The sequence below is a fragment of the Aquarana catesbeiana genome, linkage group LG05 (assembly GCF_042186555.1).
Source record: "Aquarana catesbeiana isolate 2022-GZ linkage group LG05, ASM4218655v1, whole genome shotgun sequence".
Taxonomy (NCBI): Eukaryota; Metazoa; Chordata; class Amphibia; order Anura; family Ranidae; genus Aquarana; species Aquarana catesbeiana.
The window spans coordinates 122,952,973-123,529,688 of NC_133328.1; the positions used below are offsets into that span (position 1 = coordinate 122,952,973).

Consider the following 576,716-nt stretch of genomic DNA (forward strand, 5'->3'; position numbering starts at 1 on the left):
AAAGTCTGAGATGAGCACAGCAAGCAGCAGTACTTTGTGCAGCATGGCTGCCAAAAGGAGTTTGGGAAAAGACATGGCATGCTGCAATCCCTGCACAGGTAATCACAGGGAAATTCCATTCTGCATGCTGCTGAGTAGGGAGAGCCAAGAAGTCTGAAGGTCATCTGAGAGTTGGGAAGGACTGTAGCAGTCCAAGAAGAACATCCTGCAGGAAAGGCCATGGCAGGAGAACTACCACCTGTGTTACCTGGCCCTATGCTCACAGTGTCCCTTCACTTTACTGAGGTGCCTCAGAGTGGGCTGTCTTCCCTAGTGAAAGTGTGGTCGAGATATCCCAGGGAGACCCATCAACTACAGAGGACCAGCTAGGAGCTGTCCATTTCAGGTTGGGCTGCTGGGCTCAAAGTTGATACTCACCCTTTTACAGTGATTGTTGAGACTGAGAAACCTTCTATGTTGACATTTAAATCTGAGCAGGCTGAAACAAGAAACTGAGCGATTTCCATGGATGTGCCCGCTGCTATGGAACTGCCTACTAGGTTCCTGGTTGAGGACAGGGGATTGAGTTTGGACTCCGCTGTTGGTCTGCAAGAAGTAGCTAATGTTTTATCTGTATTTACAATGCTGAGGGAGGAGAACTCTTTTTGTAAACCTCAGAAATTTGGACTTGCCGGAAGATTTTGGTCTTCTTTATCTTCTTCTTCACCTGGAACATCTTCAACAGATTTTGTCATACCAGGTACATCTGGAATTTGGTTGGTGATTTCCCTATGTACCCTAGGAACTTTTTGCTCCAATTGATCGAGAACAGCAAGAGATTTATAAACATGTGGTCTGGAAATAACTTGAGGTTCCCAGACATCTGCGAGAAAATGGAATGTATGCTCCGGCTTACAAGAAGTTTGAAGGTGCTTTCTTGCGTTTAGTTGTAGGATGGAGTATTGTTGGTTCTTCCACAGCTGGATGCAGAGGATGCTGTGTCACTGGTGAACAGGAAGCATGCAAAGACTGGAAAATTAGTACATTTCCCTGACCCTTTATTTTAAATTTAATGATGTTTATTGTTTAACGTGATCTTTACTTTGTTTGGGCTATAGGTCTGGAAATTGTTAACTCTTCAAAAGGTGATGTTGCTTACTATGTGATGTTGTCTTACTATGTTCTTGTTTTTGATAGACAGTGAATTTTTGCCACTTTGTTGCTGAATATTTCTTTTTGAGATTGTGCTTTATATCAGGGGTATTGAATTAAAATTCACGGAGGTCCAATCCGTAAAATTTTCTTCCAGCTGAGGTCTGAATGAATCGCCTGTTTGTGCAATGACTCAGATTATTCATCTCACAGCCCCCTCCTCTGAAATCACAATCTTGTTTTTACATCAGTTTCCTCAGTCCCCCTTTACATCACAATTTTCCCTTGACAGTGGTGTCCTTTGCCCCCTGTCACACCTGTTCTGCCTTCACACCGACCCCCCCAGTAGTGTCCTCTGCCCCCACCTTAACATCCCCCCACAGCAATGTCCTCTGCCCCCATTTTACCCCCCTCAGCTCTGCCCTCCATTCACATTGCAGCCCCCAAACTCTGCCCCCATTCACATTACAGACCCCTCAGCTCTGCTCCCCCCATTCACATTGCAGTCCCCCTCAGCTCTGCACCCCCCATTCACGTGGAGCCTTGCTCAGATTCCCCCCCATTCACATTACAGACCCCCGCAACTCTGTCCCCCCATTCACAGTACAGCCCCACTCAGCCCCTATAGCTCTGCCTTCAATTCACATTGCAGACCGCCACTAAATCTGTCCCCCTTTTAAATTGTAGCCCCCTCAGCTCTGCCTCTTCACTCTTCTACCTCTCTCCAGTACACAGAGTGGAGAGCAGGAGGGAGGGCAGGTCTAGACAACTTGAGACACAGCAGTTTCAAATGGAGGGTGGGAGCAGGAGCTGCTGAGTTAACTTTTCAAGTGTCCAGCAGGTGATTGGTTGCTAGGATCGCCCTTCATCCTAACAACCAATCACATGCTGGGACACTATGTAGGGCTCCTTTAGTGTAGGACCCACCCCACGGTTGCTAGGAGTTGACAATGCCAATCAAGCCCCCCTAGATGGAAGGGTATAAAGTGTGGTAGTGGGAGGAATAGGAGGGAGATAAACTGATACAGGGAACCCAGAGGGCGAACTTTAGTTTTCTAAGACGTTGAACAACCACTTAAAGCTGTGGTATGCATGCACCTTTTGAAGAGGTCATTTGTGAAGTAAAGGCTTTGCAGCCTGAAACAGAAGGGTTCAGAAACATTGGGGGAGTGAGCAGGAATTAACTTAGCTACTCATTCACTTCTCTGGGTAAAATTTAGGTTAAGCTACAAGCTCTTTTATCAACTGGGTTTTTTTTTTTTAAAGGGGCAAAAGAGTCAAGGGAAATAAGGTAAAAAGGACTCTAAAGCTCCATCTGCTAGCCTACAAGGGGAATACACAATATTAATAGCAATATTTCTTATTTACCTGACAAAAAAAATAAAAAGGAGGTTTTTATTTTATTAGTTTTGATCATAAATAATATAACAAGAAAATATGTACAAAACCACTGTACATAAATTTAAAGGGAATATAGCATGTTACAGAGTACCCTGATGGGTTATTTGAGGCTGTTTCCTTACCAAAGTATATGTTTGGCTTAGTAAGTAAGGTAAAGCTGTGTTCATTTTAAATAGCCAATCACAGCTAGGAAAATAAAAAAGTAAACATGCACTATTCCTTTTGTTAATCCATCTTATTGTGAGTTAATTTTGATAATTTTATTGTGATCACTACACTTTTACCAGTTTGCCATTCTATGTTTTTACAGCTGCATTTCTTATACACATTTGTAGACTTGTTCCTGGCAATTACCTATATATTCAGGAGTGTGGACAGAGATTTTGCTAAACAGCTGCTGAACTAAAAAAAAGTTGCCTGTAGCAAAGGGATAGATAGATTTGTGCAAGAATTCTCACTTGAATCCAAACGTTTTGTCACTTACCAATATGATGTGTTTTTCTGTTTCTAGTAATATAACTAATGAGCAAACTTTTTACCATGCAAACTGGACTGTGGGCACACACATTCACATGGGAGAGTTGGTCCTGGAGGGTAAATGCTGCTTTTCGATGTAAAAAGACAACAGCTTAGTAAACCTGGTAAGCAGGGGCATCCTGTGTGACCTTCCAGAATAAAAAACTGAGCTCAATTTGACACATAATTTTTACACTTTAAACACTTCAGCCCCGAAAGGATTAGCCTCCTTAATGACTAGGCCATTTTTTGCGATACGACACTGCGTCGCTTTAACTGACAATTGCACAGTTGTGCGACATTGTACCCAAACCAAATTGATGTTCTTTTTCCCCACAAATAGAGCTTTCTTTTGGTGGTATTTGCTCATCTCTGTGGTTTTTATTTGTCAAAAAAGATTGACAATTTTGAAAAAAAAAACAATATTTTTAACTTTTTGCTATAATAAATTTTCAAAAAAAAAAAAAAGTAAAAAAAACATTTTCTTTATCAGTTTAGGCCAATATGTATTATTCTACATATTTTTGGTAAAAAAAATCGCAATAAGCGTATATTAATTGGTTTGCACAAAAGTTATAGTGTCTACAAAATAGGGGATAGATTTATGGCACTTTTATTATTTATTTATTTTTGACTAGTAATGGCGGCGATCTGCGATTTTTAGCGGGACTGTGACATTGCAGGGGACAGATCAGACACTTTTGACATTTTTTTGGGACCATTGACATTCATACAGCGATTGGTGCTATAAAAATCCACTGGTTACTGTGTAAATGTCACTGGCAGGGAAGAGGTTAACACTAGGGGGGCGATCAAGGGGTTAAGTGTGTTCCCTAGGTGTGTTTCCAACTGTGAGGGGATGGGACTGACTAGAGGAGGAGCCAGATCGCTGTTCCTACTTAGTAGGAACACACAATCTGTATCTCCTCCCCTGTCAGAATAGGGATTCAGCTACACACACAAATCCCAGTTTTGGCTCTCATGCCCACGATCGCGGGTGGCTGGTGGTGATCGCACCCTCCTACCGCGCGCATTGGGACCCTCCGGCATGCAGCGGGCACGCACGCACCTGCTATGGCTCTTAAAGAATCCGCCGTACATATGCAGCGATCCACACAGAAGAGCCAACCTGCCGCCGTATATGTATGGGAGCCAGTCGGGAAGTGGTTAAGTTACTGCCTCATAGAAGAAGTCCCATTGGACGAAACGTACGTCAGGCTAGGCACGGAGCAGCTGTGACTTCTGAACACTCGTGGAGGGTGCTGGACAAACGAATATTTCCATTTTGAGCCTAATTTTATCGTTTTTATTGTAAGTACAACTTTTAATAAACTCCTGTGTGCTTTTAAAAGAATGTTGCGCAATGAGTTTATCTTCCTCTTTCATATGCTGAATGTGTGACCGGACTCTGGAGTTTCCTTAACTGATGATAGCTGTGGAATATAGACCTGTGGAATCCAATTAAGCAGGCTGGGTAGTGGATGCGGTTGAGCCCATAGTGAGGGGTGAAAGCTCACTAATGCACAGATAGACCCTGGAGGGTCTAAAAATCTGATATAAAAGCAGATATACTTACCCTGTCTATCCTGTGGGGAGCACTGGGTGTCTTCACCAATTGAACATTGAACAATTGAACATTGGAGCAGCACACATTTTGAGTTTACTTTATGGATGTGGAATTGGGACATTTGGACTATTATTAATAATTTTTCTTTCCCTTTTTCACATTTTTCATCTTTATTGCATTATATTAGATGTTTTTTTGCACTTTGATCATTAAGGTCATAGTTTGACAGCGCTACACGTTTTTGAGTTTAAGTTAAATGATTAATTAGCTGCAAAATATGCAAGCTACCTATGCTATTTGGCAAGAGAACTTCGTTGCATGCACACACATAGAAAAAAAATGCTCAAAATGTTATTAGAGTGCCAAAAGCTTAATGTGATACTAACCCAGATAGCAAGGATAACTTGCCACACATTTGTGGCAGTGTTGAATTGTAAGTCTGTGAACTTGCTACATATTTTCATTGGCAAGCTGTACACTTGCAAAGCACCTGAAGCACAAGTTCAAGTTGATACCTTTCCAATTGGTAGTAAATCTCTAGCAAGAGCAAAGTTGCAGTGGTGAGTCTACATCAAGAGCTCTGCAAGTCTACAGTATGGAAATTCAGCCACAGTGACCCCAGTGGTGGGATGAATATTGCTAAACATAACTGACCCAGAACTTGCATCAGACCTGCAGAATGTTTGCAAAGAAAGTTGATCTGGAGTAATGCAATGTGGACTTGCTGCAATTGTGCAACAAATTTGTGAAGCCTGGTAAGTCTAGCATTAGCTTAGCAAGTCATTTTCAAACTTGCAGCACAATTGCTTGCTATCCAGGAAACAGAGAAGTGCTCATTTCCATAATTCATTCACATAAATTATATATATCATGCCACTCTATTTTTTTTAATCCTTTAAGCACCTTTTTCGTGTAGCGCTGATGTGTGGTCACATGATCTTTCTGATCATTGGCATCTGCAGGGAAGGATCCTTGGGAGGGGCTTCTTTTACTTCTGTGTCTGTGTCTGGCTAATTGGTGCTGTGCCAGTCACATGACTAAAAAACAGTTTCAAAGAAAATTCAAATTGAATTAAAAATATCTAATAATTGTTCTAAAGCTCCCTATAAATCTTTATTTCTAGTTAAATGTGTATCTTTTTGTGCATTAACATGGTGTAAACGGAGTTAAAGGCAATTGAAACTAGATTTAATTTTGAACTGCAATCAAAGCTCATTTTGTACTTTACAGCTATTAGAAATTACATTAGATATATTTCAAACTAATTTTTGTGAGTTTATTAGTGAATGTATGCAGCCAGAATAATATATCCTGTCCCATAGGGTTCAGCAATAGGAGGACATGGAGGAATAGGGAGGGGGCTGTCATTTACCACTGTGTGTACGCCCACATGTGTAACTCTATAGTGATGTGGACTGCACAAATTAGAAAAAGGAGGAAATGAGGAGCTTAGAAGGTAACTGAAATTGAGCATGCTCCGTAGAGGACACTAGCGGGTTTATACTTTTTCAAACTGCAATGGGGACACAGAGAAGATAGGAGGGACAGCTGAAGGCAGGATCATCTAGGTATATTTTCCTCTACGCAAAACAAATGATTTAGTGACTTTGTGAGCATGCACACTTTGTCATATAACATGTAATGAGAGTTTTTCATAGTCTGGGTTTAATGACACTTTAAGCAGTATTAAACCCAAGAGCAAATGTTTATTTTATTGCAGCTTACCATTTCTTAGCTGTGGCGGCTGCATTTGTTTTCTTTTATAGACTTTCTTTCCCTTATTTTCACCTTGTGATCCTGCCAGTAAGTCTGTTGTTTTTCAACAAAACACGCTGCCCTGCAGATGTAGCAGTTAGAGTGTTTTGAGACAAACTATTTACCACTGGCAGGGGTGCCTACAATCATCAGCTTTCTTTCCTTTATGTCAAACCCTTATCCCAAAAGACAAAAAATCTGTTGCTGTAACTGCTTGTGTAACTGCAATGTAAGCTGTAGTTTGGCGTCAGTTTGTTGGTGTATCTAAATCTGCTAGTACATCTAACACTCCCCTCCCCCAGAATGACAATTCTGCTGTCCAAATATGCTCCTTGTGCTCCTTCATCCAGAGTGGGGACACTCTAATACAGGAGGTGTGTTACTGGCCAGATCACCAGGTAAAAACAGAAGGAAAAAAGCTTAAAAAAGAAAATGAATGCAGCCACAACAATAAGTATTGGTAAGCTGCAATATATTACATTTAGTAACATAGAAAAAAAAGCATAAAGCATAACATAGAAAAACAGCATTTTGAAAACAAGCTATAATAAAATGTGCAAACGAATTTCCCTGTGTTTCCAGCTAAAAGCTGTGACAAGCAGAGATAGAGGAACAATGAAATGCAATCACTGTGTACTGCCCATAAGCAAGTGAAGTAACACCTAGACATGTAGTTACCTTAATTAGTAAATTAAAGTGATATTAAAGTCTTATTTTTTTTTTTTTTGTTTAAAAATAACAAACATGTCATACTTTCCTGCTCTGTTGCAATTGGTTTTGCACAGAGCAGCCCAGATCCTCCTCTTCTCGAGTCCCTTGCTGGTGGTCCTGGCAGCTCCCTCCCTCCTGTCCACACAGCAAGCAGCTTGCTGTCCCTTAAGACCCATCACTTGAAATATGTTGCCCCCCCCCCCCGCACACACACACACACAAATCCTTCCCCCTGCCTCCTCCCACTCATTCCCAAATTTAAAAAAAGAAAAATATACACCTTTTTTCACTCACTCGATTCCGTCATCACATAACCCTCTGTAAAGCAGTGGTGGAGATGGTGGTACAGCCCTGGATGTTGCAGTGTTATGCATTTCACTGTGAAGTCATCATGGGGCTGCAGTCTTTTGGAGCCTGAGAGGACCCCCTCTCTGGACAGTTAACAGGAACTGCCCATGTTACCCAGGCAGCAACATGGGCATCCAAAAATGGACCTCCCACTGTGCAGTCCAGGGATAGAAGACTTGGGACCCAACATGTCACGTGACCCCAGGTTTATGTAAGTAAGAGAAGGAGAAAAAGTGAGAAATGGGACTTTGCATGAAGCACACAGTAGCAAATGAATGAATTGTTAAATATCAAAATCATATTTATTGGTTCATAATATATAGTCTCTTATGTAAAATGTAACACTATTTAATTTAATAATAATAATAATCTTTATATCAAATTCACAATTAAGCACTACATAATAATTCACAAAAACGAAATTTCCTATACAGTTGTGCTCATACGTTTACATACCCTGGCAGAATTTATGATTTCTTAGCCATTTTTCAGAGAATATGAATGATAACACGAAAACATTTTTTTCAATCATGGTTAGAGTTTGGCTGAAGCCATTCATTATCAAACAACTGTGTTTACTCTTTTTAAATCATATTGACAACAGAAACTACCCAAATGACCCTGATCAAAAGTTTACATACACCAGTTCTTAAACCGTGTATTGCCCCCTTTAACATCAATGACAGCTTGAAGTCTTTTGAGGTATTTGTGGATGAGGCTCTTTATCTTCTCAGATGGTAAAGCTACCCATTCCTCTTGGCAAAAAGCCTCCAGTTCCTGTAAATTCTTGGTCTGTCTTGCATGAACTGCACGTTTGAGATCTCCCCAGAATGGCTCAATGATATTGAGGTCAGGAGACTGAGATGGCCACTCAAGAACTTTTCACTTTATTCTGCTGTAGCCAATGACAGGTCGACTTGGCCTTGTGTTTTGGATCATTGTCATGTTGGAATGTCCAAGTCTGTCCCATGCGCAGCTTCCTGGCTGATGAATGCAAATGTTCCTTCAGTATTTTTTGATAACATACTGCATCTTGCCATCAATTTTGACCAAATTTCCTGTGGCTTTGTAGCTCACACATCTCGAAAACATCAGTAATCCACCTCCGTGTTTCACAGTAGGAATGGTGTATCTTTCATCATAGGCCTTGTTGACTCCTCTCTAAATGTAGCATTTGTGGTTGTGGCCAAAAAGCTAAATTTTGGTCTCATCACTCCAAATGACTTTGTGCCAGAAGGTTTAAAGGGGTTGTAAACCTTTGCCGTTTTTCACCTTAATGCATTCTATGCATTAAGGTGAAAAACATTTTTAAATGCAGCAGCACCCCCGAGCCCCCCTTGTACATACCTGAGCCCCGAAATTTGCGCGACGGGAATGAGCACACCAGCTCTGGCCGGTGTCTTGTGTCCTCATTGAATAGATTGATAGCAGCGCAGCCATTGGCTCCCACTGCTGTCAATCAAATCCAATGACATGGGAGCCGGGGGGCAGGGCCGAGTCCGGCATTCGTGTCTATGGACGTAAATGCTAGACTCAGGAGCGCGCCTGCAAGGTAACCCCCTTGGGAGACCGCTTCTCCTAGGGTGTTATCTGATGTGGAGAGGAGACGCGAGAGCTGCCGGGGGACCCCAGAAGACCAGGTTCAGGGCCACTCTGTGCAAAACGAGCTGCACAGTGAAAATAAGTATGATATGTTTGTTATTTTTTTTTAAAAAACGAACTCTTACAATCACTTTAAGGCTTGTCTCTGTGCTGTTTGGCGTATTGTAAGCGGGATACTTTGTGGCATTTGCATTCTAATGGCTTTCTTCTGACGACTTGACCATGCAGCCCATCTTTCTTCAAGTGCCTCCTTATTGTGCATCTTGAAACAGCCACACCACATGTTTTCAGAGAGTCCTGTATTTCACCTGAAGTTATTTGTGGGTTTTTCTTTGCATCCTGAACAATTTTCCTGACAGTTGTGGCTGAAATTTTAGTTGGTCTTCCTGACCGTGGTTTGGTTTCAACAGAACCCCTCATTTTCCACTTCTTGATTAGAGTTTTAACACTGCTGATTGGCATGCTCAATTTCCTGGATATCTTTTTATATCACTTTCCTGTTTTATACAGTTCAACAACCTTTTCCTGCAGATCCAGTGACAATTCTTTTACTTTCCCCATGACTCAAAATCCAGAAACGTCAATGCAGCACTAGATGAAAGATGCAAGGGTCTGTCAGAAGTCCAGAAACTCATTGACCTTTTATACACACACACTAATTACAAGCAAACAGATCACAAGTGAGGATGGTTACCTTTAATAGCCATTCAAACCTCTTTGTGTCAACTTGTGTGCATGTTATCAGGCCAAAATCACCAGGGTATGTTAACTTTTGATCAGGGTCATTTGGGTAGTTTCTGTTGTCAATATGATTTAAAAAGAGTAAACACAGTTGTTTGATAATGAATGGCTTCCGCCAGACACTAACCATGAGTGAAAGAAAAGTTTTTGTGTTATCATTCATATTCTCTGAAAAACGGCCAAGAAATTATAAATTCTGCCAGGGTATGTAAACTTATGAGCACAACTGTATATGAAATTTCGTCATTGTGAATTATTATGTAGTGTGTAATTGTGAATTTGATATAAATAATATTATTATTATTACATTAAAAAGTGTTACAAATTTACATAAGAGACTATATATTATGAACCAATAAATGTGATTTTTATATTTACCAATTCATTCATTTGCTACCGTCGTGTTCCTCATGCAAAGTCCCATTTCTCGCTTTTTTCCCAATATTGATAGGGATGGAGACATTGGACGGCCGGGCCACTGCTTCATTTAAAGTCCTAAAAAAAACGTTCCTTGTAAGTAAAAGAAGCTTTCAGGTAGTTTTGGTTTTAATTAACCCAGCAATTAGTTAGATGGTAGGGATAAAGGGTGATGGGACGATTATCCGACATGAACTTCAAACTCTATATGCAGAAAAAGTTTATATTAATGAACATTTAAAATGGTTTACACTGAGCTTGTCACAATCAACTGTAGAGCTAAAAAATGTTTAAAAGACCCATTAGGAGAGACGCTAGCTGGGAAGAACTATGTTTTCTTCCACGTACAGGAATCAGGCTGTATAGATTACATTAATATTAAAAAAGATGAAACAGACATTAACATGTTCCATCAGTCACGGTGGAATAACATGCCAAATATCTCACAACATTAGAGAAGTGGCCTCCCTGCTGCTTTCTAACTTGTTGTTATCACCTAGATTGTTTGCCTGCGAGCACCATCTAAGTGATTTCTTCCTCAATACGAAGACATTTCCACAACCTTCACATAACGCAGCCCACTGATCCCCTGCAGGAAGGCTACAGTATCATTAACAACCAGAGAGACTTGAGGCGCAAGCTGTAGCGGCTTCGCTGTCTTCCACCCTTCCTGTCTGCCATCAAAATTCATATCCTGTCACCGATCAAGAGCAGAGAGGCTTCTCATTACAGCATCATTCTCTTCTTGCAAGAAACACTGATTGCTGCACTGGTGGCTTCGGAAGGCAAAGATGTAATTTAGCAAAATAATGTACCATGCTGATTAATTTAATGTAGCCCATGACTAATTATGGTAATTCATTACATCTACAATTAGGCTAAGTAATTTATTGCACTGCAGTCTCATAAAGCAGAGGATTTATATCGAGTTTTGAATGTCACCCAAAGGACATTTCTGTACCTTGTCTTTACTGAAGCGGAATAGGCCTGCCAGCTGAGACAAGCTTGTCCACCCCTTCACTCCCCCCTGCGATTCCACTCTGCCACATCTGATGTTTGTACTGCATGCAGAATGCATTCATGGGGCGAATGTGCGGTTTTTTGTTTTTTTTTCCTTCCCTTACTTTAAAACCACCCTGTATCGGCGAGACCTTATTTCGATGATGTGGCCTTGTCTTTCATTCTATAACATGCTCTTTAGAGCTGACATACATGAAGACAAGGCGCACAAAATCTTCTTTGCTTACTGCTGCGTACATCCGTACATGACATAGTACCAAGATGATGTACAGCGCACATCCACTCTCTAGCAGTGCTGTAGCCTATCTCAGTCTCTGAAAAGCCTTCTCTCTCTAGCTGTGACATTTCATTCAGGGTGCGAGTGTTATACCATGCTAGTCGTCTGCAGAAGCAGGGAAAAAAATAAACTAGATGACATACTTTTTATTGGATGACAGAGTAAAGTAAAATTTCCATGCTTTCGAGACAGCTAGCTCTATGTCAAGTATGATATAGTTAGTCTATATAGAGGTTAATTTACTTAAAGAGTAATTCCACTTTCATAAGGGAAAAAAATAGCAAATAAAAAAAAATAGCATGTACAATAGTGACGTAAGTCATATTGTAATTCAATATTATTAAAAATTACCTTTCCTTTTCAATTTGCAGCCGCTGTAATTTTCTGTAAAACGCAATGCAATATGGCTACCTGGAGTTGTTCTGTACACAGAATGTGTACAGAATGCCCCCAGAAACATAATTTCTTGCTTGTGTGATTGGCTCTCTGATTTTTCCAGAAGTCTACACTAAGATACAAGTCAGATTTTTGGCTTCCCCTGCAACAAAAATGTCATTTTTAGTGAGATGCTCCCAATAGGAAATCATGTCTAAAGGGATGTAGACCCTGCAGTTTTCCTCATTAGAGCTCTACAGTTTCAACAGCTGATTGATAATTATGAAACCACTCCTATTAGACTCACTGAGCACAGGGGCACAAAAGAACAAACAGAGTTTTCTTCAGAATAACAAAAGGTAAGAATATGCAACAATGTTTGTTAAAATCCCTGCTACATAGATCACCCAGAGAAGAATGTTTTTTTTCTTATCAAAAGTGGAGTTACACTTTAAGGAGTTGATAATGTTAATGCAAAAAATTGTGTGAATATTCACTTCAATTATGCAATCATGGGCAGAAGTAAACAGGAATTTGTTTTTCATATGATTGGCTAATTGAAGTGAATATTTAAATAATTTATTGTGTGAAAATGATCAACCTTTTAGTAAATCAACCTAATAGTGTCCATTGAAGAGGCTTGAGCTGCAAGGCTGCACATGGTCCAGAAATGATGGACAAGCCATAAAAAATGGAAACTTACTAAGGTTGCCTGTAAAGACTGTGAGACAAAATCTAAAAAAAGAAACATATACTTATATCTGAGTATCAGCCAATCAGTGTTTTTATCACATTAGTTTGATGCTAGATTGAAAATGTATTTAGTGGTCGTTTCCCAGATAGTGGGCTGTTCTCAGTGTCATACCGCTTTCTGACAACCTGACAGAACAATGCTCCTGTCATCCACAGCAGACACATCAGAACATGCAATATTATTGTTAAAATATTGATAGTACATTACGCTGCCAAAATGTTGGTATCCTACTGTACATAGGCAGCCTGTATTCTGGAGATCTGTCTTCAAAAATGTTAAGCTGTTTGTAGATTTTTGGTAAGTTTTTCCTTGCTCAAATATTTTATAAAAGAATAAAAAACAAAGGTTACATAGTAAGGAAACAAAGGAGAGTCAACCCTGTGTACAGGAGGGGATGTAGGTTGCATAGCGTTCTAATAAAATGGTAGGGAAGCAGCCCACTTTAAAATAACTCAAATAGCAACAATACGCATAAATGCATTGAGAAGCAACTTACGAGTGCAAGTCCAGGATCACAAGAGCAGTCAGCGGCAGCTTACAAAAAGGGATCAGTGCGGATTTGACTCCTGTGAATAAGGGCTAGTAACATGGAGCGCTGAATGGAACTGCCCCAGTAAGGAATAAAAAACTTTGTTTTAGTGGTCCTAAGGGTAAAAAAAAGGTGGAAAAATCAGGTAATCACCAAGAGTGGTTAAGTTACAGGGTCTGGTGCTGTTTTCGGTAAGTTTTTCATAAATCGAAAATATTTTGTGTTTGTTACCTTCATAAATAATCTCAAAAGGTGACAAGATAATAAAATATATTCCTTGAACACTTTGCAGCTTCAGCTATGTGCCTGAGCTCTTGTAGGGTTAGGTTGCTCCAATGATGGTGGATTCTCAGAATATGTATTATTAATTATGTCGATACATTTGTAACTCAATTATACAATAGGAGCTAAAAAAGGCCAAGAGTGAAGTTAAGTGAAGGTAGCAATGGAATGCAATATTCCTAAACCAGGATTTCAGAACTGGTCTTTCAACCTGCCATTAGGGCATGTTGAACAAAATAATTTTCTACATCTGCCGTATGCAAACATTAGTAAAGCCTCTGGGCACATAAAAACTGCTTACACCCACATCAAGATAAAGAATTTATTGCTTGTTTTATTTTTTTTATTTTTCTTTTTTTTCTTTAGGGGATGATTTCTACAATGCTGAAATGCTAGCATTCCTACCAGCAGTTATATCCATCCTGATGATGGGGCCACTGGTCCTGAACTGATTACAGTGAAAGTGGGATGATGTCAGTAAAAGGGGTGGTGACCAGACTGGTACTGATGAGAGACCAGCATGTAGAGTGTTTTTTGTGTACGGCTTGTTACAACCCGAATATTCAGGAAGTTAATCTTTGGACCATGAACTAAGGTGAGTATTACTGTTTGCTAGGCTATCCCCTAACAAAAAAACTTATATGTTTAATGTGCCTGGGTTACAATAGATATAAAGCGGAATGGCATTTTGTTTGCAAAGCAGGGCGTATGATAAAGAACTGGCATGTTTTTTTTTCATACAATTCTTTGATTTTTTTTCATGCTTTTTACATCTCAGTTCTGCTAATGGACCATGAACTAAGGTGAGTATTACTGTTTGCTAGGCCATCCCCTAACAAAAAAAACATATATGTTTAATGAACTAAGGTGAGTATTACTGTTTGCTAGGCCATCCCTTAACAAAAAAAAGTATATGTTTAATGTGCCTGGGTTACAATAGATATAAAGCGGAATGGCATTTTGTTTGCAAAGCAGGGCATATCATAAAGAACTGGCATGTTTTTTTTATACAATTCTTTTATTTTTTTTTCATGCTTTTTACATCTCAGTTCTGCTAATCTCCTCTAGCCTCCACTTCCTGTCTACATGCACTCCAGGGTCAGCCGCACAGCATTGCTCTGGACTGGCTTCCTGACAGTGATTATGTCTTATCAGTGGATTATGGAGTTGATTTACTAAAGGAAAATAGACTGTGCACTCTGCAAGGTGCAGTTTCCCTCTGCAAGGGCAGTTGCTCCGGAGCTTAGTAAATGAAGTAAAGCTTCACTTTGCAAAGAATACCCAATCACGTGCAAGGAAAAAAACAAACAAACATATTTTTTTGCTTGCACGATGATGGTAGTCAGCAGAGCTTCTGCTCATTTACTAAGCTCTGGAGCAACTACTCTTGCAGAGTGCAAATGCAATTTGCAAAAAGCATAGGGGTGGATTTAATAAAGGCAAATAAATCCACTCTGCAATAAAAGTTCACTGCAAGTGCACTTGAAAGTGTACTTGGAAGTGCAGTCACTGTAAATCTGAGGGGAAGTTCTGAAATGAGGGGAAGCTCTGCTGATTTTATCATCCAATCATGTACAAGCAAAAATGCTGTTTTTTATTTTCCTTGCATGTCCCCTTTGGATCTACAGCAATTGCACTTCCAAGTGCACTTGTAGTGCAAAGTGGATTTGCCTTTAGTAAATGGACCCCTATGTCTTATCAAGTTCTATCGGCATGAAAGCTTGTATTCTTCAATAGGGACCCATGTGATAGGGGACAATGTAGGGCCTTTACTGGAGACAGTTATCACCTCAAAATAGGAAGTGTCTGAACAAGGACCTTCATGGCAGGATCACCAGGTTTAATTTTAATGAAAGCAGTAGACTGAAAACTATTTTTTTAAATTAAATTAACCTGTTAAAATTTATATGAGATTTTAGTAATTTAGTTTACATCTACTATAAGTCTGTTCAGGCCTACAAAATATAGCAACATGCATTAAAGTTATTTTGGGCCCCACGGCTGATTCTTTTAATCCCAGTTCAGCATGGTGGTGATGATTGATGTTCAAAATCGGGACTATTCCATGGATAAAAATTCTAGGGAACAACTTCCAAATCCTGACAGCATCTCTAGAAAACAGGGACTATTGGCAAGCGTACATCTACCTTAATTTTTAGCAAGGGTTAGACTGACAGCATCACCCTGCCACCCACTTCTATATACTTGTTTGACCATGTGAATTAGTAAGAGCATCTCACATCATAAACCAGACACAGGTTTAGTCTGTTTCCTTCCTGTCTGGTAAAAGAAAGGTTTTGCTTGCAGCGGCAAACGTAGCATTAGTGTGAATTACGGCCTCTATGTCACAGCCTAAAGCAAGGCTTGTTCCAGCAACCCAGCACTTCAGAGACCAATTTGTTTAGCTGATCACTGTCTCTTTGACATGGCTGCAAATGTTACCTTTCTTTTTCAATCAAAAACACAGCAGGGCGTGCCATCTGTTTGGCACAAGTTGAGCTCCCTTTCCCCAATGCCTTTTTTGCACAGATAATTCAGACGTGGCAGTTTGCTAAAAATCTTTTAGCCCTCATTTTTAAAGAGAAATATAGCTCTACCCTATGTAGGAAAATGAGGCCAGGATTTGAGAAAATGTGGTCACAAATTTTCAAAGGATTTTTTTTTCTTCATGGCTGACAAAGGGCACAAGGAGATATAATTTTTTAAATATGAGATAACCTGTAATGTATGTTGATATTTTACAGCAAACAGAAGATGGCTCTCTACCAGCCGGTGCTTTGACATCAGTGTATATTGTTGTTACCGTGCTAAGCAATTAAATATGCATGTTTCATTATGCATGCTGCTCCTCTTTGTCTCTCATAATCTATAGCTCCATAGAATATGCTGGTGCCATATAAATAAATGATGATAATAATGTTTGCAAAGGGCGACTCGCAGTGAAATAATGTCTTTATTGGTAAAAAGTGTTACGTTATAACCAAATTTTTTAACTTTCAAACAAAAAAGTGCAATGCAAAATTTTATTTTTATTTATTTTTAATTGCAATATTAGATTTTTTTTTATTGCCCTATTTGGGTATTTAAAGCAACCAGGTGTTCTTTGGAGCAGCAAAAAATCAAATTCTAAGTGTGATTTTCAATAGGATAAAAGATTGTGCAAAACTGAACCAATGTTTACTTGTACAACAAAATTTAAAAAATCAGGAATTTAAATTAAAAAAAAAGAATTCTCTGCACTATTGAAGTGTTTGACAAACCTTTATGATTTAGTAAATTACTAAATATTTTGAATAAAATTAGTGTATGATTTATTGGATAAAGTGAAAAAAACAAAAGCTGTAAAACAATAACAAAGTCTATAGAAAAAATTCTGCTTCATCTGGGCATTAAATTATTATACAGCCTTTTTTTTTCTCTTTTATGTACAACCTCAGAAGAATATGCCAGTTATCTGTATATGATAGATATCAATATTTTATGTTTTCTGCCTCGTGTTGTAATATTTTATTTTATTTTAATTTTGATGTAACTTTTTGAGTTATTAGACATTGTGAGAGCTATAACCTCCAGCAGACAAGAAAAAAATAAAGTTAGCACAAAAAGGACAAGAGCTAGAAGGAAAGTGCTTATCTAAATTTCTTCCAGCTCAGATGCTGTTCGAAACAGTGAAGACCCCCTGATGTAGGAACAGATGATCAGCACCACAAGCTAACACCATAGGGAGGCTCTTGGATGTCTGGATGCTTTGCAGAATACAAATGAATCATCCACATTCTTTCTCTTGCAGCACAGCTCACAGACTGGGCCTCATTAGAATTTATTATCCCTCAGCTTTCTGATGTTAATGCACCAGTTACAGAAAAAGGAAAACAGAAGCAAAAATATAAACAGAAAATAGGAAAATTACAACCATTATATTATAGCAAAAATAATTTGAATACAGAATATCATAATCCACTATTTTTCTGTGTTCTAGTGATTTAATCTGTGTTGCCATATCATTTCATGCCACATGTGTTTCAGAAAAGCTTACTGGAGACTATAATGCCACATTTAACTGCAACTGACCTAAGTAAATTGGATCTGTCTAAGTATGTCCCCTGTAGATGCACAGTACTTGATCTAGGTGTCTTAGTGCCTATAAAGGCTTTGGATAAGAGAGTTCTCTCCTGATGGTTCCCTAATCGGCATTATCAGAGATTCACTAATGACAGCCAAAATGCTTTTTAGGTCTCCAGGTCTCCCCACAATGCAGACGAAATGTCTACATTGTGAACAGGCATTTTATTGCACTTATTACTGTGGATAAGAGCCATGGAGTGACAAGTGAGCAGCAGAGCCAAGATTCTAGGCTGAACTATAGTCTACCATTTCCCCATTACAATGGCTTTTAAATTTTTTATAACAAACAGCAATGGTAATGTTACTCCGCTGCATTACAAAGCCATCCAATATTTTTATTTCCTATAGCAAACAGGACAGAGATTACACTAATATCATATTGCAGAACACATGTACAACATGCAAGAAGCATTTGGGCTTGGCGACAGTGACCTGAAACTTCTCACCGTGAAAAATAAGAATGTTAGCAGTCTCAATTATGATCTTTCAGTTCAAGTAAGCAGATGTCATTGTCTTCAGAATGGTCATTCAGCTCACCTACTGTTTTGTGAACTAGTAGAAAAGCGGCATTCACTTGGTTATTTTCTTGTAAACACTGATTTGGAAAATTACCAGGGTAACAATGAACAGTACACCACTTGTGGGATATTGGAAACTTATAAAACTACATTATTGGCACTCATCTTTAAAACGCAAATGCACAAATAAAGATAGGCAAGTTAGGGAAAGGGTTATGTTAAATATTTAGAAAATTTGCTTTGAAAGACCTTTACAATTTAAAGAAAGCCATTAAATTTCCAATTCACTTCCCTTTTGTTGAGCACCTTTATATCAACTCAATAGCTGATAATTAGATGATTTAAACCAATTAGGTAATGTAACATATATGTAATAGGGTAATATACTGACATTTGTCACATGGCCCAGTGAAGGCGTATTCTATTCCCTTTACTCAACCTATTAGGGATTTACTATTTTTTTAAACTTCCCATCCACATTTTTGGGCGTTCAAGGTGAATAGAGGTTCACTTGGTTATGGTGAAAATATGCTCTTTTATTTAATCACCCCTAATTTGTTATGAATATATTAATTCACTATGTAGACATGTAGTATATGACCATGTCAATGACCCCCCCCCCCCCATTTCCTAAATCCTGTGCTTCAATATGAATAAATGAAGCAAATGACATATACAATATGTTGATGGAGATTAACTCACTTGTATTTGGGAAGTAACAATGTTACTTTTGTAAATACATTCTGAAAAAACATTATGGTGCTATTGATTAGTAATATATGATTAGGTACATATTATTTTTGATAGAATTCATAACAATCAGTGAAGGTGAAACAAAAATCACATAGTTAAAATTGTTTTTATTAACTTGAGACCTCTGGTGCTGTAGTTGAAGAAAAGGGACATGAGTGATCACTCTGGAGTATGTGCTGTATGAAAGAGAGAGTTCCAGCTCTGGATTCTTTGCAACAGAGAGTATGTTTTTTTCAATTAATTGTTGCTACACTAAAAAAGTTACCATGCTGGTTACCAAAGCAAATCTACATCTTCTGAAACGATGATTAGGGATCAGAGCAAGCATTTGACAGGCTTTCCCTAGGCCAGCGCAAAATAAATAAACCATGGTACACATATATTTTTTTTTTTTTTCAGAAATAAAACAAAAACTATGAAATACTTGCAGCTTTTGAGAAAGAATATTATAACACCCCAACCAAAATCACAGAAAAAGTAAAGGTACCCTATTTCCAGAATACTGTGCTAATTATACAGTTAATACAAAAAAGACCATTTATTTAGGGAACTCAAATTTCTTCAGCGTGTTTACTAGTAAAATCACGTATATAGTGTAACAGGCTTGCAGACGCACATGGAAGATAAAGTGTTAAAACAAACAATGACATATGCTGCCATATGTCAACCAAATTGCTGCCATTATGGCAAAGAGAACAGATCGACATTTTAGACAAGTAGTACATTTATTCTGACAAATAGAATTTTCTGTTGCAATGATGGAAGCGTTCTGTAATATAGAAAATAGTATGATTTCTATTTCTTGTAGTCCTGCACAGTGGAGACCTACACCTAAAGCACTATCAATGTAAATCGTGTGGCAGACTAGAGTATGACACTGTAACTTCAAAAGCTTTTATGCTAGAGTCACATAATTGGATCAATCCCCATAGATAACTATCATATTATTTTTCTTTCTTTCTATATTTCCCTCCTTCTCTCTTTCTTTCTTTCTTTCTTTCTTTCTTTCTTTCTTTCTTTCTTTCTTTCTTTCTTTCTTTCTTTCTTACTGTATACTTGCAAAATGTTTTGTTGCATAATTTGTAGCACACATAATTTGTTTCTTTCTTTCTTTCTTTCTTTCTTTCTTTCTTTCTTTCTTTCTTTCTTTCTTTCTTTCTTTCTTTCTTTCTTTCTTTCTTTCTTTCTTTCTTTCTTTCTTTCTTTCTTTCTTTCTTTCTCACTGTATACTTGCAAAATGTTTTGTTGCATAATTTGTAGCACACGAACCAGGGTAGAGGAAGACCTTGCACTTACCTTCTTTAAAGCAATATCATATTTTTATTTACTATATATAATATCTCTGTACTTTATGTAAACTGTTTTAAAGACCATCTTGCATTAATTGTAATTTTCAAAAAGAGTTACTTTTATTCAAATTTTGCAGATATATGTTTGTTTTTAAAGTAGGATACCGGGAAAATGTGAAAAAGCTCAGTGGTTTTTGAAAGCATTGTTACTTTTAAATAATGCTGCGTGTGATTACTGTGTACGGGATATAATTTCTCTTGATATTGAATGGCCATTAATATCTTTTCACATTGATTTTTGAAGTAAAACAGAGGTTCCCTGGGTTGGAATAAATGTTATCTCTTAACAAATGCAGCACCATATTATCTCTTGCAAGCAATGAAATTAACCCAACTCTGCCAAACACGAAAATATTTTTGCGTTCTGCTAATTTACCTGAAGATCTCATTTAGAAGTTCCACTACTTCTGATGCTATTATTTGGACCATTATCAAGTGTTTATATAGGTTAATGGTTAGAGGTTAACATTTTCTAATTTAGCCCACACAATGAAGCTAAGCGGTAGAGACGGATCTGTGATTGGACATTAACCTCCCACTAAGATAGCCTACTGCACATCAAATAACTCACTTTACTTTTAGACACCCCCAAAGACACATATTCAAATGTTTACTGAAATTCAGATTTGCTCAGCCATGTTCAGTTATATTACATTGTTTCTGGGCTGTTAGTGAACTGTGATATGAGATCCCATAACTAGAGATGTGCGAACCAAGGTCACAGTGATTTGCCCTAGACTGTGCTAGTTCACAATTTGTAGATATAGCGACTTTTTGTTAGTTTGTGCAATTTGTAGCTTCAGGTGCCAATTAGACATGCCCCATTATTGTACTTTTCCAGCTTCTTCATCCTTCATTATGACATGCAAACTCTTTCCCACAGCCAATCAGGAGTAGTGTCAAACAGCACTACAACATAAAAACATTGTAATAGTACATTTGTCAGTATTATTATACAGGAAATTTCCTGAATTCTGAACAATTCTTCTAAGCAGCACTTTATGTTACAGACACAATGAACAGTTGCCCCTATTATGTCACTATTATCACTTATCACAGCTACATTCAGTACAGTTGTTCAATGCCAGTGCACAATAGTTCATTTCTGATTTCAAAGTGACTCAGAGTTGTAGATTTTGCCAAAAGCAGGCAAAACCTAAAAAAGGTCGTTTTACGTTTTGTTTCTAGTGGGAAAAACAGGACATTTTAGAGTTAGGGGGCTCCAATGCAAGTATATTGCCTGCATTTTGTTTTGTTACAAACAAATGACTAAAGACTCAGGTCATATTGAAAAAAATATTTTGCAGTGGATATATCAATTGATGCATTCAGAGAGTTTTTCACATGAGCTTATATATATATATATATATATATATATATATATATATATATATATATATATATATATATATATATATATAAATAAAAAGTTCTATACTTGTCCAATAAAAAGAAATGTACAGGCATACCCCACTTTTAAGTACACAATGGGGTTTATTTACTATATTTACTAAAGCTGGAAAGTGCAAAATCAGGCTCCCTTCTGCATAGAAACCAATGAGCTTCTAACCCCAGCTTGTTCAATTAAGCTTTGATAATAAAACTTGGAAGCTCATTGGTTTCTATGCAGAAAAGAGCCTGATTTTGCATTTTCCAGCTTTAGTAAATAAACCCCATTGTGTACTTAAAAGTGGGGTATGCCTGTATCCTTGTTTTACTGGGGGTTATTTACTAAGACTGGAGCGTGCAAAATCTGGTGCAACTCTTCATAGAAACCATTCAGTTCCCATGTTTTATTGCCAAAGCTTAATTGAACAAGCTGAAGTTAGAAGCTGGTTGGCTACCATGCCCTGCTGCAACAGATTCTGAGTGTTCCAGTTTTAGTAGATCTACCTCTATGTGTCTGTCTCACACTGGCAGTGCCCAAAGAAATTTACGAATCAAATTTGACTTAAAGTTCTGTAAAATGTTTAGTTGCAATCCCAGATGAGCTGCAAGTTTGAAAATGACTTGCTAAGCTATTGCTAGTCTTGCCAGGCTTCACAAGTTTGTTACACAATTGCAGCAACTCCACATTGCACGACTCCAGATCAACTTTCTTTGCTAACATTCTGCAAGTCTTCTGCAAGTCCTGGGTCAGTTACCTTGTGCAATAGTCATCCCACCCCAGTGGTCACTGTGGCTGAATTTGGAAAAGTGTCAACTAAAACTTATGCTTCAAGTGCTCTGCAAGTGTACAACTTGGCAGTGAAAATGTGTTAACAAGACTTACAATTCAACATTGCCACAAATTTGTTGCAAGGTACCCTTGCTATCTGGAATGGTGCACCTAGTGCATGAATGTCAAATAACACGCTAGAGACTATATTAAAAGAGAATTAAAATTAAGACAGCTGATAATTTACTGTTGTTGGCTGACAAATACATACCATTTTGCCGGTGTGTTTTTTTGTTCTGAACAGTTAACACACAAGTTAATGACTTGTTATACATATTTTCCATCTGCTTGCAAGTAAAAGTTAAGGGCTCCTTAGATGTACAGCTCCATGGTTTTAGAGGTATCTTTGCTGAGTTCTCTGCAATGTGTTGGAAAACCTGGGCATGCTGGGTCTAGAAGATTGTCAGTATGTATAAATAAGTAAATATTCACTCTGATTATATGTTGTGAAAAAGTTATTTATTTTTTAAATTGTTAAGATAGATATTTATTTGTATTGTACATTTTTAAGATATATCTTCCACATTTCCTGAAGAAGCAGTACATTTTTACTGCTATGCCCATTAAATGTCACCCTTATCCTATCAGATGATCCAGCTATTAAAGACTGCCAAAGAATTGTGCCTTTATGATATATGATTTAAAGTGGGTGACAGGTGGAGTATGATAGTTCAACAACTTATGTAGAATAAACTAATTTAGAAGTGAACACCTAAATAAGTACACAAACGTGGTTTTAATATGTATCTTGTAAGAATTGTGTTTAATTAAAGAATTTGTTTTATTTTTTTAAAACATATGTGTGATGTGTGAATCATTTTGAAGCAGCCCCAGCAAAGTACTAACACCCATGTATTCAACTGTTGTGTAATCTCAAAGAGGGATGTGGTGCAATTAATGTATGTGGTCTGGTACAGCTGCACTGAATTACTGCAAAAGAATATCATTGGGCTCTAAAATCAAAATTATTTGTTGATTACAGAATCTCACTTGCTTTCTTTAAAATGTAGTTTCCACTGATTGAACGTAACAGTCTTTATAAAAAGACATGTTAAGCTGGGTTTCTTTGGGCCATATGCAGCCGTCTTGTCTCCTTCTTTGCAGCTCTTAGCTAGTTTAAGGACTTATATTGAATAAGGGACCAGCTGTTCTCCAGTTGATAAAAGCTGTATTTCCTTATATCATTTTTCCATTTTCATACTTCTGGAAATATTTTATAGGCTCTTTTTCAGACATAAAATGTCATCAGTTGCAATTATTACTATAATGTTAATTACCAAAGTGCAATAAACTTTTTCTGGAATTAAGTAGGAGTGGTCCTTAGTAAATATAATGGGGCCACCTGAAGATTTATTCCACTCATTCAAGCTTTATATGCCTTCTGTTCAGATTCAAACAGTCCATGTATGTGCGCAAGCTGCCTATTTAAAAAATAAAATAAAATTCTAGTGACCAAGCTTAGTACCATATTCACACTGGCACTCCTCTTCCCAGCTTTTTTAAAGGTAGGAGAAGTGATCTGGGAAGAATAAGCAACTTCTTTGCTTTCCAGATCACTTTACCTGCCTTCAGATATTCCTGCTTTAGTGCTAAGTGCCCAGTGTGAAAAGAGTCATTGCAATATCATAACACACCTTCATAAGTGGCCTCCAATCGCACATAAAATGCAGGTTTGACAGTGCCAGTGAGAATGAAGTGTTACCAAACCCAGGAGCCTGCATTCATTATATCTGGTCTCCCACAGTACACAGAACATGGAAATGCAATTATTTTAGTAAATATAAACTGCTGAATACCTTTTCTCATCAGCAGTACATAGCAGTCTTGTGACTTCTAACAGTTCCTAGTAAAGCTTGTAGGAGGAGTTTTCATACTGCACTGAGCTATCCTATCAGGATCCAGGACCTCTTACCCTCTGTCTGGACAGTGCTGATTGGCCCTGTCCTGATCACGTTCACTCTCCCAGGAAAAAAAAGCCTCTAGCAATACACACCAAACTGAGCATGTGCAGCCGGACTCCAAAGGCTCTGTCCTATCTGGACATGTTTTGAAGTCAGTGGAAGAAGGGAAGGATCTGTGCATACAGGATCTAGCAGCCTTTTTACAGGATTAACCTCTTAGGTTCCACAGTATGTATAACAAGCATGCTTTACTGCATATACAGACTGATTTTACTGTTGTAACACTTTACTGTTCTATATAGAAACAGACAGTCATTCATCCACGTGTCATGACAAGTGTTTAAATAAAGAAAACTATACTGTATATTAGGGATGAGCTTCGAGTTCGAGTCGAACTCATGTTCGACTCGAACATTGGCTGTTCGCAAGTTCACCGAACAGCGAACAATTTGGGGTGTTCGCGGCAAATTCGAATGCCGCGGAACACCCTTTAAAAGTCTATGGGAGAAATCAAAAGTGCTAATTTTAAAGGCTAATATGCAAGTTATTGTCATAAAAAGTGTTTGGGGACCTGGGTCCTGCCCCAGGGGACATGGATCAATGCAAAAAAAAGTTTTAAAAACGGCCGTTTTTTCAGGAGCAGTGATTTTAATAATGCTTAAAGTCAATCAATAAAAGTGTAATATCCCTTTAAATTTCGTACCTGGGGGGTGTCTATAGTGTGTCTGTAAAGGGGCGCATGTTTCCTGTGTTTAGAACAGTCTGACAGCAAAATGACATTTTGAAGGAAAAAACTCATTTAAAACTACCCGCGGCTATTGCATTGCCGACAATACACATAGAAGTTCATTGATAAAAACGGCATGGGAATTCCCCAAAGGGGAACCCCAAACCAAAATTAAAAAAAAAAATGACGTGGGAGTCCCCCTAAATTCCATACCAGGCCCTTCAGGTCTGGTATGGATATTAAGGGGAACCCTGGCCAAAATTTAAAAAAAAAAATGACGTGGGGTTCCCCCTAAATTCCATACCAGACCCTTCAGGTCTGGTATGGATTTTAAGGGGAACCCCGCGCCAAAAAAAAAAAAAAAACGGCGTGGGGTCCCCCCAAAAATCCATACCAGACCCTTATCCGAGCACGCAACCTGGCAGGCCGCAGGAAAAGAGGGGGGGACGAGAGTGCGGCCCCCCCTCCCTCCTGAACCGTACCAGGCCACATGCCCTCAACATTGGGAGGGTGCTTTGGGGTAGCCCCCCAAAACACCTTGTCCCCATGTTGATGAGGACAAGGGCCTCATCCCCACAACCCTGGCCGGTGGTTGTGGGGGTCTGCGGGCGGGGGGGCTTATCGGAATCTGGAAGCCCCCTTTAATAAGGTGACCCCCAGATCCCGGCCCCCCCCCAGTGTGAAATGGTAAGGGGGTACATAAGTACCCCTACCATTTCACGAAAAAAGTGTCAAAAATGTTAAAAATGACAAGAGACAGTTTTTGACAATTCCTTTATTTAAATGCTTCTTCTTTCTTCTATCTTCCTTCATCTTCTGGTTCTTCTGGTTCTTCTGGCTCTTCTGGTTCTTCCTCCGGCGTTCTCGTCCAGCATCTCCTCCGCGGTGTCTTCTATCTTCTTCTCCTCGGGCCGCTCCGCACCCATGGCATAGGGGGGAGGCTCCCGCTCTTCTCTTCTTCTTTTCTTCTCTTCTGTTCTTCTTCATTTTCTTCTCCGGGCCGCTCCGCAATCCATGCTGGCATGGAGGGAGGCTCCCGCTGTGTGACGGCGCTCCTCGTCTGACAGTTCTTAAATAACGGGGGGCGGGGCCACCCGGTGACCCCGCCCCCCTCTGACGCACGGTGACTTGACGGGACTTCCCTGTGGCATTCCCCGTGACGTCACAGGGAAGTCCCGTCAAGTCACCGTGCGTCAGAGGGGGGCGGGGTTCACCGGGTGGCCCCGCCCACCCGGTTATTTAAGAACTGTCAGACGAGGAGCGCCGTCACACAGCGGGAGCCTCCCTCCATGCCAGCATGGATTGCGGAGCGGCCCGGAGAAGAAAATGAAGAAGAACAGAAGAGAAGAAAAGAAGAAGAGAAGAGCGGGAGCCTCCCCCCTATGCCATGGGTGCGGAGCGGCCCGAGGAGAAGAAGATAGAAGACGCCGCGGAGGAGATGCTGGACGAGAACGCCGGAGGAAGAACCAGAAGAGCCAGAAGAACCAGAAGAACCAGAAGATGAAGGAAGATAGAAGAAAGAAGAAGCATTTAAATAAAGGAATTGTCAAAAACTGTCTCTTGTCATTTTTAACATTTTTGACACTTTTTTCGTGAAATGGTAGGGGTACTTATGTACCCCCTTACCATTTCACACAGGGGGGGGCCGGGATCTGGGGGTCACCTTGTTAAAGGGGGCTTCCAGATTCCGATAAGCCCCCCGCCCGCAGACCCCCACAACCACCAGCCAGGGTTGTGGGGATGAGGCCCTTGTCCTCATCAACATGGGGACAAGGTGTTTTGGGGGGCTACCCCAAAGCACCCTCCCAATGTTGAGGGCATGTGGCCTGGTACGGTTCAGGAGGGAGGGGGGCCGCACTCTCGTCCCCCCCTCTTTTCCTGCGGCCTGCCAGGTTGCGTGCTCGGATGAGGGTCTGGTATGGATTTTTGGGGGGACCCCACGCCGTTTTTTTTTTTTTTTGGCGCGGGGTTCCCCTTAAAATCCATACCAGACCTGAAGGGTCTGGTATGGAATTTAGGGGGAACCCCACGTCATTTTTTTTTTTTAATTTTGGCCGGGGTTCCCCTTAATATCCATACCAGACCTGAAGGGCCTGGTATGGAATTTAGGAGGACTCCCACGTCATATTTTTTTTTTAATTTTGGTTCGGGGTTCCCCTTTGGGGAATTCCCATGCCGTTTTTATCAATGAACTTCTATGTGTATTGTCGGCAATGCAATAGCCGCGGGTAGTTTTAAATGAGTTTTTTCCTTCAAAATGTCATTTTGCTGTCAGACTGTTCTAAACACAGGAAACATGCGCCCCTTTACAGGCATACTATAGACACCCCCCAGGTACGAAATTTAAAGGGATATTACACTTTTATTGTTTGACTTTAAGCATTATTAAAATCACTGCTCCTGAAAAAACGGCCGTTTTTAAAACTTTTTTTTGCATTGATCCATGTCCCCTGGGGCAGGACCCAGGTCCCCAAACACTTTTTATGACAATAACTTGCATATAAGCCTTTAAAATTAGCACTTTTGATTATTCATGTTCGTGTCCCATAGACTTTAACGGTGTTCGCATGTTCGAACGAACTTTTTTCCTGTTCGCATGTTCTGGTGCGAACCGAACAGGGGGGTGTTCGGCTCATCCCTACTGTATATATATATATATATATATATATATATATATATATATATATATATATATATATATATTATATCTCTTTCTTGTATTGTTCCACTACAGGTTGTAGTGATCCGTGCTAGCAGTCTCTTTGGCTTTCAAATCATCAGCTCTTCTGCTTGGCCCAGGTTTGACATTCTGTAAATCTTTGCTGTGACAACCTGTAAAAACTATTTTAAAACAATTCTTTTTCACTGGAAACATTTATTTTGTGTTCATGGGCCTCTCTGCACAGTTCATGAATGGAAGTCTACAATTTTTACAAGGCTGCCATGCTCTCTAAAACATCTTTGAAAATGTTCCTCTTTTTCATAATAGCAGTATTTTTGTCCAGGTCTCATGGTAGTTTTCAGTAGAGGTGCAGCACCTTAATTAATAAAACATTTACGAAATGATTAGTATTTTTTTTAGCTACTCTGCCTGGCCCAAGGTTGGCATTTATGTACATTCTTCCACCACAACCTGTTCCAGCCTGTAACATCATCATTGGTCTTTAGGCCCATCCAAGATTTATGGTCCATGTTGAAGCTTTTGCTGTGTTGTTGCTATATGCCATAAAAATCTATTAAAACTATTAAAACAAAATATCTAATCAACACTTAATATTTCAAAGGTCCTTAGAGGTCTCCTGCCTCATGGCTATTTGTCTCTCCATGCTACTTCATTGTCACTTTGTGATTTCACAAGAAGAAAAGTCACCTTATACTGACTGATCCACCTTGCCGTAGCCATGCCGGCCTACCACACTAGTGAAAGGAAATATTAGGTATTATGGACAACCGCCCTTCTTGTAGGTACACCAACAGTGCCCTCAGATATTTAGAGACACCGAATGAACAAGAGGCTGGTTGTGCATTCGTAAGATGTCTGTATTTATTGAGCACGAAATTAGCTCATATTCAGTATAGAACAAAGGAGGGGGAGTAGTTAGTTTAATGCATACGTGTCTAGGGTTATACCAGTTTGTAACTTGATGTATATCTATCAACAGTTAGATAGGACATCTGGTCATTAGTCACATATTTTAGCTGATTATCTAAGGCTAAACAGGATATACATTCCGAGAACAGGCTTGACCACAGTGAACACATAAGGGAGGGGGGATGCTGTGCAAGCATTCTTACACAAGTTTTGAACTTACAGAATAAGGGACTTCATACAAAATGGTGGAGGTATAAAATGGAGTCATGATAGTTCATTCGTGTTATTACATATGCAAAATGGAGTCATATTATTACAAAAAGGTGCAGTTCGTATATTAGATTACAAAACACAAGGGGCTTTTTACATGATCCTTTCAACTAGCAATGCCAAAATACATTATTATACATAAAAATTAATAATAAAAAATGGAATAACAAATTTCTATTTGTATCACCATTGTTAGCCTCTCTGCCTGTTCCAAAATGCTGATAGCACTGATTCTGTAGTGCTGTGGCTCTGCCACACTATTATGAGTGATTAGGAGTGATGAAATGCAACTAAGATCATATTTTCTTTTGCATAAAAAATTAACCCTAAAGAGCCTGTAGTGGAAAAAGTCACAAATGATAGTGGATACTCAGACCACAAACTAGATCACAATTGAGAACTCAATGCAGACCAGTTTGCCAATATCTCAATGTAACAGTCTGCTTTCATTTATCTAACTTACTAACCATTCCCATTTATTTTGTAGCCCATGCTAACAGTATCAGTTATAACGTTGCTGTACTAAATAGTGTTAACAAAAGATGTGTAATTGTGTTGTGTCCAATAGTATTAAAGTCACATTTTTAACTTTACCCTACATGCTTATAAGTCTTACCAGTAGGTGCCTTAGAAATGGCCTGAACTTGCGCCGTTTAGTAGATATTAACATCGGCTCCAGCCAGTGACATTACTGTCACTGTCACGCGCCCTGCTGTGATAGTGACTCCCATGTACATGGGCAGGAGTGATGTTGTCACAGCTTTGCCATTCAAATGGCCTGAAAGTGCAAACTCTGAAGAAAGACTGGGTGAAGATGGAAGCACCAGGAGCGGTGACAGCTCAGCGCTAGAGGGCTCCTTATCAAAGGTAATGCCATAATGTTTATGTAGGTTTATTCTATAATGTGCAAGATGTAGTGCATACTAGAACATTATGACATAAGCCTGCAGGGGGAACATTTACCTTTTTTTGTACAGTTTTATACCACTTTAAGAGCAATGAAACATATTGCACGGCTTACAAATACAGAACGTAGGTTGGCTGTAAATGGGCAGTCTTTTAGTTGACTGAGAGGCATGTCCTAAAAAAGTAGCCTTAATACTCAATGCTATTGTGGCTTTTCCCCTTTACCCAAGAAAAGAAAAACGTTAATGAGGGAAATATATAGGGTATATAAACCTAACATTTAAAACATTATGCGCTAAATAATTATATAAATTATATAAACAATTTAAAATATATATTTATATACCGTATTTATCGGCGTATAACACGCACTTTTTTCCCCTTAAAATCAGGGGAAAATCGCGGGTGCGTGTTATACGCCGATCCCCTGCGATCCTGACCTGTCAGAATTAAAAAATCGCTGACCGCGATTTGAAAATGGCGCCGCCGGCGCCGAAATACACAGTGCGCCCGAACCTAGCCGAGTATACTCGGCTAGTTTCGGATAGCTCCGCTCACCGTCCGAGTGGAACCGAAAGTAAACGAGAGCCGCCGAGAAGAGCCGAGGACCGGCTCTGTGTATTTCGGCGCCGGCGGCGCCATTTTCAAATCGCGGTCGGCGATTTTGAAGCTCACAGGCTTCAGCAAGGCTGGACTGGGGCAAGGCTGGACTGGACACTGGGGAAGGCTGCACTGACATGGCTGCACTGACATGGCTGCACTGACATGGCTGCACTAGCAAGGCTGCACTGACATGGCTGCACTGACATGGCTGCACTAGCAAGGCTGCACTGACATGGCTGCACTGACATGGCTGCACTAGCAAGGCTGCACTGACATGGCTGCACTGGCAAGGCTGCACTGGCAAGGCTGCACTGACATGGCTGCACTGGCAAGGCTGCACTGACATGGCTGCACTGACAAGGCTGCACTGACAAGGCTGGACTGGGGCAAGGCTGCACTGAGAAGGCTGCAATGATGGGCATTTAAATGTAAGTTTTTTTCCCTTCAACTTCCCTCCTAAAAGTTTTTTTTACTTAAAATTCCCTCCTAAATTGAGGTGCGTGTTATACGCCGGTGCGTGTTATACGCCGATAAATACGGTACTTATTTAGTGTAGCATTTTTTTTATTTTAAATATAGGGTGCCATTGTTGACTGAAAAAAAAAATAAAAGTCAGCAGCTACAAATACTGCAGCTGCTGACTTTTAATAATCGGACACTTACCTGTCCCAGGGTCCAGCGATGCGGGGGATCGAAGCCCCGCTCGTCTCCCCCTCCGCTCGGTGGCGCCGGCATTGTAACTGTGGGCGCCCGGCTGTGGCTTCACAGCCGGGCACCCACTGCAATGCGCGAGCCGTGCCACATGCCGTGACTGGCCGCGCAATCATCTGGGACATGTGACGTGTCCCAGATGATTGCCTAGAGGGAGAGGGCAGAGCTGATCTCCCTTCCTGCACCGAGGAAAGTGACGTCAGGAGCCCAGGCGCTGATTCAATAATGTAATCAAATCAAAAACACTGAAATTTGCTCAGTTGCAGAATTGTCGCTGTCATTACTTTTCAGTGTTTGATGACGGATCTCCCCACAAATCACTATCGCTCAATTCTGCAAGTGATTCTAATTTATATCGCTGTTTTCTAGCTGCTCTAAAACCACTTTTGATGTAAAGGGACGGTTTTGGTTGCTATGGATAATCTCCAGTTTCCAGGCAGAAAGAACAGTTTTTATAATATAAAACTGCATGCAGGGCACTGGAGAAACCACTAGGGACAAAAGGGAGGTGAAATAATTTCATACAGCAATGTAATCTGTAAGATTACAGTGTACTGTATGTATAGTGTGTGTTTCACTTTTTGAATTTGGCACCGTTCTCTGTCCCCGTGCGTCGCACCGCTCGCAGGGAACGGAGTCCAGCTCAGTGATGAATCGAGTGGAGGATGAGCCGCTCACACTGCGGGGAGACATCACAGGATCCAGGGGACAAGGTAAGTAAGCTCTTCCTGGATCCTGCGATGAGATCCCGAGTCTGGCTCGGGCTTAGCGCTTTTGGTTCCGAAGTTCCACCCCGATTCAGACTCGGGAATACCACCAGGGAGGGGAGTAAAAAAGAAATTTTCTCAAAATTTTTTTTTTTTTTTTTATGGACATTAATTATTTTTTTTTTGGGGTGGAACTCCACTTTAAATACTAATTAAAGAGGAGGTCCACCTTAAAAAAATATTAAAAGCCAGCAGCTACAAATACTGCAGCTGCTGACTTTTATATAATGAACATTTACCTGTCCAGGGTGCCCGCGATGTCAGCAGCCGAAGCCGATCAATCGCTCGGCTCTCAGCTGCTGCCGCCGCCATCCTCGGTGGGGGAATCAGGAAGTGAAGCGTTGCAGCTTCACTTCCCGGTACCCTACTGAGCATGTGCGATTCACGCTGTGCATTTTAACTGGTTCCGGCTATCTCCTGGGACCTGTGTGTTTCCCAGGGGACAGCGGGGGGGGGGACGGGAAGGGGCGTGACTCCTGCAGGAGTCTATTCCCAGAAGTGGGTGCAAAAATGTGTTTTATACAGGTATCTGCACCCCCTCCCCCCTGAAAGATGCCAAATGTGACACCGGAGGGGGGGAGGGTTCCGAAAAGCAGAGGTTCCATTTTTGTGTGAACCTCTGCTTTAAATTGTTTTCTCTGGCGTAATAGGCATTTGTATGAGAAGGTACTAACTTCAGTAGACACACTTAGACAACTAATACTGTATTTGAATGAAAAGTTTAGTCAGCATGGATTTTATGGCCCATATATTAATGTTTCCCAAAGAAAAGAGCTGCTTTGGGGTGGGCAGACATATGTACAGATGTTGAATAAAATTCTGCATTTCTATTTGTCTCAGGGGAAAATTGGCAAGGAGCAGGTGAAAACAAATGGCCTCTGGGCCATTCCTTAATTTGTTTATAAATGGTGGCACAGGTAGGACGTGCTGTTTCAGTGCTGGTGTAACGCCCTGCCATAGTCAGGCTAAACTTAGTTTTTTGGCTTCACTGTATTCAGTGGAGTGGTGACCTGTTTTTTTGGTCTGATCAGGCTTTCCTAAGGTCAGTGGTTAATTGATCCTGCCTAATTCTGAAAGAAGCTTCTAGAATACAGAGTAGGAGGATCAATTACTGGTCTGACCAAGCTTTTCCAAGGTCAGCGGTTTATTGCTCCTGCCACCTTCTGGGTGGCAGACAGCTGTCCTAGGACATTGTGAGTAGGACCTGGTTTTCGACTCTCGGGTGCGCATGTGCTATAAGGAATTGGATGCCATAGGGTACTAGATGGACTGGGTCTGCTCTTACAGAGACCCTGAATTTGTGGCCAATCTCTATTACCTCCAGACAAGGCTGTTTCAAGAGGATTTGTAAGTTCATCCTCCTGTTGATTTCTGCTATTGTTTTGGAGTATCCTGAACCCTTAAATCCCCTCCTGTTCAAGTTTCTGAAAATAAAATCCACAAAAAGACATCCCCAAGACTGAGCCTGTGGTGTCAGTGTGCTTGGAATTGTGTCTGTGGCAGGCAGCCTCTGTACAAGCAAGGGGGACCTGGGCATATTTTCAGATGCCCCTTTGGGGTGAGTGCTACACTGGCATAAGACACTGACCAAAGCAGTGCCATTATGATCTTAATGGGTGAGAGCACCCTTACCAATTAATAAAAAGATGTATTATATGGAGGTTGTGTGTGTGTGTGGGGGGGGGGGGGATTATTAATTTTCAAGAAACCCTGCCTCCTAATTTTGGTAATTTGCAGAGGGCTGCCAAGAAGAGGAAAGGGGCAAATGGCCACAGGGGCACTCTTGAATTTACAAATTTATTTATTTTTATTTATTTATTTCAGGTACTTATATAGCGCCGTCAATTTACGCAGCGCTTTACATATACATTGTACATTCACATCAGTCCCTACCCTCAAGGAGCTTACAATCTAAGGTCCCTAACTCACATTCATACATACTAGGGACAATTTAGACAGGATCAAATGAAGGTAGATTGAGCCTCTTTCCTTCTTACAAATATGTATCCAACAAAATAATGCATTTCCACTATGGTTAGCATCTATATTACTGGTAAATTGATGTCCCTGGCTTACATAAATAACCATTTCAGAGATTTTTTTGGAGAAGAAGTGGTTCTCTATGGGTATGATACTGAAAAACAAAGCCAAATAATGCTTCTGCATTCTTTCCCATAAGCCTCTGTTATAGTAAATATGTAGCAATTATACACAATTTTTGGCTACTCAACTCTGATTATTGGCAAGTTTCAAGCACTCAAGTGGTGTCCCTGTAACATAGTGTGAGAGTCAAATATTCAGTATCCAATACCATCTAATGGTTATACTAAATGTCAGTCATGGCCACCCATGAAAGAAGAGAGAGTTTAAACAAATAGATAAGTAAATATAGACTTTATATTTTGCAAAACAGACAAATCAAGGAATTGGTAAACTGGATTTTTATATTGTCTAAATATAAGCATGCATATTTGTAAAATTGTTCCAGGACTCTAATCTCCATTGCCTGTTTTCTTCAATTGACTCCCTCCTCAATCTGAGGTTCCCCCCAAACTACAGTTTTTCTCTGTCGCATGACAAAGGAATTTAAAAAAATATATATTTCAGTATAGTAGACTACTACCATATAGCTCAAACCCATCTACCTGTCATAATAATCATCAGTTATGCAATTTGACTGAAGGCAAAGTCATCTCACTTGCTTCAACCTCTCCATTTGCCACAATCCCCCTAGGACTACTTTGGGCCTATTCCTTTTTTGGCCTTTAGCTGATTGTTTAGTCTCTCACGGTCTGCCACTACTTTCCACCCATCCTTCTAACATACACTCATACTTTCTATACGTAGTTACATAGTAGTTAAGGTTGAATAAAGACAATAGTCCATCTAGTTCAACCTGTGTTGGTGTACGTGTGCCAGTGTCGATAATTGTTTCCCATATCCCTGTATGTTGTGTTCTTTAAGATGTACGTCCAAGAGTCTTTTAAAATACCAGTACTCCCCGCTGACACCACCAATTGTGGAAGAGAGTTCCACATCCTTATCGCCCTGACAGTGAAAAGCCCCCTGAGCAGCTTAAGGTTAAACTGCTTCTCCTCCAATCTCATTGTGTGGCCCCGTGTCCTCTTACACTCCCTGAGACTGAATAGTTTTTTTTCCTATGCTGGGATCACCATTGAGATATTTGTAAATCGCTATCATATCCCCTCTCAAGTGTCTCTTCTCCAGCAAGAATACATTTAGTGCTTGTAGTCGTTCCTCATAATTGTGGTCCTCCAGTCCCCTTATTAATTTTGTTACCCTTCTTTGGACTTTGGACAGCATATTCCTTCTGAGGACTGGTAACCAGAACTGGATGGAATACTCCAGATGTGGCCTAATCAGAGTTTTATAAAGTGGCAGGATTATAGTTTTATCTCTGGCGTATAGCCCCTTTTTATGCATGCAAAAAATTCTGCCGGCTTTGGTAGCTACAGCTTGACTTTGCATGCTATTGCTCAGTCTGTCTTCTACTAGGAACCCCAGATCTTGCTCCATCCTTGATTCCCCCAGAGGTTGTCCCCTAGTGGGTAGCTTGTGTTTATGTTTTTAGCCCCCAAGTGCATTACTTTACATTTCTCCACATTAAAACTCATCTGTCATGTAGTTGCCCACTCCATTATTTTGTTCAGGTATTTCTGTAGAATGTATTTACCCTGAGGTGAAGTTATTGCCCTGCTTATTTTTGTGTCATCAGCAAAAACTGAGATTGAGCTATGTATCCCATCCTCTATATCATTTATGAATAAATTAAACAGAATTGGTCCTAAGACAGAGCCTTGGAGTACCCCACTTGCCACTCCAGACCAGTCTCAGTACACGTTTTTTATTGCCACCCTTTGGACGTGCCCCTGTAAACAGTTTTCTATGCAAGAACCAACCTTATGGTCCAAACCTGCAGGCCTAAGCTTGCAGATTTAGTGTTTATGGGGAACTGAGTGGAATGCTCCCCCTATCTAGATGGCAGCTCACTTCCTCATAGAATGTTAACAGATTGGTCTGGCAGGAAAGACACTTCGTAAACCCATGCTGACTACTACTAATGGTATAGTTTTCTTCAGCAAATTCTTGGATATAGTCCCTTATCATCCCCTCCAATAATTTACCTGACTTCTACCAAGAAACCAAGACTGGGATGGGAAGCAGAGGAGCATTACCACCCAGTACTAAGAAGATAAACTGGGATGTGGTCCTGACTGGAGATGCTTCACCATTCCAACATCGATCACCGTGGAACTGCAGTCAGTGACACATGCTGAGTATTATATAGCTACCTGCTCTCCATTCAGACTTGGCACCACATTGCCTGGCAGAGCAAAGTCTTCTAGCATCAACTTCATTTATGGCTCTGAGATGCCATATAACTGAATGCCGAGAGCTTCAAAGAAAGCTGATGCTGGAAAAAGAATCGCTCCCCAACATGAGTGGTGGAATTTGCTCACCAGGCCAAACGTTCCTTGTTCTTTCCTGTAAGAAAACCTATATTGACCTTCCCTGTAAGAAGTGCTAGCTTGACCAAGCTCTGTTCTCTAGTTATTGGTCCATTTCTTTTCTCTTGCATGCATATGGGAAATAGGATTAGTCTATAACAGGCTAATCCAATTCCCAATCTCTAAACCACTTTTTGAGCCTCTTAATCTGGTTTAACTGAATCTATACTCACTTAAGTGATTAATGACCTCTTCAGAGCAAAAATCACATAATAACCTTTCCCTGTATGTCTGCTCCAAGTTTGGTACTTTCACTAACCCTCTGTTATTAAAGCAGAGTCCCACACACTGTTTAGTTTATTAAAAGTCAGCAGCTACAAAAAGTGTAGCTGCTGACTTTTAATAAACAGACACTCACCTGTCCCACGGTCCAGCGATGCGGCTGCCTGGAGCCTTGCTCCTCTCCCCCCTCCTCTCCGCCAGGGCCATCATAGCCACTGTGGGCACAGCTTTTGGCTTCACGGCCGGGCACGCACTGTGCATGCGTGAGTTGCGCTGCGCTCTACTAGTGGCCAGGGGATCTTCTGGGACCTGTCACGTGTCCCAGAAGATTGCTGGCAGGGAGGGGCCGCCTAGGGGGAGAGGAGGTTTCGCCTAGGCGGCCAAGAGCAGGAAGAAGAAAGTGGGACAGGAAGTCCCACTCTAAACTAAGTACCCACTCCTCCCTCCAAAAAAATGACATGCCAAATGTGGCATGTCAGGGGGTGAGGAGTGCTTAAAGCGGAAGTTCCACTTTTGGGTGGAACCATTTTAAAATTGTTGCTATTTTTGGAACTCAGGACACTTGTCTTTTCCTGGTTTTCCTCATATCAAACCCATCCTTTAAGGTCCTCTTCTCCTGTCCTGTCCTCCTCTGTTGGAGTATGGGATGGTTCAGTCCTTGGCCTTGGCAGATGACACTCCAATTAACCTACCCACTGCTGACCTGTCATCCACTTTTCTTACAATAATTAAACATTTCTTGTCATCCATTTATGGGTATGTGAGAGGTACCAAAATGCTTACAGGAACAAAACTAAACAAATTATCTACACCCCTTTGATACCCCTCCATGAAATGTATTTAGTGTAAATTATTCTGTCTAGCCTATCCACCCCTTCAAATCTGCCTACCCATGGTTCTCTCTCTTCTGCTCATTAATTGCTGAGTAACCAATTCCCACACTTGGCATTTCCTTACCTACTATACTGTGGCAGGGTCCCTTGTGTCATGTTTACATGTATTTTCTTATTTTTCATTTGCACCCCTTTATTTTATAATGTACATTACTGCATAGTATTTATTGGAATAACAGTACTTTATCATTTAAAATATTAAAGAATCATCATTAGGATTAACATTACTGCACCAATTCTAGTCAATAGTTTCTCTAAGCAACCCAATTACAATCTCCCCACCTAGGGGAGAGCAATGACAGCTTTCCAGGTGTAGAAAATTTGAAGCACAAGCTCTAGGTGCATTGAGTATGTATGAGCCCATTTATTTACTAGGATCTAACCATTAGCTCTAAATAGGTATGTGAATATTATTCTTTTATATCATCTTGTATAATGAGAAATCTTGTATAAATTAGATATCTTGTGTAAAAAAAACTGACATAAATGAAAACGGAAAAATAATGATACCTCAGCAAATTTTTGTTCAAGACTTTTGTATATTTAACCTTTAAAATGAGCAAAGAAGCAAATCTCATCCTCAGCCTCTGTCTTTTTCCTACTAGAAGGATGTTTATGAGGAGTATCACAGTAAGCCTTTTTTGTACAGCAGAGGTCTACAGCTGCTGCAAAGCCTCTTGGGAAGCACCAATCATAGTGCTGCTGCAAGATAATAGGGCGGCAGCAGAGGTTTCCTATATCCATGTCATTCAGCGAGGACTACTGCTGCTTTGATTTACTGATAGCTCAATATTTGGGTCAGTAGGAAGCAGACGTATTTTGTCAGATGGCTCCTGGGCACACTATGCCTGTGCAGTGAGTTCTCTGGTCACATCCAGTCTAGTAGGAATCAGCACAGGGAAATGAACACACTTTATATGTTAGCTTCCACTGCACTGGCTGATCAGATTAGAAAATTATTGTGATTATTCCTTATGATGATAATGGTCAATTCATTGCTTTAGCATGTCATTTATTTGCAGACATTGCTTCAGAAAAGCCAATAGACCCCCAACCAGGCAGGTTAATATGACAGATAAATATTTATCGTAAAATGAGGAATCCGTGTTGTGACCACGCTGAAATGCTCAAATTTAGAGGATGGTTGGTTGCAAAATATCTAACAATACATCATTATTAACTCGCTAACACTTAAATTAAGCAGAAAAGACATGTGCCAATACATATGACCATTTTCTAAGTAGCATTTTGTACCCTATCGTGTTAGTTCTGCTTGGTAACTATTTGTAAATATATATATATATATATATATATATATATATATATATATATATATATATATATATATTTTTTTTTTTTTTTTTTTTTAATTCAGATACTTTTATAGCGCTGTCAATTTACGCAGCACTTTACATATGCGTTGAACATTCACATCAATATATATATATATATATATATATATATATATATATATACTGATGTGAATGTACAACGCATATGTAAATATATATAACAAAATTATATGTATATATAAAATATATACTAGATAGATAGATAGATAGATAGATAGATAGATAGATAGATAGATAGATAGATAGATAGATAGCTAGATAGATAGATAGATAGATAGATAGATAGATAGATAGATAGATAGATAGATAGATAGATAGATAGATAGATAGAATATATTTATTGTTATAAAATATTTTATCTTATACTATTATATGCTATCATTTAAATTCTGTTTACATATGTATTTATACTTTTTATTATTTTTTATATAATAATTTAAAATGTTATATATACATTTTGTTTTAATTGGGAAAATAAATATTAAACATTTTTCAGCAAACCAAAATGCATTTTTCAGCAAACATTTACACTTGCATTCATGTATTTTCTGTACGATATACACTAGATCTCCAAAAGCCAGTTGAAAGCAAATATGTTACATTCAGTCTTGTAAAGCATTTTCAAGCTACATATTTTGGTAAATACATGCCACCGCTGCTGAGTAATCATCAGTTCAAAATTAGCTTGTTGCTTTCTGTGTTAATCTCCATCTCTAAATGAAAGGGTTGTATAGAGTTGGATGCTCTTGACACAGCTCTTTGTTGAAAATGCACCTATGATGAAGTTAGAATTACAAGATTAAATGAATCTGGACACTGACAGGTTAGGGAAAAAAATATATTACTTGATCTAATCATAGATCAACTGCATGTTCAAGTGTTCTTAACTTTGTTTTAATTTTCTTTTTAAAACCTGGAGTTAAAATTTGGTGCTATTAAAAAATAGCTTCCAATTTTTATACATAAACACTTACTAAAAAAAAAAGAAAAAAAAGAAAAAGAAATAAAAAAGAAAAACAGATTGGCAGCTTAGTGTTAGCACAAACCTTTTTCTTTTCCAATTCACACAGTATAGTAATGTTTTGTATTGCTGCAGAATATTTGCAAGCCCGAATATGAAACCAGAAACTTGATGTTGCAACTTCTTTGAATCCATTCTGAATGACAGCAGCACTGTACTTCTTCATTGTGCTTGGAGGCCAGATGGCAATGGAATCATTTACTTCACCTTGTTGTGCTTAATTACTACAATCAACACACTATTTTCCAAATTAATCATAACAAAGTAATTTCATTAGTAACACAGCAGGCTGTTGAATTATTAGCATCATAACAGGTTCGCAAACAATTAAACTTTATTTGAACCTTAGAAATTTGCAGGGTGGAACACTTAGGCAGCCAAGCACAGCGCACTGTATACAACATCACCAAAGTCTGACAGTTAAATATACCGCATAACTGCATTTGTTGTATATAACAAAGAGGTCTTTATTTTTTTATTTTTTTGGTTGGATTGTATATAAACATAATCACAACAAATTATAACTAATTTCAAAAGAGAAAATCAATAGATATTTTTATTTAGTTGTTTAAGGGTATTTTCATGGTAATAGAAGTGGCTGTATTCTGAAACTGGTCCTGCTTGGTCGGGTGTAGGGTTAAATGAAAAAAAAAATAGAAGTCATAAAAAGGTGGTGGGGAGGGGGGTGGTTGGAAATTAAAAAGTGAACCAAAGGTCAAGACGGTGGGATTATTATGAGTTGGGGAAGGACTCCCTCTCCTGGGCATCAGAAGTAAATGAGAAACAGATTTTTTTTTCGGTAGGGAAGTAAATTTGCTTATGGGCACCTATAAAACTAATTTTTGGAGGGGGATGGGATGTAAAAAAAAAAATAGCTCACATTTCTATCAAGCATCTGCCATCTGCTGGTTACTGCGTGCATAAGCCTAAAGTCACAACCTATATATCTAAATGTAGCAATTTAACCTTACTGTTCTAACATATACAGTAGCAGTGTAACAAAACTCTAATTTGCAGAAATATTTAAAGAAATAACATAATAGAAATTACACATTTTAGTAAAATAAACAAACCCAAACGCCACCTAAAGAGGGACTTCATTATATTTTAGGATGTATTTATCAAACAGTTCAAAAGCAAAAAGAGTGAATTAATTTTCTCTCTCATATTCTTGAACTGATTAAATAAACCATATAAGTAATCATTTTAGCAAAAATAAATATAATAATATAAAAATAAAAGCTGCTATAATGGCATTAGTAACGATGTAATAAAAATGCACACTGTTCAGTAGGTTTAGGTTATTGTAACCATTAACCAGCTAAAACTAAGAAAAGTTTATGTACTTAAAGTTCTGAGAATTTCCACTTTGCAAAGTAAATGTTCACTTAGTGAACAAGATGAAGCTGCTTTCATCCCAATAATCCAATCGTGTGCAGATAAAAATCTCTTTTTTTTTTTCAATAATTTTCCTTCCGCAGAAAGTAAATAAAGCTTCACTGTATTTGCTAATCTAAGTGAACTTTCACTACACCTTTAGTAAATCAGCCCCAACCAGTTGGATTTCCATGTAAATGCGTATTTTATTTAAAAGTGTCAGACATATGGAATTTTCAAAACTTTTAGTCAAACATCTGTAGTTTGTGCTTTGTGCATCTTTGATACATTTGCACTATCTAGGAATGTTAAAATTGACATTAATGAAAGGTAATTGACATGTGCTTAAAAAATATCAGGATTTAGCATCTTTACAAAGTTTGAACTTTTGTTAATCACAATTCTCATTATTCATTTTTAAGAATGTTTACCAGCTTGGTCAATGAAGGGAATACTATTCAATAGAATTTTTGCTTTGCTTTATTTTCACAAAATAATATGTAGTAGTAATAAAAGAGATGTACATTGTGAACCACAATAAACCTAACCAACTTAAAGACACATACTATTACAGAACAACGTGTTGTAAAAAAAACATTTTCAAAATTTCACGTAACAAATAAAAACACCTCTATTCCACATAAAGTAAATGAAATATTTCAAGCTCCAGATATCCTTTCAATGGTCCTAATAAAAAAACGGTTCCTGGCAAGGAAAAAAAAAAAGTGATAAAACAGACATGAGCGGAGAAAAGCTGATGCAATTGGTTTATCATAAAGATTGCGGTATCCAAGACAGAAATTAATTGTAATGTTTGATTGAAGGCAATATACAGTAGCAAGCTGAAGAAGAGATAAGCTCACTGCTCTGACATTGCAATGTGGGATTCTATTGCATGCAGACAACTAATGGAGCAGTATTAATTAAGGCTTAAAAGCTATTTTTTGCAACAGTCCTTAAGTTAATATAACAGCAGCAGAGGTTTTAGGAAGGAAATGCTTATAAAACAGAGAGCAGGAGAACACATGAGCCATTATGGTAGATTGGATTAAAATGTACTTACCCAGGCCTCTCAAATATCATACATCTCCATTATGTACGCTTTAGGCACCAGGCCAATGGTTCCCTTCATTTCTCCTACCCACCAGCCATATCTATTGTACTCCTAATTCAAAACAATAAGCTGGATTAACCTTTTGCCTAGCACAAATGTAATATCATTTAATGCAAAGCTACTTTTAAATGTTTGTGCTCCATGTTTGGCCTGCTAATCATAGCCATACCAAACATGTTCAGAATCACCTTTCTTCTCTGCTATTGTTAGATACATTCCAGAAGTGACTACCCATGAGCAAACAGATGATGGCACAGAAAGCAGAACATCTGCATATTTATTATTTGATGGTGAACATTGCATATTGCTATTTATTCACACACCTTTCTTGAACATTCTCTTCCCTTTATTTTTTCATGTATGCTATATTGCTATTAGTTCCAAAAATTATGGCAGAAATTATAATGATTAAAGAAAAACTCTGGGTAGGCAAAATGAAATGGTACAAAACCTAATAAATCAAACTAAGTTTACCAAAGAACTTACAATCTAAAAAGCAAAGAAAAGAGGAATAAATTTGAAGATAAATAGCACTATCACAATAATGTCAAATGGCTTTAAAAATAAAGAACAGTGACCAAGATCAAATATATACCCATGTATAGTAGCATTTCAGAGTTTTTAAAACAATGTTAACACATAAGATGTCTATCTATTTGTCTATTAGTCTGATTGTCTATCTAGCAAACTATGTATCTTCATAAAGTCACCATCTCGGTCTATCTGATCTGTGGACAATCATGCAATCCCAGAAACCAGATAAACGTGATTCAGGAATTGTGCGATTCTCTGCATAGTGGACACATTTAGGTGCATTTATTAATTAAAATAGGGACATTTTGCAATTTACTGACCCACCTTATTTGTAAATGATTGTGCTCATATCCAAGTACCTACCTATCTATCTATACATAAATTATTGTTCTAAAATATAGTACTGTGTAAACTTCCAATGTGACTCAGAACAGGAAAAAAACATCTTTTTTGGGTACATAAATACATTTATTTTGCTCAACATTCTCTTGCAAACAGTCACTCTATGTTCCATAAAAATAAAAGTACACAATTGTAACAGTGGGTGCATTACTTGTAAGTTGCATATAGTACATGGACGCCTTTTATTTTCAGACAAGGACCCATAATATATCACAGTGTTTACTGATTACCAGCAAAACAGAAATGCAATCTAATTAGAAGACAGACAGCAGTTTACTTGTGTTAGTGGCTCATCTCTCACATAAACAGAATCTTGGCAAGTTGTCTGGTTTTTAAAATTCTCCTGGGCCTGATTGGGTATTTTTGATGAGAATATAGGTGAGAGGGGAAATTAATCATTTAGTAAATCGGCCCAAATTTATGTAAAAATTTCCCACACCTGAAACTGAGATCTAAAACTTGTATTCCTAATGTTGTCTATTTTAACAAGAATTATAGAAAAGCAAACACCAAAGTGAACGTTTACATATTGTTAGTTGCATAGATATTCAACTTTGCGCTAAAAAAGAATAACTATTCACTATACTGCCTGTTTATATCCTCAAAATATACAAAAATGTATTAAACAGTGTTATTAAAAAAAAATGTATTTAGCATATTCACAAAAATATTAAAGCTGAGTTCCGCCTGTCCTGTTAAAAATATACATATAAGATACTGTAGCTGCTGATTTTTACCATTAGGACACTTACCTGTCCTGGAGTCCAGTGATGTCAGCACCGTAGCCAATATTTACATTGGCTGGTCGGGTGCTGCCGCCGGCATTGCTGGTAAGGGAACCCGGTAGTGTAGCCTTTCGGCTTCACGGCCGGGTCCCTACTTTTAGGTGGAACTACGCTTTAACTATGTTTAACATTGGAGGTCATACCTAGATGCCCAGGCTAAGTTCAGCAGTTTCAGCTAAAAACAATATCTTAATGATTACAGTAATCGGCATACCTAAGTCATATGTATAAAGATTTTTAAAGACATATAGGTTTTTTATTTATTACACTGTTTTAAATAAACCCTGCTCTGTTTTTATAATAGGATGACACCTGCGCTTATTTATTGCTCATTTTTATTTTTAATAGTGCAACTGTATTTGGCAGTTAAACTATTAAATGCATGGCCTTGCAGGTGAACACTGCTGCCTGAAGGTGGCTGTGTTCATCTACAGGCTGCAGGTTGATCCTCCCTCCGGTGAATGAACTCAGATGTGACGTGTATTACAACACTTCCTGGTTCAGAGCTCTCATTCCCCAGCTGCTGTAGCTAGGGATGAAGCTGATCAAGCATTGAACCTTCTTGACTAGCTTCATTGGGGTCTATTAGTGACATGGAACCCTGATGTCTCCTTAAAGAGCACCTTCACCAGGAATATGATATCACATACGGGTCTATAGCCCCCCTAAGTGATAATAATAAACTTAAGTTTAAAAAAAAAACTTAAACTAACAAATAAAAAAATGTGAAATTCTCCCCAAAAATATTTTAAAGCCCCTCCGCCCCCACATACATACATATATATAAACACATGTGTCAGGTACAGCTATGTATGAAACCAATGATTGTGATACACAACACAAGCATTGTTTCCAGGGCCATCATTCACAGTGAACTCTAAAATGATTCCCTGTAAAGGATTTTAAAGCATTATCTATGGATAATTTTGGGGACTGAAGCTTGTCACCGTTTCACTGGAGCATGCAGTTTTAACCACTTCAGCCCCGGAAGAGTTTACCCCCTTTCTGACCAGAGCACTTTTTGCGATGCGGTGCTGCAACGCTTTAATTGACAATTGCACGGTTGTGCAACTTTGTACCCAAACAAAATTGACGTCCTTTTTTTCCCACAAATAGAACTTTCTTTTGGTGGTATTTGACCGCCTCTGCGGTTCTTATTTTTTGTGCTATAAACAAAAAAAGAGAGACAATTTTGAAAAAAATGCAGTATTTTTTACTTTTTGCTATAATAAATATCCCCCAAAAATATATAAAAAAACTATTTTTTTCCTCAGTTTAGGCCGATATGTATTCTTTTACATATTTTTTGGTGAAAAAAAAAATCGCAATAAGCGTATATTGATTGGTTTGTGCAAAATTTATAGCGTCTACAAAATAGGGGATAGTTTTATGGCATTTTTATTTTTAATTTTTTTTATTAGTAATGGTGGCAATCTGCAATTTTTATTGGGACTGCGACATTATGGCGGACACATTTTTGGGACCATTGTCATTTATACAGCGATCAGTGCGATTAAAAATGCATTGATTACTGTGTAAATGACACTGGCAGTGAAGGGGTTAACCACTAGGGGGCAGTGCAGGGGTTAAGTGTTCCAAGGGAGTGATTCTAACTGTGAGGGGGCTGAGCTTGAACACACAGGACAGTGATCACTGCTCTCGATCACAGGGAGCAGTAGATCACTGTCCTGTCACTAGGCAGAATAGGAAATGCTTTGTTTACATAAGCATCTCCCCGTTCTTCCTCTCTGTGACACGATTGCGGGCACCCGGCAGACATCAAGTCCGCGGGATCCGCGGTCACGGAAATCGCGGCAGGCGCTCGCAACACCACTTCTTAAAGGGGACGTACCTATAAGCCCTTTTGCCTGCCAGTGCCATTCTGCCGGCGTACATCGGCGTGCGTTGGTCGGCAAGCGGTTAAAGTTTGACATGTTGGGTATCTATTTACTTGATGCAATCTCATCTTTTATAACTAAACAGACAATTGGGAAATATATTGTGTTTATGTGCACTAAAGGTAACTTTAGTGTATTCTGCACTGAAATACTATACGTTTGATAAGCAGTTGCACTAATATCATGTGATTGCCATCATTTTTTTCTCCAGTTTCTCTGCTTTCAGAAAATATATTTATTAAGGAATTTTACCAAATCTTTAGGCCTAAAATTTATATTTTAACACATGTGCAGAAAGTGCAAAAAAAAATGCAAAGATGGCTCTAGCAGCAAAGGGTTTAAAGCTTAATAGCAGTTATGTTTTTTTGTTGCATAGTTAATTTGGTCCAGCTTTGACCAATGTAAGTATACATTTCACAGTATAGTATTCTAAACTTTCTCTGTCCCGGTTCAAACAGAGAGTCAATGTAATTGCCTCCGCTACTAAAGTGATCCTCTCTGTCTTTGAATCCCATGCCGAGCAGTTGGCCTGCTGCATAATAACCACAGGGGGTCAATCTCTCTGTACAGGTGCCATTCACAGAGCACCATTGCATTTTTCCAATAGCAAGTGGTATGGGAGGACACTTAAACAGGACATGCTGCTAAGATCTTATTGACAGTAGCAATGTCTTCCATTTTGACTTGATTCATACCACGAAACTGATCAGTGATTTGATTCCCATGGCACATAAGCTTTTCACGTCTATGCCTCTGCATTCCTGATGAAGCTTTACAGAGAAGTGTGAAAAGTGTTCAGTTCTGAACGCTCCATATGTGGATACAGTATGAAAAAGTTGAACTGTGAATCACCTATGATATATGACAAATTGAGAATTTAGAGAGACAAGTCATCAGAGACGTCTATAGCATGCTATGGAATATACCTTTTGAATTACGTAACTGCATTGGTGTACATTATTTCATTATTATTCATTAAAATTTTAGTGATACTTGTCATCATTTTTTTTTTTATTGAGTACGATGTGTTGCTGTTTTTAGGTGGCAAGAAGAAATTCCCCTGTGCTTTTTGTATCTTGTTGTAAAGCGGTAAAGACTGTTCACTTAGTAAAGTAAATGATCATTGAACTTAGTAAATAAGGTGAAGCTATGTTCATTTTAATTACCCAATCCTGTGTAATGGACATTTAAAGAAAGAGTTTTTTGTGATAGCCCTGTGCGGACCGCAGTCACCACTCATCTCCTGCTGTGCGGCCCGGTCAGCAGCAGGGCACAGACCGGCACTGGTCCATGGCCCAGGGGTTGGGAACACCTGCACTAAAGTACATATATATATATATATATATATAAAAATATTACAGGGAGTACAACAACAAAACAACTTCAATAAGCAGCTTAAGGTAGAATTAAGATCTAAAACTATTTTTACTTTAATTTAAAGTAATTAAATCACAATGATACAAATAGCAGGGCAGGGGACCTGATAATTCCCTGCTGCAGCTTACCCTTCACTTACAAGTCACCTCCCCACCCCTACCCTGTAACAGGACAATGGGGGTTATTTACTAATGGCAAATCCACTTTGCACTACAAGTGCAAACTACAGGTGCAAAGTGCACTTGGAAGTGCAGTCGCTGTAGATCCGAGGGGGACATGCAAGGAAAATAAAAAACAGCATTTTAGCTTGCACATGATTGGATAATAAAATCAGCAGAGCTTCCCCTTATTTAAGATCTTCCCCTCAGATTTACAGCGACTGCACTTCCAAGTGCACTTTCAGTGCAATTTCAAGTGCACTTTGCACTTGTAGTTTGCACTTGTAATGCAAAGTGGATTTCCCTTTGTAAATAAATAATCTCTCTGCCACTCTGCTCTCTTTATCTACCAGCATGCTTCTTGCATTGCCACATACCTATTTAACTTATTTTGCTGCCTCTCCCTCCCTCACTCTGAGCCCTGCTGTACAGACTGTACAGTAGACAGCAGGAGGCTAATACCAAGTCAAATTTCAGTAATTATACTGCTGCATTCAAAGAATATATACATTGATGTATAAATAAAGAAAAAAAAAGAAAAGATAAGAAAAAAAAAAAAGAAAATAATAGTAGAAAGAAAGGCAGATACAAATTTATTGTGCATACAAGCATGCAGGAACATGTGCATTGTGTGTACAATGTGATATGTGCAATTGCTCACAATGTATACCTTTATTTACCATTGCAGAATACACAGAACCATTCACGTCCATCCCTGCCCCTTACAATCTAAGGTTCCTGCACACATTTTATGGTCAGTTTGATCAGGAGCTGGTTAAGTTTGGTTATAGGAAGAAAGAAAATATAGGAAAGATATTCATGCTGGAAACTGAGCTGTGAACTCCGGTACTGCATGACTACGTTGTGAACAAAAAAGCCACTGTAGCAAACATGCTTATATATCATTAAATAACATTCTTAATTGTTCTGCATAAAGAAAAGGAGAGTAAAGATACCAAGTGCAGGTGTGCTAGAATCTGAAAAATGTAATAACTCCTCTTAGACTTGAGGCTGATGATTTACAATGCAGAGGCACAGCGCCTGAAGCTGACTAGCACACATTTGCTTGATCTTAGAAAGAGAAGCAGTGAGTGCTTAAGAATGCCTGCCTATAAATTGTAAGCAGCAGACATGTGATCCTACATTTATGGCATGTACTAGAACATCTGGCCAGTGTGTGCTGCTCAAATTACTATATCCTATAAAAAAAACTCCATATTGTGCTACTAAAAAACAAGGCAAAATCTGTACATGTGACAACATTCTTCAGAATGTAAGTGAAAATGACATCATACGATTTCTACAATTCATGCTAACATTTAATAAACACTGTGCTGTCAATGTAAATGTAAAAAAATGAAAATAGGTAGTAACTGTGACCTTTCTGCCATGCAGTGTTATCACCACTAGGGGGCAGGAGACATCCTATTAAGTATTTACTGAAGAACCATTTTCTGGCATTTCAACCATGTGTACAACTTAAATAACTAGTTTTAATTTACAGCTCAAATTTTTACCAAGATATTTCAGACTTATCACTGCCTCAGTGCCGCTTTTATTTTTTATACCCCATGTAACTTATATGTAAAACTACTTTTGGTAGCAAGAAAAAAGAACATTGGAACTGGAATTTTTGATACCCAATACAACATAAATTACAGAGAAAAATAAGATGATTTTGCATAAAAATAAACTTGTGTTAGTTTAGTTTGTGCCACCACAGGAAAACTGTGCAATACTGGAACAGTACGTTTAAAGGAGAGCCCTGCTAAGTACTTCTTCCAATAATATGTATCTTGTAAATGACAAATGAACCCATCATTTACAAAAACTACAATTTTTTTTTCTCTGCAAATGTTCATAGAGGAAGAAGAAGTTTGGTTACTGCTGAACATTTCTGAATCAGGTAAAAGAAGTCTTAGCTCCAACAATACTGTGCAGCCACATTGCTTCAATGTGTAACCTATGCAGCCAACCTGCTAATTGTGAAGTAGCGGTCCAGAGGACTATGGGTGGGGGGACATGACTGCCGGTACACTGTCTTCCGGGCTGTGAGTGCTGGGTGTTATTAAACCCCACAGTTGGATGGCTGCTATTAGATCCAGCTGACTCTCTGTGTTGACAGCACTAGGGATAAGGTGAATTTTGCAGAGAAAACTAGGTTCCCGGTTGGGACACTTTCTTGCATCATGTTCTCCCTGTACATGCATGGATAGTCTCCAGATACTCTATTTTCATCCCACACTCCGAAGACAGGTTGGTTAATTGGCTCCTGTACAAATTGGCCCTAGTGTACAGCATGTGGGCATGTGCTGTAGGCCTTAGATTGTAAGCTCCTCGAGGGTAGGGACTGATGTGAATGTACAGGATAGTTCTGCATAAATTATCAGCACTATATACATACCTGTAAAAAATAAAACTGTGTATTGTTAAGCCTCTTGCACACTGCTGTTTCTAAACTGATGTTTTTGGGCCTTTTGGCATTTTTTGCCTAAGCCCCTGAATGCACCTCAATGAAAGCCTATGGGGGTTGATTTACTAAAGGCAAATAAACAGTTGCTCCAGAGCTTAGTAAATGAGGTAAGGCTTCACTTTGTAAAGAATACCCAATCACGTGCAAGGAAAATAAAAGAAACTGCATTTTTGCATGCACCTGATTGGATGATGGTTGTCAGCAAAGCTTCTGCTCATTTACTTATCTCTGGAGCAAATGCACTTGCAAAGTGCACAGTCTATTTGCCTCCAGCAGAGTCCGTCCTTGCATCAGGTGCCCCCAGCAGAGTCCTTTCTTGCATCAGATGCCCCCAGCAGAGTCCGTCCTTGCATCAGGTGCCCCCAGCGGTCCCCCCCCTTGCATCAGGTTTCCCCAGCGGTGCCCCCCCTTACATCAGGTTTCCCCAGCGGAGCCCTCCCTTACATCAGGTTTCCCCAGCGGAGCCCCCCCCTTACATCAGGTTTCCCCAGCGGAGCCCCCCCCTTACATCAGGTTTCCCCAGCAGAGCCCTCCCTTACAACAGGTTTCCTAGTAGGTCTCCACCGGCCGCGTGGTTACAATAGAATGGGACGGAGTGGGGCGGGGGGTGGTGGGAGCGAAGCGCGGTGGGGGGGCTAGGCGGGGCGGAGGGTGGGCGGCAACACAGGAGCTCCGTCTAGACAGAGAGGAGGGGGGCGGCTGGAGGGGGGGGCGGCACACAGAGAGGAGAGGGGGGCGGCTGACAGAGAGGAGAGAGGGGGCGGCTGGAGGGGGGGCGGCTGACAGAGAGGAGAGGGGGGGTGGCTGACAGAGAGGAGAGGGGGCGACTGACCGAGAGGAGGGGGGGGCGGCTGACAGAGAGGAGAGGGGGGGCGGCTGACAGAAAGGAGAGGGGGGGCGGCTGACAGAGAGGAGAGGGGGGCGGCTGACAGAGAGGAGAGGGGGGGTGGCTGACAGAGAGGAGAGGGGGGGCGGCTGACAGAAAGGAGAGGGGGGCGGCTGGAGGGGGGGCGGCTGACAGAGAGGAGAGGGGGGCGGCTGACAGAGAGGAGAGGGGGGGTGGCTGACAGAGAGGAGAGGGGGGCGGCTGGAGGGGGGGAGGCTGACAGAGAAGAGGGGGGCGGCTGACAGAGAGGAGAGGGGGGCGGCTGACAGAGAGGAGAGGGGGGGTGGCTGACAGAGAGGAGAGGGGGGCGGCTGGAGGGGGGGAGGCTGACAGAGAAGAGGGGGGCGGCTGACAGAGAGGAGAGGGGGGGCGGCTGACAGAGAGGAGAGGGGGGCGGCTGACAGAGAGGAGAGGGGGGGCAGCTGGAGAGGGGGGGCGGCTGACAGAGAGGAGGGGGGCGGCTGGAAAATGGCGGCTGGCGGAGACATTATCTCCGCCGGCCGCGGACCTCTACCAAAAAAAAAAAAAATCGTGAAAAAAGGGATTTCCCAGGACATTTGCAGGGAAACCCTAAAATCGGGAAAAGGGTCTAAATCCCGTGAATGTCCCGGGAAATTTGGACTATTGGCAACTATACATGTATCTTTTACCTGTCAAATGTCTCCCCTCTGTCTGTTATGAGAATTCTGTGGGTGGGTCTGTTGTCTGGAGCTCGTGGGTGGAGTCGTGATGTCAGTAGACTCCCCGCCCACCTCTACACTCCCCTTGTCAATATGCATTTTCTCCTGTGTATTTCTTGCACTGAACTTCTGCTATGATCTCTAACATCCAGTGAAAAGACAGGAAAGTAACCACATGACTTCAGCATGCCAAATCATGCTGAGGTGTGGAACAGCCAAACCTGGCAGAGCAGCAGAAGAAAGGAGTGGGGGAGGGAAGGGAATTAAAAAATAATGCCTGTGTCTTAGTCTAGTGCACCAGATATGTAAATCACCTGTCACTCACAGCAAAGGGGAGGATTTGACAAAGTTTTTCTCTGTCAAGTTTTATCTCACTGAACAATAAAAGACGATTGTTCAGAGATGGACTAACTCTTTGTGGCAAGACTGGGCTCAAATGATAGGAAATCCTATACTCTACATTATGACATAAAAAAAAAAAAAAAATTCGGGTTTACATCCACTTTAAGGATTTATTGAAGGTGCGCAGGGAAATTACTCTATAACCTCAGCAAAAATGTTTGAATTGTCCAGCGGTCCTGTTTGGTGAATAGACAATTTAATTTCAAAATGTGTAAAATATTACAAGCTTGTGCACTGTCTATTATAAAGATCCACTTTTCCTTTTTTATGAATAGGACGACTCTGATGCACTGTAAAATATTTATGGTGCTGTCATTACGTTTGTCATGTGATTTTCATTCACAACTTTTACTACAAAACAAACAGGTCTTTTGATGCCTGGACATCAGGCAGACTAATTTATGATGGTGTCTATTTAGTGCTTTTCCAGACTTGTTAAGACAAAGCCTTGTACATGTGAAAGAAATCTATCTTCTGTAGACTGACAACACATAATTGTGCAGATTTACTCCTGTGGATAGTTATGTCCATAATATATTTTGTTACTGCTTTATGAGCGGTTCTGATTTAAGAGTAACTTTACTGCCAAATGCACATTTACTTCTATTTACTTAGCAGTGCATGTGTCTCTGGAAGTGTTAACAGAAACAAGTTAACCACAGTATCAAGTAGACCTATGCATCATCTGAATCGTGATCTATTTTGCATGCATGCTATGGATTCCAAAAATACTCAGATGCTTTACGATCCTGAAAAGCAAGAGGTAGAATCTGCAACGGCAAGAGCTACACGCAACCAGATCAAACATTATGCAGTAGAGTTTGGAGGGATTTTTGGGCTACTGTGAGCCCAAAAGATTCAAATTCCTGATATATATATAAATAACACACACACATATACATAGTATATTTATATCACTGAAGACAATCAAGACATAAGTGGTGTGTGTTATACAGTATGTGTATTCTATATTTATTAGAAACAAATGCACATATAAAAATCTAGGGAGTAAAAATACATATAGTAGGTGGCATAAGGCTGCTTTCACACCTGAGTGAATTGTTTTTAGGCATTTTTCTGGCGTTTTTTTAAGCTTTTTTTTGCAGCTTTTTTTACAAGCTTTTTCAAAGCGTTTTTGAAGTGTATTACAAGCGTTTTCACAGCTTCTCCTATATGTAATCTGTTGGCACTCGTCCCGCCCCCCTCCCTGTCCCCTCCGAGGCTGCAGATGGGCATGGATTAGGCTGCACTGATGGCAATGTTGAGGCTGCATTCATGTCAATGGTGAGGCTCCATTCAGAGGCTGCATTCATGGCACTTGTGAGGCTGCATTCATGTGAATGGTGAGTCAGCATTAATGTCAATGGTGAGGCTACATTCAGAGGCTGCATTCATGGCAATGGTGAGGCTGCATTCATGGCAATGGTGAGGCTGCATTCATGGCACTTGTGACACTGCATTAATAGCAATGATGAGGCTGTATTCATGGCACTTGTGAGGCTGCATTCATGGCAATGGTGAGGCTGCAGATGGGCACTGATTAGGCTGCATTGATGGGCACTGACCCTTATTTTTCAAAGTTTATTTTTTTTCCTGAAACTTCCCTCTTAAAGTGAAGGTGCATGTTATATGCCTGTGTGTGTTATACGCAGATAAATACGGTATATCCAAATAACACGCCAAGCTCATCCTTAGACTCTTCACCACACACAGCCACAAAGGCAAGAGAATTCTTGTTGGGCAGTGTAATAGTTAATTTGCATTTAATTTTAATGGTTCAAAGAATGTCAGACAAAATGGTCAGCCCTCACGCATGGTCACTTCATCAAATCGGGCCCTCTTTGAAAAAAGTTTGGACACCCCCGCAGAAGGGGGAGGAGAGGGAGAGGAAATTAGGGGTAGAGAGATGCTATTTGAGCATTTTTACGGGTGTTTTACAAGCATTTTCGAGTGTTTTACGAGCGTTTTTCTGCTCAAGTTGGGCGTTTCTATTGAAGTCTATGGGGCCAAAAACGCTTGTAATCTGCCAAAAAAGAAGCTCATGTACTTTTTTGAGCTTTAGGCATTTTGCTTCAGGCAACAAAACACTCATGTGAACAGGTGCAAGTGAAATGAATGGGATTTTGCTTATTGGGCGTTTTGGAACTTTTGAGCGTTTTACAAGCGTTTCACGAGCTGAAAATGCTCAGGTGTGAATGCAGCCTAATTTGCAAATATTCCTCCTTATCTATGTAGAAGTACTTTTGCCTCTGCAGAGTATGAGGTTTGTGAATTTTAGAAGGGTTTTGCTGTCCAGTCTGTTACAGTATGTTAGCTGACATTTTAGGATGCTTAAGGTAGAACTGTAGGCAAAACATTTATTTTTCATTTTGGAGAGAGCAATAGAGGGTTATAACCCCCATCAGATTTTTTTTTTTTGCCAACTGTGTCCTATTGCAGAGATTTCCTTTTACTTCCTGTCCCATAGCCAAACAGGAAGTGAGAGGAAATCCCTGCAAAATAAGGGAATTTCTTGGGGACCCCCATATCACCAGAACTAGTGTCCCCATTGGAAGATTTCCCCTCTATCACTTTTCTGGGGACAACCCAAAATTTAGGATTTTCTTCTACTTTCCGACCACCTGCTGCTGTTTTATTGTAGCAGGGCGGCTCTATTGCGCGAATCGCCATACCAGTACAGTGCTTTGTGTAATAGATACAGCGGGCATGCATCCACGAGGCGCAGCGTCGGAGCCGATGCGCATGGCCAGTGGTCGCGATGTCTGCCAGCCAGCTGCGATCGCTCCACAGAGAATCAGAACCGGGATCTGCCAATGTAAACAAAGCAGATCCCCATTCTGTCAGGGGTAATGTTAACGTTCTGTCAGGGGAGTACAGTGTTCTGTTCCTAGTGATTAGGAACAGCGATCTCTCTGTACTCCCAGTCAGTCCACTCCCCACACAGTTAGAAAGCACCTCCCTAGGACACATTTAACACTTTGATTGCCCCTGGTGTTAACCCCTTCCCTGCCAGTGTCATTTATACAGTAATCAGTGCATTTTTATAGCACTGATCGCTGAATAAATGTCAGTGGTCCCAAAAGAGTGTCAAAAGTGTTCGATCTGTCCGCCGCAATGTCGCAGTCCCACTAAAAATTGCTGATCACCACCATTACTAGTGAAATTTTTTTTTTTTTTTAAACGCCATAAATCTATCCCCCATTTTGTAGACACTATAACTTTTGTGCAAAACAATCACTATACGCTTATTGCGATTTTTTTTTTACCAAAAATATGTAGAAGAATACATATTGGCCTAAACTGATAAATACACTTTTTTTAGGGGGTATTTATTATAGTAAAAAGTAAAAAATATTGTTTTTTTTTTTTCAAAATTGTCGATCTTTTTTTGTTTTCAGCGCAAAAAATAAAAACTGCAGAGGTGATCAAATACCACCAAAAGAAAGCTCTATTTGTGGGAAAAAAAGACGTCAATTTTGTTTGGGCATAACTTTACACGACTGCGCAATTGTCAGTTAAAGCAACGCAGTGCCGTATCGAAAAAAAATTACTTGGTCATTAAGGTAAATCCTTCCAGTGCTGAAGTGCTTAAATGATAATGGTAAACAGTACAGATATTGAGGGTGACTCTCCTTAAGGGGGGGGGGCACAGACAGCAACATAAACTGACCTAAGTGACCTAATCTCTCTTTACTCTATCCAAAACTAAAAAAAAAGTTTTGCCTTTAGTTATACTTTAGTGGACCATTCACACTGCAATGTGTGCATTGAGCGTACATAAGTGCGTTGACATGCATTTGAATGCTGCGCTGCATTTTAAATTGAACTGCAATACTTTCTAATTTTTTTTGTTGTTTTTTGAGAGCTGAAAAAAGGTAGGGCATGTTCAACTTTTTTTTTCAGCACAGCACAGGGAAGACATATCAGCTCAATGTACTGGTGAGGACCGCTCCTATTGCTTTCACAATGTATGTGTGCTGTTGTGTGTTGATCAACACATGCCAGTTCATCTGGTGTGAATGGACTCTGAAAGTACAAGTTGGTGGGGTACTTCTACAAGACAACAGGTAGGATACTGCTCCCCGTTCATTATTGTAAATATATCTTTTATCAGGTTCTTTAAAGTAGAACTACACTCTCTCAATTACCATAAAGTCCTCATGGACACTGGGCATAAAAATGTTGCTTATAAGGCTTTTGGAGATTTTTTTCTTTAGCTTGAATAAGCAACCCTATGTTAGCCTATGGGGTTGATTTACTAAAGGCAAATCCACTTTGCACTACATGCATACCTCCCAACATTTTGAGATGGGAATGAGGGACACCTACTAGCAAATGTATGTAGGCATAGGACACGCCCCCTGCCACACCCCCTTAAAGGAGAATTAACCCCCAAAAAAGGTTAATTAAATCCACAAGGGCCTTTTTTTACCACTACTATTTCTTTATATTGGCTTATAAAATTTACAAATGCAGCAATGTATAATTTGGATGAAAGGTTTAGCACTGAGAAACACGTTTTGAAAGATAAAAAGTGCATTTTATATACAACTATATAGATCAGACCAAAATGAGGGACAAATGGGGGGGAAAGAGGGACAGAGGGACATTGCTCCAAATCAGGGACAGTCCCCCAAAATCAGGGTCAGTTGGGAGCTCTGATACAAGTGCTGGAAGTGCCCTTGGAAGTGCAGTCACTGTAGATCTGAGGGGAAGATCTGAAATGAGGGGAAGCTCTGCTGAATTTATCATCCAATCATGTACAAGCAAAAATGGTGTTTTTTATTTTCCTCGCATGTGCCCCTCAGATCCAGAGCGACTGCACTTCCAAAGGCATGTGTAGTGCAAAGTGGATTTGCCTTTAGTAAATAAACCCCCCGTGTGTCCATGCACATTTGGGTGTTTACAGCCATTTTATAAGCATTTGTAGAGGAGCGCTTTGAGGCAGAAAAAAAACACCACAAGTGCATTTCCGAGAGGAGCTTATGGCAGGAAAAATGCTTGATGCGCATAAACGCACCTAAACGCTGCCTTTAGGAGTGTTCAGTGTTTTCAAGTGTACCTTGATTACAGTAAAAAATGAGCAGAGGAGAATGTTTTGCAAAAAATGCTTATAAAAGCAAATACCCATAAACTCACAAACTCTTGTGCAATATGAGCCACTATGAGTCCATGGACTATTTTTAATCCTTATGCTACTAGCCTTAGTAAATTGATAGGAAGGAATAATACATTTAATTAGTTTAACTTCCTTGTTTCTGGCCTAGGCCAAAATGATGTTATACACCCCAAGAGTCTTCATGGAATTCTTTTTTTCATCTGGAGGAGGGGAGGAGGGTCTTTCCCAGCTAAGCACACCCTCCTGCCTGCATGCCTCACCTGAGGGCAGATGAATTGCAGGAAGTAACTACATGAATCATCTGCCCTTACTCAAGATGGCCATGGCTAGAAATACTAGGGGGTGTTTTTCAAACTTATTTATCAACAAAATAAAACATGAAGACATGGATGGATGGGTGAGTTTGCTTTGAATACTAATAATAAATGAAATTACGTTTTTAGTTTGTGGTGCTCAAATATTTAATTCGTCTTTAGGCTGGCTTCACACCGAGGTGGTTTTCAGGCTCTTTAGCACTAGAAATAGCCTCTAAATAACGCCTAAAAACCGTCTCCCATTCATTTCAGTGTGACTTTTCACACTGGGGCGGTGCACTTGTGGGACGTTAGGAAAATTCCTGCAAGCAACATCTTTGGGGCGTTTTGGGAGCGCTGTATACAATTGAAATGAATGGACAGCGCTTACAAAGCACCTGAAAAGCGATTGGGAAGCGACGCAACACAGGCGCTTTTAACCCCTTCTGCGGCTGCTAGCGGAGTTAAAAGAGTGCCGCTGAAACGAGCGGGGGTTTTGGTGCCAGTGCTCAGCTGCCCCAGTGTGAAAGTAGCCTTAAAGTATATTTCCACTGTTAAAGCTAAATTGAGATAACGCCTACTTTATAGGTTCCCATATACATAAAAAAATATTAAAAAATTGCAGTTAACTTTTTCTTGGATGCTCTATTCGTGACCCTCCAGCAAGGAAAAATTGTAAGTAGTTCTCTGTTTTTTAGGGGCCTGGGCAGCTGTGTTTGCGATATTTAACCCAGTCTGTACTATGCAGGCAGATCTTCATTATCAGTTGTAAGTAGATTTTAAAACTGTGATGTTGACTTACTAAAACTGGAGAGTGCAACATCTGGTGTAGCTGTGCATAGTAATCAATCAGCTTCCATTTTTTTTTTTTGTCAAAGCTTCGCTGAACAAGCTGAAGTTAGAAGCTGATTGGCTACCATGCACAGCTGCACCAGGTTTTGCACACTCCGGTTTAAGTAAATCAACCCCTGTCTGTCCTCACAGAGGGTTAAAGTGTGGAGGTTGTATTTCTTGCATTGTATGGTAATAAGGACAGACTTGGGACAGGCTCACTCTGACATTGTTCAAAAAACCTTCCAATCATCCATGACTCCTCCTGAGAATCCTGAAATTCTAAAAGGTAAGAAATATACAAAAACTGTTGTGTGAATGGGAACACATAACAAATATATAGTGGGGTTTTCTCAAATTTGACTGCAAAAGTGGAAATACACTTTATTCTCTTGGCGACCAGCCGTCATTATACTGTGGCAGGTCAGCACGATCCTGAGAACCGTCGTAGCCGTACATCAGCCCTTTAAATGCCTATAGCAGGCGCACACGCCTGCTGCACGGCGGGGGGGAACCAATGCGCGTGGCCGGCAGTCACGATGACCGCCGGCCATGCGAGGTCACAGGCACGAGAGCCATAACAGGGACATGTGTGTGTAAACACACAAATCCCTGTTCTGTGAGGAGAGGAGAGACAGATCGTCTGTTCCTACTAGCTAGGAACAACGATATGTCTCCTCCTCTAGACAGTTCCATCCCCCCACAGTTAGAAACACAAATGAGGGAACACATTTAACCCCTTGATCACCCCCTAGTGTTAGCCCCTTCCCTGCCAGTGACATTTTTATAGCACTGATCGCTGTATAAATGTCATTGGTCCCAAAAATGTGTCAAAAGTGTCCAATCTGTCAAGCCGCAATGTCGCAATACTGCTAAAAATCACTGATCGCCGCCATTACTAGTAAAAAAATAAAAAATAATAAAAATGCCATAAATCTACCCCATAGTTTGTAGACGCTATAACTTTTGCACAAACCAATCAATATGCGCTTATTGCGATTTTTTCTTACCAAAAATACGTAGAATAATATATATATATATTTGCCAAAACTGATGAAGAAATTTGATTTTTAAAAACATTTTTGGGTATATTTTTACTACAAAATGTAAAAAATAGTTTTTTTCAAAATTTTTGTTTATAGCGCAAAAAATAAAAGCCGCAGAGGGGGTCAAATACTAGCAATTGATACATCACTTATTAATCATTATTTTTACATTATCCATTACCTCATTTACACTAATCAAACACACCTCCCCCTCCCCCTTCCTTTTTTCTTCATTTTTCTCTTTTTCTCTTCCCCCTCTACTTCTTCATCCTCTCTTCCCCCTCCCCCATTCTCCCAATCCCATACCTTCTCCTCCCTTCCCTCTTCTCTCCCCTTCCTCCCCCCCTCTATCCTTGTCCTCTTGTACACTTTTATTCACTAATTCTTTCCTTTTTACCCAATTCTATTTCCTTTTCCTCCTAGAACTGGGTGTTTTTTCAAGTATGCACAATCAGTCTATCGGGTCATGCGTTTTGAGTGGTCTGGTCTGTCCCCTGGCTGCCGCCATCCCCGAGTCCCCTCTTTGGCATTCTGGGGGGTGTTCTCTGCCTCTACCCGGGTGAGACTACTTAACCTGGGCCGCCTTTACTACCCCATTTAGGATCTGTGATTGGCCATGGGCTGATCTGTAAGTATCTTTTAAACTGATTTTTTTATTCCGTCCTCCCTATTTAGAAGGTTTACATTTACTAATAGATATCTCATTATCTCAAAGCTTTCTAGTTTAAACAAGCATCTGACTCCTGACGATTGGTTACAAGCCAAGAAACGCGTCGAGTTAACAACCTATGGATGCCAAAATATATATTTTTATCCAAAATTCTTTGCATTTACCTCTGTATTAATTGCATTAATCATGTTTACTGTTTGATTTATTTGTATTGATTGTACCATCATGTCCAGTGATTAATTATATTAAATATGTTTTATATGAATATTATTATGTAAATCCTGTGTGATTACGGTATTCAGTTTATATTATTAATTATTATATATTTAATACCTTGGACCATTGATTTGGTGCCATGACATTACATTAAATGAAATTTAATTTACAATCTCCAAATTACTCTCGTTAAACAATTAGACCTATATTCTTTGACATGCCTCACTCAAAGTCCCGTCCAAATAGCTCTCGCTCTCTTTGATTCCATACAAATCAGGGATGGAGGCATGTCATTGTTCATACCTAGGCTGGCACAGGTCACAACTCCATTTTCAACCAGCAAAAGACAGCTCTATTTGTGGAAAAAAAAAGGACATTGATTTTGTTTGGGTACAGTGTCACACGACTGCGCAATTGTCAGTTAACCACTTACCGACCGGCCACTGTATATATACGTCATTACTTTAAAGATGGATATCTCGGTAACGGCAGCAGCTGCTGCCACAACCGAGGTATCCATCTTTAGGGCCGGCGGTTCTGTACACGATAATGGTGGTCTCTGCGGCGGGTTCGCCGCGAGATCACCATTAACGGAGGCGGGAGAGGTGCCACCCCCCTCCCGCAGCTCACCTGCTCCCTCCGCCGCTTACCGGAGCCGTCGGTAGCAGCGGAGGCGATCGGGTCCTTTCACTTACTCAGTATGGAGACGAGTGAGGCTAAGATGGCCCCCACCCGTCTCCATACCATAGGACGGCTCCGCCCACTTGTCTTAAAGGCACAATTTTTTTGAGTCATTTTTTTAAACAACTTTTTTTTTTTTTTTTTGCATTAAAGTCTAAATATGAGATCTGAGGACTTTTTGACCCCAGATCTCATATTTAAGAGGACCTGTCATGCTTTTTTCTATTACAAGGGATGTTTACATTCCTTGTAATAAGAATAAAAAAGTGATCCAATTATTTTTTTTTAAAAACAGTGAAAAAATAAATAAAATAAAGTAAAATAAATAATAATAACATTTTTTTTTTTTAAAGCGCCCTTTCCCGACGAGGTTGCGCGCAGAAGCGAACGCATACGTGAGTAGCACCTGCATATGAAAACGGTGGTCAAACCACACATGTGAGGTGTCGCCGTGACTGGTAGAACGAGAGCAATAATTCTAGCCCTAGACCTCCTCTGTAACGCAAAACATGCAACTTGTAGAATTTTTTAAACGTCGCCTATGGAGATTTTTAAGGGTAAAAGTTTGACGCCATTCCACGAGCGGGCGCAATTTTGAAGCGTGACACGTTGGGTATCAATTTACTTGGCGTAACATTATATTTCACAATATAAAAAAAAATTGGGCTAACTTTACTGTTGTCTTATTTTTTTATTCAAAAAAGTGCATTTTTTCCCAAAAAAGTGCGCTTATAAGACCGCTGCACAAATACGGTGCAAAAAAAAGTATGCAAGCAATGACCGCCATTTTATTCTCTAGGGTGTTAGAAAAAAAACAATATATGATGTTTGGGGGTTCTAAGTAATTTTCTAGAAAAAAAAACTGTTTTAAACATGTAAACACCTAAAATCCAAAACAAGGCTGGTCTTTAAGTGGATAAATTGACACAGTGCCGTATTGCAAAAATCGGCCTGGTCATTAAGCAGGCAAATCTTCCGGTCTGTAAGTGGTTAAACATCATTTATTTATTTATTTCAGGTACTTATATAGCGCCATCAATTTACGCAGCGCTTTACAGCATGGTTACTTCTTAGTCTTTATGTCCAGGAGCATTGCTACACAGACAGGCTCTGTTCCCGCATTATGGGCCAAATAAGGACCATTCTAACCAGAAGATCCAATTCAAACAGTTGGAAGTTGGAATACTGGGGAAAAAATGCCACCCCTGTCACCTCAGATGGCCCTGCTAAGAGTGCAGCCCTGTAATTAATATTGCTTACCAAAAGTGAGCTGAAAATGTAATACAAACTAAAAATATATATATTTAACTTGCCTGCAAAGTGATTTCATTCTCATTCTATTCTGCACAGCATATAAAAAAAGGAAAAAACAACAGAGATGCAAATGTCTACAAAAATGAGGCATTGTACTCCTTTTAAGGGAAACAGCTTGGAGATTTATAACGATAAAGGTGAGGAGGTTAAAAATCTGCCCAAATGCCCCAAGTTTGAAGAATAGCAGTGAACACTGTGCCAGAGGCTTAAATACACTCACATAACAGCTAGTAACTGTATAACTTGAAGGCAGAAGGACATACATACTTGAACATTTTTCAAGAAAAACACACATCTTTCATGAGCTAAGACAACATCCAAAAAATAAAAAAATAAAAAAATGAATCTACCCATATAGAGCTAATATTACAAATAGGCTGCTTCGGATTTGTTAAATAAATACCATATGAATCGCAGGCTTTCGCTTTAATAAAAACTTCATTAATGTTTACAAAAGCCACAGCCGCTGACAAAATGTTTTTATTAAGCTAAAAATAATTTCGTCAACTCAATGTACAGATTATATATGTTACAACCATCCATAAACAATGTCTGGATGAATTATGCACGGGTAATATACACTAAATAGATTCCTTATCAGTGCCGGCGTTTTCGCAAGGGTGCAGTGAAAACTACCGTGGTTGAGTCCAAATAATGTATTTGCAAAAATTTAAGGGTTTCAAGTGGCCATTGCCTTGCATATTCTTCATGTGACTTAGAGGCTCATTTATCAATTGCACAGTCTGTTCCCTGGTTATTCCCTCCTGCATTGTATATTGTACTGAATAGGAAAGTGTCATGTGCTCTGTCAGAAATGTTACTGATGCATTCAACCTTAAGCGCACAATAATTGCTTGTAACAACTTATCAACAACAGGGTTTTGTCATGATTCATTTCTGCACAAGGCTGACACTTGATGAGAGGGAACTTTAGCCTACTTCAAATAAAGAAGAGCACTTCTGCCTTTCTGCCACTAGATGGTGTAGAACATAATATAATGTGCGAGAATTTGGAGTGTCTTTTCTTACCTCCTCAGTAAAGCTTATCAAAGTTTTTCAGAAAGTGCCGTATGTAATACAGAAAGTAGGAATAACTGGCCTCATTCAATGAAACAGCGTGAGGAGTAATGCCCTATATCTGAAAAGCGGTACCCACAACAACCAATTAGTATGCTCTAATTAGGGATGAGCGGAGGTGTCAAATTTAATTTTATCATGAAATTTTAGATTTCATTGAAGCAAAAGCAGAAACTGCTAATTTTGCTCAGTGAGCTGCTTAAGTGAAATTTGCTTTTATCTTCCCTGTCTTTTTCTTTATTTAATAGGAGTTTGTAATTTTAGTGTGTTAGGGAGAGGGGGTGGATATAGGGTTGTTATGTTTATTAAGCTCTAATAAGGGCCCTTGGATTCCTCCTGTATTGAATTACATTGTAATTGTACTGTCTGCCCCAACATTGTAAAGTGCTGTGCAAACTGCTGGTGCTATATAAATCATATATTATAAAATGAATAATAATAATTAAATTGACTGTTCTTTGTATTTGTGTGTTTGTCCTTTGTGTGTTATTATTATTATAATACAGGATTTATATAACGCCAACAGTTTACGCATCGCTTTACAATATAAAAGGGAGACAATACAGTTATAATACAATAAGATACAGGAGGATTAAGAGGGCCCTGCTCAGAAGAGCTTACAATCTAATAGGGTGGGGCAGGTGGTACAAAAGGTTGTAACTGTGGGGAATGAGCCGATGGAAGTGGTAAGAGATTAGTTAGAGACATTATAGGCTTTCCTGAAGAGGTGAGTTTTCAGGGATCACCTGAAGGTAGCAAGAGTAGGGGATAGCCGGACAGGTGGAGGTAGCGAGTACCAGAGGATTGGAGAGGCTCTGGAGAAATCCTGGAGACGAGCATGAGAGGAGGAGACGAGAGAGCTTGAAAGTAGGAGGTCTTGAGAAGAGCGGAGAGGACGGTTTGGGTGATATTTGGAGACAAGATTGGTGATGTAGCTGGGGGCAGAGTTGTGAATGGCTTTGTATGTTGTGGTTAGTATTTTGAATTTAATTCGCTGGGTGATTGGGAGCCAGTGTAGGGATTGGAGGAGAGGGTTGGCAGACACTGAGCGGTTGGGTAAGGTGGATAAGTCTGGCAGCAGCATTCACAATAGACTGAAGAGGGGATAGCCTATGGAGAGGCAGGCCAATAAGAAGGGAGTTGCAAAAGTCAAGGCGAGAGATAACAAGGGAGTGAATGAAGAGCTTGGTGGTTTCATTTGTTAAAAAGGGGCGAATTTTAGAGATGTTACGGAGGTGAATTCTACAAACTTTTGACAACAATTGGATTTGAGGCTAAAATGACAAGTCAGAGTCTAGGATTACACCTAGTACCCTGGCGTGAGGGGAGGGACTGATGGTTGCATTGTTGATTTTGATGGAAAAGTCGTGGAGGGGGGCACGCTTGGGGGGGAATATTAATAGCTCAGTTTTAGAGAGATTTAGTTTAAGGTGTGTATTGTTATTTGTGTACTGTTGCTTTTTTTTTTTTGCAATAACATACAGTAATATTGGGCCATATGACCATATGATAATTGTATAATTGTTTTTAAAATGTAATAACGTGGTGCAAAGTGGGAGAAGTTTCTTCAACTATAATGCGCAATATCTCTGAAACCAAACCAGCACATACGTTTGTTTTTTGCAGCACAAATCGGCACAGATGCAGTGCAAACCAATGCTATCTTTGTTTTTAAATTTTAATAACATTGGGTGCAAAGTGGGCGGGACTTGATGTTACATAATCTGAATTTCAATTCCAATATCTCAAAAACTGAACCGGCTGAAATATTTATTTTTGTGGCACAAAATAGTTTGTAAGCTTAACAGCTGGTGGTCCTTCACCCTGCATCTTGGTTGCATTCTGCAGAATGCAGGAAGCGCAAACTTTGCATGCGCACAAGTGAGTTGTCAAAATAGGTGCATACAACGGACGTATGTCCATTAATTATAAATATATGAATCGGCAAATAAAATAAACTTTTTAGATGGTATGTTAAGCAACATTTAAAGCATATGAACGATAATTTGTTCAATGTTCATTTTATACGTTTCATTCAATACCTTTGACTTGGAAAAATTCTTGTCACTGGTGACGCTCTTTCATCCTGATGGGCTTCAAACGTATGGTAACTGCCTTGTGCAGGCTTTCAAAGTTCCAAAAGACGTCAAACTCTTTAACCACTTTCCGACCAACTCACGCCGATATATGTCGGCAAAGTGGCATGGGTGCGCAAAGCAACATACCCGTACGTCACTGTGTCATCAGCGGTGCCCGCGGGCACGCTCCCAACGCGTGAGCGTGCCCGCGTCTCTCGCAGACTTGATGTCCGCCGGTGGCCCGTGATCGTGGCATGGAGAGGCAGAACGGGGAGATGCCTATGTAAACAAGGCATTTCCCTGTTCTGCCTAGCAACATGACAGAGAGCTACTGCTCCCTGTCATCTGGAGCAGTGATCTCTGTCACGTTCTAGTGAGCTCACCTCCCTACAGTTAGAACATGCTGAGGGAACAGAGTTTTTATACCACTGATCGCTGTATTAATGCCAATGGTCCTAAAATGGTTTCAAAAGTGTTCGATCTGTCCGCTGCAATGTCGCAATCACGATAAAAATTGCAGATCACCGCCATTACTAATAAAAAAAAATATTAATAAAAATGCCATAAATCTATCCCCTATTTTGGAGACGCAATAACTTTTGCGCATACCAATCAATATACGCTTATTGCAATTTTTGTTACCAAAAATATGTAGAATAATACATATTGGCGTAAACTGTGGAAGAATTTGTTTTTTTATATATTTTTGGGGATATTTATCATAGCAAAAAAAGTAAAAAATATTGCTTTTTTTTTCAAAATTGATGCTCTTTTTTTGTTTATAGCGCAAAAAATAAAAACCGCAGAGGCGATCAAATACCACCAAAAGAAAGCTCTATTTGTGGAAAAAAAGGACGTAGATTTTGTTTGGGTACGTCGCACGACCGCGCAATTGTTAGTTAAAGCGACACAGCGCCGTATCATAAAAAAGGGCTAAGTCAGAAAGGGGGTAAATCCTTCCTGGGCTGAAGTAGTTAAAATGTACAGCATCAAACTTGTGCGGTTGCACGTTTGGCAAACATGCGTCCCGCAATTTCAGTCAAATGAAAAGATTTTTTTTTTAAGTAAATGTAACTCAATTAGAATATTGAAATGCACATACCTTAAAAGTCTAGATTACTCAATATTATACATTATTTTTGTAAATGTAAAAGGTGTGTTTTAACCTCCCTGGCGGTATGATTATGTTGGATTTTAGGTGCTGAAAGCAGTACAATTATTTTGCATGGAAATTTGGCGTTTTTTATTGTAGGCCTGTAATTCTTAGCAATAACACACTTATATCTGTCCAAACCAGAGTCTAGTAGACATCTCGGGTGTGATAAAGTTTGAAACACAAAATCATAAATTATAATATAATAAATAACTATAAATAATTATACCAAATAATAATATAATAATAATAAAAAATATTCAATAATGTAATCAAATCAAAAACACTGAAATTTGCTCAGTTGCAGAATTGTCGCTGTCATTACTTTTCAGTGTTTGATGATGAATTTCCCCACAAATCACTATCGCTCAATTCTGCAAGTAATTCTAATTTATTATCGCTGTTTTCTAGCTGCTCTAAAACCACTTTTGATGTAAAGGGACAGTTTTGGTTGCTATGGACAACCTCCAGTTTCCAGGCAGAAAGAACAGTTTTTATAATATAAAACTGCATTCAGGACACTGGACAGACCACTAGGGACAGAGGGGAGGTGAAATAATTACAGTAATGTAATCTGTAAGATTGCAGTGTACTGTATGTATTGTGTGTGTTTCACTTTCTGAATTTGGCGCCGTTCTCCGTCCCCGTGTGTCGCAACGCTCGCAGGGAACGTAGCCCGGCTCCATGATAGATCGAGCGGAGGACGAGCCGCTCACAGTGCAGGGAGACATCGCAGGATAAGCAAAAGTTTTAGCTGTCATGAATGGCTTTCATTCATGACAGCTTGTATCTGTGATTGGCTACAGCTAATCACATGGCACAGAGTGCTGTGATTCGCCCAGGTACTATGTGATAGCTGTGGGCCAATCACAGTATCACAGTACTAAGCAAAACAGTCATCAGTTGAAGCCAATGATGACTGTTCTGTTGACATTCTCATCATGTGATCGCTATGACCAATCATAGTGATCATATGATACCCCGGCCGCTCACAGCGGACACATCGGTCACGGGATCTGCAGCTGCCATCCTGCTGCAATAAATGTACTGTGGCGGGGCTGAAAGTGGTTAAGATACTTGTCAGGCTTTAAACAAATGTATAAAGTCTGAAGAAGGCATCTCTGTTGCCCTGAAAGCTTGTATCTTTAATAACTTAAGTTAACTAGCAAAGCGTATCACACCAAACTTTCTACATACATATTGTAAAGGAAATCAAATTGTTTAAGTCGTTTTTTAAGTAAGCAGCTTTTTTATCTTTTAACCTTTGCCTATTTAAGCTGGTGCCATGATCACTGCCACAGGTTTCTGTTTCAGAATGAGCCCTTTCTCTTGCAGTATTGCATGCAGGAACTAGAGTTGTGTATCCCTATCCTGTGTGCATCACTAGAAATACACAGCCCCAAAAACCTAGGGTGGCAAGGGACTCCCTTGTTCCTCCCACCTCCTTCTCCCCCCCTCCCTTCAAACTCCAAGACTGATTCCAGACTGCACTTGAAGACTGGAGATTCAGGGAAGCAGCACAGAGAGCAGAAGCCAGCAGCATTGAAATGTAAACTGCTGGAGAAAGAATTGAAATAAATAATTAACTGGGGAATGTTTATTTTGGTGTGCTCAATGTGTTACATTAAAAAATGCTGAGGACATAGGTGGACGCCACTCGGTGAGTGGATAGTGGTGCTCACCTGCACTTTAATCAGCTTAGACGGTATAGCTACGCAGGCAAAATATCAAACCAAATCAATAAAAGCTCACAAGTTGCTTAAGACATAAGATGATATGTTACCAATATCGTAATGATATCTATTTTTACTTTTATGTGTTTCTGTATTACATAACTGTATACTGTACACTTTTCCTCTCTCAATAAAATAAGATTGAATTAAAAAATGCTGAGGACTTAATACTACATTAATGCTTTAATAACCCTACCTCTATGTATTATTTGTAATTATGTATGTACCGTGTTTCCCCAAAAATAAGACCTACCCCGAAAATAAGCCCTACTGTGATTTTCGGGGAGAGCTGCAATATAAGCCCTACCCCGAAAATAAGCCCTAGTTTAAAATGAACTGTATTATATAATGTAGACTGTGTATGTTTGTTAGTTGCAGCTGATCCTCTCCTTCTCTTCTGCCAGCTGTCAGCGGGGGATCTCGCCCCCCCCCCCCCCCCCCCCAATGCAGTGCTCAGAGCAGGGAAGACCAATCAGGTGGGCAATGGAAACAATGGGCGGCGCTCAGCTGATCCTCTCCTCCTCTTCTACCAGCTGTCAGCGGGGGATGTTGGCCCCCCCTCTGCTGTGCTCGGAGCAGGGAAGACTGATCAGGTGGGCAATGGAAACAATGAGCAGCGCTCAGGTGACCCCCCCCCCCCCCCGCTGCTCTCCTCTTCTGCCAGCTGTCAGCAGGGGATCTCGGGCCCCACTCCCTCTGCAGTGCTCGGAGAGGGGAAGACCAAACAGGTGGGTCACTGAAGCACAATAACAAGGTATTTATCACAAATAGAATACAGAAACATGTAATACAGTGCATTTTAGGATTTACAAGCAGTTTTAACTCAGTTCCACTGGCCACTGGGGATTCCTGACAGGCAGGGAGGGAGATGGGGAGAGAAGACAGCACATGACAAGCCCTACCCCAATTTTTGCCAAAGTTAATATAAGACCCAGGCTTATTTTCAGGGAAACACAGTACCTGGTGGCAGCCATATTAGCTCATTACATATGCATGCTCTGCTTATTGTTTTGGAGTTCAACACAATGGTTGTGCACCGTTGTGTGTGATTAGACTGACTCAATAAAAACAATACATTTTTCTATGTGGCTGATATTTTATCACACTGTGCGGGAGATTAAAACTGGAGCACTCATCTGGTACAGCTGTGCATGATAGCCAATCAGCTTCTAACTTGAGCTAGTTCAGTTGGGCTTGGCAATAAAACATGGAAGCTGATTGGTTTCTATGCAGAGCTGTATCAGATTTTTAGTAAATAATCCCCTGTATCTATCTATTTACTACAATAACACAAACAGGTAAGGGGAAAGTTTGTAAAAAGTGTGAACATCATATCAAATGTTACTATAAAGTAATAGTAACTCAAATTTTGCATTAAAAAACATCTTACTGTCTCTTAGATATTTCCCGTTCATTCTATAAACTAGGACTTTTGGAAACTAACGTATATCTGGCTATGTTTGCATGCAGGGCGCCGGACGCAGGGATTCCAATAGTTTTTTTTTCTTAGAAGCACGTGATTAGAGCTAGAGGCTCTAATAGGTGTCAAAAAAGGGTGGGCTCGGTTGTGGAAGCGAGTCACCTGATTGGCCAAGAGGAGAAGCGATCCTATTGGATCGCTTTTGGATCCTATTGGTCAACAAGGGAGGAGACGCATGGGAAGTCACCGTGAAGCACTAGGAGGAGGAGACGCAGAGTGAAGCTGCCACCCGCTGCCTGTGCTGCCCAAGACCTAGATGGGGTAAGTGCGGGGACTGTCCGACCAACCGGGGTGGTGGTGTGTGGGTGTCTGTGACCTGACCAACAGACTAGGGGGTGTGTTGGCGGGTGGATTGTTTGCCGCCCCCCCCAAAAAATATACTACCACCAGCCGCCACTGCTGGTGACACTAATAACAATCAGAAATTCCCTTTCACCATTTTTGCTATGGGACAGGAAGTCTCCCCAATGGGGTAAAGAGGGCAAAAAAAAATTCTCAGGGTTCATAACTGACCTTTAAAGTGGCTGTAAACCTTTAACAACCACTTTTTACTACAGATAAGCCTATAATAAGCTTACCGGTAGCTACCCCGGATAACTCCTAACCCTGCACAGTTTAGGAGATACCCCCTATATCAGCATGTGCCAGCGTCATTGGCAAATGCGCACTGAAGCAATGGCCTTTGCTTCAGCTAGTGTGCCGTTACCAGGGGCTCCCGCGTGCATGTGTGGGAGTGGCGTCATCGCGGCTCTGGCCAATCACAGCGCCGGAGCCCGAGATACCTGGAAGTAACTCTGCGAGCGATGTCGCCGGCCGGACCAGTGTACGAGGACCGCTGCGGGGGCTTCGATCTAAAGTAAGTACTTCATAATGAGCTATGCATACTAGCTCATTATGCCTTTGTCTTGCAGGTTTTTTTTTTTGTTTTTTGTGGGTCCCATACAAATGCAAGTAAACAGTTTAGCTCCAGAGCCATATTTTTCTTTTTACATTTCTTTATTTTAGTTGTCATACATACAGAGAAATAAACTATTTCATTAATCCATCAATTATATTAGCTCCAACAAATCCATTCAAAATCCAAATAACAGCATTACTCCTATCTTAAATACATCCACAGAAAAGACAATAACTAGTTATTTGAGATAGTCCCCATTCTCTCTTCCGTTAGACCTGCTTCTCTTGTATGCCCTGACAACATAGTTTACTAAGAAGATAAACCTCTACATATCTGAAAAGGAGAAAGTAAGAAGCCCCGTGAGGGAAAGAATTCCTAAAAAAAAGAGAAAAAAGATAGAAAGAGAGAAAAAGAAAAAAAAAGAAAAAAAAAACGAAAAAAACAACTGATAGGGGAGGGGAAGTCGGAGTTGGAGGGGAAATGTACCGAGGAAAAGGCGAGTTTACTATACCATCACCCAGGGAAGTGAGGGAACCCCCAATGCCCCCACTCCTCTCTTGTTCAAATAGGAGCAAAGAGGGAACTCTCTTCCCCCAAGAATTTAAATGTATTCCATTGGCCCTAAGTTTCTAAATATGTCTCCTTTCGATCTTGAGCCGATAATAACAAATCTTCCATCCTATTAACTTCTTCAATTTTGTGTGACCCATGTAAGAATTGTGGGAGGGCTCGTATCTCTCCACTGCCATATGATACATGATCTAGCAGCGTTAATAAGAGCCATATTTTTAACCTTTTCACACACATAGTAAAATGTACTTTTTATTTCAAAACATTATAGATTTCCTGAAAGCAGAAACTCTGTAAAATGACATGGTGGTAGCTGCAATTTTTTATATCACATGAAGTTTGTACTGTTTATCAAATCATATTTTCAGTAAAAATTCACTCAAATTATTTTAATAAACACAAATACAATTTAATACCTAATTACCTGGTAAAATATAAACTATGAGGTTGTGTCAATTAAATAGATACCATATATGTCAACCCCTTAAAATTGTGTGTGCCTGCACAGTACCAAAGACTTTCCATAGCATTGCTTTAAAAGCCTTTCCCTCTCATCAGTTTGAAAGTGATTGTGAATGATGGCCCTAGAATTATTATTCTTAGGTGGGCTATACACGGTTTGAGTCTCAGCCGGTTCACCAGGAAGGTTAATAGGCAGGCTGAATGTACCAAGTTGATCCATTGATCAACTTGGGTACAACCAGCCTGCCAGATTCTCTTGCAATTATCACTAGCAGCTGCTATAGTCACTAGCGATAATCACTGTTTTCTCCCGGCTGGGATGGGATGTCCACAAACTCACTACCCGCATCACCACTGCTACATTTTACTTCATTTCTGAAGCTGTGGCTTCATTCCTGAACACTGTACACCCATATGTTGGATTATATGGTAATGTTCAAGAGGCCTACAAATGAAGGTTGTACAAAGTCTACCTGACTACATTTTTACTTCCATGACTTCAATTGAGCTTTAGGATAAACATTTCAAAAATGACTCCAAATATTTACTCAGTAAAAATGCTCTATACATTTCTTGCCTACCCCAACACGTATATATATATATATATATATATATATATATATATATATATATATATATATATATATATATATATATATATTGCATCTTGCAAGTGGTTTACTGCGGTTATCAGCCTTAACCCCAGTATTTTTTTTTTCAGCCAACAATTGGCTTCCATAATGAAAGTGGTCCGAGCAGCTAATTAGCCGTTGGATTGCTTTCAGAAGCAGTGGGAGAGGTGGTCTCTCCCCTCCCACTGCTCAACGGTGTTTCTCAGGCTTACCTTTTTTACTGGCATGCCCGGGAAATTTGACGGCTCATGTGGCTGACCAGATCGTCTCTGATAACCTCTATGATCTTGGAGGACCGGAGCGATGTCATGACGTAATTTCCGGTCCTGGGCGGAGGTAAACCTTTTTTTTTTTTTTAAAGCAAAAGATCACTTTTTTTTTAATCTCTTGCTTTTAAAGGTAGAGGAGAGATTTAGGGTCTTTTAGACCCCAGATCTCTCCATAAAGAGGACCTGTCATCCCTTATTTCTATTACAAGGAATGTTTACATTCCTTGTAATAGGAATAAAAGTGCTAAAAAAAAAATTAAAAGGACAGTGTAAAAATAAATAAACAAATAAATAATAATAAAAAAAATTTTAAGCGCCCCCATGCCTCCGTGCTTGCATGCAGAACAGAACGCATACATAAGTCGTGCACGCATATGTAAATGGTGTTCGCACCACGCATGTGAGGTATCACCACAAACTTTAGAGCAAGAGTAATAATTCTAGTGCTAACTCTAAACAGGTAACCTGTAAAAAATGTTAAAACGTCGTCTATGGAGATTTTTAAGTATTGTAGTTTGTCTCCATTCCACGAGCATACGCAATTTTAAAGGTAAAAGTTTAAAGTTAGGTATCTATTACTTGGCATAACTACATATTTTATATGTTACCAAACAATTGAGTTATATATTGTGTTTTTTTGCATTAAGATTCATTAAAGTGTATCTTTTGCAAAAAAAGTGTTTGAAAAACCCCTGCGCAAATACCGTGCGACATAAAAAATTGCAACAATCCCCATTTTATTCTCTAGGGTCTCTGCTAAAAAATATATATATATATAATGTTTGGGGGTTCTAAGTAATCTAGCAAAAATTTCTGATTTACTTGTAGACAAAAAGTGCCAGAAAAGGCTTGGTCTTCAAGTGGTTAACTGCAAATGTGTAAGTAAAGTCCTGGACCCCAGTTTTACATGTTAGCTCATAGATAAAAATAATAATAAAAAAAAATAATATAAGTAATCATAGACAGATATACAGTGGATATAAAAAGTCTACACACCCCTGTTAAAATGTCAGGTTTCTGTGATGTAAAACAATGAGACAAAGATAAATCATTTCAGAACTTTTTCCACCTTTAATGTGACCTATAAACTGTAAAACTCAGTTCAACAACAAACTGAAATCTTTTAGGTGGAGGGAAGTAAAAATAAAAAAATATAATAATATGGTTGCATAAGTGTGCACACCCTTCAACTAATACGTTGTTGAAGCACCTTTTGATTTTATTACAGCACTCAATCTTTTTGGGTATGAGTTTATCAGCATGGCACATCTTGACTTAGCAATATTTGCCCACTCTTCTTTGCAAAAACACTCCAAATCTGTCAGTTTTTGAGGGCATCTCCTGTGCACAGAACTCTTCAGATCACCCCACAGATTTTCAATCGGATTCAGGTCTGGGCCATTCCAAAACTTTAATCATTTTCTGGTGAAGTCATTCTTTTATTGATTTGGATGTATGCTTTGGGTCATTGTCATGCTGAAAGATGAAGTTCCTCTTCATGTTCAGCTTTCTAACAGAAACCTGGAGGTTTTATGCCGATATTGACTGGTGTTTGGAACTGTTCATAATTTCCTCTACCTTAATTAAGGCCCCTGTTCCAGCTGAAGAAAAACATCCCCAAAGCATGATGCTGCCGCCACCATGCTTCACTGTGGGTATGGTGTTCTTTTGGTAATGTGCAGTGTTGTTTTTGTGCCAAACATATGTTTTGGAATTATGGCCAAAAAGTTCAACCTTGGTTTCATCAGACCATAACACATTTTCCCACATGCTTTTGGGAGACTTCAGATGTGTTTTTGAAAAATTTAACCAGGCTTGGATGTTTTTCTTTGTAAGAAAAGGCTTCCGTCTTGCCACTCTACCCCATAGCCCAGACATATGAAGAATACAGGAGATTGTTGTCACATGTACCACACAGCCAATACTTGCCAGATATTCCTGCAGCTCTTTTAATGTTGCTGTAGGCCTCTTGGCAGCCTCCCTGACCAGTTTTCTTCTCGTCTTTTCATCAATTTTGGAGGGACGTCCAGTTCTTGCTAATGTCACTGTTTTGCCATATTTTCTCCACTTGATGATGACTGTCTTCACTGTGTTCCGTGGTATATCAAATGCATTGGAAATTCTTTTGTACCCTTCTCCTGACTGTTACCCTTTACCAATGAGATCCCTCTGATGCTTTGGAAGCTCTCTGCAGACCATGGCTTCTGCTGTAGGATGCGACTAAGAAAATGTCAGGAAAGACCTACTAGAACAGATGAACTTTATTTGGGGTTAGAAAAAATATAGAAAATAGAAATGGGACTTTAGATGAAACATGTCATGTCAGACCACCATTCAATCTCATTTTTGGAATTGAGCATAACTTGCAGGTCTCACTCTGTAAGTATTTTTTAGTAAGTGGCTGTCTCTGATCATTTCCTTTCATTAGAAGGTTCTATTAATAATAGTTACCTTATTATTTTTTAGTAAACATGTGCATCTTACCCCTGATGATTGTCAAGAAGCCAAGAAACCCGTCGGGTCTTCAACTAAGGGTGCCTAGCTAAAGCTTGTTTCCATTATGAATTCCATTAATATTACTCTTTCATGTCTGTATCTGTATCATGTTATGTATTTTTGATTTGTCAATTTATTGATTTATGTACTTCTTTGTAAGAATTGTATTAATCATGTCTATCAATTTGTTTGCATTAAATTCATTATTATTATTACAAATTATATATTAATCTTTTATGATTATATCTGTATTATATTTTATTTTATATGCTCTAAAAATCATGGACTACCCTCAGGGGTTAATGACATTAAATCAAATTAAAATTTACTTTATTCATTCATACATATTATTACTACCCACAATGACATGTTTCATCTAAAGTCCCATTTCTATGTCCTATATTTTTTTTCAAATTAATTAGGAATGGAAACATGCCATTGTTATATCATGGTTGTTATAGGTCACTCTTTCTAAATGTATTTGGGGTTAATCGGAAGCACTTTAAATGATGGCAGGTATGTACTGACTCCTATTTCACATGAGTTTGAATGTGATTGCTTAATTTTGAACACAGCTACATCCCCAGTTATAAGAGGGTGTGCATACTTATGCTGGCCATACACTATACGAAAAATCGTCTGAACCCATTTTCAAAAAACGAACATTCTGCCGTGAGCGCAAACGATAGTGCCATCATGTAATGACTGATAAATCGTTCAGTGGACATAAATGAATGCATTTTTTGTTCTTTTTTTACATATACCTAGTGCAGACAGTTCGGACGGGAAACACATTACCCTTTCAATTTATCGTTCGTTTGGCAGAAGATTTCCAAACTTGTCCTTCATTTTTTCGGCTCAAAAACATCCCAACGATTATCGATTTTGTGCCCATTAACTGGCCGAAAAACAAACAAACTGTCTAAATGACTGAATTTCAGCCGATTTTTCATATAGTGTATGGCCAGCATTATGCAACCACATTATTTTAGTTTTTTTATTTTTACTTCCCCTTCCTAAAAGATTTCAGTTTGTTTTTCAATTGAGTTGTACAGTTTATAGGTCACAAAGTTCTGAAATGATTTACGTTTGTTTCATTTTTTTTACAGCACAGAAACCTGATATTTTAACAGGGGTGTGTGGACTTTTTATATCCACTGTAAATATAGGGATTTAATAGCAGGGTTGAATGCTAATATTACCTGGCTTTAACACCTCCAAATCATAAATGTATTTACAGCATGGGGTACTGTTACTGTAAGTTTTATGATCCTTTTATTTGTTGTCTTGAACATAAAAGCATTGTATTACTTAAAAATGTTACTAGACCTTGGGGACTAGATGAATTATGTTCTCATAAATTCTGCTCAATATATAAAGGCTAATGAACCTCCTACGGTAGTTTATAAGAATATTAGGAATCAGCGAGGAGTTTCATAACCATAAAAAACACAGCACCACACTCAAAACTGGCTTAAATTTTTTATAAATTGCTCTACCAGGTGTATTCTTCTGTATAAAATATATAGAGGAATAGACAAATAGAAGCTTCTAGCTATAAATGAAATGATAATATATAATATGTTGCAGATTACCAGTCCATAGATAGAGCGGCTGCATTAGTTTTCTTTCTATTTCAAGCTATTTTCATTTATATTTCATCTGGTATTTTCTCCTGCCAATAATGCCCTGTACACACGGTCGGATTTTCCGACGGAAAATGTGTGATAGGACCTTGTTGTCGAAATTCCGACCGTGTGTAGGCTCCATCACACATTTTCCATCGGAATTTCCGACACACAAAATTTGAGGGCTTGCTATAAAATTTTCTGACAACAAAATCCGTTGTCAGAAATTCCGATCGTGTGTACACAAATCCGACGCACAAAGTGCCACGCATGCTCAGAATAAATTAAGAGACAAAAGCTATTGGCTACTGACCCATTTATAGTCCCGACGTACGTGTTTTACGTCTCCGCGTTCAGAACGATCGGATTTTCCGACAACTTTGTGTGACCGCGTGTATGCAAGACAAGTTTGAACCAACATCCGTCGGAAAAAATCCATGGATTTTGTTGTCGGAATGTCCGATCAATGTCCGACCGTGTGTACAGGGCATAACACATTTCTGTCCTAGAATGACTACACCCACTTACTGTATTGTATTGACGGAGGAATGGCATTGTCACCCTAGGACAGAAAGTTTGTTAAAATAAAGAAAAAAATAAAAATAAATGTTAACCCTCGTTCACACCAATGCGATTTGTCATGCGATTTGACAGTTCAAAATTGCGTGAGGAGTCCCACCTTATTTGTGGCAACGGAACCGTTCAAATCGTTGAGACTCAAGTGGCAGTGACTTTGAAAAGGTTCCTGAATGACTTTTCTGCAATTTCATTGCGACTTACATTGATTTCTGTTAAATGAAGTTGCAAGCCGCAATTAAATCGCACATCCAAATGGCACTGATCTGTGGCTTTAAAATAGTGCTGAAGTAGCGCAATTTCAAAGGAGCACTGGAGTGATCCAGGACTTAGAACTAAAGAAGCTCTCCTCCTCTCTTCTCTATAACATGGAGGGTGTTCTGTAGTTCACCGGGAGAAGTTGGCAGAGATAATAACCCTTCTTTATTTTTCAGGTCAGCACAGGCAGTATGGGAAGTTAGGGTTCACTGAATTTTTGTCAGAATCAACAGGTATTTTTTGTACTTGTCTAACAGATAAAACAAAACAAGTTCAATGATATATACAGTGCATCCGGAAAGTATTCACAGCGCTTCACTTTTTCCACATTTTGTTATGTTTACTGCCTTATTCCTGATTAAATTATTTATTTTCCTCAAAATTCTACAAACAATACCCCATAATGACAATGTGAAAGAAGTTTGTTTGAAATCTTTTCATGGATAGAAGCTATAGTACAGCTTCTTTGTATGGAGGAGGGGGACAGTAAGGGCGAACATAGTCAGCACTCTTGGTGAGTGCCTATGACAGGTCCAGCAGCTGTTTTAAGCTCCACAACACTGGAGGGAAGGGTTGGGGTTGAGATTAAAGATTTCAACTATACAGCAAGCACCTGGCGGTTTTCCCGAGTGTGGCTCGGGGTTAAAATTCAGCACCATTAGCGGTAACCCCCGAGCCACACTCGGGATTACATTGCAGGATCCTGGTGCCTCCTTACTTACCTTGTCACCGGGATCCTGCGATGTCCCTCGCAGTGTCCGCGGGCTGTGTCCTCCTCCGAAGCCTCTCTGTGCCAGGCTCCGTTCCCTGCGAGCGTCGCGACGCACGGGGGCGGAGCCTGGCGGCAAATTAAAAAAAAAAGTAAAAATCATAACACATACAGTACTGTAATCTTACAGATTATAGTACTGTATGAAATGATTTCACATCCCTTTTGTCCCCAGTGCTTTGGCCCATGCCCTGCATGCAGTTTTACATGATATACACTGTTCTTTCTGCCTGGAAACTGGAGATTGTCCATAGCAACCAAAAAGTGTCCCTTTACGTCAAAAGTGGCTTTAGACCAGCTAGAAAACAGCGATAGTAAATTAGAACACTTGCAGAATTGAGCGATAGTGAATCGTGGGGAAATTTATTTTATTACTATTTATTTTTATTTTTTTTAATTATTTATTTTTATTTATTATATTATAATTTATGTTTTTGTGTTTCAAACTTTATCATACCCGGGATATCTACTAGACTCTGGTTTGGACAGATTTAAGTGTGTTATTGTTAAGATTTACAGACCTACAATATAAAACGCCAAATTTCCATGCAAAATAATTGTACCGCTTTCAGCACCTAAAATCCGAAATAATCATACCGCCAGGGAGGTTAAATAAAAAACTAGCTAACTAAACTTAGGTTTAATAACTCACAGAAGATGGCTGCCCATGCCAGATGCCCCAGCATTTTTAACAGCTAACTACAGATATTAAGAGCTGAGGGCATCTTTCGGCTTTCTACAAATGAAGTACAAAAGGGTGAAAAGTGAACTGTCACCAGACAATAGAGGCAAGATAGCAATCCAGGTGGGTAAAACATTTTGTACAATCAGGGCTTAAGCATGTAAAGAGGCCCTGATAAAAGCAGGGGTGTATAATCTACTGTATGGCAGTAAACAACAAAATTGCATTGGAGAAAGAGATTTTTTGATCACAGACAAGTCAACTTACTAATAGCACCACATCCCTTGATAGATTGTATGTAAACAGAAGGAATGGGATTTTTAGGATGTAAATTAATTTGAAGAAATGTAACATGCTATTTTACATGCATCAAGCTCCCATTCAAAATCTCTGATTAACAGTATCCCCTACAGTCAATATCTCAGACTGAGGCATAACTGTAGCAGAGATGAGGACTTTCAAGTTGAGGCAAACGCCCTATATTCACGTTTACGTGAAAGGGGTTACACCCACAAAATTCTTAAAAACGCCTTTAATAGAGCTAAACCCCATGTTAGGGACACTTTAATCTATAAGAAGAAAAGTAAGCCCACACCACAACCAGTGAGAATAATAGAAGGCTTGTACCTCTAGCTGGACAGCATGCCCTGAAGAAGCCTGATATATGGGTGAAAGATGTTGGGAATTCTATCCTTTTATGCTGTATCCACAAAATCTTGTTGATCTGTACTTGACAATTGTTGTGTTTTTAACACATTTTTATTTTTCTAAAATAAAAAAACCTTCTTATACAATATAGTTGTTATTATTCTTCAAATTCATTTGCACCCTAAAAATCCCATTTGTTCCGTTTACAAACAAAATTGCATTACACAAAATAGGAGAGTGCTAATAGAACCCCAAAGCATTGGTAAGTAAGGCCTCAAAGGTTCTGGAGGCACAATACAGGGTCTAATGAGATTGTTTTGGGCTATATGGACTTGAGTAAAGAGAAACATCATCTGTTGTCTGGCTAGAAGGAAGTCAGGTGTAGAGTAAATTTAAAAGAGGATTCAACAAATTTCATATTAAAGCCCTGAAGAATTTCTTTTGATTGCCATGCTAATCTTGTATATTCTATGTTTGATCTCAGGATGCACATGCACATTACAATTAGTATTATCCCCCCCCCCCCCCCAAATAAAAACAAACACATTCACACTTATAGCATCCTGTTCTTTTAAAAATTGCATGCTTTTAAGACTAATCAATGAGTAGTTAAGTCCATAGTTAAAACCAAAGTCCAACGTTTTTAATATCTCTAGGAAACTGTTGAAATTATGGAAGAAAGGTAAAAATAGAAATTTAAGTTTAGTTTGTAAATTGACATAAATAAAAATGTCCAGAGGAGATAAGAATGTATGTTCAAGGTGAAAGGAACTTAGACATTACTTAATTTTGATGCCAATTTAATTAACAATCAGAATGTCAAAACTGGATGCAAAATGACAGCAATTACAACATTATCTATCATAATATTTATGCAGCTATAGTGTTCTTTTTTCCCTAAAACAAATGATGGGCTCTTGGAGCTGCCAGACAGGCAGTTACTGAATCTTCTCTTCTTCATTTCTTTGTTAATTAAGTTCCATGCATAACTAGACTGTGCCAAATTCTTACACAATGGTCTGAGCCTTGGACAATTGTCTTGTCATGTTAGAAGGATTTACTAAGGGCATGATAAAAACTATGTGAAGAATAACAAGGGAATTTTGTGCCTTTGATGAAGAGTTAATGACTCCCATCCATCAAGAAACCCCCCAAAATACAGGCCACACACTATTTACAATGATGCATCAATTTTCAAGTTTATGCTTTCTGTGCATGAACAGAAAATACCATAAAATGTAACTGTAGCCATTAGCAATAAGGTTTAGGCTCCGTGCACACTGGGCTTAAAAAAACATCTGTTCCCTAGGCATAAAAAACGCTCATATAGAGCGTTTTTTGTACATAGTTTAGGCAAGTTTAGGAGAGTTTTGCATTTTTTTTCTGCCAGAAAGCTCCAATCAGGAACGCAAACCAGAAGGGTTTTTTCCTGCCTCTAAATGTTGAGCTTAAAATATGCCAGTAATTGTGCTAATGTGCATGGACACATAGGATAACACTGAGCTGCTTCTATAGGCAAAACACAAAACTCCTGTAGAAGCAGTGAATTTAAGCCAGTGTGAATGGACCCTTACTTGTCAGGTTAATGGTCAGGTATCAAAGTAATCTGATTTTCATGCCTAGACAGGGGAACTTTCATTTCAATTGGCTGCCCTACTCATGAGAAACATTGGAAAAGAAGTCCCTGACTCTTGTAAAATCGCATTGCACCGGACTTCGTGTCTGCTAAAATGCAAGGTTTTGGTGTTGGCAAAGCATGCGATTTTGTGTGCATTCCTGATGTGCAGAGATGTGAAGCTAACCTTAATGCTGGTCCCAGCAGCAGTTTATACTCACCTTCCCTTTGTTCCTCTGCCGCTCTGTCTGTATGCCATACCTAGAGACATACCTAATACTAGCAAAGTTATATGTTCATACTGGTGGCCATTTATGAAAAATAATGCTCAGAAAAGTCTGGTTATTTTACAAATTCTGGACAAGGTTGGTTATATGACACACTGAACAACATTTGAGTATGATCCCCCTAGTGAAAAAAAAGTGAATGTTACTTTCCTTGTAATTAGCTCTTCCTTGACCTATCATTTCCTTATAACATATGGGCGGCACAGTGGTGTAGTGGATACCACTTTCGCCTAGCAGTAAGAAGGGTTGCTGGTTCGAATCCCAACCACGACACTACCTGCCTGGAGTTTGCATGTTCTCCCTATGTCTGCGTGGGTTTCCTCTGGGTGCTCTGGTTTCCTCCCACATTCCAAAGACATGCTAGTAGGCTAATTGGATCCTGTCTAAATTGTCCCTAGTATGTATGAATGTGAGATAGGGACCTTAGATTGTAAGCTCCTTGAGGGTAGGGACTGATGTAAATGTACAATGTATATGTAAAGCGCTGCGTAAATTGACAGCGCTATATAAATACCTGAAATAAATAAATAATAAATAACATTTTATATACTTCCATTAAACATAGACAAGTCTCCTCAGGGCAACAAGTTGGGTTTCACAAAGCAAAGAGGTTACAGGGAGCGTAAGTGGGAAAGACAGTTAGTGCCTGTATGTTAAATGCATATCGGAGACAACACATAGCTATACGGCCAGCTATAAGCACTGATATCTATAGAAAAAAGTGGTATAGCCTGCCAGCTAATCATATTCCCAGTTTTAAAAACCTTAATTGTTGTCTTCAATGTGCCACTTATATCTGCAGTTTTTGCTCATGTCTTGCCAAATTTGCTTGTCATGTCTTGCCAAATTTTCAGAGCCAGAAAACTAACCTCATAACTAACCTTGTGACGTATGCTCTTGTAACTGATTAATATGTTGTGGCTGAGCCATTTATATTGATGATACCCTACCTATTAGGAAGGACACAGCCTCCTTCATACATAGTTCTATTATCTAGACAGTGCACAACACTATTGACTAAGGTGAATAGATCTCCATACACTGTGTTCACTTGCAGCACATCAGTTGAAAAGTATGTGACATTGGGGACTTGCTAATGCTAGGGTGAGAACAAAATGTAGGTTGAAAACCTGACTGTAACTAAAGCTGGCCATACATGGATCAAAATTCGGATGGACTAGCCGGATTTCAATTCATGTATGGGATAGCTGGTTATACATAAGTTGATCTATTGATCAACTTGTGTACAACCAGCCTGTTAGATTTCTCCCCAATGACCAGTGCCGCAGGCTATAGCCAGCAACACATTGGTGTGTTCACATGGTCACTGTCTTCTTCCTGCAGGGACAGTAGCTCAGCAGGAGTGATTCCCCCATCCACATCAAAAGTGTGGATGAAGGAATTGGTTCATTTTTTTAACCCACTGGTTGAACAAAAAACAAATGAATCATGTATGGCCTTCCAAACAGCCATGGTCACAGTAGGTGCTGAAGGAACGACACATTGACATTCACTTGGTGATCAATGTCATATGACAGTGGGATCACCCAACACACCACTACACAGCAACAACTTATCATGAAAATCTGTCCTGTCCTCCTATCAAGGGGAAAAATACACAAAAGGTTACATGTGAAAGATAGACAAAAAAATTGTACCAAAATTTTCTCGTTCATAGGAACTATATGCTGCTTTTTGAAAAGAGAATGTATGATATACCCAGGTACACTTATGCCGCGTACACACGATCGCACATTCCGACAACAAAAACCATGTTTTTTTCCGACGGATGTTGGCTCAAACTTGTCTTGCATACACACGGTCACACAAATGTTGTCGGAAATTCCGAACATTAAGAACGCGGTGACGTACAACACGTACGACGAGCCAAGAAAAATTAAATTCAATAGCCAGTGCGACTCTTCTGCTTGATTCCGAGCATGCGTGGAATTTTGTGCGTCGGAAATTGTGTACATACGATCGGAATTTACGACGGATTTTGTTGACGGAAAATTTGAGATCCAGATCTCAAATTTTGTTTGTCGGAAATTCCGATGGAGTCCGATGGAGCCTATACACGATCAGAATTTCCGACAACAAGCTCCTATCAAACATTTGTTGTTGGAAATTCCGACCGTGTGTACGGGGCATAAGAATTCTGGCAAATACCAGAGTTACCAAATCACATACCAGTCTATGATCAATAATAATAATTTTAGACTGGTTCACAATCATTTACACACAATAATATTCTTTAAACAGATATGGGCAAATAGCTTTTTCTCACTATCAGTTTTTTGTGACTTTAATTATAATACTTTAGAAGTTATTACTAATTCTTTGGGGCTTTATGCTTGGGACAAACATACTCTTTTTACTATAAAAAAAAAAAAGAGAACTATGAATTTAAAAAAAATGGGGCACACTCAATGGACCACTAGGTATTTTTTCCGCTGTCACTCTTCTATTTTTTTGTAAGTCTACTAAATTATTTACGTGACAAATAAAATAAAATGAAATGACCAGTGATATAAATAGACATATATTACAAACACGCAATCGATCATCTGTTTTATATGCATTACTGAATGCCCTATACTTTGTTTATTTGATTTGTAACACAAATAGTTTTGTAGATCCTCAGCAGATAGCAGAGGATGGTAAACAAAATGAGCTTGGGGATAACTGAGTGGATGCCGCTGATGGATCGGGGATTATTGGAGAAGCACACTGTGGCGACACAAAATGTCATTGTTAATACACCGTAATTAATGGAAGTTTTATTGTGGGATCTAACCGCATGACAGTGTACATGGGAAAAGTATGTGAGGTTGCTGTTACTTTATTGTAGGAAGCAAGTTACTTTGAAGATTGTGCAGTCATATTTCATAAATCTTAGTCATAGCGGCATTGAAGGGAACACCACGAACAGAAGCTGACATGTTGTTCATAATGAACATTTGCTGGTTTCTAAAGTGTTTATCGAGTACATTCCTTTTATCAAAGTACATTCCTTTGGCTTACCTTAGCCAAAGCAAAACAAGAGTACTGAAAACTATACTAAACTATACTAGTAAACTATGACTTGTCCACATTCAGCTACTGATCCATGTGACCATAAGTACAGTATGTACAAATCGCTTCCAGGGATTTTGTAAAATAAATACTTTGGCAAAACTTGTATGATTTTAAAGCCAACCTGTGTTTTGCCCGTTCACTTTTAGACTACATTCCCACCCAAGCGTCACAATTTCAAGTGTTTTTTTAAGCTTTTTTTTAAAGCATTTTTGAGAATTTTTTGGAGCAGATTTATACGTTTTTGCAGCTTTTGTCCGGCTTTTTTTCAGGTGTTTTTCAACTAAAACTTGTGGAGTGCTGCTGAAAAAGAGGCAAGAGCTGCTGTTGGAGTAGAAAATGTGCAACAAAATGCTTGAAAAAAGGTCATGTCACGCTTTTCAGGCGTTTCCATTGAAGTCTACGGGGACAAAAACACGCAATTCTGCCTAAAAATTAGCTTGTGTACTTTTTTTGAATGACAGGCATTTTGCTACAAGTGACAGGGTGCTTAGAACAAGGGCTATTGAAAAAAATAGGTGTTTGCTTGTTGAGAGCTTTTGAGCTTCGAGCTACAAGCTACAAAAAGCTCAAGGGGGACTAAGAAAGTTTTTAAAAAGTTTTACCATCCAAATCACTTGGTGGAGGGGGTTATGGTGTGGGGTTATTTTTCAGGGGTTGGGCTTGGTACCTTGGTTCCATTAAAGGGAACTCTTAAGGCGTCAGCATACCAAGTCATTTTGGACAATTTCACGCTCCCAACTTTGTGGGAACAGTTTGTTCCAACATGACTGCGCACCAGTGCACAAAGCAAGGTCCATAAAGACATGGATGATTGGATTTGGGGCAGGGGAACTTGACTGGCCTGCACAGAGTTCTGACCTCAACCCGAAAGAACACCTTTGGGATGAATTAGAGCTGAGACTGCGAGCCAGGACTTCCCGTCCAACATCAGTGCCTGACCTCACAAATGTGCTTCTGGAAGAATGGTGAAACATTCCCATAGACACACTCCTAAACCTTGTGGTCAGCCTTCCCAGAAGAGTTAAAGCTGTTATAGCTGCAAAGGGTGGACCAACTCAATATTGAACCCTACAGACTAAGACTGGGATGCCATTAAAGTTCATGTGCGAGTCAAGGCAAGCGCCCCAATACTTTTGGTAATATAGTGTATATTTGGAAATGTAGTGCAACTAAAACCTCTGTTTTTATCTCAAATTCTTAAACAGTGTAATTAGATTTTTTTGCTAGCTGGTAAGTGGTAGTGTGTCAGGAAAAGATTTTTTTGCTTGCTTTATGCAAAGCCATTCAGTGTACCACCTACATTTAACCCTTGTTCACACTGGTGCGACTTGTTATGTGATTTGACAGTTCCAAATCGCTTGACAAGTCGCACCCTATAGTGGCAATAGAACTGTTCAAATCGGTGCAACTGCGACTTCGTGGTACTGTACCGATTTGAAAAAAAGGTTTCTGAACTACTTTTTGTGATTTCAGGTGTGACTTGCATAGTCATCTGTGCATGAAGTCACACAGATGTCAGGCAAGTCGCACTTGAAATCGCACTGACCTGCGGCTTTGAAACTGTGCTACTTCAAGTGAAGTAGAACGTTTATAAAATCGCATTCAGTGTGAACAGGAGCTAAAAGCTAGTTGTAAGCTGGGAGGTTTCCATTTTTATTTAACCTGTGTTGTGTCCATGCATAATCTAGTGCAGCTCAGCTTCCAGGTTTTTTTGTCAGAGCATAAATTAAATCGCTGAAATTAGAAGCTGATTGGCTAGCATGCACAGCTAAACCAGATTTTGCACTCTCCCTTTTTAATAAATCAACCCCATAGCATAGCCAAAATATAATTAATGTCAGATTTCCAAAATTATTGAAAATTCTAATTAAGTCCAAAAAATAGATACGTAATTGGTGAATATGGCAATAAAAAAAGTGTCTACATACACTGGATAATATTCACTCCAGCCTGTTATTTATGGCTGGGTCAGGAAATGTTTTGTACTTGTAACCACTCTCTGGTTCTTTCAGTCCAGTTTCACGCTGATGCAAATCTGATGCGATTTCACTGTGCCATTTCTGTTGTGACAGCTGTGAATTTAATGCAATTTTTGTGGAGACTGGGCATAGCTGGAGATTAAATTCGCAATGCACCCGTACTAAACTCGAACAGGACCCTTTTTTTAACACAGCATCAATGTGAACGGCCTATCATAGAAAACAATGTATTTTCAGATGGCATGCAAATCTATGAAATTCGTATCGCATCAGATTCGCATCAGTGTGAACTGGGCTTCTAGGTAGATTCCCACCACATCATGCACGCTAGAGCATATGTCATGTGTTGTGTTTTTGTGTGCGCTGTCTATGCATACATTTCTTTCTTTTTATTACTTGTACCACGCCACATTGCGCAACTCCCTGCAGTGCGCGAAAATGCAGCATGCAGATGTGATATATGTCTATGCAATTAGCCCACGTTCACATTGAGGGCCGGTTTGAAATCGTGCGAGTTCAGCATTTCAGTCCAACTTCGGGGGGCGATTTGACAGACATCTATGTGGGTTCATGCCCCTGAAGTCGCCAAAAGTAGTGCAGGAACACAAAGTTGGCGTTGCACCGATTGGGACGGTGCTGTTGCCGGCAATAGCGCGCGATTTGACATACGATTTGACATGTCAAATCGCATGTCAAAATGGCCCAATGTGAACGTGGGCTCAGACTCTATTGATAAATGTGTAAATCCTCCCTTTCTGATGCTTCTGGACTAGCCTGTTTAGGGCCAGGATAGACTTTCCTGGTGAACTTCTTCTGTTTACACTGAACCAGGTCAGTGCCCTATAGGCAAAAACATGCATGTTTGTTAAAAGATGTTTCATTAGAAAGATTGCTTGGCTGCTGGGAAAATGTCTCAAGTATAGTATCCTTACATTTCTGGCTTTGTTAGTGTAATGGCCCGTACACACGGTCGGATTTTCCGATGGAAAATGTCCGATCGGAGCGTGTTGTCGGAAATTCCGACCGTGTGTGGACTCCATCGGACATTTTCCATCGGATTTTCCAACACACAAAGTTGGAGAGCAGGAGATAAAATTTTCCGACAACAAAATCCGTTGTCGGAAATTCCGATCGTGTGTACACAAATCCGACGGACAAAGTGCCACGCATGCTCAGAATAAATAAAGAGATGAAAGCTATTGGCCACTGCCCCGTTTATAGTCCCGACGTACGTGTTTTACGTCACCGCGTTCAGAACGATCGGATTTTCCGACAACTTTGTGTGACCGTGTGTATGCAAGACAAGTTTGAGCCAACATCCGTCGGAAAAAATCCTAGGATTTTGTGGTCGGAATGTCCGAACAAAGTCCGACCGTGTGTACGCCCTATAACAATGTTCATAGTAATACATGATTCCACCCATCCAGTCTCAGATCAATGTGCAAAAAAATAACATGATTAAAATTATTATTAGAAATAATTAAATAGAAAAAAATATTATCCTGATATCCCTTTTCAGTTTTTGAAACAATAGGAAAGAATTAGGACCCCTGTCAAGCTAATCTCTCCCTCTCTATAAGTCCTGCTGACCATTGTTACTGACACAGAAAGCGATGGCAAATGCAAATTTTGGACAGAAAAAGAGATGGAGTAAATCTTCCAAATGGGGAATCTATTTCAGTGACCACTGTCCAAAAGGGGAATTCCCCTTGTAGAGATTTACTCTCACTTCCTGTTGTATTTCTGGTACAGGAAATAAAGAGAGTTCTCTCCAATAGGAAATAAACAACAAAATAATTAACTGACGGGGTACCAGAACATTCCGAACAGGCAAAAAATTCAGCAGAACACACGAACACCGTTAAAGTCTATGGGACATGAACATGAATAATCAAAAGTGCTCATTTTAAAGGCTTATATACAAGTTATTGTCATAAAAAGTGTTTGGGGACCCGGGTGCAAAAAAAAGTTTTAAAAACTGACGTTTTTTCGGGAGCAGTGATTTTAATGATGCTTAAAGTGAAAAAAATAAAAGTGAAATATTCCTTTAAATATTGTGCCTGGGGGTGTCTATAGTATGCCTGTAAAGTGGCGCAGTTTTCCCGTGTTTAGAACAGGACCGCAGCAAAATGACATTTCTAAAGGAAAAATTGTCATTTAAAATTGCTCGCAGCTGTAATGAATTGTCGGGTCTTTCGGAATATAGATAAAACTCATTGAATAAAAGAGCATGGGATCCCCCCCCCCCCCAGTCCATTACCAGGCCCTTTGGGTCTGGTATGAATATTAAGAGGAACCCCAAACCAAAATTTAAAAAAAAAATTGCGTGGGGATCCCCCTAAAATCCATACCAGGTCCTTCGGGTATGATATGGAAATTAAGGGGAACCCTGCACCAATTTTTTTAAAAAAATGGCGTAGGGGTCCCCCCCAAAATCCATACCAGACCCTTATCTGAGCACGCAACCTGGCAGGCCGCAGGAAAAGAGGGGGGGACGAGAAAGCAGCCCCCCACCTCCTGAACCGTACCAGGCCAAATGCCCTCAACATAGGGAGAGTGCTTTGGGGTAGCCCCCCAAAGCACCTTGTCCCCATGTTGAAGGGGACAAGGGCCTCATCCCCACAACCCTTGCCCGGTGGTTGTGAGGGTCTGCGGGCGGGGGGCTTATCGGAATATGGAAGCCCCCTTTAACAAGGGGACCCCCAGATCCTGACTTACCCCCCTGTGTGAAATGGTAACGGGTACATTGTACCCATACCATTTCACAAAAAAGTGTCAAAATGTTAAAAAAAACAAGACACAGCTTGGGACAAGCCCTTTATTAAAAAATAAAAAAATAAAAATGTCCCACAAAGTCCATTCATCTTCTTCTATCACTCTGACGATGGACCCAAAAAAAAAAAAGCCACCGATCCGCCTCCATGGGAGGCTCCCGCCGTATGACGCGTCAGCGCTTTTGACAGTTCTTATATAACTGAGGGTGGGGCCACATGGTGACGTAACTGGGTGACCCCGCCCCCTCTGATGCACGGGGACTTCCCCATGGCTTCCCCTAGCATCAGAGGGGCCACAGATCTCACATTTAAGAGGTCCTGTCATTTTTTTTTCTATTACAAGGCATGTTTAAATTCCTTGTAATAGGAATAAAAGTGACCCAACATTTTTTTTTTTAAAGGACAGTGTAAAAATAAAAAAATAAAAAGTTAAACAATAAAAAAAAAAAATAACACAAATTTTTTTTAAAGCTTCCCGTCTTGCCGAGCTCGCACGCAGAAGCGAACACATATGTAAGTCATGCCTGCATATGAAAACCACACATGTGAGGTATCGCTGCAATCGTTAGAGTGAGAGCAATAAGTCTCCTCTGTAACTCAAAACTGGTAACCTGTAGACATTTTTTAAATTCGCTTATGGAGATTTTTAAGGGTTTGTCGCCATTCCATAAGCGGGCGCAATTTTGAAGCATGACAAGTTGGGTATCAATTTACTCGGCATAATATTAAATAATATTATTATCTTTCACAATATAAAAAAAAAATTGGGCTAACTTTACTGTTTTTTATTTTTAGTGTATTTTTTTTCAAATAAATTCTGCTTGTAAGACCGATGCGCAAATACTGTGTGACATAAAGTATTGCAACGACCACCATTTTATTCTCTAGGGTGTCTGAAAAAAATATATAATGTTTGGGGTTCTAATTAATTTTTTATCAAAAAAAAAATTATTTTAACTTGTAAACAACAAGTGTCAAAAAGAGGCTCGGTGCTTAAGTGGTTAAGCTTGTAAATTAGGTTAAATTGGGTGCAGTGAAGCTTCTGTACAGATACCTACAGTGCCTTGCAAAAGAATTCACCTCCCTTGGCTTTTTACCTATTTTGTTACATTACAGCCTTTAGTTCAATGTTTTTTTAATCTGAGTTATATGCGATGGATCAGAACACAATAGTCTAAGTTGTTGAAGTAAAATTAGACAAATATATACATAAAACTATTTTTCAGAAATAAAAAACTGATAATTGGCATGTGCGTATGTATTCACCCCCTTTGTTATGAAGCCCATAAAAAGCTCTGGTGCAACCAATTACTTTCAGAAGTCGCATAATTAGTGAAATGATGTCCACCTGTGTGCAATCTAAGTGTCACCTGATCTGTCATCACATATACACACCTTTTTGAAAGGCTCCAGAGGCTGCAACACCTAAGCAAGAGGCACCACTAACCAAACACTGCCATGAAGACCAAGGAACTCTCCAAACAAGTAAGGGACAATGTTGTTGAGAATTGCAAGTCAGGGTTTGGTTATAAAAAAATATCCAAATATTTGATGATCCCTAGGAGCACCATCAAATCCAACATAACCAAATGGAAAGAACATGGCACAACAGCAAACCTGCCAAGAGACGGCCGCACACCAAAACTCACGGACGGGGCAAGGAGGTCATTAATCAGAGAGTCAGCACAGAGACCTAAGGTAACCTTGGAGGAGCTGCAGAGTTCCACAGAGTTCCACAGCAGAGACTAGAGTATCTGTACATAGGACGACAATAAGCCGTGCACTCCATAGAGTTGGGCTTTATGGCAGGGTGGCCAGAAGAAAGCCATTACTTTCAGCAAAAAACAAAATGGCATGTTTTGAGTTTGCGAAAAGATCACGTCACCCAAAGAACACCATGTTTTTCAGCAGTCGGGACTGGGAAACTGGTCAGAGTTGAGGGAAAGATGGATGGTGCTAAATAACGGGATATTCTTGAGCAAAACCTATACCACTCTGGGTGTGATTTGAGGCTAGGACAGAGGTTCACCTTCAGCAGGACAACACACTGCTAAAGCAACACTTGAGTGGTTTAAGGGGAAACATGTAAATGTGTTGGAATGGCCTAGTCAAAGCCCAGACCTTAATCCAAAAGAAAATCTGTGGTCAGATTTAAAGATTGCTGTTCACAAGTGCAAACCATCCAACTTGATCTAGCTGGAGCAGTTTTTCAAGGAGGAATGGGCAAAAATCCCAGTGGTAAGATGAGGCAAGCTCATAGAGACTTATCCAAAGTGACTTGGAGCTGTGATAGCCACTAAAGGTGGCTCTACAAAGTACTGACTTTGGGGGGGGGGGGGGGGGGGGGTGAATAGTTATGCACATTGACTTTTTCTGTTATTTTGTCCTACTTGTTGTTTACGTCACAATAAAAAAATAAAAATAAAAAACATCTTCAAAGTTGTGGACATGTTCTGTAAATTAAATGATGCAAATCCTCCAACAATTCATGTTAATTCCAGGTTGTGAGGCAACAAAACACGAAAGATGCCAAGGGGGTGAATACTTTTCCAAGGCACTGTATGTCCTAATGTAGCCAATGTATTATCTTATATTTGACCAAATATGTCATAGAATACGACTTTTGCGATGTGGTCTTAGGTGACCTCTCTAGTATCCACCATTTGTGAAAATAATTTCTAATGATTACCATCTTCTTTGAAAGGGAAACTAAAACATAACATAGAATACATCATTAGGTACTAGTGGGCATCTTATAATAATTGTTCATTATCCAGGCTTTACATTGGACCTAAGCCAAATCCTAAGGCATGCATAAACAGACTTTTAAGTTGATTCCTGTTATTAGGTTCAGTTTGCAAATGCGATTGTGTTTCACTGACAAAGTCATTTATTACTGACTGTGAAGACAATTTCTGTAAGAGATAGACGTTTGGGTAGCACAAGTAGTACTGATGAGAATGCCAAAAGTTCCTTCATAACATTTATCAAACAAAAGCAGCACTCAGACCATTGTTCCACCAAACAGTGTTGTGGTGTAACTTACCTTGCTGAGAATATATATGACATCACCGTGTTTAAAGGACAGTTCATCTGATTGATCTCCCATGCAATCCCATAATCCTCTGTAATAGTTAGCATAATCTGTCTCTTTACCTGGACAAAACAGAGACAAAAATAAGGTTCAGATACAGAAACCTACAAACTGAAGATATCAGAGTAAACATAACGGCAGGCCTATAAAGTGCATATAGACAGAAATATGTACAGTTCCCCACAATGTAGTCTTTGATGCTTGAACAAGCAGAGGTGTGCTTTGTTTTTCTATTTTCACTACAGGGTCACTTTAGGGAAAATTTATTGTGGTTTCATCTGTTAAATAATAATTTTATAAAAATTTTTAGGATAAATTGGAACTCATTTTGCCAAGTATTTTAAGCTTTCTAATATTAACCTGCCTGCATATTGGGATGAATCCTGTGTATAACTAAGCCAGACGGTCCTGTGTGTTCCTGTTGTCTGACTCATTATACAGTATGCATAACGTGATCTCCATGCTATTTGGGTTTGTTTCACAGTACAGTTGTTATTTTAACTTCACTACCTGGCTAAACATTTTAGTACTGAACATCAGAAGAAACGATGATATATATATCTATATAGATATATATATCTATATCTATATAGATATATATATCTATATAGATATAGATATATATATCTATATCTATATATATATAGATATATATATCTATTATTATTACTATACAGGATTTATATAGCGCCAACAGTTTACACATCGCTTTACAATATAAAAGGGAGACAATACAGTTATAATACAATAAGATACAGGAGCATTAAGAGGGCCCTGCTCAGAAGAGCTTACAATCTAATAGGGTGGGGCAGGTGGTACAAAAGGTTGTAACTGTGGGGAATGAGCTGATATCATATATAGATCGATAGATAGATAGATAGATAGATAGATAGATAGATAGATAGATAGATAGATAGATAGATAGATAGATAGATAGATAGATAGATAGATAGATAGATAGATAGATAGATATTTCTTTGTTCTCTATGAATATGTTGTATTGTTTATGCGGAACAGCGTAAAGTAAAATAAGCAATAGTAGTAGAGAAATAGAAGTCTACTGGATACTTTTTAGACAACTACATGATGAAGAAATATTTAATATAAGATTTAAAGTGAATCTATCACTTTGCTTTGAATTGGAAATTATGTGTTCTTTTGTTAGCCCCTCATCCCACTGATTCTTCCATTGTCTGTGTTCCCCCACCACCCTATTCATCTGACAGATTGGTGAATCTAATGCCATGTCTGCATCAGTCAGGGTCAGAACTTACACAAGGTTAAAGTGTTACTAAACCCAGAACCCTGCATTCACTATATCTTGTCTCCATACCTCTCATCCGTCCCGGATTTGTCGGGACTGTCCCAGGACTTGATGCAAGTCTAGGCATCCCGACGAATGAAGGCTTTTTCTCGAAGTGGAGCCAAGTGCTGGGACAAGTTCCAGCACTTGGCTCCAGTGGCTTGCCCACAAGCATGCACTAGCGTGGGCACCAATGACACCCGCCCTGCGGGTTGTGCGGTGTGACTGGTGTCCCACACGCTGCTAGCATAGCTGTGTAAATGTGACAGGTAGCCGGCAGTGAAAGATGCCCACCGCCTCACACATACATAGCTCACAGCGTCTTGCGGCTGAACTGGCCTCCTCCTCCTCCTTCGCTGTGATGCTTCCCTGCACATAGACAGGAGGGGGAGGTTGAGAGTAGTCATGGCAGGGGCAGACTGGGCCAGGGGACAGGGTGGCAATAGGCCCCTGACTGCTTTGATGCCCAAATGAGGCCATGCCCCCCAAACACCTGTGCAGTTCTGGACAGGACCCGTCGGGCTCAAGTGACCAGACAGCTCCCTCGCTCTCTTTCCTCTTACCTCCTTAGCCCCGCCTACTGATTGCTGGAGCTACCTGCTGTCAGCCTAAAGGTACCTAGATGGGGGTCCCATGTGACCAGAGGGGGGGAGCAGTAATTGGGGCATGTACAGAGCAAAGAGGGGAAGATTGGGGGGGTTAAGGGTAAGGACGGGATAGACTAGGGGGAGGAATAGGGGGAGGGGGATTTGACCCCCTGTACCCTGCCCTACTGATTCCTGTCCTCTGTATTGCTGACCCCTGTGCCCTGCCCTACTGACCCTCTGTCTTCCATCCTGCTGATCCCTGTACCCTGCCCTACTGACCCCATCTTTCCTCCTGCTGACCTCTGTACCCTGCCCTGACTCCTGTTGTCCATCCTGCTGACCCCTGTACCCTGCCCTACTAACCCCATCTTCCATCCTGCTGACCCCTGAACCCTGCCTTACTGACCCCCTGTCCTCCACCCTGCCGACCCCTGTACCTTGCCCCACTGACCCCCTGTCTTCTGTCTTGCTGACCCCTGTACCCTGTCCTACTGACTCCCTGTCCTCCAGCCTGTTGACTTCTGTACCCTGTCCTACTGACCCCCTCTCCTCTGTCTCGTTGACTCCTGTACCCTGCCCTACTGACCCCAGTCTTCCATCCTGCTGACTCCTTTACACTGCCCTACTGACCCCCTATCCTCTGTCCTGTGAATCCCTGTCCTCTGCCCTTGTGAACCCTGTCTTTTGCCATGTTAACCCTTGTTTTCCACCCAGCTGACCCCTGTCTTCTTCCCTGATAACCCCTGCTCTCCACCCAGCTGACCCCTGTCCACGTTTTGTTTAACCAAACTCCGTGGCCACACCCACATTTTGCACTGTGTACACCGAAAATCAATTCCTCCCTGAACTGTCAAAATTTGGGAGGTATGGGTCTCCCACAGTTACTACCAGTGTTTAGCCGAGTACTGGTTTGGCATGCTTTACTGCATATACAGACTGATTTTACTGTTGTAAGTTTAGTAACCCTTTAATGACCTTCTCCCCTCCATCATGTGACAGTGTTCAGGTTTGGCGATTGGCCATTGAGACAAGAAAACTACAACCTTGAAGGAAGCATATGCATAAATACCAGGGTCTCCACAAGTAAACGGAGCAGTAGGGGAGCAACCTGAACGTGAGTATCAGGAAAAGGGGGGAGAAGGCATAGCAAGACAACCTATCACTTTACCCTGAATAGACCTGTCACTTCACCCAGAGTACACTATATTACCGAAAGTATTAAGGCGCTTGCCTTGATTCGCACATGAACTTTATTGGCATCCCAGTCTTAGTCTGTAGGGTTTAGTATTGAGTTGGCACCCCTTTTGCAGCTGTAACAGCTTCAACTCTTCTGGGAAGGTTGTCCACAAGGTTTAGGAGTACGTTTATGGGAATGTTTGACCAGTCTACCAGAAGCCTATTTGTGAGGTCAGGCACTGATGTGAACAAGAAGGCCTGGCTCGCAGTCTCCACTTTAATTCATTCCAAAGGTGTTCTATGGGGTTGGGTTTTGGACTCTGTTCAGGCCAGTCAAGTTCTTCCACCCCAAACTCGCTCATCAATGTCTTTAAGGACCTTGCTTTGTGCACTGGTGCGCAGTCATGTTGGAACAAGAAAGGGTCACCCCCAAACTGTTCCCACAAATTTGGGAGCATGAAAATGTCTTGGTATGCTGACGCCTTAGGAGTTCCCTTCACTGGAACTAAGGGGCCAGGCCCAACCCTTGAAAAACAACCCCACGCTATAATCCCCCCTCCACCAAATGATTTGGACCAGTGCACAAAGCAAGGTCCATAAAGACATGGCTGAGCGAGTTTGGGGTGGAGGAACTTGACTGGCCTGAATAGAGTCCTGACCTCAACCCGATAGAATACCTTTGGGATGAATTAGAGCGGAGACTGCAAACCAGGCCTTCTTGTCCAACATCAGTGCCTGACCTCACAAATGCGCTTCTGGAAGAATGGTCAAACATTCCCATAGACACACTCCTAAACCTTGTGGACAGCCTTCCCAGAAGAGTTGAAGCAGTTATAGCTACAAAGGGTGGGCCAACTCAATATTGAAGACTACGGACTAAGACTGGGATGCCATTAAAGTTCATGTGCGTGTAAAGGCAGGCGTTCCAATACTTTTGGTAATATAGCGTATTTTGAAAGGCAGGAAAAGTAGGTTTGTCCTTGTTTTCTTTTGGACAATAGTTGATAGGTAAGGCTTATTGCCTAAGGACAGGGTCATGCCCACATTTTTGAAATGGAGCCCTTGGTAACAAACTAACACCAGAATCAGAGAGAAACACAAAATGTTCCTAACTTTAGTTTAGGCTAAGTGATGGCAAACTGGCTCACTTTAGGATCTATATAAGGGGTAGGCAGTGTCGGCACATCAACTTTTGAGGCATTGCGACACTGACAGCACAGGCATGCCTCCCAAAGACAGATGTATGGTGGGATTTGTAGTTTCAACACAGCTAGAGTTCCAAGGTTACCTTCCCCTGGACTATATCCTTGTTTTATGCACAGTTATGTCATCAATGTGTCTCTGTGCTTCTCTATGCAATGTAGGTAGATTATGGATGGTTCCTGCCCCTATACTCCTCTCAGTTCTGAGGAAAGCAGTGGGCTGGCTCTTAGGAGGAGTTATGTAAATATCAAAATGCCTTGATGGGTGGCTGTCAGACTAGAAAAGTGGGTGTTCCTAGACTGCTCCAGGTAAAACCCACATGTAATACTGACCCTTCATGATTGAAAGAACTGGAATCAAATGAATGAAAAGCGCGGGCCAGGGACAGTAAGGCTGGAGAGAAAAAGGCTAGAAGATGCTCGATGTCTTACAGCCAGGAAATAAAATAGACTTTATCTGACTTGTTGACACTTCTGATGCACACTGAGAGCTTCGCACAGTGTGCAGTGAAATCACAGTAAACAAGGGAGGATTCTGTTCAACTGTACAAGACAGAAAGTTAGGCTGGAGCTCAGCTGTAAACGCTCCTCTTTAGTAAATGGCAGTCAGACATGGGATGGGCTGTAGAGGAGTCTGGTGAAAGTAATGTCAATGAAACACACATAGCAAATAAGATAGTGACACCTACATTCCTAAAAGTAAAATATGTTAAATTCAGACTGATTGTATGTGTTTAGGTGTATACATTTATGAAAGTACAGAAGAAACTATTTACTAGAATGCCATTAAAGCAATCGTAGTTTTAAATTCATAAACTGTAATAGGCAATTCATTTTTGGGCCACATCCCATGTAAAGACAACAGACAATCAACGTTTGCTTGCAAGCATAACGTTGCAATAGCGGAGTGACAATGGATGTAGTGCTAAAACTGCCATACACACCATTAACTGATTGATGGCTTAGCATGCATTCTCTCACAGGCAGAATAATGTATGGATCTCCTCATGCTTGCTATCCCACTGGCGCAATCAGAAATCAGCATGAAAAATACCATTATGCTATTTTTGTGACAAGAATAGAAAATGTACGGTTTGGATTAACATGGAATGCAATGTGTTAATTTTAAAGTGGGAGGAATGGCATTAATTTGAAAAATTATCCACATGCCAAATATTTTGACAAGATACCATGTGTTTGACAATGGCAATCTGCATGTAAATGGCATCGTTTGATGTTGATGGAAGCATAAATACAGACAAGATTCTATCGCCAATCTAAGGTTGTTATATGATCTTTGAACAGCAGGCCCCGTGGATTCCGCGCCACTTTACAACCAAAATTTACATATCATTAGCAAATTTTCAACAAAACGCACTGCTCGAGAATTTAATTAAAAATGTTTTATTATGCCAAAAAATACTGCGTCCAGGCTGAATACCAGTAAGTGAAAATAGAAGATAGAACTCTTATTCTTAGATTAAAAAAGGTATTTATGTTCTGAAAAAATCTAAGCAGTATTAGGACACAGCACAGTGCTGTATTAGTAACAAGAGGTTGTGATTTAAACTGGTCCCTGCTATTGGGGTACAAGTACACAGTACATATGGCGCCCCCAAGAGGAAGTGAAAAGTCACTTATTTCATTAAAACCTTCATCTGAATCTGTAACTATACATTTAACCACTTGTCCTCCAAAAGATCTACCCCCCCCCTTCATGACCAGGCCATTTTTTACAATATGGCACTGCGTTACTTAACTGATAATTGCACGGTCATGCAAGGCTGTACCCAAATAAAATGTATGTAATTTTTTCCCATAAGTAGAGCTTTCTTTTGGTGATGTTTGAAGACCACTGTGCTTTTTATTTTTTGCACTAAAAGAGACTTTTTTTTTTTTAAAACACAATATTTTTTCTATTCTATTCTACTATAAAATATATCCAATAAATAAAAAAAAATCTTACTGCATATTTTTGCTAAAATCCCAATAAGCGTATATTGATTGTTCTGTGTAAAAGTTATAGCGTCTGCAATCTATGCGATATATACTGAATTCTTATTTATTTATTTTATACTAGTAATGGTGGTGATCAGCGACTTATAGCAGGGCTGCGATATTGTGGCGGACAATCTGACACTTTTGGCAGTTTGTGGGAACCAGTGACACTAATACGGTGATCAGTGCTAAAAATATGCACTGTCACTGTACTAATGACATATGGCTGGGAAGTGATTAAACATCTAGGGCGATCAAAGGGTTAAAAGTGTCGGTGTTTTTTTGTACTATATGTGGTGCTATTACTAAGGGATGTGATGGATTTTGCAGGGAAAGAAAATCCATCACATCCCTGCTGACAGGACAGAGCTCTGCCTTGTTTACATAGGCAGAGCCATGTCCAGTCCCTCTCCCTCAACAATTGGTGGGTGCCGGTGGACATCCATTGGCCAGCACCCGCTGATCGGCTTCTGCTGTGACTAATCACAACAGAAGTGGCACGCCCCCTGTCCGGAAGTGCAGAATCACACATATATATATATATATATATATATATATATACGTGATTCTGCACAGCGTGGTCATCCTGTAGCAGTAAATGGGGCGGTCGGCAAGTGGTTCATTTTCTGTACATATTTATTTTTACACATCATCATTTTTATAATATATTACTTTTATATACATAATTATTCCTAATATATATCCATTTTTATTATATATGAATATATTTTAATAGTAATATTGTTTGCACTGCATTTATCTAATTTACCATGTCTTTTATTTGGTGTAATATGTTATCCATGTATAGTCAAGTCTTTTACCTGGTGTAATATGATGGTATTTATCGATTCCTGTATTTATAGTGCAACAATTTTGTTTTAACTGATTTGTATTCCCTTGTCTCACTCCCTGTCCCCAGTAGTAACATTGAATTTCCTGATACTGTCAGTCTGCAAGCCACGGGTTAATGGATCAGCTTTGTCTTCTGTGCTTTTCTCCCCCCTCTGCAAGGGGGTAAAGAATTTCAAGGTCCACTTGTTTGCTGTGGCCCGTCTTTTCTCATCTTAAAATGCTGTTCAAAAAATACTGTTGAGAAAAAAATAGTTAATCTATTTACCATACCCAATTTCTGCCCACAGGGCCAGGCAAGGTAATGTCAACATTCTTAAAGTGAGATCCCATGGTATGCAGAGTACCCCAAATCTCACAAAAATATGCTACTGTGCTGTTTTGTGGCATCAACTTGTGGGATTTGGACTATTCAAATTTCCATGGGAAATGGAAGGAAGGTGAGTTTGCCCCTTTCAATATGGAAGGCAGGGAAAGATAAATATTCATACCCCTTGAAATTTTCCATATTTTGTCCTGTTACAACTAAAAACGTACATGTATTTTATTGGGATTTTATGTGATAGACAAATAAATATGTGAAAAGTGTGGCATGCATTTGAATTCAGCCCCCCGAGTCAATACTTTGTAGAACCACTTTTTGCTGCAATTACAGCTGCAGTTCTTTTTTGGTAAGTCTCTACCAGCTTAGCACATCTAGAGAGTAAAATGTTAGCCCATTCTTTGCAAAATAGCTCAATGTCTGTCAGACTGGATGGAAAGCGTCTGTGAACAGCAATTTTCAAGCCTTGCCACAGATTCTTAATTGGATTTAGGTCTGGACTTTGACTGGTGGGCCATTCTAACACATGAATATGCTTTGATCTAAACCATTCCATTGTAGCTCTGGCTGTATGTTTAGGGATGTTGTCCTGGTAAAAGGTGAACCTCCGCCCCAGTCTCAAGTTTTTTGCAGACTCTAACAGGTTTTCTTCCAAGATTGCCCTGTATTTGGCTCCATCCATCTTCCCATCAACTCTGACCAGCTTTCCAGTCCCTGCAGAAGAAAAGCATCCCCACAACATGATGCTGCCACCACCATGTTTCAAGGTGGGGATGGTGTGTTTAGGGAGATGTGTAGTATTAGTTTTGTGCCACACATAGCGTTTTGCTTTTAGACCAGAAAGTGAAATTTTGTTCTCATCTGACCAGAGCACTTTCTTCCACATGTTTGCTGTGTCCCCCACATGGCTTCTCACAAACTGCAAAACGGGACTTCTTATGGCTTTCTTTCAACAATGGCTTTCTTCTTGCCACTCTTCAATAAAGGCCAGATTTATGGAGTGCATTGCTGTCCTGTGGACAGATTCTCCCATCTGAGCTGTGGATCTCTGCAGCTCCTCCAGAGTTACCATGGGCCTCTTAGCTGCTTCTCTGATTAATGCTCTCCTTGCCTGGCCTGTCAGTTTAGGTGGACGGTCATGTCTTGGTAGGTTTGCAGTTGTGCTATACTCTTTCCATTTTCAGATGATGGATTGAACAGTGCTCCGTGAGAAGTTTGGAAAAGTTTGGGATTTTAAACTTTAGCCCTGCTTTAAACTTCTCCACAACTTTATCCCTAACCTGTCTGGTGTGTTCCTTGGCTTTCGTGATGCTGTTTGTTCACTAAGGTTCTCTAATAAACCTCTGAGGGCTTCACAGAACAGCTGTATTTATACTGAGATAAAATTACACACAGGTAGACTCTATTTACTAATTAGGTGACTTCTGAAGGCAATTGGTTCCATTAGATTTTAGTTAGGGGTATCACAGTAAAGGAGACTGAATACAAATGCATGCCACATTTTTCACATATTTATTTGTAGGGATTAGCCGAACACCCCCCGGTTCCGGCCAGAACATGTGAACAGGCAAAAAGTTTGAGCGAACATGCAAACCCTATTAAAGTCTATGGGACACGAACATGAAAAATCAAAAGTGCTAATTTTAAAGGCTTATATGCAAGTTATTGCCATAAAAAGTGTATGGGGACCCAAGTACTGCCCCAGGGGACATGTATTCATGCAAAAAGAAGTTTTTAAAGCAACCGTTTTTCAGCAGCAGTGATTTTAATAATGCTTAAAGGTAAACAATAAAAATGAAATATTCCTTTAAATATCATGCCTGGGGGGTCCCCTTTGTCTGCCTGTAAAGTGGCACATCTGTGCAATGTGTAGAACAGTGTCACAGCACAATGATATTTCTAGAGGAAAAAACTTAATATGAACTTGCTCGTGGCTGTAATGAATTGCCAGCTCAAGGAAAAAATCGGAGTAGGCTCGCCCCCAAGTCCATACCAGGGCATTCAGGTCTGGTATGGATTTAAAGGGGAACTCCATGCCAAAATTTTAAAAAAAACACAGTGGGGTCCCCCCCAAAATCCATACCTGACCCTTTGGGTCTGGCATAGATTTTAAGGGGAACTCCATGCCAAAATTTAAAAAAAAGACCCTTATCTGAGCAAGCAGCCTGGCAGGCCAGGAAAGGGGGGATGAGCGAGCGCCCCCCTCCCCTCTGAACCATACCAAGCCGCTTGCTCTCAACATGAGGTGGGTGCTTTGAAATCTTATCGGAATCTGGAAGCCCCCTTTAACAAGGGAGCCCCCAGATCCCAGCCCCCCCCCCCCCCTATGTGAATGGGTACATTGTGCCCCTACCAATTTACCAAAAAAATGTCAAAAAGTAAAAACCAAAATAGACAGTTTTTGACAATTTCTTTATTAACCACTTGAGCCCCGGACCATTATGCTGCCTAAGGACCAGAGGTCTTTTTCCAATTTGGCACTGCGTCGCTTTAACTGCTAATTGCGCGGTCATGCAATGCTGTACCCAAACGAAATTTGCGTCGTTTTCTTCCCACAAATAGAGCTTTCTTTTGATGGTATTTGATCACCTCTGCGGTTTTTATTTTTTGCGCTATAAACGGCAAAAGACCGAAAATTTTGAAAAAAAATGATATTTTCTACTTTTTGTTATAAAAAAAATCCAATAAACTAAATTTTAGTCATACATTTAGGCCAAAATGTATTCGGCCACATGTCTTTGGTAAAAAAAATGTCAATAAGCGTATATTTATTGGTTTACGCAAAAGTTATAGCGTCTACAAACTAGGGTACATTTTCTGTAATTTACACAGCTTTTAGTTTATGACTGCCTATGTCATTTCTTGAGGTGATAAAATGGCAGGGCAGTACAAAACCCCCCCAAGTGACCCCATTTTGGAAAGTAGACACCCCAAGGAAATTGCTGAGAGGCATGTTGAACCCATTGAATATTTATTTTTTTTGTCCCAAGTGATTGAATAATGACAAAAAAAAAAAATATTTACAAAAAGTTGTCACTAAATGATATATTGCTCACACAGGCCATGGGCCTATGTGGAATTGCACCCCAAAATACATTCAGCTGCTTCTCCTGAGTATGGGGATACCACATGTGTGGGACTTTTTGGGAGCCTAGCCGCGTACGGGGCCCCGAAAACCAATCACCACCTTCAGGATTTCTAAGGGTGTAAATTTTTGATTTTACTCCTCACTACCTATCACAGTTTCGGAGGCCATGGAATGCCCAGGTGGCACAAAACCCCCCAAAATGACCCCATTTTGGAAAGTAGACACCCCAAGCTATTTGCTGAGAGGCATATTGAGTCCATGGAATATTTTATATTTTGACACAAGTTGTGGGAAAGTGACACTTTTTTTTTTTTTTTTTGCATAAAGTCACTAAATGATATATTGCTCACACAGGCCATGGGCATATGTGGAATTGCACCCCAAAATACATTTAGCTGCTTCTCCTGAGTATGGGGATACCACATGTGTGGGACTTTTTGGGAGCCTAGCCGCGTACGGGACCCCGAAAACCAATCACCGCCTTCAGGATTTCTAAGGGTGAAAATTTTTGATTTCACTCTTCACTGCCTATCACAGTTTCGGAGGCCATGGAATGCCCAGGTGGCACAAAACCCCCCCAAATGACCCCATTTTGGAAAGTAGACACCCCAAGCTATTTGCTGAGAGGCATGGTGAGTATTTTGCAGCTCTCATTTGTTTTTGAAAATGAAGAAAGACAAGAAAAAACATTTTTTGTTTTCTTTTTTCAATTTTCAAAACTTTGTGACAAAAAGTGAGGTCTGCAAAATACTCACTATACCTCTCAGCAAATAGCTTGGGGTGTCTACTTTCCAAAATGGGGTCATTTGGGGGGGGTTTGTGCCACCTGGGCTTTCCATGGCCTCCGAAACTGTGATAGGCAGTTTAGAGTGAAATCAAAAATTCACGCCCTTAGAAAGCCTGAAGGCGGTGCTTGGTTTTCGGGGTCCCGTACGTGGCTAGGCTCCCAAAAAGTCTCACACATGTGGTATCCCCTTACTCAGGAGAAGCAGCAGAATGTATTTTGGGGTGTAATTTCACATATTCCCATGGCATGTTTGAGCAATATAACATTTAGTGACAACTTTGTGCAAAAAAAAAAAAAAAAAAAAAATGTGTCTCTTTCCCGCAACTTGTGTCGCAATATAAAATATTCCATGGACTCGACATGCCTCTCAGCAAATAGCTTGGGGTGTCTACTTTCCAAAATGGGGTCATTTGGGGGGGTTTTGAACTGTCCTGGCATTTTATGCACAACATTTAGAAGCTTATGTCACACATCACCCACTCTTCTAACCACTTGAAGACAAAGCCCTTTCTGACACTTATTGTTTACATGAAAAAGTTATTTTTTTTTTGCAAAAAAATTACTTTGAACCCCCAAACATTATATATTTTTTTAAAGCAAATGCCCTACAGATTAAAATGGTGGGTGTTTCATTTTTTTTTTTCACACAGTATTTGCGCAGCGATTTTTCAAACGCATTTTTTGGGGAAAAAACACACTTTTTTAAATTTTAATGCACTAAAACACACTATATTGCCCAAATGTTTGATGAAATAAAAAATATGATCTTAGGCCGAGTACATGGATACCAAACATGACATGCTTTAAAATTGCGCACAAACGTGCAGTGGCAACAAAATAAATACATTTTTAAAAGCCTTTAAAAGCCTTTACAGGTTACCACTTTAGATCTACAGAGGAGGTCTACTGCAAAAATTACTGCCCTCGATCTGACCTTCGCGGTGATACCTCACATGCATGGTGCAATTGCTGTTTACGTTTGACGACAGACCGCCGATTGCGTTCGCCTTAGCGCGAGAGCAGGGGGCGACAGGGGTGCTTTTTTTTTTTTTTTTTCTTTATTATTTTTCTGCTTTTTTTAATCTTATTTTTAAACTGTTCCTTTCATATTTTTTTTTTTAATCATTTTTATTGTTATCTCGGGGAATGTAAATATCCCCTATGATAGCAATAGGTAGTGACAGGTACTCTTTTTTGAAAAAATTGGGGTCTATTAGACCCTAGATCTCTCCTCTGCCCTCAAAGCATCTGACCACACCAAGATCGGTGTGATAAAATGCTTCGCCAATTTCCCAATGGCGCTATTTACATCCGGCGAAATCTAAGTCATAAAATGCTCGTAGCTTCCGGTTTCTTAGGCCATAGAGATGTTTGGAGCCACTCTGGTCTCTGATCAGCTCTATGGTCAGCTGGCTGAATCACCGGCTGCATTCTCAGGTTCCCTGTTGAGACAGGAGAGCCAGAGAAAAAGACGGTGGGGGGGGGCATTCCCTCCCACGGCTTGTAAAAGCAGTCTAGAGGCTAATTAGCCGCTAGGATTGCTTTTACATGAAAGCCGACCGCTGGCTGAAAAGAATGATACCAAGATGATACCTAAACCTGCAGGCATCATTCTGGTATAACCACTCAAAGTCGTGAATGGCGTACCTGAAGACAAAAAAATGGTTAACAATAAAGCACAGTAAACGGTAAAGTATAAAAAATTGCATACCTGAAAAAGCAAACATGATAAAACATAATAACAATAAAACATTGCAGAATAGAATACAGTAAAAAAGAGCAGAACAATAGAGAGAGAATAGAGAGAGAGAGAACAATAAAACGACAACTATTTTTTTTTATTTTATATATATATATATTTTTTTTTTGACACTTTTTTTGTAACTAACTTTTGTAACTGTAACCGGTTCCAGGTTCGGGTCTCTCAAAATGCGATGGCATCTTGGGAGACCCTGTGAAAGTGTGTCCTAGTCTGTGCAATGCTGTACCCTACGCTAATACTCAACTAGTGAATGGTAGCGTTCAAAACATTCACCAATGCAAAGACCAGGATTGTCAGGACAGGAGGGACAATAATAGCGGGTGTCACGCCTATATCCGCGCTTCCTGCAGACACAACATCTTTTTTGGGGGGGTTCGTTGGGTAGGGGTACTCGGGAGGACATAAAGAAAATGCCTCTCATGCAGCCGACTGCATTTGGTTGGGGATGTGAATGGGGGAAGTACGGGCGCTGCAGAAGTGGTGGGTTCCCAATTAGGATTGGCGAATGCAGCAGGAAGGGCACTATGGGCACGACGGGCCTGTGTTTGTCTTCTTGGTGGCAGCGGGACACTACTTGTGCTTGCCACCTCACCAGCTTGAACTGCACTTATGGGACTCGCCACGTCACCAAGTGTTGCTGTAGTGCTGGTTTGACTACGACCGGGGTGTACTAGGCCGCTGGTGCTTGCCAGTTCACCAAAACGCTACCAAAAAAACTGTTAGCGATCGCAGGGATCAGGCCTGACTCTGCGAACGCTGCAGTTATGTGTTTAGTGTTTTGTAAGTGTCAGTGATCGATCGATACTGCACTTGGGTGGGCTGGGCTGGGCCGGGCGGAGGGGCAAAACGCAGGTGCTAGCAGGTATCTGGGCTGATCCCGCTAACACTGCGTTTTTGGGAACCCTAAACTGCTGGGGACGCTAGTATAGATCTGATCGGATCAGATATTGATCCGTTCAGATACTATACCACTAAGGGAGGTGTATGCTGCGTGCGTGGGTGTTAGCGGTACTGGCGCTAACCTGACGCTGCCTGGGGCTGGTGCTTGCCAGTTCACCAAAACGCTACCAAAAAAACTGTTAGCGATCGCAGGGATCAGGCCTGACTCTGCGAACGCTGCAGTTATGCGTTTAGTGTTTTGTAAGGGACAGTGATCGATCGATACTGCACTTGGGTGGGCCGGGCCGGGCGGAGGGGCAAAACGCAGGTGCTAGCAGGTATCTGGGCTGATCCCGCTAACACTGCTTTTTTGGGAACCCTAAACTGCTGGGGACGCTAGTATAGATCTGATCGGATCAGATATTGATCCGATCAGATACTATACCACTAAGGGAGGTGTACGGTGCGTGTGTGGGTGTTAGCGCTACTGGCGCTAACCTGACGCTGCCTGGTGCTTGCTTGCCAGTTCACCAAAATGCTACCAAAAAAACTGTCAGCGATCGCAGGGATCAGGCCTGACTCTGCGAACGCTGCAGTTATGTGTTTAGTGTTTTGTAAGTGACAGCGATCGATCGATACTGCACTTGGGTGGGCCGGGCGGAGGGGCAAAACGCAGGTGCTAGCGGGTATCTGGGCTGATCCCGCTAACACTGCGTTTTTGGGAACCCTAAACTGCTGGGGACACTAGTATAGATCTGATCGGATCAGATATTGATCCGATCAGATACTATACCACTAAGGGAGGCGTATGCTGCGTGCGTGGGTGTTAGCGGTACTGGCGCTAATCTGACGCTGCCTGGGGCGACGCATATCACCGCCGGGCGATCAGGGGGCTAAACCTTTATTCGGTAATAAACGGCGGGTGCCCTGACACTATAAAAAATGAACGAACTAACCAGCGTCAACCGTAACGTTTATACGGTGATCAGTGGTGAAAGGGTTAACTAGGGGGCCATCAAGGGGTTAAAACATTTATTAGATAGTATATGGGGGTCCCTGACACTATAAAACGCTAACGGCGAACCTAAATATTTACGTCCCTAACTAGCGTCACCAGTGACACTAATACAGCGATCAGAAAAATGATCGCTTAGCAACACTGGTGACAGGGGGTGATCAAGGGGTTAAAACTTTATTAGGGGGGTTAGGGGGGTACCCTAGACCTAAAGGGGGGTAATACTAACTGTCCCAACACTGTAACTGTCACAAACTGACACTATGCAGTAATCAGAAAAAAACAAAAAAAAAAAAAAAAACCTGCTGGTGTCAGTTTGTGACAGGGAGGGGGGGGGGGGGATCGGGGGGCGATCGGGGGGGGGATCGGGGTGTTTTGTATGCCTGGCATGTTCTACTGTGTGTGTAGTGTGTTGTGCACTTACATTGATGTCTTCTCCCCTCGGCGCTGGAACGGAATACCGAGCTGAGGGGAGATGACATCATTTCCTTTGCTGCTGTTTAGCATACAGCAGCAAAGGAATGTTCCCATTGGCCGGCGGCGATCGCGAGGGGGGGGCCACGAACGGATGGCCTCCCCCTCATCTCGGATCGCCGGGGAACAGAACGGGACCGCCTCGGGCGGCGGGGGGGGGTCCGATCGAACCCCCCACCCGCGGAAGGCAAATCACGTACATGTACGTGATTTTGCCTGCCCGTGCCGCTTTGCCGACGTAAATCGGCGTTAGGCGGTCCTTAAGTGGTTAAAAAAAAAAAAAAAGTGTCCCGTGATGTACATCCATCATCAATCATGCCACCCGACGGACACGAAAAATAGAGAAAAAAAAAGACGAAAAACCCCCACCTCCATGGGAGGCCTCCTGGCGACTGCTGTCTTTTTGGAGCCCGTGGGGTATGTCGAGGGTATTTAACATTCTCACTCTGTGCTAGCCAGTCCTCATGGCAGCACCTTTCTGTGCACACTGCACACTACTTGGAATTCACTTTTCTATATCAGTAACAGGTATTTACATTGTTATTCTTTTCCTGTTTATGCTCACAGAGGCTCGCTCTTATTTTTGTCATCCATACCTGTTTTATGTTTTTTTTTTTTCTTTTTTTTTCTGATCTGCTCTTTCCTCCTCACACACTATCTCCCTTTACACTCACTTGTTCACCTGCACCTTCCCACAATATACCCAATCTACCCAATATATGTGGTTATGCACCCGGTCCCTCTTCTGTGGGTCCCTTCCACAGCTCCCGGTACAGACAATTCGGACAGCCTCTGACTCCTCGTCCCCCATTTTCCAGACTTAATATGATGTACATATCCTCCCCATTGACGGGTACAACATTGGATTATACTGGTCTACTCATGTTTTGCTTTTTATAGATTTGTGTGCACCTGCCCCTGAAGAGTGGTATTATCCACGAAACGTGTCGGACTAATTTGGATGCAGACGCCCCTACTTAATACATTATCTTGAGTTCTCCATCTACCATGTAATTTTAAGAATATTTACTACATCCAGGATTCGTTCCACACCACACAGTGGTTGGCTGGTTGCTACTAATGTTTATTTCTATATATGGTCTGTAATATGTGATTGACAATTTTATTCATTGCTGCATGTATCATGTCATTTTGCCATGTTCCTTGTTTCACCAATAAAACATGTTTTTGATATCTACTCATCTTCTAGCCTTGTGCACTCACCTCATTTAAAGTCCCAAAAACCCCCTTTAATTTTCGCAGATTTAGGGATGGAGACATGTGACCCATATGTCTCATTTAAAGTCCCAAACTCCCCCCTTTTAGTTCATGATATGGATTTGGGGGGGGGGGGGCACACGCCAATTATGGCATGGAGTTCCCCTTAACCACTTGAGGACCAAACGCTGCAGTTATACTGGGGCAGGTTGGCTCCCCTGGGTGAGCCGTCGTAGCTGTATGTTGAAAAAAGGAGGGGTGTGGAGGCGCCAACTGTGGTAGCTTGTTTATGCAAAAATAAAAGTTAGTGTAACAATTACACTTACTGGTTCGCAGGGTGGAGGTGTTTCTTAGAGATGGAAAGTGTCCTGGGATGTGCTGTTATCTTGTTTCCGGCTTGGATTTCATTCCTCTAAAGGCCAGTAGAAGGAGCTGTGAGCCCCGAGCGCGTAGCCTGTACTATCCCTGCATTATCCCCAACACCAGCCTGGACGTTTGCCGTGCAGCAGTGACGTCATTTCCTCTTCCGCGCTCCAGAGTGGTCAGCGTGGAGCTTTCCATGCACTGGATGCAGCGGTTCAGCCTGTGTACAGACTCCACACCCAGACGCCTGAAGGAATGAAATCCAAGCCAGAAACAAGATAACAGCACATCCCAGGACACTTTCCATCTCTAAGAAACACCTCCACCCTGCGAACCAGTAAGTGTAATTGTTACACTAACTTTTCTTTTTGCATAAACAAGCTACCACAGTTGGCGCCTCCACACCCCTCCTTTTTTCAACTTTGATTATCAACAGAGGTAATGGACACCCTCTGAGGATGGCTGCCTCCTTATTCTAGAATTTACCTGCCTTATTTTAATGTGCTATTATAGCTACCATTGTACTATTTACCTTAGACATCACATGTTGCGGAGCGCCGGAAACCCCCCCCTTTTGTTTCGTAGCTGTATGTTGGCTGCTTTAAGAGAATTAGGGGGCGCGCGCTCCTGCCAGAGGTGCATCCGCGGCACGATGACGGAGCCGATTTGCATGCCCAGCGGTCGCGATGTCTGCCGGACACCAGCGATGTCTCCGGAGAGAGACAGAACGGAGGTCTGTCAATGTAAACAGATGGATCTCCTTTCTGTCAGGGGTGAGGAGACTGATCTGTTGTTCCTACTGCTTAGGAACAGTGATCGGTCTCTTCCCCCAGGCAGTCCCATCCCCCCACAGTTAGAAACACTCCCTAGGACACACATTTCACCCCTTAATTGTACCCTAGTGTTAACCCCTTCCCTGCCAGTGACATTTATATAGTAATCAGTGGCTATTATTAGCACTGATTGCTTTCTAAATGTCAGTGGTCCCAAAAACGATTTTAAAAGTGTCTGATCTGTCCGCTGCAATGTCGTAGTCCTGATAAAAATCACTAATCACCGCCAATACTAGTAAAAAAAAAAAATTATAATAAAAATACCATAAATCTATCCCCCTGTAGACGCTATAACTTTTGCGCAAACCGATCAATATATACTTATTGTGATTTTTTTACCAAAAATATGTAGAATACACATCGGCCTAAACTGAGGAAGGAACTTGTTTTAAAAAAAATAAATTTGGGGGGGGACCCTACGCTGTTTTTTTTTAAGTTTGGCGTGGAGTTCCCCTTAAAATCTATATAAATATTGATTATATGAATATTTTTTCAAGGCATTGTATGTAGTAACCTTTTTTCTCCACTAGCTGTTTTTCTTCTTTCTTCTTTTTTTTTTTAATGTATTTTTTTTTTTTAACAGCTGTGTAAAATAGGGGAGCCTGCCATTGCTGTACAGATATAATAGACAAGGGCATCCCCAACCCTGAAGTGCTGGAGAATCAGCATTAACATATTCATACACATAAAATACACTTCATACAAATGCTGGTTTGCTGGTTGGGATATAGGCTGGATCAACTGTATAGCAAATTATTATTTTTTTATTGTTAGTATGTGTTGTACATCATGCTAACCTATTAAGCAACACTTTGGTCTATATAAGCAGCACTATGGGTTTTATTTACTAAAGGCAAATCCACTTTGCACTGCAGTCACTGTAGATCCGAGAGGGACATGCAAGGAAAAAAAAAAAAAGCATTTTTGCTTGCACATGATTGGATGATAAAATCAGCAGAGCTTCCCCTCATTTCAGATCTACCCCTCAGATTTACAGTGACTGCACTTCCAAGTGCACTTGCAATGCACTTGCAGTGCAAAGTGGATTTGCCTTTAGTAAATCAACCCCAATGTGATTAATTTACTAAAGGCAAATAGACTGTGCACTTTGCAAGTGCAATTGCACTCATTTTCCCCAGAGCATAGTGAATGTGGTAAAGCTCTGATGATTTCCAGCATCCAATCATGTGCAAGCAAAAATGCTGGTTTTTGAGGGTTTTTTTTGGTAAATTCACCCCTTTGTCTACAAATTTACTCCAGTCCCTGTGCCCAGCAGGTGCTTGAAATCCCAGTCTGCCTACTATATATAAGGGTATTTGGGAGGAAACCAATTACCAATTAGCAAGTTTTTGGTTTAGGGGAGGAAACTGGAAATTGGAGAATCTAACTGCCCACTGGAAGAAAAGATTGTAGCATTGTAGAAGTGTGGTTTTGAGTATTATTTGTTAACTGGTGCCTATAATTAAACAAAAAGTTCATATTGTCCTATACGCTGAAGGATTCACCTTTAGAAAATATGAAATATCTGAAATATTGTATCTGTAACAATGTTTCAAATGCTAATCTACAGTTGTGAGAATTAGGACTGAAAAATAAATAATGAAGAAAAAGTAAATGGCTATAAACCTAGCGGCTTGCCTTTCTTCTGGTGTACACCAACACCAGACTTGAGAAGAAAATTAAATGCAGTATGTTTCCAGTTGCTTTTATACATAATTATTTTTTCTTGGCTGCTTTGACTTGCTTGTGATTCTTCAGAGTGCCTTTGAGTCACTTCTGAGTTACTTTCATATTCAATTCTATTGGGAAGAAGAGCAGCTGATATGCAAACCAATACCTGTGTATATGAACGCTTAACAGCTTGTGTGCATAATGTTGCTATATATATATATATATATATATATATATATATATATATATATACACACACACACACACACAGTATACACTGTATATCCTCATTAATATATAAAAAAAATGTATGTGATCATATCTCCTCTGTTCTCATCTGCATAATGTGCTTAGAGAGCTGGGGGTGGAGACTGCAGGGGGGGCATGTCAGCAGGAGGCAGCGAAACAGCAGTACACTGATCTTCCTAGTGAAAAGCTGTGACAAAGGGGCCCTGCGCGGCTCCGAAACGTTGCACTTGTCTCTGTGATGTGATCTCTCTGCAATAAACAAACCTTTGGACGGTGATTGTTGATCCATGGTGTGCTGGCGAATATGTACATTTGCTTGATGTTTCCAGGACCCAGCTGGTAATCGTTGCAGCACCCACCATTTTACGAGCCTTGCTTGCCAGGAACGTGTGCGATAGGAATATAGATAAGACTCAACATACATGTGGACATTACCTGGAGCGATCTGCATTAGAATGGCTGCCAAGGAAAGCCCACTCCTAAATCCACTTATGAAGGCATTTTACTATTTGTATAATTCCTCCCAAGAGCCAGTCCTTTGTTTGCATTAGAGCACCAGGCTTATGGGGAATACTGAAGCAGGATGCTGTGATGTTTTCGGGAAGCTAGGTACAACACACTGCAGGTGTTTCATCAGATTAGGCGACCTGTCAGATTTTGTAACGGAAGTGATGTCTTGTTGCCGCCATCTTGCTACACCCCACACTCCTCCACAGTAAGGATTCAGTGAGAAGGCAGGAAGCGGACATCTTGTTACACCCACCAGGGTTTTGCATTTCACACTTATTTTTAACACTAAACAGAGCTTATAAGGTGAAATACAGGATTTAGAAATCCGACTGACTGTTTAGATGTTGAATGTTAAAAGCAGCGGCAAGCCTACTGATCTCACAGGTTTGCTAATCTGACAGAACACCTCTGATTTTATAATTTAACATGTAAACAGTCAGACGGATTTGTAAATACTGTATTTCACTATATAAGCTCTGTTTATTGTTAAAAATAAGTGTGAAATGCAAAATTCCGCTGGGTGTAACAAGATGGCCGCTTGCCCCCTTCTCAGTGTATCCTTACTGTGGAGGGGTGTAGCAAGATGGCGGTGACGGAACGTCACTTCAGTTACAAATTCTGACGGTCGCCAAACCTGATGAAACACCGGCTCCTCCTGTCAGCCATGATCTGCTTACATTTCATAGAGAAGCACCGAATCCCTGTGGTCACACATCAATGGGTCTAAAATAAGGTATATACTGAAAGCAAAAAGGGTTATTTCAAATTTAAAAATGTCATTAGGATGTTGAGGAGAGGGGTGGATCCAGGGAAGGCAAAATGTAAATGGACTGAACTGAAACATTGCAAAAGAAAGCATTTAAGTAAAATCATTCAGCACTAAGAATATGCATTGTCTGGTGTTTACAACTATAGAAATATAGAAGAAAATAGCACTGAAATAAGGTACAAGAACTGGTACTTCTCACAGAGAGAGTTAGATGGTTATCTTATTTCTGACTAGCACAAAAAAAAGAAAGTAAAACAGTTTTCAAGTGTTGTAGTTTTTCACACAATATTTGTACAATTATTTAGGTATCCTGCAGCGGTGAAATACTGTACAGTATGATGTGCTTACTTCCTTTGTAAAAAGCACACTGCGAACCTAAACACTTACAGCAACCTGTTTCTGCTTTCCTGTGTGGACCATGAAATCAGCCCTTTGTTTCCTGTCCACATGTCATACTAGGAAGAGAACGGAAAGGGACTTCCTGATCATGGTCTCCATGTCCACCCTGCTCCTGACAGGAGGAGAGGGGTGATGTATATGGCACGTACAGCTGACAGGGCGACCCAGACTACATTTCCTTTCAGGACACAGTTAAGATAGAACCACTATGCTTATGCTGTACAGAGGTGCTAAGTCCTGATAAGAAGCACATCGTCTTCAGTGCCGGTGTCATGTATTATCTGGTTTATTTAAACTAAAATATGCTTCCCTCCAGCAGAACCTAATTTTGCATTAACTTAGGTTACTATGATTCCACAAACCCCAAGAAAACCACTGGACACAGCTGAAATACCCATGAAAGAATGGGTTTACTTGCAAAAGTGTTGGTTGTTCTTTGTTCACCTTTGCCACAAAGCAGAACAAAACAAATGACACTACTTTTTCTTGATTCACACACAACCTATGCTTTAAGGGTGTCTCCTATGTAACTCTGCATTAGGGGAAAAAAGTGTAAATCACAAGATTGGGGAACAGAATAAAATCCTCTTATGCAGGTAAAACACATCACATATAGCATAAACCTGATCGTACAGATTTTGGAAATAACATTCATACCAACCTTTGTACAAAAAAATTTCAGTACATTCAATGACATGATAAATGCTTTTTGAAAGTACATTTTCATTTGATTCTAATTTTCTATTTTGGAGCAAATAGACTTCTCTAAATAACAACCACATACGCTGTTAGAAAGTCATTTGTTTGAGAGAATTTTGCCATCCTGCGCCTTCGAATTTTCTAATCATTGCAGTCAAAAATGAACGTCATTTTGACCCCACTAACAATTAGAAAATTAAATGAATGTTCTTAAAACAAACATTTTATAACAAAATTCTACTAGTGTATGGCAAGCTTGAGTAACTCAACTTAATCTGAAAGAGAGAGTAAGTTTGCCCATACATTCAATTGTTCAACCAGTGGGCTGAAAAAAAAAATGGTCTGATTCTTCCATATACACATTCGATGTGGATGGAGGAATCACTCCCATTGTGCTATTGTATTCTGACAGCGGGGAACCTGACAGCAGAATACAGTGATCAGTGTTGCTGGCTATAACCGGCAGGAAAAACCTGACAGGCTGGCTTGATATATCGACTTGTATACAACCAGCTAGCCCATACATTGATTGAAATGTATTCGGTTCCTCCTGAACTGGTTGGATTTCAATCCTTAAATTTTGAAAACGTATTAAAAAAATGAAATTTTCCCAAATTGTTTTGCTTTCCCTTTAAATACCTCTCACAAATACCTCATCACAATATCATCATTTACAGTGGGTATAGAAAAGAATCACCCCCTTTAAAATAATCACATTTTGTTGCTTTGCAGCCTGAAATGAAGACAGAAGACAGACACAGTTTTTGTTTTATCCAGCTGTAACTTATAACATCCAAGTGAAAGATATAACACTAACATGTCAGAAAAAAAAATTAAAAAAACAGAGCCGCTGAGTTGGAAAAAGGATCACCCTCCTCCTAAAAATTACTTTTAAACTCAATCAGGTGTAGCTAATCACCTTCTCAGTGGCATACAAAGCCATTTGACTTTCAACTATGATCAGCTGGGGTCATTTTGATTATCTCAGCATGAAAAGAGCTTTCCTGGAGCATGCCAGTCCCTGGCAATGCAACTGAAGCAAACAATCAACTATGGATGACAAGGCACTGTCAAAAGATTTCTGGAAAAAAGTTGTGGACAGGCACAAGTCAGGAGGTGGATACAAAAAAATTTCAAAGGCTTTATCAATGCCTAGAAGCACAGTGAAGTCTATTATTAAGTGGAAGGTATTTGGTACAACACAGACCCTCCCTGGATCAGGGATTCTCCAAACTGGATGAAGGAGCGAGGAGGAAACTGGTCAAAGAAGCTACCAAGAGGCCTACAGCAATTCTGAAGCAGTTGTAGGAATTTATGACAGAGTGCCCATTCAAAACATAATAAAACTACTAAAAGTAGAGTCCCAGAGAAATGTTCCAAGATAAGTCAGGATGAGGAGTCCCACATAGCATGAAAGCGATGAGAGACAGGATAGAGCAGGTTTCACCAGCCAAGTCGCAAAACTGTGGTTACCAGAGATTGTGTGATCCCCTAGTTAAGAGTGGTCATGGTCAATCCTTGCTTCCTTTACAATAGCCAAGCCAGGGCTCCAGACCATTTGGATATCCTCCCCTGTCGGCAGATAGGATGGCACTAAGGAAATAGGCAGGTGAATACCAGCAGTATAGCAATCAATCTTGCTTCCCAGGGGGAACGACCTTTCTGTGTTTACATGCCTGTTTTACCGCTACCTATGTGAGTGTTACTCTGTTTTTAATAAATTGGTTTTAAACATTATCACACTATGTGGATTACCTTTTTCATTGCATGCCTGGTGACTTGGAGTTATCCCAGTGGGGGAGTTGCATACTGAGGGCTATACCTCTGTATTCACCTGCCTATTTCTTTGGTGCTATCTCCTGACAGGGGAGGATATACAAACGGTCTGGAGCTCTAGCTTGGCTATTGTAAAGGAAGCGCAGATTGACCACTCTTAACTAGGGGATTACAAGATCTCTGGTAAGCGCAGTTTTGCGATTTGGCTGGTGACACCTGCTCTATCCTGCCTCTCATCACTTTCACGGCATGTGGGACTACTCATCTTGACTTATTTTGGAACATTTCTCTGGGACTATACTTTTAGTAGTTTCATTATGTTTTGAACACCACATACATGTTCACTATATGTTTTTACATTTTTTTCAACTTAGCATTGCACTATTTGTTTTGTATTTTATAGTCGAGTAACTGGATATTGTGCGCAGCTGCTGTTTTTTCTCGGTTTTTCACTATTTATTCTGTTTTTTGTATTAAAGAGCAGCCATTGTGTGCATAGGACAACGATTATCACAATAACACAAATTATCCACAAATGTGACTTGTATGGGAGGATTGCAAGAAAAAAGCCACTCCTCAAGTAGGGCCACATGCAGTCACGACTGAGCTTTGCCAAAACACACTTTGAAGATTCTAAGGCCACATAGAAAAAGGTGTTATGGTCAGATGATACTAAAATTTAATTATTTTCCTCAACACCAAACGATATGTCTGGCAGAAATCCAATGCAGCTCACCATCCAATTAACATCACTCCTACAGTAAAGCATGGATGAGGTAATATCCAGTTATGTTGGTGTATCTCTGCAGCAGGGACTGGAGCACTTGTCAGGATAGAAGTAAAAATGGATGGGGCAAAATACGGTCAAATTCTTGAGGAAAATCTGCCCTCTGCCAGAAAGTTGTCAATGAGAAGAAGGTTTACCATCCAACATGACCATGACCCAAAGCACACAGCAAAAATGACCATACAATGGTTGAAGGAAATAAAGGTGAATGTGATTGCATGGCCTAGTCAGAGCCCAGACTTAAACCCCATTGAAAATCTGTGGAATGGCTTGAAGACTGCAGTCCACAAACGGTCACCATCAATTTTTTATTTTTTTTTTCTCAAAGAAGTTTATTGGGAAAAAAGAAAATTGAGTACTGTCCGTGATACTTTTTTTATTTGCACTAACATACAATTTTTCAGGACAAGCTTTCGGGGTATGTCCCCTTCTTCAAGGTCCAAGCAGTACTCAGAGTAGAGTACGTAGAGTCCAAGAGTACTGCTTGGACCTTGAAGAAGGGGACATACCCCGAAAGCTTGTCCTGAAAAATTGTATGTTAGTGCAAATAAAAAAAGTATCACGGACAGTACTCAATTTTCTCTGTCACAATTGCACTAATATGGCTACAACAAATCAAGTATGAGGGAAAAAAGAACAAAGAGATAAACAAGACATATAATTAAGATTCCAGATAATACATTGTTACAACCATTATAACAAGCAATCACGTTCCACCATTGGATTATATGGATTATTCTCAGAGCACGCCCACCGTACAACTCAGCAGGGCCAGCTAAGTTTCACATTAACAAGTGATTCTACAATCAAAATCTCTATGACAAATATATTAAAACAATAGTCTGTCCAATACCAAATCCACTGGAGAGAGCCCGGGGTATCTAACCATGGTGACCACAGTTTAGTAAATTTACCAGGGCGTCATCTGTGTTGGAAAATATACTTCTCCAAACACAGGGTGTCCCCCGTTTGGGTAGTACATTCTTTTACCGTAGGAGGGTCAGTTGCCTTCCAATGTCTGAGAATAAGCTTACGAGTATGAAAAAGAGCTCCAGCAATGGCCTGTTTAGGATTACTCTCAATTGGGAGGTCATCCAGAATACCTAATATACATGGTTTAGGGTCTGTCTGGATGTTGACCTGAAATACCCTATTAATAGCATTAAGAACCCCTGTCCAGTATAAATGTAACTTAGAGCAGCGCCATAAAAGATGAATTAGGTCTCCATGATCCCTAGAGCATCTAGGGCATTCAGAGTTGTCCCTTACTCCCATTTTAAATAATCTTGCAGGCGTGAGATGCACCCGCAAGATAATATACAATTGGGACAGGCGTTTTGCCACATTAAGAGAGCATAGGTGAACAGCTTGTAAGGCTTCCTCTCACTGTTCCTCCTCAAATGTGCCCACATCTCTTTCCCACTTGCTTGCCACCCCCAATGGAAAACCTTCTAGAAAAAACAGATAATAGCATTGAGTAACATCTGGAATTAAATCCCTTGTAATAGGTCACCTCCTCCATATAATGGAATATGGGGGTTGGGGATAGCAACCATAGAGCCCTGCTTGATTGTGCCCCGACAGCATGTTGGAGCTGTAAGTAGTAAAAAAACATTGATTGCGCAAGTCTAAACTGTTCCCATTAATTTAAGAAAGGAGCACAATTTACCATCAGAAAAAATGTGCCTCAGGTGCATAACTCCATGTTGCCTCCACCAAGCCCCACATGTCAGTGACTGCATCTCCTTGAAGTACCCATTGTCCCAAATTGGGCTATAACTAGTGAAGCCATTAACATCCTGTAACACCTTTTGCATCAGGACATATGTAGGGAAGAGTTTATTGGATTCAGCATAGACCAAGGCCTCTAGACCCATATCTACATATTTTAACCCTGTTACATGACACATAAGGGCCTTAATTGGATCAATATTACCACCTGCCTCTACAAGCTCCAATGACATAGCTCAGGCAATATGCTGCAGTTGTAGTAAAGCTGTGGGTTAGGTAAGGCCAGGCCTCCCGCATCTTTGGATTTCTGCAGTTGTTTCAACTTTACTCTTGGGGGTCTGTTGAGCCATAAGAAGGACCGAAAAATGGAATTGATGATGCAAAATATTTTAAGAGGAACAACCATGGGGTGTTATGTAAAATATAAAGGAGCTGTGGCATAAAACTCATTTTTATAAGATTCACTTTTCCTACCAGACCGGTCAAATTTAACTGAAGTTGAACAGTTCTGCAAAGAATAGTGGGCAAACATTGCAAAGTCTAGATGTGCAAAGTTAGTAGAGACATATCCCAACAGACTAAAGGCTGTAATTAAAGCAAAAGGTGATTCAACAAAAATACTGACAGCACGGGGGCGATCCTTTTTCCAACTCATTGATTCTGTTTTTACATTTTTTTTTTCACATGTTGGTGTTATATCTTTCACTTGGATGTTATACGGTGCACTGCGTAAATACAGCTGGATAAAACACAAACTGTGTCTGTCTTCATTTCAGGATGCAAAACAACAAAATGTGATTATTTTAAAGGGGGTGAATATTTTCTATACCCACTGTATATGATCTAACTGTTTTCCAATGCACAGTACCATGATATTGCTAGGCATCACTGACACATTTTACTGAGTTCATCATTATGCTGAATGGCCCTTAGCCAACACTTTAAATGTCACCTCTGTGACCAATAATACACTTTACTTGTAAGAAAAGCCCCACCTCTCCAGTATGGACATTAGGGAAACAGAACAAGGGTAGAGATCCTTATGCTGTTTCTTCCATCAATGTCAACACTGGAGAACTATAGGCCATAAGGTAGGATACATTTCCATTCCCATAACAGCCACCGGGGGTGTCATTGGAGACAAAATTATTATATTATAGGAATCACCCCGCTAGGACAGACCTCAAAGTTTGTCAAAACCATTAACTCTACAACACTGTTCCCATGGCTCTGGGGGAGTTTTTCAAGTTTTTAGGCAAACTCTCCTATTATAGTTTAAGTGTGACAAGCTGTTTTTGTTTAGGTAGTTCACTTGAAGACTTTTGCCGCCTGGATAATACGGTAGACTTCTGTTGCGGACCTCTCTACGTCTAGGTGTTTATTCTTCTCATTTCCATGCTATGGTTGTACCAGGAGTCGGGCTTCTCTTCTCTAATTCGATTGTTCTCCGCTATAATCATATTCAATGAAGATATGCATGGCCAACATTTAAACAGGCTGCAGATCAATTAGTGGTCTTAGGTTTATCTGATTTTTATCAAAGAAGACAGACCTGCAGGTCGATTGTCAGAGCCTGTGTCAAGTTGACCTTTTCACAGATGTCTACATTGCCAGTCCCTTGGGTTACTTGTTGTCCCCTGTCAGCCTTTGAATGGCAGAAGTCTGTTCTGTTCAAGCACAAAGTATACACAGATGTCTATATTACATTCTCATAGGTGTGACAGCAACTGCATGTTGTATCTATAAACTGTCCTTTAGCTGTGACACTTCCTCAATGATGATAAGCTAATTTATGCAACTAAATCTCCTTTGTGCAGAAATGAAAGCTAATTGAGTCATTACAAAGTAATTCAGGAAGGAATGCCTAGTATAAACTGGCTTACTTTAGAAATCCTTCTCAAGTGTGTTTCCTGCATCCTAAATGGTTCTAAGTAGCTTAGCTGCCACTGAACATCTAGCCCAAAACAGACAACTTTTCGAGATGTGAATAAATAACACCGACAAATTAACACAACATAGTAATTACCTGAGGCACTGCTTGGAGGAGTCTGGCTTATGGGTGCCTTGAGAGGTTTTTGGATCTCAGTTACGATCGGTTGACTTTCGTCCTCTGAAATAAAGATTGTTTGATTTTACAAGTTACAACTTTTGTTCATAATTGGAAATGTGTGATACTATCATGTCAGACATAAATAACACAAGCCGAGAAAATGCAAATGTTAAAATAACTAAACTGGAATAACAGGCTAACACTCACAAAATAATTTATGGTTGTTTACCGTTGTTTGAGGAGTTCAATACTTGGCTTCCTCTGCACCAATCTATACAATAGAGGGGAAGTAGGCAACACAACAGGTACATGGACAAACATCTGCTACGCAAACATTTTCACAACAACCTGCCAACATGACTTAATCTGTTACTCTCACAGTGACAGATTCACTGATTTCCTCTATCCCATCAATCTTTGGCCTTTCTTGGGAAATTGTCAGTAAGATTGACAACTTTCACAAATGGAACCCACATAACTTTTTTCATGTTGCTTCAAGGAGGCACGTCTCTGGTCACTTAGAATCAATGGGATGTAGATAATGATGATAGCAAGCCACAAGCCTTAAGAAACACAAGACACAAGCAGAAGCAGGCACATGACAATGGATTGAAGCTGTCTAATCCTTCCTTCTGTAACATTACACTTCTCTAGGTATATACGTTCAAAAGTGCACACTGTCAAAGCATTTTATAGTTATGTGTTATGAGCTATGTACAGTGCCTTGAAAAAGTATTCGAACCCCTTGAAATTTTACCAAAAATGTAAATGTGTTTTATTGGGATTTAATGTGATAGACCAACACAAAGTGGCACATGATTGTGAAGTTGAAGGAAAATGATAAATGGTTTTCAAAATTTTTTACAAATAAATATCTGAAAAGTGTGGCGTGCATTTGTATTCAGCCCCCCTCAAGCAATACTTTGTAGAACCACCTTTCGCTGCAATTACAGCTGCAAGTCCTTTTGAGTATGTCTCAACCATTTTTGCACATCTAGAGAGTGACATTTTTGCCCATTCTTCTTTGCAAAATAGCTCAAGCTCTGTCAGATTGGATGGAATTGTCTGTGAACAGCAATTTTCAAGTCGCCACAGATTCTCAATTGGATTTAGGTCTGAACTTCGACTGGGCCATTCTAAAACATGAATATGCTTTGATCTAAACCATTCCATTGTAGCTCTGTACTTCTGGAAGGTGAACCCCTGCCCCAAGTCTTTTGCAGACTCTAATGCCCCGTACACACAATAGGATTTTTCAACAGAAAATGTTCTATGGGAGCTTGTTGTCGGAAATTCCTTTGTGTGACCGTGTGTATGCAAGACAAGTTTGAGCCAACATCCATCGGAAAAAAAACATGGATTTTGTTGTCGGAAAATCCTATCCTGTGTACAGGGCATAATTGTTTTTCTTCTAAGATTGCCCTTTATTTGGCTTCATCCATCTTCCTATCAACTCTGACCAGCTTCCCTGTCTCTGCTGAAGAAAAGCATTCCCACAACATGATGCTGCCACCACCATGTTTCACGGTGAGGATGGTGTGTTCAGGGTGATGTGCAGTGTTATGCCGTGTACACACGGTCGGACTTTTCGTCTACAAAAGTCCGACAGCCTGTCCGACAGACTTCCGGCGGACTTTCGGCGGACTTGCAGCAGACTTTCTAACGAACGGACTTGCCTACACACGACCACACAAAAGTCCGACGGATTCGTACGTGATGACGTACACCGGACTAAAATAAGGAAGTTCATAGCCAGTAGCCAATAGCTGCCCTAGCATGGGTTTTTGTCCGTCGGACTAGCACACAGACGAGCGGATTTCGGGTCCGTCGTAGTTACGACGTAAAGATTTGAAGCATGTTTCAAATCTAAAGTCCGTCGGATTTGAGGCTGAAAAAGTCTGCTGAAAGTCCGGAGAAGCCCACACACGATCGGATTACCAGCCAGCTTTAGTCCGTCGGCGTCCGTTGGACTTTTGTAGACGAAAAGTCCGACCGTGTGTACGCGGCATTAGTTTTCCGCCACACATAGCGTTTTGTTTTTAGGCCAAAAAGTTACATTTTGGTCTCATCTGACCACAGCACTTTCTTCCACATGTTTGCTGTGTCTCCCACATGGCTTCTCGAAAACTGCAAACGGGACTTCTTATGGCTTTCTTTCAACTATGGTTTTTTTCTTGCCACTCTTCCATAAAGGCCAGATTTGTGGCGTGCACAACTAATATTTGTCCTGTGGACAGATTCTTCCACCTGAGCTGTGGATCTCTGCAGCTCCTCCAGAGTTACCATGGGCCTCTTGGCTGCTTCTCTGATTAATGCTCTCCTTGCCCGACCTGTCAGGTAAGGTGGACAGCCATGTCTTGGTAGATTTGCAGTTGGGCCATACTCTTTCCATTTTCGGATGATGGATTGAACAGTGCTCCATGAGATATTCAAAGCTTGGGATATTTTTTTATAACCTAACCCAGCTTTAAACTTCTCCACAACCTTATTCCTGACCTGTCTGGTGTGTTCCTTTGCCTTCATGGTGCTGTTTGTTCATTAAGGTTCTCTAACAAACCTCCGAGGGCTTCACAGAATAGCTGTATTTATACTGAGATTAAATTACACACAGGTGGACTCTATTTACTAATTAGGTGACTTCTGAAGGCAATTGGTTCAACTAGATTTTAGTTATGCCGCGTACATATGATCGGTTTTGCCGTCAGAATAAATTCCGAAGCTTTCTCCGAAAGAACTCCAACGGAATTCCATTCAAGCGGTCTTGCCTACACACGGTCAATCCATAGTTCGACCAAAGTCCACCCGTCCAGAACGCAGTGACGTACAGCATGTACGACTGGACCAGAAAAATGAAGTTCAATAGCCAGCAGCCAACAGCTTCCGTCTCGTACTTGCTTCAGAGCATGCGCGTTTTTGGTCTGTCGGAACAGCATACAGACGAGTGGTTTTCCTGATAGGAATTGGTTCCGTCTGAAAAATTTAGAACATGTTCTATTTCTAGGTCCGTCAGAATTTTTCGAAAAAATAAAAAAATGAGGCACACACACGAATAGACGATGAAAAGTTTCCGTCTAACTTTTTCTGTCGGACATTCCGCTCATGTGTACGTGGCTTTAGGGGTATCAGAGTAAAGGGGGCTGAATACAAATGCACGCCACACTTTTCAGATATTTATTTGTAAAAAATTTGGAAAACCATTTATTATTTTCCTTCCACTTCAAAATTATGTGCCACTTTGTGTTGGTCTATCACATAAAATCCCAATAAAATACATTTACCTTTTTTGGTCGTAAGATGACGAAAAGTGGAAAATTTCAAGGGGTGTGAATACTTTTGCAAGGAGCTGTAAATGCACTTTATAGGTAAACAAGACAGTGCCTCTGTTGTACTGAAGTTTCAAAGAGTCATATTAGCCCTGCTAAGGTTACCTTTGTGAACTACAGAACACCTCCCCCTGTGTTATGGAGATGAAGAGGATAGGGGTGTTCTGTAGTCCTAAGGAGTGACATCCCTGCTTCTCCATAGAGCACATTAGGTGAGTGTTGTCACCCTGGTACAGGAGGTGTGTTACTGGCCAAATCACCAGGTAAAAATAAAGGAAAAAAGACCCAAAAAAACAAATGCAGCCACTGACTCTAAGGACTTGCATGCTGTAATTTGTTCAATTTTCATGCTTTGGATTAGATACACTTTGACAATAACAACATTACCACTGCAATAACAACTCTGACTTATTTCAATAGCTAGATTATAACAGGAGCATCATGGGTCCAATACGTAGCATCTGAAAACTGGCTGAATTGTTTTTAGTGAGGGACTAAGACCAATTGTTGGATGCGATGCTTTCTTGCTTGTTTTGCTGGATCATTGGAACTACAAAGAAAAGGGTCTTCAGTGCCTATCAGTGCCCATCAGTTCTGCACATTAGACCCCTTTCACACTGGGGCACTTTGCAGGCGCTACATCGCTAAAAATAGCGCCTGCAAAGCACCCTGAAAGAGCCGCTGCTGTGTCTCCAATGTGAAAGCCCCGAGGGCTTTCACACTGGAGCGGTGCGCGTTTGCATGACGGTAAAAAAAGTCCTGCTAGCAGCATCTTTGGAGCGGTGAAGGAGCAGAATATACACCACTCCTTCACTGCTCCTGCCCATTGCAATCAATGGGGCAGCGCGGCTATACCACTGGCAGCAGCGCTTTGCGGTGGTTTTAACCCTTTCTCGGCCGCTAGCAGGGGGGTAAAACTGTCCCGCTAGTGGCCAAATACCACCGCTAAAGCGGCGCTAAAAATAGCGCCATTTTACCGTTGACGCCGCCCCCGCCCCAGTGTAAAAGGGGCCTAAGTGCCTCCTCATCAGTACCCATCAGTGCCGCCTCATCAGTACTGCCTTATCAGTGCCCATCAGTGCAGCCTATCATTGCCCATTAGTGCAGCCTTATCAGTGCACATCAGTGAAGGAGAAAAATGACTTATTTACAAAATTTTATAACAGAAACTAAGAAAAACTTTTTTTAATTTAAAAATTTTCGGTCATTTTTGGTATGTTTAACAAAAAAACAAAACAAAAAAAAAACAGTGGTGGTTAAATGTCACCAAAAGAAAGCTCTATCTGTCTCAAAAAAAATTATAAGATTTTTTTTTTTTTTAGTACAGCGTTGCATGACTGAGCAATTGTCATTCAAAGTGCAACAGCTCTAAAAGCTGAAAATTGGACTGGGCAGGAAGGGGGTGAAAGTGCCCTGTATTACCACTGGGTTGTTTTTTTTTCTTTATTTTTTGCTAAGTAAATGAAAAAAGACTGAAAATTTTGAGTGTGGACGGTGTGTTCTCCCATGCAAGGGTCACTCGCGGCCAGGCAGTCGATTCACAGAGCCCCATTCACCAGGGAACCAGTGAACCAATGACTTATCAACTCTGGTGATATATATTTTGACCCGCTCTCTACAATATAATTTTGAGGATTCATATCTACAAGCTTGTCCCTGGGTGGGCCCCTGTCATTTGCCTGCATCACACCACGCCCTTTTTTTGGCTGGCTGCACTTCCCTTCCTCCCCTCCTGTGTTATGGATTAAGCACTCCATGCCTCTTGTTCTGACCGTGAGCCAATAGGATTCCTCTGAAGAAACTGTTGACGAAAAACACGTAGTGATCCATTGGTGTTGATACAGTGACTCTGCATTTGGCACCCCTACATATGGAAGATCATTATATATTTATGTTTCACCCGACTAGTGATTGATTTGTGGGACAATTTGCACAGGTTCCTCTGTATAATTTGTCTGTGTTTTCCTTGTATATATGGGAGAGATACATATCTTGATAGCATGCACATATTTTAAAAATGTTTTTATGATGATTTTTGATATTTGTCCAAATAAAATGTAAGTTTTATACATGTGAGCACTTTTTTCCAACTTGGGATCATAGTGGTTACCTCTAAAGTCCATTAACCCCTCCTCTTCCTTTAGTATTTACTATTGTGATTAGCTGAAATTGGCCACAGCTAATCACATGGTACAGATAGGCTGTGATTGGCCCTGTCTGTACCTTGTGATCACTGTGACCAATCACAGGGATAAACACAATAGTACACAATGAATGGCATGAATGGAAGCCATTCATTGTGCAAAATTGTCATGTAATTTGCTGTGATTGGTCACAGCGATAACATCATTATTAATACTATACAGGATTTAAATAGCGCCAACAGTTTGCACAGTGCTTTACAATGTAGAGGGGGTACAGTACAATTACAATACAGTTCAATTCAGAAGAAATAGGAGGGCAATGCTCATGAAGCTTACAAGCTAAAGAGGGGGGAGGGGGTACAAAAGGCAATAGCTGCGGGGAATGATCTGATGGAGGTGACTCGGGTACAGTTCCTAGGGGAAGGTGGGGTAGGTTTCCCTAAATAAGAGAGTTTTTAGGGATCACCTAAAGGCAGACAGGGTAAGGGCTGACCGGACATACTGGGGCAGGGAGTTCCAGAGGATGGGAGAGACTCTGGAGAAGGCCTGAGGTGAGCATGGGAGGAGGTAACAAGGGAGCTAGAGAGCAGGAGGTCTCGGGAGGAGCGGAGAGTACGATTTGGGCAATATCTGCAGATGAGGTTGGTGATGTAGCTGGGGGCGATATTGTGGATGGCCTTGTATGTGGTATGTTGTGGTTAGCAGCCCTTAAACTTTCCATTCACCTGCTCGCATTTTGCGAGTGGAAAATAACGGCTGGCGAGCGCGGGTTGCCTCGGAGCGGGGGGGCGAGTACCAATGGCATGCGGGGTTGAAAGGGAGCCGTTCTCCCAGTGATCGCCGAGGGGAAGAGATAGGAGAGCAGGCGGCCGGATCATCAGAGCGGGGAACATCAAGTAGCCAGGCGGGGAGGTGGTGCTGTATGTGAGGCGAGCGCGGGGAACACTGACACTCAGCAATTCAAATGTAAGCTGTTACATTGACGTTCCATGCTCTGATTATCCAGCTGGCGGTCCTCTTTCTCTCTTCTCTTCCCCTGTACGGATGAAGCAACATTGATGGACACAGGTAGGCTGCATTGATGGACACAGGTAGGCTGCATTGATGGACACAGGTAGGCTGCATTGATGGACACAGGTAGGCTGCATTGTGGGACACAGGTAGGCTGCATTGTTGAGCACAGGTGAAGCAGCATTGATGGACACAGGTAGGTTGCATTATTGGGCACAGGTGAGGCTGCATTGATGAGCACAGGTGAGGCTGCATTGATGAGCAAAGGTGAGGCTGCATTGATAGCACAGGTAAGGCTGCATTGATGAGCACAGGTGAGGCTGCACTGATGGGCACTGATAAAGTTGTTGTTAATATTTATTTTTATAACTTAATTCTGCATAAAACTTTTAGGTGTCATTTCATGAGATAATTTATGAGGGCGTGTTTAGGGACGGAATTAGGGGTGGGGCAGGGTAGGGGTTGGGTGGAACAACTGGTGACGAGTAACCCTTAAGGCCTGGCTAGTAGCTCAGGACTTGAAATTTTGAGCCCTGTGGTTAGTATTTTGAATTTTACACGGCGGGGTAGGGGAAGCCAATGAATAGATTGGCAAAGAAGAGCAGGAGTCACAGTTCAGTTAATAAGGGAAAATCAAATGGTATCGTTTGTCCGCAGGGCCAGTCCCCTGATGATGCTGTCTACTGTGAAATGCGTTGGGCGGGGCCTACAGACATGACATCAACCATGCACATTCTGGTCACGGATCTGATGGTGTTTGCCATACAGGACTATTTGCGGAGGCTGTTACATTACATGACTTTGTAAGAGTGCACTTCCTTTTTATAATACATTTTTTCTTAAATGTTATTGCCCTATGGAGATTGCTTTCTTTTCCATTATAATTATGTGGTGGATTTATGAGATCTGCTGTGGGGCTGTGTGATGCTGAGAGATATCCGGTTTGGATGCAAATAATCTTTGGAGCCATTAACCCTTTGATTGCCATTTCATAAAGTTCAGTAATTATTTGAAGCTGGTAAGCACAGAGGGAAGCACTGTTTTCTTTTGAGTTTTTGGACACTTTTTCGTTGATCGAAGGTTGGAGCATAACTTCACCTTTATGAACTTTTATTTCCGTGAAGTACATATATGGACACTTTTTGGTGAATTGACATTTACATAATTTTGCACAGTTTTATTGATCATGCATGTCTTTGTACTATAGGAATTCATTTTGTTTTCAATCGCTGCACAATATATACTGTAATCACGCTGTATTATATTTACAAAATAAGATGCAGAGTGCAATGTGAAATGCCATGTGCATGGCTGTATGTGTGTGTGCATTTGTATATGTATAAACACATAAATATGAACAAGTGAGCATAATAGTACAGCTCTACCATAGAAAAGAAAATATCTGTCAAAATGCACAGATGGTTGTGGTGTTTTTCATTAAATGGTTTCCATGGAAATCTTACTGAAAGTCTGGAAGATTCTTTAAATAAGCAGCTTGTATTTACATGCCTCTCAGCTGCAATGTGGAACTCCTTAACAAATTAACTTATTATTCCATGCACACCGTCCACACAGCCAAATGGACACACAAGCTGCTGACAGACAGATAGATAGATAGATAGATAGATAGATAGATAGATAGATAGATAGATAGATAGATAGATAGATAGATAGATAGATAGTTGAATAGATCGAGAAATGCATATAGAAAATCCATCTGTTGCAAACATTAAATATTTGATAATATTTCAAATAAAAATTGTTATACAACGTGACATATGGAAACTGCAGCATGGACCGTAACAACAAGTTGTATAGTATGCAATACGCAGAACAACAAATTACTGATCATTTATATCTATTCACTCTAAATATCTAAACCTGATGGGATTGGTTGCTCTAGATTACTGTTCTTCATGACTTTGTTCATGTAAATATTCACGTTTGTATGTAATGTAGTATTCTATGTAGTATTACTCATTGTTGTATACAGATAAATGACTGAACCTGAACTTCCAGAGAGTTTATCTAACAGAAGAATCTGAAGAGCAGAGTACTCCCAACCTGCTTTATCTCACCCTGTGATGGCTACCGTTGTGCATCATTTATTAAACTTACTTGAGCATGAAATGGGACTTGAAAAGGCTTCCACACTCTTATAGTTTATTATGTACGGTAAATGGTCAAGCAAAAAAACACAAAAAAAAAAGAAAAAAAAAAAAAGAAGCTTGATGAGAAAGTAGGCTAGCATAAATAAAGTGGGGATAGACAAGTTTAAAAGGTAAATACACTTTTTGTAAACTTTCTGTGCCCCCTGATGACCTACCCTGGCATTTCTGAAGTTCTCAGTATGCCAAAATGTTTGCTATGTGGCCGGCTCAGCTCTGCTCAGCCTGTTCTTAAAAACGTTCTGTACTCCCAGCGGACTATGAAATTTCCATTGGTATAAATAAAGATCATGGCGAGGGTGCATGGGAGCAAGACCCAACAATGAGAATCTTCAGGAACATGACATGTGGCAATGATCAGGACACATGGAGAAGATCTTGGCAGTATGGGGAAAAGTGAGCATGTGACCTGTCAGGGATGCTGGGGAAGGACATCCGGAGCCCACTATGGGCAAATGTGCTAAAAGTACATATAGTACACCTACCCTTTAAAAATACTAGATAGACTGCTCATTTACATAATGCAATGAAACATTCTGAGCTCATATGGTACTTCTCATAATGTGCATACTGTTCTGATTTGTGCTCTTAAGCCTGGTACACACTGTTAGTTTTTTTTGTTCATCTCAAGGGGCTGAATGAAAAAAACCTGAAGAGCTTGGGAGGAGCTGCTGTACTAACTATGCAATGTTAGTACAGCCCCCCCCCCTCACCAGAACATACCGGTCAGCGCTCTCAGCCATTGGCAGAGAGGGCTGATCGGATGCCGAGTGGCAGACCTTTTTCGGTCATGCCTCATACACGGGTTGAATGTCGGCCACTTTCTATTGAACTGGTCAATGCCGTCTGATATTCGGCCTGTGTGTATAGCCCTTTAAAGTTACTAAGACCACATTTGATGTTACCCACAACAAGATAATAGATCAGAGAAATTAAAATATAAAAGGCATTAGACAGAACATAAAAATAAGCTAGGCCATTTTAGGCCATTTTATTAGCATAAATACTGTAGAACTAGGCAGTAGTTCTCATAGTGCTCATATGGTACTATAGAGTGTAATTTATCAATCTTGCTCAGTATAACGGTACTTAGCAAGAGAAAAGTAAGGTGTTCCCAGACATTGCCTATATCACATAACACAGTACCATTGTCCAGGAATATTTTTAATGGACAAATACTGACCATTTCCTGAGTAAGCACCTAGATAAGGAAAACACTCTCAGCTGCTGGGTCTTGAGGGTGGCGCATTAAGTGCCAAAGGGCCACAAGTTGTGCACCGGGGCTCTAGTCCATCATTGCCAGTATAAAAAATGATTTACAGTATTATTATTATTATTATACAGGAATCAAAGACGCACAGGACCCTTCTTCAGTGCACTCCGCAGCCGCCCCAGAGATATGTGAATCGGCACACTCTCCTGTCATGTCAATTTGATTGCAGGGAAACTTGTATCCAATTCACATAAGTGTGAACCCAGCTTTAAGGGCCCACTTTTAGTAAAAAGAAAGCAGATAGCGCTGTTAAAACATTTTTATGCACTGCTGTAAACAGTCAGGCCAGTATCTAATATTAAAAGAAGTTGGTTTTTAGCCATTGCCTTGTATTTTTTAAGATGAATAATGCTGGGGATTAAAAAAAAGAATGGACTATCTTATAACTAAATGTCTGTATAATATATAGTACAGTAATGCTAATAAACACTTGAAATTCTCCGGTGTAAGTCTTAGATAAAGTAAGTGGAAGGAAGAATTTATAATTCAGTAGGTGAGATTTACACATTCATTACCAAACATCAAAACCATTCATTATTTTGAATAATGTTCCACTATTCACTCCACAGAATAAACACTAGATTTACAGCCATACTTTACACCTAACAGCCGAGATTAAGATTTCCTGATAGATAACCAGGTTAAAGTGTTACTTTTGCATACCACTTTTAAATAAGATTTATATTATGGACTATTATACATATTATTGACCAGTGTCAAACCCAATGCCTCAATATTTATTTCAGATTAGGTATGATGCCACGAAGTCCCTGCTTTTTTTGTGTGTACTTAAAGCAGTATTAAACCCAAAAGTAAACGTATTATATTGCAGTTTACCAATTCTTAGGTGCGATCACTGCATTTGTTTTATTCTTACTTTCTTCTAATGAATTGGCCAGTAAGTCTGTTGTTATTAAAAAGAACAGGCTCTCCAGCTGAATGTATCAGTTACAGAGATGAGAGAAATCATTTATCAATGACAGGGGTGCTTACAATGGTTAGCTTTTATTATTTATGTCAAACCTTTATCCCAAAAAGTATTAGCTGGAGTTTGGCTTCAATTTGTTAGTGTATTTAAATCTGCTAGTACTTCTAACACTCCCCAGGGGGCCAGGACGGTACGTCAGGCAGTCTATCTGCCTAGTAGGAAGCATACACCATTGCAAAACCAGCTGCTGTAATATTTCATGCCATATACAGAGTGGTGCACTGAGGCACCTGGTACATGTGAGTACCCCCTTGGGGGACTGTTCTTGCCAACAAAGGATATATAACAAAGTATTGAGATGAACTTTTGATATTGACTAAATACTTATTTCCCACCATAATTTGCAAATAAATTCTTTCAAAAATCAGACAATGTGATTGTCTGGATTTGTTTCCACATTTTGTCTCTCATAGTTGAGGTATACCTATGATGACAATTACAGGTTCTCTCATCTTTATAAGTGGGAGAACTTGCACAATTGGTGGCTGACTAAATACTTTTTTGCCCCACTGTATATCTGTGTTACAAAGCACTTGGATGCACATGAGCACTTTAATATTAATGTTTTAACTGACATATTTATTGTTTTTATTTTATTTTTGTCATATCACAACTATGTCACATATGTCACTTACGTCACATTAACACTACACGTGTTTGTTTTAATCTTCCACACGCATTTATTGTGTAATATTCTAAAGTGCAGCGTATTATTTGCTATTTTAGGATAAATGCTGTTCACAGGAGTGCAGAACGAACTGTACTCCTTTGATCCATAGAAGTATAGCCAAAATAGCTTTGGCTATACTTCTCCTTTAACCACTTGCTGATTGCCCTATAGTAGTTTTACTGCTACAGGGCGGCAGCTGTGCGCTGGATCACGAATATATATGTGATCCTGCACTTTCGCCTGAAGGGGGCGATCTGTGGGTGCCGGGCACTCGATGTCTACGGGCACCTGCCGATCGCTGGGCAGAGATTTAGAACAGAGCTCTGCCTATGTAAACAAGGCAGAGTTCTGCTCTGACAGGGGGAAGGGATGGATTTTGTTCTGCAAAGCATGAACTAAAATCCATCTCTCCCCCTAGTAAAAGCAGCACACATAGTAAACATAAACACTGGCTAGGCACACATTTAACCCTTTGATTGCCCTAGATGTTTAACCCCCTTCCCAGTCAGTGTCATTAGTACAGTGACAGTCCATATTTTTTTTTTTTTAGCACTGATAACTGTATTCGTGTCACTGGTTCCCACAGACAAAAGTGTCAGTTAGTATCCGATTGTCGGCCGAAATATTGCAGTCCCGCTATTAGTCGCTGATCGCCTCCATTACTAGTATTAAAAAAAAAAAAAAAAAAGAATCCAGTATATATCCCATTGTTTGTAGATGCTATACCGTTCGCATAAACCAATCAATATAAGCTTATTGGGATTTTTTTTACCAAAAACATCTAGCAGAATACATCAGAAGATCAGAATCAGAAGATTTAATCCAATAACAAAAAATTGTTTGACAGGACATAATTAACATATAAGTTAATTTTGTGTTTCATAGGATGGTTATGAAGTATTACCAAATACATGTTTTATAGTACAAAAAAATAGGCCATGATTCTTGTTCTGTCCCACTTTCATGTAATTTTTCTTGTGTATTGAACTACATTGGGGTGTTATTGTTTTGTAGTAAGCAGATATCTAGTGGCAGTTTTTTACTAATGTGATTTTGGTAGCTTCCTCTGTCTTCCACTTGTGTTTATTGCTAGTTAGTATCGTCCTAGCTAGACCTTCCCCACTTCTCCCAAGTTCCTTCAGTATGCGTTAGTTATTTACAGAGACAGGGCTCAGGAAAGTCATTCTCCTTTTTTGCCGCGTACACACAATCGGACTTTACGGCATACTTGGTCCGGCGTACCGGATTTCGTCGGACAATTCGATCGTGTGTGGGCTCCAGCGGACTTTGTTTTCTCAAAAGTTTGACGGACTTAGATTTGAAACATGTTTCAAATCTATCCGATGGACTCGGGCCTGGTCGAAAATTCCGCTCGTCTGTATGCTAGTCCGACGGACAAAAAACGACGCTAGGGCAGCTATTGGCTACTGGCTATGAACTCTCTTGTTTTAGTCCGGTCGTACGTCATCACGTACGAATCCGTTGGACTTTGGTTGATCGTGTGTAGGCAAGTCCGTTCATTCGGAAAGTCCATCGTAAAGTCCGTCGAAAAGTCCGCCGGGCAAAGTATGCCGTAAAGTCCGTGGCATTACACTTCAAAAGACTGCAATAACAACCTCCATACTGTAATTAGCTGAAGTAAAATTTTGTTGGATTCAACTTCTGTGTCTTATTGAAGAGTTATGCCCCCTACACACGATCAGACTTTCTGACAACAAAACCGTAGGTTTTTGTTAGAAGGGTGTTGGCTCCAACTTGTCTTGCATACACACGGTCACACAAATGTTGGCCAACAATTACGAACGTAGTGACGTACAAAATGTACGTGATATCTCCATTACGAATGCTAGTTTTACAAGACCGAGCGCTTCCAGTTCGTACTTGATTCTGAGCATGCGTGGACTTTTGTGCAACGGACTTGCGTGCACACAATCAGAAAGTCTGACAACAAACATTTATTGGCGGAAAATTTGTGAACCTGCTAGCCAACATTTGTTGGCAGAAAGTCAGACAGCAAATGTCCGATGGAGCATACACACGGTCAGACTTACCACCAACAAGCTCACATCCAACATTTCCCGTTGGAAAATCCGATCGTGTGTATGCGGTATTAGGCTGCCCAGCAGGTGACCATATTGTCCAGACCAGTGTTTCTCAAACTTTTTTGTCTTGCGGTGCACCAAAAAGATGTAAAAATTTTCATGGCACGCCTGAAAAGATTTAAAAAATTTTGTGGTGAAGAACTTATTTATTTTTACATATATTTAAAGTGTTTGTAAACTCTGTTACACCACTTGTACCTACAGGTAAGCCTATAATAAGGCTTACCTGTAGATACTGTAAATATCTTCTAAACATGCATGGTTTAGGAGATTTTTACCATATATACGCTTGCACTGACATTATCGGCACATGCACACTGAAGAAACGTTTTGCTCGTGCCGTTTCTTCAGCAGTGTACCGTGCCTGGGGGCTCCCGTGCGCATGCATGGTAGTGACGTCATCGCGACTCTGGCCAATCACATCGCCGGAGCCTGCGAACCCGAAAATAACTCCGGGAGATACGTCTCCAGTCACAGCGGTGTGTGGGGCCGCTGTAACAACTTCGATCTAAGGTAAGTATTTCATAATGAGCGATGCATACTAGCTGATTATGCCTTTGTCTTAAAGGGTTTGTTTTTTTTTTTGTTTTGTTTTCGAGTTAACTACTTTAATGTTAAATTTAATGTGAAGGATAAGCCTGCTTTTGAGAGCAAATCAGATTGAAGCGATTGTAATCTTCTTTGTACTTTCGTTGCTACCTTGCTTTTCATTTAACAGTTTCTCTTTCAGAGTTCCAGACATGAATAAGTATTTCTTCATCGCTAAACTATGAACAAACTTTATTTATAAGCATCAAAGTTGAAATGGAATGGTCTCTATTATTATAATATAATTAGAGCGATCAAGTTCTCCCGAGATCTTGCACAAGTCTTGCCTTACGAAAGGAACCAACGAATCACAGACTGAGATTGCGTTTTTATATACTTTGCTTTTTTAACTTTTGAACTTTTGCGACATTGATTTACCATTTAATTTTTCGATATATTCAATGTTTCAAAATGCTAGAAATGTTAAATATTTTTCAAATCTCCCAGGGCACATCTGCAAATTTCACACGGCACACAGTTTAGAATCACTGGTCCAGACACACTGGGTCTAAGGAGTTATGTCAATGCATAAAGCGGCATTTGATACAAAACACTTCTTGTGTAGAAACATGCATATGTGTATGAGTTGGTTCACCAACTCGACATGTAAAAGAAGAGTAACATATTGGCACTTCTGTTTGCTACAAAAACATGCCATGAGGCATTGAAGGCTATTTACTAAAACTGGAGAGTGCAAAATCTGGTGCAGCTTTGCATAGAAACCAATTAGCTTCCAGGTTTTATTGGCAAAGCTTAATTGAACAAGCTGAAGTTAGAAACTGATTGCCTGCCATGCACAGCTGCACCCGATTCTGAGTGCTCCAGTTTTAATAAATCTCACCTATTGAATATTTATGCAAAAAATACATAGACACCAAAAACGGAAGTTTTATCTGCTAATATTTTGCCTGCCCCAGTTCCTTCTTTTTCCCTCAACAACATGTTAGTCATTTTTTTAAATTAAGCCTATTTTCATTGCATTATAATTTTATACACAGTGATATCATTATGTTATTTCTGCGTTTCTCTATGCAATACAAGCAGAACATGGCTTGTGCGAGGGACTGGTAGGTTGCTATACATAACTTCCTGAACACATCACAGCACCCTGCCTCAGTATTCCTATCTACAGCTATCATCCCTGATGAAAGCAGCAGACTGGCTGTTGTGCAAATATTAAAACACTTACCCTACACTCACTTACCTATGCAATATCAGGCCCTTTGGTTCTAGTATGGATTCGGGGGGGACCCCCTCACGCTAAAATGAAAACAAAAAGGCGTAGGGTCCCCCCCCAAAATCAGTACCAGACCCTTATCTGAGCATGCCGCCCGGCAGGTCAGGAAAGGGAGGGGACGAGTGAGTGCCCCTCCTCATAAACCATACCAGGTCGCATGCCCTCAACATAGGGGGTACAGGTGCTTTGGGGCACCCACCCCAAAGCACCTTGCCCCCATGTTTATAAGTACAAGGGCCTCTTCCCAACAACCCTTGCCCAGTGGTTGTCGGGGTCTGTGGGCGGGGGTTTATCAGAATCTGGAAGCCCCCTTTGACAAGGGGACCCCCAGATCCCAGCTTGGGAAGAGGCCCCTGTCCTCATCAACATGGGGGCAAGGTGCTTTGGGGTGCCCCCCCGCCCCAAAGCACCCTCATGTTGAGGGCATGCGACCTGTTATGGTTCAGGAGGGGGGGGGGGGCGCTCGGATAAGGGTCTGGTATGGATTTTGGGGGGAACTCTATGCCGTTTTTAAAAAAATGTTGGCATAGGGGGTCCCCTCCGAATCCTGGTATGAAGCTGGGGGGAAACCCTACGCCGGAAATGTTTTTCTTTATTTTCAATTCAGCTTTCAGCGGGAACCTCGCTGACAGCTAATGACTCATCGGTTGTTAGGGATGCGGCGGTCAGCTTCCCGGCCCCCTCCTTAGCAACCAGCTTTATATAGCTTTAACACAGCTGCATAGGTGTGAACCTAGACTTAGATGTAGATGATGCTGCATGTCATTCAGCCAGGAAATAAGGCGGGCTTGTCTTACTTGCTGCAGCCACACTGACATGGTTAACCTCCCTGGCGGTATGATTATATCGGATTTTAGGTGCTGAAAGCGGTACAATTATTTTGCATGGAAATTTGGCGTTTTATATTGTAGGCCTGTAATTCTTAGCAATAACACACTTAAATCTGTCCAAACAAGAGTCTAGTAGATATCCCGGGTATGATGAAGTTTGAAACACAAAAACATAAATTATAATATAATAAATAAATATAAATAATTAAAAAAAATAATAATATAATATTAATAAAATTAATTTCTCCATAAATCACTATCGCTCAATTCTGCAAGTGTTCTAATTTACTATCGCTGTTTTCTAGCTGGTCTAAAGCCACTTTTGACGTAAAGGGACACTTTTTGGTTGCTATGGACAATCTCCAGTTTCCAGGCATAAGGAACAGTATATATAACATAAAACTGCATGCAGGGCATGGGCCAAAGCACTGGGTACAAAAGGGAAGTGAAATGATTTCATACAGTCCTGATCTGAACAATTCAGGAAAACAAGGTTATATTGGACCCAATTCAATCTATCCTGAGACTACACAGGAGTAGGGATGAGCTCGAACATCAGCTGTTCGCCAGTTCGCCGAACAGCGAACAATTTGGGGTGTTCGCGGCAAATTCGAAAGCCGCGGAACACCCTTTAAAAGTCTATGGGAGAAATCAAAAGTGCTAATTTTAAAGGCTTATATGCATGGTATTGTCATAAAAAGTGTTTGGGGACCCAGGTCCTGCCCCAGGGGACATGTATCAATGCAAAAAAAAAGTTTTAAAAATGGCCGTTTTTTCGGGAGCAGTGATTTTAATAATGCTTAAAGTCAAACAATAAAAGTGTAATATTCCTTTAAATTTCGTACCTGGGGGGTGTCTATAGTATGCCTGTAAAGGGGCGCATGTTTCCCGTGTTTAGAACAGTCTGACAGCAAAATGACATTTCAAAGGAAAAAAAGTAATTTAAAACTACTCGTGGATTAACCACTAGACATCCGCGCTATGGCCGAATGACGGCCACAGCACGGACCTGCATTCCTGGGAGGCCGTCATATGACGGCCTCCCCTGTGCACGCTCCCTGTAGGGCGCGCGCCGGGCGTGCTGTGATCACCGAGCCCCGGCCCCTTACCATGTGATCAGCTGTCAGCCAATGACAGCTGATCACATGATGTAAACAAAAGATCGGTAATCGTTTTTTTTTTTTTACTCACACTGACAGCGCAAGTAGAAAAAAAAGCCGATCACCGGCTCAGATGTCCGGGACATCGGTCCCGAAGTGGAAGAGGCACATCTGCCTCATCAGTGCCACCTAAAAGTGCCACCTAACACTGCCCACAGTGCCACCTAACACTGCCTACAGTGCCACCTAACAGTGCCCACAAGTGCCACCTATCAATGCAAACAAGTGCCACCTATCAATGCCCACAAGTGCCTCCTATCAATGCCCACCTGTAGTGCCAATCAGTGCCACCTGCCAGTGCTGCCCATCACTGCCACCCATCAGTGCCCATCACTGCCACCCATCAGTACCCATCACTGCCGCCTATCAGTGCCCATCACTGCCGCCTCATCAGCGTACATCAATGAAGGAGAAAAATTACCCGTTTTAAATTTTTTATAACAAAATATAAAAAAATTAAATTTTTTTTTTTTTTAAATTAAGTTTTTTACATTGTTGTAACTAAAAGTAAAAACCGCAGAGGTGATCAAATACCACCAAAAGAAAGCTCTATTTGTGGTGAAAAAATTATAAAAATTTCATTTGGGTACAGTGTTGTATGACCGCGCAATTGTCATTCAAAGTGCGTAAGCGCTGAAAGCTGAAAATTGGTCTGGATAGGAGGGGGGTTTAAGTGCCCTGTAAGCAAGTGATTAATGAATTGCCGGTCCGACAATACACATAAAAGTTCATTGATAAAAACTGCATGGGATTTCCCCACAGGTGAACCCCGAACCAAAATGTAAAAAAAAACTGGCGTGGGTGTCCCCCTAAATTCTATACCAGGCCCTTCAGGTCTGGTATGGATATTAAGGGGAACCCCGCGCCAAAATTAAAAAAAAAATGACGTAGGGGTCCCCCTTAAAATTCATACCAGACCCTTCAGGTCTGGTATGGATTTTAAGGGGAACCTCACGCCAAATTTTTTTAAAAATTGGCATGGAGTCCCCCCAAAAATCCATACCAGACCCTTATCCGAGCATGCAACCTGGCAGGCCACAGGAAAAAAGGGGGGACAATAGAGCGGCCCCCCTCATGAACCGTACCAGACCACATGCCCTCAACATTGGGAGGGTGCTTTGGGGTGGCCTCATCCTCACAACCCTTGGCTGGTATTTGTGGGGATCTGTGGGTGGGGACTTATCGGAATCTGGAAGCCCCCTTTAACAAGGGGACCCCCAGATCCCGGCCCCCCGTGTGAAATGGTAAGGGGGTACAAATGTACCCCTACCATTTCACAAAAAAACTGTCAAAAATGTTAAAAATGACAAGAGACAGTTTTTGACAATTCCTTTATTTAAAGTCATCTTTTTTCCATCTTCTATCTTCTTTCTTCTATCTTCCTTCGGTTTCTTCCTCCATCTTCTTCTTCCTCCGATCCTCTGCTTCTTTCTCCGGTGTTCTCGTCCGGCATCTCCCTCCGCGGCATCTTCTTCTCTTCATCTTCTTCTCTTCATCTTCTTCTCTTCATCTTCTTGTCTTCATTTCTTTTCGGGCTGCTCCACATCCATGATGGCATGGAGGGAGGCTCCCGCTATGTGGCGCTTTTCGTCTTATGACTGTTCTTAAATAGCGGAGGGCGGGGCCACCCGGTGACCCCACCCCCTCTGACACACGTGGACTTGACGGGGACTTCCCTGTGGCATTCCCCGTGATGTCAGAGGGGCGGGTGACCCTGCCCCCCTCTGACGTCACAGGGAATGTCACAGGGAAGTCCCCGTGCATCAGAGGGGGGCGGGGTCACCAGTGGCTCCGCCCCCCATTATTTAAGAACCGTCAGAAGAGGAGAAGCGTAACACAGCGGGAGCCTCCCATCCAATCATGGATGCGGAGCGGCCCGAAAAGAAGATGAAGAGAAGATGAAGATAAGAAGATGCTGCAGAGGGAGATGCTGGACGAGAACACTGGAGAAAGAAGCAGAGGATCGGAGGAAGAAGAAGATGGAGGAAGAAACCGAAGGAAGTTAGAAGAAAGAAGATAGAAGATGGAAAAAAGAAGACTTTAAATAAAGGAATTGTCAAAAACTGTCTCTTGTCATTTTTAAAATTTTTGACAGTTTTTTTGTGAAACGGTAGGGGTACTTTTGTACCCCCTTACCATTTCACACAAGGGGGTGCCGGGATCTGGGGGTCCCCTTGTTAAAGGGGGCTTCCAGATTCTGATAAGCCCCCAGCCCGCAGACCCCCACAACCACCGGCCAAGGGTTGTGGGGATGAGGCCCTTGTCCTCAATAAAAATTGGGGACAAGGTGTTTTGGGGGGCTACCCCCAAAGCACCCTCCCAATGTTGACGGCATGTGGCCTGGTACGGTTCAGGAGGGGGGCGCTCTCTTGTCCCCCCTCTTTTCCTGCGGCCTGCCAGGTTGCGCGCTTGGATAAGGGTCTGGTATGGATTTTTGGGGGGACCCCACGCCAATTTTTTTAAAATTTTGGTGCGGGGTTCCCCTTAAAATCCATACCAGGCCTGCAGGGTCTGGTATGAATTTTGAGGGGGACCCCTACGTCATTTTTTTTTAAATTTTGGCGCGGGGTTCCCCTTAATATCCATACCAGACCTGAAGGGCCTGGTATGGAATTTAGGGGGACCCCCACGCCATTTTTTTTTTAAGTTTTGGTTCGGGGTTTCCCTGTGGAGAAATCCCATGCAGTTTTTATCAATGAACTTTTATGTGTATTGTCGGACCGGCAATTCATTAATAGCCGCTAGTAGTTTTAAATAACTTTTTTCTTTTGAAATGTCATTTTGCTGTCAGACTGTTCTAAACATGGGAAACATGCGCCCCTTTATAGGCATACTATAGACACCCCCCAGGTACGAAATTTAAAGGAATATTACACTTTTATTGTTTGACTTTAAGCATTATTAAAATCACTGCTCCCGAAAAAACGGCCGTTTTCAAAAACTTTTTTTTTGCATTGATACATGTGCCCTGGGGCAGGACCTGGGTCCCCAAACACTTTTTAGGACAATACCATGCAAATTAGCCATTAAAATGAGCACTTTTGATTTAGAACATTCGAGTCCCATAGACTTCAATGGGGTTCTAATGTTCGTGCAAAGTTTTGGTCTGTTCGCAAGTTCTGGTGCGAACCGAACTGGGGGGTGTTCGGCTCATCCCTACACAGGAGAATGAAACCCACGCCTAACCCCCATGAGCTCCCAAACCCCTCCCTTTTCCCTGTTCCCTTTTTCCCTGTAACCCAAATGCAAAAAACTTGGGGTGCCGCTCAAAGCATTACAAAACCTCCTGCAGTCCAACGTGCAAAACGTGTGCCAGTGTTCAAAAAAGCTAATCCAGGCTAGCAGAAGCAAATCAGAAGACACAAGGCGGAAACACCGCACACAGGAGCCCAGCCAGTGCCACTATACAGAAAGCTTCAGCCCAAGCTCCTCCTGACTACACTCCTCTGACATGTTTCCCCAAATGGGGCTTAATCATAGAGATCTCCTTTCCTTTCACTTCCTTATGTTTGGAACGAGCAGTACACATTAAACGCAGTAATGTTTACTGCTCTATGCACACTACTACCAACCTCATAGTCCTTAGCCCCTAGTCAATTTCAGGACTGGAGCAGGCAAAGGAAGGTGACCCTATTCCTGCATACAGTGGGACCATAGAAAACAAATGTAGCCACCCCCTAACAGAAAGTCAAATCACAGCAGCAATCACAGCAGCAAAAAAAGAAAAAAAAATGAATTTGGAGATTTAGAGAGAGCAATACTTTTTTTTAAGTTAAGAATACATACTTGATCTATTTATTTATTTATTTTTAAAACCAGAGTTTAGCATCACTTTATTAGTACTTTCAATGTGTTTATGCATAGTGTTGACTTTATTTCTGTCATTGGGAAGCCACCTTGTAATAGAGTATCAATAGAGAAAGCAGCAACAGGCGCCATTATTATTTTACAAAAGCATATTACAGTCTTCTATAGTGTAGGTCTGGTAAGGACCTTAAATTACTTTTAGGCTCTACGGGATTATAAAAGCTCTGTACTTTATCCTTGATGAATCATTATATTCCTGTAGTAAAATGTATCACCAACTCTCCAACATGCTGGTTTAAAAATGATCAGTATATAAATAAAGCAAGTTTAACTTATTTTTGTATATTTTAGCTGCATGACACGCTGAAATAGAACAGAGCAGAGTGCTTCATCCTCCAAATAGTACAAAAATGTGAAGCATTTACAAGCTGTGCTTAGTTTCAAAATGTAATTCCCTCTATGTACACAGAGACATGGAGATTTACACAGAATAGTTAGGTAAGTGATATAAACTTGGCCCAGTTGAAGGCAATGCATGAGAAGGTAATTTATAGAACATGACTAGCAAGGGACGGTCATCTCACTCTTGTGCACTTTTGAAAAACGGAAATACAGTTCTTGGCATCTAATACAGGAAAAGTCTGGCTCCCAGATGCTTCTTTCTATCCCACAATCGCTCAAACATAGTTTACACAACAGATTTTCTGAACTTAGTGCATGGGTGAGCAACAGGCAAAAAGGACAAAAAGAAGTACATACAGGGGTAGGTCTAAAACTAACAACAACTCACCCCATAACATTTTCATTTTAAGCTCTTAAACTCAGAGGTCAAGAGTTTTAATCAAGGTGTGTTTTAAATCCAAACTATAATTTTTATTGCTGTTTTCTTTGCCTAAAGTGGGATTTCCAATTGAAAATGGGCAGCCCCTATCTGGCGGAGACCTTTTTTTATACAGTAACATGCAACAGGGTCCAACTCCACTGGCCTGTAGCACAACACTGGAATCATTATCCTGCTGCTTTTATATCTTTAATACTAAAATTATACTACAGAAATGAAAGGATTCCCCTAAAATTCAAACTTCTACAATTTACCTGCAAGGCATTTAATAATACTTTATTTACTTTGTATATGGTAGATTCTTTTCTCTTAAAGTGGTTGTACAGGCTGAAGGTTTTTTTTTGCATGAAGGTAAAAAACCTGTGTGCTGCTCCCCCCACAGCCCCCCTAATACTCACCTGAGCCCCTCTTGGTCCAGTGATAATCCGTTTGATACCAGAACAGGCCATTATGAGTACCTCGTAATGCCTTTTGGCCTTTGTAACGCCCTGGCAGTTTTCCTGGAATTTATTAATGATGTCCTCCGAGATTTGTTGCAGTTATGTGTGGTGGTTTATCTCGACGATAGCCTCATATTTTCCAAGTCCCTGGAGAGCCACCACACAGATGTCTGTAGTGTGCTTCAGAAACTAAGAGAGAACAATCTCTATTGTAAATTGGAGAAGTGTGAATTTCATCGTGAACAGGTTCAATTCCTGGGCTATGTCATTTCTACTGCTAGTTTTTCGAAGTACCCAGAGAAACATTCAGCAGCCATACAGTATCCCCGACCCATGGGTTTACGACCTCTGCAGCATTTTCGGCGCTTTGCCAACTATTATCGGAAGTTTATTCATAACTTCTCATCTCTGGTCAAGCCCCTGACTGATATGAACAGAAAGGACGGCAACCCACAGAGTTGGTCTCCGGAGTCCATTAAGGCCTTTGAGAGTCTCAAGACTGCCTTTGTTTCTGCTCCTGTGTTGTCACATCCTGATCCTACATTACCTTTTATCCTTGAGGTTGATGCTTCTGAGACTGGAGTTGGCACCCTTCTGTCTCAACGTCCTACCTCTGAGAGCGCTATGCATCCTTGTGGCTACTTTTCCAAGAAATTGTCACCTGCAGAGTGCAATTACGATATTGGTGACAGAGAGCTGTTAGCGATCATTTTAGCCCTGAAAGAATGGAGACAACTCCTCGAAGGTACCACTGTGTTGGTTCTCATTCTTACTGACCATAAGAATCTCACATTCTTGTCTGAGGCTAAACGCCTCTCTCCCAGAAGGGCGCGATGGGCTCTTTTCTTGTCTAGTTTCAATTAGATTGTCTCTTTCTTACCCGGTACTAAGAATGTAAGGGCTGACGCATTGTCACTAAGATTTTCCTCCACTTCCAAGATGGAGTCGGTTCCAGTTCCTGTGATTCCTCCTGATCATATTCTGGCTATGGTTCTGTCACGGAACGTCCCTCACTCCGCTTGAATGCTTCCGTCATATACCGCTTCCTAAGTTCTGCAACACGAGTCCAATGGATCTGGCTATAGGAACCCCCAAGAACTAGACAACACCAGTCTTGGAGTACATCAGAACTAACTCTTTATTTGAGATCTCACACACATTTATACAGCAGGCTGACTCAAAGCTAACCTAATTAACATGAGCTAATTTACTAAAAAATTTACCCAGACCAGATGACAGACTTGTGGGCACCGAGCTTCACACAGTAGTATAAACACAATAGCTGGAGCTAATTACAATTAATAATACAAACAACAATCTCCCCCCTCCTCAGCCTAGACCATTCATCTCCTAGCCAGTGCTGGTGGCTAATGTGATCAGCTCTCTCAATTAACATAAACGCAGGTAGTTGGAGTTGATGACACCAGCATCTCCTCACAGGATGTGTCCCAACAGAATGAATCAGTCTTATCAGCAGGGGGCTGCTGGAGGAATCCCCCCTCCCTTTTCAGGGACACAGATCAACAGCAAGTCCCCAACAGAATCAAACAACATACAATATATACATATATATATATACGACTGAGTCCGATTAGTACAGTTCAGACTGGATTTCTCATTCACCTCACAAAGAGTATTGTTCCACTGAAAATCCAGGGCCCATAATCAAAAGGCAACAGGCTTGCATTCAGTCCTCTCCAACAGCCTCTGTCCCGGCTATGTCTGTCACATTTCTCCCCTTTCGGCAGGAAACTAACACAGGAGGAGACCCCAGACGGGTTGACTCCGAAGTTAGTCCATAGTTCCAGTCCTCTACTGCCTGTACCCACACAGTACCCCAAACAAATTGTTCCAAACAGAGTATTACTCACCCAGCCATCCTCTGCCTCTCTCAGAGAACATATCCGCCGCTGGGGAGAGGCCCGGACTGGCCCTTCTCCCTGGAGTCCTTTCTGCCGCTGGAGAGAAGACAGGGGGACTGTGCTCACTCCATCCTGCTGTTGGGGATCTGGGCCGACTGCCCAGCATCCCTGGGGTATACAGGTGGGGACTGAAGCCCCATCAACCGACAGATCAAGCTGCAGTTGTGAGGTAATGACTGCATTCTCTCCTTGGATCCTGATCTGCAGCTCGCGATAGACTGCCACCTCCTCACTTTGGGCCTCCACAATTGCTGCAGGTGTGGGGCAGAGGTCTTGGACCCTCTGTCCGGTTGCCAGCACTTCTGCTGGGGGTTTGCCAGGTGGTTCCTCCTCTACAGAAACGTCTGTTAAATCCCCAGTCTCTGGAATTGGTAAAAGTGTGGGACAGAGGTCTTGGACCCTCTGTTCAGTTACCAGATCTTCAGCTGGAGAAGTTTGTTTTAACTCCATAGATGCTGCTGGCAGAAAATCACATGTCCCTGTCAGTGTTGTGGGAGAAAGGCCGACTACCTCTTCTCTCAAGAAGGCTGAAGCCACTGTTGGTGCTGGGCAGAGCACAGTGAACTTTGGCCCTTATAGCAGCTCTTCTGCTGGAGGCTCATCAGGTTGTTCTTCCTCAGCAGAAAAGTCTATCAAATCCCATGTCTCTGCAACTGATGTCTGGGGATAGAGGTTCACCATCTCCTGTCCGTGGAACTCAGAAGATGCTACCATTTCTGGGCAGAGATTAGCAGAGCTCTGCCCTGTTGTCAGCACTTCAAGTTTGGGGACGGCAAGCTCCGGATTTTGCACTGCCGATTCTCTGGCATGCTGCTGAACTTGTTCTAGCAGTTTCCTGTATGCCCTTTCCAGATGCTGTTCCTTCCTTAGCAAATGGTCCAGATCAGGTTTGAGCTCTGAGACCCCTGCAAGACCGAGCATAGCCTCTCTATATTCTCGCAGGTCCTCAAGGTCAGGTTCCCCTTCATCACCAAACATAAAATTATCTGTAAGGCTCTCCCACAGCAATCCAGGGCCTCCAAAGTCATATCCCTCCGGAGAGCATTCTGTTGTCTCCCCTAAATATCCCTCCTCTGCATGCCATTGCAGAGCCCGATAACGATTGTCCAGCTCTATCTCCTGCTGGACCAGCCTGTCCAACTCAGTCACCCATTGCTCCTGGGGCCGCTCTCCCAGGAATGCCATCCGCAATGCCCGTTGGTCACTGGCCCGTTTCTCTTGGGTTGGAAAGCACTTGCCCTGTTTTATACCAGCGAGCTGAAGGGCTCCAATCCAGAGCTTCACCCGAATCAGCTGCCTGAGCTCCAGGTATTCATCCTCAGACACCTTTCTGGTGTATGTTGAAAGGATGATCCGCAGCAGCCCCGGGAACTCTGATGCCAGGTCCATATCTCCGCTGGGGTGACTGACGTCTGCTATGCTGATCTTGGATCCAGTTGGAGGTTTGGATGTCCCAGACTGCAGGAAGCTTTCCCGCTGCTTGCCACCAATGTCACGGAACGTCCCTCACTCCGCTTGAGTGCTTCCGTCATATACCGCTTCCTAAGTTCTGGAACACGAGTCCAATGGATCTGGCTATAGGAACCCCCAAGAACTAGACAACACCAGTCTTGGAGTACATCAGAACTAACTCTTTATTTGAGATCTCACACACATTTATACAGCAGGCTGACTCAAAGCTAACCTAATTAACATGATCTAATTTACTAAAAAATTTACCCAGACCAGATGACAGACTTGTGGGCACTAAGCTTCACACAGTAGTATAAACACAATAGCTGGAGCTAATTACAATAATAATAATTAATAATAGTTAATAATAGTTAATAATACAAACAACAATCTCCCCCCTCCTCAGCCTAGACCATTCGTCTCCTAGCCAGTGCTGGTGGCTAATGTGATCAGCTCTCTCAATTAACATAAACACAGGTAGTTGGAGTTGATGACACCAGCATCTCCTCACAGGATGTGTCCCAACAGAATGAATCAGTCTTATCAGCAGGGGGCTGCTGGAGGAATCCCCCCTCCCTCTTCAGGGACACAGATCCACAGCAAGGAGTCCCCAACAGAATCAAACAACATACAATATATACATATATATACGACTGAGTCCGATTAGTACAGTTCAGACTGGATTTCTCATTCACCTCACAAAGAGTATTGTTCCATTGAAAATCCAGGGCCCATAATCAAAAGGCAACAGGCTTGCATTCAGTCCTCTCCAACAGCCTCTGTCCCGGCTATGTCTGTCACAGGTTCGCACCAGTCTCAATTCTCCTTTGGGTGACAAAATTCTTGCCGTTCAGGTCCTTGCTCCTCCTGAGAAACCTTGTGACCGCTGCTTTGTCCCAGAGAGTCTCCATACTGCCATGCTCCAGACTTACCATTCTCCCAAGGCTGCTGGCCACCCTGGGAACACTCAACTCTTATGGTCCATTTCCCAACAATTCTGGTGGCCTAGTCTACGTGCTGATGTAACCGCCTTCATAGCTGCCTGTTCCTTGTGTGGCTGGCTTCCATTTTTGCTCCGGAGATCTTTTGCTTACATGGGCTACCCAAGGTGATTGTCTCGGACAGGGGTAGTCAGTTTGTGTCCCGGTTCTGGTGAGCCTTTTGTGCACAGTTGGGAATTCAGCTTGCTTTCTCCTCTGCGTATCACCTGCAGTCTAATGGGGCCGTAGAACGAGCCAATCAGTCCTTGGAGCAATTCCTACATTGCTATATTTCTGACCATCATATCAACTAGTCAGACCTCTTACCGTGGGTGGAGATTGCTCACAATAGTGCCTTGAATTCTGCTTCCCGATTGTCCCTGTTTATGGCGAACTATGGTTTCCAACCTTCCATGTTGCCTGACTCGTTTGTTACGCAGAGTATTCCTGCATTAGAGGAGTATCTCCGTGGTGTTCGCTCCACTTGGGCACAAATCCAGGAGGCTTTACGACATGCTAATGATAGGTACAGACTCCATGCTGACCGCAGACGCCTGCCTGCGCCTTCCTACCAGGTTGGGGACAGGGTCTGGCTGTCATCACGCAACCTCTGACCTCGTATTCCCTCTCTGAAGTTCGCACCTCGGTTTATTGAGTCTTTCTGTATTCTTTCAGGATTAACCCAGTGGCTTACGCATTAGACCTTCCTTCTAATATGCGTATCTCTAATGTATTTTATGTCTCCTTATTAAAACCTTTGGTCTGCAACCGCTTTACCACCTCGGAGCCTTGTCCTCACCCTGTACAGGTTGAGAACCATGAGGAGTATGAAATACAGTCCATTGTTGACTCCCGTAGGTTCCGTGGGCGCATATAGTGCCTGGTGAATTGGAGAGGGTACGGTCCGGAGGAACTCTGTTGGGTATCATCCTTGGACGTACATGCCCCTGTCCTCCTCCGTGATTTCCATAGGCGTTTTCCCCTCAAGCCTGGTGGTCCTCCGAGGGGGAGGGGTCATTGAGGAGAGGGTACTGTCAGGGCTGGGCTCAGCCCTTCCTTCTCAAAGCTGGAAGCTCAGCTGTCGGCTAATTGCTAGCTCCTTTCTCTCCACAGTGACTCACCTGTTGATGATATCCTGCTTGTCAGTCCTGCCTACTTAAGCCGTCCAGCCCAGATGATCTCTGCCTTTGCCTTGGTCACATCTCTAGAGACGCTCTCCTGTGTTCCTGTTAAAGACTTGCTTGGCTGACATTCCTTCTGGCTCCAGATCCTGCTTGCTGTTCTACTACGCTCATCTCTGGCTCCCTGACGTTTTGGCTTGTCTGACTATCCATTCCGGTTCCTGAACTCTGGCTATGTTTTGACTACATTTACTCGGTTTACCTTTTTATTATTATTATTAATAAACAAGTGTGATTTAACTGTACTTCTGTCTCAGTCTGATTCATGGTTTCTGACATAGGGGCCTCAAACCTTGTTTTTTTTGTAATGTTCACATTATATGTTTGTTTTGTATACATTCTACAATTAAAGGTAATAAACTCAAAAACAAAAATGTAATAAAATTATTCAGGATTTGTATAGCGCCAATAGTTTGTGCAGCGCTTTACAAAATGAAGGCAGACATTACAGCTAAAAAACAATTCAACAAAAGAGGAATCAGAGGGTCCTGCTCGAGCTTACAATCTAAGAGGGAGGGTCAAATAATGCAAAAGGTAATAACTGTGGGGGATGAGCTGATGGAGAAAGTAAAAAGACAGTATATTAGCCAGAAGCAGGATAGGCTTCTTTAACCACTTCAGCCCTGGAAGATTTGGCTGCTCAATGACCAGGCCATTTTTTGCGATTGGGCACTGCCTCACTTTAACTGACAATTGCGCAGTCGTGCGACCTTGTACCCAAACGAAATTGAATCATCTCTTCGGTTTTTATTTTTTGCGCTATAAACAAAAAAAGAGCGACAATTTTGAAAAAAACTCAATATTTTGTAGTAATATGGGAAGGCTCCCCCAAAAGGGTTTTTTTTTAGCAGCAAAGTACATAAATATCAAAGAATTCCAGGCGTGATGATGTCATGTTTCTCAGCGGAAGTGATGACAGTGGTTGGGGACTTCCGCCTTTCGAAACGTGAAGGGAGCCACACTCTCGTGGCCGGTCAGGTAGGTGGGAGGGGTTGCTCTCGCCTGCAGTGTTTCCTATCAATGAGCATGCAATCAAGGGTCACTATATTAACTGCAGGATGTGGGCTGGTCTGTTAGGTGACCAACCCACATCCTGCTTTTGGACAGTCGGACACATGGTATTTTGTCTTCTGAGGCAGTAAGTATACTCTTACGTCCCAGTTTTACTCTCATTGAACTATCTTTGGAATAACCCTAATTTTATAATTCCCACTATTAGACTCACGTATTATTTTTCATCATCCCTCAAGAGGTCTTCTCACATCATTTTCACCTTTGAGGTACCTGTTGCATCTTTCCAATAATAAGGTACCCTTATTATTCATTTATTATCACTATTTGTCACAAACTTAATCATCCATCCATTGAGATTTTTTTATTGGGTTGGCTTCTACACACTTCACTCTTGTGTTTCTCTCCCACATTTTCTTTTTTCTTTGTTATTTTTCACTCACACCTCCTCACTTTTCCACTCATTTTTATTTATTATTTCTGCCTGCACTGGCAGTTTCCCTTTGTCTCCACATCCTATTTTTCTTTCATTCCCTCTATGTGGGGGAACCTTCCCATATTACATTATCTGGGGTGTGCAGCAACCCTATCTCTCTGTATTTGTATCTTTCCTGTGCTACAATATTTTGTTGTATTTGCTATAATAAATATCCCCAATTTTTTTTAAAAAAAGCAACATTTTTCCTCAGTTTAGGTCGATATGTATTCTTCTACATATTTTTGCTAATAAAATTGCAATAAGTGTATATTGATTGGTTTGCGCAAAAGTTATAGCGCCTACAAAATAGGGGATAGATTTATGGCATTTTTATTATTATTATTTTTTTTTACTAGTAGTGGTGGTGATCTGCGATTTTTAGCGGGACTGCGACATTATGGCAGACACATTGGACACTTTTGACACATTTTTGACACATTTTTGAAACCATTGATACAGCGAACAGTGCTATAAAAATGCACTGATTACTGTGTAAATGTCACTGGCAAGGAAGGGATTAACACTAGGGAGCGATCAAGGGGTTAACTGTGTTCCCTGACTGTGTGTTCTAACTATGGGAGGAGGGGACTGACTATAGGAGATGACAGATCATGGTTCCTAGCTATTAGGAAGTCACGATCTGCCTCTCCTCATAGAACAGGGATTTGTGTGTTTACACACACACACGTCCCTGTTCTGCCTCTCGTGCCCACGATCGCATGCGGCCAGCGTTAATCGCGACCGCCGGCCACAAGCATCAGCACCCCCACAATGCAGCCTGCTTAAAGGAGCTGATGTACAGCTACAACGGTTTGTGGGATCGCGCCGACCTGGCGCAGTATAATGACGACGGCTGGTCGGCAAGTGGTTACAGTGGTTTTTAGGGATCGCTCAAAGATGGCTAGAGTAGGAGATAGTTGAACAGGTTGGGGAAAGTAGTTCCAGAGGATAGGAGAGGAGGGTCTGGAGAAGTCCTGGAAGCAAGCATGGGAGGAGATGACAAGGGAGCTAGAGAGCAGTAGGGATGAGCTTCGTGTTCGAGTCGAACCCATGTTCGACTCGAACATCGGTTGTTCGATCGTTCGCCGAATTGCGAACGATATGGGCCGTTCGCGCCAAATTCGTGTGGCCCGTCACGGCCCATAATTCACTGCGGCATTGCAGTGCATTGCTTGCTGATGATTGGCCAAGCATGCACTATGACCCGCATGCTTGGCCAATCGCAGCTCCGCCTTAACAGAGAGCCATAATTGGCCAAAGCCAAGGAGGCTTTGGCCAATTATGGCTCAGGGGATTTAGTACACGCCCCACACTATATAAGGCCGCCTGCACGGCGGCCCTGTGCAGTGTGTTCCGGTGTGCTTAGAGAGAGAGAGAGACAGTGTCATTTCATTTGAGTTAGCTAGATTAGGCAGGACAGTCAGTCAGTTAGCTGCACTTAAAGTGTATTGTGTATATATATGCATCCCAGGGCACAGTGGTGTAGTGGTAGCACTTTCGCCTAGCAGTAAGAAGGGTCACTGGTTCGAATCCCAACCACGACACTACCTGCCTGGAGTTTGCATGTTCTCCCTGTGCCTGCGTGGGTTTCCTCCGGGTACTCCGGTTTCCTCCCACACTCCAAAGACATGCTGGTAGGTTAATTGGATCCTGTCTAAATTGTCCCTAGTATGTATGAATGTGAGTTAGGGACCTTAGATTGTAAGCTCCTTGAGGGTAGGGACTGATGTGAATGTACAATGTATATGTAAAGCGCTGCGTAAACTGACGGCGCTATATAAGTACCTGAAATAAATAAATAAAAATAAAATATATATATATATATATACACTGTATTCAGTTTAGCTAGATCCGTTCCTGTTATCTTCTAGACTATTTACATTTAGTGCAGTGCGTCCTGCTCACAGTGTTCAGCTAGATCCGTTCCTGTTATATTCCTACTGACAGGCAGGCTTGTCTTGTTACAGTATTTTGAAGAAAATTACTGGTGTTCTTTTGATCCTATTAGTACCACAGTCAGGCAGCTAGACTATTTACATTTAGTGCAGTGCGTCCTGCTCACAGTGTTCAGCTAGATCCGTTCCTGTTATCTTTTTACTGACAGGCAGGCTTGTCTTGTTACAGTATTTTAAAGAAAATTACTGGTGTTCTTTTGATCCTATTAGTACCACAGTCAGGCAGCTAGACTATTTACAGTTAGTGCAGTGCGTCCTGCCCACAGTGTTCTGCTAAACCTACAAGTAAGTGGGGTGCGTCCTGCTCACAGTGTTCAGCTAAACCTACAAGTTAGTGGGGTGCGTCCACCTCACAGTGTTCAGCTAAACCTACAAGCTAGTGGGGTGCGTCCTGCTCACAGTGTTCAGCTAGATCCGTTTCTGTTATCTTTTTACTAACAGGCAGGCTTGTCTTGTTACAGTAAATACAGCTACCTGAAGAAAATTGCTGGTGTTCTTTTGATCCCATTAGTACCACAGTCAGGCAGCTAGACTATTTACAGTTAGTGCAGTGCGTCCTGCTCACAGTGTTCTGCTAAACCTACAAGTTAGTGGGGTGCGTCCTGCTCACAGTGTTCAGCTAAACCTACAAGTTAGTGGGGTGCGTCCACCTCACAGTGTTCAGCTAAACCTACAAGCTAGTGGGGTGCGTCCTGCTCACAGTGTTCAGCTAGATCCGTTTCTTTTATCTTCTTACTGACAGGCAGGCTTGTCTTGTTACAGTAAATACAGCTACCTGAAGAAAATTGCTGGTGTTCTTTTGATCCTATTAGTACCACAGTCAGGCAGCTAGACTATTTACAGTTAGTGCAGTGCGTCCTGCTCACAGTGTTCTGCTAAACCTACAAGTTAGTGGGGTGCGTCCTGCTCACAGTGTTCAGCTAAACCTACAAGTTAGTGGGGTGCGTCCACCTCACAGTGTTCAGCTAAACCTACAAGCTAGTGGGGTGCGTCCTGCTCACAGTGTTCAGCTAGATCCGTTTCTGTTATCTTCTTACTGACAGGCAGGCTTGTCTTGTTACAGTAAATACAGCTACCTGAAGAAAATTGCTGGTGTTCTTTTGATCCTATTAGTACCACAGTCAGGCAGCTAGACTATTTACAGTTAGTGCAGTGCGTCCTGCTCACAGTGTTCTGCTAAACCTACAAGTTAGTGGGGTGCGTCCTGCTCACAGTGTTCAGCTAAACCTACAAGTTAGTGGGTTGCGTCCACCTCACAGTGTTCAGCTAAACCTACAAGCTAGTGGGGTGCGTCCTGCTCACAGTGTTCAGCTAGATCCGTTCCTGTTATCTTCTTACTGACAGGCAGGCTTGTCTTGTTACAGTAAATACAGCTACCTGAAGAAAATTGCTGGTGTTCTTTTGATCCTATTAGTACCACAGTCAGGCAGCTAGACTATTTACAGTTAGTGCAGTGCGTCCTGCTCACAGTGTTCTGCTAAACCTACAAGTTAGTGGGGTGCGTCCTGCTCACAGTGTTCAGCTAAACCTACAAGTTAGTGGGGTGCGTCCACCTCACAGTGTTCAGCTAAACCTACAAGCTAGTGGGGTGCGTCCTGCTCACAGTGTTCAGCTAGATCCGTTCCTGTTATCTTCTTACTGACAGGCAGGCTTGTCTTGTTACAGTAAATACAGCTACCTGAAGAAAATTGCTGGTGTTCTTTTGATCCTATTAGTACCACAGTCAGGCAGCTAGACTATTTACAGTTAGTGCAGTGCGTCCTGCTCACAGTGTTCTGCTAAACCTACAAGTTAGTGGGGTGCGTCCTGCTCACAGTGTTCAGCTAAACCTACAAGTTAGTGGGGTGCGTCCACCTCACAGTGTTCAGCTAAACCTACAAGCTAGTGGGGTGCGTCCTGCTCACAGTGTTCAGCTAGATCCGTTCCTGTTATCTTCTTACTGACAGGCAGGCTTGTCTTGTTACAGTATTTTAAATAAAATTGCTGGTGTTCTTTTGATCCTATTAGTACCACAGTCAGGCAGCTAGACTATTTACAGTTAGTGCAGTGCGTCCTGCTCACAGTGTTCTGCTAAACCTACAAGTTAGTGGGGTGCGCCCTGCTCACAGTGTTCAGCTAAACCTACAAGTTAGTGGGGTGCGTCCACCTCACAGTGTTCAGCTAAAGCTACCTGTAGAAGGTTGGTGGTGTTCTCATACTACAGGCAGGCAGTTGATTTTGCTAGCTGCAGTATCAGTACATATATATATATATATATATATATATCCCAGCTTAGTGCAGCTACAGGCCATTAGTATGTCTGGAAGGCCAAGAAGGAGAGGCAGACAGTCACAAGCCAATAAGAGAGGGCAAGCAGGCTCTGTGTCTAGTGCTGGTCGTGGAGACGGTGCATCCTCATCAGCACGTGGCCATGGGACACGCTTGGCCTTTTTTTCGGCAGCTGGCCGTGTTGAGCCGCAACATGCGGAAGACTTGGTCGAGTGGATGACCAAGCCTTCCTCATCCTCCCCATCCTCTCTCACCCATGCCCAGGGTACTTTGTCTGGCAAAGCAGCGGCCTCTTCCCTTGGCTCAATGTCATCAGTGACTCCTTCCCTAGCCCCACATGTCCTCCTGAGGAGTCCCTCGAACTGTTTGACCACAGTGTTGGGTACATGCTCCAGGAGGATGCCCAGCGTTTGGAAGGCTCTGATGATGATACTGAGCTCGATGAAGGCAGTAACACGAGCACGGACAGAGGGGGTGCCCAAGAAGGACAGCAATCTGGCAGTCATGCTCCCCCTGCTGCAGCATACTGCCAGGTTTGCTCCAGTGATGAGGAGGGAGGGGATGATGAGGTCACTGACTCAACGTGGGTGCCTGATAGGAGGGAGGAGGAGGAGGAGGAGGAGGCGGCACATCACCAACGAGGCAGGATGCCCTCCAGGGGCCAGCCTAAGGGCAGCACATTGACTGCATCACACCCCAAAGCTCCACATGTGCAGGGCGCTGCAGTCTCTGCGCGTTATTCAAAAAGTTCTTTGGTGTGGGCCTTTTTTGAGACGAGTGCATCAGATCACACCGCTGCTATTTGCAACATATGTCTCAAGCGTATCTCGCGTGGCCAAAACATCTCCCGCTTGGGTACCACATGCTTGACCAGACATATGTTGACCTGCCATGCAGTTCGTTGGCAAGCGTATCTAAAAGACCCACACCAAAGAACAAAGAGGACCTCTGCTTGCTCCTCATCAGCTGAGATTTCCAACCCCACTAGACCTTCAGTCCTCTCTGAGACCTGCACTGAGAGGAATGAAGGTGTAGAATTAGGTGTGTCACAGCCACGTACTTGTGGGCAATCTGATTTTGGTACACCGACGTCAGATTGTACCAGGCAAATTTCCCTGCCCCAGCTGCTGCACCGCCGAAAGAAGTTTGCTCCCAGCCATCCACATGCCCAACGGTTGAATGCTAGCTTGGCAAAATTGCTAGCACTTCAACTGCTGCCTTTTCAGTTGGTAGACTCTGCCCCCTTCCGTGAGTTTGTGGAATGTGCGGTTCCTCAGTGGCAGGTACCCAAATGCCACTTTTTCTCACGGAAGGCAATTCCGGCTCTCTACCAGCATGTGGAAGGCAATGTCCATGCCTCGCTGGACAGGGCGGTCAGCGGTAAGGTGCATATTACCGCTGACTCATGGTCCAGCAGGCATGGACAGGGACGTTACCTAAGTTTCACGGCGCATTGGGTGACTCTGCTGGCAGCTGGGAAGGATGCAGGACAAGGTGCAGTAGTGTTGGAGGTTGTTCCGCCACCACGCCTCCAAAATGCTAATGATTGTGACACACCTCTCTCCTCCACCCCCTCCTCTTCTTCTTCCTCCATGGCCTCTTCCTCGGAACCAGCGGTGCTCCGTAGTCGTTCAAGGGGCTACGCAAGTACGCAGGCCAAAAGATGCCATGCGGTGCTTGAGCTGGTGTGCTTGGGGGACAGGAGCCACACTGGGGCAGAGGTTCTGTCAGCTCTGCAGGGGCAGGTTCAGAGGTGGTTGACGCCACGCCAACTTAAGGCAGGAATGGTGGTTTGCGACAATGGCACCAACCTCCTCTCTGCCCTCCGACAGGGACAAATGACCCATGTGCCCTGTTTGGCTCACGTCCTTAACTTGGTGGTGCAGCGGTTCTTGGGCAGGTACCCGGGCTTACAGGATGTCCTGAGGCAGGCCAGGAAAGTCTATGTGCATTTCTGCCGGTCATATAATGCCAGTGCTCGGCTGACGGACCTCCAAAAGGAGTTTAACCTGCCCAAGAACCGCCTAATCTGTGACATGCCCACCAGGTGGAACTCAACGTTGGCCATGCTGCAGCGGCTGCACACGCAGCAGAGGGCCATCAATGAGTACCTGTGCGACTATGGCACCAGGACAGGGTCAGGGGAGCTTGTTTTTTTTTCCCCACGCCAGTGGGCCATGATCAGGGATGCATGCACTGTCCTGTCACCATTTGAGGAGGCCACGAGGATGGTGAGCAGTGACAGTGCATGCATCAGTGACACTGTCCCCCTTGTCCACCTGTTGGAGCACACGCTGCATGGAATAATGGACAGGGCACTTGAGGCAGAACAGAGGCAGGAAGAGGAGGACTTCCTTAGCTCTCAAGGCCCCCTTTATCCAGACAGTGTTCCTGCGTGCCCGCCGATCACACAGGAAGAGGACGAGGAGGAAGAGGAGGAGGAGGAGGAGGAAGATTGTGTCAGTATGGAGGTGGAGCCTGGCACTCAGCATCAGCAGCAGTCTTTAAGGGATCAGTCCCAAGAAACACATGGACTTGTACGTGGCTGGGAGGAGGTGGCTGCGGACCATGTCGTCCTTAGTGACCCAGAGGACTCCGGACCGAATGCCTCAGCAAACCTACGCTGCATGGCCTCCCTGATCCTGCAAAGCCTGCGTAAGGATCCTCGTATTCGTGGTATCAAGGAGAAGGACCAATACTGGCTGGCAACCCTCCTTGATCCACGTTACAAGGGTAAGGTTGCGGACCTTATCTTGCCATCGCAGAGGGAGCAGAGGATGAAACATCTTCGGGAGGCCTTGCAGAAAGGTCTGTGCAACGCGTTCCCAGAGACTGGGAGGTTACAAACTCCTGTTTCTGGACAACGTGTTGCTGAGGCTTCGGTCAGTCAAAGAAGGAGCGGTGGAGAAGGTGGCCGTCTGACCGATGCGTTCAGACAATTTTTTGGTCCGCAGCCCCAAGGTATGATCGGTTCCAGCAACCATCGCCAGCGTCTGTTTTACATGGTGCAGGAATACCTAGGGGCAAGATCAGACTTGGACACCTTTCCCACCGAAAATCCTCTGGGTTACTGGGTCTTGAGGATGGATCACTGGCCAGAGATTGCACAGTATGCAATTGAGCTACTGGCCTGTCCTGCATCCAGCGTTCTTTCGGAACGCACATTCAGTGCTGCTGGAGGCATGGTAACCGATCACAGGGTGCGTCTGTCCACTGACTCGGTCGATCGACTGACCTTCATAAAAATGAATGAGTCTTGGATCACCACCAGCTACCAAGCACCTGATGCTGATGTAACCGAATAATTTTTTTTGAAATCTCAGATCCCTTCAAAGACTGCCTATGCTGATGCTGAGTGACTATCCCTGAGTAATTATCCTCTTCCTCCTCAATCATCACGCTGATAGCTTGTAAGAACATTTTTGGTTCTGGGTGCCACCACCAGTGCCTAACGCACAATTTTTCAGCCCCTGTTTAACAGGGGCGTGTAATTACGATTTTTGATGTAATACTTTGCAGCAGGGCTCGTTCCTGCATTCCAACTAGAGTGTCTGTGAGGGGTTGCAGTGTTGTGGCACCAGCACCAGTGCCTAAGGCCCAATTTTTCAGCCCTTGTTTAACAGAGGCGTGTAATTACAATTTTTGATGCAATACTTTGCAGCAGGGCTCGTTCCTGCATTCCAACTAGAGTGTCTGTGAGGGGTTGCAGTGTTGTGGCACCAGCACCAGTGCCTAAGGCCTAATTTTTCAGCTCCTGTTCAACAGGGGCATGTAATTACAATTCTTGATCTAATATTTCACAGCAGAGCCATGTGAGGGCTTACAGTGTTGTGGCCACAGCAACACCTAAGGCCCAAATTTCTGCTGAGTATATAGGGCAGGACCCTACTTTCAAACAACTAACTTACAAACGACTCCTACTTGCAAATGGAAGGAGACAACAGGAAGTGAAATCTACCCCTAGGAAGGGAAATTTTCTCCTGTAAGAGTTAATATGGGAAAAACATTTCTCCTTTCCACTGATGCTTTCCAATCCATTGGGACAAAAAGTGAGGTGAAATCTTCTGAAGAGGAGGAAAGACAGCAAAACAAATGTCACAGGGGTGATAACCCTTCCCTATGTTTTCCAAAAAGCTTAAAAAAGATTTTTTGGCTGGAGCTAAACACGTTAAAAATGTACCCGTTCAAAATTACAAAGAGATTCTACTTAACAACAAACCTACAGCCTGTATACTGCTGTTCAGAGTATATAGGGCCTGGTGGCCCCACACCTTTCCTTATTTTAATTTGGGTGCGGGGTTCCCCTTAATATCCATACAAGACCCAAAGGGCCTGGTAATGGACTGGGGGGTACCCATGCCGTTTGTCTCACTGATTTTCATCCATATTGCCAGGACCCGACATTACATTAAACCCGCAAGCAGTTTTAAATGAGATTTTTTCCTTTAAAAATGACATTTGGTGCAGGGACTGTTCTAAACACGGGAAACACGCGTCACTTTACAGGCATACTATAGACACCCCTCAGGTACGATATTTAAAGGAATATTTCACTTTTTTTTTTTTACTTTAAGCATCATTAAAATCACTGCTCCCGAAAAAACGGCCGTTTTTAAAAGTTTTTTTTGCATTGATACATGTCCCCTGGGGTAGGACCCGGGTCCCCAAACCCTTTTTAGGACAATACCATGCAAATTAGCCTTTAAAATGAGCACTTTTGATTTCGAACGTTCGAGTCCCATAGACGTCAATGGGGTTCTAACGTTCGTGCGAACTTTCGGTCCGTTCGCAGGTTCTGGTGCGAACCGAACCGGGGGGTGTTCGGCTCATCCCTAGAGAGCAGGAGATCTTGTGAGGACCGAAAAGAGCAGTTTGGTTGGTATTTTGATACCAGGTTAGTGATGTAGCTGGGGGGAAGAGTTATGGGTTGCTTTGTAAGTTGTTGTTCGTGTTTTGGATCTTATTTGTTGGGTTAGAGGAAGCAAATGGATGGGTCGGCAGAGAGGGGTAGCAGACACTGAGTGGTTGGTAAGGTGGATGAATCTGGCAGCAGGATTTATGGTCAACTTCAAAATTCATGATAGACTTCAGGATTCATGATGGGGGATAGCCTATGCAAAGGAAAGCCAATAAAGATGGAGTTGCAGTAGTTGAGGCAAGAGATGCCCAGGGGGTGGATTAGAAGCTTTGTGGTTTTGTGAGTAAAAAGGGGCATAGTTCAGAGATGTTGTGGAGGTTGAGGCAGCATGATTTGGGCAGTGATTGGATGCAGGGCTAAAAGGAAAGTTCAGAGCCCAGGGTTATCCCTAGCACCCTGGCATGCAGGGAGGGACTGATAGTTGTGCCATCAATACTGACAGAGAAGTCAGGGGAAAGGGCACGCAGAGCAGGAAATATTATGAGCTCAGTTTTGGATAGATTGAGTTTGAGGAAGTGGTGTGACATCCAAATTGATATGAATGTTAGTAAATCAGTGAATCGTGAGGAGACTAATGATGTGAGCTGGGGGGTAGAAAGATATATTTAGGTGTCATCAGCATAGAAATGGTATTGGAAGACATCAACTGACCCGGTGGTGGTGTAGATTGAGAATAAGAGAGGTCCAAGGAAAGAACCTTGGAGCACCCTAACGGAAAAAGCAATAGGAGAGGAGGAGGTAACGTTGTAAGTGACATTGAAGGTGCGTGAGATACAAAGGATGAGAACCAATGAAGACTGCAGTCACAGAAACCAAGGAAATAGAGGGGGTGGTCACCTGTATCAAAGGCAACTAAGAGGTACGAGAGCAAGAGTATAGAATAGTGACTAATGGTTTTAGCTGTTAGTAAGTCATTAGTGAGTTTTAGGAGAGCAGCTTCTGTGGAGTGTTGGGGGTGAAATCCAGACTGAAGGGGGTCAAGATATGTATTCTCAGTGAGGTGGCAGCTCAGGCAGATGTAGACTAGGCTTTCAAGGAGTTTGGAAATAAAAGGGAGCAAGGAGATGGGTTGCTAAAATTGGTGGGGTCCAGCAAGGGCTTTTTGGTATGGGGGTGACCAGTGCTTATCTTAGAGGCTTGGAAACGATGCCAGTAGAGAGGAAGAGATTTAAGATGTGAGTTAAAGAGTGTAGTATAGAGCCAGAGGGCGACTGTAGTATTTGTAAGAGCATATGGTATCAGATATATATAAACCTCCTCCCAATTGGTGTGCAGTCACAGGAGTCAGGACACCCTCTAGTGGGCAGTGGCAACAGTAAATACCCCTCCTCCCTAATGGTGTGTGGTGGTACCAATAAACACCACCTTCCACATCAGGGTGCAGTGCCAGCAATAAATATCCCTCTTACTATTGATGTGCAGTGACAGCAATAAATCTCCCCATGCTCATTGGTGTTCAGTGGCTGAAAAAAATAACCCCCTCACTTGTGTGCCATGACAGCAATAAGTACCCTGCCCCTCATATCGGTGTGCAGTGGCAGCAATAAATACCCCCTTCCAATTATTGCACAGTGGCAAAAATAAATAACCCCCTCATCATTATTGTGCAGAGGCATACTACTTGTGTGAAGTGGCAGCAATAAATACTCTCCGCCAATAATTGTGCATTGGCAGCAATAAACGGTCCCCTGCACATCTGTGATTAGGAGCTGCAATTAAAACCACCTTCCCATTGGTATTCATTGGGAGCCGTGTTTAGTGGTTATATGTGTACTTAAACACATGTTTCCTGCTTTCTCCCTCCCCATCAGGTCAGAGTTATATTATAGTTCTCAGGTGGTGAAATCAGTAAGTTACTTCATCTGACAGGCAGTGGAGCAGCCCATAAATCTGCTTGTTTTTAAAGTAACGCTGGTAAATTGGAGAGTAGGACTCGTGAAGGGAGCAGATATAAAAATTCTATCTTGTAATCCCTGAAAATGACAGATTGGACTCAGAGATCTGGGATGTTTCTGATCCATACAGGCACAAATGCCAACACATGTCTCCCCATTCTGGAGAGTGAGGGAGCCCCTTCATTTGGAGAAGGGCTTCTGGGTAGGCTTGGTGGACTTTAGGGTCCAAGGTTTGTGACAAAGGATGGACCTGTCTTTGCCTTAGAGAAGGATACCTGGGTGGATCAAAAGGCCCCCTTTTGCCGAGAAGAGATAGTAGTTGTAGTATAAGCAGCCTTAAAATGGTACTAAACTAATCAATTTAATTGTCTCCCAAAACAGTTACGTTCAAGTCATGCTGTGAATAATAACTGTCACAGCTGCTTCGGGCCTCAGCCAGACTGTCGTGCCAGCAAATGGCTGGTGTCATAACTGATCACATGTACAGCACCGTGGCAACTGTAGATCAAACATAGGCTTAGGTGGCAGTTTCCTTGACTGTAAGGGATAGGAGGGTTTAGTTCCGCTATATGCTGTTTTTTGTGGGGTAAAAGGGCAGAGAGTTTCCCAAAGAAATCAGACATAGAAGCAGTAAAATCTGCCTTTGTCAGATAGGCAGTCTGCTGCTCATCTAATAGGGAGCTAGAATTAGTGGAAGGGAGCAGTGTCAATATAGGACCTTGCTCCAGTGCAAGGGAACATCTATCACCCTGAGCTTTTTGCGGCTTTTCCTCAGTGCCTTCAGTAGCATGAGTGCTATTATGCCCTTTTTCAATGCTCATCTGTGCCTTATCTCTGTTATTCCTAAGTGAGGAGATACCCTGTGGGGTACTCACAAACGGGTTGTGGAATGAGAGGGTATTAGCATGTACATGAAAGAAGACTTGATAGCCCAGGCAATGCCCTGAGACTGTGTCTCTAGAACAGCAGGCAGTCGGAAGACCACCAGAATCAATTCTTGCATTCTTGGAAATGAAAGGCAGAAATGGCGGATGGAAGTGCATCAGCCGGATGGCACAGTGCAACTACGTCACCATTTAACCAGCCACTCTGTGTGGGGGGAAAAAAGTTAAAGGTTATAATAACATTACCTACAACCAGCGTAGTAGGGACATTTACAGAGGGGGATAACACAATAAATTGAATAACACCCCACCTGTAAACAAATAATCCAGGCGCAAATAAGGGGAAACTCTATTATCTTCTCCATGCTGCAGGTACTTGGAGGGGACCAAACTTTAGCCGTCATGGTGGGAATAGCCTTAAAGTGGCATCAGTATCTAAGTGCCAGAGGAATGGACCACAGCCCTGGACCTGAATAGCATATTGTGGCTAACTACACCCATTGAACCACATTCCAAAGTGAGTGCCGAACACAGGATACAGTGCTTGAAGCACACATTACAGGCTAAGCCCCTCTGCTGGGTTGCCTGGGTACAGTTCCCAAGGTATACATTGAGAGTAACTAATCGAGAAACTGCTTGTGAACCCAGAGGCAATATGTAATTGGATCTTGATAGACGTGTCAGTCAAAGTAGTAAAGAAAAATGTTTAAAAAAGTAATGATTTAAAAAACTTCTTTATAAAAGAAGCGGTTATAACCTGAGGACACCATCTTAAGTCCCATGGAGTGAGTGGGGCTATATGTGGGTGCACTTGGGGCATTACCATCAAAGCTTTTGCCAGTGTCCAGGCACCTGAAGGTAGAGGCAAATAACCCCATGGTCCATAAATTCCTTTCCTGTGTTCCCTTATTGTACAATTAAGATGCTGCTTTTCCTGTTTGGTGTGTCCCTTCAAAAAGAGAACTTAACCATGTGAAGAATAAAGCCATGAATTTGCAATGGCAATTAAACTTTAGTGTTCTTCAAATACATAAAACGTTAATCTCTGCCATTATTTCTAGCCAGACATCTAGCTCTTGCGAACAGACACTTTATTTAAACTGTGATTAGATCATTTATATAGGTTTATAACATCATTTTCTTAGAATCCTAGAATCTTTCTGCAATGCTTAATTGCTACATACATATCACTTCATATTATATCTCCTTATTTGCCACAATCCTCCCATCAAATGCACCTATTTCACCATCCTATTGTATCCAGTCCCTTTCTGATCTATAGAATCTGCTCCATTATATCCTAATCACCCTGCCTGCCAACCTAGCTTAAATACTCCACCAAACCTGTTATGCCAAGACTTAAGCTTTGCATTTTGCTTTCCAAGCTTACATTTATTCCAATATTCCAGTGAATCCAACTTTGGAAGCTCTCCTATCATCTTGCACTATAGGTCTTTTAATTGATTCTCTACCTTCCATGTATTCTGTCATTGGTCTCAAAATGGAGATGGATAGCTGAATCATACCTCGTTCCTCTCCGTAAAAACTATCTAGTCCTCCACATTCCAAACCCTGGCATCAGAGTGACAAACCATTTAGTTGAGACTATCCTGACCACAGATTATTCTATAATTCTCATAATAAAAAAAGGCATAACATTACTTGTCTAAACCACCCTTCATTACAGCGCTCATCACTACTAGATGGGCTGCTAGCCTAACTGTTAGAGGGAGCAGCATCTAGTCTGCCACTTCTGGATTTTCCCTCACTTGGAAAATGTGTTTGGGTGCTCACATAGAAAACTGTTCTAACCAAGCTCCCATTCTGAGACATCCCTCCGACCATTATATCTCACCCAGTGGCGGAACTTTCAGGGTCGCAGCAGTTGCACTCGCGACTGGGCCCTGTCCTTCTGCCGCTGTGGGGGGCCCCAAGACCTGGCATCTCCCCCTGCACCTCTGGCTGTCCATTTTAGTATGCAGTGGGGGGAGGTGGGAGGCCGCAATTGGCAGCTGTATGGTGCCCGCGAGCCACGGGATTTCCCTTGGGCTTGTAGTATATGTACGGGGAGGCTCTCTGGGGACCCTGATGTAAGCCGGGGCTCTCTGGGGACACTGATGTAAGGGGGGCTCTCTGGGTACCCAGATGTAAGGAAGGGGCTCTCTGGGGACCCTGATGTAAGGAGGGGCTCTCTAGGGACACTAATGTAAGGGGGGGCTCTCTGGGGACCCTGATGTAAGGAGGGGCTCTCTGGGGACCCTGATGTAAGGGGGGCTCTCTGGGTACCCAGATGTAAGGAAGGGGCTCTCTGGGGACCCTGATGTAAGGAGGGGCTCTCTAGGGACACTAATGTAAGGGGGGGCTCTCTGGGGACCCTGATGTAAGGAGGGGCTCTCTGGGGACCCTGATGTAAGGAGGGGCTCTCTTGGGACCCTGATGTAAGGAGGGGACCCTAATGTAAGGGGGGGCTCTCTGGGGACCCTGATGTAAGGAGGGGCTCTCTGGGGACCCTGATGTAAGGAGGGGCTCTCTTGGGACCCTGATGTAAGGAGGGGACCCTGAAGTAAGGGGGGCCCTCCGGGATCCTGATGTAAGGGGGGTATCACTGGGGATCCTGATGTAAGGGGGGCTCTCTGGGGACCCTGATGTAGGGAGGGTGCTGTCTGGGGACCCTGAAGTAAAGGGTGGCTATCTGGGGACCCTGATGTAAAGGGGGGTTCTCTGGGGACCCTGATGTAAGGAGGGGCCCTCTGGGGACCCTGATGTAAGGGGAGGCTCTCTGGGGACCTTGATGTAAGAAGGGGCTCTCTGGGGACCCTGATGTAAGGAGGGTCTCTCAGGGGACCCTTATGTAAGAAGGGGCTCTCTGGGGAACCTGATGTAAGGAGGGGCCCTCTGGGTACCCTGATGTAAGGGGAGGCTCTCTGGGGACCTTGATGTAAGAAGGGGCTCTCTGGGGACCCTGATGTAAGGAGGGTCTCTCAGGGGACCCTGATGTAAGAAGGGGCTCTCTGGGGAACCTGATGTAAGGAGGGTCTCTCTGGGGACCCTGATGTAAGAAGGGCCTCTCTGGGGACCCAGATGTACGGGGAGGCTCTCTGGGGACCCTGATGTAAGCCGGGGCTCTCTGGGGACACTGATGTAAGGGGAGCTCCCTGGGGACCCAGATGTAAGGAAGGGGCTCTCTGGGGACCCTGATGTAAGGAGAGGCTCTCTGGGGACACTAATGTATGGGGGGCTCTCTGCGGACCCTGATGTAAGGAGGGGCTCACTGGGGGCCCTGATGTAAGGAGCTGCTCTCTGGCTCTCTGGGGACACAGATGTAAGGAAGGGGCTCTCTGGGAACACAGGTGTAAGGAAGGGGCTCTCTGGGGACCCTGATGTAAGGAGGGGCTCTCTGGGGACACTAATGTAAGGGGGCTCTCTGGGGACCCTGATGTAAGGAGGGGCTCTCTGGGGACCATGATGTAAGAAGAGGCTTTCTGGGGACCCTGATGTATGGGAAGGCTCTCTGGGGACCTTGATGTAAGCAGGGGCTCTCTGGGTACCCTGATGTAAGGAAGGGGCTCTCTGGGGACACAGATGTAAGGAAGGGGCTCTCTGGGGACCCTGATGTAAGGAGGGGCTTTCTGGGGACACTAATGTAAGGTGGGGCTCTCTGGGGACCCTGATGTAAGGGGAGGCTCTCTGGGGACCCTGAGGTAACCAGGGGCTCTCTGGGGACACTGATGTTAGTGGGGCTCTCTGGGTACCCTGATGTAAGGAAGGGGCTCTCTGGGGACCCTGATGTAAGGAGGGGCTCTCTGGGGACACTGATGTTAGTGGGGCTCTCTGGGTACCCTGATGTAAGGAAGGGGCTCTCTGGGGACCCTGATGTAAGGAGGGGCTCTCTGGGGACACTGATGTAAGGGGGGCTCTCTGGGGACCCTGATATAAGGAGGGGCTCTCTGGGGACGCTGATGTAAGGAGGGGCTCCCTGGGGACCCTGATGTAGGGAAGGGGCTGTCTGGGGACCCAGAAGTAAGGGGGCTCTCTGGGGACCCTGATGTAAGGGGGGGTTCTCTGGGAACCCTGATGTAAGGAGGAGTCCTCTGGGGACCCTGATGTAAGGGGAGGCTCTCTGGGGACCCTGATGTAAGAAGGGGCTCACTGGGAACCCTGATGTAAGGAGGGTCTCTCTGGGGACCCTGATGTAAGGAGGGTCTCTCTGGGGACCCTGATGTAAGGAGGGTCTCTCTGGGGACCCTGATGTAAGGGGGGTCTCTCTGGGGATGCTGATGTAAGGAGGGGCTTTCTGGGGACCCTGATGTAAGGGTGGCTCTCTGGGGACCCAGATATAAGGGGGCTCTCTGGGGACCCTGATGTAAGGGGGGCTCTCTGGGTACCCTGATGTAAGAAGGGGCTCTTTGGGGACCCTGATATAAGGAGGGGCTCTCTGAGGACCCTGATGTAAGGGGGGCTCTCTGGGGACACTGATGTAAGGAGGGGCTCTCTGGTGGCCATGATGTAAGGGGGGCTCTCTGGGGACCATGATGTAAAGGGGAGGTTTTCTGGGGACACTGATGTAAGGGGGCTTTCTGGGGACACTGATGTAAGGGAGGGCCCTCTGGGGACCCTGATGTAAGGAGGGGCTCTCTGTGGACCCTGATGTAAGGAGGGTCTCTCTGGGGACCCTGATGTAAGGAGGAGTCCTCTGGGGACCCTGATGTAAGGGGAGGCTCTCTGGGGACCCTGATGTAAGTAGGGGCTCACTGGGAACCCTGATGTAAGGAGGGTCTCTCTGGGGACCCTGATGTAAGGAGGGTCTCTCTGGGGACCCTGATGTAAGGGGGGTCTCTCTGGGGATGCTGATGTAAGGAGGGGCTTTCTGGGGACCCTGATGTAAGGGTGCTCTCTGGGGACCCAGATATAAGGGGACTCTCTGGGGACCCTGATGTAAGGGGGGCTCTCTGGGTACCCTGATGTAAGAAGGGGCTCTTTGGGGACCCTGATATAAGGAGGGGCTCTCTGAGGACCCTGATGTAAGGGGGGCTCTCTGGGGACACTGATGTAAGGAGGGGCTCTCTGGTGGCCATGATGTAAGGGGGGCTCTCTGGGGACCATGATGTAAAGGGGAGGTTTTCTGGGGACACTGATGTAAGGGGGCTCTCTGGGGACACTGATGTAAGGGAGGGCTCTCTGGGGACCCTGATGTAAGGAGGGGCTCTCTGTGGACCCTGATGTAAGGAGGGTCTCTCTGGGGACCCTGATGTAAGGGGGACTCTCTGGGGACCCAGAGGTTGTCTTTGGGAAATAGACGTATGAGTGCTGCCAGCATTGCTGCAGAGGTTGAAGTGGTGGGGGGTCAGCCTGTCAATGCTCAGACCATACGCCGCACACTGCATCAAATTGGTCTACATGGCTGTTGTCCCAGAAGGTAGCCTCTTCTAAAGATGATGCACAAGAAAGCCCACAAACAGTTTGCTGCAGACAAGCAGACTAAGGACATGGATTACTGTTACCATGTCCTGTGGTCTGATGAGACCAAGATAAACTTATTTGGTTCATGGTGTCAAGCGTGTGTGGCGGCAACCAGGTGAGGAGTACAAAGACAAGTGTGTCTTGCCTACAGTGAAGCATGGTGGTGGGAGTTTCATGGTCTCAGTCTGGGTCTGGGGCTGCATGAGTGCTGCCACCACTGGGAGCTACATTTCATTGAGGGAACCATGAATGCCAACATGTACTGTGACATACTGAAGCAGAGCATGATCCCCTCCCTTCGAAAACTGGGCCGCAGAGCAGTATTCCAACATGATCACGACCCGAAACACACCTCCAAGACGACCGCTGCCTTGCTAAAGAAGCTGAGAGTAAAGGTGATGGACTGGCTAAGCATGTCTCCAGACCTAAACCCTATTGAGCATCTGTGGGGCATCATCAAAGGGTAGGTGGAGGAGCGCAAGGTCTCTAATATCCACCAGCTTCGTGATGTCGTCATGGAGGAGTGGAAGAGGACTCCAGTGGCAACCTGTGAAGCTCTGATGAACGCCATGCCCAAGAGGGTTAAGGAGGTGCTGGAAAATAATGGTGGCCACACAAAATATTCACACTTTGGGCCCAATTTGGACGTTTTCACTTAGGGGTGTACTCACTTTTGTTGCCAACATACATACACACACATGTCTATTATATACGCCCAAGTGTATGACTTTCTTTACTTTGCTGCTTTGGGCTCTAGCCCGATATCTTTTGTAGAACTAGCAACGGCCCTGGTGGGGGTCCTTCATGGTTTCTTGCACTGGGGCCCTGAAGATTCTAGTTACGCCTCTGATCTCACCAGTCAACTGCCTGCTCTGTAAGCTCCTGCCCTTCCAATTATCTAATGCAACAGTGGCGACCCGTGCATTAAGGGCGCACGGGCTCCGCCCCCTCACTCCTGCCACCCCCCTCTGTGCACTATGGATAGATTTGTGCATTGCATGAATCTATCCATGGCTGCCGCTACCACCCCCCATTCAGGTGTCTGGCCCCTTTTCGGGCGCCGGGCGCCTGAATTACAGCAGCGGTGCCATAGGCTCTAATAGGCGTCAAAAACACTGACCTGCGATCGCCATGCTTGGCGATCACAGTTCACTCAGCTGTGTTAAGCGAATGAATCTTCGATTTCCTAACACTGAACCGCCTCTCCACCAATCAGGTGCTCGGGTCTGTTACCTGTCACCTGATTGGCTGTAACGACAGGTGCCGCTATTGGACGCCTATCAGGAGGAGAGGACGGGAGTAGGGAGATGAGTATGGCAGGAGACGCTGGCTTGAAGGACCCCGCTCGTCACCGTCACCTGATGCCCCACCAAGACAGGGTAAGTGCCGGGCAGACGGCAACCGGGCGGGGGGGTCACACTGGCGGCATTCGATGGCACACTGGCAGCATTTAATGGGCACACTGCCAGCATTTGATGGGCAAACTGGCAGCATTTAATAGGCACACTGGCAGCATTTGATGACACACTGGCAGCATTTAATGGGCACACTGACAGCATTTGATGTGCACACTGGCAGCATTTAATAGGGCACACTGGCAGCATTTGATGGGCACACTGGCAGCATTTGATGGGCACAGTGGCTGTATTTGATGGCACAGTGGCTGCAATTGATGGCACACTGGCAGCATTTGATAGGCACAGTGGCTGCGTTTGATGGCACAGTGGCCTGCAGTTGATAACACAGTGGCTGCGTTTGATGGCACAGTGGCTGTGTTTGATGGCACAGTGGCTGCAATTGATGTTTTTTTTTCAGAATTTTTCAGTTTGTTTGCACCCCCCAAAAAATTTTGAGCACCAGCCACCACTGTAATGCAAACTTCATAACAGCAACATACTCACAGGCATTCACCTTGGAACTGTTGCCCCAGTTGTTCTCATGTGTCGCACAGTACAACAAAAAAATATGTTCAGCCTTGCTGTCCCTCATTATCTAAGTCCCAATACATTTAAATTACTTAGTAGAAGAAAAAATGTACGAAATAAACACAGATTTCCTTCAAAAAATGCTATTTGATGTCTCCAGTGATAAAAGTACAAAAGCCATAGAACTCAAATTAGTAGAAACCTTCCACCAGAGATAATGGAATATACTAGCTATGACTTCACAAATTCATTCTGGCTTAATTCCAGCAATATTTAAAGACCTTATGTAATAATAAATAGGAAAAAGCAGGACATGACGAAATTGTGGAGAAATGTGAGCAAAATTACTAATTCACAAATTGATCAATCATTCCTAAGATCAGCAAATGACAATTTACTGTTCCTGCAGTGAACTTTAGCTCTAGTATTCTAAATGCATTTGGGGATCAACATACTATACCCTTAATTAACCTCCTTCTTCTGGCAGTGTTTGGATTCTGATCAAGGTTCTGTAATGTAGGCACAATGGAGCACAGCATATGTCAATGAGCAGTAGACTAAGGTGGCTAATCTTACTTCTGGAGAATGCAGTGAACATTATAGGACAAGGGTTGCTAGTTAATGTACATTTTTTCCAGGAAGGCTTTAGTGCTAGCAAAAGATGAAAAATCCACTGGTTCATGGAAGTCATTAAATTAGAGTAGGTAAGAGACACAAAATTCCCATAAGGACAAATCCTTTTCATTATAATGGCTTATTTGTGCCATTATCTAGAACCAGTATTGTGATGTTCCGACACATAAATACTTTTCTCAAGTATATTGCAGAGGAAGATTATGGTGTTTTTATTTTCTTCTGATCATTAGAAGCAGTAGCTTACCAGGCTGTCATTTTTATAGCACCAATAAACATATAAAAAATACAAATGTACTGTATATATTTTGTATATATACATGTATCTAGAGGCAGTCAATAGAGTGAAATAGTGGAGAGCATTAAAGTGAGATTAAACTCCCATGTATGATTTTTACCTATAGGTAAGCCTATAATAAAGCTTACCTATAGGTACAGTAAATATCTCCTAAACATGCACTGTTTAGAAGATATTTGAGTAAGATGCAGCCAGTGACGTCACCGGCGCATGCACTCTGAAGGAATGGCATACCCATGCTGTTCCTTTAGAGCCATACCTGTAGCCGTACTGACTCCCTCACACGGAAGTAACGTCATTGCCGGCTCAGCCATAGGCGTCGTTAAGCTGTGGCTATTGGGGCTGGACCCCCGAATGTGGGGCTAATAGCCCCGAGTGTCTAAGCAGGTCCTCCAGCAGTGTGTAGACTCTGTAGAGAAAAGAAACACACAGCAGCGGTGGTGGCAGCCGCATTTTACCTCTGTGTTATCTGGCCGTTGCAGCGCCGCTCACTGCACTGACTGACTGTTACTGGCGGAGCCGCGGAGTGATATGCCACCCGCCCGCCCTGAGGAAAGCAGCAGATCAGGAGAAAGCTGGCGTGGCGACGCCCCCTTCTCCCTCCAGAGTCACACTGTGTTAAGCAGCCAGCCCAGCAGCAGGAGAATAGAATAATGACTGAGAGTGGGACAGAAGAGGAGATTAAAGAAAAAAAAGGTCTCTCTCTCTCTCTCTCTCTCTCTCTCCTCTCTTTCTCTCTCCTTCTCTCTCTCCATCTCTCTCTCTCCTTCTTTCTCCATCTCTCTCTCTCTCTCTCTCTCCTTCTCTCTCTCCTTCTCTCTCTCTCTCTTCATCTCTCTCTCTCTCTCTCTCCATCTCTCTCTCCATCTCTCTCTCTCTCCATCTCTCTCTCCATTTCTCTCTCTCCTTCTTTCTCCATCTCTCTCTCTCTCCTTCTCTCTCTCTCTCTCTCTCTCTCTCCCTCTCTCTCTCTCCTTCTCTCTCTCTCTCCTCTCTCTCTCTCTCTCTCTCTCTCTCCCCTTCTCTCTCTCTCTCTCTATATCTCTCTCTCCTTCTCTCTCTCTCTCATGGCTCCATTTGACGGGGCACAGTGGCTTCATTTGACGGGCACAGTGGCTTCATTTGACGGGGCACAGTGGCTGCAATTGATGACACAGTAGCTGCAATTGACGGGCACAGTGGCTGCAATTGACGGGCACAGTGGCTTCATTTGACGGGGCACAGTGGCTGCAATTGATGGCACAGTGGCATTGCATTGCACCCAGTTGTATTTTGCCTATACACCATGTGCCTTATAAAAGGGGATGGGCATTATAAATGTCATACATTTTTATATAAATAAATGTCATGAATATTTATTATTTATATTCAGTGTAATGGTCACGTAGGTCAGTGTGGGTCAGTGTGTTTCAGGTAGGTCAGTGTAATGGTCAGGTAGCTCAGTGTGTGTCAGGTAGGTCAGTGTAATGGTCAGTGTGGGTCAGGTAGGTCAGTGTAATGGTGAGGTAGGTCAGTGTGGGTCATGTAAGCCAGTGTAATGGTCAGGTAGGTCAGTGTGTGTCAGGTAGGTCAGTGTGGGTCAGGTAGGTCAGTGTAATGGTCAGTGTGCGTCAGGTATTTCAGTGTAATGGTCAGGTAGGTCAGTGTGTGTCAGGTAGGTCAGTGTGGGTCTGGTAGGTCAGTGTAACGGAGAGGTAAGTCAGTGTGGGTCAGGTAGGCCAGTGTAATGGTCAGGTAGGGCAGTGTGGGTCAGGTAGGTCAGTGTAATGGTCAGTGTGTGTCAGGTAGGTCAGTGTGGTTCAGTTAGGTCAGTGTAATGGTCAGTGTGCATCAGGTATGTCCTTGTAATGGTCAGTGTGTGTCAGGTAGGTCAGTGTGGGTCAGGTATGTTAGTTTTCAGTGATCAGCATTGATGGGCACTGGTAAGCCATGCAGCAACCAGCAAGTAAGCTTACCCCCCTCCCGCCGCACAACACCTCCCCCCGGTGCCGGGCTCAGACTTTGGGCTGAAGCCCCTGGTCTTTTTTCCACCTAGGAATGCCCCTGGGCTCAGCCATTCATATTACTGAAGCTCACTGTCACGTACCGGTTGGAGGCCGAGGTGCTGAGAGGGATCCCCTTGCGGCTAAGTGCAACACACTCCCGGATATACAGGGAGTGTAGTGCCCAAAAAAAAGATGTAGCTGTAGTCAGAAGAGTTGATCACCAGGAGATGACTGTAGCAGACTAGAAGCACTTGAAGAGCAGGAATGCTGAGGTTCTTGGTAGAGAGGAAACCGAGAGCCAGGCCAGAGGTCATACACGGTGGATCAGTCAGGCAGCAGAACTGGAACAAGCCGTGGTCATACACAGGAGACAGGAGAAGAGGAGTCGGTGAGCCAAGCCGGGGTCAAATACTTGGAAGCAAGCAGGAGCAAAGTCAGAGGTACAAGCCAGAGGTCAAACCAGGATATCAGGAAGCAGGGTCAAGGCAAGCTGGGTCGGTAACAGGAAGTCCAAGAATCAGGAATACAAAGGCAAAGGGAACACAGGAAAGCTGACGATAATCCAGCAACATCATGCTCACAGCAGCAGGTTCAAATAGGCCAGTGGGCACCAGTACTTGTCACGCCATGCGCACGCTATTGCGCACGCGTGTATGCCTATTTACAATGTGTGCGCCATCACGCATGGAAGTTCTCCATAGGTGCCTATGCTGGATATTGGCAACATTGCCAGTTCTTCTGTAGACATTTCCTTGATAGTTCCCCCCCAAGGGGCAGCCTCCGTATGCCCAAACGAGCACATCTTTGAGGGTATCTGTTGCGGAATCATTGCAAGAGTCTAGGGACGTGTACATTGCCTGCAGGGTCCCAGGAATTTTCCTCTGAGGAATACGCCTTCCATATAACAAAGAATTGAATTTGCCTACCTCTCTTCCGGCAATCTAAGATAGCTTCCACTTCATATTTTGTTTTGTTTCCTACCAAGACTGGAGGAGGAGGCAACACTTCTCTCCCAGAGAATGGGCTGGGTATGGTTGGTTTCGGTAAGGAGACGTGGAACACCGGGTGGATTCTGTAAGAATTCGGTAAGACAAGTTCAAAAGCCACAGGGTTCACTTCCCTCTTAATTTCAAATGGCCCAACAAACTTTGGACCTAGTTTCGGGGAAGGACAAGAAAGTTTAATATTAACAGAAGAGAGCCATACCTTGTCTCCCACTTTAAAAGTAGGATTACCTCTTCTCTTCTTATCATATTGTTTCTTAAAAACTTCTTGGGCCTTCTGCATGGTTTCCTGCAGAGCTTGGTAGTTTGTTTGAATAAAATTGAAGAATTGTTTATTCTGTCTTGGACGGCTGGTACTGAAAATTCAGGAATGGTGTTAGGCAGATTGGGAAAAGGAAGTAAAGAGATCCAGTCATCTTGGTAGAAGGAACAGAAGCACCGTACATATTGTTCTAGGGTTTGATTTGTTCTCTCTGTTTGACCATTACTCTGTGGGTGATAGGAGGAGAGACATCTTGCAGAGATTTTTCCAAAATCCAGAAGAGCACTGTACCCCTCTATCAGAGACAATATTATCTGATAGCCTGTGCAGCCTGACTATTTCTTTGATAAAGATGTTTGCTGTGTCCATAGCGGGGGGTGTGCCCATCATGGGAAAAAGTGTGCCATTTTGCACAGACGGCCCACTACTACCAAGATGGTCGTGAATCTCTCTGATGGTGGCAGGTCTACTATAAAGTCCATAGATATATTTTTCCATGGTTGCTCTGGGAGTGGCAGTGGTCTTAACAGACACCAACATTTGGTGTTGGAGCCCTTGTTGCGTTGGCATGTTTTACAAGAGTTCACATACGTCTTACAGTCTGGTTTTAAGGAAGGCCACCATAGGTATCATTAGATAAGATCAATTGTCTTCCGGACCCTGAAATGCCCGGCAGGTTGATGGTCATGGAACATTTCCAAGGCCTGTAGTCTGGCTTGCTGAGGAACAAAAAATTTGTCCTGGTGCCACAGGAACCCCTCTTGGTTTCTTAGAGATGATACTACTGGTTTCGTGCACTGGAGGGAGGCTTGTTCAATTGATGCCTTCAAATCGAGTTGAATCAGAGGAAAATTCTGAGTTGACAGAATTGTGCAAGGTGTGGCTTCTTCTGGAGTATCCGGAAATATCCGAGACAGGGCATCAGCCTTTCCATTCTTGGATCCTGGGCAGTACGTAATAAGAAAATTGAACCTGGAGAAGAACAGTACCCACCAGGCTTGTTGAGGTTTCAAACGTCTGGCAGTTCTAAGATACTCCAGGTTCTTGTGATCTGTAAAAAACATGATAGGATATGCGGCCCCCTCAAAGAGGTATCTTAATTCGTCCAATGCTGTTTTCATGGCCCATAGCTCTCGGTCCCCGATATCGTAGAGCAAAGGTAATGCTGCACTTCAAGCCCTGCGGATCATGGAAAGAAAGATCTTCCACCCTTGATGAAAGCCAGGTGCAGACTGTGCGCAAGTCTAAGTGAACAAGAAAATCCTGGACTGCTGCACTCTGAAACGATCATCTTTATTCCATCATAATTGATGACTCGTGTTGGTTTTTATGATGAAATAAAGATGATCGTTTCAGAGTGCAGCAGTCCGGGATTTTCTTGTTCACTCCCCGATATCGTAGTTCCTTTCCAGCTGGCTCATCTTTTGTGAGAAAAAGGTTACTGGATGAAGTAACGCTTTGGGTCCCTGGCATTGTGACAGAATTGCTCTTGTGGCCACCTCTGAGGTGTCAACTTCTAGGACATAGGGCAGAGCGGGGTCGGGATGCTGGAGAACTGGTGCTGAAATAAATAAAGTCTTACGTTCGTCAAAGGCTGCCTGAGCCTCAGGGGACCATTGAAATCGGGCATGCTGGTGGATGGGTGCGATGATGGCAGAAAAATTCTTCACAAATCTTCTGTAGAAATTTGCAAAGCCCACAAACCTTTGAACACCCTATTTATCTGATGGAGCCGGCCATTGCAGTATAGCTTTCACCTTTTGTGGATCCATGGCAATGCCATCCATAGAAATAATAAGTCCCAAGAACTGAATTGACACTTTTTCAAAGTCGCATTTTTTGTTTTTCTTACGTAAAATCTGTGCTTCCTCAAGGTGGGCAGTACTTTCTTTATGTGTATTCTGTGAATCTGTGGCTGAAAAAACAAGGATATTGTCAAAGTATACAATGACAAAGTTGTCCAGGTATTCCCGAAAGATGTTGTTCACAAAGTGCTGGAGCGTAGTTGGAGCATTACAGAGCCTAAACGGCATCACCAGGTATTCAAAATGCCCGGATCATGTTCTGTATGCCAACTTCTACTCATCTCCCTCACGAATGCAGACAAGATTGTAAGCACCCCGCAGATCTAATTTAGAAAATATTTGAGCAGAACGAAACCTTTGAAATAGTTCTTAGTGTTTTACCCTTTTCCTCGACAAAAAATGTGCCAGCACCCGCAGGAGAGGAGGATCTGAGGATGAACCTTTTTTCCAAGTTTTCATTAATGTATTGCCGTTAAGTTTCAAGTTCTGTTTCCGAGAGAGGAAATACACGGCCAAAGGGAATCTTAGAGCCTGGAAGCAATTCAATTAGACAGTTGTATGGCCAGTGAGGAGGAAGGGCATCAGCCTTCTTCTTGTCAAAGACATCCAGGAATTCTCAGTAGGCAGATGGTACATGCTGGCTGGTGCTGGGTACCGATCGAACGGTTAAACAACTAGCAAAGTCTCTGGACATAGGAGTAAGGCAATGATGTTGACAGTATGAAGAGGTAAAGAGGACTTCATTCTTGGGCTAATTGATCTGTGGATTGTGCTCTTGCAGCCAAGGAATTCCTAGAATGACCGGAAACATAGGCAAACATAGGATATCAAAGCGTACCAACTCCCAATGGCCAGAGTCAGTCACAGTGAGAAGGGGTGCAGTCTCTTGTTTGACTAGCCCAGAAATGGGCAGAGAGCCATCAGCTAGGTGTACAGTCAGTTGTTGTTTTTTAGAGTCAAGGGGAATGCCAAGTTTATTAGTCAGGGTCAAGTCCAGAAAACAACTGCAGGCCCCGAGTCAATGATTGCCAGGAGCCGAACTTGCAGTAATCGCATTCATCTGTATAACCAAGACCAATAGCCTGACCTGCATGGTGGTGTGTATACCTACACCAAAACCTTAACGGTTTCTAAGGATCAATTCACTTTCTGTACCATTACTTCTCTTTACATTGTTTTACTGGATACACCTAAATGTGTAGGTGGTTTATTATTGTAATCTTATTCTCATTAGTTGGCCAGTGTTTTTGAAAAATTCTAATGTCTTGATGTCCAAGAATTTTTCAATGTATTTGGGTCAATATTTTGTGGCCAACAAGGCCCCAGCTAGGTAATACCCAATGCAGAGTGGCTGCAGAGTGCTGAATGCTGGAGCAATTTATACATTCTTAGGTACTGTGTTTCTAACTACTAGTCTCAGGAGATTTGGAGTGAGATTTGGTGATGTCACTACTTTACTGTTTACTGTTCCAGTTGCTGGAGACTCTAACATTAGGGAAACAAAGCCCTTCATGTCTACCAAGATTGTCACCTCCACATAGAGACACAGAACATGGTATTGCAAGTCATTACCTGGGAAAAATAAAAACATCTGCACAGCTTTAAGAATTTAGTTCCTCTCTGAGATGATAAGACTTGAGAAGAGGAGTAAAATGTTATTACCTGGTAGTACTTCATAAATGTCATCAGGTTCCTCTTCATGGCTGACAGGCTTTGTGACAGGAGGAGAAACTTCTGGCTGGTTTACATCATCATACAAGTCACCATCATTCTCTGCAAGAAGAAGTTTTGTTATGTAAGACAGCTAGGCACCAAAACGCTCCATGGTACTGTATCATTTAGAGTCTTTTTCAAACTCTTGGCAATGGGCTTTCCTGATGAACTCCAAAACCTGCAAGCACTGTGAGGTGGAATACATGCCATCTTACACTCTTAAGCCACAGCTGTAATGTGTGCAACTGCTCTAGTTGTACTTAAAAGGAAAATAATAAATATTTTATGTACAACCTTGCAAAAGTCTGCTTTAGATACAGGAATCGAGGACTGAATTAATTGGGGCAAAGAAAAGCACAGTTATTACCCACTCTAACCATTTTTTTCTTGTAAAGCCAGGTCCTTTGCTCCTTTGTTATTATCAATTACAAGTAATGTGAATGATGAGGATGACTCTTGGACATGTTCTAATCTGACAGACAGGGTATCTATTCCTCACCGAGTGCTCTACTGCAAAGGTGTCTTTTATACTTTTTTTTTTTTAGAGCTGCCAAAACAACAAAAATGTGGGCTTTTTTTTCAAATGGATGTGAAAAATACCTGGTAAATGGTTTGTGGGAATATGGGATAATTACAACAAATGCTGCGTCTGTAACAATTTCACAATAAAAAAATCACATGCTAACAGGAGAATAGAGGCAGTTTCTTACCACTCATTAGCATATACATGACAACTCATAGTAGACCTCTTTTTTTTTTAAATAAAATTATAAACAGTGATACAGTTCTAAATACTGTAAACTATAATACTATAGACCAGCTTTTTTTCAAACAGGGTGCCCAGGCTTCAGGTTTCTTCAGTGGTGCCTTGTCAAAATGCCTAGAAATTGCCTTAAATTCCCCTAAAATTATCAACAAGTCTTTGCCTTTTAGTTACATAAAGCCACAGGTTTTCATTATGCACTCTTACAACCAACCAGTTGGCAGCATCCTAACAACCAATTATATCATAGGTTAATAAGAAGGCCATCAGGGACCTGCACAGCATCCTTGTTTGCACCTCCTCTGCCTTTCTCTGCCGGCACAGGCAGGGCCTAGGGCGGCACTTTGCGGGGGGCGGCAAAAAGGGCCGCCCCCCCGCATGAGATAAAGCCCCCCCACCCGTCTTGCTGATACCCGGCTCCCGCTGCCGCCTCCCGCACACTTGCAGCCCACAGCGGCCGGCTTTCTGTAGCGGCGCCACTGTGTATGGGCGTGCTTGGCAGAGGATGGCGCCGCTACAGAAAGCCGGCCGCCATGGGCTGCAAGTGTGCGGGAGGCGCCGGGAATCAGCAAGACGGGTGGGGGGCTTTATCTCATGCGGGGGGGCGGCGCGTGTCACTCGCGCCCCCATAAGCAATAGGTGACAGGTGGAGCCTTAAGCTCCGCCTACCCTCCCCTGCACTGCATCTTCTCCTCGGCCCTGGGGCTGTGACGTCAGGAGGAGAGAGAGGAGCACGAGGGAAACCCCCAGGACAGCAGGTACAGTGATTTAATAAAGTATATCAATGTTATGGGCACTGGCAGCATTTGATGGACACTGGCAGAATTTGATGGGCACTGGCAGCATTTGATGGGCACTAGCAGAATTTGATGGGCACAGTGGCTGCATTTGATGGGCACAGTGGCTGCGTTTGATGGGCACAGTGGCTGCGTTTGAGGGCACAATGGCTGCGCTTGATGGGCACAGTGGCTGCGTTTGATGGGCACGGTGGCTGCATTTGATGGGCACAGTGGCTGCGTTTGATGGGCACAGTGGCTGCGTTTGATGGGCACAGTGGCAGCATTTGATGGGCACAGTGGCAGCATTTGATGGGCACAGTGGCAGCATTTGATGGGCACAGTGGCTGCATTTGAGGGCACAGTGGCTGCGTTTGATGGCACAGTGGCTGCATTTGAGGGCACAGTGGCTGTGTTTGATGGCACAATGGCTACGTTTGATGGCACAGTGGCTATGTTTGATGGCACAGTGGCTGCGTTTGATGGGGCACAGTGGCTGCGTTTGATGGGGCACAGTGGCTGCGTTTGATGGGCACAGTGGCTGCAATTGATGGGCACAGTGGCTGCAATTGATGGGCACAGTGGCTGCAATTGATAGGCCCAGTGGCTGCATTTGATGGGCACAGTGGCTGCATTTGATGGGCACAGTGGCTGCGTTTGAGGGCACAGTGGCTGCGTTTGATGGGCACAGTGGCTGCGTTTGATGGGCACAGTGGCTGCGTTTGATGGGCACAGTGGCTGCATTTGATGGGCACAGTGGTTGCATTTGATGGGCACAGTGACTGCATTTGATGGGCACAGTGACTGCGTTTGATGGGGCACAGTGAGGCTGCAATTGATGGGCACAGTGAGACCCCCCGTGATAGCATTAAAACTCAGCAGCTAAAAATACTGTAGCTGCTGACTTTTAATATTAGAACACTTACCTGTCCAGGGATCCAGCGATGTCAACACCTCAGCTGATTTTCGGATTGGCTCTCGGGTTTTGCCACTATCATTCATGGTAAGGGAAACCGACCGGTTCCCTACTGCACATGTGCGAAGCGCGTTGCACTTTCTGAATGGCCCAGTGGAGGAAGGAGGAGGGGGGGGCAAACTTCAGAGGGGACAGCACAGTCTCCCGGAAGGGGGTAAGGGTACCTGTTAGAAACAGGTACCCGTTCCCCCCTGAAAGGTGCCAAATGAGCCTAAAGAGGAAGGGGTGTTGTTTACAGATGATAGGGTGGGTCTTAAACAGGAAGGGGTGTGGCCTCGGCAGGATGGGGTGGGTCGTATTTAAATTAGGGGGGTGCATGCGTTTAGTCAGGCCTAGGGCAGCACAAAACCTAAATACACCACTGGGCACAGGGATCACATTAGTTGAGTGAAGGAGAGAAACTGAGGGAGAAGAGAAACACTGGAATACTGGTCAGTATTAGTGCACAAAAGTGTGTTTGCATTGGAAGAATAAATCACCGCTAACGTTGGGTGTCCTACGTGCGTATATATTACTTTCATCTTTTACATTTTAGAGTGGGGTGTCTCAAGATTGTGCAGGATTTTAAAGGGTGCCTTGACTGAAAAAAGGCTGAGAAACACTGCTATAAACTATCATACAAGCATTTCCATCTTGCAGCACAAGGGTCATGGGTTTGAATCCTAACCACGGCACTACCTGCATGTTGTTCTCCCTGTGCCTGCGTGGGTTTTCTCTGGGTACTTTGGTTTCCTCCCACACTCCAAAAACATACTGGTAGGTAATTGGCTCCTGTCTAAATTGCCCCTAGTATGTGTATGTATGAATGTGAGTTAGGGACCTTAGCTTGTAAGCTCCTTGAGGGCAGGGACTGGTGTGAATGTAATATACACTATATTGTCAAAAGTATTGGGACACCTACCTTAACACGTACATAAACTTTATCGGTTTCCCAGTCTTAGTCCGTGGGATTCAATATTAAGTTGGCCCATCCTTTGCAGCTATAACAGCTTCATCTCTTCTGGGAAAGCTGTTCACAAGGTTTAGCAGTGTGTCTATGGGAATGTCTGACCATTCTTACAGAAGTGTATTTGTGAGGTCAGGCACTGATGTTGGACGAGAAGGCCTGGCTCGCAGTCTCTGCTCTAATTCATCACAAAGGTGGTCTATTGGGTTGAGGTCAGGACTCTGTGCAGGCCAGTCAAGTTCCTCCACCCCAAACTCAGTCATCCATGTCTTTATGGACCTTTCTTTGTACACTGGTCCAAATCATTTGGTGGAGGGGGGATTGTGGTGTAGGGTTGTTTTTCAGGGGTTGGGCTTGGCCCCTTAGTTTCAGTAAAGAAAACTCTTAAGGCGTCAGCATACCAAGACATTTTGGATAATTTTATGCTCCCAACTTCGTGGGAACAGTTTGGGGATGTCCCCTTCCTGTTCCAACATGAATTCCCCCCCATCAGGGCTATAAAAACATAAAGACGTCTCCATATCGATCCTATTGGGTATTTGATTTAAAATAGCACCCAGAGGAGATGATACTGTTTTGATATTGGATTAATATGGAGATTTCCTTATGTTTTTCTAGCCCTGATGAAGGGAGCACTCTTAGACACCAAAACCTTACTGGCTACTTTTTGTATTGTCCCCCTTACTTTTATTGGAATAAAGTTGTATCTGGATCTCTTAGTAGTGGTGTGCCTAATTTTGTTACATTACACTACTAGCCAAAGAGACTGTGGAGATCCTCTGGGGTGCAGAAGCTGCCTGCCCAGAAACCAGATTATTTATAGCAACATCAATACTTTAAGATAGCAATACCAGTGAGATAACTCTATGGGGCCAGTGCTATTTTTTCACTTTCCTCAACTAATCAGTACATTTCTGACCTGTCTCAATTTATAGTAACATAATAATTTTTTACCAGATCTCTAAAGTTCATTTTTAAAGCCGCCCTTAAGGTGCACTTAACATATATGCTCCTTTTGGTCTGTTAAATACCATTGGAAGCATTTTGTCATATTGTTTTGATACACTAAGTGCCAAAATACCTGGTAATCCTTACAGAAATTCAGTGAGCGCCAAACATTGTGTGCTCTCTGCCTGTACTGTTATCAGTTAGCATTGTTTCCAGTTCTCTCTGTTGACCACAGAACATCCCTGTAATTTATAGAAATAAGGAGAGGGGATGTTCTCTAGTCACAACACACTTTCTGTCTTAGCGTGACAACTCTACTCTTCCTTAGAAAAAGAGCTAGCCAGGATAGAATATTCACAGCTGCACTTCTTGCTGTAATGGACCAATTTAATCTTGGGTGCTAGGCAATTAAGAAGATAGCACCGCTCTACATATTCAAGTAAAGATATCTGTACACCAAGATATCTTTCAAATACCTGCTTTTATTTAGTCACACTTAGATGTGTGACTGTAGCACCCTGGAGTTTAGGCAGGGATGCTCCTCACAAATTTACTTGCCAGGAGTAGTTATCCTGGTTGATTGTTATAGATCTATTGATTTCTCCCTAAGTTTGGCCTTGTTGCACTTTTCTCTTCTACCACTTGGTGGACGGGTACTTGGTGGTACTAGATATGAGAAGGGCAACCCAAGGTCAGGTTATGGGTAAATGGGGTATCTTAGCCAATGGGCGGGGGTTTTCTTGAATTCCTTGGCCTGCTGGGAGAGCCTATATATTCAGGTGATCTGTGTTCTGTGCCACTGGAATGGCTGTCTGGGTGGACGCGTGTCGTATTGCCCAGGGCTGCTAGGCCGGAGATTGGGCCTATCCCAAAGGCATCTGGCTGCTGGGCTGTCTGAGGGCCTATCCAAAAGCAAGAGAGCAGTACAGGGTTAGGACTACGGCTTGCAGTCCAACCAGAGTTGACAATTCTGTCAGCCGGAGAACCTGTCGTGGTTAGAGGTAGAGGGGAAGTTGTCGCCACTAAGGGACCATCCGCCTTATTACCTGGGACCACAATGAGTAACTGAAGCAAGTACCGGAGCAGTATTCTCACTGAACGGGCACAGTGGAGAATTGGGAACCTTCAGGCGGTGATCAAGTCAGGGACGCAGCCAGCGGAGGTGACACTTGCAGAGCAGCCTTGTGTGTCAAGCCAGGGACCGAGCAGGCCAGTGGTGTGAAGCTTGAGAAGTATCAGGAGTGCCAAGCTAGGGACCCAGCAGAGAGGCTGGGGTGACGCTTGAGGAAGATACCACAGTGAAGATAGGAGGAGCTCCAGGGATTCAGTGGCAGTGAATCAGAGGGTCTAGTGAGAGACCAGGAGCTCAGTGGGCTGAAGAACTACAAGGAGAAGTTGTAGTGAAGGTGAACGAACTGTTACACTTTGCGTTAGGAACTGATAAAGACTGTTGCCATAGGAGACAGCATTCCTGCACATGCAAATGTGGATTCTTGCTGGAGGCCTTTCCCTGCACGGCTGTCCTCCTATTGAAGTCTTGGAGTTTGCTAATTGAACTTGCAACTACTCTAGGGTGTCCTGGCCCTAACCCTCTTTCCCACAAAAAAGTTTGTAAGAGAAAAAATATCTCTTTTGCATTCAAGAAGTGGATGGCGCCCAATAACTTTATCCACCTTGCACCCACTATGACTCACAACACACTACATACAGAAGGATGTCAGCTATCTCTGGCCCTGGAGGTTCTCATTAGACTAAAGGAGGCCGGAGACCTTGCTACATGACATTTTAGGGCCAGGCAGTGTCCCCTTCATCAGACAACTGTTACAGTTGCCTGATGAAGCAGCCCTAAAACGTTGCATAATTATTGTGACTAAATTAAAGCAGATATCGGAGCAAATTTTTGGTGTGTAGATAATATCCTTACTTGGATCTCTGGACCAGGATCTCATACAAATAAGTGAAAATTTACCCTGAACTAGGCTGGCACCAGCCTTATGCGGAAGACATTGTTTGGGGGAGTCATTTGAGCTCTGCAAGAGGTAATAAATACCTGTGTCACACTTACTTTTACTTACAATACATGCACTTAAAGTACAAGTTTATCTTTTTTTTAAAAACCCACCCAGCCCTACTCTCTAGTCACCTTAATATATACAGCCCCCTCTCTAAATTTAGTGCTGTGCTGTACTAGCCATGCCTGTGCACTGACATCCCATAGACATAAATGGGTTGTTGCTCCTGCATTATAAGTAGAGACCATTTAAGGACATTGGTGCACAGGTATGGGCAGCCTGGCAATTGACCGTGTGGAAGGCCACAGCCATTGGAGGAGGTAAGTATGGACTGGAGGAAGGGGGGTTGGGGGGAGATATAGTTGTGTGTATTGAGGAGGCTGGGGAGAAGGGCTAGATGGATATTTTTTTTTTCAAGGTGAACTTGTTCTTGAACAATGACAAAAACATATCTAATGCTAGGTCCAATATGAGAAAAGTTTGTATAGAACAGTAGCTTTGTGAATGTGTTATGCTGTCTGCACAAAATACATTAAACAGCATGTCTACTTCCCCCATAGTAGTCAGTGCTAACAGTGTCTGTTGGGTTACTCTTCATAGTGTTCTCCAAGGGTTGGCCATAAGATTCTTCTAGCTAATCCTGAAGATTACAAAGCAACCAGACTCTCTGGATCCTCCCACTAGCAGCCACTACCCAGTCCTATTTAACAGGTAGGGAGGGGTTAGAAGAAACCCAGCTGTCTTTCTCTGTAATACCATATGTATGACAAGGCAGCTCAAGTTATAAATAAACATCTCCTTCAAATGAATGTCGGGCCACGTTGTAGTCTCATTAGTTTGATAAGTATAAACTGTTCTGTGCTTTGAGTCATATTAAATATAAAAGCCGTTTTTTTCTTTGATGAAAGTGTACCTTCACTGCAAGTAACCATGTGGTCTTATATGTTCACATTCATTTATTATTTTAAATCCATTTATTTCACTTACCTTGTGGATACAGGATTGAATTAACCCATTCTTCTGCCTCTTTTGGGGTTGGTGCTGCAAACTGTAATAGGAAAGCAATGTAAATCACAACTGATTCACCAGTTGAAAAAAAAAAAATCTAGCATTCATGTCACTCCCGTATGGAAACATTAACAATTCTTCACATGTCTACTGATACTTTTTCGTGCAAGGATGCTTCTTATAATGTACGGTTAATTTTGACAAATTTACGTAATTGGAGCAGAGGATGATGGATTTGAAACTGTGATCAGCAGCTGGCAGCTGTGCAGAAAAAAGCTGCTTCTCTTCATCAATGTCAAAGCCAGAACTGATGAACGAAATTTGCCCTTGACAATTAGAAGACACCCGTGAATATCTTTAGACTGCTGGGTATAGTTTTCTTAAAAATGTACTTGTCAGATTCCAACACATTACCTGACAACTTAATTAAATGATTTTCAAATGCAATTTTAGATCTTTAAAATGTATTAAAGTTACATTCTGTATTGATGCCGGCATGATAGGTCTTTGAAATGCTCTGCTGATAGGCGTGCTTGGCCTTCATTCAGTGATACCCCTGGCGCCCATGTTGTGATGTAGCATTAAAGTTGTACTCAAGGTGTTTGCATTGATAAATCTGTACTGTTCTATCTGGGAATTCTACTTTTTTTTAACAAGTCAAATACTTGGCAGAGCTAGAACACTATGCCAACAACACATGCGACTGATATGTATGAACTGATTTTACCTTTAAAAAGGAATCTATGTTCTCTAATGATTCTATTGATTTGAACTGATAATGACTTGACGCTCAATAGTTTAAAAAAGCTCTGGCAGTTGCTTCAAAATATTGAAACAATCCCCTAGCGCTATTAATCATACAGATATACAGTTCAGTGCTTGTCCAACATTAATGATATACTACACTTTACTAAAAAGAAAAACTAGTAAGTAAATAAATATATAAATATTAGCTTTTATACATATTTAATATTAGCCTAAAGTTTAATTAATGCTGAAGCTTCTTTCATATTGGTTAGTGAAGGATTAAAATCACTGTATGTTTTTATTGCCATCTACATCTCCTTGGGGAGATTTCCCTTCACTTCTTGTCCTATAGTCTCAACAGGAAATCAGAAGAGATCTTTCCAATGCGAGGGAAATAGGGATATCCCCTCTTAGATAGTTGTCACAGGAATAAGTGCCCTCAGTTGAAGATTTCCTCTCTATTCCTGTTTGGTGGCAAATCAAAAGGGACAAGGACACATGAAAACCTGACCAAAGATCCTAACCTTTTCCATTGTCATCTACAACTGACACCAAAGTTTTAACTTGAAATCCACTTTCCTTATTGAGGGGCATAAACACAACATAATCTCAAAAATCTCTACTAAATATAAAGGATACAACTGTACTGAGTTAATGAATAACAAAAGTAAACCTAAAATATATTATTTTTGTGAAGCGCTAAAAATCGAAGCACAAAAACCTGTAAATAAGCAACTTACTCTAAAAAATTATGTTATACTAAGCTGATGCTCCTAAAATTATTCCTATTTACTGTGTTCTGTGTGTGTGGCTTTTCAATATTTTGAAATTCTTGTTTTTATAAAATATTCATTTTATATTAATTTGAAATGTTTTATTTAGACTTTACTACTGTCACAATAAGGCTAACAAACTCCTTTTGTGACAGTATACACTTGGGGTAACAGGTACTATTTATGAAGACAGTTTCCTTGTGTGCACAGAGGCACCAATTCTCTTTCACTGCAAACAGTGCCGCTCTGACAATAACCTGCCATTGCTAAGAATTGAGCACTTCTGTGTTCATTCACACAAAAAAGGAGACTGATAAACACTGAAGTAACAAACGATCTAACGATTGACTTCTGTCGAACAGGAATGTTGGAAGATTCCCCTCAATCAGCAGGCTGCAGCACTTCAGTGTATTCTGTCAGAATACAATAGCACAGCAAGTAGGATTCCTCCATCCACCACAGTTGTGTGGATAATGGGGACCTTTTCATTTTTTTTTTTATCAGCCCGCTGGCCGATCATAAAAAGATGGCCCACCTATGTCCAGCCTTAGGTATCGTAAGGTGAGGAGCACCCTTATTTAAGTTTTTGCACAGTGGTGTAGTGGGTAGCACTCTCACCTAGCAGTAAGAAGGGTCGATGGTTCGAATCCCAACCACGACACTACCTGCCTAGAGTTTGCATGTTCTTCCTGTGCCTGCGTGGGTTTCCTCCGGGTACTCTGGTTTCCTCCCACACTCCAAAGACATGCTGGTAGGTTAATTGGCTTCTGTCCAAAAATTGGCCCTAGTATATATGAATGTGAGTTGGGGACCTTGGATTGTGGGCTCCTTGAGGGTAGGCAATTCGATATTCCAGTCGCACACGTTCCCGGACAAATGGCAATAGAACATTAATGGGTGCTGTAACGATTACCAGTTAGGTTCTGGAAGCATCAAACAGAAGTACATCTTCGCCAGCACACCATGGATCAGCAAACAGGATTGTCCGAAAAAGTTTTTTTAATCGAAAACGGTCACATCACAAGGGAGGTGCAACGTTTCGGGGCCGCGCAGGACCCCTTCACTTGCCTGATGAAGGGGTCCTGCGCGGCCCCGAAACATTGCACCTCCCTTGTGATGTGACCGTTTTCGATTAAAAAACCTTTTTTGGACAATCCTGTTTGCTGATCCATGGTGTGCTGGCGAAGATGTACTTCTTGAGGGTAGGGACCAATGTGAGTTGCGATGTATGTGTGGAGCGCTGTGTAAATAGACGGTGCTATACGGGTACCTTAATAAATAATAATATAATAGATGAGCATCTTAATGAGACACAATGTACAGGGATAAGGAGAATTGTGGACATGCACCCACACTCACTCAGGTTGAACTGGATGGACTGGTGTCTTTATTCAACCTTACTAACTATGTAACTAAGTTTAAGGATGAAATCACGAGGCTCTGCAGTCACACAGGTCACTTCTAAAGTGGAGAGCCATACTGTATGTACTGAGCTTGTTTCAGGGTTTTCTTCACACCAGCAGTGCTGGGTTGCCTTAGCTGCATTTCCTACTGCATTCTCAACTCATGGACAACTAAAATAGCATAAAGCTAATTTCAATACATCTATGGCCAATCCTGTTTGAGTGCAGTCAATCTGCTGATGAACTGCTCACAGACAGGCTTGCTGGAAACTTTAGTTCAATCAGCGCTACAGCCAATAGGCAAAGGTAAGGTAGAGGCATAGAAGTCCAAAGAAGAAAAGGAATAAAGAAAAACATTGCTTGATGCAATGCTATGTAAAAATCACATGCCAGCGTGTGCGTTTTATGTGCACACTAACACAAGCACTATGAAGTGAACAAACTCTTAATATTTGAATCCTATATATATTTCATTAGCTACCTTGGAAATGGTACAACCATGATGCTCGCTACAATCTGTATAAAAAAATTCCTTTGTGACATACACTATATTGTGTGTAAAAGACAATTAGCGCCACCTTCCTAAAGTGCTATGTGCTATAAACTAAAAACCTGCAAACTATAAAAACTAATAATTAATATATATATATATACACCACAGCTGCTGTACACTTCCAGTGAATTCACCTCACCATACAACGTATAAATTAATACAATAATAAGTGCAGCACTATTAATCTATCATGTGAAAAAATATACAGTGATATCAATTTATAATTAAATCAATCAATCAATCTATATAATAATGTGTTCTATTAAAGTTCATATATATGAAAAAACACTTCTGCGTCGAATTAATGTGACTTCTCAATTATTGTGACTGCGTGACGTCATGCGATCGGCGATACACGTGTAGAGGGGAGGAGCCAAACCCATGACGTCACGCAGCCACAGTGGAATGTGGAGCCATATCCTATAAGGAATATCAAGCGATAACGCTGGTGTGGATGAAGGAGTAAAACAGTTGGGCAGTATACATGAGAGATCTTTTTTGCGATCCCCCTGGGAGGCTACTGATTTGAAAGTGGATACAGAGTAGCAGGTCAGATGTGGAGGAGATGAGACCAGAGCTGAATGAAAGAAAGGAATTGTTTCTAAGTCTACCTGACTCATGTATGAGGTGAGCAGGTATAACGGCTGGTGATGGTGTGCACATAATATCATTATCTGCAGAAGACACAATGAACACAGCAGTGGATGACATATGAATTGAGAAGTCACAATAATTGAGAAGTCACAATAATTCAATGGAGAAGTGATTTTTCATACATATGAACTTTAATAGAACACATTATTAAGTAGATTGATTAATTTATTTAATCATAAATTGATATCACTGTATATTTTTCACGATAGATTAATAGCGCTGCACTTGTATTTTATTAATACATACACTATATTGTCAAAAGTATTGGGACGCCTGCCTTTACACGCACATGAACTTTAATGGTATCCAAGTCTTAGTCCGTAGGGTTCAGTATTGAGTTGGCCTACCATTTGCAGCTATAACAGCTTCAACTCTTCTGGGAAAGCTGTCCACAAGGTTTAGGAGTGTGTCAATGGGAATGTTTGACCATTCTTCCAGAAGCACATTTGTGAGGTCAGGCACTGATGTTGGACAAGAAGGCCTGGCTCGCAGTCTCTGCTCTAATTCATCCAAAAGGTGTTCTATCGGGTTGAGGTCAGGACTCTGTGCAGGCCAGTCAAGTTCCTCCACCCCAAACTCACTCATCCATGTCTTTATGGACCTTGCTTTGTGCATTGGTGCACAGTAATTTTGGAACAGGAAGGTGCTATCCCCAAACTGTTCCCACAAAGTTGGGACATTAATTTGTCCAAAATGTCTTGGTATGCTGATGCCTTAAGAGCTCCCTTGACTGGAACTAAGGGCCAAACCCAACCCCTGAAAAACAACCCCACACCATAATCCCCCCTCCACCTAAAGATTTGGACCAGTGCACAAAGCAAGGTCCATAAAGACATGCATGGGTGAGTTTGGGGTGGAGGAACTTGACTGGTCTGCACAGAGTTCTGACCTCAACTCGATAGAACACCTTTGGGATGAATTAGAGTGGAGATTGTGAGCCAGGCCTTTTCGACCAACATTAGTGCCTGACCTTACAAATATGTTTCTGGAAGAATGGTCAAACATTCCCATAGACACACTCCAAAACATTGTCTACAACCTTCCTAGAAGAGTTGAAGCTGTTATACAGTGGGGACGGAAAGTATTCAGACCCCCTTAAATTTTTCACTCTTTGTTATATTGCAGCCATTAGCTAAAATCATTTAAGTTCATTTTTTCCTCATTAATGTACACACAGCACCCCATATTGACAGAAAAACACAGAATTGTTGACATTTTTGCAGATTTATTAAAAAAGAAAAACTGAAATATCACATGGTCCTAAGTATTCAGACCCTTTGCTGTGACACTCATATATTTAACTCAGGTGCTGTCCATTTCTTCTGATCATCATTGAGATGGTTCTACACCTTCATTTGAGTCCAGCTGTGTTTGTATATGCTGATTGGACTTGATTAGGAAAGCCACACACCTGTCTATATAAGACCTTACAGCTCACAGTGCATGTCAGAGCAAATGAGAATCATGAGGTCAAAGGAACTGCCTGAGGAGCTCAGAGACAGAATTGTGGCAAGGCACAGATCTGGCCAAGGTTACAAAAAATTTCTGCTGCACTTAAGGTTCCTAAGAGCACAGTGGCCTCCATAATCCTTAAATGGAAGACGTTTGGGACGACCAGAACCCTTCCTAGAGCTGGCCGTCCGGCAAAACTGAGCTATTGGGGGAAAAGAGCCTTGGTGAGAGAGGTAAAGAAGAACCCAAAGATCACTGTGGCTGAGCTCCAGAGATGCAGTCGTAAGATGGGAGAAAGTTTTAGAAAGTCAACTATCACTGCAGCCCTCCACCAGTTGGGGCTTTATGGCAGAGTGGCCCGACGGAAGCCTCTCCTCAGTGCAAGACACATGAAAGCCCGCATGGAGTTTGCTAAAAAAAACACCTGAAGGACTCCAAGATGGTGAGAAATAGGATTCTCTGGTCTGATGAGACCAAGATAGAACTTTTTGGCCTTAATTCTAAGCGGTATGTGTGGAGAAAACCAACCACTGCTCATCACCTGTCCAATACAGTCCCAACAGTGAAGCATGGTGGTGGCAGCATCATGCTGCGGGGGTGTTTTTCAGCTGCAGGAACAGGACGACTGGTTGCAATCGAGGGAAAGATGAATGCCAAGTACAGGGATATCCTGGATGGAAACCTTCTCCAGAGTGCTCTGGACCCCAGACTGGGCTGAAGGTTTACCTTCCAACAAGACAATGACCCTAAGCACACAGCTAAAATAACGAAGGAGTGGCTTCACAACAACTTCGTGACTGTTCTTGAATGGCCCAGCCAGAGCCCTGACTTAAACCCAATTGAGCATCTCTGGAGAGACCTAAAAATGAAGAGGATCTGCAAGGAGGAATGGCAGAGGATCCCCAAATCCAGGTGTGAAAAACTTGTTGCATCTTTCCCAAAATGACTCATGGCTGTATTAGATCAAAAGGGTGCTTCTACTAAATACTGAGCAAAGGGTCTGAATACTTAGGACCATGTGATATTTCAGTTTTTCTTTTTTAATAAATCTGCAAAAATGTCAACAATTCTGTGTTTTTCTGTCAATATGGGGTGCTGTGTGTACATTAATGAGGAAAAAAAATGAACTTAAATGATTTTAGCTAATGGCTGCAATATAACAAAGAGTGAAAAATTTAAGGGGGTCTGAATACTTTCTGTCCCCACTGTAGCTGCAAAGGGTGGGGCAACTCAATATTGAACCCTATGGACTAAGACTGGGATGTCATTAAAATTCATGTGCAAGGCAGGCATCTCAATATTTTTGACAATATAGTGTAGCACGCAATAAATATAAAAACTCACATACAGTATATTCTTATTGACCATATATTGGTTTTATAGTTTCTCAATAAGTTAGAATTAATCAGAATGTTCTTTTTCCTAATATATACTCATATGCACAAATGCACTGTGCAGATGTGGCTGGCAGTTAGTGAGCTGTCTCAACGCAAATGGCCCCCTTTCTCCAGAGTTGGTCTCTGAAATAGTTTTATCAACTTAATTTATATGAAGGCATAAAAAGTCCAACCTGATAGACACGTTTATCAGTAGCGAAGATTTCAAAACAGCAATCTTTCTTTGCATCCTTGCGGAGAGTATTATTCATTCTGGCTCTGTATCCTTCCAGAGAAAATTCACCTTTCTGTTGTTTGTCTGCCAAAGATAAAAGCGGAGTAGCACCAAGTTAATTCTCTAGTGGCTGCCTGTGAAATGGCATTTCTGCCTGCAGCTTTTAAGAAATCTCTGTAGAATTACAGTCAACACATTGATGGTAGTCACATGCAGATTTTGAGGCTAGGGAATCATGAATGCCTTAGTTAGACTAAAGCAGCCCAGCTGTTGCTATGTACAGTGCCTATGTAAATAAGCACATTGTCACATTTATTATCAGGCACATTCTTTAAAAATCTTCACACCACAATGTCCAAAACAGCATAAAATACGGTGATCTCAAAGATACTTGGGGCATGTTTATAAAAAATTATGTTTCACACCTTGATGTAACATCTGCGCAGAAGAGTAAAATTGGTGCCAGAAAAAATAATAATTTTATCAGATTGATATATATTTCAAGTGCATTTGGTCATAACTTTATACAGTAATAGAACAACATGAGTTATGGGTTTGAGGCCAAGCTTTCCTTTAAGAGTGTAGGAAAGAGGATATCTAGATTTTAAAATATTATTTTCAATCAATCCAAAATTGCCCAAACTACCAAAATATAAAATACATGTTGTGAGTTAAACCAAGCTATAAGAAGGCATAAAATAATGCGTAAAGACTAGTTTGTTATTGTCATCTGTAACCTAGGTTCCACCTGGTTAGCTCTGCTGCAGTCACTTTATAACCTCTTCTGCCCATAAACAAAGAGTAATTACTGGTTGGTAAGACATTACATCATCATCATTATTGCAACTATGACTCTTAACAGATAGTTGCACTGACACTGATGTAAAACTTCACTTAAAACTACAGAGGGCGACGAGTCTCTGGACAGCCATAATAGTAGTCTGGGTAAAGATACTCGCTTAATTCCAAAATATAGGTGAGTGATAGTATGATCAGCTGAATCCTTCTTAAGTTTTAACATTTATATGTTCAGGGGGGGATTGGTTACATCCACAGTGTAAATATAGTAGGAATCCTTTTGAGGTATTTGTTTGCCGTAGAGTATACAGTAGCCACTGAAAAATGTTTAACAATAGACATGAATTAACCAACATTCACCCTAGTTTTCCTGAATGGTTCCAGCAGTTCAGTGGATTTGTGTGGTGTGGATTCATCCAATTTGTTAGATTGGGTTAGCAGTTGAAATATTGCTTTGGTTGTAGCTTTTAAAGGGGTTTTTCACTTTCAGCAAGTATAAAATTTGAAAACAAAAATTGTCCTTCTGACAGCCATGAAGTTGTATTTCTACCCTGTAAACCTTGACAAGGGTTCTAATTTGGGAGACCACCACTAGCCAGTGCGTACTTGGATACTTGTATGGAGTGTTTTTCACTTTCTTGAGGAAAGTAGACAACTCCTTTGAATGGTGGTTACTTGATGAAAATGTAGCAGTAGCTTTGGTTGACACTAAAGCATAATGGAACTTCACGAACTGCAAATACTTGCTTTATCACCTGACCAGTTCATCTACAAAAATATTCAATAGGACAACAAGGAAAGAAGAGACAATGTAACTGTGACTGTCTTCCCAGTAGGAGAAAAAATTAACTGCATGCTCAAAAATACAAAATGGAAAGCTCTTGCAAACTCTAATGCCCTGTACACACGATCAGACATTGATCGGACATTCCAACAACAAAATCCATGTTTTTTTTTTGGACGGATTTTGGGCCAAACTTGTCTTGTATACACACGGTCGCACAAAGTTGTCGGAAATTCCGATTGTCCTGAACGCGGTGACGTAAAACACGTACGTCGGGACTATAAACGGGGCAGTAGCCAATAGCTTTCATCTCTCAATTTATTCTGAGCATGCATGGCACTTTGTGAGTCGGATTTGTGTACATTCGATCGGAATTTAAATGATCGGATTTTGTTGTCGGAAAATTTTATATCCTGCTCTCAAACTTTGTGTCAAGTTGTGTAGAGATCTTGCGAGCCACAAGTGGACCAATACCTCTGGAGTGTGTACCGATTATAAATAAGCCGCAAACACTAACCACGTTTCATTTCGTGTGCATACAAAATATATAAATAATTGTGTCTGCGCTAAAATAAATAAAGTATATATATAAAGGCTATGCTGTAATAATATTAATATGGTAAAACCAAAAATTGTGCCAGTAAAAAACAAATACATATAGTAAGTGCAATCCTTCTGTAAATATACTCAAAAGTGCATCATGCAAACGGTAAAAATAACATAAATAAATAACTATGGATGTAAAATCCAGGTGCTACTCATGTGACAATCAAGTGTCCACATCAAAATAAAATAAAAAATATAAAATCAATTGATTAGTATCAAAACGTAAAGTGCAAATATATAGTGTCCATGAAATTAGTGTCCATCATGCTTCTCATTAACGGTGTCCACAATCAAACATGCTCTTGTGCTCTGCTGTGACCACCCAATTGTGCTTGCGCTCACCTCTAGGCGTGTGACACGGTAATTAAACAGTGTCTAAACACGCATTGGAGCCACTCCTGGGCTCATTCAGGGTATGTTGGTGTGAACTCCAATCCTCTCAGGTACCATCAATGATTTATACATAAAAGAAAGAAAGAGCTACATGGTGTAATATAGCTAAGGATTTATTACAAATAAAAGATTTTCCTCCAGGAGGGTACTCACAATATACAGGTGCGTTAGTGCACCAATCTATCCAGAGTATAGTGTCTAATCAACAGCTCGTATGGCGTGCGGTGTGGTGTGCTTCACCTCCTCTTCTGCTGACAGCTCCGTCCTACCCCTCCCTGACGCGTATTCGGCACAGGGATCCCCCAGAGGAAGGCACGTGATCCCTGTGCCGAATACGCGTCGGGGAGGGGTAGGACGGAGCGGTCAGCAGAGGAGGAGGTGAAGCACACCACACCGCACGCCATACGAGCTGTTGATTAGACACTATACTCTGGATAGATTGGTGCACTAACGTACCTGTATATTGTGAGTACCCTCCTGGAGGAAAATCTTTTATTTGTAATAAATCCTTAGCTATATTACACCATGTAGCTCTTTCTTTCTTTTATGTATAAATCATTGATGGTACCTGAGAGAATTGGAGTTCACACCAACATACCCTGAATGAGCCCAGGAGTGGCTCCAATGCGTGTTTAGACACTGTTTAATTACCGTGTCACACGCCTAGAGGTGAGCGCAAGCACAATTGGGTGGTCACAGCAGAGCACAAGAGCATGTTTGATTGTGGACACCATTAATGAGAAGCATGATGGACACTAATTTCATGGACACTATATATTTGCACTTTACGTTTTGATACTAATCAATTGATTTTATATTTTTTATTTTATTTTGATGTGGACACTTGATTGTCACATGAGTAGCACCTGGATTTTACGTCCATAGTTATTTATTTATGTTATTTTTACCGTTTGCATGATGCGCTTTTGAGTATATTTACAGAAGGATTGCACTTACTATATGTATTTGTTTTTTACTGGCACAATTTTTGGTTTTACCATATTAATATTATTACAGCATAGCCTTTATATATATACTTTATTTATTTTAGCGCAGACACAATTATTTATATATCTCAAACTTTATGTGTTGGAAATTCCGACTGAAAAAGTCCGATGGAGCCCACACACGATCGGAATTTCCGACAACACAATCTGATCGCACTTTTTCCATCGGAAAATCCGACCGTGTGTACAGGGCATAACAGTCCAACACAGTATTGTAACATGTACACAGCATGTGACTCGAAGCTGTATGTTTCAATATAGCACTTGGAAATAGAACATATGGGGTAGAGCTCATGATGAGAATGAAAAGAACAAGGAAGGTGCCTCTAAGTGCAGAATGCCAGCAGTTTATTAAAAAACACAGTTTAAAAAGCTCACAAGAAGTGGACGTTTAGTAGGTTCATGATCAAGACATTCCTGGTGGGGCTCCTGTCAATGTCTCCCCAATCCCCTGTGCCGACCAGCAGCTGTAAGGGAGAATAGGATGGTAAAGTCAAGATGGCTGCTGCTCTTCTGGGACCACAATGGAATGTACACCATGCATGTGGAACGCACGCACCGGAAGTGATGCCAGGAAAGGAGCGGTGATGCATTTCAGAACATGTGTACAAGGCTCCTTCTTGTACGCATGCTGCAAATGTGTCATCACCCCTTTTCTGACTTCACTTCTGGCCTGTGCGTTCCACACGCATGGCATGCGTTTCACTGTGGTCCCAGAAGAGTGGTGGCCATCTTGACTTTACGATCCTATTCTCCCTTACAGCTGCTGGTCCTCACAGGGAGATGGGGAGACATTGACAGGAGCCCCACCAGAAATGACCTGATGATGAGCCTACTAAACTGAGCCTACTAAACATGCACTTCTTGTAAGTGTTCTAAACTGTGTTTTTTAATAAACGGCTGGCATTCTGCACTCGGAGGCGCCTTCCTTGTTCTTCTCTTTTCCTGCTAGAGCTGCTTCTACTCTTTTGAAGGGCTGCTATAATGCTATCCCCAGCTATGTGACTATTACATCCATACAGGACAGCTCCACCAGGCAGAAGTGCTAATTCCCTTTCCTTGATCGTGATGAGAATGTCCAATTCCCATATTGCTCATCACAATCAACAAAATACACTCCTTTGCTGACCATAAACAGTAACGTTGAAAATTTGTCAAAAAATGTTTGACTCGTCTTTGTCTTCTTAACAGGTATCAGATTTTCTCCAAAAGACGGCATATTGTTCAGTGCATAACATTTAGACAATTTCTGTGAATTGAGATATTTGTTTGAAAAGAAAAATAGATAGACCATGATTAGAAACATGTCTCAGGCATTAACCTCTATGAGGATAAACTGTGAACTCTGGCATTTTGCATTATTACACAGAGTGTGGAAAGCACTAGCGACTCGACTTTTCAAATATAGTATTCAGCTTAAGATGGAAAACACAGATTTAATGAATAACTATTTATATTAACATTTTCTGGAAAGAAAGAACACCTGGATAGTGGACATGCAATTTCACTGTCATCTTTTCATGGTCAAACAGGAACACTTTGCGGTTTTCTAGACAGAAATCTTACAAGATTAGACCATTTTAAAGATGGGACCATTTTTCTCTTACTGGGAGTAAGCAGTTCGATTTTTTTCTTAATATGTACAATAAAATCTTTTTGAACAACATACCTTTATCACTTCCATAATAGTAGAAGGTGGATTTGCTTATGACACACCAACGTTTTTGCCAGTCAGATGCAAAAAAGTTGTGATCTAAAATGGAAAGAAATAACACAGTTGTAAAGCATGCTCTTTTACAGTATAATTACCAATGTCACCTTTCAGACCATATTTCATGTTGCACCCATATTTAGGGTATAACATTAAACATGGTTAGAGTCCACATCCCCACCCAGAAAAGCCCCCCCTCCTTTAAGAATCCAGAGATTCTTCTCCCCACCAGTCCCTGTCAAATTTGAATTTGGTACAGCTGTGTATGGCTCCATCCACACAACCATATTATTTATTCACAGAGTTGTGAAAGAAAAACTACAAGCACCATCTTCCACTGCAGCAAGAAGACTGTAGCTCCCAATGGAGCCCCTGGACGATGTAAGTTATTACAAAACGCGTAGGGTGGCAGTGTCTGTTGGTTCCAGGGTAGGAAACAAAGTGTTAAGAGTTCAGTATATTGATGTTGGTTTTTAACTTGCTGTCCAGGGGATGAACATTGTCTCAATTGGGTACCATTCACAAGTGTATATATCTCAGAGCAAAAAGGTAGACCTTTTGTACAGACTGCATAGACATCATTGAAGCACTTGGTGTAGACGACATGTTGAAAAAGACACACACTTAAAAAAAAAAACATAGGGAATATTGTATTGACTACATACACAATTACAGTGCCGGGCCACTGCAATAGGGCAGTAGAGGCAGCATCAGCTGGTAATGGTGACAAGTCAGTAGCAATGGCAGGGGATGGTAATGGTAGCAGGCTAGCAATAAAGATAGGAGATGGCAATGGCAGCAGTATAGCAGCAGTGGGGGGGAGCTTGTGATGGAGGCACGCCAGTAGAAAGAGCTGGTGATAGTTACAGGCTGACAATGGTAACGGGAGCTGGCAACTGTGTAAGGTATAATCATTTTTGGTGGCCAGATTCCAAGTAAAAGTAGTAGTCATTCACATCAGCTCCAGGGTTTTTGTAATTATTGCTGATCCAGGACTGGTTCATTTTTATAAAAATGAGCCAGTCAACTGTGACAGGAGGCAGATACGTCTCGCTTCCCCAAATCCACCGCATACTGTGCTAGCTCCTGCCACTGTCTGGAAAGTAGGCCAAGAGATTCATCTGCAGCACCTCTTCCAAATGGTACATTTTTTTGCTTCTTCTGGGATGGCAGCATGAGATCTGCCATTTTCCCCTTGTATTGGGGATTCAAAAGAGTGCAAAAGCAACAACCAGTAATATTTCTTCTCCTTCGTGACCTGAATCCTGGGGTTCTCGCACAGGCATTTTAGCATGAATGAGACCATTTGGCACAAACTGTCTGCAGCCGAGGCCCCCAAGTGCCATGGAGGACAACAGTATCCTCAATGAACTTACCCCACTCAATTACAACTCCTGTGTTTTGGGAGGGGTGCATTATATCCCTGAAAGCCTGCCCCATGTCCTCTTCCTCCTCACCACCAGCACTGCAATCTTCCTCTCTTTTTGCTAGCTCCTATCTCTACCTCACAGGGTACTGTTGTCATTAGCAATTACAGAGAGAGAGAGAGAGAGAGAAGACAAAGGAGTCCACTGTTCCTGAGACAGCAGGAAGTTCTCCCCTTCTTTCTGCTGCTGTTTCTCCAGTGCCCAGTGTATTACGCTATGCAGTTTGAGCTCCAGCAGGTACACCAGAAAGATCATGTTGCAGCATCCATATTCTGGTTGTCTCCTTTAACAGTGACAAGATGGTATGTGTGTCCTGAATCTGGAGCCACTGACATGGTGAAAAGAACACCAGATGCCCAGAGCCTGTCTCTGTCCAGTACCTGCACAAGTACTCACTGACAACACACTGCTGCAGGTGCAGCCACTGCAGCATAGCCAACGTTGTGTTCCAGTGTGCGGTTGTATTGCATATTGAAAGCAAGGGTACCTAACCAGGAACAGCTGCACAACCAGGTTCAGTATGTTTGCCAGGTAAGGTACATGTGTTAACTTTCAATGCTGAAGGGCGGACAGCAGATTGGTGCCATTGTCATACATCATCTTACCTGGCAAGAGATGGTGTGGGGTCAGACACCTGTCATCCTGCCCCTGAAGAGCTGCTAGAATATCTGGCCCAGTGTGGCTCACGTCTCCCAAGCATGTCAGCTGAAAAACAGTATGCAGTATTTTCTCTGGGCTATTTATAGGATCTTGGGTGCTTGTAGAGGAGTGGTGGTTCAGAGGAATCACCACATGAGAACATGGAGGTAACTGCAGTGTCACCATCGAAGTGGTGCAGGGCATGCATCCATCCCAGATGTTAGCAAATTTACCTAATAGGCCATAAAAAAGAGACAATGCTTCTGCCTATGCTTTCTAAACCAAGTATCTGTGCTCATATGGACACTGCCACTGGGGACATTAGATTCCACATGGTGCTGATGTGCAGGGATGACCACCTGGGCAAAAAAATGGTGGTTGGGCACCTAAGATTAGGTCAAAAAGATGCAGAAAAAGGCAAACTCCACCAGCTTAAAGGGAAGCAGAAATAAAGCCACCAAGTTAGCCAAGCTGGCACTGAGATGCTGGGTATGGGAGTTATTTTGGGGATCATTTATTTCTTACACTCTAGCAGTAGCAGCTGAGGAAGAGACACCTGTTAGTCAACAATGCCACTGGAGAGGGTCGGGTTGGGAGACTTAAAGTATATGCAACCCCATGCTGACCCCCCTCCCCACTTGATGTGCAGTAAGGTCAGTGCAGGGGCAATGCCATCCAGCGGCCAGGGTAAAGATGTCAAACTGTGTCCCTCCCCCCCGCAGGTGGGATAGTCAGAGGGGCTACTAACAGTGTGTGCAGCACTGAGCTGCAACCTATGTAATGGTTATGTAATGTGCTAAAACAGTGTCAATAGTTTTGCAGATTCTGTCTCCATAATGAAGGAGTAATCAGGGACCCCCATCCAGGTGGGCAGGCAGAAATCTGAGACCCCTGTGCTTCAGCAACTGGAGTACAGAGAGATACTCCACATACACACACTGCAGTTATAGGGAGTTACCAGAGGGGACCTAAATACAGACCTCCCCATCCCCCTCCAATAAAAGAAGACCTCCAGCCAGGAGGAGTGCAGGCTGACACCACCCCCCCCCCCTTTCCCCGCTGGAGAGGGTGAATCCAGTGAGGAGATTCTGCACTGTTTGGGCTTGGTAGTGATGGAGACCTGATTCCACTGATTGCTTTGCTCTCTCAAATAATTCAGTCGACTGCTCCATGCCAGTCGGTGGGGCAATGGTGGGATTAGCTGTAGAGGAGGCGGAAGGAGAGGGTGCATTTGCAATTGCTGGGCAAAATGCACTTCTCTGCTCCTGTAAAGATGAGAATGGCTTATTGAGCTTTTCTACAACCTCCAATGTGTGCTTTGGCTGTATAGCATGCCCACTGCCAAAAAGAAATGGCAAATGTGCTTCATCCTTAGATAAAGATCCAGTATGGATTTAAGGAGTACCCTACACCATTTTATTTTTTTTTTTAGCTGGCTGACAACATTCACTATATATTGGGCAGCAAAGGGGCCTAGTGATTAACACTACTACCTTGTAGCACTGAAGTCTCTTGTTTGTTTGTTGAATCCCAGGCAAGACACAATCTATATGGAGTTTGCATGTTTTCCCTGTGCTTGCATGGGTTTCTTCCCAAATGCCAAAGACATGCTGTCACGTTACATGGCTTCTGTCTGAATTGGCCCTAGTATGTGTGCATTTGATATAAGGACCTTAGATTGTAAGCTCCTTGAGGGCAGGGACTGATGTGAATGTACAGTTTGTAAACCGATGCATAAATTGTTGCTGTTTTATAAATACCCATAATAATATATATCCATGACCATATGTGGTCAATGGGTTCACTTAGAATCTTCTAGCTGCTTTGCTTTTGCTGCTAGGCCAGGGATAGTAAATGTCATTTAGCAGAATATGTCATGTTTTTTCTTTGTAAATGTCACTTTTGATTTAGTACATCCTACAGATGTAGCACCCTGGAGTTTAAGCAGGGTTGCTTCTCACAAATTTACTTGCCAGGAGTAGTTATCCTGGTTGATTGCTAGAGATTGATTGATTTCTCCCTAAGTTTTTGCACTTTTCTCTTCTACCACTAGGTGGCCGGGTACTTCGTGGTACTAGATACGAGAAGGGCAATGCAAGGTCAGGTTATGGGTATATGGGGTGTCTCAGCCAATGGGCAGGGGTTTTCTTGAATCCCTTGGCCTGCTGGAAGAGCCTATATATTCGGCTGAGGTCATGTGATCTCTGTTCTGTGCCACCTGGATGTCTGTCTGGGGGGACGTGTGTTTTATTGCTCAGGTTATACAACACATAGGCCCCGGAGATGGGGCCTATTCTGGGCACATCTGGCTGCTGGGCTGTCTGAGGGCCTATCCAACCAAAAGTGTTGGTTCTGCTGGCTGGAGAACCTGTCGTGGTTGGAGGTAGAGGGGAAGCTGTCGCCATCAAGGGACTACCTGCCTTATTACCAAGGACCACAGTGAGTAACTGAAGCAAGTACTGGAGCAGTATTCTCACCAACCAGGGACAGTGAAGAATCGGGAAACTTCAGTGGGGATCAAGCCAGGGACCCAGCCAGTGAAGGTGACGCTTGCAGAGCAGCCTTGGGTGTCAAGCCAGGGACCAAGCAGGCCAGTGGGGGTGAAGCTTGAGAAGTAACCCGAGGTATCTAGAGTGCCAAGCTGGGGACCCAGCAGAGAAGCGGGGTAGACGCTTGAGGAAGAAACCTCCTTGAAGATTGGAGGAGCTCAAGGGATTGAGTGGCAGTGAATCAGTGGGTCTAATGAGAGACCGGGAGCTCAGTGTACTGAAGAACTACAAGGAGAGATTGTAGTGGAATAGAAAGGAACTGTTTAGCTTGTGTTTGGAACTGTTAAAGACTGTTGCCATAGGAGACAGCATTCCTACACATGCAGATGTGGCATCTTGCTGGATGCCTTTCCCTGCATGGCTGTCCTCCTATTGAAGACTCAGAGTCTGCTAATTAATCTTGCAACTACCTAAGGGTGTCCTGGCCCTAACCCTCTCTTCCCCCAAAAAAAAAAATTGTTAAGAGAAATAAAACTTTCTTTTACATTCAAGACATGTCTTGCATTCAAGAAGTGTCTGCGCAAACTGTTGGAGGTATATAAATTGTGTATAATAATAATAACACAAGTCCCATCTGCCATCATGGCAGACAGTCTGTAGTTTTCACTGAACTGCAGGGGCATTGATGAACATTCTCGTAGTTCATTGCTCTTCTTGCATTTCAGTAACTGGCTGCCCTGATGGGGAAGTATGAGCAGACAGCTGTACTGAGTGTCTGCAAGAGCCTGATATTGCACCCACGATCTGCTGAATGCAGATGCAATGCTTTGCAGGCTCCTAAAAAAAAATGCACATTTTTCTTACCTGCAAAAAATATGTATTTATATATTTTTTAAAACAAGTAAATCTATCGATAATGCATCAACCAAGCTAGTTCTTTAAAGTAATTGTGCATTTTTAATGTTTCACTTTGAAGTTTATTTTAAAAAAAAACTGCTCCCCCCTGAACAATATTCTTAATTTTTTTTTTTTCTTTTTTAAGCCCCTGGGAGTGCTCAGCTCCCCGTTCCTTTTAGTTTAACAATCCTTTATCTATAAGACTTGCAAAAGGAATGAATTGATTTTCAAGATTCACCTCCTGTTGAGGTCATTATGTTTGCATTAAATATTGTAATTTGGGGAATTTACAATGAATTTGTTAAACAGCCCTTGAATAAGACCCAAGTACATATGCCCATCACTAATTATTGATAATTGGTTGCTATGGTTGTGAATGATTTCATTAGTTTGCCACTGGAATCATTCACACGGCTTGAGTTTAGGTTGAACTTTTGGTCGAGCTGAACAAAAGTTCACCCCTACTCTTTACAACTGATACTCTATGATTATTTTAGGAGAGATTATGGAGATTTCTAACCACATCAGAAAATCTCAGTTTCAATAGGTAATTCACAAACCTTTCCTGCGCTTCTCCAGATATCCTGCTTTTGATACGACGAGATCCTGAGCAGCCACTGGTTGATTTCCTTAAAAAATGAACAGAGATGTTTCAGAATAATATCATCATTGTAAAATGTTGTCAAGTAGGAAAACATTAGTTATGTATTTGCTTTAAGACACACATCTAAATCACATTGTATCCAAACAATTATAAGAGAAAAGTGTTCTTTCATTATTTCACTATTTAAAAAAAAAAAAAAAAAATTTAGAATAGTAACGAAAAATTACAATGGTTTTGAGTCAATTTTATTTAAAGAGATTTAAAGGTTCTTTAAAAAAAAATAAATAACAAACATGTTATACTTATCTGTTCTGTGCAATGGTTTTGCACAGAGCAGTCCTGATCATCCTCTTCTGGAGTCCAACGCCAGCACTCTGGGCTCCTCCTTTTCTCCATGCGCCACCACAGGAAGCCACTTCCCATGGTGGCACACATGTGTGCTCGATCCTGAGCCGGGCTGTGTGTCTATCACACAGGATTTAATTGACCCGTAGCAGGAGCCAATGGCACCCACTGCTCTCACTGTGTGGGTGCTGCTTTCGGACACAATCCTGGATAGAGATCAGGCTCAGGTAAGTATTTAGGGGGGCTGGGGGGGACCTGAACATGAAAGGTTTCTTACCTAAATGCAGAGGATGCATTAGGGTAAGAAACCTATATCCTTTACAACCGCTTTAAAGTTTATATGTAAACCCTAAATAGATGACATTTGTTTTGCTAATGTAATATGTTTTCATATTTTTTTCTTTCTTTATTCTCAGTACCATTGACCTTCTGAAGCCTCTTTACAGCCTCACATCCATGCATGCACGTTAACACACCATGACAACATTGGACAGAGCCTATGCATTGTGTGTTGGAACAGCTGCTTGTACTCTCCATTGGGAGAGTGTGACAGGGTAAAAAAGCAGGAGAACAATTGAGAGACAGGGATAGAGCTTTGTCATCCTAAGAAAGGAAGTGTAAGCACAAGGAGCTTTATGACAGGATCACAAATACATAAAAGGGAGTTGTTTTACCCGCCAGAGTGTAAGCAGGTGCAGTTAGCTTGTCTGCCACTGCGTGGCTCTGTCCCATAGTAGTGTAATCAGGTGCTAGATCCCTTTTAGTTAGAGCCCCACTGTAGTGATGTTATGAGTGAATCAGTGGGCATATAATTCCAGGTTGAGAGGAGGCTAGGGTAGTTGAAAGAAACAAAAAATCCTTGTGGTGGACTTTGAAGCGGAGTTCCACACAAAAATGGAACTTCCGCTTTTCAGAACCCTCCCCCCCTCCGGTGTCACATTTGGCACCTTTCGGGGGGGGTGGGGGTGCAGATACCTGTAAGACAGGTATTTGCATCCACTTCCGGCACAGACTCCCACGGGAGTCTATGCCTCTTCCTGTCCCTCCGCGCTGTCTCCTGGGAAACACACAGGTCCCAGGAGATAGCGGGGACCAGTTACGATGCGCACCGCGACTCGTGCATGCGCAGTAGGGAACCGGTAAGTGAAGCTGCAACGCTTCACTTCCTAATTCCCTCACCTAGGATGGCGGCGGCAGCTGCCGAGAATCGAGCGGGTTATCGGCGTTGGCTGTCGACATCGCTGGACCCTGGGACAGGTAAGTGGCCATTTATTAAAAGTCAGCAGCTGCAGTGTTTGTAGCTGCTGGCTTTTAATATTTTTTTTTAGGTGGATTTAGGTGGACTCCCTCTTTAAAGGCACAAATTATTGAAGATCAGAAGCCACCACTCATGATACAAGAACACTGCCTGGTGTCCAAGAAGCATCGTTGCCAATGGAGATCACAAACATACAGTAACAGAAGATAAGTATTTGTACTATTATATACCAAAGGCTGCTCATTTGATAGGCATTTTGCTTGTTATAGAGATCTGTCAGTCTTGCATTGTATTCCTAATATTGTAATAGTTTTGTATGTACAGCATCTTTGTATAGTAAAAGCACAATTTACACACTGCAGAAATCTCAGCTTCCTTGCTTATACCACAGAGTAACCTTGCTAGATAGACGCAAGCAAAACAAATTACCACCATTTTTGCCATTTGTCTCTGTATATTTATGCACATTATCATAATGCTGTACATCTGTATACTCATGTCATTTTTCTCAAATATTTTAGAACATAAAGTATTCTTGCTTAATTATACCCTTAAAGAAGGAGAGACACATATGTACTCTGAAACATGTCGGGTGCAAGAATTACTAAGTCTACTACTTGTATCATGTTATGATGACAGAACTGTAAATACGATCCAATACATTTTATGTGTTTTATATAAGTTTTGTACTTTTCATATTGAATAAATATTTTTCAAACTAGCTTAATTTTCTTAAATGATTTTTGCCTTTAAAGTCCACCACAAGGGGTTTTTGTTTTTTTCTATAATATTGGATGTGGCACAATTAAATGCACAAATATAGCCGACCATTTGAGCCTAGGGTAGTTGGGACATGAGCCAGATACCCCACCATAATGCAGATGTAGTCAGCTAAGTGGAAGCCCTGGGCAGGGTGAAGTAGTCCTGCATTCAGAAGAGCCAGCAGTACTCATCCTGTCTCTTTTGGTGGTGGGGGCTAGAGCAGATTGAAAAAGCATCTCAGACCAATCATGGTCTTCTCTCAAGTAAGTCTATCCCCCTGGAGGACCTGGGGAAGTGTACTAAAGCCAGAGGTGAAACTCAGGAACTACAGGCATAGCTGGACACAGATAGCCTAAGGCAAGCCAGAGCCCTCTGAGTGAGTACCAATGACCCTGTGAAGGAGAGAGACTGTATAAAGGGAAGATGGCTTAATCGTGAACTGTTGTATGCTGCTTTCACATGTGACTGCTGTGGATCATTCACTCTATGTGATTTACAAAGTACTGTCAATTGACCCTGGATAGTATGTCTAGGAGATGCAATTGTAAATGCCATCTTTTGAAGTAACATGCAGTGCAGCAGCTACATTTCTGTTGTGTGGACATTCTTTTTTTAAGAATATAAAGGCTAATGGCCGGGGATGTCATGGGAAGGCCTCTGGCAAGAAGTTGAGCACAACATGGCGGAGGTTTAAGCCTTCAAGCAGATGGGCTGTTTTAGCAAGAAGTCGGACATGGACTTGTAGCAGTTGGTGCCAAACACCGGCCAATCACAAGCCCTCTTACAAGAGGATTTGTACTTTTATCAATCCAATCATAGGATTTAAAAGCTCCATCCTATAATATAGTCAAGTGGATGACACCACTTGCTGTTAAGGAATATAGTGGTGTTCTCACCTCACCTCCAGCCTGATCACTGGACAGAGATAGAATAACAGCAGATTGATAAGGTTGCCTCCCTATTCATTTTGCTCTTTCATCCTATCAAAATGTTTCTTGTCAACATATGTGCCTGACTGCACAAATGCTTATTTGGTAAACCTGCGTTTATACCTCCACATACCTTAAAACTGAATATTGCCTGACTGCACAAATGCTTATTTGGTAAATCTGTTTGTCACCACTGTTTCAACTCCATCTGTAGCCATGCTCACATTATTTCAATGTTTATTTAGCCATTAAGTCTTACCTAAATTATGGGTTCCCTTACCTTTACAATTTTGGCCTTTTAGTCCCCTTGCAGTTTGATTGTGGTGTGAAAGTTATGCCCTGCTAGCTGTGTTCCTAATATGCCCTCCTAATTGATTAATTGCCAGATTCAACCCACACCCAACACACAGTATAAAAACAAGGCCTTCGGGGGAACACATACAGGGGGCTGCACATACAGGGGGTTCTTCCAAAGAAGTGGGGTTCTTTAAATAAGTGGCACTTCTGTTCTTGCACTTCAGCAATTTGCACAAAGCTAACTATAAAAGACTGCAGGTGACCCCATTTCCAAATTTTATCATCTTCCTCTCTGAAACATGCACTCTTTACCTCTCCTCCTTTTCACAATTGCTGCCTCTCTCCTCAAACTCTCTTTTCTTCATCCCTCTGCTCCACCCCACAATCTGTACATATCCCCTCCCCCTATTACTGCACTCATCACCTCTTTCTAACTCTAAGCCCACTTGCTAACATACCCCCCAGGATACTGAAGCATGTCCCCTCATACAAATCATATTTCATATGCATATTTCCTCCCTCACTCTTCTGCTTCTCCTAATCACTGGAGATATTTCCCCAAACCCTGGGCCCCCCTTATTTAACTGTGCCCAACACACCCATCACCCTACATCCTCTGGCAGTAGTCGCAATCTACACAATTTAGTCTCCATTCCTCTTCTTGCCAACACCAGCCTCCCTCTCTCCTGCACCCTCTGGAATGCCCACTCTGTCTGCAACAAACTCACTGCTGTTCATGATCTCTTTGTCACTAATTCCTTTACTCTACTTGCTCTCACAGAAACCTGGCTCCGCGAATATGACACCCCTTCTCCTGCTTCCCTATCCCAGGGTGGCCTTTACTGGACTCACTCCCCCAGGCCTAATGGACGCAAGGGAGGTGGAGTGGGATTCCTCCTATCCCCCCAGAGCACCTTCCAGGTTATTCACCCTCCTCCCTCTTTTTCACTCTCATCATTCGAAGCTCACTGTATACGTCTATTCTCTCCTACTTCCCTAAGAATTGCTGTGATCTACCGGCCCCCTGGACCATTATCGACTTTCCTTGATGAGTTTTCTGCCTGGCTACTCTACTTTCTCTCTTCGGATATACCCACAATCCTTCTCGGTGATTTCAACATCCCTGTTAATACAAACACTCCTGCTACTTCTAAACTTCTTAGTCTAACCTCTTCATTTGACCTGAAGCAATGGGTACAGGCTTCTATTCACTCTGATGGCAACACCCTTGACCTTGTATTCTCTTACCTATGCACTCCATGCAACTTCTCAAACAATCCTTTTCCTCTCTCCGACCACCACCTTATTAGTTTCTCTCTCCCCCTGTCTTCCACCACCTTTCCCTCCAATCGCCTAACCATCACCCGTAGAAACTTTTGCAACTTCAACTCCTCTCTCCTCTATTCTGCTACTGACCACCTCTATGACAAAATCTCTCCCCTGTCCTGCTCCAACCAAGCCATGTCCATCTACAATAAATCTCTGTCCTCCACCCTGGACAAGCTCGCTCCCCTCACTACACGCAGAATCAGGCCTCGATCCCTACAACCCTGGCAAACACATGACACTAAAATTCTCAAAAAACGTAGTCGCGCTCTTGAGCATCTGTGGCACAAGACTAAGTCTCTCAAAGACTTCAACCAATACAAATCTGCCCTCCAAAAATACTATTCTTTCCTCCACACTGCCAAGCAAACCTATTTTATAACTCTTATTAACACCTTCTCATCCAATCCCCATAAACTCTTCTCTACCTTCAACTCTCTACTTTGTCCTCCACCGCCTCCCCCCACTGACTTACTCACTGTCCAGGAAATCGCTAATCACTTCAAAAACATGATTGATACAATCCGTGATGAAATCTCCACTCTACAGGTATCTCCCCCAGCTAAGACCCCATGTCAACAGGTACAACTGACACTCCCCCTATTCAAATCTGCTACTCCAGACGAAGTTGCTAAACTCCTTTCTATCGCCCACCTAACCACCTGTACTCTGGACCCTATTCCCTCTCAAATGCTACGGTCACCCTCTGACCCCATCCTACACTCTCTAACCCACATCTTCAATCTCTCCCTCACCTCTGGCATCTTCCCCGATGCTGTAAAACATGTACTGGTCACTCCCATACTCAAAAAGCCGTCCTTGGACCCTACCAATCTTAACAACCTACGCCCTATCTCCTTGCTCCCCTTTTCCTCTAAACTCCTTGAACGCCTGGTTTACAACCAACTGAGTGACCACCTCATTAAAAACAACCTTCTTGATCCCCTTCAATCTGGATTTCGCCATCAACACTCCACAGAAACTGCTCTTTTAAAACACACAAATGACCTACTAACTGCAAAAACCAACGGACACTATTCTGTACTCCTACTTCTGGATCTTTCAGCTGCCTTTGACACGGTTGACCACCCCCTCCTCAAAAAAAAACTTTACTCCCTCGGTCTCCGTGACTGTGCTCTTCAGTGGCTCTCATCCTACCTCATCCCAACGCACCTTCAGTGTCACTTACAATTCTACTTCCTCCACTCCTCTCCCCTTCTCTGTAGGGGTCCCCCAAGGTTCTGTTCTTGGACCTCTTTTATTTTCAATCTACACCTCTTCCCTGGGTCAGCTGATAGCCTCTCACGGCTTTCAATATCATTTCTATGCTGATGACACACAAATCTATCTCTCCACCCCCCAACTCACTCCATCAGTCTCCTCACGCATCACTAACTTACTAACCGACATATCTGTATGGATGTCACACCACTTCCTCAAACTCAACTTGTCCAAAACCAAGCTTATAATATTTCCTCCCCCATGTGCCTCTTCCCCTGACTTCTCTGTGAAGAGCAATGGCAAAACCATCCACCCGTCCCCACATATCAGGGTGCTAGGTGTTATCCTGGATTCTGAACTCTCCTTTCAGCCCCACATCCAATCACTTTCCAAAGCTTGCCGCCTCAACCTCCGCAACATCTCTAAACTACGTCCCTTTCTAACCAGTGAAACCACAAAGCTCCTGATTCACTCCCTGGTTATCTCTTGCCTTGACTACTGCAACTCACTCCTCATTGGCTTACCTTTAAATAGACTATCCCCCCTTCAGTCCATCATGAATGCTGCTGCCAGACTCATCCACCTTACAAACCGCTCAGTGTCTGTTACCCCTCTCTGCCAATCCCTCCATTGGCTACCACTCGCCCAACGAATTAAATTCAAAATACTAACAATAAGTTACAAAGCCATCCACAACTCTGCCCCCAGCTACATCACTAACCTAATCTCAAAATACCAACCTAATCGCCATCTCCGTTCCTCCCAAGATCTCCTGCTCTCTAGCTTCCCCATCACCTCCTCCCATATCCGCCTCCAGGACTTCTCCCGAGCCTCGCCCATCCTCTGGAATTCCCTACACCAATCTGTCAGACTATCTCCAAATTTATCCACTTTTAGGCGATCCCTGAAAACTTTCCTCTTCAGAGAAGCCTATCCTGCCTCCATCTAACAACTGCACTATTTTCTCCATTAGCTCATCCCCCACAGCTATTACCCTTTTGTATAACTTGACCCTCCCTCCTAGATTGTAAGCTGTAACGAGCAGGGCCCTCTGATTCCTCCTGTATTGAATTGTATTGTACTTGTACCGTCTGCCCTAATGTTGTAAAACGCTGCGTAAACTGTCGGCGCTATATAAATCCTGTATAATAATAATAATAATATGTGTTTGGAGAAAACCCATCTGGCTTCCACCCTCCAACCCCCAGGCTGAGTGCTGCTATATAGGATATACCCAATCAAATTTAGGTTCCTACACTAGTTGCATTTAAAAATGCACATTTAATGATTTATTAATGAATCCATGGCTGCATTATTTACGTCTTTTCTATCTGCCCAAAGTTCCGATTCAAATATGAAACTATCCCTTGATAGCAATGATAGCAATGTTGTTAATTGGTGGCAGAAGCTAGATTCCATGAAACTCCAGTACACAGAAGAAAATAAATTCACAAAAATTTGACACAAGGCTCCGTATGATTACTCTTGTGAAAAAAACAGAAGCTGAAATACGGACACTTCATCACTACCATTTACAGCTTAACTCACAGCGTAACAAATAGTTCTTCACTTTGTGCAAATGTTTTAAAAAAATGTAATCATGTAATGACAGCTAGAAGGAAAAAAATAGACGGGAGGTTCAGCAAGGTCTACAGGACACATCATCTAAATTAGCCCTATTACGAGAATCTGTAGCAGTAAAATAAGAAATACAATGAAAACATCGTAATTCAGGAGCCATTTTTTAAATCTGCAAGACAGTAGAAGCAAAATGAGCATCTGAGAAATTCATCTTTCTTAATAACCTGTGCCAAGTAGAGAAAAAGCACTCCACTCCAAAGGGTCTATCAGATATTTTGAATATTGCGCTGACTGAATTTCCGTCAAGTGGGAGCGGACAAACTGTGACATTTCCTGCTTTTAACACTGCACAAACGTATCTTTAATACAAACAGATAAGATTACCGTATCATTGTCTCTGTTAACAGCAAAGATGCCCTTTTGGTGACAACTGTCTGATTTTTTTTCCTTTATTTTGCTTCGGCATGTAACCTAGAATACTGTGGAGTAGCACAGCTCCAATTTAGACAACTCAGAGACTCCTAATAGGCAGCCTATTTTTTTCCAGTATTTTACCTTTCTTTCTAGACAGCTTGAAACCATTGACTAACCTAAAATGTAACTCCACTTTTGTTGAGAAAAATAAAAAAAATCCCTTCTGGGCAATCAGTGCACATTGCAAGTATTTTACCTGAAATAGTTGTTTATGGTGTGCAAAGTGCATATGAATGATTTTCTTATTATCAATCAGTGGATGCACTTGCAGTGTTCTAATGAGGAAAGCTGCAGGATCTGCATTCCTTTAGAAGTGATTAACCTTTTGGGAGTATCTCACCAAAAAAAGAAACTTTTGTTACAGAAGACGCCTAAAATCTGACTTGTATCTTAGGGGGTTGATTTACTAAAACTGGAGAGTGCAAAATCTGGTGCAGCTGTACATAGAAACCGATAAGCTTCCAGTTTTTTTTTTCAAAACTTCATTGAACAAGCTGAAGTTAGAAGCTGATTTTCTACCATGCACAGCTGCACTCTTTGCATTCTTTAGTAAGTCAACCCCTATGTGTAGACTTCTGAAAAAAATCAGTGAGCCAATCACACAAGCAGGAAATTACATTTCAGGGTGGGGGTGTTCCATACACCAGATCTGTACAGGAGGCCTCCAGGTTGCCATATTGCTTTGAATTTTACAGAAAATTACAGAGATGGAGATTGAAAAGGAAAGGTAGTTTTTTTTAAAATATGCAATTACAATATGGCTTGTGTAGCAAACGTATATGCTAGATTACTTTTCTTATTTGCTATTTTTTCCCACAAAAGTGGAGTTGCCCTTTAAGTTATTAAAGATCAAATGTCTTAGATCCCTTTTTAAAGTCAAGGTGATTGCACGAGAAAAAAAATTATATATATATTTTATATTGTATATAAATACAGTGCCTTGAAAAAGTATTCATACCCCTTGAAATTTTCCACATTTTGTCATGGTACAGCTAAATGTATTTTATTGAGATTGTATGTGATAGACCAACACAAAATTGCACATAAATGTGAAGTGGAAGGAAAATGATAAATTGTTTTAAAATAAATATGTGAAAAGTATGGCGTGCATTTCAGCCCCCTGAGGCAATAATTTGTAGTACCCCCTTTCACTGCAATTACAGCTGCAAGTCTTTTTGGGGATGTCTCTACCAGCTTTGTACATCTAGAGAGTGACATTTTTGCCCATTCTTCTTTGCACAATAGCTCAAGCTCTGTCAGATTGGATGAAGAGCCTCTGTGAACAGCAATTTTCAAGTCTTGACACAAATTCTCAATTGGATTTAGGTCTGGACTTTGACTGGGCCATTCTAACACATGAATATGCTTTGATCTAAACCATTTCATTGTAGCTCTGGCTGTATGTTTAGAGTATACAAGTAAAGGTGCAGGGAACTAGAGCAATAGGTATCCCACAGTGTTAAAAAGCATAAAGTTAAAAGTATAATGATTTATGCACAAATAAAATAACAAGAGTCCATAGTCTTGTGATATATTAAAAGGTCCAAAGACCATATGGGATGGTGATAGGGGGTCCCACACTCAGGGCTGCCATCAGGGAGGAACAGAAACCATGTTCCGGTAAACTGAAAGAGACATAAGGGGAGAGGCGCCTCTGGGAGCAGATATAGGACAAGTTTAATAACCATTTTAATACAGGTAACACACATTTGTGAAGTCATAAGTAAGCATTGGTTAAATCCTGGCATGGGGTTAGTCATCAGTTCGTCAGTCCATTCCTGCATGATGGATGCACTGTGCTCGATACAACACTGCTGGATGGTAAAAATATGGCTGCAGTGGAGAGTGCTCAGAATGAGTCTGAGGCTCAGTTGGTATACAGGCGAGGAGGGATGATGTCACTGGCAAGCGGCGCGTTTCCTGAGTGTACAGGCTGTGAGTGACGTGGCAGACGCTCCCCTTCTTCAAGCTGAAGAAGGAGCTTGGCTGTCATGAAGGAAGAAGCAGATGAGGCTAGGATGGGGGGGGGGGGGTTGTTCACAGAAATGACTGGGTCACTGTTAAGCTGCTGGATCACTTCTACAATATTGTCCACAAAATAGTCTGAAGTCTGCTCGTAAAAGTAAACTTACAATTGCTATAGAGATCTTGAGTTTGTTTACATTCAGCTAATACTACCACCAACATAGTTCTAACACTGGCTATGTATGGACCGCTAGACAGTTGTGAGATGGAGAGTGATAAAGAGTTAGCAAGAGAAATGGCATGAGTCTGCTTAGTCTAATTGAAAACAATACGCACTGAACCCGAAAAAAAATGTAATGCTGAAATTGTAAATGAAAATAATATAGTTTCGGAAACATTTACAGTAGATACTAGTGGAGGAATTCGTAAATCTCTACATGAAATAGCTACACAGGGATATGTAATAGTACGGCAAGCAGGTAAAATTTTGGAGTCATTAAAAAGAAACATTTTCAGGTAAGGTTTACAATAATTCAAAACGTATCTACCTTATGTACAATTAAAGGTTTGCATTTTTAAAGAGCTCTAGTTTGAACAAAAACATGTCCATAGTTTTTCTGATCAAAAACCAGGGACTACAGGGATTTTCAGGATTGATTATGCCTATTAATTGCTTTCTAAGTAAATAACTTTGGTAGTGCTGGTGTATACAAACAAGTTTTATTAATTCAGCAGAGCATTGTGTGTCAAAAATGTCTGCAACATGCACATTGAATCCAAATGTCATGTGTCTACACACTGCATGGCATTTTCATAAATCGATCATTTCCATCGTGCTAAATATCACATTTATTGCAGTAATTGTAAACCATACTCTAGACAAACATATACATAAACAAAAACCAAGAGTCCTCTCTGCTTCCTAGTCTCACCAGTCAGAACAGCCGAAATGGTGAAATCTGCCAGTGTAGCAAAAAATGTCATGGTTTGACAGAGCATTAAATAGTGCAGATGTTTCTTAATATAACTCCATAAGTTTGTGTAGGGCCCATGTGCACAGAACAGTCTGTAGGGATCACACTGTCATAACATGGATTAACGTCCATAAATTACAAGCTGAGTACACAGAAAGACAAATATATCTTTTAATTGTGTACACAGAATGGTTCTTGAAATATGGGCAACAATGGACAAAACAGAGCTGTGCAAATGGACACAACCTCAGATAGCCCAGAGGACAGTAGAAAAAGAAAGCATCATGAGGCTGGTTTATATATTTATTATTTGTTACAGGCATTTATATAGCACTGAGCTTACAATCTAATAACCCTATCTCACATTCATGCATACACATACAAGAGCCAACTTGGTCAGGGGTCAATTATCCTACCAGCATGTCTTTGAAGTTTTGGAAAAAACCCACCCATGCACATTTACTAAAGGAGTTGAGAATGTTCACACAAAGAATGAAGATGCATGTCAACTATCCAATCATGTGAAAAGCAAAATATTGCTTATCTTATCTCCAAATAATTCCGACTGTACACATGGGAGTTCCTCAAAGCAGTTTTTTTACAGCCAATCGTTGACATCTCGCTTTTCTGTACAAAAGAATGGCCAACCCTCTTATTATTTGTGTGGCACAAGTATTCATTGGCCAAGCCAGGGGTTCCTGGCACCCCATCATTGTTGAAATTTCTGCCTGTCTAAAGGAGCCCTAACTATAAAAAAACATGGAATATCATTAGGGTTTGTAGGTATAAAAAGAAACCCAATGTGTTCCAAAAGCTTACATCTTTAACCACTTCAGCTCTGGAAGATTTACCCCCCTTCATTACCAGGCCTTTTTTTGTGATACAACACTGCGTTACTTTAACTGACAATTAATTACGCGGTTGTGCGACACTGTGCCCAAAAATTTTTTGTCCTTTTTTCCCCACAAATAGAGCTTTCTTTTGGTGGTATTTGATCATCTCTACATTTTATTATTTTTTGCGCTATAAACAACAAAAGCGACCAAAAATTTCGAAAAAAATATATTTTTTACTGTCTGCTATAAAACATATCCAAAAATTATAAAATCGAATTTCTTCATCAATTTAGGCCAATGTGTTTTGTGCTACATATTTTTGGTAAAAAAATCCCAATAAGTGTATATTGATTGGTTTTGATTGGAAACTATGGGATATATTTATGGAATTTTTATTTATTTTCACTAGTGATAGTGGCGATCAGCAACTTATAGTGGGACTGCAATATTGCAGCGGTCAAATCAGACACTAGCTGACATTTGTAAGACTTTTTTGGGAACCAGTGACACTAATACAGTGATCAGTGCTAAAAATATGCACTGTCACTGTACTAATGACACTGGCTTATTAACTGTGTGCCTAGCTAGTGTTTTAGTGTAGAGTGAGAGGTGATTTTAATTCCTTTGTAGGAATGCAGGAACCATGCCTTTCTTACTGACAGCACGGCAATCTGCCTTGTTTACATAGGCAGACTGCAGTTCTGCCTGTGTACTGAATGATCAACAGGTGCTGACGGACCTCAGCAGCACGGCTGCCCTGTAACAGTAAGACTTATTCCAAATGGTATGGGAACATGTTACATGTTCTACCTGTTTTTAGGGTGGAACATGTAACATGTTCCCGATCCTGCAGCAACTCCCCGATCCCAGCACTCCCTGTGACAGCAGGCCGGGGATATTCTCCCCATACCTTCTGTCACTAGTTGAAAGGAGTACGGCCATGTGGGGCTCCACCCACCCGGCCATGCCATTAATTTACAGAGTTCTGTGAAAGAATGAACTACAAGCCCAGCAAACATTTTCAGACAAAGATTTGGGGTAAATGTTGGTAGAAAGCATGGGTGCCAGGCCTCATCATTAAGTCTTTTTGATGAGCACAGCTACTTGAATGTTAGGATATCTGTACCATAGCAACAAGTAATGCAGCCTTTTAAAGCAATACAGCAAAATTAAAAAAAATAATAAACCTACACAGCTATTACAAAATGTTTTTCATAATGTGGCCCAGATTCCTGGAAAATACAGTTAAATTTGCACATATCTCTTTTGAGATTTACTAAGTAAACTAAAAGGACAAAATTTGAAATGAAAGGTCTATATCTTTGATGAATTTACCTTTTTTGTGACTGTTGAATGGCTAAAGTACATATACAAATACCCTTTTATTAAAGCTTGAAGGCAGCTGGGTTGACAACTACAGTCTTTGTCTGAGCAAGCAATACTAGATTCAAAGAAATATTAACAGAATAATGTCAGACTGACAGAAATGATATAAAAGCTGCTTCAAACTGTGTGGTGCCACATTTTGGATGGCAAAGGAAAATACATCTTAGATGGAACACTCCTCATAGAAGTAGATGTTTTTTCAGAAAACATGATGATGTTTGTAGCCTAGGTTTCAACTACAAAGCTTAGCTGGTGAACTAAAGTAGACACCAAAGTATTTGATTTTTCATTCCCCTATTTAAAGAAATTAGCATTAATAACATTTGGCCAATTGAGAGGTACATTGATGTTCAACATTTCAAACTTCGTGAGGTTGACATTATAAATAAAAAGGATGAACAAAACATCTAATTCCTGCAGTAGATTACAGATAGTGAGCTCTGATTTAGAGATAAAGAATAGCATGTGATCAGTGTATGTGGCTACCTGGTAATGTGTATTCCCAACCACTAAACTTGTGATGTTTAGTTTAGCTCTTATGTGCCGTAACAGTTTCAAGTGCTAATATGAAATGAGAGGGGAAAGAGGACAACCTTGACGGGTTCCATTTGCTGGTTTTACGTCAGGAGAGATGGTCTTATGGACAAACCTTAAAGGGGGTCTTATGTCAAGAAGGAAATATAATCCTTCTATAATATTCTAGTTGTCACTGGAGCAAAATTTCTGGTTATACCCAGAACAGCTAAAGAACCAGAATAACCCTTTACCTCATCAAAAGAGTGTAAGCACAATTGTATTTGTTGATGCTGTTCCTTATTTTAAAAAAACAACAAAGTTATTGATTGTGAATTCATCTGAATGCATTTAAAGACATGAGTGAATAATTTTTTTCTCATATACAAAGTAGTAAGCAGTGTGAGAAGGCAGATAGGGACCAGGATGTGAATAATCTGTCATTCCAGACTGAGATTCTTTGCTCGCCTAATGGAAAGAATCCCTTCTTCTCGAATATTGTATTGCTTAGTGAATACGACATTTGATCCCACCATGGTGCAGAGCCCAGAAGTAAACCAATTGTCCAGTTGGAGCTGAATCTGTACTGGAAAATGCAATTTCTGCTGAAGAGAGTGATGTTTGGAGCCAAGGCATGGTCACATCTGGCAGAAGCCTCCCAGGAGCAGGGAACTGTTTATATATGCTTTACATGCATATAGAATTGGGAAGAGGCACTTAGAATTACACCAAACATACAGGAAAATAAGCAGCACTATGCATTGTTGGTGCCTACATAATAGGATGGTATGAGAAATAAACGGAAGAAATATGAGTAGTACTGTGCAGTGTTTAAATCAGGCTCTCTTAACCTTTTTAACAAGAAGAAACCAATAACTTTCTGTTTTCAGGGAACTCATGCTAATAATTACTATATCTACAGTTCATAGTACATTATTGCGATGGTCAGTGGTAAGAATGCTCCTTATTGTGGTCATTGGGAAGAATCTCCCTCTTATCTAAAAATCAGAAATTTCTCATTGGGCAAGAAACCGTAGCATCCTCTGGCGCAGTGGTCTCCAAACTGCATCCCTGGGGCTGGATGCAGCCCCCTGCTTGCCTCTATTCGGCCCTATTTCATCCACAGCTGACACCAATGATGTGGCACCATTCCTTCCACTCACACCAGCAATGGGGCACCATTCCTCCCACAGACACCAATGATGGGGCACTATTCCTCCCACAGACGCCAATGATGGGGGTGCTATTCCTCCCACTGATACCGACAATAGGGCACTATTCCTCCCACTGATAGTAACAATGGGGCAATATTCCTCCCACTGATACTAATGATGGGGCACTATTCCTCCAGGTAAAACCAGTGAAGGGGCATTATTTAGTCCTACTGACATTGGGGCATTTTTTACTCCCACTGGTCACAGTCTGGCCCCCCTAAAGTCTGAAGGACAGTAAACTGGCCCTTTGTTTTGAAAGTTTGGAGACCCTTGCTCTAGAGGAATCTTGACCAAGGCTTAAGGGTTCTATGGAGGACTCTATGGATTCCTGGTTGAGAAAGACTGGTTTAAACATACAGACTAGGAAGAAATGCTGAGAACTAGATTGTAAGCTCTAACGAGCAGGGCCCTCTATACCCTTCTGTATTGATTTGTATTGTAAGTGTACTGTCTGCCCTCATGTTGTAAAGCGCTGTGCAAACTGTTGGAGCAATAAAAATCCTGTATAATAATAATAATAACTATACCCACTATAAAGAACAGGAAAAGTGCCACTGTGTGTCTATACATGGAGAATAAGAACAATAACTGAGAACTACACCTCACATACAGAACAAGAGAAGTGCTGTGCATCATCCAATTATCCAATCATATAGAAAAGAAAACAATACTGAAAAACACATACATCATAATAAAACTACACATACAAAACAAAAGTACAGTATTGCGCAGTGTTCAAAAGTACAGAATAAGAAGAAACACTGAGAACAATACCCAGCATACAGGGCAAAAATGGTACAGCACAGTGTCCACACATAGAGAATAAGGAAAGATACTAAATCCTATACCCAGCATGCATTAGATAAACTGTAATGTGCATTTTCCATACATACAGATATTGCAGAAAAGAGAGAGATACTAAAATGGAGACCAAGCATACAGTACAAGTGAAGTGGTACTGTGCAGTGTACATGCATACAGAATAGGAAAATATACTGCAATGGTGACACACAGCAACCAATCGGATCCCAGCTGTCATTTCAGAATATTAAACATTTTCTTGCATTTAGCTTTTTACAGAAACTCTCAAATTTTTCTTTTTTTCTTACATAAGCCAAACATCTGTACATGAATCTGTGAGGCAGATTTTCCTGTGCTGAAAATTGCTACATTTTCCCCTTTCAAATTTAAGAACTCATGTGTAACATTACAGCTAAAAAATGTAGAAATGTACGCTCTGCCCTAATGCGACCATTTATCATATAATATATCTGTCAATTTCAATAATGCTCATGACAGGAACATTGGTGTGAATGATGAAAACTTCAGCTAGCGCCCAGTCCTGCAAGTGGGAGCTGTTTCATCTTCTTTCAGAGTAGCAAATCAGTAATCAATATTTGTAAAAGCAAGCTAATCCTTTGTAAAATCACTGCTGCAGTGACTTAAATTTGCTCAATCTACACAGTTAATCCCTCTTCATCTGCTTGATCCCTTTATTTATTCTAACCACTTACAATACAAGCTACGCCAGATTAATGTATCTTTGTGTGCTACATGCCATTTGACAGCTCACACAGTTTTTTGATGTCAAGGTAATCTTTGTAAACATTGCCCACTACTTAGGCCTTGCTTCATGTCAGCCCGCTTACATCAAAAGTTTACAAACAAGCATGCTGGAAGCTTTACATTTTAAGAATACCATATTCAATAAGTGGATGCTTTTCCTATTTCTACATAAAGGATAAATAAAGGGTTTATTTATTTGCTTTTACGGTAATAAAAGCTATAAAAATACATGTGAAAGAGGGTCACCTATAGAATCATTATTTTACCAAAGGTGTTTCTACAATTCAAAGAGCCCCATAGCAAGACGTTACTAGGACCTCCATGCTTTCCTCCCTTGATCAACCTTTTTTTTTTTTTTTTTGCACCTGGCAGTTTGTATCTCTAATGATAATGAATGGAAGCCTACATTGCATTCAAACCCCTTCTCCTTGGTGGACTGTTGTGATATATACACTATATGCCCCAAGAACAAGCAGGGACTGAAGACAGTTACAGTAGAGGCCTGGCAGAGCATCACCAGGGATGAAACCCAGCGTTTGGTGATGTCTATGCGTTCCAGACTTCAGGCTGTAATTGACTGCAAAGGATTTGCAACCAAGTATTAAAAAGTGAAAGTTTGATGAAAGATTGTTAATCTGTCCCATTACTTTTGGTCCCTTAAAAAGTGGGTGGCATATATACAAACTGTTGTAATTCCTACACCGTTCACCTGATTTGGATGTAAATATCCTCAAATTAAAGCTGAAAGTCTGCAGTTAAAGCACATCTTGTTTGTCTCATTTAAAATCCATTGTGGTGGTGTATAGAGCCAAAAATAACAGAATTGTGTCGATGTCCCAATATTTATGAACCTGACTATAAGCACAAACAAACTAAATCAGTGACCTGTATACTAAAACATATATAAATCTTAATGAAATTAATTTAAATAATATTAATGAAAAATAACAATAAATATGAAATAAAAAATGATCAGTGTTTCACTACACCAAACAAATAGAAAATTGCATATAAATGGTGCAGCGCTATTCTCATAGAATCCGCTCCACTGTGTATACAATGTATCACACTATATGAATCTGCGACTTGATAAAACAAAAATTGAAAAGTACAATAAAATAAACATATAATCAAAGTCTTTATAATGTGTATTAATCCACTGAAGAAGCTATCCTATTGGCGACACGCTTATAGGAGGGAGGAGCCCAGCCCTGAATCATTACGTGATCACTGAGAGCCTGAGTGGTGTGGTGAGCTCACAACCGAGATATTAAGAAAGGCTGTTTTTATTTAACTTCTAGTAAGTGTAATTTTATGGGGGTATTTTAACCACATCCCGACCAGCGCAGGACCATATTTACGTCGGCACAATGGCACGACTGGGCAAATGGGTGTACAGTTACGTCCCCTTTAAGAAGCACCATTGTGGGCACGCGTGCGCCCACCACGTGCTCCGTGACCGCGGGTCCCGCGGGCTCGATGTCCGCCGGGTGCCTGCGATCGTGTCACGGAGCGGAAGAATGGGGAGATGCCTTTGTAAACAAAGCATTTCCCCGTTCTGCCTAGTTACATGACAGAAATCACTGCTCACTGTCATTGGGAGCAGTGATCGCTGTCATGTGAGTTGTAGCCCATCCCCCTCACAGTTAGAATCACTCTCTAGGTAACACACTTAACCCCTTGACCGCCCCCTAGTGTTAACAGTAATCAGAGCATTTTTATAGCACTGATTGCTGTATAAATGTGAATAGTCCCAAAATGGTGTCAAAAGTGTCCGATCTATCCGCCGCAATGTCACAGTCACAATAAAAACCGCAGATCACCGCCATTACTAGTAAAAAAAAAAAAAAATAATAAAAATGCCATAAAACTATCCCCTATTTTGTATACACTATAAATTTTGCGCAAACCAATCAATATATGCGTATTGTGATTTTTTTCTACCAAAATTATGCAGAAGAATACATATCGGCCTAAACTGAGGAAAAAATTAGTTTTTTTTTTTTTTAAAAACGGCAGAGATGATCAAATACCACCAAGAGAAAGCTCTATTTGTGGGGAAAAAGTGATAAAAATTTCATACAGTGTTGCATAACCGCACAATTGTCATTCAAAGTGTGACAGCGCTGAAAACTGTAAATTGGCCTGGGCAGGAAGGGGGTTAAAATGCCCTGTATTGAAGTGGTTAAGAAATGCTGTTTATTATTTAACTTCTTGTATGTATAATTTTATGGGGGTATTTTAATAAATGATTTATACAGCGAGAACTATGCAGTTGCCTTTCTATTTCATGTGGTCCATGTGAAAAGCTTTTGTGAGTGGAAAACCATATCCAAGGATAAGAGAGGAGATATCCATCCCAGAGGGATTGGCTGAAGTTTAAGAATGAAAAGCCTGTGATTAATAGGCGTGAGGTGAGAGCACAATTCACCTGGTGGTGGAAACACTTGCTTGCTTTATATGAGAAGATTGTTGAGGAGCACAGCGGTGGATTAACAGCTTGCCGACTGGCTCACGCCGATACACGTCAGCAGAATGGCACGGCTGGGCAAAACAACATATGGGTACGTTGTTCCCTTTAAGAGCCGCCAGAGGCGTGTGCCCGCAGCACGGTGGGGGGCCCAATACACGTGGCCAGCGATGCCAGCTACAGGCAATGCGGGCACAATAGCCAGCACAGGGATTTGTGAATGTAAACACACAAATTCCTGTTCTGTCAGGGGAGAGGAGACATATCGTTTGTTCCTACTAAGTAGGAACAATAATATGTCTCCTCCCCAGTCAGTCCTATCCCCATACAGTTAGAACACATTAGCCAACACACATCTAACCCCTTGATCACACCCTGGTGTTATCCCTTCCATACCAGTGACATTTACACAGTAATCAGTGCGTTTTTATAGCTCTGATCGCTGTATAAAAATTAATGGTCCCAAAAACGTGTCAAAAGTGTCTGCTCTTTCCGCCGCAATGTTGCAGTACCCTTAAAAATCGCAGATCACCACCATTACTAGTAAAAAAATTAAAATGCCATAAATCTTTCCCATCTTTCCTGTTTGTAAATGCTATAACTTTTGGGCAAACCAACCAATATATGCCTATTGCAATTTTTTTTAACAAAAATATGTAGAAGAATATATATTGGCCTAAACTAATGAAGAAATTTGTTTTTTAAAAACATTTTTGGGGATATTTATTACAGCAAAAAGTAAAAAATATTGTCTTTTTCAAAATTGTCGTTTTTTTTGTTTATAGTGCAAAAAATAAAAACAGCAGAGGTGATCATATGCCACCAAAAGAAAGCTGTGGGAAAAAAATAATGCAAATTTTGTTTGGGTACAGCATTGCATGACCGCGCAATTGTCAGTTAAAGCGACGCAGTACCAAATTGTTAAAAGTGCTCGTGTCAGGAAGGGGGTAAAATCTTCCGGGGCTGAAGTGGTTAATACACATTACAAAGACTTTGATTACATGTTTATTTTATTGTACTTTTCAATTTTTGTTTTATCAAGTCACAGATTAGTTTAGTGTGATACATTGTATGCACAGTGGAGTGGATTGTATGAGAATAGCGCTGCACTATTTATATATGCTATATATATATATATATATATATATATATATATATATATATATATATATATATATATATATATATATACACACACAGTATCTCACAAAAGTAAGTACACCCCTCACATTTTGTAAATATTTTATTATATCTTTCCATGTGACAACACTGAAGAAATTACACTTTACTACAATGTAAAGTAGTGACAGTGTACAGCTTGCATAACAGTGTAAATTTGCTGTCCCCTCAAAATAACTCAACAGCCATTAATGTCTAAACAGCTGGCAACAAAAGTGAGTAAACCCCTAAATGAAAGTGTCCAACTTGGCCCCAAAGTGTCAATATTTTGTGTGGCTACCATTATTTTCCAGCATTGCCTTAACCCTCCTGGGCATGGAGTTCACCAGAGCTTCACAGGTTGCCACTGGATTCCTCTTCTACTCCTCCATGACGACATCGTGAAGCTGGTGGATGTTAGAGACCTTGAGCTCCTCCACCTTCCATTTGAGGATGCCCCACAGATGCTCAATAGGGTTTAGGTCTGGAGACAACCTTGGACAGTACACCACCTTTACCCTCAGCTTCTTTAGCAAAACATTGGTTGTCTTGGAGGTGTGTTTGGGGTCATTATCATGTTGGAATACTGCCCTGCGGCCAAGTCTCCGAAGGGAGGGGATCATGCTCTGCTTCAGTATGTCACAGCACATACTGGCATTCATGGTTCCCTCAATGAACTGTAGCTCCCCAGTGCCGGCAGCACTCATGCAGCCCCAGACCATGACACTCCCACCACCATGCTTGACTGTAGGCAAGACACACTTGTCTTTGTACTCCTCACCTGGTTGCCACCACACACACTTGACACCATCTGAACCAAAAAAGTTTATCTTGGTCTCATCAGACCACAGGACATGGTTCCAATAATCCATTTCATTAGTCTGCTTGTTTTCAGCAAACTGTTTGTGGGCTTTCTTGTGCATCATCTTTAGAAGAGGATTCCTTCTAGGACGACAACCATGCAGACCATTTTGATGCAGTGTGTGGCGTATGGTCTGAGCACTGACAGGCTGACCCGCCACCCCTTCAACCTCTGCAGCAATGCTGGCAGCACTCATACGTCTATTTCCCAAAGACAACCTCTGGATATGACGCTGAGCACGTGCACTAAACTTCTTTGGTCAAGCATGGCGAGGCCTTTTCTGAGTGGAACCTGTCCTGTTAAGCTGCCGTATGGTCTTGGCCACCGTGCTGCAGCTCAGTTTCAGAGTCTTGGCAATCTTCTTATAGCCTAGGCCATCTTTATGTAGAGCAACAATTCTTTTTTTTCAGATCCTTTAAAGATTTCTTTGCCATGAGGTGCGATGTTGAACTTCCAATGACCAGCAGTAGAGAGTGAGAGCGATAACACCAAATTTAACACACCTGCACCCCATTCACACCTGAGACCTTGTAACACTAACGAGTCACATGACACCGGGGAGGGAAAATGGCTAATTGGGCCCAATTTGGACATTTTCACTTAGGGGTGTACTCACTTTTGTTGCCAGCGGTTTAGACATCAATGGCTGTGTGTTGAGTTATTTTGAGGGGACAGCAAATTTACACTGTTATACAAGATGTACACTCACTACTTTTCATTTTAGCAAAGTGGCATTTCTTCAGTGTTGTCACATGAAAAGATATAATAAAATATTTACAAAAATGTGAGGGGTGTACTCACTTTTGTGAGGTACTGTATATACACCTATTTTTCTATATTGCACATTAGTATTTGGTGAAAATAACCCCCTTATAAAATGCCTCTTAAAGTCAAATGTTACATCGAGGGTTAGTCAGCAGAAAGCTTCTAAAATTGACCCCATTACAAGCAGATCCCTGCAAAGTACAATTAACACTCACTTGTCCCACTACTCTCTAAACCCAACTTCAAAAAATCTTACTTATAGCTCTTCTATATTTTAAATTTCCAGGAGTTTTGGATGCTGGCATATTCCACTGCATTCTGTGGTCCCATCAGGTGACCCCTATGTCACTACAGGGTACAGTAAGGAACCACAAAGTGTATATAAGAATCAGGCATCCTACACTCATCCTACACTCCTGAACCTGATGTGGCGGTTACTAAAAATTTTTCAGCAAGCTTCTCTTTTCAACTCTGTAGAGTATGGTGTTGAATTTTAAAGTCTGTGTACCAGACCCTCTTTCACTTCTTGTACCAAAGGTGCAATAGAAAGTGGGGGAAAATATCTGCAAAATGAGGGAAAACCACCTCTTAGACAGTTGTCTACCTTTACCTTTACTAGTTTCCTCCCCTTCCCTGTTTGACCGCCGCGCGTTGTTCCGCCCCACTCTTCAGCAGCTTCATTAATGGCACTGTGCATGCGCCATTTTTTTGGCGCATGCGCTGTTAGGGATTGGGCCCGGTGACATCATCAGCCAGCCGACAGGCAGAATGGGCATTGCTGAATACATATTCTTCTACATATTTTTGGTAAAAAAGTAAAATAAGCGTATATTTATTGGTTTGCGAAAAAGTTATAGCGTCTACAAAATAAGGAATAGTTTGATGGCATTTTTATTAATTATTTTTTTTTACTAGTAATGGCGGTGATCTGCGATTTTTATTGTGACTGTGATATTGCGGCGTACACTTCGGACACTTTTGACACCATTTGGGGACCATTGGCATTTATACAGCTATCCATGCTATAAAAATGCATTGATTACTGTATAAATGTGACAGGCAGGGTAGGGGTTAACACTAGGGGGTGATCTAAGGGTTAACTGTGTGTCCTAAGGAGTGATTATAACTCTAGGGGGAAGGGACTCACAAGGGGAGGAGACCGATCGGTGTTCCAATGTACTGGGATCACATGATCGGTCTCCTCTCCTCTGACAGGACATGGATCTGTGTGTTTACACACACAGATCCACAGTCCTGCTCAGTTAACGGGCAATCGCGGGTGCCCGGCGGACATATTGAAGTGGTTAAGACACTTTTCTTCGGGTACATATTATTAATCTTACCTTGGCTATTTTTACCAAGTCTTGAGCATGCATCTATAGGTGTTATTATTCTTCTGTTGACTTTTAAGGGTTTGTCTCCCCACCAACCCCCACCTATTGTGGTCATGGAATGGGGTGTTTGGTCCATCTGCTGGGCCTTTTTACTAAACTGTCCTTATTGATTGGGTAAGATTATAATGCCTCAACAATGGCTTTTGTCCTAAAAGATGATGCATATTTTTAGGTAGTGTAATGACCTGTGATTTTGATTCAATGTATTAGTTCTATACATACAGTAATGACCAAAAATAATGGTACCCCTGCATTTCTGTAAGATAATGCACCACTTCACCCAGAAAACTGTTGCAATTACAAATGTTTAGGAATTCTCATGTTTATTTCTTTTTTATGTTGGTATGACACAAAAAAAAATGGAGAAACAAAAAGCCAAATCTGAATCATTGCAGGCAAGACTCCAAAAATGGACTGGACAAAATTATTGGCACCCTCAATGTAATATTTGGTAGCACACCACTTTGAAAAAAATAACTGAAATCAATCGCTTCCTGTAACCATCAATGAGTTGCTTATACCTCTCTACTGGAATTTTGGACCACCCTTCTTTCGCCAACTGCTCCAGGTCTCTCAGATTGGAAGGGTTCCTTTCCCAATTGCTGTTTTGAGATCTCTCCACAGGTGCTCTATGGGATTTAGATCTGGACTCATTGCTGGCCAGTTCAGTACTATTCAACACTTTATCTTTTATCATCCATTTCTGTGTGCTTTGGGACGTGTGTTTTGGGTCATTGTCCTTCTGTAAGACCAATGACGTCTGACAGAGACCCAACTTTCCGTTACTGGGCCCTACATTGCACCCCAGAATTCTTTGGTAGTCTTCAGTGAACCTCCACCATGTTTGACTGTAGGGACAGTATTGTTTTCTTTAAAGGCCTCATTTCTTTTTCTGAAAACAGTAGAATGTTGGGCTTTACCAAAAAACTGTAATTTTGTTTCATCTGTCCACAGCACATTCTCCCAGCACAGCACATTCTCCCAAAAGGATTTTGGCTTTCTCCAATCTGGCTTTTTTGTGTTTCTGTGTCAGCAGTGGGGTCTTCCTGGGTCTCCTACCATAGTGTCCCTTTTCATTCAGATGGCCACGTATAGTGCAAGCTTACACAGTTGTACCCTGTGCCTGAAGGTCAGCTTGAGTATTTGTCTGGAAGTTAATCGAGGATCTTTATTCACCATTTTTTACCTGCATTAATTATGTATACATGAATAAGCGTATTCATTCTCAAAAAATAGTGTTCCCCCTCCAGCCTAATGCCAATGACTGAACACATTTGAAAAGGGACTCAAGGGGACGTGTAATCACTTGGAGCTCTTTCTGAACCTCCAGGCCCCATAACAGCCATTTGGACTTCTATGGTGATAGTTATGCATATGATTTGTAGCTTAGAAATCAAGCCCTTTGCTTACTCCTTGGTTATTTTTACAAACTTAAAAGAAAAAATAGACAGACCTTTAATACCTCATGTTTTCGTGTATTTACAAACTCCTACGATGAAGCAAAAAGGGATATTAAAAAAATATACTTGTTAGAAAAAGATTTCTACCATCAATATCATCACTCTCAAATCATCTTACCTGACATAAGCTGGAATTTAAAAAAGTTTTTTACCGGTTGCGGGGGCCACATTGGGGTTGAATTTCTATAGCTGGAGAGTGCAAAATATGAAGAGTGCACAGTGATTTAGGTCCTAAACCACCTGTGGTTAGTAAAATAACATTAAGTAAAATGTTATTCGAGGACCAAAAAAAAGAGTAACTTAAAAGAGAAAGTAAACTCTGATGGGAAAAGTGAAAAAATAGAGCTGGAACCATTGCTATCTTAAAGAACTGATGTTGATGCAAATAATCTGGTTTTAGGCAGGTTGCCTCTACATCCCAGAGGATCTCTATGGTTCTTGTTACGTAGTGTAATGTAACGAAAATAGTAATTGAAGTGCCATAACACTGCTAAAATGTCCAAATACATCTTTATTCCAATAAAAGTCCAGGGTACAATCCAAAAAGTAGCCAAGGTGTTTTGGGGGTACAAAGATGCCCCCTTTATTAGTGTTATAAAAAATAATCATCTATATAAACATCTATATATCTATGCAATGTAAATACATTATTTCTTCCTTAGGGTCATAGTTAAAGCCAAGTGCCCAATAGCCAATAGTATTGGATGTATAAAAATGAATGCCAGATAACATTCAATGTTACCTGACATTAAAAGAGGAGTTTAACCAAAGCTTTTTTGGCCATGCTTCTCTTGTGGGTCACAGGAGTACGCTTATTGTGCTCTTCTTTGACCCAGAATCAGCAGAAAGTCACATATGTCAGCTGATGTCACATAGCCACTTTAGGCTTTGGAAGGATCACAACCATATTGTCAGGATCAACCCAGCTGCCTGATTGATAGCTGGCTCTGGCTCTCAGTGTGCAGCTAAAAGCCAAAGCCAGTTGCACCCAAACCCTCTCCAGCCTGGTGCTTCAGTGGAGGGGCAGAGCAGAGAGCAGTGACTGACAGTCACTGCTCTCCACTCTGAAAAGACTGAGAACTGAGTGATTAGCGGTCATGTGATCGTTCAGTTCTCAGCTTTAGAGCCAGCAGAGAAAAGCTGCAGCATCACACTAATCCTGCAGCATAGAGGTGAGTATGTGTGTTTGTTTTTTTACTACCCCCAAACATATTTATTGTTATACATTCATTAATATTGGCTATTTTGTTTTAACTATGACCCTGATAAGGGAATATTGTATTGCTATAGAGATGTCCTTATGTTTTATTCTAACCTTGATGAAGAGGGCATCTTTGAACTCCTGAAACATGTTGGCTACTCTTTGGATTGCCTCCCTGACATTTATTGGAATAAAGTTGTAGCTGGACCTTTTAACCATGGTGTGGCACTTCAGTTTCTCTTTTTGTTACAAAATAACACAGACAACTTTCTTGAAAAAGGCAAAGATACCATGCAAAGTGTAACTCATAGAATGATCCAATTTACCTTTCACTAATCTGACTACAGTCAACTGAAATCTGAACAACTGTAATTTAGTGTTAATTTATTTTATTTTTCCAAACCATTAGATGCCCCACCATATGTTTTAATAAAGTGCATATCAATTAAAGAGCAAAAACATAGTAAGTATAGTTTGTATATGCGGGAGTATAACCTTTTTGCCAAGCAATACATATTGATAGCCCTCTTCATCAGATGAATGTATTGTGTTTACAGCAAGAGAACAATACTTGTGATTTTAGGTCAATGCACCTTTCAGGTTTGCTAAACTCATTCAAGTTAAAAATGCTGGAAGAGGAGTAATAAATAACTAGTACTAAATAAATAAGACCTGTCAGTTCGATTTATGTTGAAAAGTAATATTGATGTAAATAGCCACATATAATTAAAGCAATATTTATTTTAATGCTACTTTCATAAAAAGGTTTATTTAATTGGTGGGGACAGCAACAGCACTTTGAGTCATTGATTGCTAACTGGAAACCTAGAGCAATAAATGAAAGCGTTGCTGAAATAAAATATGTTTGTACTTTAGTTGAACTTTTTAAACTCCAGTAAGAAAAAAGTAATGTCAAAGAATAATTTAGCACTGAATGCATCAAGCTACTGTGAAAGTTCCTGAATGATGAGCTCTTATATATCCAGTCAAAGCTATCGACTGTTGGTACAGACCAAGGGCACAACATACAATGAGATGCAGAAGTGCCCAGCATTAGAGAGCATTAGAGAGGGTCTAGTACATGGAGAAAAGCAAGCATTTAAGCCCCTTCTGCCTGACCACATAATTATTTATTCCACAATTAATAGCACTGAGCAAATCATTGAGTTGTGGGTACTATTCCTTTAAATACTGAGTGCAACTGATCAAAAATCAATCACATTTGAACGAATACATTAGCAAGAAAGTTTGCACGCATATATCAGATGCCAGTGTGAAAGTGTCATGGTTAACAGACTGCAGTGTTTATTGCATTTTTAAAGTAGAGCAAGATGTGATTGTTGGATTGCTTTTAAAAAAGAAAACTTTTGTAACTACTGGTATGGTACTGCTGGTTTTTCCATTTAAAACCTACTGGCTGAATTGAAGGCCACTTGGACCATACAAATGCAGAACTACTTAGACACATTGGAGCACCCAGAAAATGATCTCCATATTTAACTTATCACCAAACTCAAAATGATCTCCCCATCCATTTGTATAAATTATCTCCCCATCTGTAAAAAATACTGATAGAATCATTTAGCTTCAAAAGCTCTTAGGAGGTAGATCGGTTCTACACAGTAGGCGAATGTGGATTGTGAACCTGGCGATAATTCACAAATTAAACCCTGCTGATCAATGGGTCAAGGTAAGAAAAAATCAGCATGTTAGAAGATGACATACTGTATACATCAAAGATAAAGTTCAAAATCAATAAATTGATGCATAGCCTGAAGAAAGTGACTCCCCAAAGTGATATTTAGTGCACGAGCACAAATTACCTATGGATATTGGTGGACAGGTGTGAGCTACTATGGGCTGTTCATGTTAAAAAAGCCTTTTCATTAGTGTATCTAAGCCAATGAACAAACATGTAATATATTGCAGCTTACCAGTCCTTAGATATGGCTACATTAGTTTTATTTTTTTGGTGCTAATACAGAAAAATACCCATTAATCCTGATAGAAAATCCAGTGTGCTAGTAACATACTGAAATGATCTCAAACAACAAATAATTTGCATGTTTGAGCCTCTTTACTAAAATAAGGGATACACTCCATTGATTTTTATTTTACTTGGTAAAGATACAGTATACGAGTTTCTTCTATTACAGTAAGACAGTTTAGATCTTCTTAGTAGCATATTTGCACTCTGCACTAGTACCTGTTTATCTGTGCTATTAGTACAAAAGGACTCCCTTCACTGGGGTTACCCATCTTTTATGTGCCCTTTATGCAAATGAGTGTAATGTGTATGCCAGGGAAACATATTCATCCCAGTCCAATGTTACTTGTATGGGCAATGAAGTGAAATGGTGGGGAAGAGAAATTGCTAAAAGAGGAATTTCAGACACCACTACTTTAGTGATTTCCACATACCTCTGTGTCCATTGCTAAGCAGCTGCCCCGCTTTGCATCTTCTGAATGAATGTATAGTGTTTTGTGATTGGACAAGGTGGAGAGCATGACATCACTGCTCCGCCTCTCCACCTTGTATAATCAGAGAACACTTTGCATTCATTTAGAAAATGCAAACCATCCTCTGGTTGGTGCTCGTGCTAAGAAGCTGACCTTGTTTTGTTTTGTTTTGTATTGATGTTGGGTGGGGTTATGGGATGGGAATGTTTTTTTTTCAATTATTTTATTTATTCCATCATAAGACAAGTTCCAATACATATACATATACAGTAGATCAGGCAGATATCACATCCATTATCACATTAAAGTCATATAGTAAATTAATTTGCTACCCAGACACTACTCATCAGCAAAATATTCTTAACCAAGAATCCCCTGTCCAACCATCCTGTAGTCTCGAACTTGTCTTAATCTATTTTATACAAAGGAAAATATTTTATCCCAAAACAACACCAAAACAAAAACAAAAAAAAAAAAAAAAAGGGGGGGGGGGGGGAGGGGAAGGGGAAAAATCAAGCTCCTCCATGGAAATGTACCTCAATTGTGCTCATGTGTCAAAAGGAAAATTAAGTTAAGAACCTAAAAATAAGTGCTCCCTCTAGCTACCCAAATTAATGTCAAGGAGGGTGTTTCCCTCCCCCGAAGCCATAAACACATTCCAAAGTGACCAAGTCTTAAAGTAACGCTCCTGCTGGTGTCGCGCAGAAAGGACTAGGTCTTCTAGTTTGTTAATCTCTTTTACTTTACGCAACCACATTCCTATTGTCGGGGGCGTCGATGTTTTCCAGGTCAGGGGTATGCATGCTTTAGCAGCGTCTAAAAGATGACGAATAATCGATTTCTTGTAGGTCTTCTCTGATATATGAGACACATGGAGAAGAAAGAAAGCAGGGTCTACTGGTGTTTCACTATCCATAAACATTTGAACGATACGTCTAATTTCTGTCCAAAACTCCTCTAGTTTAGGACACTTCCAAAAAATATGTAACATCGTACCCCTGTCTCTCTGACACCTCCAACACAAGTCAGAGGAGTCAGGAAAGATTCTCTTCAATTTCACTGGCGTTCTGTACCACCGAGCAAAAATTTTGAAATTAGTCTCTTGAACTTTCGCACAGATCGATGATTCATGCGTAAATTTAAGAATACGTTGTAGTTGTGTTAAGCTAAAAGGTTTTCCCAGCTCCTGTTCCCATTCCTGGACACACTTTAAAAGATTACTTCCTCTAAGTGTAATTAGTAGTTCATAATTAACCGATAGAGTATGAGATATTGCTCCAGTCTCTGCGCACATTTTTTCAAAAGTGGTAAGGGGCCTGGCAAACCGTCCCGGGGCCGGAAGAGTGCTAAGAAAGTGGGTGATCTGGAGAGCATTCCAGAATCTCAATCTGAACGTACCCGCCTGTTCCATCAACTCCGAGACTGTCTGCCACGCCCCAGCTTTTATATAGCAAGACACCTGTACATGGCCCATATTCCATAAATGCTTAAATGCCACATCTTCCATCCCCGGAGGGAAACGGGGGTTTCCCAGTATCGGATATAGGGGGGATTCCTCGGCTGTTATGCCCATACTAGGTAACAGGGCTGAACAGAGCCTAATAGTAGTACCTATTAAAGGATGTTTGGTGAGCACTCCAGGAAGATGGGCAGAGCACCATAAAGCTCTGTCCAATGGGACAGGCGACTGAGCATATTCCAACTGTACCCAAAGTTTAAGATCTTTGTGCCTGTTCCAGTCAATTATTCTGCTCAGATGTATAGCTTGATAATATTTTCGTATATCTGGGACTGCTAGTCCCCCACATCTTTTTGGAAGTGTTAATTGGTTGCGTTGCAACCGAGGTTGTTTATGTGCCCAAATAAAGTCAAAGATTAACCTCTGGGTTTGTTTAAAATATGTAGATGGTATACATATCGGCAATGCCTGTAGAAGGAAAAGAAATTTGGGGAGGATGCTCATTTTAATAATGTTACAGCGTCCAAGCCACGAGTGAAAGCTTGTTTTCCAATTATCCAGTAAACTTTTAACCTTTTTAAGCAATGGAGGGAAATTTAACTCAAAGATCTTACCTATATTGGGTGGAATCAACGTGCCCAAATATGTTAGCGCTTTATCTGTCCATTTAAACTTAAAATTTTGCTTATATTGCTCGATTGATATTTGAGAACAATTAACCCCCATTGCTTCCGACTTGGAAAAATTAATACGGAGATTGGAGATTAGACTATATTCCTCAAATTCTTTCATTAAATTTGGAATTGTGATCAAAGGGTTCGTGAGAGAGAATAACATATCGTCTGCATACGCTGAAATTTTACATTGGGCCTCCCCTATTTGTATTCCTGTAATATCTTGATTCAGACGTATTGTGCAAAGAAATGGTTCCAATGACAGGGCGAACAGGAGTGGTGACAGGGGGCAACCCTGGCGTGTCCCATTAAAGATTGAAAAAGTTTCTGATAGAACCCCGTTAGCCCGAACTCGAGCCGCCGGGCAAGAATAAATGGAGGTGATCCACTGCAACATTTTATTCCCGAAACCTCCATATCGTAAAACTGCCAGCATATACCTCCAGCTCACCCTATCAAAGGCCTTTTCCGCATCTGTATTTAAAAACACACATTGTGTCTGTGTTTTATTCACTACCTGTAAAAGATTGAGGACCTTCGTAGTATTATCTCTTGCCTCACGTGTGGGAACGAATCCCACTTGATCCAGATGTATCAAGTTTGGAACATACTGTTGGATCCTATTTGCTAAAATTTTGGTAAAGATTTTGAGATCTAAATTAAGCAAAGAAATCGGTCTATAGCTTCCACAAGAAGCTGGGTCTTTCCCCTCCTTCGGTATCACCGAGATATGAGCTAGCAAGGTATCTTGTGTTAATGTAGCTGACGAACCAAGAGCGTTAAATAATTTAGTCATATAGTGGGCTAGAGAGGGGAGCAGAATCTTATAGTATTGTGCCGTCAAGCCGTCAGGGCCTGGTGCTTTACCTGTTTTAGTGGTCTTTACAGCTTCTTGAAGTTCTTCCATGGTTATGGGACTTTCAAGGTTATTTCTATCCTCATCGGACAGTTGGGACATTAATGACCGCGAGAGATACCGATCTATCTGGGCTTGAGTGGGGGGTTGCGTCTGCAAATTATATAAGGAACTATAGAATTTTTGAAATTCTTGCGCTATATCATATGGTTTCGTAACCTTAAGCTTATTAGATGTAACCAAGTGTGGGATATAGTTCCTTAATTTCTGCTCACGTAAAGACCTAGCTAAAAATTTTCCACACTTGTCCCCAGACTCGTATGAGACCTTCCTACAAATTTGTAGTGCTGCCTTCGCTTTATATTGAAGAAGGTCCGAAATTTGTGCCCGTTTAGCTAGAAGGTCTGTCTCTAATGACGCAGATTGAGCTTGTTTGTGCCGCTGCTCTAAAGAAGTCAACTCCTCCAATAGTAATTTAAGCTGTTCTGCCCGTTTCCGTTTAATCCTAGCTCCATGTTTAATCAGCACCCCTCTAATAACCGCCTTATGTGCTGCCCAGACAATTCCAGGATCACAGTCTGGGGTATCATTGGCGCTAAAGTAAAATTCTAACTCTTTGATTACGTCTTCTTGAACATCTTTGTCCTGTAGGAGACTCTCATTCAATCTCCATTGAGTCGATCTATTCGTCCGGGATTTGTCTAGGTCATATGTCAGAAATATAGGTGCATGGTCTGACCAAGTAATAGAGCCGATTGTAGCGGTTCGTACTGAATGAAGTTGGGCATGTGGAACAAAGAAAATATCTATACGGGAGTAGGATTTATGCGGAAGGGAGTAAAAAGTATAATCTTTTTCTGTGGGATGGAGTATACGCCATATATCAATCAATTGGTTCCTGTACAGGATTTGAGCAATACCCTTCCGTGTACTAAAAGAGGTAGATGACAGTCCAGTGGAAGTATCTTCCATTGGGTTTAATGTCATGTTCCAGTCCCCTCCTAAGATCAACTGACCTTCTGAGAATTCAGTTAACCGTTTAAGCGTTCTATCCAAAAAAGTCCCTTGATGTACATTGGGGGCATACACTGTCGCAAATGTAACCCCCACATCGCCCACCTTGCCCTTAACAAACAGGAAGCGCCCTCCAGGATCTCTAACTGCGTCTACGAAAAACCATGGTACTCTACTCGAAAGGATAATAGACACTCCCCTTGACTTCGCCATTTGATTTGTAGAATGATAAACTATTGGATATGGCCGGCTTTTTAAAATAGGTACTTTATCGTCTCTAAAATGTGTCTCCTGTATAAATGCAACCTCTATCTTGAGACGCTGCAAATCATGCAGGAGCATCCTCCTTTTTTCTGGTGTGTTTAGGCCCTTAACATTCCACGAGAGCACATTGAGGGTTTCCATTATGAGGAGAGAAGAAAAAAAAAAAAAAAAAAAAAAAAAAAAAAAGGGGAGGGGGAGAAGGGGGGGAGGGGAAAAAATAATAAGGAGTAAAAACACTTAAATACCTAACCAAAAAAAAAAAAAAAAAAAAAAGGCAGTATACTGCTAAAACGCTCACCGGTCCAACCCGGTATTGAGCGTTAACCTATATGGGGTTGTGGACAAAAATGGTCGGAGGTGGGGCTCCGATTCCCCCCATACCCCCCGACCATCTAAAAAAAACTATGTATAGAAAAAAAAAAGGTAGCCGATCTTCTAGGCTATATCGATTAACAAATAACAATCTTTATATTATTACACGGTATCTACTTACATGAGGGTATTATCTTATACCGTTTATGATCAAAAACCTATAATAATGTCCCATCAAAGTCTGAAGGTTTCCTCCTTCTGAGGTCCCCTCTCTTCTTAATAAACCTTATACATCAAAAATATAAATTATATGTATATTTCCATATGGCCCACTTCTATACTTCCAAGTAAGTGAGATACTAATCTTCTTTACCAAGCCCCCTTCCCCATCTCCTTCTACTGACAGGGATCTCCTACTTACATTAGGTGCGACCTAGGCATATAACCTATCCCCTATTCTAAGAGGCACAAAGCAGGGTACAAGGTATCCATACCCACCTATTTATCTATATATGACTAAATCGCACCTACATACACTTACACATATATATATCCAAAAAAAAAAAAAAAAAAAAAAAAAAAACCCTACCCAATATTCATTTAAGTCATTAAGCCCAGTTTAACCATCTTTATATTTGGGCAGTAAAAAAAAAAAAAAAAAAAAAAGAAGGAGGGGATACCTGTTGCTATTGTGTTGACCCACCAATAAGTGCAAAAAAAAAAAAAAAAAAAAAAAAATAAAAAAAAAAAAAATATAAGGATACCTGTTGCTATTATGTTGACCCACCAATAAGTGCAAAAAAAAAAAAAAAAAAAAAAAAAAATAATATAAGGATACCTGTTGCTATTGTGTTGACCCACCAATAAGTGCAAAAAAACAAAAAAACAAAAAAAAAAAAAAAAAAAAAAAATATAAGGATACCTGTTGCTATTGTGTTGGTCCAACAATAAGTGCAAAAAAAAAAAAAAAAAAAAAATTATATATATAACAAAATAAAAAAAAAAAATAAAATAAAGGAGGGGGGGGGGAGTGCCTATTGCTTCCGTGAGTTAAAACACTAATAAGTGAAAAAAAAAAAAAAAAAAAAAAGGAAATGAGAAGGGGAATATTCTTCCAATTGTGATAGCTAAGTATCAGTTTATCGAGTGCTCTAGGGCAACAGGCATAGCTAAGAAAAAAAAAAAAAAAAAAAAAAATTAAATAAAAGTGGGTGACCCCAATATTACATCAGCATGGATCTATACACCCATGTTTCCGCTGATTCTTCTATTCTGAACCAAAAAAAAAGAAGAGAAAAAAAAAATAAATAAATAAATAAATAAATAAATAAAATAAAAGGGGGGGGGTGGGAAGGAAAATATCCTTCCGATTGTGATAGTTAAGTATCTATTTATCAAGTGCTCCAGGGCAGCAGATAATGCTTAAAAAAAAAAAAAAAAAACAGACCATAGAAGGGGGAGACCCCAGTATCACACCAGAATGAACCTATACATCCATGTTTCTACTGATTCTTCTACTTCCAAACCTAGTTTAACCATCTGTACATTTGGACAAAAAAAAAAAAAAGAGGGGCCTTACAAAACATATCATATATATATTGGGAGGCCACCGCTAGACCCCAAATAATATTGCTATCAATAGACACCTGAACAAAACAAAAAAACCACAGATTCAAAAAGAAAAACCAGTATCATAAATACTTTAGAAGGAGGAAGGATACACCAGCTGCCTTAATTAAAACATAAATAAGTGTTTTTAAAAAAAAAAAAAAAAAAAAAAATTTATTATCAAGTACAAATTCCAAAGTCTACGACTCAAAAAAGAAAAAACCCGTGCTATCCAAGTGTTATGAAAAAAGAAAAGGGGGGGTGGGGGCCCTGTGAAAAAGAAAATAATTAAACCTCAAAAACACAAAAACAAACTATAACCTTCTAAATTGACAACTCTCCACAGCAATCTCATGTTCTAGACAAACCCTTAACCACTAATTGACTTGTGATACAAAGAAAAGAGAGAGGGAAATACCCTTTCAACTGTGAGTAATTAATTGCCTATTAAGTGCTATAAGGCAGCGGGTGCAAAACTTCCTATATAGTTACCTACAAAAATAAAAAAAACCATGCAACCAAAAAAAAAAAAAAAAAAAAAAAAAAAAAAAAAAAAAAAAAGGGGGAAGGGGTCAAAGGCTTATACATCATACTGAATGCAAATAATTATCTTCTTAATGCATCCTAAATAAAGGGCTAGCCATTTCTTGATTCAATAAATCACTACATTAATGTCCTTTCCTAGGATATCTATAGCGACCATTCAGAAGTTCCGGGGAAAAAAAAAAAAAAAAAGGGGGGTCCCTGGTGATCTTTCTGTCGCCTTTTTCCCCTCAATTGGACAAAAGGTCTGAATCCTGGTTCTTTGCTCTATGTTCTGCTAAAATTTGGGGGTCCGCATCAAAGTTGCTGTATCACTTAAGAATTATTTCCACGACCTTGCTTGCTCTGGGGGCTCGATCTACCCCCCATATGTGGAATATAAAAGAGCCAGTTGGGGGTCTGAATAGGTGGCACATCCATAAAAGCAAATAATCCCGGGAGATCTGTCGGTGTCCGAAGTATATACGAAGATGATGCCTTACGAAATGTCACTGTCAGTGGATATCCCCATCTATATGTGTACCCCTGTTTTTTAGCCAGTTCTAAAATAGGTCGCAAACATGCTCTTCTCTGGAGGGTAGCACGAGATAGATCCGCCAGAATTTTAACAGGGTTCCCCTCAAAGTCAATATTCCCTACTTCCCACGCAGCTCTAAGTATTTGCTCCTTCTGTGAATATTTATATAATCGACATATGACATCCCTGGGTCTTTCTGGATCTCTTGGTTTAGGGCCCGGGGCTCTATGGACCCTATCTAACTCAACCTCCAACTGAGGGGATTCTAAAGCCGTCTGACATATAGTGTTCACTATTTTTTGGAGATCTTCTACCTCCATCACTTCAGGGATACCCCGGAACCGTAAATTGTTGCGACGGCTTCTATCTTCCAAAACCTCCATATGGAGCTGTAGTTCCACCGCTGTATCAGCCTGAAAAGTCTGTGTTTTTTCAATAGCTTTTACCCGCTGTTCAAGTGAGGACACATTTCCCTCTCCTATGTTCACCCTCTCCACAAGTGTCTCAAAATCTGCTCTTACCGCCTGTATGTCCCGGTGGTGTGATTCCTCTACCCGGCGGATCAGGTCTTCAATATCCCGGCGTGTGGGGAGCTCTCTCAGTAGCGCTCGGATGTCTCCTTCCATGTTGCCTGTATCCTCAGCTTGTAGAGGATCGCCGGCTTCCGCCTGTGCAGGTTGTGAGTACACCGTAGCTTCCAGCTTAGAGTCCGGCATATGGGGTAGAGCAGATCGGCTTGGTTTGGTGCTGACAGCCTGGCTAGAGCTGTGTAAAGTAGCCACTGTAACGTCTGGAGACACTTGTAAGGACGGGACAAAGTATTGCTGGATGTCTCCCTGTATCGTGCGGGGAGCAGGAGACTGGGCTCTCCTTGTTGTAGATCGTGTTTCTCGGGCTGTCTTCATACCGCAGTAACGCCTATTGGTCGGCTATTGTTTGGTCGGGGAGAGCATGGTGTTCCCGGAGCTCCACTCTAGCGTGTCTTCACACCACCATGTTCAGGCCACGCCCCCCGGGATGGGAATGTTTTTAATGTTACATGTGTTTTTTGATGTACAATGAAAAACATAATAAAAATTATTTGATTGAAAAAAAAGAAGCTGACCTTCTGTGTTCGCAATGCAGAAGGACAGACATTCGGCACCAGACCCAAAAGCAAGTGGTGTCTATTTCAGTGATTTCTAGCTTTCAGGGTCATTGGCCAGGTATGGTATATACAGAGCTCCATTGGTCAAAGCTGGACCAATGTAACTATGTATAATTTATCATTCCTTTTGGCCATCAGTGCATAGAAAATTACCAATGGTCACTCTGCTGCCAGTTTTTGCCTAAAATGGTTTAGTTGCATGACAAAGTTTTACAAATGTAAAATATATCTCAAGATTGCACCAATGTGCACGTCAAAAAAAATTGGTGGTCTTTTAAATTCACTGATAAAAAAAAAGTCAAGCCCAACTCTAGAATTTTATACATCAAAGGAAATTGCATCATGGCTGCTCTTCCTGACCCCAGAGGAGTGATTCCTCTTACACAGTTATCATTATATCCTACTGTTTATGTTATCCCAAGTGAGCTTCAAAAGTGGAGGAAATAAACATTGTTTCAGGATGTAACTTACCACCAGTTCCATGGCCTCATATGATAAAAACTCAACATTCATCATGTAGGTTTATATTTTTCCAGTTAGTGTAAGCTGACAGGTTGAAAGTTACATTCCTCTATCTAGAGCAACGAGCAATACGGATGAGGTTGTGTTAAGACTGGAGTAGATGATGTTTATGGTGAAGCTGTGTCAGATGTACTTTATTGATCTTTCCCAATAAACTCTCAAGAGATTGAGGTCAAGATCACACCTAGCTCGGCAAATCCTGGTTTGTGTAGGGGTGACCATACCTTGCTAGATTGTTGCAAATCATCTGCCAAAATCACTTGCAGCATTTGGGAAATTATCAAGCTGTGTAGGGGTTAACTAGAGAGCAATGATGATTGCTCTGGTCTCAGCAGGGCTTGTTATCGCACAAACAGATTTTACAGCATGCGCACTAAGATGCTATCTTATCTAGCTATGCTAAAAAAAAATGTAAGTTTAACAGGAGAAAAAGCAGGCAGACATGCTGATATTCACAAATAGCTATACTCTATGCTTAGTCTGGGTTATATCCATAGGTGTGCGCAGCCTATTGCATTAGGGTGTGCACCCTTGAGCTCAAACACACATGCGTGTGTGGGTATCTACATATATATGACCCCGGCACATTGAGCTCCCTTCCGGCACAGTGAAAGAGAAGAGCATAAACACTTCTCTTATGGCAGAGACGGTAAGAGGGAGATCTTTCCCCTATTTCTGCTGCTACACAGAGTGATAACACTAATGTGCACGGGGTGATTAGGGTGTGCCTGGGCACACCCGGCACACCCTGTGCGCACGCCTATGGTTATATCTTCATCCATGCGGTTTGATTCACTTATCTCTATGGCTCTCAAGAATATTATGCTGTATGAGGTACTTTATGCCTAGTGCACCCAAGGAGAAAATCGGACAAACAATACCACTTTCAAAGCAATCGCACGATAATCCGATCATTAGTAAACAACTTTCAAGAGCCGATCACAATTCATGCGAAATTATCCGAAGAGTCAAACATGAAATTTTTTTTCGTACGATAACAAGAACGTACGATTTTCAGTTAATCAGATTAATAAGACCAAGACCATGCATGCTCAGAAACGAAAGAATACATTACAATACAATACAACACATTAGATTACTTCCGAAGTTGTATTCTGTCATACGAGAATTTTCACAACCTTAGTAACCTTTTCATTTTTGATATGAAACTAGCATGCAAAAAAAACGGATCATAATTCGTCCGATATTCTCATCATATGTATGAGTCTTTGCCCAGGTTCACATTGAGGGAGGGTTTGAAATCGTGCAAGCTCAGCTGAACTCACACAATTTCAAACCGGCAATGCAGTTTGACTGCAGGGGCGATTTGACAAGGACATCTGTGTGGGTTCCTGCACAGATGTCTCTTCCAATTGCCCCCCCCCCCCCCCCCGAAGTCGCCAAAAGTAGTACAGGAACTACTTTTGGGAATCACTGTGGCGCCGCAAGGTCAGCACCGCACCGATTCGGACGGTGCCATTGCTGGCAATAGCCGCTGATTTGGCATGCAATTTGACATGCCAAATCATACCAAACTTGGGCTTTTTTAGGCTGCATTTTCATGAACGTTTAGTCACACTGAGAATCCCAGTGACAATAATCTAATTCCTGCAGCTGGGACTGAAAGCTGTGTGTGGATAGCAGTGGCCCCCAAGCCTGTAAAGTGCAATGACAGGCTGTCACAGCTATTCATTTTCAAGGCCAGCAATTACTTGTGGTGATTGTGACTGGACACACGTGGCTGGACACACACACTTTGTGTGTGCCCAGCCACGATCACCACAGGATCAGTAGATTATGCCACTAGGATTTGAAGCCTGGCTAAATGCCATGTAAATGCAGCCTGAGGTATTATTAAACATATGTAAACCCAACAACAAACATTTAATATTGCAGCTTACCAGTCCTTAGATGTGGTGGCTGCATTACTTTTCTCTTACAGGCTTATACCCTTTTATTTTCATCTGATGTTTCTACAAATTACAAACTTCTTGTCCCTTCATGTCTACACTCATTTCTACATTGTATCTATGGAGGGGTCATGGTTGTAACACAGGCTGGACTTCAAATATATCTGCCTTTGTTCATCTCCATGTAGCATCCTGATGTTTAGGCAGGGTTGCTATCATATTTAGTAGCCAGGCGATAGTTGCCTTCGCCAATTGTTAGGAGATCAATTGATTTCCCCCTAATTCTGGAATTGCTGCACTTCTCTCTTCTGTCACTAGGTGGCATTGTAGCTGGTGACATTAGATAAGACAATGGCATAGCAAGGACAGATTATGAGTAGATGGGGTGTCTTAGCCAATTGGCAGGGGTTTCTTTAAGCCCCGTAGCCTGCTGGGAGAGCCTATTTATTTGGGTGGAGTCAGGCGATTGGGGTTCTTTGCCACCTGGACCTCTGTCTGGGTGGACATGTGTTTTGCTGCCCCCGGCTGCTAGGCCATAATCCTGATGCCTATCCAGGAACATCTGGCTGCTAGGCTGTCTGAGGGCCTATCCAGAAGCAGGAGAGCAGCGCAGAGTTGGGACTGTGGGCTTGTAGTCCAACCAGAAGTAGTGGTTCCGCCGGACCGGGAACAAACTGTGGTCAGAGGTAGAAAGGGGAAGCTGTCACCACTAAGGGACTATCCACCTTGTTACCGGAGACCACTATGAGTAAGCTGAGGACAGTACCAGAGCAGACTTTTCACCAGCCGGGGACGGTGAAGAAGTGAGAAAACCTCAGCAAGTGCCAAGTCAGGGACCCAGCGAGACAGCAGAGGTGATGCTTGCGGAGCATCAGTGAGTGCCAAGCCAGGGACCTAGCGTGTCAGCATAGGTGACGCTTGAAGAGTATTTGTGGAAGCGGGGCTGATGCTTGAGAAAGATACTGAGTGCTAGAAGTGGAAGAGCTCAGGGGATCCAGTGGCTATTGGATCTGAAGTCCAGTGAAAGACTGGGAGTTCATTGAGTGAAGACACACAGTGAGAGATTGTGGAGTAAGCTGAGAGCTGTTCGTGTTGCAAATAGTTGAATACAATTGCCCTTAGTAACTACTACAAAATTGTTGCCATAGGAGAAAGCGGTCCTACCTATACAGAAGTGGTGTCTGACTGGAGGCCTTCACCTGTATAACTGTCTACCTATAGAAGTCTTGGAGTCTGCTAATTACCATTGCATCTACTTAAGGATGTCCTGGCCCCAACCCTCTCTCCCCCAGTTCTGTTTAAGAGACAATAAATCTCTTTGCATTCAAAAAGTGTCTGGCGCCCACCATTTCATCTTGCATTACACCCACCATGCATTGTAACCCACTCTACACAGAAGGATGTCAGCTGTCCCTAACTCTGGAGGTCACCATTAGGCCCCAGGGGCCCCGGGACTTTGCTACATCCATTTCATGGTGGTTTAATGGGACTAGTAGTTTACAGAAGAATAATAAGAATATTTGTGCTTTCTTTTCAGCTCACAAGAAGTGACCCCGTATTTCTGGCAAATGCAACAGGTATTTTTGTGTATTTGCTGAAAATCTTCTTAGCTAAAAAAAAAGGAAAATGAATGCAGCCACCACATCTAAGTAAGACTGGTAAGCTGTAGCATTGTACATTTTTGTTTTTAGGTTTAATACACTTTATATATCATCTATATATCTATATATATAGATATAGATATTTATCTATATATATATAGATAGATATCTATCTATCTATATATATATATATATATATATATATATATATATATATATATATATATATATATATATAAAAGAATATATGACATTGTTTTGTGCTTTGTTTACATTTAAGGACAGGGCAGATCCTGGCCGGGGTGCAGTGCACCCGGGCGCCACAGAGGTGGGGGCGCTGAAGTGCCAGAGTGCTCCCCTCCCTCCTCCTCTACTTGTCCGTAGGCGGCTCTCTCTGCCGGTCACTGCCACCGCCGCCAATGTGCCCATCCCCCCTCCCTCCTCCTGTCAGAGGAGGAGAGCAAAACAGCCTTAGATTGGAGCAGCGGCTGTCTCTGTGTGCAGAGAGAGACCAGCCGCGACCGCACAGTGATGTCACGGGGGGGGGCGGTCCGAGCCCGAGCCTGACCCTGACGTGTTCCACTTCTCCTCCTGTGTAACTCCTGCCTGCTGCCCAAGTCTGACACGCTCTGTTCTCCACTTGGGTGGCACACGGGTGTTTTTAATTAGCCTAATGGAGGGGGGTGTCTGTACTAATGTGTAGGGGTGGTTTGTCCTGAGGGGGTCTGTACTAATGTGGGGGGGTGGTTTGTCCTGGGGGGTCTATACTAATGTAGGGAGGGTGATTTGTCCTGGGGGTCTGTACTAATGTGGGGGGGTGATTTGTCCTGGGGGGTCTGTACTAATGTGGGGGGGGTGGTTTGTCCTAAGGGAGTCTATATTAATGTAGGGGGGTGATTTGCCCTGGGGGGGTCTAAACTAATGTAGGGGGGTGATTTGTCCTGGGGGGTCTGTACTAATGTGGGGGGGTGGTTTATCCTAAGGGGGTCTATACTAATGTAGGGGGGGGTTTGTCCTGGGGGGTCTGTACTAATGTAGGGGGGTGGTTTGTCCTGGGGGTCTATACTAATGTAGGGGGGGTGATTTGTCCTGGGGGTCTATACTAATGTAGGGGGGGTGATTTGTCCTGGGGGGGTCTAAACTAATGTGGGGGGTGATTTGTCCTGGGGGGTCTGTATTAATGTGGGGGGGTGGTTTGTCCTGGGGGGTCTATACTAATGTAGGGGGGGTGATTTGTCCTGGGGGGTCTAAACTAATGTAGGGGGGTGATTTGTCCTGGGGGTCTGTACTAATGTAGGGGGGTGGTTTGTCCTAGGGGGGTCTATACTAATGTGGGGGGGTGGTTTGTCCTGGGGGTCTGTACTAATGGAGGGGGGGTGGTTTGTCTGGGGGGGTCTGTACTCATGGAAGGGGGCAGGTGGTTTGTCGCGGGGTCTGTACTAATGGAGGGGGGTGGTTTGTCCTGGGGAGGTCTGTACTAATGTAGAGGGGGTGGTTTGTCCTGGGGGAGTCTGTACTAATGTAGGGGGGTGATTTGTCCTGGGGGTCTGTACTAATGTAGGGGGGTGGTTTGTCCTAGGGGGGTCTATACTAATGTGGGGGGGTGGTTTGTCCTGGGGGTCTGTACTAATGGAGGGGGGGTGGTTTGTCTGGGGGGGTCTGTACTCATGGAAGGGGGCAGGTGGTTTGTCGCGGGGGTCTGTACTAATAGAGGGGGGTGGTTTGTTCTGGGGGGTCTGTACTAATGTAGAGAGGGTGGTTTGTCCTGAGGGGGGTCTGTACTAATGGAGGGGGGTGGTTTGTCCTGAGGGGGGTCTGCACTAATGTAGTGGGGGTGGTTTGTCCTGGGGGAGTCTGTACTAATGGAGGAGGGTGGTTTGTGCTGAGGGGGAGTCTGTACTAATGAAGAGGGGTGGTTTGTTCTGGGGGGTCTGTACTAATGGAGGGGGGTGGTTTGTTCTGGGAGGTCTGTACTGATGGAGGGGGGTGGTTTGTTCTGGGGAGTTCTGTACTAATGGAAGGGGGGTGGTTCTGTACTAATGGAGGGGGTTGTTTTTCCTGAGGGGGGTCTGTACTAATGGAGGGAGGGTGGTTTGTCCTGAGGGGGGTCTATTCTGATAAAGGGGGATGTTTTGTCCTGGGGGGTCTATACTGAGGGAGGGGTTTATAAGTGGGGGGTCTGCACTGATGGAGGGGGGTCTATACTTAGTGGAGGGGGGACTGTACTGAGGGGCGACTATAGTTGGTGGAGGAGGTGATACCATGTTTTACCGCACTGGGTGACACTAACCCTAGTGACGCCACTGCAGCCGCGGGCTCTTGTTTCCCCTCTCCCTCTCCTCCTCGTGCACGCTGTTGTACTAGTGAGCGGCGCACTATGTTTCTTCCCCTGCCTTCACATCGGCCAGGGAAGAAAAAAAAGGAGCAAAGAAGAGGATTGTGGGAAATGTAGTCCCGAGGACTGGCAGCCCCACTGTAACACAGAAACTGCAGCCCACACAGCATGCTCAGCTGAATGGGAGAGAGAGAGCCAGGAGCCCGGGAATGCTTTCAGGGAAGTACACCCAGGACTCCAGAGAGAGAGAACTGAGGGAACACCATCAGAGAGAGAACCCCGCTGCCCTGCACCACCAGAGGGAAAGCCACACAGCCTGGTGCCATCCCTGGTGGAGAAAGGAATGGAGTCATTGCCAGAATACAGATCTGGGCTCTACCCAGCGGAGTCGCCACAGGCAATTCAGAGTGAGCTGACTCCTGATCAGAGGAACCGTTGTTGCTGTATCGCTGGGTCAGGTGAGAAGGCCGATCGGCCATTATTTACTAATGTCCATAGGAACTGCAGTCTCTGACCATCTCTTGTAACATGTCTGCAGTCTCTGACTATCTCCTGTAGTATGTCTGCAGTCTCTGACCATCTTCTGTACTATGTCTGCAGTCTCTGAACGTCTCCTGTAGTATGTCTGCAGTCTCTGACCATCTCCTGTATTATATCTCCAGTCTCTGACCATCTCCTGTCATATGTCCGCATTCTCTGACCATCTCTTGTAACATGTCCGCAGTCTCTGACCATCTCTTGTAACATGTCTGCAGTCTCTGACCATCTCTTGTAACATGTCTGCAGTCTCTGACCATCTCTTGTAACATGTTTGCAGTCTCTGATAATCTTTTGTATTATGTCTGTAGTCTCTGACCATCTCCTGTAGTATGTCTGCAGTCTCTGACCATCTCCTGTAGTATGTCTGCAGTCTCTGACCATCTCCTGTATTACAACTCCAGTCTCTGACCATCTCCTGTACTATGTCTGCAGTCTCTGACCATCTCCTGTAGTATGTCTGCAGTCTCTGACCATCTCTTGTAACATGTCTACAGTCTCTGACCATCTCCTGTACTATGATTGCAGTCTCTGACCATCTCCTTTACTATGATTGCAGTCTCTGACCGTCTCTTGTATCATGTCTGCAGTCTCTGACCATCTCCTGTACTATGTCTGGGAGCTCTTTCTAACAGATTCTCTAACAGAAGCCCTCTCTGTGTGCATCAGAGAGACTCCCCACCAGGTCTCATTAGTGTACGCTCTTTCTGTATTTTCTTTATTTTTTAAAGATCATGGGAGGATCCCAGGGTAACAAAGAGTTCTTAGGGGAACATCTCTGTGTTTGAGTTGTTGCCATAGAAACATTTGTAAAGGGGAGGAGTTAGTAAGATGACCACGCCCACATGGGGCGCCAGAAATATTTCTGCACCCAGGCGCCGGTGACCCTAGGATTGGCCCTGTTTAAGGACCTCAGATCAAATTTTCTGATCCTTAATGCAAACTGTGAGCTGGACATCACAGCCTACTAGGTTACACATAAATGCCCTAAATAACATAAAAATCTTGCAAGCATGACATTCTGACTGAAAGGGAAACTTCACCTGGAGTTGTAGTTAGCAACTACAAATACTATAGCTGCTGACTTTTAAGAAACAGATACTTACTAGCCCAAGTAGTCTAGTGCTGTCTTCTGGAAGCCAATTATTCACACCGCTAAGAATTCCTGGCACCGCATGTGCACAGCTGTACAGTGAGAATGGTCCTCCATTCGCCTGGGCATGGGGAAGGGGGGCTCTCCAAGAGGACAACATTCTCACCTAGGCGAGGTTTGAGGAAGTGGGAGTGGGTACTTGTTAAGAAAAGGTACCGGTCCTCCCCTTCAAAAAAGCTGCAAATGAGTTCTAAGCTGGGGGGAGGAAGAGGATGAGCGATACTTTACTTTTTTAAAAATACACTTTAAATACATTCCATGATGATGCATTTTTTTGGTAAAAAGAACACAACAAATTTACTGGTTCAGGGTTAGAGGTGAACCCCCAGTAATTGCTACGCCTACACACCTTGATGCTACGATGGCAGGTGTTTCTATTTTTTTGTTAAATGTTTCTGGAAAAGTGATATTTTTAAATCTGCAATGCAATTTTATTAATGTGGGCCAAAATAACAACAGTGCAATTGTTAGGCCCCTTTCACACTGATGGACCAAGCGGGACTACCTGTAAGTTTTCCAGGTGGACCCGATCGGATCATCCATAGCTTTCTATGGAGCAAAAGATGTCGGCAGACACGTGTCCGCTGAAGCCTGCCGGCATCCGATCCGATCCTATCCGCTAAAAACGTCTGGCGGATCGGATGACAGTCGGATGGAAACGAACAGGCAGTCTGTTTCCATCTGACCACCCATAGAGAAGAGCGGCTGTGTCTGTGTCCACTCTGCATAGTGGAGTGGACACAGACCTGTCATCCACCTGCTCAGCGGACAGATCCTTCACTGAGCAGGCAGATCCGCTTGGCAGAATCCGCCCCGTCTGCAAGTGGCCTTAAAGTGCATCTATAGCCAAAACTTTTTATTTTTTTTAGTCTTAAATAGAGAAGATAATGAATAAAGTTTCCTGCCAGGTTATAGACCTTCAGAGTCTCCACTGGGAGATAATTAATTTCAGTTCCAGTCCTGGTGAGAGGAAATCTCTCCTAAAAAATAGAAGGGAAAATCCTCTCTCAGTCCTGGTTCACATTTGCACGATGCGTGAACCCTGAGAATCCACTGTGACTCGCAAGGGCTCTTTCACACGGGGCGGATCAGTGATGATTCGCTACGCCAATCCCCGCTGAGCAGAAAGATGACAGGTCCATCGCTGCACACTGTGCAGCGAAGGACCTGTCAGAGCGCCGCTCTCCCCTATGGGGGATCGGATGATGATGGACCGTAGTGTCCGTCGTCACCCGATCCGATCCGAAAACAGATGGAAAAGTAGGATTTTCCTCCGTTACACTTTTCGGATCGGAGCGGGTCGGATGTCAGCGGACATGTCACCGCTGACATCCGACGCTCCATAGGGATACATGTATGTCCGTTTTTCATCCGAAAACGGAAGGATGAAAAACGGACATACGGATCCCTCGTGTGAAAGAGGCCCAAGGCAGTTTACACTGCCATATGCGAACTGCTGGGAGTGTCAATACAATGTTAATAACACCCCCATATCAGTTCGCATATCGCACTGGGAACTGACAGTTGGGACAGGAATTAGATCGCATGGGTGTGAACACCCATGCGATCTGATTATGGTGTGGACCGAAAAAAAAGGTCCTGTGCGAGTTTGGTGCAAATGCGATGTGAATTCAGACATACTATCTGTATGAAATCGCATCACACGGACATCACATGTGATTTGCACTGCAGTGGGGTGCGAAACGCATGTGATCTCACACCACGCACAGGCGTAAACCGAGCCTTGGACTGTAGTCACAGAAACAAGTCCCAACTTCATGATTTTTTTCCTATTCTGGTGACGACTGTTTTTTTACTTTCAGCTCTGATGACAATAGTCAATAGGTCACATTGAGTGGGTGAATCTCTCCAGTGGGGACACGGGCAGCAATACAAACTTGACAGGGTTTCCGACCCCTCAGCATTCTATACAAAACAAAAAAGTTTTGGCTTTTGATATTTTTTAAGCAATCTTTAATATGTTACTAGTTGCTGGCAATATCCTGGCTAAAACTCTCAAACTTTATGGGGATTGCAGTAATTCACAAAAATCACTCCTCTTCTATTCATTAACTTGCCAAAATGACATTGCCAGCAGCCATGTTTGTCCTGAAAGCCAGAACAGATTGCTTGCTTAGTGCTATGTCATATAATTAATTTACTTTCACTCTAAATGCTAATTGATTTGTTTATCTACTCAGAATATTTTTCTCTTTAGAACACTACAAAAAAAAATCATGTGTCATCTAATATTTGTCAATTATAATACTTAGGAAAAAAAAGTTGCAAGAGGAAAACGATGAATAAATTAAACTGCAATTAACCTGAGACTAATGCAAGCAGTTCCTTTAAAAAAATATGGAGTCAACTTATAAAGTCTCCAGTGATTTGAATTTAATTGCCACAGGATATCACTTATCTGTTACACTGTAGCAAATGCTGACGCATTTTGCTCTGACCCTCCCTTGCCCCCGTAATTCATGGCTTTACTGCGCTATTATTATATATGTTTACATGTTCGGCTAGAATATTATTTATATTTGTAAATAAACTTATATGGCTTTTATTAAACGTGGCCAAAGCGGACAATTTAACCATCTGTCAGCTGGCCGGGGTTCAGCAAGCATGCGCCCGTAGTTTTAGCTCTAATTGTGTTTAATGGTACACTAATTATTTCAATTGGGAATAATTTTGTACAGTCAAAGTTGACTCATTTTATAAACTGGAAGATCCTCAGCTATAAATTGGCAGGTATCATCCTTCATTTCTCCTAAGCGCTGTGCCAAAGGGGAATAAGTATATGGTTGCTCTGTGACCAAATGTCATGTGCTGGGCAGAAACATTGATCCTGGCTATTAATCACTCCGCAAGCCCTCCCAGTAATCAAAGGGCACAGCTGCAGTGATATATAACCAGTGTCAGAGCAGAAAGCCCTTTACAAGACGGCATGCCTACCAGCTGATTTCCAGTATGTTCTACACCGTGCACACTAGCTAGACCAAAATGCCCAGGCTAATTAATCACCTCATCTAACTGTTCATACTATCATTAAACACCTTTATTGGCTGAATTACCAGAGGAGTCGTAGCCCCCTAATTACTTAGGTCTGAAAGCCTACTCACCTGGATACAAAATGCTGCCTATTACCTGTGGTCTAGCAGCATGCCCTCTCATTCTCTCCTCAATAAAAAGCTTACTGACCCAGCAATGAACTTGCGTCTAGGAGAAAATTGGATACGGTTGTGACTGATCTCAGAGCCGGCTCGTATCAACTGATCAAGACAGAAGCACAATGCAACAATATCAACTTGTCTAAATCTAATAATACTTAAAAGGCCCTGTGCCTAGAGATAGAAAGCACACGGCCATTCCCAACTGTGCTGACATTCTGTTATTTTTGGAACCTCCCATGCAGACACTAACAAATAAAAGTAAACGCATAACGCATAAACTGCAGAATTACTATCTGTGGACCTTGCCCCTTGACACATCACCAAGTCCTTGTACTGTACCTCTATAAGAAGGGACATAGGTTAAATATGTGTATGCTGCCTTTTACTGTTGATTAACGATTTATATACTGTTGTTGTTTTTATATAAAGCCCTGAGCAAACTGTTAGTGCTATATACTGTAAATCCTGTATAATAATAATAATAATAATAAATAATAATATGGCTACACACGTTACAATAAAAAACTATTCTAAGATACTACATGCGTGATAGGTATAAAACTATCCTAGGAAGCTACAAAGTAATTACTTTTGCAATTAAACCCTAAGGCCCCTTTTACGCGGGGTGGACTCCGTTTTGATCAGCAGGGGATCTGTCTGCTGATCCCCTGCTGATCAGAGCAGAGCAGGCAGATAACAGGTCCGTGTCCGCTCAGTTTCTGGGCAGCCGGGTGTAAATGGACTCCGCTGTCCATTTACATCGGACTACTCTTTCAATGCGATTTGCCAAGATGGAGGAGAACGGTTTCCATTTAATTTTTTTCTTTATGGGACTGGATTTGATCGGAGGTAGGCAGGTGTAAATGGACACAAGTGCGTTTACATCTGCTTGTCCATAGGGGTGAATCAGGTCTGTCTGAGAACTGACAGGCAGACGTGATCAGAATGGCTGTGTGAAAGGGGACTAAATCCGCAAAGTTGATCTAAATAAAGTGGTTCTAAAGCCTAAAGATTCATTCCATGCATTAAGGTAAAAAACAGAATCCCCCTGCCCCCCTTATACTTACCTAAACCCATTTAAAGAGGAAGTATACCTTGATGGGTGTTACTTCCTCTTTGTTTCCCTGCAAAGGTAAAGCATAATGGGCTACTATGCATCGCATATAGTAGCCCATTATGTGACACTTACCTGCAGGAGAAGCCCGCGATCTCCCCATCTTCCTCGCTAGTAGCGGGGGTCCATTCTTCACCCCTCTTCCTTCCAGGGCCGGGAACTCCGGCTTTGTGACTGGCCGGAGTCGGGTGATGGCGTGTGACGTCACTCCCGCGCACACGCGCGGGAGCCGCCTTTAACGGCATTACCCGAGCTAGAAAAGGCACAACGTGCCCTTTCTAACTCCGGCGCATGCGCAAAAGAAATCGCCCTATGGCGATTTGCAAATATCTCCTAGACCGTGTAGGTCTGGGAGATATTCCAAGCACCTACAGGTAAGCCTTAATCTAGGCTTACCTGTAGGTTAAAGTGGTTGTAAAGGGTTTACAACCACTTTAAGATCCAGCGCTGTGCATGAGAGCCGAGGCTCTTCCGTCTCTGTCCCTCCTCTCAGGGCAGATAAATAGCAGCAGGAGCCATTGGCTCCCGCTGATGTCAATCAAATGCTGTGATGAGGCAGTGGGGCAGGGCTGTGCCGCCCAGTCTGTGTCAATGAATGCAGATGAGGCGACTCGACAGCAAGCCCGCACGAGTGCCCCCATAGGAAGTGGCTTCCTATGGGGGCATTCATCGAAGAGAAGGAGCCAGGAGCACTGGTGGAGGACCCCAGAAGAAGAGGATCAGGGCTGCTCTGTGTAAGACCATTGCACATGGAGTAGGTAAGTATGACATGTTTATTATTTTATTTTACAAAAAAGGAACCTTTAATATCACTTTAAAGTCCAGTTGAACGTTCAGCTAAATACACTCCAGGTGCAACAAAACAAGTGTTACAATCCTTTTTCTAATAAACAGATTTAGGCTGTCTAGAAAAGTGTTCATATCAGCATTCTGCAGAGCAGGCCCCTTATGCCGCGTACACACGATCAGACTTTCTGGCATACTTGGTCCGGCAGACTTTCCGACGGACTTTGTCCGCCAGGTGCGCCGGACTTTAAAACGGACGGACTTGCCCACACACGACCGGACTCTCCGGTGGGCTAGGTCTGCCCGTCTTTCCGACGGACTTTCGCCGGAGTTACGGCGGACTTTCCGAATGAACGGACTTGCCCACACATGGACAAGTCCGTTCATTTTGAACATGACTCAGGTACGACGGGACTAGAAAAGGAAGTCAATCTTGCCGCTTTTATCATCGAGAATGACACCTTGCGAGCCCCGTTGCGGGTCATACCAGGCCCTTAATTCTGGTATGGATTATAAAGGGAAGCCCCTACACCGAAAAAACGGCGTGGGGTCCCCCCTACAATCCATACCAGACCCCGATCCGAGCACGCAGCCCGGCCGGTCAGGAAAGGGGTGGGGACGAGCGAGCGCCCCCCTCCTGAACCGTACCAGGCCACATGCCCTCAACATGGCGGGTGGGTGCTTTGGGGGAGGGGGGCCCTGCGGGGGCCCCCCCAAAGCACCTTGTCCCCATGTTGATGAGGACAAGGGCCTCTTCCCGACAACCCTGGCCATTGGTTGTCGGGGTCTGCGGGCGGGGGCTTATCGGAATCCGGGAGCCCCCTATAAGAGGGCCCCCAGATCCCGGACCCCTACCCATTCACCTAGGGAAAAAGTGTCAATAATAAAACACACTACACAGGTTTTTAAAATAATTTATTAAACAGCTCCGGGGGTGTCTTCCTCCGGCTTCGGGGGTCTTCCTCTGACTTCGGGGGTCTTCTTCCGGCTTCGGGGGTCCCTCCGGTTCCTCTTCTCCCGTTGTCCGGTTGGTTCTTCTCCGCTCTCTCTGGCCTCTTCTCCCGGTGTTCTAGTTCTTCTGCCGGCTCCTCCACTGTCTTCATGCCGCTCTTTTGCCAGCGGAGGTCTGGACTTCTGGGCTTCTTGTCTTCTTCCCTCTTCTCTTCTCCAGATGTTGACACGACGCTCTCTCCGGCTGGACTGCTCTCTGAGCGCTCCGTTGTGACTTATATAGGCGGAGACCCCGCCCCCTCATGCCGTCACAGTCCCTGGGCATGTTGGGACTGTGACATTTTAGGGGGTGTGGTCAACATCACCCGGTGACCAAGCCCCCTAAAACGTCACAGTCCCAGCATGCCCAGGGACTGTGAGAGAGAGAGAGCGTTGTGTCAACATCTGGAGAAGAGAAGAGGGAAGAAGACAAGAAGCCCAGAAGTCTGGACCTCCGCTGGCAAAAGAGCGGCATGAAGACAGCAGAGGAGCCGGCAGAAGAACTGGGACACGGGAGAAGAGGCCAGAGAGAGCGGAGAAGAACCAACCGGACGCCGGGAGAAGAGGAACCGGAGGGACCCCCGAAGCTGGAAGAAGACCCCCGAAGCCGGAGGAAGACCCCCCGGAGCTGTTTAATAAATTATTTTAAAAACCTGTGTAGTGTGTTTTATTATTGACACTTTTTCCCTAGGTGAATGGGTAGGGGTACCATGTACCCCATACTCATTCACATAGGGTGGGGGGCCGGGATCTGGGGGCCCTCTTATAGGGGGCTCCCAGATTCCGATAAGCCCCCCGCCCGCAGACTCCGACAACCAACGGCCAGGGTTGTCAGGAAGAGGCCCTTGTCCTCATCAACATGGGGACAAGGTGCTTTGGGGGAGGGGGGCCCCCGCAGGGCGCCCCCTCCCCCAAAGCACCCACCCCCCATGTTGAGGGCATGCGGCCTGGTACGGTTCGGGGGGGCACTCACTCGTCCCCACCCCCTTTCCTGACTGGCCAGGCTGCGTGCTCGGATCAGGGTCTAGTATGGATTTTAGGGGGGACCTCATGCCATTTTTTCAGCGTAGGGGGTTCCCTTTAAAATCCATACCAGACCTAAGGACCTGGTAGGCCCCGCGCTCGCCGCAATAGGAAAATTTGTTTTTCCTATTGTAGCGAGCGCGAAATGCAATACCCTGCCCTTGCGTCGTATATGGTCCGTTGGACCAGCATACAGATGAGCGGGCTTTCCGTCGGACCAGCACACAGACGAGCGGACTTTCCGTCAGAAACTGAGTCCGACGGAAAGATTTAAAACATGTTTCAAATCTAGGTCGGATTGTAGGTCGGAGCCTACACACGGTCGGATTGTCCGGCGGACCAAAGTATGCCGGAAAGTCCGCTCGTGTGTACGCGGCATTACTCTCAGTGTGGAAACAGTGTTCTCTCTACAGAGGTCTGCAACATCCACTGCTTAGTCAGGCCTATAGCCCTGCAAACAGCAAAGGTCCCACTTCCTGATGAATGGAGATCCCTATCCTTACCTCAGCAGGTAGCATGTTAGACCTCTGCAGAGAGACAGAGAGCAGGGGTGCTTTCTGCAGCCTTCTGGCAGGGGATTGCTCTTTCTACCCTGGCCTTTGTTGTTTTATAATGAAAATTTACTTAGATTTGGAACACCCTTTGTTTTGATGCATCAAATCATGATATGTTTTACTATACATAAATAACAGTAACCAACCAGCTAGATTGTGTGTTTTAGACAGCTGTAGTGAGCTGAAATTTAAATATTTAATATGATTGCTGCACTTTGCACACAGTCATTGCACATTGCCTTGCTTCAAAAAATAAGCCCATGTGTAAGGCCTTCAACTACAGTATACACTGGGGCACAACTACTATTATGTAATTTTATTCTAGATTCATGCCATTTGGCCATCAATGTTCACCGAACTGTGTTGGAACTGTTGAGTGGTATAGGGTGTAGTCAGGCCTGGGGGCACTCAACTTGTTAAAGAATGTTGGGCAGTTACATGAATTTAAATTGCACTACCTGCCTGTCCCGATATCATCAACCATGGCATCACTGGAAGTTTATTACCCCCCCTTGACATAATAGAAGTACTTTGAAAAATGATGTTCATGTGTACTTCAGTGTATTTGTGTTACTATTTTAAAATGCTAAGCAAAAAATGCTGCATGACTGCTTAGTTGTAGTAAGCTAATGCTTGATAGAAAGGTTGGCAAATATTTCTTCTGAGACTTGACATAGTGACAGCACACTTAACTACACCAATTGGTATGGGAAATTGAGCAGTCTCAAGGGATTGTCTGGGAAGCTGACCACAAACATTAGTCAAGTATTTGCAAACTGATATCAAAAGCAACCAACATATGATAGTCACACGGTAACTTGTTAGTCAAAGCAAAAGGAAATGGAAATTTTGGTACTTACAAACTGAACTGCAAAGAGACACAAATGCTAAGTATAAATATTAGGCATTGCCCCGATTTTATAAGAAGTGGGGCAAATAAGGGGTGGAAAGTGGCATCCAGCAATAAATGAACAAGTTAAATATATGGAAGCGGTTTTAAAGAGTTGTGTCTTAAGGATGCTTGGCCTTCTATAGCTATGGGTTGTAGCCTCCATATTTAGGAAGCATAGAATAGAACAATCAATTCATCCTCAGCTGCTATAATATTCAAAACTCTGCATGCCCCTCCAGCTCCTTGGCCAACAATATACCCTCTTTGACCTGCAATAGTACAATAAATGGCAACCTACTCTTTGTCTCCTGTCTCTGCCCTAAACGTTGGTGTATCTGCTTTTTTGGTTGCTACCTTATCTCAGCAGTGGTTGTTTGTCTTGATAAGGAGACCATACATAAAGCCATTGACCTCAGGCCTATGCATTGCATTCAAAGTCTTTAACTGTCTAAAAATGTTTAATTTTTTTTCTTTTTTAAATTGCTTTCCTTAACTATCAATCTCATATGCTAGGTAACAAGGGAGTGAATGAGTAGCTTGGTGGTTTCATTTGTTAAAAAGGGGTGTATTTTAGCCATGTTACGGAAGTGAATTCTACAAGCTTTTGACAACGATTGGATTTGGGGCTGAAAGGACAGGTCAGAGTCTACGATTACACCTAGTACCCTGGCATGAGGGGAGGGATTGATGGTTGCATTATTGATTTTGATGGAAAAGTCATGGAGGGGGGCACGGGCAGGGGGGGATATTACCAGCTCAGTTTTAGAAAGATTTCGTTTAAGGAAGTGGTGCGACATCCATGCTGATATGTCAGTTAGTAAGTTAGTAAAAAGATAGATTTGGGTGTCATCGGCGTATAGATGGCATTGGAAGTCGTTGGCGGTTATCAAGTGACCAAGGGAGGAGGTGTAAATCGAGAAGAGAAGGGGTCCAAGAACAGAGTCTTGGGGGACCCCCACAGAAAGGGGCAATGGAGAGGAGGAGACAGAGTTGTAGGTAACACTGAAGGAGCACTGTGATAGGTTGGGAGAGAACCAGCATAGAGCAGTGTCATGAAGCTTGGAATACTGAAGTATTTCTCCTTTGATTCTATTACACAGTGGGGGGTCTTCTGCCGTCTTAAGGCTAACCCCCTCTAGACGGCTCCATGGTCTGGAAGGAAGGCATTGTTCTGTGTTTGACCATTTGTTTATGTACTTTAATTACCCCCCGGGGCTTCTCTGTGTCATTACACATATCAGTCCTCCTATTCAAGCTATCGGACCAATCTCTGCTGACCCTGTTTTAAGTCCTCATTTGCATGGACAAGAGGACCTGAGTGAAGACTAAAGTGTACTTTACAATTGACCAATAGGAAAGTGGTTGTTGGGGGTGGGGTGTTCAAACTGCTGTGTATAAAAGTGTGTTGTGTGCATCAATAAAAGTGAGATTCCTGTTTGAACTTACATACAGCCTGCCTGGTGTTTGTTCTGAGCTATCACATATAACTGGATTAGAACGGCACATAGCTGTAGTTCGAATCCCGGAGCATCGGATGACCGAACCATCAGACGTTGCGATCTGCAATCTGATTCAATAGCCACAGAGGAGTGTCGGGGGAGTGGAACCGAGCGAGCAAGGGGCTCGTTACAAGCAGAATCTTGGAGGCCAAGCGAACAGAATTTATTGAGAAGGAGCAGGTGGTCAACAGTATCATAGGCCGCAGAGAGGTCAAGTAGTAGGAGTATGGAGTAGTGGCCATTGGTTTTAGCAGGTAGTAAATCTTTAGTGAGTTTTAGTAAAGCAGTTTCTGTGGAGTACTACGAGCGAAAGACAGACAGTAAGAGGTCAAGAAGGTTATTTCCACTGAGATAGGAGCTAAGATGATTGTAGACTAAGCGTTCTAGAAGTTTAGAAGTGAATGGGAACAATGAGATGGGTCTTAAGTTGTTCAGGTTGGTGGGATCCAGTGAGGACTTTTTAAGTATGGGAGTGATCTGTGTATGTTTTAGAAGGGAGGGGACGATGCCACTAGAGAGGGAGAGATTGAAGATGTAAGTAAGTGAGGGAGCATAGGATAGAAAAGGAGGGTAACCGTAGTAGTTGTGAGGGTACAGGATCCAGGACAATTGGTTAGGTGGGCATCTGAGAAAGGTATTATAACCTCTTCAGTAGTAGCCAGTTCAAAAAAGGAGAGCGTTGACTGTGCCGTTAGGCAAGGTATGTTTAGTGAGGAAGATGTATGTACAGTGAGTGAGTTAGTGGGCAAAGGGGGGTGGGGAACAAAGCAGAGAGTTAAAGGTTGAGAAGAGCCGACAGGGACTAGGTGAAAGGTATTAATAAGAGAGACCAAGTAGGCTTGTTTGACAGCATGGAGGCAAGAATTGTATTTTAGGAGGGCAGATTTATATAGGGTGAAATTCTTCAGGCATTTGGTTTAACGCCAGTCGTTCAAGAGCGCGCAATGTCTCTTGAGATTTCTAGTGTTGTCAGTTTGCCAGGGTTGTAACAGTCGGGGCCTGATTCTGCATATAGTAAGAGGAGCAAGTGTGTCCAGTGATGTTGAAAGTGAACTGTAGTAGACAGAGGTGGCCAGGTCAGGGCTGGACAGGTGAGAGATTATGTCATATATATATGGTCAGTAGCAGAATAGAGAAGAGTTAAAGTGGCGAAGGTTCCTACAAGTAATTGCAGCTTGGAGGGATGGGTGGTTGGAGGCAAGGATACAGTGAAACTGATGAGGTTGTGATCAGAGAGAAGTAAGGGGGTGTTTGTGAGGTTGCCAGGAGTGCAGAGGTGGGAGAATACAAGGTCAAGGGTATTATGTTAGTGAGTATACTCACCTTTCCTCTGCCAATGCTTCCTAGAAAAGGGTGACAATATCTTCCTATTAATGAGATCTGGGAAATATAGAGTACTTCATATCCCTCTGAGGAGAGGATTCTGGCACTGTGTGCGCTGCAGCCTCTTCACATGCCATTTGGAGTACTCATCATACCCATAGATGTCCTTAGAGGATCATGACATCACCCCCCACACCACAGAAGGTGGGGAGGGGGTTATTATAATGTTAACCCCCACGAGTTTTGTTTTTTTTCCCATTTTTTCCCACCAGCATTTCAGCAAAGAAGAGGGGTGAACAGTGGATCCTATGCTACATGCAAGGTCTCAGGATTGAGCCCACATGACTGTCCCGATATCAAGCAGCTAGGGGAAGAGGAGGAGCCAATTTTGCCAGTGGGAGACCCCAGAAAAGGAGGTTCAGGGCCGTTTTGTGCAATGCCATTGCTCAGAGCAGGTAACTATAACATGTTTATTATTTTAATAATAAAAAAAATAAGTTTTACAGTTACTTTAAAGTGGTATTTGGCTTATAATCATTAGATGTGGTGGTTGCTTTGGTTTTATTTTTTTTGATTTTTTCCCCTCCATTTTCACCTGGTAATCTGGCCAATAACATACCTCCTGTATTAGACTGCCTCCACGCTAGATGAATGAGCACAGGGGGGACTTTGCACAGTAGCATTGTTAGTCTGGGGGTAGGGGAGTGTAACATGTACTAGCAAATTAAAATACACTAACAAATTGAAGCCAAACTCCAGCTCACACATTATAGTCAGTAAAAGCACACAGTTTTTCACCTTTTTAGGATAAAAGTTTTACATGAGTAAATAAAAGCTGAATATTGTAAGCCATTGTAAGCACCTCTGTCAATGTTAAATGGTTTGCCTCATCCCTGTAAACTGATACATCTGGAAGACAGCTTGTTCTTTTGAAAAACAACAGACTTACTGGCTGACTCACCAAATGAAAATAGAAGAAAGAAAGCCTAAAAAAGGATACCAATGCAGACATCACATCTAATGCCCCGTACACACGGTCGGATTTTCCGATGGAAAATGTCCGATCGGAGCGTGTTGTCGGAAATTCCGACCGTGTGCGGGCTCCATCGGACATTTTCCATCGGATTTTCCGACACACAAAGTTGGAGAGCAGGAGATAACATTTTCCGACAACAAAATCCGTTGTCGGAAATTCCGATTGTGTGTACACAAATCCGACGGACAAAGTGCCACGCATGCTCAGAATAAATAAAGAGATGAAAGCTATTGGCCACTGCCCCGTTTATAGACCCGACGTACGTGTTTTACGTCACCGCGTTTAGAACGATCGGATTTTCCGACAACTTTGTGTGACCGTGTGTATGCAAGACAAGTTTGAGCCAACATCCGTCGGAAAATATCCTAGGATTTTGTTGTCGGAATGTCCGAACAAAGTCCGACCGTGTGTACGGGGCATAAGAATTGGTAAGCTGCAATATAATTCAAATATTTGCTTTTGGGTTTAATACCACTAAGTCTCAAAATGAAACTAATATTTCGGTTTAAGCTTCTGACCTTTTCTCTGAACAATGATGATGTATTATGACAATAATATAATCAAATTTATAAACAATACACTTTCTTGTATGCCCCCACAGAACAAGTATGTAGTGGCCTCCTGCTTCCAGTAATCAGTGTTCTTCAGTGATTGCATAAGTGCACTGCCACATGAATTACAGCTCGTGGCTCTGAAAGCGGTTGTCTATAATAAGGCTTACCTGTAGGTAAAATTAATATCTCCTAAACCTACACGGTTTAGGAGATATTCACCCTGCATGCAGCCACTGGCATCAGCGGCGCATGCGCAGTGAAGGCCTGGCGAAGGTCCGGCGTATCGTGCCAGACCTTGCCAGGACTGAGGTCCCCCGCACGCATGCACAGGAGTGACGTCATCGCGGCTCCGGCCACTCACATCACCAGAGCCGCTAACCCGGAAGAAACGCAGAGGGGAAAATGTCAGCTCCCTCGACGTTGACCAGGATGCGATACGGGGACATCATTCTAAGGTAAGTATTTCATAATGAGCTAGTATGCATACTAGCTCATTATGCCTTTACCTTACAGGTTTTTTTTTTTTTCTTTTGCAGGTATACAACCGCTTGAATACTTTGTATAGGTATGTGGAGAAAATACCTTCTTTGTATTTTCTCCTTTTTTACAGTTACGGTGCAGACATGGGCAAGCTAAGCAAAAACTGTACATCATTTTTACTGGTCTGGGCCTTTGGTGAGATGCCACAAGAGGAGCCAAATACCTGCCTTCAAAGTACTGTGAGATACAACATTGCCTTGTTATAAAACAAGGTAAATGTACACGTCCTTACTTTCAGCACAATACCCCAAAACCAAGAACTTGTTAATAGGTAGGTGGGCATAGTACAGCAAAATATTTCTTGTCCCTTTTAGCCATGTCTGTTTCCACAACTGCTGGTGTATAGCACAGATATAACAGTATAACCCACTTGCATACAGGTCTTTTGGGTGTCTTAGCTCTCATCGGTGGAAGATATGCTTTTAATGTGCCCCAGGCTTGTGAGTCCAGTGAGGCGGTGCACAAGAAATCAAAAAGCCCACCTCTAGACCAGTGTTTCTCAATTTTTATTCAGTCAAGTCACCCTTTAAAAATGATGAACAATCTCCAGGCACCCTTTAAAAATTCTGGACAGCCTTCAGTTACCCCATTCTAAAATGTTAAAATTATTCTAATAGTTTTACATAATGTAGCAACATCCACATACGTTGGACACCCAACATTAGAGGTGATTTATTCTTCCAAAGCAAACACACTTCTGTACACTGGTATTGACTAGTATTCCAATGGGAGGGCAGGGGAGGGTCAAACAAGGATGTTATGCAATTGACGGACATCCTCCATATCAACTGATGATGTCATTGGTCATTAGGATGCCAGTGTCTTGTCGAGAAAGTTCCCCCGGCGGATAAGGACCCCCCTGTACTGCGCAGGCGCAGCGCTTGCGCAGTACGAACGACTATATTACATAGTTGCATAGTAGGTGAGGTTGAAAAAAGACACAAGTCCATCAAGTCCAACCTATGTGTGATTATGTGTCAGTATTTCATTACATATCCCTGTATGTTGCGGTCATTCAGGTGCTTATCTAATAGTTTCTTGAAGCTATCAATGCTCCCTGCTGAGACCACCACCTGTGGAAGGGAATTCCACATCCTTGCCACTCTTACAGTAAAGAACCCTCTATGTAGTTTAAGGTTAAACCTCTTTTCTTCTAATTTTAATGAGTGGCCACGAGTCTTGTTAAACTCTCTTCTGCAAAAAAGTTTTATCCCTATTGTGGGGTCACCAGTACCGTATTTGTATATTGAAATCATATCCCCTCTCAAGCGTCTCTTCTCCAGAGAGAATAAGTTCAGTGCTCGCAACCTTTCCTCATAACCAATATCCTCCAGACCCTTTATTAGCTTTGTTGACCTTCTTTGTACTCGCTCCATTTCCAGTACATCCTTCCTGAGGACTGGTGCCCAGAACTGGACAGCATACTTCAGGTGCAGCCAGACCAGAGCCTTGTAGAGCGGGAGAATTATCGTTTTATCTCTGGAGTTGATCCCCTTTTTAATGCATGCCAATATTCTGTTTGCTTTGATAGCAGCACCTTGACATTGCATGCCAGTGTATAAGACTATGGAGCCGCCGAAAATAGCCGAAGCTGAAAAACTTCAATCAGCTGTACACGGCGCCTGCGCACTGGGTCCAGGTTCAAGCCCCAGCATCCAAGTGGACCTAGAGGGAGAATAAAAAAGTGTCGAGCGAAGCGAGGCCGTGCCCGAAGTGTGGCGAGCGAAGCAAACCCTCGAGGGGCCCTCTTACAGGCGCCATGTACAGCTGATTTCTATTCTATTCGGCTTCGGCTATTTCCGCCGCCTCCTACTGCGCAAGCGCTGCGCCTGCGCAGTAGAGGGGGGTCCTTATCCGCCGAAGGGAACTTTCTCGGCAGAACACCGGCAGCTAGAAGGTTGTAATGGTGCATGATGAAAACCTGTGGCTTTGTGTAACTAAAAGGCAGGCTTCATCCACACACCGGCTTGTATACAATTTTTGGGCAATTTTTAGGCATTTTGCAAAGGCATCCCTGAAGAAACCTCAAGGCACCCCATGGTGCCTGGGCAGCGTGGTTGAAAAAGGCTGCTCTAAAGTACTGTGAGATGCAACATTGCCTTCTTCTAACAGAAGTTATTCCCATGTCCTCACTTTCAGCACATTTATAGTGTGTCATTGTAACTATAAATACATGATCCATTTCATGATGACATAGACATTATTTATCAATGTGACATAAGGATTCCTTTTTGTCAGCTTTGAGTGACACCTAGACATGTGCACACTGAAATATTTTGTTTCGGAATTTCGTTTTCGTCTGAAAAATAAATTTATTTAGTTACTCCCGAAATTCGTTTTTATTTATTTAGTTTTTCGTTAAAAATTGCATTCGTCCAAAAATCCAAATTAAGGTCGAATCTGTCATTGAAGGCTTATGGTGTCTGTCGAATGTTCAAAGAAGATTCGTCGGAGCAGCTAAACTGTATGACGCCGTATAGTTTACCTGCTCCGTCGAATCTTCTTAGAACTTTCAACAGACACCATAAGCCAAAGTACGTGTGTACTTAGTTCTAGCTATTTTACTGCTCCACCTCTTTGGTTACAATCAGCCAATAACATTCATCATCATCATTATTTTTATTTATCTTTCCTCCCCTACGTCGAATCTTTCCTCCCCTACGTCGAATCTTTTCTCCCCTACGTCGAATCTTTTCTCTCTACGTCGAATCTTTTCTCTCTATGTAGAATAATCTTGGACTAATAGAGCTAAGGTTAGGCACATTCGACCACAGGTTTGATGGACACAGATTGTTATTGCCATCATCATGTCGAATCTCCTATCTATATCGAACTGTTGTAGCAATGAATAGAAAGGTTAAACTGACCCAGGAGTATAAAGTACAGCAGTCCATATGTACTGTATGTGACCAAGCTTTGGTGAACCCAGTTTCTGTACTGACAAATTTCAATTAGTGTAAGTCCAGTTTTATTTACACCACCTTTTTTGGTAATATCAGTTGCAAATAGACTGTCTGGGAAGGCATTGTACAACCATACTGTATCTAAAAAGATTGAAATCCTACAACAATGAGAATGCTTTGTATTGTGTTTGTTATAGACAGTGTATAAGATGTGTCTCTGTATTTTGTCCCCTCTCCTAATTATTTATTTCACTGACATGTATTTCAACTCCTGAGTAATTGTATAATTTATATTTTTACATTTTTTTCTGTGCAGGAGAGTGTTCCTTGAATATCCCCAACACTGCCCCCAATAAGCTGGAATAGACAGTACTAGTGGATCATGTGTCTATCTCTAAGGGCTTGTACACACTAGCCCACACACTATAACTCACTGTGTAGGGGCAATATGTTTATACAATGCATCACACTGTTTACTTCTTTTACCTTTTTTAAACTTTATTGAAATTTTTACAAAATGACATTTTATTCAACACTATGCATCTCAGCATGCTGCAGAGCATAGACATGTAGTGCAGTGTGTTGCGCTACATAAAATGCATACATACAAAGCATACATCACTGTACATGTATAGTGTGAACCGGGCACATACAGTAGAAAACAATTGTTTACCATGTGCCCTTGCATTGATCTATGCAGATCAATGCAGCTCAGTGAATATGATAAAAACAAGCCCTAAAATTATTTACAATGGTCAACTGGAAAATTATAAACATTATAAATGAATAGCTTTAGAAAATGTATCATATTAATTCCTGGCCTTTTGACAACAAAGTCATTAAAAACGTTTTTTAATGATGACTAAAAAAGGCAAGCTTCCCAGCCACTATAATTTGGCTTTTCCCAGTGGTAAATGTAATGCTATGCATACCAACAGATATAAATGTGCTAATATTCCCATATACAGGTGCATTTTTTGTGTAGTAGAGAAGCCTTCACTTCAAGCCCCAGAGACTTGTTAACATGTAAAAGAGGTAAAAGATTACAGTTAGTTGTACAGTATATGTGGTTCTGAAAAGTTGAAACTACTTATAAAACTTTGTTACTTATGCTGGTAAAGCACAGCCAATTAAAAATGAGCACCTGTCATCTCAGTGGAATAAACACAATATAGCTTAGTATAATGAAAGCTGTGGGTCCACACAAACTAGAACAGTAGCTTCTAAACAAAAAAAAAAAAGCAAAAAAAAGAATGTCACTAGGTTAATTCCTGTGCTGTACAAATGTTTTTCATATATTTAAAACAAAAAATACTGCATTTAACCACCAGAAGGCGCTAAGTATCATAAAAAATTTCTATGATACTTAGTGCCATCCAGTGGCCAAATGCAGTATTTTCTGTTTTAAATTAATGAAAAACACTCATCCAGCAGAGGAAATAGCCTAATTACAATTGTTTGTATCAATTAAAATGAGGCGCTATTCCAAAACAAAAATTATATTGGCCCTTAGCCATCACAAATCTTTGTCACAAACCTTGTTACAAAATATTAAGAACACCATATAGTGTCATACATGTGCTTATCCATATCCATATAATACTATCAAACCATCAGCAATCCTGCTAAAACGTCCAAAATATACTCCTTTGTTAAGGTGAAGTATACAAAATATGAGGTAAAAAAATATAAACTCCTAAAAGTGCAAGTTGAAAAAGCTGTTAAAATAAAAATTCCAAATCACAAGCTCATATCAATTACCATGCAATATAGTGCAAATCTGTGATCCATCCGTGACGGGACAACTGCGTGTATGGACACTATATAGTGTTCTTAATATTTTCTCACAAGGTTTCTCACAAAGATTTGTGACGTCTAAGGGCCGATAAAATTTTCGCTTTTGCAATAGCGCACCATTTTAAGTGATACAAACTTTTTGCAGTGGTCAGAGTTTACCATATTAGGGGTTGCAGTTTTTCCTTAAATTATGTACTAGGCATGAGCCGAACACCCCCCCGGTTCGGTTAGCACCAGAACATGCAAACAGACAAACAATTTGTGTGAACACACGAACACCACTAAAGTCTATGGGACACGAACAAGAAAAAACAAAAGTGTTCATTTTAAAGGTTTATATGCAAGTTATTGCCATAAAAAGTGGACCCGTACTGCCCCAGGGGACATGTATTAATGCAAAAAAAAGTTTTTAAAACTGCAGTTTTTTTAGGAGCAGTGATTTTAATATTGGTTAAAGTGAAACAATAAAAATGAAATATTCCTTTAAATATCGTGCCTGGGGGGTCCCCTTAGTCTGCCTGTAAATTAGCGCCTCTTTCCCATGTTTATAACAGTACCGCAGCAAAATTGCATTTCTAAAGGAAAAAATGTCATTTAACCACTTAAGGACCAGCCTCGTTTTGGATTTTAGGCATTTACATGTTTAAAACAGGTTTTTTTGCTAGAAAATTACTTCGAACCCCCAAACATTATATATGTTTTTTTTTTCTAACACCCTAGAGAATAAAATGGCTGTTGTTGCAATACTTTTTTTGCACCGTATTTGCGCAGCGGTCTTACAAGCGCACTTTTGTTGGAATAAAAAAATAAGACAACAGTAAAGTTAGCCCAATTTTTTTTTTATATTGTGAAATATAATGTTACGCCAAGTAAATTTATACCCATGTCACGCTTCAAAATTGCGCCCGCTCGTGGTATGGCGTCAAACTTTTACCCTCAAAAATCTCCACAGGCGACGTTTAAAAAATTCTACAGGTTGCATGTTTTGCGTTACAGAGGAGGTCTAGAGCTAGAATTATTGCTCTCACTCTACTGGTCACGGCGATACCTCACATGTGGCTTCTGCGCACGAGCTCGTCAGGACGGGGTTTTTTTTTATTTTTTTTAATTTTTATTATTCATTTTACATTATTTTATTTATTTTTACACTGTTTAAAAAAAAATTGTGTCACTTTTATTCCTATTACAAGGAATGTAAACATCCCTTGTAATAGAAAAAAGCATGACAGGACCTCTTAAATATGAGATCTAGGGTCAAAAAGACCTCAGATCTCATATTTACACTAAAATGCAATAAAAAAAAAAAAAAAAAGTCATTAAAAAAAATTACATTGAAAAAATATGCCTTTAAGAGGCGTGGGCGGAAGTGATGTTTTGAAGTCGCTTCCGCCCAGCAGTGTCATGGAGACGAGTGGGCGCCATCTTAACCTCACTCGTCTCCAGGCACAGCACGGAGTAGGACGCGATCGCCTCCGCCGCTACCACGGAGGGGTGGCCCTCTCCCGCCACCGATAAAAGTGATCTGGCGGCGAATCCGCCGCAAAGACCACTTTTATCAGAAAGCCAGCCGCCGCACGAAAACGGGGATACCGGGGTTATGGCAGCTAGCTGCTGCCATAACAATGATATCCACTGGCAAAGTTTGGACGTACATCGTCGTGCGGCAGTCCGGAAGTGGTTAAAATTGCTCGAGGCTGTAATGTATTGTAGGATCCCAGCAATATACATAAAAAATCATTGAAAATTTTTTTTTAAATGGCGTGGGGGTCCCCCCAAAATCAAGATACTGTATATATATATATATATATATATATATATATATATATATATATATATATATATATATATACACAGTGTCTCACAAAAGTGAGTACACTCCTCACATTTTTGTTAATATTTTATTATATCCTTTCATGTGACAACACTGAAGAAATGACACTTTGTTACAATGTCCAGCACTGCCTTAACCCTCTTGGGCTTGGAGTTCACCAGAGCTTCACAGGTTGCCACTGGAGTCCTCTTCCACTCCTCCATGACGACATGATGGAGCTGGTGGATGTTATAGACCTTGTGCTCCTCCACCTTCCCTTTGAGGATGCCCCACAGATGCTCAATAGGGTTTAGGTCTGGAGACATGCTTGGCCAGTCCATCATCTTTACCCTCAGCTTCCTTAGCATGGCAATGGTCATCTTGGAGGTGTGTTTGGGGTCGTTATGTTGGAATACTGCCCTGTGGCCCAGTCTCTGAAGGGAGGGGATCATGCTCTGCTTCAGTATGTCACAGTACATGTTGGCGTTCATGGTTCCCTCAATGAACTGTAGGTCCCCAGTGCCAGCAGCACTCATGCAGCCCCAGACCATGACACTCCCACCACCATGCTTGACTGTAGGCAAGACACACTTGTCTTTGTACTCCTTACCTGGTTGCTGCCACACACGCTTGACACCATCTGAACCTAATAAGTTTATCTTGGTCTCATCAGACCACAGGACATGATTCCAGTAATCCATGTCCTTAGCCTGCTTGTTTTCAGCAAACTGTTTGCAGGCTTACTTGTGCATCATCTTTAGAAGAGGCTTCCTTCTGGGATGACAGGCATGCAGACCAATTTGATGCAGTCTGCGGCGTATGGTCTGAGCACTGACAGGCTGACCCCCCACCCCTTCAACCTCTGCAGCAATGCTGGCAGCACTCATACGTCTATTTCCCAAAGACAACCTCTGGATATGACGCTGAGCATGTGCACTCAACGTCTTTGGTCAACCATGGCGAGGCCTGTTCTGAGTGGAACCTGTCCTGTTAAACCACTGTATGGTCTTGGCCACCATGCTGCAGCTCAGTTTCAGGGTCTTGGCGATCTTCTTATAGCCTAGGTCATCTTTATGTAGAGCAACAATTCTTTTTTTCAGATCCTCAAAGAGTTCTTTGCCATGAGGTGCCACGTTGAACTTCCAGTGACCAGTATGAGAGAGTGAGAGCGATAACACCAAATTTAACAAACCTGCTGCCCATTCATACCTGAGACCTTGTAACAAAGTGTCATTTCTTCAGTGTTGTCACATGAAAAGATAGAATAAAATATTTCCAAATGTGAGGGGTGTACTCACTTTTGTAAAATACTGTATATATACACTAGACTATATATATATATATATATATATATATATATATATATATATATATATCAAATACACTGCCTGCACTGACTTGAATATAGAGTCTACATTGAATATCTAGTATATGCTAAATGCAGAGTATATACGGTGGATAGAAAAAGTCTACACACCCCTGTTAAAATGTCAGGTTTCTGTGATTTAAAAAAAGGAGACGAAGATAAATCATAATCATAAATCATAAATCAGAACTTTTTCCACCTTTAATGTGACCTATAAACTGTACGACTCAATTGAAAAACAAACTGAAATCTTTTAGAGAGGGGGAAGTAAAAATAAAAAACTAAAATAATGTGGTTTCATAAGTGTGTACACCCTCTTATAACTGGGGATGTAGCTGTGTTCAGAATTAAACAATTACTTTCAAACTCATGTTAAATAGGAGTCAGTACACACCTGCCATCATTTAAACCCCAATTAACCTGATTAACCCCAAATATATTTCAGCTGTTCCAGTAGGTCTTGCCTGACATTTTCTTAGTCGCGTCTTACAGCAAAAGCCATGTTGCGCAGAGGGCTTCCAAAGCATCAGAGGGATCTCATTGTTAAAAGGTATCAGTCAGGAGAAGGGTACAAAACAATTTCCAAGGCATTAGATATACCATGGAACACAGTGAAGACAGTCATTATCAGGTGGAGAACATATGGCACAACAGTGACATTAGAAAGAACTGGACGTCCCTCCAAAATTGATGAAAAGATGAGAAGAAAACTAGTCAGGGAGGCTGCCAAGAGGCCTAGAGCAACATTAAAGGAGCTGCAGGAATATCTGGCAAGTACTGGCTGTGTGGTACATGTGACAACAATCTCCCATATTCTTCATATGTCTGTGCTATGGTGTAGAGCGGCAAGATGGAAGCCTTTTCTTATGAAGAAAAACATCCAAGCCTGGCTAAATTTTGCAAAAACACATCTGAAGTCTCCCAAAAGCATGTTGGGAAATGTGTTATGGTCTAATTAAACCAAGGTGGAACTTTTTGTCCTTAATTCCAAAAGATATGTTTGGCGCAAAAACAACACTGCACATCACCAAAAGAGCACCATACCCACAGTGAAGCATGGTGGTGGCAGCATCGTGCTTTGGGACTGTTTTTCTTCAGCTGGAACTTCATCTTTCAGCATGACAACGACCCAAAGTATACATCCAAATCAACAAAGGAATGGCCTCACCAGAAGAAAATTCAAGCTTTGGAATGGCCCAGCCAGAGCCCAGACCTGATTCCCATTGAAAATCTGTGGAGTGATCTAAAGAGGGCAGTGCACAGAAGATGCTCTCGCAATTTGACAGATTTGGAGTGTTTTTGGAAAGAAATGTGGGCAAATATTACCAAGTCAAGATGTGCCATACTGATGCCATGCATCATCATACAGCAATGTACTGCAATCTCGCAGTGCATTATGGGGCTTTCTGCGGCGCTCAGATTTCCCGCAAACGCCCCATATTATTCGCTGTCCAGCAAATGGGCGAACATTCAATGTTCATGTTGAACTTACGTTCAATTCAAACATCAAGCTCATCCCTATTGTGTACCTAATAATTGATTTTTTAACACATGACATAGCAGCGCATTAGTATTTTTACACCAACTAATTACAATTAAACAGTGTTTTTTGCCCCCAAACACATAGAACGGATATACATGGATGTTCATTAGCAAATTTCAACTTTTTTTTATAAATACAGTTTAGTGTTGTAGTCAATAAGCAGATTTGGCAGGCATGCTCAATTAAAATTGGAGGGGGTATAGAAATTAAGAAATTGATTCCATTTTATGTATGGGGGGGATAGAGATTTTTTTTTTTTAACCTGTCAGATTGACTACTCTCCTCCCCCCACATTAAAGTGATTTTAAAGAATCGTTTTTTTTTTTTTTTTGAAATAACAAACATGTCATACCTCCCTCCACTGTGCTGCTTGTCTTGCACAGAGTGGCCCCGAACATCCTCTTCTGGGGTTCCCAGGCAGCTCCTCCCCACATCAGATAACCCCCTTGGGGAAGCGTTTTCCCGAAGGGGTTACCTTGCGGGCGAGCTCCCAAGTCCAGCATTTGCATCCACAGACACAAATGCCGGACTCGCCCCCCCCCCCTGGCGTCCGCGTCATTGGATTTGATTGACAGCAGTGGGAGCCAATGGCTGCGCTGCTATCAATCTATCCAATCAAGAGCTGGGACCCTGTGGAGAGAGGGACAGCGCGTCCCCGCCGAAGAGATGAAGGGGCTCAGGTAAGTAAAACGGGGAGTCTGGGGGGCCGGTGACTGCCAGGTGTTTTTTCACCTTAATGCATAGGATGCATTAAGGTGAAAAAACACAAGGGTTTACAACCCCTTTAACATGTTCTCCTCCAGCAAGTGATCTATACACATGACCTGATCAGGTGATCATCTCATGTACAGTATCTCACAAAAGTGAGTACACCTCTCATATTTTTGTAAATGATTTATTATACCTTTTCATGTGACAACACTGAAGAAATTACACTTTGCTACAATGTAAAGTAGTGAGTGTACAGCTTGTATAACGGTGTAAATTTGCTGTCCCCTCAAAATAACTCAACACACAGCCATTAATGTCTAAACCACTGGCAACAAAAGTGAGTACACCCTTAAGTGAAAATGTCCAAATTGGGCCCAATTAGCCATTTTCCCTCCCCGGTGTCATGTGACCCATTAGTGTTACAAGGTCTCGGGTGTAAATGGAGAGCAGGTGCGTTAAAGTTGGTGTTATCGCTCTTAATCTCTCATACTGGTCACTGGAAGTTCAACATGGCACCTCATTGCAAAGAACTCTCTGAGATCTGAAAAAAGAATTGTTGCTCTAAATAAGGATGGCCTAGGCTATAAGAAGATTGCCAAGACCCTGAAACTGAGCTGCAGCACGGTGGCCGAGACCATGCAGCGGTTTAACAGGACATGTTCCACTCAGAACAGGACTCGCTATGGTCGACCAAAGAAGTTGAGTGCATGTGCTCAGTGTCATATCCAGAGGTTGTCTTTGGAAAATAGACATATAAGTGCTGCCAGCATTGCTGCAGAGGTTGAAGGAGTGGGGGGGTCAGCCTGTCAGTGCTCAGACCATACGCCACACACTGCATCAAATTGGTCTGCATGGCTGTCGTTCCAGAAGGAAGCCTCTTATAAAGATGATGCATAAGACAGCCCGCAGTTTTCTGAAGACAAGCAGACTAAGGATATGGATTAATGGAACCATGTCCTGTGGTCTGATGAGACCAAGATAAACTTATTAGGTTCAGATGGTGTCAAGCGTGTGTGGCGGCAACCAGGTGAGGAGTACAAAAACATGTGCGTCATGCCTACATTCAAGCATGGTAGTGGGGGTGTCATGGTCTTCGTCTGCATGAGTGCTGCCGGCACTGGGGAGCTACAGTTCATTGAGGGAACCATGAATGTCAACATGTACTGTGACATACTGAAGCAGAGCATGATCCCCTCCCTTCGGAGACTGAGCCACAGGGCAGTATTCCAACATGATAATGACCCCAAACACACTTCCAAGATGATCACTGCCTTGCTAAAGAAGCTGAGGGTATGGGTGATGGACTGGCCAAGCATGTCTCCAGACCTAAACCCTATTGAGCATCTGTGAGGCATCCTCAAACGGAAGATGGAGGAGCACGTCTCTAACATCCACCAGCTCCGTGATGTCATCATGGAGGAGTGGAAGAGGACTCCAGTGGCAACCTATGAAGCTCTGGTTAACTCCATTGCCAAGAAGGTTAAGGCAATGCTGTAAAATAATGGTGGCCACACAAAATATTGACACATTGGGCCCAATTTGGACATTTTCACTTAGGGATGTACTCACTTTTGTTGCAAGCGGTTTAGAAAAAAAATGCCTGTGTGTTGAGTTATTTTGAGGGCACAGCAAATTTACACTGTTATACAAGCTGTACACTCACTACTTTACATTGTAGCAAAGTGTCATTTCTTCATTTACAAAAATGTGAGATACTGTATATGAGTACGTTTACATGCTAATGCTCCAACCATGATGCATGAGCCTACAAAAATAACGTTCTGAAATGAAAAAAGGCTTCCAGGACACCTCAAGTGAGATGAAATCCCATGTTATATTTTAGTACTGTCTGATTTAACCAAATACATACACAGCAATTGTAAACTTAGCAAAAGAGATCTTTGTACCTGATTTTAATATTTTGCTGATTTTTTTGTTTTTTTCACACATTACCCTAAATTGATCATCAATAAACTTTGACCTGCATAAGCCTGGCTAAAGATGACTGTAGGTGACACACATTACATGCCATCTCAGCTAAATTTATCACCTGTCAAACAAGGTATTTTCCTTAATGCCTAAGGGATTTACAAATGTATCCAGTATACTTGGCTGTTAAAAGTGTCACCATTAAATCAACTTTGATGTTATTGTTTACAAAGCGGCTTTAGAACGTGTGAGTATGACAAATACGATTACATTTCAAGTAGTGCTGGCTCTAATAGGACAGTGACTTTTATTATAGTGCATAGCTAATTTCCATACCTGCCCTCGGGTTATAATATAATGTAACCACAATTTATAGTGCATGTCTAGCCAAAACTTTTTTTCTGAAGTTTTGGATTGAGTTCGGAAGCAGAATTTCTGTTGGGTTTGTATGCTGCTCAGGGTTACATTACAGATATTTCCCTTCACTTAGGCCTCATGCATACTGCAGCTGTTAAACTCATGTTTTTGTGAGTTTGGGCATTTTTTTCAACAGGGGAGTTTATGGGTTGTTGTCTGAATGCCCTAAAATCACATTCAAGAGCAGTTCTTTTGACCACAAAAAATGCTGAATGCTGAAAAAGGCGCATAAACACACTTTTATCAGCTTTCAGCGTTTTTTTTTTTTTTTTTACAATGCAGAGCTGAATATAAGTTGATGTGATTTTTCTAAAACGCCAAAAAACACTGACGCTGAAAAACACAATTAAAAAATGCTGTTAAAACAGTGTTTTTAAAGCAGCCGTTTCCTGCCAGCAATCCGACGTCCAGAAATACTTTTTTGAACGTCCTGTGTGCATGGAGCCTTACTGTCCTAGTGACAATGTTTTAACCACGCAGGAAGTGAGGGGAAATCTGCAACAGCAACTCAAACGGAAATTATTTTTTATTTTTTTTAATAGAGTGAGGGAAAGTTAGAACCCCTTCACCTTTTTATCGTCGTCTTTGTCTTTTTTGCAGATTTTCTCTTTTTTTTTTTCTAGAAAACCATTGTCGCCTTGTAAAATAAGTGTAAAAACTCTTAAGCCACGTACAAACGATCGGATTTTCCGGCGGGAAATGTGTGACGACAGGCTGTTGGCAGAAAATCTGACCGTTTGTACGCTCCATCGGACAATTGTTGTCGGATTTTCCACGGACAAATGTTGGATGGCAGGCAAATGTCTGTTGTCGTGTACAAACACGCATGCTTGGAAGCAAGGACGAGCCAGAAGCGGTCGGTCTTGTAAACTAGCATTCGTAATGCAGAATTAACATTCGTGATGTGGCAAATTATGAAATCTCGAAATGCAGCTCACAATTCTCTTCTTCTTTAATGGGATACTGATGGAGTTATTGCAAACATATTTTCAAAGGCTTTGTTTTTTTTGTTTTTTTTTGTGGTGCAAGTTATCACAAGACCATTATCCCTTAGTTTTTAAGATCAAAGATATGTTGGCATCCCTTGGTAATTTTACATTGTATTTTTTAAAATGTAACTGCCTACTCCCAAACTGTCATTTGAAGTAAAACACATAGCCAAGTATTATTCTCCACATTTTCTTTATTGTGCATTAAAAAAAGAAAACAAATAAAATTAGGCATGCTATCTGCCAATAGAACTTAACCAAAAAGTGCATTCTATGCATCCAAAAATATAGAAAATTTACCAAATCAAATCATTATTCAACCAAAAAATAAAAGCCTTATGCATGTGTCGTGCTTTTTAATATAGGGGGTCAACAATTCCAAGAGTTGGTGAAAGCAGGGGTCCATCATCCGGAGATAATTCTGAAAATCATCTGGATTATTCTCCTGGAGCTCCCGCAGCAAAGGCATATGACATAATTGATCACGATTAATAAAGCAACCAATTTTTGGTCCAAGAAATCCTCCTCCTCCTGTTCCTGGACTGGACTTGGGTCAAAGCAATAACTCCAAGGCCAATTATAAATAACACGTTATCTCCTCCGATTCCGCAACATGGCTGGTTGACGAATGGCCGTTCAGAAACGAACTGAGAAGCGTGAAATGAAAAGCGCAAATCAACACTCACCAAACTTCTACTAACACAAAATTAGCAGAAGGAGCACAAAGGGTGGCGCCTGATAATTGAACTTTCTCTTTTTTGGCTCGTAGTACATCTAGTACATCACTACGGTCATGTTTGTTGGCCGAAAATTGTGTACCGTTTGTATGCAAGACAAAATCTAGGCACACGCAAAATTCCGAGGTTTTGTCTGCGGAAAATCCAATCGTGTGTACAAGGCTTTATAGAGCCCCGGATAGCAGTAAAGCTGGATGAAAAAAAATAGGTTCCTCCATCCACACAAGCCAAGTGGATAGAGGTATTTCTCCTGCCATGACAGGCAGGACTCACCACTATCAGAATACGCAGATCAGCAGCTGCTGTTTAACAAAAGTTTTCCAACATGTCCCTTCAACAGAAGTCGGTCAAACAATTGACTTCTCTTGAGCAGGCACAACCACATACTGATTGTAGCTCGGCCGGTGCCTGCTGAACCAACCAAATTTCAATCCATCTATGGCCATCTTTAGAAAAACTTTCCAATTCTTCCCCAATTTCTTCTTCTCTTGCTCCCTCTTTTGGTCTCTTAAATATAAAGTTTGTAGCATCTTAATATATCTGTTTGACAATTAAAAAAATAATAACAAGACTGATATAAATGTATAATATACATGTAAAGCACTGTGAAATTTGTCTGTGCTATAAATTACCTATAAATACATAAATAATAAACGTTTATCTTGTCGGCAGTTTAGAGCTGTCCCGTGTCCTCTACACACTTCCTGTCTAAATTAAGGGAATCTATTTAGCCCGCCTATTTCTTATCTTGGCAATACAGAACGATGCACAATTATGTTGTGGAGATCTAAGAGTGGGAGTAGCTGAGTAGTTTAGCAAAAGACATTAGACAGGGCTGACACCACTCAGTTCACCAAAATGCTTTGTGTTGTCAACCCACAATAGGGCTTAAGTGTTCGGTGCATTTCTGGCAGATTGACAGGCTTTTAACTCCTTGCCACTGGCATAAGCTAGTCATAATGATTGGAGACTGGTATTCACTTGGCTGCACACTGATGACAAAATTGTTTGCCTATCTTACCAGTTACCGATCATCAGTAGTTTACTATGAGGTGTCAGTAACAGCTTGGTCACAGTTCTGGGGGATTCATCCCAGAACAACACAACAGATGCATTTATGCAATGGCTGGGCATTAAAACCCACTCGCCATTCTGCCACATACACTCACCGGCCACGTTATTAGGTACACCTGTTCAATTGCTTGGTAACAGCCAATCACATTGCAGCAACTCAATGCATTTAAGCATCTAGACATGGTGAAGACGACTTGCTGAAGTTCAAACAAGCATCAGAATGGGGAAGGGGGAGATTTAAGTGACTTGGAACGTGGTATAGTTGTTGGTGCCAGACGGGCTGATCTCCTGGAATTTTCACTCACAACCATCTCTAGGGTTTACAGAGAATGGTCCGAAAAAGAGAAAATATCCAGTGAGCAGCAGTTGTGTAGACGAGTGGTTTGAGATGATAGAAAGGCAACAGTATCTCAAATAGGTACTCGTTACAAACAAGGTATCCAGAATACCATCTCTGAACGTACAACACATTGAACCTTGAAGCAGATGGGCTTCAGCAGCAGAAGAGCACACCAGTGCCACTCCTGTCAACTAAAAACAAGATACTGAGGCTATAATTAGCACAAGCTCACCAAAATTGGACAATAGAAGATTGGGAAAATGTTGCCTGGTCTGATGAGTCTCAATTTCAGCTGTGACATTCAGATGGTAGGGATAGAATTTGGCACAAATAATATGAAAGCATGGATCCATCCTGCCTTGTAATAAAGGTTCAGGCTGGTGGTGTAATGGTGTGGGGGATATTTTCTTGGCACACTTTGGGTTCCTTTGTACCAATTGAGCATCCTTTAAATGCCACGTCCTACCTTAGTATTGTTAATGACCATGTCCATCCCTTTAGGACTACAGTGTACCCATCTTCTGATGGCTACTTCCAGCAGGATAATGTACCATGTCACAAAGCTCAAATCATCTCACCACTGGTTTCTTGAATATGACAATGAGGTCACTCTATTCCAATGCACTCCAATGGCCTCCACAGTCACCAGATCTCAATCCAATAGAGCACCTTTGGGACGTGGTCAGTGGCGGTGTGTCCATAAGGGAGCACGGGCGCCGCCCCCTCTCTCCAGCCACCCGTCTAGCACCAATAGATAGATTCATGCAATGCAGGCCATAGATTAATTGATGCAATGCATCAATCTATCTATGGCCTCCGCTGCCACCCCCTTTTCAGGCGCCCGGCCCCTTTTCGGGCACAGGGCGCCTGAATTACAGCAGCGAGGGGTGGTATTGAAGCACCTGATTAGAGCCATAGGCTCTAATAGGCATCAAAAAACGTGACCTGCGAGCGCCCAGCATGGCTTTAGAACATGGTCACTCAGCTGTGTTAGAAAAGCAATTGAATATTCGCTTTCCTAAAACTAAACCGCCTCTCCACCAATCAGGTGCTCGAATCTGTTACCCGTCACCTGATTGGCTGAAACGACAGTCGCTGTGATTCGACGCTAGGCGTCCAATCATAGCATAGGACAGGAAGAGAGGATGGGAGAAGACATCGAGGAGCTGTCCCACCGAGATAGGTACAGTGGGGACTGAAAGTATTCAGACCCACTTACATTTTTCACTCTTTGTTATATTGCAGCCATTTGCTAAAATCATTTAAATTCATTTTTTTCCTCATTAATGTACACACAGCACCCCGTATTGACAGAAAAACACAGAATTGTTGACATTTTTGCAGATTTATTAAAAAAAAAGAAACTGAAATATCACATGGTCCTAAGTATTCAGACCCTTTGCTGTGACACTCATATATTTAACTCAGGTGCTGTCCATTTCTTCTGATCATCCTTAAGATGGTTCTACACCTTCATTTGAGTCCAGCTGTGTTTGATTATACTGATTGGACTTGAATAGGAAAGCCACACACCTGTCTATATAAGACCTTAAAGCTCATAGTGCATGTCAGAGCAAATGAGAATCATGAGATCAAAAGAACTGCCTGAAGAGCTCAGAGACAGAATTGTGGCAATACAAAGATCTGGCCAAGGTTACAAAAAAATTCTGCTGCACTTAAGGTTCCTAAGAGCACAGTGGCCCCCATAATCCTTTGGGACGACCAGAAACCTTCCTAGAGCTGGCCGTCCGGCCAAACTGAGCTAGTGGGGGAGAAGAGCCTTGGTGAGATAGGTAAAGAAGAACCCAAAGATCACTGTGGCTGAGCTCCAGAGATGCAGTCGGGAGAAAGTTGTAGAAAGTCAACCATCACTGCAGCCCTCCACTAGTCAGGGCTTTATGGCAGAGTGGCCCGACGGAAGCCTCTCCTCAGTGCAAGACACATGAAAGCCCGCATGGAGTTTGCTAAAAAACACCTGAAGGACTCCAAGATGGTGAGAAATAAGATTCTTTGGTCTGATGAGACCAAGATAGAACTTTTTGGCCTTAATTCTAAGCGGTATGTTTGAAGAAAACCAGGCACTGCTCATCACTAGGGATGAACCGAACACCCCCCGGTTCGGTTCGCAGCAGAACTTGCGAACAGGCAAAAAATTAGTTCGAACACGCGAACACCGTTAAAGTCTATGAGGCACAAACATGAATAATGAAAAGTGCTAATTTTTAAGGCTTATATGCAAGTTATTGTCATAAAAAGTGTTTGGGGATCTGGGTCCTGCCCCAGGGGACATGTATCAATGCAAAAAGAATTTTTAAAAATGAATGAATTCCCCGTGCGTCAGAGGAGGGCGGGGTCACCGGGTGGCCCCGCCCTCCGTTATATAAGAAGTGTCAGAAGAAGCCAAACGTCACACGACTGAAGACTCCCACTGAGGCGGATCGAGCGGACGGAGTGGAGAAGAAGCCTGGAGGAAGATGCGGGACGAGAAGAGCGAAGGAAGAAGAAGAACACCGAAAGAACACTAGAAGAAAGAAGATGGAAGAAGAAACCGAAAGAAGAAGATATTAATAAAGGACTTGTCAAAAAACGTCTCTTGTGTTTTTTAAACTTTTTGACTTTTTTTGTGAAATGGTAGGGGTACATTTGTACCCCATTACCAATTCACACGGGAGGCAGGATCTGGGGGTCCCCTTGTTAAAGGGGGCTTCCAGATTCCGATAAGCCCCCCGCCCACAGACCCTTACAACCACTGGCCAAGGGTTGTGGGGATGAGGCCCTTCTCCCCATCAACATGGGGACAAGGTGCTTTGGGGGGCTACCTCAAAGCACCCTCCCAATGTTGAGGGCATGTGGCCTGGTACGGTTCAGGAGGGGGGCCGCTCTCTCATCCCCCCTCTTTTCCTGTGGCCTGCCAGGTTGCATGCTCAGATAAGGGTCTGGTATGGATTTTTGGGGGGACCCCCACACCATTTTTTTTTTTAAATTTTGGTGCGGGGTTCCCCTTAAAATCCATACCAGACCTGAAGGGTCTGGTATGGATTTTGAGGGGGACCCCACGCCATTTTTTTTTTACATTTTGGCGTGGGTTTCCCCTTAATATCCATACCAGACCTGAAGGGCCTGGTATGGAATTTAGGAGGACCCCCATGCCATTTTTAAAAAAAACTTTGGTCCTGGGTTCCCCTGTGGGGAAATTCAATGCCATTTTTATCAATGAACTGTTATGTGTATTGTCGGACCGACAATTCATTATAGCCCCGAATAGTTTTAAATGATTTTTTTTCCTTTGAAATGTCATTTTGCTGTCAGACTGTTCTAAACATGGGAAACATGCTTCCCTTTACAGGCATACCATAGACACCCCCCAAGTACGAAATTCAAAGGAATATTACACTTTTATTGTTTCACTTTAAGCATTATTAAAATCAATGCTCCCGAAAAAATGGGCGTTTTTAAAAATTCTTTTTGTATTGATACATGTCCACTGGGGCAGGACCCAGGTCCCCAAACACTTTTTATGACAATACCATGCATATAAGTCTTTAAAATTAGCACTTTTGATTTCTCCCATAGACTTTTAAAGGGTGTTCCGCGGCTTTCGAATTTGCTGCGAACACCCCAAATTGTTCGCTGTTCGGCGAACTGGCGAACAGCCGATGTTCGAGTCGAACATGAGTTCGACTCGAACTCGAAGCTCATCCCTACTCATCACCTGTCCAATACAGTCCCAACAGTGAAGCATGGTGGTGGCAGCATCAGGCTGTGGGGGTGTTTCTCAGCTCAGGGACAGGACGACTGGTTGCAATCAAGGGAAAGATGAATGCGGCCAAATACAGGGATATCCTGGACGAAAACCTTCTCCAGAGTGCTCAAGACCTCAGACTGGGCCCAAAGTTTATCTTCCAACAAGACAATGACCCTAAGCACACAGCTAAAATAACGAAGGAGTGGCTTCACAACAACCCCATGACTGTTCTTGAATGGCCCTGCCAGAGCCCTGACTTAAACCCAATTGAGCATCTCTGGAGAGACCTAAAAATGGCTGTCCACCAACGTTTACCATCCAACCTGACAGAACTGGAGAGGATCTGCAAGGAGGAATGGCAGAGGATCCCTAAATCCAGGTGGGAAAAACTTGTTGCATCTTTCCCAAAAAGACTCATGGCTGTATTAGATCAAAAGGGTGTTTCTACTATAATACTGAGCAAAGGGTCTGAATACCCTCAGTTTTTCTTTTTTAATAAATCTGCAAAAATGTCAACAATTCTGTGTTTTTCTGTCAATGTGGGATGCTGTGTGTACATTAATGAGGAAAAAAATGAACTTAAATGATTTTAGCAAATGGCTGCAATATAACAAAGAGTGAAAAATTTAAGGGGGTCTGAATACTTTATGTCCCTACTGTAAGTGCAGACGGTGGGCGGGGAGCACACTGGCAGCATTTGATTTGACACAGTGGCTGCGTTTGTTGGGGCACAGTGGGAGCAATTGATGGGCACAGTGGTGGCAATTGATGGGCAAAAGTGGCTGCATATGATGGGCACAAGTGGCTGCATTTCATGAGCACAAGTGGCTGCATTTGATGGGCACAAGTGGCTGCATATGATGGGCACAGTGGCTGCATATGATTGGCACAAATGGCTGCATATGATGGGCACAATGGCAGCATATGATGGGCACAAGTGGCTGCATTTGATGGACACAGTGGCTGCGTTTGATGGGCACAATGGCTGCATATGATGGGCAGAGTGGCTGCATATGATAGACACAAGTGGCTGCATATGATGGGCACTTGTGGCTGCATATTATTGGCACAGTGGCTGCATATGATGGGCTCAGTGGCTGTGGTTGATGGGCACAATGGCTGCATATGATGGGCACAAGTGGCTGCATTTGATGGGCACAAGTGGCTGCATTTGATGGGCACAGTGGCTGCATTTGATGGGCACAAGTGGCTGCATGTGATGGGCACATGGCTGCATATGATGGGCACAATGGCTGCATATCATGGGCACAAGTGGCTGCATTTGATGGGCACAGTGGCTGCGTTTGATGGGCACAATGGCTGCATATGATGGGCACAAGTGGCTGCATTTGACGGGCACAAGTGGCTGCATTTGATGGGCACAAGTGGCTGCATATGATGGGCACAGTGACTGCATATGATGGGCACAGTGGCTGCATTTGATGGGCACAGTGGCTGCATATGATGGACACAGTGGCTGCATTTGATGGGCACAGTGGCTGCAAATGATGGGCACAAGTGACTGCATATGATGGGCACAAGTGACTGCATATGATGGGCACACGTGGCTGCAAATGATGGGCACAGTGGCTGTGTTTGATGGGCACAGTGGCTGCAATTGATGGGCACAATGGCTGCAATTGATGGGCACAGTGAGACTGCAATTGATAGGGGGGGTGTTGCAGTATTTTTTAGTTTGTTAGCGCCCCCCAAAAATTTTGAGCACCAGCTGCCACTGGATGTGGTGGAACAGGAGATCATAGATGTGCAGCCGACAAATCTGCAGCAACTGCATGGTATTGTCATGTCAATATGGACCAAAATCTCTGAAGTGTATTTCCAACACCTTGTTGAATCTATGCCACTAGGAATTGAGGCAGTTCTGAATGCAAAAGGGGGTCCAACCCGGTACTAGCAAGGTGTATCTAATAAATTGGCTGGTGAGTGTATATGCGCAATGCTGTCATAAAGTGATAAAACCCAGGGAAACATTTATGTGTTCCATAGATGGACTAAATATCTTTTTTTTTTTTTTTTTGCCTTGACATGCTAAAAGTTTTATATCAGGATTGTGGAAAATGACAAATCTTACGCCTTGTAGAGGAGGAATGGAGCTGGCAACAATGGTGCATAATTCAAGAAGAATGAAATACACAATACATATGGCTGGTGTCCACAGTCATCAGTTAGCTGGTATAGGAATTCTCTAAGCTACATGGGAAAATAAATAAATCTATCCAATTATCTCTGTTTATTTTTAAATTAATCAGTTTATGGTGTTCATATGCTCCTGAGATATGAAAATTGAACCAATGCAACCCATTGTTATGATGCTCATGAGAACCAACTGATGGGCAGCTGCTTGTTTTATCGATGACATGTTTAAGAGTTTCAATGATACCAGAATCTTGAGAGACACAAAACTGACCAAAAATGTGACAATGGAAGGAAAAAAAAAGGGAATTGCTGTAGAACTTTTTATGAATTCCTGTTTGTTCTGTCATTCTCTACTTTCCTCATTATGTCCGTAGATTTAGACATGCATCAGTCACCTGAGATAGGTGTGAATTAACAAATCTTTAAAGAGCTAATGAAGTATTTCAGGACTCTTTTGTGTCTTACAGACAACAAATCAGCACAAGCATGTGTATTTAAAGGGTGGGAGACCAGAAGAGCATTTGTACAAATTCTTTTCATATTGTGCTCCGGATACTTTGTTTTAACAAACCTCAAAAAGCAAACATGATTCAGAGCACATTTCATCACTGTCTACCTGAAAGAGAAATCCCTCCATGTCACCAAACAGGTTTTTTTTTTCTTTTTTTTTGCGTAGGGGTCTATCTAGATGTATTTATATAAACTCACAATATCCCGTATAAATACCACACCAATTCAAAAGTGGATGCTAGGCAATCCATCAGACAATCTCTAACAAATAGCAAACTATTGCTATTGTTTTACTCTAGGAAGAAAGTGGGGGCCAGCAGGGAAGAAGAAGAAGAAAAATGACCTCAATATGAAATGGAAGTGAATGCACTGTTTGAAGTTCCACTGAAGTGAAGTGCTTTATAACAATTAACTGAGTTTAGAAAAAGGCAATGTCGCTGCAATCTAGGGGAAATTATATCATTAGAGGGAATGCTACATTTAACTGAAAGGGTCCTTTTGGAAGGAAAAAAAGGAGATGATCACAAAACTGGTACGTTAAATCGGTGCATATTACCAAATTAAAAGACTAAAATGGCTATATCAAGTTCCTTAGAATACATCAACAAAATGAAAGCATGTGCTTTCCTCGGAATATGCATTTCAGGAAGAATTATGGCCCGGAGACAATTTGTATACTTAAGAAATACTGTTCCCACTCCATTACATCATTTGTAGTGCTACTTAAACCAACATATTTATTTAGCTATCTTCTGTACTGGTGCATTTTTTAATGTTAGGCCATTAGTCAAAGATCCTTTTTTTAATTTTTTCTTCTTTAAAAAAAAAAAAAAATACACTTCAGCAAGCCAGCAAAAATTAATTATAAAGATAAATGACGGCTATTCTGTGCGGAAGCAGAAATGAGTAGGAATATTAACTGTATATGTATGACACAAATAAGCCAAGCATCTGTGGTGCACTGACTTGCTGCAGGTACAAAGCTGGCTCATATTCAACAGGTGGCATTTATTGAAAACGGAGCACAGGAATCCAATCATGTACTCATAGCAACTATATAGGTTGAGCTATATTTTAGTATGGTTTAGGAAATTATATTGTATAATGGAAACAGTATTAGATGGATACTTCTAATGATATTCCTTATATTGATTTCATTTTATTACTCACATCCTAATTTTTTTTTTCCATCTTTACATGCAGTCCAACAAAAAGTGACAGTTAAGGGGTTGAGACAAACTAAAAAACTATCAGTGAGCTTACAGTGGTGATGAACAGCTGATCGTCAGCTGTACACGGCGCCTGCGCACTACATTCTACCCTATGTCCACGTTAAAGCCCCACCATCCAAGTGGACATAGAGTTAGAATAATAATATGCCGAGTGCATCGAGGCCTTGCCCGAAGCGTGGCGAGCATAGCGAGCCCGTGAGGGGCCTGTTACAAAGTCTTTTTTATTAAAAATAGTCTTGCCATGCAGGCGCCGTGTACAGCTGACTCAGCTGTTCAGCTTCGGCTCTTTTTGGCGGCTCCCTTGTTGTTCCTACTGCGCAAGCGCCGCGCCTGTGCAGTACAGGGGGGTCATTACCTGCCGAGGGGAACTTTCTCTGCAGAACACCCGCTCCCCACTACTTCTGCAATTCTTGTCCCGCAGCCTCCTAGGAGCGGGCCAAGCTGACATAACTCTTACTTAGACAAGAATTGCAGAAGTAGGAGCAGGTACATGTCAGAAAAAAAAAATAACCGAGAGTGTGGGGGGAGAAAAGCAGACCTTTCACTTTTAAGTGAAGATCTGCTTTAAAACATGATAGCTGGAGTTGGGCTTTAATTCGTTTGCTGGTCATTTAAAGTGCATGAAGAGCGCTGTCAGTAAGGAAGAGGTAAGGTCCAGGCTGAACATATTTCAGGATAACCACAGGATACTGTCGCATGCCCGCAATCTCAATCAACTGTAGCCATGGAATTCTCTGCCCTTCAGCCGCACATAACAAAGGGTGCTGGTCACATCTTTGACCTAATATGGCCATGTGATCATATCTGGTCAATGACATTGTCCAAATATGGCTAAATTAGGTCAATATTGTTACCAGCTTCCCTGCCCCTTTGTTACATGCAGTCACAAGGAAGGGAATTCCATGGCTGCAGTTGATTGGTGCAGTGGTATGTTAGCATGTGAAAGTTTCCTGTGGGATCAGCCCTAGTTGTCACCATGCTGAAGCTAGTGGAAAACCAACAGATCTACAGTGGAACACTTAAAAACTATAAATACTGTGTAATTACTGTTGACAAGCTGCATCATATACAGCCTTTTTAAGTTGGACCTTAGTTCTAATTTAAGGCATCTGACTGAATGTTATTGGTTCTGTAATGTATTTATGTCTTTAATATTTGTTTTTACCTGTCTTGAAAATTCAGAAATATATATTTTTGTTAGAGTTTCTTAGGAATTATTATTGGTTCCAATTCCCTTTTTCGGTATGTCACTTTTTCTAAATATCCCTAAATGTATAGCATAATTCATTCTGGAAATGTCGTCCCTGTAATAATTGTTATGCCACTGTACACATTGGGGGTTATTTACAAAAGACAAATCCACTTTGCACTACAAGTGCACTTGGAAGTGCAGTCGCTGTAGATCCGAGGGAGACATGCAAGGAAAATAAAAAAACAGCATTTCAGCTTGCACATGATTGGATGATAAAATCAGCAGAACTTCCCCTCATTTCAGATCTACCCCTCAGATTTACAGCGACTGCACTTCCAAGTGCACTTGTAGTGCAAAGTGGATTTGCCTTCCGTAAATAGCCCCCAATGTCTTTGGAAGATTTGTATGAAAGAAAGTTAATACTGGAATACTATATATTGAGCTTAGTGGGCATTCTAACCATCACCAGGTCCCAGGCCATCATTATCCTTTGGTTGTAAAATCAACATTGTTTTCTCAATGTTACATATAAAGCAGCAACGTCTAGGTTGGATAGATAACAAGTTTACTTTTACACTCATTAAGAGAAACCTATGATATGTAAAATTACAGAATGCAAAATGTTTATTAGAACATAACCCTCACTGCATATGGATTTACAATATGTAAACAGTTTGGGTATTTATGGAAAAAGAAATCTAAATTCAAATATTTACTATGTATTTGGAGGAAGCCATGTGTGACTCAAGTTGCAAACATAGCTCTTAGTATACAGATGCGTATATCCGAAACTGTTAATTAAAAAAACAGTCCGTCTGTGTGTAATACATACATAGAGGGTTATTTTTACGAAAGGCAAATCCACTTTGCAATTTCAAGTGCACTTTGCACTTGTAGTTTGTACTTGTAGTGCAAAGTGGATTTGCCTTTCGTAAATGACCCCCAGGGTGGTGCGTTCGTATTATGTTGCTTATGCAGAATATTAACCCATTCCTAACAGCATAAGTGAAGGCCATAATTATATACTCTTGGATAGGTCAAAAACATATTGGTATTACATTACATTCAGATGGGTTCTCTTTCAGTGATGCATTTATGGAGTACATTAGTTACCTAACGCCAGTCTTAACTGTCACTAATGTAGGTAAATTTTGCAAGGCTTTAGATTAGGCTATTAAACCTTCATCCATAAACAGTAACTTACTTTCATATTCTCTGAGCTTAAAGCTAAACTAGGCTCTGTTTGCTGGAGGTAAACTGGAGATGAGCCAAGTCAGAGATGGGTTTGAAATCTAAACAATGAAGCATGGTGTATGGTTTTCCCCTAGCCCAGCAATTGCCTTCCAGCAACTGAGTTCAGTTTATATGTTTTGTTTCTCTTAAAGTGTGATCTGGTCAAGCATAACACAATTGTATATTTAAAGGAGTTAATTTACTAAAACTGGAGAGTGCAAAATCTGGTGCAGCTGTGCATGATAGCCAAGCAGCTTGTTCAATTAAGCTTTGACAAAAAACCTGGAAGCTGATTGGTTTCTATGCAGGGCTGCACCAGATTTTGCACTCTCCAGTTTTAGTAAATCAACCCCAAAGTGTATGTAAATCATAGCATTAACTGTTCTGCTCTAGTAAATATAAGAGTGAAAGTGTTTTGCTATATATGTTCAATAAGTGCAAAAAACCTGATGATTCTGCCAGAAATCCAGTGCTGTCTTCTTTAGTCCTAGGGTGACAACGTTTCTCCTCCAAAGACAAAGTACAGTGAGTGAGCATTGTCACCCTGGGGCAAGCAATTGTTACTAGCAAGATCACTGGCTGGAAAAAAAGCAATAAAGCTTGAAAAAAGAAAACGAATGTACCACCACATCTTAGGACTCACAGGCTGCAATATATTACGTTTTTCTTCTTGGGTTTTAAATACTTTTTACAGGTCCATGTCACTGGGCTTTTGTTTGTCAACTGCAACTGTCAACTGCAGGTCTAATGTACCTGTCAATGATCTCATAAGCATCTCAAACCAATGCCATTGATATAAGACACAATTTTATATAGTTACGTATTCATTAAAAATCAGCTGCTGTAAGTACCTGTATTTGACATCTTGTTTTCCCATGTACAGCAGCACCCAAGCTGGAGAGAAGAGGCAATGCTAGTATCCATTCGGATATGCTGAATGAATATGTGCTGACAATAAAACCTTGCTGACAGGAGTAGGGAGCAGAATGAGCAGTGGTAAGTTGCGGCTGATGCTAGCTCAAGTGCAGCAGAGAAAAGTAAGGTCCCCAACCTAGCTGTATGGTCTGACAGGAATGTGTAACTCTCAGGAATCTATGGAAAGTAGTACATTCATTGGCAAGTGCAACAGCTCATGTATATGTATTCTGCTCATTTTTAGGGTGGAGCAAAAGCTAATAAAGCTGCACAATGCCATGTACCAATGCAAACATTTAAAAAAAAAACCATATAGCAGAGTAAGGGTCATTTCATGTGAATTCGAGAACTGTATTGAAGATACACAAATCCTTTCAATAACATGTTTGGGGGTGCCCTAAAGCAATATGTGGTGTTACGGAACAGTGCAATGTTCACAGACAGCCTCTGCAACAGTGTACATTTGCAGCACATATTTAAATTGTGAACATTTTTGCTTCTACAATGGGTATGGCTTACATACAGCAGAAGCATGCCAGTCTGATTCATTTAAGTTTAAAAATGCTTTTTTTTCAAATTTTAGAAGCATCACATGTTTTTCCATCAAACGGTAATAGACTCACTTTGACGGCCAGATAGAAACTGGGCAGTTGTTCACTGTGGCTGTCCCTGTTCTCTCCAATACTGTCCAATACCAATACTGTTCTGCTGCTGGCCCCCAGCAAAGGGGTTGATTGCCCAAAGAACTTTTCTATTTTTTAAAATTTTCTAACAGTTTCCTTATTGACCTTAACGTGTTCCTTTGCACTTTGATTTCCCTATGCTTTCCCTGTAACAACTTCCAATTCCCCCTTCTTTATACTAAGGGTGCTGGCTTAACTAAAAGACCTCCTCTTGGCCCTTCTAAGCTCGATATCCATAGTTCAAAGACCATGCAGCGCATTATGGTTTAAAAACAAGTTTTCTGGGTGAATCTGCTCATAAATTTGGCAGAAACAAAAATCTTGTACCCGCAGGAATTGCCTTGAACCCATGGTAGTGGCAAATCCGATCCTTGTCCCTAATTACTTTTGTTTTTATGTGACAACAAACAATTAAGTGCAACCTGTGTGAAGCCAAATGTTATTGTGGGAGTGGATAAACGTATATACTTTTTTTCAATTAAACTCACAGCCAGTATGGCAACAAATAATATAGAGTGTAAAAATCAAATAAACGTTTGTGAACCAAACACGTTTCTTTCAATATCTTATAACTATAGTACATACAGTACATTTGTCTTCTATTGTTCAAAACAGCATAATGTGAAGATCACTCCAGAAACAAAATAGTTTCCCACACTAGTGCTCTCGTGGGTGACTCAGGAGAAGTAAATTACCTTTGTGTTTGTGTAATATAAAAAACAAGGTTGCATAACAGTGGCGTAGTGGTTAGCACCTCTATCCAGCAGTACTAGGGTTGCTGGTTTAAATCCCAACTAAGACACTACCTGCGTGGATTTTGCATGTTCCTCCTGTGCTTGTGTGGGTATCCTCCCACACTCCAAAGACATGCTAATAGCTAACTTAGCTCCTGTCTAAATTGGCCCTAGTATATGTATGAATGTGAGTTAGGGACCTTAGATTGCAAGCTTCTTGAAGGCAGAGACTGATGTGAATGTACAATATATGTAAAATTAGTTACTTGTTGGCACTATAGAAGTACCTCAAACAAAAAAACAGAGAAAACTGACATCTTTGCTGCCATAGTGCAATGTGCTGGGTGTTCAGTGTGCCTCTGTACCTTTAAGGAGGGGTGGGTTCCTTCCAGGCCACCTGTCCACACTTATCTATAAAAATGCATGTGCTCCTATTGTGAAGACCCAGAAATCAGGGTTAGGGACTACAGAAAACAGGATACCTTGGCGGGGCCTGTAGCTTATGCATGTATTTGCAAATGTGTGCAGACTAAACCCCTGTTCTTATATATATATATATATATATATATATATATATATATATATATATATATATATATATTGTTAGACAGGTCAATTTGGTTGGATACTGGCTGGTTGGTAAGTTTGAGCTTGGAAATCTCCTTGTATTTTTTTGACATATGTCACCCTTCCAGTGCTCCTTGCTGCAATATACCAGTTATAGGTGGGGGCAGTGGCCACATGTTTGTATTCTATACTAGTTTTACTGCTCAATGACAAAAATATTCACCTTCTAGGGACCAGTCAACTTCTCTCCCTGCCTGTTAGCTGATAATGCCTCAACCAGTGCTTCCTGGATGGAACAGCCAGTGCATGCCTTAAAGCGGAGTTCCACCCAAAAGTGGAACTTCCGCTTATCTGATTCTCCCCCCCTCCGGTGCCACATTTGGCACCTTTCAGGGGGGAGGGGAGGTGGGTACCTGTTTTTGACAGGTACCCTGTCCCCACTTCCGTCGGACCACTCCACGGCGAGGTACATCAGCACTCCGGCCCCCTCCTCCTACCCCTGCTGCCGGGCCAGTAAGAGAGCGCAGTGCGCATGCACAGTAGGGTTCCCCTACTGGCAATTGTGGCGGCAGCACCCGACAGCAGATGGAATCATCGGCTGCGGTGCCGACATTGCTGAACTTCAGGACAGTTAAGTGTCCTATTATTAAAAGTCAGCAGCTACAGTATGTGTAGCTGCTGGCTTTTATTTTTGGAGAGGGGGGGTGGAACTCCGCTTTAACTCCATCCAATGTGTTTCATTCTGTGAACCTTGATCCCTTGAAAAATCCAATATATGAAATGCATTGGGAAGTGTTTACACAGTATATATGTTGCCATATTGGCTGGGAATTTTGAAATATATGAACATTTCAATTTGAAAAGTATATACTTTTATTCATTCCCACTATTGTATTTGGTTTCACAGAGGTTGTGCTTAATTGTTTGTTGTCACTGTTTTAGGGGGGGTTATGCACTTTATTTGAGCATCATCTCTTGGTACACAAGTTGTGTTTGTTTTTTAGCACAAATGAGCCACCGTATTATGCAGCACTGTACATCAAATATTAAAATGGTATAGATTTTAAATGTCCAAACAAAACCAGTACAAAACATGATACAGGAGTTACAGATGGCCCTGTTTGGAGAATGATTAAATCTTAAATCTCACTTTACTACAATCTTAGTTAAAAGGTTTAAGCAAACTGTACCTGGGGTTTTAAAGCATATCCAAACCCATGTACAGAAATTCAAAGGATAACTCCATTGTCGTGGGAAAAAAATAATATAGCATATACATTAGTGACACAAGTCATATTGTAGTTGAATGTTATTAAAATGTACCTTTCCTTTTCAGTCTGCAGCTTTGTAATTTTCTGTAAAATGCAATGCAATATGGCTACCTGGAGGCGTTCTGTACAGAACGCCCCCCAGAAACATAATTTCCTGCTTGTGTGATTGACTCACTGATTTTCCCAGAAGTCTACATTAAGATACAAGTCAGATATCAGGCATCCCCGGCAACAAAAATTTAATTTTTGGTGAGATACTCCTTATAGGAAATCACATCTGAAGGTATGCAGTCCCAGCAATTTTTCCTCATTAGAGCCCTGCAGGTGCAGCATCTGGGTAATAATTAAGAAACCACTCCCATTAGACCCACTCAGCACAGAGAAACAAATTGTGATTTCTTTAGAATAACAAAAGGTAGGAATCTGCAACAAAGTTTGGTAAAATCCTTGCAATGTACATAGATCACCCACAGGGAATGTTTTTTTTCTCAAAAGTGGAGTTACTCTTTAATATATTGCAGATTATCAGTCCTGTGGTATGGTGACTCCATTACTTTTTCATTTTTTTGTCATTAATTTTCACCTGGTAATCATAGTAGTAGCATACTTCCTAGGGTGACAATGCTCAAAAGCTATACTGTATCTATGGAGGAGCAGACTTTACACAATAAAATGGAATTCCAATTAAAATTAAAAATCCTGCATTATTTTTTTGAAAAAATATTATAAGCTTTTATATTAAGAATTATTTGAATTGGTAAATGTCTGATTAGAAACAACCTTCTAATCCAGACTTTCAGCAACCCTCTTATCTTTCACTGACAACGGTTGCCCTGTGCAGCCGAATGTAGTTGCTCATAGGCTCTTCCTAGTAATATTGAAAGTGCCCATTCAAAAAGCCCAGCCCCATCAATGACATCACATTCTTTTCATAAATGAGGATGCACAAGTGTCCTCATTTATGAAGAAGCTCCGACGGGGAACTTGTGATGCAGCTTCCAAAAGAAATGTCACTAACCAACACTAGACACGCCCACTGTCTGCCCTAAGAATGGAAAGGAGGGTGTATTGTAGTCATGTTACAGGAAATGAATACTGCTTAAAAATGTTACAAAAATGAGGCATAACAATTAATTTTGTATACTTTAATCATGATTGATCCTGGAGTAGTGTTTCGGTTTAAAAGCGATTCTAAAAGCTGTAGGTTTTTTACCTTCTCTGTATTAAGGTAAAAAAAAAGTCTTTGCCAGCTCACCCACCCAACCCCCCTTATACATACCTATGTATGAAAAAAAATCTACAACATCCATAGTTGGCCTTGCATATGCTACCTAAGAAGCAAAAAGATGGGAAGCAAAGATACTCTGACATGTTGGAAAACCCTTCACCACCAATCCTCCCCTTCTGTATGGATTAAAGGAACGTTTCCCCTCACTTTATGTCTACTGTCCTAAGGTGAGGAGTTTGTTGCAGATAACATGCAGTCATGTCAATAAGACAATAAATTAACATCCATCAATGTTTGGTAGAGATCAGCAACTTAAACGTCATCATGCATATGGGAAATCTCTCAGCCAGAATGAAGGGTGGTGAGGAATCTGCCTACAATTGATGAGCTCTTTCACCATTTCTCCCAATCTGATATTTACTTGTTATTCAGGTGATGTTTACATGCGAGAGGGAAGGGTCGCTCTTCTAACATGGAGAAAAGTGGATAACTGTTGATTAATTGCAGTGATTTACATCATTGCAAAATACCTCCGTGCAAGACTTTCTATGCTAACATGTATTTGATGTTCTCTCATAAACTTACATACATTTTATTGGCAAGAAATGTTCAAAATGGTTATTTGCAGAAATTATCAAGTATAAAGCCTGTAAAAAAGTTGCCTTTGTATTAATTAATATATTAATTGCCAAGCACTTCAGTTTTGGATAGTTAGTGTTTTATTAGCACTACATTTATTATAATTCACAATCCTATCATTGTCTGCTTTTGAAGTTATTTGTACCTGCAACTTAAAGTAGAACTATGGGCAAAATTGTTTCCTGGTGCCTCCATGGCAGCATATGTATGATAGTAGCCCCGCCTACTTCCGCCCACAGGACCAGTGCATAGCTATAAAAAGTTAACACCCACAACACCCAGTCCCTTTTTTGTCCTCATGGAACTCACAGCTAGTGTGTACCTGCCACCTTTGGTGGTTTTCCGCACGGGTTCAGACTCTCCTGTAAGCGCAGTCCCTGACCTTGGGACGCTAAATGCTCTGATAAGGCAGGAAGCCCCTTCTGTGGATCTTTTGGAGTGAAAAATCTGGTGCTAACTAGCCCCGCATATAGCAGTGCAGCCATGGCTTTGTTCCTCAGAAGAGCTGTCTGTGTCTGGAGCCTGCCACCTAGAAGTGAGTGGATCCATTGATCTGTGACACAGTATTTTCAAGATAAGTATACTTTCTCATTTTTTGGACTTTATCTGTTAATGGTCTCCTAAGTTGTGTGTTACATCTCCTCTCGGATGGGCTGCAGCTGCACCGTGTTCCAGTATGCATTCTAGTAGCAATTGTGGAAGAGAAAGCTAAGTGTCCACATTCAAGAGAATAATTAATTATATAGAACAGGTGAAGGGGATAGACCTCACATGGGGGCCATCTTTGGTTTGGGCAAAACCTCCCCCAGTGGCCATCTTGGAATGCTGTGAGACTACCTGGAAGCCATCTTGGAAGTGGGTAAGGTGAGAAGTTTGCCCATAGCCGCAAACCCTGCATCAAGGGCCATTTCCTGCTGCTAAAAGAGTGCATTCAGGTGCTAACTGACCTCTCCCTTGGCTAAGGAGCCCAGCCTGTCCCACTGACAGGAATATGCATGAGAGGAACACCAGAAATCCAGTAGAGATAATTCTCTTCCATACTGCAAATGTCAACACTACAGCCTGAAGTGTGTGTCAGGACCGCCTTAGAAAGGCAGACAGAAGCTCTCCAGCCCATTTTGCTTAGCCACAAGGAATTCCTGTGAATCCTGGGTGAAGCTGCATTTACAGCATACATAATGTGTCAAGCTTGCTTTAAAGAGGATGACAGAAGCTCTTCCATCCCAATATTCATACCTGCAAAGGATTGCTGTGAGCTTGGATGAAGTTGCCTTTACAAGATAGTGTGTCAAGATTGCCTTAAAGAGGTAGACAGAAGCTCTCATGCCCACTGTTTAGAGCTGCAAAGGATATCTGTGGGTCTGGGTGAAGTTACCATATCCAAGTTATTGAGAATACCTCAAGCTGCATTCCAATACTGTTACTACCAACTGCATAAAGCCTCCCTCAGCAGAGAGAAGGCCAACTTCTGGCAAGGAAGAATATAGGATAAGCTGGTACTTTATGTTCAGCCTAAGGCTTTGCCTCTGTTGGCCTTTTTCTTTAAGGTAGGCAAGTTTTTACTATGAGTGGAGAAGAACCAGAGCAGGCTCAAGGTAAGAAACCAGAGCAGGCTCAGGGTAAGAAACTTGCTACAGCATTTCCTCAGAAAAAGCTCGTCGGAAGAAGTAGCCTGCATGGCCTTCCAGGGACAGGCTCTCTTTGAGACAGTCCAGGTCAACAGCATTAGAGATGTGGCTGACGTTGAACACTTGTCATTACTAGCGGAAGAAGCCTAGAGTACAGATTGCAAGGTCTTTTTCTCCTTCCAATTATTAATAAGCGTCTTTTCTCCACTTGTGGTCTCTGCATATCCTCTGAAGGTTTTCTGGGTCAAGGTGTTTCTACCCCAATTGTGGGTGGCAAACATATTACTATCCAAAAGCCCATGGTGGCAATATCCAGTATGCATCTTAAAGCTCCATTTCCACTAGTGCGACTTGTCAGCAACCTTATGTGTCCAAAGTCGCACGACAAGTCACAGCCTATTGATTTCAATGGAACCTGTTACAATCTATGCGATTTAGGGTTGCAGCGACTTTGAAAAGGTTCCTGCGCTGCTTTGATGCAACTTTGATCCAGAGACTGTGAAGTTGGATCGGGCCTGCACTCGAGGTTGCACTCTGAATCGCGTGACATTGGGGTCGCAATAGTGGAAAGGTAGCCTTAAGGGGCTGGGTTCAGATGCAATTTTCCATAGAAAAATACATACTCTGCATTGCCTCCCTTTGCTTGGGACACTTTCTGACTTGGCAGGCATCAAAGATAATTAATGTTCCCATCCCTTAAGCAATTTCTGTGCCTTGCTTTTGGACCTATGCACAACCATTCTGGGATCCTGCTCCTTGTCTATTGGTCAGCACCTCGTGTATTAGGATGCTGGACCTAGTACTAGCCTCAATGCCTTCTTGAAATATTTTCATAGAGAGATCCTTAGATGAAGAATTATTGGTGCAGGCTCTATCAAGCAACCTGACATGGTCCTCCCAGATATTCCAGTAATTTGGATAGGTTCGGAGATCGTCGCTGAAACCGACTCACTTTGGGAATGTCTGGATGGCCCTACTCACAGCTCAGGACAGAGTGCTTTTTCTCATTGATAACTTTACACACTCTAGTCTCAGGTTCAAACTGTCTGTACCAGGAGTGATCTGGATCTCCACTTTTGTAGGAGAAGCCTAGAACTGAGGGTAGCCTTATGAAGCAATTCCTTTTCCCTGGTTTCACCCTGGGATTTTACAGGCCTCTGTTCTTCAAGGGACAAGTTAACTCAGTCTTTGGTCAGGTGATTTCCCTTTTGCTGAGACTCAGGGGTCTGGCTCTAGAGCAAGGAAGTCTTCTCTTCCTCTTTAAAGGAATTGCAATGGAAAGACACCTCAGACAGTGGACCATTCTGGGGAAGAGACCTAGACACACTTGATATCAAGGGGGCTGTTGTATATAATCTGGATCCAAGCAGACAATGTCATAAAGGTAGTATAAAATTTTCAGGTGGATTCAGAGTTTTGCAGTAGCAAAAGGCTGGATTGGTATCCTTGGCAAAAAGTCAGGCACCAGCCTTGTCAGGCATGAGTATACAGCTTGGCAGGCAGACTGCATCTGACAGCAGTGCCTAAACCTGTGAGATTGATTTCTACCCCTGGAGTTATTCCTGGAGCTGTGTCCCAGGTAGGCAACTTCAGAGGTTGACTACGGGACCCCTGAGGTCAAACTAGGGACCAGTCAGTTTTTTTTTTTCACAAAATTGTTATATTAGCAGGTTATTTCCCACACACAGCATATGCATAGCACAAATTACACCCCAAAACACATTCTACTATTCCTCGTGAATATGGCGATACTACATGTGTGAGACTTTTACATACCGTGGCCACATACAGAGGCCCAACATGCAGGGAGTGCCATCGGGCGTTCTTGGAGCATAAATTACACGTATAATTTCTTGACTACCTCTTATGCCGCGTACACACGGTCGGACTTTTCGTCTACAAAAGTCCGACAGCCTGTCCGACAGACTTCCGACGTACCTTCGGCGGACTTGCGGCAGACTTTGTTACGAACGGACTTGCCTACACACGACCACACAAAAGTCCGACGGATTCGTACGTGATGACGTACACCGGACTAAAATAAGGAAGTTCATAGCCAGTAGCCAATAGCTGCCCTAGCATGGGTTTTTGTCCGTCGGACTAGCACACAGACGAGCGGATTTCGGGGTCCGTCGTACTTACGACGTAAAGATTTGAAGCATGTTTCAAATCTAAAGTCCGTCGGATTTGAGGCTAAAAAAGTCCGTTGAAAGTCCGGAGAAGCCCACACACGATCGGATTACCAGCCAGCTTTAGTCCGTCAGCGTCCGTTGGACTTTTGTAGACGAAAAGTCCGACCGTGTGTACGCGGCATTACACTTTTGAAGGCCCTGGAGCACCAGGACAATGGAAACGCCCCAAAAATGACCCCATTTTGGAAAGAAAACAACCCAATGTATAATCTTTGAGACATAATGAGTCTTTTGAACATGTCATTTTTTTCTACAAGTTTTTGGAAAATGTGTAAAGAAAATGAAAACGCATTTTTTTTACACAACGTTGTCTATTTACACAATGTTTCTAACACACAGCATGTACATAGCAAAAATTACACCCCAAAATAGATTCTCCTACTCCTCCTGAGTACGGCGATACCACATATGTGAGACTTTTCCACAGCATGGCCACATACAGAGAACCAACATGCAGGGAGCACCGTGAGGTGTTCTAGGGGCATAAGTTTCAAATCTAATTTGACTACCTATTACACTTTTGTGAGGCACTGTAGCGGCATGGATGTGGCATGGATGATAACTGATGTGGCATGGATGAGCATGAATGGGGATGGATGATCCGTGGATGGGGATGGCTGAGCATGAATAAGTATGGCTGAGTATGGCCGGGTATGGCTGAGTACAGATAGGTATGGCTGAGTACGGATAGGTATGGCTGAGTATAGCTGGGTATAGATGGGATGGCTGGGTATGGCGGAGTATGGCTGGGTACGACTGAGTACGGCTGGGTATGGCTGAGTACAGCTGGGTACAGCTGAGGACGGCTGAGTATGGCTGGGTACAGCTGAGTATGGTTGGGTACGGCTGAGTATGGCTGGGTATGGCGGGGTACGGCTGAGTATGGCTGAGTATGGCTGGGTATGGCTGGGTATTGCTGGGTATGGCTGGGTATGGATGGGAATGGCCAATTATGGATGGGGTGGATGGGATGGCTGAGCATGGATGAATGGATGAGTATTGCTGAGGATGGATGGATGGCTGAGCATGGATGGATGGATGAGTATGCTGAGTATGGATGGATGAGTATGCTGAGTATGGATGGCTGAGCATGGATGGATGGATGAGTATGCTGAGTATGGATAGGTATTCTGAGTATGGATGGCTGAGTATGGATGGATGGATGAGTATGCTGAGTATGGATGGGTGAGTGAGTATGGATGGGTGAGTGAGTATGGATGGATGGAATGGGCACATATCAGTGCTGTGGGCACTATACATCCAGCCCACAGCGCTGCTGCCACTGATCTCTCCCCTCTCCCCTCGCACTGTACCAATAGGTACGGGGAGGGGAGAGAGGAACCAGACGTGACGCCGGTTTGTTTACAAGTGATCGTTCCGTCATTTGACGGAGCGATCATGTGGTAAACGGCCGCTATCAGTGGCCGTTTACCGTGATGCACCTGGTCCTCTGGACATGGCAGTCACAGATGTTACCGGGTACGCGCCCCAGGGGGCACGCGAGAGCGGGATTCTGTGAGGATGTCATAGTACACCCTCCCAAAGTTATCCGACCGCGCTGCAGCCGTAATTCGGCTATAGCGCGGTCGGCAAGTGGTTAATCTATTGCTAGACATGTGGCGATTCCTTATCTTGGAGTAAGCCTCAGGACTTTCTCCAAATGTGACTTTGTGGAATCTTAAGTAGTTTACTCATAGCCTTTACTTGGGGAGGTGACTGTTTAAGGCTGGTGACCTTTTCTGGCATGGAACCTTTCACAGATTTAACATAAGACAAGGTTATTAGAAAGCAGTTCTCCATTTTGCTCCGGTTAGTTTCTATCTGTCTCCTCAAGCAGGATATCCTTATTCAGTTCCTTGATCTGCATCCAGGTCATCCACAGGAAGTTTCCGTCTCTTGGTTGGATGTGGTCGGGATAGAAAGTTTATCTCTCAGTCTTTACTTTCCTCTTTTGTATTTCAAGATGGATCCTGACTGATGGTTTGATTTCTAGCTGCATCATGTCAAGTCGACTCAGCGGACCATCAAACAATTCCATGGTCTAGGGTTCAGGTTCCATCCTGTACTGACAAGATGGACTCTAATTTAGCTTTTGGCTACAGACTACAGTTTAACAGATTGGCAAGGCTGCCACCTAGGCTTCTATCCTCCCTTTCCGTGTGTTCTACCAGGGGCTTGGGGTGATTGTGGCTGAATAAATGCACTTATTGCGGGAGCATTTGGGTGCTGTCTGTTGTCCTATTTCTGTCTGTGCTGTAATTTTGGGGGGAGGCTTTGGGGGTGTGTCCCCTTGAGAAGGGAGTGTACTCCGGGGGACTGTCCTGGGGATTTGAATGTTGGTGCAGATGAGGAGGGTATTGCAGATGGTGCTCAATTTGTTTTCTACCAGGCAGACCTTCACCCTTATCTGAAGCCAGCTTCTCATATAAGAATTATTGGGAAAGCTCTTCGAGCTGCAGGAAGTTCACAGCCTTGCTGTTGTTATGGCATCAAGAGCCTGTAGGCATTTGCTTGCCTATCCCATAGTGAGATGTCAGCCAACATGGCAGGCAGGGGAGCCAATCTGGTTCACTTATTGTGCATTCTTTCAGCACTACTGATAGGCTTAGTAGTCCTCACTACACCTGTCTTTGGCAGGAAGCCAGTAGCTTACTCACTTTCTTATGATCTAATTTGCTGAAGCTTCCCACCCTGATAGCTAGTTATTGATATATCATATATCATTATATATGATTATACATGATTTAATATATCATTCCGAACCCACCCAGTTTGTTCCTAGCGATGTACAGGTAATGGGCTGTTGTGTCGGTGTTAACTTTTTATAGCTATGCACTGGTCCTATGGGCGGAAGTAAGTGGGGCTACTAGCATATGTATGTTGCCATGGATAGGCACCAGGAAAAGAAAATTACAGAAAGTAGGATACAATTTTCTGTTTTCTCTCATTTTGGATGAAACAGGTGAGGTTATAACCCCTGTCAATTTTTTTTCGCCATCTGTGTTCCATTGTGGAAATTTCCCTTCACTTCCTGTACCATAGCTAAACAGGAAGTTAGAGGAAATCCCTGCAAATTAAGGAAATCCCTTGGGGACCACCAAGTCACCAGAACTATGTGTCCCCATTGGAAGATTTCCTCTCTATTACTTTTCTGTGGACAGCCCAAAATTTGGGATTTTCTTTTACTTTCATTTTCAATGATAATGGTAAACAGGACAAATAGAGAGGATCAATCTCCATAACAGTGGAACAGACAACAATAAAAACTGACAAGTATTCTAATCCCTCTCCAATCTAAAACTAAAAAAAAAGTTTTGCCTTGCAGATTCCATACCACCATATCTAACTACATCCTGTTTTAACACTGCCATGCTATAAGAGACTGCCCTGTTAAAAGAGAGAGATGCCATGGCACCACAAGGCTGAGACATTTTATAAGACTGCCCTGTTACATGAAAGAGATATTCTTTAAAGCAGTAATGACCCTAAAAACAAAAATGTATTATTTTGCAGCTTACCAAATTCTAGATTTGCTGGCTGCGTTCGGTTTCTTTATTTTTAGACTTTTTTTTATTTACCTTAACCGCTTGCTGCCTGCTTACCATCAAATGACGGAGGAGCGGTGCGACTCTCATTCTGGGTGGACGCCATATGACGTCGCCCCAGAACAGCCACTCTCATGCGCCCCCCGGGGGCACACAGTGTGCCGATCGCATCTGCGCCATGTTCCTAGGACACAGCGTGACCCCGATCTCTGTAAAGAGCCAATGACTCGGCTCTTTAACCATGTGATCGGCTGTGTCCAATTACAGCCGTTCACATGTAAATGCAGAAGTGTCGGTAATCGACTCTTATTGCCTCACACTGACAGAGTGTGTAGTGAGGAAAGCGGATCAGTGGCATCTCCTCACAGGGAACACTCGGACAGGTAATCAGGGCACTGATCATCAGTGCCCTGATTACAATAAAGCCCCCCCCAGTGCCACCAATCAGTGCCCATCAGTGACACAAATCAGTGCCCATCAGTGACACCAATCAGTGCATATTAGTGATGTCAGTTAGTGCTGCCTTTCAGTGCCCATCATTGCCTGCTCATCAGTTCTGCCCATCAATGCCCATCAGTGCCCCCATCAGTGCCGCCCATCAAGGCCCATCAGTGCTGCCTATCCGTGCCCATCAGTGCCAACTATCCGTGCCACATATATACAAAAGGTGGGGTAAGTGGCGTTCCCTCATACGGGGGGTAATGTAAAGTTAAGGCACCCTACACAAAAGATACCAAAAAAAAAACCCTGACACTGTGTGAATATGGATATAAATAACAAATAAATAAATAAATTGTTGTACTTAAAAATTAATACCCCCTTTAAACCTTACAAAAGTGTATTATACTATATAACTTGTCACAAAATTGTATGACTGAAAGTAGCCATAAAAATATATATATAATTATAGTGCAATTGATGAAACATAATGTGTCACCTTAATTAGTAATCATGTGAAAAAATTGTATATGCATCTATGTGAACTAATTATCAAACATAGATAAATACTGTGTGTACATCTTTGAAGATTAATCGCCAAGTCCAGTGAAAATTAAAATAAAGAATAAAATATAAATCAAGTGCATCAAAAAACAACAGTCCCTGTGTATTAAAGACAATATCAAGTCCAAAAACAGAACAAAATTGGTGAGCCAAAGAATAAATGTATATAAAAATGATCCAAGTGCAAAAATCCATAATAACAATCCAATAGCAGAGGATACAAAACAGTCTGGTGACTTTTGTGCTCGAGAGTAGTCTGGTGACTTTAGTGCTCCCCCTATAGGTCCCCACTCCCCGACTCCTCATACCCCCTATCCATGCCACATATTAGTGCCCACCAGTGCTGCCTATCAGTGCCCGTCAGTGCCCATCAGTGCCGCCTATCAATGCTCATCAGTGTCGCATATCAGTGCCACCTATCATTGCCCATCAGTGCGGCATATTAGTGCCTCCTTATCAGTGCCACCTAATCAGTGCCCATAGGTGCCGCCTCATCAGTGCCCATCAGTGCAGTCTATCAGTGCCCATCAGTGCAGCCACATCAGCGCACATCAGTGAAAAAATTGTAAAAAAAACAAAAAAAACAGCAGTGATTAAATACCACCAAAAGAAAGCTCTATGTGTGTACAGAAAATAATTAAAATTCATTTGGGTACGGTGTTGTATGACCGTGCAATTGTCATTCAAAAGTGCGACAGCGCTGAAAGCTGAAAAATGGCCTGGGCAGGAAGGGGGTGAACGTGCCCTGTATTGAAGTAGTTAAATACACACATTCCATATGTAAAGCGACTGCTAAAAACTGCTGCCATGTCACAGGAGACTATGGGACATTTGATAATTTATAACATACTTGACCCGGACACAAGAAAAACACAAGTGAAGGCACTCTGCCAATTGATTAGGATGAAACCAAGGCTTGATTCCAAAGTGTCCCAAAGAGATACTGTACTGCAACCTGACCCCCAGCCTGACTCATATAACGTGTGCCACAACTACTCAAATTTGCTGGTATTTCCAAACTTCCAAAAACGTTTCTATCACAATAAGCAGACATCAATTTCCAAGCACAAAGTCCTTCCCTTCAATACGGGGAAAACAAAACTATCCTTGTTGCCTCTTTGTGACCCAAACGCATGAATCCATAGCACAGAAGTGGCAACATTTAGGCATTGCTGGTGATTTATATAACCGTATACTTTTGTACTGTGTAAATCTGTTTTTTTTTTCAGCTGCACAACTCAGATAAAGAGGACAGGGCTGTGCTTATATTTTTTCTTAAATATATACCTTAAAGCTAATCCTACAACTTTGGAAATCCCCTGAACGCATAAGTCTTGGATATCATCTGTAGGTAGTTATTTACTTTTAAAAAAGCCATTATCACCTAAGTAGGGGCTGCCCCAGAATGTTCGAAAAACTGCAGGGACCATGGTTGAATATCCCTGGTCTCAGCTCACAGGAACTTGTATACCAGAGAATATTTGTCCAAGTAGGCCATGAATGTATGACTCGTATTCAATTAAGATGGCCCTCTGAGATCTTATTCTGTGTGGGGAAGAATTATTGTTTCACTGTGAAGATGATATACTGGAGATGAGTATGATGGCATATATATAGATCTATATCTATATATCTAGATATAGATCTATATATCTATAGATAGATCTATATCTAGATCTCTCTCTCTCTCTCTCTCTCTCTCTCTCTCTCTCTCTCTCTCTCTATATATATATATATATATATATATATATATATAGATAGATAGATAGATAGATAGATAGATAGATAGATAGATAGATAGGTAGATGTACAGGTATCTCTTTGTTTTTTTTTATGCCGTACAAACTGTTATGTATTGACATGTCCTGGATTGTCAAACTTTTGGCCGTAAAATAAACATTTTTCTGATTTAAAAAAATAAAAACATACTGTAGGTTTATTGTTTTTCTGTAAATCTATTATTTTTAACCAGGTATACTTCCTAAACACCTGCAACAAAAACAGCAAGAACAACACATCATATATTAGAATCTTAACTGCTGGCATAGTAGGGAAATGGCAATGCTGGAGAAAGGAAATTGCCAATTCGCTACAAATAATTTGTTCCTAATTTTTTTAAAAAGAAAGATGTAAATTAATTTTTTTTTTCAACATAATTTTTTTTAAGTAAATTTTAAAAATTTAAATACGCATCAACTGCTTCCACCTTCTCCCTTGCAACCCTGTTATCTCCCTGTCTCTGAACTTCCCATCAAAACAGCGTGTTAATTTAGCGTGATGCCATAAAGCCATAAAAACAGCTTTTTTTTTCCCTTCCAAGCAGGATTCTGAGATGCCATAAAACGAGGCTATCACAGTCCTCCTGCCCTGTCCCTTGCTGGAAGGGTTGTAAATACCTCTATCTTCAATAAAAGAGAGACAGGTTTTCCCATCTTCCAGACTCATTTCCTGTGGGAAACATTTTGCTGTAAATCCCACTGACACATCATGTTTACATTTACATTTTCATCAGGCTTCTCTTGGCCTTCTTAGTGAAAAACTGTAACAAAGCAGCCTCAGGTTAACATCAAGTTAATCCTTTAATATTTCCAAATTATCTTTATAAATACTGTGTCAAAATAATCTGGTAATAAAAAAACAAAACGTAAAAAAAAAAAACCTGAGCATGCATGCACTTTCATTTATACTCCCTTCAAGGTTTAATATTCTTCGCCCTGCTAAAAAATGAGGCTTAACTCTGGGCCTTGTTACGTTAAGCCCCTTTTGTCCGTCAATCAACAATAACGTATTATTCCGCCATCACAAAAGAAAATCTTTTGGAGGCAGTAGAGATCTATGGGTTGTGCAAATGCAGTGGTTAGGATGTGAATACGCCTCGGTTCTAATCAAATAGCCAAATTCAGGGATGCTGCTGGCTCGGGGCTTGTAGCGAATTCCACCAGCCTCAAACTTAGAAACAGTCCTGCATTATTTGTTGCTGACCGCTGGCTGAACCCAGTCCTGATGAGCACCATTACCATTAGCTACTTCTCAGTGTATTCCATCAACCAATGGCAAGAGCGGCATGCTGCAGCCCCAGCTACAAGGAATTGATCAAACAGTGTAATGAGACTATTTCTTCACTGAGGTTATTTTAAATGAATATAAATATTTTCTTTCTACATAATTTGCTGCAAAAAGGTCACTGAACTCCCTCTGAGTCAGATGAAAAATGGGTGCACCATCTCTTTTTAAATCTTTCGAGCTGAGAAGCAAAAGAAAAAAAATAGCAAACAATCAAAAGCATTTTGTGATATGCCGTACGCATAAATCCTAATGAGCACTGATGTTGGGTAATTAAAGGTAGCTGCTGCTTTGCTACATCTTTAAATTGCAGCTTGCAAGCTGATGTGATATCTTCAAAACCTTGCGTTTGGATCTCGACACGTCAATAATAAATAAAGCCTTTGACAGCTGAATAGGCTAAGCATTAAATATGCATCATAGATACAACTGGGAAATTACAGCAGAGGGATGCGATATGAATTTAAACTTTTTTTTGTTGTTGTTTAGCATAGACCTGACATATTGTTCTCCCAATTTACGTTCACCAAATAAAAGCCATCAAAACATTTAAACAGTGGGAGATACACATTTTCTGCAATATTAGTCAGCTCCCGGGCTGGGAGAATGGTTATTACCCCATGATGATATTAATGAGGAGTAACAATACTTAATTAATATTTGGAAACCACAGAACATTTTTATTGTATACATGATGTCACGCTTGGCTTCAGAAGCATTATTTTGTGAATTGTATGTTTTTTATTTGCTTTAAGTGCACCTGCCACCTGCATCTAATGGAATTAGCCCTTTTATGTGTAAAAGCACTATTTATTTTTTAAAAGAAACCATTCACATTAGTCACGGCCCTCTACGGTTTAATGCACCAACTCATGCTAGGGCTAATTGTAAGTGGAAGACAGTTAACCTAACAGTATGTTTTTGAATTGTAGGATACCAGATTATCTGAAGGAAACTCATGGAAATGTGCAAAATATATACCGGTACATGCAAGCAAAATATGTGGTAGGAACTCAATCCAAGATCCAAGCATAGTTTAGTAAAAGCAGAACTGAACTTTCTATTTTCTTAAATGCAAACACTCTGGAAGTAAAAAAATAATGCACGCATACACTTTGCAAAGCTTTGTGCCTGGTCTATTTCTCGACAGGGCTCCAAGCTGCTGTGCAGACTTAAAGTGGTTCTAAAGAGTAAACATTTATTACCTTGATACATTCCTTGCATTAAAGGGGTTGTAAACCCTCAATTTTTTTTATTAAAATAAAATAACAAACATGCCTATACTTATCTGCTCTGTGCAATCGTTTTGCACAGAGCAGCCCCGATCCTCTTCTTCTGGGGTGCCCCGCTGGCACTTCAGGCCCCTCCTCTTCATCAGGTGCCCCCACAGAATGCCGCTTTCCCTGGGGTGCACCCGTGCGGGCTCGCTCCCGAGCCCCACTGCTGCGTCCATTGACAGAGATGGCAGGACTCAGCCCCCAGTGTCCCTGGATTTGATTGACAGCAGCAGGAGCCAATGGCTCCTGCTGCTATCAATCTATCCCATGAAGAGAGAGACAGTGGCTGGAACTGCTGCGTTTGTGCACATCGCTGGATCGGATTGGGCTTAGGTAAGAAAAAAGAGGGGGGGTCCGGGGGGAGTTGATGCACAGGTTTTTCACCTTAATGCATAGAATGCATTAAGGTGGAAAATCTTGAGGCTTTACAACCTCTTTAAGTTAAAAAATGTTTAGGCATCAGCATCCCCCCTAACCCCCTTTTATTTACCTAAGCCCTCATTCAATCCAGGGCTGTGCATGTCTGCAGCTCTTCTCTCCCCTCACTCACGGGTCTCACTGGCTTTGCTGGGGCACTGGGAGCCATTGGCTACCAGTGCTGCTAAACATAGCCAGTAACGAGGGAGCGGGGGCGGGGCCGAGTCCCACTGTCTGTGTCAACAGATGCAGCAGTGGGTCTTGAGAGCGAGCATGCAAAAGTGCCCCCGTTGGAAGCAGCTTTGCATGGGGACACTGGACCGAGAGGAGGGGCCAGGAGTGCCGGCGGGGGACCAGAGAAGAGGAGGTTCGCGGAAGCTTTGTGCAATTCCATTGCACAAAGCAGGTAAGTATAGACATGTATTTTTTTTTTTTTTTTCCATTTTTACCTTTACAATTGCTTTAAGCTATCCACACACTTATCAACATTCAGCTGGTTCAGCAGGGACAATGTGTTTGTGTATGTGCGTGTGTGTCTGTCCCTGCTCAAAGGAAGTCAAACATTAGATAATTTTCTGCAACATCTCTCAAAAGGACATGTTGGAAAATCTTTCTTGATCAGTGGCTGCAGACAATCAACTACAGCCACTGTACAGTGTATTCTGACAGCAACAGGTACAGAATACAATGTCCAGGTTGGGGAAGATTCCTCCATCCACCCCGTTTGTGTGGATGGAGGAGTCTGTTCTTTTTCTTTCAGCCCCCTGGCTGAATGAATCAAAAGCTAACAATGTATGGCCAGCTTTAGAAGTTGGACCTAAGATTCTCGCTGACCTCTTGGTTTGATCTCTGATGGCTCACAAGTCATTCCACACCCCCAACTTAGTGTTCATTATGCTCCTATATTTGCCTAAGGACCAGAGCACATCACTGCACAGAACAGTTTGGCCCTTCACAGTCACTCCTTAATAGACAGCTGCATTTAGTTAAACAAGTAACAAGTGGCTGATAAAAGTGCAGAATACAGGGAGGATTCATGTAGGGATAGAACTGCCCTGTTACATGTCCAGAAAAGAATGGGAGTATTCCCTGCAAACTTCATATTTATTTATTAGAGGTACTTATATAGCAGCATCAATTTACATATATATTGTACGTTGTTGGTCCTTGCCCTCAAGGAGCTTGGACTCTAAGGTCCCCCAACTCACATTCATACATATACTAGGGCTAATTTAGACCAGAACCAATTAACCTAAAAGCAAGTCTTTGAAATGTGGGCGGAAACCCACGCAGGCACATGGAGAGCACATTCCAGGAAGGTAATGTGGTGGTTGGGATACGTACCAACAACCCTAGTGCTGTTAGGCAGAAGTGCTAACCACTTAGCCACTGTGCTGCCCATCAGGAATGATTACATTGCTGGTAGTACTACCTTTATCACCTCCTACTAATGTTGAGGAAGTCCATGGGGATAGGCTTTGCAAAATGGCACCTGGATAACACAGATTAGCAAGTGTGTATGCATGCCTTATTTTAAGCTTTTCTGACAGCTCCTCTCTCCTCTCCCCAATTATAAATAGGTTTATAAGCCTGTTAAAAATAAAGTTAACAAAAAATACTTCAGCCCTACACTCAGTATCTTAGGGAGCCCATAAAAATGTGTATTCCTGTGGGGTTAGAGTACCCAAGTTTCCTGGGAGGCAGCAGTGAGACCTGGAAACATCACCCAATTTGGAAGCATTGTAACCGAAGACCAAGGTATACATTTATGTAAACTTTATTTTGACAGCTTTTTTTATGGGTTTTTTTTTTTTTTTTTTGGGGGGGGGGGGGTAGTTCTGCTTTTACAACCAAGCCACTGTGCTAATTTAATTCTATATAATGTATATCTATGCGACTGCAAATTTATTCTACTTCTTCATACTGATACAATAAGGCACCGTTCCTTCCGCTTACACCAGCAGTTGGGAACTATTCCTCAAGAAAAACAGACAAGCAGCGCCAATCTAAGTGCAGCAATATTGTAACATATTTAATCAAGTAGTAATGCACTTACTCGAAAACGGATAAAAGCAGGCCCATCATGGTAAATGTCAGATGGACAGCAGGGTTCCAGGCAGCGCTGTGGTGTCTTGCTCGGAGGAGCCAGAGGTTTCCGGTGTCCCGGGCTAGAGCGTACAGGGCGCAGGAGGAAGCCATCACTCAGGAAGCTATGACGTGCATGCGTTCGGAGCATGCGTGCTCCTTCATCAGGCATCAGTGCATTACTACTTAATTAAATATGTTACAACATTGCTGCACTTTGTTTGGCGCTGCTTGTCTGTTTTTCTTGTATTCCCCCCAGAGGTTCTTCTACTCTCCAGCATGTTGCCTTTCCTGTGCCAGCTATACTCCCTGTGGTAATCACCCAGGCTATGGATTGTCCTTAAAAACCCTGCACCTCTATCAGAAGTCATTCCTAACACCATTTTTTATTTATTGACTCTCTGCTGCTCATTTGTCAGAACTTTGGACTATATATTCAGGATCCTGACTTTTTAACCATTCCCTCACTACCCCAGACAACAGAGCTTTGCCTGCTGGAAATACCTTAGCGCAACAATCATTGTGTGTTTTCCAGGGAACTATTCCTCACACTGACACCAGCAATGAGGTATTCTTCTATCCACTGACACCAATTATGGGTTGCCATTCCTTCCACTGACACCAACTATGAGGCACTATTTCTTCCACTGACACCAACAGTGGGGCACTATTCCCCCCCACTGACATCAATGATGGGGTACTATTCCTTCAACTAATACCAGCTATGGGGGACTATTCCTCCTCCTTCTGACCCCACAAAACTGTCTATTTTTTTCCAGACAAACTTTATTGGAAATATGCACAATACACAATGCAAAAAGGTAGTCAAGTAGATAAACGTTTTTACAACCAAATCAAGGTCATAGCAATACTGAAGATAATAACCTGGGTTCCATGCAAATTAAATTTTACATAAATTTATATGTAATTGTAGACATATATCAGGAAATATTTAGCTAAACCAACAAAAAGATGCAGGTATCTAAATGCTAGTATCAAACATGTAAAAATACTCTCATTGTGGAATCCCGCTTAGAACCCAAGGCGTAAAGGGGAAACGTGTGAAAGAAAGGGCAGCATATAGTTACTGGAGAGGCTAGTGGTATCTCACTCCTGGAAGGGGAAGGGTGGGTTAGTCCAAGTAGTGGAGGGCTCCAATTAGCTTGGCGTCTGGGTATTAAGCACTCACTATGGTCTATAGGGTCCTCCCAACTGTAAACTCTTCCAGGAGGTGGGCTCTTTCAGCCCAAGATTGATAAAAGAAAAGGGGGGTGGGGAAAGAAAAAGGGAGGGAAAACTAAGGTCACAGTGACAGAGGGGGGGAGAATAAAGGTGATGGGATAGAGAGGGAGAGTGTGGCCATCCATGAAGGTCCTCATGGGGATTCTGCAACCCCAGCCACCCTATGTGGGATGGGTCATACAGGTAGCATCGCACAGATACAGAAGGGGTGTATATCTAACTTGCAGTATGAAATTACAAGGGAGGAGGTTTGTTCAGGTAGCAGTTGCATCGGTTGGTGTCTATGATGCCTGGGAGTCATGCTTAGTTTGACGGTAGGCATTTGCCTCCAAAAAGTAAACCCAACAAGCCCATGTTGCCGCGAACTTGGAAGAGGAATCTCTCGAATATATAAATAAGCTCCTCCGTCTCGCAATTTTCCCCAGAAAACCATTTTTGGATGATGGGTACATGGGTCATTTTTTACTCCCACTGACCAGCAAGCCTGAGACATTGTGTACCCCCACTGATGCTGGGGCATTTTCTACTCACACTCTCCACAGTCCAGCCCTTCTAAAGTCTGAGGGACAGTAAACTGGCCTTTTGTATATAAAGTTTAGAGACCTCTGATCTAGACATTAGATCAGGTTTGCACAACTACAACATGCTGTAAAAACGACTAAAACGTATTTCTGATTTTTTGTGATGGTTTAGAGAATATCTTATTTTTTTTCTCTATTTTTTATAGATCTGACATATTGTTCTCCCATTTTACATTCAGCAAATAAAAGACTTCAATAACGTTAACACAGTGGGAGATGCACATTTTGAGCAAGAATAGTCTAGTCAGGTCATTGGCTGGTAAAATGGTTATTACTTCATAATAATACTAACGAGGAGTAATAATATTTAATTAATATTTGGAGAATAGAGAAAATTCTAGCTGAGCATTGATTTTACGGTCAGCATAAGCCAAATTCTTGCATTGTGGTTTAAATGTTATAATGTAATTTGACTTAAAGTGCACCTGTCCTTTATTTCTAGTAGCACTGCTACTCTCATAGAGCACCTATCCTAGGTTTGTTGGTTTGCAATAGCCACTGCAAATATTATCCAGCCTATTTCCCCCACCTCCATGAAAGCATTAGTTAACCCATCAGAGTTCACAGTGAGAACACGGGATTGGTGGGGAGATATATTTTGATCTTTGTTGGCTCCACCAGGCCTGCCACCTACCAGTACATTTTGACATTTTGTCATAGTGATTGACTTGTGTGCCTATCAATTAGATGACTGGATCTACATTATACTTCCTACCAATAGAATTTTTTTTAATAGATTGCCACCTTGGTGTAATGACAGAGTGATTCAATAAATACTTACATTTTCAACGTATTGTTTTATTTATTACAGGTATTTATAGAACACCAATTTAGCACTTTAAATACTGTAGATCCACATCAGTCCTGGCCCTGAAGGAGCTTACAATCTATAGCACCTATCTCACAAGCATACATACACATACTAGGGCCACTTTAGACAGGAGACAATTAACTTGCCAGTATGTCTTTGGAGTGTGGGGGGAACCAGAATACCCAGAGGAAACCCACAAAAGCAGGAGGAGAATATGCAAACTCCATGCAGATAGTGACGGGATTTAACCAGGGACCCTAGAACCGAATGGCAGAAGCACCATCCACTAAGAAACTTTGAACTTGGATACAAAATCTAGCAATCTGTCCCTGAAAATGTCTAAAGAACATGTTTCTGGGGTAGTAGTACCAGTACCGATCCTCTTCTTTTCATGTCTAGGGTCCTCCCTCTCGAGCAGTGCCCCCAGAGATAGCCACTTTCTCTGGGGCATCACTGCGTGCTTGATCCCGAGCCGATGCTCTATTGTTTATAAGACACATAAAGCCACGGCTCAGCCCTGCCCCCTCGCTCTCTCCTCATTGGCTCACTGGCTATGATTGACTGCAGTGGAAGCCAGTGTGTGCCCTCTGCTATCTCAGCCAATGAGGAGAGGGAATCCCAGGACAACTGAGTCTCTCGTGAAAATCACTGGATCGAGAGGGGGCTCAGGTAAGTATTAGGAGCGGCACACAAAAAGTTTTTTACCTTCATAAAGGTAAAAAAACCTTCAGCCTTTACAACCACTTTATATTTAGGTTAAGGAGAGTTTCCTTGTTATTCCACAGGTCAAAAGATAGAGATAGTTAACACTTTTTGAATTTCCTTATTTACATTTTTTTACTTCCTATTAGGCTGAAAGCTCTTGTGACAAGTATTGTCACTCTTCACTAGTGAGAACTTAGTGGAAGAGAAGTAATTGCATACTACTGCCACTAGCAGGATACAAAATTGTCAATATGGCACGATGAGTGCAGCCTGGGCTGAGAAACTACATTGATGGAAAGTACAATGTGGTTCAAATCCTCAGGATAAATCCTATGGCTTTAGGAATCTCTGAAGAATCCAATCCAGCACACTTAACGCAGCACTTCTGAGAGACTGAAGTGATCTGTAAGCGGCAAACAGACAAAAAGATCAAAGTGCACAGACTAAGCACTTTGCTCTCTTTGTCTGTACTGACAATAGCATAAATATAATAAAAATAATGGACTGTTTTTTTACTGTGCAATAAAATATAGTGTACTTTTACAATAAAATAACATTGATAATAGTGATAAATAAAGATAAATCAATTTTTACAATGCACACCTTAAGAAATTTTGTATGGAATGTTTTTTCATTATATATTTGTGAAGTTGCATGAGTATCAATATACCTAAACTGTCCATAACAGCTAATATAAAAATATAATTATTTATCTCAGCTACTTTGTGTATCTGTATGTGAGGTCTTGTGCACAGTTGGATTGCACCTTGTACAGAACAGATGCATGGGACGTGCTCTTTCCCACAATCTGCCATCCCATGAGACCTAGAATAAGAATGGATTACTGGCCAAACTCCTAGAATCCCAGTCTCGATTGCCCTCTGTGTTAACCCTCTCAGTAGTGAGTAAGCAACTCCACAGGTTTATGTGGTCAGTAGGCCGCCACTATAAATCATTGTGCTGCCAGTGTCAGAGAACTTTACCAGGATAGCATAGCAGGAAAGCTTCTTACAGTACACATCTGTATCCAGCATTAACATCCCTGTATGATATATATTTTCCCACAAGCCTGCATCCTGCTTATTTTTATGCCCAGTGGCCCGGTAAGCTAATAATTGTATAAGACGCGTTGTTTGCACATAATTGGTTGACTGAAATTAACACATCTTAACCTTATTCACTAAGCAAAGTGAACATTTGCTTTGAAAAGCGAACTTTTTGCTTTGCTAAGTGAGCATTCTACATACCTTTAGTAAATCAACCCCGATATCTCAGTCTAATTTTTTATTTTTATTTATTATTAATTTATTATTAATTCAACAGCTATGGTAATATGCATGAACCATTAACCACTTAAGGACCAGCCTCGTTTTGGATTTTAGGTGTTTACATGTTTAAAACAGTTTTTTTTCCCTAGAAAATTACTTAGAACCCCCAAACATTATATATGGTTTTTCTTCTAATACCCAAGAGAATAAAATGGCAGTCGTTGCAATACTTTTTTTTGCACCGTATTTGCGCAGCCGTCTTAAAAGCGCACTTTTTTTGGAAAAAATTCACTTTTTTGAATAAAAAAATAAGACAACAGTAAAGTTAGCCCAATTTTTTTTTATATTGTGAAATATAATGTTACGCCAAGTAAATTGATACCCAACATGTCACGCTTGAAAATTGCGCCCGCTCGTGGAATGGCATCAAACTTTTACCCTCAAAAATCTCCATAGGCTACATAGTTACATAGTAGGTGAGGTTGAAAAAAGACACAAGTCCATCAAGTCCAACCTATGTGTGTGATTATGTGTCAGTATTACATTACATATCCCTGTATATTGCGGTCATTCAGGTGATTATCTAATAGTTTCTTGAAGCTATCAATGCTCCCCGCTGAGACCACCGCCTGTGGAAGGGAATTCCACATCCTTGCCGCTCTTACAGTAAAGAACCCTCTACGTAGTTTAAGGTTAAACCTCTTTTCTTCTAATTGTAATGAGTGGCCACGAGTCTTATTAAACTCTCTTCTGCGAAAAAGTTTTATCCCTATTGTGGGGTCACCAGTACAGTATTTGTAAATTGAAATCATATCCCCTCTCAAGCGTCTCTTCTCCAGAGAGAATAAGTTCAGTGCTCGCAACCTTTCCTCATAACTAAGATCCTCCAGACCCTTTATTAGCTTTGTTGCCCTTCTTTGTACTCGCTCCATTTCCAGTACGTCCCTCCTGAGGACTGGTGCCCAGAACTGGACAGCATACTCCAGGTGCGGCCGGACCAGAGTCTTGTAGAGCGGGAGAATTATCGTTTTATCTCTGCAGTTGATCCCCCTTTTAATGCATGCCAATATTCTGTTTGCTTTATTAGCAGCAGCTTGGCATTGCATGCCATTGCTGAGCCTATCATCTACTAGGACCCCCAGGTCCTTTTCCATCCTAGATTCCCCCAGAGGTCCCCCCCCCCAGTGTATAGATTGCATTCATATTTTTGCCACCCAAATGCATTATTTTACATTTTTCTACATTGAACCTCATTTGCCATGTAGTCGCCCACCCCATTAATTTGTTCAGGTCTTTTTGCAAGATTTCCACATCCTGCGGAGAAGTTATTGCCCTGCTTAGCTTAGTATCGTCTGCAAATCCAGAGACTGAACTGTTTACCCCATCCTCCAGGTCGTTTATGAACAAATTAAATAGGATTGGTCCCAGCACAGAACCCTGGGGAACCCCACTACCCACCCCTGACCATTCTGAGTACTCCCCATTTATCACCACCCTCTGGACACGCCCTTGTAGCCAGTTTTCAATCCATGTACTCACCCTATGGTCCATGCCAACGCACCTTATTTTGTACAGTAAACGTTTATGGGGAACTGTGTCAAATGCTTTCTCAAAATCCAGATACACCACATTTATCTTTATCTTTATCTTTAGGTGACATTTAAAAAATTCTACAGGTTGCATATTTTGTGGTACAGAGGAGGTCTAGGTCTAGAATTATTGCTCTCGCTCTACCAGTCGCGGCAATACCTCACATGTGTGGTTTGACCACCGTTTTCATATGCGGGCGCTACTCGCGTATGCGTTCGCTTCTGCGCGCGAGCTTGTCGGGACGGGGGGGTTTTAAAATCTTTTTTTTATTTTTATTATTTATTTTACATTATCTTATTTATTTTTACACTGTTTTAAAAAAAAAAATGTGTCACTTTTATTTCTATTACAAGGAATGTAAACATCCCTTGTAATAGAAAAAAGCATGACAGGACCTCTTAAATATGAGATCTGGGGTCAAAAAGAGCTCAGATCTTATATTTACACTAAAATGCAATAAAAAAAAAAATGACATTTGAAAAAATGTGCGTGTAGCCTCCCTGATGGTAATCCCGAGTGTGGCTCGGGGTTAAATTTCAGTCCCATTAGCGGTAACCCCGAGCCACACTCGGGATTACATTGCAGGATCCTGGTGCGGCTTTACTTACCTTGTCCCCAGGATCCTGCGCTGTCCCCCGCAGTGTCCGTGGGCTCTGTCTCCTCCGAAGCCTCTCAGTGCCAGGCTCCGTTCCCTGCGAGCGTCGCGACGCACGGGGGCGGAGCTTGGCAGCAAATTCAAAAAAATGTAAAAATCATAACACATACAGCACTGTAATCTTACAGATTACAGTACTGTATGAAATTATTTCACATCCCTTTTGTCCCCAGTGCTTTGTCCTATGCCCTGCATGCAGTTTTATATGATATATACTGTTCTTTCTGCCTGGAAACTGGAGATTGTCCATAGCAACCAAAAAGTGTCCCTTTACGTCAAAAGTGGCTTTAGACCAGCTAGAAAACAGCGATAGTAAATTAGAACACTTGTAGAATTGAGCGATAGTGAATCGTGGGAAAATGTATTTTATTATTATTATATTATTATTTTTTTAATTATTTATATTTATTTATTATATTATAATTTATGTTTTTGTGTTTCAAACTTCATCATACCCGGGATATCTACTAGACTCTTGTTTGGACAGATTTAAGTGTGTTATTGTTAAGAATTACAGCCCTACAATATAAAACGCCAAATTTCCATGCAAAATAATTGTACCGCTTTCAGCACCTAAAATCCGAAATAATCATACCGCCAGGAAGGTTAAGAGGCGTGGACGGAAGTGACGTTTTGACGTTGCTTCCGCCCAGCAGTGTCATGGAGACGAGTGGGTGCCATCTTAGCCTCACTCGTCTCCAGACACAGGACAGAGACAGACGCGATTGCCTCCACCGCTACCGAAGGCTCCGGTAAGCGGCGGAGGGCACCGGATCCCGGTGGGGGGTCCCTCTTCCGCCACCGATAAAAGTGATCTTGCGGCGAATCCGCTGCGGGGACCACTTTTATCTGAAAGCCGGCCGGTAAGTGGTTAAAATAGTGCTGTTCCTGGTGACATTGAAATTATTTCTAAATTAATAATCTAGAAAGATTTAATATTAGATATAACTCTAAATAACTAAGGGGCTACACATAATACTATACATACAGGGATCATTTGATTCTGTGCAGCTTTTAGCCCAGGTTTTCTTTACATAAGCAACTTGTAGTTTGTGAATAAATGCCAAACCTTTCACTACATACATTTTCACCCCTAGATTCCCTCTAATAACATGGTATTCATCAGTTAGTGTTAGTGATTGGGTTTAGGTTAAGGGCTACATTTGGGGATTAAGTGATGTTAGGCTTGTTAGGTTGATTTTAAGGGTTATGCTTGGGGCTTAGGTTTACAATCAGGATTATGTTTATGGGGTTTAATGGTGTTACAAAGGTTTAGATTTAATAGGTGGCTTTTACTTTTTGCCATAATAAATTAAGTTTCAGGTGTGATAAATCAGATTTTAGGTGTGAAAATTATTTATCATATAAGTCAAAAAAGCTGTTCATGTTGAAATCTTAAGAGCTGTTACATTGACTAAGATTACATTTTCCTGCTTACAATAAATTGCTAACAAAAGTTCTATGAACAATTTACAACAGGCGTTTTACAAACATCTGTGCATAGAAAATGTTGAGAAAAGGATGGAAGTTCCAATTTCAGCCATGATCTTTTGAATAGATACTGAATGATAAAAATGCAAATGTGAGAATACTTATGCCGCGTGCACACGGGCGGACTTTTCGGCCAGACTGGTCCGACAGACTTTCCAGCGGACTTTCGACTGACTTTTGACAGACTTCCGATGGACTTTTTAACGAAAGGACTTGCCTACACACGATCACACCAAAGTCCGACGGATTCGTACGTGATGATGTACACTGGACTAAAATAAGGAAGTTGACAGCCAGTAACCAATAGCTGCCCTAGCGTCGGTTTTTGTCTGTCGGACTAGCAAACAGACGAGCAGATTTCTGGGTTTGGCGGAGTTACAACGTAAAAATTTGAAACCTGCTCCAAATCTAAAGTCCGTCAGATTTGTTACTGTAAAAATGCGCTGAAGGTCCGGTGAAACCCACACACGATCGGATTGTCCGCCGATTTGGTCCGTCGGCGTCCGTCGGACCAGTCCTGTCGAAAAGTCCGACCGTGTGTAAGCTGCATTAGAGAAGTACAAAGAAGGACAATTGTCTTGGAACCCACAAAGCCATGGCTGAATTACAAATCAAAATGTATATGTTTTTTTATTTTGGACATACTTGGTAACAGTTAATACCGCTGTCAAAATTAAATTGCTGCTTCTGTACCTATTGTAGGCTAGATGACAAACTGTCTTTATCACAGTTAGGAACATAGATAATAATAAAAACCTGACAGGGATTTTAACCTCCCTGGCGGTATGATTATTTCGGATTTTAGGTGCTGAAAGCGGTACCATTATTTTGCATGGAAATTTGGCGTTTTATATTGTAGGTCTGTAAATCTTAACAATAACACACTTAAATCTGTCCAAACCAAAGTCTAGTAGATATCCCGGGTATGATAAAGTTTGAAACACAAAAACATAAATTATAATATAATAAATAAAAATAAATAATTAAAAAAAAAAAAAAAATAGTAATAAAATAAATTTCCCCACAATTCACTATCGCTCAATTCTGCAAGTGTTCTAATTTACTATCGCTGTTTTCTAGCTGGTCTAAAGCCACTTTTGAGGTAAAGGGACACTTTTTGGTTGCTATGGACAATCTCCAGTTTCCAGGCAGAAAGAACAGTGTATATCATGTAAAACTGCATGCAGGGCATAGGACAAAGCACTGGGGACAAAAGGGATGTGAAATCATTTCATACAGTACTGGAATCTGTAAGATTCCAGTACTGTATGTGTTATGATTTTTACTTTTTTTTTAATTTGCCGCCAGGCTCCGCCCCCGTGCGTCGCGCCGCTCGCAGGGAACGGAGCCTGGCACGGAGAGGCTTCGGAGGAGGACGGAGCCCTCGGACACTGCGAGTGACATCGCAGGATCCCGGGGACAAGGTAAGTAACGCCGCCCCAGGATCCTGCAATGCGATCCCGAGTGTGGCTCGGGGTTACCGCTAATGGTACTGAATTTTAACCCTGAGCCACACTCGGGTAAACCGCCAGGGAGGCTACCCCTTCCTTTCTACTAAACAGGGATGAGTTTAGGCATGTTCAGACACGCGTCTGAGCCCACCTGCGCTATCCCACAAAGAAACTGTCAAAGGGGACAGCCAATCATAGGTGACGGAGGAATATGTGAGGCTTGGGGGCAGGAAATACCTCCACTGCCTATATTGGCTATTCGCTTTGACAGCTTCCTTCTGGATAGCTCAGGCAGGTTTGGACTCAAGACTCAAGTCTGAGCATACCTGAGCTCATCCCTACGACTAAACAATATCATTAACAAAAAAGAGGGTTTCACCATGTCAGATAAGTGTGTTGTTGCCACATCCCTAATTGTCAATCAAGAAATAAGATTCCCCCTTCGTTGGGACTTTATAGGCAGCAACCACACAAATGAATGTGAAAAATGTAATTTATTAAATGTTCATAAAATCGTTCGATCATACAATGACCGATAGCTAAAAAGACATAGAAAAAATACTACACAAATATCCAAAAAAGTATAAACAAGACAAAAAACACAGCAAGTTAGATGGTATGTATGACAAAAAAAATAGTTGTTACTCTCCGGTATATAATGATCTCCGGTACCCGATGCGTTTCTGGTTCAAAGCACTGCCGAGCGGGGTGACACAGAAATAGGGGGCCTTTTTCACATACAGGGAGCTGTATTGTCCAAGGATCTGGAATGTGTTGAGGCTATATATGGATCAGGAGCCACATTTAAGGCTTCAGATAGCGATTTCCACTTAAAATTTACAGACCTTGTTCGGTAATCCGCCATATGTCTCCTTGCGATCACCAGGCTAATTGAATGGGGAATCCCCCGTTCCTGTGTATTATTGTGCATTATTGGTGCTCTTGTTGGGCAGCCACTGATACCCCCGCTGGCAGTGCTTCATCTATTTTTTCTAAGTTGTATGGTGGAGCATTGCATATGTAAGACAAAAATTATGACTGCATAAACTCTTATCTAATACCCTGACGAAGGTGCTTGAACCAGAAATGCTTCGGATACCGAAGATCATTATATACCGGAGAGTAACAACTATCTAACTTGTGTTTTTTGCCTTGTTTATACATTTTTGTATATTTGTGTAGCATTTTTTCTATGTCTTTTTAACTGTTGGTCATTATATGACTGAACGATTTTATGAACATATAATAAATTACATTTTATTCATTTGTGTGGTTGCTCCCTATAAAGTCCCAGTGAAGGGGGAATCTTTTTTCTTGATAAACAATATCATTAAGAGTTTGTTCACATCAGATGTGAAGGGGTATTTTTTTTTAAAGGCATCCTGAACACATACATAGTAAAATAAATGTTTCCCAATCACCCTAGTTGACACCACTATGTTCAGTGCTTTAAAAAAAATTACATCAACATACATTTTTTTTTTGCACCAGAATGCATATAAAGGTGAGGGGGAAGAAATAAAAGGTAACATCTAAACTGGCTCCTCTAGTGATCCATACAACTTGTTTGGATGTTCTCTAAAGTCCCTATACAGGGTCACAAATTACCCCTTAATTTTTGGTCCTATCAGGAAAGACCAGAAGCCAGAAAATTACATTTCTGATTATCTTAGGATTGCAATGGTCAGCACCACGGTTATGCCTGTAAGGGCAGACATCCTTGGCACTGTGAATATTATTTGCACTAATGCACACACCAAACAATGGTGATGCTCGAGGAGGAAGCAGGAAGTGACCTGAAAAGGAAATTTTAGCATACTCCTTTAAATATAAAGAATTTTTTTTCCCAAGTGAAAAAAGGATTAAAAATGTGTGTAAATGTGCATGTGTAAACACACAATAAATGCAGATTGTGGTGAGAACAGGATTCCCTGTTGTAGAAATTAGAACTTAAAGAAATTTCCCCCAAATTCCTGTACCTGTGGCCACCTGTTACAAAGATAGAAAGTGAGAGCAAATTTATAAACAGACAGCAGTAAAAACATGACAGAGATTCTAACCCTTCCACATTGTACTCAAAATAAACAGTATTCCACTATAACTGTTTTATTCTTTACATTGACATGATCACATTAAATTCAGTACATTGCAGTTCTGAGCATTCTCTCAGCTATCTTCTACTTTTCTGTTATCTGCTGTTTGAGCATCTGGAAGGCTTATGATTGTTCAAAACAAATATCTCTTTTGTCTTTCTATATAAAAGAGCTGCCATTTTTTGTCCAAAGATACACATATAAACATGCATTTCAATATACAATAAATTAAGGAAGAATTGATTAACAAAGCACCAAGGCTCCTATCCATCATATATCCAACTGTGTGGCAAACATCAAGGAATTAGAGATAGTTGTGCTTTGTTTGCTAACCCTGCTACTGCAATCCTGAGCAGGTACTAATTCCTATTCATTTGCACAAAATTTATTGTTATTCTTTCATTTAAAAAAAGAAGAAGCAAATTATAGCACTCATCAGAAGCAAGTTTGTTTATGGCAGCGAGGGTACTATCTGTAACTAATAGGGAGGGTTTTTACGAAGAAAACGATTATTGCATAGCATGTAGGTCTCCAGTGCCAACAACACAATGGCTGGTGGTTATCACTTGCAATGTTGGTGCTTTGGTACTATCTGCATGATGATTGTGTGAACATTGCAGGAGTTTGTTCCAATTTTCAATTGTATATCTAAATATGAAATTCCTACTTGGGAGAATGACCCAATTTCCTACTGTATATCATTGTGCAAAGAACACCCAATGAATCCCAACAGTCACAATCCAATAAATATTCAAGGAATAGGAGTATGCATAGGAATGAGCGAAATTGGGAGTTTTTATTTCTTGAGAATTTTGATGAAGATCAAGATTTTGGCAAATGAGTAACTAGGGTTTTGATGTTTTCTAAGGGTGCAATTGACTTCAAATGATTGCTGAAAAAGCCTTATTATTAGCTTTATTACTTAATATTTTTTTTTTCACAGAAAGAAAAATAAAATAAATAAAATGTAAAGCAACAGTGCATACATAACAATCAAATCCCCCCAAAAATTGAATAAAAAAATCAAAAAGAAATATAAATTCATAGAACACTAAGACCCCTTTCACACTGAAGGTACTTTTCAGGCATTTTAGCGCTAAAAATAGCGCCTGTAAAGCACCTCTCAAGCCTTTCCCGTGTGAAAGCCTGAATGCTTTCACACTGGGGCGTTGCGCTTGCAGGATGGAAAAAAAAGTCCTGCAAGCAGCATCTTTGGGACGGTTTGGGAGAGGTGTATACGCCACTCCCAAAACACCCTGCCAATTGAAATGAATAGGCAGCGTTGCGTAAGCACCTGCAAAGTACTTCGGCAGTGCAGCAACACGGGCACTTTTAACCCTTTGTTTTGCCGCTAGCGGGAGGTTAAAAGCTCCCTGCTAGCGGCTGAAAAGCGCTGCTAGTGGCGCTTTACCACTAATGCGGCATGGCCCCAGTGTGAAAGGGGTCTAAGTGGCCTGTTTATAGTGGAGATCAGATATTACTATTTGGCCTAGTCTATAGGCAAGGTTTCTCCATACTGAAGCCTGCATTTTACAGATCGTTGATAGAATGCAGGCAGCAGGTGGATCCAGCGGTGTCCCAAAGAATTCTCTCTGCCTAAATCAGCAGAAAAAACTCATTAATTGGAGTTTAGCCGGTCACATAACTTTGACAGGACACATGACTGGGGTCTCCTCCCTGTATTTTTTAAGTTATTCATTTTAATAGCACAGTCCAGAAACACGCAAAGCAATAAGCACATTTGCAAAGCACACCACTGGGGTTGATTTACTAAAACTAGAAAGTGCAAAATCTGGTGCAGCTCTGCATAGAAACCAATCAGCTTCCAAATTTTTTTGTCAAAGCTTAATTGAACAAGCTGACATTAGAAGCTGATTGACTACCATGCAGAGCTGCACCAGATTTTGCACTCTCCACTTTAAGTAAATCAACCCCACTGTGCCTTATAAATTTTATTTTTGCTGGTGTTCAAGAGCTTCTGCTTTGTTGAAATTTTGTCATTTTGCAGCACAATGAACCTTTCCGCAGTCACTTCACTAGTCCTTAGTCATGAAGCAACATCAACTTAGGTTCACTAAGCAGACTCTGCATTGCCTTTTCTTAAGTTCAGCAGAACAGACTTTTAAAAGTAGTACATGATCTTATATTTCATATAAAGCATTGTTGTTGAGTGATGAGAATATTGTATCCATAAGGCCATTCTCACTCCTATTACTTTGTCTAAGATTTAATTATAAAGAAACAATATTGAGCAATCAATGCCGTCTTGATGGCTCTGATCATTCTATCTGCCAGCAAAGTAGAACTTCAAGTCTTAAAGACATCATGAAGAAGAGAGAATAAATTCAGAATAATTATGAAGAAAAGAATAACAATAAATTCCGGTGAAATTTATCAAGCAAGCATAAAAAAAAGATATAGCTACTGCAATATAACTAAACATTCCACATGCCCTACAGGGTTGAGGGCAGTGTAGATACAACCAGAAGTCAATGTTACTTAAATCTACACACATTTTGCCAATATATAAGTATTTAGCCAAACCTTCCTCCTCCAGCTTGCTCTACCTGTCCTAAAGTGTATCCCAAGTTGTTACACATATTTCAATGACTATATCTATTGACTTTACAAATGTATTTAAGCCTGCCAATTTATTTGTTTATTTATTATAATTTATTCAGTTTCTTCAATGACCTGTGGAGCTTGATGTAAAAATTTTGAGATTCGCATATGTCTGGAATAAAAGACTGAAAGTAAATATTTTGTAGAAGTGTGACTATAACCCCCTTATCTGAAAACACTAATATAGAGGTGTGGATTTAAAACCAGTAAATTATTCTTGAATTGCATTGTGAAAATAAGGTGTTTTTCAAGTAGTGTTTCAGAAAGGCCATAGGAAAATGGAATACATTCCTGGAAAATACTGCACAGGCCACTATACACTGGTTTAAGATTTGTATCCTGCATTGTGCAGTGATCCCCACACTTATTGAATCTTTCAAAAGCTAAAATGTCAGTGCACGCTACCTGCACTGGGTCTGGATGGCCATACAGAGCCTCCCAGATGAATCATACTGCTAGTCAAGCCAGACATTTGTTGCTCCAGAGCTGAGCTATGGGTCACAAGCTTTACATTCAGCACACATAAGACATCTTGTAATGACACTCTTACTATGAATCAGTTTTTGCTTGTGCCATTTCAAGGAATTTAAGAATGTAGCAAACTTACAGGGACCTGGGAAAATGTAGATATCTCACTTCCTTCTTGTCATTGTTCCATATGGTAGCCATTTATAGGTGATCTAAACATACAAAAAAGATTTATTTCTGAAAGGAGAACTCCCCTATAACTATGTAGGGGGTCAAGCTGCCCACGTCAGAAAATCTCAAATCTGATATTAAGCTTTGTAGTGTTTTGTCTCTACAATATTCAAGTATACTCAGGCTAAATGACAATAAAAAGACAGCTAAGATTGTGAAAGGAGAAACATATAGTGCTATAGTGGTATAGTGCACTATCATGTCTTCCAGACCTCAGAGAAAAAATGTTGGTTAAAAATACATCTGTAGTTTAATAAAAAAAATAAAAATAAAAACTGTCTCTAAAGCTGAGAATGGGTATTTTCTTTACAGAAAAAGGAGACAATTGGGCAAATCTAAAATGATTAAAAAAGGAGAACAATAAGGGGAAAATTTGTAATTGTAAAAAAAAAGTGTACACTTTTATTGTATTCATCACTGGGAAATTATTTAGAAGGTGCAGTTACACTTTAAGGTGGTTTTAATCGGGACTAGGGACATAGTTTGTAACACTGGGTCAAGATGGAGTGATCATTGCACTGATGTTATAATTATTAACAAGTGAACAAATATACATAGCATGCAATTTTCTGTAATTAATATGATGTACAATGACTTTAATTCAAAATGTGTATGCTACACATATTGTTGTGCTGCTATAATACTGTTAGTCCACAACTATAGCATTTCTGGAAAATAAATAGTCTGACGCCATGTGGTTACCAATAGGTAACCCTGGATGGGTAGTAGTAGTAGTAGTAGTAGTAGTAGTAGTAGTAGTAGTAGTAGTGGTAGGCAAAAAATAAACCTGCCTTGTAAGAATTTTCAATCAAAATTCTTAAAAAAATTGATGAAACCCAATTACATTGATAATTACAACATATGGGTCCAAAAAATGATCACTGATAAATAGAAATTGGAGAGATTGGTCAAAGTGATAAACTGTATATAACTTGCTGGGAAACTATTCTTTGTAGAATATTCTTTTGATGTTTTTATTTATATTATCAATACAATTAATTGTTTTAAATACAGGCAAAAGACAAAATAAAAAAATGTATTTCTGTCACAGACAACTGTAAAGGGACCAGAACAGTCAACCCTCAGCGCTCACTCCATTTCACATCCAAAAGTACATAGGTAGTATTCTAAGCGATGCTGCTCTCCTTGGGAAACGCCAAAGCACTTTAAAGGAGGGTGCAAACGCCTAGTGCATTACCTCCAACACCATTACAGTTTATTAAAAAGCCAAAAACATACTCACAAACATGAGGAAATCATAAACATATATGATCACAACTCCAGCCTGGTGGATACCAGATCGCTGTAGTTGGAAAATGATGAAGTCAAGCCCCTCTACTCCGAGCTCTGAGGAAGGGCGTTTGTCTCCTGAAAGGCATCAACTTTCCAATTACAATAATCTGGTATCCACAATGTTAGCGTTGTGGTTATATATGCTTGTGATTTCCTCAGGTTTATGAGTATGTTTTTGTTTTTTTTAATAATTGTAATGGTGTTGGAGATAATGCACTAGACTTTTGCGCCCTCTTTTATCTCTTTGAACTGTAAAGGAACAACTGATACCTTAAAAGTCATAAGAGCTGTAATCAGTTATAAAGAAAAATAAATGAATATTGTCTAATCTCAGAGTCCTTTTAATGTTGCATTCTGTTGAATTTTCAAAACATCAAAAACATATTTTGCCAGTCAATAAAAATCAGTATTTACTGTGAACGGGTATCTTATTTTAAATCCATTAAAGTGGTGTTCCACCCAAAAAAAAATGCATAAATGTGCCTAAAAAAAAAAAAATATTTGGAAAAATTTTTTTTTTTACTCACCTCTAAATGCCTGTTGCTAGGGGGTCCCTCGTAGTCTGCCTCATTCAGTGCCTGGGCTGGTGACATCACTTTCCCTCGGTGTAGGAAGGGCTCAGCTCTGCCCCCTCCCTCTTGTCAATCATATGGGACATGTGACAGGTCCCATATGATTGCATGGCCAATCACGGCGCGCAGCACTGCTCGCGCATGCGCAGTGGGTGCCCGGCTGTGAAGCCACAGCCAAGCACCCACAGTTGTAATGCCGGTGCCGACGAACAGAGGGGGAGACGAGCGGGGCTTTGATCCCCCCGCATTGCTGGACCCTGGGACAGGTAAGTGTCCGATTATTTAAAGTCAGCAGCTGCAGTATTTGTAGCTGCTGACTTTTGTTTTTTTTTCTTAGTGGATTATATTATATTATAGAAGTTCATCCCACAAGCACCTTTAGGGGTAGGGACTGAAAATAATAGTTACTTTTTATCATTATAATATGTCATTATGAGATTCTGTGTGCATCCACATATGCAGGCCTCCTTCCATAAGTGCTCTATGCTTGGTTCACTTGACTCACCAAAATTTGTTTAAATCTTTTTAAATACACTAGAATAAACACGTTTCATGGTGATTGCAGATAACAGGTTTACTCTCGTATTGCTTCCCAATATAATTTAAAATTATATATAAAATTTCTTCTGGCAGGGGGCCAGGGCAATTGCCCTTTTTGCACCCTTACAATTCCAGCACTGAATACTGTTGACTAATCCTTTACCCAATGTGCGCCTTTTTTGGGCAAAGCTTCCATAGAAACCAGTGCTCTTTAAGTTTATCCATTTACTTGCCTCAGTGTTTTACGCAACAATGAACCATTCACATAATTTCTAGTGCCAAAGTAGCCTACAATCGGAAGTCTCTGTCAAACTCATGCAGACACATTAGTGCCAAGCTAAATAGAAGCTCAAAACAAAGTATGATATTTTTGGATTGTTGGAGCTAATTGGAACACCTAAGCAGAAATCCATGCAAACATGGGGCGAACATACAAGCTCCATAGAGTTATGCCCCGTACACACGATCGGACATTGATCGGACATTCCGACATCAAAATCCATGGATTTTTTCCGACGGATGTTGGCTCAAACTTGTCTTGCATACACACGGTCACACAAAGTTGTCGGAAAATCCGATCGTTCTGAATGCGGTGACGTAAAACACGTACATCGGGACTATAAATGGGGCCGTAGCCAATGGCCTTCATCTCTTAATTTATTCTGAGCATGCGTGGCACTTTGTCCTTCGGATTTGTGTACACACGATCGGAATTTCCGACAATGGATTTTGTTTTTGGAAAATTTTATAGCAAGCTCTCAAACTTTGTATCGGAAATTCCGATGGAAAATGTGTGATGGAGCATACACACGGTCGGAATTTCCGACAACAAGGTCCTATCACACATTTTCCATCGGAAAATCCGACTGTGTGTACAGGGCATTAGTGTTTTATTGGTGGGAAATGAAAGCAAGACCCCAGTGCTGCAATATCACCTTGCCACCTGTTTAGGATATGCAAAGTTTTGTACTTCTTGCCTTTGCCACAAAAACCTTGAGCTTTTGCTGAAACTTAAAGTGTTACTAAAACCAGGACCCTGCATTCACTATATCTAATCTCCCACAGTACACAGAACATGGACATGCAATTGTTTTAGTAAATATAAACTGCTAAATACCTTTTCTCATCAGCAGTTGGAGCAGTCTTGTGACTTCTATTAGTGTCCAGCTAAGCACTGGTTAAAGCTTGTAGGTGGAGTTTTCTGACTGTCCTGTGAGGATGCAGGACCCCTGACCCTCTGTCTGGACAGTGCTGATTGGCCCTGTGCTGATCCCATGCACCCTCCCAAGAAAAAAAAAACCTCTCTAGCAATACACACCAAACTGAGCATGTGCAGCCTGACTCCATAAACTCTTTGTTATCGGGAAATTATTAGGGGACAGTGGAAGGAGGGAGGATTAGAAAAGACAGAATCAAACAGCCTTTTTACACAATGTTGAGGATTAACCCCTTAGGTTCCACAATGAGTATAACACGCATTCTATACTACATATAAAGACTGATTTTACTGTTGTGGGTTTAGTAACACTTTAAATGATTGCTGCAGAAGCAAGAGCAAATGACTTACACACTGTAGGAGACATAGCTTTGCTCTTTCCTAAATGATATTTGCAGCCTATTTGCTGGGTTAGTCTGTGATTTTATGGTGATATGTTCTCACTAGCTTGAGTTGCCAGCCATAGGTTAACCTTCTGTTTGGGTAGAGTGAATCTTTCATGCTGGGGATGTGACTGCCTGCCTCTCAATAAAGGTAATGTATGCCTACACCCCCTGATGCCCTCCTCTGAGACACCTGAAAAATATCACCAATGCCTTAAAGGTTTTACTTAGAAAGCTTCATAAACCGGTTTACGATGCAGCAATTATAATGAAGCCAAAGAGCAAGTATATACTTCATAAAGCTACCCGGTGATTAATTTAATCCTTATTCATCTATTCCGATTTTACTAGACATTGAAACTGCAGCTAATGCAGATTCTGAATAGAAATGTTTAGTCTAGGTGATCTGGCAGCTTAACACATTTATGTAACTGTACTGTTATTTAAGGTCTAATTTATTTTTTGAATGACAGATTTATTCTTAATGTTGCACAAGTGGATTGAAATCTATAAATAGTGACATAGTTGGTACATAATATCAGAACTGAACTGCCAGAAAAAAAATGAAGGGGAACGTAATTATTATTGTTATTATACAGGATTTATATAGCGCCAACAGTTTGCACAGCGCTGTACAACATTAATCTACAATTCTATTGTTAGAGATAAATTCTGTATATCAGCTGACTTTTTACAGTCTTAATGATTTAATTGTGGTAAACAAAAAATATAAAGATAAAAATATAAAGGTAAAATCCAACCAAAACATGTTTAAAGTTCTGGATGGCGTTTGGGAAGGGTTAGAACTTCTGTCTGGTTTCTATTGCTGCCTGTGTCCTTGTTGGGGGGGATTGTCCTCTCTTTAGATGGGCAAACACAAATCAAAATTTGTCCTGTTCAGCAGGAACCAGATGAATTTCATTCTGTGTGTAGCTCTCTCTGTTCAAAAGAAGCCAATCCTCAGACCAGCTTCTGTTGAATGGTCCTACTGGAAAACAGCATTTGATCAGTCACTGGTCAATTTTATTCTGATGGCTGGAATACAATAGCACAGCGGGGAAGATCCCTACATTCACATCGCTTGAGTGGATGAAGGAATCTGTGAGTTTTTTTTTTTTTGCTTAGCTCATTGGTTTAATGCAAAAAAATAGTCCTCTTGGATCATACAGCAAAGAAATGTTGTTAAAGTCATTGTTATGGCTTACACCATAAGAATAATTTTCTTATGTGACTGTCTCTCTCTTGTACCAGTAAAGTCCGAAATAGGAAAAGGTTTTTTGGTAGATGTAATATATGGATGAGGTACCCCTCAAACAATCTGACCACCCAGCTTTATTGTTTCAGCAAGGAAATTAGGGGAAATCTCTCCAATTGGGACACAAACTGCAGTCATAATCTGATATAGGTTCTAAGCCTTTCCCACTCAATCCAAAATGTAAAAAAAAATACAATACGTAACAGAAAAGGAGGCCATGATTCTATGGGGTTGGTTTACTAAATAAGCAGGGACTGTTTACTTAGCAAGTAAATGTCAATGAATAAAGATTAATAAATAATGTTAAGCAGTGTTCGCTAATTACCCAATTTTAGGTGCTAGGGAAAAAAAAAAAAACAAGATTTTTGGAAGCACATGTTTCAATGACTAAAGTGAACATAGCTTTCCATTATTCACTAAGCTAAGTAAATATTCACTTTGCTAAGTGATCAGTTTCTATTGCATCAGTAAATTAATTCCACAGACCTACATTGTGAGAAGGAACAGTAAAGCGCAAACACTTTGGGCCCCAGTTATAAAGCAGCAGTATTACATTAATATGGCAAATCACTGTAAAGAATTTATAAAGCACAGAGATGTAATTTACAAAATGCACGTCACACTATACTTGCTTCAGGACACCTGAAGGAGAGCCCATTCAAATGACCTAGCAAAGTCTTGTGAACATCCACTCATCCCATCATAGAATCCTCTCTGTAGTATTAGGCAGAGAGAATTTAATGCGACACCACAGAATTGATGCAGTGTGAAGTAATATAAGTTATTGGTATTTCCTCTCCACTATAAATTAGGTCTATGTAGAAAAGAAGCAAGCAACGCCTACATGTGTAATCCACAAATATGGCGCACCCCCATGTACAGAAATAAATTATACCTATGTAAATGATTTTGTAATGCGCATTCATTACATGATTAATATCAAGCCAATCACTCTTACTCACATATCTAAACAAAAGTTTGGAATGATTATACTGTACATTGTAGTTTATTCTTTGTATCCTGTAACACTTACCATACAACTCCAGTTATCAAGCTTATACTTAAAAAGTCCACTTTTAGTGGCTTTACACTTAGTGGCCTTGGATGTCCACTCCTAGTACCCCTCACAGGGAACACACTTGTCCTGGCCTCACCACGATCTTTGCTGTGAGCATACTCAGCACCACCCAGTCTTTGGAGAAATCTTTGATGTAAAATTCCACTCTTCCATATGCCACAATCTTCATTCTTTCCAGTGGAGAGTTTGTACTCCATCTGTCCAAAAATAAATTCTGCGGCACACATGTATTTTTAAAGCATGGATCAATCTATTTATTATATTGCAGCGTACCAATTGCTAGTGGTGGCTACATTTGTTTTCTTTTGTAGCCTTTCTTTTTTTTTTTTTTTCACTTGGTGATTCAGCCAGTAAGTCTGTTGTTTTTCAACAGAACAAGCTGTCCTGCAGCTGTAGAAGTTAGAGGGTTGAGACAATCCATTTAACACTGATAGGGGTACTTACAATGAAAAACCTATATTTATTTAAGTAAAACCTTTATCCCAATAGGAAAAAAAAACAGTTTGCTATAACTGCTTATAGAGTGTTAGCTGGAGTTTAGCTTCAATTTGTTGGTGTATCTAAATTTGCTAGTGCATCCACCCTACCTACACTCTCCTCCCCCCAGATCGACAATACTGCTGTCCAATGGTGCATATGTGCTCATTAGTGCAGAGTGGAGGCACTCTAATACAGGAGGCGCGTTACTGGCCAGATCACCAGATGAGGGAAGAAAGCCCAAAAGATAAAACGAATGCAGCCACCACATCTAATGATTGGTAAACTACAAAATAATACATTTTTGGTTTTGGGATTAATACCACTTTAATAGACTGTTTCTTCTTAAACATAACAATGGAATAACTGGAGGTTTGTGGTAATTGCTTTAGGATATAAGTATATATATGTAATATACAGAACAAATCTTAATTTACCTAAAGGGAATGAAAGTATGTGACTTGTCAACGGTGCCAAAAAAAGCATCCAAGGCCACGTGGTTTGGACCTGAATTTTAAGTAAAAATGTATTTTCTTTGTGAACTCATTTCAAGCTAATTTAAAGTCTGCAAAAAAATGTATTAACTTTTGCAACCCTTAATGCTAAAGGTCAGTCTGGTAAATACAGAGTAAGAATAAACTTATCCTGCCTCATTTTAGGATTAGGAAACTCCAGGCAGGGGGACTTCCCAGATGCCATGCTTACATAACTAAGTACAATACCATATTAGTTACTATATCTAATATGGTAGATGTTGAAAGCATTTAGGTGGCCATACATAGCCTGATCCCTCCCTTATCAAACTCAACTGATGCAACACCTTAGCAACCTGATGCAACAACCAGGTAAGGATTGGGACATTTAGGACTCCCTTAGGAGGCAATAAGCATCTCTTTCAAGCAATTGCTTGTTATCACTGTGTGTGCCACTACAGTCAATGGAGAAAAATACCCAAGAAATAGCAGAACGTCCCAGTACTAAAGAAGACATGGAGATGCCTATCATTCTTTGGGAGACCTCTGCTTGTAGAAACTTGCTATGCCCTAATTGTGGAAAAATCAAGTTTTTTTTAAATGAATCTAAGTAATATAATGTTTTCGACAAGGCCCAATGTCTCCATAGCTTTGTATTCAGAAAAAAATAGTTGTTTTAGAGTTGATCTCTAGTCCTAAACACACACATGCTCCAGTCTTTATTTTTGAAACCAGAATACACTGGAACCACCTGCCAAGATGGACATATTGTGATGACCTGCTCTGCAGCCAGGTGACAATCTACTGAATTAGGAAACCACACAATGGCTAGGACAGCTACTTCTTTGGAGGCAGGTAGGGGGGGCTAATGTGGAGGTCTGCATTTTCCGAATGAAGTTAGAAGTTCAATTTGTTAGTGGGAGTAGAAATATGCCAAACTTAGCAAGGGTTAAAAATACAAAGTAAATAGTTTTTCTTTGCTCAAATGTTTCTTTAGGTTATGTAGTTTTTAATTATGCTGTACGTAATGTAATATCCGCTTTAAGTAAACATACACAATTTACGCTTTCATGAGCAATAAATTAAAAAAATTAAATGAAAGCAATAAAATAAGCCATACAGTATATCGTTGTTACCGATAAAAATAAAAATAAAATTGTAAATCTAATGAAAGAGGTAAATGACTAAACAGACATAAAAGAAACAGATCATTAATTTTTACTAGCGGGGTTCACAATACATCTATGATGGACAAATCATTCATAAGAGAGGACTAGGATGGGAACAGTAATATGGTTTTAACCCTTGGAAGGATGCGGAACTGTACACGGTAGCAGCCGGAGTGTGGCTGGTCTCTGATTATCTGTCTGTTACATGCCTCCCTCTGTGAATTCTCTTCTCATCATAAGTGAATACATCACATAATTAAAGCCATTGAAGCAGGAGAAGGATAACTAATGACAAGTAGAAAGGACATTTGTTTCTATAAAAGATTAAACTTCCCAGAAGATCAAGGATCTAGTTACACTGTGGTGCATTGTAGTATCTAACTTTATTACTATTGACAGGATAGCTACTGTTACCCTTATTTATATGGTGCAATAATGTGATTCTCTAGATGTGCAAAACCATCATTTTCCAAGGTTATCTTTACTTTATTTGTGTGGAACTTTCATGTTCTTTTTTATAACAGTACATTTTAACTTGGTATAACTTCAAAGGGCTACATTGTTCATAAAATGCATATTCACGCAACTCTGTTTTTGACTCTAAGTAACCTGGTTAGCAAACATGGAAGCTGCCTAGAGTTTGCATGTTCTCCCTGTGCCTGTGTGGGTTTTCCCTGGGTACTCTGGTTTCCTCCCACACTCCAAAAACATGCTGGTAGGTAATTGGCTCCTGTCTAAATTGGCCCTTGTTTGTGTTTGTATGAATGCAAGTTAGGAACCTTAGATTGTAAGGACAGGGACTGATGTAATACTGTTAATGTAAATTTCATAAATTGTCGGTGCTATATAAGTACCTGCAATAAATAAATAAAATGGGAGAAGAAGAAAACACCATAAAAAATACATTTAAATGACATTGGCTGTTACACTTCACCCTTATCACTACATTACATATTTACATATTTTTCATACAAAAGATTTTTCTTTTTAAACTGTAGACAATATTTTTAGGGGCTTGCTATTGTGTAGCTATGCAGACAGACTGCAATATTAAGTAGTAGGAAAAAGGAAATTAAAAATCAAAGTTTGTTAGTTTCAAAAATATGCCTTTTAACAGCAAAATGACAGTTCATTTTATATATCATCAATGTTAATTTAATTTACATTCTATATAATTTTACAACAATTTAAATGACTTTTTTTTATCAGTCCAGTTACTAAATACTTATTTCTATTTCTTCTTCAGGAATTTATTTTAAGTCTCTATTAATGTATCATGAGTTATTATAGGTAGCCATTAAGATTAGTAGGCAAAAACACTGGCACCAAAAATTGATGCTTCTAAATGCTGTCATTTATACATCAAAATAACTCAAACAAAAAAATTATTAAAATCAAAAATATTTTTTTCTCAATTGTATTGAACACCTTTCAGACAAAAGGAATTAACAAAAAGATAATATTATAAAAACATTATCAGTTTTTTGATAAATTGCAGGCCATTCTAGCCCCTCGTTGAAATTGAATTAGTCTTTAGCATCAAAGTCCACTGTGAATTTAAAAAACCCTAAGAAAAAAAAAATATTATCTATCTATCTATCTATCTATCTATCTATCTATCTATCTATCTATCTATCTATCTATCTATCTATCTATCTTTTATAAAAAAAAATATATATTTTTTTTATTGTTAATATTTTCACATTATTTTGCTCTTACTGTCTGCCATGTAAATCTGATTCTCTTATACATAGACTGTGATAATTACAAGTAGCAATCAAGTCTAAGCATCATTGAATTGAAGTGTGCCAGCTTTCATTATAAGATATAACTTATTTGACTTTCCTACAGTACCTAATAATCCATAAAGAAACCCAAACACATATGGCTTCAGGGAATATCTAGAAAATTAGGTGGCCATTGGGGAACCGGGTGAACTTTTGAACCAGAGTAACAGTGAGGGAGAAATATTAGAGAGAACACGAGATTCCTAATGCATAGAGAAATATAAGGATGTGACCTTTTTGGTGCCTTGAAAATTACATTAGCATTATGAAAAATACTTATCATGTTTAGCATTCATAATGTATCAGTTTATATACTTTTGTTGGTATGAGCTACACAGCACAGAGTCAAAAGGACAAAATAAAAATAAGATGTAATAACAGACCTTGCCATGACCTGGGCTAATTTTGTTTCACTCGTTAAAACTCTGCCTGCTATACCTAATAGAAAACTCACAAGGACTGGAAAAAAAAAATTGGTTTCCAAAGAGATCTGCAATCTGCGACTGAACGTCTTTAACATTAATTGACAAATGCTTAATAGAATTAAGAAGCAAATTTTAACTTTTATTTAATATAGTATCTGAAAAAATTGCAAAAGTAACTGTGACTGACTCATCAAAACCCAACATTACAGCTGACATGCAGCATAAAACATCTTCTAAATTTTTAATTTCTAGTTTGGTTGAGTGAGTAGCATGGTACACAGAGCTGTAACATGGTAGAAAGAGGAATCTCATACATCTGCCCAGAGCAGCCTAATATAGGTCAGCAGTTAAGAGTCTAATTACTAGAATAAGTAATAAGACTTGATTTACAATTGGTTGCTATGAGAAGGAGTACATCATTGGTCTTTTCTTTGTGTTATTTAATAGGCCTCATAATCTGCTCATGGCACTTTAAGGTTAGATAGAGCACACTCATTTTGTCCACCTGTTAAAATTTTTTATAAAATGCTGGTTCAATAATTGGGATATTATTATAGAATTTTAGGAAATTAGTGCTAAGTTTGGCTTGTTTTAGAAAGTTTTACATGAACATGCTTTCATCCCCTTTTTTTATTTCTGAATTTAGTCAGTCAATATCCAATGGATCATTTTAGTGTAGCACTTTGAAATACTCTTAAAAGAAAACAGTGTAACAATCTAGCAAAGTAAATCATATTTTGGACACAACAAGAAGGACTATACTAAATGTTCCCAAATATAGGGGTGAAGTCCTGAAGATGATAGAATACACCTCTCTGAATCGCTGAGCACTCTATTTATTACACTTGCATGCCGTTCACTTATTGCTGCTCTGCAATAGACATAATTTTATAACCCATAAAGGCAATTTATGTATCCAACGGGAATGATCTGGATAACATAAAACCTTGAGTGCTGTGTTGCTGTGTGAAGCATATTTTAGTTTGCCAATTGTACTGAGAGACAGCAAGGCCCTGCTTGATCATCATATCATGTCACAAAGCATTATTCATTCATAACTTTATAACCAACTTATAATGCCTACACTCAATGCATGTAATTAAATCGCGGGAGCGTACATACAATACCCATGGAAGTTATTGCAAAATGTCATTTGCTAAATTTTCCTAAATGGTTCTACATATACAGCATAATCCATTACTGATGTTTAGAAAAGAGAAAAATGAGATGTCAGTGCAATAACTTTCTAGAACCAAATATTATTCTCTAAACTAAAGCACTATTTATCAAAGTATAGTTCTGAATATTTTTCCTGAAATGTTTTACAATATATATAATTTGCATATTTTATATTTTATTTAGATAATGCCTCTGCATGTAACAGACAGTATTTCATTGAAATTTTTTTTTTTTAACATTTTAAAAGAATGTTCAACAAAGTCTTAGATACATCTTTTTTAAAATTTCTGCCCAATATAACATTTTGTAAAACTTATAATTTACTGTAAGTAAGTAAACTGAAAATATAAGTAGACTTTGTTTGATTTATTATGGACGTAAATACTTTCAAAAAACCATAACATTTTTTCTCCGTTATTAAATTATTGCATTCTTTCATTTCCATTTTTTTATGTTTTTAGAGCAAGGCAATTACTTTCGATCCTTTAAAGTTTGATTGAGAAATCTAGACTACTTAAACAAAATAATAAAAAACGATTTTAATAGAAGAAAATTTAAACCTGTCAAGCAACATTTATTGATTTATTACTGTTATTCATTTATTTGAAGAATTTATAAGGAAGCAGATGTGGGGAAGTCACTAAACTAAATGAAACAAACTCAGACTAAAATAAACTAAACATAAGCAGCAAAGAAATATTTCTATGCAATAATATAAATACCACTAGAGGGAGCTCTTCAGTTCCTTACTGCAAAAAGAGAATGACTAAAATAAAAGCTGTTGTATGTTATCTCTGTGTTTTCTCAAACACTGTATTATATATTTGTATGAATCCCATTGCATACATTTGTGGAAAAGAGCCATATATATCGAAAGATAAATAGGTGCTTACCCTCAGAGCAGAACTCATCATCCTTATCACGATCAGAGGCCAAAGAAATATTATCAGGAGGCTGTGGAAACCCCTCCTCGTCCGGATCCTCGAACTCTCCTGAAGAAAAAAAATAAATAAAAGTTGCTACTACTTGCAAAGATCAGTTAATAACCAGGGAGAACAGACTGTCATGTTCTAGATGTTCACAATAACTTTTAGTGTAGTCTTTGTAAATGTAACCTACAATTTTAAATCTGGTCAATTCTAATGCCCTGTACGCACGATAGGATTTTCCGATGGAAAATGTGTGATAGGACCTTGTTGTCGGAAATTCTGACCGTGTGTGGGCTCCATCACACATTTTCCATAGGAATTTCCGACACACAAAGTTTGAGAGCTTGCTATAAAATTTTCTGAAAGTGCCACGAATGCTCAGAATAAATTAAGAGACGAAAGCTATTGGCTACTGACCCGTTTATAGTCCCAATGTATGTGTTTTACGTCACCACGTTCAGAACGATCGGATTTTCCGACAACTTTGTGTGACCGTGTGTATGCAAGACAAGTTTGAGCCAACATCCGTCGGAAAAAATCCATGGTTTGTTTACTTATTTACTTGTTCACTAATTTATCGGTAATTAAATGCAGTCAGCAGCACATACATTTAAGATATTTACTCTTGCAGAATTTACACCGGAAACTGAAGTATTCGAGGTCTGTATATACAAAGGCCAAAAAAAAAAGTAGCTCTCATCTTGCCTTGGGCGCTGCACCTCATAGGCTAACCCCCCAACCACTCATCATCTGAAAGCCAGGGTCATTCAACCCATTTCCTTTGAACCCAGGCTGTCTTGTACATGCCCCTTGAGGGTGCATAAACGTGTCAGTCTTGGCTCACAGTACAATATTGCAGACAGCAGTGCTGATGTTATAAGTAGTGCTCTCTGCAGAATCGAAGGCCACTCCATGGCACTACAGAGAAAAGGGAAAGAACACTCGAGGATGTCAAGTAACTTCTGAATAAATGGTATGTATAAAGAGTATTTTAAGCGTGTGCGCAAGGAGTGGGAATTTTTTGCTAATTCACCAGGGTTCTGCTTTAACGCGTAAAATGAGCCCTAACACTTACTCCCCCCCACATTAATTTTATAGATGTTCATGACCCAGTTAGGGGGAAATATACCCTCACTTCCTGTCCCTACGACAGCAGCTTTAAAACAAGCCCTCACTTCTGTAGCTGCAGGCAATGTGGAACAATTCATTCTTAAAGCTCACAGCAAAAGTACTGAGTTTGTTCAAGCCTTTCTCTAGCTCAGCTCACCCACTCCTCCCACCTAGGGCACATGCTTTGTGTTTGCATTAGAGATTAAAAGGCTGGAAGGCCATTTTGTTTTTCTTTTTAGATTTTTTTAGTATCATTACTGACTTCCCTCAGTTTTTGCTTTTGTCTGCCTCCTACACTTACCTTAAACTTATTTCCCTACAATGCTTGCCTGCCGTTTGCTGTGACCTTCAGTTTGCTTCCCTACCATACCTGTCTGCATCCTACACTGATCTTCAATTAGTTTCTCTGTCAGTTTACCCTGACCTGCATTTTATTTCCCTGCCCTGCTTGACTGCCTACTGCATTGACCTTTATTTTGCTTTCCTGCCCTGCAAGCCTGCCCATTTCCCTTACCTTCATTTTGTAGTCTTGCCCTGCTTGCCTCCCCATTGCCCTTACCTTAATTTTGTTTTCCTGCCCTGCTAGCCTGCTCATTGCCCTTACGTTCAATTTGTTTCCCTGCCTTGCTTGCCTCCCCATTGTCCTTACCTTCATTTTGTTTTCCTGCCTTGTTTGCCTGCCCATTTCCCTTACCTTCAATTTGCTTCCCTGCCCTGCTTGCCTCCCCATTGCTCTTACCTACAATTTGCTTTCCTGCCCTGCTTGCATGCCCATTGTCCTGACCTTCCTTATTTCCCTACCATGCTTACCTGCCAGTTGCTTTGACTCTCAGCTTGTTTCAGCACCATGCGTACCTGCTGTTGGTGCTAACCCTCAGCTTGCCTTGCTGCCCTTTGCCCTAACCTTTAGCCTGTTTCCTTGCCCTGCTTGCCTGCTGGCTACTCTAGCCTTCAGTTTGTTTCCAGTGATACATTTGCACATTATTCATCCGTGAGGATGATCTGATACATCCCAGTTTTGCCTCAGTGAGAGCCATTTACCCTCTGCTGCAAGACATGGCGAGTCCAACAACTAGCACAAGAAATAATTACCATGAAAGAAATATTTTTGGTGTGAGAGTAAACTTTAATAGCTTGAATATCATGGTAAGGGTTAGTTTGACAACTACATTGTAAAGAAACTTTCAATGAAAATTTAATATTTTCACCTCATAGGTATTCTATTGATGGTTAGGGTAAGTGTGCACGGCTGTTATTTGGGGTTAGGTTGACTGTTAAGCTGAACTCCGGGAAGACATTAAACCTCCAAATACAGCAGAACTTTTCTATTAGGTACAGCTAAATAAGCCTTGCAGTACTGGGATCCTCAGGTTGAATCCCAAACAGGACACCACCTGCATGTATTTTTCATGTTCTCCCTGTACTTGTGTGGATTCTCTTCAGGTACTCTGGTTTCCTCCCACACTCTATGACATACTGGTAGGTTAAAACTGAAGTTTAAGTATGGATATTTTTACATAGTTACATTGGTCCAGCTTGGACAATATACATATGCATGTGCCATACCTGGCTGATACCTGTGGAAGCTGGAAATCATAGTGGTCATCACTAGCTTACGAGTACCATGCCAATAGGCTGCCCTGCTCACTCGTCATGCAAAGCATTCTCTGATTGGACAAGGTGGAGAGGTAGAACAGTAGCATCACAATCTTTCACCAAGCAGCAGGGCAACCACTCGGCACAGTATTCAGAAGTTAGCGGTGATCACTGTAGTAGAAGTGACTACTGTAGTGATTTCGAGCTTCCCAGAAGATCGGCCAGTTATGACACATGCATACCAAGCAGGGCCAATGTAACTGTAAAAAAAGTATCCATGCTAAACTTCAACTTTAACAGGCTCCTGTATAAACTGGCCCTGGTATGTGTGTATGTAAGCGGGAGAGGGACCTTAGACAGGAAGCTTCTTGAGGGCAGGGACCGATGTGAATGTATAATATTTAAAAAGAGCTGAATGACTTGTCAGATTGTATAAATACTTAAAATAATAATAATAAAATGTTCTGTGTAACAACTAGTTAACTCTCATAACATGTATGCAACCTCCAGGATCATTGCCCTTTGTTTGTAAGGGCTGACGCTTTGTCACAACAATTTTCCTCCACTTACAAGATTGAATCGGTTACGGTTCCTGTGATTCCTGCTGATAATATTCTGGCTATGGTTCGCACCAGTCTCACTTCTCCTTTGGGTGATAAAATTCTTGCCGCTCAGGTCCATACTCCTCCTGAGAAACCTTGTGACCGCTGCTTTATCCTAGAGAGTCTCCGTACTGCCGCGCTCCAGACTTACCATTCTCCCAAGGCTGCTGGCCACCCTGGGAAGAATCAACTCTTTTGGGCCATTACCCAACAATTCTGGTGGCCTAGTCTATGTGCTGATGTAACCACCTTCGTAGCTGCCTGTTCCGTGTGTGCTCAGAGTAAGACTCCACGACACCTTCCAGTGGGCCTCCTACAACCCATACCAAATGGAGAGAGGCCCTGTCTATGGATTTCATTGTGGAGTTACCCAACTCCCTGGGCAACAAATTTTGTACTGGAGCAGCCACAGTGGGAGATTCCAGGTGAGCCGTGCAACTCAGGAGTGTTTGTAACGCCATGGCAAACTGATCCATGTGATGATCCTGCTCATCCAATCTGCCCCCGAGCCTTACCACCAACATTCCCCAGGGCTTGCTCACAGGCCATCCCACTGAATCCACACACCCGTCACCTCCCCTGTACGCACTCGGCCCCCCCTCAATCCTGTATATATGTCAATCCCCCCTCAATCCCATATATATGCCACCCCCCTCACACCTGCATACAGGGCCGCCATCAGGGGGGACAGCCGATACAACTGTAAGGGGCCTTGGGGCCCTAGGGGCCTGCCCGGGCCAGAAGAAGGAATGACGGATGAAGGAGAGCCATTTTGTGCACTATAGAAATGATCTTGCAGCTTCTGCTGTTTTCTGTGTCATTGAGCTCAGACATCGAGCTCTTTACTGCCACCTCTGGCTACTATGTGCATGTGCACCCCTCGTGTGAGCTGCCTGTACTGTACTCCTCTGTGTCAGCAACATGTCAGCTTTGTGAAAACAAGCTGGGATTAGGTGGGAAGATTTCCTTTACAAGTGGGGCTGTGAAGGAAAGGGAGGGGGGAGGTTTGTGTACAGGGAGGGGCCAGAGGCTTGTGTGTTTACAGATTTGTGTATATGTGGGGGGCTGACATATAAATACAGGTGTGAGGGGGCTGACATATATACAGGTGTGAGGGGGTTGACATATATACAGGTGTGAGGGGGTTGACATATATACAGGTGTGAGGGGAGCTGGCATATATACAGGTGTGGGGGGGCTGACATATATACAGGTGTGGGGGGGCTGGCATATATACAGGTGTGAGGGGGCTGACATATATACAGGTGTGGGGGGGCTGGCATATATACAGTTGTGAGGGGGCTGACATATATACAGGTGTGAGGGGGGCTGGCATATATACAGGTGTGAGGGGGCTGCCATATATACAGGTGTGGGGGGCTGACATATATACAGGGGTGTGGGAAGGGGTAGGGTTGCCACCTCATTCCTTTAAAACTGAACACATATTAATTACATAGGTTCTGTGGCTGATTAAGGTGGTAATTAAACCCACTTGGTGCCTTATCTGCATTAAATTAGCTTCAGAACCTGTGTAATTCATGTGTTCGGGTTTAAAGGGATGAGGTGGCAACCCTAGCAGTGAGGCTGACATATATCCACTTCAATACAGGGCACTTATATACCTTCCTGCCCAGACCAATTTTCAGCTTTCCAGGTTGTCGCACTTTGAATGACAATTGCGCAGTCATACAACCCTGTACCCAAACGAAATTTGTATCATTTTGTTCCCACAAATAGAGCTTTCTTTTTGTGGTATTTGATTACCTCTGGGATTTTTATTTTCTGCTAAACAAATAAAAAAAGACCAAAAATTTTTTTTTGTTTCTGTTACAAAACTTTGTAAATAAGTAAGTTTTCTCCTTCACTGATGGGCACTGATGGGGCTGCACTGCCGGGCACTGATAAGGCGGCACTGATAGGCACCGATAAGGTGGCACCAATGAGGTGGCACTGATGGGCACTGATGATGGGCACTAATATGCGACACTGATGGGCACTGACAGGTGGCACTGATATGCAGCACTGATGGGTACACATAGGTGGCACTGATGGGCACTGAAAGGCAGCACGGATGGGCACTGATAGGCGGCACAGATGGGCATTAATGGGCACTGATAGGTGGCACTGATGTACACTAATAGATGGTACTGATGGATGCCAATCAGTGCCAAACAATGCCTGCCAATCAGTAATGCCCATTGTGGACACTGATTGGCATCCATTGTGGGCACTGATTGGCATCCCTGGTGGTCTAGGGTGGCATACCTGGTGGTGACATCCCTGGTGGTCCAGTGTGGGCATCCTCGGGGGGGGGGGGCTGCGCTGATAATTAATCAGCACAGACCCCCCCTGTCAGAGGAGCAGCCGATTGGCTCTTCTCTACTCGCGTCTGACAGACGCGAGTGAGGAAAAGCCGATCAACGGCTCTTCCTGTTTACACTGTGATCAGCCGTGATTGGACACGGCTGATCACGTGGTAAAGAGTCTCTTCAAAGACTATTTACCTAGATCGGTGTTGCGGTGTGTCAGAACGACAAACTGCAACAACGATCGCTGCGATGCGCGCCCCCGGGGCACGCAGCGGCTTGATATCCTGGCGATGGCATATGACGTTCGGTCAGGGTATCGAAACCACTTTGCCGCTGTAATTTTGCTATATGGTGGGCGGCAAGTGGATATACAAGTGTGAGGGGGGAGGGCTGACATATATACAGGTGTGAGGGGGGGCTGGCATATATAGAGGTGTGTGTGGGGGTGGGGGGCTGACATACAGTGCTGTGAAAAAGTATTTGCCCCCTTCCTTATTTTTAATTTTTTTGCACATTTCTCACACTTAAATAATTCAGATCATCAAACTAATTGTAATATTACAAAACGATAAGCCAGAGTAAATCCAAGATGCAATTTTTTAATTATTATTTCATTTATTAAGGGAAAAAAGCTGTTCAAACCTGGTCGTATGTGAAAAAATAATTGCCCCATCCCATGCTGAATCATGAATGAACTGTGATTAACCACAATGTTTTGGAAAGCTGAGTTAAACTTCACTTGCCACACCGAGGCCTGATTACAGCCAGACCTGTTGAATCAAGAAATCACACATATAGAAGCTGACTGACAAAGTGAAGTATGCTAACAGATCACAAAAAGCCACACATCATGCCACAATCTATAAAAATTCAAGAACAGATTAGAAACAAAGTAATGTACATGTATCGGTCTAGGAAGGGTTTCAAAGTCATTTCTAAGGCTTTGGAACTCCAGTGAACCACGGGGAGAGCCATTATCCACGAATGGAGATAACTTAGAACCTTCCAAGGAGTGGCCAGCCTACAAAAATTACTCCAAGAGCATAACGACTACTCATCCAGGAGGTCATAAAAGAAGCCAGAACAACATCTAAAGAACTGCAGGCCACACTTGCCTCTGGTAAGATCAGTGTTCATGATTCAACAATAAGAAAGAGACTGGGCAAAAATGGCATCCATGGGAGAGTTCCAAGGCCAAAGCCAATGCTGACCAAAAAGAACACAAAGACTCTTCTCACATTTACCAAAAAACATCTTGATTATCCCCAAGACATTTAGGCAAATATTCTGTGGACTTATGAGACAAAAATTTTACTTTTTGGAAGGTGTGGGTCCTGTTACATCTGGCATAAAACTAAAACAGCATTTCATAACAAGAACATCATACCAACAGTCAGACATGGTGGTGGTAGCGTAATGGTCTGGGGCTGCTTTGCAGCTTCAGGTCCTGGACGACTTATGCCGCGTACACACGGTCGGACTTTCCGGCATACTTGGTCCGGCGGACCAGAGTGTGCCGGACAATCCGCCCGTGTGTGGGCGCCGGCGGACTTTTCCGGCGGACTTTTTCCCAAAAGCCCGCCGGACCTAGATTTGAAGAAAGTTTTAAATCTTTCCGCCGGACTCAGTTTCGGGCGGAAAGTCCGCTCGTGTGTGTGCTGGTCCGACGGAAAGCCCGCTCGTGTGTATGCTGGTCCGACGGACCAGATACGACACGAGGGCAGGGTATTGCATCTCGCGCTCGCTGCAATAGGAAAAACAAATTTTCCTATTGCGGCGAGTGCGGGGCATACCAGGCCCTTAGGTCTGGTATTGATTATAAAGGGAACCCCGCTACGCCGAAAAAACGGCGTGGGGTCCCCCCTAAAATCCATACCAGACCCCGATCCGAGCACGCAGCCTGGCCGGTCAGGAAAGGGGGTGGGGACGAGCGAGCGCCCCCCCTCTTGAACCGTACCAGGCCACATGCCCTCAACATGGGGGGTGGGTGCTTTGGGGGAGGGGGGCGGCCCTGCGGGCCCCCCCCACCCCAAAGCACCTTGTCCCCATGTTGATGAGGACAAGGGCCTCTTCCCGACAACCCTGGCCGTTGGTTGTCGGGGTCTGCGGGCGGGGCTTATCGGAATCTGGGAGCCCCCTTTAATAAGGGGGCCCCCAGATCCCGGCCCCCCACCCTATGTGAATGAGTATGGGGTACATGGTACCCCTACCCATTCACCTAGGGAAAAAGTGTAAGTAATAAAACACACTACACAGGTTTTTAAAATATTTTGTTAAACAGCTCCGGGGGGGGGGATCTTCCTCCGGCTTCGGGGGTCTTCTTCCGGCTTCGGGGGTCCCTCCGCTTCATCTTCTCCCGGCGTCCGGTTGGTTCTTCTCCGCTCTCTTCTCTCCAGTTCTTCGGCCGGCTCCTCTGCTGTCTTCAGGTAGCTCTCTTGCCAGCAGAGGTCCGGACTTCTTGTCTTCTTCTCTTCTCCAGATGTTGACACGACGCTCTCTCCGGCTGGACTGCTCTCCGAGGGCTGCGTTGTGACTTATATAGGCGGAGACCCCGCCCCCTTTTGATGTCACAGTCCCTGGGCATGCTGGGACTGTGACGTTTTAGGGGGCGTGGTCACTGGGTGATGTTGACCACGCCCCCTAAAACGTCACAGTCCCAGCATGCCCAGGGACTGTGACATCAAAAGGGGGCGGGGTCTCCGCCTATATAAGTCACAACGCAGCCCTCGGAGAGCAGTCCAGCCGGAGAGAGCGTCGTGTCAACATCTGGAGAAGAGAAGAAGACAAGAAGTCCGTACCTCTGCTGGCAAGAGAGCTACCTGAAGACAGCAGAGGAGCCGGCCGAAGAACTGGAGAGAAGAGAGCGGAGAAGAACCAACCGGACGCCGGGAGAAGATGAAGCGGAGGGACCCCCGAAGCCGGAAGAAGACCCCCGAAGCCGGAGGAAGATCCCCCCCCCGGAGCTGTTTAATAAAATATTTTAAAAACCTGTGTAGTGTGTTTTATTACTTACACTTTTTCCCTAGGTGAATGGGTAGGGGTACCATGTACCCCATACTCATTCACATAGGGTGGGGGGCCGGGATCTGGGGGCCCCCTTATTAAAGGGGGCTCCCAGATTCCGATAAGCCCCAGCCCGCAGACCCCGACAACCAACGGCCAGGGTTGTCGGGAAGAGGCCCTTGTCCTCATCAACATGGGGACAAGGTGCTTTGGGGTGGGGGGGGCCCGCAGGGCGGCCCCCCTCCCCCAAAGCACCCACCCCCCATGTTGAGGGCATGTGGCCTGGTACGGTTCAGGAGGGGGGGGGCGCTCGCTCGTCCCCACCCCCTTTCCTGACCGGCCAGGCTGCGTGCTCGGATCGGGGTCTGGTATGGATTTTAGGGGGGACCCCACGCGGCAAGATTGACATCCTTTTCTAGTCCCGTCGCACCTGAGTCACGTTCAAAATGAACGGACTTGTCCGTGTGTGGGCAAGTCCGTTCATTCTGAAAGTCCGCCGGAACTCCGGCGAAAGTCCGTCGGAAAGACGGGCGGACTTAGCCCGCCGGAAAGTCCGGGCGTGTGTGGGCAAGTCCGTCCGTTTTAAAGTCCGGCGCACCTGGCGGACAAAGTCCGTCGGAAAGTGTGCCGGACCAAGTAGGATAGAAAGTCCGACCGTGTGTACGCGGCATTACAATAATTGATGGAACCATGAATTCTGACCTCTACCAGAAAATCCTAAAGGAGAATGTCCGGTCATCAGTTTGTGATCTCAGGCTCAAGTGCACTTGGTTTATGCAGCAGGACAATAATCTGAAAAAAAACAGTAAGTCCACCTCCAAATGGTTCAAACAAAGCAAAATGTAGGTTTTGGAGTGGCCTAGTCAAAGCCCGGACTTAAATCAAATTGATATGCTGTATCAAGACCTTACACAGGCCGTTCATGCTGGAAAACCCACCAATGTGGCTGAATTAAAACAATTCTGCAAAGAAGCGTGGGCCAGAATTGCTCCACAGCAATGTGAAAGACTAATTGCCAGTTATCGTAAACACTTGATTGCAGTTGTTGCCGCCAAGGGTGGCACAACCAGTTATTAGGTTTAGTGGGCAATTATTTTTTCACATAATACCAGGCAGGTTTGGACAGCTTTTTTGCCTTAATAAATGAAACCATAATTTAAAAACAGCATTTTGTATTTACTCATGTTATCTTTGTGTAATAATAACATTTGTTTGATGATCTGAGTCATTTAAGTGTGACAAATATGCAAAGAAAATAATCAGAAAGGGGCAAATACTTTTTCAAAGCATTGTATATACAGGTGTGGGGCTGACATATATACAGGTGTGAGGGAGGCTGGCATATATACAGGTGGGGGGGGGGGCTGACATATATACAGGTGTGTGTGAGGGGTGGGGCTGACATTTATACAGGTGTGAGGGGTGTGGCATATATACAGGATTGAGGGTGGGCTGACATATATACAGGATTGAGGGGGGGCTGACATATATACAGGATTGAGGGGGGGCTGAGTGCGTACAAGTGAGGTAGTCGGTGTGTGGATTCGGTCAGATGGCCCGTGGGTAAGCCCTGGGGAATGTTGGAGGTCTGGCTCGGGGGGGGGGGGGGGGCAGGTCCAAAGCAGTGTAAGGGGCCCAAAAATTTCTGATGGCTGCCCTGCCTGTATATATGTCAGCCCCACCCACCTGTATATATGCAAGCCTGCCTCACACCTGTATATATGTCAGCCCTCCCCTCACACCTGTATATATGTCAGCCCCGCCCTCTACGGTTGCCACCTCATCCACCTCATTGCCACCTCATCCCTTTAAATCCAAACACATATTAATTACACAGGTTCTGAAGCTAATTAAATGCAGATAAGGCACCAAGTGGGTTTAATTACCACCTTAATTAGCCACAGAACCTGTGTAATTAGTATGTGTTTGGTTTTAAAGGGATGAAGTGGTAACCCTACCACCCCCACACCTGTATATATGTTAGCCCCCCCACACCTGTTTATATGCCAGGCCCCCCACACCTTTTTATATGTCAGCCCCCCCCACACCTGTATATATGCCAGCCCCCTCACACCTGTATATATGTAAGCCCCCCTCACACCTGTATACATGTCAGCCCCCACACCTGTATACATACCTCCCAACTTTTGCTGACACAGAGGAGCACAGTACAGGCAGCTCACAAGAGGGGGGCACATGCACATAGTAGCCAGAGGTGGCAGTAAAGAGCTCAATGTCTGAGCTCAATGACACAGAGAGCATCAGAAGCTGCAAGATTGTTTCTATAGTGCACAACACAGCTCCCCTTCACCCGTGCTGCCTTCTTCTGGCCCGGGCGGGCCCCTTACATTTGTATTGGCTGCCCTGCCTCTGATGGCGGCCCTGCATGGCAGTAAGCGAGTGCAGGGCCGTGCACAGTACTTAGTGGCAGTCCGGAGTAGGCCAGATGCTGTATATAGCAATAGTGATAGGACAGTGAGCAGTATGTAATAGAAGCAATGTTCAGTGATCAGTATTTAATGCCAGTACAGTGAGCTGCATGTAGTGTCATTGCGGGATAGTGAGCAATATACAAAAGCAGTGCAGGGCAGCGAGCAGGTTAGAGCAATGAGCAGTATGTAGTGGCAGGTGAGGGCAGTGAGTAAAAATGAGTTCTGCATTGTCGTTGTGTTGTTTTACAACACTATAATCTTACTTTACATGTGAGAGAATTACTTTAATACCCTAATGTATTATAATGTATTATAATTTGAACAAAGCAGATGTCTACATAATTCTGCTTCATAATTAATAGGCCACATTTGTATTTTTAGGCTGTTTGCTAAAGCCTTTTAAAAAATATTAGCCTGCAGCTGATAATGAAATGTATTGAAGTTATGTATCATCCAGGTTTGGAAAGTCACCCTGTGGCACAGTTCCATCTAAAAAGGGACAGTTGTGTTTGCAAGTCATAATTAAACTCTGTCATCATTTTCAAGTTGTTCTTGATGCATCTGGCCAACCATGAATGCAAACACAACAATTGTATGGACAGGTTTTTCTACCTCTGCTTATCTAGGTTGCACTTAGATAAAATATTGTATGAATTTGTCATCATTTTGTAGAAATGGCACTGCCAGTTTTTTGTCTGAAATTGCTTAAACATTGAAAAAAAAAGATTATGATAAAGACTTATGAAAAGCAAGCAAATTAAAAACAAATGTTGTATATCAGTAACCTTGGTACAAAGTCAGAAACTTCCTAAAATGAACATTTGTGAAAGGTTGATCATGTGACTATGCCACAAACAGTAATAAATTCATGCAAAGCATAATCAGGCTATTTTTTTTTTAATAAAAAAAAGTCCTGTCACTATCGCTATATACAGCATCTGGCCTACTCCGGACTGCCACTAGGTACTGTGCATGGCCCTGCACTCGCTCACTGCCATGCAGGGCCGCCATCAGGGGCAGGGCAGCCAATACAAATGTAAGGGGCCCGCTCGGGCCAGAAGAAGGCAGCACGGGTGAAGGGGAGCTGTGTTGTGCACTATAGAAACAATCTTGCAGCGTCTGATGCTCTCTGTGTCATTGAGGTCAGACATTGAGCTCTTTACTGCCACCTCTGGCTACTATGTGCATGTGCCCCCCTCTTGTGAGCTGCCTGTACTGTGCTCCTCTGTGTCAGCAACATGTTAGCTTTGTGAAAATGAGCTGGGACTAGGTAGGAAGATTTCCTTTACAAGTAGGGGCTGTGAAGGAAAGGGAAAAGGGATGTTTGTGTCATTTACACAGTAAGCAGTGCATTTTTATAAATGACAATGGTCCCAAAACAGTGTCAAAAGTGTCTGATGTGTCCGCCATAATGTCGTAGTCATGATAAAAAAAATCGCAGATCGCCGCCATTACTTATAAAAAAAATTATACCATAAAACTATCCGCTATTTTGTAGACGCTATAACTTTTGCACAAACCAATCAATATACGCTTATTGCGATTTTTTTTACCAAACATATGTAGAAGAATACATATCGGCCTAAACTGAGGAAAAAATTAGTTTTTTTATATATTTTTGGGGGATATTTATTATAGCAAAAAGTAAAAAATATTGCTTTTTTTTCAAAATTGTCGCTTTTTTTTGTTCATAGCGCAAAAAATAAAAACCGCAGAGGTGATCAAATACCACCAAAAGAAAGCTCTATTTGTGGGGAAAAAAGGACGTCAATTTTGTTTGGGTACAGAGTTGCATGACAGTGCAATTGTCAGTTAAAGCGACGCAGTGCGGAATCGCAAAAAATGGCCCGGTCATTCAAGAGGGAGTCCCGCAAAAAAAAAAAATGTAAAAGTAAGCTGCTACAAATACTGCAGCTGCTGACTTTTAAAATAAGGACACTCACCTGTCCCAGGGTCCAGCAATGTCGGCACCTGAGACCGAATCGCCCCTCGGTCCTCGGGTGCTGCCACCACCATTCTCTGTAAGGGAATCAGGAAGTGAAGCGCTGCGGCTTCACTTCCCGGTTCCCTACTGCACATGCGCAAGTCGCGCTGCGCTGCGCTTCCTAACTGGTCCCCGCTGTCTCTGGGACCCGTGTGTGTCTAAGCAGACAGCGCGGTGGGGACGGGAAGATGGGAGTCTATGCCGGAAGTGGGTGCAAATACCTGTCTTAGACAGGTATCTGCACCCCCCTCCCCCCTGAAAGGTGCCAAATGTGACACCAGAGGGGGGGAGGGTTCAGAAAAGCAGAGGTTCAATTTTTGTGTGAACCTCCGCTTTCAGCAGCCAAATTTTCCAGGGCTAAAGTGGTTAAGGAGGCCTACCCCCTGCCAATCCAGGTTGGGGATTGGTCAGGGCTCCCCAGAACACCCCAGACAGCTCCACCTCCCTTCTCCTCCTTCCTTTCCAGAAAACACTAGAACATTCTGGAAAGAAGTGGGAGGTCTTGGTGATGCTGCCTGTGAATCACCCAGCTCTACTCTGAGTCACTCCCAACCTAGATCAAAACACACCCAGGCTTGGCTTCCAGCCAAGCCTGGAAATTTACCTACTCTCACAAAAACATGCACTATCCTTCTAGCACACTAGAGGGTGCTACAAATACAATGGCTCGGCAGGAGGGATTCGCCTGTCAACATTGCCCATGTTGATGGAGGAAAAAATTTGCTTTGTCAATGGCTGGCCTTACTGACTGCAGCTGGTTAATTTTCCAATAGTCCCATATGATCAAAATTAATCATTAGCAGAAATGGCCAATGATGGATTGAATATCATTTTGCCATGCCATCTATGGGCAGCTTTAGTAGCATTTATCCCTACCACCATTATAGCATTTTTTCATTAGACATTTGAAAAAGATCCACTATATGGACTAAATTGTGAATTTTTTTTGGCATAGATGACCAAAAAAATCACTTTGCTCATCAGTGATGAACTGTTGACCATGATTACTGCAATCACGCTACCAATCAGTTACTGAAACTATATCACTGATAGAATCAGTCATTTGCTTTTTCATATAGGTCATCTGGAACAGGAGCCTTGTTCCCAAGGTATTGCAGGTGATGCCCCAGTGATTGGAGTTCTCTTTCTTCTGGGTTACTGCTGAGCGAGTTGCTGATATAATGGTCCTGGATTGAGCAGTGTCACCAGTGTTTGAAAATATCTGTGCAATCATTATCCATTGCCTATTTCTATGATCTTCGGTGCAAGCAAAGGCCTTGGCTGGGCTATAGCCATATGCTGGTTTTGCTTGCCATCTGGTAAGTGAGTTTTTCTTAAGGTGGTGGCACACTTATTGAATGAACTCACTGTGGTGTTAATGGAAGAATCAATGAATATTATCCCACATTCCTTGTTATATGAGAAATGGTTTCCATTTCTACAATCAACTATCTGTTAATTGGACATTATTAACATGGCTTTTTTATAAGGTAAATGCTGTAAACTACTTGAGTAGTAATGAGAAATTAACATCCTGCACACGCGCCTCAGATCAGCCCCAATTCATGCACCTTCACACCTCAGATCAGCCCCAGTTCATATACCTTCACACTTCAGATCACTGTCCCCTCTGCGAATATATTTCACCACTGTACCCCCCTGCACATCTGCCCCACCACTGTAACCCCCTGCACATCTGCCCCACCTCTTTACCCCCTGCTCTTCTGTCCCACCACTGTAACCTCCTGTACATCTGCCCCACCACTGTACCACCCTGTTCTTCTGTCCCACCACTGTAACCCCCTTCTCATCTGCCCCACCAATGTACCCCCTTTCACATCTGCCCCACCACTGTAACCTCCTGCACATCTACCCCACCACTGTACTACCCTGCACATCTGCCCTACCGCTGTACCCCCCGCTGTTCTGTCCCACCACTCAACCCCCTTCTCCTCTGCCCCAACACTGCAACCCCCTGCTCATCTGTCTCACCAATGTACCTCCTTTCTCCTCTGCCCCGCCACTGTACCCCCTGTATTTCTGCCCCACCTCTGTACCCCCTGATCTTCTGCCCAACCACTGTAACCACCTGCTCATCTGTCCCACCAATGCACCTCCTTTCACATCTGCCCTACCGCTGTACCCCCTGTTATTCTGTCCCACTGCTGAAGCTCCTTCTCATCTCTTCCACCACTGTACTTCCCTGCACATCTGTCCCACCTCTGAACCCCTCCTGCTCATTTTCCCCACCGCTTAACCCTCCTGCTCATCTGCTCCACCGCTGTACCCTCTTCTCATCTATGATATGCGTGATATGCAGAGTGGTGAAAGGAAGCAGAGATGAGACATCTACCTGTCTTGGCACACTCATCCTGCTGATCCACCTCTCACATCCAGCCAACGTGCTTGTATATGATGTCATACAAGCATCTGGAATCATGGATGTGTAATGATGAGCTCAGGTCATGGACATTTTCTGAAAGCAGTGGGCCTGTGTGCAGGATCATAAGTTGGGCCCCTGAAGCTGAGGAAAAGTGCGCCGCAACAAAAGTTGGGTGTGATTTTCATTGCACTGAATACTACTGGCTGTGGCTTAAAAGGACACAGAGTGCAGGCCAGAGGCAGTGCACAGTGGCTGCATATAATGGACATAGAGGCTGCAATTGATGGGCACAGAGGCTGCAATTGATGGGCACAGTTGGCTGCATTTTCTGGGCACAGTGACTGCATATTATGGGCACAGAGGCTGCAATTGATGGGGCAGAGTGGCTGCATATTATGGGCACAGTTGGCTGCATTTGCTGGGCACAGTTGGCTGCATATGGTGGGCACATTGGCTGCATATGGTGGGCAGAGTGGCTGCATTTGATGGCACAGTGGCTGAAATTGATGGCACGGTGGCTGCAATCTATGTTTTTGTTTCAGTATTTAACAGAATTTTTCAGTTCGTTGCGCCCCCCAAAAATTTTGATCAGCAGCTGCCACTGGTGCAGGGGTTCAGTAGTAGGGATGAGCTTCGTGTTCGAGTCGAACCCATGTTCGACTCGAACATCGTCTGTTCACCCGTTCGCCGAATTGTGAACGATATGGGCCGTTCACGCCAAATTCGTGTGGCGCGTCACGGTTCATAATTCACTGCGGCATCGCAGTGCATTGCTGGCTGATGATTGGCCAAGCATGCACTATGACCCGCATGCTTGGCCAATCACAGCGCCGTCTGAACAGAGAGCCGTAAGAGGCCAAAGCCAAGGAGGCTTTGGCCAATTATGGCTCAGGTGATTTAGTACACGCCCCACACTATATAAGGCCGCCTGCACAGCAGCCCTGTGTAGTGTGTGTTCCGACATTGAGAGAGATAGACAGAGAGACAGTGTCATTTGATTTAAGTTAGATAGATTAGGCAGGACAGTCAGTGAGTTAGCTGCACTTACAGTGTATTGTGTATATGTATGCATCTCAGGTGTGTATATATATATATATATACTGTATATATATATATATATATATATATATAAATATATATATATATATATATATATATATATATATATATATATATATATATATATATATATATATATATATATATATATATATATATATATATATATACACTGTATTCAGTTTAGCTAGATCCGTTCCTGTTATCTTGCTACTGACAGGCAGGCTTGTCTTGTTACAGTATTTACAGCTACCTGAAGAAAATTGCTGGTGTTCTTTTGATCCTATTAGTACCACAGTCAGGCAGCTAGACTATTTAAAGTTAGTGTAGTGCGTCCTCCTCACAGTGTTCAGTTAAAGCTACAAGTTAGTTTAGTGTGACCTCTGCACAGTGTTCAGCTAAAACTACAAGTTAGTGTAGTGTACAGTGTTCAGCTAAAGCTACAAGTTAGGGTAGTGCGTCCTCCTCACAGTGTTCAGCTAAAGCTACAAGTTAGTGTAGTGCGTCCTCCTCACAGTGTTCAGCTAAAACTACAAGTTAGTGTAGTGCGACCTCTGCACAGTGTTCAGCTAAAGCTACAAGTTAGTGTAGTGCGTCCTCCTCACAGTGTTCAGCTAAAACTACAAGTTAGTGTAGTGCGACCTCTGCACAGTGTTCAGCTAAAGCTACAAGTTAGTGTAGTGCATCCTCCTCACAGTGTTCAGCTAAAGCTACCTGTAGAAGGTTGGTGGTGTTTTCCTGATCCTATCACTACCGCAGGCAGCTAAATAAGCTACAAGTTAGTTTTTTGCGAGCTCTGCACAGTGTTCAGCTAAAGCTACCTGTAAAAGGTTGGTGGTGTTCTCATACTACAGGCAAACAGTTGATTTTACTAGCTACAGTATCAGTATATATATATATATATATATATATATATATATATATATATATATATATATATATATATATCCCAGCTTAGTGCAGCTACAGACCATTAGTATGTCTGGAAGGCCAACAAGGAGAGGCAGACAGTCACAAGCCAATAAAAGAGGGCAAGCAGGCTCTGTGTATAGAGGCAACAGTGCTGGTTGTGTGCTGGTTGTCCTCATCAGCACGTGGCCGTGGGACACGCTTGGCCTTTTTTTCAGCAGCTGGCCGTGTTGAGCCGCAACATGCGGAAGACTTGGTCAAGTGGATGACCAAGCCATCCTCATCCTCCTCATCCTCTCTTACCCATGTTGAGGGTACTTTGTCTGGCAAAGCAGCTGCCAATGCGGCCTCTTCCCTCGGCTCAATGGCAGCAGTGACTCCTTCCCTAGCCCCACCATGTCCTCCTGAGGAGTCCCTCGAACTGTTTGGCCAGTGTTGGGTACATGCTCCAAGAGGATGCCCAGCGTTTAGAAGGCTCTGATGATGATACTGAGCTAGATGAAGGCAGTAACGTGAGCACGGACAGAGGGGGTGCCCAAGAAGGACAGCAATCTGGCACCCATGCTCCCCCTGCTGCAGCATGCTGCCAGGTTTGCTCCAGTGATGAGGAGGGAGGGGATGATGAGGTCACTGACTCAACGTGGGTGCCTGATAGGAGAGAGGAGGAGGAGACACATCACCAACGATGCCCTCCAGGGGCCAGCCTAAGGGCAGCACACTGACTGCATCACACCCCAAAGCTCCGCATGTGCAGGGCGCTGCTGTCTCTGCGCGTTATTCCAAAAGTTCTTTGGTGTGGGCCTTTTTTGAGACGAGTGCATCAGATCGCATCGCTGCTATTTGCAACATATGTCTCAAGCGTATCTTGCGTGGCCAAAACATCTCCCGCTTGGGGACCACATGCTTGACCAGACATATGTTGACCTGCCATGCAGTTAGTTGGCAAGCGTATCTAAAAGACCCACACCAAAGAACAAAGAGGACCTCTCCTTGCTCCTCATCAGCTGAGATCTCCAACCCCACTATACCTTCAGTCCTCTCTGAGACCTGCACTGAGAGGAATGAAGGTGTAGAATTAGGTGTGTCACAGCCAAGTACTTGTGGGCAATCTGCTTTCGGTACACCGACGTCAGATTGTACCAGGCAAATTTCCCTGCCCCAGCTGCTGCACCACCGAAAGAAGTTCGCTCCCAGCCATCCACACGCCCAGCGGTTGAATGCTAGCTTGGCAAAATTGCTAGCACTTCAACTGCTGCCTTTTCAGTTGGTAGACTCTGCCCCCTTCCGTGAGTTTGTGGAATGTGCGGTTCCTCAGTGGCAGGTACCCAAACGCCACTTTTTCTCATGGAAGGCGATTCCGGCTCTCTACCGGCATGTGGAAGGCAATGTCCATGCCTCGCTGGACAGGGCAGTCAGCGGTAAGGTGCATATTCCCGCTGACTCATGGTCCAACAGGTATGGACAGGGACGTTACCTAAGTTTCACCGCGCATTGGGTGACTCTGCTGGCAGCTGGGAAGGATGCAGGACAAGGTGCAGTAGTGTTGGAGGTTGTTTTGCCACCATGCCTCCAAAATGCCACTACTAATGATGGTGACACACCTCTCTCCTCCACCCCCTCCTCTTCTTCTTCCTCCATGGCCTCTGCCTGTGCTTTGTCCTCGGAACCAGCGGTGCTCCGTAGGCGTTCAAGGGGCTACGCAAGTATGCAGGCCAAAAGATGCCATACGGTGCTTGAGCTGGTGTGCTTGGGGGGACAGGAGCCACACTGGGGCAGAGGTTCTGTCAGCTCTGCAGGGGCAGGTTTAGAGGTGGTTGACGCCACGCCAACTTAAGGTAGGAATGGTGGTTTGCGACAATGGCACCAACCTCCTCTTCGCCCTCTGAGAGGGACAACTGACCCATGTGCCCTGTTTGGCTCATGTCCTTAACTTGGTGGTGCAGCAGTTCTTGGGCAGGTACCTGGGCTTACAGGATGTCCTAAGGCAGGCCAGGAAAGTCTGTGTGCATTTCCGGCGGTCATATAATGCCAGTGCTCGGCTGGCAGACCTCCAAAAGGAATTTAACCTGCCCAAGAACCGCCTAATCTGTGACATGCCCACCAAGTGGAACTCAACGTTGGCCATGCTGCAGCGGCTGCACACGTAGCAGAGGGCCATCAATGAGTACCTGTGCGACTATGGCACCAGGACAGGGTCAGGGGAGCTTGTTTTTTTTTCCCCACACCTGTTGGCCATGATCCTGTCCTATCACCATTTGAGAAGGCCACGAGGATGGTGAGCAGTAACAGTGCATGCATCAGTGACACTGTCCACCTTGTCCACCTGTTGGAGCACACGCTGCGTGGAATAATGGACAGGGCACTTGAGGCAGAACAGAGGCAGGAAGAGGAGGGCTTCCTTAGCTCTCAAGGCCCCCTTTATCCAGACAGTGTTCCTGCGTGCCCGCCGATCACACAGGAAGAGGACGAGGAGGAGGAGGTGGAGGAGGAGGAGGATTGTGTCAGTATGGAGGTGGAGCCTGGCACTCAGCATCAGCAGCAGTCTTTAAGGGATCAGTCCCAAGAAACACATGGACTTGTATGTGGCTGGGAGGAGGTGGCTGCGGACCATGTCGTCCTTAGTGACCCAGAGGACTCCGGACCGAATGCCTCAGCAAACCTACGCTGCATGGCCTCCCTGATCCTGCAAAGCCTGCGTAAGGATCCTCGTATTCGTGGTATCAAGGAGAAGGACCAATACTGGCTGGCAACCCTCCTTGATCCACGTTACCAGGGTAAGGTTGCGGACCTTATCTTGCCGTCGCAGAGGGAGCAGAGGATGAAACATCTTCGGGAGGCCTTGCAGAAAGGTCTGTGCAACGCGTTCCCAGAGACTGGGAGGTTACAAACTCCTGTTTCTGGACAACGTGTTGCTGAGGCTTCGGTCAGTCAAAGAAGGAGCGGTGGAGAAGGTGGCCGTCTGACCGATGCGTTCAGACAATTTTTTAGTCTGCAGCCCCAAGGTATGATCGGTTCCAGCAACCATCGCCAGCGTCTGTTTTACATGGTGCAGGAATACCTAGGGGCAAGATCTGACTTGGACACCTTTCCCACTGAAAATTCTCTGGGTTACTGGGTCTTGAGGATGGATCACTGGCCAGAGCTTGCACAGTATGCAATTGAGCTACTTGCCTGTCCTGCATCCAGCGTTCATTCGGAACGCACATTCAGTGCTGCTGGAGGCTTTGTAACTGATCACAGGGTGCGTCTGTCCACCGACTCGGTCGATCGACTGACCTTCATAAAAATGAATCAGTCTTGGATCACCACCAGCTACCAAGCACCTGATGCTGATGTAACCGAATAATTTTTTTTGAAATCTCAGATCCCTTCAAAGACTGCCTATGCTGATGCTGAGTGACTATCCTGGGTAATTATCCTCTTCTTCCTCAATGATCATGCTGATAGCTTGTAAGAACATTTTTGGTTCTGGGCGCCACCACCAGTGCCTAAGGCCTAATTTTTCAGCCCCTGTTTAACAGGGGCGTGTAATTACAATTTTTGATGCAATACTTTGCAGCAGAGCTTGTTCCTGCGTTCCAAATAGAGTATCTGTGAGGGGTTGCAGTGCTGTGGCACCAGCACCAGTTCCTAAGGCCCAATTTTTCTGGCCCTGTTCAACAGGGGCATGTAATTACAATTCTTAATTGTATATTTCACAGCAGGGCCCGTTTCTGCGCCCACCAAGATTAACTGTGAGGACTTACAGTGTTGTGCCACCAGCACCACCACCACCACCAAAGGCCCAATTTTTCAGCCCCTGTTCAACAGGGGCATGTAATTACAATTCTTGATTTAATATTTCACAGCAGGGCCCGTTCCAGCGCCCACCAAGAGTAACTGTGAGGACTTACAGTGTTGTGGCACAAGCACCACCATCACCAAAGGCCCAATTTTTCTGGCCTTGTTCAACAGGAGCATGTAATTACAATTCTTAATCTAACATTTCACAGCAGGGCCCTGTGAGGGCTTACAGTGTTGAGGCCACAACAATACCTAAGGCCCAAATTTCTGCTGAGTATATAGGGCAGGCCCCTACTTTCAAACACCCAACTTACAAACGACTCCTACTTGCAAACGGAAGGAGACAACAGGAAGTGAGATGAAATCTACCCCATAGGAAGGGAAGTTCTCTCCTTGTTTCACTAAAAACCCCAAATTTTCAAAAAACATTTGTCATTGGGACAAAAAGTGAGGTGAAATCTTCTGAAGAGGAGCACAGACAGCAAAACAAATGTCACAGGGGTGATAACCCTTCCCTATGTTTTCCAAAAAGCTTAAAAACAGATTTTTTGGCTGGAGCTACACTTTAAAAATGTACCAGTTCAAAATTACAAACAGATTCTACTTAACAACAAACCTACAGTCCCTGTCTTGTTTGCACTGCCTGTATACTGCTGTTCAGTGTATATAGGGCCTGGGGGCCCCACGCCTTTCCTTTTTTTAATTTGGGTGCGGGGTTCCCCTTAATATCCATACAGGACCCAAAGGGCCTGGTAATGGACTGGAGGGTACCCATGCCGTTTGTCTCACTGATTTTCATCCATATAGCCGGGACCCGACATTACATTAAAGCTGCAAGCAGCTTTTAAATGACTTTTTTCCTTTAAAAATGACATTTTGTGCAGGGACTGTTCTAAGCACAGGAAACACGCGCCACTTTACAGGCATATTATAGACACCCCCCAGGTACGATATTTAAAGGAATATTTCACTTTTTTTTTTTTTTTTTACTTTAAGCATCATTAAAATGACTGCTCCTGAAAAAATGGCCATTTTTAAAAGTTTTTTTTGCATTGATACATGTCCCCTGGGGCAGGACCCGGGTTCCCAAACTCTTTTTTAGGACAATACCATGCAAATTAGCCTTTAAAATGAGCACTTTTGATTTTGAACGTTCGAGTCCCATAGACATCAATGGGGTTCTAACGTTCGTGCAAATTTTCGGTCTGTTTGCAGGTTCTGGTGCGAACCGAACCGGGGGGTGTTCGGCTCATCCCTATTCAGTAGTAAGTGACGCAAAGGTTCTGGAATAAATTCAACAAATTTCCCAGAAGCTCAACAGTAATTCCACAAACTGTCACCTGATTGTGGTTTTTTCAATCACAGTGAAACCCCTTCTTTCTGAGATTGGTAGTGGCAACCCCCGGAAGTGAGTCATCTTCCTCTAGATGGTGGACAGGGCTAGCAGGATTAAGATTGGCTTTAGTAGTGGCCAATGACAGCCCTCCTCCTCCTCCTGGAAAGAGGGACCGCCCCCCCCAGCAGAACTGCACCCAATCTCTTCCCCATCATAAAAGCAGCTACAGCAAAGTTAGAGAATCAAACAATGTTTCCCATCTTTTACAATGTGTGGGGGCACAGTGTCTCCCCCTCAGTGTAGGTGCGGCGTGGGGAATTCTGAAATTGGAATGCATTAATGTCTCACTGACACTTCCCTGCGCTGCTCTGCTGATGGGGAGGGAGTCGAGGGTTTGCCAGCAAAAAAGGCTTTGCATGCCGCTTGCGGCACCTGTGCCGGGGGTTGTCTACCCCTGATCTAGATAGTGTAGCAGGCTAGAATTTCACATCTCAGGGTGGAATCGTTCGTTGGCTTATTGTGGGGTAGAAAAGAATCTGAATACCAGTCACATTTGTCTTTTCTTGATTTTATTTGCTCAAAAAACAGTGGAGAGAGAGTTGGGGGTGCAGGATACCCAAAAATGGCAAAATAGCTCTGGTCTTCTGACTGCAGTTAATGTAACTCGTAGCAGCCAAGCAGACCACAAAGACTTTATGAGAGCAGTCTCTGCCTGGAGTTAAAGGTCAAATGAATCATCCTTCTTTCTAAGCAGATTTCTGGACCTTGACCTTATGCGAATAGTCACAGATATCTTAGTTGACAGACAGTAACAACTTCTTATAATGTCCACCACCAGCAGCTTCTCCTTTACACTCCAGGACACACTTTAACACAGAGGACTTCTCGAACAATGCTCCATACAGGCAGCTATCTTCCTGCACAGCTCCTTCTGGATGTACCATCCATCAAGGCAGCCCTAGCTTCTGTAGCATTGACCCTGGGCAGGGCCAAGGCTCAAAGAGATAGACCCTTGTCACCATGGCATCCCAACCAGGCAGAAGAGAGAAGAGAAGGACCATTCTGGAAGTCTGCACCAAATATTTATCACCTCCCCTCAACTCACAACATTATACCACAACATTCAGTGGTTGGCTAAGGTGGATACAATTTAAAAACACATACACTGTTACCTGTACATTGTTACAAAAACTACTGCAGACATTCAACAGCAGCCACAGAAATAATAAATGACCTGAGCTTATATGACACCTACCAACCACAGAAGATATAAACAAAGCTCAGGCTAGCTACAGGTTATAGCTAGTCTGAGCTTTGTTTATGTTTTCTGTGCTTGATAGGTTTCTCCTAAGCTAAGACTTTTATTATTTCTGCCTGCTGCTGTTGAATTGCCTCCATTAGATAGCGTGTCCCTTTGGCCCTACTGGGGAGTCATGCAGTGATGTAGGGGGATATATGAAAGAACCAGCACATAGCAAGGACCAAAGGCATCTGTTGATACTGGAGGCTTTAGCCCTATAACAGAACAGAGGTAGGAAAAAAAGGCCACCAAATCTACTTTAACACACCATAAAATCTAATTTGAGGGTTTGCCTATTTGAGAGCAGATACTTTCAAAGTGAGTTTTCAGTCTTGCCTTAATAAATCAGAGGCAGGGCACATTTTTAGCGGTCTACTCATCTCTACCTAATTCTGCAATGTTTTGAGATATTTGCATAAAGCTAACCCTCATGCTGATGCATAGGGAATACACGTGACCTGAAATTTCACAGAATCAAAGTTCTTCTTCACTATAAACTTTGCCCACATGGAAAAGGGTCTATTGAATGTTCTTTCAAGTGCCAAATGAATGGACTTTTGTTATGTAAAAAGCGTAGCATCAACTCTGATCACTGAATCCTTAACCAATAAAGATGTGTTATATGAAACATACCATTTCACAAATAATGTTTTCATGCAACCAAATTTGTAGTGGTAACAGGTGCACTTTAAATATAAAAGTTTTCCACAGAAAGATTTAACATAGATTCCTCATTCGTGGCAAATAAAAATCCAGAACTGGCAAAAGTTCCCCTTTCACACCCCAGATCTGACTCCTCTAAGTTTAAATCTTATGCATTTATTTGAATGAACTGCAAGCAACCTCTTTTCTGGACCAACAATGTGGGACTGATTCCTCATCCATCTTTGTCTAAAAGCACCTAATATCTGTTACTTGTATTTTGCCAAGTAATGCTGTGATTGAAGTTTATGAGCATTATAATTAGGAACATTACACACTAATCGGACATTGAAATGAAATGTATGTTCAAAAGAATGCTTAGAGCCCCATTAGTTCACAGTCATTCTATTACAATCAGAAATATTGTCAGTGGTGCCTTGAGCTTGTGCCAATGACAACAGCATAAATTCTGCATCTCATTTCTGTGATCATAAAATTAATGATCAGTTTAAAAATACCTCTTTGTAAAAAGTTATGGCATAAGAGAAATGTTGAGATCTCAGCTAGAGGCATTGAGGGATAATTAAAACTTCACAGCTTATTAAAATATCTTCAGCCTTTACCAAGTACATTGCACGGGGCTATGACAATTCTGCAGAAAGTGTCAGTAAGTGCAAGCGACAGGTGGAATAACAGCCATTGTCTCATTCTTCTATTAACATAGCGTAGCATACATTTTTTTATTCTTTTAAGTAGAAAACAGGAACAGGGAGGAAATTTCTCCAAAGTGAGGAAATCCCTGGTTTGTCAGCACGGTGGCTAGAACTAGTTCCCCCATTGGAAGGTTTCCCATCTATTCCTGTTCTGGTCACAACCCTAATAGGGAGGGTGAGTCTCCCAATGGGGACACAGAGAACACAAAAAGTTCAACAGGTGTTCTAATCCCCCCAACCATATCAAAAATCTTACTGAAGCACTATAATAATCATTTAGCTCCAATCAAAAAATCAGTAATAGCTCTGGAATATACAGTGAGATGTGATATAGCATACCTCCCAACTTTCTGAGATGGGAATGAGGGACACCTATTAGCAAAACAATGTAGGCATAGGACACGCCCCCTGCCATGCCCCCTTAATCACTTCATGTAAAGCGCCCCACCATTACGTCAGTACTTTGATGCTAAATACCGTTGTCATGGCAGCAGCTAGCTGTCATAACCCCGGTATTTTCAGGAACAGCGTGCGTTTCTCTTTCACTTAAAAGTGGTCTCTGCGGCGGATTCACCATTATGATCACTATTATCGGTGGCGGGAGAGAGCCTCCTGCCACGCTCCGTCATCTCTGCCGCTTACCGGAGCCATCGGTAGCGGCGGAGACAATCGCGTCCGCTCCCCTCACTGCCTGGATGCTCCATAGCATTGGAGGGCAGAAGCGACATCAAATGTCACTTCCGCCCAATGCTCTTAAAGGGGAATTTTTATTTATTTTAATGTTATTATTATTTCTTTTTTAAATTACATTTTTTAAAATTTTTTATTGCATTTTAGTATAAATTTGAGATCTCACATTTTCTATTGTCATGCTTTTTTTCTATTACAAGGGATGTTTACATTCCTTGTAATAGGAATAAAAGTGACCCTTTTTTTTTTTTTTAAAAAAAAGGACAGTGTAAAAATAAACGGTAAAATAAATAAGAACATTTTTTTTTTAAAGTGCCCCATCCCACCGAGCTTGCATGCAGAAGCGAACACATAGGTAATTCGCGCCCACATAAAACGGTGTTCAAACCACATAAGTGAGATATCGCCACGATCGATAGAGCAAGAGCAATAATTCTATCATTAGACCTCCTCTGTAACTCAAAACTGGTAACCTGTAGAAATTTTTAAACGTCTCCAATGGAGATTTTTCTAAGTGCTGAAGTTTGTCACCATTTCACGAGCGGGTGCAATTTTGAAGCATGACATGTTGGGTATCAATTTACTCGGTGTAACATTATATTTCACAATATAGAAAAAAAATTGGGCTAACTTTATTAACTGTACTGTTGTCTTATTTTTTAACTCAAAAAGGGGTATTTTTTCCAAAAAAAGACTGTGCAAATCTGGTGTGACAAAGTATTGCAATGACAACCATTGTATTCTCTAGGGTGTCTGAAAACAAATAAATAAATAAATATATATATATATATATATATATATATATATATATATTTGCGGGTTCTAAGTACATTTCTAGCAAAAAAAAAGATTTTAAATTGTAAAAAGCAAAAGCAAGTGTCAAAAAGAGGCTCAGTCCTTAAGAGGTTAAAGGAGAATTGTACAAAAAAATTATTGCTTAAATCCACAAGTGCTTTTTTACCAATACTACAAATTAAGCAATTTAAACTTTTAATTTTAACTATATAGATAAGAAATGAGGGACAAATGAGGAGGAAAGAGGGACAGAGGGACTTTGTTCCGAATGAGGGACAGTCCCTCGAAATCAAAGGACAATTTGGAGGTATGATATAGAATTACAGCAGCCTACAGCCTAAAAGAGAGCATACAGCCTACAAGAGAGCAATAATCCAGTGTTTTTCTAATGAGACTGTTATACAAGTCATTTGTGCATTATACATGTATACAGTAGAAGCTGCCTACATTACTACATGCCATTCTGATTTCTGCTTATATTACCTTCTCAAACATGTGAGATAGAAAGCAGTCTGTGCTCCACATACAGACAAAGAGCTAAGCAACTGATACATTTCTCAAAGACTGCCAGTTAAAGTACAATTAAAGGCAAAACGTTTTTTAGTTTTGGATAGAGTGGAGAGGGATTAGAACACCTGTCAGTTTTTATTACTGTCTGTGCCCCATTAAGGAGATTCACCCTCTCTATTTGTCCTGTTTACCATTATCATTGCAAGTAAAACTAAAAGAATATCCCAAATTTTGGGTTGTCCTCAGAAAAGTAATACAGGGATAATAGTCCAATGAGGACCAAGGAATTCCCTTAATTTGCAGGGGATTTCGTCTCACTTCCTGTTTGGCTATGGGACAGGAAGTGAAGGGAAATCAGATGGCGAAAAAAAAATCTGACAAGGGTTATAACCCTCCCTTTCTCTATCCAAAATTTAAAAAAAGTTTTGCCTATAGTTCTTCTTTAACTCAGTTAGATTGTGTAGAGGACAGGAGAGACATTTGGGTCTATTAGACCTGTCACCTGCCCAATGCTATCACATGGGGGTTTATTAACCCCTTGTGATAGCAATTAAGTAAAAATAAATAAAAGAAAAAAGGTTTTAAAAATAAAATTATAATAAAATGTAGGTGCGCACGTGACTAGGCTCACAAACGAACATAATAGAGCAAACCTTGTTCATCTCTCCCAGCCCCACTTCATAGGGTACTGCTAACACAGATGGCCCACCCCTTGTATTTTGAATGCCCTTCTGTAAGTCTTTCAGTAGTTCATGTAAAGCTCTTCTCATAAGTATATGTTTGAATAGATCCGAAAAATGTACCTGGGTTTAATTTTCATCACCTGCATAATGGCTTCTTTCTCAGAATACTTGTATAACTTACAAATTACATCTCTAGGTTTATTAATATCATTATTGTCAGGGACAAGGGCCCTGTGCGCTCTAGCTATCTCAATAGAGTGGTATGACATGTCCCCTGAAATGCTTTTGAAAATATCACTAAGGGTAGGCCTCAAATCTTGTGGCTTCAGGAAGGCCCAGATCCTAACATTTGGACATGGCTCCTGTTTATATCCAGGAACAACCTGGAACATAGGGCAAGTATGGGTGGTGTCCAAATTTGTCCCCTTCCAAACTCCCCCCCCCCACCCCTCACCACTGGTCCAACACTGTAATGGACAGCCTCCTTGGCCAATATGAATGTGTGTGAAACAGGATGGGTCATGCAAACAGCGAAGTGCCAAAACTTTGGCTTTTCCGAAGGCCAGAATTTGGTTTCAGCAGAGGGGAATAAAAACGATGGCAGGTAAAGGCAGGCACCTCTAGATGCTTGCATGCCTAGGACTTGATAGCAGCTTTACTTTAAGTTGCTCATGGGAAATTTTGGCATGTTGTGTGTTTTTTATTGCGTATTTTGTGTGTGTTTGCTTCTGCATTTGTGTTGTTAACAATTAATGGGACTGAAAGTGCAACTAGGTAATTTTAGGTGTATAAAGCTGTCCATACACTATAAAATCTGATTGTACAATTTCTGTACAATCTCCTTTAGATTTACCAAAATTATATATAGGCATACCTCACTTTTAGGTACACAATGGGGTTTATTTACTAAAGTTTGAAAGTGCAAAATCAGGCTCACTTCTACATAGAAACCAATGAGCTTCTAACCTCAGCTCGTTCAATTAAGCTTTGGTATTAAAACCTGGAAGCTCATTGGTTTCTATGCACAAGTGAGGCTGATTTTGCACTTTCCAGCTTTAGTAAATAAAGCCCATTGCATACTTAAAAGTGGGGTATGCCTGTAATAGGGGGACACACCATCTATCCAATCACTCTGTATACAATCAGACAGGCCCTTGTACTACATAGTTGATGGTAGATCTAAAGGAGATTGCATAGGCTGTTATCTGATCACTCAGCACACTGACAAATAAACCATCTATGCAAGATGAAAGTAAGGTAGGAAAAAAATGATGCCTGTGTACGTATTTAGTGAGAACAGTGATCACCGATTGATTGCATTTCATTTTAAAAAAATGTGCACCTGGAGATGGGTGGTAGCTAGGAGGGTAGATGATGCAGGGTGTGTGATAATGAGGTCAGCTGGTCAACTCCTTTCTGTGTCATGACCCAACATTTGTCCAGGAAGGAAGTAGCAGTGTTTTCAAACCATCCATGAGGATAGTGAGGCAAGCGTGTGTAGAATAAATTGAAAGCTTTATTATTTCTGCAAAAGAAGTACACTAATGCTACTGTATATAGGTACATAGGGGAGCTGGAATTTAGAAAAAAAAAGTGAACTTAGCCTTTAATATGAGATTCAGGCTGAACATATCATACCCCATTTTAACCTAAATGACAAAAAAATGGTTGTGGCTAGAATTCCATTTAAGTTTTGGAAATAATATGGCAAATAAAAAGTACTGTTTCACTGCTCCTATGTAAACTGTAACACATGCTCTCCTTTTATTGCCCTTTGAGAAAACAAATTTACCTTGATAACATTTTAACACATTCCATGCCTGTGTGTCCCATCCTGCACTGCTGTGTGACTTCTAGAACACTGAAGAGTATGATTACAATGTATGTACCAGTTTGTTTACCTTTCACACTATGTGCTCAATACAAGCCTTGGACATTTTAGTCTGTCTTTGATTTTTGCAGCTGCAGTTTCCTTAACAAGTACTGACACATTTGTCTAAAACGTTTGCTACACAGTATTAACCGTACACAGTGCAAGGAGTCAAAGCAGAACTAAAATAACATGTTTTCTTCAAAATAAAAGTTGTGATTTGATTTCTAGAAATTTGGTATGTGTCTTATTTAAATAGTAACTTCTTTATACACTGAAGACAAGTACATTCATGTGTACAAATCAGTGACTCCATTGCAAGTCTTATTTTTTAAAAAATGGAATGTATTAAACTTTTAATGCTTAGGCTAGCATTGAAATAAATATAAAAATTCTCAGTTTACTTTATTTATTCACATAAAATGTAGGAAAAAAATAGTATTTAGAGAACACTGAATTTGCTAATGTTGGAAGAACAACAGCAGTGTTGCTTTAAACTGACAGTATGTATCCATTATACCTATCTATCCAGCAGGTGGCACTGCAGTGTTATAGTGTGTTATCTATGGTAATGTAATGGGAGGAAGTACTGTTTTTCCTCTGTGTGCACTTGCTTGTGTTCCTGCTTCCTGTTCCGTGATAAAAACATGCTGTAAAGTTATGTTCTGCTAATCCTCCATGAAAGTAAAGCTATCCTCTGCATACAACAAGCTTCCAGCACATTATTTCAGTACTCTGACAACAGCTAAAGCCAGAAAAGGCCACCCAGTTGACCTTAGTCTGGGTTTTGTATAATCCTGTACAGCTTTGATTCTGGAAAGCTTTTACATATTTTGCTGTGCTGTGCCATATTCCATTGTCCATCTTTCTTACAAACATCAAGAAGCCACCAAAAATAGACATTAAAAATACTTGGACTTTGCATTTACACCTGTTAACAGAACTAAAAAGTATCAGTACTAGTAGAGTCACTGGTGATGTTTTGTACCACAGCAATGGCATGATAAAAAAAAGAAGTCCTGAGCAAGAACGCAGTGTTTTCCAGTCCTGTGATCCCCGATGTCTGCCAGGGGCAGCTTTGGGGGAGAAGAGAGAGCCTTCAATAATGGCTGTGAAAGTCTGGGAGGAGTGATGTCACCCACAGGCTTCAATAGCCCATCTGTTTTCACCAGTCACTCCTCTCCGATGCAGCTATTGCTGACTGTCACAAGGTAGCTGGATCATGTGACCGAACCAGATCAGGCAGAAATTAGGTAAGTATTTACATTTTTCTTACACAGGTAAGCCTGGAATTCTACTTTACTTTCAATATTTTTATTCAAAGTTATAATAATAACAAAGAGTATACAATAAGGCTTATAAAGGAAGCAAACATTTGAAAACAGTTGAATACAAGAAGTGCATATTTAAAGCGGGGGTCCACCTATCTAACGTTTGTTTTTTTTTTAGTTCATTCACAAACTTTTCTTCTCAGCATTACATACTCACATATTGTGTGTAATATGTCCGCCTGTGTCAGATTTCGTTGGAAAGAATAACTTATATTATTCACTGCAGGCGGTTTCCTATCTTCATTGTGGGCATTTGAAGCCCACAAGCATTTATTTCCTGGATGTGGTGAATGCTGTGCTCCCAGCATTCACTGCTCGTTCCCGCACATGCTCAGTGGCATCCTGGGAAGCCTGAGACTAGCTCCCAGGAGTCTGGGAGAGGCTAGAAACACGCCTACTCCCATGGGAGGAGAACCAGGAAGTGCAAAGAAGAATAGAAAAATAAAAGGTAATTACGGCGATTTAAATTTTTTTAAACAGCATGTCAGCATCTAGGCAAGGAAGAGAATACATACAGATATTGTTCAAAATTTTGGGTGGAACCCCGCTTTAAGAAAGAGACACTGGGTTACAGGAAGAGTGCAAGAGAAACCAGGTGGGGAAATGCATCAGACTGAGATCAATGTTATGAACTACAATTATAGTAACAAAATGCTGCCTTGTGGCATGAATCATATAAATGTTCTATTAGATGGAGTTTCAATTTAAAGTTACTAAGGAACATAGCAAAAATGGAGTTACTAGAGGCAGGAGAGTACCAGTGGTTACATTGGGATGACCCACCATCAAGATGCTCTATCTATTAATGGTAGTGTTGGTGGTGTGAGACCCCATAGTGGGAAAGCGTAGTCATCGAACTTAACATGCCAAAATCCTTGAAAGGATCCATGATACTAATGACTCAAACCTCTAGGTGAAACATGAGAAGAAATATCATTGTAGTCGAAGGTCTGTTAAATCAAATAGCATTTCATGCCTCATGTGTGATTATTAATATATTGATTTCCTGTAAATCCCCCAGAACAATCAACAGGAACAAATATGGAGTAAAACTCAGTTGTCGACAACACTTTGGAACAATCCAGATATAAAAATCAAGTAGTAACAAAAAGAGTAAGGAGATAAAGAAAGAAAAGGGAAAGACAAGTGGAGAAAAGGGGAGAAAGGGGTATATAGAGGAAAGTATAGACACTGAGGATGTGGTAAGTTGGGGATGTTAATTGGTGTTTAGGAAGATGAGAGAATATGATTAGCCCAGGGGTCCCAAATCGCAATAAATTTCTTAACTGTGTTTTGGAAAATACTAATTGCTTTTTCCTGGATCATTATCCAAGAAATTTTCCGTTTTGCTACCAGAAAGGACACATATGGTTGTTTTCAGACCCAGGCCATGGTTGTTCTTAGCCCCAAATAGATCAATTTTTGAGAGCACATGGGTATCTTATATAACTTTTCGTTTAGTAGAGCGGTTAGCAGGGATTTAGGAATAACTAGTCCTGTGACTTTCCGCAGCAAATGGAAGATCTTGTTCGAGAAACCCCTTATGCGGGGACAGTGCCACCAAGTATGGAGAAGATTGCCTAGATGACCACAGCCCCTAAAACAGAGGGGGAGGGGTGCCTCAGGTAGATCTGTGCTATGCGAGAAGGAACCTGATACCAGTGTGTTAGAAGTTTAACACTAACCTCTACCAGGGAGACATTTACAATACCATTAAAGGCCCGTACAAAACAATATCTGATACTAGGTTTTTGCATCTCAGTCTATATTTAATTCCTGTTACCACAATAGTGCATATGAAGGTTTTCCTGAAGTCTCTGCCTATGAGGAGTATATCAAAGATATGCCCCCTTTCTGATCCTTGATCTCAGAGCTGGAATTCTACTTTAAAGCTTTATAAAGCAATGGGTCCTAATGATATTCATTCCAGAGTTCTAAAAGAACTTTGAGTTATTGTTGTTGGGCCATTACCTGATCTTTTTAATCAATCTCATCTAACAGGAGAAGTTTCTCATGACTGACAGACAGCTAATGTTGTACCTATACACATGATGGGTACCACATGCAGCTTACATACCTCCCCCTCTGTGAGACCAATAAAAAAAATCTCCTGACAAAACACTCCTCTGTACAGCCAGATCAAAAGGAGGCCAAGCCTGTTATTAGTTCAACCTGAATAAAAGCACTAGGTTGTTTGGCTGCAGGAGTTTGCCCCAGCTCAGGCTTTAAATGCTTGAAAAGGGGAACTGAGTAGCGTGCATTCTTCTGTATGCCTTGCTGTGATGACACTGCCTGTGTGGACCAACATTGTGGCCAAACCACACAAGTCCTAAACCACCCTTTAGAAACCTGTAACTCCCCACCAGAGGCCTCATAGTGCCCTTCCCTAACCAAGATGATGCTGTCTGTGTGGACTTGTGCTTAGGCCAGACCACACAGGCCCTCAACCACCCCCGGTTCCCCTGACTCCCCAACATAGGCTCTCTACTTCCCTGGATACCTCTTGTTCTTAACCTGACCCTGCTGCCCTGTGAACCTGCTGCCTGTGTGCTATGTTGGCTTCCTACTGTGTTCCCCTCATAGAATGTGCTACCTTTGTGGACCTAAGTTGGGGCCAGGACACACTGGGACCCTGTGATATACTGCTCTATAGGAACCTTCATGCTGTGTTTTCCTCCTGCAATGTGCTACCTGCATGGATTTGAGTTTAGGTCAGGCCACACAATTTGGAATTTGCTTACAGTATTTTAAATGATTGCAAAATAAGCAAATAGTGTGACCAGGCAGTAGAAAAGTGACTAAAATTCTAAGGTGCTTAACTAGAGTAGTCACCAGAAGGAGTATGGAGGTCCTGATTTACACTATATAGATCTTTAGACATAATTTAGAATACTGTGTAAAGTTATGGAGACCTCACTTGCAAAAATGTATTATTAAAGTGTTACTAAAACCCACAACAGTAAAATCTGTCTGTATATGCAGAATAGCACGCTTGTTATACTCACTGTAGAACTTAAGGGGTTAATCATCTGCATTGTGTAAAAAGGCTCTTTGATACTATATGGACAGATCCTTCCTTCCTGCACTGTCTATCTTGGCAAGGTCATTTTTTGTTCTATTGCTGGAGAGAACATTTCCTGTTTCAGTTGAACTGTTCAGGTCACATGATATTGACATCACACATGTGGGCGTGTATACAGGCTATATTGGAAACCTCCTCCTACCTGAAAACTCAGCATTGGACAAACCGTGCAGTTCATCATGTGACCATGGTATACAGATCAGCAAAAAAAGGTATATAGTGGCAGTATTTTAATGTAAAAAGAAGATTTATAAGCTGTGGACACTGGGGGGGGGGGGGGGGGGGGGGTGGCAGAGGAACTATTTTCATATTACTTGGTTTAGTAACACTTTAAGATAGAACAATCATGGTAAAAAGTCTGAGGAATTAAAAAATATCGGGAGAGACTACAGAAACTAACAGTGGGGAAAATAATTTTTTGATTCCAGTGGTGGCCGCTAATGAGGCCACCCTCCTAATCCATGCGACCGCCCCCTAATCTCCATGCAGGAAACCAGACACATGAATTTCCATGGGGGGGGTTGTTTTTTTTTTTAAAGCAGGTCCTGAGACCCAATTGGCCTGGAGTCCTAAGACCCGATTGGCCAGGAGGAGAAGCAACTGCAGGGACTTAAGAAGAGATGCAGGGGGAGGCCGCTGAAGCCGCGACTTTTGATGGGGCAAGTATGGGGCTGGCAGGCGGCCTGGCGGGCAGACAAGAATATTGACCTGCACAAGACTGGAATGGGCTACAAGACCATCAGCAAGAAGCTTGGTGAGAAGGAAACAACTGTTGATTATTCGCAAATGGAAGAAATACAAAATAATCATCAATTGCTCTCGGTCTGGAGCTCTTTGCCAGATTTCACCTTATGGGGTAAGGATGATCATAAGAAAACTGAGAGATCAGCCCAGAACTACACGGGAGGAGCTTGTGAATGGCCTCAAGGCAGTTGGGACCACAGTCACTAAGCAAACTATTGGTAACACAATATGCCGCCATGGATTGAAATCCTGCAGCCCCCGTAAGATCCCCCTCCTCAAGAAGGCCAAATACAGGCCCATCTGAAGTTTGCTAATAAATATCTAAATTATTCAGAGAAGGATTGGGAGAAAGTGCTGTGGTCAGATGAGACCAAAATTTAGCTCTTTGGCATTAACTCAACTCACCGTGTTTGGAAGAAGAAAAATGCTGACTATGACCCTAAGAACACCATCCCTACAGTCAAGCATGGAGGTGGAAACAGTATGCTATGGGGTTGTTTCTCTGCTAAAAGTACAGGACGACTTTGCCGCATTGAGGGGCAAAGGGAACCAATTTACCTCATTAGCCTCAAGAAAGCAAGATACTGCTAGTCAGTAGGAAATGTATCTAGTACACTGAACTATAATGGAAATGATTAGAGCAGATCCATTGTAGGCTATATGTAATCAGACAGGGAGTAAATGTATAATGTGTTTACTAAAGGAATATAAATGTTCACGTTTTTGTTTTTTTCCTGAAAAGGTGAACGAACGCTTTAATACTATTTCATTAAATTGATAGAAAGTCTAAGAACCTGCACTACATCACTTTATCATTTAAACTATTAATGTCAATTTACAAGTTGTCTCAGGAAATGTTTTGCAGGATTTGTCTTCTGGATCTCTCCAGCTGTTTTCCTGCCAAAGATTAGCACTGTACAAACAGACACAGAGCCTACGCCATACATATGTACGACATGCATTCTTCTTTGCAGGAGAATAAATTGGTATTACTTTGTTTCAAAATGGCAATCTTAAAAGATATCATGCTGTTTACATGAGGTGAGTAAACTGTCAGTACCCTCTCATGTTATCAGGTGATGCTAGAATTCCTTCCACTAAACTTTCTGGAATCTATGACTGAGAGATGCTAAATAATACTTCATGCTGCAAGATTCTTTGATCACATTCACAGTCTATGATGTTGTGCAACAGATAAGTATGAAGAAACCATAATCATAATGAATCTTGACATTTGGGGTTTTCCTAATTTGCTGAATTCATATCTGCATACATCTAACTGTCCTTATTCCTTTAGGAGAGACAACATTTTTGGATGCCAAAATGAGAAGGGACTTAACAAGATGAGCAAATATGTTGAGATGTGAGTATGGTTTTTGGTAGATGATATGAGCTTTAATGTCAATGATTTGTATTATTAATGTTAGTGAGTGTTTCACACTTTAAAAGCTTTGTAGGCAGCGTGAGGGTTAAGTAATTATTGCTCTGAGTGCTCCTCCCATATTCCAAAAATATGCTGGTAAATTGATTAGCCTCTACTAAATGACCCCTAATGTGTGTAGAGGTGTGGTAGGGATCCGTGGAACCTGTAATTAAAGTAGTGGAATTTGTAATTAAAGAACTTTGATAGAAGGTGTGGAAATCTGGGTTGCAATTTTTTAAGGCCCAGATAAAGAATTACAAAATATATTGCAGCCTGTCAATCTCATTAAAACAACAGTTTTTTGTGTTTAATCACCTGTTCTTTCTGCCAACAGATGGTATTTTTCCCCTCAGCCAAATCCTTGTGTCTATTCAATACCACCTGCTTGGCTTTCTGTAGCCTATCCCAGTGCTCCTGCACCTAGGTGCTAAGTGTCCAGGACGTCACATCATCAGGAGAACCCAGTAAGAGATCCACCGGTAGCCAGCCATAGCACCAGAACATCAAGAAAAAGGGCGTGTGACCAGTAGCCCGGTGCACAGTATTGTTGTAGGTCCACACCATGGCCCCCACACGCTGGTGCCATTTGTCTTGGTGCCCTTGTTCGAGAGTCTGCAGCATGCAGACAGGGTGCGGTTGAACTGCTCACAAGCTCCATTACCCTGTGGATGGTATGGTATGTGACTTCCTGATACCACTGAGGTGACACAGCTCAGACATAATCACTGACTCAAAGTTTGGGCCTTGATCTGAGAGTATCCATTTGGAGCAACCGTAAGGTTGGACAACATGCTCCCAACATAATTTAGCCATGGTTGGGGCTGTCTGGTCCTTCGTGGGGACTACCACTGCAAGCTTGGTAAAGTGGTCTACAAAAACTGGAGAATAGTGATATCCTGAGGGCGAGCTGAAGATTGTTAATATGTCCATGGTTACCAGCTCAAGTGGTCGAGGTGGTAATGGTCAAAGCTTCTGGACCCACTCCGCCAGCTGCTGGAATTCTGCCAGCAAAAGTCCGATGGAGCATACACAGGGTCACATTTTCCGACCAAAAGCTCACATCTGTCTTTTGCTGGCGGCATTTCCGATTGTGTGTACGGGGCATTAGACTACTTTCACACTGAGGCGCTTTTCAGGCGCTTTCGCTTTTTTCGGGCAAGGATGAAGGGTTCAGAGATACAGTCCCTGAAACACGTTGGGTTTGCGAACATTTTAATAATGAAGTAAGCTTGTGTTTAGACTTGAATATTATGGTGTGATGTTCCCATTCTTAAACATTCAATAATAAAAAATTACTTTAGTTCCACTTTAAAGCGACATTAAAGCCTTTTTTGTTTTTAAATAACAAACATGTTTTACTTATCTGCGTTGTGTAATGGTTTTGCACAGAGCAGCCCAGATCCTTCTCTTCTTGGGTCCCATGCTGGCGCTCCTGGCTCCTCCCTCCTGCCGGGTGCCTCCATATCAAACAGCTTGCCATGGAAGCACCCAAGCAGGTGCGCTCCCGACCCATGGCTCTGTGTGTCCATTCACACACAGAGCCATGGCTAGGCCCCACCCCCTCTGTATTCTGATTGGCCCACTGGCTCCCGCTGCTGCCAAAAGCCAATTAGGAGTGCAAGTCCCTGGAGAGTCAAGGTTCTCGTGGGCATAGCTGGATCGATAGGGGGCTCAGGTAAGTATTAGGGGGGACTGCAGCACACAGAAGAAGATTTTCCTTTTGCCTTTACAACCACTTTAAGGCTGTAGGTGGCTACTTCAAACTATGGTGGCAGGGAAAGCACAGTCTAGCAAAGGCTGAAGAGACTCAGATTTACAACATGCCTTAGGACCACAAAGCCCCGACTATCCACTCCATCCATTCCAAATATCTCCCAGACTCATGGGTAAAGGATAACCCCTGTAAATGATTTTGCCAGGCCAGAATCTGTAAAAAGATTGTGTGTGAGTCACTTACCAAAGGAGGAAATCCATTACACAAGAATTCCATGTACACAATACAATACTTGTGGTAGGAAATCCTCTCCTTGAATGTTTATTACATACCTATTCATTGTCCATAATGCTTTTCAGTTATGTAAAGCATACCAGCACTTAGCAGGCTGCAAGAAATTTTTTTTTTTATAATCTTTATAATACTCACAAAATATTTGGCAAAAGCACAGATTAGCTGAGGATGGGAGGGGTTGTCCTGTGTAACCCTACTTGACTTTTAAAAGCCACGCTAATTAGGAACAGTAAAGCAGAATTAAACCCAAAAGCAAACATTTATTATATTGCATCTTACCAATTCTTAGATGTGATGGTGGTATTAGTTTCCAATTTTAAGCATTCTTTCTTCTATTTTATCCAAGGCCCTGCCTAAAAGCATCCCGTCAAGTAAATACGAAAGTCTTCAAATAATACTGCCAAAGTGCAGGTACCTTGTGTTGACTGCAAGTGTCCTTTTTCTTCTTAAATCGCCTTCTTTATCCCCTCTTCAGTCTATCATGAATGCTGCTGCCAGACTCATCCACCTGACCAACCGTTCAGTGTCAAGAATCCCTCTCTGCCAATCCCTCCGCTGGCTTCCCATTGCCCAAAAATACAATTCAAAACACTAACAATAACATACAAAGCCATTTACAACTCTGCCCCGAGCTACAGCACTGATCTTGTCTCCAAATATCAGCCAAACAGTCCTCTCTGCTCCTCCCAAGACCTCCTGCTCTCTAGCTCCCTTGTCTCCTCCTCCCATGCTCATATCCAGGACTTCTTCAGAGCCTCTCCCATCCTCTGGAACCCCCTACCTCGATGTGTCTGGCTATCTTCTACTCTGTCCACTTTTAGCCTCTCCCTGAAAACCCATCTCTTTAGGAAACCCTATCCTGCCTTCAGCTAACAATCACATCTTCTATTTCTCCCATAAATTCATCGCTGACAGTTATTATCTTTTGTTCCACCAGCCCCTCCCTATTAAATTGTAAGTTTGCAGAAGCAGGGCGCTCCTAACCCTCTTGTATTGAATTGTATTGTTGCTGTATTGTCTGCCTTTATATTGTAAAGTGCTATGCAAACTGTTGGCGCTATATAAATCCTGTATAAAATTATGTGTCCAGGAAGCCTCTCCATCCTGGAGCAAATGCTATACAGACAGTGCTCAAGTTCTACAGATACTTAGAAATAAGACCCCCTATCTGAATCTATGCTCCCCTCCCCATATTTAAAGCGGTAGTAAACCCCGCTTGGTCATTTTTACCTACAGGTAAGCCTATAATAGGGTTTACCTGTATGTAAAATGAATATCTCCTGAACATGCACTGTTTAGGAGATATTCACTCAGCATGCAGCCAGTGACATCACTGGCGCATGCACCCTGAAAATCCGGCAAACCTTGCCGGGACTTCTGAGCTTCGTGCTGGAACCGAGGGTTTCCACGAGAATGCGGGAGTGAGGTCATTGTGGTTCCTGCCAAACACATAGCCAGAACGAGCAAATCCAGAAGAAAGACGGGGGAACATGTTATCCCTCTCATCAGTGACAGTACAGCGATGGAGGGCTTCAAATTTAAGGTAAATATTTCATAAAGTGCTAGTATGCGATGCATTGTCTTGCAGGGTTTTTTTTTTTTTTTTTTTTTTTTACAACAAAGGTTTATAACCACTTTAACAATCCACCATGAGATGACTGTTAAAAAAGCAAAAATAAATAATGATATTTGAAGCGCTTCACAATGTGCATGAAAATGAATATATAAGAATAAATCCAGCGGTGAGTAAAAATTTCTAAAAAATCCAGCAATCAAAATAGTGTAAAATTATAAAAAATTAGTGACACCAAATGTGTGAAAAAATTCACATAAAAAATCCACATAAAAATAAATATTAGGGATGTATTCAGAAGGTTCAATTATACAGGTGTAGAATCCTGATTGGTATAGAGCTTTTGATCACTAGCAAAGATGTTTAAAAACACTTGCTTAATTAAGGTGCTCATTGACCTTTATAGTAACAATGTGTTTTTTGCTTCTATTCACAACCAATGTGAGAATCATAAACAGGCAGATAAGAGAAAAAACCAATCATTGTGCAATAGTTAGGATACCAAGGTACACAGGCAAACTTTAATCCACTCACGTGTGCCTTATAATGATAAGGCATATGCAGGTTTTACTATAGCAGTCAGCCGCCTTAGACAGGAGCAGATTCAGTGCAGTACACTGTGTGATACTGCTGATCTGCACAGAGCGTCCTTGGCTCCTCCCACGCGTTACATCACAGTCACGTGACTTTTTCAAGGATGCTCTGTGCAGATCAGCAGTATCACACAGTGTACTGCACTGAATCTGCTCCTGTCTAAGGCGGCTGACTGCTATAGTAAAACCTGCATATGCCTTATCATTATAAGGCACACTTGAGTGGATTGAAGTTTGCCTGTGTACCTTGGTATCCTAACTATTGCACAATGAATCCCTATATATTTATTTTTATGTGGATTTTTTATGTGAATTTTTTTACACATTTGGTGTCACTAATTTTTTATAATTTTACACTATTTTGATTGCTGGATTTTTTAGGAATTTTTACTCACCGCTGGATTTATTTGACTATTTATATTTATTCTTATATATTCATTTTCATGCACATTGTGAAGTGCTTCAAATATCATTATTTATTCTTTTTAAGTGACTCTGAAAACACTCTTTTGATAGCAGCCTCACTTGGTTTTATGTGTAATTATCAGCTATTTAGCATCACAGCGCTTTGTGTTTTATATATATTGTTAAAAAAGCAAGCTTAGACTGGCCATACACTAAGATTTCTGAAAATTCTTATCTGCGACTTGACAAATGTGACTTGAAAGTGCTTGAAAAAAATGTGTGCTTTAAACATCTGAATTTGAAGTGAATGGACTTTCCCGAATAGAAACCGGATTCACTGTTAGAAAATTGTTTGTTTGAGAAAAAATTTCCCTGCACCTCCGAATATTCTTGTCATTGCGGTTGAAAACAGGCCCACTATTATGAAAAATGAACAAACGTTCTTAAAACAAAACTTTTCAAACAAATTCTACAATTGTATAAAAAGCTTATGCTCCAGAGGAGGCAGGACACAACTCTTGAGTTAAAGCTGAAGTGCAGCTAATGCTCGTGCACATGTACCAGCACACAGACGAGGTCAGGCTAATGTCCAGCATGCAATGGCACATCAGCGCATTTCTGGCGCCAAATGCCCTATTTAAAGGAAATCAGGCTGGATGCTAACTGCTGAATGTTCTTCCACTTCCCCTGATCTGTGTTCCTACTTGTGCTGACTGATCTTGCGTTGCTGACCCGGCTAGTTCCTGAGCTTGCTCTGTGGATTCTGAATTCTGACCTCAACTTGCCCCTGACTATTCTCTGCCTGATCTCCTGGTACTGACCTCGGCTTGCTACAGGACCTCACTCTGCCTACTTCCCTGGTACCAACTCGGGCTTGCCTCCTGACCATGCTGCTGTCTCATGGTGCATGACCTTGGCTCACCTTGGCTACGTCCTTGACTGCGGCAGTCACCTGCTATCAAGCTAACTGCACCCATGCTTCTTTGAGCCTTGTACCTCTGTCACCACATTCAGGGGTGCACAGTCCAGACCTGCAAGAGAAGCCCTCTCCTCAACTCAGCCTCCAACCAAGATATGGGACATAACTATTGTTTGTATTGCTATATTATAAAATGAAAGTGTACACTGTGACCATGGATCTCCTTTAAATCTCTGCAGTGTTCAGTTAAAACTTGTCTAAAACCAAAACCTATTTTTAGATTTGGACAGCACAAGGAACGATTTCTGTTTTGCATTAAGGGGATTTCTCTTTATATTTGGTCCCATAGACACAACACAATTTAAGTGGCAATCTCACAAAATAGATTTTACCAGGGATAGAGAGGGTAAAAAAGGGTGAGGGTATGCCTGTATATCAAAAATTATGTACAAATGAATGTGAGAGATGACACCACTAAGGGAGAAAGAGAGGAGGTGGAATCCTTATAAGTAGAGCTACAAAGGGAGGAAACTAAAGGGAAAGTAATACTGGGAGTATGCTATAGGCCCCCTAACCAGAGGGAGGAGGGGGAGACGGACCTCCTATCACAATCTGGATTAGCGGCAAGAATGGGAAGTGTCATTATAATGGGGGATTTTAATTATAAAATTATAAAACTATAAAAGATATAGACTGGGTAGAAGGAGCCATGCATTCATCTAAGGCTCGCCAGTTCCTGAATGTCTTGCAGGACAATTTCATGGGTCAGGCAGTGAATGAACCAACTAGAAACAAAGCGTTATTAGACCTACTGATTACCAACAATACAGACCTGATCATGGATGTGGAAATGCAGAGCAATTTTGGAAACAGTGATCACAGGTCAATTAGTTTTAGTATAAATCACACAAATAGGAAACATAAGGGGAAAACAAAGACACTGAATTTCAAAAGAGCCAACTTCCCTAAACTACGATCCTTGCTAGAAGATAATAACTGGGATAAAATCTTAGGAACAAAGAACATGCAGAAAAAACGGGTATGCTTTAAGAGCATATTAAATAAGGTCATTAGCCAGTGCATCCCAATGGGAAATACATTTAAAAGCGCTAATAAAAGTCCTGGGTGGCTTAACTCCAACGTAAAAATGCATATAAAAGCAAAGGACAAGGTCTTTGAAAAATACAAGGCTGAAGGATCATCAGCAGCATTACAACTTTACAAAGAATGCAACAAGAAATTTAAGGGTGCAATCAGGGCAGCTAAGATAGAACACGAAAGGCACATAGCGGAGTAGAGTAAAAAAAATCCCAAGAAATTCTTTAAGTACATAAATAGTAAGAAAGGGAGGTCAGATCATATTGGTCCCATAAAGAATAATGATGGGAATCTGGTTAATAAGGATGGAGAGATGGTGAAGGTATTGAATTTATTCTTCTCCTCAGTCTCCACGAGGGAATCGGGGGCTTCAGTAACCAAAACTGCAATGTTTATCCTCTTGACATGTCACAGGAAGCACTCTCATCGCTAACAGAGGACAGAATTAGAAATATATTTGAAAAACTCAACATTAATAAGTCACCGGGACCAGATGGCTTGCACCCGAGGGTCCTTAACCACTTTACAACTGGCCCATAGCCGAATGACGGCTACAGGGCGGTTGGAAAACCCTGGGATGATGTACTATGACGTCCTCCCAGAATCATGCTCCTGCGTGCCCCCTGGGGCACGCACATGGGAGTATCCGTGACCGCCGGGTCCAGAGGACCCGGCGCATCACGGTAAATGGCCGCTGACAGCGGCCGTTTACCATGTGATCGCTCTATCAAATGACGGAGCGATCACATATAAACAAACTGGCACCATGTCCAGTTCCTCTCTCCTCTCTGTACCGATCGGTACAGTGTGAGAGGAGAGGAGGAGAGATCAGTGGCAGCAGCGCTGTGGGCTGCATGTGTAGTGCCCACAGTGCTGCTCTGTGACACAGAGTCACATGCATCCGTGCATACACTGCCATCCATCCATCCCTGCATACTCTGCCATCCCTGCATACTCTTCCATCCATCCATACTTTGCATACTCTGCCATCCCTGCATACTCTGCCATCCATCCATCCCTGCATACTCTTCCATCCATCAATCCCTGCATACTCTGCCATCCCTGCATACTCTGCCACCCATCCATCCCTACATACTCTGCCATCTCTGCATACTCTGCCATCCATCATCCCTGCATACTGTGTCATCCATCCCTGCATACTCTGTCATCCCTGCATACTCTGCCATCCATCCATCCCTGCATACTCTGCCATCCATCCATCCCTGCATACTCTGCCATCCCTGCATACTCTGCCATCCATCCATACTCTGCATACTCTGCCATCCCTCCATACTCTGCCATCCATGCTCAGCCATCCCTCCAAACTCAGCCATGCTTAGCCATCCCTCCATGCTTAGCCATTCATCCCATCCACCCATAGCCATACTCAGCCATACTCAGCCATACCCAGCGATACCCGGCCATACTCAACTGTACCCGGCCACACTCAGCCGTGCCCAGCCACACTCAGCCGTGCCCAGCCACACTCAGCAGTGCCCAGCCATACTCAGCCTCTGTATGTGGCCAGGCTGTGGAAAAGTCTCCCACATGTGGTATTGCCATACTCAGGAGGAGCAGGAGAATCTATTTTGGGGTGTCATTTTTGGTATGTACATGCTATGTGTTAGAAATATTGTATGAATGGACAACTTTGTGTAAAAAAAAAAATGCGTTTTCATTTTCTTTCCAGATTTTCCAAAAACATTTAGAACAAAATGACATGTTCAAAAGACTCATTATGCCTCAGATTATAGGTTGGCGTGTTTTCTTTCCAAAATGGGGTCATATGCCTCAGATTATAGGTCGGGGTGTTTTCTTTGCAAAATGGGGTCATTTTTGGGGCGTTTCCATTGTCCTGGTGCTCCAGGGCCTTCAAAAGTGCAAGAGGTAGTCAGGAAATTAGATGTGTAATTTATGTCTCTAGAACACCTGACAGTTCTCCATGCACTTTGGGCCTCTGTATGTGGCCACTCTGTGTAAAGGTCTCACACATGGGGTATCGCCATACTCGAGAGTAATAGCAGAATGTGTTTTGGGGTGTAATTTGTGCTATGCATATGCTGTGTGTGAGAAATAACCTGCTAATATGACAATTTTGTGAAAAAAAAAAATCTTGATTTTGCAAAGAATTGTGGGAAAAAATTACAATTTCAAAAAACTCACCATGCCTCTTACTAGATACATTGGAATGTCTACTTTCCAAAAAGGGGTCATTTGGGGGTTATTTGTACTTTCCTGGCATGTTAGGGTCTCAAGAAATGAGATAGGCCGTTAGTACTTCAGGTGTAATACATTTTCAGAGATTGGCACCATAGCTTGTGGACTCTATAACTTTCACAAAGACCAAATAATATACACCGATTTGGGTTATTTCTACCAAAGATATGTAGCAGTATAAATTTTGGCCAAAATTTATGAAGAAAAATTACTAATTTGCAAAATTTTATAATAGAAACAAAGAAAAGTGCATTTTTTTACAGAATTTTCAGTCTTTTTTCTTTTATAGAAAAAAAAAAAAACCCAGCGGTGATTTAATACCACCAAAAGAAAGCTCTATTTGTGGGATAAAAAAGACAAACATTTCATATTGGTACAGTGTTGCATGACTGAGTAATTGTCATTCAAAATGTGAGAGCATCGAAAGCTGAAAATTGGTCTGGTTAGGAAGGGAGTTTAAGTGCCCAGTGATCAAGTGGTTAAGGAACTCAGCCAAGTAATTGCCAGACCATTGTTCCTAATTTTTACGAACAGTCTACTGACTGGAATGGTACCAGCTGATTGGAGAAAAGCCAATGTAGCACCAATATTTAAAAAGGGCCAAGATAAATCGCAGACCAGGTAGCCTAACATCAATTTTATGTAAGCTCTTGGAGGGGATGATAAGGGACTGTATAAAAGATTTTAGTAATGACAACAGTATCATTAGCAGTAATCAGCATGGATTCATGAGGAATCATTCTTGCCAAACCAGTCTATTAACCTTCTATGAGGAGGTGAGCTGCCATCTAGATAAAGGAAGGCCCGCAGGCATGGTGTATCTGGATTTTGCAAAAGCATTTGATACAGTTCCCCATAAACGTATACTGTACATTAGCATGGACCATAGGGTGAGTACATGGATTGATAACTGGCTACAGGGGCGAGTTCAGGGGGTAATGATAAATGGGGAGTACTCAAAATGGTCCAGGGTGGAAAGTGGGTTCCTCCAGGGTTCTGTCCTGGGACCAATCCTATTTAATTTATTCATAAATGACCTGGAGAATGGGATAAACAGCTCAATCTCTGTATTTGCGGATGATACTAAGCTAAGCAGGGCAATAATGTCTCCGCAAGATGTGGGAACCTTGCAAGAAGATCTGAACAAATTAATGGGGTGGGCAACTACATGGCAAATGAGGTTTAATGTAGAAAAATGTAAAATAATGCATTTGGGTGGCAAAAATATGAATGCAATCTACTCACTAGGAGGAGAACCTCTGGGGGAATCTAGAGTGGAAAAGGACCTGGGGGTCCTAGTAGATGACAGACTTAGCAATGGCATGCAATGCCAAGCTGCTGCAAGCAAAGAAAACAGAATATTGGCATGCATTAAAAAATAGATTAACTTCAGAGATAAAACAATCCTCCCACTCTACAAAACTCTGGTCTGGCCGCACCTGGAGTATGCTGTCCAGTTTTGGGCACCAGTCCTCAGGAAGGATGTGCTGGAAATGGAGAGAGTCCAGAGAAGGGTAACAAAACTAATAAAAGGACTGGAGGACCTTAGTTATGAGGAAATGTCACAAGCACTGAACTTGTTCTCTCTGGAGAGGAGACGCTTGAGAAGGGATATGAGTTCAATGTACAAATACCGTACTGGTGACCCCACAATAGGGATAAAGCTTTTCCGCGAAAGGGAATTTAATAAGACATGCGGCCATTCACTAAAATTAGAAGAAAAGCGGTTTAACCTTAAACTACGTAGAGGGTTCTTTACTGTAAGAGCGGTTCGGATGTGGATTTCTCTTCCACAGGCGGTGGTATCAGCGGGAAGCATCAATGATTTAAAAAAACTATTAGATAGGCACCTGAATGACCACAACATACAGGGATATACAATGTAATACTGACATAAAATCACACACATAGGTTGGAGTTGATGGACATGTGTCTTTTTTCAACCTTGCCTACTATGTAACTATGTAACCAAAACAGGTGTCTTCATTGGAAGATTTCACATCACATCCTGTTAAGGTGACAACTGTAATATTTTGAATTTGCCACTGCTTTCAGTCCTGGTGACAATGGTTTGACTTTATATATACTTTGGATAAGTCTTTAAGTACCTACTAGGTGGTGAGCTCTGCAAAAGGAATCCATAATTTTAGGCTGGGTTCACACTGCTGCGGTGGCAGACATCGTATGTGATTCACAGCGCACTGCTGTTCACATCACATGCGATGTCTGTGCTGTGCGATATCAGCCATACAGATAGTATGGCTGATATCGCACCGCATTCGGTCCAAACTCGCACAGGACCCTTTTTTTTTGTTCGGACCAGAATCGGAACGCATGTGTGTTCACACCTATGCGATCTGATACATGTCCGAATTGTCAGTTCGCAGTGCGATATGCGAGCTGAACTGGGGGAGTCGTTAACATTGTATGACACTCCCCAGCAGTTCGCATATGGCAGTATGAACTGCCGTGCGAGTTGGTGCGATGCGGGAACCCGCAGTAAATTCACTGCGTTCCCGCACCGCAGCAGTGTGAACCCAGCCTAAAAGTAGCAAAGTCAAAACTCTTTAGTAATGACATTTCTAAAGATGGGCATGCTGCCTGTCCAAACTTGGTTGCTGCACACAGATTGGGAAATATGGGTCTATTGGGGCTGTCATAAGAAGAATACTCAAAAGTCATTTGCTCACATGTACAGATAATTAACCTTAAATACTTCATTGTAGCAGCAAGAACAGCATTCAGGTATAAAAGCAATATGACAGCTGGACAAGAAAAGTCATCCTGGCAAAAGAGCAGTCTTAAAGCAGAACTAAGGTTCCACTATCACAAACTGTTAGCAGGTAGGCTCTTTATTGCAGAACAGAAACAGAAACGCCAATCTGGGCTTCCTCAGGGGATGCTGTTTACTTGGAGCACAAGCCTTCCCAGAATTTGAGACAAGTGTATACACTACAATCGATTACGATTCAAAGAGTCATCAACCACCACAACAATCCAAGGACTGCAGGTGACCATGGGAGGCGTTTAGGGACCAGAAAAAATAATCATTCAAAAACGCAGAACATTCAGGGACATAGAGTTTCCAAGGCAGGACATTCGCATATGGAGCCACGTTCGTTATTGAGACACGTTCGTTATTGCAGGACATCAGCTCCTTATGCAAGAATCCTGCCTTGGAAGTCCCTGAGTGTTCTGCGTTTTTGCAAGAACATTTATTCTGGTCCCCAAATGCCTCCTATGGTCACCTGCAGTCCTTGGCTTGTTGTGGCGTTGGTAGACTCTTTGAATCGTCATTGATTGTAGTGTATACATTTGTCTCAAATCCCGAGAAGGCTTGTGCTCCAAATGGACAGCATCCCCCAAGGAAGCCCAGATTGAGGGAGAAACATGTTGGGAACTCCATCAAATCTGCTGTATTCATAAGGATTGTACTTTATGTACTTGTTGTGGAATTGTCTTTAGACAATTTTTGAATCATTGTTTAAAATATAATATATATTTTTTAATATACTTCCTTGGATCAATTTATTAGTACATGCACCTTAAAAATCCCACAACTATTCCTATATCTATTTATCTTTCAAAAAGTGTTTCCTCACTGCTAAACCTTTCATCCAATTTCTAAATTGCTGCATTTGTAAATTTCAAAAGCCAGTATAAAGGAATAGTAGTGGTAAAAAATCTTTTGTGGGTTTAACTAATAACTTTTTTGGTATAAATTTTCCTTTAACCACTTGCCCACCGTGCACTTACACCCCCTTCCTGCCCAGGCCATTTTTCAGCTTTCAGCGCTGTCACACTTTGAATGACAATTGCGCGGTCGTGCTACACTGTACCCAAACAAATTTTTTATCATTTTCTTCACACAAATAGAGCTTTCTTTTGGTGGTATTTAATCACTGTTGGGTTTTTTATTTTTTACAAAAAAAAGACCAAATATTTTGAAAAAAAATGTTTTTCACTTTTTTTTCTGTCAGTAAATTTTGTATTTTGTAACTTTTTAATTTTTCGCCTTCACTGATGTGCGCTGATGAGGCAGACTGATGGACACTGATAGGCTGAATTGGTGGGCATCGATGAGGTGGCACTTATGGGCACTGATGAGGCAGCACTTATGGGCACTGATTAGGTGGCACTGATGAGGAGGCACTAATATGCCGCACTTATGGGCACTGATAGGTGGCACTGATGAGCACTGTTAGGCGGCACTGGTGAGCAATGTTAGGTGGCACTGGTGGGCACTGATAGGCGGCACTGGTGGGCACTGACAGGCAGCACGGATAGGCGGTACTGATGGGCATTGATGGGTGGCACTGATGGGCGACACTGATGGGCATTGATTGACAGCAGTGTTGGGCATTGCTGGGCAGCACTGATAGGAGGCACTGATTGCCAGCACTGACTGGCATTGCTAATGGGCACTGATTGCTGGCATTGGTGGCCATTGGTGGGCACTGATTTATGACACTGTTTTTCACTATTGTAATCAGGGCACTGATGATCAGTGCCCTGATTACATTCCTAAATGTCCCCATGCGTGGAGATGCCGCTGATTGGCTCTCCTCGCCACACACTCTGTCAATGTGAGGCGAAGAGCGCCGATTACCGGCACTTCCTTGTTTACATGTGACTGGTTATGATTGGACACAGCCGATCAAATGTTTAAAGAGCCGCGGAGGTGGCTCTTTCCACAGATTGGGGTCGCGCCATGTCCTAGCAACACGCGGGCGCGCGAGAGCGGCCATTCTGGGACGCCGTCATATGACGGTGTCCCAGAACAAGAGCCGCACAGCCCGCCATCATTTGACAGTGGGCGGGCGTCAACCAGTTAAGGGGGAGTGGCAGGGGGTGTCCAATGCCTACATACTTTTGCTAATAGGTGTCCCTTGTTCCCATCTCAAACATTTGGGAGGTATGTAATGTGGTGCGGGAAACCTCTGCCCTTATGTTTAGGTCTTGAAAAACGGAAAAGGACGCAGACCATCTTCATTTTCTTTTTTACAGACCTGAATGGACTGGAAGGTAATTGGATGTAAACACTGCCCATAGACTAATGCTGGCCATACAGTTAAAATTTCTAAAGATCACATACAATTATGCATGTGATAACGTCATAATTGTAACAATATATGTTACCTAATTATCAACATAGTTTAAATCTATAACAGCATAAACCGTACATTTTTTTGTCGATAGATTACACAATTCAGGGTTATACTTTAACACGCGCATGTGCTGTACATTTTTTCAAACTATTCCACTAAATAATGTTTAGAAAACCGATTATTTAGGCTCAGAAAATCTGACACGACAGTGTGTTTCTTTGCCATAAAACTTTGCATTTCGATAATCGAAATTAGTAACATTTCGAAAGTCGAACGAATGAGCACATGAATGCTTTATCAAACGATTTTCTAACCGTGTATGGCCAGCATTACATGGAGCTTCTGATCAGGTCCACCAGAAAAACTGCCAGGTAGACCTGGTTGTACCACCTGTGTGAAAGGGCCTGTGTACATTAGTTCATAAACCACACACATTTCAGAGTTATAATTTGATAATTCAGATTCTGATTACTTTAATAATCCCAAAAGGAGATTATTAAATCCCAAAGGGAAATTATCAACAATACTGCAATAGTTTAATGATGATAATGACAATTCAATAGTTTCATGAATGTTGATGACAATTCAAGTTTTATGGAATGTACAAGAAATGTAAAAAAATTAACTGTATTTTTTGTAACCAAGTTGCAGAGTTTTTAACACTTGTGTTTAGGCTTTGAACACATATGGTTTACTTCTCTGTTTGGGGCACATGCAATGAAAAACATTTCTTGCGTCTGTTAAGGGTTAATGATCGCAGGCAGGAAGTACATTCTTTAAAAAAAAAAGGGTCAGTATTAGGCTGCAGTTTCACTCTCTGACAGTAGGGTGTGCTATGATCCTCATTTCTGTACATTCTGCTCTAAAGCCTGTAAAATCCACTAGTCTATAGCAGTAAACAGTGACATAAGGCTATAAAGTCACAACACATTACCTTTATCATTAAAATCTTGCGGGTGGCTAGAAAAAAAAAGAAATGTATACATTAAATTAATGTTTTGGGTTTTTTTAATCAGAAAAAGAAAAATACTGAAAAATAACATTAATACATATTGTTATCATCACTATAACAGTGTAACAAAATTCAGAGGTTTTCCTAGTAACTGTCACCTGTACTTTATTAAACAGAGAAATCTATAATATTTAATATGACGAAGAGTTCCTGTGACATTCAGTGTCTGAAGTATCTTGTCACTGCTTGCTAACAGAAAAGGCCCATTTTTAACACTTGATGCGCGAAAAAGTGTCGTAAACATGCATGCCCTGGTTGCAGCGCCCTGCTTTGTGGTGTGATTGGGCCCTTTTGGCTAACCAAAATGAATGATCATATTTATTACAGGCATTTTATATAATACTGACAATTTACACAGCACTTTCCATACTGTACACTAACATTAAGTCCCTGCCCTCAAGGTGCTTACAATTTAAGGTCCCTATCCCATGTGCATATATACACGCACACTCATACTAGGGCCAATTTGGAAAGGAGCCAGTTAACTTACCAGCTTGTCTTTGAAATGTGGAAGCAAACTTGTGTACCTGGAGGAAACCCACAAAAACCACAGGGAAATCAAGCAAACATCACGCAGATAGGAATAGGGATACCAGTGCTGCAAGGCAGAAGTCCTAACCACCAAACCCAATATATAAATTAGAGTAAGTTCACATACAGGACAAATAACCTTCAGAAGATACATGGGAGAAGTAACCCAAAGACCCTATAGGGAAAAGTGATAGGGTACTTTTAACTCAATGATAGTTACCCTCCCCTAGCTCCATATGCACTCCATTCTCCTGCAGGAGCTCTGAGTCTAAGCCTTTTGTACTGCAAGTGTACAGTCTCCAGTAATGTAAAGCACTTTACAAATTAAGGAGTTGTGTAGACAGTTATGCCCCGTACACACGGTCGGACTTTGTTCGGACATTCCGACAACAAAATCCTAGGATATTTTCCGACGGATGTTGGCTCAAACTTGTCTTGCATACACACGGTCACACAAAGTTGTCGGAAAATCCGATCGTTCTGAACGCGGTGACGTAAAACACGTACGTCGGGACTATAAACGGGGCAGTGGCCAATAGCTTTTATCCCTTTATTTATTCTGAGCATGCCTGGCACTTTGTCCGTCGGATTTGTGTACACACGATCGGAATTTCCGACAACGGATTTTGTTGTCGGAAAATTTGATCTCCTGCTCTCCAACTTTGTGTGTCGGAAAATCCGATGGAAAATGTCCGATGGAGCCCACACACGGTCGGAATTTCCGACAACACGCTCCGATCGGACATTTTCCATCGGAAAATCCGACCGTGTGTACGGAGCATTAGAGTTCTCCTCCTAGTAATGGAGTAGTGATGCGGAGTGCCCCTTTATAAGGTGAGAGTAGCTGAGGATTTTGGTCTTCTAGGTCAGCAGGTTGCTAAGGAGAGGTATCATGGAGGGTTTTGCGTGTGTTCTACCCCTCCAAGGGAGGGGCAGAGGGTATGCTGCAGGAGAATACCTGTGTGAAGCCCTAGAGACACAGGAATATTTTGGAATGCAAACACCACAATGTTACTGTCATACACACACTAAAGTATGCTAATACAGAAAAGTTGAGTCATGATTTTGAATATTTGTCACCAGAAATAATCACTAAATTGCTCCTTTATGAAGCAGTGGAAAATATCCACTGCTCAGTTCTTCGGCATTCACAGTGGAGATTGCTCTTCTCTGGATGCCCATTTATGAATCCGTGTAAATCCCTTCTTCTTTTTTAAAGTGAAGCAATCTACAAACGCTTCAAATAGTGGAGAACGCCCCCTGAAACTGTAATCCCGTGAGATGTAGCGAGATTACACAACCAGAAATTCACTGAAACACCGAGGTGTTTGTTTATTAACCGCTTGCTGACCAGGGCACGGCGATGTACGTCGGCACAATGGCACGGCTGCGCAAATGGGCGTACCTGTACGCCCCCTTTAAGACGTGGCATTCGTGAGCAAGCCCACAGGTCCAGCGGGCCCGCCATCATGACACAGTGTGGCAGAACGGGGAGATGCCTATGTAAACAAGGCATTTCCCTGTTCTGCCTAGCAACATGACAGGGATCTACTGCTCCCTGCCATCGGGAGCAGTGATCTCTGTTATGTTATAGTGAGCCCATCCCCCCACAGTTAAAATCACTCTGCAGGACACACTTAACCCCTTGATCGGCCCTAGTGTTTAACCCCTTCCCTGCCAGTGTCATTTGCACAGTAATCAGTGCATTTTTTTAGCACTGATCGCTGTATAAATGTCACTGGTCCCAAAATAGTGTCAAAAGTGTCCGATGTGTCCGCCACAATGTTGCAGTCACAATAAAAATCACAGATTGCCGCCATTACTAATAAAAACAATTTTATAATAAAAAACTGCCATAAATCTATCCCCTATTTTGTAGACGCTATAAATTTTATAAATAAAAACCAATCAATATACACTTATTGTGATTTTTTTTTTTACCAAAAATATGTAGAAGAATACATATCTGCCTAAACTGAGAAAGAAGTTTGTTTTTTTATATATTTTTGGGGGATATTTATTATAGCAAAAAGTATAAAAATATTGCTTTTTTTTTCAAAATTGTCGCTCTTTTTTTGTTTATAGTGCAAAAAAAAATTAAAAAACACAGCTCTATTTGTGGGGAAAAATAGGACATCAATTATGTTTGGGTACAACGTCACACGACCGCGCAGTTGTCAGTTAAAGCGACACAGTGCCATATCGCAAAAAGTGCTCTGGTCAGGAAGGGGGTAAATTCTTCCGGGGCTGAAGTGGTTAAGCAGTGATAAATCATCACTGCTCAGTACACGGACATTCTCAGAGGAGACCACCCACCTCATTAATAAAATAATTAGTCCCCCTACACTATATAATATACACACACACACACACATATTATATATATATGTACAGTATCTCACAAGAGTACACCCCTCACATTTTTGTAAATATTTTATTATATCTTTTCATGTGACAACACTGAAGAAATGACACTTTGCTACAATGTAAAATAGTGAGTGTACAGATTGTATAAGTGTAAATTTGCTGTCCCCTCAAAATAACTCAACACACAGCCATTAATGGTATTTTTGAAACAAAAGAGTAGAGGGACTTTAAATATGCCAAATGAGAACAGAACCAAAAAAAAATCTATATACATTTTTTTACACATAAAACATTGTCATAGACACAATATTAAAAACATAGATATGCATAAAGAAACTTTGCAATAAATACAAAATTATGTAAATCTGATGGATACATGTACTTGTAACTGGTCTACGCGTTACGCGGGATCCCCCGCTTCTTCAGGACCTTACATATAAGCGTGTTATATACAGAGTCCATAGGATATAGTCCGAACCTATAAAGGTAGAAGTAAACATAAATATCCAAGAGGGGCAAATAAGTATCCGGTGTATAGCAATATACTCCGAACAATGTGAATCCCAGTATCTATTTAAGACAGAGGGGATAAATCCAAAATACCAAGAAAACCCAGGCATCGCTGTGACGATTACATAGGCTGGTATTGTGGTAAGTACATATCCACCTCTACTAAAGTGTACCAAAGCTTACCACAATTTGATGCAGTGTGCAGCGCATGGTCTGAGCACTGACAGGCTGACCCCCCACCCCTTCAACCTCTGCAGCAATGCCGGCAGCACTCATATGTCTATTTCCCAAATACAACCTCTGGATATGGCGTTGAGCACGTGCACTCAACTTCTTTGGTCAACCATGGCGTTCTTTGCCATGAGGTGCCATGTTGAACTTCCAGTGACCAGTATGAGAGAGTGAGAGCGATAACACCAAGTTTAAACACACCTGCTCCCCATTCACACCTGAGACCTTGTAACACTAACGAGTCACATAACACCAGGGAGGGAAAATGGCTAATTGGGCCCAATTTGGACATTTTCACTTAGGGGTGTACTCACTTTTGTTGCCAGCGGTTTAGACATTAATGGCTGTGTGTTGAGTTATTTTGAGGGAACAGCAAATTTACACTGTTATACAAGCTGTACACTCACTACTTTACATTGTAGCGAAGTGTAATTTCTTCAGTGTTGTCACATGAAAAGATATAATAAAATATTTACAAAAATGTGAGGGGTGTATTCACTTTTGTGAGATACTGATTATATATATACACACACACAGACATGCCTTCTATCTTGGAAGTCTGATTGAGGAAGGAGGCAGTCAAAATGTTCCTCCCCGGAATTCTCTCTTCTCCACCGATTTACCACCTCTGAGCTGGTGAATCGGAGAGTGTGACACAGATCGCCAGTGAAGTGCTGAAATTGCAGCTTCATAAACTGGCCGTTTTTGTGTCAGTCAGTGACAGCTTCTCTGCGTGCGGAGATGATCAGTGGAGAACATGTTCCCCGAACATTTCGGTTTCCTAAACCGTTAAATTTATCAGTTACTTATATAGCGCTGTCATTTTACGCAGCGCTTTACATATACATTGTACATTCACATCAGTCCCTACCCTCAAGGAGCTTACAATCTAAGGTCCTTAACTCACATTCATACATATTAGGGACAATTTTTAGACAGGATCCAATTAACCTACCAGCATGTCTTTGGAGTGTGGGAGGAAACCAGAGTACCCAGGGGAAACCCACGCAGGCACAGGGAGAACATGCAAACTCCAGGCAGGTAGTGTCGTGATTGGGATTGGAACCAGTGACTCTTCTTACTGCTAGGCGAAAGTGCTATCCATTACACCACTGTGCCGCCCTACAATGAACTAAGATCAGCGGCGATCCTCGGGATCACCACTGTTCACAGTTTCATAGACACCTAAGTGCAGAGTTTGTCAAAGGTGACTGTAATAACTGAATAAACTGTTTACTCTAAAGGTCCCTGAAAAAGACATGCAACCACAATCTGAGGTCGGAAGAAAAGAGTTTTCACCTTGTATTGTGTGTTTACTGTTAGAGCGATGAAAATATGCATCTCCCTTCCCAAAGGAACAATACTAGCTGGGAGTTTTGATAAATTAAAAAAAAAAAAACTAAAGTTTTTAGATGTTTTCGTCAGGAAGTAGGAGATTGTTTAGGGCTATAGATTTAATTTCTTAGAGTCTTAAAATCATGTACAAATATATGTTGGACTGGATGAACCTCTGCCTTTTTTTACCCTTTACTTCTATGTAAAAAGAAAAAAAAAAACAAGCTGTAACTTTTACTGGCTATTTATAGCTTTGAGATGGGCTTTTGCCATAAATTAATATACAATATACCTTCTATGATCTTCATATGCCACTGGAAAGTTTTTTTTGGAGGAAATACCAGTGGGCTTCCGGTACCAATAAGTCAGTACTGTCTGCCAGATTTATACCTGCCATAGAAAATGACAGCTGGAATCTGACTCTCAAATCTGATTGGTGGTCGTGAGGACATATTGACATTTCTTAGCAGTAACATTTGGTCACATGAGTACCATGGTGGCTGATTTATTGAAATTGAAGCAAAGTGGTTTTATTAATGACACCAGAAGTCTCAGAAAACAAAGCCATGCTCTTGAGCGTCTGTGGCATAAGACTTCCAGGAAGACTTCACACAATATAAATCTGCTATCCTAAAATACTACTCCTGCCTTCACACTGCCACCTACTTTGTCACACTCATTAACACCTTCTCATCCAGTCCACGTCAACTGCTTCTCTACCTTCAACACTCTACTCTGTCCTCCACTGCCTCCACCCACCAACTCACTCACTGCCCAGGAGATGGCCAATCACTTCAAAACTAAGACTGATACAATTCATGAGGAGATCTCCAATGCGCAAAAACCTCCCCCATGAAACACCCCATGTGCACAGATACAATCATTACTTCCCTCATTCAACCCTGCTACTATTAATGAGGTTGCTAAATTTTTTTCTAACACTCATCTAAACACCTGCCCCCTGGATCCTGCTCCCTTGCAAATTCTACGCTCACCCTCTGACTCAATTCTACACTCTCTAACTCACATTTTCAACCTCTCCCTCTCTTGTGGCATCTTCCCAAACTCTCTAAAACATGCGTTAGTCACCCCCATACTTAAAAAGCCCTCAACGGATCCCACCAATCTTAACAACCTACGTTCCATCTCCTTAATCGTGAGTAAAAACCAAGCGCTGAGATGGATATAAATAAATCTGAATAAATGCAAATAAATATAGGTGAATAAAAATAAAATGGGTACCATGAATTGATCAATAAAATTAAGCTGCTATTAATGCAAGGTGATCAGAATCCAATAAAGTATAAAACATAAAATATAAAAAATTGATGCGCTCTAAAAATTGATCAACCAATGTGCAAAAACTGTATCAAATCGCAAATGAAAAAAATATTAAAAAAATGCTCAAATGAATAAATAATCAGATACGCATATAGATGAATAAATACCTATTAAACACTTGACGACCGCCGCACGACGATGTACGTCGGCAGAGCGGCACGGGCAGGCAAAAGGACTTACAGGTACGTCCTTGCCTGCCCGCGAGGTGGGGGGTCCGATTGGTCCCCCCCCCGGTGCCTGCGGCGGTTGGCAAATCCTCCCCGGCAATCAGTGGTGAGGGGGAAGCCATCCATTCGTGGCCCCCCCCTCGCGATCGCTCCTGGCCAATGGGATCATTTCCCTGCCTCTGTATTGTACACAGAGGCAGAGGAAATTATGTCATCTCTCCTCGGCTCGGCATTTTCCGTTCCGGCGCCGAGGAGAGAAGACTGGAATGTGAGTTACACAAACACACACATACAGTAGAACACACCAGGCATACATTACACCCCCGACCCCCCCCCCCCGATTACCCACCGATCCCCCCCGATCACCCCTCCCCCCCGTCACACTGACACCAAGCAGTTTTTTTTTTTCTGATTACTGCACGGTGTCAGTTTGTGACAGTTAGTGTGGTGGGACAGTTACTGTTAGCCCCCTTTAGGTCTAGGATACCCCCCTAACCCCCCCAATAAAGTTTTAACCCCTTGATCACCCCCCATCGCCAGTGTCGCTAATCGATCATTTTTCTGATTGCTGTATTAGTGTCACTGGTGACGCTAGTTAAGGAGGTAAATATTTAGGTTTGCCGTCAGCGTTTTATAGTGACAGCGACCCCCATATACTTCCTAATAAATGTTTTAACCCCTTGATTGCCCCCTAGTTAACCCTTTCACCACTGATCACCATATAACTGTTACGGGTGACGCTAGTTAGTTTGTTTATTTTTTATAGTGTCAGGGCACCCGCCATTTATTACCGAATAAAGGTTTAGCCCCCTGATCGCCCGGCGGTGATATGCGTCGCCCAGGCAGCGTCAGATTAGCACCAGTACCGCTAACACCCACGCACGCAGCATACGCCTCCCTTAGTGGTATAGTATATACTAGCGTCCCCAGCAGTTTAGGGTTCCCAAAAACGCAGTGTTAGCGGGATCAGCCCAGATACCTGCTAGCACCTGCATTTTGCCCCTCCGCCCGGCCCAGCCCACCCAAGTGCAGTATCGATCGATCACTGTCACTTACAAAACACTAAACGCATAACTGCAGCGTTCGCAGAGTCAGGCCTGATCCCTGCGATCGCTAACAGTTTTTTTGGTAGCGTTTTGGTGAACTGACAAGCACCAGCCCCAGGCAGCATCAGGTTAGTGCCAGTAGCGCTAACACCCACGCACGCACCGTACACCTCCCTTAGTGGTGTAGTATCTGAACAGATCAATATCTGATCCGATCAGATCTATACTAGCGTCCCCAGCAGTTTAGGGTTCCCAGAAAGGCAGTGTTAGCGGGATCAGCCCAGATACCTGCTAGCACCTGCGTTTTGCCCCTCCACCCGGTCCAGCCCAGCCCACCCAAGTGCAGTATCGATCGATCACTGACACTTACAAAACTCTAAACGCATAACTGCAGCGTTCGCAGAGTCAGGCCTGATCCCTGCGATCGCTAACAGTTTTTTGGTAGCGTTTTGGTGAACTGGCAAGCACCAGCGGCCTAGTACACCCCGGTCGTAGTCAAACCAGCACTTGGTGACGTGGCGAGTCCCATAAGTGCAGTTCAAGCTGGTGAGGTGGCAAGCACAAGTAGTGTCCCGCTGCCACAAAGAAGAAGACAAACAGGCCCGTCGTCCCCATAATGCCCTTCCTGCTGCATTCGCCAATCCTAATTGGGAACCCACCACTTCTGCAGCGCCCGTACTTCCCCCATTCACATCCCCAACCAAATGCAGTTGGCTGCATGAGAGGCATTTTCTTTATGTCCTCCCGAGTACCCCTACCCAACGAACCCCCCAAAAAAGATGTTGTGTCTGCAGGAAGCGCGGATATAGGCGTGACACCCACTATTATTGTCCCTCCTGTCCTGACAATCCTGGTCTTTGCATTGGTGAATGTTTTGAACGCTACCATTCACTAGTTGAGTATTAGCGTAGGGTACAGCATTGCACAGACTAGGCACACTTTCACAGGGTCTCCCAAGATGCCATCGCATTTTGAGAGACCCAAACCTGGAACCGGTTACAGTTCTAAAAGTTAGTTACAAAAAAAAGTGTAAAAAAAAAAAAATATAAAAAAAAAAAAATAGTTGTTGTTTTATTGTTCTCTCTCTCTCTCTATTCTCTCTCTGTTGTTCTGCTCTTTTTTACTGTATTCTATTCTGCAATGTTTTATTGTTTTAATTTGTTTTATCATGTTTGCTTTTCAGGTATGCAATTTTTTATACTTTACCGTATGGCCTAAGAAACCGGAAGCTACGAGCATTTCATGACTTAGATTTCGCCGGATGTAAACAGCGCCATTGGGAAATTGGGAAAGCATTTTATCACACCGATCTTGGCGTGGTCAGATGCTTTGAGGGCAGAGGAGAGATCTAAGGTCTAATAGACCCCAATTTTTTCAAAAAAAAGAGTACCTGTCACTACCTATTGCTATCATAGGGGATATTTACATTCCCTGAGATAACAATAAAAATGATTAAAAAAAAAAATGAAAGGAACAGTTTAAAAATAAGATAAAAAAGCAAAAAAATAATAAAGAAAAAAAAAAAAAAAAAAAAAAAGCACCCCTGTCCCCCCCTGCTCTCGCACTAAGGCGAACGCAAGCGTTGGTTTGGCGTCAAATGTAAACAGCAATTGCACCATGCATGTGAGGTATCACCACGAAGGTCAGATCGAGGGCAGTAATTTCAGCAGTAGACCTCCTCTGTAAATCTAAAGTGGTAACCTGTAAAGGCTTTTAAAGGCTTTTAAAAATGTATTTACTTTGTTTCCACTGCACGTTTGTGCGCAGTTTTAAAGCATGTCATGTTTGGTATCCATGTACTCGGCCTAAGATCATCTTTTTTATTTCATCAAACATTTGGGCAATATAGTGTGTTTTAGTGCATTAAAATTTAAAAAAGTGTGTTTTTTCCCCCAAAAAATGCGTTTGAAAAATCGCTGCGCAAATACTGTGTGAAAAAAAAAAATGAAACACCCACCATTTTAATCTGTAGGGCATTTGCTTTAAAAAATATATAATGTTTGGGGGTTCAAAGTAATTTTCTTGCAAAAAAAAATAATTTTTTCATGTAAACAAAAAGTGTCAGAAAGGGCTTTGTCTTCAAGTGGTTAGAAGAGTTGGTGATGTGTGACATAAGCTTCTAAATGTATGTATGCATAAAATGCCAGGACAGTTCAAAACCCCCCCAAATGACCCCATTTTGGAAAGTAGACACCCCAAGCTATTTGCTGAGAGGCATGTCGAGTCCATGGAATATTTTATATTGTGACACAAGTTGCGGGAAAGAGACAATTTTTTTTTTGCACAAAGTTGTCACTAAATGATATATTGCTCAAACATGCCATGGGAATATGTGAAATTACACCCCAAAATACATTCTGTTGCTTCTCCTGAGTACGGGGATACCACATGTGTGAGACTTTTTGGGAGCCTAGCCACGTACGGGACCCCGAAAACCAAGCATCGCCTTCAGGCTTTCTAAGGGCGTAAATTTGATTTCACTCTTCACTGCCTATCACAGTTTCGAAGGCAATGGAATGCCCAGGTGGCACAACCCCCCCCCCCCCAAATGACCCTATTTTGAAAAGTAGACACCCCAAGCTATTTGCTGAGAGGTATAGTGAGTATTTTGCAAACCTCACTTTTTGTCACAAAGTTTTGAAAATTGAAAAAAAAAATGTTTTTTCTTGTCTTTCTTCATTTTCAAAAACAAATGAGAGCTGCAAAATACTCACCATGCCTCTCAGCAAATAGCTTGGGTGTCTACTTTCCAAAATGGGGTCATTTGTGGGGGGTTTGTGCCACCTGGGCATTCCATGGCCTCCGAAACTGTGATAGGCAGTGAAGAGTGAAATCAAAAATTTACACCCTTAGAAATCCTGAAGGCAGAGATTGGTTTTCGGGGCCCCGTACACGGCTAGGCTCCCAAAAAGTCCCACACATATGGTATCCCCATACTCAGGAGAAGCAGCTAAATGTATTTTGGGGTGCAATTCCACATATGCCCATGGCCTGTGTGAGCAATATACCATTTAGTGACAACTTTGTGCAAAAAAAAAAAAAAAAATTGTCACTTTCCCGCAACTTGTATCAAAATATAAAATATTCCATGGACTCAACATGCCTCTCAGCAAATAGCTTGGGGTGTCTACTTTCTAAAATGGGGTCATTTGGGGGAGAGGGGTTCTGCCATCTGGGCATTTTATGGCCTTCAAAACTGTGATAGGTAGTGAGGAGTGAAATCAAAAATTTACGCCCTTAGAAATCCTGAAGGCGGTGATTGGTTTTCGGGGCCCCGTACGCAGCTAGGCTCCCAAAAAGTCCCACACATGTGGTATCCCCGTACTCAGGAGAAGCAGCTGAATGTATTTTGGGGTGCAATTAACATGCCTCTCAGCAATTTCCTTGGGGTGTCTACTTTCCAAAATGGGGTCATTTGGGGGGGTTTTGTACTGCCCTGCCATTTTAGCACCTCAAGAATTGACATTGGCAGTTATAAACTAAAAGTTGTGTAAATTCCAGAAAATGTACCCTAGCTTGTAGACGCTATAACTTTTGCGCAAACCAATAAATATACACTTGACATTTTTTTTACCAAAGACATGTGGCGTAATACATTTTGGCCTAAATGTATGACTAAAATTGAGTTTATTGCAGCTCCCACGGACATCCCTCTACAATGGGTCGAGAATTTTAAATACTTAGGGGTGGTGGTCTCCAGGCAGGCTTCTGAGTTCTTACCCCTCAACTTGTCCCCGGTGGTTCAGGAGACTCGGCAACGGCTGAAGGCGTGGGAATCGTTGCCTCTTTCACTGTTGGGACGCATTAATTTGTTTAAAATGAAAATACTCCCCAAATTTACATACTTATTCCGCCACTCTCCACAGTGGATTCCTAAATCCTTTTTCAAACAACTACATCGCCTCCTCGCCTCTTTCCTATGGGGGTCCCAATCCCCCAGATACAGCTGGTCAACGTTGATACGCCCGACCTCCCAAGGTGGCTTGGCGTGTCCGGATCTATACAAGTACTATCTGGCAGCCCAGCTAGTAACAGCTGCTTGGTGGCTCAATCCGGACACCTCCAACCCAGCTACCATGGTCGAGACGGCAGTGTTGGGATCCCTAGAGGCGCTCAAATTTTTGCTTTTTCGAGGCCCTCGAGCCCCTTATCCACTGACACCCTCCATGCGCACTACACTGCGTGCATGGGGGGCAGGTCTCAAATTAGAAAAATACCCTCAACAGGCAATCTCACCCAATGCTCCCCTTTGGATAAACCCAACCCTGGAGCACATCTATAAACTACCTGAGCCTCATGCCTGGACCAAATTTAACATTAAAACGGTGGCACAGATTATCTTCAATCAATCCCTAGTCCCCCTCTCCAAACTAAACTCCGATTTTAATATACCCCAGTCCTATTTTTTCCGATTCCTTCAACTCTCCCATGCCTTCAGTCACCAATTCTCCAACTCCCCTCCTCAACTAGTCCAATCTTCACTGGAGGACCTTCTTAGATCAGATTGTGCGAAAAAACCCACTTCTCAATTATATTCACACCTGACTGTCACCTCCCTCCCGACTATGGAAAAGCTAAGATCTAAATGGTCCCATGACATCCCCAATTTTGACAACGATGACTGGGATGACATATGGGATTTCCCATTTAGCTCCCTGGTCTCTCTGAGAGATCGCCTGATCCAATTCAAGATAGTCCATCGGGCATATTTTACCCCTCACAGACTACACAAAATGAACCCCGACTCCCCTCCCGGGTGTTGGAGATGTGGTGGGACTCCTGGGGACTTCACCCACATCTTCTGGACCTGTCCGGCAATTGTCGGATACTGGAGGGAGATATTGGACTTTATCACACAAATCACCTCTGTGCCACTACAACCATCAATGTCAATCTGCATACTAGGCCTGGTAGAACAACTAATTCCTACGGTGGCGGGACGCACACTGGGGGGATTGCTCCTGTTCTATGCCCGTAAAGCTATAGCCCTTAGTTGGCGCAAACCAACCCCCCCTCCTCTCTCCCTGTGGAAACAATTAATTAACAATAGCTTACCTCTGTATAAAGACACATATGACAACAGAGGCTGCCCCAACAAATATAGCAAAGTCTGGTCTAAGTGGCTGGCAGATCCCTCCACCGCTTCAGAGGCCTCTCAGTAGACCCCAATCACAAAGTAGCTCCCAAGCGGGTGCCAGGTGTACACAATAATCTGCAATATGCTATTTTACCATGTACAACTGCACATAGCACCACCATGACCCAGTAAACTGTACTGCTATGACTGATGTCATAATATATTCTTGAAATTATGAATAAGGTGACAGCGTGATTCTTGCAAGGATCACATAGACATCATATTAGACCAATGTATGTTTAACTGTTTGTTCTCTTTATCTGTTTTTGTTTCTCTTTTTAAAAACCAATAAAAAGATTTTGGAAAAAAAAAAATTGAGTTTATTGGATTTTTTTATAACAAAAAGTAGAAAATATCATTTTTTTTTCAAAATTTTCGGTCTTTTTCCGTTTATAGAGCAAAAAATAAAAACGGCAGAGGTGATCAAATACATCAAAAGAAGGCTCTATTTGTGGGAAGAAAAGGACGCAAATTTCGTTTGGGTACAGCATTGCATGACCGCGCAATTAGCAGTTAAAGCGACACAGTGCCAAATTGGAAAAAGTCCTTTGGTCCTTAGGCAGCATAATGGTCCGGGGCTGAAGTGGTTAAATGGAGGTAAATAAAATCCTGGTGCTAATACATATACACATACCCCCCCAAAAAATGATATGTGACGGTGTGTAGAAATAAATAAATAAAATAAATAAATAATGGCGATCTGATAAAGAAGCAATCATAAGGTGAAAAGATTCCAGCGGAGGTAAGTTAGTCCAAAGAATAAATGAAATTGGCCCAGTAGTTCATTCCTTAATCAAATTAATTGAGATTCACTGTGTTTGATCGTTATTCATGATTTTTGGCTTTTCTTACATCCCACTTCAGCCATGATACTGTTGGTAATTTGGTTCTCAAGGGAATGATTTTATGAAAAGCAAGCAAAAAGATATATCATTGCGCAGTGAACTAGAAGAAAGTACACAAGCAAACAGCTTAAGAGATACACTCACATGCGCCTGGTTAAATAAAGGCATTCAGGTATGCAGATTGCAGTCAGCCGCTGTTGACGAGGCTTACCATAGAGAAACCGCTGCTGTTCAGCTCAATGTGTCATGCAGCATTGAACGTCCTAGGCTCCTCCCACACGTTTCGTCACTGACACGTGACTTTCTCAAATTAATTTGATTAAGGAATGAACTACTGGGCCAATTTCATTTATTCTTTGGACTAACTTACCATTTTTTGGGGGGGTATGTGTATATGTATTATCACCAGGATTTTATTTACCTCCATTTAATAGGTATTTATTCATCTATATGCGTATCTGATTATTTATTAATTTGAGCATTTTTTTGATATTTTATTTATTTGCGATTTGTTACAGTTTTTGCACATTGGTTGATCAATTTTTACAGCGCATCAATTTTTTATATTTTATGTTCCATCTCCTTAATCACCTTCTCCTCCAAACTTCTTGAAAGACTGGTCTACAACCAATTAAGCGACCATCTGACCATGAATAAACTTCTTGATCCCCTTCAGTCCGGATTTCGCCCTCAACTCTCCACGGAAACTGCTCCCCTTAAACTCTCAAATGACCTACTAACGGCTAAAACCAGTGGACACTATTCTGTACTACTTCTCCTGGATCTCTCTGCAGCCTTTGAGACAGTGGACCACCCCCTCCTCCTCAAACCCCACTCCTTTGGTCTCCCTGACTGTACTCTTCACTGGTTCTCATCCTACCTATTCCACCACTCCTTCAGTGTCACTTACAACTCTACTTCCTCCTCTTCCTTTCTCCGTTGGGGTCCCTTAAGGTTCTGTTCTTGGACCTCTCCGTTTCTCAATCTACACCACCTCCCTGGGTCAGTTGATTGCCTCCCACGGTTTTTCAATATCATCTCTACGCTGATGACACCCAAATCTATCTCTCCACCCCCCAGCTCTCTTCATCTGTCTTTTCACGCATTACCAACTTACTAGCAGACATATCAGCCTGGATGTCACATCACTTCCTCAAACTCAACCTATCCAAAACTGAGCTCATGATATTTCCTCCCTCAGGTGCAGCTTCCCCCGATTTCTCTGTCAATATCAACAGCTCAACTATCAACTTGTCCCCCCACGCCAAGGTCCTAGGTGTAATCCTGGACTCTGAACTAACCTTTCGGCCCCACATCCTATCGCTATCCAAAATTTGCCGCCTCAACCTGCGCAACATCTCCAAGATACGCCCCTTCCTAACCAATGTCACCACAAAGCTTCTAATCCACTTCCTGGTCATCTCCCACCTCGACTACTGCAATTCCCTCCTCATTGGCTTACCTATAAATAGGCTATCCCCACTTCAGTCCATCATGAACGCTGCTGCCAGGCTCATCCACCTCACAAACCACTCAGCGTCTGCTATACCCCTCTGCCAATCCCTCCATTGGCTGCCACTCAGTCACCGAATTAAATTCAAGATACTAACTATAACTTACAAAGCCATCCACAACCTGGCCCCCAGCTACACCTCTAACCCAGTCTCAAAATACCAACCTAATCGTTCTCTTCGCTCCTCCCAAGATCTCCTGCTCTCAAACTCCCTTGTCACCTCATCCCATGCTCACCTTCAGGACTTCTCCAGAGCCTCTCCCATCCTCTGCAATGCTCTACCCAAATCTGTCTGATTTTCTCCTACTTTATCCACTTTCAGACGATCCCTGAAAACTCATCTCTTCAGATAAGCCTATCTGGCCCCCACCTAACAACTGTACACTTATCTTCTCAATCAGCACATCGCCCACAGTTATTAACTCTTGTATCTCTTGACCTTCCCTCTTAGATTGTAAGCTCTAAGAAGCAGGGCCCTCTGCTTCCTACTGTATTAAAGTGTATTGTATTTGTACTGTCTACCCTATGTAAACTGTTGGCGCTATAGAAATACTGTATAATAATAATTAAAAAAAATAACCATAGCAACTACATTCTAACTGTACTCATTATTAGGTACAGTCAAGGAGCTAGGTGGTATATAAAACATTTTCACTTTTCCCTTCTTCTATAAGAGTTTATTTTTATGTATCGTCAACATATCAGAAATCCTTGTTCAAACAAGATGGAGCTTATAAATCTATTCCTAATTGTTCAAAGAGCTCCATTGTGGATATACTTTTTGGTTTTATCTTGTTTATTCTTGCTGAACTTGATACTACACTGACATCCTGTTTTCAGGGTGATATTGGAGTATCCATTTGTCAGGAGCCAAGTGACATGTTTGTTCATGTGACAGCTCTTATGTGTAAAATGTTACATAAATGATATTTGGCTATTTTGCTGGAACTGTAAAATTAGCATTGGGTCAATCGATACGTGTGTATGTTTGATCTGTATGTGTCATGAATAATGTCAGAAACTGGATAATGTCGACATGTAGATAATGGATGATTGGAATTAATTATCGCTGTTAGAGAGTCACATTTATGGCTGCGAGCAGAAGCCAGTACAGATGTCTGGGACAGATGTGTATGATAGATGTTAACTGTCTTTGTTTGGGTTTCTACAAAACCATAATACAAAAGCAACATTGAAAATATGGAATAACAATATATACTTTCAGTGTACTTCTACATCATTTGAAACCAAGAACACAATAGTATTATCTATACATGCCATCCCCATATACCAAAAGTGCATTAAAGAGGGTCTGTACTTCTATAAAATATAGTCAGGTTCTACTTTCCATAATACAGACAAATTTCCACATTAACAGTTTTGTATGAGGTTTAGGAGAAGACATATAGTCTATGCAGCTGCACAGGGCCTACAAAACGAGAAGGCCATATAAGTCCTTGAATAGGAAAGCTGCTTTGGGTAGTCTAGGTGGGTATTTCATCCGCAGAGCAACCAAAACCTGAGCAGAATGATTAAAGAGCATCTAAACCAAAGAACAAAAATGTAGTATATTGTAGCTCATCACTCTTTAGATGTAGTGGTTACATCCATTTTTTTTCAGGCTAGGTACATTTTCCAAATCCAAGCCCAAATCTGGTGCTGCTTTTCCACAGATACAGTTAAGTGAGTGAGGGACAGGAAGTGTTATTGGTAGGTTTACCAGGTGAAAATAAAGGGAAAAAACTGAAGAAAAAAAATGCAGATAGCAAATCTAAGGACTGGCCATATGCAGTATATCACAGTTTAGTTTTTTTTTTTTTTGGTTAGGAATCCTAGGATACTACTTGAATGATGACAAGACAAAGCAGCAGGAACTTATAAAAAAATAGTGCCACTTCTTAGGTGCAGTACTCCACAGCAATCAGTCAGGTTCTTATTTCTGGCTATTGGTTGCTATTGGGTATTCCACTTTCCACTTATTCATCCTAGTGCATTAGCTGGGGAATCAGAAAATTCAGAGGTCACCTGAAGTCTGCTGTTTGACAAGTGCCATGACTCAGAGGATAGGAGACAGGGTGTAAGGTCAGGCAGTGGCCAACAGAGCAACGGTTATACTTCAAGTAACTTCTGCCTATGTGATTTTCCAATGCTGTTTATTGCTTAAGTTCACTTTAATGGAGTCCAGAGAGAAAACACTGTAGGGCAGTGATTCTCAACCTGGGGGTCACTGAATCCTGGGCTGTTCCTGAAGCATGTACCGCTCTCCCAGCCTTTTTGCGGCTGCCCAGCTGGGCTGTTCCTGGAGCCCGCGGCCACCCACTCAGCCTCTTCGCAGGCGCCCATTCAGTTCATTGCATGGCTGGGGGGCAGAGACTAGAGGTCGGCTCTGAAGAAGGTGCCTACCTTCGAAACGCATCAGCCGGCAGCGATCTGCACGTCCTCCTCGTGGGATCTGGAGACTGTCATCAGTGGATTGATCACCACTAATCAAAAAGATCGGTTTAAGCGTGATTTTCATCTACCTTTGTGAGTAGTTTTTTATGTACATTTTGATAAACTTTTTTAAGGATAATGCACTAGGCTGGTGCGCCCTCTCTCTTTTGTTTCTCGTCGTCTACTAGAGGTCAGCTGACTGGTGAGGAGTGTGAAGTGGGAGGGGCTGGAGGAGACCCTATCTCCTAATTTCGGCATAGGTGTCATTACTACGAAACACCACAAAGTCAGAGACACAGTGAGTAACACTACCTGGAATTATAGTTGCCATTAAAAGGACTGAGGGAGCGCTAACTGTCCGTGGGTTAGGGGCGCAAATTACTTGTCTTGCCTTGAGTGCTGACAACCCATGCTATGAAAATAATTTTACTGTTAGGGGTCCCCACAACTTGGGAAATTTTATCAAGGGGTCACGGCACTAGTAGGTGGAGAACCACTGCTGTAGGGCATGGCACAGGAGTGGCCTGTTGAAGTTCCTTTTTTTGCCACCCGATGTCCCCATAGCCAGAAGTCAGGGAAGAAAAGGAGTTAGTAGAGTTAAGTGCAGGCCTGCCCTGCTAGGGGAAGGGAACTCTGGATAAAGGTATATTAGGAAGACAGAGAGTTTCAAAGGGTTACATTTCCATATGGAAAGTGATTATTGGATTTCCCTGTGATGTTGGGCCTGATTTGTTTAGCATTCCCTGAGGGAGCAGCATGAGGATTGTACGCATTTTCTAATTGTATCTCTCTGACATGGGATGCTCCACTCTGGGACGCCCCTTCTGTAGGCAACGGATCTCTCATCTCTCCTCTAATACCACTTATCTCTGAACTATACACTTGACTGTTTGTAACTGCTTAGTGCCGCCACATTCATAGAATGGTGATATCTCTGCTTCTATTGATTCAGTAAACTGTTAAAAGCACCCCTGGTATAGACCCCTCCTTCTCTCAATCTTTATATGTGGACATCCATTGGAAACTAATATTGTTCTCAAGGAGGAAAAGAGGTGTCTGTTTTGTGTAGTGCCTGAAGGAGGTTTACAGTTAGTTCTCCAAGAGGCATTGGCTTCTCAACTTAATTATATCCAGAAGATACTGTGTTCATTATTGCAAATGAAGGTGGTGGAACATAAAAATACCTTCTATGTTGCTGCTTATATAGTCACAAAATATTTTCTATGATGGTCCTACAGATATAATTGCCACAACTTTAACTATCCCTTTGGATGACCAGGTTGTGGAACCATCATGGTTAAATACCTCTCCATTCCTCTTCATAATGACATATAACAGCATTACTTGGTGTCATAGTACTATAAATAACTCACCGGCTGTTTTGGGGTCATCTTAATTGATGTAAACATCATGAGTTTTGCCATTACCATAGTTGCCAACTGTCCCCGATTTGCTGGTATAGTCCCATTTTTTTAATCAGTAGCCTATGACTGCTTTGTCCTGGGCTATGTCCCAGGAATACATTGTGAGTCTCACTTAGCTTACTGCACACGTATTGGTTTAGTGTTACTACATATACTATACACCATTCACATTATTGATCGTCCGCCATTGTTGCCCTGAACCTCTCTCTACACCTTCCTGCAGGAAACATCAATGCACTCTATACAGCTGGGGAGTGTGGCAGGCATTGTTCCCAGGCAGCATGAAGTACCGGCTTCATAACAGAAGAGCTCTGCAGGCAACTTGAATGTACTAGTGCCTTTCTGAATTGTAAGCACCCACTGATTGGTTCTGAGAGGAGGTCTGTTTTTAAAATAGATCCTACAATTTTTTTTCCATTTAAAACTTAATTTTTATGTTATGCTTTATTGTGGACATGTAATTGTAGAAGTTTCAGAGGGGAGCACTGTTGAAAGAGGGTAGCTAGGGAAGCAGAGGTGAGCAGTGTTGGAAAAGTGTAGCGGGGGTGCAAAGGTGAATGGTGTTGGAAGAGGGTGGCAAGTGATGCAGAGGTGAGCAGTGTTGGAAGAGGTTGAAGGAGAGCTTGGATGAACAGTGCAGGGAGTGCAAAGGTGAACGGTGTTGGAAGAGGATTGCAGAAGGTGCATTGGTGAGCAGTGTTAGAAGAGGGTGGCAAAGGGTACAGAAGTAAGCAGTACTGGAAGAGGGTTGCAGAGGGTGCAGTGGTGAGCAGTATTAGAAGACTGATGCAGGGGGTGTGGGGTGAACCCTAGTGCTGGAGTTACACACTTGTGAAGTTAGAATTTGGACTCTCAGGAGACACCAGTTTGCCCTATCCACCTACAGCAGTGGCACAGAGATTGGCGGAGTCAGTGGCAGCAGTGACACTAGCACTGTAACAGTATTAAGCCCAACACCAAAAATGTAATATATTGCCGTTTACCAATCATTAGATGTTGTTCCTGCATTAGTTTCATTTTGTTCATTTTTTTCCCTCTGTTTTTACCTGTGATCTGTCCAGTAACACACCTCTGGTATAGTATCCTGTGCCCCAGCTCTGGATAAAGGAGCACAGGGGTCACTTTTGGACTGCAGCATTGTCAGTCTGGGGAGAAGGGAGTGTTAAATGTACTAGCAGGTTTACAAAACTAACAAATCAAAGCCAAACTCCAGCTTATACTTTAAAATCAGTTACAACAAACATTTTGTTTTGCTTTTGGGATAAAGGGTTTGAATAAATAAAGAAAAGCTGATCATTGTAAGCTGACCTGTCAGTGTTGAACACTTTGTTTCATCCTTGTAACTGCTACATCAGCAGGATAGTGTGTTCTTTTGAAAAACAAAAGACTTACTGGCCTGATCACCACATGAAAATAAAGGAAAGCGAGCCTAAAAGAACAAAACGAATCCTCCGCTACATCCAAGAATTGGTAAGCTGCAAAATACTACATTTGCGTTTGGGATTAATACAGCTTTAGGCGATCTGCTGCTAGACAGATGTGCTGCCTGTCTAATATTTGTTATATATGACATTTTGTTAGTGGGTTGCCACATTTAAAAAAAAGATTGCATGGTTGTAGCTAGCATAAACAATACATAAATAATTTTACTAATGAACAACACCTTCTTGGCTATGTTTCTTTACTTATTATAATAAACCTTCCTGTATATACAGTATGTTAAAATTAAATTGTGCAATGATGTGTAATGTGTGTAGTGTGTATAGTGCTACGTAAATTGCAGGTGCTAAATAAATGCCTGTAATAAATAGGTTAATGGTATGTCTCTTGCAGAACCATGGCCATTTTAAATGGGCAAACCGCAACAGGTGTCCCTGGAAATGTTTTTTAAACATTGGCAACTATACACTACTAAATACAGTTATTTTCCTTCTGTTTGATTTTACTCACAATTAAAAAAAAAAAAATTTAAAAGGATTGTGATTTCAAGTGTACTTACTTAAATTTAACATCCTTAATTTTCTTTATCAGGCTCTCTTTCTTATCTTTTGTCTTCTTTGATAAATTTTCTCCTTTTAACACATCTGATAGAAAAGTTTCCAACTCTAGAAATGAAAAAGTCATATTAGACAAAGTTATAGTGACCTTCATTCATATAATATCTCAATGTATCACTACAAACATACCACATGGAATTTTGGCCTCTTTTCTTGGGTAGCCTCATTTTCAGTGAATACAATATTAGGAACAGCACATGAGTCCTTTTTCATATTTAACATTTTTAGTACAAATCTCCAGGCATCATGGATCACAGTGCAAGAATATTGCATTATTATGTCAACGTCAATATCTAAGTGATAGTATTGTATTGCCATTAGGGATAAGCTTCATGTTCGAGTCGAATCCATGTTCGACTCGAACATCGTCTGTTCGCCCGTTCGCCGAATTGCGAACGATATGGGCCGTTCGTGCCAAATTCGTGTGGTGCGTCACGGCCCATAATTCACTGCGGCATCGCAGTGCATTGCTTGCTGATGATTGGCCAAGCATGCACTATGACCCGCATGCTTGGCCAATCACAGCGCTGTCTGAACAGAGAGCCATAATTGGCCAAAGCCAAGGAGACTTTGGCCAATTATGGCTCAGGGGATTTAGTACACGCCCCACACTATATAAGGCCGCCTGCACGGCGGCCCTGTGTAGTGTGTGTATCGGCATTGAAAGAGACAGAGAGACAGTGTCATTTGATTTAAGTTAGATAGATTAGGCAGGACAGTCAGTGAGTTAGCTGCACTTACAGTGTATTGTGTATATATATGCATCCCAGGTGTTGTATATATATATATATATATATATACACTGTATTAAGTTTAGCTAGATCCGTTCCTGTTATCTTCCTACTGACAGGCAGGCTTGTCTTGTTACAGTATTTACAGCTACCTGAAGAAAATTACTGGTGTTCTTTTGATCCTATTAGTACCACAGTCAGGCAGCTAGACTATTTACAGTTAGTGTAGTGCGTCCTCCTCACAGTGTTCAGTTAAAGCTACAAGTTAGTTTAGTGTGACCTCTGCACAGTGTTCAGCTAAAACTACAAGTTAGTTTAGTGTGTCCTCCTCACAGTGTTCAGCTAAAGCTACAAGTTAGTGTAGTGCAAGTTAGTGTAGTGCGTCCTCCTCACAGTGTTCAGCTAAAACTAAGAGTTAGTGTAGTGCGACCTCTGCACAGTGTTCAGCTAAAACTACAAGTTAGTGTAGTGTGACCTCTGCACAGTGATCAGCTAAAGCTACAAGTTAGTGTAGTGCGTCCTCTAAACAGTGTTCAGCTAAAACTACAAGTTAGTGTAGTGTGAGCTCTGCACAGTGTTCAGCTAAAGCTACCTGTAGAAGGTTGGTGGTGTTTTCCTGATCCTATCACTACCGCAGGCAGCTAAATAAGCTACAAGTTAGTTTTTTGCGAGCTCTGCACAGTGTTCACTTAAAGCTACCTGTAGAAGGTTGGTGGTGTTTTCCTGATCCTATCACTACCGCAAGCAGCTAAATAAGCTACAAGTTAGTGTAGTGCGTCCTCCTCACAGTGTTCAGCTAAAACTACAAGTTAGTGTAGTGTGACCTCTGCACAGTGTTTAGCTTAAACGACAAGTTAGTGTAGTGTGAGCTCTGCACAGTGTTCAGCTAAAGCTACCTGTAGAAGGTTGGTGGTGTTTTTCTGATCCTATCACTACCGCAGGCAGCTAAATAAGCTACAAGTTACAAGCTACAAGTTACAAGCTACAAGTTAGTTTTTTGCGAGCTCTGCACAGTGTTCAGCTAAAACTACAAGTTAGTGTAGTGCGAGCTCCGCACAGTGTTCAGCTAAAGCTACTTGTAGAAGGTTGGTGGTGTTTTCCTGATCCTATCACTACCGCAGGGAGCTACATAAGCTACAAGTTATTTTTTTGCGAGCTCTGCACAGTGTTCACCTAAAGCTACCTGTAGAAGGTTGGTGGTGTTTTCCTGAACCTATCACTACCGCAGGCAGCTAAATAAGCTACAAGTTAGTTTTTTGCGAGCTCTGCACAGTGTTCAGCTAAAGCTACCTGTAGAAGGTTGGTGGTGTTCTCATACTACAGGCAGGCAGTTGATTTTGCTAGCTGCAGTATCAGTATATATATATATATATATATATATATATATATATCCAAGCTTAGTGCAGCTACAGGCCATTAGTATGTCTGGATGGCCAACAAGGAGAAGCAGACAGTCACAAGCCAATAAAAGAGGGCAAGCAGGCTCAGTGTCTAGAGGCAACAGTGCTAGTCGTGGTGACGGTGCATCCTCATCAGCACGTGGCCGTGGGACACGCTTGGCCTTTTTTTCGGCAGCTGGCCGTGTTGAGCCGCAACATGCGGAAGACTTGGTCGAGTGGATGACCAAGCCGTCCTCATCCTCCTCATCCTCTCTCACCCATGCTTAGGGTACTTTGTCTGGTAAAGCAGCTGACAACGTGGCCTCTTCCTTTGGCTCAATGGCATTTGTGACTCCTTCCCTAGCCCCACCATGTCCTCCTGAGGAGTCCCTCGAACTGTTTGACCACAGTGTTGGGTACATGCTCCAAGAGGATGCCCAGCGTTTAGAAGGCTCTGATGATGATACTGAGCTAGATAAAGGCAGTAACGTGAGCATGGACAGAGGGGGTGCCCAAGAAGGATAGCAATCTGGCAGTCATGCTCCCCCTGCTGCAGCATACTGCCAGGTTTGCTCCAGTGATGAGGAGGGAGGGGATGATGAGATCACTGACTCAACGTGGGTGCCTGATAGGAGAGAGGAGGAGGAGGAGGAGGCACATCACCAACGAGGCAGGATGCCCTCCAGGGACCAGCCTAAGGGCAGCACACTGACTGCATCACACCCCAAAGCTCCGCATGTGCAGGGCGCTGCTGTCTCTGCGCGTTATTCCAAAAGTTCTTTGGTGTGGGCCTTTTTTGAGACGAGTGCATCAGATCGCACCGCTGCTATTTGCAACATATGTCTCAAGCGTATCTCGCGTGGACAAAACATTTCCCGCTTGGGCACCACATGCTTCACCAGACATATGTTGACCTGCCATGCAGTTCATTGGCAAGCGTATCTAAAAGACCCACACCAAAGAACAAAGAGGACCTCTCCTTGCTCCTCATCAGCTGAGATCTCCAACCCCACTATACCTTCAGTCCTCTGAGACCTGCACTGAGAGGAATGAAGGTGTAGAATTAGGTGTGTCACAGCCAAGTACTTGTGGGCAATCTGCTTTCGGTACACCGACGTCAGATTGTACCAGGCAAATTTCCCTGCCCCAGCTGCTGCACCGCCGAAAGAAGTTCGCTCCCAGCCATCCACCTGCCCAGCGGTTGAATGCTAGCTTGGCAAAATTGCTAGCACTTCAACTGCTGCCTTTTCAGTTGGTAGACTCTGCCCCTTCCGTGAGTTTGTGGAATGTGCGATTCCTCAGTGGCAGGTACCCAAACGCCACTTTTTCTCACAGAAGGCGATTCCGTCTCTCTACCGGCATGTGGAAGGCAATGTCCATGCCTCGCTGGACAGGGCGGTCAGCGGTAAGGTGCATATTACCGCTGACTCATGGTCCAGCAGGCATGGACAGGGATGTTACCTAAGTTTCACTGCGCATTGGGTGACTCTGCTGGCAGCTGGGAAGGATGCAGGACAAGGTGCAGTAGTGTTGGAGGTTGTTCCGCCACCACGCCTCCAAAATGCCACTACTAATGATTGTGACACACCTCTCTCCTCCACCCCCTCCTCTTCTTCTTCCTCCATGGCCTTTTCCTGTGCTTTGTCCTCAGAACCAGCAGTGCTCCATAGCCGTTCAAGGGGCTACGCAAGTATGCAGGCCAAAAGATGCCATGCGGTGTTTGAGCTGGTGTGCTTGGGGGACAGGAGCCACACTGGGGCAGAGGTTCTGTCAGCTCTGCAGGGGCAGGTTCAGAGGTGGTTGACGCCATGCCCAAATTAAGGCAGGAATGGTGGTTTGCGACAATGGCACCAACCTCCTCTCTGCCCTCCGACAGGGACAAATGACCTATGTGCCCTGTTTGGCTCACGTCCTTAACTTGGTGGTGCAGCGGTTCTTGGGCAGGTACCCGGGCTTACAGGATGTCCTGAGGCAGGCCAAGAAAGTTTGTGTGCATTTCCACCGGTCATATAATGCCAGTGCTCGGCTGGCAGACCTCCAAAAGGAGTTTAACCTGCCCAAGAACCGCCTAATCTGTGACATGCCCACCAGGTGGAACTCAACGTTGGCCATGCTGCAGCGGCTGCACACACAGCAGAGGGCCATCAATGAGTACTGTGCAACTATGGCACCAGGACAGGGTCAGGGGAGCTTGTTTTTTTTTCCCCACGCCAGTGGGCCATGATCAGGGATGCATGCACTGTCCTGTCACCATTTGAGGAGGCCACGAGGATGGTGAGCAGTGACAGTGCATGCATCAGTGACACTGTCCCCCTTGTCCACCTTTTGGAGCACACGCTGCGTGGAATAATGGACAGGGCACTTGAGGCAGAAAAGAGACAGGAAGAGGAGGACTTCCTTAGCTCTCAAGGCCCCCTTTATCCAGACAGTGTTCCTGCGTGCCCGCCGATCACACAGGAAGAGGAGGAAGAGGAGGATTGTGTCAGTATGGAGGTGGAGCCTGGCACTCAGCATCAGCAGCAGTTTTTAAGGGATCAGTCCCAAGAAGCACATGGACTTGTACGTGGCTGGGAGGAGGTGGCTGCAGAACATGTCGTCCTTAGTGACCCAGAGGACTCCGGACCGAATGCCTCAGCAAACCTACGCTGCATAGCCTCCCTGATCCTGCAGAGCTTGCGTAAGGATCCTCGTATTCGTGGTATCAAGGAAAAGGACCAATACTGGCTGGCAACCCTCCTTGATCCATGCTACAAGGGTAAGGTTGCGGACCTTATCTTGCCTTCGCAGAGGGAGCAGAGGATGAAACATCTTAGGAGGCCTTGCAGAAAGGTCTGTGCAACGCGTTCCCAGAGACTGGTAGATTACAAACTCCTGTTTCTGGACAACGTGTTGCTGAGGCTTCGGTCAGTCAAAGAAGGAGCGGTGGAGAAGGTGGCCATCTGACAGATGCGTTCAGACAATTTTTTAGTCCACAGCCCCAAGGTATGATCGGTTCCAGCAACCATCGCCAGCGTCTGTTTTACATGGTGCAGGAATACCTAGGGGCAAGATCTGACTTGGACATCTTTCCCACCGAAAATCCTCTGGGTTACTGGGTCTTGAGGATGAATCACTGGCCAGAGCTTGCACAGTATGCAATTGAGCTACTGGTCTGTCCTGCATCCAGCGTTCTTTCGGAACGCACATTCAGTGCTGCTGGAGGCTTTGTAACCGATCACAGGGTGCGTCTGTCCACTGACTCGGTCGATCGACTGACCTTCATAAAAATGAATCAGTCTTGAATCACCACCAGCTACCAAGCACCTGATGCTGATGTAACCGAATCATTTTTTTTGAAATCTCAGATCCATTCAAAGACTGCCTATGCTGATGCTGAGTGACTATCCTGAGTAATTATCCTCTTCCTCCTCAATGATCACGCTGATAGTTTGTAACAACATTTTTGGTTTTGGGCGCCGCCACCAGTACCTGTACCCAATTTTTCAGCCCCTGTTTAACAGGGGCGTGTAATTACAATTTTTGATGCAATACTTTGCAGCAGGGCTTGTTTCTGTGTTCCAACTAGAGTATCTGTGAGGGGTTGCAGTGTTGTGGCACCAGCACCAGTGCCTAAGGCCCAATTTTTCAGCCCCTGTTTAACAGGGGCGTGTAATTACAATTTTTGATGCAATACTTTGCAGCAGGGCTCGTTCCTGCGTTCCAACTAGAGTATCTGTGAGGGGTTGCAGTGTTGTGGCACCAGCACCAGTGTCTAAGGCCCAATTTTTCAGCCCCTGTTCAACAGGGGCATGTAATTACAATTCTTGATCTAATATTTCACAGCAGGGCCCGTTTCTGCGTCCACCAAGAGCGAGTGAGGACTTACAGTGTTGTGGCACCAGCACCAGCACCACCAAAGGCCCAAGTTTTCTGCCCCTGTTCAACAGGGGCATGTAATTACAATTCTTGATCTAATATTTCACAGAAGGGCCCTGTGAGGGCTTAGTAGGGCAGGCCCCTACTTTCAAACATCCAACTTACAAACGACTCCTACTTGCAAACGGAAGGAGACAACAGGAAGTGAGATTAAATCTACCCCATAGGAAGGGAAATTCTCTCCTGTAAGAGTTAATATGGGAAAAACATTTCTCCTTTCCACTGATGCTTTATCACCAATCCTTGTTTCACAAGAAAACCCAAATTTTCAAAAAACATTTTTCATTGGGACAAAAAGTGAGGTGAAATCTTCTGAAGAGGAGCACAGACAGCAAAAGAAATGTCACAGGGGTGATAACCCTTCCCTATGTTTTCCAAAAAGCTTAAAATAGATTTTTTGGCTGGAGCTAAACACGTTAAAAATGTACCAGTTCAAAATTACAAACAGATTCTACTTAACAACAAACCTACAGTCCCTATCTTGTTTGCACCGCCTGTATACTGCTGTTCAGAGTACAGAGCCTGTATACTGCTGTTTCCTTTTTTAATTTGGGTGCGGGGTTCCCCTTAATATCCATACAAGACCCAAAGGGCCTGGTAATGGACTGGGGGGTACCCATGCCGTTTGTCTCACTGATTTTCATCCATATTGCCAGGACCCAACATTACATTAAAGCCACAAGCAGTTTTAAATGACTTTTAAATGACTTTTTTTCCTTTAAAAATGACATTTTGTGCGGGGACTGTTCTAAGCATGGGAAACACGCGCCACTTTACAGGCATACTATAGACACCCCCCAGGTACGATATTTAAAGGAATATTTCACTTTTTTTTTTACTTTAAGCATCATTAAAATCACTGCTCCCGAAAAAACTGACGTTTTTAAAATTTTTTTTTGCATTGATACATGTCCCCTGGGGCAAGACCCGGGTCTCCAAACCCTTTTTAGGACAATACCATGCAAATTAGCCTTTAAAATTAGCACTTTTGATTTCGAACGTTCGAGTCCCATAGACGTCAATGGGGTTCTAAAGTTCGTGCGAATTTTCGGTCCGTTCGCAGGTTCTGGTGCGAACCGAACCGGGGGGGGCTTTAAGGCTGGGTTCACGCTATGTGCGGTGCGGCTCACAGCAGGGGGTCCGGTTTCAGGTCCAAATTAGGTCTGAATTTTTGGCTGAATTCAGACCTGAAAGGGAGCCAAAGACGCACAGGACACTTCTGTAGTGTGCTCCGCGGCCACCCCGGAGATGTGTGAAGTGGCTCCATTGAGAGCTGGTCACACTCTCCTGTCATGCGAATTGGATGCGGGGAAACCTGCATACAATTTGCAATAGTGTGAACCCAGCCTAAAGCTGAATTCCAGATAAACAGCTAAATACACAGGTAAAATACTGTACATATACTGTATGTATAGGTGTGCGCAGCCCATTACATTAAGGTGTGCACCCCAAAGCTCAAACACGCATGTCTTTCTCTGCAGCCTCAACTGCACAGGACAGGGAATGGATGGGAAGTGCTCTGTGCTTCAGTTTACTATGCTTCAGTTATGATTGAACACAGTAACTGAGTGTATTCACTGTGTTCATTTGGAAAACATAATGACATATTAATTAGCAGCTAATTAGCAGCTTCTCCCACTCTCCATCCTGAAACATCCCCTGCAGCAGCCGAGGGGAGAGGAGAAGAAAGGAGGGAAACTAGCAGCACTACGGTGGGGGGAACAACACGAAGGGAAGCTCAGGCATCAGGGGGAATCTTCACCGTACAGAGTGATTAGGGTGGGCCTATGATCCCCCTGATGGACTTATTTTAACAGTGGCTCTCGAAGACCTGAGAATTAGTTCAAGGTTAGTTCAACAGGTAAAAAAGATGAGAAAGGCTGGTTAGGTTTTAGTGTTGCAATCAGATTAAAGCTAAAAGTGGAACCCTTGCTTATCTGATTCCCCCCTCCTCCGGTGCTACATTTGGCACCTTTCAGGGGGGAGAGGGGAACAAGTACCTGTTTTTGACAGGTATTCTTCTCCACTTCTGGGAGACTGCGCCGCGGCTCCGTCCCTCAGAAGTTTGGCCCCCCTCCTTCTTCCTCCGCCACTGGGCCAGTTAGAAAGTGCAGCATGCTTCGCGCATGACCAGTAGGGAACTGCCGGTTTCCCTTACCATGAATGGTGGCGGCAGCACCTGAGAGTCGATCCGAAAATAGGCTGGGGTGCTGACATCGCGGGAACCCTGGACAGGTATGTGTCCTTATATTAAAAGTCAGCAGTTACAGTATTTGTAGCTGCTGACTTTTCATTTTTCAAGTTATTATTACATGTTTTACACTGGGATGGGGCAGAAAGGGTGGTCCATTAATACAGCTACAGTCTATTCTTGATTACCAAAATTGTATGGTGAACCTAAAGTGTTTTCAGTGGCTGGAGCAGCCATCAAAATTAACACTGTGCAAAACAAAAATGTTTTAACAATGTTCTTCTTTATTTGCTGTTGTCTTTTATATCAAAGTACTAAGGGAAGACCAAAACACTGCACATCCCTGTAGAGTACATTACCTGTTTTAAGACTTTCCTTGCGTAGTGAATAGGTTTTGCAGTTCATTTTTCAGTGTACTGCTTCAATAACCCTCCTCCACAGTTAATCTGGACCCTCAATAAACTTCTACAAAATTTGACACCAGTGATGAATGACCTTTTCCAGTTAAGTAAGAAGGCTTTTAGGAAGCACCATTCTTGAGGAAACATTTTTGTAACATTGCAAGCAATGACACTGCATTGTTCTGTTACTTTTCCAAACTACTTACCATCAATGATCTAAAATCTTACAGTTAAAGTAAGTAAGTACAAGCCAAAATACATAAATATATAATATAAGCGGATTACAGTACAGTGCATAAGGGGGATTAGTGCTCAATGGTTTTATGGGTGTAATTTTGATAGCACAAAATGATCATACATCTTGGGGGGGCGCAGTTTGGCATGTTCGCCCTGGGCTCTAGATGACCTTGTCCCGGGACTGTGGTGGATACATATTTCTGGAGTGCTGTTTAGTTACAATCCTTTAGAAAAATCCTTTAGAAAATACACACAGGAAACCCAGTGTGCCAATGAATGGCCATCTTTGACTGCTCAGATCACAGGCACAATGCACAGAGACTATTGGAGTGGTTTTGCTTTTGTATCTTGTGATTGCTGTGATGACCAATCACAGCAATCACAAATGTTAACACTCCTCCTTTCACAATAGAGGGGGATTTATGATGATTTATAAATAAAGATTAGTGAAAGAAGGGATCAGCAGCAATAACAATCCAAGGCGCATGGTTGTAATGGACTGATATTGACCTTTTTAACCCGACCCCCCCCCCCCCATACATCACATCTCTCCATGAAATCACTGTGTACAATATATTAACTCCTTCATCTCCATTCCTGCACATTAATCCCTTCATCTCCATCCTCCCACTGTAGTTGTTCTCAACCTGGGGGTCGGGACCCCCTCGGGGGGGTCAAATGACGATTTGCCAGGGGTCACCGAATCCTGGGCTGTTCCTGAAGCCCGCACAGCTCTCCCAGCCTTTTCGCAGCCACCCAGCAGGGCTGTCCCTGGAGCCTGCAGCCGCCCACTCAGCCTCTTCACAGCCGCCCATTCAGTTCACGGCATGGGTCTGGAGCAGAGACTAGAGGTCAGCTGACTGGTGAGGAATGTGAAGTGGGAGGGGCTGGAGGAGACCCTATCTCCTGATTTCGACATAGGTGTCACTGCTGCGAGACCCCAAAGAGCCGGAGATACAGTGAAGCCAGAGACACAGTGAGTAACACTACCTGTGATTATAGTTGCCATTAAAAGTCCCCACTACAGTTCTCAGATCAACAGATGACCTTGATCAAGAGCACCTAGTTGGCTGATCAGAACTCCCCCCAGCACTGCCACTCATCCCAACTCCCTGCCAGCACTGCCACTCATCCCAACTCCCCACCAACACTGCCACTCATCTCAACTCTCCACCAGCACCGCCACTCATCCCAACTCCCCACCAGCACTGCCACTCATCCCAACTCCCCACCAGCACTGCCACTCATCCCAACTCCCCACCAGCACTACCACTCATCCCAACTCCCCGCCAGCACTGCCACTCATCCCAACTCCCCGCCAGCACTGCCCCTTATCCCAACTCCTCACCAGCACTGCCACTCACCCCAACTGCCTGCCAGCACTGCCACTCATCCCAACTCCCCGCCGGCACTGTCACTCATCCCAACTCCCCGCCAGCACTGTCACTCATCCCAACTCCCCGCCAGCACTGGCACTCATCCCAACTCCCCATCCCACACCAAGGAGTAAGAGTAGGAATAAAAATAGGGAATACATGGAAGGGAGAGGAAAAGAGGGGGAGGAGCGCTAAATGTCCATGGGTTAGGGGCGCAAATTACTTGTCTTGCCTTGGGTGCTGAGAACCCACGCTATGAAAATTTTACTGTTAGGGGTCCCCACAACTTAGGAAATTTTATCAAAGGGTCACGGCACTAGAATGGTTGAGAACCACTGTCTCACTGTATATGACCTGTACATTAACCCCTTCATCTCCTCCTCCCTCTGTTTAGGACCCGAAGATTAATGATGTGCTGTATCAAGCGCATCATTACCAAGCTCCATGTTTTATCCAACTCGAAACAAGCATGTTTACTTATTTTCAAAAATCTCTTAATTTCAAAAATCTCTTTAAAAAAAAATGAGGTCTTCATGAGCTGTCTACTTTCCAAAAAAGAGTCATTTTGTACAGACCTGGCATACTTATTTGACATACTTTATATCAAAAAGTAATGGAAACTCTCAAAATTCAAAATCTCGGTGGCTTTTAAATACCATCAAATTCCAGCATCTCACAAAAGTGAGTACACTCCTCACATTTTTGTAAATAATTTATCATATCTTTTCATGTGACAACACTGAAAAAATGACACTTTGATACAATGTAAAGTAGTGAGTATACAGCTTGTATAACAGTGTAAATTTGCTGTCCCCTCAAAATAACTCAACACACAGCCATTAATGTCTAAACCGCTGGCAACAAAAGTGAGTACGCCCCTTAGTGAAAATGTCCAAATTGGCCCGATTAGCCATTTTCCCTCCCCGGTGTCATGTGACTCCTTAGTGTTACAAGGTCTCAGGTGTGCATGGGGAGCAGGTGTGTTAAAGTTTGTGTTATCGCTCTCACTTCCTCATACTGGACACTGGAAATTCAACATGGCACCTCATGGCAAAGAACTCTCTGAGATCTGAAAAAAAGAATTGTTGCTCTACATAAAGATGGCCTAGGCTATAAGAAGGTTGCCAAGACCCTGAACTGGAGCTGCAGCACCGTGGCCAAGACCATACAGTGGTTTAACAGGACAGGTTCCACTCAGAACAGGTCTCGCCATGGTCAACCGAAGAGGTTGAGTGCACGTGCTCAGCATCATATCCAGAGGTTGCCTTTGGGAAAAAGACATATGAATGCTGCCAGCATTGCTACAGAGGTTGAAGGGGTGGGGGGTCAGCCTGTCAGTACTCAAATCATACACCGCACACTGCAATGTACAATGTACTGTGACATACTGAAGTAGAGCATGATCCCCTCCATTCAGAGACTGGGCCGCAGGGCAGTATTGCAATATGATAACGACCCCAAACACACCTTCAAGGTGACCACTGCCTTGCTAAAGAAGCTGAGGGTAAAGGTGATGGACTGGCCAAGCATGTCTCCAGACCTAAACCCTATTGAGCATCTGTGGGGCATCATCAAACAGAAGGTGGAGGGGTGCAAGGTCTCTAACATCCACCAACTCCGTGATGTCATCATGGAGGAGTGGAAGAGGACTCCAGTGGCAACTTGTGAAGCTCTGGTGAACTTTATGCCCAAGAGGGTTAAGGCAGTGCTGGATGGCCACACAAAATATTGACACTTTTTCCCAATTTGGACATTTTCACTTAGGGGTGTACTCACTTTTGTTGCCAGTGGTTTAGACATTGATGGCTGTGTGTTGAATTATTTTGAGGGGACAGCAAATTGACACTTTATACAAGCTGCACACTCACTACTTTTCATTGTAGCAAAAGTGTCATTTCTTCAATGTTTTCACATGAAAAGATATAATAAAATATTTACAAAAATGTGAGGGGAGTACTCACTTTTGTGAGATACTGTATATATCAAGGATGTTCTCCAGTCCTGAACCAACACAAATGTGTAATTGTGTTTACCATTTAAAGTTGCAATCTTCACAGGCCTGGTTTAAACTCGTGCAATGCAATTTTGATCTGATTTCAGGCGTGGTTTTGTAGTGCGACTGGCTTGAGATTTTGACACAATTTTACTTCTGTACATTCTTGGATGTGATTTTATGCCTAGTAGTCAAGGCATACTGCTGCTACTATATAAATACCTGTAATAAATAAATACTACTAATACTACTTCCTTTTGAAGGACTAAACATTTGCCTGGAAGGAGTTTAGGGTTACAAAAATTAAATTGCTTTCAAAAATCACATTAGAATTGCATGTACATATGGTCTCTGTGTGTTTCAATTGAAGTCTATTAGGCCAAAATTGCACTGAAATCACCCCAAAGTAGTGCAGGCACCTTTTCCAAAATTGTTCTGTGCTGAGCCGCACTGATGTGAATGGGCACCATTGAAAACAATGTGCTTTCCATTGTCATTTAATTATGTGCAACTCTTCACAAATAGTCACACACTGTGGTGCCTGGGTCTGCAACCAAATCAAATATTTGAAGGCAGCAGGTATGAAATGTATTGTTGCTGGGTTTAGGGATCACTCTCACTTAACCACTTGTCCCCTGCCCACAGTAGATTTACTACAAGCGTGCGGCACAACCAGGCAACTTCCTGGTTTTTTTCCATGCCCCCTGCTGACCCATGCTGTAATTGGACACAGCATAAGTTTATCAGTAAGTTTCAGCCAATGATTTTGGCAGAAACCTGCTGATCGCTGTGGCTAATCACAGTACAGAGTTCTGGGTTTACAAACACACATAACTCTGTGTACACAGAGCAGCGATCTGGCTGTTTCTTCTCCCTGAAAAACAGGAAGGAAAGCAGCCGGATCTGTGAGTAAAAGCAGCACACGCTATACACATTACACTTTAGCGTTAGGCACACAGTTAACTCCTTCATTGCGATTCCCTCTCTCAAAAAATGTTAGATACGTGTCTGGGTGGCTGCTCCTCCAGCTTCAATACCCTGAGTTACTGACCCAGAAGAAATGCAAAGATAAGGACTTATGCCTTTTCTGTTATTATTTAAATCTGCATACTTGTGACTACACTTGTGACTGCCACCATAACAGCCAGGCAACTAGCTTAAAAAAAGTGTCAGCAGTCTTAAACTCCATGAGGACTAACAGCACAGGTTGGTCTTTATGCTACATTAACCTATAAGTTTGATGCAGAAGCTTATTCAGCACTCTTGGCATTAGACCCTCTCCCAAGACAGGGGTGTCAGTGATCAGGAATGCAGTGTCATATACGTCATCCATTCATTTTTCTGCATGCTGCTAAAAGACTATTATTTTTTCCATGAAACTATGTTCTGAGTTTGGATTCTAAAGACAGCATGGAGCTGCGAACAATGTATTTGGTTTTCCTTAATCACTATACTATATTCACACGATTTATAATGGAACACAGAAATGATTATCTGCTCTTTGGTACACTGCACTTCACTATACTTATGGGGGGCCATCCCATTCATAAAAATGGAGCTGCAGTGTGCAGCTAGTGGAGCCCCATGGAGTTCTTTCTCCTTATCAGAGCACAGAGATCCATGTGATTGGAGAAAAAGTGCTCATGGGCTCTCTTCGCAGCTTTTTTTAAAGAACTTTTATTCAGTTCTGGTGTTCCCCACCAGTTTCAGAGTATTGAAGCATGCAAAGCATAGAGCATGGGTTTTGTTTTTTGTTTTTGTCAAGCAGTAGCAGTAAAGCTGACCATCCATGATAGGACTGTGCTGCTCATCTTGGCTTTTGCTTGGGGCAAGTTTGTAACTTTAACTTGAACTTCACCCCCAAGCCTTTGTGGATTGTGCATTTGTCATAGGCAGATACAGCTTCCACATGATCCGCATTAACCTTCCTGCTATTGTTCCCATAATATAACCATTCAGATAAATGGGGTCTGGGTCAGAACCTAGATGTTTAGGTTCACCATTACCTAATACTAGCAACACATACAATCAAGGCTGGTAAAACGAAGTTTAAGGCACTGTCCTTTAGGGAGGGCATGAAAAAACTTTCTCAGTTGCCCAGCTGCTTCTCTTTGCTATGAACAATAGGAAAAAAGGAAGGCATGTACAATCTTCATGTACTGTTTTCTTAATATCTCTTTCAGGGTAGATATTTCTGGGCTGAAGAAAGTGTACCATATAATGTGTGCCATGGTGCTTCATTGATTGGTGTACATAGTGAAAGGAGGGTGTTCATAAATGTTGGAAAGTTGCTGAAGACATGACCCTTGCCAGTCAGATTGTGCTGGACACATGACTGAGCTCTTCTTTTTTTAATGGAAAACAACAGAAACACAGAGGCCAAATATTAAATCATAACCATGTAGTTCCACTAGGAAGAACAATGCAATAAACAAGCATTTCAGCTGATGCTACCACCTAGTGGCAGAACAGTATAATATATGAGAGTGGTTGTTGCACCTATGTCTGCATAAAAAAGCAATAAAGGTCATGGTTTATTATGGCACATCATTTGAATTCCTCATCTTCCAGCATCAGCTCCCTTTGGGGCTCTAAGCCCTTCTATGGCAAAAGAAGCCTATGTTGGAAGACTTCCCCCTGCAATATGCTGTGATTACAGGTCTGAATAGGGAGCAGGTAGATATAGAACGTCCACTATTTGTTCTGATGTCTGAATAGCCAAGTTCCTCTACTCAGGGCCTTCAGTTTAGCATTTATAATTAATACTGGCCCAGAAAGTGAATGCCCCACAGTACACCACCCAACTTTTTGAGATGGGAACGAGGGACAACGATTACCAAAAGTATGTAGGCATAGGACACACACCCCTGCCACGCCACTTTAACCGCTTCAGCCCCGGAAGATTTGGCTACTCAATGACCAGGCCATTTTTTGCAATTCGGCACTGCATCGCTTTAACTGACAATTGCGCGGTCGTGCGACGTTGTACCCAAACAAAATTTACCACAAATAGCTTTCCTTTGGTGGTATTTGATTGCCTCTGCGGTTTTTACTTTTTTGCGCTATAAACAAAAGAAGAGCTACAATTTTGAAAAAAAAAAAAATGTATCTTTTACTTTTTGCTATAATAAATATCCCACATTTTTTATCAATTTTTTTTTACTCAGTTTAGGCCTATATGTGTTCTTCTACATATTTTTGGTAAAAAAAAAAAAAAATCGCAATAAGCTTATATTGATTGGTTTGCGCAAAAGTTATAGCATCTACAAAATAAGGGATAGATTTATGGCATTTTTATTATTATTATTATTTTTTTTTTTTACTAGTAATGGTGGCGATCTGCGATTTTTATCGGGACTGCGACATTATGGCGAACACATCGGACACTTTTGACACATTTTTTAAACCATTGACAATTATACAGCGACCAGTGCTATAAAAATGCACTGATTACTGTGTAAATGTCACTGGCAGGGAAGGGGTACACACTAGGGAGCGATCAAGGGGTTAACTGTGTTCCCTATGTGTGTTTCTTACTGTGGGGGGGGGAATGGGACTGTCTAGGAGGAGAGAGAGAGATCGGTGTTCATATATAGTATGAACACACAATCTGTCTCCTCTCCCCTGAAAGAACCGGGATCTGTGTGTTTACACACACAGATCCCGGTTCTCGTTCTGTCACGAGTGATCGCAGGAACCCGGCGATCATCGCGCCCGCTGGGCACTCGCATTGGCTCCAGGCACATGCTGCGGCGCTTGCATGTCCCTAGTGGCCAAAAGGCGAAACGACGTAAGGCAACGTCGTTTCGCCCAGCCGTGCCATTCTGCTGCAGTAAAACTGTGACGGCTGGTCGGCAAGCGCTTAAAGGAGGATTCCACAAAAAAGTGATTAGTGCTTTTTTTTTTTTTTTTACCACTACTATTCCTTTTCTACTGACTTTTGAAATTTACAAATGCAGCAATTTAGAAATTGGATGAAAGGTTTAGCACTGTTAAACACTTTTTAAAAGTTAAAAAAGTGCATTTTATATACAACTAGATAGATCAGACCAAAACGAGGGACAAATGAGGAAGAAAGAGGGACAGAGGGATGTTGTTCCAAATCAGGGACAGTCCCTTGAAATCAGGGACAGTTGAGAGCTATGCCCAGAGCCTAGCCTATTATTAGGGTGCAGGGTTTAGCGCGAGCAGTGGGATGGGGCACTGTTCACAGTGATGGTCATATCACACTAAAGTGTATATTTATTACAGCGTCGAATAGCGCGCCTCAACATACCATGTCTATTCACTGTGTATAAACACCCTTATAAAGAACATGGTTATTAAAATTTCAAGCAATCCAAAAGCAAACACTGCACCACTCCAGGTGGAGTGCCTCCAAAGTAGCCCCTTTTTCTTTCTTCCATCAGAGCGTGCCAGTCCGGCTCGCAACCATGAAGACTTGTAAGAGGAAAAATGTGGATGACCGCACACGGATGTATAGGAGATCCAAATGCTTTATTGTATCAATCCATAGTTAAAAACATCACAGCCCCATAAAGACAAGAGCACCCGTTGACACGTTTCACACTGGATATCGCTTAATCATAACCATGCTACCATGCTAATGTGCGGTCATTCACATTTTCTCTTATATGGTTAATAAAATTGCCTCTTCTCTTTAGTGGTGGATCTGTCAATGCTCCCTCACTGGTGAGCATGATCCAGCAGCATATCTACAGAGAGGAAGTAACACAGTTTGGGTAGGTGAACATTCTTGTTAGCAAATTGTACATAATGGCCAGAACACTGGTGTATTCCTAAAGTAAGTGCTTTTAGTTTAACTATACATATCATATAAGCAAGAACCAACATTTTGGATAGACACAGTTCTTTTTTACGAAGGCAGTACACATAGACAGTTGTTATTGTCATTAGCAACCTGGACATGTATTCTTTGTGAAAGACCAGGATCTGTGTTCAGGTAAAGCCACTTTTGCTTGAACATCCCCAAATAACCAGCACTATAGGTAAACTAAGCAGCTGAAGGAAGTGCTGAGCTCATTAATAAGTACTACGCAGAATTTCTTAGAAGTTCATATTATTATGGAGGTGGACTTGGGACATGAAAACCAGGTTACCCTTCATGTACATACCTAAGTTGAAAACAGCAATAAAATAATTTTTAAAATGGTTTTAAAGGTGTCTTAGGAGGATACATTTTGAAGAATGCACCCAAACATGCAGGAGTTTGGATGTGCTCATTCACAGTGCACTACAAGTAAGAAATCATAACTTCAGTAATAATGCCAAACAGTATTCCCAATTTACATGCAGCATGGTGCACTGCTATGTTTTGATTTGTGAGCAAGTCCTTAATTGAGCTAACCATGAACATTCAAATGTCGAGCCAACCCTGATGACACCACCTGGCTTGCCAAACCTCAACTGAGAAATCACAGGAGCCAGACAGAAAAAAAAACAATCAGCCTCAATCACTGTTTGTGTTTTCTGTTTAGGCTAAGCTGCATTTTTACCTCCTCACAACAGCTCCCCCTAAGCTACAAATGCAGCCGTATGGGGGTATACACATGGTGCAGCCATGAGCAAATGCAATGTGATAGTGGTGCGGTGCTGCATGCTTTTAGGGGTTAAAATGGAAGATATGGAGGCAACATAATCCCTCCTCACAGCCTGTTAAATGCCCTCTGAAAAGTGATTTACTTTGGAGTTATCTTTTATATCCACTATATGTTACAGCATGTTCATATATTTATGCTAAACTATTATTTTACCTAATTTTTGGTATACTATTATGTATTTTTGGTGTACTATGGAGCAGATAGTGGTATATTACTTGCAGCTTTAAACTGGCATGCACGACTCAAATTTCAGCCCAATTCCTGCGAATCAACCAAAATTTGAACTGTGGATGGTCCTGCTGACACCACTTGCCTTAACAAACTTAAAGTGGTGTTCCACCCAAAAATGGTACTTCCACTTTTTGGATTCCTCCCCCCCTCCGGTGTCACATTTGGCACCTTTCAGGAGAGAGGAGGGAGCAGATACTTGTCTAATACAGGTATTTGCTCCCACTTCCTGGCATAGATCACTGCGGCGCTTGCGGTGACCTACGCCACTTCCGGCGCCTACACTGTCCTCCCCCGCTGTGTTCTTGCGAGACACAGAACACAGCAGGGACCAGAGAGGACGCGCAGCGCGACTCGCGCTTGCGCAGTAGGGAACCAGGAAGTGAAGCCACACGGCTTCACTTCCGTATTCCCTTACCGAGGATGGCGGCGGCAGCACCCGAGAGCCGACGGACGGAACGGCTTCGGCTGCCGACATCGCGGGCTCCCTGGACAGGTAAGTGTCCATATATTAAAAGTCAGCAGCTGCAGTATTTGTAGCTGCGGGCTTTTAATATTTCTTTTTCAGCGGACCTCCGCTTTAAAGCGATTGTAAAGGCTCGTTTTTTTTTTTAAATAACAAACATGTTATACTTACCTCCTTTGTGTAGTTGATTTTGCACAGAGCAACCCAGATCCTCTTCTTTTTGGGTCCCTTTTCTGCTCTCCTGGCCGCTCCCTCTGGTGAGTGCTCCCTCAGTCAGCAGCTTGCTACAGGGGGCACCCGAGCCGAGTCAGAGCTCCGTGTATCCATTCAGATGAGGAGCCCTGACCCAGCCCCCTCACCCCCTTTCCCCTGATTGACTAACTGATTTTGATTGACAGCCGTGGGAGCCAATGGCACCACTGCTGTGTCTCAGCCAATCAGGAGGAGTGTCTGGGACAGCTAAGACACTCATGGACATCGCTGCAGAGAGAAGGGGTTCAGGTAAATAATTAGGGGGGTGCTGGGGAGACTGCTGCACACAGAAGGTTTTTTATCTTATTGCATAGAATGCATTAAGATTAAAAGCCTTCTGCCTTTACAACTCCTGGGTACATACTATGAGAAAATTGGGGTTTCCTTGTTGTTTCACGGCAAATCAGAATCGAGCAAGGGAATGATGTACGAAAATTCTCATACAACAAAGGCTTATTTTTTTTTGTTGTTTATTGTTTCTGTATTAGAGAGAGGGCCTTACTACTCTTTCCATTTATTGTTTCTGATCATGCGCAGTCTTTCATATCTGATTTTTCTCATACGAAAACAGTACGCATTTAACAAAAATCATTAGTTCTGTTCACGTACAAGAAAAATTTTGAAGTTTGTCCTTTCGGAAAATTTTAATTTGCAAAGTCAGAATCAGATGCCGAAAACTGTGTGCACACTATACAAAAATCGAACAATCATGCCTCGTACAGAATATGTGTGCAAAGATGACTAACAGATCAGTTAATCATTTGTCTTATTATTGTGTCAGACTTGTCATAGTAAAAGCACAAGGTTCAAGTCACAGACATACAGTGGGGACGGAAAGTATTCAGACCGCGTTAAATTTTTCACTCTGTGTTATATTGCAGCCATTTGCTAAAATCATTTAAGTTCATTTTTTTTTTTCCTCATTAATGTACACACAGCACCCCATATTGACAGAAAAACACAGAATTGTTGACATTTTTGCAGATTTATTAAAAAAGAAAAACTGAAATATCACATGGTCCTAAGTATTCAGACCCTTTGCTCAGTATTTAGTAGAAGCACCCTTTTGATCTAATACAGCCATGAGTCTTTTTGGGAAAGATGCAACAAGTTTTTCACACCTGGATTTGGGGATCCTCTGCCATTCCTCCTTGCAGATCCTCTCCAGTTCTGTCAGGTTGGATGGTAAACGTTGGTGGACAGCCATTTTTAGGTCTCTCCAGAGATGCTCAATTGGGTTTAAGTCAGGGCTCTGGCTGGGCCATTCAAGAACAGTCACGGAGTTGTAGTGAAGCCACTCCTTCATTATTTTAGCTGTGTGCTTAGGGTCATTGTCTTGTTGGAAGGTAAACCTTCTGCCCAGTCTGAGGTCCTGAGCACTCTGGAGAAGGTTTTCGTCCAGGATATCCCTGTAGTTGGCCGCATTCATCTTTCCCTCGATTGCAACCAGTCGTCCTGTCACTGCAGCTGAAAAACACCCCCACAGCATGATGCTGCCACCACCATGCTTCACTGTTGGGACTGTATTGGACAGGTGATGAGCAGTGCCTGGTTTTCTTCACACATACCGCTTAGAATTAAGGCCAAAAAGTTCTATCTTGGTCTCATCAGACCAGATAATCTTATTTCTCACCATCTTGGAGTCCTTCAGGTGTTTTTTAGCAAACTCCATGCGGGCTTTTATGTGTCTTGCACTGAGGAGAGGCTTCCGTCGGGCCACTCTGCCATAAAGCCTCAACTGGTGGAGGGCTGCAGTGATGGTTTACTTTCTACAACTTTCTCCCATTTCCCGACTGCATCTCTGGAGCTCAGCCACAGTGATCTTTGGGTTCTTCTTTACCTCTCTCACCAAGGCTCTTCTCCCCTGATGGCTCAGTTTGGCTGGACGGCCAGCTCTAGGAAGGGTTCCGGTCATCTCAAACGTCTTCCATTTAAGGATTAGGGAGGCTACTGTGCTCTTAGGAACCTTAAGTGCAGCAGAAATGTTTTTGTAACCTTGGCCAGATCTGTGCCTTGCCACAATTCTGTCTCTGAACTCTTCAGGAATTTCCTTTGTCCTCATGATTCTCATTTGCTCTGACATGCACTGTGAGCTGTAAGGTCTTATATAGACAGATGTGTGGCTATCCTAATCAAGTCCAATCAGTATAATCAAACACAGCTGGACTCAAATGAAGGTGTAGAATCATCTCAAGGATGATCAGAAGAAATGGACAGCACCTGAGTTAAATATATGAGTGTCACAGCAAAGGGTCTGAATACTTAGGACCATGTGATATTTCAGTTTTTCTTTTTTAATAAATCTGCAAAAATGTCAACAATTCTGTGTTTTCTGTCATAATGGGGTGTTGTGTGTACATTAATGAGGAAAAAAATTAACTTAAATGATTTTAGCAAATGGCTGCAATATAACAAAGAGTGAAAAATTGAAGGGGGTTTGAATACTTTCTGTCCCCACTGTATATTTAAAAACAGAAATGTAAAGTGGACCTGTCATTCTATAGTAAGTATAATACAGGAAAGGAAAGTTGAGCAGGTGAGAACTCCACTCTGTTTTTTCTTTGATGAAAATCTCTAGTGTATTTTGAAGGATTGACATCTTTTTCAACTCTGACCACATAATGTTTGCAAATTGCTATGGGAATGTTAAAAGGTTGGACTAAAACAAGGTTAGGTTAGGAGATACAGCTGTAATCTTAGCATGTTAACATAAAATCATACTGCTAGGGAAGAGAGATAGAAAGAGAATAGGATATGATGATTGTGGATTGGTTATGATACTGGTTTATCCCTCTACATTTCTGTTGGTGATGTGGTTTCCTATCATTTCAGCATCACAGAACATCACCGTATACAGAGACTAATGCTAACCACACAAAAATAGAATTTCATTTTTAAAAAAAATCTTTTTAGTAATGTTTGATTTTCTAATTGAAGAGGATAAATCAATTTTTTTTTCAACTGTATGGATGAGAAAACTTAAAGGCACAGGATGAATTTTTTTTCCCCATTTCATAACGGGCGGCACAGTGGTGTAGAGGGTAGCACTCTCGCCTAGCAGTAAGAAGGGTCACTGGTTCGAATCCCAACCACGACACTACCTGCTTGGAGTTTGCATGTTCTCCCTGTGCCTGCGTGGGTTTCCTCCGGGTACTCTGGTTTCCTCCCACACTCCAAAGACATGCTGGTAGGTTAATTGGATCCTGTCTAAATTGTCCCTAGTATGTATGAATGTGAGTTAGGGACCTTAGATTGTAAGCTCCTTGGGGGTAGGGACTGATGTGAATGTACAATGTATATGTAAAGCGCTGCGTAAATTGACGACGCTATATAAGTACCTGAAATAAACAAATAAATAAAATAACGGATGAAATGAAATTCTAACTGTTAATGTTGTCCTCATTCTGGAAAAAGTGTTTGTATTGAATTTGTATACTATTGTAACGATTAAAAATGGAATGTATAAAGTAATTGAAAACCCTTACATATACCCACTAAAGTGATCAACCTCAGTTGATACAGAGATAAAACAAATCCTCTTACATAAATTGTACCCGTTTATCTGCAGCGAACTGCCCTCTACAGCCATTCAAAGTGCTCAGTTCACACAGCAACTCTCAGCTCTGAAAAGTAGAGGGCGGGGATCTGAGGTCTCACACTGCAGAACTCAATGAGAAGAGTTCTGAGCCCTGATTGGAGGGAAGGGACACACCCTCCTCCTCACAGTACATGGAGAACAAGCACAGCTGTGGCTGTCAATCATAGGCTGTATGCTGGAGCTCTCCTCCCCCATAACCAATTATCTCTTGGTGTCCGAAAACCTGTCAGAAGTGACTCATACTGATAACAGAGGAACAAAGCAGCAGAGAGAATATATACATGCTTTGGATAGAGACAAACACACAGTTTGGAAGGATGTGCTTTGTTCATATTTCATGTCTGAGGTTTACAACTACATTAAGTTCTATACATTTTTAAGGCTTTCAAATGAAATTTGTTGCCTTCATGATGATCTAACTACCAAGTATGGGAGATCATGTGACTCACTAACAGGGCTGAACCAATCACAAAATTACCCCATATAAGCTGCAAATTCTGCCAACTCACAGCTCACCCTTGTCTGTGCTTCATTACGAATGGCTAAACAGAGGAGTGATGGAGTGAAAGGGAGGTAAGTACAGTGGATATAAAAAGTCTACACACCCCTGTTAAAATGTCAGGTTTCTGTGATGTAAAAAAATGAGACAAAGAAAAATCATTTCAGATTTTTTCCACCTTTAATGTGACCTATAAACTGTACAACTAAGTTGAACAACAAACTGAAATCTTTTAGGAGGAGGGAATAAAAATAAAACAATAAAATAATATAGTTGCCTAAGTGTGCACACCCTTAAACTAATACTTTGTTGAAGCCCCTTATGGTTTTATTACAGCACTCAATCTTTTTGAGTATGAGTCTATCAGCATGGCACATCTTGACTTGGCAATATTTGCCCACTCTTCTTTGCAAAAACACAACAAATCTGTCAGATTGTGAGGGCATCTCCTATGCACATCCCTCTTCAGATCACCCCACAGATTTTCAGTGAGATTCAGGTCTGGGCTCGGGCTGAGCCATTCCAAAACTTGAATCTTCTTCTGGTGAAGCTATTCCTTCATTGATTTGAATGTATGCTTTTGTGGTCATGCTGAAAGATGAAGTTCCTCTTCATGTTCAGCTTTCTAGCAGAAGCATGAAGGTTTTGTGCCAATATTGACTGGTATTTGGAACTGTTCATAATTCCCTCTACCTTGACTAAGGCCCCTGTTCCAGCTGAAGAAAAACAGCCCCAAAGCATGATTCTGCCACCACCATGCTTCACGGTGGGTATGGTGTTCTTTTGGTGATGTGCAGTGTTGTTTTTGTTCCAAACATATCTTTTGGAACTATGACCAAAAAGTTCGACTTTGGTTTCATCAGACCAGAACACATTTTTACACATGCTTTTGGGAGACTTCAGATGTGTTTTTGCAATATTTAGCCGGCTTGGATGTTTTTCTTTGTAAAAAAAAGGCTTCCCTCTTGCCACTCTACCCCATAGCCCAGATATATGAAGAATATGGGAGATTGTTGTCCCATGTACCACACAGCCAGTACTTGCCAGATATTCCTGCAGCTCCTTTAATGTTGCTGTAGGACTCATGGCAGCCTCCCTGACCAGTTTTCTTCTCGTCTTTTCATAAATTTTGGAGGGATGTTCAGTTCTTGGTAATGTCACTGTTGTGCCATATTTTCTCCACTTGATAATGACTGTCCTCACTGTGTTCCATGGTACAGTCAGGTCCATAAATATTGGGACATCGACACAGTTCTAATCTTTTTGGCTCTATACACCACCACAGCGGATTTGAAATGTAACAAACAATGTACTTTAACTGCAGACTTTCAGCTTTAATTTGAGGGTATTTACATCCAAATCAGGTGAACGGTGTAGGAATTACAACAGTTTGTATATGTGCCTCCCACTTTTTAAGGGACCAAAAGTAATGGGACAATTGGCTGCTCAGCTGTTCCATGACCAGGTGTGTTATTCCCTCATTATCCCATTTACAAGGAGCAGATAAAAGGTCCAGAGTTCATTTCAAGTGTGCTATTTGCATTTGGAATCTATTGCTGTCAACTGTCAATATGAGATCCAAAAGAGCTGTCACTATCAGTGAAGCAAGCCATCATTAGGCTGAAAAAACAAAACAAACCCATCAGAGAGATAGCAAAAATATTAGGTGTGGCCAAATCAACTGTTTGGGACATCCCTAAAAAGAAAGAACGCACCAGTGAGCTCAGCAACACCAAAAGACTTGGAAGACCACGGAAAACAATTGTGGTGGATGACCGAATAATTTTTTCCCTGGTGAAGAAAACACCCTTCACAACAGTTGGCCAGATCAAGAACACTCTACAGGAGGTAGGTGTATGTGTGTCAAAGTCAACAATCAAGAGAAGACTTCACCAGAGTGAATACAGAGGGTTCACCACAAGATGTAAACCATTGGCGAGCCTCAAAAACAGGAAGGCCAGATTAGAGTTCGCCAAACAACATCTAAAAAAGCCTTCACAGTTCTGGTACAACATCCTATGAACAGATGAGACCAAGATCAATTTGTACCAGAGTGATGGGAAGAGAGGAGTATGGAGAAGGAAAGGAACTGCTCATGATCCAAAGCATACCACCTCATCAGTGAAGCATGGTGGTGGTAGTGTCATGGCGTGGGCATGTATGGCTGCCAATGGAACTGGTTCTCTTGTATTTATTGATGATGTGACTGCTGACAAAAGCAGCAGGATGAATTCTGAAGTGTTTTGGGCAATATTATCTGCTCATATTCAGCAAAATGCTTCAGAACTCATTGCACGGCGCTTCACAGTGCAGATGGACAATGACCCGAAGCATACTGCGAAAGCAACCAAAGACTTTTTTAAGTGAAAGAAGTGGAATGTTATGCAATGGCCAAGTCAATCACCTGACCTGAATCTGATTGAGCATGCACTTCACTTGCAGAAGACAAAACTGAAGGGAAAATGCCCCAAGAACAAGCAGGAACTGAAGACAGTTGCAGTAGAGGCCTGGCAGAGCATCACCAGGGATGAAACCCAGCGTCTGGTGATGTCTATGCATACCAGACTTCAGGCTGTAATTGACTGCAAAGGATTTGCAACCAAGTATTAAAAAGTGAAAGTTTGATGGATGATTGTTAATCTGTCCCATTACTTTTGGTCCCTTAAAAAGTGGGAGGCACACATACAAACCGTTGTAATTCCTACATCGTTCACCTGATTTGGATGTAAATACCCTCAAATTAAAGCTGAAAGTCTGCAGTTAAAGCACTTCTTGTTCGTTTCATTTCATTCCATTGTGGCGGCGTATGGAGCCAAAAAGATTAGAATTGTGTTGATGTCCCAATATTTATGGACCTGACTGTATATCTAACGCCTTGGAAATTCTTCTGTACCCTTCTCTTGATACCTTTTAACAATGAGATTCCTCTGATGCTTTGTAAGCTCTCTGCGGACCATGGCTTTTGCTGTAGGATGTGACTAAGAAAATGTCAGGAATGACCCACTAGAACAGCTGAACTTTATTTGGGGTTAATCAGAGGCACTTTAAATGATGGCAGGTGGGTACTGACTCCTATTTAACATGTGTTTGAATGTGATTGCTTAATTCTGAACACAGCTACAGCCCCAGTTATAAGAGGGTGTGCATACTTATGCAACCACATTATTTTAGTTTTGTATTTTTACTTTTCCCCCTGAAAGATTTCAGTTTGTTTTTCAACTGAGTTGTACAGTTCATAGGTCACATTAAAGGTGGAAAAAGTTCTGAAATTATTTATCTTGGTCTCATTTTTTTTACATCACAGAAACCTGACATTTAAACAGGGGTATGTAGACTTTTGATATGCACTGTATATGTTACTGGGATGGGCTAAGTTAAATTGAACCTGTTGGTTTGCCCTCATGCAAAGGCATTGATTAATTATATTATGAATGCAAGTTGTATGAAGTTAAGCTAGCCCTCATTTACATTAAGTAGAAATAGGTTTTAGGACCCATTCACATTGGTAGCTCCAATCGTATAGGTTGTGCAGGGGCCATGCAATGAGATAGTTATCTTCTTTTTTTTAACTTTATTAAAATGCATGAAATGACATTCCACTCAATTCTATGCACCGTATTGCATTGTGATTCAGTTTACTGAGTTACAAAGTGCCATTTCAGCTCCGGAAGATTTACCCCCCTTCATTAAAAGGCAATTTTTTGCGATACGGCACTGCGTTATTTTACCTGACTTAACTGATTGCATGGTAACACTGTACCCAAATAAAATGTATGTCTTTTTTTTCCCCCACAAATAGAGCTTTCTTTTGGTGGTATTTGGTCACCTCCGCGTCTTTTCTTTTTTTGCGCTATAAACCAAAAAAAAGGCTAACAATTTTGAAAAAAAAACAATATTTTTTACTTTCTGCTATAAGACATATCCAATCTAAAAAGTTGAAAAAAAATTGAATTTCTTCATCAATTTAGGCCAATATGTATTCTGCTACATATTTTTGGTAAAAAAAAAAATCCCAGTAAGCGTATATTGATTGGTTTGCACAAAAGTTATAGCATCTACAAACTATGGGATATATTTATGGAATTTTTATTTATTTATTTTTAACCAGTAATGGCGGCGATCAGCGACTTATAGCGGGACTGCGATATTGAGGCAGACAAATCTGACACAAAAAATATGCATTTTTACTGTACTAATGATACTGGCTGGGAAGGGGTTAACATCAACATCAGGGGTGATCAAAGGGTTAACTGTGTTCCTAGCCAGTGTTTGTGTACTGTGTGGGAGGTGCTTTTACTAAGAGGAAGACATGGATCCTTGTCCTTGCTTTGCAGGAACACAGGATCCATTCCTTCCCTACTGACAGAACGGCAATCTGCCGTTTATATAGGCAGACTGCCATTCTGCCTCTGTAAGCAATGATTGGTGGGTGCCGGCAGACATCAAGTCTGCCGATTGGCTCCCACTGTGCATAATCACAGCGGCAGCGAGCCGCCGGTGGTGCGCATTCACACCTGCTGCCAAGAAGTGCGGGATCACATATATACAGTACGTGATCCGGTGCACAGCAGCCACCCTGTAGCAGTAAAGCTGCTATAGGACGGTCATGAAGTGGTTAAAGAGGTGCTTCAGTTTCATCACATAATTTCTAATAAAAACACTCATTATCCATATGGAGCGATCTGTGGTATTAGGCACTTCATTTACAGTAAAGTGCAGCGTTTTCATGTTTATTTGTGTGCTAAATTAGCAAATATATGCAGTATGACTGTGTCTAGGCTAAGTTATGGAAGCCGAATCCGGTGCTTACCTCCTGAAATTTGTGCATCTGGCCCCCCAGCTTGCACATCTGATTCTTGCACATTCCCAGTAAGCACATAGCAGTGGGAACCTGATTGTATACAACAGGGATATGCAATTAGCAGACCTCCAGCTGTTGCAGAGCTACAAGTCCCATGAGGCATAGCAAGACTCTGACAGCCACAAACATGACACCCAGAGGCAGAGGCATGATGGGTCTTGTAGTTTTGCAACAGCTGGAGGTCCGCTAATTGCATATCCCCGGTATACAAGTTGCCATAGCAACTTCTCCCAATTGCGTAATTTCCGGTATAGAAATACGGCAATATTAGCCACTAAGTCCCCTTTCACACTGGGGCTGCGGCCGCATCTGTGGTAAAGAGCCGCTTGTTTTAGCAGTGCTTTGCCGCTGTTTAGGGGGGGGCGATTTTCGGCCGCTAGTGGGGCGCTTTTAACCCCACAGAAGGGGTTAAAACCTCTGGTGTGGCGGTGCTTCCGAAGCACTTTTCAGACGCTTCGGAAGTGCTGTCTATTCATTCCAATGGGCAGGGTGTTTTGGGAGTGCTAAATACAGTGCTCCCAACCTGCCCCAAAGATGCTGCTTGCAGGACTTTTCAGAACGTCCCACAAGCGAACTGCCCGAGTGTGAAAAGTCACACTTGAATGAATAGGTGGCAGTTTTCAGGCGCTTAGCAGAGGCTATTTCCAGCGTCAAAGCACCTGAAAACCGCCCCCAGTGTGAAAGGGATCTTAGGGTGCCCGAAGACTCCGGGGTTTGTGATGCTGATATCCCAGGAATAAACGGGAAATCCTAATGACATTGCTTGCCTAGGCGGCCGGGACTGGAAGTACCGCAAAAATTTTTAAAAAAGGTACTTTCAAATAATAATAAAAAAATATAATATCCATTTGTTAATACACTATGAAGTGGTCATTGTGATGAGGATAATTTAAAAAAATGAATATAGTAGAAAACACCTGTAGTAATTTCCCAAGGTGGTGAGCGGTCGGTGCACTGGCTTATAGTGTCCTCCTAGCACGCAAGCTAGGTCCAAAATAATACAGGGCTTACATGTTTCGGTGTGTAGCCTTAGTCATAGCCATGGCTATGACTATGATTAAGGCTACACGCCAAAATGCGTAAGCCCTGTATTATGTTGTATCACACCTGGATTAATAAATGTATTCATTGCGGAAGATCGAGTTGCCAGCTTTCCTTTCTCTAACTTTAAAAAAAGAGTGAAAATTCGCTTTAAGAACGCGGTCTGTCCTACTTTTTTTTAAAGATACTATTGCACATTGCGCATTGGTGTGCATTGAAACAATAGGACATTCGACAAATCGGCTTGTCTATGTGTTGGGACTGTGATGGGCAACACTGTCCAATGGGGCTGGTATTAATGAGCCATAGCCAACTCAGGAACCAGGTTAACCAGGAAAGTCTAGCTTAGATAAGCAAGAAAAAGTATAAAATGTTAACACCACATTCCTTCCGAAAATAGATAGCATTATTTGTTTAGCTACTGTTTACATTACCAATCTTGACTGGCTCTGAGTTCCCTCCAGAGAGAAAATGTACTGCTATACTTAAAGGAATAGTTAATACAGGCGCAGAGGGATCCAAGTAGAGATAAGTGATAACATACCATTTACAAATTACTTAGTGTCAATTACAGAGAGAAATGATTTGTGAAAAGAAAGATAAAATGTACCACAAGCACTTGGGTAAAAGAGAGCAGGGGAAAATGCTTTAGAATGAAATAGGATGATCACCTCAGACAATCTTAACTGCTTAGATAAACTGCATATGCCTTACGTATGGGATTATATGAAGATGAATACTCAGGCATAAATATATATGCAGGTGGGAATTTTAAAGGTGAAGTCTTTGGAATGCAGCTTATAGATGAACTCTAGATAGATATAAAAGACACATGTTAAAGTAGCTCTGTAATCATTAATACATTGTTAAAGATTTTTTTAATGGAAAAAGTGTAAGCGCCTGAAATTGACCTGGTATCAGTCTCCCTGTATAGCAGAGCTGGAGTGTGGGAGGAAGAAGCAGTACAAGGATCCAGTCAATTCAAGTGCAATAAGAAGCATTGTGATGGGAAGAGAAAACAGAACAGAGAGATGGCTGTTCTGCTTCTCCTTTCACTGTCCAGTCACAGCTGGAGGTGGGTCCAGGATGACCAGGGCTGAATGGGTTGAATGATGCTGGCTATCAGACTGAGGACATCTAGTGGCAGAAGAACAGTACTGCTGGGAAATCTCTGGATTGACAGTGAATTGCAGAATAAGCTAGTTTTGTTATTTTTTTTTCTGCTCATTTTCATCTTGTTATATTTTGCTGCTTCAGAAACTTGTAGAGCTCAATATATTAAAAATAACTAATTAAGCAATGCATTTAGAATGCTGTAAATAAAATAGATGTACAATTTTTTTTCAAGTTTAAAAACAAGTAAATTGTGTCGGTGAGATTTATTTTCTTTCATCAGATCAGTGGGGGTCATTCATCATGACTGGGATGGATCTGTATCATTGGATGATTCAATTGATGATGAATGTACTTCGTAGGACTTTATGGGCCAGGGTTTTCTTTTCTTTTTCATGAAAGTTTGGTATTGTTTTTACTGTTTACATTTGCGATTAAGTAGGGATGCCCTGTACCTCTTCATATTGGGGGGTGGTATCTGGGTGCCCCCTCATTGTTAAAGAAGATCTTCCAGATTCTTAGAATCCCCAGCAACAACCACCAAGCCAGAGTTAAGGGGGAAGAATCCCTTGTCCTTAAACAAATAGGGACAAGGTGACTTGCCAGGAAGAGCACCACCCCCATGTTTAGGGCATATGCCCTGGTATGGTCTGGGGGGGGTGCAAGCTTGCCCCCCTCTTTTTTGGCCTGCCAGGCTGCATTCTGGTCTGGTATGGAATTTGGTGGCAGGGGGAACTTTTTTCATCTTGTATTTGTAAATTGTAAATATTTGTATTTTTATAACGGACTCCCCCCTAAAATTCATACCACTAGTGTGGAATTTGGGGGGACCCATGCCTTTTTTTTCACATGCGGCCCATGTTGACATCTATATCAGGCCCTCATCAAGGATAAGGCTCTGATATGTATTTTTAGAATGAACCCTGCACCATTTTTTGGGATCCCCCATTACCATCTACAGTGGGTATAGAAGAGAATCACCCCCTTCAAAATAATTACATTTTGTTGCTTTGCAGCTTGCAATTAAAGTGATTGTAAAGGCTGTTTTTTTTAAATTACAAATATGTTATACTTACCTCCTCTGTGCAGTTGGTTTTGCACAGAGCAGCCCAGATCCTCCTCTGCTCGGGTCCCTCTTTGCTGCTCCTTGCCCCTCCCTCATTTGAGTGCCCCTCAGCCAGCAGCTTGCTACAGGGGGCACCCGAACCAGGTCAGAGCTCCATGTATCCATTCAGACATGGAACCCCGGCCTGGCCCCGCTCCCTCTCTCCCCTGATTGGCTGACTGATTTTAATTGACCGCCACGGGAGCCAATGGCACCGCTGCTCTGTCTCAGCAAATCAGGAGGAGTGTACTGGATGGCTGAGGGGATCGTGGACATCGCTGGAGAGAGAAGGAGCTCTGGTAGGTAATGGGGGGGGGGGTGCTGGGGGGGCTGCTACACACAGAAGGTTTTTTATCTTAATGTATAGAATGCATTAAGATAAAAACCTTCTGCCTTTACAACTCCTTTAAGACAGGTACGGTTTTTGTTTTATCTAGCTATATTTACCCAGTGCAACTTATAACATCCAAATGAGAGATAGAACACCAACATGTCAGAAAACAATTACAAAATTTAAAAACAGAATCAATGAGTTGGAAAAAGGATCAACTCTCCTCCCCTCCTAAAAATTACTTGTAAACTCAATCAGGTGTAGCTAATCACCTTCTCAATGGCACACAAAGCCATTTGACATTCAACTGTGATCAGCTGTGGTAATTTTGATTAGCTCAGCATGAAAAAAAGCTTACCTGGAGCATTTCAGTCCCTGGTAGTAAAACTGAAGCAAACAATCAGCTATGGGTGGCAAGGAACTGTCAAATTATATCTGGAATAAAGTTGTGGACAGGCACAAGTCAGAAGATGGATACAAAAAAAATTAAACGATTTTATCAATGCCTAGAAGCATAGTAAAGTCTATTAAGAAGTGGAAGGTATTTGGTACAACACAGACCCTCCCTGGATCAGGACGTTGCTCCAAACTGGATGAAGGAACCAGGAGGAAACTGGTCAGAGAGGCTACCAAGAGGCCTACAGCAACTCTGAAGCGGTTGCAGGAATTTATGACAAAGAGTGATCATTGTGTGCATGTGACAACAAGATCACAACGTCTCCACTAATGTGGCTTGTAAGGGAGGGTTGCAAGAAAAAAGCCATTCCTCACGAAAGGCCACATGCAGTCACGACTGAGCTTTGCCAAAACGCACCTTGAAGATTCTGAGGCCACATGCAAAAGGGTGTTGTAGTCAGATGAAACTAAAATTTAATTATTTGGCCTCAACACCAAACGATACAGTATGTCTGGCAGAGATCCAATACAGCTCACCCTCCAAATAACACCATTCCTACAGTAAAGCATGGCGGTGGTAATATTCTGTTATGGGGGTGTTTCTTTGCAGCAGTGACTGGATTTGTCAGGATAGAAGGAAAAATGGATGGGGCAAAATACCGTCAACTTCTTGAGGAAAATCTGCTGTCCCCTGTCAGAAAGTTGTCAATGGGAAGAAGGTTTACCTTCCAACATGACAATGACCCAAAGCGCACAGCAAAAATGACCACACAGTGGTTGAAGAAGAAAAAGGTGAATGTCCTTGCATGGCCTAGTCAGAGCCCAGATTTAAACCCCATTGAACTCTGTGGAATGACTTGAAGACTGCAGTCCACAAAAATTCATCATCAAATTTAAATGAATTTCAGCAGTGCTGCAAAGAAGAGTGGGCAAATATTGCAAAGTCTAGATCAACAAAGTTAGTAGAGACATATTTCAACATACCAAAGGCTGTAATTAAAGTAAAGGGTGGATTAACAAAATACTGACCAACTCAGTGATTCTGTTTTTGAATATTTTTTTTTTTACTGACATGTTGGTGTTATATGTTTTACTTGGATGTTATACGTTCTGTCTTCATTTCAGGCTGCAAAGGAACAAAATTTGATTATTTTGAAGGGGTGATTCTCTTCTATACCCACTGTAGATGGTAATAGGGGATCTGACCCAAAAAATGGTGTGGGGTTCCCCCTAAAAATACATATGAGATCCTTATCCTTGATGAGGGCCTGGTATAGATATCAACATGGACTGCGTGTGAACAAAGTGGTATGAATGTTAGGGAGACTACCTTATGCAAAATACAAATATTTACAAATTACAAATACAAATACAAGATGAAAAAAGTTCCACCTGCCACCAAATTCCATACCAGACGAGATTGCAGCCTGGCAGGCCAAAAAATAAGGAGACTTGCACCCCCCCCTCCCCAGACCATACCAGGGCATATGCCCTAAACATGGGGGAGGTACTCTTCCTGGCAAGTCACCTTGTCCCTATTTCTTTGAGGACAAGGGATTTTTCCCCTCAACTCTGGCTCGGTGGTTGTCGGTGGGGATTATCAGAACCTGCAAGATCCTCTTTGAAAATGAGGGGGCACCCAGATACCACCCCCCAATGTGAATAAGTGCAGGGCAGGGCACAACAGTAAAAACACCAAACTTTCAAGAAAGATAAAAAAAAAACCTTGACCCATAAAGTCCCACAAAGTACATCCATCAGCAATTGAATCATCCAATGATACAGATCTATCTCAGTCATGATGAACGATACCCACTGACCCGATGAAAGAAAAAAATCTCACTGACACAATTTACTTCCCGGAGCTCTTTCGCACCACATCTACTGCGCCATTGCTATTTCCATTAAGGGCAGATTAATGTTGTTAAATTTGAACATCTTTTTATACATCTATTTTATTTATAGCATTCTAAGCACATTGCTTAATTAGCTATTTTCCATATATTGAGCTCTACAAGTTTCTAAAGCATAACTTCATGATTTCTAACACGCAGCTCCCAATGACTTCAATAGGGTTTGAACTTCAGTAAATTTTTTCCGAACTCGCCTTAAAGTGAACCAAGGTACATTCGGCTCATCCCTACTGGACAGTGAAAGGAAAAGCAGCACAGTGATGAGCTCATATCTCTGTAGATGTACTTTTTCACTTTGTATTAGCATGCTTCTTGTCAGCATATGAACAGATTGGTTTCTTGTGCTCTTTCTTCTTCTCACACTCTAGCTCTGCTATATAGGAACTGCAACAGGCTGACATCGGGTCTAATTTAGGTACTTAGACTCTTTGCATTTAAAAATATATTTAATGATGTATTAATGATTACAGAGATATGGAAGGTACATTTTGCTGGAAATTACACCAGAGATGCAGAATGCCTGCATGAAAATGCAGTGTGAATCAATTCTTGTGAAGGTGTGAATCAATTAGTGAGATATCTGCACTTGAGTTCCTGGCTCTGCACACTTGCTGAGGCCATTATGAGAGGTTCCCACTAAACAGGAGAAGCTATAACAGTTAAGGGTGGGCGGAACACTGAAAACCTTCAGGAGGACAGGAAGACAGTCAGAAAATTGCAATATAAAGTAGACCTCACTGATGGAGTATCCAAGATATATAAGAGGGTAGTAAATGACTCATGAAACAGTACGACTTCCACATATATTTGCAAATGTTGTCTAAATATGCAAATAAAACCTTTTTTTTTTTTTTTTAACATAAATTTTTACTTGTTTTTTTTGTTTTGGGTAATACATTTTGTTTTGGTTGCTATATGAATAGCTCTTTCATGTGTACATTGCCTTCAAGAGGAAGTAAAGCCTTCCTCTTTAATTGTACCTACAGGTAAGCCTATAGTAAGGCTTACCTGTAGGTACTGTAAATATCTCTTGCCCTGCTGATATTTACCATATACGCTGCCGCCGACGTGATCGGCTCATACGCCCTGAAGGAACAACCCGCTTGTGCCATTTCTTCAGGGCCATGCCGTGACTGATGGCACCCACGCGTATGCCCGGAAGTGATGTCATCATGGCTCCAGCCAATAATAGCGCCGGAGCCTGCAAACCTGGAAGTAAGAAGCAAAGAGGAGCCCTGGATGGCCGCACACTGATGCAACACCTTTATTGATAATTTAAAATCTAAATACAGTTCATATGGTACAGAGGCAGAGCTGGATGGCTAACGTGTTTCACACCGTATGTTGGTGCTTAATCATAGCTATAAAGGTGTTGCATCAGTGTGTGGCCGTCCAGGACTCCTCTTTGCTTCTTGATCCTATTGCAGAGCCTGCACCTGTGAGCCTTGCTAGGGCATGTGCGTCAGGGAGCTTTTGTCTGGAGCAGCAACATTTTTTCTTCTGTCTAAACCTGGAAGTAACTTCAAGAAAGATGATGGCAGGGCATCGTTCTAAGGTAATTATTTCAAAATGTGCTAGTATGCGATGCATACTAGCTCATTATGCCTTTTTCTTGCAGTTTTTTTTGTTCAAATGATTCATTCAATTATAGGCTTCCACTTAAATTGACAGAATACAAAATGACATCACATGCCATTACATGTACAGATTCTGTTTAGGATTGGCTGGAAGAACATGTAGCACCCTCCTAGCATAGGATACTAGGCAAACTTAGTTTTTGGCTCCTTCTGTAGTCAAGGGAGCAATGATGGGTTGTTCTTGCTTTTTCAGGGTTTCACAGACAGGGAGTATGATTGGTTCCCCTGCCTCTGGAAGAAGCTTCCAGAACATAGGGAGTGAGATTCAGATGATTAGCCTAAATATTTACCATGGCTTAGCCAATCCCTGAGTGTCCAGAAGGTGGCTAGGGAGGTTATAAATAGCCTGAAGCCCTGAAGAAATTGCTCGTTTTCCCCAGGGAGGTTCCAAGCCTCAGTGAGGCTGCTGCCCCTCTGAGAAAGCCGGTAGACTGTGTAACTGTTCTTGAGGCTTCAGTGGTGTCAGGGCTGAAGGCCTGGAGTGAACTTTCTGAGGAGCTGGCTGTGGGACTTCACCATAGGGATTAGTTCTGGAGAAGCATTGTCTACCTCACTGGACAGAAGATGCACAGCTGTCCTGGGACTTGTGAGTCAGTTGGGACTGTGTGTACATTTGGGATAAAAGTGCCTAAGGTAGTTTGGACTGAGGCAGCTCTCATAGGGTCTCATAGTAGTGGCCATTCCCCTGTCCTCAGCAGTTCCCTGGAGTGTGAGCCTAGATTGACCTCCTGTCTACTGCGCAGCATTTTGGAGTATGTCATGCCTTAATCCCTCTCCTGTTTAAAGTTCTTAAAGCAATACATTTCAAAAACACATCCTTTAGACTGAGTTATTGGAGCCAGAAGACCTGGCTCGCAGTCTCCACTCTAATTCATTCCAAAGGTGTTTTATCGGGTTAAGGTCAGGACTCTGTGCAGGCCAGTCAAGTTCCTCCACCCCAAACTCGCTCATCCATGTCATTATGGACCTTGTTTGTGCACTGGTGTGCGGTCTTGTTGGAAAAGGAAGGGACCATCCCCAAACTGTTTCCACAAAGTTGGGAGCATGAAATTGTCCAAAACATCTTGGTATGCTGACGCCTTAAGAGTTCCCTTCACTGGAACTAAGGGGCTAAGCAGAATCCCTGAAAAAGCACCCCACACCATAATCCCCCCTCTACCAAATGATTTGGACCAGTGCTAAAGCAAGATCCATAAAGACATGGATGAGCGAGTGTGGGGTGGAGGAACTTGACTGGCCTGCACAGAGTCCTGACCTCAACCCGATAGAACACCTTTGGAATGAATTAGAGTGGAGACTGTGCAGTCGGCTTCCTGGCAGGATCACGCAGTTGGGACCCCGAACACACCAGAGCCATCTCTACTGGGCTGCCATTAAAGTTAATGTGTGTGTAAAGGCAAGCATCCCAATACTTTTTGGTAATATAGTGTATATACCTAAACTATCACATTAATCTTTAATCTCACCAACATGTATAAACACACATGCATTTATACAACAATCATACCAAATGTTCTGACCCCACTTTTTAACAACCGTACTCGTGCGTCCTCGGGTTGAAGTGGCTGTAACAGAATGATGGCTGCAGCTATTATCCTGTTACCAAAATTTTCAGCAAATTATAGGCTTTTCTGTAAAGGTGATCCAATTGGCTCTACAGCAGCCTGATCATTTTTACAGGGCAGGAAGAACCCCTCCCACCACCTGCTTGTACAGGGTTCTCCAGAGCAATTGTGGAGTCCAGAACCATCCCGCACTGGGAAGGGAGGAGGGTACATTTGTAAGCACCTCTTCTCTGTGATGAATGAAACTGGGAGTGGTTTGTTGTTTAGAAGAAACTACCAGCTTTTACAACATCTAATTAAACGAATCTTGATTTGATCAGATGCTTTGGAGGCCAGAGAGAAGGTATGGGGTCTAATAGACCATTAAAGAGGACCTGTCATGGCCCATGCTATCACAAGGGATGTTGTTCATCCTTTGTGATAGCAATAATGTTGATAAAGTTGATACAAAAAATAAAAGGGACAGTTTAAAAAAATGTTAAAAATAAAATAAATAATAAAATGCAAAAAAAAAAATGTTAAAATGCCCCTGTTCCCTAATACTCACACATACGTAGGTCTTGTGTGCATATGTAAACAATGATCACACCACACATGTGCTGTATCGCTGCGAACATCAGGGCGAGAGTGAAAATTCCAGCACCAGTCCTCCTGTGTACCTCTAAACTGATAACCTGTAAAGGCTTTCAAAGCATTGACTATGGAGATTTTTAGGTTCCATAGTTTGTCGTCATTCCGGGTAAATGAGAAATTTTTACGTGTGACATGTTAGGTATCTATTTACTCAGCATAACATTGTCTTTTATATTTTAACAAAAATGTGGGTATTGTTTTGTGTTTGCATGCATTTATATTAATTTCATTATATTTTACCCTGAAAATTTGTGTTTTAAAAATGGCTGCACAAATATTGTTGTTTGACATAAAAAATTGCAAAAGCCACCATTTTTATCTCCAGGGTCTCTGCTTTCAAAAAAAAAGATATCATGTTTAGGAGTTCTAAGTAATTTTCTAGTAAAAAAATGCTGATTTTTGCATGCATGTGAGAAGTGTCAGAATTCGATGGGGGGGGGGGTATTTAGTTTTATTTTGAGATCTGTGAATATTAGGGGAGTTTCAAGGAATAAACCTCTGAAACCTGGAGGCAGAAATAATGGATAGCTGGTAATTATGTTAAAAGCCTGGTGAGTGAAGGAGTAATGCCGCGTACACACGAGCGGACTTTACGGCAGACTTTGCCCGGCGGATGGGATTTCGTCGGACAATTCGATCGTGTGTGAGCTCCAGCGGACTTTGTTTTCTCAAAAGTTGGACGGACTTAGATTTTAAACAGTCAGCTCGTCTGTATGCTAGTTCGACGGACAAAAAGCCACGCTAGGGCAGCTATTGGCTACTGGCTATGAACTTCCTTATTTAAGGCCGGTCGTACGTCATCACGTACGAATTTGACAGACTTTGGTTGATTGTGTGTAGGCAAGTCCGTTCATTCAGAAAATCTGTCGTAAAGTCCGTCAAAAAGTCCGCCGGGCAAAGTCTGCCGTAAAGTCCGGTTGTGTGTACGCGGCATTAGAGTTTCTGTTGCATACACTTAGGCACTCTTACTGAGGATTAAATCATACAGGATGTGTGCCTCTCTTGTGCAAGGGAAGTTAGACAATCCAGTGCTTTCCCCAAAAATGTGCTTTTTTAAGAAGAAAGAAGTAACATCATAGCGATATCATGTAAAAGTGCCTATAAAGTAGAATAGGATTTGTTTATAAAGATAAGAGTTTATTAGCTCAATAATTACTGTAGGTTGGGGAGCTTCACATTCACCCCACATCACTTTCAGAGAGATAAGTAAAAGAAGGAATTTCCATTTACTGCAACTTGCCAATATAGTTCTCGTAAAGAGTACTGCTTAAAAAGCCCTTTATGAGTTTAACCACTGAAGACCAGATTATATAGGGAAAGCCCACCCCATCTACATTAAATAGTGGTTTACCATAGGTACTGCATAAAGGCCAAGTAAATATAATTTTAAATGACAGAAAAGTTACATAGATTAGCCAAGGTAAGACATTTTGCTCAAGCACAATTTTCTTACATACAATATATGTATGTGGAGGTTTATCCATTAAATCCATTAAATGTTTATTGTTTGGCTGTTTAGTCTTATAAATGGGTAGTGATTTCATACAAGTTGCTTTTGAGGACTGAAGTTTTACCTGGTTGCCAATAAGATGACAGATTTTATAGGCTGCAATTGGTAACTACAGTGCTGTTGTTGAGTTCTATGGGAAACTGCAAAATGATTGATCACAGCAAGAAAAGGGTGGAAATGGGTATAATGAAAACCCATTGCACCATTTGAGGACAAATGACTTATACGGCTACCATTGTTATCGTTTAGTTACACTAACACTTGTATAGGAGTAGTGCATTGTTGTCTAAAAGTTATTACTGGAAAATATTTAAAAAATATATAAACTGCTTGATAAAGTGAAACATCCTTTAATGAAAGAAGTGAAATGAAGACTATGGGGTTGATTTACTAAAACTGGAAAGTGCAAAATATGGTGCAGGTGTCCATGGTAGCCAATCAGCTTCTAACTTCAGCTTGTTCAATTAAGCTTTGACAAAAAAAAAAAACTGGAAGCCGATTGGCTTCTATGCAGAGCTGTGCCAGCTTTTGCACTTTCCAGTTTTAGTAAATCAAACCTCATGTCTTTGCTAATGAAATGGTTGAAAGAGTAGAGTGAGCAGTAAGCCATCGGATTTCATTCTGTATCATGCTTCAATCAGCTGGACAGATGGGGAGGGCAGAAACCTGATGACATCTATTTCCAAAGATATATCTAGGACTAGAAAACTTGTCACCAGGAAGTGCTGCTAATCCTATTATTTTACACTTATCTTCACATCCTATTGCATTTAGGGGTGGGGTACTCACAGTGCTGTGCATTCTTATTTTTAGTCTTTAACCACTTAAGGACTGGAAGAATTTCCCCCTTAATGACCAGGCCATTTTTTGCCATACGGCACTGCATTGCTTTAACTGACAATTGCGCGGTCATACAAAGCTGTACCCAAATAAAATTGATGTCCGTTTTTTCCCATAAATAGAGCTTTCTTTAGGTTGTATTTGATCACCTTTGTGGTTTTTATTCTTTGCGCTATAAACAAAAAAAGAGCGCCATTAAAAAAAAAATGCAATATTTTTTACATTTTGCTATAATAAATATCCCCCCCAAAAATATAATAAAACTAATTTCTTCCTCAGTTTAAGCCGATATATATTCTTCTACATATTTTTGGTAAACAATATCGCAATAAGCGTATATTGATTGGTTTGTGCAAAAGTTATAACGTATAGAAAATAGATAATAGATTTATGGCATTTTTATGGCATTTTTATATATTTTTTTAGTATAACTGGCAGTGATTTGCGATTTTTAGCGGGACTGTGACATTGCGGCGGACAGATCGGACATTTTTGACACATTTTTGGGACCATTGATATCTATACAGAGATCAGTGCTATAAAAATGCAATGATTACTGTGTAAATGTCACTGGTAGGGAAGGGGTTAACACTAGGGGGCAATCAAGGGGTTAAATGTGTTCCCTGCTAGGTGTTTCTAACTGTGTGGGGATGTGATTTACTAGAGGAGGAGCCAGATCGCTGTTCCTACTTAGTAGGAACACGCGATCTGTCTATCCTCTCCTGAAGAATGGGGAGTTGTGTGTCTACACACACATCTCCATTCTGGCTCTCGTGCCCGCGATCGCTATTGGCTGGCGGACATCGTGACTGCGGGCCATGCGCATCATGTGCCCCGCTGTGCAGCGGGCGCATGCGCGCCTGCTATGGCTCTTAAATGAGCCAATGTACAGCTACGGCGATTCGCGGGAACGTGCCAACCTACCTCAGTGTAAGGACGGTGGCTTGTCTTTAAGTGGTTAAAGTGTCTTTTGCAACCAAATTGGGCTCGCATTGTATATTAATGAGAAGAAGCTCAGCCTTTCCCCACTTTGTCCCTTTACTTTCACTTTTATATTACCCACAAAGACCTGCTCCAAGGAAATAACTAGAACTGTAAGATTTTCTTTTTACATTTTTAAATATACCGTGTGGATGGAAACACTTGACCAACATGTAGAGATTGACTTACTAAAGGCAAGTACGCTGTGCACTTTGCAAAGTGCAGTTGCACTCTGTAAGAGCAGTTGCTCCAGAGCTTAGTAAATGAGCAGAAGCTCTGCTGACTTCCATCAATCAATTATGTGCAAGCAAAAATTCCTTTTTTTTTTTTTAAATTCCTTCCACGTGATTGGATTCTCTTTGCAAAGTGAAGCTTTACATCATTTACTAAGCTCTGAGGCAATTGTCCTTGCAGAGCGCAAAGCACTTTGCAAAGTGCACAGTCTATTTGCCTTTAGTAAGTCAACCCCATAGTGTACTGGCTGTGGCTGTACACAAACATGTGGCACAAAAATAAGAATAAATTCTTGCGGTGTTTGATCCTCTGCACCCATGTGATTGAACCCTAATGCAGAGAAATCATTGCCTAAAAACTCTTTTGAATTTGACTCTTCTGGGAGTGTTGGATTCCTGGTCTTTGTTCTGCTCTGTGGTTCCTCTTGCTGACCCCTACATTCCTACAGGTTACAGTACTGGACTAGCGGCTCACAGAAGGAACCCCAAGTTTCAGTGGGAGACCAGGAAATTGATATCACTAAAAGTGTGGGATTCTGAAGGGTCTTCAGCAGCATTCGGTGACACAGCAGTAGGAAAGGTATTCTTTGCACGGGATCACTTTAGTAAAATAAAACTACATTTTAACTTAAAAAAAATAAATCACCCTACTTTGTTAGGAAGGCATAAAAGGCGGGGTTGGAAACCTCCTTGTAACTTCACTACCAAAGGAGTTATTAACCTGCAACAAGCATTGAGGGAAGGGGTTCAGACTTCAGACCTTATTGACTGCATGCTTACAGTTAACACATTTATTGACCTTTTTACAGAAGTCTACAAAGTCCAAGGTGAGCTTACACTGGTGGCTCAATGCAAGGCTGCACAGGAGGGATCTCCATGGGCCTGTGTTACAGGTTGCACTAAATGTGCACATATACCTAAAAGGTCAAATCTGTGGGCTTAATTCTATATGTGAACATGGACCACCAAAGAAATGTAAAATGTGATTGTTGAAAATGGAGAAAAAAAAATACTACTAGTAACAAAACTGGCAAGTGCAAAAAAAAAAAAAAAAACACAATGATTCATTAGATGATGATGTTTGATGGAAGCATATGTCTTATGCCCTGTACACACGATAGGATTTTCCGATGGAAAATGTATGATAGGACCTTGTTGTCGGAAATTCCGACCGTGTGTAGGCTCCATCACACATTTTCCATAGGAATTTCCGACACACAAAGTTTGAGAGCTTGCTATAAAATTTTCCGACAACAAAATCCGTTGTCGGAAATTCCGATCGTGTGTACACAAGTCCGACGCACAAAGTGCCACGCATGCTCAGAATAAATTAAGAGATGAAAGCTATTGGTTATAGTCCCGATGTACGTGTTTTACGTCACCACGTTCAGAACGATCGGATTTTCTGACAACTTTGTGTGACCGTGTGTATGCAAGACAAGTTTGAGCCAACATCCATCAGAAAAAATCCATGGATTTTGTTGTCAAAATGTCCGATCAATGTCCAACTGTGTGTACAGGGCATTACAGTTAGTATAGAGATGAAGATAAACATACTGCAGAGGGTTAGTAAGTACAGTAAAATCTTCAGACACATAAGTAGCATGGATAAACTTGCCAGTTCATGAAATCATGTAACAAATGAAGAATTTCAGTTATGAAGAAAGACTTGCTACACCTGAGAAGCATTGGATGGAGAATTGCTCTACTTATATTTAACAGGCTTGTCATGGCGAGTGCCTTGAGGTGACAAGAAAAAAATATTACAGTTTTAGCATGTTTTTTTCTCAATAAGTATATTAACATATGATGACTGATCTACATCACTTGATAAATGTTTACATAAAGTGAACCTGTTTGATTGTCTATACAATTAAAGCCATCCCTGCAGCAGCTTTTTGTTGAGCACTCCTCGAAGAAACCCTATGTAAGCTCCAAGTTGTTCCTTGTTGCAACTTACAATTTTCTTTCCTCCTCCAGTTGATGGCATTAGTGCCTGAGCAGCCTTTTGCCAAGCACAAGCTCTGTCACATGGGAGGTAGAGGAGTTCATCACAAGCTCCCCTATAATTGGAGGTACAAGGTATTTCTCCTTGCTTATAGAAGTGAAAAAAATGGAAGGAAGGACAGGTGAGTATAAGCTGCATCAGGGGTTGGCATTACAGTGAATCTGCTGCTTTGTCCTTCCCTTTTTTTTTTTTTGTTGTTGAGTGGGTGTGTAGTTGGATTGTGGTGTGGGTACGACTTTTTGAATGAATGGTATCGCGTAGTTAAATCCAAGCAGTGGTATGCGTATATTTGGTTTAGGGATCAGAGATTTGATAGCAGGGAATTAAGACCAAATCAGGGACCTGAATAAGAAAATTGTGAGTAATTTTTATATGCCACTGATAAAATATGTATTTGAAGATGTTTTTAAAAAATTGTAAAAATTGTTTCGATAAATAAAGATATTAAAAAAAAAAAATAACAGCTCCCAACCTCAGTTCTTAAGCAGAACCTAACTGTATCTGAGCACCACAAACTGAAAATGCTATTTGATTAATTTTTAATGTTCACAGCAAACTCGCATATCCATCCATGCCTCCATGCTTTATTTTTTTGGGAAATCACTTTGAAAAACACCCTCCTAGCATTTCTAGTCGAGACCAACTTGAGTAAGAGCAAATGGTTCATGTAGCATTTTCTACCTGGAATCCATTTGCCCTGCAATAGGGATTGCTTTGCTTAGAACACCCCTCCTACAGGTGAAAGAAAAAAAAAATACCCCTGAAGACTCCTGGGGAACATTACATCATGTTGGCCTAGGCCAGAAACCAGGAAGCAACTGAAGAAATGTGTAAACATTTTTTAACAAGTAAACATAATTAACATTACTATCTTTTTACTAAGGCTAAAAGATTAAAAATAATGTTGATTGAGAGAGTTTAGTTCCGCTATAAGTTCCCCCAATAGGTCATGTTTTCAGGATTCCCTTCACCTTGCAATGGTACTTTGAATCAATGTCATAAATACCAACGGCTTGGTATTTCTGACAGTTATTTTATCTAAGGAAAGCATATGCAAGCATATAGCAGCTTTATTTCAAAACCTAATGCCACGTTTATAGATTTGAAAGTGTAACTAAAGGAAAAAAAACATTTTTTTTTTTCATTTTGGATAGCGTAAGGGAGGGTCAAAACCCTTGTCAGCGTTTTTTGTCATCTATGTCCCATTAAGAAATTACATTTTTCTTCACTTTCTGTCCCATAACTAAAAATAGAAAAATGAAAGGAAATCCCTCTAAAGTAAGGAATTCTCAGGGTGTCACCAGAGTCGCCAGAACTAGTCTCGCTTTAGTTCACTCAACAGGATAAATATGGTTGCAAGGCATGAAGCTAGCTATGCATGATCCAATTGTTTACAGGTCTGATCAGATAACATTCTCAAATCTCTACACAGCAGCAGAGTATAGCATGCTGTACACAGGTGGCTGAAAGATTTGGGTAGAATAGCAACTGTTCTTTTTGATAAGCCCGCCTAGAAGATGTTGATCCAAAGCTACCAAAGCTACCTCTTCTACCTTTACAGTATAACTATATGAGCTGGGTGAAACAGATAAGTGTTTATCAGTATTATTAATACCTGCATCTGGCTAATACATTTTTTTGGGCACAATGAGGCCTCACATTTGGGCACAATGCCTCATGATGTGAGAACATTAACCTTTCAGCTGAAAACTAGGAATGTGCACCTGTGCTTGTTTCTAGTTCTCAGACCCTGCTGTTATCTCCAGGACCCCCCTTAGTGATCAGTCTGCATGGTTCCCTACTATGAATTCTCCATGTTTCCTGTTGTCAGTGTCTTGTATAAGAAAAAAAAAAAAAAAGGTCCTGTGACAGCTTAAACCAGCACTTTTGTAAATGAATTACATTTATTTTTTGTAAATAAAAATGTTATGTCCTTAAAAAGCATTTAGTAGCCGAATTATTTATAGAATTATTGTCCTATTAACCCATGTATACCAACGCTGCTAAACTTGATCTGGGCTTCCAATGACCTTTGGTCACAAAGGGGTTAAGAACCCTGAGGGTTGTTGAAATGTGACAGAACATCTGCTGCCTTCTAATGTCTATAGCAAGGCTCCAAATAAAGACAGCCTGGGGCATATACAGCACAGTGACACTCATTTATAAAATACGCAAATGAAAAAGGAGATATACAGTGCCTTGAAAAAGTATTCATACCCCTTGAAATTTTCCACATTTTAGCATGTTACATCCAAAAGCGTAAATATATTTTATTGGGATTTTATGTGATAGACCAACACAAGGTGGCACATAATTGTCAAGTGGAAGAAAAATGATAAATGGCTTTGCAAATGTTTTACAAATAAATATGTGAAAAGTGTGGTGTGTGTTTGTATTCGGCCCCCCTGAGTCAATACTTTGTAGAACCATCTTTCACTGCAATCACAGCTGCAAGTCTTTTTGGGGATGTCTCTACCAGCTTTGTACATCTAGAGAGTGACATTTTTGCCAATTCTTTGCAAAATATCTCAAGCTCTGTCAGATTGGATGGAGAGTGTCTGTGAATAGCAATTTTCAAGTCTTGCCACAGATTCTCAATTGGATTTAGGTCTGGATTTTGACTGGGCCATTCTAACACATGAATATGCTTTGATCTAAACCATTCCATTGTAGCTCTGGCTGTATGTTTAAGTTTGTTGTCCTGCTGGAAGGTGAACCTCTGCCCCAGTCTCAAGTCTTTTGCAGACTAACAGGTTTTCTTCTAAGATTGCTCTGTATTTGGCTCCATCCATCTTCCCATCAACTTTGACCAGCTTCCCTGTCCCTGCTGAAGAAAAGCATCCCCACAACATGATGCTGCCACCACCATGTTTCACGGTGGGGATGGTGTGTTCAGGGTGATGTGCAGTGTTAGTTTTCTGCCACACATAGCGTTTTGCTTTTAGGCCAAAAAGTTAATTTTTGGTCTCATCTGACCAGAGCACCTTCTTCCACATGTTTGCTGTGTCCCTCACATGGCTTCTCGCAAACTGCAAACGGACTTCTTGTGGCTTTCTTCAACAATGGCTTTCTTCTTGCTACTCTTCCATAAAGGCCAGATTTGTGGAGTGCACGATTAAAAGTTGTCCTATGACAGATTCTCCCACTAGAGCTGTGGATCTCTGCAGCTCCCCCAGAGTTACCATGGGCCTCTTGGCTGCTTATCTGATTAATGCTTTATGAGATGTTCAAAGCTTGGGTTATTTTTTTATAACCTAACCCTGATTTAAACTTCTCCACAACTTTATCCCTGACCTGTCTGGTGTGTTCCTTGGCCTTCATGATGCTGTTTGTTCACTAAGGTTCTCTAACAAACCTCTGAGTGCTTCACAGAACAGCTGTATTTATACTGAGATTAAATTACACACGGGTGGACTCTATTTACTGATTAGGTAGCTTCTGAAGGCAATTGGTTCCACTCGATTTTAGTTAGGGGTATCAGAATAAAGGGGGCTGAATACAAACGCACGCCACACTTTTCACATATTTATTTGTAAAAAATTTTGAAAATCATTTATCATTTTTCTTACACTTCACAATTATGTGCCACTTTGTGTTGGTCTACCACAAAAAATCCCAATAAAATACATTTACGTTTCTGGTTTTAACATGACAAAATGTGGAAAATGTCAAGGGGTATAAATACTTTTTCAAGGCACTGTATGACCAATGTAGCTTCTGCAATCTCAAAGTTCAACTGTCACAGCATAGACCATTAGTTATCAGACTTTGCTTTTGTCATGTACCACCTATGCAACCTTTGCCATGTCTGAGTATATGTCACCTGACTTCATAGGTCAGAGCGAGGCTTTTCTGGGATACATGTACCACATAACTATCCTGTTATGTACTATTAATACATAAGACACCATCAAATATGTTCGCATTATAAGAATGGTATTTTAAATATTTATCTCCTAGCTGCTGATACAATTTTGGGTAAACCAATGAAATAGGTTGCTGATTATGTGATATATGGCCAACCAATAAATGTTTGCTGTTTATTTTGCATTAGGAGAGGTCTGACAGTGATGCTATTGTATGATGATTAGCTGCAGCACAATTCAATACTGTTTAAACATAGAGGTTCTCTATGCAAGTTTCATATGCAAAAGACATGGATCTCTACAACTGAACACACTTGGAATATGATTTGGCAGACCATCAGACACAAAATGTTATTGCAACTGACCATGCGATACAGGCTGGGCATAACATTCTAGTAGGCTCAATTAATTGTTTTAAGGAAATGCTGGGGAATGTCCAATTAGGAGATCAGGAAGGATTTTTTTTTTTTACCCTGGTGGGGCAAATTGGACCTTTGGGTCTAAGGGCCTTAGGGTTTTTTTTGCTTTTCTTTGGATTAATATGTGAGTATAGGGTTCTGTAAGTGGAGGTTTTCAATTTACCCATTCTTTTGTTTCCTATTGATTGAACTAGATGGACTTGTGTCTTTTCTCAAAGTAACTTACTATGTAAATATAAAGAAACTAACTATTCAATTCAGTGGCTAGTTCAAGTTCACCACACATGTTACAATCTGACGGTACTATCTATTTTAGATCTACCATTCAGTACAGGGGGCCTGTCTGATTTCGATACAGTTTGAATAGATAATTTAGGTATGTCCTCATATTACACAGTTTTGGTAAAGCTAAAGGAGATTGCACAGTGGCGGTACAGTTAGATTGTAATGTGTATGGCAAGTTTATAAGAATAAAGGTATGCATTTCTGCAAACGAAAGTATATCTGTTTCCTTGAATAATTTAATAATTTTTAATAATTTAATAAAATTGTTGTAAAGAACTTTAAAGTGTAATCAGTATAATTAACATTTTATAAGCATTTTTACATAGTTTAGGCAAACTTTAAAGACTAGTTAGTTGGGCCTTATACAGTATAGTAATGTTTACGGTCTGACTGTAGGCAGGTAAAGGTTATTGCTGCCCGGTTGGGAAAAGTATGGTTAATTACGTTCCCGTGTTTTTTTTTCCAGCGGGCTTTGCTGGGTCCATCCTACTGGTTCTGTGTGTTATAAATAGAACCGGGGGTCCCCAAGGGACCTAGGATTTTGAGCCAGAAATGTATGCTTCCCGTCGCCAGAACCTGGATCGCCAGTACCATGCCGGGATTAGAATTCCTGCTGTTAAGTTAGACTGCTAGGACTTGCAGTGCTCCTGGAAGAAACCTTTTATAGACTCCACTAAGTATGAATCTCATCATGCCAAATTATTTAAGTAAAGCTTTTGTAACTTTGCCTTTGCCTGGTCTGAAGTTACTAAAGGGCTGTGATGCAAATAACCGACACATATAGTTTACAGCTCGGGTCACATTGGGGTATGAAGATAATGGTACAAGAGTTCATACAGTAAGAAGATACAGTGGTTACCAAGAGCATGGGCGTGAGCAAAGTGTGTTCCAGGTGTGCCTGGGCACACCCTAATCACCCTGTGTGGCGCAGATTGCCAATTGCCCCTGTTTAGACCCTTGATATTTCACCACAAAAATAATTGTAAAAAATGTATTTAAAAATAAAATAGTAAAAAATAAAAACTGCTGACACCAATCTCTGCCCTAACGACAACGTCCACTGCTCTACTGACACCATCAGTATATATACACATATGCACACATATGTGTTTGAGCTTGGGGTGCACACCCTAATGCAATAGGCTGTGCACACCTATAAACAAGGGTAAAGAAGGTTTCTCTAGCAGCCTGTCATAATCATATACATGTGACAGGTGAGAGTCTTGCAGCAAGAGAATGTTGTCAGTACTCCTTCTGCAGCGATCTATCTCTCATAGCTATGTGAGCAGATCTGCATTGCCAGGGCCTCGGCCTGTACACAGTTACAGGAAAAGCAAGAGTTAAGTGAAGTGCATGCATGGAGTCTGCTCTAGGTGCACGACAGGACCCCATACTGCTACTGGAAGTGAGGTAGTGGTAGTACGCTGGATAGGTGGAGAGGACAAGGGCTCTGTGTGTCCCTCCTAAATGCACAAGTAACCGTGGTGAAGTTTAGAACATCGAGAGAGTCAAATCAAGTTTAATCATCTGTTCAAAGTAAAGGTACACAGTGTGACCCTGTACAAAGTGCGCAGAAGAACACTTATCATGTGGCCCTTGCTTGGCGCCCAACGAGGAGGGAAACATGAAGGATGTGACAACCACCCTATCACACCACATCCTGCCCCAGTGCACATGTATTGCCACAATCTCACCAATTAGGTTCAAAACTGCACTGGAAATCACAACTGTTACATGAAAACTTGTTGAGCTGTATCAAATATTCTTATTTATGGCGATAAATAAAGACTACTTTGTTTATTTTTAAAAAACTTAAACCCAACAAAAATATCAAATTATTAAAACAATGAAAATCAACATATATTTTTAGCACAATACAATGAGAAACTAAAACTTGACACTTTCTCTTGGGATGCATATGTTCACTTAGTGTTTATTCCTGTACATTGCTGTGCTTATGTCTTTTAGTAGAATCTCTTATGTTATTTTGCTTTCTGTTGTTTTTGACACTAATTGAATATGCTGCTAGACTTTTTGTTATGTATATTGTAGATATTTAAGAAATGAAACCCCAGATGACTTTCTATAAACTCTTTGGCTTATTATTGATCTAGTTTCATAGTTAAATCATTAGCTGTCTGCAGGTCTAAGTACAAGCTTTATGAAATATTCATCTGACCAATGTGGTTACAAGTTATGTGGTTTGCTCGAAAAGTTCTATTTGAGGAGTTTATATTTAGTCAATAAACCTTAAAGGATAAGTACACGTTTACAGAAAATGCACTTACCTTTCCTGTCCAGTCCCACTGACCTTTACAAATAAATAACCCTACCCTGCTAGAGATGCACACTTACCCCAATATCAGAGCAATGTTGACAGACCACAGCCAAAATCTTCTTTTTGTTGCAGAAAAAAAGAAGTCTTCTATAGCATTGTCTCCCAAGCTTGTCAATCTAGGAAGATGGCCCCATAAATGTCTATGGGAATTCAACTGAGCAGGCTAGCTGACACCATTGCAGAAGGCCAACAACAGGCAAAACTTTGATTAAAAATTTTTTTTTTAAGGGGACTATTTATAAAATGTGATGTGTGAATGTCTCAGCATTTGCACACTTGTCACGAAACATCATCAACAACGTGTTTAGTGTGTAGATTTCCAAAATGCTGTATTTTCTTGATTGAGATATTGATTGACTGAGATATTTTAGGAACATACTGCATTAAGGCTTTTAGATGGAGCCGAGGATCATACGAAATAATACTGAACATGTTCATGTTGGTCATTTGTGTTGGTTGTGCAAATGTTGAGGAACCTTTTTGGCAACCTTTTGGCACCAGGGACTAGTTTTGTGCAAGAAGGTTTTTCCAAGGAACCGGGGGGGGTGAATTTGGGAATGGGGCAGCTTATTTTCCTGCAACCCGAGTCACTTGCCACGGTAGCCTGTCACTAGATGCATCATGTCACTTGTCATAGTAGCCTTCCACCAGATGCAGTGTGTAACTGTTGCAGCCTGCCACCAGATGCAGCTTGTCATTAGCCTGCCACCACAGCCACCAGATACAGCATGTCACTAGCCTGCCACTGCAGCCATCAGATGCAGCATGTCACTAGCCTGCCACCACAGTCACCAGATGCAGCATGTCCCTAGCCTGCCACCACAGTCACCAGATGCAGCATGTCACTAGCCTGCCACCACAGCCACCAGATGAAGCTTGTCCCTGTAGCTTGCCACCACAGTGACCTGATGCAGCTTGTCACTTGCCTGCCACCATAGTTACCAGATGCAGCTTGTCGCATTGTAGGGGTTTTGTGCAGTAGAACTTACTAACGCATTTTGCAGCCCCTCCCCAGCATTCAAGTACAGGAGTGGAGAGGTGGCATTCAAGTCCAGACGGTGAGGTGCACATCAGTCACAGTAGATTGTGCTTAGCAATCAAGCCTTCCCACGGGCTTTAATATAGAGGAAGTTCAAATGGGACACATATACATACACACACACACACACACACATACCACACACACCACACACACACAGTCTACACAGAAGGGAAGAGAAGAGTATGGAGAAAAAAAGGAACTGCTCATGATCCAAAGCATACCACCTCATCAGTGAAGCATGGTGGTGGTAGTGTCATGGCGTGGGCATGTATGGCTGCCAATGGAACTGGTTCTCTTGTATTTATTGATGATGTTACTGCTGACAAAGGCAGCAGGAAGAATTCTTGTGTTTCGGGCAATATTATCTGCTCATATTCAGCAAAATGCTTCAGAACTCATTGCACGGCGCTTCACAGTGCAGATGGACAATGACCCGAAGCATACTGCGAAAGCAACCAAAGAGTTTTTTAACCTCCCTGGCGGTATGATTATTTCGGATTTTAGGTGCTGAAAGCGATACAATTATTTTGCATGGAAATATGGCGTTTTATATTGTAGGTCTGTAATTCTTAACAATAACACACGTAAATCTGTCCAAACAAGAGTCTAGTAGATATCCCGGGTATGATGAAGTTTGAAACGCAAAAACATAAATTATAATATAATAAATAAATATAAATAATTTTAAAAAATAATAATAATAAAATAAATTTCCCCACGATTCACTATCGCTCAATTCTGCAAGTGTTCTAATTTACTATCGCTGTTTTCTAGCTGGTCTAAAGCCACTTTTGACATAAAGGGACACTTTTTGGTTGCTATGGACAATCTCCAGTTTCCAGGCAGAAAGAACAGTATATATAACATAAAACTGCATGCAGGGCATGGGCCAAAGCACTGGGGACAAAAGGGTGTGAAATAATTTCATACAGTACTGTAATCTGTTAGATTACAGTACTGTATGTGTTATGGTTTTTACATTTTTTTTAATTTGCCGCCAGGCTCCGCCCCCGTGCGTCGCGACTCTCGCAGGGAGCGGAGCCTGGCACGGAGAGGCTTCGGAGGAGGACGGAGCCCGCAGACACAGCGGGGGACATCGCAGGATCCTGGGGACAAGGTAAGTAACGCCGAACCAGGATCCTGCAATGTAATCCCGAGTGTGGCTCGGGGTTACCGCTAATGGGACTGAAATTTAACCCCGAGCCACACTCGGGAAAACCGTGAGGGAGGTTAAGGGAAAGAAGTGGAATGTTATGCAATGGCCAAGTCCATCACCTGACCTGAATCTGATTGAGCATGCATTTCACTTGCTGAAGACAAAACTGAAGGGAAAATGCCCCAAGAACAAGCAGGAACTAAATACAGTTGCAGTAGAGGCCTGGCAGAGCATCACAAGGGATGAAACCCAGCGTCTGGTGATGTCTATGCGTTCCAGACTTCAGGCTGTAATTGACTGCAAAGGATTTGCAACCAAGTATTAAAAAGTGAAGGTTTGATGGACGATTGTTAATCTGTCCCATGACTTTTGGTCCCTTAAAAAGTGGGAGGCACATATACAAGTTGTTGTAATTCCTACACCGTTCACCTGATTTGGATGTAAATACCCTCAAATTAAAGCTGAAAGTCTGCAGTTAAAGCACATGTTGTTTGTTTTATTTCAAATCCATTGTGGTGGTGTATAGAGCCAAAAAGATTAGAATTGTGTTGATGTCCCAATATTTATGGACCTGGCTGTGTATATATATATATATATATATATATATATATATATACACACACACACACACACACACATATATATATACACACACACACACACACACACTCTGCATTCAGTGTAGCCTATATCTACAGTTCATTTGGTGGTAGACATGTACACACTGAAAAATTTTGTTTGAGAATATCGGTTTCGTCTGAAAAATAAATGTATTTAGTTACTTATTTGTTTTTATTTATTTTGTTTCATTAAAAAATGCATCCGTCTGAAAATTTGAATTGATTAAGGTCGAATCTGTCATTATGGTGTCTGTTGGATGTTCTAAGAAGATTCGACGAAGCAGCTAAAGTGTACAACGCCGCGATCGTACATTTGTAGTCGAATGCTCCGCCCACAAGCTATAGTAGAATTCTACTGTTGTATGACTAGTAATAATTATATTTATTAATTATTATTACTAGTCAAACAACATTAGACCTCTTCTAGAGCCTATGGGCGGAGCATTTGACTGTAAATGTCCGATTGCGGCGATCGTATGTTCTTAGCTGCTTCGTCGAATCTTCATGTCTCTATAATGTCAAATCTTTTCTCTCTATGTCAAATAATCTTGGACTAATAGAGTTAGGTTAAGCACATGCAACCACAGGTTCGATAGACACAGATCGCTATTGTCACCATCATATTGAATCTTCTATCCATATCGAACTGTTGTCGCAACGATACAGAAATAAAGCATTTTTTTTCATTTCAGATCTTTCGGATTTGGGATTCTGCGCATTCGTTATCGTTTGTTAAAATGAACACGAAAATCCCCAAACTTCAGACAAAAATGCATTCGAATGAAAACGAATGCACATGTCTATTTGGTGGTGTACTGTTTCTAATATACTTTAGGCAGTGTATTTATATGTAGCCTATATCAACTGTGCATTCGGTGGTGTACTGTTTCTAATACACTTCTGGTGGTGTAAACAGTATACAATACAGTGCAGTCATTGTACAGTTTCTAATACAGTGCAGGCGGTGTATATAGTATCTAATACAGTGTGTACAGTTTCTAATACAGGTACGTAATCTAATACACCCGTTATGTAACCCCGCCCCCTTCTGACATCACGGGGAATGCCACAGGGAAGTCCCCGTCAAGTGCCCGTGCGTCAGAGGGGCGCGGGGTCACCGGGTGGCTCCGCCCCATTACTTAAGAACTGTCAGAAGAGGAGAAGCTTCACACAGCGGGAGCCTCCCTCCATGCCATCATGGCTGCGGGGCGGCCAAAAAAGAAGATGAAGACAAGAAGATGAAGAGAAAAAGATGAAGAGAGAAGCATCACACAGCGGGAGCCTCCCTCCATGCCATCATGGATGCGGAGCGGCCTGAGGAGAAGAAGGGAAGATTCCGATAAGCCCCCTGCCTACAGACTCCCACAACCACCGGCCAAGGGTTGTGGGGATGAGGCCCTTGTCCTCATCAACATGGGTACAAGGTGTTTTGGGGAGCTACCCCAAAGCACCCTCCCAATGTTGAGGGCATGTGGCCTGGTACGGTTCAGGAGGGGGGTGCGCTCTCTTGTCCCCCCCTCTTTTCCTGCGGCCTGCCAGGTTGCGTGCTTGGATAAGGGTCTGGTATGGATTTTTAGGTGGACCCCACGCCATTTTTTTTTAAATTTTGGCGCGGGGTTCCCCTTAAAATCCATACCAGACCTGAAGGGTCTGGCATAGATTTTGAGGGGGACCTCACGCCATTTTTTTTTTTTTTTAATTTTGGCCGGGGTTCCCCTTAATATCCATACCAGACCTGAAGGGCCTCAAATGGAATTTAGGGGGACCCCCACGTCATTTTTTTTTTTACATTTTGGTTCGGGGTTCCCCTGTGGGGAATTCCCATGCCATTTTTATCAATGAACTTTTATGTGTATTGTCGGACCGGCAATTCATTAATAGCCGCGAGACTGTTCTAAAAACGGGAAACATGCGCCCCTTTACAGGCATACTATAGACACCCCCCAGGTACGAAATTTAAAGGGATATTACACTTTTATTGTTTCACTTTAAGCATTATTAAAATCACTGCTCCCGAAAAAATGTCAGTTTTTAAAACTTTTTTTTGCATTGATCCATGTCCCCTGGGGCAGGATCCAGGTCCCCAAACACTTTTTATGACAATAACTTGCATATAAGCCTTTAAAATTAGCACTTTTGATTACTCATGTTCGTGTCCCATAGACTTTAACGGTGTTCGCGTGTTCGAACAAATGTTTTGCCTGTTCGCAAGTTCTGGTGCGAACTGAACAGGGGGGTGTTCGGCTCACCCCCTACTCATCAGTGAAGCATGTTGGTGGTAGTGTCATGGCGTGGGCATGTATGGCTGCCAATGAAACCGGTTCTCTTGTATTTATTGATAATGTGACTACTGACAAAGACAGCAGGAAGAATTTTGAAGTGTTTCAGGCAATATTATCTGCTCATATTCAGCAAAATGCTTCAGAACTCATTGGACGGTGCTTCACAGTACAGATGGACAATGACCCGAAGCATGCTGCGAAAGCAACCAAAGAGTTTAAGGGAAAGAAGTGGAATGTTATGCAATGGCCAAGTCAGTCACCTGACCTGAATCTGATTAAGCATGCATTTCACTTGCTGAAGACAAAACTGAAGGGAAAATGCCCCAAGAACAAGCAGGAACTGAAGACAGTTGCAGTAGAGGCCTGGCAGAGCATCCCCAGGGATGAAACCCAGCGTCTGGTAATGTCTATGCGTTCCAGACTTCAGGCTGTAATTGACTGCAAAGGATTTGCAACCAAGTATTAAAAAGTGAAAGTTTGATGGATGATTGTTAATCTGTCCCATTACTTTTGGTCCCTTAAAAAGTGGGAGGCACATATACAAACTGTTGTAATTCCTACACTGTTCACCTGATTTGGATGTAAATACCCTCAAATTAAAGTCTGCAGTTAAAGCACATCTTGTTCGTTTCATTTCAAATCCATAGTGGTGGTGTATATGTGTATACACATATACACACACACACTCTGCATTCAGTGTAGCCTATATATACAGTGCATTCGGTGGTGTATACTTTCTAATACACTTCAGGCGGTGTACACAGTATCTAATACAGTGTAGTGTGGTGTTGCAAAACAAAAAATACATCATGTCCGGAAGGCCACCAAGGAGAGACAGACACTCACAGGCCACTAAAAGAGGGCAAGCAGCCTCTGTGTCTACAGTCAACAGTGGTGGTCATGGACATGGTGCATCCTCTGCAGGTGGCTGGGTGGCAAGCTTGTCCTTTTTTGTTGCTGCTGGCCATGTTATTGAGCCACAACATGCAGAAGAGTTGGTGGAGTAGATAACAAAGCTGTCCTCATCCTCCTCATCCTCTGTCACACAGGCTCAGAGTAGTTTGCCTTCCAACGCAGCTGCCAAAGCGGCTCCTTGTCCACAATCACTCCTTCCGTAGCCCCACCATCATGCATGGAGGAGTCTCAAGAATTAGTGTCAGTTATATGCTGCCGGAGGATGCACAGCGATTTAAAGGCTCCGATGTTGGTTCACAGGTTGAGAAAGGGAGTAACGTGAGCCTAGAGAGAGGGGGTGCCACAAAAGGACAAGAAACTGGCAGTCGTGTTCCCCCGGCTGCAGCATACTGCCAAGTTTGCTCCAGTGACGGGGAGGGAGGGAATGATGAAGTTATGACTGTACTTGGGGGCCTGAGAGAAGAGAGGAGGAAAGTGAGGAGGAGGCACAACTCCAACGAGGCAGGATGTCCACTAGGGGGCAGCTTAAGGGCAATCACCCTATTGCATCATACCACAGAGCTCCGCAGGTGCAGGGCGCTGCTGACTCCCTGCTGACTTTTAAAAGTTCCTTGGTGTGGACCTTTTGACACGTGTGCAGCAGATCGCACCATTGCTGTTTGCAACCTATGTCTGAAGTGGATCAAGTGTGGCCAGGGTAGCAGCCGCTTGGGCACCACATGCTTAACCAGACATATGACGACCTGCCATGCAGTCCATTGGCAACAGCACTTGAAAGACCCACATCATAGAAAATGGACTTCTCCTTGCTCCTCATCTTGGATCTCCAACCCTACTATACCTCCAGACCTCTCAAAAACCTGCACTAAGAGGAATAAAGGTATAGCAATAGGTGTCCCAAGTACTTGCAGCCAATCTGCTAGCAGTACACCACCAATTGATTTTAGCAGGCAAATTTCCCTACCCCAGTTGCTGAACCGTAAAAAGAAATTCGGTCCCAGCCATCAACATGCTTGTGTCTAAATGCTAGCTTGGCCAAATTGCTAGCACTGCAACTGCTGCCTTTATAGCTGGTATACTCTGCCCCCTTTCGTGAATTTGTGGAATGTGCTTTACCTCAGTGGCAGGTTCCAAAACACCATCTCTTTTCATGGAAGGCCATTCCGGCTCTCTACCGACATGTGGAAGGCAATGTTTTGGCCTCGTTGGACAGGGTGGTCAGCAGTAAGGTTCATATTACCGCTGATTCATGGTCCAGCAGGCATGGGCAGGGACATTACCTTTCCTTTATGGTGCACTAGGTAACTCTGCTGGCAGCTGGGAAGGATACAGGACAGGGTTCAGTGTTGTTGGAGCTTGTTCCGCCATCATGCCTCCAAAATGCTAGTGGTGATTCTGCCACAGCTCTCTCCTCCACCCCCTCCTCTTCTTCCTCTATGGCCTCTTTAGCAGATTTGTCCTCTGAACCAGCAGTGCTCTGTAAGCATTCAAGGGGCTACGTAAGCAGTCAGGCTAAAAGATGCCATGCAGTGCTTGAGTTGGTCTGCCTATGGGACAGGAGCCACACTGGGGCAGAGATTCTGTCAGCTCCGCAGGGGCAGGCTCAGAGATGGTTGACGCCATGCCAGCTTCAGCCAGGAATGGTTGTATGAGACAATGGCACCAACCTTCTCTCTTTCCCCTGGCAGGGACAATTGACCCATGTTCCATGTTTGGCACACGTCCTGAATTTGGTGGTACAGCGGTTCTTGACCAGGTACCCAGGCTTACAAGATCTCCTGAGGCAGGCCAGAAAGGTCTGTGGTAATTTCCGCCCGTCATATAATGCCAGTGCTCAGCTGGCTGACATTCAAAGGGAATGCAACCTGCCCACCAACCGCCTCATTTGTGACATGACCACCAGGTGGAACTCAAAGTTGGCAATGCTGCAGTGGCTGCACACACAGCAGAGGGCCATCAATGAGTACCTGTGCGAGTATGGCACCAGGACAGGGTCAGGTGAGCTTGGACTCTTTTCACCACGCCAGTGGCTACTGATCAAGGATGCATGCACTGTCCTGTCACCATTTGAGGAGGCCACAAGGATAGAGAGCAGCGACAATGCATGCATCGGTGACACTGTCCCTTTAATCTTCTTGCTGGAGCACACGCTTCGAGGGCACTTGAGGCAAAACAGCGGGAGGAAGAGGAGGACTTCCTTTCCTCTCAAGGTCCCCTTTATCCAGATAGCATTCCTGCGGGCCAGAAAAACACACAGGAAGAAGAGGAGGAGGATTGTGTCAGTATGGATGTAGAGGATAACACTCAGCAGCAGTCTTCAAGGGATGGTTGTCAGTCCCCAGAAACCCAAGGAGTGGTACGTGGCTGGGAGGAGGTAGTTACGGATAATGTGATCCTTAGTGACCCAAAGAACTCAGAATTTAATGCTTCTGAATACTTACACTGCATGACCTCCCTGATTCTGCAAAGCCTGCTCAAGGACCCTAGAATTTGTGGTATCAAGGAGAGGGATCATTACTGACTGGCAACCCTTCTTGATCCACATTACAAGGGTAAAGTTGCAGAACTCATCTTGCCTTTGCAGAGTGAGCAGAGGATGAAACATCCTCAGGAGGCCTTGAAGAAAGGTTTGTGTAACACATTTCCAGGCTCTGGGAGGTTACCCTTTCCTGGTGCTGGACAACGTGTTGCTGAGGGTTCGTTCAGTCAGAGGAAGAGCAGTGGAGAAGGTGGCCGGCTGACCAATGCCTTTAAACAATTTTTCACTCCTCAGTGCCAAGGTCTGATTGGTTCAAGCAACCATCGCCAGCATCTGCATTATATGGTGCAGGAATATCTAGGGCCAAGAGCAGACTTGGAGACCTTTCCAACAGAGCATCCACTGGGTTACTGGGTCTTGAGGATGTTTAACAGGGGCATTTAAATACAATTTTTGATATAAATTTCACAGCAGGGCCCATTCCTGTGCCCAACAAGAGTATCTGTGAGGGGTTAGAGTGTTGTGGCACCACCACCACCACCCAAGGCCCAATTTTTCTGCACCTGTTTAACAGGGGCATGTAATTACAATTTTTGATATATTTCACAGCAGGGCCCGTTCCTGTGCCCAACAAGAGTAACTGAGGGCTTACAGTGTTCTGGCACCACCACCACCAACACCTAAGGCCCAATTTTTCTGCAGAGTATATAGGGCAGGCCATATAGTATATATACTTCTGTTCAGAGTATATAGTGCCTGGGGGCCCCCCCACGCCATTTCTTTTTAAAATTTTGGTGCAGGGTTCCCCTTAATATCCAGACCTAATGGGCCTGGTATGGATTTTGAGGGGGCATCCACGCCATTTTTTGGGGTATTTTTGGTGCAGGGTTCCTCTTAATATTCATACCAGACCCAAAGGACCTGGTAATGGGCTGGGGGGGGGGGGGGGGGGACCCATGCCGTTTTTTTCAATGATTTTTATCTATAATGCAGTTTTAAGCAAAATTTTTTTCTTTAGAAATGTAATTTTGCTGTGGTACTGTTATAAACATGGGAAAAATGCGCTACGTTACAGGCAGACTAAGAAGACCCCCAAGGCACCATATTTAAAAGGAATATTTCATTTTTATTGTTTCATGTTAAGCATTATTAAAATCACTGCTCCTGAAAAAACGGCCATTTTTAAAACTTCTTTTTGCATTGATACATGTCCCCTGGGGCAGGACCCAGGTCCCCAAACACTTTTTATGGCAATAACATGCATATAAGCCTTTAAAATTAGCACTTTTGATTTTTCATGTTCGTGTCCCATAGACTTTAGCGGTTTTCGCACAAATTATTTGCCTGTTCGCAAGTTCAGGTGCGAACTAAACAGGGGGGGGGGGGGGTATTCGGCTCATCCCTACTGTAGATATAGTAATTATCAGCAGGGGTTCCTTGAAACCAGAAAGGTAGGTATATAAAGGAATAATGTCTCAATAACATAGAGAAAGGAATCTATTCCGCTAACCAGTTACCAGTATCTACTGTATACAGACTATTCATTGTTGTACTGAAGTACTTTTCGTTTAGGCATTTTTTTACTATTTCCCAGTTAGATTTATCTTGCCTTATCAGTTTTATCAATTTATTTGCCTATTAATTATTCTTAAATAGGATAACAACAAGTTCTTAGGTTTGTAAAATTAGTAAACTGTACAGTACGAGCTTTGAGGTTTTACTTGTATTCTGCCGTACAGAATAAGCAGAACAGAGTTTCCTGTTGTATTTTTACACATTTTAATGACGTCTAGTGCTTACTGTAAACTGAACTATTTTAAACATAAGCTAATGCTGCTTTAAGAATTACTGTATAGATTAAAGTGACACTAAATGATATCTTTATTTCCAAAAATAATCCATACACATATACTACTTACTGACCCTGTAATCTATTTTTTCATGGCATTGTTTTTTACTGTGTTTTTCTGCCCCTTGTAATGCCCTCTGTAAGATCCTAGACCCCTCATTTTCCCCCTAACTTCTGATTGTTTGGAACGAGCAGTGCGCGGTAGCTGCAGTCATGTGCACTGCTCTATGCACACTACCAATCCCATAGTTTATAGTCTCTAGTCAATCTCGGGAGCAAAAAAAAGAAAGGGTATCTACTGTATGTCCCTCGATACAGCGGGACCATGGAGAATGAATGTAGCCACCCTCTATTAGATCCCAGCAGAAAAATCAAAGGAATTTGGAAATTTGGAGGAGGCTGAGGCCAATATAAAGAAGTATTTTTAAGTTATGAATACATGCTTAAATATATTTTCTTCATTTTAAACCAGAGCTTAGTGTCACCTTCATCACTGATTTAGAAGTCTACTTTGGATTAAATTAGCAGTGTAGAAAAAGGACAGCAGAAGTAGCAAGTACTCATGGGACCATGGGCCTAAGTGAATCTGGTACTGATTCAAGAATATTGTTTTTCCCCTAATCGAACCAATGCAATCATGTTAATGTTGTGTTTAAGCGACTTCTTGCCCTGAGATAGGATTTTGTATGTATGGTGGATGTTAATAATGAGGGTATTTAAAACTGTGAGAAAGGCAAAGGAGATAGATTAGCCACTAGAAAGATTCCAGCAGCTATTTTCCAGGTGGGTTAGCAAACAAAAGCTGACTTCTGACTGCCTTTTAGAAGCAATATCGCCTTTTTTTATTTTCAATAAATAGTTTGTAGCACCCTTTAATGGTTCCCCCCGTTGTTGTTGCTATAGAAATGCTTTGTCACTCATTATCCCTGGATAGGGGATATATATCAGGAGGATATATAGAGTAGAAATGGTGGCATGGGGGGGCGTGGCCTGGCGTTGCATGGAGTAGGATGCTAGAATGAATCCTGTGACCCTACAGTCTCCTGCTCTGCTTGCTGTGTCCCATGTGGAACACATGACCTTTCCCACCATGTCACCGCTATAAAAAATTACAGAAACTGGCTCCAAACTGGATCACTTTCGGCAGCAAGATAAGAAGGCCTCTGGAGAAGATGGTTCTGTCTCACCAGAACCGGTGGGAAATAATACACCAAAAGTGCTGGAAGCTATTTCATCCTGCCAGACTACACTTACTATGCAGATAGAGGAGGTGAAGGTAGATATCTCCCTTATATGTCAAGACCTCCAAAAACTTAGAGAACGGGTCAAACAGACCAGAATGAGAAGTGTGGAAGACGCGATCCCACCTTTGCAAGATACCTCAGACCTCCTCCAGCTACAACTTGGGGGAAGGGCAATACCCCGTTTGGGAACGTCAAGGTTGTTGTATTCCCTGACTTCGAAGCAAAGGTGCAGCGCCAATGCAAAAACTTCAACAAAGCCAAAAGGATACAACGCCTTAAATATTCCATGTTGTTCCTAGCTCGATTCAGTGTGGAAGGTGATAATCGGGTCCACTTCTTTGAAGATCCTAAGGCCGTCCTGACCTGGCTGGAACACAGAAATGGTGGCATAGTGAAGAATCTGAAGGAGAAGGAACTCTTTCTCCAGGGAGATAGCATTTTGAAACCAAAAATATTAGTGGCTAAAACTTGAGCTCCACTATGGGGGAGTAGGACTTCCCTGGCTGGGCTTGGGGGTGAAGAGTTACATTTCTTCTTCAAATTATGTCACCAAGTGATGATACTAGAGTCTGTGTAAACATTTGTTTCTTCCCATAAAGCATAATTATGGAAAAAGAAAGATGTACAACCCTAATCACATTAAAACCTGTTTCTAAGTAAAGCTTCTATTACTAAGCAAGAACAACCAGTAGTGAGTCTTCCTTGATAGAGGGAGGGGGAGAAGAAAAGTTGAGAACATTATGTTTATCTTGCTGGTCGGTGATAATCTCAAGAGGTAGGAGACTGAGACCTCAGGGGTTTGCCTCTGGTACCCCCCAGTGTTTGTAGTATCGACCAGAGAGAACAGAGCTTCCAGCGTGTCTCTAAGAACTGGGGTTGAGGGGAAAGAATGTAACCATTGCCAGCAGGAGTATGGGCAACTAAGGTTGATCTGGAAAGGCTTAAACTGTCAGTGTCTGAAAGTAGCTGCTAAGCCCTGTGTACCATGGTACAGTAGGTATCTGAATCCAGGCTACTAATATAAGAGGAGACACACTGGCAGCAATGGTGTGGAGCAGAGGTGGAGGACCCTCTTACCCCCTTAGGTGTAGGAAGCCCCCCCCCCTTCCCAGCAAGATAATGGATTTTGCAATGTTTAAACTTTCTCATAAAAGCAGTGCAGCTACCATTGTTTTACCCAAAATAATTCAGAATAAGTAAAAGCTAGTAGGTAAAAAAGAATCAAAGACTTCACATGTTCTCCTGCAGAATAGGGGATATTCATTCCCAGCTGTGTTATCAGAGTAAGACGCCCTTGGTATTTACTGTCAACATGATATCAGTGTTTTCTGATGAGTACTTTGAAAAGTACATTATAATTTTCTGATAATACTATATTTAGACTGCCAACAGTGATTAAAATTGTAAGTAAAGACATTTTTTTTTTACATTAGGTAGATCCAAGCCTCTGTTTGTACTGGTGACCATTTGCACCTAGACAGAAAGGGGAGATCCCAAATTTTGCCAGCAGAGCAGGAGGTAGGCATAAATCATCCAAGAGGATCATTGTTCAAGTGGGTTGCTGATTGGCCAACTCTGCCTGAATGCCAATTCCTTGTCACTTTTGGCAGAGACCACATGACCAGAGGTTGCCTATAGGACCTTTTTTTAGATATGTATTTCTGTTTCAATAGTTTTTTTATTAATTGTTTTTAGAAAAACAAAGAAAGAAGATAATTTGGTAGAGCAGCGAACCATCTTCGCACGCTCCAAGCATGTAACAAAAGAAACGTATAAATGTGAGGCTTAGTAGGAACTAGTAAAGACCATAACACACAGGTTAGGTCTGCCATGGGGCCCCCTAACACACATAAACTTGTGTATAAGGAAAGACAGTAACTGATTATAAACTACATATAAAGCAAATATAATAAAACTCTGAGGCAACCATATAGCTAACCACCTATTGAATCTTGAGATAAGTATTTCAACCCTTCTGTTATTTCCTATTTACCAGTCCTATCAAGTCTGCTGTTTTTTTTTTAACAATGAATTCTGGAGAAAACAAAAATCCTTCCTGCCAGTAGGGCATCCAGGACTTAATTCTCACTTACATCTAGGGTACCTGAAAAAGCAATTTTTCTTACCCAATAACACATGCCCCCCCAACACCATTAAAGCATGGGGAGGGTTTAGTGAGGTTAAGTCAGGGTGCTCCTAACCAAAATCCTTGTCAGGAATAGCTACTGTAGTTAATTAGTAGGGATCCATTGACTTCTCCCTAAGTTTGGCCTGGTTTCTCTTCTACCAGGTGGCCAGGCACTTGGAGGTATTAGATTGAGAAGGACAACTCAAGGTCAGGTTATGGGTATATGGGGACATCTCAGCCAATGGGCAGGGATATTGTTAAATTCCTTGGCCTGCTGGGAGAGCCTATATATTCGGGTGAGGTCAGGTGATCCAGGTTCTTGTGTGCCACCCAGACCGCCATCTGGGTGGACGTGTGTCATCCGCCCCAGGCTGCTAGGCCAGAGATTGGGCCTATCCCGGGGGCATCAGGCTGCCAGGCTGTGTGAGGGCCTATCCAGAAGTAAGAGGGCAGCGCAGGGTTAGGACTGCGGCTTGCAGTCCAACCAAAAGTGACAGTTCTGCTGGCCAGAGAACCAGTCGTGGTTGGAGGTCGAAGGGAAGCTGTCGCCACTAAGGTACAAATTGCCTTTACCAGGGACCACAATGGATAACTGAAGCATGTATCGGAGCAGTATTCTCATTGAACGGGCATGGTCGAGAATTGTGAAACTTCAAACGGTGATCAAGTCGGGGACCCAACCAGTGGAGGTGATGCTTGCAGAGCAGCCTTGTGTGCCAAGCTAGGGACCGAGCCAGACAGAAGGGGTGAAGCTTGAAGGTATCCGAAGTGCCAAGCTAGGGACCCACTTACTTCCTGTTTTAGCCATCCTTTACCATGCATTACCATAGATATGAAACTATGACCTATTCTTATAATATAAAAATTATTTGTAAGATCACTTATTTATGGGAACATTATTCTTCATATTAGAAAATACATGGAATACCAAAAAATGTAACAGAATACATTTTGGCCTAAATTTAAAAAGAAAGATTATTCATTTGCAAAATTTTACAACAAAACTAAGAAAAATGTGGGGGGGGGGGTTCAAACTTTGGTAATATTCCATTTATATAGCAAAACAAATGTAAAAAAAATTGTGATTAAGTACCATCAGAAGAAAGCTCTGTCTCAAAAAATGATATAAAATTTATTTGGGTAAAGTGTTGCAAGAGTAATAGGTTACTAGGTTTGAAAGGGGTGAAGTAGTGGGGGTTTGCAGTGGTTAGAAAATATATTTAAATGAAAATATTTGTGCCTGGAGTTCAGCTTTATGCACTCCTATAGCCCCTCCCCCTCTACTGCCTAATCATCATCGGAACACTTGTGATGTGACATGTGTGTACATATATTGTGAGACATAATACAGCCACATGGACCGCTATACCGCAGATGGACACCGGCAGCAAAAAGCGCCCTCAGGCGATTCAGTTCACATAGGTAGCGCTATACAAGTCACTCATTCATTCATATGTGAACAAAACTATTAAAACATTACCTGCAGGTACTGTTTATTACACCTATAATCATTCAATTTACCCATCATACCAACTATGTCATAACAATTAATTAAAAATGGCACAAAAAAAATTGCAGTATGTCATACACTGACACTAATTAACAACAGCAGTGCCTGTGCTCATTGCTGAGAAGACCATTGGCTGATAACACCGTGCAATGTAGAAGGAAGTAGAAAAGAGCTGACAGGAAAGAAAAGCAAAGCAATCATATCTGTCTGTACAGTATGGACCCTGCCAGCCCCACCTTTCCTCAGTTACCTGATATAATGTTCTTAATGTCCTCAGGTAGCTGATTCATAGTGAGCTGCTTCTACACAAAGCGATATCTGAAAGTCGTGCTAGCAGCAATGGAGCTTGTAGTATTTACTGTGTGTATGAAAACAGGGAAGTAACAGGCGATGAGGAAGAAAGAAAAGGCTTCAGTGTGTTTGCTGTATTTAAGGAAGTAACTGGACAAATCAGCCAGTTTGTCCTCTTCTCCTCCCCCAGGCCGAAAGCACACAATTGTGTAACAAAATACCACGTATTTTCCACATTGCAGAAATCAGTCAAGGGGATGCTGTCAGTATAATGTTTTCTAACAATTACCCAAATGCATAGTGCTCTCTAAAAAGGAGAACCCAAACTCTTGCTAAAGGTGTAAACAATAATTATTGTAGCCCTCAAAAGGTGGGTGACCCTCGTGGAGTCTTTGCTTTTTACTTATACCGCTGAAGGATCCTTTCGCTTGATTTCATTGGAATTTTTGTAAGTGTTTAACCCCCCCCCCCCTTTTTACTATAAATATCTGTCATTCAAAGTTACACTATGTACATCATGGATCACCTTAACATCTGATGTGGTCCTTCCGCACACCTTGGAGCGTGTTTTCTGAAGTTGGAACCTCTCCTTTAACATTGGTTGGGGCTTATTCTTCAATATCGGCCTTGCTGTGTCGGATTTCGCTGAGGTGATACCTCACCACTGCCTGTTTGGCTCTAATGTTGTATGGTATATGAGTCTATCATCTCTGGTAAGCGTGCCAACCTTACCATTTGTTGATTGCACCGTAATGTCAAGTTCCATTCTTTTGAACAGTACAGGAGTCTCCTCTACGTTTATACGATTGACTGTTTGAAAAAGGACTACCACATGATGTTTACTCATGAACTTTGATTAATTCTCACCATCATTCATTCATATTTTATGAAGTTTTTCAGTATTTTTATTCACCTATACAAATTTATGAGATTATTCATCCACCATTGTATACACCTTGGGCCATCCAGGTTTTATACATTTGTTTTCTTTTCATTTACTTTATTTGTTTCACCTTTTGAGCGCTACACTAATTATTGTTTACATATTTTTGTACTATGTGTCCAGCGGAGTGTTTTCAGTTTGTTAGTCTCTAAGCAGAGTTTTTTCTATTTTTTTTTTTTATTCTTTCTAAAGCAGTGGCGGTGTGTTCATAAGGGCACACGGGCGCCGCCCCCTCTCTCCAGCCACCCCTCTATGACCAATGGATAGATTAATGCATTGGGTGAATCTATACACGGCCGCCGCTGCCACCCCCTATTCAGGCACCCGGGGGGGGGGGGGGGTTTGAAGCACCGGATTAGAGCCATAGGCTCTAATAGGCGTCAAAGAAGGTGACCTGTGATCGCTGTGCTTGTACACCCAGCTGTGTTAGAACAGCACATGAATATTCGCTGTCCTAACACTGAACCGCCTCTCCGCCAATCAGGTGCTCAGGTCTCTTACCCGTCACCTGATTGGCTGAAACGACAGGCGCCGTGATTGGATGCCTGACGGGAGAGGACGGGAGGAGACTAATGGAGGACACCGCTCACTGCCATCACCCGCTGCCACACCGAGACAGGGTAAGTGCCGGGCAGGCGTTGAGTGGGCGGGGGGGTCCCAGTCGTGGCATTGGATGGCACAGTGACAGCATTGGATAGGCACAGTGGCAGCATTGGATGGGCACAGTGGCAGCATTGGATGGGCAAAGTGGCAGCGTTCGATGGCCACAGTTGCAGCGTTCGATGGCCACAGTTGCAGCGTTCGATGGCCACAGTTGCAGCTTTCGATGGCACAGTGGCAGCCTTTGATGGGCACAGTGGCTGCCTTTGATGGGCACAGTGGCTGCCTTTGATGGCACAGTGAGGCTGCAATTGATGGGGTTTTTTCAGTATTTTTCAGTTTGTTTGCACCCCCCAAAAAATTATGATGAAACACAGAAATTGTCTTTACTGCAATATTTCTGTGGAAGAATAACAGACAGTAACAGTATATATTCAAGTAATCAACTAGAGAGCAATAACTGAGATTTAAGAGCAATATAGCTCTCAATCCTATATTCAAGCTGCTTTCAGGGGATTCTAAACCTGAGAATGTCCCCAAGAGCAGAGGCACACTTTAATGGTAAATTATGCACAATATGACATTTCAAATTGGATTGGTTACTCTTACTCAGGTCAGTTCTATGAGTCCAGACAGGAGGAGAGCAGAGGAATGACTCACTTTATGTCAGGCCTCTCCTGACACCACAGGCCCAACTTTAAACACTCTATACAAGTCAACAAGTAATTGCTTAACTTAACTTCTTAGATAAACTGTCCCACACACAAAATGCATATGCAGAGCCCTGAATATGTGTGTGCGGATCCGTATGGCACAATTAGCTTCAGTCCTTTTGAAGAAAAGATAAGATTTGATGTCTTCAGCTAGCCACTTTTGTTGGTGCACTTAAACTCCTGTATAGTGGGCCCAAACAGCACAACTGGCCCAGCTCATCAAGTGAAATAGGCAGAATGCTCCTCAGCAAGGTGCGAGGACAATGATGTCTATATACAGTGTCCCAGAAATGGATAACCTTTTCCCTTATCCCTGTGGTACTATAAGTGTCAGCAAGATGACTACCAGCAACGATGTCTGTATACAGTGTTCATACTCCTTCTATGGTGCAGTTTCTCTGTTCCCTTCAGATGGGCAAAGTGTCCTCTCATCAAATCCTGTGATCAAGGCCCAAACGAATGTCCTGAAAAAGCAGACTTTCTTGGTGACCCGACAAGTCACTTCACACTGGAACGATTCACCGTCGATGCTGGTGCGCCTCGATATGGACCTGGAATCCTCTCTCAGGCTGGATGTCTCAACTGGCGGTGTAGGCCTGAATTGAGTGGGGAGATCATCTGAGAGACAGCATCTCTCTTACAGGTCTGCCTCATTGTGACTGAGATTTCTTCAGGACACAAAATGGAGTCCTCCATTCCTTTTGTGCAGAGCATCCAGAACTTTGTAGTTTCTCCCATTATACCAGTCTATGGGGCCATTTTGTGAGGGAACTGCATGCCCCAGAATCCATTGCAGCTCTTTCTGCAGTTTAGTACAGTCTCTCTGATTGGCTGCTGTAACTGTGCCTTTAATCCTGTCAATAGGGGCACAAGAGAGGCTACTGAATCCACAGCTCTGTGTGCATCAGCTCACATTACCTTAAACTCAGTCAGTGAAACTAGAAGGAGGAAGGTGGTGAAAAAGCCCAGGCAGACATAACAGGCAGCTCTCTCCCTACTTTGAGGCTGGAAAGCCTGTGTACATTGCGGCGGGGTCACGGGTGACAGAGTGAGACACCCGCTACACTTTAAACCAGTAAGTCTGTAATTAGGCCAGGGTCATTAGAGTTCAGGACAGCATGACTCATTAGGCCAGACTGGTCGTCTTGTAGTTCAGAAAATCCAATCAACATTATCACAATCAACATAGACTCTTCTTCACACAATAGCAGAGTTAATTAACACAAACAACAATGGGGATCTAATGACTCTTAGATCCCATACTAGAGACTTATTTACAATACACATTTTAGCAGACAACAGACAGACAGGTGCTGGAATTTACATCAGCATCTCCTAACAGTATCTGTCCCAGCATTATGAATCAGCCACTATTCCAATATGGCAAATCCAGGGTCCCCAGAGTCTGTGTGTCCTGGGGGACCAGGACCCGAATCCACAGTAATACCACCTCAAGGATCCCCAGGCATACAGCTCACAAAGAGCACCGTTCCCCCAAATGCAAGGGCCCCCGATCGATCGGCAAGAGGCTAGCATACAGTCCCCTCCAAAAGTCTCTCTCCCGGCTAGGTCTGTCACATTGGTCTGTCACAAAGATATTTTCTACTTTTTGTTATAAAAAAAATACAATAAAGTCAATTTTAGTCATACATTTATTCCAAAATGTACTCAGCCACAAAAAAAAATGTCAATAAGGGTATATTTCTCGGTTTGCGCAAAAGTTATAGTGTCTACAAACTAGGGTACATTTTCTGGAATTTACAAAGCTTTTAGTTTATGACTGCCTATCTCATTTCTTGAGGTGCTAAAATGGCAGGGCAGTACAACCCCCCCCCAAATGACCCCATTTTGGAAAGTAGACACCCCAAGGAAATTGCTGAGAGGCATGTTGAGCCCATTGGATATTAATTTTTTTGTCCCAAGTGATTGAATAATGACAAAAAAAAAAATGTACAAAAAGTTGTCACTAAATGATATATTGCTCACACAGGCCATGGGCATATGTGGAATTGCACCCCAAAATACATTTAGCTGCTTCTCCTGAGTATGGGGATACCACATGTGTGGGACTTTTTGGGAGCCTAGCCGCGTACGGGGCCCGAAAACCAAGCACCGCCTTCAGGATTTCTAAGGGCGTAAATTTTTGATTTCACTCCTCACTACCTATCACAGTTTCCAAGGCCATAAAATGCCAAGATGGCACAAAACCCCCCCCAAATGACCCCATTTTGGAAAGTAGACACCCCAAGCTATTTGCTGAGAGGCATGGTGAGTATTTTGCAGCTCTCATTTGTTTTTAGAAAATGAAGAAAGAAAAGAAAAATGTATTTTTTTTCTTTTTTCAATTTTCAAAACTTTGTGACAAAAAGCGAGGTCTGCAAAATACTCACTATGCCTCTCAGCAAATAGCTTGGGGTGTCTACTTTCCAAAATGGGGTCATTTGGGGGGGGGGTTGTGCCATCTGGGCATTCCATGGCCTCCGAAACTGTGATAGGCAGTGAGGGCGGTGCTTGGTTTTTGGGGTCCCGTATGCGGCTAGGCTCCCAAAAAGTCTCACACATGTGGTATCCCCGTACTCAGGAGAAGCAACAGAATGTATTTTGGGGTGTAATTTCACATATTCCCATGGCATGTTTGAGCAATATATCATTTTGTGACAACTTTGTGCAAAAAAAAAAAAAAAAATTTGTCTTTTTCCTGCAACTTGTGTCACAATATAAATATTCCATGGACTCGACATGCCTCTCAGCAAATAGCTTGGGGTGTCTACTTTCCAAAATGGGGTCATTTGGGGGGGTTTTGAACTGTCCTGGCATTTTATGCACAACATTTAGAAGCTTACGTCACACATCACCCACTCTTCTAACCACTTGAAGACAAAGCCCTTTCTGACACTATTTGTTTACATGAAAATTTTTTTTTTTTGCAAAAAATTACTTTGAACCCCCAAACATATACTTTTTTAAAGCAAAGGCCCTACAGATTAAAATGGTGGGTGTTTCTTTTTTATTTTTCACACAGTATTTGCGCAGCGATTTTTCAAACGCTTTTTTGGGGGAAAAAACCCACTTTTTTAAATTTTAATGCACTAAAACACACTATATTGCCCAAATGTTTGATGATATAAAAAAGATGATATTAGGCCGAGTACATGGATACCAAACATGACATGCTTTAAAATTGCGCACAAACGTACAGTGGCGACAAATTACATACATTTTTAAAAGCCTTTACAGGTTACCACTTTAGGTTTACAGAGGAGGTCTACTGCTAAAATTACTGCCCTCGATCTGACCTTTGCGGTGATACCTCACATGCATGGTGCAATTGCTGTTTACATTTGACGCCAGACCAACGCTTGCGTTCGCCTTTGCGCGAGAGCAGGGGGGTCAGGGGTGCTGTCCCCCCCTGCTAGTGTATGGTAGCGTTCAAAACATTCACCAATGCAAAGACCAGGATTGTCAGGACAGGAGGGACAATAATAGCGGGTGTCACGCCTATATCCGCGCTTGCTGCAGACACATCTTTTTTGGGGGGGTTCATTGGGTAGGGGTACTCGGGAGGACGTAAAGAAAATGCCTCTCATGCAGCCGACTGCATTTGGTTGGGGATGTGAATGGGGGAAGTACGGGCGCTGCAGAAGTGGTGGGTTCCCAATTAGGATTGGCGAATGCAGCAGGAAGGGCATTATGGGCACGACGGGCCTGTGTTTGTCTTCTTATTGGTGGCAGCGGGACACTACTTGTGCTTGCCACCTCACCAGCTTGAACTGCACTTATGGGACTCGCCACGTCACCAAGTGTTACTGCAGTGCTGGTTTGAATACGACCGGGGTGCACTAGGCCGCTTTTGCTTGCCAGTTCACCAAAACGCTACCAAAAAAACTGTTAGCGATCGCAGGGATCAGGCCTGACTCTGCGAACACTGCAGTTATGCGTGTAATGTTTTGTAAGTGACAGTGATCGATCGATTCTGCACTTGGGTGGGCTGGGCTGGGCCGGGCGGAGGGGCAAAACACAGGTGCTAGCAGGTATCTGGGCTGATCCCGCTAACACTGCGTTTTTGGGAACCCTAAACTGCTGGGGACGCTAGTATAGATCTGATCGGATCAGATATTGATCCGTTCAGATACTATACCACTAAGGGAGGTGTATGCTGCGTGCGTGGGTGTTAGCGGTACTGGTGCTAACCTGACGCTGCCTGGGGCGACGCAGACCTTATCTGACCCTAAAACCTAACTTATATCACTGCCAGGCGATCAGGGGGTTAAACCTTTATTAGGTAATAAACGGCGGGTGCCCTGACACTATAAAAAATAAACTAACCAGCGTCACCCGTAACACTTATATGGTGATAACTGGTGAAAGGGTTAACTAGGGGGCAATCAAGGTGTTAAAACCTTTATTAGGTAGCATATGGGGGTCCCTGACGCTATAAAACGCTGACGGCGAACCTATATATTTACCTCCCTAACTAGCATCACCAGTGACACTAATACAGCGATCAGAAAAACGATCACTTAGTGACACTGGCGACGGGGGGTGATCAAGGGGTTAAAACTTTATTAGGGGGGGTTAGGGGGGTACCCTAGACCTAAAGGGGGCTAACCCTAACTACCCTACCAAACTAACTGTCACAAACTGACACCAATGCAGTAATCAGAAAAAAAAAACTGCTTGGTGTCACTGTGACGGGGGGGGGGGGGGTGATTGGGGGGTGATCAGGGGGGTGATGGGGGGTGAAAAGTGTGCCTGGTGTGTGTTTTACTGTTATGTGTTGTTTTTTGCACTCACATCGATGTCTTCTCTCCTCGGCGCCGGAACGGAAAATACAGAGCCGAGGAGCGATGACATCACTTCCTCTGCCACTATTTACTATACAGCAGCAGAGGAAGAATCTCATTCATGGGGAGCGATTGTGAGGGGGTGGCCACGAATGAGTGGTCTCCCCCTCAGCCTGGATCGCTCCCCTAACAAAGCCGACCGCCTCGGGCACCGGGGAGGGCTCGATGCGCCCCCCGCCCGCGGGAGACAGAGCTGGGACCAGTAACTACAAGGGAGTTACTCCAGGATGCAGTTCACAACACATTGTGCTACTTTCTAAGGGACTGAGAGTTCCTAGCCTGTAAGGAGCTGTTGCTGATCTAACAGAGACTGTTAGCTACTAAAGAGTGATCAATGAGAACTGGACAGATCAGGGAGGAGGAATCAATTGGAGTTGTATAGGATAAAGGAGAAGAATCAACTGGAGCTGTAAATACAGAGTAAGTTGTCCCTGGTTTTGTTACTGTCAAATTGGGCATCCCATAATTCCTATCCCCATCCAAGTTATTACCCCCTAATAAAAACACAAAACAAAGACTGTTCACTGTGTTCGAATGAAAGCTGAAGTTGCTGTGACCTGGCTGTGCAGCAGTAAGGAACCCTGTCATCTGCAACCCCAATGGGGGTAGTGTTACATTATCTTCTTACATTATAAGAATTCTCCTATATTTTCCTATCTAAGAGTCCAGCTAAGCTCCAGTGCACAGTTTGCTCTCTACATACTTTCTATCATAGCTACTCCCTCCACCCTCATCACTATACCCAGTGCTACCTCCTTTGAATGGCAAAGGCCATACCACAAAAACAGAAAGTCCTAATAGGAGCTTTGCCTTGCTACCATTATCTTGGGTCTCCTGTGGTCCAATACACCCCCCTGAACACTGCTCTAATAAACAGCACTGAGTCATGCTGATGTATGTGTGAGAGCAATGGTCCAAACCCCAAACACTTGCTAGCACAGGGTATTTTAACTCTTGTTGCAGCACCAGTGCTTAGCAGCTATAAAAATATGAAAATATTTATTACTGTATATGCAGCCTGACTGCATTACAGTAACTCATATATAGGGTTCATTTGGGATTTTAAGCTGCCTCATTGCACAATGCTTTAGTAGTGTGCAAATAATTATTGTTACATGCTGCTGTGTAGCTTGCACAACAGCCTAGTATTCGGTTGCAGATTGTTTAACATTATTCACAGAAGATTTTAGTAATATTTTTACTGATTAAAATTCTCTTTTGTAGCTTAGACCTAATTTCACCCCTGACGCATCATGGCTACAAATGGCCATAGAAGTCTCAATAAACGCAAACCATGCTTCTGATTTTGAACATCATTTATGATTATCAGGCCTTTACTAAACAACAAGAGGGCAATAATGAGCATCTATGGCAATTGCAGGCAATCATTATTGCACAGGGGGATTTTCCAGCTTGTGGTCTAAGTGCTCATGTGGGTCAGGCAAGGATCTGGATATATTTTAGTGCCTACCTCAGGGAAATGTCTGTCTGTCAGCTGCTATGCAATTTCAACAGACATCATTTAGCCACTTTGTGTCTGGTGTAATTTTGTAATACTTCACACTTTACAATCTGCTCTATGCTAGGAAATTACCTAAGCCCCCCCCCCCCCCCTTAAAGAACTAAATGGTAGTAGTTACCATTTTTTTTATGTCGCATGATATTTGCAAAACTGTTTATCAAATGCATATTTTCAGTAAACTATTATGAATTCTAAAGCAGGCCAACAAAATACAACGCCAAATTTTCTGGTAAAATATAAAATATTGGGTTGCATTGAGTAAATAAATACCAAACATTCCAAGCTTTAAAATTGCACGCCTGTGAAATGACAAAAAACGACAGTACCCAAAACTGTCCATGGGGGGCACTTCAAAAGCCTTTACAGCATTTAAAGCGGGGGTCCATCTATCTATCCTTTTTTTTTTTTTGAGTTCATTCACAAACTTTTCTTCTCAGCATTACATACTCACATATTGTGTGTAAAATGTCCGCCTGTGCCAGATTTCGTCGGAAAGAATAACTTATATTATTCACTGCAGGCGGTTTCCATCTTCATTGTGGGCATTTGAAGCCCACAAGCATTTATTTCCTGGATGTGGTGAATGCTGTGCTCCCAGCATTCACTGCTCGTTCCCGCACATGCTCAGTGGCATCCTGGGAAGCCTGAGACTAGCTCCCAGGAGTCTGGGAGAGGCTAGAAACACGCCTACTCCCACGGGAGGAGAACCAGGAAGTGCAAAGAAGAATAGAAAAATAAAAGGTAATTACGGCGATTAAAATTTTTTTAAACGGCATGTCAGCATCTAGGCAAGGAAGAGAATACATACAGATATTGTTCAAAATTTGGGTGGAACTCCGCTTTAACCATGAATGATGGCATTAGAATTATTGCTCTCACTCTGACATTCACAATGATACCTCACATGCCCGACGGAATTGCTTCTTACATACACAATCATGCACTATGCCTGTGTTTGCATTCACATTTATGCGCTGGGAGACTAAGTTGCTTTTAAGTTCTTTTATTTTTGTTATTATCTTATAATCTAAAATTTTTAACACTTTTTTTATTTAACTTTATATCCCATACAGGTTGGCTAACAAGCCCCCTATGTAATAGCTAGCCAGATGACAGGTTCTGCTTATGGAGACATGTCCAACCTACCCTCCACTGCAGCTAAATCAAACAGAGATTGTGCTTGATTGGCTGCTTCACCAGCCACAGCAGCTGGGGAATGACAGCTCTGAACCCAGAAGAGACCAAATGCTTGTCTGTCACATACCTTTAGAGGTCGAGCTGATGAAAGGGGTTCCCTTGTGGCTCTAGTCTGAGCACCTCTGAATATGGCTGCCAGTAGCATGTGGTGGTACACCAGGAGAGGATCATTGTTGGCAGACTGCAGGGTGGCACCCCGAAGAAGAACCTTGGGAACACGGTGCACTTGAGCAGGAGTACACTCAGAAGCAGATGCAGGTAAGTGACAGGGGTGGACTGACCATTTGGGCACTCACGCACTGTCCAAGGGCCCGGCCACTAGGGGGGCCCCATCAGGGTTGGCAGCCTCAGTAAAACCAGGGACAGATTGTAAAAATCTATGTTTTTTTACATCTGTCCCTGAAATGTCTGACACTGACATCATTTTGATGTAAAATTCTGGAGGCTATAGCTGCTTCGCCCCTCCTCTACCTCTTCAGCCAATGGGAACACAGTGTACACGCCCCCTTTCCCGCGCGGCTTTTTTGACTGCATAGCAGGAGATGCCAACATCTGGAGGAGAGGAGAGGGAGGCGGGGACACAGCCTGCAGTGTGGGATGGGCTGCAGGCTGATACAAGGTAAGATGACTATCTTGGATGAGTTAAATGTAGTTTTATCAGTGCTTTCTCTGGTGAGCAGGAGGGAGGGGGAGGCTGTGTTTCCTCTAGCAGAGCTCCTGTCTTTGAGGCTGTTAGATTGTTTTTCTGTGTGTGAGAAGTGCACTGCTCCTGGGGGAAGGATGTTCTGAAGTTTCTCCCCAATCTCTGCTACACCTCCCTACTAATTACCTGCCCACCAATACACAGGCACATCATCCTCCTCTCCTGTATTACCACTGAATGTGTCTGAGCTGCTGGGGCACTACAAGTACCAGCACGCCAGGAGAGCAGCAGTGTGTTCAATTAGGCTGATTTCTAGATGAAAAGTACTGGTGTGTGTATACTGTGTGTATGTGCGTGTATATGCTTAATGTGTGTGTGTGTGTTTATGTGTGTGTATATGTATACTGTATATATACTGTGTGTGTCTATATGTATGTAAATGTCTATGTGTATGTATATGTATGTGTATACTGTATGCTCAACAGAAGTCGATCTAACAATTCCATGCCCGTCAAAAATCCACTTGTTGCCATTCGGAGGCAGATTGGCGCACTGCTGAGCTCGGCCTCGGATCAGGCAGCAGGGCAGGTCTGGGTACACAGCTGTGCAGTGATATCATGGCACACATCCACAACTCACTTGCGCAGAGCCTGCAACAAGTGGATTATTTTTAAAGCCTTTTCCCGCCAGCTGCCTACCACACCAAGCACTAAGGTGCAAAGGTGTGTGCAAGGGGACACTGATAGAAGGTGACACTCTGGGGGCTCTACCGTAGGGTACCACTCTGGGGGCTCTGCCGTAGGGTGACACACTGGGGGCTCTGCCATAGGGTGGCACACTGGGGGCCCTGCCGTAGGGTGGCACACTGGGGGCCCTGTCGTAGGGTGGCACACTGGGGGCCCTGCCGTAGGGTGGCACACTGGGGGCCCTGCCGTAGGGTGCCACTCTGATGTAAGGGGGGACTGACTCTGCGGACTGTGATTATAGGGAGAATGTTGGGACTTTGATGTAAGGGAGGACTCTGATGTGAGCGTGGCGCTCATCCCAACTGCTGTACTCTATATGTTGTTTTGTTTGTTATTTATTCGTGACCCACGTACTCTGTACAATTTGCTGTACATAGACCTGACCAAGGTGTTGTCTCAACAGTTGCTGGTTTTAATTAAAGGGATTGTAAAATCTCATTTTTTTTTTTTTTAATAACAAGCATGTTATACTTACCTCCTCTGTGCAGTTGGTTTTGCACAGGGCAGCCTGGATCCTCCTCTTTTCGGGTCCCTCTCTCCTGTCAAGTGCCCCCACAACAAGCAGCTTGCTGGGGGCAGTGGCATAGCGTGGGGGGTGTGAGGTGGGCCATGGCCCTGGGTGCAACATTTGGGGGGCGAAATCCCACACCAGTGTGTGTCCCCCTGGCTCCGTCCTCCTAATTATGATTTCCTATGTCTCCGCATTTTGGCCGCCATGTTCCGGCGAAGGATGGCCCCTGTCGTCCTGTGATTGGGTGAATGAGGTCATGTGCAGCAGCGGGGCTGGCCTGTCCTCGATTGCTGGTGAGCTGAGCTGGCCTTCACTTAGCTGTGAGCCTCTGCTGTCCCCCTCCTCCGGAGTCCAGACCGGATCCCAGATCATTTCCCTATTGTGGCAGGCAGTCTGGCAGTGTGACAGACCATAGAGGCAGAGCAGAGCAGATGGAAGAAAAGCAGGTGAGTGAGAGACTCCCTTGTGAGCTGTGTTGCTGGCCTGGGGGGGAGTAGACATGGTCTGGGGAGAGGGAGCAGCCAGTAAGTCAGTTTAGTGTGTAGTGTAGTGGGCAGTGTAGTGTGTAGTGTAGTGGGCAGCTTAGTGTGTATTGTGTAGTTTAGTGTGTAGTGGGCAGTTTAGTGTGTAGTGTAGTGGGCAGTTTAGTGTGTAGTGTACTTGGCAGTTTAGTGTGTAGTGTAGTGTAGTAGGCAGTTTAGTGTGTAGTGGGCAGTTAAGTGTGTAGTGGGCAGTTTAGTGTGTAGTGTAGTGGGCAGTTTAGTGTGTAGTATGTAGTGTAGTGGGCAGTTTAGTGTGTAGTGTAGTGGACAGTGTAGTGTGTAGTATAGTGGTTAGTGTAGGAATCAGGTTGGTCAGTACTATTGTAGGAAGGGAAGGGACTCAGGGAGCGCTAAAAGTCCGCAGGTTAGGGGGTGCAAATTACTTGCCTTGCCCCGGGCGCTGACAACCCACGCTACGCCACTGGCTGGGGGACCCCATAATCTCCTATGGCCCGGGGGCCCCATGAGTTGTCAGCCCGCCCTGATAAGAGACATAATCAAGGCAAGCCAAGGTCATACACGGGTAGGCAGGAGAGAATGCATAGTCAAGTAGCAGACCGAGGTCAGTACCAGAAAAGCAGCCAGAGCATGGTCAGAGACAAGCCAAGAATCCAGAATTCACAGAGTAAGGTCAGGAGCAAGCTGGGTCCATAATGCAAGATTAGTCAGCAAGAGCAGGAGTACAGGAACACAGATCACAGGGGAGCTGTCCGCTTAATTCCTGTTTGAAAACAAAGTGCCAGGAATTGCTGTCAACTACACCAGAACCGAAATCCTTCTCAATGCAAAAAACAAGTAAAAGAAAGAAAAAGCATTGCCACCCCCCCCCCCCCCAAAAGAATCCATATCCCCTTATGCAAGCATGCAACCAGGAAAGGTGGCATACAGTCGGTCCCCTCATAAACCTTACCAAGCCACATGCCCTCAACATGGGGGGGGGTGGTATCTTGATATCGGGAACAATGGCCTCTTTCCCACAAACCTGGCTTGGCCCCATGGTTGTCTGAGTATACAGGCAGGTGGCTTATCAGAATCTGATAGCACCCTTTAACAATAAGGGAGCCCCTAGATACCACCCTCCCCACCATGTGAATGAGTACCCCTACTCATTGACACAAAAAAGGTGATAAATAAATAAACACACGCAGTTTTTGACAAGTCTGTTATTTAACCACTTCCCTACCCCGCATAGTGATATGATGGTGGCAGGAAAACTTTGTCCCACCGGGCCGCCGTCATATGATGTCTTTTACTTCCTGAGCCTCCAGGGGGCGCACGCACGCGCAGCATCACTAGGCACACGATGCGCGTCCCCGGCAGCTGCAATGCCCGTGAACACAGCAGGACCGTGCATTAGTCTAAGTTGGTGAAGTAAAATTAGAAAAATATATACATAAAACTATTTTTCAGAAATAGAAAAATTATCATTGGCATGTGTGTGTGTATTCACCCCCGTTGTTATGAAGCTCATAAAAAGCTCTGGTGCAACCAATTACCTTCAGAAGTCACATAATTAGTGAAATGATGTCCACCTGTGTGCAATCCAAGTGTCACATGATCTGTCATTACATATACACACCTTTTGAAAGGCCCCAGAGGCTGCAACACCTAAGCAAGAGGCACCACTAACCAAACACTGCCATGAAGACCAAGGAACTCTCCAAACAAGTAAGGGATAATGTTGTTAAGAAGTACAGGTCAGGGTTAGGTTATAAAAAAATATCCAAATCTTTGATGATCCCTAGAAGCATCATCAAATCTATCATAACTAAATGGAAAGAACATGGCATAACAGCAAACCTGCCAGGAGACGGCCACACACCAAAACTCACGGACCGGCAAGGAGGGCATTAATCAGAGAGGCAGCACAGAGACCTAAGGTAACCCTGGAGGAGCTGCAGAGTTCCACAGCGGAGACTGGAGTATTTGTACAAAGGGCAACAATAAGCCGTACACTCCATAGAGTTGGGCTTTATGGCAGAGTGGTCAGAAGAATGCCATTACTTTCAGCAAAAAACTAAATGGCACGTTTCGAGTTTGCGAAAAGGCATGTGGGAGACCCAAAATGTATAGAGGAAGGTGCCCTGGTCTGATGAGACTAAAATTTAACTTTTTGCCCATGAAAGAAAAAGCTATGTCTGGCGCAAACCCAACACATCACCCAAAGAACCCCATCCCCACAGTGAAACATGGTGGTGGCAGCATCATGCTGTGGGGATGTTTTTCAGTAGTTGGGACTGGGAAACTGGTCAGAGTTGAGGGAAAGATGGATGGTGCTAAATACAGGGATATTCTTGAGCAAAACCTGTACCACTTTGTGTGTGATTCGAGGCCAGGATGGAGGTTCACCTTCCAGCAGGACAATGACCCCAAACACACTGCTAAAGCAACACTTGAGTGGTTTAAGTGTGTTGGAATGGCCTAGTCAAAGCCCAGACCTCAATCCAATAGAAAATCTGTGGTCAGACTTAAAGATTGCTGTTCACAAGCACAAACCATCTAACTTGAAGGAGCTGGAGCAGTTTTGCAAGAAGGAATGGGCAAAAATCCCAGTTATAAGATGTGACAAGCTCATAGAGATTTATCCAAAGCCACTTGGAGCTGTGATAGCCGGAAAGGGTGGCTCTACAAAGTATTGACTTAAGGGGGGGTGAATAGCACATTGACTTTTTCTGTTATTTTGTCCTATTTGTTGTTTGCTTCACAATTTTGGAAAATGTCCTTGGAAAATGTCAGTACTACTAGGAAGTTCAAAAGCTCTGCCTGATAATTTGAACTAAGAGAAACACTGAAAGGTCCTGCAGGTATTCATGAGCACTTCCAGGAGCTCACACTTTGTACCTGTCAGCAGTCATTTTCTTGGCTGTTACAGAGACAGAGTCAATGTAAGCAGATTAATTGTGCAGTCGTTTGGAAAAATACCTTATTCATTAAAAAGGGAAACATTTTTGAGGAAAGAATGAAAGGGTAATTGGATTCACTTCTAATGAGGCACAGTTGGGTTATTTGTTAACCAACAGAGAAAATTGCTCAACAATGAGTGACTGGCTCAATTAATAATCATAAATAATGATCTATCTATATCTCTTTTAGCGCAGGACATTGAAACTACTCAAGTGTATGGTTGGGGGTTGTTCTTTTACAGGAAATGTTTTTCTGGAAATTAAGTGTATTAGCTAAGGGGAAAATAATACTGGGAGTATGCTATAGGCCCCCTAACCTGAAGGAGGAAGTGGAGACGGATCTCCTATCACAAATTGGATTAGCAGCAAGGATGGGAAGTGTTATCATAATGGGGGATTTTAATTATCCAGACATAGACTGGGTGGAGGGAACCGCGCATTCATTTAAGGCTCGCCAGTTCCTTAATGTCTTGCAGGACAATTTTATAGGTCAGATGGTAGACGCACCAACTAGAAATAAAACATTACTGGATCTACTGATTACCAACAATACAGACCTGATCACAGATGTGGAAATACGGGGCAATTTAGGTAACAGCGATCACAGGTCAATTAGTTTCAGTATAAATCACACAAATAGGAAACATAAAGGGAATACAAAGACACTGAATTTCAAAAGAGCCAACTTCCCTAAACTACAAACCTTGCTAAAAGGCATAAATTGGGATAAAATATTAGGAACAAAGAATACGGAGGAGAGATGGGTTTGCTTTAAGAGCATATTAAATAAGGGCATTAGCCAATGTATTCCATTGGGTAATAAATTTAAAAGAGCGAACAAAAATCCTGGATGGCTTAACTCCAATGTAAAAATGCATATAAAAGCAAAGGAGAAGGCCTTCAAAAAATACTAGGTTGAGGGATCATCCTCAGCATTCAGACTTTATAAAGAATGCAATAAGAAATGTAAGGGTGCAATTAGGACGGCTAAGATAGAACATGAAAGACACATAGCGGAGGAGAGCAAAAAAAATCCCAAGAAATTCTTTAAGTATGTAAACAGTAAAAAAGGGAGGACAGACCATATTGGCCCCATAAAGAACGAGGAAGGACATCTGGTTACAAAGGATGGGGAGATGGCAAAGGTATTGAATTTATTCTTCTCCTCAGTCTTCACGAGTGAATCGGGGGGCTTCAGTAACCAAAACTGCAGTGTTTATCCTCATGACACAACACAGGAAGCACCTCCATGGTTAACAGAGGACGGAATTAAAATTAGACTTGAGAAACTTAACATTAATAAATCACCGGGACCAGATGGCTTGCATCCGAGGGTACTTAGGGAACTCAGTCAGGTGATTGCCAGACCGTTGTTCCTAATTTTTACAGACAGTTTATTGACTGGAATGGTACCAGCTGATTGGAGAAAAGCCAATGTAGCACCAATATTTAAAAAGGGCCCAAAAAACATCCCTGGGAATTACAGACCAGTTAGCCTAACATCAATAGTATGTAAAATCTTGGAGGGGATGATAAGGGACTATATACAAGATTTTAGTAATAAGAACGATATCATTAGCAGTAATCAGCATGGATTCATGAAGAATCGTTCTTGCCAAACCAATCTATTAACCTTCTATGAGGAGGTGAGTTGCCATCTAGATAAAGGAAGGCCCGTAGATGTGGTGTATCTGGATTTTGCAAAAGCATTTGACACAGTTCCCCATAAACGTTTACTGTACAAAATAGGGTCCGTTGGCATGGACCATAGGGTGAGTACCTGGATTGAAAACTGGCTACAAGGGCGTGTTCAGAGGGTGGTGATAAATGGGGAGTACTCAGAATGGTCAGGGGTGGGTAGTGGGGTTCCCCAGGGTTCTGTGCTGGGACCAATCCTATTTAATTTGTTTATAAACGATCTGGAGGATGGGATAAACAGTTCAATCTCTGTATTTGCAGACTATACTAAGCTAAGCAGGGCAATAACTTCTCCGCAGGATGTGGAAACCTTGCAAAAAGACCTGAACAAATTAATGGGGTGGGCGACTACATGGCAAATGAGGTTCAATGTAGAAAAATGTAAAATAATGCATTTGGGTGGCAAAAATATGAATGCAATCTATACACTGGGGGGAGAACCTCTGGGGGAATCTAGGATGGAAAAGGACCTGGGGGTCCTAGTAGATGATAGGCTCAGCAATGGCATGCAATGCCAAGCTGCTGCTAATAAGGCAAACAGAATATTGGCATGTATTAAAAGGGGGATCAACTCCAGAGATAAAACGATAATTCTCCCGCTCTACAAGACTCTGGTCCGGCCGCACCTGGAGTATGCTGTCCAGTTCTGGGCACCAGTCCTCAGGAAGGATGTACTGGAAATGGAGCGAGTACAAAGAAGGGCAACAAAGCTAATAAAGGGTCTGGAGGATCTTAGTTATGAGGAAAGGTTGCGAGCGTTGAACTTATTCTCTCTGGAGAAGAGACACTTGAGAGGGGATATGATTTCAATTTACAAATAACCGAAGTTATCATAAAATTGAATCTCCTATTATCTAGGCTTAGGCTGTCCTGTTCAGTACTCTTTCTGTCATGTTGAATTTAGCAAATTCTTCAGTCTTTTTGTGGTATCCATATCACTTCACCTGCTAGCAGAGAGGGAGGGACAGCCAGCAACCACAGTAGCTATATCATTTTGAAATTCTTACCACACAGTCTGACAACAAGATTAGAAGTGTTGAATTCCTTGAGTTCTTGAGCTACTCATATTTCCACCTGCCACACGAAATTTGGCAATCGTGTGCATTACACATTTGCATCAAAATCCTGCAGATTTAAGATGTGTGAATAAACCACTACAGAACATATTTTGTTATGTTCATGTTTAATTTTTTTTTACCATTTTTTTTTTACTTTTTATGGCTTCAAGAAGGAAGGCCCTTTAAAAAAACACCAGCTTGTTGCCTGTATACTTACGGGTGTGCATGATATGAAGAAGTGGTTTTGCCCCAAGTTTGCTGGCACAGCTCCATTTCCCTATCTTTTTCAATGCTGGTGGAATAAGAAGGTGTTTTACCTACTCCAGAGATGCAACAATCACCTTCCTACATCTTTGTTTAAGTGGGTGTAATGAAAAAGTTATTGTGCTATGTAGAATTTTTTTTTTATTTTGGGTGGAATAAGGGATTATGTTTTCCACATGGGAGCTGTCATCACAGTGTTGCTAATTTTTTCATTTGTAGATGGAATTACGGGGTATTTGCACTCTGTTGGAATCTTCTTCCTTGTGAGTGGCATGAGGGGCTTATTGTGCCCTCTGTGAGAGCTGACTCTACCCCCTCCATTCTTTTGTGTTCTCCCCACGGTGTAGCATTAGAAGGTGGGTGCTCTCTGTGTGCAAGCTACCAACACCTTCTTCCCAAGATCTTTTCCATGCTTGTCAGCATTAATATGCATTACAATCATAATATTTTAATATGTGACATATATAATGCACTGTCATTTGAAATGGAGTATAATCCCTAAATTGGCCACAGACATTAAAATCTGATTGTGCAATCTCCTTTACATTTACTATGCAATTGGAGGGCCAACTTTACTGCATGTAAATTCAGTGCATTTTTAGGTGGACTCCTGCACTTCATGGTGACTGGATAATCTTAAAAAGGACTTTACACATAAAAATCAAGGTATGCTTATTTACTAAAACTGAACCCCCATATCAAAACACTGCAGTAAAACCTGTGGGGAAAAAAAACTATAACCTGGCTTTCGCCCATGGTGAAGGTGATATCACCAACCTCACAAATATCACGCTATCATGCCACTCCTTACATCAGGATCACCAGAGAGAGGGTGAGCAGTGAGAGATGATGTAGTCTCTCTGCTGCCTGCGCCTGCACAGTGAGGGCAGAACAGCGGTTATGCAGGGCGGGCAGTGAGAGATTGTCATCTCTCTGCTCTCTCGCCCGTGCAGCTCTCCCATGCTGCCTGCCCGCTCTCCCATTCTACCCACCGCACGGCTGCAGAGAGGCCACAGCCCGGTAGTTGGTCGCGGCCCTGTGGTTGTGGACCCCTGGGACTCGGGGCTATGGGTCCCAAATTTGGGGCTATAGCCCCAAAAGCCACCCCCTAGTGACGTCACTGAAACTGGCCCACTGAGCCATCGGCCCACCGGAAAACTCTCGGTAGTCCCGAAGGCCAGTACATGCCTGCCCCCAGCAGTACAGAAGCTGATGGTAAGGTAAGAATATCTACTAATTTTTTATTCCTACAGTTTTTTTGTTTATTGTACTGCAGCCTTTTGCCATGTAGGAAGGTCTCAAAAAATAAGTGGACATTGATTGTGATGGAAGGTCTGCTTAAAATGTTTTACAATAAAACTGAAGCACTTATGGCAATCTAAAAGGTGGAGTGCACCTTCTACAACACATGGATGGGCTGAAGAGTCTTTCAATTAAGTATATGAAGGCAAAGTGCAGGACTGGGAAGACTTTGAAGGAAGGCTGTGTGGAGCCGTAAGTTTTTATGCAGATACTCTTTAAATAATATAACCATTAATGACCAATTGAGAAATGCATGCCTGCTCAGTCTCCCTATAAATTTAAAGCAGCCTATGGGGAGATGCAGACACCATGGCTCTTTTCTGAGTGGCTCTGTCAGGAGTGATGCGCAGTTTCACAGCCGCAGTTTAACGAAAGCAGGATAACTTAGGCTGGATGAAGATACAAGAAGAACTCTGCTTCACTCTGAAAAATGACAAGCAAACCAGCATTTGACATTTATTTTATATGAAGCCAGAGTCCCACTCTCTATCCACTAACATGCTCCTTCTAATCTTCCTTCTCAAATTGGTGTTTTCTATTTTCAAATTATCCTTATTCTAACCCTCCTCTCTACCCTGCAGCATGCACATATCACCCTCACTCCTACCCTCTCCCTACTTCTGCACCCATCAGCTCCTGCATTTGCTGCACCCACATGCTGATATAAACACCAGGGACGTTAGACACATGCACTCATACACCACCCACTCCCATCTTGCCTTCCTCACCCTCCTTCTTTTAGTCTCAGGTGACATCTCTAATAATCCTGGTCTGCCATTTTCCAACTGCAACTCCTCCTCGGGCAACCACCACAATTCGCTCAGTTTAATTTCTATCCCCCTGCTTCCTCAAAGTGGCCCACCAATCTCATGTGCCCTTTGGAACGCCCACTCCATCTGTAACAAGCTAACATCTGTGCATGACCTCTTCATCTCTCATGGCTTTAACATACTCGCCATAACTGAAACCTGGCTTCAAAATTTTGACTCCTGTTGCCCTTTTCCATGGTGGCCTCCATTGGACTCACTCCACCAGACCCAACCTACAGAAAGGATGACGTTTTCTTGATGACTTTGCTGCCTGGCTACCCTACTTTCTCTCCTCTGAAATACCCACTATCATTCTTGGTGACTTTAACATTCCTGTCAATGTTAACAGGCCAGCTACAGCTCAACTTCACTTCATCTTTTGACCTAACCCAATGGACACATACTTCCACTTACTCCAATGGCAATACCCTCAACCTTGTATTCTCCCATTTCTGCAATCCTGGCAACCTCACCAACACCCCCTTTCCTCTCTCTGATCACAACCTCATCAGTTTCACTGTATTCTTGACTCCAACCACCCATCCCTCCAAGCAGCAAACAATTACTTGTAGGAACCTCCGCCACTTTAACCCTTCTCTTCTCTATTCTGCTACTGACACCTATATGACATAATCTCTCCCCTGTCCTGACCTGGCCACCTCTGTCTAGAACAGTTCGCTCTCATCATCACTAGATGCACTTGCTCCTCTAACCACATGCAGAATCTGCAAACTGACAACACTAGAAATCTCAAGAGACATTGTTGTGCTCTTGAATGACTGTGGCGTAAAATCAAATGCCTGCATTACTTCACCCTATATAAATCTGCCCTTCTAAAATACAATTCCTGCCTCCATGCTGCCAAACAAGCCAACTTTGTCTTTTAATCGATTCAGCCCCGGAAGATTTTACCCCCTTCCTGACCAGAGCGTTTTTTGCGATTCGGCACTGCGTCGCTTTAACTGACAATTGCGCGGTCGTGCGACGTGGCTCCCAAACAAAATTGAAGTCCTTTTTTTCCCACAAATAGAGCTTTCTTTTGGTGGTATTTGATCACCTCTGCGATTTTTATTTTTTGCGCTATTAAAAAAATGAGAGACAATTTTGAAAAAACCGCATTATTTTTTACATTTTGCTATAATAAATATCCCCCAAAAGTATATAAAAAAAAATTTTTTTCCTCAGTTTAGGCCGATTGTATTCTTCTACATATTTTTGGTAAAAAAAAAAAAAAAAATCGCAATAAGCGTTTATTGATTGGTTTGCGCAAAAGTTATAGCGTTTACTAAATAGGGGATAGTTTTATGGCATTTTTATTAATAATTTTTTTTTTACTAGTAATGGCGGCGATCAGCGATTTTTATTGTGACTGCGACGTTATGGCGGACATGTCGGACATTTTTGACACATTTTTGGGACCATTGTCATTTATACAGCGATCAGTGCGATTAAAAATGCACTGTCTACTGTGTAAATGACACTGGCAGTGAATGGGGTTAACCACCAGGTGGCGGGGAGGGGTTAAGTGTGTCCTAGGGGAGTGATTCTAACTGTCAGGGGGATGGGCTGTGTGTGTCATTACTCTGATCACAGCTCCCGATGACAGGGAGCTGTGATCAGTGACACTTGTCACTAGGCAGAAAGGGGAGATGCTGTTTACATCAGCATCTACCCGTTTGTCCTCTCCGTGTGGCAATCGCGGGTATCCCCGCGGCGATCGAGTCCGCGGGACCCGCGACCCGACTCACGGAGCGGCCGGCACGCGCGCAATGGCACAGCGGGGAATTCAAATGAACGTACAGGTACGCCCGTTTGCCCAGCCGCGCCATTCTGCCGACTTACATCGGCGTGCGCCGGTTGGGAACCGATTAATAATACCTTGTCATCCATTCCTCGTCAGCTCTTCGCAATATTTAACTCTCTGCTTCGTCCCCCACCCCCTCTACCCACTAACTCACTCACTGCCCAAGAGATTGCCATCACTTCAAAGACAAGATTGATGCAATTCGTGAGGACATCTCCACTGTGCGTACATCTTCCCCACCTAACATACCTTGCCTAACAGCACATTCAACACTCTCCTCTTTTGAACTGGCTACTACTGAAGAGGTTAAAAAAGATTTCTCATATGCCCACTGAAGTAACCGATACAATAATTAATATTATATCTGTGTATTACTTTGTCTAGTCCCTACAGTTAGCTAGTCTATTAAACTCTGAGCACATGTTATTGTTAATATCACAATAATACCAGGTTAGCTATGAAACCAAACACACGGTGCTGCTAGTAAAAACAATATCTTATTTATTTCCCAAGAAAATAGGAATGTACTAACATCACACACTACACAGCACAGTATATATACAGAGCATATAACAACAATGAAATAGCAAAGATACTTATGGTTCAGGATGATAAAAGGGGCCTGGGCCACATGGAATTTAAGCCCAAGCCCTCAGTCAGAGCAAAGTCCCAAGATGGCAGAGAGACAGTCTTGTGGCAGGCTTTGCAGCTAAACAGAGACAGAACTCTCTGTCACAACCCTTTTTACAAACTCACTTGTCACTCATTCAAACTCCACCCATTGCCAGTCCCATTTGGTTTGGACCAATCAGTGTTCACATGACAATCCTCCTTATATTACTGACTGTTCTGCCATACTTGGCTCTGGGGGCAGTATTGCAGTCCATGCGCCCTGGGCCGTCTTTGTAGTCAATCTCTTTGAAGCCTGTAATCACACATATCACAGAAGTTAGGCTGGAGACAATCCCTTTTGCTATGCAGATTCTGTTTGGGGCCACATTTCTCTGTACTTTTTAAAACTGTGGGACTGCAAGTGCCAGCATGGCTGATCTTGGCTGTAAGAACAGATATGTGGAAACTTCAGACATATAACATTAGACCATGTTGACTTCCAACACCCACCAAACCAATTGTCCCTTGGATCCTGTTCCCTCACAACTACTATGGTCACCCTCTTGTTCTATCCTATGCTCCCTCACTCACATCTTTAATCTCTCCCTCTCTAGTGGCACCTTCCCCTCCCCTCTAAAACATGCGCAGATCACTACCATACTTAAAAAGCCCTCACTGGACCCCACCAACCTGAACAACCAAAGACCCATCTCATTGCTCCCATTCACCTCTAAACTTCTAGAATGCTTAGTCTACAACCGTCTTAGCTCCTACCTCAGTGAAAATAACCTTCTTGACCCCTTACAGTCTGGCTTTCGCTTGTAGCACTCCATGGAAACTGCCTTACTAAAACTCACTAATGATTTACTAACTGCTAAAACCAACAGCCACTATTCCATACTCCTACTACTTGACCTCTCTGTGGCCATTGATACTGCTGACCACCCGATCCTTCTCAATAAACTCCATTCCCTTGGCCTCCAAGATTCTGCTCTAGCCTGGTTCTCTGCCTACCTATCACAGCGCTCCTTCAGTGTTATCTACTCTGTCTCCTCCTCTCCATTGTCCCTTTCTGTGGGGGTCCCCCAAGGCTCTGTTCTTGGACCCCTTCTCTTCTCTATCTACACCTCCTCCCTTGGTCACTTGATAACCACCCACGGCTTCCAATACCACTTATACACCGATGATATCCAAATCTATCTGTCTTCTCCTCACCTTACTCCTTCAGTCTCCCCTCGCATTACTAACCTACTAACTGACATATCAGCATGGATGTTGAACCACTTTCTTAAACTAAATCTCTCTAAAACTGAGCTATTAATATTCCCCCCTGCCCGTGCCCCCCTCCACGACGTTTCCATCAAAATCAACAAAGCAACCATAAATCCCTCCCCTCACGCTAGGGTACTAGGTGTAATCCTAGACACTGACTTGTCCTTTTAGCCTTAAATCCAATTGTTGTTAAAAGTTTGTAGAATTCACCTCCATAATATCTCTAAAATTCGCCCCTTTTTAACAAATGAAACTACTAAGCTCCTCATTCACTCCCTTGTTATCTCTTGCCTTGACTATTGCAATTCCCTTCTCATTGGACTTAGCCACCTTACCAACCGCTCAATGTCTGCCAACCCTCTCCTCCAATCCCTACACTGGCTCCTGATCGCCCAGCGAATTAAGTTCAAATTAACCACAACATATAAAGCCATTCACAACTCTGCCACGAGCTACATCACCAATCTTGTCTCCAAATATCACCCAAACCGCCATCTCCGCTCTTCTCAAGAGCTCCTACTCTCAAGCTCCCTCATCTCCTCCTCCCATGCTCCTCTCCAGGATTTCTCCAGAGCCCCTACCATCCTCTGGAACTCGCTACCTCAAACTGTCCGGCTGTCCCCTACTCTTGCTACCTTAAGGCCATCCCTGAAAACTCATCTCTTTAGGGAAGCCTATCACGTCTCCAACTAATCTTTTACCCCTTCCCCACAGTTACAACCTTTTGTACCACCTGCCCCACCCTATTAATTGTAAGCTCTTCTGAGCAGGGCCCTCTTAATCCTTTTGTATTTTATTATAACTGTATTGTCTCCCTTTTATATTGTAAAGCGCTGCGTAAACTGTTGGCGCTATATAAATCCTGTATAATAACCAAATAGAAACTTTAAAATCTCTCTGAAGTAGCATGATTTCAAAGCCACACTGGTGTGTACCAGGGCTAAACCTGATACTGTACATGTTTTATTTTAGTTTAATAACTTCATAAAAATTACAAAATTGCTTTCAATTTTGAAGCCCAAAGCTGAAGTTTAGGGATTTTTTATTTTTAATTAGCACCAGTGACAATGCTTACACGGTTGAAGAGTGACCCGTATGCTAGTTGGCTGCTGTGTTTCTTGAAACTTTCAGTCCAATGTCCCCCATGTACCTTTACAGCTGCAAACTTGCAGCTCTGCGGGGGTTAATATGAGTGGCTGCACCTGTCGCAGGACCTCTTCAGAAGTGCTGACTATGCCCCCTGTTCCACCCCCCTGCTCCATTCAAGGAAGCTGTACTGTCGGTTTCTACAATGAAAAGCGCTCTATGAATAGAGGAGGAAGACCTTTAATGCATCTGCCTGTCCTCCATTCATAAACACTTTTCATTGCAGGAACTGTACTGCTTGTATGGATGGAGCAGGAAGGCAGAAAGAGTGGGCATTGTTGGCACTTTTGACAAATGCCTTGGAAAGGTGTAGCCGCTCATATTAACGCTCGCAGCACCCGAAGATCCCTGGGCTGGGGGTATCCAGGAGGCAGAGGATTGTCGATTTCATGAAACATAGCAGTCACCAGCACATGGGACACTCTACATTCATGTATGTACTGTCCCTGGTGCTAATTTTTTAAAAAAAATCATTAAGCTTTAATTCACATAATTAATGGGCATTAAAATTTACAGGATAATAAAACTTTAGAACAAGTTTGGGCAAACTACCCCTCTACATCATTTATATACCCCACACTACCTCCACTGGCCACAGCCTATGCCAGCTTTGCCAGTTCTGTTTTCCACCTTAATAAGCTGGCATGATGCAGCATACTGCACAAGTGTGGCCTTTTCTTCCTAGGCTCCAGTGAAGAAGGTGTATTACTGCAGGCTAGCTAGTAGATAACTGCTCCATTAGTGTTCATGAAGAAAAACTTATAACATGCATTATACTCCTCAGTGAAGAGGAGAACCAACAAAGGCCAGATCCAGTTGAGAATATAATCAATCTAAGCAATGATCCCATTGGGGAGGAAGAGGATTTTTTCTGATATGAATATGAATATTTTAGTCACAAAATGATAAAATAAAAGAGTATTGTACGCAACCTCTGTAATTATAAGGACAGTGGGCAACCCTGATCCGAGGTCGGTCGTGTGGAGTATATAAAGGACGGGGAAGGTAAAAGGACCAGATGGTCCGAACTTGATTAAATATGTTGTTTTCTGTTAAATTTCAAATTTTTGTAAACACTTTTAGAGCATTTCAGGAGCCAAGAAGACAGGAGGATACACTCCAAACCAAAGGGTGTTCTTTATCTACATGCAGTTGAATTCCCATCCAAAATATAGTAATATATCTTAAAATTATGGATACTTTTTTTTTTTTATAGATATTTGTGTATATTGTTACTTGCCCTATTTCATGAAATAATATATAGTTAAAGTGGATGTAAACCCGATTTTTTTTTTTTTTTTTTTAATCATACTGTAGAGTATAAGATTTCCTATCATTTGAGCACAGTCTTGCCACACAGAGTTAATCCATCTCTGAGCAATCCTCTTTTATTGTTCAGTGAGATAATTCTTGACAAACTGAGAAAAACTTTGTCAAATACTCCCCCTTGCTGTGAGTGACAGGTGATTTACATCTCGTGCACTAGCCTAAGACACAGGCATTATTTTTTAATTCCCTCCCACTCCTTTCTTTAGCAGCTCTGCAAGGATTGGCTGTTCCACACCTCAGCATGATTTGGCATGCTGAAGTCATGTGGTTACTTTTCCTGTCTTTTCACTGGATGTTAGAGATCATAGCAGAAGTCCAGTAGAAGTTCAATGTTAGAAATACACAGGAGAACATGCATTTTGACAAGGAGTGTAGAGGTGGGCGGAGAGTCTACTGACATCACGACTCCACCCACCGAGCTCCAGACAACAGACCCACCCACAGAATATGCAGTTTTTCGGGTCTAATAACAGACAGAGGGGAGACATTTGACAGGTAAAGATACATGCAGGAGGCATGTATATCCTTATAGATAACCCCTATGGCAGTAGTTTAGAAAGGATGACATTGGGTTTACATCCACTTTAAGGTTTACTGTCTTTGAATAGTAAAACGTTGACATTTTTTGCACAGTCTGTTTCCAGTATACAGCTTCTATCAGGTAGCAATTTTGCATATTAATTTCACAACAGATAGAAGAATTGCCCATAAGTCATAAGACATTTTATTTTAATAATGTTGAGTTATTACTGTGTTATTTACTTTAGTGTAATCATTAATGCTGTAAAGGGGTATTAAAGCGGGGGTCCATCTATCTATCTTTTTTTTTTTTTGAGTTCATTCACAAACTTTTCTTCTCAACATTACATACTCACATATTGTGTGTAATATGTCCGCCTGTGTCAGATTTCCTCGGAAAGAATAACTTATATTATTCACTGCAGGCGGTTTCCATCTTCATTGTGGGCATTTGAAGCCCACAAGCATTTATTTCCTGGATGCAGTGAATGCTGTGCTCCCAGCATTCACCGCTCGTTCCCGCACATGCTCAGTGGCATCCTGGGAAGCCTGAGACTAGCTCCCAGGAGACTGTGCGGAGTCTGGGAGAGGCTAGAAACACGCCTACTCCCACGGGAGGAGAACCAGGAAGTGCAAAGAAGAATAGAAAAATAAAAGCTAATTACGGCGATTTAAATTTTTTTAAACGGCATGTCAGCATCTAGGCAAGGAAGAGAATACATACAGATATTATTCAAAATTTGGGTGGAACCCCGCTTTAATATATATTTTTTTCCTCAATCAGACACAACTCACATGCATTTGTTTTTTTTTTTTAAACTTCTTCCTGAGATCTTCCATTTTAATTGTCCCCTGGTTCTACAATGTAGAGTTGTACTACAGAGGGACATGCTGTGGAGAATCGCACAGGACATGATAGGTGCCAGGGCACAGGGGGGCACAGGAAAAGAATAGGAATACAACAGCACAACAATTCTTGTTTCAACTTAACCAGGAGTGCCAAACCAGCTCTTCTGTCTTTCCTCAGTTGTAAGGTTTTCCCTGATGTGGGCTCTTTTCCCATCCCTACTTCGGAACTACCCCAACAGGGTACCTTTAAGCAATCTTTGGTGTCTCGCAGCAGGCTACCACTTCTGATCAACCTTCTACTCTACCACTTCTGGCCCTAACTCTTATATGGGAACGAGAACCCAACCCACATTACACACCCAGGGGGATGAGTTTCCCATAAAGGGGTACTAACCCCTCTCTTACATGTAGCTGTATAAAGCAGGAAGCAGAGCCTGCTTTTATAATGAACAAATATGGATGTCTCCATTACAAACAAAACAAAGAAGCAAGGTTTTTAAAACATTAACATAAACTGACAATAACCTTTTCATAAAGTAGCTCTGTTTTACAAATATTTAACAAACAATAAAATGACCATACAGTTCCTTCTAATTATTTACTTAGGAATGAACGTACCCATAGTTGTTAGGTATTTTACTTTTTTTTAGTTTTTTATGCTTGAGTGTCTGAACTGCTAGAGATAGCTTGGCAGTGAATCCTTTAAGATTTATTGCAGAAAGAAGCTAGAGAAGGTCTGGCTGGGCTACTTTTTGTTTATATACTGTATATACATGCAACATCGCTGAGACTATTTTGCTCTGAGTAACAGAGAAAATTGAGTAGTGCTGCTTGGACCTTGAAGAAGGGGACATACCCCGAAAGCTTGTCCTGAAAAATTGTATGTTAGTGCAAATAAAAAAAGTATCACGGACAGTACTCAATTTTCTCTGTCACAATTGCACTAATACGGCTACAATCAAATCAAGTATGCTCTGAGTAACCAAATTGATTATGTTCCCATGTGAACCTTGACAAAAGATCTAGTAGTAATACTCAGTACTGCCAGAGTAATGCATGCTGCACAAGTTCATCCTACGTATTTAGTTCACTTGCAACTCGTGTAGTTGCATCTTATATTTACATAGCTGGATGACAGCCACCCTTTGTGAAAGAGCCTCTAGTAATGGTGTTTGACTACTTATCCTAAGAAATGAATACCTGCAGGAATAAGGTGCAGATTATATTTAAATATACAGTAAATATTAATTGATGAAGCATTATTTCACACTATTTTATTATGTGCTTATGACAACAAATACTATACTATTGTGAAGGAGAATTATGTCTAATAAAAAATATTTCTTCTGCACAAACTTTGATAATAATCAGTAGGTGTCCACACAATAAAACATTTTGAATTCTTGTCACACTGGGCTCCATTCATAGAATGAACTTGTATGAAATACTAAGGTGTCAGCATACATTTAGCCTAAATATCGTATACGATATTGAAACTGTCAATTCGCTATACCGTTTTGCGGTATTTACCGTAAAAAGCTCAGTAAATACTGCATGAAAAGGCGTTAAACTCAATACACTGAAGGAAATAAATAATTAAATGCATGCGGGAATTAAGTAGTGGTCCAGGCATGCAGCATTTTAGAAATGTAATGCATAGAATGTAAGCAATGCATAGAAACCTAAATATGAAAATATGGAAATCATTGGGGTTGATTTACTTAAAGAATAACTAAAGGATTTTTTTTTTAAACTTTTGGATAGAGTGGAGGTGGATAAGAATACCTGTCGGGCGTTTATTGCTGTCTGTGTCCCCGTTAGGGAGATTTACACTCTCTATTTGTCCTGTTTACCACTATCATTGAAAGTGAAATGCAAAAAAAAAAAAAAAACAACAAATTTGGGGTTGTCCCCAGAAAAGTAATACATTTTCCAATGGGGACACGTGTGGCAAAAAAACTAACATGGGTTAAACCCTCACGTACTCTATCCACAATGAAAAAAAAAGTGCTGCCTATAGTATAGTATAAACTATGCAGTTTGCTCCAGAGCTTAGTACATGAAGTAAAGCTCCACTTTACAAAGAATACCCATGCAAGGAAAAAAAACAGCATTTTTGCTTGCACATGATTGGATGATGGAAGTCAGCAGAGCTCATCCTCATTTACTAAGCCCTGGTTCAACTTCACTTGCAAAGTGCTCAGTCTATGGGGTTGATTTACTAAAGGCAAATCCACTTTGCACTACAAGTGCACTTGGAGTGCAGTCGCTGTAGATCTGAGGGGAAGATCTGAAATGAGGGGAAGCATTGCTGATTTTATCATCCAATCATGTTCAAGCTAAAATGCTGTATTTTGTTTTCCTTGCATGTCCCCCTCAGATCTACAGGGACTGCACTTTCAAGTGTACTTACAGTGCACTTGTAGTGCAAAGTGGATTTGACTTTCGTAAATAACCCCCTGTGTCTAGTAAATCCACCCCATTCATTTAGTAAATGTACCAAATTACATTAGGGGTGTGGAATTTAATCGCTGCATCGCGATTCGGGGGTCCCCGATGCAGCATCGATGCAAGGGACCCGAAAAATCGATGTCAGGTGACGTCATCCCGACTTGCCCTGCCCCTCCCGGAAGAGTGCTCCGAGCGTTTTTGTCAAAATGGCTTTTGTTAATAAATGCAATTGTAATCCATTAAGTGGTGACCGCTGTATGTGTTTTTTTTTTAAATATATGCATCTTCATACTATGTTTTTTTAAGTCTGTGTATATAACTGTATAAGCCGCTCATGTGACTGCTCAGTCCGGCCTGCCTCTCTCCTCTCACGTATCTCCTGACGTCAGCCCCACCTGCCTCTCTTCTGATCTGATAGCTACAGTTGGAAGGCGGGGCTGGGAACTCCCCCTGACGTCAGAAGAGACAGAGAGACATGAGACTGAGAGCAGAGAGGCGGGCCGGACTGAGCAGTCACATGAGTGGCTTATACAGTTATATGCACAGACTAAAAAAAACGAGGTATGAAGATGCATATATTTAAAAAAAAAACACATACAGCGGTCACCACTTAATGGATTACAATTGCATTTATTAACAAAAGCCATTTTGACAAAAACAGTTATACTCAGACTAAGAAATAAGATGCATATATTTTAAAATGCACATACAGCGGTGGGCACTTAATGGATTATAACTGCATTTTTTACCATACAGGCATTTTAACAGCAGTATGTAGAATACAAATGTGTTACATACACTGGCTCCTACACGTGCTCTGTGCTGACATTTCTCCGGCCCGCCCCCTGGGGGAGCCCAGAGAAATGTCATCACAGAGACGGTACAGGGAACGTCACAGGGCTGTTTGTCAGTTGTGGATTCTAATCCTTCCTGACCTCCCAGCAGCCATGTGTGTGAATTCCTGTACCCTGTAGTGCACTGGAATAGTGCATTTTTTAAAGTGGAGTTCCACCTGTTTTTTAGTTTATTGAAAGTCAGCAGCTACAAAAAGTTTAGCTGCTGAATTTTAATAATCAGACATTCACCTGTTCCACAGTACATCGATGCGGTCGCACGGAGCCTCGCTCCTCTCCCCCTTCTCTCCTCAGCGCCGTCATATCTACTGTGGGCAGTGACACCTGCCCGTGACAGCTTATGGCTTCACAGCCAGGCGCAGACTGCGCAAGCCGCACTGTGCTCTGCCATTGGCCATCCAATCTTCAGGGACCCAGAAAATCGCTGGCAGGGAGGGGCCGCCTAGTAAATTTGTTTATTAAAAGTCAGCAGCTACAAAAAAGTGTATCTTCTGACTTTTAATAAAAAGACACTCACCTGTCCCACAATCCAGCAACGTGGCCACCCAAACTCTCTATTCTCTCCCCTGCCTGTCCACGGTGCTGGCAATACTACTGTGGGCATCCGCCTGTGACAGCTTGCAGCTTCACAGCCGGGTGCGCCTGTCTCACTGCGCTGTCCTGCACAGCCGGGCAATCTTCTGGGAACTGTGATGTGTCCCAGAAGATTGCAGGGAGGAAGGGCCGCCTAGGCGGCCCAAGTGGAAGTGGGAGCGCGTTAGTAATCGTGATGCATCGCGGAATCCAATCGAATCGTTATCGAATCGTGAGACCAGTGAAGATGGGCACCCCTACATTACATGTAGTAAAATATACTTGTTTTCTCCTGTCATTTCGCCAGATTTTTAGAGACTTTTTTTGTGAATATACAAGCATATACTTAATTTGCTTAAAAAAAAAAAAAAAAAAACTCCCAATCACTCTAAACATAATACAAAGTACATGCATATCACAATGGTCTAATACCTTGTTAGAACATACAGTATCTCACAAAAGTAAGTACACGCCTCACATTTTTGTAAATATTTTATTATACCTTTTCATGTGACAACACTGAAGAAATGACACTTTGCTACAATGTAAAGTAGTGAGTGTACAGCTTGTATAATTTGTGTAAATTTGCTGTCCCTCAAAATAACTCACACAGCCATTAATGTATAAACCACTGGCAACAAAAGTGAGTACACCCCTAAGTGAAAATGTCCAAATTGGGCCCCGGTGTCATGTGACTCGTTATGCCCCACGGCTCATTATACACATGGTCGGGAATTGATCGGACATTCTGACAACAAAATCCATGGATTTTTTCCGACGGATGTTGGCTCAAACTTGTCTTGCATACACACGGTCACACAAAGTTGTCGGAAAATCCGATCGTTCTAAAGGCGGTGACGTAAAACACGTACATCGGGACTATAAACGGGGCAGTAGCCAATAGCTTTTGTCTCTTAATTTATTCTGAGCATGCGTGGCACTTTGTGCGTCGGATTTGTGTACACACGATCGGAATTTCCGACAACGGATTTTGTTGTCGTAAAATTTTATAGCAAACTCTCAAACTTTGTGCGTCGGAAATTCCTATGGAAAATGTGTGATGGAGCCTACACACGGTCGGAATTTCCGACAACAAGGTCCTATCACACATTTTCCATCGGAAAATCCTATCGTGTGTACAGGGCATTAGTGTTACAAGGTCTCAAGTGTGAATGGGAAGCAGGTTTGTTAAATTTGGTGTTATGGCTCTCACTCTCTCATACTGGTCACTGGAACTTCAACATGGCACCTCATGGTAAAGAACTCTCTGAGGATCTGAAAAAAATAATTGTAGCTCTATATAAAGATGGCCTAGGCCAGTGATGGCGAACCTTGGCACCCCAGATGTTTTGGAACTACATTTCCCATGATGCTTATGTACTCTGCAGTGTAGTTGAGCATCATGGGAAATGTAGTTCCAAAACATCTGGGGTGCCAAGGTTCGCCATCACTGGCCTAGGCTATAAGAAGATTGCCAAAACCCTGAAACTGACCTGCAGCATGGTGGCCAAGACCATACAGGACAGGTTCCACTCAGAACAGGCCCCGCCATAGTCAATCAAAGAAGTTGAATGCATGTGCTCAACGTCATATCTGGGTGGTTGTCTTAGGGAAATAGAAGTATGAGTGCTGCCAGCATTGCTGTAGAGGCTGAAGGGGTGGGGGGGTCAGCCTGTCAGTGCTCAGACCATATGCCACACACTGCATCAAATTGGTTTGCATGGCTGTCGTAGCAGAAGGAAGCCTCTTCTAAAGATGATGCACAAGAGAGCCCGCAAACAGTTTGTTGAAGACAAGCAGACTAAGGACATGAATTACTGGAACCATGTCCTGTGGTCTGATGAGACCAAGAAAAACTTATTTGGTTCAGAAAATGTCAAGCGTGTGTGGTGGCAACCAGGTGAGGAGTACAAAGACAAGTGTGTCTTGCCTACAGTCAATCATGGTGGTGGGAGTGTCATAGTCTGGGACTGCATGAGTGCTGCTGGCACTGGGGAGCTACAGTTCATTGAGGGAACCATGAATGCCAACATGTACTGTGACATACTGAAGCAGAGCATGATCCCCTCCCTTCTGAGGCTGGGCCACAGGGCAGTATTCCAACATGATAACAACCACAAATACACCTCTAAGATGACCACTGCTTGGTAAAGAAGCTGAGGGTTAAGGTGATGGACTGGCCAAGCATGTCTCCAGACCTAAACCCTATTGAGCATCTGCGGGACATCCTCAAATGGAAGGTGGAGGAGTGCAAGGTCTCTAACATCCACCAGCTCCATGATATTGTCATGGAGGAGCGGAAGAGGACTCCAGTGGCAACCTGTGAAGCTCTGGTGAACTCCATGTCCAAGAGGGTTAAGGCAGTCCTGGAAAATAATGGTGGCAACACAATATATTGACACTTTGGGCCCAATTTGGACATTTTCACTTAGGGGTGTACTCACTTTTGTTGCCAGCAGTTTGGATATTAATGGCTGTGTATTGAGTTATTTTGAGGGGACAGCAAATTTACCCTGTTATACAAGCTGTACACTCACTACATTACATTGTAGCAAAGTGTTATTTCTTCAGTGTTGTCACGTGAAAAGATGTAATAAAATATTTACAAAAATGTGAGGGGTGTACTCACTTTTGTGAGAGACTGTATGTCATATGTAGTGGGGATACTTTACTTTTTCACAATTACTTTGAAGCTGGGTACACCGACGTCAGATTGTACCAGGCAAATTTCCCTGCCCCAGCTGCTGCACCGCTGAAAGAAGTTCGCTCCCAGCCATCCACATGCCCAGCGGTTGAATGCTAGCTTGGCTAAATTGCTAGCACTTCAATTGCTGTCTTTTCAGTTGGTAGACTCTGACCCCTTCTGTGAGTTTGTGGAATGTGCAGTTTCTCAGTGGCAGGTTCCCAAACGCCACTTTTTCTCACCGAAGGCAATTCCAGCTCTCTACCGGCATGTGGAAGGTAACGTCTTGGCCTCGCTGGACAGGGCGGTCAGCGGTAAGGTGCATATTAGGTGGGGACGTTACCTATCTTTCACTGTGCACTGGGTAACTCTTCTGGCAGCTGGGAAGAATGCAGGACAGTTTGCAGTAGTATTGGAGGTTGTTCCGCTACCACACCTCCAAAATTCTACTAGTGGTGATTCTGCCACACCTCTCTCCTCCACCCCCTCCTCTTCTTCCTCCATGGCCTCTTCCTGTGCTGATTTGTCCTCGGAACCAGCGGTGCTCCATAGGGATTCAAGGGGCTACGCAAGCACGCAGGCAAAAAGATGCCATGCGGTGCTTGAGCTGGTGTGCTTGGGGGACAGGAGCCACACTGGGGCAGAGATTCTGTCAGCTCTGCAGGGGCAGGTTCAGAGATGTTGGCACCATGCCAGTTTAAGGCAGGTATGGTGGTTTGCGACAATGGCACCAACCTCCTCTCTGCCCTCCGACAGGGACAACTGACCCATGTGCCCTGTTTGGCTCATGCCCTTAACTTGGTGGTGCAGCGGTCCTTGGGCGGGTACCCCGGCTTACAGGATGTCCTGAGGCAGGCCAGGAAAGTCTGTGTGCATTTCCGCAGGTCATATAATGTCAGTGCTCAGCTGGCTGACCTCCAAAAGGAATTTAACCTGCCCAAGAACTGCCTAATCTGTGACATGCCCACCAGGTGGAACTCAACGTTGGCCATGCTGCAGCGGCTCCACATGCAGCAGAGGCCCATCAATGAGTACCTATGCAACTATGGCACCAGGACAGGGTCAGGGGACCTTGGTTTTTTTTCCCCACGCCAGTGGGCTATGATCAGGGATGCATACACTGTCCTGTCACCATTTGAGGAGGCCACGAGGATGGTTAGCAGTGACAGTGCATGCATCAGTGACACTTACCCTCTTGTCCACCTGTTGGAGCACACACTGCGTGGAATAATGGACAGGGCACTTGAGGCAGAACAGAGGGAGGAAGAGGAGGACTTCCTTACCTCTCGAGGCCCCCTTTATCCAGACAGTGTTCCTGCGTGCCCGCCGATCACACAGGAATAGGAGGAGGGGGAGGATTGTGTCAGCATGGAGGTGGAGCCTGGCATTCAGCATCAGCAGCAGTCTTCAAGGGATCATTTACAGTCCGAAGAAACCCATGAACTTGTACGTGGCTGGGAGGAGGTGGCTGCGGATCATGTCGTCCTTAGTGACCCAGAGGACTCTGGACCGAATGCCTCAGCAAACCTACGCTGCATGGCCTCCCTGATCCTGCAAAGCCTGCGGAAGGATCCTCGCATTCGTGGTATCAAGGGGAGGGATGATTACTGGCTGGCAACCCTCCTTGATACACGTTACAAGGGTAAGGTTGCGGACCTTATCTTGCCGTCGCAGAGGGAGCAAAGGATGAAACATCTTCGGGAGGCCTTGCAGAAAGGTTTGTGCAACGCGTTTCCAGAGCCTGGGAGCTTACAATTTCCTGGTCCTCCTGGACAACATGTTGCTGACGCTTCGGTCAGTCACAGAAGAAGCGGTGGAGAAGGTGGCCATCTGACCGATGCGTTCAGACAATGTTTTTAGTCCGCAGCCCCAAGGTCTGATCAGTTCCGGCAACCATAGCCAGTGTCTGATTCACATGGTGCAGGATTACTTGGACACCTTTCCCACCGAAAATCCTCTGGGTTACTGGGTCTTGAGGATGGATCACTGGCCAGAGCTTGCACAGTATGCAATTGAGCTACTGGCCTGTCCTGCATCCAGCGTTCTTTCGGAACGCACATTCACTGCTGCTGGAGGCTTTGTAACCGATCACAGGTGCGCCTGACCACCAAATCGGTTGATCGGCTGACCTTCATAAAAATGAATCAGTCTTGGATTACCCGGGCATAAAAAAATTTTTCTACCACTGTTCAACAATGGCATGTAATTACAATTCTTGATCTAATATTTCACAGCAGGGCCCGTTCCTGCTCCCACCAAGAGTAACTGTGAGGGCTTACAGTGTTGTGGTAACACCAACACGTAAGGCCCCAATTTCTGCAAAGTATATAGGGCAGGACCCTACTTTCAAACATCCAACTTACAAACGACTCCTACTTGCAAACAGAAGGAGACAACAGGAAGTGAGATGAAATCTACCCCTAGGAAGGGAAATTCTCTCCTGTAAGCGTCAATATGGGAAAAACGTGTCTCCTCTTCACTGATGCTTTAGCACCAATCCTTGTTTCACTAAAAACCCCAAATTTTCAAAAAACATTTGTCATTGGGACAGAAAGTGAGGTGAAATCTTCTGAAGAGGTGCGCAGACAGCAAAACAAATCTTACAGGGGTGATAACCCTTCCCTATGTTTTCCAAAAAGCTTAAAAATAGATTTTTTGGCTGGAGCTACACTTTAAAAATGTACCAGTTCAAAATTACAAACAGATTCTATTTAACAACAAACCTACAGTCTCTGTCTTGTTTGCTGTATACTGCTGTTCAGAGTATATAGGACCTGGGGGCCCCATGCCTTTCCTTTTTTTAATTTGGGTGCGGGGTTCCCCTTAATATCCCTACAAGACCCAAAGGGCCTGGTAATGGACTGGGGGGTACCCATGCCGTTTGTCTCACTGATTTTCATCCATATTGTCGGGACCCGACATTACATTAAAGCCGCAAGCAGTTTTAAATGACTTTTATTCCTTTAAAAATGTCATTTTGTGCAGGGACTGTTCTAAGCACGGGAAACACGCGCCACTTTACAGGCATACTATAGACACCCACCAGGTACGATATTTAAAGGAATATTTCACTTTTTTTTTTCACTTTAAGCATCATTAAAATCACTGCTCCCGAAAAAACGTCCCTTTTTAAAACTTTTTTTTGCATTGATACATGTCCCCTGGGGCAGGACCCAGGTCACCAAACCCTTTTTAGGACAATACCATGCATATTAGCCTTTAAAATTAGCAGTTTTGATTTTGAACGTTTGAGTACCATAGACTTTAATGGGGTTCTAAAGTTCGCGCAAACGGTTCGCAGGTTCTGGTGCGAACCTAACCGGGGGGTGTTCAGCTCTGCCCTACTCAGGAAATGAAGAAAAGGTGGGCAGCGTACTAGGGGGCAAAAAGACAAATCTCTCTGTACGCCTTTCCCGTAAACACCTGTCTATACAGATGGCTACTTGTATGGCTTCATTCAATGACTTTGGTTCAGGGTAGTGAACTAGGAATCCTTGAAGGAATCAGATAAGCCTAACCTGAATTGGCTTCTTAGTGCGGGATCATTCAGGTGCCCAGCGGCAGAAATCAGAACAGTATTGCTCAGCGGTGCGTTTACCCCGATGTAATGACATAAGATTAGCTTCTGCTGAGTGAGCACAATCAGGATCATCATAGAGTAACCCTGGAGCCTTGAAAAATTCTTCAACTGACCCTCTGGCTGGGTCCTCTGTGGAGAGACTAAAAACCCAAGACTGGGGATCCCCCTGCAACCATGTAATAATCAAGTAAACTCGCTGTGCTTCCGAACCAGAAGAGTGTGGCTTAAGCTTAAAATATAGCATACAACTATTTTTAAAGTTGGAAAACACATGGGGGTCACCAGAAAAAACGATCAGGCGGGTTAACTTTGGGCTCTGACTCCTGCATTACTGCTGGAGGTGCGTTTATACGCAAAGACAACTCCTGGACTTGGTGTGTCAGTTTGCACATTTCTTCATAAATTAAACGGGCCTGTGCAGAGTCCATCTTGACAGAAAATTTTGTTACTGGCTTGTGATAATGTCACGAATGTCACGTTTACCTCAATGCAGGTGGTCAGACACTATAGCTAGCTACTGTGTGCTTCATCTATAGCAGCCCCCTTTCCCTTAAGACAAGCAGGCTTGGTTGCCCCCAGGACCTATACACCATGCTATAGCCCCTGGCTACCACACTAGGGCAGACGCGAGCAGAGCAAACAACAGACTACTTGCAGTTTAGCAGACAGATAGCATGATTCTAGACGGTCCAGGTAATAAGGCAGGCTGAGTTCAGGGAATAATCCAATAACCGATCCAATGACAGTCTAGGTAATAAGGCAGGCTGAGTTCAGGGATTAGTCCGATATCCAATCTGGGTCATACACAGGGAGATCAAACAGCAAGCGAGGCAGACAAAAAGGAGGCTTGATCAAGAACAATGCAGGTAACTGTGTCTCTATCACAAGCAAGGGATAGAGTGTTCGGTTTGCTTATATCAGGTGACTGATCAGATCAATCATCTTGCAGGTGAACACAAACAGGGGAAAAGCAATAGCCAACATCTGGGTGCTGGAATGAAGAACAGGGGCACTAAGTGATCATGACAAAAAGAGAGATCTTGTGTTCCAGCTAAGCTGAAACATGGATCTCTCTTTTCCTCCAGTGCATCCACTCCCCCCACAGTTAGAAAGCACTCATAGGGAACACACTTAACCCCTTGATTGCCCCTAGTGTTAACCCCTTCCCTGCCAGTGTCAATTATACGGTGTCAGATGCATTTTTTTAGCTCTGATCACTGTATTGGTGTCACTGGTCCGAAAAAAGGTGTCACTTAGTGTCAGATTTGTCTGCCGCAATGTCGCAGTCCAGCTAAAAAATCGCAGATCGCCACCATTACTAGTAAAAAAAAAAAAAAGTCCCTAAATCTATCCCATAGTTTGTAGACGCTATAACTTTTGCGCAAAACAATTAATATACGCTTATTGGGATTTTTTTACCAAAAATATGTAACAGAATACATATTGGCCTAAACTGATGAAGAAATTAGATTTTTAATTTTTTTTTTATTGGGAATGCTTTATAGAAGAAAGTAAAAAATATTGTTTGTTTTTTTTTTCAAAATCATCTGTCTTTTTTTTGTTTATAATGCCTAAAATAAAAATCGCAGAGGTGACCAAATACCACCAAAAGAAAGGTCTATTTGTGGGAAAAAAAAGGACATCAATTTTATTTGGGTACAGTGTTGCACGACCGCACAATTGTCAGTTAAAGTAATACAGTGCCGTATTGCAAAACATGGCCTGGTCAGGCAAGGGGTAAAACCTTCTGGAGCTGAATTTGTTAAACCCTTTTACCTATTAAATTAGGAATAAAAACTGATAGGGGTTCTAATTCTTCTCCACTGAATCCATTCAACTGAATATCGCACGAGATAAACTACCGCATGGTTTTATGAGATAAATACTGCATATTCTGATGAAATACCGCATGCCTTATTTTAGTGAATGCCAAAAAACTTATTGGAAACCACTATGAGCCTTTTTTCTGCAAATTTTAAAAAAGAAAATACCGCTTTGTGAATGAAGCAATTTTGAAAAAAACACAATATTTTGTACTGTTTGCTATAATAAATATCCCCATTTTTTTTTTTTAAAAACTAACTTTTTCTCAGTTTAGGCTGATATGTATTCTACATGTTTTTGGTAAGAAAAATCGCAATAAGCGTATACTGATTGGTTTGCGCAAAAGTTAGAGCGTCTACAAAATAGGGGATAGATTTATAGCATTTTTATTATTATTATTATTTTTTTTACTAGTAATGGCGGCGATCTACGATTTTTATCGGGACTGCGACATTATAGCAGACACATCAGACACTTTTGAGACCATTTTGGGACCATTAGCATTTATACAGAGATCAGTGCTATAAAAATGCACTGATTACTATAAAAATGTCACTGGCAGGGAAGGGGTTAACACTAGGGGGCGATCAAGGGGTTAACTGTGTTCCCTGGGAGGTGATTCTAACTGAAGGGGGAGGGGACTGACTAGAGGAAGTGACGGATCGTGGTTGCTAGCTAATAGGAACACACGATCTGTCACTCCTCTCAGAACAGAACAGGGATTTGTGTGTTTACACACATACTTCTGCGTTCTGTCCTTCGTGCTCGTGATCGCTCTTGGCCGGCGGTCATTGCGACAGTCGGCCACGAGCATCGGCACCCCCGCAGTGCAGTGGGTGCGCGCGCGCCTGATATCCCGATCCCAAGAGCTGACGTATAGCTACGACGGTTCATGGGATTGTGCCGTCCTGCCGCAGTAAAATGACGGCGGCTGGTCAGCAAGCAGTTAAATTGCATCCCGATGCACCTCCAGCGCATCTGCATAGTGCAATACCATACATTGTGGTGAGCTACACTGGAAAAACAGAAACATTTTTGGTCTATTGTGATGTGTTAATGCAGTGCACATTAACAAGCAATATGATGTACCCTAATATACATGTGTTAGCGCACCTGACAGAAAAGGTCTGAATTTGGCCTAAACGTTAACATTATTATTAACAGCCTAATCACCTTCATCAGCCAGAACACTCTCCTCTATTAACCTGTATGAAACTAATTTCACTTAGTTAGAAGGGGCCTGAGTTTAAGAGTAAGACCCATGAGAGGGCGTGTCCAAGATGGTGCTGGGAGCAGACGTCTGATACAGGAGCTCCACTGTCCAGTATAGTAATCCTTCTTCTCCACACTGCAGGAACTCCTTCAGCACAGCAGAATCCTTTCCTCTACCCCCGCTCTGATTTTTGGTCTCAACCAATCGAAGAAGCATGTCATCATCCCGCCACACTACAGCTCCCATGGATCCACTGGCTTTGGCAGGAGAGCAGTCTGATGCCACCATCTCTGCAGACATGTCCACATAAACTGAAAACAGCACCTGCAGGAGCCAGATACCACTGCTGATTTCTCCGCCATTGTGAGTGCCATTACTGCCTGTCAAATGGCTTTTACTTTAAAGATGAATCCCCTGCACTCTGACATTGGGCTTATTAGGGGAGACTTTATAGATCACATCATTGAGGTGGAACAGCGTGTCTCCTCTGTAAAGGACTGCCAGAGAGACCATGTGGCAGACCTCCATACTCTAAAAATCAAAGTGTGCTACTTGGAATCTCGGACAAAGGATAGGGAAAATAGGAACGGCTGGAATAACCTGTGCATGCTAGGTCTCCCAGAGGGATCTCACCCCACCACCTTTTCTGAAAACGTGCTCACACAGCTTCTCCCAAACACAAAGTGCTCACTATTCTTTACGGTGGAATCTGCTCAATGCAGACCCACTGCTAAGGTCCCCCCTGGAGCTACCCTGTACGTTTATCCTCAAACTTTTACACTTCAAGACAGAGACTTACAGGCTATATACATGAGTCGATTATCGGGCAGCATCTGCCAGTTCAATAGAAAGCGACTGACATTTGGCCCATGTGTACGGCTCGCTTCTGTCAAATTGGCATAACCGAAAAAGGTCTGTCAATTGGTGTACGCTGACCGGTGTGCTCTGGCAGGGGGATGTGCTTTCACTTTTTTTACGTTCAACTAGCTGGGCACTTGTAGTGCAAAGTGGATTTTCCTTTAGTAAATAACCCCCCGTTATCTCTTCTGTTTTTAATATATATATATATATCTATCTATCTATTAGATTGATCTCCTTATTACTACTCTTGCAAAATGAACCAATAGTCACTAGCTTATTTTTTTTTCTTCTGATGGAATTTTCTAATGCTTTCTATGTAATACTTTATTGGTTTATTTGTTGCTCTACTCACTACATTTTTAAATTTTTATACACTCATAATGTTCATAAATCGATATGTTTAGCTTTATTGCTATTTTAATATTGTACCACTATCCTTGTATGCACTCAATTTGTCAATCTTTGTTATATTTAAAAAATAATGAACAAATTTGACAATAAATTGATTAGGCTGTATAGGTTTGTCCTCATATTGCTCTGTTTTGGTAGTTTTAATGAGATTGTACAGAGTTTGTACAATCAAATTTGGAAAGGAGCGTGGATTACAGAAATATGTTGCCTGCTGTGTTCCTGTCTACCTCCTCCACTTGTGTGTATGAGAGTTCTCCAGATCATCGAGTATACTGAAAAGGACAGTGCTGTATGTGTGTGTGTTAAGCTGGTGGCTTCAGCATCTGTTCTCCCTCACTGCGTTGCCTGACCTGTGGTCCCCAGCACTTCCACATTCCAAATCTATGCTATTTTAACTGATTCAAGTACAAGATACTAATGCTTCCATGCGCCCTGTGTTTTCTTTCATGTAAATGTAAAAAGGGTGGTGCTGCGCTAATCCTAATTAGGACTAAAAGCATACAAGAAAAAAAATAAGTGAAAAACTTGAAATCAAAATTACATCACCAAAAATGATTAGAAAATACAGTGGCACGTGGTACTAGCCAAAAATAATAAACATATGTCATAAATGTGAGCCCATGTTCATAAGAACACACATATTTGCAAATTACCACCGTAACATATAATTAACTCATAATCTATATAAAACGTTCATTAATATGTGTGAGTGAATATATATAGAAAAACAGGTACAAATTGTGTGCAAAAAAAACAACTCAAAAAGTGACAATGTGCAATGGTGTATACAAATCGATCAGATATGAAAAACAGCACACCATGCTTCACATAAAGTGACAAGAGTGCAAAAAATCCATCTAAATGGATACGACCTAAGTATCCCAAAAATATAAGAAAAAAATAAGAAAAAAAAATACACATATAAAAAATGCTTCACAAACAATGTCCTTATATAAATGAAATATGTGACAGCAACGTCCTAACATGCAATCGTTGCAGGTAAGGTGCTCAGAGTGAGTGACATCAGGTGCATCTTCGTGTGCATACACATAAGTGGGTAATGGCCCCTTACCTTAGGGTAATAGGGCAAAAGCATATTACCAAAGAAAGCTTTTGGGGGTGTCCACCTAGGGGCTCCAGCGCATCCCTCACCGTCCTAGATCCGGGATGGATTCCCTCAGATGTAGTGCAGGGGGGTATATAAAATAATAAAGCAGGAAGGATCCCAATAGTGTAATTCCGTTTTGTAAAATATTAGTTTATATTAGAGAAAAATCAGGTACTCACATTAAAAACGAATCAATAGCAATACAATCCGACAGTGCCATTCACTGCTAGAGGCTTATGAGCTCGCTGCTCGTCGGATTGTATTGCTATTGATTAGTTTTTAATGTGAGTACCTGATTTTTCTCTAATAAAAACTAATATTTTACAAAACGGAATTACACTATTGGGATCCTTCCTGCTTTATTATTTTATATACCCCCCTGCACTACATCTGAGGGAATTCATCCCGGATCTAGGACGGTGAGGGATGCGCTGGAGCCCCTAGGTGGACACCCCCAAAAGCTTTCTTTGGTCATATGCTTTTGCCCTATTACCCTAAGGTAAGGGGCCATTACCCACTTATGTGTATGCAAACGAAGATGCACCTGATGTCACTCACTCTGAGCACCTTACCTGCAACGATTGCATGTTAGGACGTTGCTGTCACATATTTCATTTATATAAGGACATTGTTTGTGAGGCATTTTTTATATGTATATATTTTTTTCTTATTTTTTTCTTATATTTTTGGGATACTTAGGTTGTATCCATTTAGGTGGATTTTTTGCACTCTTGTCACTTTATGTGAAGCATGGTGTGCTGTTTTTCATATCTGATCAATTTGTATACACCATTGCACATTGTCACTTTTTGAGTTGTTTTTTTGCACACAATTTGTACCTGTTTTTCTATATATATTCACTCGCACATATTAATGAACGTTTTATATAGATTATGAGTTAATTATATGTTACAGTGGTAATTTGCAAATATGTGTGTTCTTATGAACATGGGCTCACATTTATGACATATGTTTATTATTTTTGGCTAGTACTACGTACCACTGTATTTTCTAATCATTTTTGGTGATGTAATTTTGATTTCAAGTTTTTCACTTAGTTTTTTTCTTGTATGCTTTTAGTCCTAATTAGGATTAGCGCAGCACCACCCTTTTTACATTTATTTATCCCCAAGGTCAGGTGTGTACCCGATTCGGTGTTAGCAGCTTTTCCATTCCTAGCCGTTTCCATATCGGATAGCGCGGGAATAATCTCATTATTACTAATTTCTTTCATGTAGCCCAATTTTTTTGGAACTTACTCTGTCCTCAATCCCCTCTGATGGTTTGTGGATACTCTCCAGATTTTGGGTCTCTAACCCTAGGGCGGATATACCTTACCGACTAAAATAAATTGTAAGCATACTGGACTCATAATGCTGCCTCTATACCTCCTGCTGTTACCTGGGATACCTTTAAGGCCTTTACTAGGGGGAGCTATTAATCTACAATAAGAAAAGTCTGAAAGGGCTCAAGGGCTGACCTAGAAAATGCTGAACATAGGGTGATGATTTGAGAAATTACATATACACAATCCCAAGACTTTGGTTTTCATTTCCTGGCAGGGGACACTTAATGAGGTACTCCTTTTCTGCACGTATGCCAAAAAAAAATTATCTTTGAGCAAGGAGAAAAAATGGGAAGCTATTGGCATGTCTAGCAAGGAACAATCAAATCCTATCACTATTTCTTGATACAGTCTCTCTCAGGGGAAATCCTTACTGATCCTGCTTCAATTAAAGGAATTTTTGCCTCATATTACCAATTTCTTTACAGCTCTAAGGTGACATGCACGAAAGAAGCTCTGGCTTGCTCACTTAGACTTGGTAGACCTCCCAAGACATAAGCGTACCTGCTACCTGATTACACTTGAAGAGATGTAGCAAGCTCTATCTATCTCTACCCTCCAGACCAGGAAAACCCCCAGACCGGACAATCTCCCCTCAGAATTTTTTTAAAATGTATTCGGAAGATTTGCTACCTTGGTTTCATATGACACTTGTTAAACGAGGGTATCCTACTGACTTCCATGTTAGATGCTGAAGTGGTGGCGATCTTTAAGCCCAGTAGGGTCGCTGACCTGTATTCCTCTTATAGGCCAATCTCGCTGTTAAATGTTGATGCCAAAATACTAAATAAAGTTCTGTCTAACCACCTGAACCAAGTTATTTCAGCTTTAGGCTTAATGTACACGGGACGTTTTTACAACCTCTCCTGAACGATTTAACTTGACAGATAGTAACCCACGTTTAAAATGTCAGTTTTGCCGCGTTTAGCCACGTTTGCGTTTAGAAGAGTTTGAAAAAAAAATGTTTTTTTTCAAAATAGCCAAAATTTAAAAACACCTATAAACAAAATGCGGCTAAATGCATGTTACCGCGTTTAGCCACGTTTAGAAGCGTTTGGCACTTGAAATGCCTCTAAACTCAGTGTCTGTACTAATTTTTTTGCTTTCCAAAAAAGGCCTCTAAACTTAACTGCCTAGAAACGACTATAAACAACCCTGTGTACATGTACTGATAAGATAACATAGAGGAGAGTTCAGGGGCAGTTGAAAAAAATGCCCAACTGCTTCTAAACATCCGTTTCGCAGCAGCAATGTAGCAATGAGGCCTTAGTCAATGCAAACCAGTCTGGGTTCATACCAGGCAATATCCAAAGATTATAATCTAAAGTAAACAGGGTCACTTATCCAGCGCTTAGATTTAAGATTCTGAAAATGAAATCTGTTTGCAGCTACTATAATAACAAAACTTAATAAACCACGAGCCAAAAAAGTCCAAACACATAGTCCCTTTGTCAAAGCAGCGCTTCTTATTGTATAACATGCTGGGAATTAATCATATTCTGAAATGTTCCCAACAGATAAAAAACAGGGAAAGATCCTATTAGGAGGTGTTTAGACAGCAGTTTGTGTTGGAAAACATCAGATGTTGTGGATTACACCTTCACCGCACCACGTGACTCCACTCCCTTAAGAATTGCACTCACCAGATTTATATCAAAATATAGCCTTTTTGGGTACGTTATGCCCATGTGATCACTAGCGGGCAGACATTTGCCAGGATATCCCAAAAGACATTACCAAGGATTGGTTTATACACTCAGGTCCTATGATTCACTCCTATTTCATATCCATAATCATTCCAATAGGCTGTCCCCGGTCTCCTCTCTCTCTCTCCTCTCACTCTCTGGTCTCCGGTATTCGGTCTCTCATGCTTCTCCTCTCAGAAGGTCATGTGTTTCTTTGCCTCACTCACCCCGAAGGCTCCGCCGCATTGGCATCACACCAACGTCAACCCCTGCTAGACTCCGCCCCGTTGCCTAGAGACTGGTTCCTTTGGCGTGTTTTCCTGTTTATCCCTGTCTGCTCATTGCCCTGACCTTTGGCTTATCTCCTGACTATCCCTTGTTGTCCTGGACTGCTACTACCGCTCTGTCCACCCAAGAAGGTCCGTGAGTCTGAGCTGAGTAACCACTAAAGGCTCAGATGAACACCTGCTGGCTCTTAGACTCCGCGCCCTGGGGGATCTCATGCTCTAGCTTCCAGTGTGATCCGTGTTGTTGCTTCAGTCGACCTGCTTCCTTAACCACCCAGAGCTCCATCCACAGCTGTCAGTCGTAGGGTCCACTACCTTAGCGGTGCACTCCTGACCCCAACAGTGTGCATCTGTCACCTGGCCTCAAGTGACCTGACAATACTACATCTGTACGGCAGATGTCAGTTGGCCGAGAATACCTTTTTTCATATGATTTGGACCTGTCCTATAATCCGTCGATTTTGGGAAGCAGTTTTGCAGAGATAAATAGTATCTATGATTTGGCTCCTGGCTTTGATCCCAAGGTTTTGTTTTTAGCTGTCCTGGATGGTGCAGATCGAGGTCATTGTGCAAAACAATTAATTTTTTACTATGCCTTTTTATTCCTATAAAGACATCCTTCTGAAATGGAAGGCTCCCATGCCTCTTACTCTGTATTCCTGGTGTTCTACTAATAATAATATCCTGCCACGTTATAACCCCTTCCCGTGGCCCCGGCTTGAAGGGGTGGTACCAGGGTGATGCCTGCAGCTGCAGCATCACCCCGGTACTGTTTTTTAGAGCCGGTGGTTGGCTTTCTTGGGATAACAACCGATGCAGCTAAGGAGCCACTCGGCTGTTATCCCAAGCAGCGGGAGGGGCCTTCCGCGGCTCATCTGGCCTCTCCTGTCCCAACGTGAAGCCTGAGCGACCAGCCAGCACATCCACCGGCTGGCTGGAGACCCGAACGAAGTGTTCCATCAGAATCGGTGACCCGTCAGATTAGGTAACAGAAGTGACGTTCCGTCACTACACCGTGACGGCCATCTTGGTACACCCAGCACTCGCCCGCAGTAAGCCTGCAGTCAGAAGGAGGCAGCGGACATCTTTTTACACCCACCCAAGTCTTGCATTTCACACTTATTTTTACCAGTAAACTGAGCTTATATAGTGAAATACAGTATTTTGAAATCGGTCAGACTGTTTTGATAATGAACTTTAAAAGCAGCTGTGTTCTGTCAGATTAGGAAACCTGTGAGATCACCGGGCTCACGTAAGTCACGACCGCAAATGTAAACAGTGTTCAAACCACACATGTGAGGTATCGCCGAGATCGTTAGAGTGAGAGCAATAATTCTAGCACAAGACCTCCTCTGTAACTCTCCCTTCATTAGGGAGATTCGCCCTCACTATTGATCTTGGTAAACATTGTCATCTAAACAGAAAGTGAGGGGAAACCCAAAATTTTAGCTGTCACTAGAGCAAAAAGTTAAGGAAATTCTTCCAAAGGGGACATCTGTTTCGGTGACAACTACATAAAAAGGGAATTTCCACTTTTGGGAATTCTCTGCTCACTTTCTGTACATCTTTGGAACAGTAAGTGAAAAGAAATCTCAAAAAGAACCTGACAATGTCTTTAACCTTTCCCTACACTATCCCCAAAAAATTGGGCTATACATACACTTTAACTTTAGAGATCTACAGCTATACATCTCAATCTGTCACACTTTGTGGAATAACATTCCTGGCAAACTACTTCACACCCACATTGCTTTAGCCATTGTTTTATCAAACAAGCACATCTGTGTTGCTCACCATTAATACTTGTTCTGCTTGAATGTAACTCATAAGGGGCCATTGATGTGACCTCCCTTCAGTTGTCTCATATTAAAAACTTTAGTCCATCCAGGTAACGGACGTTTCCTGCAAATAACAGATGGCATGCATATGTATCTGAAAACATCTGTAAATAGATTATAAAGAGCAGCTTCGGGCAACCAGTAAAACTATTTAGTGAATTGTGATTCTGAAACTGTTAAATGTCACTGTACTAAACTCTAGTCCTCTCAGTCTGGCTTAGGTTAAGATTTATAGTTATGTTCCTCTGCATGTTATTAGACTGTGTTGAGGGTAGCATAATAAAAATGCAGATAATCTGACAGATGGATTGATAAATTCCCTCACCAGAAGAATCACAGATTTAGGATTAGATGAAATAACGCCAGGTTACCAGAGGATATTACAGACTAAAGTAGCCTGGTGTATTCGAGAAATACCAGGGGAAGAAACAAAAGTCTTATGCTGCGCACACACGATCGGAATTTCCGACGGGAAATGTTCGATGTGAGCTTGTTGTCGGAAAGTCCAACCGTGTGTATGCTCCATCGAACATTTGCTGTCGGAATTTCCGCACACAAATGTTTGAGGGCAGGTTCTCAAATTTTCCGACAACAAAACTTGTTGTCAGAAAGTCTGAGCATGTGTACACAAGTTCGACGCACAAAATTCCATGCATGCTCGGAAGCAAGTACGAGATGGAATCGTTCGGTCTTGTAAAACTAGCGTTTGTAATGGAGATAGCACATTCGTCACGCTGCAAATTTTTTACATCTTTCAATGCAGCGCATTCTCTTCTTCTTTATAATGCTAGAATAATGGAGTTGCTTTGCTGCTGATATTCACAGAGTTCTGACAAACGGATTTTTTATTCTTTATCGTGATCTCCTGAATAATCTTTGTTTTTGTTTGTTTGTTTTCCCAAGATCTCCAGAATAATCATTTTTGAAATTTTTTCTAGTGATCTCCTTTTTTTTATCAAGATCTCCAGAATAATATATATATTTTTTTTTCTAGTGATCTCCATAATATTTTTTGGCATTTTGTGTGTAAAGTTACCACAACACCATTATTATCTTGTATTTTTTTACCTCAAAAAGGTTGGTTGGTGTTGGTGTCCCTTGTTAATTTGACATTGTATTTTTGAAATGTACCTGCCTACTCACAAACAAATTGTCCTTTTTGAAGTAAAACACATAGTCAAGTATTTGTCAAAACAAAACTTTAAAATTTATTAGGGGTCCTAAAAAAATAAAGAGGAAGGCAACGCTGGAGAAACAGTTGGAATTGGTGAAGCCTTTGTACCCCAGGGCAGACATCAATTATTTGACTGTCAAAATTGGTAACCTGAGGAGTCCATTTAATAGGGAGAACAATACAGCCCAGGACTCAGAGAGATCGGGAGCAGCAGCAGCAGATGACATATATGTCTCGAGGCTGTGGTCTTACAACAGCCTGCGTCTTTTGCCAGACCACACCAAACCCAGGCCATCACTCTCAATACTTCCTTCCACGCTTCCTTCCAGGCTGCTGTGGTGCATTGAGTGGCTGTGGTGTTGGAGGTGCTGGAGGTGGTGGAGTAATATCCAGACGTGGCTTTTATTGATGAGTTGGCCCCTCATCCCCTTATTTAGGGCCTGAAGTATGACCTCCTCACAGATGAGGCATTGGCCCTCCTCCATTCCTTCCAGTTTACTGCCCGTCATACACCCAAAGGACTTGTGGACACTAGGGGTGGTTGTGAGGACCGCAGTAGCCTGCCGAATCAAAGTAGTCGCTGACTCCTCCATGTTCCTCACCTTCCTGGTCCTTTTTGTTGGAAGGCGGAGGGGAGGAACCTGGGATTCGTTCAGGCTACTGGACACGGCCACCTCCTGACTGCCACTTTCCACGGCCTCCTCCTGGCTGCCACTTTCCACCGCCTCCTACTGGTTGAGAATTTCCTGTGTATGAAAATGATATATTGTTTTAGTTTTTTTGTCATCAATCACAAACAATTTTGAGCTCATGACTGTTGCAAATTGAATATTAACAAATAGAAAAGACTATCATTCTGACCCCAGCATTTTTCATTCTTGTCCCAATCATTTTTGGCTACTATTGTCTATTGATATGTAAACCACTTTGTTAAATCAGAAATTAGTGATCAATAATAACATCTAGTTAACATCATTACATTTTCGACAATAAATATGTTGAACAATGCTATACCTGGCTCAAGCTGGGCTCCTCCACATCTTCCTGGGTGGAAGGCCCAGGTTGGATATCTGAAGCCTCATCTGATGTGGAAGGAAGTGTGGAATGAAGTGTTGATAGCAATGCCCTGGGTTCACTCTGGTCTGACAAAAACTGCAGTCTTTCATAGTACCACAAAGAAAAAACAACAGGAAAGGCGCCTCTTAGTAAAACTGTATATTTAATGGAATATATGCATTAAAAACACTCACATTAAAAACTTAGATAGTCCGGCATGGGGAGTTCAGTATAGCCAAACAGGATTGCGTCCTCCTATGTCCACAGTCTTATTCCTCTATTGCTGACGGCTGGTCCGTGTGGTAGAAGCTTCCGGTATCAGTAAAGATCCAAAACGAGGCTTGGGCACCGCCGAGTAGTCAATTGGGAGGCTGGGACGCTGGAACGCACATCCAGAGTATGTGCTGTACTGCCGTAAGGCCTTACGGCAGTACAGCACATGCTCTGGATGTGCGTTCCAGCGTCCCAGCCTCCCAATTGACTACTCGGCGGTGCCCAAGCCTCGTTTTGGATCTTTACTGATACCGGAAGCTTCTACCACACGGACCAGCCGTCAGCAATAGAGGAATAAGACTGTGGACATAGGAGGACGCAATCCTGTTTGGCTATACTGAACTCCCCATGCCGGACTATCTAAGTTTTTAATGTGAGTGTTTTTAATGCATATATTCCATTAAATATACAGTTTTACTAAGAGGCGCCTTTCCTGTTGTTTTTTCTTTGCATATCTGGAGTGGCTTCACCTCCCATCAAAAGGCTGCCCTATCTAGAGACTGTTTGCATCTCACAAAGAGCGCAACGCTCAAAAGGACATTCCTATAGCAACATCTGCATATGACATTAACCATGTAACCTGCGCTATTTGTTTGTTTACTTGTTTCATAGTACCACAGCCTGGGTACATAAATTTAATCTGCTGCTGCTCCTGATCTCATGGAATCCTGGACCTTTTTGCGCTCCCTATTATATGTGCTCCTCAGGCCACCAATTTTGGCCTTTAAATAGGGGATGTCTGCCGTGGGATGCATCGGCATCACTAATTCCAACAGTTGCTCCAGCGCTGCCTTCCTCTTTAGTAGCTTAAACATGAACAAAGACAAGAAGCCGCGCCTTCTAAGCGTAGCAATATAGTAATTTTAATAAAATGATGAGTAATAAATGACAGATGCACTCACAAACAGATGATGCAAAAGGGCATAATTCATAGTGATCATCCGTGCTTGTCCTGGGAAACGGTCTGTTGCCCGGCGTGAGCTGTGATATCCTTTGGTTGTCCCTTGTGGCGATGACGACAGTGGAACCCAGCACTCTCGATATCCGGGGAAGGAAATCAGCAAATCTTGACTAGAGCCTGAGGAAAAAGCACGCATGCTTCGAACACGCGCACCTCCCTGCTGACCTTGTACCCGGAGGTAAAGACATTGCAGTGTCTTATTCCGGTGTTTACTGATTTCCTTCCCCGGATATCGAGAGCGCTGGGTTCCACTATGATGATCACTATGAATTATGCCCTTTTTCATCATCTGTTTGTGAGTGCATCTGTCATTTATTACTCATCATTTAATTAAAATTACTTAATTGCTACGCTTAGAAGGCGCCGCTTCTTGCCTTTGTCCATGTTTCAGATCCACTTCAATCTGCAAGCTGGTAGCCCTCTTTGATATTAGCATATCTAGCATCTTTATGGACTAATGGTCATGGACTTCTTTATTGTGCCCATCTAGTGATTAGTTATCCAATCTACAGTCAGGTCCATAAATATTGGGACATCGGCATAATTCTAATCTTTTTGGCTCTATACACCACCACAATGGATTTGAAACGAACAAGATGTGCTTTAACTGCAGACTTTTAGCTTTAATTTGAGGGTATTTACATCCACATCAGGTGAACAGTGTAGGAATTACAACAGTTTATATAAGTGCCTCCCACTTTATAAGGGACCAAAAGTAATGGGACAGATTAACAATCATCCATCAAACTTTCACTTTTTAATACTTGGTTGCAAATCCTTTACAGTCAATTACAGCCTGAAGTCTGGAATGTATAGACATCACCATACGCTGGGTTTCATCCCTGGTGATGCTCGGCCAGGCCTCTACTGCACATTTTTAACATTCTGCAATTACCTATCAAGATAATAGGAAAACAAAACTTTAAACAGTTCCATTTGAAAGTATTCAGGCAGGCCCTTGCACTACATGCTTTGGTGAATTCATCCATAAATATGAACACAAAAGAGGTAGGTATAGTGTGTATGGGTTTGGCAAAGTCAGCAGAGTATTGTTATTGGTTGACTTAGAGGTTGGGGGAAGGGTGGGTTCCAAATGAGTTTGGGCCCACAAAAAAGCCTCTTGCACGCTGCCTGAATTTAAGGACAACAATAACATTTGGACACATTTTAAGGGTAAGCACTACAATGGAGCTGACAAAATACATTGTTAAGTGACTAGGCTAGGTGTGTATGGGCCCAGAATAGCATGCTGGGGGAGTTTAGTGAAGGCAAATATGCATGAAGGAAAAAAAAGGAGCATTAAAAGGTTACAGCATGCATGAGGACAAAGAGGACATTCACAGCATATTACAATCATGGTAATTATGGAATGATTAAATAAATACAATACATTAGCAAACATTAAACACATAGAATGTAATGTTAAAGGATAAAACTTAACCTTAATATAGTCGTTCTGCAGGACCTGAATGATGGCAGAACAGGTCTCTGGAATAATGATTCCCAGAGCCTGGGGGGAGATTCCAATGGTAAACTTGATATCCTGGAGACTTCTCCCCATCGCCAAGTACCGCAAGGTGGCGACGAGCCTCTGCTCGGGAGTGATGGCTTGCCGCATGCAGTTCTCCTGCTTCGTAATATAAGGGGACAGCAAAGCCAACAAACGGAGTAAAACGGGGTCCGTCATCCAGAGATAATTCCTGAAATCATCAGGATTATTCTCCTGGATCTCTCGTAACAATGGCATGTGCGAGAATTGGCCACGCTGGAGCAACCAATTCTTCGTCCATGAACTCCTCCTCGCTCAGTTCATGGACTGGACTTGGGTCAAAGCAAGAACTCCAACACCAAGCCCAAGCACAGCACGAACTCTACGACGAGTACGTACCTTCAACATGGCTTAAAAACTGTCGGCTGCTCGGAACGAACAGAATGCACTGAAAATCAGAAAGAACCTGAGAAGAATGATCTGAAAATCAGAAACGAACAGACAAGAATGCACTGAACAACAGAAGCGAACTCTTAAATAGAACGCACTGAAAGACAGGAACAAACTGACAACACGCACTGAAGAACAGATACGAACCCACAAGCACAAACTGAAAAGCAGAAACGTACTGAAAAGCACAAGGCTGAAAAGCGTGAATTGTCTCTCACCAAACTTCTACTAACACGAGATAAACACGAGATTAGCAGAAGGAGCCCAAATGGTGGCGCACTGGCTATTAAACCTCTTTTTCATAGTCCCGTCGTAGGTGTTGTACGCCACTGCATTTTTGACGTTCGGAATTTCCAACAACATTTGTGTGACCGTGTGTATGCAAGACAAGTTTGAGCCAACATCCTTTGGAAAAAAATCCACGGGTTTGTTTTTGGAAAAATCCAATCGTGTGTACGCGGCATAAGGCTGGTAGGCTCTAGTCTAACAACACAGAGTATTTTGTACTATGTGCCTTCAAGTGAATTCAAATTTCGTTTCTTTATTCCTTTTGTAAATTATAAATTGCTTTAGAAGTTTTCTTCTTTCCCCTCCCTTGCTCTAGCACACATAGTTCATATATGTCCAGATATATGTAACTAATCTTTTACATCTGAATAAATGAAACAACATAAATCATTCACCCGCAAGTATGTTCAAAGCCATCTACTTCCAGGCACATCTCAGCTAGGATTCTCTGTATGATAATCATGTTCAGATGTATCAGATTAATAAAAATGAAAACTGTCCTAACAATACAGTTTTGAAAGTCTTTTAGCACTGAGTTCTGTAGGACATCCTGGAATGGTTATATAGTAAAATATGTATCCTGTGGCTTTATCACATATTCCGTTATAGGAAATCCCTCTTACATTACTTTATTTGGTGTAAAAAAGACAATAAACCTGTGATAGTATTAGTGTCTGAATATTCATGTGTTCCACATTAGTATACCAGAATTTTCTTGAAATCTTGGGGATATACATCAAAATTTCCTGGCTGCAAAATAAGCAAGATGTAGTACTAAAAATTCTGTATTTGATTTATTGAATTCTGCAGAGCATTTTTTCTCAAAAGAATGTGGTGTCTTCTTTAAATCAGGGGTAAGAAGTCATAATGCACCCCAAAAGTTGTTCTAAAATGCATATGTTCAAAAATGTTTAAAAAACAAGAATCAGTTTTGGTGGTCTACCCTTCTGCCTAAAGGGTTCCAATTAGAGCCCTATGTCAACATTTTATTTATTTGTTAGGTTACAGAGATTTTGGTTGAAGAACAGGAGATATCAGAGCCATGATTTTAGAACAGGTGGATTTTGGCATAGGACTGTTAGGCAGAAGGTAATATGGGCTTGTGCTTCCCCCAGCTTGGCAATAGGTAAATGTTATTGGTGGCCCTATCAATATACTCAAATTTTTTCTGCTCTCCGACCACTTAGAGGAAAGAAAAATATCTGGTCAGGACACTATCTGCATGGAGTTTTGCATGTCGTCCCTGTGCTTGCATGGGTTTTCTCTGGGTAATCCAGTTCCCTCCACAGTCTAAAGAGAGGTAGGTTAATTAGCTCCTTCCAAATTGGCCCTAGTACGCGTCAGCACATATGTATGTATGCATGTGAGATAGAGACCTTAGATTATAGGCTCCTGGAAAACAGGGACTTATGTGAATCTACAGTGTTCTAAGAACTGTGAAAATTGTTGGCACTATATGCGCTTCACTTCCACATTTAGTTATGTTACAGCCTTATTCCAAAATGGATTAAATTCATTATTTTCCTCAAAATTCTTCAAACAATACCGCATAATGACAACGTGAAAGAAGTTTGTTTTTAATTTTTTTTTAAATAAAATACCAAAAAAATTACATGTACAATGCCTTGAAAAAGTATTTCATACCCCTGGAAATTTTCCACATTATGTCATGTTACAACCAAAAACGTAAATTTATTTTATTGGGATTTTATGTGATAGACCAACACAAAGTGGCCCATAATTGTGAAGTGGAAGGAAAATGATAAATCATTTTCAAAATTCTTTACAAATAAATATCTGAAAAGTGTAGCGTGCATTTGTATTCAGCCCCCTTTACTCTGATACACCTAACTAAAATCTAGTGGAGCCAATTGCCTTCAGAAGTCACTTAATTAGTAAATAGAGTCCATCTGTGTGTAATTTAATCTCAGTATAAATACAACTGTTCTGTGAGGCCCTCAGAGGTTTGTTAGAGAATCTTAGTGAACAAACAGCATCATGAAGGCCAAGGAACACACCAAACAGGTCAGGGATAAAGTTGTGGAGAAGTTTAAAGCAGGGTTAGGTTATAAAAAAAATATCCCAAGCGCTGAACATCTCACGGAGTACTGTTCAATCCATCATCCATTAATGGAAAGAGTATGGCACAACTGCAAGCCTACCCAGACATGGCCGCCCACCTAAACTGACAGGCCGGGCAAGGAGAGCATTAACCAGAGAAGCAGCCAAGAGGTAACTCTGGAGCAGCTGCAGGGAGCCACAGCTCAGGTGGGAGAATCTGTCCACAGGACAACTATTAGTCATGCACTCCACAAATCTGGCCTTTATGGCAAGAAGAAAGTCATTGTTGAAAAAAAGCTATAGGAAGTCCCATTTGCAGTTTGCGAGAAGCCATGTGGGGGACACAGCAAACATGGGAAAGAAGGTGCTCTGGTCAGATGAGACAAAAATTGAACTTTTTGGCCTTAAAGCAAAAAGCTATGTGTGGCAGAAAACTAACATTGCACATCACCCTGAGCACACAATTCCCACTGTGAAACATGGTGGTGGCAGCATCATGTTGTGGGGATGCTTTTCTTCAGAAGGGTCAGGGAAGCTGGACAGAGTTAATGGGAAGATGGATAGAGTTGAATACAGGACAATGTTAGAGGAAAACCTGTTATGCTGCATATACACAGTCGGAATTTCCGTCAAAAAAAGCGTGATGGGAGCTTTTGGTCGGATATTCCGACCGTGTGTATGCTCCATCCAACTTTTTCTGTCTGAATTTCCGCCAGCAAAAGATCGAGAGCTGGTTCTCTATTTTTCCGATGGAAAAAGTTCTTGACGCAAATTCCGTTCGTCTGTATGCAATTCCAACGCGCCAAAAAACAAGCATACTCGGAAACAATTCAACGCATGCTCGGAAGCATTGAATTTCATTTTCTGGGCTCGGCGTAGTGTTGTACGTCACCGCGTTCTTGACAGTCGAAAGTTCAGAGAACTTTTGTGTGATCATGTGTATGCAAGCCAGGCTTGAGCGGAATCCAAGATTTTTCTGACGGAATTCCACTCGTGTGTACGGGGCATTAGGGTCTGCAAAAGATTTGAGACTGGGGCAGAGGTTCACCTTCCAGCAGGACAATGACCCTAAAGATCAGACCATATTCATGTGTTGGTCCACTCAAAGTCCAGACCTAAATCCAATTGAGAATCTGTGGAAGACTTGAAAATTGCTGTTCACAGACACTCTCCATCCAATTTGACAGAGCTTGAGCTATTTTGCAAAGAAGAATGGGCAAAAAATTTCACTCTCTAGATGTGCAAAGCTGGTAGAGACATACTCAAAAAGACTTGCAGCTGTAATTGCTGTGAAAAGGTGGTTCTGCAAAGTATTGACTCAGGGGATCTGAATACAAATGCACGCCACACTTTTCAGATATTTTTTTGTAAAAAAGTTTAAAAACCATGTATAATTTTCATTCCACTTCACAATTATGTGCCACTTTGTGTTGGTCTATCACATAAATCCCGAAACAATACATTTATGTTTTTGTTTGCAACATCACAAAATGTGGAAAATTTCAAGGGGCATGAATACTTTTTTAAGGCACTGTACATAAGTATTAACAGCCTTTGCCATGACACTCAAAATTGAGCTCAGGTGAATCCTGTTTTTCACTGATCATCCTTGATTGGAGTCCACCTGTAGTAAATTCAGTTGATTGGACATGATTTGGAAAGGCACACACCTGTCTATATAAGGTCCCACAGTTAACAGTGCATGTCAGAGCACAAACCAAGCCATGAAGTCCAAAGAAGTGTCTGTAGACTTCCGAGACAGGATTGTATTGAGAAATAGAAAGTTAAAGAATACCGTGCTAGGATAAAAAAAAAGCAGCAACAAAAACCATCTAATATTTAATGATGCTAAGTGTGCAAATTATAAATAAAGTTGCGCTGGATTTAAACAATCTCTCTTATAGAGAAAAAAAGAAATATAAATAAACCAAATAAAGGTTGAGCGTACAAAATACACTAATAAAATCAATCAAACAATACAGACATGTGCAGTGAATTGAATGAATAAATAAATTAATTAATAAAGTGAGTGTCCATATGCATCAATAGTGCATCATTAAAAACACAGATGAAGTGAGTGTCCATATGCAACAATAGTGCAGAAAGCAGTGTCCTTAAAAAACATATACAAAATTGATAAGTGTATGGAGGAATGGGTGTAGTTAGACAATGAGGTCCACTGCAGGTAGAAATTCTGAGTCACCGCCCTCGTCCCCTGATTACACAACTGTTAAAATGACGGGTCTCAACCTGAAAATACAGCTCTATAAATGGGAACCCTTACCAGAGCTGGTGGACCCCCTAAAGAGCAGGGTCATATACTCAGACAGATTGAGCCCTCTGCAGGGACAGGTGGATCCTCTGATGCCTTCGGTCCCTTGGTTGCCTCAGATGGTTGGTGGAAATAGTTTGCCAAATTGTGACAATAAACTCATTGGATGGATGCTCTCAATCTGGAAAAAGACACACTCTGGCTTAAAGCCACGAGTGAGCAAACAGAGATGGACTCCGATCGTGTAGTAGGTTAAAAAGTAAAGCTTTAATGCTAATAAATGACCAAGGCTCGCAAAATGACATATGCAGATAAGATTACATAAAAAGCCGGCTAGCTAAAAACAAACAAGTTAAACACCCGTGTGCCGGGGTCACATGTGGCTTGATAGCGTCAGCACAACGCACCGCCCTACATGTTTCGCAATACCTTGCGTCTTCCTGGGGCATGGACGATGTGCTGATACATCACTGAAATAACATACAGCCGAGACCAAGCCTCGTTTTCACTCAGGCCCATATTGGAGCTCAGAAGGCGTATGGAACGCAAGCAGGAACCAGACCTCGATCTGAAGCTCATCTGGGTCACATGATAGCACTTCGGTTTTGTATTGGTGCATACATACCGTTAGTCAAACCTATGATGCGATATGATCATATACAACGGTACCATCGATCTAGTACAAATTGGTAATTACTACAGGTATGGAATAAGAAAAGGGAAAAAAAAGGGGAGAAAACAAACCTAAAAGGGAAAATATTTTCTCCTAACTAGCTACGCATCAAGATCGCTCATACAAAACACACAGTGATAAAATCACCAATTAACACGATTAAAGACAGACTATTCACTTTGGCAATAATCAAAAAGTTTAAGAATTGTCGATGAAAGCATTAATTTCTATATGTGTTCAAACCAGAGGGCTTCAGGCATCTAATTTTGTATATCCAGCTCATTTCGAGCTTTGAAATAGCCCATCTCTTGTATCGAGGCACAGAACTGGGGAAGGGTAAAGAAAAATTTCTGCAGAATTGAAGGTCCCAATGAGCACAGTGGCCTCCATCTTTCATAAATGGAAGAAGTTTGGAACCACCAGGACTCTTCCTAGAGCGGGCAGCCCGCCCAAACTGAGCGATCAGGCAAGAAGGGCCTTAGTCAATGAGGTGACCAAGAACCTGATGGTCACTCTGAGAGAGCTCCAGTGTTTCTCTGTGTAGAGAGGAGAACCTTTCAGATGAACAACTATCTCTACAGCACTTCACCAATCAGGCCTTTATGGTAGAGTGGCCAGACAGAAGCCACTCCTCAGTAAAAGGCACATGACTGCCCACCTCGAGTTTGCCAAAAGGCACCTGAAGGACTCTCAGACCATGAGAAACAAATTTCTCTGGTCTGATGAAACAAAGATTGAACTATTTGGCCTGAATGGCAAGCGTCGTGTCTGGAGGAAACCAGGCATGACGCTGGTATGGTATTGGCCAGATTCATCATCTGGCCAATACCATCCCTACAGTGAAGCATGGTGGTGGCAGCATCATGCTGTGGGGATTTTTTCAGTGGCAGGATCGAGGGAAAGATGAATTCAGCAATATACAGAGACATCCTTGATGAAAACCTGCTCCAGAGTGCTCTGGACCTCAGACTAGGGTGAAGGTTCATCTTCCAACAGGACAATGACCCTAAGTACACAGCCAAGATAACAAAGGAGTGTCTACGGGACAACTCTGTGAATGTCCTTGAGTGGCCCAGCCAGAGCCCAGACTTGAACCCGATTGAACATCTCTGGATAGATCTGAAAATCCCTGTGCACCCCATCCAACCTGATGGAGCTTGAAAGGTCCTGCAAAGAAGAAAGGGAGAAACTGCCCAATAATAGGTGTGCCAAGCTTGTAGCATCATACTTAACAAGACTTGATGCTGTAATTGGCAAAGGTGCTTCAACAAAGTATTGAGCCACCGTTGTGAATACTTATGTACATGTGATTTTTTTTGTTTTATTTTTTGTTTTTTAATAAATTTGCAAAGATTTCAAAACAAACTTCTATCACATTGTCATTATGGGGTATTGTTTGAAGAATTTTGAGGAAAAGATTGAATTAAATCCATTTTGAAATAAAGCCGTAACATAACAAAATGTGGGAAAAGTGAAGTGTTGTGAATACTTTCCAGATGCACTGTATCTGTAATAAATAAATACATAAATAAGCTGCATTCTTTCAAGTTTGGGGAGCATGGGGCTTATTCTTCTTCCTACCATATGACTTTTTCTTTTTGATTAGATGCTCAGGCAAGCAAAGCTCGCACATGGGGACAGGGAAATAGCTCTTAGTCTTATGTAAAGTACCAATCTTTTACCAAACGTTTTTTTTGTTTTGGATAACCTGGTGAGGGATTCACACTCCTGACCAGGTTTTTGCTGCTCTCCTTTAGAGAGATTTCTCCTCACTTCATGTTCCAGCGACAATGTTTTTGCTAGCTATCCCCTACTCTACTAAAAAGAACACATTTTCTCCTATCTGTGTAGCTTTTGGAGATTTCCAATACTTCCTTTCTGGTGAAACTGTTGTCACTGGGATAGTAATTGAGGGGAGACATTTTTCTATCAGAGCCCTAGAGAGCAGTAACAACCCAAAAGAGACTAATCAATCCCTACTTTAATCTAAAACCCAATAGAAATTTTTGATTGGTCATACCCTTTAAGGTCAGGGATTATGCTGTTCATTTTTAAGCCTTAGATTGTAAGCTCTTTGAGGGTAGGGACTCATGTAAATGTACAGTATTTAAAGATGTAAAAATTGTTGGTACTATATGGATACCTGTAATAAATAAATTGGGTTATTTCAAGTTTGGGGAGCATGGGACTCAATCTGCTTCTTCTCATATGACTGGTTCTTCTAGATTAGCTGTCACATGGGGAAAGGGAGATAGTTCTTAGTCCGGTGTAAGGTACCAGCCATAGCTAAAGAGGGATAGGGTCAAGTGTTAGGGTGAGGTTAAGGGTTAATATTAGCTGTTAGATTGGGTAGGTGAAGTTCTTCTTTGTGTGCTTGTTATTTCTTAAAGAAATTAAATCACCACCATTGCTGATCTCCATCTGACATTTCTGGGTAACTGGCTGCTATACTTATCATGTGGCTTCAGTCATTGAACAAGTGTAAAGATCAGATAAGTCAGAGATGTGAGGGGTCCTTATCTGCAAACTTGTTCTGTATTGAAGGAAGAGCCAATAGGCTAGCAATGACAGCCCTTGTGTTTCTTTCATCATAGGTTTATTTTAAACATTTGTTTTCTAAGGCTGTTGCTCTTATGCTATCCTATGTAAAGAGAATTGTGCAGCTTCCTTATCCTAACTATTGGATATGAAATGAATTTAGTCAGGCTACTAACAAGGAGGTGTAAATGTGTTTTTATTGCTTACTGTATAACATCATCCAAATCAAACCTTTTTCTAAACTCAAGAATCATGCTTCCTAAAAGTTTGATGACAGAAAAATTATAAACTGTCTCTTTTTATTTAAATCCCCACTGCTTTCCATATACGTGCACATGGTTTCACTTACTACTGTAATTACTTTTCAGTTTCTTTTTAAATTAATCAAGAAATCATAAGAAGCCAATATAGCTTTGAGAGTTTCCCAGGGGGCATTGTTACTCCCATATAGCATGATTTTCTCATTTGTACACTTGCAGTGATATACAATGTAACCGCTTGCTGAAATGTCCGACCAGAGCTTTTTTTTAACCTCAGAATGTGCTGTTTTCCTCCTCCAAGCATGACATATGTTATTTAGTCTATGAACATGCATTGCGGTTAAAGTTTAGAAAGAATTATTGTGATGAAATCTTGATGCCTGCATTTTTCTCTCCATGCTGATACATGGAAGTTTTGAATTTGACTGTGCCGCATTGTTGAACTCTGCCAGATTAATTTACAGTCAACATTTTAAAAAAGGAAAATGTATTCAGGAATTTATTTTGGCTGTATTTGTTAATAGACAGTGTTGGCATTTATCTCATCATCTTTTCATCATTTTTAATCCCCTATTTATTATCCAGAGGCTATGAACAGAAACTTCCAGTGATGTCAATAGTTTAAATAATTACTAGAAATATAGTACAACTGCATAATAATATTTTATTCAAACATCTACAGCAGATTAGGGCACATATGTGTTGAACAACAAACAAAAGTGCAGCGCTCTAAACAGGAGAATCTCTCGGAGCTTTAAATGTAGAGTCCACAGCAGGGAGCTCTGGCCGCGGTGTCCTCCAGACAACATTCAAGCAGCAAAATCCAGTAAGAAAGCCGGCAACTCCAGATCCATATAAAAAGTTTATTGGTACATGTAAAAGACTACAAAGGGGCTAACGTTTTTCGGCAGACTGCCTTGGTCACAGCTGTATACACCTACCTATAGAGTATTTATATAAAACCAGCATATTTGTTATCCCCTTACAGCAGGCATGTCAAATTCAGATGCAACAGTGGACCGAATTAGAGGATTGAGTCTCCACATTATGTTTACTAAGGTCAATACCTACTGAATTTCAGAAAAATATTATGGCACCTCAGAGCATACCACTTATAGAAAATTGCAATGTACAGTATTTATTCATAGAGAAAGGGAACATAAAACATTTTCTAAAGTATTTAGCTGCAAAATTATTAAAGGAAGTGTAAATTAGAAACTGAAGAACAGCTGGGGACACATTTTTTTTTGGAATCCTTAAACAGCTGAGGGTTGCAGAGAAGGAGTGAGAGGGCTGAATATGGCCTGTCAAAAACAATTTGATATGCTTGACTTACGAGAGTAAAAACATTCACAGCAATTCACTGTTGCAAAGGAGCTTGCAATTTAGGCTTCATGCACACTAGAAAGCTAAAAAACTGCTTTTAAAACGCTGGACAAAAAAAGCTAATGTTTTAGTGTATTTTTGCCGGTGTTTAGCAGTGTTTAGATTAGTGTGTAAGTTACGTTTAGTAGATTCAGTGGAAAGGAGCAGGGCTGCCGGTGTCTTTAACAACCAGTGAATAACTGGTTGCTTAGGAGCAGGCCAGGAAGCTGGCCACCGCATCCTTAACAACGGATGAGCCATCAGCTGTCAACAGGTTTCCCAGCTGACAGCTGAATGTAAAAAAAACATTGCCGGCAAAAAAAAAAAAAAAATGTCCTTAATGATGTGGGGGTTCCCCCCAATCCATATCAGGCCCTTTGGATCTGGTATGGATTTTGAGGGGAAATTTTTTTTTTTTTTAATGATGTGGGCCCCCAAAATCCATACCAGATCTCTTTGGGGAGATGGTGTTCTGATACCCAGCCTAGCATGCTCTCTGTCCATGATGTCACAAGGGGGCGGTGTCACCTGGTGACATCACCGGGTGGCCTCGCCTCTTAGTTATTTAAGAGCAGTCAGATGGCGGAGCTGACAGATGGCGGGAGCCTACGTCAGGACAGGAGAGGTTTTTTTGGTTTGGCGGTGGCGGGGGGCGGCGTGATTGATGATGGATCTACATTAGAGAACTTTTTTTTTTTTTAAGTAAAGAACTTACTTTACTTTTTACACTTTTTCATGAATGATATGTGGGTTGGGATTTGGGTATGGTTCGGGCGGGGGGGGGATGCTCGCTCGCCCCCCCCCTTTCATGGCCTTCAAGGCTGCATGCTCGGATAAGGGTCTGGTATGGACTTTGGAGGGGATCCCACACCATTTTTTACGCATTTTTTTTTACATTCATTCAGATGATAACTCATATATTGTTAACCACTTGCCAACCAGCCGCAGTCATTATACGGCGACAGGTCGGCTTGTTCCCGCGAATCACCGTAGCTGGACAGCAGTCCCCTTAACAGCTACATCGGACGATCTCTCTATACTCCCAGTCAGTCCCCAACCACCACAGTTAGAAACACCTCCCAGGGAATGCATTTAACACCTTGATCGCCCCCTAGTGGTAACCCTTTCCCTGCCAGTGCCATTTATACAGTAATCAGTGCATTTTTATAGCATGTTGTCAATGGTCCCAAAAAAGTGTCAAAAGTGTCCGATCTATCCGCCGCAATGCCGAAGTCCCACTAAAATTCGCTGATCAACGCCATTACTAGTAAAAAAAAATAATAATAATAAAAATGCCATAAATCTATCCCCTATTTTGTAGACGTTATAACTTTTGCGCAGACCAATCAATATATGCTTATTGTGATTTTTTTTACCAAACATATGTAGAAAAATACATATTGGCCTAAACTGATGAATAAATTCGTTTTTTTACATTTTTTGGGGGGATAATTATTATAGCAAAAAGTAAAAAATATTGGGGATTTTTTCAAAATTGTCAGTCTTTTTTGTTTATAACACAAAAAATAAAAACCGCAGAGGTGATCAAATACCACCAAAAGAAGCTCTGTTTGTGGGAAAAAGGGACATCAATTTTGTTTGGGTACAGCCTTTGCACGACCGCACAATTGTCAGTTAAAACCGCGCAGTGCCGTATCGCAAAATGGCCTAGTCATTAAGGGGGCAAATCTTCTGGTCCTTAAGTGGTTAAGGATGCGCTGGGTGGCTTCCCAGCCCGCTCCTCAACAACCAGCTAATCACCAACCTCTGCTTAAAAACAAAAAAAAAACTCTGCTAAACTTTGGACACCGGTGTTTTGCAGAGTTTAGGAGAGTTTAAAAGAATTTAGAAACTGTCAGTGGTTTTTCTGCCAAAACGTTGCTGCGTTGGCAGAGGGTTTTTTTTTCTACCACTAAACTGTCCTGCCAAAAACACTGATAAAAACCTATATGTGCATGAATACATAGAATAACATGCAGGGGAGTTTAGAGGCAGTTAAAAAAAAGTCTGACGCCCAAAACAGCAGCTGTAAAAATGCCCAGTGTGCATGAGGCCTTAGGGCTCTTTCACACGGAGGATCCGTATGTCCGTTTTTCATCCTTCCGTTTTCGGATGAAAAACGGACATACATGTATCCCTATGGAGCGTCGGATGTCAGCGGTGACATGTCCGCTGACATCCGACCCGCTCCGATCCGAAAAGTGTAACGGAACTTTTTCATCCGTTTTCGGATCGGATCGGGTGACGACGGACTCTACGGTCCATCATCATCCGATCCCCCATAGGGGAGAGCGGCGCTCTGACAGGTCCGTCGCTGCACAGTGTGCAGAGATAGACCTGTCATCTTCCTGCTCAGCGGGGATCGGCGGAGCGATCCTCACTGAGCAAGCGGGTGTTCACGGGGCGGATCATCACTGATCCGCCCCGTGTGAAAGAGCCCTTATTGTTCGTAAATCAGTCAGGCATATCCACACAGAGGCAATCAAGGGACAATATGGTCAGAAGGATCTCAACATGCTTGTGAGTTTAAAAGGAACAAGGACAAGTCTTATAAAGGGTCAGGACTTAAATAAAAAAATAAATTTTGGGTAAATAAAAATCTACCAGGTGAATATGAAATATAGCTTATTCATATTTTGTATTTTATTTTTGAGTCAGCAGGTGGAGCGTCAAGCTCCTTTTTTAAAACTTTATCTAAGTTTATTTTACCCTTGCTCTTGTATTAGTTCAATAGTCGGGCAAATGACTGATCGCAGTGCCTTATCAGACAGCTCAGTAAAAGGATTCAATGAGAACCAGCCAGCCTGAAGGGAAACTATTTTTAATGTGATCTGCCTTTAACCAACCCTTGTTTTTTCTGGTTTTTAGCGTTTTTTTAGTCAGTGTTTCTAAAACTATAAAACAAAAAGTGAAACAAAATTGAATCAGAACCATTACAATTTCAATTTTATTTGACTGGAGCACCTGGAAACCTAACCTACTTAACCCCTTGCCGACCAGCCACCATCATTTTACTGCAGCAGGTGGGGAACGATCCCGCGAGCCGCCATAGCTATACGTCGGCTCGTGGTATCGGGATAGCAGGCTCGCGCACTAGCTGCACAGCGGAGGTGCCGATGCTTGTGACCAACAGTCACGATGACCGCCGGCCACGAGCGATCGCAGGCACAAGAGGCAGAACAGGGAAGAGTGTGTGTAAACACACAAATCCCTGTTCTATTCTGTGAGGCGTGACAGATTGTGAGTTCCTATTAGCTAGGAACCACGATCCGTCACTTCCTCTAGGTCAGTCCCCTCCCCCTACAGTTAGAAACACATATAGGGAACACAGTTAACCCCTTTGATCACCCCCTAGTGTTACCCCCTTTCCTGCCAGTGACATTTTTACAGTAATCAGTGCATTTTTATAGCACTGATCGCTGTATAAATGCCAATGGTCCCAAAAATGTGTCCAAAGTGTCCGATGTGTCCGCCATAATGTCGCAGTCCGGATAAAAATTGCAGATCACTGCCATTACTAGTAATAAAAAAAAATAATAATAAAAATGCTATAAATCTATCCCTTATTTTAACTTTTGTATAAACCAATCAATATATGCTTATTGCAAATTTTTTACCAAAAATATGTAGAAGAATACATATTGGCCTAAACTGAGAAAAATTAGCTTTTTTTAAAAAAAAATGGGGATATTTATTATAGCAAAAAGTACAAAATATTGAATTTTTTCCGTAATTGTCACTCTTTTTTTGTTTAAAGCGCAAAAAATAAAAACCGCAGAGGCGATCAAATACCACCAAAAGAAAGCTCTATTTGTGGGAAAAAAAGGACTTAAATTTTGTCTGGGTGCAGCGTCGCAGGACCGCCCAATTGTCAGTTAAAGCAACGCAGGACCGAATCGCAAAAAATGGCCCGGTCATTCAGCACCCAAATCTTCCAGGGCAGAAGTGGTTAAAAAGGGGTAGATCATAAAACTGTAAGCAAACAGTGATCTTGCTGCAAGTAAAACCCAGAACCACAGCTCTGAAAAAGTGCTAATTATCCTGTCCAACCAGAACTACAAACAAAAAATGTCAGTCTTATGCCTCGTACACACGATCGGATTGCTGGCCAACAAAACTGTGGAATTTTGTCTGAAGGGCGTTGGCTTAAACTTGTCTTGCATACACACGGTCACACAAATGTTGGCCAACAATTACTAACATTAGTGACATACTAGATGTACTACGTGGTTTTTCAGCTCTTTAGTGCCACCCTTTGGTCTCCTTCTGCTAATTTCGTGTTAGTAGAAGTTTGGTGAGTGTTGATTCACGCTTTTCTTTTCGCGTATTTCATTTAGTGCTTTTCGGGTTGCGCTTTTCAATTCGTGCTTTTCAGTTCATTTGTGAACGGCCGTTCGTCTACCAGACATGTTGCGGAATGGGAGGAGATACCGTGTTATTTATTATTGGCCTTGGAGTTATTGCTTTGACATTATTTTTTTGGTTGAATAATAATGATTTGATTTGGTATATTTTCTATATTTTTGGATGCATAGAATGCACTTTTTGATTAAGGTCTATTGGCAGATAGCATGTCTAATTTTTTTTTTTTTAATGCACAATAAAAAAATTGTGTAGAATAATACTTGGCAATGTGTTTTACTTCAAATGACAGTTTGGGAGTAGGCAGTTACATTTTAAAAAATACAATGTAAAATTGACAAGGCACACCAACATAGTTGTATCTTTGATCTTATAAACTATGGGATAATGGTGTTGTGGTAACTTGCACAAATGAAAAAAAAAAAAAACATAATAATATTATTCTTGATATCACTAGAAAAAAAAGCCTTTGACAATTTGTTTGCAATAACTCCATCAGTATCACCAGCAAAGCAGCTTCATTATTATCCCGTTAAAGAAGAAGAAAATTGTGTGCTGCATTTGGAGATTTCATAAATTGCCGCATCACGAACGTTAATGCTCTGTTACAAACGCTAGTTTACAAGACCGACCGCTTCTGCTTCCGAGCATGCGTGTTTGTACTTTGGACTTTTGTCCGACTGACTTGTGTACACACGATCGGAAAATCCGACAACACACATTTGTTGGCGGAAAATTTGAAACCATGCTAGCCAACATTTGTTGGCGGAAAGTCCGACAACAAATGTCCGATGGAGCATACACACGGTCGGATTTTCCGCCAACAGTCTGACATTCAACATTTCCTGTCGGAAAGTCAGATTGTGTGTACGAGGCATTACAGTCTATCCAACCCATCTAGTGCTACCTAAAGCATACAGTACAGTGCTGCCAACCGTCAGTATTTTTACTGGCAGCCAGTGAAAAAACAGGCAATTTTCTCCTGCCAGTAAATGCCAGTCAAAGATTGCCAGTAAAAAATATGGCTGTGACGCTCAATTCAGTCTGGAGCCTTTCAAGACCATCGGAGTGCCTGATACAGTGTGTTCGGGCGACTCTGGCGGAGGTGGTGCCTGAGTACGTCGTGTGATCACATAGTACAAGCGAGCCAAGCAGAGCAGCCAGAGTCTCATGTGCAGGTCAGGAAATGTATAAAATACAGCACAATAAAATATATATTTCACAAGAAAGAGGTGATGCCAAAACATAAAACAGAAGGAGGGTTTTTTTTTTAGGGGGGAGGGTTGAAAAAGATTTGTAAGTAGGTATGGGGGGCTGCTTACCCATGCTGAGGTGCATACGGAGTTCAGGCCAGACCTGGCGGAGTCTCCCGCGGCGACTGGGGAAGACACATATGAAACCGCGAAGAGACAAGCGTCTACACGGGTAATGAAGGGTATATATATAAGTATAACAAGTATGATTATATGTCTATGATCCAAACAGTGAGAGTGAGTGAGCAAACCACCAGGAAACAAAGATAAAAAAGACCAAGGAGGGATGCAAAGGGATCCAGTCCCATGGGGCCAAACTAGAGGGAAGAAGAAGATGATGTGATCAGGGGGAAGGAGAAGTGGGTAGGACAATTGTGATTGACACAGAAGGGAAGTCATCCAAGAAAACCAAGCTGTGACTGAGTAGTGACGGTGAACTGAATGAATAAAGGAATAAAAGTGCAGGAATAGGAAGAGAGTGTAGGGGAATGGGTATGTGTAAACCAATTAATGGGACAAAATTAGATGAAAGAGTGCAGGAATCGAGAGGTGGGGCCCAAGACAAGCACAGGATCAAGGTGCATGCAAGTAATGGAGATAAGAGATGAGACCAAGATATACCTGTACCAGGAAATGTAAATGAAAAAGGAGGGGCCCGGATGTAAGGTTATGTTCCTTGACCAGCAGGTGGATAGGTGTGGATAGGTGTCTCATCCTAACACTTAAAGTGAACTTGCGGCTAGGAGTTGCCTTTGCTTTTGCGTTTCTAATCTGTGAACAGCAGTATTTTTTCAGTAAAGCAGTTAAGGTAAGCCTTGTAAACATGTCAAAAGGAGCTGTACCCTCTGGTATTGTAAATATAAAATATTAGTATTTAATATTTTACATTTGCCTGACCAAAAAAATAGGAAATTCAAATATTTTTTCTTTAGTTCTAAACATAAAAAAGAAAGTATACATAATAAATAGTTAAACCTCGTTGGTCACCTGAGCTATTGGTACTGAAAGCTTCCTTTCCTGTGCTGTGATCTACTGGTGAGAACTACTGCTTCTTCTATTTATAATTCAAAATTCATACAAGGGGGATACTTAAAACATTCCATATGTAACAGCAGTAACCCTGTGATTATGAGGTCTCATTTACATGGGCATTGACACTCATGCTGCTTTAATTAGGCAAACAGACAGTGTGCGTTTAGGCTGCGGACTCGCTCCTGCATGCCTGTCACATTTTGACATGCAGCTCAGTCAGTGCAGCCGCTCAGTCTGCATTTACCTGTATAGGCTGCCTCCATGCAGCTCGGAGCAAATGCAGGTGTTTCATCAGATTAGGCGACCCGTCAGATTTTGAAACGGAAGTGACGTTCCGTCGCCGCCATCTTGCTACACCCCGCACTCATCCACAGTAATGCTATGTTCACACAATCGAACATTCCGACAACAAAACCATGGGTTTTTTTCCGACGGATGTTGGCTCCAACTTGTTTTGCATACACACGGTCACACAAATGTTGTCGGAAATTCCCATCGGCAAGAACGCGCTGACGTACAACCAGGCATGTACTGACCATCGGGACTACCGGGAGTTTCCCGGTGGGCCGATGGCTCAGTGGGCCGGCTTCAGTGACAGCGGACCGCCACCCCTCCGCTCCTCTGTCTCCCTCTTCCCGCAGCGCTCACCTCCTCTCCCTGCCTAGTTATGAAGCGGACTAAATAATGACATGCTCCTCGGGAGATCGGCACTGAGAAGCTAATCATACGATCCGGAAGGAGGGCTCAGGGCAGCCACACACAGCTGTGACATAAGCTTCCTCTGCACTCGTTCTCCTGCTCTTTCCTTTCCCCACTCTCCATCCTGTCTGCTACCGCAGAGAATCTAGATGGAGAGCAGGAAAGGAAAGAGCAGGAGAACGACTGCGAGTGCAGAGGAAGCTTATGTCACAGCTGTGTGTGGCTGCCCTGAGCCCTCCTTCCGGATCGTATGATTAGCTTCTCAGTGCCGATCTCCCGAGGAGCATGTCATTATTCAGTCCGCTTCATAACTAGGCAGGGAGAGGAGGTGAGCGCTGCGGGGGGGACCAGAGCAGCATAGGGGGGGTCAGAGCTGCATGGGGAATAGAGGAGCATGGGGACCTGAGCAGCAAAGAGGGGGAAGGGGAATAGAGGAGCATAGGGGGTCTGACCAGAGCAGCATGGGGGGAATAGAGGAGCATGAGGACCTGAGCAGCATGGGGGGAAGGGGACTATAGGAGCATGGGGGACCTGAGCAGCATGGGGGGGAATAGAGGAGCATTGGGACCTGAGCAGCATGGGGGGAAGGGGAATAGAGGAGCATGGGGGACCAGAGCAGCAAAGGGGAAGGGCAATAGAGGAGCATGGGGGACCAGAGCAGCAAAGGGGAAGGGGAATAGAGGAGCATGGGGGACCAGAGCAGCAAAGGGGGGAAGGGGAATAGAGGAGCATGGGGGACCAGAGCAGCATGGTGGGGAATAGAGGAGCATGGGGACCTGAGCAGCAAAGGGGGGGGGGGATAGAGGAGCACGGGGGACCAGAGCAGCATTGGGGGGAGAGGAGCATGGGGGGGACCAGCAGAGCACATGGAGGACCATAGGAGCTGGTAGAAGACCAGCGGAGCACATGGGGACCAGCGGAGCACATCGGGGACCAGCGCAGCACGCGGGTGACCAGTGGAGCACATGGGGACCAGCGCAGCACATGGGGGACCAGCGCAGCATGGGGGGAAAATAGAGTAGCACGGGGGACCAGAGCAGCATGGGGGGAATAGAGGAGCATGGGGGGGACCAGCGAAGCATGGGGGGACCAGAGAAGCACAGGGGTACCAGAGCAGCCTGGGGGGAACAGAAGATCAGGAGAGGAATGCAGAAGCATGTGGGGGACCAGAGAAGCATGTGGGGATACCAGAGGAGCACAGGGGGGACCAGAGAAGCATGAGGGTACAGAGAAGCATGGGGGGAACAGAGAAGCATGTGGGGGAACAGAGAAGCATGGGGGGGAACAGAGAAGCATGTGGGGGAACAGAGAAGCAGGGGGAGGACCAGAGGAGCACGGGGGGGGCAGAGGAGCATGGGGGGACCAAAAGGAGCATGGGGGAGGGGACAGACAGCTGACTCAACAGCTATGGCCTGGGAGTTTCTCACTTCTGCCTAATCTTGTCCCATTAGGGGGGGCAAGAAACTGATTCTTTGCCCCGGGTGAAATAATGACTAACTTCCCCACCGGTACCAGCTGTTCTACTCGAATAAAGTAGAACGGTTAATGGCTAGTGAAGGGGGAGGGTGGGCTTGGGTGGCCATCGGGGTTGGCCGGCTGGGGGGGGGGCGGGTTTGTCCGGCCGGCATGGGAGAAACCTGTCAAAGTGGGCCGGTCTGGATGAAGTCCAGGGCCAAATTTTTGTCCCAGTCCAGCCCTGCGTACAACACGTACGACGGCACTAGAAAAAGGAATTTTAATACCAAGTGTGCCACCCTTTGGGCTCCTTCTGCTAACCTCGTGTTAGTAGAAGTTTGGTGAGAGACGATTCGCGCTTTTCAGCCTCGTGCTTTTCAGTTCGTTACTGCTCTTCAGTTTATGCTTGTGGGTTTGTATCTGTTCTTCAGTGCGTGTTGTCAGTTCGTATCTGTTTTTCAGTGCGTTCTTGTCCTCTCACTTCTGATTTTCAGATCGTTCTTATCAGGTTTTCAGTGCGTGCTGTTAGTTCGTTCTGACCAGCCGACCGGTTTCTAGCCATGTTGCGGGTACGTACTCATCGTAGAGTTCGTGCTGTGCAGGGGCTTAGTGTTGGGGTTCTTACTTTGACCCAAGCCCAGTCCATGGACAGGGCGAGGGGGAGTTCATGGACGAAGAATTGGTTGCTCCAGCCTGACCAATTCTCGCACATGCCTTTGTTGCGTGAGATCCGTGAGAATAATCCTGATGATTTCAGGAATTATCTTCGGATGATGGACTCACCGTCTGTTGGCTTTGCTGTCCCCTTATATTACCAAGCAGGACAACCTGGGCGCGGCAAGATCACTCCCGATCAGAGGCTCATCGTCACCTTGCGGTACTTGGCGACGGGGAGAAGTCTGCAGGACATAAAGTTCTCGACAGGCATCTCACCCCAGGCTCTGGGGATCATTATTCCAGAGACCTGTTCTGCCATAATTCAGGTCCTGCAGAAGGACTATATTAGGGTAAGTTTTATCCTTTAACATCACATTCTATGTATTTAATGTTTGCTAATGTATTGTATTTATTTCATAATTCCCTAATTACCATGATTGTAATATGCAGTGAATGTCCTCTGTCCTCATGCATGCTGTAATCTTTTAATGCTCCTTTTTTGTCATTCATGCATATTTGCCTTCACTAACCTCCCCAGCATGCTATCCTGGGCCCATACACACCTAGCCTAGTCACTTAACAATGTATTTTGTCAGCTCCATTGTAGTGCTTACCCTAAACACCCCCTAAAATGTGTACAAATGTTATTTTTGTACTTATATTCAGGCACAGTACAAGAAGCTTTTTTTGGGAGGCAAAACTCATTTGGAACCCTCCCCCCCCCTCCAACCGCTAAGTCAGCTGATACCAATCCTCTATCTGTTGAGTTTGCTAAACCCATACACACTATACCTATCTCTTTTGTGGTCATATTTATGAATGACTTCACCAAAGCTTGTAGTGCCAGGGCCTGCCAGAATACTTTCAAATGGTACTGTTGAAAGTTTAGTTCTCTTATTATCTTGATAGGTAATTGCAGAATGTAAAAACGTGCTTCAATTTGTACAGTGTGTATTCATATTTTTGGATTATGACACTTTTTACCTGTCCAGTGGCTGCCAATAGTGTAAGAAAGGAGGGGCTGGCCAATGTAATAAACATTATTTATGCATTCAGCTCTCAATGAAGTAGAGACAGTTACCTGCCTAAAACATCTCACCTCCCCCCCACCATAACATTATTTACAACGGGCCATCAGAGGGGGTGAGGAATCTGATAAGTGGACCCAGGCTCTGGTACTACGACAGACTGCAGTTTTTATCAGACCAGACTGATTATCAGGTAATCACTCTCAACCTTTCCTTCCACTCTTCCTTCCACCTCAGCTGAGGCTTCCAAAGTCCAACCTGGGCCTTCCACCCGGGAAGATGTGGAGGAGCCCAGCTTGAGCCAGGTATAGCATTGTTCAACATATTTTTGACCAAAAATTTATGATTTTAACTAGATGTTATTATTGAGCACTAATTTCTGATTTAACAAAGTGGTTTAAATATCAATAGACAGTAGTAGCCAAAATTGATTGGGACAAGAATGAAAAATGCTGGGGTCAGAAGGATAGTCTTTTTTATTTGTTAACATTCAATTTGCAACAGTCATGAGCCCTAAATTGTGTGTGATTGATGACCAAAAAACTAAAACTCCCATTTTCATACACAGGAAGTCTCAGCCAGGAGGAGGCCATGGAAAGTCTCAGCCAGGAGGTGGTGGGGGAAAGTGGCAGCCAGGAGGTGGCCAGGGAAAGCGGCAGCCAGTAAGTGGTCAGGGAAAGTGGCAGCCAGGAGGTGGCCAGGGAAAGTGGCAGCCAGGAGGTGGCCAGGGAAAGTGGCAGCCAGGAGGTGGCCGTGCCCAGTAGCCTGACCGAATCCCAGGTTTCTCCCCTCCACCTTCCAACAAAAAGGCCCAGGAAGGGGAGGAACGTGAAGGAGTCAGCGCTTGGTTTGATTCCACAGGCTACTGCGGTCCTCACAAACACCCCTAATGTCCAGGAGGCCTTTGCGTGTATGACGGCCAGTAAGATGCAGGAAATGGAGATGGGCCAACGCCTCATCAGTGAGGAGCTCATATTTCAGGTCCTAAATAAGGGGGTGAGGGGCGAACTCACCAAGAAAAGTCACGTATGTGAGTTGGACCATACTCCTCCTCCATCTCCTGCCACAACTCCAACACCACAGTCACAGCCTGGAAGGAAGCTCGCAAGGAAGTCTTGAGAGTGATGGCCTGGGTTCGGTCTGGTCTGGTAAAAGACGCAGGCTGTTGTAAGACCACAGCCTGGAGATATATATGTCATCTGCTGCCGCTCCCAATCTCTCAGAGTCCTGGACCGTATTGTGCTCCAATATTAAATGAACTCCTCAGGTTATCAATTTGGCTTGTCAAATAATTGATGTCTGCCCTGGGGTACAAAGCTTCGCCAATTTTGCCAACAGTTTATTCAGCGTTGCCTTCTTCTTTATTTTGTTATGAACCCTAATAAATTTCTTTTTTTTTTTTTTACAAATCCTTGGCTATGTGTTTTACTTCAAAAAGGACAGTTTGTTTGTGAGTAGGCAGGTACATTTCAAAAATACAATGTCAAATTAACAAGGGACACCAACACCAACCAACCTCTTTGAGGTTAAAAAATACAAGATAATTTATTTATTTTTATTTATTTATTTCAGGTACATATATAGCGCTGTCAATTTACCCAGCGATTTACATATATATTTTACATTCACAACAGTCCTTATCCTCAAGGAGCTTACACTCTAAGTCCCTAACTCACATCCATACATACTAGGGACAATTTAGGATCCAATTAAACTACCAGCATGTCTTTGGAGTGTGGGAGGAAACCGGAATACCCGGAGTAAACCCACGCAGGCACAGGGAGAACATGCAAACTCCAGGCAGGTAGTGTCGTGGTTGGGATTCGAACCACTACACCACTATGCCACCCCTATAATAATGGTGTTGTGGTAACTTCACACACAAAATGACAAAAAATATTATGGAGATCACTAGAAAAAAAATAACCAAATCAGGAGATCTTGATTAAAAAAAAAGTAGATCACTCTAAAAAAAAAAATTAAAAACATTATTCTGGACATCTGGCAAAAAAATAAATAAAGATTGTTCAGGAGATCACAAGAAATAATAAAGAAATCAGTTTGTCAGAACTGTGTGTGAATATCAGCAGCAAAACAACTTCATTATTCTAGCATTATAAAGAAGAAGAGAATGCGCTGCATTGAAATATTTCAAAATTTGCAGCGTGACGAATGTGCTACCTCCATTACGAATGGTAGTTTTACCAGACCGAGCACTTTCATCCTGTACTTGATTCAGAGCATGGGTGGAATTTTGTGCCTCGGACTTGTGTACACACGCTCGAAATTTCCGACAACAACGTTTTTTATCAGAAAATTTGAGAACCTGCTCTCAAACAGTTGTTGTCAGAAATTCCGACAGCAAATGTCCGATGGAGCATACACACGGTCAGAATTTCTGACAACACGCTCACATTGAACATTTGCCGTCAGAAAATCCGATCGCATGTACGGCCCATTAGGATACAGTGAGAAGGTGGCAAGCGGACATCTTGTTACACCCATCGGAGTCTGGCATTTCACACTTATTTTTACCACTAAACAGTGCTTATACAGTATTTGGAAAACCGTATGACTGTTTTGATGTTTAATTGTAAAATCAGCATTGTTCTGTCAGATCAGCAAACCTGTGAGATCAGCAGGCTTGCCGCTGCTTTTACAATTCAACATCAAAACAGTCATACGGATTTAAAAACACTGAATGTCACTATATAAGCTCCGTTTAGTGGGTAAAATAAGTGCGAAATGCCAGACTCCGGTGGGTGTAACAAGATGTCTGCTTGCCACCTTCTATGTATCCTTATTGTGGACGAGTGCAGGGTGTAGCAAGATGGAGGCGACAGAACATCACTTCTATTACAAATTCTGGCAGGTTGCCAAATCTGACGAAACACAGGAACAAAAACAAAGGCTTCATTCACGTATGGGTGGCAGAGTGTAAGCAGGTGCAGTTAGCTAGTCTGCCACTAGGAGACTAGTGCTGGTAACAGAGAATAGTGTAATCGGGTGCTAAGTCCCTTTTAGTAAGAGCCCTCCTGTAGTGATGTCATGGGTGAGTCAGTACCCACATATAAGCCAGGCTGGGAGGAGCCTTAGTGCAGTAGGGGCATGGGAGCCAGAGACCCCATTATTCGGCAGATGTAGTCAGCAAGTGGAGGCCCCGGACAGGGCTGGAGGAAAAGAAGGGGTTGAGCTATACCCAGACAAGCCAGCTGTAGACTTGCAGACCCTTATGGTGATGGAGGCTAGGGTGGGTTGCAAAAGGCCTTTTAGGCCAGACCAAGCATTCCCTGGAATGAGGCTATTCACCTGGAAGTCCTGGGAGAGGTGTATCCAGCTAATGATGTCTGCAGTGATCCTATCTTACAGAGACAATCTGCAAGGAGTAGTGAGTTGACACTGCTGGTCTATGGCGAACCATAACCTCTGAGTAAATACTAATGACTCCAGGTGGAGAGAGACTTACCTAGGGAAGATGGCTTGCTATATATGCTGCTGGATGCTTTCACAGGTGACTGCTGCGGGTTGTCCATTATACGTGACTGAGAAGTGACCCTGGACAGCATGTCGATGTCGAAGCAATTCTACTTCTGTGTGGACATAACTTCCTTTGGGATATAAAGGTTAATGGCTGGGAATGTCATAAGGGGGCCTCTAGCATGGAGAGGGCACAGGGTTAAAAATTCAACCAGGTGGGTCGCTGGAAGGGAAGAAGTAGGGCAGGGTCTTGGGGTCATAGTTCCCTTACATAGACATTCACAAGCCCCCATACAAGCGCCTGTGTGAATTAGGCCTTAGACTGTCCAATCAAGCTGAAAAAAAAATTACATTTTTATTTTTGTATACAATTGTATTGTTTCATTTTGTTGCTATTCACATTTGACATGACACTTGTTCATGTTGCAGAAAGGCCATTGCGTATTAATTCAGAAAAGAAATGCAAGCTTTTGATATAATCTTTCTAAACATCCCACATTTCATCTTTAAACATGGAATTGGTACCTCTGTTAATCTCTTATGTCAACAGCAATAGAAGGAATGTAAACAGTGCTATCACCAGCTTGATGTACCGATGCTTAGGACAAGCAATGTACTTGTAGGAATAGACTTTCATAAGTTAACCTTTGGGAAGAAAGAAAAGCAGGTTAATCCCTAATTAAAATGATCAATAGGATAGAACCAGGGTAAGCAAAAGCTAAGGTGAATGAATAAATTTAATGCTACTATATTAGTGAAACCTTGATATTTTTTTTTTCAAGTATATATTTTTTTTTTTTGAAAATCTTTTTTATTGTATTTTCGAATAGACAGACAAAGAAAAACAAAGATAAACAAAAGCATTGGGGTTTTGAAAAACATAATTTATTGAAAACATTTAAAGTGTTACTAAACCCAGGAGCCTGCATTCATTATTTATTTTATTTATTTATTTATTTCAGGTACTTATATAGCGCCGTCAATTTACGCAGCGCTTTACATATACATTGTACATTCACATCAGTCCCTACCCTCAAGGAGCTTACAATCTAAGGTCCCTAACTCACATTCATACATACTAGGGACAATTTGGATAGGATCCAGTTAACCTACCAGCATGTCTTTGGAGTGTGGGAGGAAACTGGAGTACCCGGAGGAAACCCACGCAGGCACAGGGAGAACATGCAAACTCCAGGCAGGTAGTGTCTTACTGCTAGGCGAGAGTGCTACCACTACACCGCTGTGCCGCCCCATTCATTATATCTGGTCTCCCACAGTACAGAGAACATGGAAATGCAATTATTTTATTAAATATAAATGGCTAAGTGCCTTTTTTCATAAACAGTTAGAGAAGCCTTTTGACTTCTATCGGTGTCTGGTTAAAGCTTGTAGGAGGAGTTTTCATTCTTCCACGATTGTCCTATGAGAATGCTCGACCCCTGACCCTCTGTCTGGACTGTGCTGATTGGCCCTGTGCTGATCACATGCAAGAAAAAAAAATCTCTCTAGCAATACTCACCAAACTGAGCATGTGCAGGCTGTCCCCTGGCTCTGTAAATATCAGAAGATATAGTGGAGACAGTGAAAGAAGGAGATGATCAGAGGAGACAGGATCAAACAGCCTTTTTACACAATGCAGAGGATTAAACTCTTAGGTTTCACAGTGAGCATAACGAGCATGCTTTACTGCATATGCAGACTGATTTTACTGTTGTGGGTTTAGTAACACTTTAAGGGCCAAACAAAACTTTTAGTTTAAAGCAGCTGAACACATCTAGGTGTTGAACACAAGTAGGTGCGTTAAGACCAAAGGAATGCAAAGTCTTGATTTCTGAGTGGAATCAGTAGTCTCTCTAAGGAGTTCCAGCACAGGGAGTAAGGGTCTATCTCTGCAGCATGCTAACATACTTGAAAACTATCCCGAATTTCCCAGGATTTAGAGCTTTTTCCCAGTTTTCACGATTCCTGGGAAATGTCCCGAGAAATCCTTGTTTTCCAGATTTTTCGCCCCTGCTAGAGGTCTCCACTGGCCGCCATTTTACAGAAGACCAGAACGCTGAGAACAAACAAGAGGCCCCGGTGGCTGCCAGTAGAAATTGAGCTGCGGCGCCGCACACCCCCACCCCGCTGCTGGTCTGTCTGTGACCTGTTGTGGGAAAAGCCGCGAGGCAGGGGGTGGGCAGCGCCCCAGCTCTTTTTCTATTGGCAGCCACCCGGCCGGCTCCGCCCATTTTGTTCCACTCTGCCTGTTACTTCGTTCTGGTGTTCTGTAATGGCGGCAGAGAGAGTCTCCGCTGCTGGGGGTTACCTGATGTAAGGCGGGCTACTTCACTGGGGGGATACCTGATATAAGGGGGGCTGCTCCACTGGGGGATACCTGATGTAAGGGGGGCTGCTCCACTCTGGGATATCTGATGTAAGGGGGGCACTGTTGGGGGATACCTGATGAAAGGGGGGCTCCACTGGGGATACCTGATGCAAGGGGGACAACGCTGGGGGATACCTGGTGTAAGGGGGACACCGCTGGGGGATACCTGATGTAAGGGGGCTCTCCTGGGGGATACCTGATGTAAGGGGGGCTCCACTGTTGGGATACCTGATGTAAGGGGGGACTCCACTGGGGGATACCTGATGTAAGGGGGACACCTGATGAAAGGGGGGCTCCACTAGGGGATACCTGATGTAAAGGGGGGCTCCACTGGGGGATACCTGATGAAAGGGTGGCTCCACTGGGGGATACCTGATGAAAGGGTGGCTCCACTGTTGGATACCTGATGTAAGGGGGGCTCCCCTGGGGAATACCTGATATAAGGGGGGCTTCACTGGGGGATACCTGATGTAAGGGGGACAACACTGGGGGATACCTGATGTAAGGGGGACATCACTGGGTGATATCTGATGAAAGGGGGGCTCCACTGGGGGATACCTGATGAAAGGGGGCTCCACTGGGGGATACCTGATGTAAAGGGCACGCCGCTGGGGGATACCTGATGTAAGGGGGACACCGCTGGGGGATACCTGATGTAAGGGGTGCTCCACTGGGGGGATACCTGATGTAAGGGGGACAACGCTGGGGGATACCTGATGTAAGGGGGACACCGCTGGGGGATTCCTGATGTCAGGGGGGCTCCCCTGGGGGATACCCGATGTAAGGGGGGGCTCCACTGTTGGGATACCTGATGTAAGGGGGGCTCCACTGGGGGATACCTGATGTAAGGGGGGCTCCACTGGGGGATACCTGATGTAAAGGGGGCTTCACTGGGGGATACCCGATGAAAGGGGGGCTCCACTGGGGGATACCTGATGTAAGGGGGACAAAGCTGGGGAATACCTGATGTAAGTGGGACACCGCTGGGGGATACCTGATGTAATTGGGGCTCCCCTGGGGGATACCTGATATAAGGGGGGCTCCACTGGGGGATACCTGATGTAAAGGGGACACCACTGGGGGATACCTGATGTAAGGGGGACATCACTGGGGGATATCTGATGAAAGGGGGGCTCCACTGGGGGATACCTGATGTAAAGGGGGCTCCACTGGGGGATACCTGATGTAAAGGGGGCTCCACTGGGGGATGCCTGATGAAAGGGGGCTCCACTGGGGGATACCTGATGTAAAGGGCACACCGGTGGGGGATACCCGATGAAAAGGGGGCTCCACTGGGGGATACCTGATGTAAGGGAGACAACGCTGGGGGATACCTGATGTAAGGGGGACACCGCTGGGGGATACCTGATGTAAGGGGGGCTCCCCTGGGGGATACCTGATATAAGGGGGGGCTCCACTGGGGGATACCTGATGTAAAGGGGACACCACTGGGGGATACCTGATGTAAGGGTGACGTCACTGGGGGATATCTGATGAAAGGGGGGCTCCACTGGGGGATACCTGTTGTAAAGGGGGCTCCACTGGGGGATACCTGATGTAAAGGGGGCTCCACTGGGGGATACCTGATGAAAGGGGGCTCCACTTGGGGATACCTGATGTAAAGGGCACACCGGTGGGGGATACCTGATGTAAGGGGGACACCGCTGGGGGATACCTGATGTAAGGGGGTGCTCCACTGGGGGATACCTGATGTAATGGGGACACCGCTGGGGGATACCCGATGTAAGGGGGGGCTCCACTGGGGGATACCTGATGTAATGGGGGCTACACTGGGGGACACCTGATATAAAGGAGGCTCCACTGGGGGACACCTGATGTAAAGGGGGATCCACTGGGGATACCTTATGTAAGGGGGACACCGCTGGGGGATACCTGATGTAAGGGGGGCTACACTGGGGGTCACTTGATGTAAGGGGGACACCGCTGGGGATGCCTGATGTAAGGGGGACACTGCTGGGGGATACCTGATGAAAGGGGTGCTCCACTGGGGGATACCCGATGTAAGGGGGACATCGCTGGGGGATACCCAATGTAAGGGGGGCTCCACTGGGGGATACCTGATGTAAAGGGGGCTACACTTGGGGACACCTGATGTAAAGGGGGCTACACTGTGGGACACCTGATGAAAGGGGGCTCCACTGGGGGGATACCTGATGTAAAGGGCACACCGGTGGGCGATACCTGATGTAAGGGGGACACCGCTGGGGGATACCTGATGTAAGGGGGTGCTCCACTGGGGGATACCTGATGTAATGGGGGCTACACTGGGGGACACCTGATGTAAAGGAGGCTCCACTGGGGGACACCTGATGTAAAGGGGGATTCACTGGGGACACCTTATGTAAGAGGGACACCGCTGGGGGATACCTGATGTAAGGGAGGCTACACTGGGGGTCACTTGATGTAAGGGGAACACCGCTGGGGATGCCTGATGTAAGGGGGACACTGCTGGGGGATACCTGATGAAAGGGGGGCTCCACTGGGGGATACCCGATGTAAGGGGGGCTCCACTGGGGGATACCTGATGTAAAGGGGGCTACACTGGGGGACACCTGATGTAAAGGGGGCTACACTGTGGGACACCTGATGTAAATGGGGCTCTGCTGGGTGGCACTTGATGTAAAGGGGGCTCCACTAGGGGACACCTGATGTAAGGGGGACACCGCTGGGGATACCTGATGAAAGGGGGCTCCACTGGGGATACCTGATGAAAGGGGGCACCACCGGGGGGATACCTGATGTAAGGGAGACACCGCTGGGGGATACCTGATGTAAGGGGGACACCGCTGTGGGATACCTGAGTAAGGAGAGCTCCACTGGGGGATACCTGATGTAAGGGGGACACCACTGGGGGATACCTGATATAAGGGGGGCTCCACTGGGGGATACCTGATGTAGAGGGGGGCTCCACTGGAGGACACCTGATGTAAAGGGGGCTCCACTGGGGACACCTGATGTAAAGGGGGCTCAAATGGGGGACACCTGATGTAAGGGGGAGACCACTGGGGGATACCTGGTGTAAGGGGGCTCCACTGGGGGTTGCCTGATGTAAGGGGGACAATGCTGGGGATACCTGATGTAAAGGGGGGGCTCCACTGGGAGGACTCCGCTGGGGACACCTGATGTAAGGGGGGGCTCCACTGGGAGGACTCCGCTGGGGACACCTGATGTAAGGGGGTGCTCTACTGGGAGGACTCCGCTGGGGACACCTGATGTAAGCAGAGACTCTGCTGGGAATTTTTATTTCAAGGGCTGTATTAGGAATGATTTGCATAGTTATTTAATTGTGAAATCTAGGAATTGTACATTGTTTTATTTTCTTTTGCACACATTATTGCAATGCACCAAAGAGCGCCCCCTTTTTGCATGTATTTCTAATCTAGGAGTGGTATTCCACTTTTCCAGGGGAGCAGCCTAATATATTTTTTTATTATTTTCATTATAATTTACTTCACTTTGGCGTGGAGTGTTTTTGTACCAATACTTTGCTGGGAATGCCTGCTGTAAAGATGGACTCTACTGGGAATGCCTGGTGTAAAGAGGGACTCTACTGGGAATGCCTTGTTTAAGGAGGGACTCTACTGGGAATGCCTAGTTTAAGAAAGGAACTCTACTGGGAATGCCTGGTGTAAGGAGGGACTCCACTTGGAATGCCTGATGTAAGGAGGGACTCCTGATGTAAAAAAAAAGATTCGTCTGGGAATGAATGAGTGACTTGTATAGCACTACCTATGCAAACTGAATCACCTCAGGGTGCTTTTTGCCGCCGGTGTCCATCTGCAGTATAGCACGGTCCTTGCCCCATGGGGTCCCGACGCGCTTACAAACACAACATTCACATATTTGGCCAATTTTTTCAACAGGATCTAATTAACCTACCAGCATGTCTTTGGAGTGTGGGAGGAAACCGGAGTACCCGGAGGAAACCCAAGCAGGCACAGGGAGAACATGCAAACTCCAGGCAGATGGTGTCGGGATTTGAACCAGCGACCCTATTGCTGCTAGATGAAAGTGCTAACCACTACACCACTCGGCTGCCTGGTGTAAAGAGCGACCCTGCTGGGGAAACCTAATGGCATCTGGTGGCAGGCGACGTGGCAAGTGACACGCTCAGGGCTTCCACTGATTCTACATTATGGTGAGTTAAACTATTTCATTTTATATTGCAATGTAATAATGCGCTTCAATCATCCTGACACCATAACAACCATGGTGCCGGGATCATTGAAGAGCTAACACCAGGTGTTTGGAGTATCTTTATCTGCTGATTGTTAAACTTTCTGAAATACACATATTTCTATTGTGGTGTAGGCCCCTTTCCCCTTTCCCCTTTCCTTTCCTTTCTCCCTAGTTCATCTCAGACTCTAACCACACTCCCTTTGAGTCACGCCCCTTTAAGTCACGCCCAATATTAAGCTTAAACCAAGCCCATTCTTATTTCAGACCCCTACATCACACCTATAAACAAATGCTGCGCCCCCTAATTATAATAAGAATAAAGTTTACAATGTTGGCAACTATGTGCTAATAGGGGATAAGCTTTTCTACTCAGGCTGTGTTGCTTTCTAAAAACAAACAAACCATGAGGGCTCTTTAACACCCTATTGCCCTAAAAAAAAGGTACTGCATGATGTACTTTTTGTTACTGCACACCATGCCAGTGCAGTGGTGTGAACTGGCTTCAAAGAGAACAAGGCTTTTGCAGGGGTGCAGTCCCAGTGCACCTGGTGTGAAAGAGCCCTAAGACTGAGCACACTTTATTTTGACGTACCTGAAATGCATCATGCATAAGTCTTTAGGAAGGATCTTGATGGCATTAAGTTACTGTATAAAAATTGTCTGTATGGGATACTCATGTAATGTTCGTCCTACATTTACACGTGCATAAATGTACACTGTTGGCCACTGCTGCTACCTAGAAAAAAAAAAAAAATATATATATATCAATCAGTTGGCTGTCTGGTAGAAGCTTTGTGGCTTATTATTTTATTTAATTCTTGAGAGAGATGAGCTGTTCAGGGAGTAATTTGCTCCAGACTGAACAAATCTGTTACTTCCCAGGAAAATCAGGATTCTCTGACTCACTTTAGTCAATGGAGAAATGTGCAATTAACAAATCCTGGCAATAATTATTCATGAATTGAGTGATTCTCCTAATTTTTAGTTCTCACATATTTATGAGCATTGGCAAATCAGGCTTAGCCAGGGAAGAATTAGATTTCCCTGATGTACCTCGATTTGTAGAAATCATGAATAATCCCATTCATCCCTTTTGTACAAAGAGTTTATCTCCACATACAAGGCACCAGGACCACCTCCAAGTTACAGCGAGCCTGAGGATAAGTAGACTTCTCAATCTTCTCGTTAGATGTCTGATGACTAATGAAATAAAGGTTGCAATGAACAGAAAATTATTTGTATACACTATAAAGTTTGATTGCTTTGTTGCCACACTTCAAGATAATAATAATTATTCCCTGAAGGAGTGGTGGTGAAAATAAGAAAAGAAAATGGCTGGAAATAAGGATCAACTGTGTTATATATTACATCAGATATATGTCAAAGAGAGATTCCTAAAACATTAGCAGCACTAGTGCAAAAATAGCAAGCATTTAAAATAGCAATAGATTTGCTTAAGAGTCCACTTAAAAAGGTACGAAATGGTGATCCACTCAGTGAAAGTCCATTAAGAAAAAAAGGTGAGTGTAACATAGACTATCGTGGAGTAAAGCATTAACAACGATCCCAATATGGTACGATCTCCTTCAACACACCACTTGTATCACAGCCCTGTAGGTAATCCACTTACCAGATCATACTAGTTTGTACACTTATCAATCAGACAGGTAATCACTGTTCACTGGACACTTTCCATCTGTATTTTGCTCATCACAAGCAATAGATAAAAGAATTCCACATAGGGTAATCCAGTACAACACTTATTTATTGATGTAAAATGATCTCACGATAAAACACTCACAATGTATGCATAAAAAAAGGGCATGTAACAACAATACTGTGTTAGTCGCGCCTTTCCATCTAACCTCTTACTGCTCCCATGGTGTTCCCAGGAAGGAAAGATGAGGAGAAGCCGACAATGTAGACTGCTGTGTAGCAGTACCTTGACGCGTCAGGGTATCGCTACGCAGCAGTCTACATTGTCGGCTTCTCCTCGTCTTTCCCATAGTTGGCTTCTCCTCGTCTTTCCTTCCCAGGAACACCGCGGGAGCCGTGATTTTTTTTTTCTAATGCCTATCTCAGGATCCTAACATATACTAATGCCACTCACAATTATAGTTCATTTCGCCCCTAGATTGAAGATTTTATATAAAGAAATACCTTATATTTTGCTGTCTTGGCCGTTCCCATATTACTTGTGGGTATGTGAAGCCCACAAGCATTATCTTCCGGGATGCGGTGCAGCTGAGTGACCAGCATGCACCACCCGTTCTCGCGCACGAGCAGTATGTAAGGCTCGCAGCGCCGTAAACTTCACATGTTGCCATCACAATGGGTAGCGTCATCGAAAGTGCCCACCCCGCCGTTGTGATGGCAACGAAGATATGGAATCTCACGATGCTGAGATCCACGGCGATCCACACTGACTCCTGGGAATTAGGATATTATGAAGAAAATATTGAAATCTATATAATAATTAAGATGAAGTTAAAAAAGTGGGTGGAACTCCGCTTTAAGCTGTTCATAGATGGATTCAGCCAGTTCAGCAGGAACTGACAGAATTTCCATTCATCTTTGGCTGACATCTTTTTTCCGCTGACAAAAGTCGATTTTTAACCATCAACTTCTGTCAAATGGGATTTTTGGAAAACTTTTGTTGATCAGCGGCTTGAAGCCAATTGGCTGCAGCCACTGATCAGTGTATTTTGATAGTGGGGGAGTCCAGCTGTCAAAATACAATGGCAGAGCGAAAGGGGATTTCTCCATCCATCCCCTTTCACACCGGCTGTCCAATCAGGTCCACCTATCAGTTTTTCAGGCGGACCTGATCAGACCCTGCAGTCTCCTTTATGGAGTGGCAGATGTCAGCGGACATATGTCGGCTGACACCTGCCGCTATCTGATCCGATCCTGCCCACAAAAAACAGACAGGTGGTGGTCCTATCTTCCTGTCTGGCGGATCGGATAGAATTGGATGGAAACAGACAGGCGTTCCATTTCCATCCAACTTCCCCATAGAGGAGATCGGGGTTGTGTCTGTGTCCACTCTGCACAGCAAAGCGGACAGGACCTGTCATTAGGGTTGCCACCTCATCCCTTTAAACCCGAACACATATTAGTTACACAGGTTCTAAGGCTAATTTAATGCAGATAATGCACCAAGTGAGTTTAATTACCACCTTAATCAGCCACAGAACCTGTGTAATTAATATGTGTTCAGGTTTAAAGGGATGAGGTGGCAACCCTAATCCCCCACTAAGCAAGTGGAATCCGCTGCACGGAGGCGCCCGTGTGAAAGGTGCCTAAGTGTGCCTATATGCATTGTCAATGTTAGTTTACTTTCTGTAGTACAGGATCGCTTTAACAAAAAGATAGTCATGCACATGATTACCACAAATATGCCCACATACTTTACATGGCAGAGAGTTCATTAAAATGCACATAGGAAGAATAAATAAAATTTGTTGCATTTTTACAGATTTTATGTGTGTCGTTTTAAAATTGTCATTCTTCTGGAACCCAAACTGAATTCCTAAGTCCCTAACTGTGGTGTCTCTGACAAACTAGTTTATCTAACAGGGACCTAAAGCCGACTTCAAGAAAAAAAAAATGCAGTAATCATTCAATCTTCATTGGATTTCTATGACAGTGCGATCAAATTGTGCAGAACCTGACATAAGCACATCATTATCAGGACCTGCCTTAGCATTTCTTTGCTGATCACGGATGCACAGGTCCTCGGTGGCTCCTGTGTTTTTGGCACCGCTTGTAGTTATTTGACCTTTCGAGTGGATAACCCACACAAAAAGCCCTAATTACTTCCAGCTTTAAGCAGCCCGGCAGTGTGAATAATCAATGATGCTGATTTAAGTATTGCACAATCAGATGCTTCGAAAAAATCTTTCCATTGACCAGAACCATCTGTAGTACAATATCAAACATTAAACCTTGTGTGCTATCATTATCTGATTAGAAGACTTTTTGCCTCTTTGTGCTGATTATAGGTTTGTATGGGTCAGCTTCCAAAATATATAAAAGATTTAGCTCTGTTTTGCCAAAAGGCGTTGTATAATATGTGCCTATCTTCCAAATTTTATTGGTTTTCATATGTAGAATAGTTTGAATAGTTAAAAATATTATGTCCATAGCAGGTCAAGTGATCTGATAGCTAATTTTTCTAACTTACTTTGAGAAAAAAGTAAATTGTAAATTGGAATCAAATTTGTTAATACGAATAGCGCAGATCTTTGGGATGCTATAATGGTCAAAGGCAATGGCTTTAAATATTTCCGTCTATCATCTTTTTGCTATCCGTGTATGCTAAATAGTCTTGGGAAGTACTTTAGTATTTTTAGGATGTGCTAAAATCAGAATGTTTCAGAAGTGGACATGCTACAGGAATGTCTTACCTGGTTTTTTATTGTGGATGCTCTTGTCGTCCTAAAGTGTATCTAAACCCAAAAGAACATTTTTTATTTATTGCACCTTAGCAAACCTTAAAGAGGTTGTAACCTGCTGGATGATTTTTTTACCCTGCAAGGTAAAGGTATAATGTGCTAGTATGCATTGCATACTAGCACATTATCTTAAATGTACCTTAAAATGAAGCCCTCCCATGCCAAGATGTCAGATCTAAAGGCCGCTTCCATCTTCACCCATCTTGCTTTCGGGTTCGTGGACTCCAGATCGGTGACTGGCCGGAGGCCGCCATGACGTCACTCCCACACATGATTGGGAGCCATTGGTCATGGCACGGGGTTCTGAAGAAATGGCACGGGTGGCCGTTGCTTCAGAGCGCATGTGCCAGCAATGTCACTGGCTGCATGTACACTAAATATCACTTAAACGGCGCACATTTAGGAGATATTTACATTACCTAGAGGTAAGCCTTATTATAGGCTACCCTCTAGGTGTAAGTCATGCATGTGAGTTACCTTCCACTTTAAATGTGATGTCTGCATTAGTTCTCTTTTTTTAGGCTTTTTTTCCTTTATTTTTACTGGTTATTATGGCCAGTAAAACTGTTATTTTTCAACTTCCCTTAACAGACCAAGTTGTTCAACAAATGTGGCAGCTAGGTGCTTGAGACAAACCACTTACCACTGACTGGGTGCTTACAATGGTCCGAATACAGGAACAGAGTGTTACATTTCGATTTCCTAAGGGTCACAGAAATTGTCACTGGGCATACTGACTTCGGTTCAGCAGTACTCCACAAAATGGGGACCACCCTGGAAAGGATCCAGAGTTTAGAATCCACATACATACAATCCAATGAGAGCACCTAACAAGCGTCCAATAGTCAAAGGTATATTTGTCATTAAATTACCTTGGACTCTTGAACATTTGTTTGGCACTCTCGTTGGATTGTATGTAGGGGTGCTTATAATGGTCAGCTTTTATTTACCTATTTATTTAAAGCCTTGATTCATTATAAAAATAGAAAAGGGACAGACAGCACGGAAAAAGTAAGATAGCGTAAAAGAAAATATTTACTTCCTAGAAGCCAGTCTTAGGAATATTTTTCCATCATTGGGAGAGTAAGCACCTAAGTAATGAACAAAACAGACTATTGTCTACCCTGAGGGCCACACAATAAGTGTCAAACATCTGCATGCAGCGCTTGGGCTGAGGAAGGAATGGGGGGGAGTGGATAAAGCTGGCCATAGATTATTATTATACAGGATTTATATAGCGCCAACAGTTTGCGCAGCGCTTTACAACATCGGGGCAGACAGTACAGTTACAATACAATTCAATACAGGAGGAATCAGAGGGCCCTGCTCATTAGAGCTTACAATCATAGATGGATCAAATTCCTGCTGATCCCGCCACGATTCGATCCATCTAAAGGCAGGCTGGTTGTACTGAAGTTAATCTATCAATCAATTTCAGTACAACCAGGCTGTCAGATTTTGTTTGATTATAACTGACTATAACTGCCAGCAGTGATCATTGTGTTTTGCCAGCAGGGAAGGCTCCTCGCCAGCAGAACACAATAGCACTGTGGGAGGGATTCCCCTGTAAAAATTGACTGTGTTGATGGGGGAATCAAGCCATTTTGCTCCACTTGTGGTGGAAGGAAAGAAAACTGCAATCTATGGGCTGCTTATCAGTTTACCTGAGGAAGGGAACCAGGGCTGGACTGGGACAAAAATTTGGCCCTGGACTTCACCCAGACTGGCCCACTTTGACAGGTCTCTCCCATGCCGGCTTGCCACCCAAGCCCCCCCCCCCACTAGCTATTAGCCGTTCTACATTATTTCTCTTATAGGCAGTACCAGTGGGGAAGCTAGACATTATTTCACCTGGGGCAAAGAATCAGTTTGGCGCCCACCCCCCCAATGGAACAAGATTAGGCAGGAAAGTGAGGCCGCCCTCCTTCCAGATCGTATGATGAGCTTCTAAGTGTTGACTCCTGAGCATCATGTCTGTATTCAGGCGCGCTGCATAACTAGCCAGGGAGAGGAGGTGAGCACTGCGGGGGGGACAGAGGACTGGAGGGAGGCAGCGGTCCACTGTCACTGAAATCGGCCCACTGAGCCATCGGCCCACCGGGAAACTCCCTGTAGTCCCAATGGCCAGTCCATGCCTGAAGGGAACCCAGGGAGAACATCAGCACTATGATGATTTTATCCAATGAACAGGCAGATGACACAGGAAGCTGCAATAGAGATCAGTGACACAGTCCTAGCTATGCAGATTCACTAAGGTGTACAAATCACAAGGCTTATCAGATAGAGATTCAGATGTGTGTTTAAATGTTTGGTTAGGGTATCTTTTTTATGCAATTTTAATAAAACACAATGGGGAGAATTTAATAAAGCTGCTGCACCACTTTTCGTGTGGTAATCTCTCTTGTTAATGTATTGCACCAAATTCAGGAAGCAACACTTTTGGTTCTGACAGCCACTAGTGTACCAGCTTCAGGTAGTTTTAATATGTGCCACTTTTACTTTGTGGTGCATTGAATGCGCCAAATTCAAAATAAAATACCGACAGTTATTTATTTTATTTATTTATTTCAGGTACGCAGCACTTTACATATACATTGTACATTCACATCAGTCCCTACCCTCAAGGAGCTTACAATCTAAGGTCCCTAGCTCACATTCATACATACTAGGGACAATTTAGACAGGATCCAATTAACCTACCAGCATGTCTTTGGAGTGTGGGAGGAAACCGGAGTACCCAGAGGAAACCCACTCAGGCACAGGGAGAACTGCAAACTCCAATTGGTATCTTTCAAAAGTGAAGTTAATTACTGTAAGACCATAAGACCAACTCTCTTTTCATATATACTGTAGAGAGAAACTTGTGCAGACAGATTTTGCAAAAGTGTCTCACGTGCATTTTAAAAGTGGCGCTAAATTCAAGTACAAGTTCTAGACAGGCACATGAATTTGGCACATGCTGCACCACTTTTTGAATGCTTGAGAGATGCTTATGCAAAATATTTCCATGCCAGTCTTTATGAATTTTAAGGAATATTTCTTAGTTTTAGACCAGTGGTCATCAACCCTGTCCTCAGGGCCCACTATCAGGCCAGGTTTGCAAGATAACCGAAATATATCACAGGTGATATAATTTGCTGCTCAGTGATTGCAGTATTCTAGTCTGCATCTCCCCAAGGTAATACATAAAACCTGGCCTGTTAGTGGGCCCTGAGGACAGGGTTGATGACCACTGTTTTAGATGATACGGCATGCATAGACTTGCCTGACCGTAAGGAGCATGGACTCCCAAGTCCTGGACAGTCCTAGACAGCCCGCCCAGCACAGTCGCTCCACCATATTCCTGGATTGGAACCATTGATATCTGCGGGGAGCCGCATTACATTTACGAGGGAAGCTGACAGGTGCGGATGGGAGCAGTCAGGAGCTGACACCGGTGCCACCTTTAGCTGACATCTCGCCTTATGGATTTCATCAGCCAAGACATGGACACAGACATGTAAATATACTCTGTATCCATCTGCTGCTATTCCATGATGGTGCAGGCTTGACACTCACCTGCAGACTTCTACACTATACTCTGCCCCCCGCGGATTTGACATTTATTTGCAGTTTTTTGCTCTATACACTGAACATCACGGGCCTAATCTTCATCTGCAGGCTATTGCACCATTTCGGTGCCTGCACAGGGTAACCGCTGACTGATATATTAGTGAATTATAGTCAGCTACTACTAGCTTGGTGTCCACAGCTCCCTCCGGTTGCTGCCTGATGGTGACTGTTTCATCGCATTGAATAGCTTGGCAATTATAGGGTTTATTCTGAGGGACTGCACCAATATTACTTATATTCACATCTTGATTCTGACTTACGGCTGCTGGACTGTTTTTTCATTGCTCATTGATGCTCACAATCAGTTCCATTTATTGCTGAGTCCATGAATCTCCATTAGGTGGTGCATCATATGCCCCCTTTTTTTTAATTTTATACCAGCATTTTGCCAATGTGATGTGCATGTATGGAGTACATTCGGGACTGAAAGTATTCAGACCCGCTTAAATTTTTCACTCTTTGTTATATTGCAGCCATTTGCTAAAATCATTTAAGTTCATTTTTTCCTCATTAATGTACACACAGCACCCCATATTGACAGAAAAACACAGAATTGTTGACATTTTTGCAGATTTATTAAAAAATAAAAACTGAAATATCACATGGTCCTAGGTATTCAGACCCTTTGCTCAGTATTTAGTAGAAGCACCCTTTTGATCTAATACAGCCATGAGTCTTTTTGGGAAAGATGCAACAAGTTTTTCACACCTGGATTTGGGGATCCTCTGCCATTCCTTCTTGCAGATCCTCTCCAGTTCTGTCAGGTTGGATGGTAAACGTTGGTGGACAGCCATTTTTAGGTCTCTCCAGAAATGCTCAATTGGGTTTAAGTCAGGGCTCTGGCTAAGCCATTCAAGAACAGTCACGGAGTTGTTGTGAAGCCACTCCTCCGTTACTTTAGCTGTGTGCTTAGGGTCATTGTCTTGTTAAAAGGTGAACCTTCGGCCCGTCTGAGGTCCTGAGCACTCTGGAGAAGGTTTTCATCCAGGATATCCCTGTACTTGGCTGCATTCATCTTTCCCTTGTTTGCAACCTGTCGTCCTGTCCCTGCAGCTGAAAAACACCCCACAACATGATGCTGCCACCACCATGCTTTGCTGTTGGGACTGTATTGGACAGGTGTTGAGCAGTGTCTGGTTTTCTCCACACATACCGCTTAGAATTAAGTCCAAAAAGTTCTATCTTGGTCTCATCAGACCAGAGAATCTTATTTCTCATTTCTCTTATTTCTGGTGGAGGGCTGCAGTGATGGTTGACTTTCTACAACTTTCTCCCATCTCCCAACTGCATCTTTGGAGCTCAGCCACAGTGATCTTTGGGTTCTTCTTTACCTCTCTCACCAAGGCTCTTGTCCCCCGATAGCTCAGTTTGGTTGGACGGCCAACTCTAGGAAGGGTTCTGGTCGTCCCAAACGTCTTCCATTTAAGTATTATGCAGGAAAATGTGCTCTTAGGAACCTTAAGTGCAGCAGAATTTTTTTGTAACCTTGGCCAGATCTGTGCCTTGCCACAATTCCGTCTCTGAGCTCTACAGGCAGTTCCTTTGACCTCCTGATTCTCATTTGCTCTGACATGCACTGTGAGCTATAAGATCTTATATAGACAGGTGTGTGGCTTTCCTAATCAAGTCAAATCAGTATAATCAAACACAGCTGGACTCAAATGAAGGTGTAGAACCATCTCAAGGATGATCAGTAGAAATGGATAGCACTTGAGTTAAATATATGAGTGTCACAGCAAAGGGTCTGAATACTTAGGACCATGTGATATTTCAGTTTTTCTTTTTTAATAAATCTGCAAAAATATCAACAATTCTGTTTTTTTTCTGTCAATATGGGGTGCTATGTGTACATTAATGAGGGAAAAAACGAACTTAAATGATTTTAGCAAATGGCTGCAATATAACAGAGTGAAAAATTTAAGGGGGTCTGAATACTTTCCGTCCCCACTGTATATGTGGATGGTGGACGTCCCACCGGATCACGCCTCACATGAGGCGTGATCTGTCACCGGCTGTGTCCATCGTACACAGCCAATGACTGACCAGTGTATCGGCTCGCTGCCGGTACCATGTGACCGTGGTGCCCAATCACAGCAGGTTACATGACAGTTTTATACAATGGATAGCTTCCTTTCATGCCATCCAATGTATACAATTGTGTTGTTAGCTGTGATTGGTCAATGTGATCACATGGTACAGAGAGGCCCAATCTCAGCCCATCTGTACTATGTGATTAGTTCTGGCCAATCACAGCTAATCACAACAAAACAAACTGAATGAATCAGTCTTATTTAGTAAAATGCTTGCTTATAGCAATGACATTTACTGCTATAAACAATCATCATCATTTTTTTTTTTCATTTCTTCATTTTCCAATAATTGTGAAGAAAAATTAGAACTTCACCAACTTCAAAAAACTCGCCATGCTTCTTACTAAATACCTTGGACTGTCTACTTTCCTAAAGGGGGTCATTTGGGGGATATTTGTACTGTGCTGTAATTTTGGTTCTTAAGAAATTAGATACCATAGTTTGTGAACGCTGTAACTTTCCTACAGACTAAATAAATACACTGATTTGGGTTATTTTCACCAAAGAAATAAAGCAGAAAATATTTTGGCCTAAATTTATGAAGAAAGGTTATTTATTTGAAAAATGTTATAACAGAAACAAATAAAACCGCGTTTTTGTTTTCAAAATTTTCAGTCTTTTTCCATTTATTTAGCAAAAACAATGAAAAACCCAGTGGTGATGAAATACCACCAAACAAAAGCTCTAGTAGTGTGAACAAAATGATAAAAAATGTGTTTGGGTACAGTGTTGCATGATCGCGCAATTGTCATTCAAAGTGTGACAGCGCTGAAAGCTGAAAATTAGCCTGGGCAGAAAGGGAGTAAAAGTGCCCAGTTTTGAAGTGGTTAAAGCTTAAGGTGACACTAAACAATATCCTTAGGTTGGCCATACAAAGTGCAAATTTCTTTCCTGCAACCACGGGCTGCAGGAAAGAAATTAGCACAATTCCCCATCAACACAGACAGTGTTGACAGGCGAATCAGCAATTGTCTTCTCCCGGAGGGGGGCGGGCAAGGGAAGCCATCCCCGCCAGAAGAAGACAGTGATTATTGCTAGCGGCTAGAGATAGATGCAAGAGAATCCGGCAGGCTGGTTGTAACCAAGTTGATCGATCAATCAACTTGGTACATTCAGCCTGCCCATTAACAGTTCGAATCTTGGCCATTTCCTTCTGTGTATGGCTGGCCTTAAGCCTCGTACACACGATCGGATTTTTCGACGGGAATTGTGTGATGACAGGCTGTTGGCAGAAAATCCGGACGCTCCATCAGACAATTGTTGTCGGAAAATGTTGCATGGCAGGCTTTAAAATTTTTTTGCTGACAAATGTGTGTTGTCGGATTTTCCAAGAGTGTGTACACAAGTCTGTTGGACAAAAGTCCAAAGTTCAAACACGCATGCTCGGGAGCAAGGACGAGCCGGAAGCGGTCGGTCTTGTAAACTAGCATTCGTAATGCAGAAATAACATTCGTGACGTGGCAAATTATGGAGTTATTGCAAACAAATTTTCAAGGGCTTTTTTTTTCTAGTGATATCAAGAATAATATTATTATGCTTGCTGTTTTTTTGGGTTTTTTTGGTGCAAGCTACCACAACACCATTATCCTGTAGTTTCTAAGATCAAAAGATACAACTATGTTGGTGTTCCTTGTCAATTTTACATTGTATTTTTTAAAATCACAGCAATGCGGTCCAGTAATGCGGGAGTACGAAGCCTCACTCCTCTCCCCCTCCTCTCTGCGGCACCGGCATTGTCACTGTAGGAGCCCGGCTGTGGCCTCACAGCCGGGCACGCATTGCGCATACCCGAGCCGCGCTGCGCACTGTGACTGGTCGGGCAATCATTTAGGACCTGTGACATGTCCCAGATAATTGCCGAGAGGGAGGGGGGAGAGGTGCACTTGCTTCCGGTGCCGCGGTGCCCCGGGAGGAAGTTGGAGCTGGATGTCTCTAAAAAGAGGGTATCCGCTCCCCCTCCCCCCCAAAAAAATGACATGCCAAATATGGCATGTCAAGGAGTCACCTGCACTTAAAGTGGAAGTTCCATTTTTGGGTGGAACTACGCTTTAACAAAAAAGTGCATTCTATGCATCCAAAAATATAGAAAATATACGAAATCAAATAATTATTCAACCAAAAAATAAAATAAAAGCCTCATGCATGTGTCCTGCTTCTTAATATAGGGGGTCAACAATGCCAAGAGTTGGTGAAAGCAGGGGTCCGTCATCCGGAGATAATTCCGAAAATCATCTGGATTATTCTCCTGGAGCTCCTGCAGCAAAGGCAATATGACATAATGGGTCATGATTTGACCACTTGCCGCCCGCCCTATTACAAAAGGACGGCGGCAAAGTGGTTTGATATTCCTGACCGGACGTCATATGACGTGATCAGGATATCGAGCCGCTGTGCGCCCCCGAGGGCACGCATTGCGGCGATCGTTGTTGCGGGGTGTCAGTCTGACACCCTGCAACACCGATCTAGGTAAAGAGTCTCTGACGGAGACTCTTTACCACGTGATCAGCCGTGTCCAATCACGGCTGATCACGATGTAAATAGGAAGAGCCGGTGATCGGCTGCTCTCCTGACAAGGGGAGTCTGTGCTGATTGTTTATCAGCACAGCCCCCCTCGGATCCTACCCAGGACCACCAGGGAAGCCGCCCAGGACCACCAGGATGGCCATCACATGGACCACCAGGTATGCCCCCTAGACCACCAGGGAAATACCAATCTGTGCCCAGGCAGCTGCCAATCTGTGCCCAGGCAGCTGCCAATCAGTGCCCGCTCCAGTGCCTACAACTGCCAGTGCCATCAGGGATGCCTATCAGTGCCGCCTATCAGTGCTGCGTATCAGTGCCCATCAGTGCTGCGTATCAGTGCCACGTATCAGTGCCGCCTATCAGTGCCCATCAGTGCCGCCTATCAGTGCCACCCTATCAGTGCACATCAGTGCCCAGCAGTGCCGCCTTTCAGTACCCAGTGTCGCCTATCAGTGCCCATCAGTGCCACCCATGAGTGCCCATCAGTGCCGCCTATCAATGTCCATCAGTGCTGCATATCAGTGCCACCCATCAGTGCCGCCTACCAGTGCCCATCAGTGCTGCATATCAGTGCCCATCGTCAGTGCCTGCTCATTGGTGCCACCTGCCGTATCAGTGCCTGTCAGTGCCGCCTTATCAGTGCCCATCAGTGAAAGAGAAAACGTACTTATTTACACATTTTTTTAACAGAAACAAAAGCAAAACTTTTATTTTTTTCAAAATTTTCGTTTTTTTTTTATTTGTTTAGCAAAAAATAAAAACCACAGAGGTGATCAAATACCACCAAAAGAAAGCTCTATTTGTGGGAACAAAATGATAAAAATTTAGTGTAGCATGACCGCGCAATTGTCATTCAAACTGCGACAGCACTGAAAGCTGAAAATTGGTCTGGGCAGGAGGGTGTATAAGTGCCTGGTATTGAAGTGGTTAAAAAGCAACCAATTTTTGGTCCAAGAAATCCTCCTCCTCCTGTTCCTGGACTGGACTTTGGTCAAAGCAATAATTCCAAGGCCAATAATAAATAACACGTTATCTCCTCCGATTCCGCAACATGGCTGTTTGACGAACGGGCATTCAGAGACGAACTGAAAAGCGCGAAATGAAAATCGCGAAATGAAAAGCGCGAATCAACACTCACCAAACTTCTACTAACATGAAATTAGCAGAAAGAGCCCAAAGGGTGGCGCTAAAGAGCTGGAAAACCACGGAGTACGTCACTACGTTCGTGTTTGTTGGCCAACAATTACTTGTCATTCGTATGCAAGACAAGTTCCTGGCCAACGCCCTTCGGACAAAAGTCCGAGGTTTTGTCTGCGGAAAATCCGATCGTGTAAAAATAATCTATACACACTCATATACACTCACCGGCCACTTTATTAGGTCCACCTGTTCAGTTGCTTGGTAACACAAATTGCTAATCAGCCAATAACATGGAACCGGAAGTTGCGTCTCAGTGACCATAAATTGCATCACCACCCACGGTCACCTAAAGTCATCTTAGATGACCGCGAGTGGTGACGCAATTTCCGGTCGGTGAGACGCAAGTCGACAGCCACTTCCCGTTTCGGGTTATTAACACTGTTTTCAACGTTTTTACATGTGAGTGGATATTGTTCATTCTTTATGCAATAAACAAACGGAATTACGCTATATCGCTCTCTTTGCCATTTGTACATATCCCTGATGATCTGTTGAGAATAAGGCACGTTACAGTTGGAGATACAGCTCATGGGAATACAGAGCCCAGCCATCCTCCCAAGCGTCTGTGACTGCTGTTGGGGAGTCCTGGATTTCTGGAGAGTGGGGGGCACACAGAGGGGAGCACAGATTATTTTCTCAGCACTTGGCACTTTAATTTGCACATATTGAAAAAAAATTTTGAAGCAGCACTGCAAAGTTTGAAGTTCATGAACTTTACACACTTGAATTTTTAATGGACTATCATCATTTATTAATATCTTTATAGATTTTTTTATAGTTAATGATACTATTGATATTTTGTTTTGTAATGAGGTCACTGTACTGTACTCCAATAGCCTCCATGTTGGGCGCTCGCAGGTCACTCAGCTGTGTTAGAAAAGCGAATGAATATTCACTTTCCTAACACTAAACCGCCTCTCTGCCAATCAGGTGCTCAGATCTGTTACTCGTCACCTGATGAAACGACAGGCGCTGTGATTGGACGCCAGGCGTCCAATCATAGCAGAGGATGGGAAGAGAGGACGGGAGAAGACATTGAGGAGCTGTCCCACCGAGACAGGTAAGTGCAGACGGCGGGCCGGCGGGGGGCACACTGGCAGCATTTGATATGGCACAGTGGCTGGGTTTGATGGGGCACAGTGGGAGAAATTGATGGGCACAGTGGCGGCAATTGATGGGCACAGTGGCTGCGTTTGATGGCACAGTGGCTGCGTTTAATGGCACAGTGGCAGCATTTTATGGGGCACAGTGGCTGCATTTTATGGGGCACAGTGGCTGCATTTGATGGCACAGTGGCGGCAATTGATGGGCACAGTGGCTGTGTTTGATGGGCACAGTGGCTGCGTTTGATGGGCACAGTGGCGGCATTTGATGGGCACAGTGGCTGCATTTTATGGGGCACAGTGGCTGCATTTGATGGCACAGTGGCAGCATTTGATGGCACAGTGGCTGCATTTGATGGGCACAGTGGCGGCAATTGATGGGCACAGTGGCTGCATTTTATGGGGCACAGTGGCTGCATTTGATGGCACAGTGGCTGCATTTGATGGCACAGTGGCTGCGTTTGATGGGCACAGTGGCAGCAATTGATGGGCACAGTGGCTGCATTTGATGGCACAGTGGCGGGAATTAATGGGAACAGTGGCTGCGACTGATGGTACAGTGAGGCTGCAATTGATGAGGTTTTTTTTTAGAATTTTTTAGTTTGTTTGAGCCCCTCTAAAAATTGTGAGCACCAGCCACCACTTATATGGACCAAAACCTCTGAGAAATGTTTTCCAACACCTTGTTGAATCTATGCCACATAGAACTAAGGCAGTTATGAAGGTAAAACGGGGTCCAACCCAGTGGTCACAAGGTGTACCTAATAAAGTGGCCGGTGGGTGTACATCATAAGCATAATTGAGACTTAGGAAGAAGAAAAAACTGAACTAGGATGTAGAAGTGTGACTTTCAGAGTGGCAGAAGTGTGTGAATCACAAAACGAGCTGAACAGAATTACAAACCACATGGCAGGTAAAACAAAGCACATATAATATAGGATGCATTAAGAAAAGGCCATCACACACACAAAGATTCTGCTGTATACAAACAAGCCGCTTAGCTGTCAAAAGGCTGCATACGTCATTTTGTGTACAAAGTTAATATAAGGTTTGTGTTCCGTACATTTCACACGTGATAAAAATGATTTATGTCAGAGAAGAACTTGTCTTGTGTAGTCAGATGTAATCTCTGTGCAGTAGCTCAGCAGTCCAGTAGAGGGCCCCAGAGCAGTGATAAGAAAAGCTCTTCCATCACTGCAGTCTAGGTAGGTGTGAGCTCACAATGGATAACTATTACACTCCAGGTCACTGTGTAGGTGCATGGCCTGACAGTAAACCAGTCATGAACCTGTCAACTGAGTGTAAATTTTAAAAAATATTTTAAAAAATGCATAAATCTTGATCCTCACTGGTTTTACTCCTCCAGCACTAAATGCTCAAGATTGTGAATAGTCAGAGAGAATAAAGACAGTCCCTGTTTCTATTTATATATCTGTCAACCTTTACTAAAATAGCATTTCTTTACTAAAAAACCCTGTCACAAAATAGCAATGTAAGCTGCCACTGGCCTCTCCTTTAGAGTAATCCCTGGCTGGCACTCTGAAGTTTTGACTTTGACACTTTTTGAGTCACTGATCTAGAACAAACAGGGCTTTTTCTTCTCAGAAAATAGGTGCAGGTACTCCCCCCTTCTGAGTCACGCCTTGTCCCTGCTCCCTACCCACCTTGAGCACTGTCCCTTGGTTCCACCCCCTACTCATGTTCCAGTACTGCCCCTTTTAGAGAATACAGAACCAAGTATCATTTTATGGCTCTGAGTAATTTGTATGGAATGTGCTAAAGATTACAAGAAGGCAGTAAAATAGGTCCACTGCAGAGAGCAATAATAGACACCCCCCGCAACAATAGATCCACCAGCAACAGTAGATCTCCCAGCAGTGGTGGCCGACTCATTAGGGGCGCAGCCCCACTAATCCATGCGCCCAGTCCCTAATCTACATGCAGGGCACCGGACGCATGGATTTAATTTTTATTTATTTTTTGAAGCACATGATTAGAGCCTGAGGCTCTAATTGGCTTCACAAAAGGGTGGCCTCGGTGCGCAGAGCACTTTACCATTGGTCCAAGACTCCAAGCTGTCCATTGAGCTCAGTGCCTCTGACAAGAAGTGAGGAGAGTCACTGTGAGCTCATCCTCTCAGTCTGCTGCAAACAGAGTGTGCCAGCTTGTATTTAAACTGGCCGCTCTGTATTTAGCTTCTGACAGGCCTGCGCAAGAAGCCTTGTATCTCCGGAACCCTAGGTCATAGGAACTCCAAATGTTGAAAAGTGGTGGGGTAGGACTTTAGCTACTCACCCCTGGTAGCCAAGCTTCAGCTCTCGAAGTCGGTCTTTTTTTTGTTTTTTTAGTTAAGTTGAGGGTATCTATACTTGTGTTCTTTTAAGTGCTTGCAGTGACTTTCATTCAACTAGGTGTGTCGGAGAGGCTGAGGTCGTTCTTGGAGTCTAGGGGCAGAAAAGAGAGCCCAAATTACCAAGTGGCTCCTTTGGGGGTAGCACTACACATGAATGAAACAGGATCTACGAATGGAGGGGGGTATCAATCATCTGCCCAAACTCCATCCTCAGATTGAATAGAAGCTGTAGTGCGGCTTCTATGAATGGTAGATCTTGGCAGAAACAGCGGGCATAGTCAGGTTCTCTTCGTGAAAGCCTGTGACAGCCCATTAGTAGTACTAACCTCCGCCGTACAGGAAGATTACAGTGGTGGGGGGCGGGGGATGGGCATAAACGGAGGAAGATTTGCATTAATGGTAGAAGAATCAGCACAAGAGACACATCCTCCGCACTGTAAGTTATATCCCTTGTGCTGATTTTTCTGTTTGAGATTTTGGCATTAACCATTTCCGGACCGCCCGCCGTCATTATACGTCAGTACTTTGACGTTCAATACAGATAGCTGCCATAACTCTGGTATTTACGGTGGGCAGTCCGCTTTGTGATAAAAGTGGTCTCCGCGGCAGATTCGCCACAAGATCACTTTTATCAGTGGCGGGAGAGGTGCTCGTTCTCCTGCGCTTACCGGAGCCGTCAGTAGTGGCAGAGACCATCCGATCCTTTCCCCTCAGAGGCACTAAGTCGACTGAGGTAATGATAGCCCCTACTTGACTCAATAACGTTAGATGACGGAAGCGACGTCAAACGTCACTTCCACCCAACGGCCTTAAAGGGACATTTTTTTATTGGAAAAAAAAAAAAAATGTTTTTTTCTTCTTTATTGCATTTAAGTGTAAATGTGAGATTTGAGGTCTTTCTAACCCCAGACCTCACATTAAAGAGGTCCTGTCATTCTTTTTTTCTATTACAAGGGATGTTTACATTCCTTGTAATATTAATAACATTTTTTTTTAAAAGGGACAGTGTAAAAATAAAAAGTAAAATAAAGAAAAAATGTTTTTAAAAAGTGCCCCGTTCCGCTGTTCTTGCGCGCAGAA

At 42.4% G+C, this 576,716-nt stretch overlaps 1 protein-coding gene across 1 annotated transcript; it reads right to left on the reverse strand.

The window, feature by feature from the left end:
- Positions 1-41,446: 41,446 nt before the first annotated feature.
- On the reverse strand, positions 41,447-474,516 carry SKAP2 (src kinase associated phosphoprotein 2). The gene is made up of 13 exons (XM_073630146.1): positions 474,328-474,516; positions 408,833-408,938; positions 387,876-387,901; positions 336,693-336,791; positions 203,417-203,485; positions 197,363-197,446; positions 192,065-192,189; positions 184,892-184,952; positions 177,433-177,543; positions 120,849-120,932; positions 92,328-92,437; positions 42,324-42,425; positions 41,447-41,965 (listed from the first exon to the last, which is right to left on the reverse strand). The coding sequence occupies exons 1-12, from the start codon at positions 474,365-474,367 to the stop codon at positions 42,333-42,335; spliced, it is 1,008 nt and encodes a 335-aa protein (XP_073486247.1). The 5' UTR covers positions 474,368-474,516; the 3' UTR covers positions 41,447-41,965; positions 42,324-42,332.
- Positions 474,517-576,716: the final 102,200 nt, after the last annotated feature.

What these genes read in the sequence shown, in the direction of transcription:
- SKAP2 (XM_073630146.1), bottom strand. Translation starts at nt 474,367, where the DNA reads ATGAATCAGCTACCTGAGGACATTAAGAACATTATATCAG. An exon ending in GCAAGATTTTAATGATAAAG is followed by an intron (nt 336,792 to 387,875) that starts GTAATGTGTTGT and finishes TTTTTTCTTCAG; the next exon opens with GAGAGTTCGAGGATCCGGAC. An exon ending in TTCAATCCTGTATCCACAAG is followed by an intron (nt 177,544 to 184,891) that starts GTAAGTGAAATA and finishes TTCTTCTTGCAG; the next exon opens with AGAATGATGGTGACTTGTAT.